General features: G+C 35.9%; 1 protein-coding gene across 2 annotated transcripts; it reads right to left on the reverse strand.

Annotated features, from left to right (window-relative positions):
* Positions 1-33349: 33349 nt before the first annotated feature.
* On the reverse strand, positions 33350-467330 carry THSD7A (thrombospondin type 1 domain containing 7A). Of its 2 annotated transcripts, XM_042918979.1 has the most exons (29): positions 467138-467330; positions 293452-294283; positions 247029-247277; positions 245415-245596; positions 241228-241296; positions 203143-203298; positions 201673-201885; positions 136651-136845; positions 128193-128427; positions 123402-123517; positions 114529-114661; positions 112874-112977; positions 98363-98557; positions 96649-96912; positions 75719-75897; positions 73319-73324; positions 71505-71638; positions 66428-66581; positions 64650-64794; positions 63223-63338; positions 59059-59176; positions 58679-58824; positions 57684-57858; positions 53089-53262; positions 42868-42963; positions 39564-39646; positions 39009-39219; positions 36459-36546; positions 33350-35781 (listed from the first exon to the last, which is right to left on the reverse strand). In XM_042918979.1, exons 1-29 carry the CDS (start codon positions 467313-467315, stop codon positions 35697-35699), a joined length of 5031 nt encoding a protein of 1676 aa, XP_042774913.1. In that variant the 5' UTR covers positions 467316-467330; the 3' UTR covers positions 33350-35696. The 2 variants fall into 2 exon arrangements, with proteins under 2 accessions (XP_042774913.1, XP_042774908.1); XM_042918974.1 differs by lacking the exon at positions 241228-241296 and having other exon boundaries at positions 467138-467315.
* Between the last annotated feature and the right edge of the window lie 109386 nt (positions 467331-576716).

The raw sequence follows: 576716 nt of genomic DNA on the forward strand, positions 1-576716 counted from the left end.
CCCTAAGTTAGGAATGGCCCTTCCAGCTCTTAGAAGCAACCCTCTGGAGACACTTCCAGCTTCTACCTTCTACCTGGTCGCAAAGCCAATGTCACATGTCTTAGATTTTTGTCACTTCTAGGGAACGAATACTGTTGTGTTACTGGTTTCTGAGTAACAAATGATATACAGCTTATTGGCTTAAAAAACCAATAATTCATTTGACTCACAAATCTCTGATGTGGGCATAGTTTGGTAGGACTAGCTGACCTGTGCTGTAAGTGGTAAGTGGTATAGGTGAGGTATCTCAATTTTTAAGATAACTTACTCATCTCATCTGCCAAATTGGTGCTGGCTAATGACTGGCAGCCCAGCCAATGATGGTGGCTGAGGGTGATTCCTTTCTAGAATGGCTTTTCCCTGTAGCTACTTGAGGTCTTGCACAGTGTGGTAGCAGTATTCCAAGAACAAGTGCTCTAAGAGAGAAGAGGAAGCTATCAATCTCTTAAACACAGCATTACTTCTACTGTATTCTATTGATCAAGCAGTTACGGTTTGTCCAATTCAAAAGGGCCAGATGCAACAGAAGCAACAAAGAACTCACAACCATTATTATCAAGGAGTGGGTATTAGTTTTATCTAGATTTTAAAAACAAGAAAATAGGAACACATGAAAGTCAATTTCTTTAAATTCAAATGGCTTGTAAGTGGTGTATCTAAGATTTTAATGTAGGCAGTATGGTTACACAGTACTAGCTCTCTACAAGTATACGTTTATGAGAAAATTTGACAAAGGAAAGCCTTTTACAACTGACCACTATGACTAAGTTGACCAATCAAGGGCTGAAGGGAACCAAGTCTCAGTGTACAAATATAGGAAAGCACTCCAATTAATCAGTAAAGACTTCCAGTGTGGTGTTATAACAGATTTTAACAATTTAAATTTTCATAATTATTAAACAAATTTTGCTTTAATAAATTTAAAATTTAACAAATTTTAACAAACTTTAAATTCCCATTATTTTTATTTTGCTTGAACCTGGTAAGAGAGAAAAAGTTAACTTTTCAGTCAACATAATTTCTGACAGGCTATTCTGCTGGGTTAGCCAAAGTACTGAAGCCAATTTACCATGGACATTTTCTTTTTTTTTTTTTAATTTTTTTTTCAACGTTTTTTATTTATTTTTGGGACAGAGAGAGACAGAGCATGAACGGGGGAGGGGCAGAGAGAGAGGGAGACACAGAATCGGAAACAGGCTCCAGGCTCCGAGCCATCAGCCCAGAGCCTGACGCGGGGCTCGAACTCACAGACCGCGAGATCGTGACCTGGCTGAAGTCGGACGCTTAACCGACTGCGCCACCCAGGCGCCCCACCATGGACATTTTCTAATTTAGCAAAATTAATTTCTAAACCAAATGAATAGTTTAAACTACCAAATACTTTTTTTGGCTTAAATACTTTTTTTTCAATTGAAAAATCAAAGAGGAAATCTATTTGCATGAATGAGACAAATAAAAGGCAAAGCATCTGATATAAATAAAAGAGGAAAATGGTAAGAATTTCTAACCAGTTGAATGGAACAGGATGCTGTTTGGAGGTAGTGTGGTGAGCTTGAGAAGGATAAAGGAGAAAGGGAAGATTTGAGATGATTTCCAGAGAAAAATAGAAAAGGGAAGTTATATAGCAGTTCTAGTTTAGAAGGTCCTACCCATCCTTATTTTTAACATGAAGTCTTCTAGAAAGTGTACATATGTATGCGTGCAAATGTATATATACATGCATTTATTATGTTATGATATATTCAAAATGATAAATAATTTTGTGTTCACTGTGGTAAATATTAAAAGATGAAGGTCCACTTTTATTTTCTTCTAGATATATATCCAGTTGTATCAGTATGATTTATTAAACAATTCATCATTTTCTCATTTAATTGAAATATCATATGGACCATCTGCTACTTCTCATGTAAAAACAAAAACCCTGCAGGACAAATGCACCCCACATGCAGGCCTGACTCTCCCTTTGTGCCTGGAGTCTGCAATCTCTGGTGTACACCTTGGACATTTGCCTACTAAATGCTCATGCTTTCAGCTAGTTGAGCATGGGCTCAGGCTCCATGCTGAGTGCAAAGTCCACTTTGCACTTTCGTCTGGATGCCATAAGCCTTTTAGGGATTGTGCCACAGCTACAGAGAGCCTAGCAGAAGCTCTGAAGTACCCCATTAATCCAGGAAATGACCTACTGTTTAAAATGGAGGGTTCTTGTTTGTAGACTCTTGGTTAGGTGTTTAGGATGAGGTAAGAGTTTGAAGGTGTATTTCGTTATTCCCCTTGCTCTTGAATGGGCAGGTTTGGGTATGTGGGCATCCTTTGGAGTAGTCCTGACTAATGGATAGGAGTGGTTGGAGTCCATAGGAAATGATTAAAGGAAAAGAGCTGCCTTTATTTTCTGAGGTCACGATAACAGAGAGCATGACTGGTACATGGAGGAAGTCTTTGTATTTCCGTTATCTTGGGAAAATATCAATTTTAATTGACCTGACTTAAGAGAATTATGCTTTTTGTTGCTGCTGTTATTTATTACTTTTTCTACTAATTGCTGAAAGTGGAAAAAATTGCAAATTTTGAACCCTTTTGGTATTACCAATTTATAAGAAATGAGAATTCCATCAATTTCCTTTATTTTTGACGTCAAATAACATTTTGGCAGAGATGCATTTTTTACTTTGTCTAGAGTAATCTGTTTCTTAAGAAGTTTATCAGTGAATCTTGGGCCCAATTGGGAAGGATTTACTACTATTTCTTACTGGAATTTGACAGTTGAAAAGTGTTAGTTATTTTAAAGGACACTATGAACCAAGAAATGTAAGTATAATCTTAGTATGCTCTTATTGTTGCTTGGTGTCAGAACAAGGATGGTTTGACATCATTTTGCATGTTGTTTTCAGTTGTAGGCATTTTATCTGAAGAAGAATGACGGAGAATGTTGGAGTAAAATGACTGGTATGATAGAAAGTTTGTAAACTTCAAATCTTTTTGTACAAAAGATTTGTAAGCCTAAAGAGAAGTGAATTTTATTTGAAGAACAATGATAGAATTGGGTGTGTTTTCCTTGAAAAAGAGTTGTGGAATAATGTGAGGGCTTTCTTTAAACATTTAAAAATAAACAATATAGAAAAAGAATAATGCTTATTCTCCATATTTCCAGAAGAGAGTCTCACACTTAAACATTTTTAGGCTGCATATTTCAACTCAATAAACATACATGAGGCATAGTCCAGTGGCTAGGAAGATGGACTCTGGAGGCTGACTGTTGGGGTTTACATGCCTGCTTTGTCACCTGAGTCCCAATTATTATGACTTTTAAAGTGGCATGATGTTACTTACCTCATTAAACCTTTATTCAAATAAAATAGTTATGCATGCTAAACTCTTAGTACAGTTCATACAGTAAATTCAAAATAGATATTATCTTTAATAATAACTGCCTTTTTTTTTACTTTTTGTGTCACCCAATTTGTATTGGTCTATCATGTATTTCATTTATTTAGAGAAATTTCCTCTGTGTCCTATTTGCCAAAAACCTCAACAGAACAATCCATAAAATGTCTCCATGTCCTGACCTCCAATTTTTCCTTCCACCAACTGCTGTTCCCACTACTCCACTGACCCTGCTCTGACCAATGTCAAACTACCAAAACTCCAGTTTTCAATATTACAATATTTTGTATTACAAAATATAAATTATTGCCTTTTTACACTACTTTGACAAGTTCTTTTCTTCTTCTTGACTATATCTCTCTCTCCTTGTTCTCTCATTTCTATATAAACAGTATCCTTTGTAGACTCATCTTCATCTTTCTACTCATTAAATATTGGTGTTTCTTAGTGTTGGCCCTTCGCATCTTATCCAGGTGAGAGCTGATGACTTACAAATTTGAATCCACAGTTTAAAAGTAGATACATCTTCTTCCTGAGTATCTCTACTTGGATGTCTTAGAGTCGTCTGAAACTCAACAACTGACCCCAAATCTCAACTTTATTCTGCATTACCACTTTTAGTAAATGGCAATTAAGCTAGCTCCTGGGAATTATTTTCCATTTATTTCTTCATCCAATGGTTACCAAAGTAGTATCAATTCAATTTCATTAATGTGAAGAGAAATCTTCATACATCTTGGAGAAATCTTCTCACATCTACTACTCCTTCCTTCATTCAGCTTTCATTTTGTTTTTTTTTCTGGACCAATGCAGTAGTCTTTGACCTGGTCTTCAATCCACTGCTTGCATGGCTGCCAGAGTGACCAGTTGCCTGTCCATACAGTCAGGTAGAAAGACAATGGAACCTGGCCTCTAAAAGGGATGACCATAGGGGACATGGTGCTAAGGAAATCACGATGGGAATTTGAGGGTGCATTAAGTAGGACATGTCAAACCCATCAAAAGAATTCCTTTGCAGGTTTTGAAAGTGATAAATTGGCAAGAAGATATCCCCATGTGCTCCACTAAAATGGCCACCTGGGTCCATAAAATGAGTAGACCTGGGGGCAATGCAGCAATGCAGAGATGGGATAAGTCTAGACATGTTAAACATGTATCCTCTGAGGCACACAATGCCATTAAGAGCTATTCCATCTGCCAGCAAAAGAGACAGAAACTGCAGATGGCTATGTGGCAGATTCCCTGGTGGGAAACCCCTAAACGGAGCTGGCAAGTGAGACTTATGCTGGTATCCCTGGGGGTCTACAAATGGGTCCTGAAAGGGATAGACACTGACTCTAGACTAGGTTTTACTACCTGGTGGGTAGATGCACGTGCTTAGAGTACTTTTAAAAAACCAGAACAGAAGATACTCCACCAATTTGGATGGTTGACTATCATTTCTTCAGAAAGAATTCATTTTATAGCCAATAACATCCAATAATGGAGAGACCGATATCCTCCTCACCCTACTAGATTGATAGAGATTTAGAATAGTGATTAAAAAATTGGTTGTGTAAAGCAGGGGTGATGATAAAAGCATGAAAACCTGGCTTACACGGCTTCACAAGTGTGTGCTCACATGCAGCATGAACATGAATGGGGCTAAAGGAGTGTCCCCATGAGATAGAGTTCTTGCTTTTTCTGGTGGATCTGGGGAAGAGGGAGTGAGAAAGGTGCTGGTATTCTTTTTTTGTCTATGTTGTCTCATGTTTTTTTTTCTTTCTTGGTGCAGTGGTCAAGATTAGGTTTGTAAGTGCAAGGACTGGAGTCGGGGATGATTCCCAAACGAGAAACTCTATGTTTTTGACCTTTATGTATGACAGAATTCCTAAGGGGCTGATGGACAAGGTCTCCAACTGAAGCAAGGTGGAGGGTGAGCACAAAGATGGCATCTAGCAGTTTCCATGCCCAGATAGCACCATAGCACCCCTTAGTATGTGTCAAATCAGATGCTTATCCCTAGAGCCAAGGCTCCAAGACAAGTAAATGGGCCTCTCCCAAGTCTGGCACCCTTGGATCATCTGCTTATGCTCTGGGACCTGCAAAAGGTGAGTCTGAGGGTACAAGCCATTTAAGAGTTATTTTTCAGGTCTCTGTAGTCTTGTGGATCTCGTGGCCAGGAACCCCATTGTTTTTCAAAGCTGAATGTTTTGGGGGGCTTATTTCTCAGGTTCATTTCTAAAGGGGGGGGGGATGCCTGATGAGGGGTTTGAACCCTTCAGTTTCCAGGGAGAAGTTCTGGGTTTTGAGTTCTGTCTCTGTCACTGGGCCAGGGGTCGGGTTTTTGGTGAGACTGATTGTGCACCAGCTTGTCCTACTGACTTCAGTATGGACCTTCATTTGGCCTCAGTACACTAAAGTCATTTAGCCTCTTTTTAATATTTTTTTCAGAGGGAATTGTTTTGTGTGTAGCCCTACACTTCGTGTGTTCCTGGGAAGTGAGTTCACTTTTTATGTCACCATCTTGAACAGGAACCTAACCATAGTTTTGTGGCTGTGTGTGTGATTAGAACCAGTGTGTTTTAGAAATTCTTACTGTGTTAAGCTGTTAAGACCTAGTGATATTTATTCCTTTATTACAAATGTTTATCAACTATCTACTGTAGGCTAGGGAGTTGTCTAGCTGCTGTAGGGACAGGGTACAATGTCCATTAACCAATGGAATTTACATTCTAAAGGGGAAAGAGTCAATAAACATATTTTCAAGTAATGGCAGGTACATTTTCCAAGAGACATAAGGCAAGGCAATAGAAAAGAGAGTGATAGGGTGTTGTTTTCCATTGGGAGACCAGGGCATTCTTTGAGGAAGTGGCATGTGAAAAGAAACTTGAACAAAGGAGAAGGAAACTGAGGGAGAAAAACCAAAGAGGAGGTAGTTGCCATGGCCCTGGTAGAAAAACCAAGGACACTGCTGCTGTGTTGGCAGATGCATTGTTGTGAGGACAGAGAGGACTTCAAGACAGGTTTACAGCGAGGCAAAAAAAAGTACTTATAAGTGTCATTCTACTGGTAGCATTTACCTCAATTTTCTCATTTCATGCCAACTGCAAAATTCACAAGGGGCAGAGATGGGAAGAATTTTACAAGCAAATCACAGAATTTAAAATGAAAAACACAGCTTCAACATAGTAGGAAAAACCAAATCCCTAGGGCTCTAAGGACTGCTGAAAAAGAAACTGTCAAATTTCCAGACATCCCCAACAAATGGAGGCAGTCTGTCACGTCATCATCAAAACACTTAATGAGGAAGAACTGTATAAAAGATGGAGACGCTTCCAGCCATGTAAACTGCCTCTGCTAATGGTTACATTAATTATTTAGTAGAAGAATATAGCTTGCAGTTACCTTACAATTTGTGATATGAACTATGTAAAAAAAAAAAAAAGAAAGATAGGGTAATAGACTTTATGGTGCTAACCACAGCAAATGATAGCAGAGTTCTCAAAATTTTTTTGCAATAATTACACATTTTACTCAGAGTATTGCTTTATATATATCAGGCTTGCATATAAATTCCTGTGATGTTAAAATCCTGTGTGTCCAAAAGGACCCCATACCATTTCCTTTACCCCCTGCTTAATGTAATGAATAACTGAGAGCCTATACATGCTCGCACATAAACAGCTTAGACATTTTTAAGGAATGGTGAAACGTAATGAAAATGTTTAGTGAACTTAGTTCATTACCTACCAGGATAGAAGGACACATGAAACTCAATCGGTGCCCAAATAGTAATCAGGGTTTTGCTGTGGTTTTTTTTTGTTTGTTTGTTTGTTTAATTCTCCAATTCTAGACTATATATATAAATGTGAGATACAAAAGAGGTCGCTAGCAACAGGACAAATCTTTGAAAAGCCATAAAGCAAATACTTCAAAGAAAATATGTTTTCCCTGCAACACTGCACAGAGCTTAGCTGGCATGTTGTCAGCAAACAAAAAGAAATTCAGTGTTATCATTTATGACAGAGCACACCACATAATAAAGAGGATTTGGTCTGAATAAAGAGATGGTCCTAAAATGCTTAAGACCATTTGCAGCAGCACTCGAGGTCCTGAGCTGCCTTGTGGGCGGTTCTTCTCCAGCAACTATCTGTTGCCAGCCCCTGAGATAAGAGACAAGGCCTACTGGTGTTATTAAAAGCTGAACGAATGAAGGAAAAATAGGAAATCTCATTAAATGCTGCCAGCGGCTTCAACTCATTCTGAACATCCCTATATAACAGCCAATAATCCAATAATGGTACTGTTTCCAATAATAAACTTAAATATATCTCACGACAAATAATTGTGTCCTGACACTCCATAAATGTGTTGCATGGTGAAATCTTTTTTAGTTCAAACATCTTCATTTTAATGATATTTCATAAAACTTGACTATTAGGTAAAATAAACCAGTACTGTAAGCAACTGTGCATAACCACACAAAACACCTGCAATGGTCATTTTTCTTTTTTAAAATCTATCGACTGTCCTCTTATAGCCACTGTCACTGTTGGTAAACTAAGCTTTACTTAGTTGTCCTGACTCACCTGGGTCTACCTTGTCCCTCACAAAATTTTCTTTGAGATTTGCTTTCTTGGCGCCTTTCTTCTAAATACCCCAATACTTACATGTCAGTTTTTGAATTTGGTGTTTTGCTGGTTAGAACTATCATATCAAATAAGCTTAGACTCTTTGGTCCCATTTATTTATTATATTATTTTTAAAAAGTTATTTATTTTTAAAATTGATTTATTTATTTTGAGGGAGAGAGAGAAAGCTCTATCAGATGAGAGGCAGAGGGAGAGTGAGAGAGTGAATCCCAAACAGTCTCTACACTGACAGTGAGCCTGATGTGGGGTTTGAACCCCCAAACCACAAGATCATGACCTGAGCTGAAGTCAGATGCTTAACTGAGTGAGACACCCAGGTACCTCTTTATTTTTTTTATTTTAGAAAGAGAGAGACCTCAAGTAGGGAAGAGGAATGGGGTGGGGTAGGGTGGAGGAAAGAGAGAGAGAGAGAGAGAGAGAGAAAGAGAAAGAGAGAGAGAGAGAGAGAATCCCAAGCAGGTTCTAGGCTCAGTGCAGAGCCTAATGTGGTCCTCAATCCCACAACCCTGGGATCATGACCTGAGTGAAAATCAAGGGTTGGATGCTCAACTGACTGAGCCATCCAAGTGTTCCTCTTCGACCCCTGTAATGCTCTCCCAACACCCACTGTCTGAAATATGTTTCCACTTTTTTCTTCTTAATTTCTCAGAGAGACATCTTGCAAGAAAATGTTAACACAGTGAAAAATGTAAATGATGTCAACTGTCAACAATAGTAACCAGCAATCCATGTAATGGGCTCTCAGTATTTGAATTGAGCTTGTAATGGCAAGCCCAATGTTGGGTTATACCAATCAGGGGAGAAGTATATGAAAAATCCAGATGTTATCCCTGCATATAAAGAGATAAAAATTTTGATCATGTAACACATGATGAGGAAAGGATAGGCAGTTCTATTGGTAGGAAAACTTACCATCTTATAATAAGGGAGAAATTTAGGGTGAACAGTATGTTGTGAGAGATTCTGCTCTACCGTGAAGCAGAATGATTACATCTAGACAAAAGTGATTCACAAAGCAAGAAATGTCTTTGTCCACAGGGGACCTGTAATTAAGGCATAGTTTCTGATGAGAACAATGACTGAGATCATATGGGAAGGAAAAGGTTATGTATATCAAAAGGAAATCTTTGAACCCATGAGCTCAAGGGCAACTGCCAGGTCCTGCCTGTCAACTCTCCCACAAACCTGACCTACCAAAGCTAAGGTAAATCAAGTTTGTGTACCTCCATGATGCTTCCCAGACCGCTCTTCTGCCATCAATACACAAAGAAACCCTATAGGAACAAGTGCCAGAGCATCTACGTGTGATCATATTTTGCTCTTTTATAAGTAGATTGACCATGTTATTTATTACTCACAAGAGGACATTTTTAAGAGTGAGAGGGGGAACTATAAATTAGGATGATAGCAGGCCATAAATTGTACAAACCAGAACATTTGGTAACCTGATATTTGAGACCCTAGAATTTCTGGTTTCTAATATCCCATTTTTTCTAGGTCCTTATACATGTTATCCATAAAAAAAAATTACCAACAATATGATGGTACAAGTTTAGACATATTTTCAAAGTCATAAAATTGTGTACCTTAGTTGCATGCATTAATTATGTACAGTGTTTTGCCAATCATAAGTTTTACCCATGGCTTCTGGGGGCTCCATGCTAGTGTGGGTTGCTAAGGAGAAGCTAGGCATCCTACCTTTCACAGGAGGGTTAAAATGGGCAAGGAGTGCTACAGGTTGGTAGCTATCAACCATGACTGCCCCAATTACCCAGGGAACTTTTGAAAACTCTCCAGCCCAACAAAATCAGAATGTCTGTGGTTGAGGTGCCAGCCTAACCACCCCACGTGATTGGGAAGCACATATTGAGGGTTGAGAAGCAATTGATTGACCTTGCTATTAAGGTGTGGTCCATAGACCAGAAGCATCAACATCACCTAGGAGCTGACGGAAATGTAGAATCTCATTGTCTTGGACCTACTGAATGTGATTTTGCATTTTAACAAGATTCCCAGGAGATTACTATGTACTGTAAAGTTTGAGGAGCTCTGAACTAAAAAACAATTTAATTGGTAAGCCTTAATAAGATGTTTTGATTTTATCCTGATGGCAATAGGGAGAAAACAAAACAAAACAAAAAACAAAATTAAGCCAGTATATGCCAAACAAATATAGGGTAAATCTATGTTGATCCTCAAATCTTTAATTATAGCCTATAGCCAGTGTTACTGAAAGTGTGGTCCCTGTTGAAAGACAAACTGTTATAGGTTCATGACAACATAAGTAAAGAAACTGAGAGTAAGGAGTTAGAAATTTTCTAACTTCTAATTGACAGTCATTTTATTTTTATTTGGGTTTGTATTTTGTATGCTTTTTTTAACTTTTCCTACTTACTCATTTTTTCATGTTTCCTAGTTATTTATTTTTTTTGTTCATGATGGAATGGAAATTTTAAAAACTTTGTCACAAACAGTCTAAGAAGCACTGAGCCAAGAGCTGTTCTTCCTATAGTTTCAAGGAATCTTCAAATTGGACATCAACGGAGTATTACTCAGCCATAAAAAGAATGAAATCTTGCCATTTGCGACTACATGGATGAAGCTAGAGAGTATGATGCTAAGCAAAATAAGTCAGAGAAAGACACATATTATATGATTTCATTCATATGTGGAATTTAAGAATAAAATAAATGAGTAAAAGGCAGAAGAGAGAGAGGGGCAAACCAAGAAACAGACTCTTAACTATAGAAAATAAACTGATGGTTACCAGGTGAGTGGGGGGATGGGTGAAATTGGTGATGGGAATTAAGGGATGCACTTGTGATGAGCACCAGGTGATGTATGGAAGCGTTGTATCACTATATTGTATACTAAAACTAATATTACACTATATGTTAACTAACTGCAATTTAAATAAAAACTTAAAACAAAACAACAAATTGGACATCAAAATGGAACTTGTTATGTACAGACCTGAATGGGTCCATCCTCTTGAGTTATTGCCCAGTTTAGAGTACCTGCCAACCACACAATCTCCTAAACGAAAAACCCAGATGCCCAGAGTGATTCCTCCCCTCCTCTATCTTCTCCCTCATACTCAATCTACCTAAAAAATTCTCCATTCTCCCCACCTTTCCTTGCATGGTCTCACTTCATGCCCTCACATTCTCCCTCCTGAATCATTGCTATGGACTGCTTGTTGGATACCTGCCTCTAGCTCTTACTCCATCCCCCCAAATCCATTTCTCAAAGTTCAGCAGGTCAAGTGTGTGATCCCAGAATTGGCTGTGTCATTGCACTTTTTATTTTTATTTTTTTTTTAGTTTAAATTCAGGTTAGTTAGCATATAGTGTAGCAGAACTAGAATTTAGTGATTATCACTTACATATAACACCCAGTACTCAACACAAGTGCCCTTCTTAATGCCCTTCACCCATTTAGCCCATCCCTCCACCCACCTCCCCACCAGCAACCCTGTTCTCTGCTTTAAGAGTCCCTCATAGGGCGCCTGGGTGGCTCAGTCGGTTAAGTGTCTGACTTTGGCTCAGGTCATAAACTCGCTGTTTGTGAATTTGAGCCCCGCATCAGGCTCTGTGCTGACAGCTTGGAGCCTGCTTCAGATTCTGTGTCTCCCTCTCTCTCTGCCCCTCCCCTGCTCATGCTCTCTCTCTGTCTCTCAAAAATAAATAAATGTTAAAAAAACTAAAAAAAAAAAAAAAAGAGCTTCTCATGGTTTGCCTCCCTCTCTGTTTTTATCTTATTTTTTCTTCCTTTTCCATATGTTCATCTATTTTGTTTCTTATAGTCCGTATAAGTGAAATCATTTGATATTTGTTTTCCACTGACTGTTTATTTCACTTAGCCTAATATACTCTAGTATCATCCACGTTGTTGCAAATGACAAGATTTCATTCTTTTTGATCACTGAATAATATACCAAATCTTCTTTATCCATTCATCAGTTATGGATATTTGGCATCTTTCCATAATTTGGGTATTATAGATAGAGCTTCTGTAAACATTGGGGTGCATGTGCCCCTCAGAATCAGCATTGTTTCCTTTAGATAAACACCTAGTAGTGCAATTGCATGTTGTAGGGTAGTTCTATTTTTAACTTTTTGGGGAAACTCAACACTGTTTTCCAGAGTGGCTATAGCAGTTTGCACTCCCACCAGCAGTGCAAAAGTGTTCTCCTTTCTCCACATCCTTGCCAACATCTCTTGTTTCCTAGGTTGTTAATTTTAGCCAATCTGATAGATATGAGGTGGTGTCTCATTGTGGTTTTTATTTGCATTTCCCTGATGATGAGTGATATTGAGCATCATTTTATGTGTCTCTTAGCCACATGACTTCTTTGGAAAAGCATCTATTCATGTTCATGTCTTTTGCCCATTTCTTCACTGGGTTATATTTTGGGGTGGGGGTTGAGTTTGGTAAGTTCCATATAGATTTTAGATACTAACCTTTTATCCACTATGTCATTTGCAAATGTCTTCTCCCATTCTGCCTTTTAGATTTGTTGATTGTTTCCTTCACTGTGCAGAAGACTTTTGTCTTGATGAAATCCCAATAATTCATTTTTGTTTTTGTTTCCCTTGCCTCCAGAGACATGTCTAGTAAGAAGTTGCTGCAGCCAAAGTCAAAGAGGTTGCTTCCTGTTTTCTCCTCTACGATTTTGGTGGTTTCCTGTCTTATATTTAGGTCATTCATCTATTTTTAATTTTGTATATGGTGTAAGAAAGTGGTTCATTCTTCTGCATGTCATTGTCCAGTTTTCCCAGCACCATTTGTTGAAGAGACTGCCTTTTTTCCATTGGATATTCTTACCTGCTTTGTCAAAGATTAGTTGGCCAAACATTTTTGGGTCCATTTCTGGGTTCTCTATTCTGTTCCATTGATCTATGTGTCTGTATTTGTGCCCTTACAATCACTGTCTTGATCATTATAGCTTTGTAATACAGTTTGAAGTCCAGAATTGTGATGCCTCCAGCTTTTGTTTTCTTCTTCAATATTACTTGGGCTATTGGGGGGGTCTTTCTGGTTCCATATAAATTTTACAATTGTTTGTTCTAGCTCTGTGAAAAATACTGATATTATTTTGAGGGCAATTGCATTGAATGTTTAGATTCCTTTGGGTAGTATTGACATTTTAACAATATTTGTTCTTCCAATCCATGAGCATCGAATGTTTTCCATTTCTCTGTCTCTTCTTCAGGTTCTTTCATAAGCGTTCTATAATTTTCATTGCACAGATCTTTTACCTCTTTGATTAGGTTTATTCCTACGTATTTTATAGTTTTTGGCACAAATGTAAATGGGATAAATTTCTTGATTTCTCTTTCTACTGCTTCATCATTGGTGTGTAGAAACGCAACTGATTTCTGTGCATTGATTTTATATTCTGCGACTTTACTGAGTTAATGTATCAGTTCTGGGAATTTTTTGGTGGAGTCTTTTGGGTTGTCCACATAGAGTATCATGTTGTCTGCAAAGAGTGGAAGTTTGACTTTTTCCTTGCCAATTTGAATGCCTTTTATTTCTTTCTCTCTCTCTTTCTTTCTTTCTTTCTTTTTTTTTTTTTGTCTGATTGCTGAAGCTAGCAGTTCCAGTATAATGTTAAATAATAATGGTGAAAGTGGACATCCCTGTTGTCTTTCTGACATTAGAGGGAAAGCTTTCAGTTTTTCCCTATATTAACTATGGGGCTTGCATGTATGGCCCTTATAATGTTGAGATATGTTCCTTCTATCCCTACTTTCTTAAGGGTCTTTATCAAGAAAGGATGCTGTATTTTGTCAAATGCTTTTTCTTCATTTATTGAGAGGATCATGTGGTTCTTAGGCTTTCTTTTATTAGTGTGGTGTATCATGTTGATTGATTTGCAGGTATTGAACCACCCTGCATCCCACGAATAAGTTCCACTTGAGCACAGTGAATAATGCTTTTAATGTATTGTTGATTCGATTTGCTAGTATCTACTTGAGAATTTTCACATCCAATTTCATTAGGGGAATTGGTCTATAATTGTCCTTTTGGGGGTCTTTGACTGGTTTTGGAATCAAGGTAATGCTAGCCTCATAGAATGAGTTTGGAAGTTTGACTTCCCCTTCTAAAATCCACAATTCAGAGATCCCCAAGGCTCAGACCCATGCTGATCCTCTGGGAGGAGGGTCTCAACAAGCAATGGCCAAGTGCCAATTTTCCCCAAAAAACACTTGTGTGACCACACAGAGACAGAGACTCAGAGTTTATGGTAAATCACAGCACACAGCAGGCGCCAGGGTTTGCTTGCCCTCAGTCGATATCTTTGTTCCTATACCAGTAAACTTGGCAGCTCTCTGTGGCCCACTGGGGCTTTTGCCTTGGGAGAGGTCGTATTGTCTCTATCAAATACACTCCAAGCAGGAATACCTCTTCTCCCCTTGCCACAAAGGGGCCCCTCAGACAGCTCTGCTGCCCACTCCCGGGGACTGGGGATTCGTCCTTCTTCCTTACTGGAGCACTGCCAGGCACTGAGCTCTGAAACTCAGACTCTGCCTTCTGCTGTTTATTATAAAAAACTGGCGGAGGGGCGCCTGGGTGGCTCAGTCGGTTGAGCGTCTGACTTCAGCTCAGGTCATGATCTCACAGTCTGTGAGTTCGAGCCCCGCGGTCGGGCTCTGTGCTGGCAGCTCAGAGCCCGGGGCCTGTTTCAGATTCTGTGTCTCCCTCTCTCTCTGACCCTCCCCCGTTCATGCTCTGTCTCTCTCTGTCTCAAAAATAAATAAATGTTAAAAAAATTTTTTAAAAAACTGGTGGTATTGAAACCCTCTCCTTTTCCCCCCTCTATGGTTTTGGGGAACAGATTTCTCGTCTAGTCACCTGTGAGTGTTTTCACTCCTTCTCTCTTTCTTTCGCTCCAGCTACTTTCAGGGGGAGTATTTTCTTGCATGATCCCAACACTCTGCACTCTCTCCCCCTTTCTCTTTCTCTCTCCATCCTCTCTCCACGGAAACAACTCCCTACCTTCCCTGGCACCGTGGCTTTTCTCTCCCCCAATTCACCTCTCTGCACTGTATACCTGCCAAGATATCTCAGTCAAATTGTGCATATTGTTGTGTTAATCCTCACATCAATTTCCAAGGTGTTCAAAAGGGTTTGAATTTGATCTAGCTGTGTTTTGGGGATGAGATAAGCTCAAAGTCCCCATATACTCCACCATCTTAACTCCTTCATGTACTCTTGAAATGGCTTTGGTGAACACCCAGCCTTATGTTACAGAAGCCAAGTTCCATAATGTGATACAGAAGCCCCTGTACACACATCAATGCTTTAGCCTCTGCTTACTTCATTCTTTGCTTAACAAGTGGACAGTATCAAACTGCAGACACTCTTGTGCGTGAGACTTTTACTTTTCCTGGGCCTCTGGCTGACCTCATCTCATCTCTTCATATCTTAAGATGCACCTCTAAACATGGGAGTGCTATTATGTGTTTGAGATCCTGGTTTCAATTCTTTTGGATAAATGCACAGAAGTGGGATTGAAGGATCATAGGTAGTTCTATTTTTTAACTTTTTGTGGAACTTCCGTGTTGTTTTCCTTAGTAGTTGCCCCATTTTACAACCCTACAGGCAGTGTGCAAATGTTTCAGTTTATCCACATTCTCACCAACACCTGCTGCCTCCCTTTTCTATATTAATTATCCTGACAGATATGAGGTGATATCTCCTTATAGTTTTGATTTGAATTTCCCTAATGATTAGTGACAATGAGCATTTTTTCCCCACATACTTGTTTGCCATTTGTAGTATCATTCACAACAGCCACGTGTGGAAACAAATAATGTCCATAGATAGATAAATGGATAAAGAAAAGGTGATTCATACATACCATGGAATTCAGCCTTTTAATAAAAGGAAATTTTTGCAATATGTGACAACATTAGTGAACCTTGAAGACATGCCAAGTGAAATGAGCCAGTCATAGAAAGACAAATACTGCATGATTCCACTTATATGAGCTATGTATTCCTTTTCTTCACTCTGGAAAGGTGGGTGGTGATTTTTCTTTAAATGCCCCCCCCCAAATATAATGATTGTTTATATGTATGTATATATATATATACACACACACACACATCTATGCATTTTTTAAAGCATGTGTAAAGGCTGAGCCATTTTATGGCTTCCTATGTGTTAGGGTAGAATATATGTGTTTCTATTTATCTATTTTATATTTCTAAGAAAGAAACTGAATGTCTCTTCCTTGTTTTGTTTAGAAAGGCACAAAAAGTCAGGGTGGGGTACAAGGTTCAGTGAGAAGGAAATCTCCACGAAGTTTCCACACAAGACAGGGAATTTTGTCAGATAAGGTCTAAACTAGAAGTTCTTCTTTCTGTCAATTGTATTGTCAAAATTCACAGATAAAGCGAGAGTCACTAAATCTGAGATTCAAGGCACAAAGCATGAGCAGAAGCTACTTGGCTGCATCCACCTCCTAACTGAAGGGCATGATATTAATAGAAGATTGACTACTAGATTTGACACCTGAAAGTTAATAGGATAGAGAAAGGGAAGTGTTACTTGTGATGAAAGGGTGCAGCACAAGATGTCCATGAGTTCTTGGGCCATCATTCAAGACGTGAGCTTCCTCACTTAGGAAGAGTATGCTTTCCTGCTCTCCTCTCCTTTCTTATTTATAAAAGGATAACTGCTGTTTACTGACTATGTCAATAGAAGGAAAGTGAAATGAACTAGGGATTCAACAAGTAAACTTAACTATCATCAAGGAGTCTGCAGGGAGATGGGAAACCACAGGAATACTTGCGAATTAGAGGCGCAGGGTTAGGAGAGGCAGAAAAAATGCAGATTAAAAGAGTCAAATCAGGTATTTCATCCCATGTAATCTTTCTAAAGATCAATTCTTTGTTTGAAAATGTAGCTTTCAATTCAATAAGTATATTTTTAGTGCCAAAGCCTGCTAGATCTATGTGTAATACTGAAGAAATGAAGCACCGTATAACTGCAATCAAAGGAGCTTACAGCAACATTTCTCTTGTATGTGATCAGTGCTGTTCAAAAGTTATACAATAAATATTTCCCATGTATGGTGGAGAGGGCAAAGAAGCCACTATTGTTAAGAGCTTTAGTTGTGAAAATATTTCTGGAGAGTGATTGGCAAAATAAATCAAAAGCTTTAAAAATTTGTATATTAGATGTTTAACATCACTAATCATCATGGAAATGCAAATGCACAGATATTCTATTAATATATTCCCAAAATATAAAGTTATTTTTATTTAAGAAAATTATTACAATTGAAATTGTATTATAGAAGGAAAAGAGAATCTTTAATGCTTGAAAGGTAATCTGAAATAAAGAGGCTAAAGGAATCTACTGGTTATTTTCCAGTAACCTCTTAGGTTGGTACCAAAACCCAGAGGCTATGAATTTTGACTCAATTCCTACCACTGAGTTTTCTACACATATATGTTTCCTGCATCTTTTTATGCAGGAGGTATTCTTCAGAAAATCTTACCCTTAATGCTGAGAAAATGATTACTCTTGTGCCTGCTGTTAGATAAATGGCACAATCCTGACCCTGCAGGAAACTGGCATTCTGTGGGCTTTCCCCAGCTCCTTGAAAATCTGGCATGCTGTAGAACAGCTCTTTTTGCGTCCAAGTAGTGCTGGAACAGATTGTCTCCTCCCTCGTAAAGCCAGCTGACATGTGATTCCCTGCTGGCAGCCACCCAGTCCTACCTGCCAGCAGGTGGCACTGAATGGAGGACTTCTGAAGGCCTCTTAGTCCCCAGGGCCGAAAGATTAACCTAAAAGCAGAGTGGGAGCCAGCTTTCAAAGGACAGTGTGGTGGGAGGAGTGAGGGATTGCTTGGAATGGTGTCTCCAGGATCCTGTCCGCAGCTCCACCCCAAGATCTAAGTCAGTGTTCTGCCTCTGGCTGCCTTGTTCCTGGCTGTGTGTCCCACTGGCCTGGTTCTCTGGCCTTCCAGAGGTTCTGTGAGCTACCTAAGAGCCTATAACATGTCCCTTTCTGCTTGAACTTGAGGGAGACAATTCTGTGATCTGCCACTAAGAATCCTGACTGAATCAATGTTCTTTGCTCATCTTTGAATAATTCACTGGGTGTGAAATTCTGGGTTCGAGTATATTTTCCCTCAGACTTTTTTTTTTTTTTATTATTCCATTTTCTTCTTGCAACTTCTGTCTCTGCTTCTCATTCCCTGGTAAATCTGTTTCTTCTCTCTGGAAGTTTTGTGAGTTTTTTCCTTATCCTAAGTGTTCTGAAGTGTGTCTTTCATTTATAGGTATGAATTGATGTTGTTTTTCCCTGCGTCCTATTGAGTACTCATACTGAGCCCACTTAGTGTGATATTTACTGCAGAGAAATTCTTCTCTGCTGTCCTTTGTACGTTGCCTTCCATCCATTTCCTCTGGTGTCTTCTCGATCTCCTATGTGACTGATACCATAACTTCTTGACCTATCCCACATATTTTAAGAAGTTCTTTCATTCTCTTTATGACTTTAGTAACCGCATATGAAGCCCTGTCTCTGTGCCTCTCAAACTTCCATGTGCATAGACGTCACCTGGGGCTCTTAGTGTAAATGAAGATTCTGGTTCATATTGTGCAGTGGTGCCTGGGCATCTGTATTGCTAACGGGTTCCTGGAGGTGCTGGTGCAGCTGGTCTGCAGCCTGTACCTCGTAGAGCAACATCTGCGGCCACATGCCAGGCATTGCAGGTACAGAAATGTGTACTGAGCATAGGGACTGGACAGTCAGCCGGTGTGGGGAGCTTCCCCCTTCACTCACTAGCCATATGACCTTGGGAAAACTCAGCTAATCTCTTTGAGAATGGTTTTCCCTCTACAAAATAAAGATCTTTGTCCCCATGTGTCAGATTTCCTGCAGTTATTAAGTGTGATAGTTAGCCTGCACACACCACAGGGGGCATGAGGTGGAAAAAGGACACCCGTGGGCTTCTGCTGTCAGGGGTGGGCTTTAATGATGCCAGACAGAAAGTGTCATGGTAGCTAGGTCTTTGCCCAGTGGGGAGGGATCTATTCTCAGCTTGACCTCAGCCATGAAGTTGGTTCTTTGAGTTGAAGGGATTAGAACAAAACACCCACACCTGTTTCATCCCCACACAGATCCAATCCCCACCCATTGGATAGAAACAAGCACCCTCAATTTCAATAAAGACAACCTTCTGGGTCAGCCACACAGATACAGCAAATCATTCTGTGATTTATGGAGTATATTGAAAGAACAGATTTCTGTTAAAAACATAAAGACAATATTTCAAGTGGAAATTGTGAAAAGTCATGAGCAGAGAGTGAGGCTAAGACCCTGGTATAGGGAACAAATCTTGCCCTAAAACCATTGACAGGTATGGTAGCTCTGAGCAGAGGGAATGAAAAAGGAAGAAAGGAAATCAACCTTGACTGAATAGCTGTTTTATGCCAGGAATTCTGCAAATATTATCCTGGGGTCCACTGTGATAATACGGGGTCCACCATGGCTGGATATGAAAAGAACAGAGTAAACCACACAGAGGATAAATAGCCACAAGGCATCAAAATGTGAGGATAAATTGGCCCACAGAAATGTTAAAAATTTTCCCCGATATTGGAAATACGGATTTGTGTTTGGTTATAATCTTGCTGTTTATACAAACAACATTTAGTTACAATTTTGGTGTTAAGACACCAATTTAATTATCAGGCTAAAGACATAGTAATGACATTTTTAGAAACAGTTTGAATAAACTTTGTTAAACCAAATACAAAAGGAAAAGAAATGCCAAAAATCACTAGAATCTTGAAAGTAGAAAAGTGAACTCCACTCGATTGTGCATAATTTTCTATAAAACAAAAGAACTTTCCCCCCAAGAATTGCTATGTCATTTCTCCTGGTGGGTAGGCTACAAGAAAGAGACCCCTTTCTATTTCTTTCAAGGCTCAACTTTTCTAAGTAGATTGTGATATTGTGATTTATAATAAGAAATATTTATTTGGTCTTAGTCCAAGTTTCCTGGCTCACAGCTCCTAAAAGCCTTGGAATTTCCTGGGATGGAGAGCAACACAGGTGTCTTTCATTATGTTAATGAGGTGAGTTTTGGACCCCACCTAAGGGTAGGTGTTGTTTGCTAGGAGAACCAACCATGTGATTGGTCCCACCCTTGATTCTGGGGGCAGGGGGAGGGGCTGGAGACGGAGTTCAGTCCTCAATGGTCAAAGGTTTAATCAATCACGCGTGTGTAACAAAACCTCCTTAAAAACGGAAAACGAGGGTTTTAGGAAAGCTTTGGTGATCTCGCGCGTGTGCTGGAGCATGATGTCCTGGAGATGGCATGGAAATTCCGTGCCCTTTTCTCATGCCTTGCCCCATGCAAATCAGCGGTTTCTGAGTTTTATCCTTTTATAATACATCCGTAATTGAGTAAGTAAAATGTTTTTCTGAGTTCTCTGAGCTGCTCTAGCAAATTAATTGAAATCAAGGAGTGGGTTGTGAGCTCTTTGATTTATAGCCGGTCTGGTCAGAAGTAAAGATCAGGGCCTGGATTTGGGACTTGCATCTGAAGTCCAAGAAATGACATTTGGGAACCTCCAATTTGTAGCAAGTTGGTCAGAAGCTCGGGTAACAACACGGGTTGTGACTAGTGTCTGAAGTGGGGGATGGGTATTATTGCAGGACTGAATCCTTAAGCTGTGGAACCTGACGTTACCTCTGGGTAGAGAGTGTCAGAATTGAGTTGAATTGTAGGACACCCAGCTGGTGTCCAGAACATTGCTTGTTGACATGGTGAATCTTTCCCAGATCCACCCCTGGGATTGGGTCCAGGAATCCAAAGTAATATTCTTACCATATGGGCCTCTCCTTTGATGCTCTGGCATTCCCTGTCACCCGTATTCTACTTTATTTTCTCCATGGCAATTTTTGCCAAGCATTGTATTATATTTCCTTATTTTTGTTTTTATTGTCTCTTTCCCCTTATTTGGATGTATGATCAGTGAGGGCAAGTTTTGTCTTTTTTTTTTTTTTTTTTTTTTTTGCCACTTCCTACCATTCAGAGCCTAGAATGGTGCTCAGTACACAGTGTTTCCCATAATTATCACTGAATTGGTAGAGAAATACTTATCACTGCCTGTGTTTGGGGAATACTTTTATCACCTCTCCTTCTGTTTGAGAGGTTTTGGATTGCTCACTAACCAAGTGCCCTTCTTAGGCTATCAGCGTTGTCTGTAATTTCCTCTCGATGTAGTATATAAATATAGTTTGCCAGCAGTTATATTAGCTAAGCAATTGGGGGATGCTAGGACTAAGTCTTCCCATTTGGCAAAATAATACTCTCATTACACCTGCCTTTGGATTGACCACTGACGTTTTGTTCCAGTGTTTTCAAATTTTTCTAACAAGCTTAGGGTGGAAGATAAAAGCTTCTCATGTGTTTTTTGTTTTTGTTCTTCACAGCCTTCTAATACAGTGTTTCAGAAGATGTATAGTGATAATCCAATTAGATAAACATTTGTTCCAATATTTTTACCCAGAGGCCTCTGAAACACATTTTCCCCCCTCACTATCTACTTTATTAGCTTCAACAATTGAGGCTGAATATCTAATCAGAAAGACAACGATCAGTTCTCTGTGCTTCCTAGTTGGTGTTTGATGTTTTCCGAAGGCCAGATGAGCCGCACACATTTTGCTCATTATCTGGTAAGCACCGACCACTACAGACAGAAACGGGGCTGCTTTTTCCAGCTGCAGAAACCTTTCTTTTCAGTCCATTAAACTTAACTTGTTTAGCAATAGCTAAAACAAGATAATTCTTATTTGTTATTTCTTTGGCATTTCCAAAGTTCAGTCTTACATTAGCAACAATGAGCCAAAAGTTTTCAAAGTTTTTTGTCTTTAATTTTCTAATTTTTTTTTTTTAATTTTGGAGGATAGGGAGTTTTAGGCAGGAAAAAAGATTGATTCCGAATGACCAGTATTCAGGATTATTTTTTCTTTTATTTATACTGAAGGGCTCTTGTTCATAATTGCTTTTTAAAATACTTATTATTCGTTTAAAAAGTTCAGTATACTTACCATATGTTATATTAGTTTCTAGTGTACAATACAGTGGGTCAACAATTCTTCACATTACTCAGTGCTCATGACAAATGTACTCTTTGTCCCATTCGCCTATTTCACCCATCACCTCCACTCTCCTTCCCTCCCCTCTGGTAACCATCTGTTTGTTCTCTTTAGTGAAGAGTCTGTTTTTTGGTTGGTCTGTAACTGATTTTTAAGTTGGCTTTACAAATGCATGATTAAGAGGAAATGAAGTTCATACTGTACTCAAAAATGTTGACTCTCAATTTTCAATCATTTGTAACATTTAAAATAAATGGCTTGGTCAAAACCACACTGATACATCACCTCACGCCAGTTAGAGTGGCTAAAATGAACAAATCAGAATACTATAGATGCTGGAGAGGATGTGGAGAAATGGGAACCCTCTTGTACTGTTGGTGGGAATGCAAAGTGGTGCAGCCACTCTGGAAAACAGTGTGGAGGTTCCTCAAAAAATTAAAAATAGATTTACCCTAGGGCCCAGCAATAGCACTGCTAGGAATTTACCCAAGGGATATAGGAGTGCTGATGCATAGGGGCACTTGTACCCCAATGTTTATAGCAGCACTCTCAATAATAGCCAAATTATGGAAAGAGCCTAAATGTCCATCAACTGATGAATGGATAAAGAAATTGTGGTTTATATACACAATGGAATACTATTTGGCAATGAGAAAGAATGAAATATGGCCCTTTGTAGCAACGTGGATGGAACTGGAGAGTGTTAAGCTAAGTGAAATAAGTCATACAGAGAAAGACAGATACCATATTACCATATGTTTTCACTCTTATGTGGATCCTGAGAAACTTAACAGAAGACCATGGGGGAGGGGAAGGGGGAAAAAAAAAAAGCTAGAGAGGGAGGGAGCCAAACCAGAAGAGACTCTTAAAAACAGAATAAACTGAGGGTTGATGGGGGGTGGGAGGGAGGGGAGAGTGGGTGATGGGCATTGAGGAGGGCACCTGTTGGGATGAGCACTGGGTGTTGTATGGAAACCAATTTGACAAGAAATTTCATATTAAAAAAAATAAAGTAAATATCAAAAAAATTAAATGGCTTGAAGACCATTTTTAAACCATAATTAAGAAATATTTTGTGAATATGTGTGTGTACTGTGATTTCTCACTAATTTTTGCCATTACTGAGTTGTGAAAAATTAAAGACAGCAATGAGAAGATCGTACAAGGGTGCCTGGGTGGCTCAGTTGGTTAAGTGTCCAACCCTTGATTTCGGCTTAGGTCATGATGTCACAGGTCATGATTTCAAGCCCTGCATATTGCTCTGAGCTGACAGTGTGGATCCTGCTTGGGATTCTCTTTCTCCTTCTGTCTGTCTGCCTCTCCCTTGCTCATGCCCTTTCTCTTTCTTTCTCTCAAAATTAAATGAACAAACATTTAAAAAAAATCATAAAGACACAATCTTGCATAGTGTCTTGTGTTACATATGCACCATAACTTAAACTTTCATTATTTATATTCTTTGTTGTTGCTTCCATGTTTTTAACTACAAATGGGCTAAATATCCTTATATCCTTGCACACATGCTTTATCTTTTTGCACATGCACCATACATTTTCTGTCTCCCTCTATCCTCTCTCTCTGTAGACTTGACGATTATTTCTCAGAAGTTGAGATACTAGGTCAAAGGATATGTTTATTTTTAATTAAAAAGATAGTGTCCCCATTGCCCTTCAGTGACTAGAATCAATTAATATTTTCCTAAGATTAAAAAAAAATCTTTTTTTTTTTTGCCTCATATTTAATAAGATTATGTATTGCCAAACTTTATTTTCTCCATCTTTGGGTCATTGTTTTAAGTGGCATATCTTTGACTATGAATGTTGATGGGAATCTTTTTGCTAAGTTCAAAAGTCATTTATTTTCCTTCTCTGTTCCAGCCTTGCTCATTTGTCCTACCAGAAAGTAAAATGGAACCTTTAACTAAGGCTTTTGATCCTTCCTTAGTAAAACAGATCCTGTAGTAAAACAGATCCTATGAAATATGCAGGAACTGATTATTATCAGTGGTAGGAACTATTCTTAATACTTACATGCTCAAAGGACTGTGTTGATGCATGGCATTGTAGTCTAAAGTGAGATAATGTACCAATTTATTGCCACATCTGCTTTGATTATGGATCCATAATTACATTTAAATGTTTCTGGCCAGCAATTGCTGATTTTTGAAAGCCACTATGGTGCTAATTATGAAGGGAATTGTGTCAAATAACTGTTTATTTATTCTTAAATTTTAGAGAGAGAGAGAGAGAGAGAGAGAGAGAGAGAGAGAGAGAGAGAGAATCCTAAGCAAGCTTCACACTCAGCTGGAGCCAGACAAGGGGCTTGATCCCAGGATTCCATGACCTGAGCCAAAGTCAAGAGTCAGATGCTCAACTGCCTGAGCTACCCAGGTGCCCCTCAAAGTCCTCTCTAGTTTTTTTTTTTTTTAATCACTGGTCAAACATTGCCATAATCCTTAATGCATAATACAAAGTGTGTTATATCATGATTACTACCAGACATGGCCTCGCTTTATCATTTTTTTTTTTTTACTTCATTATAGGACACCTTTTTATTTGATTTTCCTGTAGATTGTTACATATAGATATTAGAATAGGCATGCACACAAAAATTAACTCTTGTGGGGTGCCTGGGTGACTCAGTTAATCCTCTGACTTTGGCTCAGTCATAATCTCATGGTTGCTGGGTTTGAGCCCCATGCTAACAGCTTGAAGCCTGGAGCCTGCTTTGGATTCTGTGTCTCCCTCTCTCACTCACTATCTCTCTCTCTCTCTCTCTCTCTCTCTCAAAAAAATAAACATTAAAAAAATTAAAAATCTTTTAAGTGTCTTTTATACAATTCCAGATCAAAATTCTGTACTCAATGATTCCTTCTATGTCCAGGATACTTTTTCTTGATTTTTTTTTTTTTTTATAAATAACTTTTCCCATAGGTGGTAAAGTAGTGCCATGAGAAGAAAAGGCTAGTAGCCCTTTGGAAAATATAATAAGAAGTGATAAACATAAAAAAAAAATCCCCCAGCAGACAAATATGAGTGAACCTTTTATGAAGATAAATTTTGGAAGGATGTGGTTATATATCATGTGTCAGACTAGCAGCTGGAGGGTCCCTGGGGACATGGTTTGACAGAGTCTTCACTCCGATCACTGTTTATGAAAGACTGGGCTATGAGCCTATGCCTTTCCATAAGCTGTTCACTTTCTCCTCCATGTTACTTTCTAGACTTACTGGCTGACTCCAATTTTGAAATTCATGTTCCTTTTCCAGGAAATCAAAACATTATTTTCTATAGGGAATGAATTTTAAATGATTTATTAATGTATTTGCTTGGTTGTTGACAGTCCCCCTCTATTGTTCCAAAGTGAGTTATGGGAATTTAGGAGGCACTCTGAATTGTAACTTTATACTGTTCTATTTCTGCTTTAAAGCAAATAGCATTTCACTTGGTTGTTATTGATACCATAAAATAATATAGTTATAGTCAGGTTCCTTTTCTATCCTGGAACAAGGGCTTCTAGAAATTTGCAATTGTTCTGTTCTTAGCTTCCCTACCTCATTTGCCATTTTCTCAGCTCCCTCTTATAACTGGCATATTCTCAGTGGTCACTCCCCTGTGATGTTAGGCTTTGTCACTACTGTTTTTATTTCTTCCACTTCTTTGAGGGTTCTGTCTATGTCAACAGTGTGCCTTCTGAAGAGTGTAGGTTAACATACTTCTGGAAAGTTAAAATGAAATGTATTCATGATGGAATGCTAACAACTTTCACCTTTAGATGAATTGTTTCTTAACTCTGCTGGCCTCCTTGTACTTGATTTGCTATGTGATCTTAACCACTCTTTGCCCATAAACCTTGCAGTTCACTAATTACTTTGTTAATTTATTCATCCAACAAGAATTCATTATTCTTACTATGTGCTGGGCTTCATTCCAGGCAAGGAGAAAAACCAATGATGACCTGGCCTCTCCTGTGTGTGAGAAAGTGTAAAAAAAACTACACACACACACCTAAAAAGATATGTAGTATCAAGTGCCATAAAATTAAAAAAAAAAGTAAAAAAGGGCAGGAGGATAAAAATGACAAGGATAGTCAAGGAAGGTGGCATTTGAGCACACACCTGTGTAAAGTGAGAGAGTGGCCAGGCCTACATGGAAGTAAAGAATGTCCCCGGTGGAAGTAAGAGAAATGGCACAGCTTTGAGAAAAGGGTGGTTTTAACAGAACATTGGGACCCAGCTTCAGCACTCCCATGTGACACTGTCCTCGATAGCATGAGATGGGGGTGAGCATGCCCAGGAGAGAGCAAAGAGTGAGGTGGCAGAGGCCATTGTAAAAGCATCTCTGTCTGAGATTCAAAAATAATAGTAATATATTTTGGAGGAATAAAATCCAGAAAGCTCTCTTTACTGAAAGGTTAAAACTATTGAAGGCATTAAATTAATAACCACATGGCATCAACAGAATTGTCATTTAAAAATCATATGTACTAGATAATTGAATCCAATATTAAAAGATGAAAGGATGCTCAAATTTGCTAGTTGTCAAGGAAATGGAAATGAGAGAGATTGATGTTTTATTACAGCTTGATGGGGACTTTTTTTTTTTTTAATGACGTATAGTTGACACACAAGTTTACATTAGTTTCAGGTGTACAACATAGTGATTTGACAGGTCTATACATGTTCACCACAAGTGTAGATACCATCTCTCCCCATAGAACACTGTTACAATGTCATTGACTAGATTTACTATGCTGTACCTTTTATCCTGCTGACTTATTCAGACTTATTCATTCCATAACTGGAAGCATATACCTCCCACTTCCCTTCACCCATTTTGCCCATCCTCCTTCTCTCTCCTATCTCTGGCAACCATCAGTTGGTTCTTTGTATTTATTGGTTGGTCTGTTACTAATCTTTTTTTTTTTTTTTTTTTTAGACTTCACATATAAATGAAATCATACTATATTTGTCTTATTTCACTTAGCTTTATACTCTCTAGGTCCATCCCTATTGTTGTAAATGGCAAGATCTCCTTTTCTATGACTGAGTACTATTCCGTGTGTGTGTGTGTATGTGTGTGTGTGTGTAACGTATATAAATGTGTATGTATATATATATTTAATGTATATAAATGTGTGTGTGTGTATATATGTATATAATGTATATAAATGTGTGTGTGTGTATATATACATATATACACACACACCATATTTTCTTTATCCATTCATCTATAGATGGACAGGGGTTGCTTCCATATCTTGGCTACTGTAAATAATGCTACAATAAAATAGAGTGCATATATCCTGAATTAGTACTTTTTCTCTGGGTAAATATCTAGTAGTAGAATTACCAGGTTGTATGGTATTTCTGTTTTTAAAAAATGTTTATTCGTTTTGAGAGAGAGAGAGTGAGAGAATGTATGTGTGTGACAGTGGGGGAGGGGCAGAGAGAGAGGGAGAGAATCCAAAGCAGGCTCTGGGCTGTCAGTGCAGACCCTGATGTAGGGCTCGATCTCAAAAACTGTGACATCATGACCTCAGCCGAAATCAAGAGTCAACAGTTGGGCACTTAACCAACTGAGCCACCAGGCACTCGTCATATTTCTATTTTTAATTTTTGAGGACTCTTTAGTGTTTATCATCCTGACTGCACCAATTTATATTCCCACCAACAGTGCATGAAGGTTCCTTTTTCTCCCCTCCTCACCAACACTTGTTTTTTTTTGAGTCTAGCCATTTTGACCAGTGTTAAGGTGATAATCTCATTGTGGTTTCAATTTGCATTTTCCTGATGATTAGGTGTATTGAGCATCTTTTCATGTGTCTGTTACCCATCTGGATGTCTTCTTTGGAAAAGTGTCTTTTCATGTCTTTTGTGCATTTTAATCACACTATTATTATTTGGTGTTGAGTTGTATAAGTTATTTATATATTTTCAACATTAACCCCTTATTGAATATAACATTTGCAAATATCTTCACCCATTCAATAGGCTGTCTTGTTTTCTTGAGAATTTCCTTCTCTGCGCCAAAGCTTTTTATTTTGGTATAGTCTCAAAAGTTCATTTTTGCTTTTGTTTACCTTGCCTCAGGAGACCTATCTAGAAAAATATTATTAAGGTCAATGTCAAGGAAATTACTACCTATGTTTTAGGAGTCTCATGATTACAGGTCTCACATTTAGGTCTTTAATCCATTTTGAGTTTATTTTTGTGGATGATGTAAGGAAGTGGTCCAGTTTCATTCTTTTGCATGTAGCTTTCCAGTTTCCTTAATACCATGTACTGAAGAGACTGTCTTTCCCCCATTGCATCTTCTTGCCTCCTTTGTCCTAGATCAATTGATCCTATAAGTGTGGGGTCTTTTTCTGGGGGGGGGGAGCCCTCTGTTTCATTGACTTATGGGTGTGTTTTTGTGCCAGTACCATGTTATTTTGATTACCACAACTTTATAGTGTATCTTGAAATCTGGGATTGTGACCCCCTCTAACTTTGTTCTTTCTCAAGATTTCTTGGGCTATTTGAAGTCTTTTATGTTTCCATATAAATTATTCTGTGAAAAATGCTGTTGCTATTTTCATAGAGATTGTATTCAATATGTAGATTTCTTTGGGTAGTATGGACATTTTATCTATATTCGTTCTTCCAGGCCATGAGCATTGAATACCTTCCTATTTGTGTCAACTTCAGTGAATGTTTTTTTGGTTTTCAGAATGTAGGTTTTTTTGCTTCCTTGGTTTATTTTTAGGTATTTTATTTTTGGTGGTGAAATTGTAAATGGAATTGTTTTCTTTCTCTCTGCTATTTTGTATATAGACACAACTGATTTTTGTGTATTATATTGCAACTTTACTGACTTCATTTATTATTTCTAATAATTTTTTTGTGGAGTCTTTAGTATTTTCTATGGGTTTGGGTCTTGTCATAACTCAAATTGTGACCAAAAAATGGTGAGATTTGCCTTAGGTGTTGATGAAATTTGGGAGGGGGCAAAGGCCATTTTACTTGTTTGAAAACAGTAATACATAAAAAAAGGAAACCGTTTTCTATTGTATCTACTAAATTCAGCCCATTTTTCTCTTTCTCTCTTCCTTCCCCTGTTCACATCATACTTAGAAGATTATATGATCAAGAAGAAAAACATGGCAGGACCCACATCAGATTGTTAAATCAGGCTGCCTTAGCAGGGAGATGCTATGGAGTAAGGTGGAAAGGGGAAGGGAAGGTCATCTGGAAAAAAAAAAAAACAAACCTGCAATAATAGAAAGCATGACTGCATTTAAACATTTTGTATGTACTTAGTATCTTTGGAGAGTAATGGACACTGATGTGAACTGTACTTTGAAGTGTGTGTTGGCTTTTCTTTGGAGTATGTTGGGAGTTTAATGACAGAAATCACTAGGTACTTAGAAGAAGCAAATATAGACCAGTCATGTTCATGTTTGTGTTTGCAGGACATAAACTGGAGTTGCAACATAAAAACTGAAGTTAGTAATTTGACACTGCATATCTAGATACATAAAAAAGAATTATCTGGGTGATTGAAACATGTTTTCATCTAGATTCAATTGTCATGAACGTTATGGAATATAAGGAGACTGAAAATGATTTTTCCATCAAGTACTTGAGGCTAGCTGCATATTTTGAGGAGTATCATATATGAAGTTTAAGGGCTCCCTTCTTAATTATATTGCAGCAAACAGCTATTTCAGAAAATGTTTTAACTCCTAGCTGCACTGGCAGTAATTTACACATCCCTTTCTGATTTTGTGAATGTGCGTATCTTAATTTGGAAACTGGGGGAATCATAATTTGTTACTGTGTGACCTCCTACCTTGTTTGGTCTTTTATTAGTAGACATAAGGAGAAAGGCACAGGGAGGGATTTGCCTTCCAACTGAGGGGGCAGTTAGTGTTGCACTCTGTTCGAGGGTGTCTTATTATCCTCTGCTGGTGCTCTTTTAATTGACTGGACACCAACAGGTCATTTGTCCACAATGATGAATGTGGTGGCCTCAGCAGACTTTTAAAGTTAAGGTTTGCGTCTCTTGAACTTTCCCCACTAGAGTTATTAAAAAAAAAAAAAAAATTCAGGAACAGGCAATAGAGCAGTAAAAGTGTTTGGATATTCACTGAAATATATATATTTTTAACCCACCTATGAGCAGCAAATGATGCAAATTAAAAAGTACACTTGAGTAGAATGAAAATGATTTCCATGTTTATGTTTGTCGGCAACATATTTACAAATAACCCATATGAAAATGTAAAAAAGCATATTACATCTTCACATGCCATCTGTATTAACTGAATAAAGCTAGTGACATTATTTTCAAATCTGTAGTTAATTGTACATAGACATCTTGTGCATTAAAAAAGAAATGTACATAATTTAAAATAAATTACATTACACAATTTACAAAGTAATATTAACAAAAACTTCTTAGACAGCTGCCTCCTTATTTAAACAAAATAAATATTCAGGTAATTAAATTAACAAAAAACATTTAGGGGATTATAATTTATATAAAGACATTGCAAATTTAATAAAGTTATATTTTACAATGACAGATACTGATCTCTTCAAATCTCTGTGCTACAAATAGGCAGGAAAAAGTACCAGAGAGGGGATCTTAATGTTTACTTTTTAAAAACAAACACACATAGATTGCTGAAAAATAGTTGTGAAAATTTCATTGAAGTTTCAAAGTAGATGCTCTAGAAACCATTGCTTTTAAGAAAAAAAAAGTCTACGAAACACAAGACTGACAGTTTTACATTCTAAACAGACTAGAGATTTTGATTGCTGAAAACATGACTTCCACAAACTAAAAGTTTTTGTATACTGCTCGTTTTCAGATCTGGCTGGGTAGAAGCATGAAAACATAAAACTACAACGTTAACTCTATCCACTTAGCATGTTTTACTCAATAAAGTAGACATAACCATTTTCGGTGTCCCTGCTAGACAGAGAATTACCATATTCACACTGCAAAACATCCTTTTTATGAAGAGTCATGCTTGCTAGGCCCACAGTCCAGTTTAAGATGCCAAAATCCTCTTCTGTAGTCACGGCTACCTGAAGATGGGACCAGGTGGGACAGGCAGATGTTTTACTCTCACATGTAAACTAGACCTAAGAAAGCTCACTTGCTGGCAAGATTCTTCACAAATTCTTTTCTGTATGGCTCTCCCTTTCAACACCTTCGGACTTGGTGGGAAATGGAACAAGAAACACGTTTGAATTTGGCAATACTTTTACACATACATCTCAGATGATTTTGGAAGCATGATTCTTACAAATCTATTCAAACTCCCACTAACCCCAAGAATGGGTTCTCCTTTCTGTAAGGTACAGGCCTGCCTTCCTCTCTTAACAGGGTGGGACATGAGCACAGAGGTGAGGAGGAGGAAGAGATAACTGGGTCATACTTAATAGAGGATAGAAATTGACATTTTTACAGAAAGTCTTTTTTTTTGGGGGGGTATGTCTTCTATATCTTACATTTTGTTTAAATCAAGATGTTCACACTCTTAAGTGACACTTGGACTGTAATAGGTAAGAAATAGCTTCACCTTTCCCCCCCTTACTTAACACTTTGAGCATGTATTGGTAGATGGCGGTTCTGAGAAAAGTAGACAACATTGTTGTTAAGAGAGCAGAGAGACACCAGAGAAAATGATCATAAAGGAGCAATGGGTACAGAGATTTAGAGGAGGTTACTGAGAGATGTTACTTCCTGTAAGAAGTTCTGCATATGTGGCTTTATCTTGGAATGTCCAGGAACTTAACAGTGTTCTGATTAAGCCACAATGAGCATTGCCACCTACCTGAGGGCAAAGGAGGGTTACAGCAAAAGCCTAACAGCATGGCCTGAGACATGGACATTACACAAGGTAAAAATCTCGCACTAGAAACAAATCGAGTAAAGGGTGATTTAAGTAACTTCTTCACTCATTAAACATAATTCCTTTTTTTGAATGTCTTCGATACAAAAGTCATGACTAATTGTTTTACAGTGTCTAGCAGAGTATCTTACATGTGATAATTCAAGAAGTATTTGTTTTGTCATAAGTAATTTGTGCTTTGTTATAATTAAGAACATGCTTTTATGCACTCCTTTCTAAATTAGCTTGAAGCTACACTATAGTGTCTTCAAAAAGGCTTTCAAATAAGAATTCTGGTCCATATCCTAGATTAGATAGTGATAAAGAAGCAAATCACCCTCTAAAGAGAGATCAGTTGTGCCAATTTTGTGTGGTTTCTATTGAAACAATCCAACAAAATAGTACAATACTGTGTCATTCTTTTTTTCTTTTTTTTTTAAACCAAACAGACCTTCATGTTTATAGAGCAGTAGTTCTAAATCTTTTGTGGGCTCACAGGTCATTTTGGTAAGGCAAAAGTGTCAACGGACCAGTTACTAGTATATCCCCCTCCTGAACTGCTAGAATTGAACAGGAGGAATAAAATATTTATGACATTCCAGTAACATACTTCACTCATTATTGCCTCATGCCAGGAACAAAACTAAGGCTATTTTCATGTTGTAAACATGAATCTAGTAACCTTCATTTGTCCAAAATAGCCAGCTGGCTACATGTCCTGCCTTCCATCTTTGTAACAAGAGGCCACCCAGTATTTATCCTAATAGTGAACTTCCAATACGTTCCCTAGTGTTAGGTCACATTGAACCCAGTCTCCTTCATATATATAGTGTTGTAAAATGTAACTAATTTATGAATAAAATAATGTATTTTCATAAAATTGATTAATTTTGATCAGTTCATTAATTCTTAATATATGGGTTACACGATACTGATCTGCCTTCTGAATTAGTCACCTTTTACAGTATCAGAAGTATAGCTTTTGTGCAATGCTATTTTATTCTATTCAGTAACTTCAAAGTTAGTAGGTGCTGCACGCGTTTTATAAGGCTGTTAGCTAAATTCTTCAAGTAACTGCAGATTATTTCTCAACCATTTTGTACAAATGGAGCTCATTTTATTCAAAGAGATCAACTTGAGGATTATCTGGAAGACCCCTGAGTGCATACACTGACGATCACAGTTTTAGAACAATCATAGGATTTTTATTCCTTCTCTTCAATAAGACAGATGCAATGGAATTTGTTTTTATGAGGTTTTTTTTTTGTTTAAATCTTTGATTTAAAGTAAAATTCTCATCTTTGTGACCACCTATTTGCTTTTAAATGATTTGCTTTGCCTAATACAGTGAATGTTTAATAAGGAATTAGTGCTTTCTACATTTAATTCTTAGTGAAGTAGGTAGAAATTTGTTAATTTTTGAGGCAACATCTGATAATCTGATGTTTTTTGTAATCTTTGCAAATAATCCAATGAACAGCAGGGGGAGCTCAAACTCTACTATGAATGTAAAACACCTAGTCTAAACCACTTTTATAGCAACACAGCTATGTTTAAGATAAAATAGCTTATTATACTATTTTTAAAAGACCTGAAAACCTAATGTCCTCCCCTCTACCAAATGTTGTTGCAGTAAATGTTGCCTGAAAAATGGAATTGCTTTTTAATGGCACCTTTTGAATTTTCTTTTCACACACAAGAAGTCTACCAAATCAGATAGATAGTACTTCACTGTGCCTTTCCCAGGGCTACATCTGTGAAAAATACAACTACTTCCAAAACAGTGAAAAAGTTGAATGACTCCTTTTCACTTTTCAAATTAAACAGTTCTCATATTCTAAGGTGAATGAATGAAAACAAAAGATGACACAATTAAGAGGTAAGCACTGAAAAAACTTCTAGACCAGTGGTCAGCAAACCACAACCTGCAAATGAATGTGACCTGATGACTGTCTTTATAATGGGAGGTTTACTGGGAAACTGCCGTGTTCATTCTTCTATGTACTGTGTATTGTCTACACCTGCATTCTTCTGATGACAGAATTGAGAAGTTGTGACAAAGACCTGGCTGAAAATTTCTACTATCTGGGCCTTGACAGAAAAAGTTTGTGACCCTTGGTCTAGATATTTAACAAAGTCCTGGGCAAAACACTTATTCTCTCTTGAAAATTTTAGCTTTTGAAATCATACAAAGACTCCTTCAAATTTTAGTAGTAAGAAAGACACAACCATGGATACATTAGACATGAAACGAAGAATGTGAATCAGGAAAAAGAAGAGTCAACACACAATTTTGATTCCTTTTAGTTACAAAAATTATCAAGACCTTATTTTCTCCATCTGCTCAAAATTAAAAAGACAACCCGCTCCTTTTTTTCTTTTATTTTCTTTTTTTAACAAAGATAACAAATATAAAAATCTAGTCATAAACAGCCTTCAAAGTACAATTAAAAACCAACTAGAGAGATCCATCTTTTGAAAGGTTAATGAGTTTGGGATTTGAACATTTAAATCCCTGCCATGTGGTTGATTTCGCAATGGCTGCAGCAATGAGGAAGAGTGTATATAGCAGATGTAATAGCGAATTCCATCCTGTTGCCATCCAAACTGAACTTTGTACTCTTTAGAATACAAGAACTTGCAAATGTCTCCATGACACTCTGAGCACATATGTCTTCATCCCATATGAAAAGAGGCAGTTTCTATGGCAATACTGGTTAAATGCCTATCATGCTGCACTAATATAGTGCAAAAATGTGCCTTCCATATAGCAAAAGAGATGCAGGCAACCAGTTTGAAAATTAGGGAAAGTAGAAATATATTAACACAAGCAAATAAGTTTTCCAGACAATAACCACTATAAAATACTGAACTTGAGGACTTTTTTTTTTTTTTCTCTAAGATCCTAGTACATGTCCAGCATTCGTATTTTGGAGAAAGACACGAACTAATTCTTAGAAGAAAGTCTTTGCCTCTGAAATGCAGGTTAATGAAAGCTATCATCAAACGACCAAGATGCTGAATTTACTCAATGGGTTTTCTGCTCCGCTTAGAGCTTATCTTTTATTCGCTTATCTTTTATTCACCATTAAAATTGCTTATTAACAAGTACATAGTCTGACGTAGTAATGTGTATCATTCAATTGCGTATACATGTTGTTATGCTTCACTATAGTATTGTAGAGATCTTGGTATAAACTCTTCATGCTAAAATGTTGTTACGGGTTAACACTGCCGACAGAGGCTTGGATCAGGCATCCTAACTGAACAATTCCACAACCATATTTTAGAGATGAATGTGAATTGTCAGTTGGTAGATATCAGAAAAGATCACAGAAAACTTAGAATGCAGCATGTATTCAACTAAAACTCCTAGAATTCTCAGGGCTGTTTTGTTTTTTTTTTTGTTTTTTGTTTTTTTGTTTTTTTGTTTTTTTGTAAGTGGTACTGTCTTAATATCTCCAATGGCACTGTGATTTTCACTCCTTTCTTTGATGCTCTTTTAAAAAGTTACATTGCATTTTAATTCACACAGTATGAAGAGCTTTGTGGCTTCTGGATGTCTACTGCAAAGTCAGAAATCTGAAACTGGTTGTTGCCAGGGTAAGTTATATTTTACATGTCTGCGTCTCCATCATAGGCTAAGGTTAAAGGTTTCAGTCGGTTGTTTTGCCTTCTTTGGGGTTTCTTTGGCTTTTTGCTGTAAACAACACAACAACAATAGGAGAAAGAATCATTTGTAAATTCTGTTTTAAATGACAAACTTTGAAATGTATTGATAAAGTTGCTAATTGCCTGTATGACCTAAATTCAATCTTAGAATTGGATACTCTGGTATCTTTGAATTTCTTAGGTATGGTCTGAATAAAATTTAAAAAGAACTCCTCCCATATTTTATTATCTTATAAAAGTGAATTATCAAATGGAATTCCTCTGGTACTAACAATGGAAATACTATAGTATAGTCATTTATATTTGAGCAGAAATCTTTGTAAATAATACATAATTCATAATACATGTTTAAAAAGATAGTTGAATCGGATTAGGTATGACCATAATCTCTTCCCCCAGTAGTAACTGAGGATCAGTCTGGAGTTCACCGTAAGCATATGAAGCAGTATTCTCTTGCAGAACCAAGGAGAACACACTTAAGATGACCTGGCGCAGCTCTGGCTCATTTTCAGATTTCAAACAGCTCAGATTTGGTAGGTTTTAGACCAACTATGACAGAAGCCATTTTTATTTAGAATGGCAGACGAACACTCAATGTGGAATACTTATTTGATTTAGTTTGCTGTTCCTGTGTTATGGTCAACCGACAGTATTTTTGCTGAAATAGATTGTTGTGCCCCCTTAGATTGTGAAATAGTTACTCACCAAGCTAGATAAATCATGGAGACCATAAAGATGAGTAACACAAATGCCCCAGCTGCTACACCGTAAACCCAGGTCTTTAGTCTCCCATCTAAGAAGAATGGATATTAGTCATTAATTTACATTAGTTTGGTGTGTGATTATATATATATATATATATATATATATATATATATATATATATATATATATATGAGACAGTCTTTAACTATGACCAATGACCAGCCACATATGACCACATTGTTTCAAAACAAAATGAATTACTGCCTAGGCACAGTTAATGATGAATGCAACGCTGCTATTATGAGTTAGATGCTGCTTCATTAAAGGTAAATTACCAATGAGACTTGAAAGGCAAAGAAATAATGTTTTCAATTAAATTTGTGTTCCGATTTCAAGTTTATATGCCTAAATTTTTGCTGCTGCTTAACTAAATTTTAGTTCAAATCAAATATATGTGTAATGCTAAATAAACATTTTGTTCTGATTTTCACTCTAAGAATGGCAATTACAAGAAGAAAAATAATGCAATTTCAAGAAAGTCCAATAGCTTAGGGTTGATGCAGACAGGTATTTGAACATAAATTTTGTCACTTTAGCCTTTTTTTTTCCTAGATGAATTGAAAGTGAATCTGTTCAACATTTTTTTAGAATTAATCTTTTATCTAATTTACACTTACACTGTATTTTAAGGTTCATTTGACAACATCATTTGCGAAAATAGCCAAGTTTGATTATAACATATAATTTTTTAACTCTGAATAATTTTTTTCTACCTTTTCTATTATATGGAATTAGGCAAGACAGGAACTTCCCTAATTTGGTTTTCTGGTCTTACTTTCTTTGAACTTCTTAGTTTTGTGTTGAGAATAAACTTCAACTAGAAGATAGTATTAATAACCTTACCTAACTTAATCTGAAATTCACATCAACACATATTTTCTGTTGCATACGTAAAATTAAAGGTGACATTGGTGCAAAAATTATGGATTGGGCAAATGGACTTCACAGACACTCTCGTTTATTTAATGTTTGGAAGGCATCAAAAACAAATGTTTTTTCTGCCTGAAGCTGGATCAACCCAGGGGTCCATTAGTTGGAAACAATCTGTTAATATTCTAAATAGCCTTCTTTTCAATTCTCAAGACTTAAAAAATTAGACACTGGTTTAAAATCTGCCCTGAGAGTTCTTCAACAAATAATCTTTGAGTTCCTCAAAAACCAAGAACAATGCCTAAATGTACTTTTTTAAGAACATAAATCTTTTTAATATACTAAAATACTCACTGTAGGGAAGCTATATATTAAACTTAAAACACTCTTTTTAAAAACCAGTTTTGATTTGAGGAGATCTGCATGGATTCTTATTCAAGGTCACAATTGCTAACAGCCATGTGCTGGTCCATGATCTTGAATACTGAGAGAAGAGTTTCCCGTGTTTGCAAAGACAAGTCAGCTTTGCAAAATAAATTGTATTTCAGCTAAGAACCTTACCAAGGCAGGGATAATGTGGTTAAATCACAGTATTTGAGCTACCTCACTCCAAAACTGAAAATACTTAAAATCCTAATAGTGATTCTCCAGTAAGGGAAAGTGTTTTGACTTAATACATTCCAAAGAGAGAGGTGCTAGCTATGAGGATTCTTTCTTTTCTCATGTTTGTAACAAGTATAAGGTAGACTGCACCTGGCTTTGCCTGGCGATTTCCTTTGGTCACTAACTAGCAATTCCTCTTGGTGTAAGAAACACCATCATGATCTTACCTACCATATAGCCTTCATAGCACAATTTTAAGCACCAGCGTTAGTTCCAGGAATAAGCATATAGTTGATTTCAACTGGGGAGAGAAAGTATGCAGAGTAGGGATAGCATTTTACTAGACCTTCAAGCTTTTGCCTGTATTGGCTTCAAGCCCATTACTAGACACATGAAGAATGTCTGTTTAATATGACAGGGGTCTGGTCAGTCTTCAAATTTAGATCATCCCATCTAGACAGGAAGGCTCCATCCCTGCCCTTCTGTATCTGATGCTAGTACGGGTTCTGATTACTTCAGTTTATCAAACGGAAGAGCTGATAGAAATTGGGCTGGCCACCAAGTGCCCCTTGGCACAGCACTGCATTACTGATGTTCCTATTTTAGGTTCAAATTATTACCCGTCTGTGGTCAAATGAAAAATTCTTGAATGTCTTTACAGTTTTATTTGTTCCAGTTCTGAATGACAATACACTTTTTTCCTCATTAATATTTTCACTGTTAGATTTCTTTATTCAATATGATCATAATTATACTTGTAAATGTAGGTCTGAGATCAAAATAACTAATATCCTAAATTTTTTTTCCATAGAAGAAAGTCATTTCTCTGAACTTTGAGCATGAGTGCTTTTTTTTTTTATAATAGTAAAAACATAATATATGGCAGTATCAGAATAAATGAGTACAGATGAAATAATTAATAGCTCATATGAAAATGCTTGCTCATTCTTTTAATCCTTTGACATGGTTAAATGTATAAGTAAGAGATTCTACATCAACACTGTCTAGTCACTTCACCTGGCCCAAATGGCTGTAGAAACCAGGTCCTTCCCCGTCCTGTTGGGTTATTGGAGGATGGGGTTGGATGTACTGCGCGACTCGTTTTCACATCTCCTCTTTTGTCCTCCACAGTGGGTATCACCACCACGGGGATAAGTGTGCATTGCTCAAGTGTACCATTAGAAGACATGACTTCAGTGTATCCTTCTTCACAACTGCATGTCCTCATCTGCAGGAGAACAAGAGGATTTCTACACATATAAGGTGATCTTTGAAAGCATGACAGATAGGACTTGAAGAGAAGGCTTTCAAGAAGTGTTGTTTTGGAAGTTTACCACATGTAGTTTCTGTCTTAACTACATAAAAAAGGACATACATTTTTTATTGTACACAAATTATTCTAACAGAAACAAGTACATTTAGAATTATTTACATTGATAAACGGAGAGGTCCAGAAATTAAGTTGCAGGCCTCAAGACATGCGTTTTGGGGTAGGGGGAATGGACTGTACAAGAGTCAGTGGGGTGAGAAATAATGAAGCTAGTTTATTTATCCTATTGAATTCACACATACCTCACTACAGTAAGAGTGGGGTTGACTACACGGTGGGTTACAAGACCTGTCAGCATCAGGCTGGCGCACCACCAAGCAGCCCCCTGCAGAACAGAAAATCATACATTGACAAGCAGCATCTCTTGCAATGATAGAAATACACTGTTGTATAGACGTGTCTTTGAATCCTGAACCACTTTGGGAATCCATGGATTTTTCTGAGAGCAACTGATTGTGAGATAGTTGGTTAACCTTGACCACTTTATACAGGAACTTGAGGCTCTTCTTTTTTATTTTTCTTAACATTTACTTATTTTTTGAGAGAGACAGAGCGTGAGCAGGGGAAGCACAAAGAGAGAGGGAGTTACAGATTCTGAAGCAGGTTCCAGGCTCTGAGCTGTCAGCACAGAGCCCAACGTGGGGCTCAAATTCAAGAACTGTGAGATCATGACTTGAGCTGAAGTTGGATGCTTAACTGACTGAGCCACCCAGGCGCCCCAGAGACTCTTGTTCTTCTTCAGAGCAGATGGCACAGAGCCTGGAACTCAGCAGGTGCTCAGTAAGCGCTTGTTTTTGTAGTTGCTACTTTGAAAACACTAATTGCACAAGGGCTATTTCTATCCTAGTCCCCCCTGTTGGCCCAGTTCAACATTGCAAAACAGATTTAATTTTCCTTCAGAGTTAACTTTTTTCTTGGCTATTCAAAGAAATAGTTGTCACATTCTTTGAGATGTCTCTTTAATTTACGTGACTACCACATACATGTTCTTCTCTAATAATGTATATTTCTTTGAGAAAATTTCCAATTCCTGCTAATTCAGGAGTTTTGGGGGTAGAGGAAAGAAAACACTTGCAGCTACTAGGAGGTATATTTATGTTATTGTTTAAACTTGACATTGCAGCTCTGTTTTTTCTTCCTTCTCTTTCTTCTTTTCAAGTAGAGTGTGCCTGCGTAAGTTGTTAAAAGTGAGGTTTTAAGATAGGAACAGATGTCCTAGAGAAACCATATTGCTGATATGGAAGGAACTTAGAGTTTCAAACCATACTTGCTCACTTGAACAGAATTTTAGGAAAGCAAAGTTTTTTCCTTTATTTATGGAACTGATCATCCCCTGGGATTTAATCAAAGATAACTATTGTTAATTCTTTGCCTTATCTCTCAATAATATAAATACACTATTCATCAAAAAAAATTGTGATGGGAAAGCACATTGCAGTTAAATGTCCATGTTGAAGTTATTATCATTAAACACATGAAGAAAAAGGAAAATAACATCTTGATTTCTAATAAGGACAACATCATAAAACAGAAGCAGGCGGTCAAGGTAGGTAATATACTTCACATGCTTGTCTATATCTCATAAAGAATCTTACCACTCCTAAAAGATGGAAGAAGAATGCATATAGAGTTTATCACAAATCATTTACATGTTGGCTTTTTGGTATCAAAGAGTATTAGAAAGAAATACATGGGATGCTTTAATGAATTAAAAAGAAGGTGAACATATGATTTCTACAGCAAGTCTTTTAAAATTTGACTTACCTTGGCATTGGGGACTATCCCCAATTTTAGTGAGAAAAGAGCTTTTAATATGTAGAAGAAAAGGCAAACAAATATTATTTGCATCCATATTTGGAAAAAAGCCCTGGAAGTAATAGGACCCTCTGGGGAAGCTGCAACATCCCCTCTGAATAGTTTAAAGAATGCAGACCTTCATTTTCAACACTTGAGTCGAATGTACCACCTCTATAAATGCCTTCAAATTTAGAAAATCTATGCTTCCCTTCCCAGGACTCTTTCTCCCCATATGCCTCTTAACAGTGGTGTGGTTGGAACATTTTCTGCCTAATACTGAGAGAGAGCAAAGAGTTTCCTGGCAGGGGTCTCTTCTTTGTTATATATGTGTCCACTGGGAGTTGCTATTATCAATGGTTTCTTGATACAGATTTGTCATGTATAAAATCTTACCTTCACAAAAACATAATTTGATATCCTGTTCCAGCTTTCATAGGGAGGAAATAAGTAATTACGTTTAAATAAATGCAGGTAATTTAAAATTTAATATAAAAATTGATGCTTTCCAAAAAGCATATTGATTCCTGTTCCTGTTATCTTGATGTATATATTACAGCTAAATTTATAAATGGACATTACTCACAGACACCCAAATGCACATTACTTTCTCTCCCTGCCAGAGGGTCAAAACGATGGCAGTAAGTCAGCAGGTTCCCCTAAGCAGTTAACTGTCAAAACTCATGCTACTGCTGCACTATGAAGATTTCTACAGATTAGACTTACACAAATAAATTGTTGAAGGAGAGATCTTAGATCTTTGGGTCATATGTTTAGGGTTGAGGTTCTGGCTCCAACCTTGTTTTTTTTTTCCTAGGAAATTTGCAAGGTGGTTCAGTACATACCTGGAGCCAAGTTTCTTGCCATTTCATAGGGACATTAAGATCCCTTGCATTTACTGAGTTTAGATAAAGAGACTTGAAGTAATTGCAGATTAGAGAAGCTCTTTGGGGGTGTATTTGGGTCAAGGGACATTTCAGAAAGATTTTTCATTTGGATTTCTTCTTTGAGTATATAATTTTTGAGTGGAGACAGAGTGGGTTAGCTGCCCAGATAGTCTGGGCTTGAGATTTGCCAACAGATTTTACCTATTAATGAATAGAAAACTAAAACATAGATTTCTGAATTATCTAAGTATCAAGATACTTAGATTTGTAAAATCATACTCCCTTTGTAATACTTTTGGTCTGCATGTATATGGTCTCTAAGATCCAGAAACAAAATATATATCTATATATTTAGCATGTGGTAAGTTATTCACATATAAAAATTGTTAGGAAAGATAATCTGAGAATTATGATAATTTATTGGAATTAGACTATTTTTAAAAAAAAAATTTTTAACGTTTTATTTATGCATGAACGGGGGAGGGGCAGAGAGAGAGGGAGACACAGAATCGGAAGAAGGCTCCAGGCTCTGAGCCATCAGCCCAGAGCCCGACGCGGGGCTCGAACTCACGGACCTCGAGATCGTGACCTGAGCTGAAGTCGGACGCTTAACCGACTGAGCCACCCAGGCACCCCGGAATTAGACTATTTTAACCAAACTCGTGCAGCAATGTCTAAAATGGCTAGATGAGGGAGAATTTAATTGAAACATTAAAAGTCATTGGTCGCCAGTTATATATAGCCTAGGTACTGAATTTGCAACATGTTTTGGATACCTTGAGTATCTTTGTTTCCTTAATTGTTTAACCAACTGCATGTGCGTTACAGGAAGACTTTCAAAAACCAAAGAAATTTGGAGGTTTACCTGTTACGTTTATACCATCTGACCTTTGACACCAGACTGTTCGGGAAGAACCTTTCCAAGCACTGGCCATCCATTTGTATTCATAACACTGTCCATCTGCAGGGACACAATAAACATGAACAGAAGCATTCTGCTGTCTAGAAGGACAATCATGGGGAAAGTATATTAGGAAAATATTTATAAACAACTGAAAAGTGGTGAATCCATCTCAAAAATGATTCGAATGTTACTGTCCTAAAATTACCATGGAAATGTTATAAAATTCCCGATACATTCCTAAATCCCAACTAATGTTTTATGTCCACTGTCCTATCTGATGTGAACTTGGATTTTTAATATAATTTAACGTTCAAAGTATTATAAAATATCAAATTTACATACGGGGCAAATAATAACAAAAAATGTTCAATTACTTATGCAGTTTTAACAAATACTACCATTTAGACATGTTTGCTTTAGTTTTCTTTTGTCTGTTGGGGAGTGAAAAATAAGATGAACGTGATATCCTATTATTAGGTCCTCTTCCTGATGTGATGTTCCTCCATATCTATCCAGCAAAAGCCACGATTTTAAAGTAGATACATGCATTCCTTTGCCATGGTTTTTATTCTTTTAATATAATACATTATATGAGGTATGTATATATCCATAAAATACAGCACATCTGGTCCTCAAACAACATGGAGGTTAGGGGCATGTACCCCTATGCAGTCTAAAGTCTGTGTAAAACTTTGACTCCCCCAAAATTTAACTATAAACAGCCTACTGCTGACCGGAAGCCTTACTGATAGACAGTCAGTTAACACATACTTTGTATTATATGTGTTATGTACTATGTGCTTAAAATAAAGAAAACCATAAGGAAGAGAAAGTATAGTTACTGTGTTTATATTTAAAAAAATCTACATGTAAGTAGACCTGCAGTATTCAAACCATGTTGTTCAAAGGTCAACTGGATTAAGAATTCTAAAAGTATACTGTATGTATCAATCTGAAACATTCAGTATTGTAGAAGAAATATTTCTATGTGACTTTTTTTATAATGCAGCTCTGGTCTTATTTAACTGCTATATAAAATTCCACTGTACTAAATGCCACAGTTTTTTGTTTGTTTGTTTTTAGCTATTTCTTCTCTGGTGGCCTTTTAGGTTGTTTTCAATTTTTGCTATTAGTACAATGCCTCAGTGGTCCACCTTCTGCAAGTCTCCTTGTGCTTCTTTAAAGTAAATATCAAGAGGAGAAACTGCTGTGTATCACCATAGGGATGGCTGCAACCTTCCTAAATATAACTTTTTTTCCCTCCCCAAAACAACAATCCACACACCCACCAGCAGTGAATAAGGGTTATCATTGCTTAAGCCTTTAATAACATTGATAATTGCCAGATTTAAAACTTCTGGTTTGTCTGGTGGGTGTGGAAGCTGCATTGTCATTCACAAATTTTTAATGTTTACTTACTTTTGTGTGTGTGTGAAAGACAGAGTGTGAGCAGGGGAGGGCAGAGAGAGAGGAAGACACAGAATCTGAAGCAGGGTCCAGGCTATGAGCTGTCAACACAGAGCCAGACAGGAGGCTCAAACTAGTGAACTGCGAGATCATCACCTGAGCTAAAGTCAGATGCTCAACTGACTGAGCCAGCCAGGTGCCCCTATATTGTCATTTTAAATTGTAGTTCTGTAATTACTAAAGCTATTAAAGAGTAACAAATGTTTTGGGGGCATTTAGACTTCCTTTTATGAGAATTGCTTCTTTATATCTTGTGGCCATTTTTTTTTATCCTACTGAAATCTGTGCCTTTTCTTATTGAATTGTGGAAATATTTATTCTAGGATAGCAGTTCTCAAAGTATCCTGTAGAGAACCTGGGAGACTTTGACATTCTCCCAGGTGCGTGTGTGTGTGTGTGTGTGTGTGTACTTTTTCAAGTACACATTCATGTGAGTAGAGCTGGGTTTTCTTCATATACATAAACCAAAATAAGACTGCAACAGATTGAATGCAGAAGTAAAGAATCCACCTGTCTTCCTTTAAGCCAGATATTAGAGATTTGCAAAAATGTAAAACAAGACCATACTTGTCAAAGTTACTGTTTTTGGTTTGCAAAATAATTATTTTTCAGCAAGTATGTTATTTACGGTTACACAAAATTGGTTTATGATTATTGTAAATCTTTTCATTTTTAATACAAACTTTTATGTATCTAAAATTCACAAAAGAAAATTTGGATCAGTCGTTGTAGATACTAATCCTTGGAAATTAATTGCCCTCACAAATATATTTTCTAAGTCTGTAGTTTCTTTCTTAGCCTTGTTTATGATCATTTATTATGTAGAAGATTGAAATTTTAATTTAAAATAATTTTTCTTCCTTCCCATTTTTGTGCTTTTTGCATCCTATGTAGGAAATTATTCCCTACCTTGAGTTTATAATGATATTCTCCTATATTTTCTTTTAAATGTTGTATAGTTCTATTTCACTTTCAGGTCTATAATTTATCTAAAACACAATTTTATGTATGGTGTGAGCTAAAGATAATTTTAAAAACATTACATGGGTAACAAGTTATTGCAACATTATTTACCCACCTACTACCCTACTGACTTTCATTTCTGTCATGTATCCATATATGACAATTTGTTCCTGAGATTCTTTCATTAGTTTAATTGCTTTATTGTTGACTTGTCACTCTTTTTAAATTACTAATGCTGTAGAATAAATTTTGAAAAAAGCCATGTAAGTCCCCTAATCTCTCCCACTTTTTCCTTCTTGAAATTCTGGGATCTTATTGGTCTTCGACCTCTTTGTATTAATTTTTGGGTCAATATCTCATAACACATTAAAAACCTGTTCAAATTGCCAGGGTGCTTGGGTGGCTCAGTCAGTTAAGCCTCCCCACTTTGGTTCAAAAATGATACCATCGTTCATGAATTCAAGCCCTGGGTGGGGCTGTGCTGACAGCTCAGAGCCTGGAGCCTGCTCTGGATTCTTTGTTTCCCCTCCCTCTCTCTTTGCCCTTTCCTCACTGTGCCTTGTCACTCAAAAATAAATAAATACTAAAAACAAAAATCTGTTCACGTTAGGAAATGCTCAGCACGGTGAGTGTAGTTATCATCTGTCACAATACAAAGTTATTAAAATCTTACTATATTCCCTCTGATGTACTTTTTATCCCTCTGACTTATTTACGTTGTAACTGGAAATTTGTACCTCTTAATCTCCTTCACCTATCACTTACTCTGGCAACCACTAGTTTGCTCCCTGTATTTATGAATCTGTATCTGTTTTCTTGTTTTGTTCATTCGTTTTGTTTTCATATGTTCCACATATGAGAGTAATCATATGGTATTTATCTTTGTCTGACTTTAATTATACCCTCTAGGTTCACCCACATTGTCTCAAAAGGCAAGATCACATTCTTTTGTATGGCTGAGTAATGGAATATTGCACACACACACACGTGTGTGTGTGTGTATTATACCATATATTTATCCATTCATTTATTGATGGACATTTAGCTTGTTTTGCTCTTGTAAATAATGCTGCAATAAACATGGGGTGCATAGGTCTTTTTGAGTTAGTATTTTTATTTGGGTAAATACCCAGAAGTGGAATTACTGGGTTATGGTAATTTTAATTTTTTGAGTAACCAACATACTGTTGACCACACTAACTGTACCAATTTACATTCCCATCAAGGATGCATGAGAGTTCCTATTCTCCACATCTTTGCCAACATTTATCTCTTAGCCATTCTGACTGGTGTGAGGAGATACCTCATTGTGGTTTTGGCTTACATTTCCCTGATGATTAGTTGAGTATCTTTTCATGTTGGCTATCTATCTGTGTCTCTTCCTTGGGGGGAAAAATGTCTATTCAGGTCCTTGCACGTTTTTTAGATTTTTTTTGGTGTTTTGTATAACTTCTTTATATATTCTGGATATTAACCCCTTTTTGGATTTATGATTTGCAAATATCTTCTCCCATTCAATAGGTTGCTTTGTTGTTTTGTTGACAGCTTCTTTCTTTGTGCAAAAGCTTTTCATTTTAGTGTAGTCCCAATAGTTTATTTTTGCTTTTGTTTCTCTTTCTGGACAACTATCTAGAAAAATGTTGCTAAGGCCAATGTCAAATTACTGCCTAGTTTTCTTCTAGGCGTTTTATGGTTTTATGTATTCTATTTATGTCTTTAACCCCTTTGAGTTTATTTTTGTATGTGGTATAAGAAAGTGGTCCAGTTTTATTCTTTTGTATGTAGCTGTGCAGTTTTACCAGTACCATTTATTGAAGAAACTGTCTTTTCTCTATTGTATCTTCTTGCCTCTTGTGTACCAGATTAATGGATCATGTAAGTATGGGCTCTCTATTCAGTTCCATTGATATAGGTGTCTATTTTTGTGCCAGTTCCACATGTTTTTGATTACTATAGCTTTGTAGTATAGTTTGAAATCTGAGATTGTGCTGCTTCCAGCTTTGTTGCTCTTTCTCAGGATTGCTTTGGCTATTCAGGGTCTTTGTGATTCCATATAAATCTTAGGAGTATTTGTTTTAGTTCAGTGTAAAATACCATCGGTACTTTGATAGGGATTATATTTTACTCAGTAGATTGCTTTGGGTAGTATGAATATTTTAACAATATTTTCCTAATCCATGAGCATGATAGATCTTTTTATTTATTTGTGTAGTCTTCAATGTCTCATCAATGCCTTATTGTTTTTAGTGTACAGGTTTTCACTTCCTTGGTTAAGTTTATTCCTAGGTATTTTGTTCTTTTTGGTGCAATTATAAGTGGAGTTTTTTTTTTCCTTTCTGCTACTTTGTAATTAGTGTATAGAAATGCAACAGGTGTCTACATATCGATTTTGTATCCTGCAACTTAACTGAATTCATTTATTGTAATAGTTTTTTGGGGGAGGGTTTTCTATGTATAATACCACATCATCTGCAAGCAGTGACAATTTTATTTCTTCCTTACCAACTTGCATGCTTTTCTTTTTATTGTATGATTGCAACATCTAGGATTTTGAGTACTACATTGACTAAAAGTGGTAAGAATGGATAACATCCTTGTTGTCCTTCTGTTCTTGATGGTGAACAACTAAGAGCTTGTCTGAGTATGATGTTAGCTGTGGGTTTGTCATCAATGGCCTTTGTTGAGACTCACTTTGTTGAATTTTCATCATGAATGGGTGTTGTATTTTGTCAAATTCCTTTTCTGTATCTATTGAGATGATCATGGATTTTTTTCTATTTTGGTTGTTAAAATTTTTAATGTGAAAATCATAGTAATATGCACGATTATTTCTTTGCTTTCAACTATTAAGCTTCGGATTACACTTGGGCTGGAACCTTCTTTACCAGGTTGGCAATAGTGAGCATCCTTGCTTTGTTAGCAATTGCAAGGGAATGTCTCTAATGTTTTCCCTGATATTATCATGTATGCTGTTAGTTTTTGTAGATATCATTTATTAGGTGATTTCCTTCTAGTTCAAGTTAAATTGGAAGTTTCATTGTGAATTAAGGTTGCATTCTACAAACATTGTTTCAACACATTTAAAAATCCTATGACTTTTTTTTTCTGTTGGTGTGATGACTTACATCATGATTAATTATGGTATTAAGGATTTGGTTAGATAGTAATCTTTTATGATTTTGACATCTATTTTCATTGGTGACATTATTGACTAATTTTACTGCTACACTCTCACGGAGCAGGGAGGATTTTCCTTATCTTTTTTTCCCACACAATTTTTTTTAAGATTTCACATAAAATGGAGTTGTTTATTCATTTAAATTTTGGTAAAACTCCATATAAAATGCCAAAACTGAAACAGGAATAAATAGACAATTTGAACAGAGCCATACCCAGTAAAGAAATCAAATTAGTAATCAAAAATCACCCAAATAACAAGAGTCCAGGGCCAGATGGCTTTCCAGGGGAATTCTACCAAACATTTAAGGAAGAGTTAATACCTATTCTCTTGAAGCTGTTCCAAAAAAATAGAAATGGAAGGAAAACTTCCAAACTCTTTCTATGAGGCCAGCATTACCTTGATTCCAAAACCAGACAGAGACCCCACTAAAAAGGAGAACTATAGACCAATTTCCCTGATGAACATGGATGCAAAAATCCCCAATAAGATATTAGCCAACCGGATCCAACAATACATTAGAACAATTATTCACCATGACCAAGCGGGATTTACCTGGGATGCAGGACTGGTTCAGCATCTGCAAAACAATCAGTGTGATTCTTCACATCAATAAAAGAAAGGACAAGAACACATGATCCTCTCAATAGATGCAGAGAAAGCATTTGACAAAATACAGCATCCTTTCTTGATAAAAACCCTCAAGAAAGTAGGGATAGAAGGATCATACCTCAAGATAATAAAAGCCATACATGAAAGACCCAATGCTAATATCATCCTCAATGGGGAAAAACTGAGAGCTTTTACCCTAAGGTCAGGAACAAGACAGATATGTCCCCTCTCACCACTGTTATTCAACATAGTATTGGAAGGCTTAGCCTCAGCAATCAGACAACACAAACCAAAGGCATCTAAATTGGCCAGGTCAAACTTTAACTCTTCGCAGATGACCTGATACTCTATATGGAAAACCCAAAAGATTCCAGCAAAAAACTGTTGGAACTGATCCATGAGTTCAGCAAAGTTGCAGGGTATAAAATCAATGCACAGAAATTGGTTGCATTCCTATACACTGATAATGAAGCAACAGAGGAGAAATCAAGGATCAATCCCATTTATAATTGTACCAAAACCCATAAAATACCTAGGAATAAATCTAACCAAACAGGTGAAAAATCCATACACTGAAAATTACAGAAAGCTTATGAAAGAAATTGAAGAAGACACATAAAAAAATGGAAAAAGATTCCATGATCCTGGATAGGAAGAACAAATATTGTTAAAATGTTGAGACTACCCAAAGCAATCTACATATTCAATGCAATCCCTATCACAATAAGATCAGCATTCTTCACAGAGCTATAACAAACAATCCTAAAATGTGTATGGAACCAGAAATGACCCCGAGTAGCCAAAGCAATCTTGAAAAAGAAAACCAAAGCAGGAGGCATCACAATCCCACATGTCAAGCTGTATTACAAAGCTGTAATCATCAAGACAGTATGGTACTGGCACAAGAGCAGACACTCAGATCAATGGAACAGGATAGAAAACCCAGAAATGGACACACAGTGTATGGCCAACTAATCTTTGACAAAGCAGGAAAGAATATCCAATGGAATAAAGACAGTCTCTTCAGCAAGTGGTGCTGAGAAAACTGAACAGCGACATGCAGAAGAATAAACCTGGACCACTTTGTTACACCATACACAAAAATAAACTCAAAATGGGTGAAAGACCTAAATGTAAGACAGGAAGCCATCAGAATCCTCATCAAGAAAGCAGCCAAAAACCTCTTTGACTTTGGCCTCAGCAACTTCTTACTCAACACATCTCCAGAGGCAAGAGAAACAAAAGCAAAAATCAACTATTGGGACCTCATCAAAATTAAAAGCTTCTGCACAGCAAAGGAAACAATCAGCAAAACTAAAACGCAACTGACAGAATAGGAGAAGATATTTGCAAACAACATATCAGATAAAGGGTTGGTATCCAAAATCTATAAAGAACTTCTCAAACTCCACACCCAAAAAAACAATAATCCAGTGAAGAAATGGGCAAAAGACATGAATAGACATTTCTCCAAAGAGGACATCCAGATGGCCAACCGACACATGAAAAAATGTTCAACATCACTCATCATCAGGGAGATACAAATTAAAACCACAAAGAGATACCACCTCAGGCTAGTCAGAATAGCTATAATGGCTAAAATAAACAACTCAGGCAACAAGAGATGTCGACAAGGATGCGGAGAAAAGGGATCTCTTTTGCACTGCTGGTGGGAATGCACTCTGGAAAGCAGTATGGAGATTCCTCAAAAAATTAAAATGGAACTATCCTATGAACCAGCAATTGCCCTACTAGGTATTTATCCGAAGGATACAGGTATGCTGTTTCAAAGAGGCACATGCACCCCAATGTTTATAGCATCACTATCAACAATAGCCAAAGTATGGAAAGAGCCCAAATGTCCATTGATGGATGAATGGATAAAGAAGATGTGTTACACACACACACACACTGGAGTATTACTCAGCAATCAAAAAGAATGAAATCTTGCCATTTGCAACTACGTGGATGGAACTAGAGGGTACTATGCGAAGTGAAATTAGAGAAAGACAAATATCATATGACTTCACTCATGAGGACTGCAAGATACAAAACAGATGAACATAAGGGAAGGGAAGCAACAATAATATAAAAACAGGGTGGGGGACAAAACATAAGAGACTCTTAAATATGGAGAACAAACAGGGCTACTGGAGGGGTTGTGGGAGGGGGAATTGGCTAAAAGGGTAAGGGGCATTAAGAATCTACTCCTGAAATCATTGTTGCATGATATGCTAACTTGGATGTAAATTTTAAAAATTTAATTAAATAAAAATACAAAAAAAAAGTTTGGTAAAACTCAAAGCCATTTATGTTTTAGTTTGTTTCATGTATAAGTAAATATTTGATACACTTGAGTTTTTAATAGTTACATAATCCATAGTTTAGATTCTGTATCATTCTTGATAAATTATAAAATTTAGATTATCTTGAAGTTTCTATATTTATTAGGAAAATTTATTGATAATTTTTATTTTTTTTAAGTTTATCCATTTTGGGGGGGGGGGCAGAGAGAAGGAGAGACAGAATCCCAAGTAGGCTCTACACCATCAGTGCACAGCCCTACATAGGGCTTGAATTCACGAGCCCCTGAGATCATGACCTGAGCCAAGATCAAGAGTCAGACGCTTAACTGACTGAGCCAGCGAGGCACCTCTAGTCATAATTTTTAAAACTCTACTCTATATGTTGTAGTAGTTATTTTGCTCTTTTTTCCTGATTTTTTCCATAAGGTGGTCTATTTAGTTAGTTTGGTCAACTATTGGTTGTTGATTATTTTGTTTGTTTTCTATCTCACTGAATTTATATTTATCTGTATTAGTTACATTCTACTTGAGTTTAATGCTTAGCTCATTTTAATCTTTTCTACTCCCCTATTTAGGCATTTCAGGCTTTAAGTTTTCTTGTAAGTACTTTTGTGCTAAATCCCACATACCATTTGAAGTGTAACGCTCTAGAAGTGTCGTTTCCAGTTTTTACTGCTGTGTGCATGGTGACATTTCTTTCACAATTGCTGTGTTACTGATTTCTAATTTTATTTCGTTATCATTTGGGGGTGAACAAATTTTTCCTTGGGTCTGTTTCATTTATTGTAACCTCTGACTTTTCTCTACTTCATTACCTACACCCAGGACGTAGGGAATGGTTCATCTGTTTGGTAAATTAGGGAAGATTCAACTGACAAGGTGCATAATTATACCTAATTCTTGGGTTAAGTCATCTAGCCCATTTGGCTTTTATTCTAAGCCTTCTTCACTAACATTCCAAGCTTTTGTCTCCAACTTTTCAGTAAAAAAAGTAGTATTTTGGCTCCTATTTGCTATTAATTGTCATACTCTTTAATTGTTTCCAAAGACAAGCAGGAAGGAGAGGACCTATGTTCTACACTAGATATAAAGTCTTTTGTTTTCATTTAGACTGCCTCTGTGTTCCCAAAGTATGACATTTTAATGCTCTGTTGTTTTTGAAAATGTCATATACTGTTTATATTGGGTGCATGGCTCTATATGTGTGTATACATTCACACATAGACACAGAAACATGTACGTTCATGTGTTATGTCATATTAGTTCTTACCAATACTTTGATTTATCAATTTATAAGAATATAATAAAAATCTCTCATTTTGATGTGGATTTGTAGTTTTTCTTTGTTTCCTTTAACTTAAATAAAGGATATCCTGATACATGATCAGGATTGTCCTGAGTGTCCAAATAATGTGCTCTTAATTATCTGGGCCTTCTGTAGCTAATAAAACTGTGAACCATTTTTTACATTTCTTATCTAATTTTTGAAGGGTGAGAGATTTTTCTTCCTGTAAATTTTTAGAATTCAGAATCCTACTCTTAATTCTCAGTCTTAAGAGATCTTAGCAAATTTACTTATTGAGCAGAAAATTCTATATCTTATGCTTTTGTCTCTTAAAACTAAATTGAAAAGATTTCATGAATTGCAGCACTCACCATCACATGATTTTGTTTCTAACATTTGTTCTGGGCATAGATGTTGATTTTCCAGTTCTTGTATGATCACCGCTCTGGAACGGACCTGTATTCCACCAAAGCCTAGGTCCTCACCATTCACGCAGGTTATCTGACACAGGCTCCACGAAGACCAGTCCTTCAGATAACAGTCACCTGCAAAACACCAGTTGGTAGTTCATACACATACCCATAAACAGCAGCCGTCCAGCTAGTAATTATGTTTCTTCACCTCACCGGGAAATGTTTCTTGGTATGCTAGTCATACATGATATTTATAGGATTTAGATAAGTATTTAATTTTGGCAAGTTTATATGTGGTTTACAAGTGTATATTAATGTTAGTTTTGGAGTGGATGTTGCTGAATAGAAACTACAGCTTCCAGGACCTTGTGCCTTATGATTCACCTCCTCTTAAGAGACAACAAACAGTTGATTAAAACCTACCACCACTCCGGGGACGCCTGTGTGGCTCAGTCGGTTAAGGATCTGACTCTAGATTTTGGTTCAGGTCATGATCTCAGGGTGGTTGGTGAGTTTGAGTCCTGCGTCAAGCCCTGCACTGTTAGTGAGAAGCCTGCTTGGGATTCTCCCTCTCTCTCTCTGCCCTTCTCCCCCTTTCTCTTTCGTGCATGTGCTCTCCCTCTCAAAATAAACTTTATATATTAAAAAACAAAACAAAACAAAAAAAACCTACCACCATTCTTGACATTATGGTGAAGAGGTTTATTAAGCACTTGGTAGTACCAATGAAAATCTAAATATACATGAAATTTGTCTTGTAGATATGCATAATTTCAAAAACACTTGAACTCCAAGGCTGAGAAAACTGGCATTTATACTTTAGTTTTTCCAATTTCTTGCCAGAGGTGTGAGGGTGAGACAGTCAACTGAGCAGCAACTGCAGTAGTAATAATCCTTGTGACTTTATCTGACCTACATCTTCAATCGAATTCTTTTTTTCAATTATTTATTGAAGAAGAATATGCATGAAAAATGATCACATATTATAAATGTTCAAATTTTCACAGTCTGATTTTATAACTTTGCGGCCAATGCCCAAATCAAGCAAGAGGACATTCTCAGAATTTCAGAAACCTTTCTTGTGTGACATTGGAATCGTACCATCTGTATCTGTAAAAAATACTTCACTCATTTATGTTTGCAGGATCCACATGTATTTATGTAGTTCCACTGTGATCATTAGTGCTGTATTTTACTCCATTATATGACTGTGTCATAATTTAGATACCATTCTTTTGATGGGCAGGTGGAGAGTTATACATTATTTCTATAATGAATACTGCTATTGTGAACATCTTAGTGTGAGTTTTTGAACTTATATGTGCATTTCTACCGGGTGTATACTTAGGAGTGGAATTGCTGGGCCCTGGTGTATCCTGCGTTCAACATCTTCAACCATTTGGAGAACAAGGAGGATTTGATGAAATATACCTTTCCTGTATACCCATCCATTCTTCAGGACTGACTGGTGATACTGTACACAGGATATAGTAAATTATGATAGACACGAATCCACAGGGATTCTTATCATTTTAATTATTCCAGCCATACCATATGCATAATTCATATTGCCTTATATTATGCTGAAGATGCCTAATATTAGCACAAATCTGCCTGGAGATCTGATTAATGAAAACATGTCTTGTGTTATAATTAAGAAATCTTGGCCAGACGTGAATAACTGGCTAATAGGTATATGTATAACAGTAAAGTGGACTGATTTTTGTAGACCTTTATTATAGTATGTCATTAATAGTCAATGTCATCCTGAAGTGCAGAAAATTCTACTAAATTTTAGAAGCGTTAAGGAAAAAGAAACTACGAAGCATGTTTAAATACTTTGGGGTTACTCAGTTTTTAATTACATAGGAAAAACTATTAAAATTTTAAATAGTCCTCTCAAGATAAAGGTAATGTAACTACACCCCAGTGATTGCAAACTATGTGGAAATAAAACATATCTTTTTTTTTTTTTTTTTTTACTGGTAAGCTTTATTTCTGTGATTATATCACTTGACATAGTGTATTTTACAACAAAACTCAATAAATCTTTTAATACTTGTCTGTGAATTATATAATCGTCACCCCAAAAGAATCCATGTCAGGCTTTAAAGGCTGAATAACAGCAAATGACAGTGAGACATTGGGCTTGTACTAAACATACTTTTATGTTTTGACCATATAAACCATTATAATAATAAACCACACTATGCCTGCAAAAGATAGGACAAGTATATAAAATGCACTTCCTCCTTCAGTATTTTACTTACTTTAAAGCTTATTAGCTCATATGTTGCTAGCTTTCAAAACCCATTATTGGAGAAAACTAGCAACTGGGATGAAGAGATGGTAACTTAGAAGAGCAGCCTCCTTCTGGGTTTGTAATTAATTTAATTAGAACAGTGTGTTTGTTCTGTTTTATGTTATTGTGGGATCTTGTTTTCCTTTGGGTAACTTAGGACAAATTTCAATCTTGTGTTTATTTATGTTACTATTAGATTAGCACCAGTCTCTTCCATTAGAAGGTAAACTCAATGAGGACAGGGTATATATGTCTCTCAATGTATTGAGCCCTGGGGCTAGCCCCCAGTAACACCTGATAATAATAATAAAATGAGTGGGTGATTGTGCTGTAGGAAGTATAAGAAAACAAGTGGACAAACTCCACAGGAAAGCAGACACGAATTCCTGGCAAGGCTGCTAGTGCTGCTCCGTGTTGTGGTTATCACGATAATCCTATTCATGGCGCTGGAGATTTGGCTCTGGAATAGACAGGCCTTCCAACTTTTAGCTTTGGTGCCTTTTGACTATGTGGCCATTCGGCACATGAAAGCCCAAAGGTTCAGTCCTTGGCTCTGCCCAGAGCCCTTACCTGCTGCAACAGCCTCAACCTTGTTCAGCTGTGAAGCAAAATGATTTTATTGAATTGTATGTGAGAATGTGGACTGCAATCAGGCCAGTTTTTTTTGGGGGGGGGGAGGGCAGGAAATGGAGTAGGGGAATTGCTGGATCAGGAATAGGTTATTATTATCAGGTGCAGGAATGTCTAAGAAGCAACACTTAATCGAGGTCTAGAAAGTAAGATTTTTAAAAAGATCTTTCTTCATTTGAAGTAGATGAAACTATAAGTATGTACAAAGGCTGTTGTTATGGTTGTGAGGAATGCCCTCAAAATCTAGCATACAGTTCAAAATATCAGGGATTATTTTACTTTACTGCTCTGTTTTAATTTTATTCAGTTCATCTTAATAAACTATAGAAACTGCCAATATTATCATATCAAATAATTTACTTAAGAATGAATAAACTGATGAGAGAATGAGCAACCCATATAGTAAGCTATTTACAGCATTTAGAGACTTCAATCCATTACAATAAACTTTTGAAAATATGTCCTCCATCTTTAAAATTTCCTTAAACCATAACTTTTTTATTTAGGTAGTCTATTTTTGTCTCCAGTCAAAATTTGTTTGCCAAATCCTTATTTTTATTTTTTTGGGGATCTTATTTGAAATAACACATTCCTTAAAGAGATCAGTTTTTTTCTTCTCATAATTATAAGCAAAGTGGAGAATAAAAACTTTCCACTGAGGGTGAAACACAGGCCATTTACTTCCAGTCTTATTTCTCTCTTGTCTACTAATAAATTGTTGCCCCCATCTTTCTCAAAGCCTTAGGCTCATGCTTGATGTTGAGCTTATTTTGATCTTCTGTTTACCCTACAGTTCTCTGCACCAAGCCCAACTTCCTAAATATTAGCTTATCACTGTCTTCCAGTTATTTCTAAGCTATTTGATATACGATATTTGCTTTCCACATTTTACTGCATGAACCCATGTGTCCAACTCTGAATTGTGGTAATTTCTTTCAATATTTTCTTCCATAATATTTTTTTCTCACTCTCGAATGATTTTGCTGGGGAAAGGATTTTAGGCTCATGACTATTTTCCATCACACTGTGCATACATTCCATTGTCTTCGGACTTTCATTGTAACTAAGAAGAATTTTTTATGATTCTAATTGATTGTCTTCCAGTTGTAAGTACTTTTTTTTTTCTTTCTGCATGCTTTACTAGTTCTCTAGTTTTCTACATTCTGTGTTTTAACTACAGTGTACCTAGGTGTGATTTTGTTTTCGATTCTTTTCAGGACCCAAAGTAAGTTTTCATTAATTATAGGACTTAAATCTTTTGCTAGCCATTTGTGTTAAAACCCTGCTTTTCTCTCTCCTGGAAATCCTAAATAGATACAAATCCCCTTTCATACGTTCCCTGTCAAGCAGGAGCCTAAGGCCTTAACTGCCCTCCTCTGCGGGTGTTAGAACTCCAGGGTGGCAGCAGAGGCCACACGGGAGACCTGGACTTCACCCTGAGTTGGCAGTAACAAGGCAGTAACCCCTGCATCCACGCTATGTATCCAGTTGTTGACACAGATACTACTGAATGAGAAGACTTGCTGACATGCCTTAACTTAGACTAGCAGGTGCAACCTCTTCTCTATCCTAGGTCTAGTAAGAAATGACCAAACTATGAATAACATTTTGTTACTGTTACCTGGGCAAGGCTGGGTGCAGGTCTCCTCGAGAACCATTTTTTTATTACCATCTATAATGGGTTCAATGTCAGTACAGAATTCTTCATCCACCACTTTGCCGAAATCATCACCTGACCCATCACTCACTACACAAGAAATGTTCCTCGTTCTGGTCCCTTCACCACACTGGGCATCCTAGAACGCAGGAAGAAATAACTAATTAGGAAAAGAAAAATAATTCATTAGCAAGCTCATCACCTACAGTCATCTTCTGCACCATTGATCTTGATTTATGAGCAGTTAAAGAAGCATTTGAAACCCTAGAGAAGAAGTCCTGTAGGACACTAGCCATAAAGTATACAATGAACAATTTATTTTTTTTGTAGCCGAAGACAGGCAAATAAATTTTCATTAAAATGAATCTGTCTCCAAATGATTTTAAACACACAGGACAGGGACTGCTGGTTATCAAAACTAATTAAACAGTTATGAAATAGCAAGGCACCTAAAATCTTTAAGAGGAAACATGTCATCTGTAAGTTCTGAAAAATATTTCTGAAACTAAATCTCTGCAAATAAAGAACACTTTCTCTCTCTCTCTCTCTCTCTCTCTCTCTCTCTCTCTCTCTCTATATATATATATATATATATATATATATATATATATATATAATTTTTTTTTTAAAGAGAGAGTGAATGTGAATAGGGGCAAAGAGAGAGAGAGAATCCTAAGCAGATTCTGCACTCAGAAGGAAGTCAGATACAGGGCTCTTTTGTATGACCCTGGGATCATGACCTGAGCTGAAATCAAGAGTCAGATGCTCAAATGACTGAGCCACTGAGGTGCCCCCCGCCCTGAGCTTGTTTTAAAGTAGGCTCCATGCTCCATGGAGCCCAATGAGGGGCTTGAACTCATGACCCTGAGATCAAGACCTGATCTGAGATCAAGAGACAGATGCTTAATTGCCTGAACCATCCAGGTGACCCTCTATACAACTTCTTGAGATTTGATTACCTGTACTTGGCATAGAGACCACTGGCCATATTGCCATTGATAACAGGGCTTCACTGGGCAAGGCTTAGACTGTTCCATCAGGGCAGGGCATGGTCGTCCATCACCCTGAAAGGGCTGAGTCACTGTTCGTCTTCGGATCATTTTTCCTTTAAGAGATACAAAGTGATGCAAAGTGATATATTTGTGTAAGCATCTATCTTGAAAGACGGCATCACAGACATTTCTCCTGAGGAGATCCAAGGGACAAGTAAGTCTCAGATATTTTGAAAGGAAAGACCCTGATTCAACCTTTATGAAAATTATCTGGTAAGCATTAAAGCAAGAGTGATATTTCATATTCCTTGACTATTAATCTAATGCTAATGAAGGTACAAACAAACCTGTGAGGCCACATGTTTGAGAGCATTCTGACCAAGGAGACCAGTCAGAAAGCTGACAGTTTATAGGACATTCCACCATGCAGGATGTGTTCATCTGCCAGTTCTTCTCCAGGCCAAGCTGAAAGGAAAGAGGCAGATCTGTTTTACTGACCTGGAAGGATGCCATGATGTGTCTTATTATTAGAGGGAGGATGGGAGGAAGAAAAAAAAAATAGTAGTGGGGAGGAGAGGAGAGGAAGAATAAGCAAGATGCATAATAAAATAAAATGGTATCTGGAGGACAAACACCCAAACTTAAAACTATAAAGTTGTTCAACCCACGAGAGTGGGAACAAAGGGCACAGGATGAACGGAGGAGTCCATTTACTCCATATACATTGTTGAACTTTTCAAATTAAAAAAAAAAAGTTTTTATATTTTAGCTAATGCTATCATCATTTTTTTAAGTTAGTTATTTTTTTATTTTTTTAAATGTTTATATTTTGAGAGAGAGAGAGAGAGAGAGAGAGAGAGAGAGAGGGCAAGAGGGGGAGTGGCAGAGAGAGAGGGAGACACAGAGTCCAAAGCAGACTCCAGGCTCTGAGCTGTCAGCACAGAGCCTGATGTGGGGCTAGACCTCATAGATCATGAGATCATAACCTGAGCCGAAGTCAGAGGCTTAACTGACTGAGCCACCCAGGCACCCCTTAAGTTTACTTATTTTGAGAGAGAGAGAGCATATATGATTGGGGGAGAGGCAGAGAGAGAGAGAGAGAGAGAGAGAGAGAGAGAGAGAGAGAGAGAATCCCAAGCAGGCTCCATGCTGTCAGTGTGGAGCCCTCTGTGGGGCTCGAGCTCACAGACCGTGAGATCATAACCTGAGTTGAAACCAAGTCAGACTGTTAACTGACTGAGCTACGCTTGACCTCCTAAATTTAAAAAATAATTTTTTTTTTTTGAGACAGGCAGCTAGTTGAGGCGGGGCTGAGGTAGAAGGAGAGAGAGAATCTTAAGCAGCCACCATGCCCAGCACAAAGCCCAGTGCAGGGCTTGATCTTGAGCCACTCAGGCATTCCCGTTGTTGAACTTTTTAAATAAGGAATGAAAAAAAAGTAGATTTAGTCTCTAAATTGGTTTACTTTCCCTAAAGGAGTAACGAGATAGGTGTAAGCATGATTACTTCCCATTAGTTAAAAACCAAGAATATCACCAATATATAGATTTATAATTGTATCTTTGGGATATTATTTCTTTTTATGTATCATGTTAAAACTGAAAAACAAAAGGTTTAAAAGACAAATTATCACTCAAAAACTAATAATATAACATTGAAATAATATTCGATAATAGTTAAGTATGTTATCTCTCTCAAAAGGAAATACGGGTTGCCAGAATTTTTTGATTACGAATATTTTATACACATTTATTTTTTACAAAGATTTTCTTTTCTAAAACTGATCTCAGCAGCTAACTGAGGTATAATTCACTTATTTTGGTTAGCCTCTCATTAGATTCTGACACTGTGACATTTTATTAGCATTGAGTTCCTTCCTTGTTTAAGCATTCTACTTTTAAAATATGAGATTTCCAACTCATCTACTTTTATATGCAAACAGTTAAAAAGTCCAAGGTACAAAGTAGCACGAAAATAGAAGTGCTTAAGAGCTTGTGAGGAGACTACAGGTTTTGTTTTGTTTTTAATCCTTGGGATTTTTAAAATGGGTTTTAAAATTTTTGCATGAAAGAAAATTTTATAGTGTCTATGGCATATAGTAAAAGATGGCCAAAGAAATGTTATATTGTGGTTCAAGTATAGCTCTCAGCTCTAAGTTGTCCACTGAAAGAGGATCAGATCAGTGACTGTATGCTACACATCTCTCCAGGCATTCCTATTATATTCTTCACCAGTAATACTTGACAAAGCTGAGGATTTGGTATGAACATTTTTACCATATCACTTAATTCAGGTCTCAAAAAGTCACTTAAATCATGGGAGGTTGGAGAAAGGAGACTTAAGGCAATTATATGCTAATAAGGATGTGTAACATTTAAGGCAGATAATAGTTTCATGGAGAGAGGGTTTGAATCACAGAATTCAGCTACTATGACTTATTTCGCTGCAGAGTTGAAAAGGATGTCTGTTTATAGACCTTTGTGGTATCCAGTGGTAAGACATTTTAACAGTCTACTATGGTTTTTTCTTACATTTATTGTTCCTCTTTTTTTCTTCTTCTCTTACTGTCTCATCTATCTAAACATGTGTCTAACTAAATGAAAAGAAACCTGTTCAGGGATCAAAGAAGAGGAAAGGAGAAACCAATTACTAGGATTGGATGAATAAATGTCTGAAAAACATCAAAGAAAAAAATGCTATATAAATCCTAGATAGGTTTAACCCTAATTGTCCCCTTTGCTGTGTAGGAATGGCATTATTTCTTTCTGGTTCTTAGGGAAACAGCAAGAGTTAGCGACTGCTGTTGTTCTGAATGCAGGGTTTGCACATGTATTAGTAGGTAGGCAATCAATCCATTATTTAAAAAGATAGCCAGCTTTTCTCAGGGATATTAGTTAATACTACTGCATCCATGGGGATGCATAAACAGGATAGGAGTTGTTTATTCCAATTCCTGTAGAGAGTAGCACTGTACTTCCTAAAGACAGTGATTACTACAATGTTATGATTTGAATCCCTAATTGTTACCACAGTATTCAAACAATGTAACATTAATGCATAAAAGTAAATTTATCTAGGCTCCTGGATAATTAAAATAACAGTTATTTCTCAAGGTTTTACTCACATTTCATTTAAGAAATAAAGGACTCTATACCTCTGTCCTGTAGTCACTTATTTTTTAATTGGTTTTGTATGATTTGGGGTTAGCTTTCACAAAGCTCTCAGCTATTTAATGTATATTTCATTCTGATCCAGGAGGACATTTACATGCACGTTTGCAAAAAAGGAGATATTAATCAACTGGAAGTAGATCAAAGCTCTCCAGCCAGCATATGACTATAGTAATGTTCATTAATACTAATGTTATTTTTTAACATTACTTTGATGTTACTAGTTTCAAAACCAAATTAATTCAGGTATAAAATTTATAACTAAAGTATGAATACACTAAATTATGTAATAAGATGGTAGTGGGAGGAATTTACTAACTAAACAACTTGTTTTCAGAACACTCAGCAGCTCCATTCCCATGGACAGATATAAGGAAGTTGTTAGGTCTACATGATAAAGATATCAAATGGATTGATATCATCTCCATCTGGAGTTTTCTCTTAGTAGCTGGAATAATTTACCATGGGATTATACAGCCCCCAAGATGTGTAGGTAGAAGTCATGGTCACCATGTCTGCTGAACCCTAATGAGGTCATAAGCTCCTCTCTATGTGTTCAAGATCTATTGAGGCTCCTGTTTATCTTGGTTCATGTTTAACCCAGTGGGGTTTAGATGCAGGAGGAGTTAAAACCTGTCAGGAATGTGGGGACCCTTTTGGTATGGAAGTCGGACAAAATAATTACAACATGAAGTGTAGCTTCAGGAAGAGAAAGGCCAACAACTATGTTTCCTCACATTTCATAAGGTCATACCTAGAAATGATGACATTACTTTTATAAATTGGAAAATTAACAGTTACAAGTCTCTGCACCTCAAAGATATAATGGCAGACTTCATTCCTTTGTTTGAATTTCAAGCTCTCTCTTACCCAGACCTGAGTACTTAGACTCTCACAGCTGGATATTAGATCCTAATATCAAAATCTGCTACCAAACCACATGCGATCAATGTTTAGCAACAGAGAGAATAAATGATGGCTCTTGGCAGGTGTCCCAGGCAACACAAAATTCACATGAAATTACAAAAGATGATGAGTAGTCTGATTAAGATTTATTGCCTTTATTCACCTTGATTACTTATTGTTCCCCAAGCATTTCTTTCCAAATAGGCTAATTAGCATACCTTTGGGCTCCAAGCAGAACAAAATACAGGAAATTATGTGTAGAAATCAGTAGTTGGACAGTGTTTCTTTTCAAGAGGGTGCTTAACAGCCTCTGAGTAGTATAGAAAACCATCTGCTGGCAATGAGCTGCAGTGAGCACAGGTCACTTGGCTCAGCATGAATTGAAATTATTAGGGAAGAATTTACTCACAAAGATATAACACAGTATCCCCTCACCTCTTCACAATATTTCAGGTCAACCGACTTGCCATCACTTCGAACACAATCCAACATCCTTGTTTTAATGCCATTTCCACAAACTGCCTTCTCACTGAGCTGACACGTGCTCCAGTCTGAAAGGAAGGGAGCCCATCAGAACAGAAGGCTATGTATGAAACAGATTTCAAATGAAACTCTGATGACCTGAATCCCATATTTAATTCACAACTGCTTCCTAAGCCCCACAATCAATCATCCCACATGCAGAGCATATGGGTCCCGGCTTTGAACATATCAAGAGTCAAATGGAATTGCTGGGGTTGCACATAGCTATGGGGATTATTCTTGAAGGCAGATGTCTACCTGACAATCTTGACAGCTAGCCTTTTGGTGACAGTGTGAAACCGGCTTTGGCCTGCAGATCGAATGTCACTTAAAAACGTTTTTTTCCTAATAAAAGTAGAAATTTAAATTTTAACATTATTTCAAACAAAACACTATTTCACTTACTGTCCATACTTAGAATGTTTAAAAATATACACTTATTTATTTCAAAATCACTTCGGCCATATCTATTTAATTCTTTTATTTCATGTCTTTTGCAAAGTAATTCTTTCAATCTTTCTTTCCAGGGTAGCATAGCATGGCCCAGAGAACTGTGACTTCTTTGTATCGTCAAAGGAAATGGAAGAGAAAAACCTAAGGAGACAAAAAGCCAATCTGACTGCTGTGTGTTAGTGCACAATGTTTAGAGTTTGTTTCAGCGGGAAAATTACTTGGGAAAAATTCCAAAATAAGCTTCAGTGTTGCCTTACATCATATAAACCAACGCATTCTCTTCTTTCTTAGAATTTGCGCTGATATGGTATGAGATGAGGGTTATGGGAAAAAATGAAGTCATAATAAGTCTTTTCTTCTGAAAAAAACATTCATCCTTTTTCATCTGTACCTTTGATAATGCTGAAATGTTTGTATCTTCTTCATACGGTTTTTTGGTAGCTTAAGATTGCTGACATTTTTACCTCAGACTAATCATGCTTATAAACTTCCCCCACACCAAGAACTTTGTCCTAGTATGTTATAGGTATTAAACATCTTCTGAAGAAGAAAGACATCTTTCAATAAACCTGATACTTATGGGAAAGATATGTATCTTTTATTTGCACCTTCCCAAAGTGGGAGGATGTCTTCAATAGGATCATTTAGGCTATTCACAATCTACCTTAAGGGCTCAATGTCCGTGTGATATTTTCATTCTCTATCCTGATGTTTACTGAGAAATAGATAAATATTTCTGTCATTAAATAAAGAATTATCTCTGGGAAGGTAAGAAGCATGTCCAAAAGGGACCCAGATGGAGGGGAACAATACTTACGGGAATACTGCTGAGCTGAAAGGCACAGGATTTGGCCTTTAACTCTGTGATGAGATGACTATGCACATACCTGTTACATTATAATCATAGTGGAAGCAGTTTTTGTTTAGGTTACAAGGTTCCTTCTCAACAGCATTAGGGCAGGCTCTTCCTTCATCAGCAGGTTGTCTGATGGGATCAGCTGACCTTTGCCGGAAACTGCTTTGATTGCAAGGCTGACAAAGAATAATACAACTCCTCAGAATGGTGAATCCCCAGGCACACAAGAGCTAATATATGAGGGAGAGCACTGGAGCAGGAGTTAGAATTTTTGGGCAGAACACCTCAGTGTCGCCATCTATAAAATCAAGTGTCAGATGAGTTTCCGATGTCCCATCTAGCTATAAGATGCTTAAGAGTCTGTGTGTCAAATACCAATGAATACATCCCATCACACATATGTAAACACACACATGTGATCATATTAATTATTGTAGATCACTAATACAGAATTTGTAAACAATCTATCTATCTAATATAGTTTCTTGGACCTGAAAAACCATTTTAAGGGTGATTTTAACATATTAGTTATTATAGATCATGAATACAGAAATCTATCTGTCATCTATCTATCTATCTATCTATCTATCCATCCATCCATCCATCCATCCAAGTTTCTTAGACCTGAAAGACCATTTTAAGGGTGGCTTTAAATAACTAGTTTTAGTGACCTTTCTTTTCCTAATGGGCACATATACATGCCCACAAACACAATTCAGCAGTTAAAAAAGACTAGCTTGCCATTCTGTTACTGGCACAGTCTTGTTCTGAAAACATCTGGTTTCTAAGAACAGGAACTTCAGATATGATGCTATGGAATTAGAACAGAAAATCATTTGCATACCCTTATTAAAGAGCTGATTCTTTGTCGTTATTTAACCTGTATCCAAGTCCACCGGCAGCCCTGTTTTGCCCCTGCTCTATCAGTTGGCTGTTAATCAGCACCTTTAATAATGTTAACCCTGAGATAGAAAATTAATCTCACTTTGAAAACACGCATCATAAATTCTTTGAAACTGTCTTATATTGTATTTCAGCAAATTAATTCCACATTAGATGTATTCTTCCTGTGTTTTTGATGCCATTTTGAAATGTACAGCTTTGCAGAGGTGCCTGCGCTAAGCCACATTTCCTCCTACATGCTCAGCCAGTTCTGTTTCAAATGACTCTGCCCAGGGTCCTGTGGAAGAGCCCCTACGGGCTGTTGAAATCTAGAAGCTTTGTGTGATTTGAAAGTCTCAGCTGGCTTTCCAGGCCCACAGAGACACGGAGTCAGTGTGTGGAAAGAGATTCACTGACACACAGCTTCCTTCTTTCGATTCCCTTTCTTGCCAGGATCTTCTGCGTTTCAGTGTCAATACCCCTGCTGCAGTATCCCCACTGTGTGAAAGATTATTCCAACAATTTAAATAAAATGGATTGGGCAAAAAGCAAGGGATGACAATAACCTGACACCATTAAAGTACCTTTACTAGAGCTTCATTCTTTTTCCCTTTACCTGGAAGGAATCATTATCACCATGGCAGTTTTTAACATGCTGTGTAGTTATAAACTAATCTGAAGGTATTTTGTGTGGGTCTAGGAGGATGGCAGAAGGCATAAAGGTTGCAAGAAATTGAGCTGTTCTAGTGTGAGACAAAACACTGCTGACTTTAAATGGCATAATCATAGAATGAAGTAGCCAAGAAAACACCCTTGCTTTCATAAGCAATTTGGTTTAGTAATTATTATTTTCTTAGTAATAGCTCTGAAGCTTTCATGGTAAAAAACTGGGTAAACTCTATATTGATAAATGGTTCATCATCTTACCAAAGTGCATCGGGTCCAAGGACCCCATTCAGATATCACACAATCCTCAGGACACGGTAATTTGCACTCTCTGGAGCCCAGGGGCATCTCTTCTGGATCACAGAGGTAATCTTCTACATGGTCAGAAGGGCCATCTGCTGTGTTCTGCATGCATCTACAAGAAAACATATACCTATTCAGTGAAAGAACCAAGACAATTAGAACAATGTCCAACCCATAGGATGGATGGTTCTTCCTAAGACATCATTTAGGTGTTGGAAGGTGGGAAAGTTTGCATTTTATAAATTGAATTCTCCAAACATGAAGACATGAAAGGATCTCTGCCTCCCATAAATATTTGCAGAGCTTCAGTATGATATAAAATCCACACTTGATTGTGTCATCATAATCTTTTATAATTATAGCCACTGTGTGTATTATAAACTCGGTATACAGTCTTCCTCTGAGAGGAGAGGGCCTTTTACACTCATATATGATGTAGCACCTAATGGGGAATGGTCCACAGAGATTCATAGAGGGGTTGTAATTTTGGAATATAATGCACTTTTTTCTTCAGAAGAAAATGGTATAGTCCATAGAGAAGGTAGACTTTTATATGATGAAAGATGAGGCATCCTGAACTTTCCTAGTGAGAGGTTTCATTAGGTATTTTCAAAAATAACTGATGGCACTTATCAGGTTGTTTTGTAATTTTAGCCTCCTATATGCTGATAACTTTAAAAGAAAGCCAGAAGTGAAAACAATTACAGTAGTAATAATAATAGCACACATTCTCTAAATGTGGTTGTTTCAATCATCCTGTATCTTCACCTTTTTTAGTGTTATTTTTCTTTTTAACAGAACCAATTCAAACATTTTATTATGTTTCACCGTTTTGCAAGCAGTCATGGTAGTCTTGTTTACTCATCTCTTGAGGAGCTAATTAACGTGGCTAGTATCAGACTTGACTTTTACAGACGTTAATAATCTCCCCAAGCACTGTTCTAGTAGACGAGAAAAACTTTATCCCTCATCTATGACTCAGAGAGGGTCAGTCAGCTTAATGGGTTGGGGAAGAGAATGCATTGCTGGAACTAAAAAGGCAGGGTTGAGTTCTTAAGCCTCTCAAACCCATTGCAGTGTTTTACACTGTTGGTGAAATTACATTATCAATTATACCTGGAATTTCACCTTTCCCAGGGATTTACAATCAGTGGGGACATTGCATTTTCACAAACCTACTCTGCAGAAACGCGTTTCTATCCAGTACTGCCCAGTTTAAGAGAAACGTCGTTTTCCTGTGGGATGCATTTAATGGCTGGAAAACTGCTATTCGTCATGTCTTAGTTGGATTTTTAGTCTGAAAATATACCCATACAATACCACCTACGCATCTTTTTTTTTGGTATATTGGATAAAAATAAAAACCACCACAAAAACATGCAAAGGTAGATATTTGATTTCATCACTGAAGAAAAAATTATACATTTCTTTGGGAGAATTTTAGTTTCCGAGGAAAAAGTTCTATCTTCAATGGCACTGAAAAATGTTCTGTTGACAGGAGCTTTGAGAGGACATGAAGCAGAGTTTAATGCTCAAAAGTTGGATTTGCTGCTAAGAAAAGATTGAATTCATGGTAGGCACTGACACAGCGAACAAGGATTAACTCTCAAAATTACCTATTGATCCAGAGTTAAGGACAGATGTTCAATACTCGATTAAGTACTTATATACATAAAACTACATTTTCACAGGCTTTTCTTCTTTAATTTTTTATTATATAGGTAATTTATTCAGTTTAGGAAAGTCAGAAGAAAAAAAAATCACATGATTCTATCACTCAGAGAAAAGCATTCTTAACAGACTCACAAAATAGGAACAAACTTTACTATTTTGTGCCTTTTAAGAAAAAAATTAAAAATACATTATGGATGTAACTTTTAGTGACTATATTCAAATAGCCTCATTTCAAGGTGCCACAATTGCTAAAAAGACCCTTATTGTTGACCTTCAGATTCTTTATGTTTTATTTACTTCATTTGGTATTAACCAGCTTTTAAAATCACTCTAGAGTACAGACTAAATATTTGGATCAAGTTTTAAGCACAAAGGAAGGCACTTTGAGTGCATTTGCTTTCTTCACATTCTTGGCCTTTCTCCTTTCCACAGGAGACGGAATTATGATGTGAGAAAACTGAACTGTATTAGAAATAACGTCATGCAGAACCAAGCTGAAGGCAAAGGGTGGAGCCAGAGGCCCACCACGGCTGTGACAATAAGGGGCTACACTGCAGAGAATTCAAAAGCAACCATGAAAGTAACCAAATCTGTTGCTTTTTATTATTAATTTTAATTGTCACCATGTGCTGGCAATTCTAAAAATAATGTCCGTGAGCAAATATCCCTTCTGACCATGGAAAATCACTTCGGCCACTTAGTGTATACTATGCCATACCATCCTAAACGATAAAGAATGGGATTGGATAAATTGGAATATGCTGTCTCGCAGACTCATCTATCCTGAAATGTTGCCCAATGCTTGCACATAAGCAGTACATTTTGGCCTTAATTATTAGCAGAGGATAAGGTTAGAGAGGTTTACTACTCAGTAACAAAAAGGAACATTATTATGTGATCAGAGATCATAATCAATACTGACCTTGTGTTTTCTCTATTTACATTAAAGATGTTTACTAAAAACATAAATTGATCTCAAAAGTTACTTTGATTAAGAGGTATTTGGAAATGGTGAGAATATCTATTAACCAAGAAAAAGCAACATGTACACAGATAGTTGAAGGGAAAGCTGAAAGAATAGTTTCTTTTTTTTAATTAAAAACATTTGTTTTTAGAGAGAGAGAAAGAGAGCATAAGTTAGGAGAGGGGCAGAGGGAGAGGGAGAATCTTAAGCAGGCTCCATGCTCAGTGTGGAGTCCAACACAGGGCTCCATCCCATGACCCTGGGATCACGACCTGAGCTGAAAGCAAGAGTCGGAGGCTCAACCGACTGACTCACTCAGGTGTGCCACTTGTTCTTTATTACGCTTTTTCTTACTAACTAAAAGCCCAACTTGATCAAAAAATGTTTTATAAGGAAAGTATTTTTAAACTTGAAGGAGAAATTTTAAATTTGGAAGGGAATGGTGGAAAATGGAATCTCTGTCTTTTCCTTACATTTCCCTATCATATTACCTCACAGGCCCTCTTCCACCTTTATTAAGTTTCTCAGAAAAATACCTTGAGAGTTCAGAGGGCTTGGGAAAAAACAGATAGGAAATTATTATTCCTGGAAGCAAAGTTACACATAGTGTGCCAAAGTTTTATGATATGAATGCTAATTTGCTCTACTTTTCTGTTGAGAAATATAAATCTTATTCCTGAAAAGTTAGATCATGGGTGACAGTGGGCTTCCTCATAACATAAGTAGTCAAGTTCTGGATGTTTTTACATTTGTCTTTACTGTGTGTCACTCAAAAGGGTTGGAAGAAACTGGTATAAAAAGTGATAAAACAGGGCATCTAGGTGGCTCAGTTGGTTGAGCGTCCAACTTCAACTCGGGTCATCATCTCACAGTTCGTGGGTTTGAGGCCCACATCGGGATCTGTGCTGACAGCTCAGAACCTGGAGCTTACTTCAGATTCCCTGTCTCCCTCTCTCTCTGCCCTTCCCCCACTCACTCACTCTCTCTCTCTCTCAAAAATGAACATTAAAAAAATTCAGTATAGAAAAAAAGAGTGACAAGAGACTGTGGATTGAATGCCAATTCTGTCACTTTTCTAGATGTGTGTTTTTGGTAAATTACTTAGTAATTCTGAGTCTACTCTACAAAGTGGAGATAATAAAACCAAATACACTTGTTTGGTAGGGTTCTAGAACCCCTAAGAGGCATATGCAGATACTGTAGGGGCAACTTAATGAGTATAAAACTTGTATTAAGCATTAGGGAATTTGTATGAATATGACAGGATCTCAGTTTGGAGAAAATGATAGAGTTTAATAAAAATGACACATCAGTAAATGGATCCTTTCAAAACAAAGAGGGGTATATGGGATACTATAGGGCAACACTGCTCAATAGAACTTTCTGTGATGATGGAAATACTCTATATCTCTGCAGTCTGACAGAACAGCTGTTAGCCACCTCTGGCTATTGAGCACTTGAAATGTGTCTAGTGTGGCTGAGCAAATGCATTCTTAATTTAATTGTAACTAGTTTAAATGTATTTTTTAAAGTTTATTTATTTATTTTGAGAGATAGAGAGGGAGAGAGGGAACGGGAAGGATAGAGAGAGAGAGGAATCCCAAGCAGGCTCTGTACTGTCAGTGCAGAGCTCAACGTGGGGCTCAAACTCACAAACTGTGAGATCATGACCTGAGGTGAAACCAAGAGTCTGTCGCTTAATCGACTGATCCACCCAGGTGCCCCTTAATCAGTTTAAATTTAAAGTGAAATAGGGGTACCTGGGTGGTTCAGTCAGTTGAGCATCTGACTTCAGCCCAGGTCATGATCTCAAGCTCTGTGTGGGGCTCTGTGCTGATGGCTCAAAGCCTGGAACCTGCTTCAGATTCTGTGTCTCCCTCTCTCTCTGTCCCTCCCCTACTCTGTCTCCCAAAAATAAATAAACATTAAAAAAATTTAAAGTTAAATAGCCACATATGGCTAGTGGCTACCCTATTGGGCAGTGCGGTCAGAGAAGGCTTCCTGGAGGAGAAGAGAATATTCAAAACTTAGCCAGTTTGATGTAAAGGAGCAAGGATTTATAATAGATTATCATTAAAAAGCAGTAAGAAATATTTTTGGCCTTCAAGAAAAAAGGTATTGGGGTTGAGAAAATCTGCATGAGTTCAGCTTGTATTCAATATGTGAATCTTTCTTTTCACAGGAGCACCTTGAAGTGAGGCTCCTGATGTCAGAAGACCCAGTGTGACAAACTGTTGCTTGAAGCAGATCCCCTTAGAGTTTTCCATGCACTCAGACTCCCTAGAAATAAAACTAAAGACAGTTTTATTCAGGAGACTGGGGAGGAGTGAGAGTGGCACACGTGAAATCAGGAGGAGATTGCGCGTTCCTTGTCCACGTAACCAGGCTTGGCCTTACCTCACTTTTCGGGTTTGCACACCCTCTCCACAGTTATCTCGCATGTTGACAAAGGTCACTTTGCAGATGCTCCATGGCTCTGTGACCCATACGTACTGGTTGCACTGACTGTGGCAAGGAACGACCTCATACACCTGAAACACACACAATGAATTCTCAGGGATTTCTCCTCAGGGAACCTGATGAGGATATGTGGGGACACTTCACATCACAACAATCATTACATTCTTTTCACTCCTCTCCTTTCTTGTTCATTATTCTAAACTAGGAATAGAGGAAATCTGAGAGTTAGAGTAGTGATGGGCAGGGCTAGCGGTGCTGTGTTCTCTTGATCCTGTTTGACATCACAGGTGCAGATCTGATCAGGTGGAGCACATGAGACCCATTACACACTGTCCCATACTGACCCACACCACACAGCACTGTGATTTCATGGGCCATCTGTCTTGTTCACAGGCCTGTGTGTCTCCAATGCTTAGGCCAGAGTGCTCAGATGTTAGGCATTCCACAGAGGTTTGTTGAATAGATGAATGAATGAATAGATGAATTAATAAAGTAAATAAGCAGATAAAACTAGTTGTTTTTTTAAAAAAATATGACTTGGCCTGTTTTTCAAATAAATGTATGTAATAATAAGAATTTATACTCTTTTTTTTTGCATTCCATATGTGAAACTGAGTCAAATGGTAAAAAATAAGGGAATAAGCCTCTTTAAAACTAACCCTCAATCATTCAGGGCTTGGAAGCAAGGTCTGAAATTGGTCTCGTATTATACAGCTACAGCCCAAAGCAGGGAGAGCCACATAACACAAAGCAAACTTGTCTGTCCTCCGGTGTCCATGAAGGCTGAAAGCCCCACATTTAGGGTGGGGTGTTGGTCTCAGGATTTTAGAACAATGAACCAATTTTGCTCTTTTCTCAAGGAGAACAATGACTAAATCAAGGAAATAAATAAACCATAATCTACTGCAACACAGCTGACTCAACCGTTAAAGAAAAATGTCTTTTAAAATGATTTCAAAATCTATGGTCATTCAACTCTATTTCCTATTTCACAACACACACACACACACACACACACACACACAAGTATATGTTTGTTTTTTGTAACTACTTAATTCCAGAAAAATCCAGAAAATATAGATATAAATAGCCCCTTGGAGCTATTCTTTTGTGCAAATTTCAGTGAGTAAAGGAGACCCATTCCAAGTGAAAATAAATCATATGCGCTGTTGGCATAAGAATCCACAATTACTCTTATAAATGATCACCTTCACATTGGGTACTGTATTTAAATGGGACTAAATACTACCAGGTAAAACATTACCCTACAACTTGTGGGGAAGGAAAACATTGAAAGAGAAATGCCATTTTTCCTAATGTTTCAATGGTTTTCATTTTAATCTCCTACACTGGACTGAATACAAATCAGTTCAGAGCAACTTCCTGTCACCCATCCTCAGCCTACCTGCACCTTTACCCCTCCCTCCAAGAAGCATGACATAGTTAACAAGAGGTGTCGTTGCCTTTTCAAGGCTGGTGAAGTGAAACTTGTTCCCCCCACTCCTGTATGTCAGGCCCTGATATTAAAATGAGAAAACACAGGTAGCAAGCTAGAAGGACAGAGGGAGAGAGAGAGAGAGAGAGAGAGAGAGAAACAGATGCAAAACAAAAATTGTATGGAAAATGTGCTATTTTCTCCCTGTAAAAGATAAAAGACAACAGCAGAAAAAGAAATCCATTCTCTGAAGTCGGGAGTGAAAAAGAAAACAAGCAGCACTCTACCACGAATCAGGAGGTTTAAAAATTCTTACCTGTGCCTGGAGTAGTGTTCAACAGGAATGAGGAAAAGAAAAAAAATAAGGAAAAAATGTCAGTATATTGAACAAAAAAATTCATGTTCTAAGTTTTAAATATTATGTTATCCACACATAAAAGTCTACTTTTCTTTTTTGGTAAATGATTAGAATATTTTTATTAAGCCCTAAAAGAGAAAAAGCAACTCCTAATTATTGTTGAAAGTGAAGATACACAAATGAGTATTGCAAACAGCACAGTCAAGGTAAAGATTAGATGAACAGAATGAAGAAATCTTAAGAAACTGACTAGACCTAAAAATACATATCATGTGGGATTGATAAATGACTGCAAATATTTTGTAATCCAAATTAGGAATGAAATCTATCCATAGATTGATTAATCTATTGATTTTAATCAATCCATCTACATTTAATCTACATTTAATTTCCATCCACATTTAAGGAAATGAGAATTTGCTTCCTTAATTAGAAAGTGGAAAGTCAAAGACCATTTTCAAGTCAATGGACCACTGATTATTTTATTGAGGAATGTAGAATTATAGCAAAAAAATCCATGTGACTTATAATTTTCAAAATTAACACAAACCTTGGCATATTCTTTACTAACATGTTACTGATAAATCCTAGAAAATTCTATTTTTTTAAATGTAGGACATTTATACTCAAATGGTCAGCAATTTAGTATTTCTCGTTTTAGCTGGAATTTTTCAGTTGTTAATGTTGTAATTTACACCACTAAGCTGATTAACAAGTACGCAAATGTCACCATCAAAATTAAATTTTATCAGAGTTGGAGAGTGACAGAGAAATGATTTAGGTAAAAGAACTTTCATAGCAAAGACAACTTGGCAGAAGGTCTTGAACCTTTAAAAATTTACTAGTAAAAAAATACTGAGGCAAGCATGGTTTATTTAATTGAAGGGCTGACTGGCTGTACACACACACACACACTCTGAACCTATGTGCATATGTCAAATTTCTCTTTATTAGAATCATGGATCAAAAGTTATTACAATTTAAATTTACCATTGAAAATTTAAGATTTAAAAACTTGTAAAAAATATTCTTTTGCATTATGAACCTTACATTTCAGTTATTCTGTTTCATTAGGGTCAGGTAACTGAATTTTCTTTGCAAATATTCACTCTGGCAGGGAAACTCAATTACCAGTAGATGGCAGCAGTGCAGTGTATTATTTGCCTTTGGTTGCCTTTAAGGGAACATGCAGCAAATTCACTCAAGGGAAAAACCAAGATTTTTTTCAGAGTAGTACTTCCTGTAGCATGTAATTCTCCATTTTGTTCATCTTTAATTTCTTTATTCAAAATTTATTTTCTCTAGGGTGTACATTTATTTTTACATCATCATTATTATTTTTGAAGATCTAATTGGCTTTATTATCTGATTCATGAATTGGGCGACATTCCATTTAGCAAGTTGAAGGGAGCACCCTATAGTATACCTTTATTATCATTAATAATTTAAGTTAATTTAGGAAGTAAAGTACGTGTACTGGAAAGCAGTGTGTTTGGAGATTAAAATTAGATGGTCTGTGTATGCGTGAAACCTATCTACATATTTAACGTTGGTTCATATATATGACTTGGTTCATTTGACTCTGACAATATAAATTCATACCTTAATATCTACATATACTATATTAAATTTATTCTTTTTTAACTCACATGTAGGTCAAACAAGATAATAACTGCCTACATCTTATATTACATTTGAATTTGTCACCATTCCCTCTATTAGCCTTTTTACTTCATATCTCCAGTAGAACACAAGTAACAACTATGAACAGCAGATAATGAAGTGAGCATACGAAATCAAATAAAGTTCCAGATAAAATTGAACAGGTCAATGACTAAATTGGTAGATAACATAGTAACACTGACTTTGAGGTCATCTTTATATTTCTTTTTTTCTTAACATACTTTATATCAAAAAAATTTAAATGAACGTCCAAAACCTATTTCCTAGTTTTAGACCCAACCCATATACTTGCTTTCATTTTAAGTAGTTGGTAAATGAGATATCTTTTCTGACATTCTAGGGAAGTATAATAATGAGACAATCTTGCTCTCAGCACACAGCTAGATACAATTTTATGGTATTATCTTAAAGGTAGGTGTCGTTTTAATTTCCATTTAATTATATTCATATGCATATACATGCTGGGTACTAAATGTGATGCAAGGATGATATATCTGATTTGGTATTTTAATAGCATACGTACATTAACTCAGGCATTCTAAAGGTAAAATGGGTCAAATTTCTTACTTGAAAGGGGCTATTATTTACTCTTCTCCATTTGAAGAAAAAAATAGATCATAGTGACTGTAAACAATATGCAGTATTCTCAATATAAGAATCAATGGGAGAAAATACCTGGTTGACATGGTCCAATTTAGGGCAAGGCCTCCCTCCATTATATGGTTTTTCACGCAACCATTTAGACCGAACCTTCACACCGCTCCCACAGGACTTGCTGCACCGTGACCAGTTGGACCACTCACTAAGCTTGCAGTCAGAGGGACAAGGGATGATGCAAGCCTCTTCGATGTAACCTAAATGGAAGAAAATGAGATGAGTGCCATCTCCTCCACATGTCACTTGCACACTACCACCCACCATGCTAGCTCACTTAGAAGGTCCAAGTTCGACTTGACAGCAACATGCAAATGCAAAGATGTCTCCGTCGTTAGGGACTCAAATTAAATTCTGCAGGAAAATGACACACACGTACAGAGACTCTGTTAAAATAACAGCTGAGCAGCTGCCATATGATCTGCTTAGGATTCATGCTCACCATACCTCAACATTTCTGACTTTCTGACAGCTCGTGTTTAATTGACAATAACCTGTCTGCTGCTATATCATTCTCATGCTGTCAGAATGATACATTAAAAAAATTATAACAGTTTTCTATAAAATGCTCTCTGTTAATGTCATGCAAGTTCAAGTTTTTGAGTCCATGCGATGTTCTTCCTCAAGAATAAAGCCAGAGCCTCTCAATCAATATCTGAAAGGGAGTGTTTAACTTAGCACCTTATGCTTTCCCTTCTTTGAAAATCAAATCCGGAGAAGGAGAGTGAAGAATGTTAAATAAATAATGTCTCATATTTTTATAGTGCTGTCAATTTCAAAACAACTTTACATCTTGTTTTCATTTGATTGTCTCAAAAATCTTATAAATGTATCGGGCAGGTAGGTATTGGTTTTCTACTGGATAGATATTCTAACAAATGCAGAAAGGTAATTGACAAGTGTGGGGGCCCACAGTAAGAGATGGGGTCTAGTCCATTACTCGCTCCATCAAATCACACAGCCAATTAACTTAATCATCTACAGATGTGATTTGAGAAATGGGTGCATTTTCCTGGAACAGTCCCTTATTACCAACTTGGCATTTCACAGTATCAATTTATCACTAGTATTCTCCAGGCCAAAATGTGGAAAAAGCAAAATTTCCCTTGGTCGAGAGTCAAATGCATGGCTGTTCTGTGTAATACTCTGATGTGCAGAGGGATTGTTCTTGTAACATTTTACATCAACTTCAAGGATTTGATTTTGAAAATGATAATACTATAAACAACTTGTACAAGGGAACTCTAGGTAGGTTTATAAATTTTTTATGGAGAAAATTCACATACCATAAAAGTCAGCTCACATTTTGGATTTTAATATATTCAGTGGGTCATACAACTGTCACGATTATCTAATTTTAGAACATTTTCATCACCACGAAGAGAAACCCTATACCCGTTAGCAGCCATCTCCTATTTTCCTTTCCCTCGACACCCCGGCTACCACTCATCTATTTTCTATCCCTAAGAATGCACCAATTCTGAACATCTCATAAAATGAAATCAAACATTATGTGGTCTTTCTGATTGGCTTATTTCACTTAGTATAGTGTTTTCAGGGTTCCTCTAGGTTATAGCATATGTTAGTACGTCATTCCTTTTTGTGACTGAATAATGATCCACTGTATAGATATATTTTGCTTATCCATTCATCAGTTAATTGATATTTTAGTTATTTTCCTATTTTGTATATTATGGATAATGCTATGAATATTTGTGTATAAATTTCTGTTTGAACATGTTTTTAATTCTCATGGGTGTATATCTACAAGTGGAATGCTGGCTCATATGGTAACTCTATATTTAACTTTTTGAGGCAATTGTCAAACTGTTTTCCAAAAGTGTACCATTTTATAATGTCAAAACTTGTCTTTTTAATTTTAGGGTCCTTTGAAGAATGAAATTTTAAATGTCAATGAGTCTAATTTACCTATTTTTTTCTTTGGTTGTTGGGGTCTGAGGTCACATCTAGAAAACTATTACCTAATCTGAGGTAATAAAGATTTACACAGGTTTTCTTCTAAGAGTTTTATAGTTTTAGCTCTCATATTTAGGAATATGGTTCACTTAATTTTTGTATATGTTATGAAAAGCTGTGTGTGGGGGGGTCCAACTTCATTCTTTTATATGTGGTTATCATGTTATTCCAGGCCCATTTGTTGAAAAGGCTATTTTTCTACATTGAATTATTTTGGTACCCTTGTTGAAAATCAATTGACCATCAATATAAGGGTTTATATCTCAATTCTAAATGCCATTCTATTGATCTCTATGCCAATACCACACTGTCTTGATTACTGTAACTTTGTTTTGAAGTTTTGAAGTCAGAATGCGTGAGTCCTCCTACTTTGCTCTTATTTTTTAAGATAGTTTCAGCTTTTGGGTGCTTTGTATTTCCATATGCATCTTAGAATCAGCTTGTCAAGTCTTACCCAAAATGGCAGCTAAGTTTTTGATGGGAATTATGCTGAATAGCTTGATCAATTTGGGAGTATTGCCATCTTAATAATCCAGATACATGGAATTTCTTTCCATTTATTTAGGTCTTTCATTTCTTTCACTGATGTTTTCTAATTTTTAGTGTACACATCTTAACACTTCATTTGTTAAATTTATTCCTAAGTATTTCATTCTTTTTATTGTAGGTAGATTTAAAAGAGAACCTTTCATTATAGCGAAACAAGACCACCTAAAAACCAGTATGATAAATTTCATCTAGAAGCTTGTAACCAAAGTGTCCCGGATTGAGACAGTGTTAAAAAGCTAGCCAGTTACTACACAGTATTTCCTAGCTTTATCACAAATTATGTGGAACACATGCTAAAATTGCAGGTTTCCAGGAATCCCCAACATTATGATGCAGTTCAGTTGGGATAGGGTCTCACTTTTAGAAATTTAATGTATTTTCTTGCGTTTACTCACCATTCTTTTTTTATTGAAATCCTTTTATCAAGGTAATTGTGGATTCACATACAATTGCAAGAAATATGAGAAATAATATCAAGAGGTCCCTTCTCTACCTTTCCTAGTTACTTACAACAGTACCTATAGTATAATTTCAACCAAGATACTGAGATTGATACAATCCATTAAGCTTATCTAAGTTTCACTAGTCATCCTTGTACTCATTTATAAATGTGTGAGTGTGTGGGACTGAAATTAGGGAATGCTGTTGTAAGACAAGTCAGAACCAGTTGAATCTGGAGGACAGGCAGATTTGTACATATCTTTCTACATACAGTCCCTGTATTTTTGCCAAAGTTACACATTAGCTGTTTTAAACTTAGTCTCCATACACAAATGTGCATCTTTGTACACTTTCATAAGTACGAAGTTCATTGAACACACACATGAATCCAGAAACCTCTTTGGTGCTCCCTTCCAATCACTATCCCTTCTCACATGGCAGCTACCGTAATTTCTCACAATGCAGAATTGTACTTTTAAAAAATGTTACGTAAATGGAGTCATACAGTGAATAACCATTTGTGCAAGCTTTCTTTCATTCTATAATGTGGCATGAGATTCATCCATATTTTTGCATGTTGTTGAAGGCTATTTATTTATTTTTTAATGTTTATTTATTTTTTTTTTCAACGTTTTTTGTTTTTTGTTTTTTTTATTTTTTACTTTTTTGGGACAGAGAGAGACAGAGCATGAACGGGGGAGGGGCAGAGAGAGAGGGAGACACAGAATCGGAAACAGGCTCCAGGCTCCGAGCCATCAGCCCAGAGCCTGACGCGGGGCTCGAACTCACGGACCGCGAGATCGTGACCTGGCTGAAGTCGGACTCTTAACCGACTGCGCCACCCAGGCGCCCCAATGTTTATTTATTTTTGAGACAGATAGAGACAGAGCATGAATGGGGGAGGGGCAGAGAGAGAGGGAGACACAGAATCTGAAGCAGTCTCCAGGCTCTGAGCTGTCAGCACAGAGCCTGATGCAGGGCTTGAACTCACAGACTGAGATCATGACCTGAGCCAAAGTCGGAAGCTCAACCGACTGAGCCATCCAGGCGCCCCATAAGGCTATTCATTTTAATTGATATATAATATTCTATTGTGTTTATAATATTATGGCTTATTTGTACATTCTAATGATGGTGAGTGGATATTTTTTTAAAATATAATTTATTATCAAATTGGTTTCCATACAACACCCAGTGCTCATCCCAACAAGTGCCCTCCTCCATGCCCATCACCCACTTTCCCTTCTTCCCCACCCCCAACAACCCTCAATTTGTTCTCAGTCCTTAAGAGTCTCTTATGGTTTGCCTCTCTCCTTCTAACTTTTTCCCCCCCTTCCCCTCCCCCATGGTCTTCTGTTAAGTTTCTCAAGATCCACATATGAATGAAAACATATGGTATCTTTCTCTACCTGACTTATTTCACTTAGCATAATACCCTCCAGTTCCATCCACATTGCTGCAAATGGCCAGATTTCACTCTTTCTCATTGCCAAGTAGTATTCCATTGTATATATAAACTACATCTTATTTATCTATTCGTCAGTTGATGGACATTTAGGCTCTTTCCATAATTTGGCTACTGTTGAAAGTGCTGCTATAAACATTGGCATATATGTGCCCCTGTGCATCAGCACTCCTGTATCCCTTGGGTAAATTCCTAGCAGGGCTATTGCTGGGTCATAGGGTAGTTGTATCTTTAATTTTTTGAGGCAGAAGACATGAATGGATATTTTTCAATGTGAAGCTATTGTTAACAATATTGCTATGAGCCTTCTAGAATATGTCTTTTGGTGAACATATGTATTTTTGGGGGGACTATTCCTAGGAGAGAATTTGATGCATCAGAAGGTACCACCTAATTGTAAGTAAAGTATAAAAAAAATCTTTTTAAAGATAGGATCACAAATTTGGCATGAAGAGCAGGGTGCAATGAAAGAATTTTCAAAAGTGTAGGAATTAGTCTCAGCTAGCCTTCAAGAGGGCAGATGAGGCAGCTAGGGCTTTGTCAGCTGTGAAACACTAAAGACAGAAAAAAGACACCAATGCTAAGTTTTGAATGTACTTCTGATACTGAAAAAGGCATCTGGACTATTGATAATGATATAGAGGAAAGTTTAATAAAAAATGAAAGTACCTTATGACAGTGTTTACCAAAATTTTGAAAAGTGTAACTATTCTTCAAATAGATTGCAGTGTCTACTTAAATCTTTGACTTTGATTATGGTTTGAGGTAGGGAAACAAGCCCATCTCACTATTTTGAACTGAAACAAATTTTAAATCTCATTCTGCCTTTCATATAGCATAGCTTAGAAATTAAATTTATCTAAACCAGTAGGAGATGCTTAAAAATGGAACTCTCAAAAGGGCCAGTAATAATTCATTTTATATTTCAAAGTAATAGTTTATGAAATAAAATCAAACTGTAGAAATGCCTAAAGTCATTTCCAAATCAATGGTATTCTGTGACCAAATTGTTTAATACTTGTAAAAGCACAATTTTTTAAAATACCAAATATTTCCAAATGTTATCAATAGCTTTGGCAAAGCATGCTAGTATTTCAAAGGTAATAAATTATTTTATACTTTTTAAAGTTTTTATTTAAGTTTCAGTTAATTAACATACAATCTAATATTGATTCAGGTATAAAATACAGTGATTCAACACTTCCATACAATACCCAGTGCTCAACACAACAAGTGCCCTCCTTAATCCCCACCAGCAATTTAACCTATCTCCCTACTGGTAACCATCATTTTGTTCTCTATAGGTAAGGGTCTGCTTCTTGGTTTGCCTCTCTTTTTTCCCCCTATACTCATTCATAATTTGGCTATTGTAAATAATGTTGCTATAAACATTGGGGTGCATGTATCCCTGTGAATTTGTATTTTTGTATTCCTTGTGTAAACACATAGTAATGCAACTGCTGGGTTTTACAGTTCTATTTTTCACTTTTTTGAGGAACCTCCATACTGTTTTCCAGAGTGGCTGCACCAGTTTGCATTCCCACCAACAAGGCGGGAGGATTCCTTTTTTTCTCCATATCCTCACCAATACTTGTTGGTTTGTTGTGTTGTTGATTTTAGCCATTCTGACAGGTGTGAGGTAATATCTTATTATTGTTTTGATCTGTATTTCCCTGATGATCAGTGATGTTGAGCATCTTCTCATGTGTCTGTTGGTCATCTGTATGTCTTCTTTGGAAAAATGTCTATTCACATCTCCTGTCCATTTTTAACTGGATTATTCATTTTTTAGGTGTTGAGTTTGATAAGTTTTTATAGATTTTGGATACTAACCCTTTATCAGATATGCTATTTGCAAATATCTTCTCTCATTCCACAGGTTGCCTTTTAGAATTGTTGATTGTCTCCTTCACTGTACAGAAGCTTTTTATTTTGGTGTAGTTCCAATAGTTTATTTTTGCTTTTGTTTCCCTTGTCTCAGGAGACATATCCATAAAGTTGCTATGGCTGATATCAAAGAAATAGCTGTCTATGTTTTCCTTGAAGATTTTTATGGTTGTATGTCTCACATTTATGTTTTTAATCCACTTTGAATTTATTTTTGTGTATGGTATAAGAAAATGGTCCAGTTTTCCCAATGCCATTTGTTGAAAAGACTGTCTTGGGGCACCTGGGTGGCTCAGTCAGTTAAGCGTCCGACTTTGGCTCAGGTCATGATCTCACGGTCCCTGAGTTCGAGCCCCGCATCGGGCTCTGTGCTGACAGCTCAGAGCTTGGAGCCCGTTTCAGATTCTGTGTCTCCCTCTCTCTCTGCCCCTCCCCTGTTCATGCTCTGTCTCTGTCTCAAAAATAAACATTAAAAAAAATAAAAAAAATAAAAAAGAAAAGACTTTTTCCCATTGGATATTCTTTCCTGCTTTGTTGAAGATTAATTGACCATATAGTTGTAGGTTCATTTCTGGGTTTTCTTTTCTGTTCCATTGATTTATGTGTCTGTTTTTGTACCAGTACCATACTGCTTTGATCATTAAAGCTGTGTAATATAACTTGAAATCTGGTTTTGTGATGCCTCCAGATTTGATTTTCAAGATTGCTTTGGCTATTCAGGGTCTATTGTGGTTCCATACAAGTTTTAGGATTGTTTGTTCTAGCTCTGTGAAAAATGTTGATGCTATTTTGATAGGGATTTCATTGAATGAGTAGATTGCTTTGGGTAGTATAGACATTTTAATAATATTTGTTCCTCCAATCCATAAGCATGGACTGTTTTTTCACTGCTTTGTGTCCTCATGAATTCCTTTCATTGGTGTTTTATATTTTTCAGAGTATAGGTCTTTAACTCCTTTGGTTAGGTTTATTCCTAGGTATCATGTTGTTTTTGGTGCACTTGTAAATGGGAATGATTCCTTAATTTTTCTCTCTTCTGCTTCATTATTGGTGTATAGAAATGCAGCAGATTTCTGTACATTAATTTTGTATCCTGCGACTTTACTGAATTCTTGTATCAGTTCTAGCAATTTTTGGTGGAGTCTTTCTGGTTTTCTATGTAGAGTACCATGTCATCTGCAAATAGTGTAAGTTTTACGTCTTCCTTACTGATTTGGATGCTTTTTATTTATTTTTGTTGTCTGATTGCTATCGTTACGATTTCCAGTAGTATGTTAAGTAACAGTGATGAGAGTGGACATCCCCAGTGTTTCTGACTGTAGAGAAAAAGCTCTCAGTTTTTCCCCATTTAGGATGATATTACCTGTGGGTTTTTCATAGATGGCCTTTATTATGTTATGTTCCCTGTATCCCAACTTTGTTGAGAGTTTTTATCATGAATGGATGTTGTTCTTTGTCAAATGCTTTTTCTGCATCTATCGAGAGAATCATATGGCTTTTATCCTTTCTTTTATTAATGTAGTATATAATGCTGAGTGTTGAATTTGGCTTACTGGTCTGGTATTGAGAATTTCTGCATCCCTGTTTATCAGGGATATTGGCTTACTGTTCTCTTTTTTAGTGGAGTCTTTATCTGGTTTTGGTATCAGGGTAATGTTGACCTCAAAGAAGGAGTCTGGAAGTTTTCCTTCCTTTTCTGTTTTTGGGAATAGTTTGAAAAGAATAGGTATCAACTCTTCTTTAAATGTCTGGAAGAATTTGCCTGTGAGTCCATGCTCCTGGACTTTGTTTATTGGGAGTTTTTTGGTTACTGATTCAATTATTTGGCTGGTTATTGGTATGTTCAAGTTTTCTATTTCTTCCTGTTTTCGTTTTGGTTGTTCATATATTTCTAGGAATTTATCCATTTATTCAAGGTTGTCCAATCCGTTGGCATATAATTTTTCATAGTATTTTGTATAATTATTTGTATTTCTGTGGCATTGTTAGTTATCTTCTCTCATTTGTGATTTTATTGACTTGGGTACTTTCTCTTTTTGGTAAGTCTTTCCTTTTTGATACAGGTGTATCAATTTTAGTAAGTTTTTTTCAAAGAACCACTCCTAGTTTCATTAATCTGTTCTATTGTTTTGTTGTTATTGTTGTTATTTTTATCATTTATTTCTACTCTAATATTTATTATTTCCTTCCTTCTGCTTGGTTTAGGCTTTGTGTTTGTTCTTTTTCTAACCCTTTTAAGTATAAGGTTAGGTTGTTAATTTGAGATTTTTCTTGCTTCTTAAGGTAGGTCTGTACTGCTATATACTTCCCTGTTAGGACCACTTTTGCTGCATCCCAAAGGCTTTGGACCATTGTGTTTTCATTTTCATTTGTTTACATGTATTTTTTAAAATTTCTTCTTTGATTTCCTGGTTGACCCATTCATTGTTTAGTAGAACATTGTTTAACCTCCATATATTTGTGGCATTTCAGATTTTTTTTTATTGGGTGGACTTCTACCCACTCACGGTAGGTAGAAGGTGCTGTGGTCAGAAAACGGTGCTGTGGTCAGAAAACGTGCATGGTATGACATCAATCTTTTTGCATTTGTTAAGGCTTGCTTTGTAAACTAATCAGATATTAGTATATCTGTATATTAGTATATACAGATATCTGATCTGTTCTAGAGAATTACCTATGTGAACTTGAAAAGAATGTGTATTCTGCTGTTTTAGATGGAATTTTCTGAATACACCTGTTAAGTTCACACTGTGGTCCAGTGTGTCATTCGAAGCCATTGTCTTCCTGTTTATGTTTAGATGATATGTCCATTGATGTAATGGGATGGTAAAGTGTGCTACTATCAGTGTATTATTATCAATGAGTTACTTTATGTTTGTAGTTGTTTTATATATTTGGGTGCTATCATGTCAGGGGCATAAATATTTATGATTGTTAGATATGATTCTCAGACTGTCCCCTTTATTATGATATAGTACCCTTCTTTATCTCTTGTTATAAAGGTAATAAATTATTGAAATATTTCGAGAAGACTTGCACTTCCCCACCTTCAAAATGACTACAAAAGTAAACTTTTAACCTTTTGTTATTTAGTACTCAGAGTTGAAAAGAGAATCACATGATTGTTCATGTCACTACTTCACAAAGTAACAGATAAATGGAAATTCTTTCTTTCCATTTTATCTGTTGAAGTATTATGGCATTAGTGATACTTAACATGTATGACTTCTGACTGATTCACATTGTATTATGAAGTAAGCAGATATAAAACTTTTATGTCTGATCTTCCAATAGCATATTCTAGAAAACATCTCTCAAATAAAATTCAACCTATTAAATTGTTAACAGATATAAATTAGGCATTGACATAAAGAGAAAACTGCAAAAGACTATAATGCCTAGCATTCCATTTTTATTTTCTAGTATGAAACAACACTCAATAATTGCCTGTCATGTTTATCTAGCACAATTAAAATCCTTAATGCTACTAGTAAATTGCTAGATAAGCATTCCCTTGTCTTCTCTGCTAAGATCATTTTTGAGGGCAATTAACACCAAACAATCATAGGGGATGGAAAGACAGAAACATTTGATGCATTTTAAGACTAAATAAACTGATAGCATCTTGTAGCAATTTATGCCTTCTGAGGAATGCTAGAATAAAATAAATGACTTCACAATTATGGTATTAAAACTTTCAGCAATTCAACACTGCATTTAACACATGGAAAATCAAACTCCTGACTTTTGATCATATTTTTTGTATCCTATATCTGTTCTGATTGCTCTTTCAGACTGAAATAAATACAAAACACCAGCAGACTTAAAGTGGCAGCCGTAGGACATATTGCCTTTGAGATATATCCCATCACCTCTTTCATTTGAATTATGAATGAGCAGATAAAATAGCTTTCAACAACCTTCACAATTACTATATTGTGTTGCTGAAAGGTGTACTGCTGATAAAGAATTCCCTTTAAAAGCACATGGAAGATATTGGTTGGTTTTGATTTACAGTTGTGTGAATGAGCAACTCTGGCACTCTAACTAAAACTTCTGAATCAATCTCAAAAGCAACCTCAAAAATCTCTGCTACTTTAATGTATATTATGTGTACATGATTGCAGTTAGGAATGAGAAAAAATTAGCTAGAATTTTATTATCCTCGTGGGTTTAAAAATATTGAAAAAATCATTGAAAAGTTCTCAAATAACATTCTTTTGCAATTATAGATTGAGGACTGATAACTCAGTAACATGGAAAAACCAAATTATTATCTATAGCCAAACTCCCCTAATCAAATGTTCCATTCAAGCTCATACATCCAGTAGATGTAAAGTTATAAATCTACATTGGGTAATTAAAATTTTCATGATGAAGTGTTCAGGAAAATTTATATAACTACAGTGAAATGCTCCTTTAATTTTATTTGTATTTACTTATATACATATGAAGGCCTATGTCTTCATATCTGCTAGGTGCTTATAGATTTTCTCAGGAAGTTTCAACATCAGTGTTAATAGTTGTGGGGTTCTGTTGCTGTTTTTATTCTGATACTGGGAGTTACCCAATGACTAGGCACATTCAGATTCATTTAGGTACAGCTACACACAAGTTTTTTTATCAAGACCATTTCTTATTGCCAACTCTAAAGACTTCTGCTGTATAATAAGGGATGTGGCTGTTCTTTGTCTTTGATTCCTGGGAGGTAGCCTTCAAGTCCTGACGTTTTCTGAATCTTTCTTATTCATGGTGGCTTCTTGGACTATAGGTGAGTTTATGTTAAAGAGATGACTCAGGACGTGGTGCTGGTTACACCACAAAGACAAAACCAATTTAGAGAGTCAGGGTTTTAAGCCACATGATATCCACCCAATCTCTTGGTGGGTAGATTGAGCTTAACCATGTGCCAAAGAATTGATTAATCATGCCTACATTATAAAGCCCCAATAAAAACTCTGGGTACAAAGCTCACATGAGCTTTCTGGCAGATAAGTACACACTGATGTGTAGACAGGGTGATGCCTCCTGGCTTCTTGGGGAGAGAACATGGAAGCCTTATGACTGGGACCCTCCCAGAGCTTGCCTATGTGTCTCTTATTTTGGCTACTTCTGATTTATATCATTTTTCTATAATAAAACTCTATCTTGTAAGTCCAGTTGACCCTGAACAGCATGGGAGGTAGGGATGGTGACTCCCAGTGCAGTTGAAAATACTTGCATAATGTTGACTCCCCCAAAACTTAACTACTAATAGCCTACTGTTGACTAGAAGTCTTACAGATAACATAAAGAGTTGATTAACACACATTTTGTACCCTGTGTATATTATATTGTATATTCTTACAATAAAGTAAGCTAAACAAAGGAAAATTCTAAGAAAATCATAAGGAAGAAAAATATGCTTACAGTACTATACTATATTTATTGAAACAAATCTGTGTATAAGTGGACCCACACAGTTAAACTCATGTTGTTCAAAGGTCAACTATATAGTGCTTTCCCTAAGTTCTCTGAGCTGTTCCAGTGGAACCTGGGGGGTTGTAGGAACCTCCAAAATTGTAGCCAGCTTATCAGTAGTAACTGGGGACCCCTGAACTTGCAGCTGATGTCTGAAATGAGAGCAGTCTTGTGAAGGACTAAGCCTTTAACTGGAGGAGTTGGGCCTAACTCCAAGTAGTTGGTGGCAGAATTTCATTGTATTTTCAGACATACATTCTATTTAAAAAGTAAATAAACTTATTTATATAAGAACCTGTACCTGTAGTTTACTTATTCAACCAAAATAAAAGCCTTGGGAATAATTATATGCATTAAAGCATTTATGGACCTTCTCCACAGATTTAACATTTATAATTTTAACTAATACTGTATTAAAAGTGAGAGATAAGTATTAAAAAGCTCACTTTTGGAGTAAGGCTTTGTCAGCGACATAAACATATTTGATGAAGTGTTGAGATCATGAAGTAATGAGAAATAAATTAACTCTGAAACTTATTAGATGATTTATTTTTAATGTGATTCAATGCGGGGCATTTTTCTTTCAACAAATGAAAACTATATACTGCCAGAGAAGTAGTTCCAAAGGATGATCTTTTAAACATTAGTTTGTTGGATTCTAATAAGTGTTAAGCAGAATTTTAACAAAAAAACATTTCAGTGGTCAAGTTGGAAAACTGCTGCATTTAAATTAAACAGTTCTCTTTACCCTGGGTTTTCCTTTTTTGCTGATATGAACTGTGAATCTCTAGGAGAAAGCCACAGATACTGCATTTCTATACTGACTTTCTTCTATAGCATCTCACTGAACCAGTAAGAGATAGATAATTCAGATAGGTTATAATTGTAATGCATTAAACTTGGATTCATGTTTTGAGCTGTACCGAGTTTTCATATGTAAAAAGTAGGACATTCCAGGTCCATTTCCAGATACAGAAAAAAAAAGCAAAAGTGAATAAACAAAAAAAAAAAAAATCAAATCTCCTGAACTTAAAAAAATTGTTTTTTCTTAACTTATATTTACTTTAAAGTTTTAAAGCTTAAAAGGTCAAGCTTATGGCAAAGGGAGGAGAAACTGTTATGTGAATAAATATTTTAAGGGCTTTTTTATGGCACTTTAAAAAGACCATAAGAAGAATCAACTTTGTTTTTATCCAAATTAACTAAAATTTCTTGTAAGAACTAAATTGGATTTCAGGGCAACTATGAAGATATGCGATAAATAGGGAGAGTAACTGCAAGGAAAGATTTTTCTTCAAAATTTAAATTTAAAATGCCCATAAATGTTTTCATGTGTTTTCAGGTAGTTTTCTGAGCCCACAGACAGGGCTTATGTGTGTGTGTGTGTGTGTGTGTGTGTGTGTGTGTGTGTGTGTGTATGTGTGTGTGTGTGTGTGTGTGTGTATATATATATGTATATATATACAATATCTTATGAACTTATGAAAAATTCCTTGTGCATAAACCTTGTTCACTATATGACTATTTTTATGATGCTTTCAAGTCGTAAAAGACCCACATCGTAGGAATGAGACTAAACTCAATTAATGGGATACGGAACTTTAAAACTATTTTGGATTTGTAGGGATTTTGGATTACTAAAACAACAAGAATCTTTATGTGGATTCACACAGGTCATTCAGTATCTTTATGAATTATGAAATCTTATAACATAAGGAATGAACAGCTCTACAGTTAAATCAATAAAACTGCCACAGATATCGGCAAGATTACCACTTTAATCATTTGTTGAAGACTAATGTTATGACTTCTCTAATGCATTAGGAGAACAAGGGGTCAGAGGCCTAGGGAAAGGGTGTGGAGTAAAATACAATGGCAGAAGTTGTTGATTAAGGCAAAGATCAAAATTCCTTTTTTAAAAGTATTGCAAATAATGAACTATTTTTGGCAGTTAAATTTATTTTAAGCAGAGCATTTTCTTTCCAAAACGCTGAAAAGAAAGCCCAGTAAGTGTATGGAATTTATTGGAGGCGATGTTTGACAGCATGGCCTGAGGGACTCCATGGAGCCCAGTTTGAAAACCATGTTATGAGGTAATAGATGAGTTGAGGTCTCTGGGACATGGAGCCCAGAGAACTAAATAACACCAGATGTTTTTCTGTCACACATGACATGAATGGTAGCTGCAGGAAATTTTCCAATGAAAGTCTCTCCTTCAACACTTCCACAGTCCTCCTTCAGGGAGCCTGGTGGAGAAGGACGATGGTATCCACACCTTATTTAAATTTGACCCTAGGCAATCACTTTATTTTTGTACTCAGTATCCACAGTAGCCCTTTCCTTCTTCCCCTGGCTCTTTCAAACTTGCAACTATTACCTCAGGAAAAGTCTGTCCCTCAAACCCTGCCTCTCTTTTACATTTAAAACGAAAAAGATCTCCATTGAGAATGATAACTGTGAACGTAATACTAGCAGTACCTGTACGGTCAAATGAAAGAATTCTGATATGAATTAGACACTAAATAAATATGACCAACGAGAAAAGCTTTTCAGAGAACTTAGCACTCCATTTCAGCTTGTTTAAAGGACCCTATTTATTGCCTTTTATGCCTGGTTTAATTAAACATGCTCTTCCTCAAATCATCCACCATGATAAGAAAAAAATTCTCATTAAATTTTGTTTCTTTAAAATTAACCTCTAATTTTGAACTTACATAACGTTCTAATAGAATTCCATTGCAAAAGTAATCCATTCTAGTTATATTATGGTTGACTGCTTATGTAGGTTATCCTCAGAATCTACTTTCCCCATATTCATTATCATTTTTTATCAGATATACCCTGAGTTCCACACAATGTCTTAGAAGTACATGCTCTTAAACTAAAATTTATTTGTACATTGAGTACTGGCAATGATCAAATTGCCAATATGTGTTCCACAGAGGGTCCTATAGACTCATTTGGTTTTCAAAATCATACCTAAGTAGACATTCACTTTATGAAGACCCATCCTTATAAATTGACAGATAGATAGATAGATAGATAGATAAATCTCCTAATGTTCTCTTCCCCACAACTGGTAATCAAGTGAACTATCACATGGGAGGTGTGGGTTGTTTTGCTCAATGCAAACAATCTTACAAAGATTTAGGCTCACATTGCTACCAAACCCTGGAAGGGTCTGCATGATCCAGTAAAGTAATCCTTGAACCTGAAACGTGTAAGGCACCTGGCTAGCTCAGTTGGTAGAGCATGATACTCTTGATGCTGGGGTTGTGAATTTATGTCCTAAGATGGGTGTAGAGCTTACTTTTTTAAAAAATAAAAAAGTAAAATAAAAGATGGTAAATTAAAAAAAAAATGTGTAGTAGAGCTCCCTGGGATCCTGTCAAAATGCAGATTCTGACTCAGTAGGTCTGTAATGTGGGTTGAATTTCTGCATTTCCAATGGTTTCCCTGTGAGGTCTACGCTGCTGGTCTATAGACCACATTTTGAGCAGCAAAGGATTAGATGCCAGTTGGCAAATGACAGCCCAGGCTGACAGCCTGTTTTTGAATTTAATTTTTTTTAACGTTTATTTATTTTTGAGACAGAAAGAGACAGAGCATGAACAGGGGAGGGGCAGAGAGAGAGGGAGACATAGAATCTGAAACAGGCTCCAGGCTCTGAGCTCTCAGCACAGAGCCCGACGGGGGGCTCGAACTCACGGACCGTGAGATCATGACCTGAGCCGAAGTCGGACGCTTAACCGACCAAGCCACCCAGGTGCCCCTGACAGCCTGTTTTTGTACATAAAGTTTTACTGGAACAGAGTGATGCCATGCACTCATGGCACTCACTCACATACTGTCTATGGCTGCTTTCATGCTGTAACTGCAGAGTTGGATACTTGTGTCAGAGACATTTTGGTCCACAAAGCCTAAAACAGTTGCTATCTGGAGCTTTAGGAAAACATTTGGTGATAAGGTAATTTAACCTAACAGCTTATTGTTAAGTTTCTTCATAGTTTCTACATGTTATCAAGTATTTGATAGGTATTTATAGCAATATATTACTCTTACGCAATAGGAGAGCAACATATATTAAATGTCCTGGGCTGAGAAAGAACAATCAGATCAGATGTGCCTTTCTGTTAACTTGATATTAAGAGATGATAAAACATCACAAATGTAATTGAGTTTTAGAATATGTGTTGGTAGTACACTATGGCTTAAACTGCCTATGAGATATAGCAAAGATAAACTTTCTGAAGGTAAAGACTGAAGCGAAGTGTCTGGAAGGAATTATGTAGCTCTTAGAGCTCAAGATTTGAACACCTGGCATTTTAATACTTTATCCAATTCACCTTCAAAGTATCCCTTCCACATAACTCAAATAGAAATGCTGTTTCTACTTTTCAAGGAAAAATATGAGTTTTAGAAACAAAGAGAGGTCAATAAACATCCCACACTACCAATTAAAGTTGTAAACAAGGGTTGGGTAAGTTGCTACAATTACTAATATAAACCAGGAGGTGAAGGTGTTGTCCAAATCTAGTGTTGTACAAATCAGGCAACTCTTGATAAGCTTCGAATGGAAATAAAGAGATTTTAATATTGATATCACAGGGCTAATTCAGTAGAATAGGTATGTGATTATTATTTCTTCTCTTATTTAGTAGGTAGATAGAAGCACAAATATTTGATGAATACCACATAGAAAGCTTGTGGCATGTATCACTCTTATTCTAAAGATCTTAGCTATTCTCAAAAATCTGTTTGATTATTTCCCAGAAATGTGACACAGAGGGAAGAATACTGTCCGGAAAAAAGAAACAACTGAAGCCTGACTGTGGATCAGCTACAACTGCAAAAATTCTCTCTAGTTCACTCATTCATCCACTCTACAAATATTGAGCCCTTACTGTTCCAGGGGGTTGGGACACATCAGTGAATAAAACAGTCTATGATATCCTCATCAATCTCCATTCTTGTTCAGGAGATACAACATAAATAAACACAACAAGTAAATTATATGATATGGTTATACAATGATACACACTTTAGAAATACAAAATGTAGAACAGGATAAGGGGGTTGGGGAAAGAGGAGTATGGTTGAGGGGCCCATGATAAAACTCTATCATTTAAATATAAATGGAAGTCATATATACATGCATTTTACATAAGTTAGTTTATCTTTAAGGTTCTTTAAAATATTAAGACTAAGTAATATAATGATGTTTAAAAGTTCCAGAAATTCTAACTCTTGTTCTGTGAAACTTTAAGTGATTAACTTGAGAAGTGCCTGGTACTATGTAGTCACTCAAATTTCTAATGAACCAATCAGTTAAGATATTTTTTAAAATTTTTATTGATTTATTTTTGAGAGAGAGAGAGGCAGAGAGGGAGAGAGAGGAAGAGAGGGAGAGAGAGGAAGAGAGGAAGAGAGGAAGTAGAGAGAGAGGGAGCGGGAGAGCGGCAGAGAGAGAGGGGTACAGAGGATCCCAAGCAGGATCCCTGTGGACAACAGAGAGAACCTGATACAGGGCTTCAATCCACAAACCGCGAAATCATGACCTGAGCTGAAGGCAGATGCTTAACCAAGACTGAGCCACCCGGGCACCGCCCCCCGCCCCTGATCAATTAAAATTATCAAGAGTGTTCTGGCAGTGAATAGAAAATGTATGATTTGGTTTTTGAATGATTTAAAATCTCAGGGCGCCTGGATGCTCAGTCGATTAAGTGCCTGACTCTTGATTTCAGCTCAGGTCATGATCTCATGGTTTGTGAGTTTGAGCCCCACATTTGGCTCTGCGCTGACAATGCTGAGCTTATTTGGGATTCTCTCTCCCTTTCTCTCTTCCCCTCCCACGTGCATGTGTGCTCTCTGCTCTTTCCCTTTCTCTATTAAAATAAATAAGTTTAAAAAAATCTGTTGCTACATTGACACCATCTAAGATTTCACACAAAAAATAAATATACATATTTCATATCATGCTCTTAGGACAAATGCCCTCAAACATATTGATATATCACTAGGAATTATATCTCATAGCATGTATCAGATGGGTTAACATTTTTGTGACTCCCAAGGTATACACTAAGATCTGATTTTTGAATATGGTTATGAGACAGTCAGGGACCTTGGGAACAAGCCCATATGCACCTGGGACACTCCCTGCGGCATGTGACAATTTTCCCTGCAGAGCAAGCAGGGACCAAGGAGAAAGCCCAGATTGGTTTAAACTCACCTGAGATGGAATAGCCCCCAAATTCTACCTTCTTTAAGCTTTTCCACTCTTCTTAATGTGAAAAAACTTGCCCAGAGGTGGAGACTTAACTTGCAAATGAAACACACAATGTACAAAGAAGCAAGTTTTGTCAACTGCACGTGGGTGTCTGCTTTCCTAGGATTTGTGGCCCCTACATGGTTAAGCATATTACTGCTTTCCCACCTCAACTCCTTTAAAACTTTCCCTGGCTGTTGTTCTGAGACCTTTGCATGCCTGACACCTGCAGAGATTGTGTCTCCCCTTTGGCTGCAGCTGCTGCCCCAATAAATCCATGCCTGTGCCTTTAAATTTTGGGTGCAGCCTTGTTTCTACCGTCGCTGGGTCCAATAACCCAAGCCTGGTATAACAGGTCTATCATTTTTCAGTACAAAGTTTGCTACTGCAAAGACTTCCAGACATAAAAGAACTGTGCCTTAAGGTTATTAAGACATTAAAAAATGGTGACCACATGGGAAATGGCCTACAATAATATAATTAAACTGGGGAAGTCAAACTGTTTTATCAGTATAACTGATAACGTGCTCCACAGATGGACAGCACAGATAAAACAGAAATGCCCCCAGGCCACTATTGAACAGGAGATTAGTGTCTTTGCACTGCATACATGTGGGGGTCAATTCTATGTTTAAACTGAAGGCAGAAAGAGACTTTTTCTTGAAAGCCATTTTTCTACCATCCATCTAGAAAGCCAGTTTAGCTGAGAGAAGGCAGTGGTCATAGAGACTAATTTAGAGTGTGCCTCAAAAAGAACACCAAAGTTAGAGTATTCCACCAACACCATCAGAACTGATAGAACATACAGAAGCAAAGTAGTAATTTGCAAAGAAATCAGGCGACAGAGATTCAATTTCCCTGGACTTCACTTTGAGTAAATATATTGGTAAATACTAAAGTATCCCACCGGACATCTATCACAGATCAGGTTTAATGAGAAAGACATGATGTTGGACGGACACAAGGAGCTAAACTGGAGCCTTTTACTTAGTTAAGGGTCTTAGATTCTCCCACAATCCCCATGAAGTTCAGTGTTGTCTGGAATCTTTTTCCTATATGTGCTTTCCTTCTAGAATACAGTACTACATTCTTCATGCTTTGAATTGACAACGATGCTAAGGTAGGAAGTCTATTGCCTTTGGACAATTTCTATTATTTTTGTACTTTTACTTTTTTAAGTGATCATTTCTGTGAGATTCATAAGATATGAATTCATAAGGTTTTTTTTCTAAAAATTAGGTCAACTGTTAACTGGCTTACTGACATTCTCCTGCATCTAATTAACAGATCTGGATAAAAGTGAGAATATACAAAAGTCATTCTGAAAACTCAAAGGTTATGTTAAAAACAAATGATTATCTTGGTGATTCACTAGGCATGATAATTTAAAGTGTGAGCAAACACTTATAAGCTACATTCCAGGAGAAATGTATTTTTAAAAGTTGTCTTCAATTTTACATTTTAATGACTAATTATGATCTTTTACATTATCATATCATCTCAGAATGGCCAGTGCATTTACATTTTTCCTGGTATCTAATTTACAGTACCTATGTTACTGATACAGAGAATAAAATATTCAGTCACTCTTACACATGTATCTCAAAGTGTACCTATTATAAATAATAAATTCTTTTTTCTTTTGCAGTTGTTTTTCTAAATACATTGAATATATTAAGGTTAGGGATGCATTAACCTGAGTACATTAACCTAAAAAATACTTATGCCTAGGGCTTCAGTGTTATGGAGTCTTTGGACCAATTATCACTAGACTTTGGTCAATGAAGGAGGAATTATCAGACCAGATGGAAAATAAAAGGAAACAATTTTTGGAAACTTCTCTGTGGGGAGAAGTTTAAGAGATTCCAATAAATGTGTCACCAATGATACTTTGATGGAATGGAGATGGTCCTATTAGATCATGTTGTTTCCTAAACCATATAATAAAACTGGAAGAGTGCTGCTCTAATAGAAGCTATTTCAGCAGGGTTGGAAGGTAACTGCCTTGTCCCTATCTCCTAGCAACTCCTCTTTCTCAGGTCACCTCCATGAAGAAGGTGGGAGGATCATTGTCCAGTGTTTGCAAATATATGGCATCTGTGATTCAGGCTGATCCACTGTAAACTAGTCTCAGTCCAATATAAAAAGACAGATGTATTAAAATAAAGGAATAATGGAGAAATATTGCTCAAGGACTACCATATTAAGACTTAGAACCAAAGAATTTACTACATACTCTGGTCAAAGATGGCCACTCTTCACAACCTTTGGCAACTCAAGTATTATCACTGTGTTTGATTTAGAAAACTAAAGTGGGCACAATTAAGAGTAGGTGCATTTTTCTTTTCTTCTTTTTCTTTTCTGTACCCCCCCTCCCAACCCCCCACTTTTTGGCTAATTTCAACACAATGAGGAATAAACAACAGCAATTTGAGTTTTCACTAATTATGGCTTTCAGTCTTTCTTTTCTGCCACTTAATGACATTTCAGGCATATTGTAAATTTCTCCAGTTTGGTTATTAGAAGCCTGTCTAGTTTATAACTTTGTCAGAATAAATTCAAATCTCCTCTCTTCCTCCCTCTTTTTCCACACACAGACTTGTGGTGGGTCATTGGGCCTATTCAAGGACTTGTGATCAGTACCAAGAGAGGTTTTTGGCACTGTAAGGTTTCCTTGACACCAACTTTGGGGATTTAGTTGCCAACTTCTGGACAACAAGACAAATGCCTTTGAATGTCCTGTTACACGTAAATAATATACATACAGCATGGTGCCCCCCAAATGTTCCATTTACAGCACACTTCTGTAAACCTTTATGTCCCTCCATTCTGATCCATGTTCATTTTACCTCCACCCCCCAAGACAGACAGCAAACACGTAACACCAAAGAAAAATTGGATTACCATGACTGTTACATCTGGACGTTTCCACGAGCCTGCCATTTTGGTCGTAGCATGCCATTGCTTGGTAACGATACCCTTGACCACATTCCTTGATATCTCCTTGTGCTTTCATTCCCAGCAACACTTCCACTTTCCCCTCTGGTAAAATGCAGTCTGACCAGTTCCCCACAGGCTGTGCATTATACTTGTCACAAGGACAATACTGAGTCTCAATCAGGGGGTACAAATGAGAATTTTTACATTTTTCCTTCTTTTTACTTTTTCCTGTGAAAAAATTTAAGTTGGAAAATATCATTAATTTCAAGCATCCCTAATTTTCCTCCTTCCCTAAAGTTCCTTTCTCCATTTTTAACCATATTCAACAGTAGCCTATTAATGAAAGCTATTTTCTCACTCCACAGTGCTTGCTCTGTAGCCTGTTATTAGTCCTGAGTGCTTTGCATAGTAAATTTTTTCTTATTTTCTCATTTCAAAATAGCCATTTCACAAAAAGCATTAACTGTTGTGCTGAATTTTATACTCTTTGATTAAAATCCTTTCAAATGCTCATGTGCTTTCAGTGAAGGTAATTGTATAAATCACTCCTTTACGTTAGGTGCCAAAATATGAAACGGAGAGAGAGTCACTGCACTGGACTGCACAGCTTTTTTGTTAATTCCAAATAGATACTATGGTTATGTAGGATTACAATTCAGAAAATGAGATTTTGATATTTACTTTTCTAGTCATTACCTTGCATCTTTCATTGTTACTGAAGAGTAATCATTTTTGCATACTTGGTGATTACTGTAGTAAATAATATTCAATAATATTCACAGTGAAGATATTTAGTGTCAGAATAAAAATACTAGAAATGGTTTGCATGTAAATCTAAATAAATTCCCTTTTAAAATAAAAAAAAATATGAGCTTGGGAAATGGCATATTATTTTAACATAATCACATTTCTATTAAATATTTATTACATTATGTCATATATAATATGACATATCACATCATATATCATAATACTATTTAATTATATCACACATAATTGCCTATGTCATACATACATTTATCTCTAACTTTCGTAAGGAATCTTACGTAGTTTTCAACAGTCTTCGTTAGGACAGGTGGTTCACTTTATAACTTTTAAATTCTGAACAGTTTACTGGCACCAATATTTTCAGGTTTCTTTTTGCCACTGACAGTATTTTGGAATGCACCAGGTTTAGCTCAGTATGATAGCTCCTGTTCTTCCTCATTATATTACTGCTTTTTGTCATTGTGACTGCCTTTTAAGATGCAGTTTTCAGATACAGAATTAATGTCATATTCCTCTTCTAGGATAAGAAAGATAATCAGGCTCTGACAGTGAGAATGGGTAAAGAAAACGAAGTGGCAACCTTTCCTTTTGTTCTCCAAGCACTTCACAATCTGTAGGCAATCCACCAAAAGTACCGTTTAAACCAAAAAAATAATCTCCCTATTGTATAGGAAGACAGTTCAATTTTCAAGGTTACCTTTTCTTTCCACTAAAAGTACACAGCATGTCTGTAACTGCCAACTTACATTAAAATACACACACGAATCCACTGGCATATTAAGTATCAGTATTCCAGCAGTAAGGCACAGCCACGCATTTTCCAAATACATTGTCAGAACTCTCTTGGTCTAACTTTAAATGTATTTTCTAACTTAACACGTGTTGGCTTTTGCATCCCAATTATTCTTACCAACAATAGCACGCTTTCTGGTCCTAACTGCACCGCAGTCTCCATTGCATGAGGAAAACTTGGACCAGCTGGTAAACTGACAGTCATCTTGGCAGGGGATCTGGCAGGCTTGGGTGAGAGCTGGCACGGGTCCTGCATACCAGAGGCATTCATGGATGCCAGCCTGTCCTCCATCTTGCTTTCGACAAGTAATAGCTAAAGGAAAAGCATAAAGCTGTTTAAAATAAGTCTGAATATGTTTAATTATCCTACAATTTAAGAGTTAACCTGACATTTCCTCATGCAGTCAGAGGAATCCTCTTTTAATTCTGGTAGTGGTGTTTCTAATAATCACAGTAGTCATTAAATTGATCCTTTAGGTTTTTTGTTGTTATTGTTGCTGTTGTTGTTTAAATAACAGTCCTCAGTGGTTTCTGTGACACAAAAAAGCATGTGTGTGTGTGTGCACGCACACACACACACACACACACACACAGACATTTAGCAGTCTTTATTAGATGCTATTAAGGATTTCGAGTCCTTATATTTAGAACTTAATTATTTAAGAGACAAATGGGTTCTGATAATAGTTTATGTTACACACAGGCTATTCACAGAGGTACAGGGAGACACCATGTAACTCCAATAATTGTTTTTATATCATTGGTTTCTCTAGGATTTCTATACAGAAGGGTCTTAGTGGCAGCAAATTGGAAGGTTTAGGTGAGGAGTGGATGCTTATGGAACTCATCCTGTAGCTGCATTTGCATGGAAATCATGTACTTTTACGACACTGGAAGTTTGCTGGGATGGCTCTGGAGTGGTTAATAGGGAGAGGGGGCAGTGTCCCAGTCCCTCATCTCCTCAGTCTACAAGTTTTTCACATGCATGAGTATCAACCACGGATTCAAAAATAAAACAAAAACTTTTGGCAATCTTAATCTCTCAAGTCATAACTGACATTTCTACAATTACATATATGCCCTAAAAATGGTCAAATAATTTTAATTCATATGTATTATTTCCTCCAAGTTACTGTCCTACTGGATTTTTAAAATCACATCATATTTTATTGTTTATTGAACATAGCTGTAAAATAGCTTTAAGGTATCAAGTTCTTAAGGAAAAAGAGCAAGTGATGTTTTAAAGCCCCCTTTCTCTGTCATTTTCTCCCATTGGTTTTAAAAATATTTTATTCATTTATTGAGGAAGTAGACAAAACATTTAGATGGTCCTACAGGTGACCTCCTTGAACTAGCTTACATGGCCCCAGTCAAACTGATTTGGTGGCCCTTTTGGGTTTATGGATTAGGCTGGAACTTGATCTCTGCCCTGTTCAGGACTCTATTCATCATGAAACTAAGGTAAATAAGCCTGACATTTTGATCCTAAATTATAGTTAGGGCACAGAGCGTCCCAGGTTCGACAACACTCTCCAAATCTGTATTGTGAAACTTAACACCTAGTAGTGTGATGGTGTGTCTACAAGGATAGAATGGTTAGCAAGGGAAGACTTTCTCTGCGTAGGTGAATACAAGTTGTCACAACTGGTGCAGGAAAATGTACATAATTGTTCAAAAGTAGGTGAGCACTCATCTATTTCTTAGCATAGATACCTCTTCATGTAATGTGCACAACACTGAAAGGGCCAATTTGTATGAAGAGGACAGGGGTCCCTGAACTTTAAATACATGAAAACTTGGTAAACAGTAGTGGCAGTTATGAAAGTTATGTGACAGGAGAAGGCAACAAGTGCCCCTAAGAGACTCTCACCAATGAGGCGAGGAGTTGTCTGGTGCTCTGTGTTTATCCTACTGGCCTCAGCAGTTCTCAAGTCAGGCTGAAGATTATAATCACCTGGATAGCTTCTGAGAAACGTCCATGCCCTTCCCAAACTCAAACATTCTGATTAATTGGTTGAGGACAGGGTCCTGGGCATGAGCATCTTTTTATCTTTTTTAAAAAAAGTTAATGTTTATTTCTTTTTGAAGGGCAGGGGAGGAGCAGAGAGAGAGGGAGACACAGAATCTGAAGCAGGCTCTAGTTTCTGAACTGTCAGCACAGAGCTCGATGTGGGGCTTGGACTTACGAGCTGTGAGATCATGACCTGAGCCAAAGTTACATGCTTAACCAATTGAGCCGCCCAGGTGCCCCATGAGCATCTTTTTAAAAGCTCCTTGATTCAAATATGCAGTGGATCAAGACTGCCATTCTAGCAGGTGATGTATTTCCATGTGCATCAGAAACACCCGGAATACTATAAAAGTTGAAGATTCTCAGATTCATCCCAGAGGTCCTGAATGAAATTTCTTTGTATGCGGTCAAGGAACATGTTTTTTTTTTTTTTTCTCCAGGTCGCTTAGATGTTTCTTATGCATATTTAAATTTAAGACCCACTAGCTTGAGTAGTAAAGGCACAAGGAAAGGGTCTGGCTGAGATTTGGGGCTAAGACTGAAAGTGCTTTGGTACTCAATCACCCTGGTACTGTGCCAAGGTTGGGAAACAATGGCCTAGCATGAGCAAAAGACTAAGGGAGTGGAGTTCAAGGAGACTTGCACAAGGAGTGAACCAAAACAGCATCTACATAGTTTGGAAGAATGTTATCTGTGGATTTGCACTGGAGGAGTCCCCATGAAGTGGTATATTAATGATGTGACTTTGTAGTTTGCTGCCACGTGGATGCAGAGTTGATTCCTTAAATGCTGTAAGCTTAGTAATCTCTGACAGTTTGTTCCAACGATGCTTAAGAGGAAGGACTGACAAAAAGGACGATAGTAGACATTTTACTTATCAGGATATGCAGGAATCTCAAGAATGATTAATTTGGAACATAAGAGATTTGACCATATCAGAACTCTAAGCTGGAAAGACGTTCACACTGTTTATGATAAAAGAAAATTACAAAACTAAATTTGGATTCTTTGAAATAACACGACTTTTATCTTCTTACCCAATTTGACCCTCTGAAACAAAGACTTGAATAAAAATCTTTTGAGAAACTAAATTCCCTTAGGTTCTCCATTAAGCATCTCCTTCTAAGGTTCTCCCAGAAATTTTATTTCAGAATTGCTCTATTATCACCAAAAAAGTACCCCTCAAATAAAACCATTACCAACACAACTCCAGAAACAAACTAGTTTTTGTGCAGATCTACACTATTTGGATAAATCTGAAGTCCTTTTCCCCATATACCTTAAGTATTTCAATCAGTTGAAAAGAAAAAAAAAATGTAAAATTTCCATATCTGTTCTCAGAAACCCATTCAGCATTCTGCTTCCCTTATCTGAGATTTTAGACAGTGTAATTTGAATGAATTACTCATGTAATGTTATCTAAACAAGTAGCAACAGCAATATTTGTACAATATATTGAAAATTTATCATACATCTCAACTTGCTTCTATTCTAACTTAGAGGAAACACAACAATTCAAGCACAGAAATGCAATCTGAAATGAACTTCCTGCTATTAGGGTGAGGAAAATACAAGTGTTTGGAAAGGAAACCATCTGGTCTCTCAGTTTTATAAACCTTAAAACTCATTTCTAAGATACTGAAACCAGGGTGGTTTTAACTGTAGAAAAGGATGTATCACATTAAACATGGTTTCCTAGCATACCAGGAAGCTACATACACCCAGACAGTTGTATCTGAATTTACAGGTGTGGGGTGTGTATCTTGTGTATAATGATTATGCAAGTTCTCCTTTGGGCTGAGGTCTTGTTAGCAAAAATGGGCCAAAGTCCATGCTAATTCACCATGAAAGCTTCTCAGTGAGTTCAGTAAATATAAAAATGACTATTTTAAGGTAAAATTCTATATTTAACTCTATGTTGATTATACCCATTCATTTTATTTATAATTTTATTTTCTTTATATGAAGCACAGCAATTTTTACTTAAGTGTCATGGACAGGCTGCTTCCAGCAGGCTGAAAGCCTGAGAGACATCTGCGTGCCTGCCTTAGGCCAGGCAAGCTCAGCCCATCAATACTGAGGGAGTGATGGAAAGGTAAGTAAGAGTTTCTTCAACAAATAAATGCTCTGGAAAAAGGAGCTAGAACTGTTAGATTAAAAGCGATTCAACAACCAAATGCAAGGTGGAGACCTTTATGAACCCTGGTTTGAACAAACTGAACATTTTTGAGACAATGGGGGAAAAATAAGACATGGCCTTAATATAGATGATATTAAAAAACTATTGTTAACTTTGTTTAGTGTTACAATAATACTATTGTTATGTTAAAAATGATTTATGGATTATCTATATCTTATCTGGGAATTGCTATAAAATATTCCAGCAAAATCTTTGTAAGTGCGTGAGAAATGGCAGATGACCAAGAATGGCAACATGTTAGAAACTACTGAAGTGGAGTGAGTGAAGACTACACTAGCAGTGCTCATTATATTTAGTCTTACTATTTTTGTGTCTCTTTGAAACTTCTCATAAATTTAAATAAAAAAATTAATCAGTTGAATAAGTAAAGTCAATTTTAGAATGTTTTCATGTAGGTTGAATTTTGAGCCATGCTTTAAAGAGGAGAATAATCAAGGTTCCTGGAATGAAAGGGAATACATAACATTGGTTTGAGCTAAAAGGACACAGATATCTGTGTTATGCATATATGACTATGTAAATGGGATGTTACCGATGCAGCTGTGAATAAATCTAATAGAATTCTGAATGTAGTTGCTCATCTTCATTTCATTGAAGAGGAATGAAACTCCCTTATTATTCAGGATGCACAAAATAAAAAGGAGTTCTCTTGGTCTGTGGATTACCCTTCAGCAGGCAAGACCATGTCATTTCATTTGAATCATCAGAGTGAAATAAATTACTAGATCTAAAATGTGCACATAGAAGTTCATTACAGGAAACAGAAGAAGATCAATGCCCTGGTGCAGTGAAAGCTGCTGGATTATATGTAAACAAAGAGTTCAAGGAGCTATGAGATGTTATTTGGTAAATTGAGTAATATTAACATGGTTTACCTCACAACAGCGGCGTCTGGGCAGCATTAGAGACAGAACGTGTTCAGCTGATTGAATGATTAGAAGAGTGATTTTTTTTTTCCTATAGTGTTAATGAAAAAAAAATGGCCAAAGTGAGAATGAATCATGTAGAAATGAAAAAGAAAAAGCTTAATGTGAGTGAAAGCTGGTTACCGAGATACCTAATTGTGCTTAGAAATAAGACCAAACCCATAAATAATGCAAGAGGGCTCCAGTTGTTTACTAGGTGGCTGTAATGATCCTGGGCTTTCTCTGTGTAGAAGAGATTTTCACTGACAAGTCTGCCAAAATATTTTCTCATTACAACTCGTGAATAGAACTCCAGCAGAATGGAAAGAAATGTACTTTTTTTGGTATTGATCCCAAATAGTTACCAATGATTCCTCTGTCTCATTGAGGCTAATAATACATGGGAATGTATGTGAAAGTCCTTGAATGAGGACTTACTCGAAGTAATAATCAGCTCCCAATGGAGTAGGTCAGGAGAGGGACCTGAGAGGGGCTAACTGCATCACAACAAATGCAGCACTGAGCAACCATTGTAGACACATCACAGTATCAAGCTTATTTTATGAGCTATTTAAAAAAAATACACATGCTAATAATAATTTTATGATGGGGCTCTTGCAGAGATATAAAACAAAACCCAAATCCCCAAATCAACTAGGATGCTAATATTCATAAGAAATTAAACCAAAGCATTTAAATATAGAAATAATTCTAGAATTAAAAAAATAGTTTTGTAAATAAAAAGCACTCTAAGTGTATAAAAATATTGGGTGGTAAGTAATATGTATATCAACCAGAAATAGATTTTTTAAATCATATCTCCGCAAAATTTCTTTTAAAAAAAAGTTTATTTATTCATTTTGAGAGAGAGTATGCGTGTAGGAGGGGCACAGAGAGGGAGACAGCAGGAATCACAAGCAGGCTCTGCAGTGTCAGCTTGGGGAGCCCAATGCGGGTCTTGAATTCATGAACCTGTGACATCATGACCTGAGACAAAATTAAGAGTTGGACATTTAACTGACTGAGATGCCCAGGCACCCCATCTGCAAAATATCTTTAAAGCAAGTTCCTTTGTTCTTTAAGTTAGGTTGAGCTTTCCTTTTTCCTACCTAGTTCTTTTTCCACTTTCATTCTGTTTCTTCTCATTGCATAACAATCTCTGAAAATCAAGACATTAATGTGTAATGTAATCTGAGATAAATTAACCCAGATATTCTGGGCCTAACCTTGATAATGCCTCTAATATGTAATCTTTTAAAAAGAATAAAGTGGGCCAGAGTTGAAGTAAAGGGGTAATGCCCAGGGCATCAATATAGCTTAAGCCACTTGATTTAAGCACAATATTTAGCATATTTGTTCATAAAAAATAACTTCATTAGACTTTAGTTAAATACTTACATTTCACATTCTGCAAAATCATTTAGATTTAATTCTGGTAGAGGGAGAATTAGAACTTCCTCCCCCACACCCACCCCGATTTTCCCTTTATAAACTTTTTAAGGACCAGGAAGGTCTCTGCCATATAAGGCATATTACTAAAGAGGTTTTTTTTTGTGATCCATTTGAGAATACATCTGGAATCCTACTGGCTTCCACATAAAGGGAGTGACATCAGATCTTAGTGACAGGTCAACATTATAATGAACATTCCTTGGCAGGCAAGGATGCAGAGGGGGTGGGGGATTAGGATAGGCAGGCTCAACCCTGGGAATTATTAACCATATTTCCATCTAACCATTGTTCCATAGGAAGTACACTTGGTAGGAGACAGCATGAAGACCAACAAGGAGTTTGAACAAGAGCAAATCTGAGGTTATTTTTATGAAATCTCAGCATCTAACCTATGATACATTTGCATCATACTCTTGGTATAAATGTGTCATAAGATAATAAACACTGGAATAATACATATGCATTTTAAATAGTACTAATTAACACATCTCCTTAGGGCAGTTTAGAGAAAAAAATAAATTGTCCAAAATTGTCATTATTATGAGCCATGTATTTAATTTTGAATGCAAGTCTAATAGTAACTCTAGCTACAGCTATTATGGCTACGTTTCAATGATATAGTCACTGACCAACTGGTAAAAGTTAGCCTTCTAAAGGTCATCCAAATGGCCGACATACGAGTAGAGAGAAGAGAGTAAAAGTTTACTGTTCTACTAAATGTTTATACACAAGTGACTCAAATAGTATAAAGCAAGGATAAGCTGTCTATTCACTTAAAGATTAGAATGTGAACATAATTTCATGTTACTTCTATTTTCTATATTGACAATATTATAGGAAAGATGCCCATTTCAAAGGCCCTCTAATTTCCCTATAACATTTAAGAATGATTTAATTTTTAAGGTAGACAAATATGGTCTATTCCTTCTTCAAAATATCTCTTTCTCCTCTATTTCTCATACCATTAGATAAAATTTCTTGGATTTCATCATTCCCAATATTTAAAGCTTTGCTAAAATTCATCACTACGTCTAATTTCCTATTGCAAAAATATTCCTTCTTCCTCTCCTCAGCCCTCTCCTGACACTCAAATCCTCCTGAGTGTGGCCCTTGGCCTCTAACTCATTCATAGGAACAATAGATAAACTGCTCAATGCACTATTCCCCACAAATACAGATTTTATTTCGTGCCTTTTTTTTTTGCTTATGTCATCCTAGATTCAAATGTCATTTCCTCTGTCACTATACCCTATCAGTGTTTACCTCTTTTTATGTTTTCTTACTTCTTTAGTGGTTATTGTGCATACACATTATTAATGTATTACTAATATGCTTAGAACCAAAATCACATATACCCTTAGTATATTTCCCATCATTAAGAAATAAACACAAAATATTTATCATATACTTTTATTCTCTTGACAGCCTGGGCCCACTACCACATAGGCAACAAGCAACACGTAGCTGGTACTCAACAAATACTAGTTTTATGAAAGAATAAATTGCACCGAACGATATTCAGGAAGTTTGAACTGGCTTTTAGGGACTAGTGTTAACCTGTTTTCACAGCTTTGTGAGACAGCTATATCAACAAACTGACACTTGTGTACAGTGGGATAGACATTTTATTTAAAGACAATGCCCTTCATTATTGCTGTGGACTTAACAGTGTCCTCCAGAAATTCATATGTTGAGGCCCCACTCCCCAATGTGATAGCACCTGGAGACATAGCTTTGGGGAAATAATTAGGCATAAATGAGGTCTGGGTCCATATGATGAGATTAGCGCCATTGTAAGGAAAGACCAGAGAGCTTGCTCTCTCCCTCTGTCACGTGAGGACATAGCAAGAAAATGATCGTCTCCAAGTTAGAAAGAGAGACCTCACCAGGAGCTGAAATGGCTAGCAACTTGATTTTGTACTTTCCAGCCTGCAGACTGTGAGATATAAATTTTTATGTTTAAGCCACCCAGTCTATGGTGTTTTGTTACAGCAGCCTAAGAAGACTGAAACACAAAGTTTTAAGCATTTATTTTATAGGGGATTTCTAATGTTTTTATAGATACACTTGATAAACAAAGGCAAATATTCTGTTTGTAACAGAGTAGCAAATTCAATTTAGAGAAGACTGGGTGAAAATTATGTGATTGTGGGAATGCTTGATACAAAATTTTCCTTCACCATTATTTCACTTTTCCTTTCAAATGTAATGGGATTGGGTCATAAATAGGCACATAAATTCCAATGTACTTTTCAAATTTTCAGAGCATATCAATTTTCTTTCAAAGCACTTTATGTTCTGATGTAATGGTTCTGAAATATATAGAATGTAGCCTTTGTCAAGACTACATTTATGTGGTTGGAATAGAATTCTCCTATACTCTTCCATCTGTGTCATGCTAAGTCATTTCTGACTAAGGCTGATTTTGACTAATTTGCTTTACAGTGAGTGTTGAAGCTGGGATGGTAAGCAGTTATAGTTAGTTACTTGTTCAAGAGACTCTGGGAACATAACTGCTGCCCAAATCTTTTGCAATGCATCAACACAGATAATTCCTACAATGAGAACAACTGTGCTATTAATAGCAAAAATGAAACTCTGTCCATAATGGCCGCTTTATTCTTAACAGTTGGCTAAAAGATAGGAGTAGGTGACTGGAACAGAGGAAACCTTGGACGGTTGGCTTGTAAGCTGGAAAAATAGAATTTAGAGTTTTATTTTTCTACTACTGTGCAAGGTTCAAATCATTTGAGAAAATCTGAATCATAATAGGTGATTTTGTAAGTGTTCTGCTGAGTGGTACATACGAGACACACATTCTTTCCTTTCTATGTATACTTAGTAAATTAACTTTTTTAAAAATTTTTTAATGTTTATTTATTTTTGACAGAGAGACAGAGTATGAGCAGGGGAGGGGCAGAGAGAGAGAGAAAGAGACAGAGAGAGAGACAGAGGAAAACACAGAATCTGAAGCAGACTCCAGGCTCCGAGCTGTCAGCACAGAGCCCGACATGGGGCTGGAACTCATAAACTGCAAGATCATGACCTGAGCCAAAGCTGGACATTCAACTGACTGAGCCACCCAGGTGCGCCCAGTAAATTAACTATTAATGTCCAGTTCTTGGATATGACTGACCATCTAGACAGGGAATTATGAGGGATTTCTCATTTGTCTTCCATATCTCATGTATAATCTGGTTTTAACTCTTTTTTTAAAAAAAGTTTTTACTAATAAAGTTTTAGAGCCAAGTTTTTATTCCTACCCCCCTACAAAGAATGCTATAATTTCATTCTAAAGGTATTTTACCACTGCGATAGTGTTTAAAGTCTATGACTCTCGTATCTAAAATAGTTACTTTATTGTTGAATTGAATGAAAAAACTTCTTCCCAAGTGACCAGAAAAACTTCAGGGATTTTCTGATCTTGAGTAATGACTGTACTATTAGAAGTTGTGACTATATTACTGATTACATGGCTTCAGAGTTTAGGTCAGCAAACTTTTTCTGTAAAGGGCTTGCTAGTAAATATTTTTGGCTTTGTGGACCATATGGTTCATGTCACAACTGCTCAACTTTGTCTCATTTCCATGGTAGCAGCCTAGACCATAGATAAAGAAATAGGTGCAGCTGTGTTCCAATAAACCCTTAAATGCCAAAACAAAACAAAACAGCAACAACAAAAACTAGGCCGTGGGGAAGATTAGATGCACAGACTATTGATTGCTGACAACTGGTCTAGACCAATAGTTTGATAAAAGCCATGAGACAAAAATTTCTATCTTTAGAATCATAGAGTGGTAAAGTTAGCAATCTCATATTTTACTTCATATGTTGTCATTTCTAAGCCAAGCAAGGGAACAGTAAGTTGAAGCTAATATCATTAAAGTTCTTTAGGTAAGAAGAAATGCTTAATGAGTATACAAATGCAAACAGATTAGAGAAATGGAAAATACAATAACCCTTTTTCCTTCTGTATATAAAATATTGTAGAAATCTTAGCTTCTCCTTGGGCTTCATCAAATTCTTTTATGGAAATGTCACTCAAATTTCTACTGGCTGTCCTAAGCAATCTCTATAGAGACTTTTGAACATTTTAATACATACTCTGATATTTCCAGTTGGTTTCCCTGCCATCATCTCTAATGCACAATATAAAATATCCATATGATCATATATTTTTTAAGTCTATTCATTTATTTTAAGAGAAAGAGAGAGCAAGCTTGGGGAGGGGAGAGAGAGAGGGAGAGAGAGAATCCTAAGCAGGCTCCATGCTGTCAGTGCAGAGCCTTACCCAGGGCTCAATCTCACGAACCATGAGATCATTACCTGAGCCGAAATCAAGAGTTGGATGCTTAACTGACCGAGCCACCCCAGTGCCCCTCCACATGATCATCTTTGACTCATTTATTTCTATCTCAGCTTCTACAGTCTGCCACTAAGTGCTAAAGTTATTTTCCTCTACTGTGTGTTGAAATCTACTTACTTTTGTCCATTCCCACTACTGATTCCAGTCTAAGCCCCTATTACTTCAGCCTCACATTATACGACAGTGTCCAGCTTGCATCCAGACCCACATGTCTTATCTTTCTAGCTTAGTCTGTACATGCTGACAGATTAAACGGTGCTTTCATCAGGTCCTTGCGTCTACCACTTATTGAACAAGGTCTAAAATACTAAACAAGATCTTGATATTTACAGCCTCCTACAAAATGACCCCAGGTTGTAGCTCACATCTCCGGAGCTTCCACCTACCTACTTTTTCTGTGAACACATTTAATGTTTTTGCTTTTTCTTTCCCCAAATGCTTAGCTTGTATAATTGATCTTATCTCCTCTCCTTTCTATTTATTCTAATGCTATGGTACAAGACAAGTCTCAGCCTTCTTTAGGTCTTTCTTAAGCCCTTTAGTTTCAAATGGCTGCTTTTGCAATGGGTTAGTTTCAGTCTTTCACCAGTGATACCATTTCCCTAACCAAATGGAAGCTCCCTGGCTTAAACATATGCATTCCTTCCTGACACATGTGGCTCTTTCTATACAGTCTTCTGAATTCAATCATGGTTGAATGAATGACCAACTAGAAAGTCTGCTGTACAGGACAGGACGGGGTAGCTTCTCTATAGTCCTTGCTGATTGATGCTAATCCTGACCATACAATTATTTGAATCATCAAAAGACAGCACCAGTTGGCATTTAGGTCTCTGATCAGATAAGAACAAAAAGGAAAATAGCAAGAAATTGATAGGTTGATCATGCAGAGTTCTGAAAACAGCCTTGACCATCAAAGGAGGAAAATTCTGCCTTTTTGCCACTAGCAAAAGATATTTCTCTACTCCTAATTCTCCTCATTTCAAGTTTCTGTAGGAATATAGACTCTAACAATCTTTAATCTACCAAGGCAACAAAGAAAAAGGCTATCTTCACATGGAAGTTAAAGGGTTTCTTCTGAATATATTGATGCAGAAATGATTTGTTACAATGCAACTTTCTCTTCCCAGATATCCTGGAAATAGAAAAGATTGTCAAGGTAGAGTAAGAGGTCTGACGAGTATACCGAGATTAGAAAACATTATATAAGTATAGGCAGACGAAGAGGCACCAGTAACGGGAAAGCAAGAATGGAACGACCAGAAAGGCAGGAGACATTAGCACTGAGGAAGCTGAAGGCCCCATTACCCAGGAGGAAGAATGAACAGAGGTTTTCAGATATGGATATGAGATGATTGCCAGTAATCACAGAAAGAACAGTCTTTATGCAGATTGTGTGTCAAAAACCAAAAGGCCCATGTTAAAATGGTTGCATTTATGCCAACAATGACCTCTGTGCACATTCCCTGGGGCCATGACCTAGCAGGAAGGGTGAAGAGTTAACACTGAAGGAAGACTTACTATGTACAAAGTGCTGTGGGGATTGTTATGCTCTCAGCCTCTGGGGGAGGAAATGAATGAACCACAGTTGTGTAGTGGTTAAGGAAGAGTTTGGAACTGGAGCTGTTTTCACACTTGTGCTGCTTTTACCCTATCTCAGATTTCCTCCAGTGGTGTTCTATAGAAATTCATCTGTTTTGCCTAACGTAATTTCACACTTCGATCCTTGTGAATTACGTGTGCATAGATTGTAGAATATCAAAAGTGGAAAAACCCTGAAAGATCATTTGGTCCAACCCTCTTTTCTTTTTCTTTTCCTCATTTAAATTAACTGAGACCCAGGAAGGTGAAGGGATGAGCAAGCCTTATCCTGTGTTCGTGAAAGAATGAGACTAAAACTCGTGTTTCCTGATTTCCCTACTCAAGTCTGTTATATTATAAACTCTATGTGGGGCCTGAGTTGCATGCAGTTGTTTGCTTGACTCAGAACTAATGAGCAAGGTAGAACAAGAAGGCCTTGTATCACTCAATTTCTCGATGAATGGTTTGAAATGGGGAAAATGACTTTCAATTCTAAATACCTAAGGCTCTATAACTGTAACAGAGACAGTTATGCTTGAGCCACTGCTGATGGTAGAGGATAAATAAGGAAAATTAAGCATATGAAATAAAGTTCTAAAAATCACTAGGTAGTTAGTATTATTTATAAGCTAAATTTTATGTTTCAAATAAAGATTTCTAAAAGGATGATGATAAAAGTAGAAGATTTTATCAAAAAGGAGCTTTATATCTCAAATTTAAAAAGCAATCCAGGGTGCCTGGGTGGCTCAATCAGCCAAGCACCTGACTCTTGATTTCAGCTCAGCTCATGATCTCAAGGTTCATGAGTTTAAGCCCTGTGTCTGGCTCTGCAGTAACAGTGTGGAGTCTTCTTGGGATTCTCTCTCTGTCCCTTTTTCTCTGCCCTTCCTTCTAAGTAAAAAAAAACAAAAACAAAAACAAAAAAAAAACTTAAAAAGAAGCAGTCCTTTCACTGTAAAGGATCACTATCAACAAAAACTGGAATTCTGTGTGCCCAGACTTTTGGATCACTATCACATACGTAACTACAAATGAGGGGCAAAACATATTTGTATGAATTAAAAAAAAAGGTGGCTGGGTATTCAATTATGTATTCAGCTACATTTTAAATATGTATCAGGAACTACACGCTATAAGTCAATATGAGTAAAAACAATCATAATATCTAAAGACTGAACTTGCTACAAGTATAAACAACATGTTCCAGAGCTTGAAATGTATTACCCACAGTATCTAGTAAATAATCATACTATCCAGTAAATGTTGGAAATGATTCCATCTCTCATTTCTGCAAGATTCGGTATTATCTAGTAGTGCAGACAGATTGCAGTCCACATATGGCAGATTTTGAGTAAATAAATCTGCCATTTAAAAATCAGTACTGGATATGAATAGAATTGGGCATAGCCATGACAACATTAGGGATGTCATTGCTGAAAATTTCTGGTAAGTTAACCAATTATATTACATGCACGCACCCATATAGTACATAAAGGCAAGGATATAAGGATCATATTGACTCTTTTTTTTAATGTTTTTTATTTATTTTTGAGAGAGAGACACACACACAGAATGTGAGCAGGGGAGGGGCAGAGAGAATGGGAGACACAGAATCCAAAGCAGACTCCAGGTAGCGAGCTGTCAGTATAAGCCCGGCGCGGGCCTTGAACTCACAAACTGTGAGATCATGACCTGAGCTGAAGGTGGACACTTAACCGACTGAGCCACCCAGGCACTCCAAGGATCGTATTGACGCTTAAGGTGACAAACAAACTGTTATGGAACACCAAGATCCAAAAACTAACCAAAAAACCCCAAACAAGGTGCAGGGTACAATAGTCATGAGCTTCTCAAGAGCTCGTTTTATCTTAAATAGGAATGAAAGAAAACTTCAACCAGAGGAGTTATAGTCTAATGTCAAACAACAAGGGACACAATTTAAAACGATGATTTTCCATGTTCCTGTGTTAGGTAGAATGGGTGGTAAGAGACTGACATCTGCTCTGTTTGCTAAGCATAGCATCAAAGTGGCAAACTCATTAAGCTAGTGGTTAAGTTAGCGACGTTGAAGAACTGAAAAGCAAATCGATCGGCTGTGGGATGGGGCCTCTCACCTCTTGCCTGTCGTCCGGGCCCACAGCCCTCCTGGGCTCCAGGGCTGTCCTGTTGCACACTCCAAGGGACTAACTGGCACCTGCGCCATTTGTGAGTCTTCCACCTACAAGAGGAGAACAGAAGCCTCACACAGAGGAAGCAAACACACAAGGCGAACCAGAGACCTATGGTGGCACGGAAACATGACTCCGAGCGCCGCAAAGGGGAATTTATTTGAAAATGTTCAGTCCTATCTAAGTGTAGTTTAGATCTCTATCAAGACACAGAAAAAAGGAGCATTAACTATAAAAGTACTTTCTATGGCAGTTGAGACAAGAGTCCGTCATGGTCGCTTTCTACAGAAATGAACTCTATCCATGCACTTAGCCTTGTGTTAAAAAAGCGAAGTACAGTTAATACTTCTCACATTAGTTTCAAGTACAACCGCATTTAGCCTTTTTATTGATTAGGACTGGCATCAGTGTAAGCTATAGTACTAGAAGTGATGCATCCCATTTAAATAAGTTATGTTTATTTTATATTCAAGTTATGAAACTGTATTCAGGTCAGGAGCCTTTTATCATTTGGTTAACAATGTAGGTGTAAATCAGAAACTGCGATTACAATACATTTTACAAAAACAAATCCCCCAAAGAAATAAGTTTGGGCTGAGAGTTGTCAGGCAGTGCTCATAGTAAACATGTGATTAAACCGTCTTTCGTATCAGCATTAAATACAGGTAAATCAAGACGGCAGACTTGCCATCAGATACACCTTAAGTTATTTTTGATCACACCTTCTATCAATTAATGTCCTAATGCTTCATTTGTCATCAGATTGCAACGATATACCGCTTAAAGTTTCAGTTAGGTGCCTTCTTTTCATAGTTATGGGGAAAATTTTCCCTAATAATTATCCACATGATGATAAACTGCTTGAATCACCTTAGTTTCCCTTGAGGTGGCCACAAATGAACAGAACAGACATCTTGTTAGCATCACTGAAATAAAGATGTCATTTTGTGAGCCAGAATGCCAGCATATATGAGGAACAGGTGCTCTTTTGAGCCAGGGGAAGCATGCTTAGACTATTCCTCTATCTGGAATGGAACTGCTTTTGTGTTTCATAATTATTAACCATTTTCTGAATTTCTTTTTTTTTTAATTTTTAAAAATGTTTATTATTTATATGTGAGAGAGGGAGAGAGAGACAGAGCACAAGTAGGGGAAGGGCAGAGAGAAAGGGAGACACAGAATCTGAAGCAGGCTCCCGGCTCTGAGCTGTCAGCACAGAGCCCCACGCGGGGCTTGAACTCACATGCTATGAGATCATGAGCTGAGCCAAAGTCGGACGCTCAACAGACTGAGCCACCCAGGTGCCCCCACTTTTCTGAATTTCTTATAGTTTCTATCAACATAAGGAACTTCCCCAATTCCCCAGACCTAGTGATACAGTTTGGAAACGTACACAAGTGTTTGTCTCCCTGGAGATAATTCCAGTGGTGGAGCAGCAACTTTAAAGAGGCAAGAGATAACACGCACAGCCATACATCCTACAGACTCCACTGAGCCTGGGGGACAGCGCTGGCTTCCTTCTCTCATCGTCGAACAGAAAACGGTCTTGTAGTGTGTGCTCAGTGCACAGCTTATAACGGTTTTGTTTAGAACTCTATTACCTGTAGCTCTGGCACACTTGAGGGGCCTCACAGGCTCTCTCTTCGTAGAGCGGGTCCGTGCAGTCCCTGCCTCCATTGGCTGGCAGCTGAATGATGACCCGGTGCCTAGCCTGCTTCTTGACTCCGGAGTCCCCTGGAAGGAAGCAGCTTTTTAACTGCTGTACTCTGCACTGACAAACAATATCCAAATAGCAGCCTGTGTGAAGACATTACATGGATTCCAGCTATATATGCTTTGACATCTGTGAATGAGCGGCCTCATCCGGTCTAATTATTTCCTAACTTCTCCAGACTCTTATGCTGAACACCTGATCAATTTATATCCCCAAAATGTGAAGAAGAGAGAAAACAGTTGCATAGTCAACTAGCCTTCCTAATGTGCAGACACAAAGTAAATGCTCTTTTATATATTTCCTTCCCCTTGAGAAATATGACAGATCTAATTAATTTATTTTCCTCTACCTTAAGTTTATTTTTATGCCATTTCACATAGTCCTGATTACCACATGGGACTCATACAGTCCTGATGAATCTTTCTTAGGAGACTATATTCAATGTTTTAATGTGAAATTTTATTTCTTTGTTATTCACTTAATTTGAAATGCATCCCTCATAAATTATTCTAGTCATTTATTATTCATGTTAAACAGTCTAAGATCTTCAATTCAGGTCACATTCTAAACATCAGGACTGTAAGTAGTGAAATGAAAGTGGTTTCTTAGAAGCAGAATTTTTACAGAAGCATTCAAAATAGTAATTACTGTAAGTAAATAAATCCAAATTACATTTTAAAAAACCAATGGAAATAATTAAGATTTACCTTCAATGAAGATACCAGCTTGACAGTATTACTGATATAAAGATGTCCAAATATTTTTGTAGTTGAAACAGATAAGGTATAAGACTTGTCAACTTTAATAAAAGATATTCCAATTTACAATATATACCCTTTAAGGATGGATGGCCACATGGCACAATTTTACTTAGAATTGTAAATTCTTAAGTAAAGTGTAAATTGTAAATTACTTAAAAGAATTCCCTAAAGAATTATGTTAATAGAGTTCCCCTGATGCATTTACATTTTTTGCAAGATCATTAAATATTTCATATGCAGTTATAGGAACAGAAAAATTTAGAAAGTTTAGCAGTCCCTAACAAAGGATGGTTAGTAAAAAAATTAAATGAGGGGCACCTGGGTGGCTCAGTTGGTTAAGTGTCAGACTCTTGATTTTGGCTGAGGTCATGATCTCATGTTTCATGAGACTGAACCCCATGATGGGCTGACAGTATGGAGCCTGCTTGGGATTCTCTCTCTCCTCTCACTGCCCCTACCTGGCTCTCTCAGTCTCTCTCTCTCTTTCTCTCTCTCTCTCAAAGACAAACTTTAAAAAATCTTTCAAGACGTTAAATGAAACATTCTTAAAGTAACTGAGTCAGTAGAAAAATATGATGTGACAATCGGAAGTTTCCTATAAGGGACATCTTTTCTCATGAAGCTGGGGTATCCCTGAACATGGGGCTCTCAGCAGTGTGGACTGAAAATTTCCATATTAGATGGGAGAATGAATCAGATTAATGATTCCTAAATGTCTATGTAGAATAGTTTCTTTCAAAACATTAAAAAGGAAAACCAAAACAGATTTCTCAGCCAAAACCCAGAACTACTAAACCAGAATCTTTGTGAGCTGGGTTTGGGGATCTGATTTTTACAAAGCTTTCCAGGGAATTATGATGAAGAGCCAGGTTTGAGATCTACTAGAATAGATGACCCTGTATGTCACATACCAATTTAAGATTCTAGGGTTCACATGTGCCTTTTTAGGATTATTCCCATTGTGGGGGGAAACCTGTACTATGAATAATCAGAATACTACAGGTAATAAAGCAGGGAATTAGGGGCTGGAGGTAGTGGGTAGTAGAGAACTGAAGTATTTGAAAAAATTGTCATAGACTTTTTAACATAATAATAGCAGTTTGAGTGTCAGTTGCAACTTTTACATATTAAATATAATTTATCTAGGAAAGATCTAAGAAATGCCAATGGGACGGAGTTTTAATAAAATTGCTAATGCTGCCTCCATCCATTATGTTGTCCAGTGGTCCCTATTTTAAGGTCCAGGTGATAAATTCTTCTAATAATACAGAGCTAGGAAAAATTTTGTTTCCTTTGACAATCTATTAAGACTCTTACATGCTTCAACTTTTTGCTTTGTTCACCAGAATCTCAGGGCTACTTTTCTTCTCAATTGCAGGAGTTCACCTTAACTTTGACTTTATAGTACAATTTTTCTCTTCCTCTCCCCTCTCTCCAACTCCATTTACTACCTTCTTTTACACTTTCTATTATTTTTCTTTTTTTTAGTGTTATGATCTGTCTTATATAAACTAAATAACCATTCTTATCATTTGCTTAGCATTGGGGGAAGAAGGGAGGTGTTTGTTGAACAAGGAAAAAAGGGAGAGAACACAGAGGAGCAGGTCTTCGTTTCCCAGGTGGTCAGGATTCTTAGAGTCAATAACTCACCAGCCCTTCCCTGCCTGCAGGTAGACAACAGACATGGAATTGAGACCCAGGGATCTGGAGCCTGGAGGAGATGACGAGTTCAGCATCACTGGCACTTTATACAGTAAAGCTCCTGGTCACTATCTGTCTAGATATCACAGGGGACATAGGCAGGGCTGTTCAGATTTGAGAAGCAGCAGTTACTGTTTCAATCCTACTTCATTTTTTGACTTGAAAGGAAATTTTTCACTCCAGGTACAACTCTGAAACATTCTACTGCCTTTTCATCACAACATCCACGGGCTTGTATTTGATATATAAGATCACGGTAACTCTTTCCACTTCCACAATTGATTCCACAATGGCAATCCGTTTATTCTTTAAAGTTCAAGTACCTTAACCCTGTGCAACCCACAGAACAGAGACTGTGAGCTGATGAAAGCAGAACATTCCAAAGCTGTAACACCTGCGGAGGAAGTTTAATGGGTTTACACAGGAAGTGTCATGACATCCATGTTTCTATCCACTGGGAGGTTCACTTCTTCTTAGATGTCAGTTAGGAAATTACTTGTATACTCAAAGAAACAGCACTGTGGAACTCAGCCAGGTTACAGAGTCCTCAGATCAGAATGCAGACAAAAGAAGAGCTACAGCACACGTTTAAAAGAAAAGTGGAAGGTTTCTCACTGATAACTTGAACCGACAAACTCGGAATTTTACAACCTTCATAGTTCCCTGCACATCTTTACACCCAATTTATTATATGTGGTTGACAGACATGTATTGTTTCCATTTATATTTTAATAAATATTTGCTGAATGAGCAAACACATTTATTTCACTTCTCGACTGGAGTATAAGTTAGCGTCGTCTATTTCTTTTCACCCACTTCCTCATAGTAGGACGCACATGGGTATGAAGTCTGTGCATTGAGGATTAATAAAATATAAGGGATCGTTTTGTTTACTGGAAATGATAAACATGGGGAAAACAAAGAAATATTCCTGTAGTGTTTATGCTTGAAAATATATATCTAGGATAGGAATAGGAAAAAAAGATTATACCTTCAGAAAACAATTATGTGATAATGATGGTAATGAGGGACATAGACTCAAAGGGCATGCAATCTCTCATGTAGTTACGTCATTTTACAGGTTTTAAGACAGTCAAGATACATTTCACCAGAGAAATTACTTGATGGGAGGACTAAAAGGGCAGGTAAAACTAAGATTTAAACTGGAAGTGAGATGGATGGCAGGCTGAGCAGCACAGTGCTAGGAAATTGAAAGGGAAAGGTTTCATGCAAGAAGCAAAATATAACAGTAGTTTTCACATCTTTGGGGTAATTCTAGTGCTGTACTGCTTAAGGGCATCAAGATGGGATAGATACTTCTGCAATATCCCTTCTCGCTCTCAAGTCAATAAATGCAGTTAGAAACCAAGGATTTGAACAGTGAAATGTATTATTTCATCAAAAGTAATGATACTTTTAAGATTATAGTTGTCAACAATTTATATGCATAAATGTTTCCTATTTTTTTAGGAAAGTCCTTTGTAAAAATTTGTAAAAATCTGGGACAAGTTAACAAGGGCATGGATTTGAAGATTAAAATTACTCTCTACTCAATACTGATCTTTATCAGCATTGATTTTTCAACACATATCTTGAGAGAGGGCTGAATAACATTTGAAATAATTCTTGTTGTTCTTCCTGTAATACTAGGCTTTTCTATTCTGTCTTTTGCAAGATATAGTGTAATTTTACCTCTTTACAGTGATTTTTTAAAGGAGGAGCTCTCCATTTTCATAAGTTCAAAACTCTAATAAGATTTAGACTTTACCTGAAGAATTAAATTTAAAAGAACCACTCTATCTTGAATTAGTTTTCTATTGCTATGATGTATCCTTGGACACTGAACTTTGTTTACCATTATTTATTTATTAAAAAAAAATAATGTTTATTCATTTTGGGGGAGAGGGAGGGGTGGAGAGAGAGGGAAGGAGACACAGAATCCAAACAAAGCAGGATCCAGGCTCTGAGCTGTCACGGCTGGGCTTGAACTCACCAGCCGCGAGATCAGGACCTGAGCTGAAATCAGACACTTAACCAACTGAGCCACCCAGGCACCCCAACTCTGTTTACCAGTTTTAATTGTGTGCAGAAGTCAGTGTTATTTCAATGAAGCTGAGATTGTTCCCATTTCATACCAAATAATGAAAAAATAAACTAACCACATGTCATTGCTTTTTTTTATTGTCCTTAGAACAAAAGGCTACTTTTCTATAACACCATTGTATCATTATTATCAGTTGTTACAGCAGTCCACAGGCAAAAAAAAAAAAAAAAAAAAAAAAAAAAAAAAAAAAGAAAAGAAAAGAAAAGGCTTCTCCAGGAGCACAAAGCATCTTGGCAGTGTTGTCCAACAGCAACCCCCTCTCCCACACCCTAGCCTTTATTTCCTCATTACACAATTAGAGCTATTCTTTTTAAGTCTGAGTGCCTAAGTTCAGGGTTTCTGAAAGTCTTTTGTTAGAGGAGATTCAATACAGAGCTTCCAAAGAGAACAAACAAGGCTGATCTCCTGCTCCTGCTGAGATGACCTATGCTCAACCAAACACAGCCCTGCCTCTCAGAGAGCCTCTTGCTCCTCACAGGACAGTAGATTTCTGAGCTGGCATTCGTGTACTCCTTGGCAATCACTACCCAGGAGCTCCAGGGGAGAAGAGCATCCCAGTGGCACCGTGCATTTTATTTACAGCAGCTACTAAACCCTTCAAGAGACCAGCCCAACTAAACTCATTATATGTCACCTGTCACTCACCACAGAAACTAGCATCCCTGCCAGCACCTGCTCCTGCCACCCCTGCATGCCTTCCATCATCAGCTGAACCCACAGCACTCCCTATAACCCGATTTTCAGTTTCTCATTTTGTTCCATCCTCTCTCTAATCCTTCCACCTTGACACCCATAGAATACACGGTCTTTCATCTTCTATCTCTCGGAAATTTTCCTTCATATTTTTTGCCACTGGAAGCTGATTCTAGTCATTTCCATCTTTCCTTCTCCGTTGATCTTTAAAAATCTCCAACTCTTCTGTCATCAACCTGACCATCAGCTATCCACCTGGTAGCAGCCAGCTACCAACATCTCACTAGTTAACAACTTTAGAATGTCCCTCCTTGTAATATTTTCTCTTCCTACTCCTGGCACCACTTGGGTGGCTTTGGTATTCACATGGTTACTCCATGCAAGGCACTGCGCTCTGAATCACTGTACCTCCTCACCTGCAGTGGCCTTTTCCTCCATTTCAAATCAAACACTAGCTCTTTCTGTTCATCCCTTGATGCTATTATTAGTACTTACGGACTCTCATCATTAAACGTCTTACTTTCTGGACACTCCTAATCTTCCAGTTAAATGGCTTTAGGTCTCATCTTACTCAAATTCCTCAAACACAATTGAGACTGCCAGTCCACTTTCCTTCTCACTCTTTCATTATCTACCATTCCCTTCATGACCTCACTTCCATCCCAAACCAACTTAGATTCTATACTCCACTATTACAAGAAATCCTCCCTTGAAAACATCCTTGACTCCCTGTTTCTCTCTTTTTTTCTTGTTCTCTCCTGGGAAAGTCCCAACTCTAATCAAAAGCAAATATTTTGTCACACTTTTTCTGCACTAACATGGCTGGAGAAACAATGCCAACTGTGTTGAGCAATCCCCTTTTAAAGACATAACTAAATGGGTGTTACATGTTGCCTAGAATCAATTTAATGGAATATTTCATTTTTTTCAACTTTATTTTCTTGAAATACTTTAGAGGATTTCAACTTTTTTTTTTAAAGTACTTAATATAAGGAAATATTTCATATATGCAAAAGGCAAAGGTTTTTCCATCTTCAGATATTTCACTTAAAAATGTGAGATTTGTGTTAGGTTATTAATTATATGATTATAAATGTAAACAAAAATATTGTGGGATTATTATTAAATGGCTTTATTTCATACTAACATGAACTTTAAGTATAACAACATTAAGCAAAGAATTTGAAAGTACATGAATTTCATGTAATAAATAACCTTTTTTATTGTAGGGATGAATAGCAAGTAATAAATTATTTAATGGTAAACAAATAATTACCAAAGAAATACTGACTGATAAGAAAGCACAATTCTGTTGCTGCTTATGACCAAACCAAATGATTTCATCTTATTTAGAGTTTAAGAAAATAAGAAGAAAATCTGGAAAAACTGTCAGTGACACTGGTTTATTACTAAGTTGAATACCATTAACATTATTTTAAAAACATTAATGCTTGAGGGTGCCTAGGTGGCTCAGTCAGTTAAGCGTCTGACTTCAGCTCAGGTCATGATCTCAGTTTTGTGAGTTCGAACCCCATGTCGGGTCCCCCATCAGGCTCTGTGGTGACAACTCAGAGCCTGGAGCCCGCTTCACATTCTGTGTCTCACTTTCTCTGCCCCTCCACCGCTCACACTCTGTCTCTCAAAAATAAACAAACATTAAACATTTTTTTAAAAACATTAATGCTTATAACTTTTTGCATCAAAAACTGTGTAGATGTCTTAAAAGACTTAAAATAAAAATTTTGTTTTCTTTCTTACTTTATGGTTTAATTTTATTTGATATTTTCAAGGGTACCAAAAATTTTTTTAAAAGCATAAAATGGAACTTATGTTTTAACTGTATAAAATGACAATCACACTGTAAAAATAATCCATTATTAAATTTATAATCTCATATAATTTCTTACAATTTAAATAATTTTCAACAATTTACAGTAGTTGTTAATCTAGAAGTTGACTCAATCTCTTTAGTAAGAGTCAAGAAGCATAAATAAATAAAAGCATGAAAGAAACTTAAGAAAATCTATCTATTTGTTGGGAGAGTAAAATAAAACAATAGGAGACCGTTTCAGTGCCTGGGTGGCTCAGATGGTTGAGCATCTGACTTCAACTGAAGTCATGATCTCATATGAGTTTGAGCCCTGTGTCGGGTTCTATGCTGACAGCTCAGAGCCTGGAGACTGCTCCGAATTCAGTGCCTTTCTCTCTCTCTCTCTCTTTGCCCCTTCCCTGCTCATGTTCTGTCTCTCCCTCTCTCAAAAATAAACATTTGAAAAAAAGTTTTTTTTAAATAGGAGACAGTGTCACTTGTGACACTGAGAGAAAATTTGCTCAAGTATTGCATAATTCAACTGGAGGATAATGAAATCTTTCTCAGCAGCAACAAGAAAGGACACCATCCTGGAGAGTAAAGAATGATCAAAGTGTCTGCCATGATACTGAAAGAGTCTCTGTAAGTAATAAAAGCAAAACCAAACTGAACTGGGAACAAATCCTCATCTTGTAAAAATGCCTCGTAGTATGGTAAGTATTGGAAGAGGTACAATCTGGCCCTTTTTCTCTTTCCTTTATTCCCATCCTGGAAGGGGGGGAGGGTGTCACATTATTGAATCTGTATCAGTACTGATAAGATTTCCAACCCTCTTACTGACAAGAAATAGGTAGCCAGGGGCCCAGACCCACGATACAAAACAGATGAACATAGGGGAAGGGAAGCAGAAATAATATAAAAATAAGGGAGAGGGACAAAAAATAAGAGACTCTTAAACACAGAGAACAAACTAAAGGTTGCTGGAGAGTTTTGGGTGGGGATGGATGGCCAAATGGGCAAGGGACATTGAGGAAGACATTGATTGGGAGGAGCAGTGGGTGTGATACATAGGAGATGAATCACCGGATTCTAGTCCTGAAATCATTATTGCACTATATGCTAAGTAACTTGGATGTTAAAAGAAAGAAAGAAAGAAAGAAAGAAAGAAAGAAAGAAAGAAAGAAAGAAAGAAAGAAAGAAAGAAATATGGAGGGACACTACACATTCTTTTGGAATTAATGTTAAAGGAAATCTTATTAATATGATAAAGCCTATAATTCTTTCATTTTGATGCAGATCATAGATGTGCAGTTTTGTTCTCTAAGACTTCTGATCGATTTCTTGGGCGTTCAGAAAAATTTGATATTTATCTAGCTGTGCTTGAGGGAGGAATCAAGGTTAGGGTCTCCCTACTCCGCTGCCATCTTAACCCTCCTCTCAAAAGCATCTCTTATTGTGACTTACATCGAAGAGTCTTAAATCGGTTTTTGTTATAAAATTCATTTGTTTGATTCTTTAAAGTTGTATTATCTTCTAGAAGGAAACTAGAATTTTACGACATTCATGACAAACCAGGATTACACGGCCTCATATAAGAATTATAAATATTGCTCATCTAGAAGAACTTGGAGGTCCTGCCTAGTGAGTGGGTTTTCTAGGTAGGTAGACTTCACAACTCTAGCTCATCATACCTTCTTTACATGAGGAGGGGCACGATGTCCAGTCACTATATGGTGTCACAATACAGTCCTTCCTACAAGGAAGCAGACAGGGTCTCACCGTTTCAGGTCGAAGGCTTTCAGGACACCTAGAAAATGCAGAGGGAAATTACTAGGCCTCTTTAGTAACCCAGAAAACTACGTAATTTGATGTCTTTAAGTCTTTCATTGCTAAAATTGCTAAAGAGTCACTAATCTATATTATTTAAATTCCAGGAGCCTGTCTGCTTTTGATAAGAACTATATAACTAGATTATTTCTTCCAAATTAGACCTCAAAAAGTTCTCAAGGCAGGATATATAAATTTAATAATAGTAATCGTGCTATTAGAACAAAATATAATTTACCTTATCCCCTTATAATAATCTTTCTATTAAAAAATATTTTCTAACGTGCTCTATAAGAAATTTATGGGAATTCAAATTACCAATTTAAGAACTAATTCTACATCCTCGTATAGGTAAATAAGCTTATTGCTGATTATGTTTCCAGGTTATTCTATGCTTTATTTTCACAAAATATGTGTAGCATAAATTTATAATGGAGTATATTCAATACATAGTGCATGCTCAAAAATGATACTATATTTACAGCTATATATTTCATAATAATAACAAAATAATAAAAGTGTACAGATCATTAGGATAGGCAGTTTTTTCCTTTAGTCCTGGTTTCATTTAGTATCTCTATTCTAAAGAATTATGGAATTTTAAATATTTTTATAAGTTACAATATGTTTTGGACCAAAAGAGTAAATATAAATAAATCAAAGATAGCCGATCAATTTAAAGAAAAATAAAACACCATTCTTGACAAATTATAGTAAAATTAATCATATTAAAAAATACAGTAAAAACATTTATTAGGGACATGAGAAAGATGATGATCCAATATACTAAAATGTCTTTTTTTTTTGAAATGTCTTACTTTATATAAGCTTTTGCACTTTCTATAAGATAACTTTAGGAAGGTGATGTAAGAGTTTTAAGTATACTTTTATATATTTAAATGATTTTTCAATTTCCCAATTCTTCTCTGTATCTTCAAGATCTGATTCTACTATTGGCGGTCAAATGTTGATCACTAGCATTAACACTAGAAGAAGAGGTATATTAAGGACAACACAACATAATAGCATAAATCATATGACTAAAAGTAACTTCCTATTCTGATTCCTAAGAAGTTATCTTTTGATGTCATATAAATCTTTGACAAAGAAGCTAAGAGGCAGAGAAGAAATAAACTGAACAACTAGTATTACTGTTGCTGGAATAACTTGGCAAATTAGTGAAAAATGGGATTCAAAAATACTCCCTATGGGAGAAGCCAAATTTTCTGTAGGTCAGGATAAATTATCTTTTAACAAGTAAGTTAATCAGGATTTCAGAACTGAAGTATGAGTGAAAAAATATCAACATCATTAATCTCCTTCCCATAATTTCTTTATTGCACTTTGCTGACAGTTCACTTTTTATATCACTGTATTATAATAATTTATCTACATATCCCATCTCATACATAAATATTATGTTCTATTCAATTATACAGATATATGCTTTCCCCTTTCACTCTGTAACACTAGGGTTTATTTGGAAGTGGATTTAAAAATTATATATGACTCAACATTTCAAAAAAAATAATCTCCTTGTTGAGGATAACCTTGAATTTTCATTTAAAAAAAATGTCTATTTATTTATTTATTTTTGAGACAGAGAGACAGAGAGAACATAAGCAAGGAGATGCAGAGAGAGAGGGAGACAGAGAATCCAGTACAGAGCCTGATGTGGGACTTGAACTTGTGAGTCACGAGATCATGACCTGAGCAAAACCAAGAGTTAGATGCTTAACTGACTGAGCCACCCAGAAGCCCCAACCTTGGATTTTCCTAATTGCTATGACTACTCAAAGTCATGGACAACAAAGAAGTTTAGATGGGAGTCATAGAAGTTAATGAATTGTTACAATTGAGATTATAAATCACTAGACTTTTAATTTAACCTGCATTCTTAGGAAACAGTATATGGCAAAACCCCACCTATGATACTGTTAATTCTTGTGAAATTATGCAATTATTGATTAGTATTATTGGGAGCACTCCTTTGCAATGAAGCAATTTTACAATTCTAATAATAAGAGAACAGGGGCGTCTGGATGGCTCAGTCAGTTAAGCTTCTGACTCTTGATTTCACCTCAGGTCATGATCTTGTGGTGTGGTTTGTGAGTTCTAGCCCCTCTTGGATCCTCTCTCTCCCTCTCTCTGCCCCTCCCCCACTTGCATGCATGCTGTCTCTCTCCCTCTCCCTCTCTCTCCTCAAAAATAAACATTAAAAAAAATAATGGGAGAGCATTACTCAGTTGTGAGCTCTTCAAATTTTAGCCCTTTTACAAATCAATGGAATTTACAGTGTTATCGTTGACAACCTCCAAAATTCTGTTTTAGTTTAGAAATATCCACAGCAAGATACTTGGCTAACTGTGGAGAACAAAATTACTAACAACAAAGCCGTTAAATGAACACACAAAGATAAATTATACAGCCTAGATTACATCCAATAAAATGAATTCAGACTTCCTTTGGTGAAGCAATTGGTTCAGTCAACATGCTTCTTTTCTCCTTTGTACTGTTTGTATTTAGTGTTTGTGGTTTAAATCAAGGAATTGATTTCCCCCCAAATCTTATTCAAGGTCAAATTAAACAGATGTGATAGGAGTTGAAGTTTGTTACTCTGAGGATAGATAAGATCAATAACATTGATTTTACCATTGCAGAGTAATCTGTTTTATTAAGAGGAGTTTAAAACAATGTTTTTATTTGCATTTTTGTTTCAAATGCCTTGCACTGAAAAGCATTCATTGAATTTAATCTAGCTTTTAGGGATAAAGGCAGTAACATTTTCTTTCGAATTCACAGCATTTGCTTAATTTTTCAGAACTTTAATGGCAAAGTAAGTGCATTTAATTTAACAAATCTATACATGTATCCAGGTCATTGAATAAAGGCTGCAAGGGCAAAGCAAATTTTTAATGGATTATTGTGGTGGTTTGACATGGGGCTACAGGATACCCTTCCTATTGAATGATTTAATGACATTAATCCATCAGGCTCTTTCACACATAAGTTTATATGCATGTATATTAGTGCTTGGCAAAAACAGTTTGGAACTTGTATAAGCGAGGAAAATATCAACAGCAATGTTTGCAAAGTGATTAACAGTAGAACAGGAACAGAGTGAGCTTACTCATAGCAGATTGGCATGATAGCCCTCAATCCTGTGCCCGGTTGCTCAGGTTATAACCCTGGGCAGGGAATATTTCTACCTCCATACTTGTCCCAGCAAGACCCAGAATCCTCAGGATTTGGCACTTCTGCCCCTACTGTTACTGCCAGATAATTTTAACATGCTGCACGTTAACTTCCTGGGTTAGATTCATCACAACTTTAGCGTCATTTCTATTAAAATATTGGTTTGGGGCTACCAATTAAGGATGCGGAACAGTTTCTCAATTTATTCAAGTCTTCCTGGCATATCTTTTCTAATATTTCAGAATACCAAATTACATAGTCAAATAAAGTATGGGGCAAAAATATCCTTAATGTCTGGAATCCTGGCCAGGTAAAAACAACTCCTAATAGGAATATTATTTATGCCCTGAAGTTTTTCATACATCAGGTACATTATTATCACTTCCTTAAAAAACACTAGGAAGGATCTCAAATTTTTAAGAGAAAATAATACTTTCTAAGATTTATTGAGTGCTCACATGACTATTTTTTGCATTAAATCCTTTCAATAAACATTGAAAACTAAGGCCAGAATCAGTTAAGTAGCATGCTGAAGGTGACACATCACAGTTATGCACCTGGACAAGTATTTGGAAATTATGGACATTTTAATGCCAATGCAAAATTGACTGGTTTTACTCTGCGTGTTTCATATGGCTAAGAAGATATGAATTCTAAAAGATTTATGCTAAGTCTCAACAGATAAAAGTGTTTCTTTCCCCTTAAAGGGATACGTTTTTAGAACTGACTTATTAATTTTCCCAAATTGATTAGCTCAGTTATGCCATGACACGTTTCTTCATTTTATATTTTGCACAAGGTAGGTATACTATGTCAACTCTCTAGTTCTTTGCCCTCTCTCTCTAGCAAATTGCTTGCCTGGTTATTATACTACTTGTAACCACAGTGAGAAACGGATGGTTTTTCTACTTATAACACTCATCCTATCCCACGGCTCTCTCTTAGAAGTAAATGGCTTATTCATTTAACCATTAAAAGATGTAATAAGTTTGGCCTCAGTATTTTTGATATAGTATTTTCCAGGGGAAATGAAAGGCAGATCATAGAATGCTACAGCCCAATTAAACTAGACTGGCAGACTCCACAGCCTACGGGTACATGGGAGGTCATGGACCATCTGCACTGTTAGGACTTCATATACGGTCATTATCGATCAGCCAGGCCCACAGCAAGCACTTCCCTCACTGCCTCACTAGCTTCATAAAAGGAGAAAGCGCTACTAGAAAAATGAAAGTAGATAGCACAGAGAAATACTTCTACAGCATTCATAGATCCCAGGCACAAGATTCCAGAGCCGTTAGAACTTTGTTAGTGGCTGACGTTCAAAACAAACAAATCTTACTCTTGAGGACAGGTGTGACAAGCATCAAAATGCTCCATTTCATGAAGCAAGTGAAGCCTGAGCCAATCCCCTGCATGGTTGACCACAGTATTTACTGCTGTCATTCTGAAGCCCTTACTTTTTTGGTCCCACTTGGCCCACATTGACCCGCACACAGATGACTTTTCTTGTCTGCATGCCCACGGAGCAAGAGGCCTCCCCATTCCAAGTTGTAGTTGTGTTGAAGGACGATACGGAAGTGTCCTCGATGCACTGGCCCCAGGGGCCAGTCTGCCAGTGGTACACAGTACAGGGATGCTCATTACAGCTGCGTACCTCTTGCAGAGCACTGCTATTTGGACAGTGAACTCCACCTATAAAAATGAACAAAGAGGATTAGATATGGTGCTAACAGGAAACTTACTGTTCTCTCTCTTTTGGAATTAACGATAACAATGATACCCGCCGTTTATTAGCACATAGCATGTGACCAGCATGCTGCTAGGAAGGCAAATTACATATTAATCTTACGTCATTTGGCATCCTCCAGGTTAAAATTTAAGCTATACAGTATACATGGTATTTGCCTGCGGTGGGGGGGGAACTATGGAGCACCTTAAAGAGAGAGGCCATTGTTCTCCAGAGAAGCTGAAAATGAGGTACAAATGGACCCTATGGATTGCTGGCCCAGGGAAATGTGGGCACTGAGACTCTGTGCATGGTGAAAACCCAATGTGTTCTCAAATGTTATCTTCCAAATTGAAAATCAAATACGTGTTTTGAAGTATTGCTTCTTTTAATACATTAGGCATTTGGGCAATTAGAAACAGGTTTTTTTTGCTTTTTTTTTGTTTCTTTTTTTTTTTTTTTTTTTTATCAGTTGATGCTGTCTGATCTTCTACAGCATTACTGGGAAAGCCACGTAGTAATGATAGTACCATATTTATTCAAATCTAAGATGTCACTGGCTGAGAGATATACCATCATTTTATTCCTCAAAGAAAGAGCAATGGCTACAAGTTAAACTATGATACATTGCTTTCTTTTCAATCCTATTTTTTACTGATGCTTATTGAAATCCATTTGTATGATTTATTTACATTTAAAAAAAATATATCACTTGATTGCATACATTAAAAGGGAAGACATTCCTCACTCTCATTTTCAGAGTCCAAATCTCTTGAGTCACTTTTTAACTCACACGAATCCAAGTTTGTTCTCCTATACAGAACCATCATCCTGTTTCAAAAGTGTTGATGATGTAGGATTTCTTTAAAAAGAGTACTCCCTGTTCTTTCCAGGTCTTTCTTCCCATCTCTAAGTTTTGATGCTGTTGCATTCTTAACTGCACCAGAAGTTGTCAACAAAAGATTTAAGCAAGCAACGAAGAATGGTTCTTTGCTGTTTTTATTTTTAGCAGATATATCATGGAATTGCTATTGTCACCAGGAATAACAACACAATTCACATGTACTAGCAATGACAACTATGTTATAACTTCTGTCTGGCTATAGTGGTTTTAAAACGCATCCATTGTAAGATGTAATAATTACAGAGATAATAAAAGGTAAAAGGGATACATCTTTTAATCAACAGAATATGGTGTGAAGTTATCATTTTGGAACCATTTTTTATGTGCTAGCCTTGTTATAAGTACTCTGTATGTGGGACATTATTTTATACCCCAAACTGCCTTACAAGTTAAAAATTATAAGGTGAATGAACTAAGGCAACTTAAATGACGTAACAGTAACAGTTAAGAATTTATGGAGCTCAGTGTCTTACCACTATGCTATTTATAATGCCAATTATAAAAATAAAAAGCTTTGTATCATTAAAAGCAGAGTTGGGGAGCAATTTATTGCTTACTTTATTGACAATTTAATCAATTTGAACTTATGTAGCCTCTGAATTTTATTTTAGGGGCAGAAAATACCTGGTTGTTAAATAAGAAAAGGTGATTCAATAGCTAGTGATCCTAACAGGGAAGACAACTCCAAAATTTGAGATGTGGGTAAAAGTCATAAACAAAACCACACTCCGAGATGATCTTCAGTTATCACTTCACTTATAACTAAGGGCATCCCTCTAATTCAGGAAATAAATCGGTAGGCAGTTTATATGAGAATTTAACTGCAATTCAGAATCATTTATACAGTGGTGAACATGGGATCAACATCAGAATGAAGTAGTATTTCGTTAATGTCCCTGCTTCATGATGGTGAAAACATCTGTCACAGATCATAGCCTATCCTCCATCACACAGCTCAGTGACCCTGGCAGCCTCTGAAAAGAAGTTTAGGATTTGAATAGGAATGGATTCTAAAACATACTAATTGGATCGGGGAGAAGTAAATGAGCACTCTTATTACCCGTTCCCTGAGGCTCTAGATTTATCCAATCTTCTCTCTCAGACAAACACATGCTAATTATAAACATTCATATTCACATTTTAGGCAACCATTTTAACCATACCTTAAATTTAACAGTGAAATTATTGATCTACAAAAAAAGTGTTTCTTTATTTACCTCATTTTTACTGTGAGTGTATGTATGTTGTTTAAACTGTGATTCTAAAACTCCTCAGTTGTTTTTGACATTGGAATTGACTGGTTGGCTTCGGAACAAATGATAAGAAAAAAACTTCTACAACATCAGTGTAACGTGTTGAGGAACTGCAAGATGGTTGTTAAGTTTACAGACATAAAGGCTATTTATTTTCTTGCCCCAATCCACATTAAAGCCACATCAGCAGCTTTGGACTGGTGTCAGGATACTCGCACAGATAAGCCCCAATGTGTTCTTAATTAGAATGACGATATGGGAATTTTGAAAGCATGGCTTGGGGTAATCAGTCATTGCGGCATCCGTTCTGTTGTTTTGGGAATAATTTTACGGTAGAAAAATTGATAGATATAATATTGAATTTATTTATTATTTATGGGAAGATCTAATTCCAGACATGTGGGAATATTTCCATAGTACTGGGGAAATTATAAAATGTCACCCATGACAAAATTAGTGATAAATGGTATTCTTAAAAAAATCCTCTTATACATAAAAATATATGCTTCATACTAATGTGACTATTTAGGCTTTTTATCATTTTGGCAAGTGGACAGACTTTATATTACTCTGATGAAATTCTACTATATAAAGAAATGTCCATGCTCATATAAAAACACCAACTACTATATGCGAAACGTCTCTAACAGAAATGAAAAAGTAACTTTTCCTCCCCACATCAAGTCCCTAAAAGCTGTGTTAACATACATTTGAACAGAGCTATGGTGTTCCTGGGTTTCTGGCTCTGACATTGAAGTTCTTACAATTTAAATGGCTAAAAAGACTGAAAAGATAAAGGAACCTTGTTCAAAACATTAATACAAGTGTATTGAGTGTTATAGTAGGCAATGTTTATATCCAATGCTTCAAGAGATACCTAGCGGGGTTATAAATAGTTTTTGCTGCTCTCAAGGATCTTATAATGCAGTGGGGGGAAAGTAGTAGGCATAGGCAAACATACAAATGGGTATAATTTTAGTCAGAATATAGTAATAATGTTAAAAGAGGTAGTATAATTGGGATTCAAAAGTACAGATTCCATTAGTTTTGGGGTGACTAAAAAATGCCTCGGGTAGAAGGCAATGAGATGAGTTTTGAAGGAGTGGGATTTTGACAAGCAGAGTTCTGGGAAGGGAGAGAAAAAAGGGAAAATTTTATTGAAGCAGAAGAAAAAATAAAAGGAATACAGACACATATGATTTTGGGAATTTGCAATATTGATACCGTCCATTAGGGTGCAAAGTTCACACAGAGAAGGAACTGGCAGTCAGGATAAGGAAGTGGACCGGGTTCCTGCTAAGTGACTATTAGTGTACTATGAATTATAGCTTTAAAGTGCTCGTAGTTTTTACTGCTTATTGCATCCCAAAACCCTTTGACAGCAGACCACCTCTAAGTGAAAAGCACATTGGCAGTGGCATGATTTCGGGGAACTGAAATGGAAGAATGTTAGCCAGAAAGAACCTCAGAAGATTCTGCTGTAGCACACCATCTCTACTCCTTTTCCCCTTTGTTTTTCCTTGCAGAAAGAGATAGAAGACTTCCCACCATGGAGTCTGCATAAATCTTGTTTGGTGGTTATGGAGGGACATACCGACAGAGCACTCCTGTTTCAAAGTCTAGAATGGGAGGGTGAGGAAGCGACAGCACTTTTACTTAGAAGGCAGAATTATGTGTGGATATACCTAGATAATGGATCCTGAGTTCTTCAGATTTGTCCAGGAATAAAAACGCTCCCTGGCCCTTAGGATTAAAATCTTTTAACTGTGAAAACCCCAAGTAAAAATATAAATATTCCTCTACCCAATGTTTTGTACTTTAAAATACAATTTTTGAAGACTGCTAATTATTTGTGAAAAAAATTGGCACAACTCTATTTTAATTTGCATCTATTCTCCGTATGTTTAAAGCAGGTGTAAACACACACTAAAATTTGGCTGATGAAATTATCATATCAGGTCATTTTGAACTTTGCAAAAAAAAAAAAAAAGCTCATTTCTTGCTGTGTAAGGATAATTAACTATATAATGAGACTTAAGTTGTTATTATACTCAGTGGAAAACATTTTGAAAATCATGTTTTCTTTTTAAGCTAAGTTTATTAAGAGATCTGCAACATGGGTTCAAAAAATTCGGAAGGCTACAAATCTAACATCAATTTTTAATTTTTTATTCCAATTCAACATACTATTAGTTATATTAAAAATATGCCAGGATGAAGTGTTAAAACATTGCTTCCTTTTAGATCTTTCCACATCATTTTTTTTTCAGGGCTAAGAGCATCAGCACTTTTATCCCCACACTGGGTGGCTAGGCCTGAGACACCAACGAATCACTCTATAAAACTCAGAGGAAACCAGGAGCTAGTGCAAGTCCAGGGAAAAGGGTCAAGGTCACATCAAATGGTCACTGCTATCAAAACAACCCTGGTTGTACACTTTGGCTACCACCTTGTGGCCAGCAAACCAGCGCATATTGAGGGCCTGGATGGCCTTGTGAGCCAAAGAGGCAATGGAAAACTCCAGAAAAATCTTGGCATGATCTCTGCATCCTTTTCCTTGCATAATTTTAAAGAAGCTTTGGGACCCACCCAAATATACAGTTTATCCAATATAAGGAAGATTTTTACCTCAAGGTATCATACAAATCTAAAAAGACAAATTCCAATTTTATTTAACCAGAAGTCAAGGCTTAGGAAGCTACACACACACACACACACACACACACACACACACACACTTATTTTTTTAAGTTGAAAAAAATATTTTTATTTTCTTCAGTATATTAACTACCTATCTCTAGTTGCTACCATTTGTATTTGCTTTCCAAATGACATCTGGATAAGAATCATTTTATGACAATTTTTGTGTATTGCCGATAATAGGTTACAAAGTGTTCCTCAAGACATGCACACACCATAAGAAGACGAAGTAAATCAAGGGTAAGACCAGGAGCTAGCACTCCTTTTTCTAGCACACAGGATTATATTCCCGGCCCACCCTGCCATGATTGAAATGAGGTTCAACTTCAAGCTGTGATTATATGATTTGCTTTGCCAATCAAATGGCAGTAGAAATGATATGTCACTTCTGGATGGAAGAATTTAATGCTGATGTTCTGAAAGCAGCAGAGAGACTCTTCAACTCTTCTTCCACTGGCATGGGGATGAAGACATAGGTCTTCATATGGAGGTTCAACACTCCAATGCAGACTGTCTTAGTAACTTACCCAGCACCACAGCCAAATTCCCATAAGGAAGAAATAATTTCTCTTTGAAGGTTTTGAGCTTCTCAGCTGTTTGTTACTGCAACACAACTTGGGCTGCTCTAATTAATACAAGAGGTTGTGTAGTCTTCAGCATATAATGTTTAACAGTGAAGTTATGACGGAGGTAAATAAAAATGTATCTTTTATTTTGTGAAGCAGCATTTATTTTGTAAATCCAGATAAATACTTTGCACACAGATTTGTGTGTAAATCTGGATAAATACTTTGCACATGGATTTGCATAGAAGTTATTTCACTAGAAAACTATATGTCTAAGCATACAATATATAATTCTAATAATGTGACATATATTACTATATGTCTAAGCATGCAATATATAATTCTAATAATGTGACTTTTCCCTTATTGTTATCATAGTAATTTTCTGATTTAGAAAATGAAGAAAATTCATGACACATACAAAACATTAATTCTTGGGGAATAACAGAAAGACCTACTTTTGTGTAAAATTATAAAGGGTTTCCTACTTAGCAGGGTAACACATTTTAAAACTTCATACAAACAAACTTCTTAAATAATTTCAAAAATAGCTCAAAATTATGAGACTTTTTGTGAAAGAGAAAATATGTTTCAGTATCCAGCAAATAATCGGTACTAAATAGTTTTTAAAGGACAGATTCTTCATTAAATATCTCATATAATTATACAAGTTTCTGTAGCTGTTATTAAGAGACAAACATCAGCAGATTCCCTACTGAAAGTTTCCTCTATGGTTTCCACATAAAATTATGTTTTGAATTCATGCCTTTATGATTTACTCTATAAACATCTATAATTTTCCAGCACAGCTTGCTTATGACACAGCTACTAGACTTAATTAAAAATTATCGAAGTCTCACCCTTTCAAACTAAGAAGATGATACATACCAAAGAGCAATCATAAATTTCTGCCTTTAAAGCATTTCATGACCTTTCAGTGTGAAGCATCATGTCTATAGAAATAATGATCTGGTGAGTTCTGCAAGCATGGCAAAATCTCTGCCATGTGACTCACGGGGCAAAAAGTCACTCATTACTAGTCACACAGCAAGTGTCTGCAGAGTATAATAGATTTATAGGAAGCACAGTGACCACAGATCTAATTCTAATGAAGTCCAAGACATAATCTGAGCTGATAGAGTTTGAAGTCCGAATATAATCTATACAAGGTTAGAGTTATTGTTTGACAAGACAAGGAATATGACTTTCTAAAAGGTTCTATCTTCTTGTTTGGTTCCATGATACACTATTTTAGGGGGTTGCAAACAGTTAAATTTATATTAAGGTGACTGGAAAAGGTTTTTGGACACTTTAAAGACAATTATAAATTTTCCTACGGGTTGACTGTGTCAAACATGCTAAATTTTTCTCTCATGTCTTAAGACCAAGGTAGTTATATTTTTGCATAGCTATTATATTCACAGACAGCAAGTTTCGCCAAAGGAAAACACCGTCAGGTTTCCATCACGAAAATGTTTCACAAATACAAAAATAAAACTGGCAACATAAAAATTCCTCCCCAATCTATTATTTGGGGATATACACACAGAGAAACACATGCATGCTACAAATAGAAATCATTATTTACATGTGCTAAATGGGAACGAGGAGAAGACTCATTCAGCTTGATAATGTTTCAATAATATGTGCCTATATTCTTGAGACAGAACATGCCTTAATGTGATAGAACTTGATGACTTCTATGTTTTCCTTACTCCTATGATATTCTCAAGAATGGCAACATTAAGTATAACATATCACCCAGTCACACAGAGGCCGAATTAGCATTTGGATGTAAGCCTGAGAGACAATTACCAAGAGCCTTGTATTTCTCTACAATAAAGCTTATACAAGTCACGTATGAATTTATAACACAGCATGTTTTATTTCCCCAGTAGGATGAGGTGATTAAGGAGCAGCCTATTTTAAAAATGAACACAATCAGGGGGACCTGGGTTGTTCAGTCAGTTAAGCGTCTGACTTTGCCTCAGGTCATGATCTCACAGTTTGTGAGTTCAAGTCCCGTGTCAGTCTCTGTGTTGACAGTTCAGAGCCTGGAGCCTGCCTGCTTCCATCCGGTCTCCCTCTCTCTCTCTGCCCCTCACCCACTTGTGCTTTCTCTCTTTCTCTCTAAAAAATAAACATTAAAAAATTGTTTTTTAAATGAACGCAGTCTACATATATGAGACTTCTGGATCTTAGAACCTATGTTCAGTAACCTGAATGGCAGACAATACATGTAATTTTTAGTCAACCAATAGCTGTGCTAGTGTTTCTCTAAAAACAAACAAACATAAAAACCAAATAATAAAAATCCCACCTTTACTATTGAACATATATGCCTATTTATGAGAAGGTAGAATGAGATTTCAAAAGCAAAAACTGACTACTGAAATAGAGAAAAATAATCAAACCTGACATCTGGAATTTGGGGAGCCTCTTTCAGACTTCTTCCCAGGTTTACCATTTAAACTGGAAAGCAATTATTAGGAGGGTGGAAAGGCAATGTGAGTTTACTTTTAAGAGTCTTTCTTCTTTTATTAAGGCTCTATTTTCAAGATTAACTTTGGGGAATGGGAGTAAGTTGCTAAATATGTTAACAGATATTAAATTTCCTTGATTTCTGGGATTCTGGAAGTAGATCTCCGGAAGATTTTTGTAGAGCATCACCTCAACCAGGGAAGACAAAAAAAAAAGGGTTGGGGGGGGGCACGCCAACTTTTGGAAGGAATCCAAATCCCTCGTGAAGCTGGTGGCCAACCTTACCTTCATCACCGGCATAGGCCAGAATAGATCGTGCTCGTATCTGTTTCCCTTCTGTGGTTTTCCCCGAGCAGGTGTGTGAGCAGGAGGACCACGCAGACCACATGCTGAGCACACAGTCCTTTGGGCATGGGGCATAACAGGCCACAGGGATGGGGAAGATGGCATCTCTACACAGCTGTCTGTCAACTTCTTCTCCTGGGGAAGACATCACCACGAACAATCTATCATTTTTTAAATAAATGTAAAATGAGCAATTGCAACCAGATGGGCACCAAGATAAATGAGGTTATTTTGTTCTTAGTTAAAAATAAAGCTAAAACAAAGCGTACTACAGCCAGATGTTAAAAGAACACGAGGAGTAAATATATATCCTTCAGCGGAGCTTCTTTTATTATCAGAAGCTTAGGTGTGTCAATCAAGCACAGCGCTGAAAGTGTTTTTATACTACAGATACCAACCTGGTAAGTGATTTTTATATTTATAATATTAACCTTGCAATAAGGAGCATCAATGAATTATGTTCCCCTCTTTATGGCATTGCTGGAAATGAGTCATCATTTACAGATAACAACTCTATCCATAACATGTACCATATGTTCTCATGAACCAACTCAGGTATCTCTATTTGCAAACTCTCTGTTTCACAGGGAGTTTATTTTTGCATGATTGGCAACCTTTTTCTTTCATAAAAAAATATTTTGTTAGTTCGAAATAGCCCAGGAAATGTGAATAATAGGATAACACTATAAGCCCACTACTTAAGGTGGGCCTGATGGGAAAGGGGGAGAAACACGACAGAGTAAGCAAATGGCAGAAGATGATATCACTCCTGTGCTGAAAACTCTTCAGAAGTTTCTTGTTGCTCTTAAGATAGAGATGAGCAATTTAATACTTTATAAGACCTCAAATGACCTGGCTGTGGTTTCTCTTCCCAGCTTTTTCTCACTCCACTCCCTCCCTTACCCTGGGAGCTCTACAGATTGGCACTCATTTAGTATTTGTTGAATGAATACAATGAGATATACAAAAGGCCAATGAGAAAAAAAAAATGTTGTTGAGGTTAATAAATGCCGAAGATAACCAAAAGAATTACAAAAAATGACCAAAACAGAAGATGAAATGAACTCTATGGCTTAGTTGGTTAATGTCAGGTGCTAATGACGTCAGTGGAACAGAGTGAAACGAAACACAAACAACCAAAATTTCATCTACTATTTTGCCACAAAATATGACCATAATTCTAGATGACTCTCTCAGAACGTGTGCCTTGGGCCATTATGCTTTCAGGGGAGAAAGAGTGACTGATTGTGCTATTCTTCTTTGCTGTTAGAAAAACAACTCAGAGCTGTTTGTCACTAATGGAAGGTCCGGAGCATCGTGTTAATGTACAGCCTTTTATTCATATATTTGAAAAACAAGACAAAAAATCAAACATCGATTGGAAATGCCCTAACATGTTAATAGCTACTAGTTTGCAGGGCTTTAAATCATTAGACACAATCAGAAGTCAAGTGGAATGTTAACAGCCATTACTTTGCAAGGTTTTAAGTTATTAGATTTGCTCACTAGTAAGACTCACTGAAACGACAATTGGACTCATCATTATGTCGTTCATTTTTCTTTAGTTACTATGATCTGTGTGATCTCTTTTAATTCTGCTTTTATTGGCTTTAGGGTTTGGCCTATCTCCCAGTAAAACACTATGAAGACAGACTGTAGATTTATAGGTACTGAAGGTTCAGTACAAAAATCATTATAGTACAAGCCATTTAATATTCTTCAATTTACATAATAATGATGACTCTTTTTCCTAGTAGACTTTTTTTCTGAGTGCAAGAGGGGACTTGCATGTCTTATTTTCTTCACTGCCACTTTTAATGTTCCATCTACTCTCTTTTACTTTCATTTCTAGTATCCTGTGAAAAGTCAGGCAAGTTTGGGGCTACAGCCTACAGTCAGCCAGGAATTACAGTTTTATTTCTTCTCTAATAGTTACTTAATGATTTCTACTCAGAAAAATTTAACTCATTCTGCAACAATTGAACTGTGCTACATGTGTGTTATAAGATTAATTTGCATTAGCATAAATGATATATTTCTCTTTCTCATAGCATAAACTTAAGGGATGCACAATTTGAATGCTTCTTACTTTACAAGTTATTCTTTTTTTTTCTTTTCTTTTCTTTTTTTTTTTTTTTTACAACCTCTGTCCGATACCTTATGTTAGCTCATTTTCATTCACCTTGTTCTGCTTAGCCAGGTGTATTTCTGGCCAGGCACAATCCTTCTAGAGTATGTCTCTTTTTGTTTGTTTGTTTGTTTGTTTTTGAGAGTGAGAGAGGAGAGTGGTTGAGAGTGCACATGCTGGCATAGGAGAGGGGAGGGGCAGAGAGAGAAGGGGACAGAGGATCTGAGAGCCCGATGCGGGACTCCAACTCACAAACCCTGAGACCATCACCTAAGCCAAAGTTGGATGCTCAAGTGACTGAGCCACCTAGACAACCCCCCTTTTAGAGTACATTTTAATCCTCTGCAAAGCTATTAAGACTCACCTTGGATCCAACCTCCAAGATTTCCTTAGATTTCAGCCCTTACTTCACTCTCCCCAGCTTTGCCAGGTAAGCCCCTGACCCTGATTGCTCCCAATCGCTTATCATTGTCTTGCATCCAAATAATTACATTATGTTCTAGCCATTATGGCTTTTTCCTCTCATCTCCTACAGATCAATCTCATCACTGCCTCAGGGCCTTGGCATTGTCTCTTCATTTTGTATGAAAATTTCAGACTTCCTCAGAGATTACTTCTCAACATTCGGGTTTTAGTTCAATTGTCTCCTTCCTGGAGGAGACTTAATTGATCATACACAAACTCACAGTGACTTCATTTTACTTTTGTTACATCTTTAATCACCATGGGAAACTTTTAATTAATTTTTTACAAGTTTATTTTCTGACCCTACCACTAGATTAAAAGCCCAATGAGGACAGGATCTTTCTCTCTCTTGTTATTTTATACTCAGAAACTAAAACAGTGCCTAGTACAAAACAGGCACAAAATAATCTTCCCTTAAATGAACAAATGAATTAATTTTAACCTGTTGTTATCAGGAAACAGAATGCTGGACTAGAATAACATGGATTTAAGTAAAGTATTTCTTAACTTGCCAAACATTCAAGTGCTCTAGGACTTGGTTAAAGTGTATTCAGTGGGTAGGCAGCATATGCACCAGCTGCCGTTTGCTAGAGATGCAGTCTCTCAGACCCCATCCACTGAATCATTATTTGCATTTTCTAAAGATCCCCAGGTGATGTGCATGTACATAAAATCTGAGAAGCACTATTCTAGGATTTTTCTGCCTTACTCCTCTTGTGTTTTGAATAGCACCATACTGCCTCTTGAAAGGGGCAGCTACAAATTCATCTGGATTACATACCTAACATCAATTGTTTCTCTGTGGAACTTCCTTTTATACTTCTCTTCATATAAGGTGTACTTAGAGGAAAACATTCATTCCGTGAATACTTACTGACTGCCCATCTTTTGTCAAGCACTGTACTATGAATATTATATACATCATCTCAGCTAATTGTCACAATGAGCTTTTTTTGAGGTATAATTGACATATAATATTGTATTAGTTTCAGGAGCACAACATAATGCTTCAATATTTGTATATATTGTGAAATAATCACCACAATAAGTCTAATTAACATCTGTTTCCACATACAGTTACAATTTTCTCAAGAGATAAAGACTTTTAAAATCTACTTTCTTAGCAACTTTCAAATATGCATTACTGAATTATCAACTATAGTCACCATGTTGTACATTACATCCCCATGATTCATTTATTATGTAACTGGATTTGGACCATTCACAACAACCTTCTTTTTTTTATGCTTATTTTATTTTACTGAGAGAGAGAGAGAGGCAGAGAGAGAGGGAGACAGAATCCCACGCTGTCAGCTGAGAGCCCAACCCCACAAACTGTGAGATCATGACCTGAGCTGAAACTAAGAGTCAGATGCCTAACAGACTGAGCTGCCCAGTCATCCCTACAATGACCTTCTGATACCGATATTAACATCTAATTTTTACTTTAAAGGGAAAAAAATGAAGATCAGAAAGTTTAAGCTTACTGTTTCAAAGAGCAGAAGTTTAACTAAAGAAGCAGAGATCTTAAATGTTTTCTAGTCAACTTCTAATCTACAGTTTTTTTAGAGAGAGTGCATGTGTGCATGTGAGCTGCAGGGGGGTGGGGGTGTGGAAGTGGGGGAGATAGAGAGGGAGAGGCAGAGGGAGAGGGAGAGGGAGAGGGGGAGGGGGAGAGAGAGAGAGAGAGAGAGAGAGAGAGAGAGAGAGAGAGAAGAGAGGGGGGTGGAGAGAGAATCCTAAGCAGTTTCCATGCACAGTGAAAAGTCCAACATGGGGCTTGATCCCACGACCCTAGGATCATGACCTGAACCTAAAACAAGAGCTCAGCGGACTAAGACACCCAGACACTGTGCCAATCAACTTTTTTTTTTTAAAGTTTATTTTTATTTTTGAGACAGAGAGAGACAGAGCATGAACGGGGGAGGGTCAGAGAGAGAGAGAGACACAGAATCGAAAGCAGGCTCCAGGCTCTGAGCCATTAGCCCAGAGCCTGACGCGGGGCTCGAACTCACGGACCGCGAGATCGTGACCTGAGCCCAAGTCGGCCGCCCAACCGACTGAACCACCCAGGCGCCCCCCAATCAACTTTTTTAAGTGGCATGGTAGTATGGAGAACTTGGGATGCCAAGAGAGTTACTAATGGATGAGTCTTTATCTACAAAGATGTCAAGAAACTGGCACTCTAAATTGTTTCTCAGGGCAAAGTGAAGCATAGGTGTGGCAGTATACTGTGTCAAATATAAAGAGTATGCATGTTGACATGTCCAAGGTTACCTATTTTGGTTTATAGCCATTGAAAAAATTACAATGGATCTGTGAAAATATGAAATTATTTAGATCCTTGACTTTGGTTTTGACAGGTGCTTTAATCAACTCAATTAACTGACCACTAACTGGAACCCTTAGGAAGTGTGCTCTCTCTCTCTGTCTCTTTTAATGTTTATTTAATTTTGAGAGAGAGAGAAAGTCAGAGTACAAGCAGGAGAGGCAGAGAGAGAGGGAGACACAGAATGTGAAGCAGGCTCCAGGCTCTGAGCTGTCAGCGCAGAGCCCGATGTGGGACTCGAACCCACAAACCACGAGATCGTGACCTGAGCCAAAGTTGGATGCTTAAACTACTGAGCCACCCAGGCACCCCTGAAGTGTGCTCTTTTAAGCTCAATCTCCAGGAGCACTCCAGGCACAAGTCATCAGGGAAACATTACGGAGGAAAGAAAAGTTGGGTTTATGGCTGTCACAGGTAATTCCATAATTTGTCTTTCCAGTCACTTTCTATGAGTGTAACTTCTATCTTATTGTTCATATGAAAAGCGACCCAGAAAATAAAGTCACTATTTATTAGTGCTGCAGAAAATAACTTCATCCCTCCTCTTCACATTAAAACTTGTTTTTGATTGATCAACACTATTTTAATTAGATAAGAACTGTTTTGCATGATATTATTTCAGAGAATCTATGTACATATCCAAATATCAGGTTCATGTAAATTCTTTCCATATAGAAGAATGAAAATTTTACTGCCGAGCATTTGGGAAATTCTCTTTTTCCGTATCTACTACCCTACTCTTATCACATTTTCAACTACCATGTGTCCCCATTAGAGAACCTTTCGAGATTTTGATTATCTGAGTGTGCATCCAAATAAATCTGGGCAGACAGATCTAATGATCATAATAGTGAATGATGTGGTTCTACATTTCATGTAGGTGAAGACCAGTTCAACCTGGTTTGCTTTTTGTAGTCTTTCTGGGGATGATTTCTTAGCTAGGTACTAAACATGAAGTCATAAACTTTTAGAATCCTCACACTTGCCTTTGTATATTAAATATACTATATATTGTTTTTGGCATGCATTTACCAACATAAAAGTTTTAAAGGATTGGTTTATATTTATGAGAATTGTATTTTCCACCTATGAAGCTCTATATACCTTAACTAAACCTACAAAAATGTATATTTCATATGAATTATATAACACAGAAAGAAGTGAATGAACCATTGTCTACATTTAAAACTTCTGCTTTATTTTGAAGCCTTAACTAAGCTTAACTAAAGCATATCTGGCTTAAACTTATATAAACTTATATAAAACGTTGAGAAATAAAATGAATACACTTGGGTTTAGCTATTTTTATGAACTCAAAACAAGACTTCAATGTTTAAGTGGGTGCCTTCCTATCTCTTCACAAATACAGTTTTAAGAATATTTTTTAAAATAATTCATCATTTAATCAATTTAAACATTTATTTTGACATCTTTAAAGTAACCTCCAAATTTTCCCCTTGTTTGGTCTATTTCATGAAATTCACCAAACTCTTTCATGAACTCTTCTGAAATATCTCCTTTCATTCTACTGTGTTCCTATTATCAGGATAAGAGAATTGAACATCTGTTTGAAGTAATTACACTAAAAATTCATGACAATTTCCATAGAAATAAAACAAAATGAGAATGATCAGACGATACACTTCTTTTTCTTAGTAAAAGTATATACTGAAAGTTTATTACATTCATTGTACTGGAGCTTAAATGGTATATAAAAGATAAATCTTGGTTTATGAAGGTTTTTATAGTTTCAAGGTTTTTATAGCTTAGGAGATGAGCAAAGAACACAACATTAATACAGTAAAAATATAATTAATTATATTTTAATGTAAGGCATATACATGTTCAGCACTATTCCTTAATGTTCCTTGCATTATTCTCATTTCGTTTTAATCATAGAAATGTTCAGATTGTGATAGTTGACTTTCAACAGTCATGGTAGTACTATGTGCAATGTACCTCCAGAAGGCATTGACGAATTGAAACTTACCAATGTAATGGACCTGAGAGGGGCATAAACAGAAAGGAGACATTAAAGCAGAGAGAAACCAGACACAGAGCCAAGGTTTTTAAAAAGCACACTATTTAGAAAGCCTCTAGTACCATATTTTTGGGATAGATTTTCCTTGGCAGACTTACACAAACTCTATAGCAATTCTGAGAATTATTATTGAGTTGTTGATGTCTTTTGTATTCTTCAGAAATTATCTTAAAAATTCATATTGACTTCTGATAGTGGCATTCATTATTTGTATATTTACTTATTTGTTGATAGCCAGTATAAATTCACAAAAGAAATGAGATGGGAAAAGAATGAAGTCTTGTATTTGCTTGGATCTTTTCAAAGAGCATTTTCATATAACCATCTTATCTGAACTTTATAACAACTGTAGGATATATAAGTCTGGAATCACTCTCAGCTTACTCAAGTAAAAGACCAGTGAATGGAGTCTTATAACTCTTTGTTCCTCTTGTTGAAAAGAAGCTTCCTATCTCTTCATCTTTCATGGGAAGTTTCCAAATAATTTTTAAACCCTGCTTTCCCTCACCTGTCTCATCCAGGTAGTGAATCTGATTTATTCAATATACTAAGCATCACCTGACCCCATGTTTTCTTCTAGGCAATTATGTACTTTCCTCCAACCTCCTGCTGTCTCCCATTTCCCCTGCAGCCCATCACCCATTCTGACCCCCAAAATATGTTTCTAAAATGCAAACATAAGCCAACCTATTAGCTGAGGGTCAAATTCCTTAGTGGGATATAGGAAATCCTCATCTTCTGTCACTGCCTCACGTTCTCCCTACATCCTATCCAGAGAAAGCCATTTGATTCTCTAGGAACTGAAATGCTGCTCTCTCATTCCTCTGCTATTTGGTGTACAGTGTTCTCCATGTCTGCTTGCCCCACCCTCTTGCTAAGTCACTTTTTAGGACTGTAAACCTTCTCAAATTCCCCAGAGGGAGTTGTGCTCTACACTCTCTGTTCTCACAACACTGTAGACATATCATTTTAAAGATGTTTGATAATTGTTTACCTCCTCACCTTTACCTCCAATTAGCCTATGAGAACCTTCTGGTCAGGGATTTTGTCTTATTCAATATATTTATATCTGAAGTCTTTGGTTCAGTTACTATCAAAACTAAAGAGGTTTGCAGCAAATGTTTGCTGGGTGAGGGGGGAAAATGGATTAGAAATCCCAGGACATGCTTTTCTCTTCTGAAAAGGCCACTTGTGTTTATAGATTTTCAACTTTTAGTCTATTAGACCCTGATCAAGATGGCCTTAATACCCTACCCTTAGCTTGTCTGAACCTGACAGGTTCATTCCTGTCTCTAGGTCCCTGACCTTCCCTTTCTTAAGACATTTATTAAACAAAAAACAAAAGAAAAAAAAACCTTGCAATTTTAAATTCTTTTTCTGCCCCTTTGAAATTTATGTAAATTTATTCTAATCTCTTCTTAGTCTTACAGCCCAGGAAATATCTTTCTCTAGGATTTGGGAACCATCTCTTAGACATGGAAACATCAAAGGAGATAATGCCCTGTTACCTCAGTCTTTGTAGGATAGTAGGTCTCAGACTTCTTCAATGGGTGGCAGTTAGCAAACAGACTTGGCCTACTCACTGAGAATAGTATTTGCAAACTCAGGAGTAACTGAATGTACTCAACAAACACATCCCATTCATCAGTTTCTTCCCTGTGGTCCTCAACTGCTTTCTCACTAATTCACCCAATACTTAAAAACATTCCTGCCTTTTGTTTCTTTGCAGTTGATTTCAGTTCTATTGTAATAGTTTAGAATAAAGTCTTCCAGTGCAACTCTGTTTGGTGCAGTTTTTGAAACTAATTCACATCAAATTTATTACCATAAGCTTAATCTTCTCTTTTTGTCTTAAAAAAATTCTATGTATTCACCTACTAACTTTTAAATACCTTTAAGCAATCTAGAATCTTTATACTATAATTATTTTTAGGATTTTCCTGCTCTTTCATCATCTTCTTCAAAACCTTTCCATTTCCAATAAGTGTATCTTTTATATTCTCATTATGTTTTCTTCCCTTTCATCTTTGTTGTGTTACTTGAAGTCTCTGTCTGTTTTCATTCCTTCATGGTACTGCAAAATGAATCAGGTGACCCTGAGGTAAAAAAAAAAAAAGCTGCCTTCCTTTCCCCAGCAGCATCCACTTTCCAAATCTATGTCCTGGTATGGTCATTAACACAACCTTTAACTTCATTTTTGAGATGAAGCCCATTCTAACGAAGTATAGTAACTAACATTTGTTAGAAATAAATGATGAAAATTTTGTGCTAAATCCAATCACAACTCTGCAATTTTATGCTTCATTGAATTTTAGGTACTCCTAGTTTAAACCGTACGTGTAGGCAAACAGCTATCACTACATCCATGATTTACTTTCCTAATAATTCAGGTTGAGGACTTCACTTGGGATTGGGCTGAAAAAAAGGAAAAAGGGCGTGTTTATATTTTGCAAAATCTGACATCAGGCACATGGCTTAGTATCAACTATCGTGACACATTTTTTATGCATGCTCTCTATGTGTGTAATATATTAAGCATATAACTGAAAGCACATGTGTTTTGAAATAAAAATGTGATACGTGTTTAATTTCATTTAACTGAAACTAATACTTCATTTTTATGACTTTCCTGTTATCTATTTGTGTGTCTGCCTGAAAGTCCCAGACTACCCAGCCTTGTTTATTTTCAGTGACTAAAAAGTAAACTGAGACTCATGTTTTTAAAAGCACTATGGAAACTCCAGAAAATTCAAATAATAACTTTATCTCTGGCATGATTTTAAATTAAACAGTTTTATTTGTTCTTATTTCTCCCAGATTTGTTCATTGCATATTGTTATTCTAGAGATTCTAGACTAGTTCTTTCTTGCGGCTTCATTATTCTTAATTATTTTTGAGTTTGAAATTATCTACAATGTTAATTTCACCTTGTCAAAATTTACCCTTTTAGTAATGAGAAGTCAAACTTCCTTGGTTCAAATTCTAGCTTTATCACCTATTAACTATGTACCTTGGAGCAAATGATTTAATTTTTTCTAAGATTCAGTTTCATAATCTACAGATGGAGGCTAATAATAGTACTTATTTTATGGTACAGATGAGGGACCATAAGGAAAGCTGAAGGCCAAGCACAAGCTAGCACCCCCACTTCCCATCAGGGGGGATATGGTGTGATATTCCTCAAGCACTCATGACTGCCCAAGAACAAAGGAAAGGAAAGAAAACAAATGATTAACTGATAGATCACAGTCATACAGGCCATGGGTCTCCACTGGTTTACAAATGTCTTAGTAAATTATAAGAAAATGGCAATCTTATCAATAGCCTAATCTCCAGAAACCTACAGACTCAGTTTCCTAGAGTCCCTAGTATCACCCTCTCCTCCATAGTGATGTGGGGAACAAAGGTAAGAAGGAAATGGCAGATATAATTAAGTTTCCTTATAATCTGCAGTTCAATGACAAATAGTTGAGGCAGACAGAAAAGGAACTCCCTACTGTCTTAATGTTAATACTTTGCTAGAAGGAAAAAACCACCTTAGCTTGACAATAGCTAGGTCTCCAGAATCCTGTGAGTCTTCTTTAGCATATGAAAATCCCTTTGGAAACTTTTCCTAGACTTTACCTTCTCCAACTCCATAGTATATAACCAGTCTCTCCTCAGGGTCCTGGGGCAGCTCTTTCTGCCCATGGGTTCTTCCCCGTGCTTTAATAAAATCACCTTTTTGTACCAAAGATGTTTTCAAGAATTCTTTCTTGATCATTGGCTCTGAATCCTACCACCACTCCCAAACCTCATCAGTATTATTACGCATATTAAATGAGTTTTTAAAAAATTAAGTTCCTAGCTCAGTGTCTGGTACATAGTTGAAAAATGTTCTCTATTTTAACAATACCATGCCCACTTTCCTCACCTCCTTTCAGTGGAGTAGCTGACCATTCCTTCCACACCGTGATAAGAACGGAGGTGCACCACTGTGTTTCAGTCAACTTGAATTAATGTGCTTTATTATTTTCCCCTAATTCTGCTTATAAGTGGACTTGCTTACCATACCTTATAAGGTATAAGTAAGAACAATTTTACCGATCTGACTTAACAATTTGTTAAAGTGCTAAGACTGTGAGGAAATAAAGAAAACTCAGGAAAAGCCAATGTGTAATTATGAGTATTAAATGTTATAGTTCATATTTTGAAAATTATTTATAGCTGAGTTAGAGATACTTTTGGCCCTCAATAATTTTTAATTTAATTTTTTATTTAAAAAAATTTTTTTTAACATTTATTTATTTTTGAGACAGAGAGAGACAGAGCATGAATGGGGGAGGGTCAGAGAGAGGGAGACAGAATCTGAAACAGGCTCCAGGCTCTGAGCTGTCAGCACAGAGCCTGATGCGGGCTCAAATTCACAGACCGCGAGATCACGACCTGAGCTGAAGTCGGACGCTTAACCAACTGAGCCACCCAGGCGCCCCTTATTTTTTAAATTTACATCCAAATTAGTTAGCATATAGTGAAACAATGATTTCAGGAGTACATTCCTTAGTGCCCCTTACCCATTTAGCCCATCCCCCCTCCCACAACCCCTCCAGCAACCCTCAGTTTGTTCTCCATATTTATGAGTCTCTTCTGTTTTTCCCCCTGCCCTGTTTTTATATTATTTTTGTTTCCCTTCCCTTATGTTCATCTGTTTTGTCTCTTAAAGTCCTCATATGAGTGAAGTCATATGATTTTTGTCTTTCTCTGAGTAATTTCACTTAGCATAATACCCTCCAGTACCATCCAAGTAGTTGCAATGGCAAGATTTCATTCTTTTTGATTGCCGAGTAACACTCCATTGTATATGTATACCACATCTTCTTTATCCATTTATCCACAGATGGACATTTGGGCTCCTTCCATACTTTGGCTATTGTTGATAGTGCTGCTATAAACATGGGGGTGCATGTGTCCCTTCAAAACAGCATACCTGTATCCCGTGGATAAATGCCTAGTAGTGCAATTGCTGGGTCGTAGGGTAGTTCTATTGTTAGTTTTTTGAGGAACCTCTATACTGTTTTCCAGAGTGACTGCACCAGCTTGCATTCCCAGGCCCTCAATAAAATTTTTAATTAAAAGTTAAACTACAGAATATTGAGCTCACAGCGATAAGAAGAAGTACCAAGACATGTGGCATCTTATAATGTTCTTTTAGTGCACTTTCTCTTGATGGATTAAATCATTTACATTGACTTTTCTTTTTAAATTTTGTTTTTTACTTGTTTTGAAAGAGAGAGCCTGAACAGAGGAGGGACAGAAAGAGAGAGAGAGAGAGAGAGAGAGAGAGCGAGAGAGAGAGAGAGAGCGAGAGAGAGAGAGAGAGAGAGAGGGAGAGAGAATCCCAAGCAGGGTCCACACTGTCAGTGCAAAGGCTGATGCGGGGCTCGATCTCAGGAACCATGAGATCATGACCTGAGCTGAAGTCAGACACTTAGCTGACTGAGTCACCCAGGGGCCCATACAGTGACTTAAACAGTATAAGCTAAATAGCTGCACACAATTACTTTCAGTCTTCAAGGCTTCAGCATCTTCTAGACAAGAAAAAAAAAGCTACTTTCAGAAGTGTTATGTAGTACAATGAACTACATTACAGTACTAAACGAGTTATGTAGCAGGCTTATTTTGAAGAGTTATCAATACAATCAACAAAATAACCACATTTATTATAATCTATTGGTTTAATTAACTTTAAAAGCTTATGTAAAAAGAGAGTTCCACATCAAGTATTGCAACAGAATTCCATTTACTCTATGATGAAGTACAACTCCTGTTTTGATCTCTCCAGCCTCATCCTCCCTCACACCAATGCATCTTGTGGGTTCTATCCCAGTCAGTTCCTCACGGAAGCTTGCAGGGCTCTCTTTGGATGAGCGCCCTTGGAATGGCTTTCCCTTTGTTTTGTTCTCTTTTTTTTTATTCCCCAGGTCTTGGTTTCAGGTCTGTCTCTGAGGGAGTCTCATATTTACAATCTGTCCTGCAAATTATCAACCAAAGAGTCTGCCAGCCACACTGCTGTGATTACATTACACCCTCAAATGACTACCTGTAGTTCTCCAAATCAAGCATGCATTTGTGTCTGTTGTGTTTTAAGACATTCCACCAACTGCCCTCACTTGACATATCTTATCTAACAAGTCCATTTCTGGGGAAAGTTGCAACCAGACGAGGCCCAGGAAACCTTACTGCCTAGAAAAGGATGATTCTCTACATATATCAACTTTTACCACCTCTCTGTCTGCACTCCTACATTTTGGGATCTCTTACATACTCACATAAATAAAAAGAAAGCATAGTTATTCTATAAATTGTTATTCAAAGATCATGGTATGCAAGCAAGTCTACAGAGTAATGGCAAAAGTATGAAGAAAAAAAGGTAAACAGACATATATTTGGCCTTTGTAATCTTGCAAGGATTAAGAAGACCAAATGACTTAGACATATTATATTTATCCCATAAAAATATGCACCAATAATCATAGCATAAAATTTTGGTTACCAATAGAGACTGGATTGATGAGATGATTAGACATGGCACACTTTATATAAGGACACATTTTGAACACTGGAATTTGAACAGTTTTGAGGAAATGAAAGCTGAATTGGAAATGAAGAAAAGAGGCAGTAAAAAAGGTAAGAGTTTGGAGTATGTGGGAAGACTCTGAAGCAGAAACGAATTCAAAGAATTAATTGTCACCATTAGACTTTTCTAAGATCTTCCCCTCTGTTCTCTGATGAATCCATATAGAAACACTGTAACTTTGGACCATAAACAAACACTAGGTTGAGAGCTATAGGATATTAAGTGATAATTTCCCTTTTTTTCTTCATAGTTACAGTGGAATATCTGCTACCAAATCACAAGAAAATAATCTCAAGGAAAATGAAGTTTCAATGATGGAGAAAGTGTTTTGCTATTAATTGGTCTGAAAGCTATTTGCTTTTGTGCTGAAAACCACAAACATGTTAGGACCCCCTAGCTTATTTCATCAACAGTTAATATTTATAAAAAGCTGTTCAGGGCCATCCTGGAGTTAACAGCAATTTTAAGAGTTTGTGGTAAAAGTATATGCACCTGATACAGAAAGAGCATCATCAGTTCAGTACCTGAGATAGAAAGTCCCTGTTAAAGTAATAAAAAAAAAAAAAAAGCAAACCATGACTAATGAATATCTGCCAAAAGAAAATCTGAGAGTTCCATTAAAGGATTCATATTGTAATGATAAAGAAGGAGATGATTAGTCTGAGATGGGTCAAAATGGAACTCAGGAAGCAGTCAACATATGTCAAAATTAAAGGACAGTGAGAACAGGGACTGGTAAGAGATAGAGAAATTACTCTAGTTCCACATCTGGTAGAGGATTTTCTGAATAAACCTGTCTTTAGGTCCTGTTAGAGAACTACTCAGCTGGATCTACCAAGCGAGGTCTTAGAAATTTTCATTTACAAAAGATCCTTAAGGTAGGTGTGGGGCAGTGCAAGATGCAATATTAAGAGGATCCTGAACTGACTTCCTTCCACAGATATGCCGTATCTACAGCTACATGTAGAAAAACTCTGAAAATGACTTGAAAACTAATTGAAGACATGCTTCGTATCAAGCAAGAAAAGGGCCACATCAAAGCAGGCAGGAGAGGTAGAGTCTCATCAAACATTCTGCCTCTGACACAGCAACACACAATCAGGAGGGATTTCACAAATCTGAAACTTCTCCCTGAGGAGCAGAGTTTGTATTCCATATCAGAAACCCCAACCCTTAAGTCCTACACCTTTATATCAGATACCCCAATCCTTAAGACAGCCCCAAAACATCTGGCTTTGAAAACCAATAGGGTTTGTGTCCATGACACTTGGGTAAAGTTGCTGTGAACAGCAAGACTGCTCTTGAAGGGCTTTCATGCAGTCTCACTCGCCCCAGGACCCAGGGCAGAATCAGCAGTTTGTAAAGCTCTCAGCCTATATGTGAAGGAGATTCACTTACTAATCTTAAAGCATCTACTGGAGGAATAGGGGCCTGGTGGATTCTCTCCAGAGATGGAGGTTTTGCCAACACCATTTTTGTACCCTCCCTGTGCCTCACTAAAGCTGGCAGGAGATGTCTTGTACTCTTCTCCTGCCTTGCTAAAGCTGGCCAGCTATATGCTGTCTACAGGAGACCCAATCAGATGTAAGGACGCATACAGACTAAAAGCGAAGGATGGAAAAAGATGTTCCATACAAATAGAAGCCAAAGGAAAGCTGGGGTAGCTATACTTGTAACAGACAAAATAGACTTTAAAACAAAGACTGTACAAAAAGCAAAGAAAAGCATTACATAATGATAAAGTTGTCAATCCAAGAAGATATAAAATTTATAAATACTTATGCAATGCACATAGGAGCACCTGATATATAAAATAAATATTCACAGACCTAAAGGAAGAGATAGACAGCAATACAGTAATAGTAAGGGACCTTAATACCCCACTTACATCAATGGATAAATCATCCACACAAAAAATAAATAAGGAAATACTGGCCTTAAATGACACATTAGACTACATGGACTTAATATATACAGAACATTCCATCCCAAACCAGCAGAATATACATTCTTGTCATGTGCACATAGAACATTCTCAAGGACAGATGACCTGTTAGGCCAAAGAAAAGTTCTTAATATTTTTTTTAAAGGAGACAGAAGTTTATTGAATACATTCCAAGGGAGCAGCAAACAGGACAGTAAAGAAGAGACTGTCTGCCATGAGGTGGTGGTGAGGGGCCATAGTTGCAGGGTGAAGTGAGTAGGTATAAGAACATATGGAATTTTCCTTGAGGCTCAATAAATTTAAGAAGATTTCCTGACTACAATGGTATGAAATTAGAGAAGAACTACAAGAAGAAACCTGGAAGAATTACAAATAGGTGGAGATTAAACAACATGCTGCGGAACAGCCAATAGGTCAATGAAGAAATCAAATGAGAAATCGAAAAATATCAGGAGACAATGAAAGTGAAAAACAATATATCAAAACGTATGGCTTGCAGCAAAAGCAATTCTAATAGGGACCTTCACAGAAATAAAGTCTATACCCAAGAAAGAAGAAAAATCTCTAACAGTCTAACTATATACCTCAAGCAACTATAATGAAGCACAAAGTAAGTAGAAGGAAGGAAATGACAAAGATCAGAGAGGAAATAAATGAAAAAGAGACTAAAAAGGAAATAGAAAAAAATTAATGAAACTAAGTGCTGGTTGTTTGAAAATAACAAAGCTCACATGCCAACAACATGGATAAGTTCGTAGACACACACAACCTTCTAAGACTGACCATGAAGAAACAGAAAATATGAATAGACCAATTACTAGTAAGGAGACTGAATGAGTAATCAAAAACCACCCTATAAGCAAAAGTCCAGGACCAGATGATTCACAGGTGAGTTCTACCAAACATTTAAAAAATTAATACTAATTTTTGTCAAAGTCTTCTAAAAATTGCAGAGATGGAAATGCCTTCAAACTCATTTTATGAGGCCAGCATTACTGATATCAAAACCAGAAAGGCTACCACACACAAAAAAGAAAATTACAGGCCAGTATCCCTGATGAGCATAGATGCAAAAATCCCCAACAAACCAAATTCAATGATACATTAAAAAGATCATACACCATGATCAAGTGGAATTTATTCCGGAGATGAAAAGATGGTTCAACATCTGTAAATCAATCAACATGATATACCATATTAACAAAATAAAGGGGGGAAAAACACATGATCATCTCAACAGATGCAGGAAAAGCATTTGACAAAATTCAAAATTCATGTATGATAAAAACTCTCAACAAAGTGTGTATAAAGAAAACAAACATCAGCATAATAAAGGCCATATATGATAAGCCACAGCTAACATCATACTCAATAGTGAAAAGCTAAAAGCGTTTCCTCTAAGATCAGGAACTAGACAAGTGCCACTCTTGCCACTTTTATTCAACACAGTACTGGAAGCCCTAGCCAGACCAATAAGGTAATAAAAATAAAGAAAAACCATCAAAATTGGAAAGGAATAAGTAAAACTGTCAGTATTCATGGATTACATGATTTTATATATGGAAAACCCTAAAAAGTCCACCAAAAAATTGTTAGAGCTACTAAATAAGTTCAGTAAAGTTGCAAGATACAAGATCAATATACAAAAATCTATTGCATTTCTACACAATAGCATAAAACTGTCAGAAAGAGAAATTAAGAAAGCAATCCCATTTATAATTACATCAAAAAGAATATACTATCTAGGAATACAGTTAATCAAGGACATGAAAAACCTGTACTGTGAAAACTATAATAGACTGTGATGGAAGAAACTGAAGGAGACACATATAAATGAAAGATGTTCCATGCTAAAGGATTGGAAGAATCAATATTGTTAAAATGTGCATATAGGCCAAAGAAATCTACAGATTTAATGCAATCCCTATGAAAATTCCAATGACATTTCTCACAGAAACAGAACTAACAATCCTAAAATTTGTATGTAAACACAAAAGACGCTGAATCGCCAAAGCAATCTTGAGAAAGAACAAAGTTGGAGGTCTGATATTCCCTGATTGCAAACTGTGTTCAAAGCTATAGTAACCAAAATAGTAGGTATTGGCATGAAAACAGACATATAGATGAATGTAACAGAATAGAGACCCTAGAAATAAACTCACACATATATGGTCGATTAATTTACAACAAAATGGGGAAGGATAGTTTTTTCAATAAATCTTGTTGGGAAAACTGGACAGCCACATACAAAGAATGAAACTATTGTCTTATATCCTATACAAATCTTAACTCAAAATGGATTGAAGACTACAGTGTAAGAACTAAAACCATAAAACTCCCAGAAGAAAACATAAGTGGTAAGCTTTTTGATATTTTACTGACAGTGATATTTTTAGATCAGACTTCATTTTCCAAAGAAGACATACACATGGCCAATAGACACATGAAAAGATACTCAACATCACTCATCAAGGAAATGCAAATCAAAACCACAATGAGATTATCACCTTGCACCAGTCAGAATGGCTAGAATCTAAAAGACAAGAAATAATGTGTTGACAAGGATGTGGAGAAAAAGGAACCTTCTTGCCCTGTTGAGGTGAATGTAAATTGGTTTAGCCATTGTGAAAAGCAGTGTGGAGATTCCTCAAAAAATTAAAAATAGAGCCACTATATGATGAAGCAATTCCACTACTGGTATACATGCTCCCCCCCCACCCCCAAATTAAAATACTAATTCAAAAAGACATATGCATTTTCATGTTCACTGCAGCATTATACACAATAACCAAGATATGGAAACAACCTAACTGCCCATTGATGGACAAATGCATAAAGAAGATATATATATATAACAACACAATATTATTCAACCACAACATAGAGTGGGACCTTGTCATATGCAGCAACATAAGTGGAACTTGAAGACATTATATTAAGTGAAATAAGCCAGAGAAAAACAAATACCATATGATTTCACTTACATATGGAATGTAAAAACAAAACAAATAAATCAAAATGAAACAAAACCAAACTCAACAATACAGAGAAACAATACTTGTGGTTGTCAAAGGGGAAGGCGTTGTGAGGTGGGCGAAATGGTTGAAGGAGGTTAAAAGGTATAAATTCAGTTATGAAATAAATAAGTCATGGGAATGTAATTAGAGCATGTGATGAACAAATTGTCTATCTGTATACAATAGTACTATATTGTATACACTATTTTGTATATTGTATATTGTATATAATATTGTATATACTATATTGTATGTTGTATACAATATTGTATATACTATATTGTATATTGTACTATATTGTATATATTATATTGTATATTGTATATTTGAACATTGCTAAAAGAATAAATCTTAAAATTTCTCTTCACAAGAAAAAGAAATTTTATAACTATGTATGTGATGGATGGGATCTAGACTTGTTGTGGTGATTGTTTCACAGTGTATATAAATATTATATCATTATGTTGTATAACTGAAACTAATATAATGTTATATGTCAATTCTCCCCTCAGTTACAAAAAAAAAAAATTCTAAACACCTCCATTACATATCTTAACACCTCTATCCCATCACATAATACCATCTCTCTCTCTCTCTCTCTCTCTCTCTCTCTCTCTCTCTCTCTGGTGAAAACATTTAAGATTTACTCTATTAACAATTTTCACATATATAGCACAGTAATGTTTATAGTCACAATGCTGTGCATTAGGTCCCCAGAACATATTCACCTTCTAACTGGAAGTTTGTATTTTTTGTCCAATATCTTCCCATTTCCTCCACCCCCAGTTTTTGGGAAACACCATTGTATTTCTGTTTCTTCAAGTTCAGCTTCTTTAGATTTCACATGTAAGTGAGATCATACAGCATTTGTCTTTCTAATTTCACTTAACATAATGCTAACACCATGGTGACTCATATTGCAATATGAAAGTGCATCAAATAAATATCTTGTACATCTTAAAGTTACAAAATGTTATGTGTCAATTATATATCAACATAGTTGGAGGTAAAAAAAAAAACAACAAAACAAATCCCTGAATGATTCTGATACATCAGTGTGTAGAAGGTATTTGATCTACTTATTCCTGATTAAATTCCAATATGTTGGAAGAAAGGGTTAATGGAACCAAATTCTCAAAATCTTATTTGTGACTAGAATTTATATAAACATATTTAATTAAAAATAAAAAGTGTTGGCCCATTGTACCATCTTAACTTATCTCAAATAACTCTTTTTGTTGTTTATCTCAAGCAATGATTGAAGCAATGATTTACGTATTTTAAGGAGACATAAATAAATCAGAGTGGGATCATTTTTACTTCATAGTCTTCTATGAACCAAGCAATGAAGTTTTATAGTAGAGGTTTCCTAACAGAGACATTTGGGGGTAATACCTTCTAGTTTATGTTAGGGGGATTATTTAATCATGAATCAATAAAATACAATTGCTGCTCTGAAGAATACATACACACACACACACACCCTTAAATCAATACACACATAATATAATTTGATCCAAAATCTAAAAGCAATAATACATCGTGGAATGTACATTTGTGGGAATTTTGCTCTTACAGGAGTAAATATATTCTAAAATTGAAAAGTAACTAGATTAGGCTAAAGATACTGTACAATTTTCTCATGTAACTATGGTGGTGCTGTTCCTTTGGCAGGGATGCTGATTTTTAAAAAGAAACCAATTGCATCTGTGCAGATGGGTGGGTCAGTGTGAGTGCCTTGTGTTTGTGAACATTTTGTTAAATACTATGAATAAAATCCCTGGGTGCAATCAACAACTGACTTCCAAGTCCTGTCCTCTTAATTTTCAGTGTTCTCATCATAATTCAAAAGTAGATAAAGTAAAACAAACAAACAAAAAACCCAATGCAATTGAGTCTTAAACTTCTTCCCAATACGGATCTACTTACACATGTAATTCAAGGTAAGATGACCTAACATATTTCTTCAATGTTTCTTTTCTCTCTCTCTCTCTCTTTTTAACTTTATTTATTTATTTTTGAGAGAAGGCAGGGAGAGGTAGAGAGACAGGGAGACAGGGAGACAGGGAGACAGGGAGACAGGGAGAGGGAGAGGGAGAGGGAGAGGGAGAGGGAGAGGGAGAGGGAGAGGGAGAGGGAGAGGGAGAGGGAGAGGGAGAGGGAGAGGGAGAGGGAGAGGGACAGAGAGAGAATTCCAAGCGGGCTCTCAGCTGGACCTCACACTGTAAGATCATGACCTAAGCCGAAATCAGGAGTTGGAGGCTTAACTGACTGAGCTACCCAGATGTCCCTTTGATGTTCCTTTTCTGTTTAAAAATCTATGATAGTTTTACGCTATTACATAAAAAGAAAGGAAATACTTTTAAATACCAACTACGTGCCAAGCAAATGATCATCATAGCAAGTCAAGAGGTGAATATTTTTTTAAATCACATCTTGCACATTTGAAATAGAGAATCAAATAGCTTTCCACCCGTTGCCCCAAGTCATCTGCTACTTAATGGTAGATGCAGGATTTCAAGCCCATATTCCTAGCTTCCTAAGCTCATATTCTCTCCATCATAACATGATACATTTCAGGCACAAGCATCTGGCAGGTACTTGATTAAAACCTGGCAAAATAAGTGGGTGTATATTTTACCTTCATCTATGTACTACAACACCTTCCAAAACACACTTTGTTCTTTCCTTTTGGAACCTAACCTACCCCTAAAATGTACCAAATGTATGTAGGATATTATATTCTGGAAATCATAAATAGTATAAATTTGAGAAATTTACACAGTACAGGTAAAACTTTTTCATAACTGGATATTTAATTTCTTTGGGGGATTACTCTTCTATGCAGTATAATTGTTTCTGGCATTTCAGCAATGCATTTATGAACAACTTGACCTTTGATACATTTTTCTTTTCAAACTTATAGCTTGATAAATTTCCAGAAACATTACATTCAGGAGAGTTGAAAAAAGCAAAACAAAACAACGAAAATAACTCTGGGTTACAAAACAATGCTTTTTCAGATGAAATTATATTTGATTTTTTTACTTTGATTTTATTTTGATTTATTTTTAACACCCTCCATATATATGCTGTTTTACATTGTACCTTCATAATCTGTGGTTCAGATTATATGCAATACTTAGGTAAGCAAGCTTCTGGGAGGCATTGGCCCTGTATGCTCATGAGGATATATGTTAAAAAAAGCAAATAAATAAAGAAGAGGAAAAGATGGCACCTACACATGTGAACTCATTTGCTAAAAATCAGCTTGAATACTAGGGAAATCATGCTCACATTCACTTACAAACTGGCAGCTCTCTTACTCCCCAATTCTATAGTAGCCGCTAAACTGTATTATTGAAGACAACATAAAATCAATTTGAATACTATCTATTGTCAAACCATATCTTCAAGCATTGTATGCCAAGATAATGTTCTCTAGAAGCCGTTAAAAAAAATCAAAACCATTACTGAATTAGAGAAATCTTAAAAAGTGCTTGGCTTAGGTGTACATTCGAAAGATGGAACGGAGGCTGCCTATTTGATCAAACAAGGAGAGAAGATGCAGGCAGAATGAATTCCATAGCTAATGTGCTGAGACTTTTGAAGTCTTTACCCTGAGGGCAGGAATAATAAGCTACTCTGCTTGGGTTTGGATGGACTTACAAAGCCAGAGGGAAAATGGATGAGATGGAATAGACAGAATCGAAATAATAGGGGATTTGGGGAGTTAAGATTTTTAGACAAGTTAAGTTAGTAGAAAATCAGTGCAAAGAATAACAATAGAGACCCAAAGAGGAGAATTGTGTCAGCTTTTCTTGAAGATCATAAATTTTTTAAGTGATAAAATTCCAGTGAGTCAGAAGGATGAAGAAATGGCTACATTCTTATGTGAATATCACGCTTCTGCTTTCCAGTCTACAAAACATAAACATAAAAATCACAGTCTGGAACTGATAATTGCTGCCATTTAGGAGCATTGCTATGTGTTAGGTACTGCTTTACAGGTTTTAACTGATGTAATTCTCCAACAATCCTATGAGATGGACACAATTATTATACCCACATTCCAGAGAAGGAAACTAAGGCAAGGAAGCTGAGTAATGCGGCTAAGGTTACACTAGGCTGTGTTTCTTACTAGCGTGAGTGACCTGACTGATTTAACTACCCTATTGTGTGATTCTCTGACAGAACACTCTTCTGCGCCTATCATCAGAGAGATGTGGAAAGTACAGATGTGTGGAGATCTAGTGTAAAGATTAGGAAACGAAGCCCGCAGAAAAGACAAGACTTGCTCAAGGTCACACTGTAAATTAACAACAGAGTTGGGTTTCCAAGACTAATCCAGGGACCAAATGGACTTGCAGTTTAGGGATGGAACATTTGTTATTTTCTCATGTATAAGGCCATCACAGAGACTACCTCACAGCATCGTGCTCAATTATCTGATGTACCAAGAAAACACAAATAAATTACCCTTCTCTCAAGGGCCCAGATACTTATGCTATGTAAACTGCTTACAGTCATCTTGAGAAGCACTGAAAATTGTCTCGTTTTTACAAGGAAACTGTACAGATCAAATATAAAAGCAGGAAATCTCACTCAAACATGCACAATGTTAAAAACATACAATGGGATTTTTCTTGAAAGCGAAACCAAACAAACCAAGACATTTGGCCAGCCCAGAGCAAAGCTGAAGTCAACAGCTCGGGGGCGGAAAAGATAATAATGCTATAGGCCTTATAATAACAATCACTGAATCTATGTAAATAAAGGTACCTAAGCTAAACAGTAGTGAGACTTCAAGACAGAAGACAACAGAGGTGCCATGAGCCCAGAAATTAAATATCCAAAATAAATTAAGAAGGTAATTTTAATGGATATAGATCTGCTGACATAGGCAAGATGTTCTAAGTACATCTCCCAAGGTTTAAAAATAAATGGTATTGATAATAAATCACCAATTCCACTTCACTAGGAGACATTAGAAATAAGGTACTTCCTAAGAAAGCAGTTCAAACAAAGTCAGTTTTCCTAATCCACAACTGTTTCAAAATTAGCATGGACAACACTGATCATCCTTTTGGTAAACACATCTTTTGTAGTACCAGGCGATGTCAAAATCTTCAATACTTATGAGCACCTTCTGTTCAGAAAATGTTTATCTTTGTTTTATGTAGGAGGGACCTAGTCAGACTGCTACTGATGCAGGCATGTTTCAGAGCCCCTGACTGTCAACTCAACTATGGGCATCACATGCCCATTTGGCTCAATGGGCAGTTAAGTGGGTTTGATAGGGATATCATTGCCTAGGAAAAGTCTTGAATTTATGAAACTTTAGTGGATAACAAAATTCAATTACACTTTGAAAGAAAGTAGAACTGAGTATCCTCAATACCAGAGGATTAAAATACATTGATAAAAGGAAATAATTAAAATTCTGAGGCTCATTTCATCAGCTATCCTAATTCTTCTGCTTAAATTGTCTTTCAAATAAATGGTCACTAATTCCAAACATCCATTTCTAATATTTGATATGAGAGTCTAATTTCCTTTTTCCTTTTCAATTTAAAGTAGTAATAATTTAGGTATTCAAAAGAATTCAGCTAAAACTTACATTTTTTGAAAACTAACATTACATTTTAAAGGAACTTTTTTTTTTTTTCAATTCAAAGATTTGAGTAGGATACTTCAAGGATAGAAGGCAAAGTAGTTCGGGGCACCTGGGTGGCTCAGTCGGTTAAGTGTCCAACTTCAGCTCAGGTCATGATCTCACAGTTCGTGGGTTTGAGCCCCATGTGGGCCTCTGTGGTGACAGCTCAGAGCCTGGAGCCTGTTTCGGATTCTGTCTGTCTCTCTCTCTGTCCCTCCTCCACTCTCACTGTGTCTCTCTCTCTCAAAAATAAATAAATATTAAGTTTTTTTTAATTTAAAAAAAGGCAGCAAAGTAGTTCTTGCACTTGAATTGGGGAGAAAAGCTTGGCCATGGATCGAAGCACCAAAATTAAAAGTGGGCATTTCGAACATACATTTGAGGCAAAAAAATCAAATGCACTAGACCATTTATAAAATAAAAAGCCTTACAATTGAGGGAGAATCATCTTTTCCCATCAGAGTAAAAAAACCCAGGAATTTATATAACACTGGCATGTTCAGTGAATAGGGTTACGGGAAATTTTACATGGTTAAAAGTGAGCTAAGGATTCAGGGGCATCTAGGTGGCTCAGTTGGTTAAGCATCTCTTGATTTCAGCTTAGGTCATGATCTCATGGTTCGTGGGTTTGAGCCCCACATCGGTCTCTGTGCTGACAGCTCAGAGCCTGGAGCCTGCTTCAGAGTCTGTGTCTCCTCCTCTCTCTGCCCCTCCCCTGCTCATGCTCTGTCTCTCTCAAAAATAAATAAACATTAAAAAAAGTTAAAAAAAAAAAAAAAAGAAGGTCCTCGAGCACAGGCACAGGTCCGGAAGCAGGATCAAAGCAGAGATATCAGCGCATACAGATAATTTAAGTTTCTGAAGAGGCACTATGAAGTACAAGTGTTTCGACGTTTTGATTTTTTTAAGTTTTTCTGTTAAGTAGATATTTTCTTAGCAGAGAGAAAGCATTTTACTACTAATTATAAGGACTCTCCTGGATTCATATGGCTATTAATTACATTTGTTTCACCTATAACCTGATTATTTCATTACTGATTTGGCTCCGTTCTAGGTGCCAGCTTCTACTCTTGTTCTTTTCCACTCAGCAGCTGGAACAATCCTCTTAAAACAGAATTCAGGTTCCATCATTCATTTGCCGAAATTTCCCACTGGCTTCCGATTAACACGGGATTCTTTCCCAACTCCCAAAAGGCCTCTACAATCTGGTTCTTGGCTGCCTCGACCCTTTTTCTGTTGCCTCACTCTGTTTCAGCCACACTGGCCTTTGTGATCCATGCTCCTGGACAGCTTCTCCTGACCGGGCTCTTCTTCTGGATGTGTTACTTTTCTCTCTGGTATGTGCTTTGCTTGGTCCCTCGTGACAAGTCTCTGATCTTTCCCTGAGACAGGCCTTGCCTGACCATTCTCACTAAAATACTTTTCTCCCCACTCATAGCCTCCATCACTACACCTTCTTTGTTTTCACTTCAAGGTACCTGTTACAATTTTTTCCGTTGATGCATTGTATCTTTTTGTGTGTTTCTGTTCTGTCTCTTTCCTTTAGAATGCATGGACTACCAAATCAGGGATATTACCTGTTCACCTCTCACTGCAATACCTCTAAGGATCAAAAAAGGATTGGGCAGAAGGTACAAGCTTATTGAACATATGCTGAGTAAATAAATGAATATACCTGACAAGGCACTTATAGTAAGGAACAAGAAAAAGACAGCCTAATTAAAAAATGGTCAAAGGACTGTAGAGGCATTTCTCCAAAAAAATATACAAATTTCCAACAAGCACATGAAAAAGATGCTTAATTTAACAGCATTGGCATAGGGGAATGCAAATAAGCCCACGATGAGATACCACTTCACACTCCCAACGATAGTCATGATACAAAAGGGGACAAGAACAGGTGTCTTGGAGGAGGTAGATGCACAGAAACCCTCACACATTGCAGGTAGGCACGTAAAACTGTGCAGCCTGTGGAAACTCCATAAAACTGAGCAAAACAGTTTAGCTATCCCTCAAAAGGTTAAAATAGAACTACCATATGGCCCTGAAATTCTACTCCTTGGTATATATGCTCAAGAGAATTGAGAGCATATATGTACATAAAAACTTGCATATAGCAAGTTCACAGCAGCACTGTTCACAGTAGTCAGGTGGAAACATCTAAATGTCCATGAAGAAATGAGTGGGGGGATATGGAATATTACTCACACATTAAAAAGGGATGAAGTACTAATACATGCTGTAATGTAGATGAATTCCGAAAACATCATGCTAAGTCAAAGAATCATACGATCCTATCGTGTGATTCCATTTTTGGAAATATTCAGAATAGGTAAATCGATAGAGACAGAAGGCAGATCGGTGGTCATCATGGTCTGGGGGCGATAAGGACACAGGGAGTGACTGCTTAATGGCTATAGAGTATTTTTTGGGGGTGATGAAATGTTTTAGAAATAGAAATGGTGGTTGTACAACATTGTGAATGTACTAAATGCCACTAATTTGTACATTTTGAAATGATTACTCTCATGTTATGTGCATTTACATCAATTTTAAAAAATGCTATGGTTTTTAACAGTCTACAAGGCCCTTAGGATCTGGTCCTTACTATGTTTCTATTACTCACCCCCCTGCCTCAATTTACCTCCCCTATATGTACACACACACAACCACACACACACACACACACACACACACACACACACACACACACACAGTTTCTCTCACAAACTCTCTTTCCCTTTCTCCCTTTCTCTCTCTCTCTCTCTCTCTCTCTCTCTCTCTCTCTCACACACACACACCCCCTCTCTCTCTCTCTCACACTCACACACACACCCTCAGGTCCAGACACTGTGCCCCTGCTATTCCTCACACCTGCTAAGTATGTTCCATGTTGGGAGTAGGTTCACACTTACTCTCCCCTCACTTGACAATTCCCACAGCAGCTGCCAAGGCTTATTTCTGACTTTCTTTCTGGCTCTGCTTAAATGTTTCACCTTGAGGAGAGCCTGGGTGGCTCAGTTAAGCATATGACTCTTGATTTTGGCACAGGTCATAATCTCATGGTTTGTGCAGTCAACCCCATGTCGGGCTCTGCACTGACAGCATGGAGCCTGCTCGGAATTCTCTCTCTCTTAAAATAAATAAATAAACATAAATGTTCCACCTTGAATGTGACCACTCAAAATAAAATAATAATACATTCTCCCATCCCTCTCATCCTGTGTTCTTTTTCCCCACAGAAATGATTATATCTGACTCATCATATTTTACTTATTTACTCATCTGTTATCTGTCCCCATCTCCCTAAAATGAAGTCAGGGACATTATCTTAATCCTGTTATGATCCTTTATATCTAAAACAGTGCCTAACACAGAGTAGGCCATCAGTTAATGTTTGATGAAAATAATATCATTTATATAAAGTTCCAGAATAAGTGAACATAAAATGCCCAAGGACACATTCACCTGCAGTAAAACCATATGATAAGGCAAAACCATATGATAAACAAAAAATTTATTTAGAAATTCACTCAGGGGAGGGGTTGAGTAGAAGCCAGGGGGATGAGGTCATGAGGGGTCCAGGGAACTTTAATTTTATTAGTAATGTTCTATTTATTTAATTGGATAATGTTTTAATGAGGTGTCTATGATTCATGACATATAACACTGCTTGTGATCTTTTATATACATTCAAATACTTTAGAAAACTTTTAAACAGGTTAGTAGTATAATTATTTGGTAACATCTAAAAAATACGAAGTGTACTTAAAACAAAGAAGTTACTTGCTTTCTCCTTTCAAGAATATTATCTTACCCTTTAGAAGAATATAGAGACAGTTTGGCTAGGACCGCATGGAGGATCCAAAACTAATAATCGCTAACATTTGTGGGAGAAACTAAACCTTTAGTATTGTCAGTACATCCTAACTGACCAGGAAGGAGGTTTTCATCCAGTCCTGAACACCTTACCAGCTGCTTCATATTTATATTCATTTAAAATTGTTTTCTTCTATACCACCTTATACCTGTCAGAATGGCTAACATGAACAACTCAGGCGACAACAGATGTTGGCGAGGATACAGAGAAAAGAGGATCTCTTTTGCATTGTTTGTGGGAATGCAAGCTGGTGCAGCCACTTTGAAAAGCAGTATGGATTCCTCAAAAAACTAAAAATAGAACTACCCTACGACCCAGCAATTGCACTACTAAGCATTTATCCAAGGGATACAGGTGTGCTGTTTCGAAGGGACACATGCACCCCCATGTTTATAGCAGCACTATCAACAATAGCCAAAGTATGGAAAGAGCCCAAATGTCCATCGATGGATGAATGGATAAAGAAGACGTGGCATATATACACAATGGGGTATTACTCGGCAATCAAAAAGAATGAAATCTTGCCATTTGCAACTACGTGGATGGAACTGGAGGGTATTATGCTAAGTGAAATTAGAGAAAGACAAATATCACGGCCTCACTCATATGAGGACTTTAAGAGACAAAACAGATGAACATAAGGGAAGGGAAATAAAAATAATATAAAAACAGGGAGGGGGACAAAACAGAAGAGACTCATAAATATGGAGAACAAACTGAGAGTTACAGGACGGGCTGTGGGAGGGGGGATGGGCTAAATGGGTAAGGGGCACTAAGGAATGTACTCCTGAAATCATTGTTTCACTATATGCTAACTAATTTGGATGTGAATTTAAAAAATAAATAAATAAAATTAAAATTGTTTTCTTCTGCTTTGAATGGCAAAAAAAAAAAGTGATAAATGAATTTGTAGAAACACCAGCTAGAGAAAAACATTTACATACAATCAGGAATCACATCAGAAAGCCCATCAGAAAACATTAAAACTTTTAATACTAAAAATTATTTTTAGATAAATAAAAATAAAAGTATTTTAATATTAAAATTACTTTAATATTACAAATATTAAAATATTTTCAATTGAAAATGGAAAAATACTGCCATAATTTTAGTCCCTGTTCTAACAATGGAATTTACTTGCTGGAATTTACTCTGGATCAGACCCAGCTGGCCTTAGAACATTACGGTTAGTTGCTGGGCATGCACTGTTTTAACTTAATATTCATAATTCCACCATGATTGGCAGTGAATAATCACAGGAAATGATGACGGCAAGTTGATCTTATTTTACTACCTGTTATTTATGATGTATCTCTGGTTGACCTCTGACAATTTCTATTTGACTTTACACACTGTGCATTTCTATCTTTTAGCTGAAAGAAGACAATTCCTCTCTGATCTTGTAAATGTTCAAGGCAGACAGTTTAAGTCATAAATTAGCATAAATATCATCAAATATGATGTACCTTCTTAATAAAATTTCACCCATTATCTACTGATCATGAAAGCAACAAAATGCCATTGCATTTAGCTGGATTCATTACCACGTACTGAGTTACTGTTACAGACCATTAGGGATCTTATCCATCTATATATATATATATATATATATATATATATATATATATATATATATATATATATATATATATATATATATAGGTTTTAGAGATTAATAAACTGAATTTGGGATGAGAGAAAAGATTTGTCCAGTGTTTTACAGTAAGTACCAGAGTAAGGACTAGAATCCAGGTCTCTTTATTTACATTTCAGTAGTCTTTCCAGTACACCTCTGGCAATGATTTGTATGCATAGCACCCTGGATCTAAGGAGAGACTTTCACAAGTTGCTGGGAAGAAAGAAGGAATATTGCTTTGGCTGAGCCGGATCTTGAGAACTGTGACTGACCAAATGTCATTAAAAGCCTATCAAAATACTTCAAGTAGCAGAATCAGTCATGATTTAGAATATACTGTTAGTGAGTAAGTAATGGATGGAAACTGCTTAAACTATATAAATAAGAGAAATTTTGGTTGTGGTCATTTTTTAAAAAAGTTATTTGTCAATTCTCCTTCCTAAATTAAAGATTTCTAAGAGCTACTATATCTTTGCATTTTTATTTTAAGCTGTAATCTAGCTACAGTAAAGTCTAATATCTAATTAGTTATTTAGTAAACTTACTGAAAATAAATTCAAACCCAAAAGTTATGGTAATTTCACTCCTAAAATACATACATACATAAAATATACTCATAAAATAAGAAATTTTAAACTAATGCATAGACTCATTTCTTGAAATTGAAAGGTAGAATCAAGATAAGTAGAGTAGTTGATTAAGCCTCAATATTGTTCCTGTACCCTAGAAATGACTCTGTGAGAATTGATTCATGACTCCAGATGACCTATTGGGGATTTGTTAGCTCTGCCAGAAGAAAAATTACTAAATTGTACTTTGCTGATGTAATATAGCTGCCCATCCCCACCTTTCTGTAAAAAGAAGCTTCCACAAGCCAGGTGACCTTGCTGGTGTGCAGAAATGACTTTGTCTAGGTGTTAAGGCCAATGTCTGGCTTCAGGGTAAAAATGCTAAAAATAATATTTTGGTTTTAAATTCTTAATTATCTGCAAAACTTTTTTTTCTCTTTTTCTCAAGAAAAAGGATATTTACTGACAATATAAATCTCTACATAATAACCACTCTTTACAGGAGAGATAAGCAAGCAGAATTTAAGTAGCATATTTTGAAAGATTACACATGAATTTTTAGTTGAAAATCAGGATACATTTAAGTAATTCATTAGGAGACACCATGTATGTTTATAATGAAATTGAATTTTTGGATATGGTACCAAATGCTCTGTAATCTCAGCACTCTGGTAAGAGGAGGGCATAAGTATCTTTATTTATATTACTGTTATCTATCAGAATTATAGTCATGGTCGCATGAAGACTTTACGTGATGCCAAGGGATAAAAGAGAGAAAGCAATATTATTTTTTCCCCATCCGAATGATTATTTTTAAATGTAAAATGTAACATCATCTGTCACATTCATAGAGTCAATAGTTTGAGCAGGACAAGGTAGACATATTTCCATATAATTAAAATAAGCAGAAAACCACATAACATCTACTTATACTGAGATAGTAAAAAGAATGTTTTCCTTCCTGAAACAGCTATGTCATTAAAAATAGATGCATGGAATATAACAAGTACAGGCTATAAAGTAAAAAAAAAAAAAAAAAAAAAAAAAGCACAGGGAATCAGATAAGAGAAAAAGAAGAAAGTCTCAACATATTAAAATATTTTGGAGTGAGCTTTTGATTACCATTTTATCTCAAGTCCATTTTAAGGGAATTCTGTTGATCTGAGCTGTCAACAACGACACTATTTGAAACACAACTTCATAAATGCTTTCTATAAAGCACATTTTAAAGATGCATAGAATGAAACACATAGAAGAAAATCTTGTAGTTGGTTTATTTTTCTGATGGTTTATGAAAACTGACAGATATATTATTTCTATATGCTAATCTGCATACTTCCCACCCAGATGGATAGGACAGAGTGCTCTGGAGGCAGCACGGAGAAGTGAAAAGAGAAATGACTTCAGAACACAAGGACCTGTGTATAAATAAAAGCCTGATTGCTAGATGTGTCACCTTGACCACAACATCTAACTTCTCGGAGCCAAAGTGTCACTCTGCTCAGAATCTAGAACACGGCTATTTAAAAATGCTAGGTCCTGTTTACCTTTTGTTTTTAATCTACCTTCTTACAGTTTAAGCCGGAGAGGCAGACAAATACCCACCTAAGTGTCATGCAAGTCACGATAGAGGTACAAAGAAATCACTACTGGAAGACAGGGGGAAAGCATTTGGCTCTGACTGGGAAAAGTAAAGGAAACTGGAGATTGTCTTGGCTTGTGAGAAGGAGTAGAAATCCAAAGGAAAGAGATTGCTAACAGGGTGTATTCTAAGTTGATGGAGAAGCACAGCAGTGTATTTATGACTAAACGATTTGGTTGGGACCAAGCCGCACTCCTGAGCGTGCTGGCACCACTCTAGGTACAATGGTCACATTAGTGAAGAGGATAAGATAAATATTCTTTCCCTGACAAAGTGAAATCAGTTAATTATCCTTGTAGAAGCAAGGAAGAGAAAGTAGAAAACAACCACACAAGCATGTATCAGATATTTTTTTCCAAAATTGTATTACACAAGAAATACTTGCCATATCTGGGCTATGCACTGAGAACTACATGGTGGAAAATTAGAAGCCAAATACAGGGGCACCAGGGTGGCCCAGTCGGTTGAGCATCCGACTCATGATTTTTGTTCAGGTCATGACCCCAGGGTCATTGGATTGAGCCCCACAAGCCCCTCATCAAGCCGTAAGTGCTCAGGTTCTGGGCTGAGCGTGGACACTGCTTAGGATTCACTCTCCGTCCGCTCCTCCCGGCTCACACACACTTCACGTGCTCTCTCAAAAAAAAGCCAAGTGTATATGACTTGTGGTTACTAGAAATATAGTCTAGTCCACGGAATAAAGTGAACTCATTTGCAATCATAAGCAACTTTGTAGCACTATAAATGAAATCAGAGTTAAGAATAGGAGAGGACGGAGGAAAATGTTTCAGTCACAGTATTTTATGATGTTTCCATTTTCACTGCTCATTAAAATAGGCTTCCTGACAACTCTGTATACCAAATCTGAATATGTACCAGGGTTAATACTTTTATCTGTTCTCCTGAATGAGGATAAATCATTCAAAGGCTTTGAAGTTAGGTAGACCCGAATTTGAATCTTTTACTTTCATTTTCCAGCCAGAATATGTTTTTGTTTTTCATATTATGGTTTTACTTATATTTCTATTGAAACATACACATCACATTCTCAAAAATGTATGGCTCAATAGTTATCACAAAGCAAACACCTGGATAGTCATCCCTCAGATCACAAAATAGAACTTTGCCAGCAGCCCTGAAGAACCCGTACCATGTCATGACCTTTCCAACTATTTCCCCTCCCTTCCTCCTTAAAAGTACCCACTAGTGTTATTTTTAACTCAGTCTTTTAGTTTTGCCTGGTTTTGAAAGTCATACGTTTTTAACATTCTTTACATATTATTGTGAATTTATGCATACATTTCTTTTTGGTATATACTTAGCTGTGGGTTTCCTAAGTCACCAGTGAGGAATGTATGCTTTTTGCCTAGATAATGGGAAAACTGTCACTTTTCTCCAATGTATTTCAGAACTCTTTTGCTCTGTATCTTCACTAACTCTTGGTATTGTCTAACTTTTAAAAAAATATTTATTTATTTTGAGAGAGAGCATGAGTGGGGGAGGGAAGAGAGAGAATCCTAACCAGGCTCCACAATCAGCATGGGGCCCAAATTGGGGCTCTATGACACTACCATGAGATCACGACCTAAGCCAATATCAAGAGTTGGATGCTTAAGTGACTGAGCCACCCAGGTGCCCTGGTATTGTCTAACTTTAATTTTAGCTCTTCTGGTGACTGTTTGGTAGTATAGGATGTTAGTTTTAACTGGCATTTCCCAGTTACTAATAAGAGTAAGTTTCAATATATTTATTGGCTTAGGGTGTCTCTTTTAAAAGAGACTCTTAAGGCTTGAGAACAAGGCTTGAGGGTTGATGGGAGGTGGAGGAGAGGGGAAAGTGGGAGATGGGCATTGAGGCAGGCACCTGTTGGGATGAGCACTGTGTGTTGTATGGAAACCAATTTGACAATAAATTATATTTTAAAAAAATCTGTTCAAGTCTCCTGACTTCTTTTTTCTACTGGCATGATTCTGTTTTTCTTACTGAATTGTAGCAGTTCTTTATATATTCTGAATACAAAAGCTTTGTCAGCAAATATGTTCTTTCATTCTTTTCCTTGTGTTTCTATGATCATGTTTTGATTAATAGCATCTATTGGCACTAGCTTATGAACCTTTATATGCTGTTAAGGACAAGTTTCTCTACATCAGTTTATAAAGATAATTTCCTACATTATCTTCCAGATTAGAAACTTTATTGTTTTATGTTTTATATTTTGATTTGGAATTGATTTACGTCTATTGCATGTGAGAAGGATCAAGTTTCTTTTTTTTTTTCTTACTGTTATCCCTTTGACCTGTTATCATTTATTGAAAAAATTGGGGGGACACCTGGGTGGCTCAGTCAGGTAAGCGTGTGACTCTTAATTTCGGCTCAGGTCATGATCTCACAGTTCATGGGTTCCAGCACTGCATCAGGCTCTTTGCTGATGGTGCACAGCTTGCTTGGGATTCTCTCTCTCACCCTCTCTCTCTGCCCTTCCCCCACTTGCACTGTCTCTCTTTCTCAAATAAACATTAAAAAAAAGTATATATAAAACTGAATAGATAGGCTTTAAAAAATGTTTTTCCCTATGTTTTGCTAACTTTATCATACATTGTGCCCATAAATACGTTTTTCTCTTTCTGGACTGTGTATTCTGTTCAAGTGGCCTAATCGCATATGTTGTCCCAAGACAACTATGTCTTGCTCTCTGATATAGCATGTTTTTCCATCTTTGTTTCCAGAGTGCATTGCTTATTCCTGGCCTTTGAATGTCCATATGAATTTTAGACAAGCTCTAGATTTCCTACTGAAGAGTGACTAAATACATTATAATTTTTATTACAATCTTATAGTTGCTAGATATGTTAAATGTGCAAATCAATTTAAGTTGATAATGGGAATGGTGATAATGTACATCCTTCTCCGTTGTTTATATGAGGGAAAGCTTTAATATTTCACCATTATATATGATGTATGTTTTGTATTTTTATCATATACTTATGAAGCTAAAGATGTTTCCTTTCATGACTAGATTGTTACAGGGTTTTATTAAAACATGAATGAAAGTTAAATTTGATCAAATAAATATCTTTCCTGAGTCTATTGAGACAATTTTTTTTTCTTCTGCTGTGTTAATTAGTTGAATCAACTGCTTAATTTTTGAATGATAAATGGATTCCACAATCCTGGAAAAGACATAGTTACTATGTATTATCCTTTTTATGTGTAATTGGATATTATTTGCTAATCTTATTTAGGGGTTTTGTGTATAATTTTGGAATCTATTTTTGGCTTTAACTTTGGTATTAATACTATGTTTGGTACCATTAAATAAGTTTGGAAATGTTCATCATTCTCTCAAAAATTTTTATAAGATTAGCAATGTTTTTTCCTTAATATCTTGGCAGTATTTACCAGTAAAGCCATCTGGGTATTTTGGATAGAGTTTGAGTGAATTATATTTTTTGGGGAATCTGTTCATCTAAATTTTAAAATCTATCAGCATGAAATTGTTTATCATATCCTTTTTTACTATTGTGTGATGCCTAGGATCTGTAATGATGCCCCCTCTTTCATTCTGAAAGTAGTATTATGTGCTATCATTTCTTTTTCTTCATTTGTCTCTGCATAGATTTAGAAAAACAAAGTTTTGTTCATTTATCCTATCCAGTTTATTCTTTTCTTCATGAAAATTTTTGCTCTTTAAAATTTTTTCCTTCCTATTATTTTGAGTTTATATTTCTATTTTATTTAAGTGCATGGGAAGGATACTTAACTCACTGATTTTTTTCAGTATTATTTTTACTTTTAACATATATGCCTTTATGACTATAAAGTTCTCTCTACACATGGCTTTAGCTGCATCTCATAAAGTTTGACAGATAGCGTTTACACTATAAACCTATTCAAAATATGTTCTACTTTTCATTTTGACTTTTTCTGTGTGTTTCTTGGAAAATGATTTCTTAGTTTCCGCACACATGAAGAATTAATCTTTTTTATACTCATCTCTAGCTTCATATACTATGATTAGAAAACATAATCCAGAAGATGTGAAATCTTTTAAATATACTGAAACTTGTTTTATGTCTCCTAATACTTAAAGATATCACATCTATTGAGAAGAGTACTCTGTAATTGTTGGATGTAGTATGCTTTTAGTTCAAATTTGTTAATCGTGTTTTTCAAATTTGTGTTCTCTTTACTGATTTTTGAGTGATTGTTCTATCGGTTGTTGACAATGGTCTATTAAAATCTTATATAATATTTATGTACTTACATCTTGCAGTCCTGGACAACTTAATCCAATTTTCATAACTGAAGTGGCCTTCAGACTCTTTGTGTATTGGTCTATTTTTTAATTCATTCTTTTTATTTATCATAGGGTAGAGCTATGATAAATGGCGTGGTGAGGGTCCCAACCAAAGACAGATGAATTTACTAAGACCCTCCTTGTTTAGTGGCCCTGAATTCTAATTTTTGTCTCCACAGCATGAGTAAACTATTAAAAGTTCTGCAAATCTTCTCAGCCACTGCCTTCTGGAGGTGCAGATACCCACACAGCTAAAACTATCCAACTGTCAAACTTCTATTTTGGCCATTCTTCTCTCAGATCTTTGACTGCAATTCTTTAATGCCTTGTTGGCTCCCCCAGTGCTTTCATATATTCTATAAACATACTTTTCCTGCCTAATTGTTTTTTTAAAAATATCACTAGTCCTAATTATTACTCTTCCATCACCAGTAGTAGAAGTGCTGGTAAGGATGACTTTAGTAAGATGCTTAACCTAAGTCTCAGTTCACTTTTCTATAAAACGGAAATATATTACTACCTTTAAAATTTTCTAGGGTACACTGGCATATAATAGTAACTCAGACTAGAATTATATTTGGCTTTATCCATACTTTATTTATTGGGAGATCTGATCTAGTCTGGTGGCTTTATATATCTACATACATTTGACAAGCCATATTTTGTTGTTTCCTGACATCTCTTTTGATATTCTATCCTGTATTCATCATTTGCTGGTTGTTTTCAACTTGTTTGTACTGCCAATATCTCATACATAAAACAAATTCATCTAAATCAGCCTTTTTCTCAGTCATTTGCTCCCATAAATTTAGATAAATCTCTTCATGGTAACATAGTTTTTCGAGTTACTCAGGCCTCAAACCTTGAAGACAATATTTGCATCAACTTCATTGAATTATTCAGTCTCAAAAACCTGATCAGTTCTTAAAAATGTCTCTCACCATACTCTTAGTTCCAATGCATGAATGTTGTGAAACTTAGACCCATATCTCTGGACTAGTTTAAATATTTCCTAATTCTTCCCTTTACTTCCAGATGCTCATGCATTGCTTCTATCCTGTAGTCTGGTCAGTTAATACAGAGGTCTCTTTTAATTTTTAATTTTTTTTTTTTTTTTATTTTATTTTAGAGAGAGAGTGCAAGTCAGGGAGAGGGGCAGAGGGAGAGAGAGAGAATCTTAAGCAGGCTCTATGCTCAGCACAGAGCCCGACAAAGGACTCAACCCCACAACCCTGGGATCATGACCTGAGCTGAAATCAAGTTGCTCAACCGAGTGAGCCACCCAGGTGCCCCAATATAGTAGTCTTAATATACCATTTGGTAGTATTATACTTTTCCCCAAAAGCCTTCCAGGAAGTCTGGTACACTCAAGAATAAATTCTAAGCCATCAGGTGGCATACAAGCCCTTCTACGATCTTATGTTAATTGACTCTCCCTTCAAATGTATTTCCAAACTACTTTCAGATGAAGTTTTCGCTTGGTACCTATCAATATATTCAATTCTTCAGGATGCAGGAGCTCCTCCTCTTTTTGCCTGTAATCACCAACTTAAAACCCTTTCTTCCTTCTCTCAACTGTTTTGAATGCTTCATACCACAAAATGCTAAATCACTTTGTACCATCTCTGTCAAATCTTCATGACTGTAGGCAATCGCTAACTTCCTCGGAAAATCTGTAACATCTATGGGAATGCAATGTGGTGCTTTGAGAGAGTGCACACATTAGAGTCAAATGAAGCTGAATTTTAAACTCTTTTCCAACTGCACAATCTTAACTTATGACTTGTCTGCAAAATGGAGTTAATACTAACTCTTTTGGAGAGCTTTTATAAAAATTACATAGGAATGTTATAAGCTGAACACAGTGTAAAGAATCTGGTAAGTAACAGTTGTTAACATAAGTGGTAGATGTTACTTCCATCATTATTGATAGTATGACAGAAAATTAATTATGTCCTTTTTATTGTCAATTACCTTTTAAGTAGATATTCCATATATGCCACTGGTATGTAAAGTTCTTTGGAGTAAGAACCACATATATGCCTTTGCATATCTGGCATATAAGAAGTACTTGAAAATGTTTGTTGACTGATATGCTTACATATGAGTTACATAATGTTTTTAGGAATAGACTTGATGAATATTATTTTGGTTGATAAAACATGTTACAGTTGTAAAAGATCTTCAGGGTCTGGTATAGTCTGACTAGAACCTGAACCAGTCCGGGTTTCATTTCTGAAGGTAGTCCCTGAAAAGTCTATAATTTCAGTGAACATATTGATTTTGCTCAACATATTGATTTTCCTCAACAACGTAAGGTGTCTTCTGTTGAATAATCCAATCAAATGTGATTTGGCACAAGAAAAAAAGCAAGTGTGATGACAGGCAAAGATCTCAAATGGGGAGGGGAAAATCAATTTTAGTCCTGGATGGAGGGGAATCAATATGTAGACCACCAGTCTTCAAATACACTTAAGTTTTTAAAGGAAATTGTAGTGATGACGACTACTATTTTTTTCTAAAAAGCCCGCAAGTACTGCTCTCTAATATGTAACCATTTAGAATTTCTGTACTTTTATTAGGGAATTTTCAGAACATCACCAATCATGATTGGTGATCACTTAAGGAACACACACTACACACTCAACCATTTCATAAATCGTAACACACGCCTACACACATATACACAAAGACAAATAAAGAAAAAGTACCCAACCTGAGCTGTGCCATTATAATACTTTCCAATCACAAAATGCCATCTAGGTCACCTTTTATTCTCTTTGACATTTAAGGAGTTAAACATGCCAACTACATATGCATAGCCTCATATTTTCATAAAACTGTGTAGATGTATTCACTACTCTAAAAATTCATTTGCTAACTAACTGGCAACTGTGATTTCTGAGATAGAACTCTCTAGAGACACTGAAGTTATAAGCTCAGGACAGTGAGATAGAGCCACATTCTTAAAAGTTTGCATAGCTCAATACTTTTATTGTATGACTTTGCTTTCAGATGACTGGGATGTGGGAAGAAAAGAGGATTGCCACATAGTAGGTATAGGCAGTCACTACCCTCTGAGTGGTTTAAGAATTTTAAGGCAGATGTCTAGAAATGGGAATTCAATACATTATTTTTGTGTTCTTGTCCTCCCCCAAGTTTTAATGTGTTTTACATCGCCTAAGAGTTAGCTAATGGTAATTTTTTAAAAAATGGGAAATTTATTTAGAAAGTAGAGAGAGACACACTAGAGAAATGAGGTTAATAGAAATGTTTGTGTATATGAAACCCCATACATTGGTTATAGGTTCTTCATAATCTTTTTTAGCAGTCCACACAAAGGGGGATTAATTACAGAATTCATCCAGAGTTTTCAGGAGATGTAAAATTGTCCTTGATTTTAAAACAAGTAAATTTCTTCCTACAATTTTTTATAAAGGAGATATTACCTAATTTAATGCATATTACAATAACTTGAACACGGGTTTTGTGATAGTGCCTTCAATATACACAGTGATATGTAAAAGAAAAAAAATAATGAAAGGCAACTGTATAGAGAAGTTACAATATATATTCCAGGGAAAAAACTTTACATCTAATCATTATTTTCCAAAAGAATTCTATAAATCCTTTCTGATGTAGGATTGTGTTAGATTTCTGAGGTTAGTCCTGAAACTTTAGAATTTCTAAGCTCTTTAGCTCCTGAATCCAGGTAAGGTGTGACTGAAATTAGGGAAACAAGAATTAGGACTTCATAAAGATTTTGATAATAGAGTCTTCCATGATATTGCCAGGGAAAAATTCAGTTGAAAGAGAATGGTAAGGAAATGGCACTATTTGCCAGAGTGAGGACATTCAAAATCCCCTGTTATTCCTAGGACAATATTGTTATGATTTAGAAGCTCAAGACTCAAAACCTGCTTTCCCATTTCCTTTCAAAAGTGCATGTTTCCCCACAGGCCACTAGGCAAATGCCCAGTTGAAGTAGGTCACTTTCCCTAAATAGGAACTAGTAGAAATCAATACTTTTTCTTTCTTAAATGTTCAGAGTATAGTAAAAATAATACACTTCATTTCATCACATTGATTTACCCCAGTTTTCTTTCACATACTCTCACATTTATAGATAACACTTATATACTGTTTTCTAGTATTTTTCTCATTTATCTATGGGCTTTTTCTTCTTTTTTCTTGGATTGTTTCTTTAATTTTTGGTTACTACCATATCAGACAATCTGAGATAAAACTTCTTGTTGACAGTTAAAGAATAATTTTATTCCTATTATGGCATCTTGCATCATTATAAATTATTATAAAGATAATTAAAATAGTGATCAGTTCAATGCTACAATACTGATATAAGAACCACATCAAGGCTGTGAAAACAATAAGATAAGCGTTCTTTAAAATTTCATCAGCCTATTGCTTTCACTTTTCTTATGGGAAGATACTTATTGTGATAATGTTTGTTTGGTTTTCACCATAAAATGTAAGTACTTGGAAAACAAAAATAACAATGTATAGCACACATCTAGTCAAAACTATCAAGATGTACACACAATACTGCTGAGCCTTGAACAACACAGGCTTTAGGGGTACTGACCTCCTGCAAAGTTGAAAATCTACACATAACTTTTGACTCCCCCAAAACTTAACCACTAATATCCTACTGTTGACCAGAAAGGAGCCTTACCAATAAAAAACATTGTTCAACACATATTTTGTATATGTATTACACACTGTATTCTTACAAAATACCTAACTTTTGTTTACCATTTTTGGTACTTCTAGGCTATGAAATTTATCTGCAAATCTCTAACAAATTTTCCAGTATATTTATTGAAAAATCCTCATATATGAACCTCCTCAGTTCAAACCCATGTTGTTCAAGGGTCAACTGTGTTATTCAAGGGTCAAAAGTGTCATTCAAGGGTTAACTGTGTTTTTCTTTTGTTAAACATTCACTGTCTCTTTTAGGATAATCTGCACTAGGTCTATTAAGACACTTTATATATTTCTGTAGAATGTGAAAGCCAAGGAAATAAAAGGTTTATTATGGTGGACAAACCCAGATCACAAAGAAAATTACAAAGAAATTGCCCAAATTACAAAGAAAAGTTACAGAAAAATGGCACTCTTATAGTAATGCAAATTTTAATATAAAGATACTTTCTCAAGATTTGAAAATACGTAACACATCATTTTTAGCTGTGTGTTGATTTTGCACTTTGGTGATTGGAAAGTTCCCAAAGATCCTTGGTCTCTAAAAAATATGGCTTAAGTCTTTACTATATTGACTTTTGCTTTTAGAAAGTGAGAGACATAGGCAGTATGAAATGAAAGTAAAAGCAATAATCATACAACTCCATTCCTTCCTTTGAGAGTATTTTTGTTCTATGTAACAAAACTCAAATCTCTACCAGGAAAAATAAAGAAAAACTTGAAAACTAATGGAGGAATACATCAAGTTTCTGGATGGAGTGGAAACACATGATAAAGAAATCAGTTTTTCCTAAATTCATTCAAGATTTCCAGAATCCCAGTCAAAATATTATAAAAAAGATGAATTTCCATTTTGGAAAATGACTAATCAGTGAATTTTTAAAACTTTAGGAAAGGGAAGGAAGAATGGCTTTCCTGAATGTTTAAATGATCAAACTATAGGAAAAAAAAAACTAGTCTAGTCCTGGTAAAAGAATGGAATAGATAAAAATAATACACAGGAAGATCAACAGACCAGAACATACTGCACAGTCCTACTACATAGGGATTAGTAAAACTAATACATTTTATTTACACAAAGAGATCTGTATCATTCTCTACTCTTTCTTGCAGTCCTTTTAGGTGTTCTTGATTGCTTACTTCTTTAGTAAATGTTGTAGACAATTTTTCTTTAAGAATCCACACTGTGGGTATCAGTCCTTAGAACAGATTACTAGAAGTGACATAGACAAACCTATTTGAGGTTTATGGGATGCACTGTTAAACAACATTCCAAATATCATAATAGTTCTGCGTATGAGTTTTTATTTCATGGGACTGGGTGCTGTTTTACTGACTTGACACATAGGGGAAGATAGATATTGTCTCACCCATTTGCATCTTTTCATTGCGGTGTTTACATAGATTGGTTCCTGGTTTTGTGGTGGTGATTATAACCTACCCCTAATGAAGCTGAAAGCCTGTGTGGTGGAGGACTCCAGAGAGGCATCTTGCAACTTATATTGTAGATAAACGACAGTCTGGCTCCACAAGTTCCCAGAAGGAGATGGGGCTCCTACTCTTGTGCCATGTTGTCCATTCCTAGTACAAGAGGGCTTCTGGTCTTGACTGCTCAGCTGCAGCAGATACGACATGTACTGTTTTACAAAAGGCAGGAACCCCACTCATTTAGAATAACCCTTTTGAGTGTTTCATTGAAACTTAAGCTGAACCTAATTCAGTTAAGATGAATACTCTTTGACCGGATGTAGGAACTTTACAAGATAAATGCATATTTAAGGTAAGTAGAAAGGTGATTTGTTTTGAAAGCATTTTAAATCTTAATGTTACACGCACCTACCCAGCCAGAAACACAGTTCCATACAGTCTGAGCTCTCTAGGGTTCTCTGAATGGCCCCAGAACTCTATTTTCCTCCTTTTATATATCGTAATAACAGGAACCACACTACGTCAAAACAATTACTGCCATTCTCTTCTATGAGGAAGGGTGAATGTGTAAAGAAATCAAAATATATTTGATTCGGAATGTATGGTTAATGCATACTCTAAATCCACATGAAATAATTTTGTAGAAGAAGACTTCAAAAAAAGAAATGTTCTTTTTCCTGAATTTAACTAAAAGACTATGGAATTATTTTTATAAAACAGTAGGGAACCAGTCTTGCCTTTCTTAATTTTAGTGGGAGATATACACTTCCATTTTCTGGGGATACAAGACGCGTTCCTCAGACACATTATTGTGTTTTTCACATTTAGTCTTTCTATTGACAAAAGCTACACTTTAAACCATCAGTAAACCCATTTTAAAATGCTTTTACCAAATTAGAACAAGAGGATATTACTCTGTGAACAATGGTAAAGGATTCTTTTATGACTCACATGCAACTTTATTTTTTATTTTCCCTTAACTGCAGTCAGTAGATCATCCCAGAATACAGCCATCTAAATAGCCATGTAAACAGAATACATGCCATGTAAACAACAGTAAAGTTACTTATTTAAATCGACCTAAGAAATGACATTGTGTGCATGTCAAATGAAAATATACAAAAATAACTTTTTAAATAAAAAAGATAAGAACTATCAAATTTTAACCATTTTTAATAATGTCATAGATCAATTTTAGCAATAGGAAGCTTAAAAAACTTACTATGTGTAAGTAACAGAATTAATATAATTACACTATTATTGTTTCAAGTATTCCTGACACATAAAATATAAAATTACAGCTTTCACCGATATTATTATATCAATCTTTCATACTCTTATGTAGATGTCAGAAAAGTGTATGTATAAAGCTCAAATAGGGATTTCCCCAATAATTATTAAAGATATTCTTATAGGTACATTATCAGGGGTCTTTAAAATAAAAATAAAGTATTCAATATAACTTCTTTATTCATTTACTTGCTAGATTATACTCATTTGGAACATTCCTTCTTTCATTAGCATTATGACAGCCCGTAAAAAGTCCTTCACATAAAACATAAATTCTACAACATATGGATATATTTCCCCACTTTCTAAATTTAATGTGTGACAGGGGAACAAAAGAACATCAACATCACTGATTAAAAACAAATTTCATGGCAGTAAAATTTGCAGGGTTATGCTTAGATCAAATTTTATTTTATAGACAAACAAAATTTTGGATTAGTTTAAAAAAGAACAAGAGTGTCTCACCCTTCCTTCCTCCCTTCTGTAGTTAGAGTTCTATTTCTAAATGATCTGATTATACCACTTCCCTAGCAGAACACTTTTAATTCCAATGGATGAAACAGAGTCTCTTTAACTAAGCTTCTTTCATGTTTTGTACCATCCACAGAGACTCATCTCCTCCAACTTTCCAAATACAAATTCTGCAGTGAAAAGTACAAATGTTTACAGCTCCCAGATATCTTAAGTTTCTTCACACTTCTCTATGCCTGTAAGGCTGCTCTGAACTGAAAATATACTGACCTTCTTCAGAATCTTTATTTATCCTTTAAGTTAACACATAAGTCATCTTTTTTCTAAAGCCTTCAGTTACCCTCCAAGGTAGAAAGTAAACTCTACCTGCTCTGCCCCTTAGCACCCTCAATATATTTCAATTGTAGCATATGTGCTGCCGAAGTGAGCACCTGAATGTATTTCTAGTTTAAAAATTACTGCATTGTTTAAACAATTTGATTACACATTTTCCCATCTCCAGCTAGCTGCCATTATTAATACGACTATCACCAGCATATACTACAATGCCTGAAAGGGAGCAGATACAGTAAATGTTGTGAAAGGAATGAATGGATCGATCCAGGTGGCAGACATGAAAATCTATGTTCAAACCAAGTCAAACTGTTGTTTATGAGATCAGAACTTCTCTAGAGGGTTCCAGCTCTCTCATCAATACAGCCATCTCCTCGGTTATAGCTCCTAGAAAAGCCCAGACTAAATATTCATAAGGCATAAATTTCTCACTTAAAAATCCTGATGTAGCTCTGAATCAAAGTTGGCACTTTGTAATCTTAAGTTAAAAAATCAAGAAGACATTTTGTGACATCATGTCATTTCTATCACGATCTCAGCAACAATTTACTGCAATGTCAAAAGTTAGATGAGAAAATAATCCCATTTATAAATGCAACAAAAAGAGTAAAATACTAAGGAATAAACTTAACCATGGAGATGAACACCTGTACTCTGCAAACTAAAAAACACTGATAAAAGAAACTGAAGATGACACAAACAACTGGAAAGATATATCATACTCAAGGATTCAAAAAATTAATACTATTTAAATGTCCATATTGTCCAAAGCAATCTACAGATTCAATGCAATCCTTACCAAAACCAATGTCAATAGCATTTTTCACAGAACTAGAAAGTAATCCTAAAATTTGTATGGTGCCACAAAAGACCCTATAGCCAAAACCATCTTGAAAAAGAAGAACAAAACTGAAGTATCACAATCCCAAATTTCAAGATATATTACAAAGCTACAGCAGTCAAAACAATATGGTACTAGAACAAAAACAGACATATAAATCAGTGGAGAACACAAAGTCCGGAAACAGACCCATGATTATATGCCCAAATAATCTTCAACAAAGAAGTCAAAAATATACACTGGGAAAAAGTCCCTTCAACAAATGGTGTTGGGAAAACTGGACAGCGACATGCAAAAGAATGAAACTGGGCCACTTTATTACACCATACACAAAATAAACTAAAAATGGATTAAACACTTAAATGTGAGACTTAAAGCCATAAAACTCCTTAAAGAAAACATAGGCAGTAATCTCTTAGATGTTGACCTTAGCAGTATTTTTCTAGATAGTCTCCTCAGGCAAGAGAAATGAAAGCAAAAATAAACTACTGGGATGACACAAAAATAAAAAGCTTTCACACAGTGAAGGAAACCATCAACAAACTAACAAGGCAACCTACTGAATAGGAAGAGATATTTGCAAATAATACAACTGATTAGGGGTTAATATCCAAAATATATAAAGGACTTATGAAACTTAACATCCCCAATACAAAGATTCCAATTAAAAGTGGACAGAAGACCTAAAAATACATGTTTCTAAAGAAGACATATAGATGACCAAGAGATACCTGAAAAAATGCTCATCACTAATTATCAGAGAAATTCTAAATCAAAACCACAATGATCTATCACCTTACACTTGTTAGCATGGCTAGTATCAAAAAGACGAGAAATAACATGTGTTGCTTAGGATGTGGAGAAAAGGCAAACTTTGTGCACTGTTGGTGGAAACGCAAATTGGTGCTGTCACTGTGGAAAACAGAAAGAAGAATTCTCAAAAACTTTAAAACAGGACTACCATATGATGCAGTAATTCCACTACTGGGTATTTACCACCCCCCCGCCCAAAACTGAAAACACTAATTTCAAAATACATATGTACCCATATACATATTGCAGTATTATTCACAATAGCCAAGATATGGAAGCACTAAAGTATCCATCAATAGATGAAGGGATCAAGAAGGTATTATTGACACACACACACACACACACACACACACACACACACACACACACACACAGGAATATTACTCAGCTATTAAAAAGAATGAAATCTTGCCATTTGCAATAACATGGATGGACTGAGAGGGTATTAAGCTAAGTGATATGAGCCAAAGAAAGAAAAATAAATATGACTTCATGGATATAAAGAATCTAAAAAAAAAAAACCCCAAAAGAAAACAAACAAGCAAGCAAACACACAAACAGAAATGTATCCATAAATAGAACAAACTGATGGTTGCCAGAGGGAAGCATAGTGGGGGATGGATAAGATAGGTGAAGGGGAGTAGGAGATACAGGACTCTAGTTATGGAAGGAATTAAGTTATGGGGATAAATGGTGCAGCATGAGAAATACAGCGAATGGTATTGTTAACAGTGTTGTTTGTTGACAGATGGTGGTAATGAGTACAGAAGCACATACAGAGTTACAGAAGGGCTATGTTGTATACCTGAAACTAACGTAACATTGTATCAGCTGTAAGTCAATTAAAAATGTTTTACTATCAACTAAAGAAAAAAAAGGTAGAAGAGAATAGGAATGAAAAAAAGATTTTGTAACAATAGTGTCCAAACAAAGAAACAAACAAAGGGTGGTAGAGGCACTTTAGACACTCCAACATTCCTGTTGGCCTACTTGTGCTTTGTTAAGGACAAATGTTTTCTTAATCTAACATCAAGTGCTCTGCAGAGACAAAACAATTTTCTCTTCTTCCACCCAGAATGTCACCCTGCATTCTTTTAACTGAGAAGCCCGTATAAATCAATTCATGTGGAAAAGCTTCATTACACCCTTTTTAAATATAATCTAGGGATTTTGCAAATATTTTCATAGACATGTTCATAAGGAAAATGGAGAGTGAAAACTTGTTTAGTGGTGAATTCTGGATGCATCTGGGAGTACAACCCAGGGAGCCACTCAGCCAAAGCAGGGACTTCCTAGTCTCCTTCTGTATCAGTTAGATCTCTTTGGGGATAAAAATAACAAAGAGACTTTACTGCCTTAAAAAAATGTCGGGGCGCCTGGGTGGCTCAGTCGGTTAAGTGTCCAACTTTGGCTCAGGTCATGATCTTGCATCCCGTGAGTTCGAGCCCCGCATCGGGCTCTGTGCTGACAGCTCAGAGCCTGGAGCCTGTTTCAGATTCTGTGTCTCCCTCTCTCTCTGACCCTCCCCCGTTCATGCTCTGTCTCTCTCTGTCTCAAAAATAAATAAACGTAAAAAAAATAAAAAATAAAAAAAATAAATTATAAAAAAATGTCTTTGGTAAATATTAAAAATGGCTCAGGTGAAGATAGATTCAAAAGCTCAAAAGACACCAATAAACACCTCCATCTCTGCTTTCTTCTACCTTTTATGTGATCAACGTCAGGTAGTGATGCTGGACTGCTCCAGTGTTTCTTTTAGTTATTTCTGCACAAGTTCTTGGGTGTTTTCTTTCTTGCTAGCCCGGATTGGGTCATACGTTCATCCTTAAAACTATCATTACAGCCGGGTAGATGGGATACAGCTTTGGGAGATGGGAATAATCCTAGCAAGCCTTATGAATAGGTTTAGGGGATGGATGAATTCCTCAAAGAAAAATCAGAGGCACAGCTGATGATCGAAGAGAATGAATGAATGTTGAGGAGGCAAGTAACACGTGATTAATATGTTTTAAGATTTTATACCAATTTAGCAATTTCTTTCAATCAAAGTTGTAAAATTTTAAGATATAAGATCAAAGATTTAAATATGTTACTGACTTGCTTAAAACTTCTTTATCCCCTCCAGCCTACTGGCGAAATTGAAAGTTATGAAAAAGCACTGTATGTTATGGCTTTTCATAGCTCATTCTCTGTTTCAACAACAGGTACCCCTGAAATAATAAATATCAGATTGAGGATCACAGCTAAGCGGCATCTCCTCTTTTACTTCCTAGTGTGGCGTTTTGGCGATTTGGGGGTGGGGGGAAGATATATTTTCTCCAGCTCCCATGTAATGCAGTGATAAGTATCAGTGGTTTTGAAGTTCAAAGATGACTACAAATTTTTCTCATTATATTTAATTGCCATTCCATGAAAATATTGTCCGATTTTATGTAAGTCCAATTTCTGACTATAGTCAGTAACTTGTTATCTTGCTAAGGAAAGAAAGACTATAATTTTCTTTGCATGACATATTTAGTGCAATTCTTACACCATACTAATAAAAATGCACACTTATAATCTACTTTAAAATTAATAGTAAATTGTCACAAGAATGAATTTTCAAACTTTCATCAAACTGGAATAATCTTAGCTCTCGTCACAAGACATTACTAGCTCAATACAAGTTTGAATCAATAGTATGTGTCAAGTGGAAAAAAGAAACATCAATTCAGAGATATATTTCCTTGATCTAAGAAACAGGTAAAAGATTTTCAATTATGGAATTTAACAAGTGAAACCAGTGATATGTTTTTCTATTATGGAATTTACTATTATATACTTATTATTTTCTGATATCTAGAAGAATAAATAGGCACATATTCCTTTAAGGCAGTATAGATACATACAAACATATGCTGTGAAAATAAGTATACTTATTTAGTGAGGATATTATGAAAATAGACTGTAAATCATTTAATCGGTATAGGTAAGTAATAAAATTCCTATCCTTAGCCAAACAAAGAAAAAAGAACAATCTTTGTGCTTAGTTAACTTTTTCACTATTGAAGTCATCTGAGATGAATGATCATAACAGCAAATACTTAAAACAGTTTTTATCATGTGTCAGGCACAGTTCTTACTGCTTAACATCTATTAACTCATGTTTACTCTTACTGCTTAACATCTATTAACTCATGTTTACTCAACAATATTATGAGTAGGTAATTGTACTATTTGTATTTCACAGATGAGGAAACTTAGTCACAGGGGATTTAAGTAACTTGCCAAAAAGAATGGCAAAGTTAGCATCTGAACCTATACTCACTGTTTCAATGACTGGGCTCCAGAAAATTGAATCTCAACAAATAACAGTCTAATGATAAAATACTGTGAGAAGAATCCTCCAGATTATAGGATTTTATGAACATTCTATTTATTTTTTTCTTTTTATGCAAATGCAGTAGCTGTTTTGCTCTGGTGTTCTGGGACTTCAGCGTAATAAAATTTGAAGCCATATTGAGATGGTAACAGAGTGTGCAATTTGGTGTCATACTTTGTCTGACATCTGGTAGGCAAAGTTTGAATTTGCAGTGAGAGAAATAACAAAAATTTACTTAAGGAGAAACTGAGAGTCATTTTCTGAAAAGATGTGACATTTAGGGATAAAAGAAAGCAAGAAATCTGCCATGAATCAGAGACTTACTGACAATCTGTTATGTGAAACACAGCACTAAGAAATAGGTATACAAAGCGAAATTAGGCATGATCCTTGCCCCATAGTAAAGTATACAGAGGATAGTAGGCAACAGTAAAGTGTAAATAACCAAATTCTGCAAAAATATATAATGGTATAATAAACAGAAGGAAAGAAAAGGCAATTGCTAAAAGGGCTGGATGAAATTGGGGAGACATTCCGTGACTCCCAAAATGACTTTGAACTTTATGTAGAAAAGCAACAAACAGAAAGTCAACAAAAGATTTTAAGCAGCCAAATGACAAAATAAAGACAGGATTTATGGTGGTAGACCTACAATTCCAGAATAAGGAAAATCTTATGCAAAACAACATGAGTTATCTCTTTAAAAACAAGTAACTTATGGTCACTTGTCAGCTCAAACCCTTCAATGGATTCTCATCTTAGAGTAAAAGACAAAGACCCTAGATGGCCTCACTTCTTCATAAACTCTCTGACCTCATCCAGATTATTCTTCCCGTGATTCACTCTTCTCCAACCACACTGGCTGCCCTGTTGTTCCCCAGATTCAAAGGCAGTTCCTACCTCAGGATCTTGCATTTGGTGTTCCTTCTGGAAAGAATATTATATTCCCAGATTCTCAAAGGACTTACTTTTCCACTTCTTTTATGTCTCTTCACAAATGTCACTCTAACAGGACTGAACAAACTGTGGGGCTATGAATGAGGTGAGAAACACTGGAAACACTAACTTTGGAGGAAAGATGATGAGTCTGGCTTTGTTACATGGTGATTTTGAAATGTCAGCAGGATGCAGTTGAGGTTTCCAGGTGTAGTTCTATAGCAGAAGGTTGAAAGGGAATGTTAACACTTAAGAAGCAAAGAAAAAAATCTATATAGCATATAGGAAACAGAACAAGTAGCCTGTGTAGATTAAATACATCTACAAATTCTGATGAGTACCTCCCATCAAAAGGTATAACCGATTCTACTATCCCTTGAATCTGGCTGGCCTTGCAACTTGCTGTGACCTAAGAATGTGGTCTAAGTGACCTTTTGATTGTTCCAGAACCCAGACATGAAGAGATCATTCATCTGTTTTGCCTTTTTGGAACAATGTCCTAAAATGACCTTGAAAATAAGCCAGTGTAGTCTACTGGACTATGAACGGATACATGGAGGAAAAACATGGTAACTTCATTGAAATTAATGAGGCCAACATGGACATCCCAGTCACGCCTGCTCTCTGGCTGAATGAAGCTGCATCAGTGATCTCAAAACTGCCCAACCAACCAACAGAATTGAGAAAAAAAAAAACTTTTAATCATTAAGTTTAGAGTGGTTTGTTACGCAGCATACATATCTGGCACAGAACTTAGTACCTAGAAATGGGGTGTCACTTGAACAAAAACCTAAAACATGGAGGGATGACTGTGAGACTTGTGGTGGGTAAAAGATGAAAGGAGGTGAGATGACATTTAATGGAGGCTGGAGAAAGAATCTCATATTACATATTGATGGAAAAGTTGGGAAAACAGTTACTTATGAAAACTTACAAAATAGAAAATGTATCTAAAGAACCTGTGGATACAGATAAGGATATTTTCAGGAAAAATGTTAAAAATGTCAATTCAATTTTTCCTCTTGAGGATGAGATGCTATAGGGACAGAAATAAACGAAAGAGGGAGTAAGAGTGTGCAAGTAGAATTTAGATAATGCCTTGATGTGTTGAAATGGAAAATAGAATGGTTTCTCACCCTTCGTTCTCTGGCAGAAGATTTTCAGAGTAATAAATGGCCTAAAGTAAAAATCAATTTAAGGATGTAGCTAAAAATTCTTTGATAATACCTCAGAAATAGTTAAGTGATTCCTAGAAGATTCTCTCAGTTAGATAAAAGGGCTTCTAATAATCTTAAAGGCATTTTCCAAAGCAGCCTCATACATGGTCCAAAGTAAAGACAGGCTTTTCTCAAAAACAAATTATATAAATTATGGATATTGCTTTTGGGGTACAGAGTGATCTCTAATGAGATCCATAAGAAACGCAAACATTACGTGTTGTATTGCTAAAAAACACTGCCAACTTGGTCTTAGAGAAACTGAAACAGTTCAAAATGAAAGAAAGGCCCCTGGGCTTTGTGATGTATATGGGCAGGAGGCAGATTTTAAAACTACAATTTTTTTAGTTTTAAAAAAAACATGTATACTTTTGGTGAAGGGAAAAAGGGCCCTATTTTTTGAAAATAAATTACCCGAATGATTCAAATTTGCATTGTGCCCAGAAATTAAAATATCTTTCAACATGAAGGTCCTATTTTCTATGTTTTGACACCTTAAAACATTCTGCAGACGTTCAGCTAAACTGAAAGATTCTGTAGGATAATATTATTTTCAAAAAAAAAAAAAGAAAGAAAAAGAAATGAAAGAAACAAGGGGCGCCTCGGTGGCTCAGTTGGTTGGGTGACCGACTTCAGCTCAGGTCATGAGCTGTCATGAGTTTGTGAGTTCAAGCCCTGCGTCGGGCTCTGTGGTGACAGCTGAGAGCTTGGAGCCTATTTCAGATTCTGTGTCTCCCCCTCTCTCTGTGTCTACCCCTCCCCCGCTCACTCTTTGTGTCTCTCTGTCTCTCAATAATAAATAAACATTTAAAAAATTAAATAAAAAAAAAAGAAATGAAAAACAAACAAACAAAAACCCCACAATAATCAAAAGAAGTTTGTAAACTCAAAGGCAAGGTTCCTGGATACAGGATTTAACTAGTCAGAAGAAAACTTAAGCATCACAATAAAATACTTTTTTAGAAAACAGAAAGGATTGGAAATACACAAGTTAGGGACAAAAGCACTTAAACCTTTACCAAAAACATTTTAAAAATACTCTAATACTATTATCCAAAATAATAATGTATTTTAGTGTATGTGTAGTATGGTACTATGTGGAAAATACAAACTACAATTCTGTTTAAGATGGCAAGTTCTAGAATTCTGAGTTCATCAAACAATACTATACATGACTTATATATATAAGACTGTTATATATACATACATTACATTGTATAATTTATTTTCTTTTTTCCTTCTTAAAAAATCTATGATTAAAGGGCAATAATGAATTATTTTGAGGTGCACAGAAGAGAATTTACGACAAGTTTCCGGTGAGAGAGAAAAACCCCAGCTCCTCTGAAAATAAAAGCTCAAAGTAAGTATATACAATCAATCAATCAATCAATCAATCAATCAAAATAAAGAATAGCCACACCCAACTGCTGTATCTGACAAAACTCATCTATTTGTGAGTCAGACGCAGATCATGAGAGAGTGAATAAATAACTGCAGGAAAATTTTGGTATTCCTGGGTTAGGAGGGGGTATACTTTGCACGTGGAGGGATTGAAAACAATTGTGACCCACAGGGTAGACTACTGTAAATTAATATTTTGGCCATAATTCTGTGTAATGTCTCTTACTGGGAGAAGAGTCTATTTCCCTACCCATTAAATCTGAGTTGTCATTGCAACTAGCTTTGACCAAGAGAATGTGGCAGAAGTGACAATGTGCAGTTCAAGAGGCCTGCCAGCTTGTTTTTGTCTTCTCAGAGCAGTGCCATAAAACCACCACGTAAGAAAGCTGGTCTAGCTTATTGGAGGATGAGAGCCCATGTGGAGAAGCACGAGTGTACCTTAGTACACAGCACCAACTGTAAAATATGTGAGGGAGGCCATCTTGGACCTTCCAGTCATAGCTACACCTCCATAAATGAGCCCAGGTGAAACCTGAACTGGAACTTCCCAGAATCACGAGAAATCCTAATTGGTTTTATTTTCAGCCAGTAAGTTTTGAGGTGATTGTTAGCCAGTAATAGTTAAATGATCCACAGCCTGAGAAGTAGGAAGGGAACCAGAGGAAAGTGAAATCAATGAAGTCACATGACAATAAAGTCTGACAGAGGAGATAAAAGCAGAGTTGAAGAAGCAAACAAGGGATAATGGAAGGGAAGAGAGGTATCTGTTGGGTTTAATAATTCAACTCCTGTCTAATTTGACTGAAAGATGTCCTTTCCATCCATAGTGGCTTTTATTGACCCACCTTTGAATAAGGTGACTGCCGTGAGGTTTTTAAGGCACCTGGCTACCTATGATAAAGTGAAAGGGCTGTTGTCTTTTCTTTTTTTCTTATATTTGCCATTAGAGGTAATAGCTAACACTCAGTGGGACATTTATATCACATCTCATGAAGTGGTAAGTAAACTAGGCTTATTTAAATTTCATCAGAGTCTTGTGCTAATTCTCCCTTTGAAAAAGAAAATTCTTTATAAAACCCTACTCTTCGCCAAGAAATTTCTATGCAAAAGAACACTGGCTCAATCCAGATGGTTTCCTTACAAACAAAAAATAATTTTTACTAACAATATATCAAAATACACACACACACACACACACACACACACACACACACACACACACAAAACACCACAGATCAGGTTATCTTATGCTAGATTTTTTAAGGCCAAAATAAAATTGTGATTACTACAAACCAACAGTAAAGAATAGTCTCTTGCCTTAAATTTTCTAAAAAGCTATAGCAACTTTCTCCTTTACAACAAATTAGAGAATCTCAATGCAATTATAGGAAAAAACTCCTATCAACAGTATTAGATGATCCTAATTGTAAAGTGACAGACCTTAGATTTAAGCATAACATCCAACCTAATTATATTTCAAAAACATTAAATGGCATAGCATTCTCCAGGAAAGCAACTTCTTAGTTGACTTATTGCTTAAATTATAGAAAAACAATTCAGTTATAGGACATATTTTTGCATTTAAAAGATCAGCTTTTCCATGTAATGGCTGTATAATTTGTGTTAAAAAGTAGATGCCAGTTCTACAGAGTGATCATGCTTTTGCAACTGTGTTCTTATCTAGCACTACAGACGTTTGAAGTGACCTGAACTCAGAGTTTTGGCCAAAATTTTAGAAGTCAATCTTATTTAGGTTAGCTTCCATTCTAAATTTATACAAATTTTAACTTAAGTTTTCATAACTCCTCCCATTTGTTTATTATGATGTTCTTGTCCATCATTGATAAATAATTATGACAAAATATATCACAAAAGTTATCCTCCTGGTAGAAAGAACCAAAAATATGTCTGAACACCCTCTTCAAGTTCTTAAAAAGGTATTGTAACATTTTCAAATATGAAACAATCTCAATGTCTGCTGCTTGATTGTTTTCAGATTTTTCAGCCTTCTGAAGTTTCATTAAAACTCAAGTAGAATTACTTGAATTTCACTGGGAAATTCAACAACCTCTTAAGAGACTGTGAATCCTCCCTCTCATTATTTTTCTGTTAGAATTTTCACGGGGCTAATACTTCTCTTAAAACTTTTGCTTCCAAATTATGCCTCCTCTGTCTCAAAATTTATCAGTCATCCCTAGGGTGATCATACCACTTGCTCTACAAAGCAAGACACTTATTAGAACAAAGGGGGTGGCATTAATAATGACCTCAAGAGCGGCGCCTGGGTGGCTCAGTCGGTTAAGAATCCTACTCTTGATTTCAGCTCACATCATGATCTCACGGTTCCTGGGATTGAGCCCTGTGTCAGAGTCTGCGCTGACAGCGTGGGGCCTGCTTGGGATTCTTTCTCTCTTTCTCTCTCTCTCTCTCTCTCTCTCTGCCCCTTCCCGGTTGTTATCACTCATGTGTGTGCTCTCTCTCTCTCAAAATAAACCTAAAAAAATTAATGACCTTAAGAAAATGGTACTGTCCTGAACAAACCAATAAAATGGAATTACCTATTTCATACCAAAGGGTATTTCTAGTTAGCTGTGGCCATCCTCAAGCTTTTTCTTCCTTGAGATCCTTACTCTCATTTCTTCCAGACCCTTCTCACATCCTTTTTTTTATAACCCCCAAACTCTGTGCCTCTCTTTCCATTCTGCCACAGGTAGCTTAAAAATTCTATTTTATTTTGCAGAACTCAACTCTTATCATTAAGGCAATGTAAGGAGTACTGCCCATTTGTCAATCAAAAAGGTCCCATCAAATCATTTCCCTAAACTGGAAAACCTGTATCCTTTTGGGCCTTCCTTCTCTAGTGTAAAAGACACAATTACCAGGTGTTAGGTTTTAGTACATACAACATGTACAACCCTTCCCACTTTAATTCAATCTCTTCCTCGAAAATATTGTTGCACAGCTTGGAACTCCAGCGATCCCTTTTACTGGACCTTTGCTCCCATCTCTCACAATTCTGCTGCTAATATCTCATTGCTGACTTTCAGTTGAATGATCTTGGGCACTAGAGCTGTCTGGCTCATACAGAGAGCTAGAAGGTTCTGGGACCCACCTTCCTCCGTCCTCTAGCAGTTGTGAGACAACAGTTGACTGGTGTGAGTATTAAAAGCCCCACTTTTGGGGCGCCTGGGTAGCTTGGTCGGTTAAGCGTCCGACTTCAGCTCAGGTCATGATCTCATGGTCCGTGGGTTCAAGCCCCGCGTCGGGCTCTGTGCTGACAGCTCAGAGCCTGGAGCCTGTTTCAGATTCTAGTCTCCCTCTCTCTCTCTGCCCCTCCCCTGTTCATGCTCTGTCTCTCTCTGTCTCAAAAGTAAATAAACGTTAAAAAAATTTTTTAAAAGCCCCACTTTTTCCCCCTAAAGCCACAACCTTTGGGGTTTAAACTCCAGAGTATCTCCCCTAATCAAACTGAGTCTCTAGCTTTGCTGTTTTCCTGTGCAGAAGAGTTAACATAGCAGGCCCAACAGTGTTATCCTAAGATGGCCTTATTCACTAGGTTGACCCAGAACTTCAATTTCTGGAGGTCTCCATTATTTTCTAAATGAGAAGTGTTGATCCCTGTACTTAAAGTATTTGCACAATGTGGCTTAGGTTGAACATGTGCTTTCCTTTTGGAGTATGGATGACTCCAGAGGATGACTATATGGCTGACTCCTGACGTAAACTCTGAATACCTACATAGGCTCAGAAGAGGTTACCTGAACACAGTGCTTCACAAGTGTTGACACAACTCACTGGTGAAAAAATTACGCACATCCTGTTTGTCTCCATGGGGAGAGGAATCTTGGAAGCCTATGCCTGGTTTCTTCCAGACTTTTGCCCCATATGCCTATTCTCTTCACAGTTTTCGCTTTGTATTCTGTCACTGTAATAGATCAAAGCTGTGGGTATGTCTCTGTGTTGAGTTCTGTGAGTCCCTTTAGTGGGAGCAGTCTTGGGAACCCAAGACACATTACCTCTTCTCTATTTTGCTTCTTTATTCCCTCTCCTCTCACTGGTTTCTCCTGGGAGCACATCCTTAATAAACTGTGTGCATCAAATCCCTTGACCTGGCTTATGCTCCGAGGAGGATTTATGAATACTTTTAATTAGGCAAAATATTAGTCTCAACTATAAGCTTTATAACTTTTCTCTCTATTCTTGGATTGCTCTGCTCCCCATCCTTTAACTCCTCATCCTACATACCTCTGTCGCTCTTCAGATTGTTATTCTTTAAAAAAAAAAAGTTTATTCATTTTGAGAAAGAGACAGTGTGTGCACATGCGCATGTGACAGTGTGCGAGCAGGGGAGGGGCAGAGAGAGAGTCCCAGATAGGCTCAATGCTGTCAGCACAAAGCCCGATGGGGGCTCAATCCCACAAACTGTAAGATCATCACCTGAACTGAAATCAAGAGTTGGACACCTAACCAAATGAGCCCACCCAGGTGCCCCCCTTTTCTTACTTTAGAGAGAGAATGCATGTGCAAGTAGGGAAAAGGGACAGAGGGAGACAGAGAGAATCTTAAGCAGACTCCACACTCAACATGGAGTATGGAGCCCGATGTGGGGATGGATCCCATGTCTCTAGGATCATGACCTGAGCCAAAATCCGGAGTCAGCACTCAACCGACTGAGCCACCCAGGTGTCCCCAGACTTTTATTCATAATAAACATATATTTGGACAAATTAATTCAATGTTTATACAATTTATAAACTGGACACAGATTGTACTTCACGGTTTAAAATAAAATAGAGCAGTACCTCACACCATCTCTCCCAACACCGAGTCTTGCCTTCCAGAGGTCAGAATTTTCAATATTTTCTGGATATTTATTCCTGCATTTACCTCAAGATACTGAAATGATAACCCTTACATTAGTCTTACTACTGAATACATTGGAAAAAAGAAGTATGACATAAAGTACTCGGGAAATAAATAGTATGCAAGTATCCCTTTCCTCTACTCATATTTGGATGCATATTTCATTCCAGAAGAAAGAAAAATTTCGGAAAGAGTAAGCAGTCACATGACAAGCCAGCCCTCTGGACATTAATATCATCGTTTCCCATCTTTTACAGTAGGTTCCTTTGGCATTTCTGATGATATGCAAAAGTGTTCCAAAAGATGTAGAGAAACTTACTATAAAGGCTTTCTTTGAAACTAATCTCAACATATTCTTGATCACAGGTCTTTTTTTAGCATTATCCAAATCCATTCAGTTTGCTTTGGTGCTGTGCTGGTGTAACAGATTTGGGTGTTAGGCTCCACCAAAACAATCCCTTTCTCATTTTACTACATTGGTTCATAAACTTCATTGCACATCAGAATGATCTAGGGAGCTTCATAAAAAAAGCAGCTTTCTTTCTAAAAATAAGGGGCAGGGACGCACCTAGGTGGCTCAGTCACTTGAGCATCTGATTCTTGATTTTGGCTCAGGTTATGATCCCAGGGTCATGAGATGAAGCCCCATTTCAGGCTCATTGAGCGTGGAGCTTTCTTAAAATTCTTTCTCTTTCTCTCCCTTTCTGTCTCTCCCTCTCCCCCAACCCCCCCTCCCCCTGCCTTGACCTCACCTCTCTACCCAATTTGTGTGGTCTCTCTCTATAAAATAAAAAAAGTGCAGCTTTCTGGCATTTGCCTCCACAGACTGAAATTAATTGGAGTCTGAATGAATCAGACTTCTCTACGATTGGAGTCGTAGAGAAGACGACTTAGGAATCTGATTTTATAGTATACTTAAGGGGATTCTGGTACTGGGGGATCTAGAACACTGAAAAAATCGATCTGGAATTTCAAAGAGTAAACTAAAAAAAATATTTGAATAAAATGAATACATACATATGTCCATATATCTTATATCCACTTATAAAGACTGGTAAATATCTAATATAATTGATGTAGTACTACCATTTGTATATGAGGCATTTGTTGGCAGATGTTCTTAATAACCCAATAGGTTTTAACCATAATGGCATGATACAATGGTGTGTTCTAGTCAAGTTTTGGATGTATGGAAAACATTTGTTGTTAATGACATTTAAACTCAGTTGGTTTTAATAAATAAAGTAGAGTGATTAAAGGTTATTTATATAATAATTACATTTTCATTTATTTACGTTTTGACAGGCTTTACCCAATGGAAGAGGAAGAAGTTGAGCCAGAGGCATACTGCTTCAAGAATAGCATAATATACTGTTAGGGCCTTGGCTGGTCACTGCTTTTTCTACTGTACCCTTAGGAGCTATGTAATGATGAATTCTATTGATTTACTTCCACAAAAATATTGGTTTTTGGTTTCATGAAAATCTGAGTCAAGTATAAATGTGAGTCATAAATGTCAATGTCACTAGTTATATATTAACTGTTAATGATGTGGAGAAGAATAAGAAATGTAGCATAGGAGTTGTAGGCATTTTGAAACTGTTGAGATTCACTGCTTTAAAGAGCAATACTAATAACAAAATACAAACTGTGGCTTTGAAATTCTGATATCTGAAATAGAGCACATAGTAAAGAAATATGGATGGCACTACTTTTTTTTTTTCGATAGAGGGGAGGGATATGTGGAAACAATATTGGCTTTACACTCTCCTTAAGTAATTAATACGACAATGGATCTTCTTATACAAAAATAATGGAAAAATATTCCATGCTCATGGGTTGGAAGAACAAAATTGTTAAAATGTCTGTATTACCCAAACCAATCTACACAGTCACTGCAATCTGTATCAAAATAACACCAGCATTCTTCACAGAACTAGAGCAAACAATCCTAAAATTTGTATGGCACCACAAAAGACCCCAAATAGCCAAAGTAATCCTGAAAAAGAAGACCAAGGCTGGAGGAATCACAGTTCCAGACTTCAGGCTGTATTACAGGCTGTAATCATCAAGACGGTATGGTACTGGCACAAGAACAGACACAATGGATCAATGGAACAGAACAGAGAAACCAGACATGGACCCAAAAATGTATGGGCAACTAATCTTTGACAAAGCAGGAAAGAATATCCAATGGAAAAAAGTCTCTTTGGCAAATGGTGTTGGGAAAACTGGACAGAGACATGCAGAAGAATGAACCTGGACCACTTTCTTACACCTTATACAAAAATAAACTCAAAATGAATGAAAGACCTAAACATAACACAGAAGTCATCAAAATCCTAGAGAGGAAAAGAGACAACAACCTCTTTGACCTTGGCCAGAGCATCTTCCTACTTGACAAGTTTCTGGAGGCAAGGGAAATAAAAGCAAAAATGAACTAGTGGGAGCTCACCAAGATAAAAAACTTCTGTATGGCAAAGGAAACAATCACCAAAACTAAAAGGCAACCAACAGAATGGGAGGAGATATTTGTAAATGACATAGCAGATAAAGGGTTAGTATCCAACATCTATACAGAAATTATTGAACTCAACACCCAAAAACAAATAATCCAGTGAAGAAATGGGCAAAAGACATGAATAGCCAATTTTCTGAAGAAGACATCCAGATGGCTAACAGACACATTAAAAAATTGCTCATCACTCATCATCAGGGAAATAGAAAACAAAACCACAATGAAATACTACCTCATGCCTGTGAGAATGGCTAAAATTAACTCAGGGAATGACAGATGTTGGTGAGGATGTGGGGAAAGAGGCAAACTTTTGTACTGGTGGCGGGAATGTGAACTCGTGCAGCCACTCTGGAAAACGGTATGGAGATTCCTCAAAAAATTAAAAATAGAACTACCCTAAGACTCAGCAATTGCACTACTAAGTGTCTATCCTAAGAATATGAGAGTGCTGTTTCATAGGCACACTTGTACCCCAATGTTTATAGCAGTGCTATTGATAATAGCCAAAGTATGGAAAGAGCCCAAGTGTCCATCAATGGATGAATGGATAAAGAAGATGTGGTATACATAATGGAGTATTACTCAGTGATCCAAAGAATGAACTCCTGCTGTTTGCAACAATGTGGATGGAACTACAGTGTATTTAGGCTAAGCAAAATAAATTGGTCAGACAAAGACAAATATCATATGACTTCACTCATATGTGGAATTTAAGAAACAACAGATGAACATAAGGGAAGGGAAGTAAAAATAATATGAAAACAGGGAGAGAGACAAAACATAAGAGACTCTTACATACAGAAAACAAAGTGAGGGTTGCTGGAAGGGTTTTGGGTGGGGGGATGGGCTAAGTGGGCAAGGGGCATTAAGGAGGATGCTTGTTGGGATGAGCACTGGGTGTTATACGTAAGTGACGAACCACTAAATTCTATTCCTGAAATCATTATTACACTATATGTTAACTTGGAGGTAAATTTAAAAAAAAATTTAAAAAAGTGAAGACAAAAAAAAAAAAAAAGACAACGGATCTTCTTCTTTTCCCCTTTCAGCCTAACAGTCTTGTTCTTTTCTAGCTCTAACCAACCAATCTGTTGTTGTACCAACCAAGACTACCAAAAGTACTCTTGCCACACCAAATTTATACCTTTAAATAAAACATGCAAATTTCACAAAACCTTAAATAGGGCAGATTTTGCTTTTTCTTAAAGGCCCAACAAACTCTAGGATTTCTCTCCCTTCCCCCCAAATCTCACCATCAGACCTTTTGAATAGTTCCTGTATTTGTGCTGAGAGATTGGAAATTGCTTTTCTGATGATCTTTAAATTATGAGTGGTAATTTTTTTCTATTACACATCAAGTGTTTATCTTTTTCTGTAAAATCTGTCTTCTGAGTTCCCTTTCATCTCCCATTTCTGCTTACGCCCTCTGTCTGTTAGAGAATCTATGTAATATTCCTCCTGTGTGCTCTGAAAAACCCTCCCCAATTCTGCTCCTTGGAGGACAACTGGAAAGATGAACAATAATCAGCAGCAAACCCTAATGACTTTTGGGAGCCTGGACAAAGAATATTCCAGGGCAAAAAAATGGAGCCTTTCAATGCTTTGAGGTCATTAACAAAGTTGTGAAATTTGTGAGGAACGTGGGAGAAAAAAGGTCTTTTTATTATTTGCTAACATTCACAGGCTCTAATTCTTCATTTCCCTAGTTGAGCTTTAACTTAATTATAAAACAAAATCTATAGCTGCAGCCAGGCCTAGAGGTAGAGTCTGTACAACTAATCAACTTTAATTCCCTGGGTTCGATTTAATTACAAAACAACATTTGGTGCAGCTGCTAAACACTTACCAGGTGACCACATGATAATAGTGGAGGAGTATTTACAAGTCTCCAGCTTTTGCTCTATTCTATCAGCACAATTAGGTTTCAGCAATATATAAATTTGAGCAGCCTGTAGGGCTTATAATAATAAAGAATTTTCTTGTACTAGTTGAGCCAGTTAAAATACTGAGTTGCACCATGACCAATTCATGTCAGCAAGTAAACTTGAATGATGAAACAGATGTCCTGATAAAGGACAGTAATAACACATTGAATGTCAATAGTATGTTTCTTTTTCTTAATTGATTTTTTTTGGGGGGAGACAGGAAAAGTGAAGTCAGCATATGTATACTGTGAGCTACCAATGTGCTTTTTGGGCTATAATGTACACTACTTTTATTCAATATAACTAGACATACATAACTCATTCTTCTGCTTGTTTTTTAGTGTTCCATAAGACAATTTAGGGGGTTATTACTTGTGCTACAAAATATTTTTTACCTGACAAAATTAAAATTAATCACTGATATGTTTAAAATAGCCAGTTCTTCTAGTATATTTAAAATATACTGAATTCATACAAACATCCAGGAAGATCAAGGCATTAAGTGAGATCTGATTTTTCATTTGATAATATTTAGACAGAAGTGCCATGCACAATTAACTTTTTATTTTAATGTTTTTGTCATCTTTGTTCACTCAAATACACCTTTTACAATGTGTGGGATCACAGTTCCTCCCAAGGTGTATAGGAGGATAAGAAAAATTATTTGAATTTAGGCAAAAAAATAAGCAGTTACCAGTGATACTGAAATAAATATGACCTGTACTGTTTTTACAGCAACTCAGAAAGAAGATAATACAGATTGCCATCTAATCCAAATAAACATCTGAAGTTGTGGTTAAGTGTAACAGAACGCATTTCTTTTGCTTCTTCTCCCCATTAGATGTCAATCTCCTTTTCTTTGCCTTTAGAGTGGAACTGGGTAAAAGCTAAAGAGAGGATGTATCATAGGTAATTATATCTATGAAAGGCAGAAAATCTAGAAAAAAGCAGAATGCATAAGATGCATCATAAAATTTCTGCAGCAATAATCCCCTTCCTCTGCCTTCGACCTCAAGTGCTGGTTTGAATTTTACCTAAGGCTGTCCCACATGAAAATGCTGGACCCTGGACAAAGACAACACTATGCGTTTCAAAGTCGAAAGGCTAATTTCTCAGTACTAGCAGTGTCTGTCAGTGTCTTACCCCAGAGAGTATCTTTCTCTACTGAACAGTGACTGAGTCACAGGAGGAAACAATTCTGCTTGCTGGAAGAAAATAGGATGGAAGGAATTATGATGCTTACCAGATGTTCCACTGCCCCTGAGGGGGTACCAGAATGTTTCCGCATGTGCTGTAAACAGCATAAACTGTCAGATCATGGGGCCCTGGGGCTTGGTGCTCATGCTGCTCTGATGTGCAGAGTCACAGCACTCAAGAGTTGGAGGGACCCTTACAGACGATTTTAGTCAAAGGTTTTAAACTATGGCGCAAGGAGTTCTAGGTTTCCTCAGTGTGACTCAGAGATTACTGAAGATTAAGGGGGTCTCCCCAGAACAGTAGCAGTGTTCATGGAGAGAATCTAAAAATCTTGTATTAGGATAACAACAAAACAGGATATTTTATCAAACAAAAAATCAGGTATGAATGTCTACAGTAATTCCTGTACTTTGAGAAAGGAAACTTGTGGAAAATCACCATCCCAGTCGCTCTATGACATTCCTAGAGGTGAGGTCCCCAGAAACCAGGGGTTGATTCTGGAAATCTAGGTTGTAAAAGGCCATGTGGTTCGGGAGTCTGGAAATTAAATTATTCCCCTAAGATTCAACATCAAGGCAGGAAATAAAAGCTTCTCGATTCAAGTCAACCAATTCTTATAATCCTTTATGCACATATCTATGGCGAATAAAAAAATACCACTTAGAAAAGTTACCTTTCCATGCTTTAAAAATTTTTTTTTAATGTTTATTTATTTTTGAGAGAGAGAGAGAGAGAGAGAGAGAGAGCATGAGCGAGCAAGCAGGAGCACACAAGCAAGCGAGCACGAGCAGGGGAGGGATAGAAAGGAAGAGGGAGCCACAGATCCTAAGCAGGCTCCAGGCTCTGAGCTATCAGCACACAGCCTGGCCTGGGCTGGAATTCACAAACCCTGAGATCATGACCTGAGCCAAAGTCAGACGCTTAACCAACAGAGCCACCCAGGTGCTCCTGTTTTTAAATGGCAATTTAATACTTTATTGCCTTGATGATGATATAATTCTTATTCTGTTACTGGCTTCCAAATTTAAAAAATACCGTGATTGTTCAAAGAACCTCCTCATTGCCACCATTAGAGAGACAGAGAGAGAGAGGGAGAGACAGACAGAGAGGGAGGGAGGGAGAGAGAGAGAGAGATTAAGTGAGAGACTGAGAAAAAGGGGAGAAAGAAAGGACAAGGAAAGGAAAGGAAAGGAAAAGAAGGAAGGAAGTAAGGAAGAAGGTTGGAAGGAAACAAAGAGGAGAAGGGAGAGAGAGAAGGGAAGATGGGAGGGAGGGGAAGAAACGAGGAAGAAACAGCTATTTCTGTGTTTGTAAATAGAGCCCATTATAATAAAGGGGTGTGAGATTTTAACATAAAGTAAGGCATAATCTCCAGGGTTAAAGAGACATTTGTAAAAGCAGGGTAGATACACCTGCCTGACTCACCGTCACTGTTGATGCACACAACCTCCTGAACCTGAGTGCCTGGGCCACATTCCTTTCCATTGTCTGGTTCACAGTCTCCGAGCCTCACTGCTTTCCATTCATAGCAGGATGGCTCTTCACAGGGAATGGCTTCCAGTAAGTGAGGGCAGTTCCCAGTGCCCCCAGAGCCTCCAGTGGGCTCATTGGTAATCCGCCGCTTCCTCAGTTTGAAACCTGAATTGTTGGGGAAGGAAAATATTTATTGTTTCTGTCATGGTTGAATATTTCAGAAGGCTGAACGAAAACTTGAGTGAAAGCTGGATGAGGGTAGAAGGTAGAAGTCAGATCTGCTTTAATCACTAGTGCATCCTCAAACTCTAGCTTAATGTGAGCTCTTTAATCATTTATTAAATGAATAAATAAATTAACAGAAGGGCCAAAGAGGGAAAGCAAGTAAAGCCATATAACTGTCATCTCCTTCATAGGACGGGAGAGAGGTAGAGAGGCAGAAGCAGAGAGAGACAGACAGACACACAGATAGAGAAAACACACATACACATACACAGAATGAATTTGGTTTTTTTGGAAAGTCTATAGTTATAAAATATTCAAAGAAACAATGAAATCTCAAGCTATTTGGAAGTATTCATGACTAACGTGCTATTCCTTTGAGTTCTTCAACACTATTGTGTAATTAAATCTAAAAAGATACCTCTGAGAAGTTGGATGGTTCCAGATAAATTGTCTCTTTGAGCCTTAGTTGATTTTAGATGCTCTGGAAATATGAACTAGTGATATAAAGCAACTGGGCTCTAAGGAGAAGTCTTCAGAGTTGTGCCCTGTGCTTTAACAGTACCTAACTGTAGTCCTTCTGGACAGTGCATAACAAAATTAATGTCTGTTTATTGCCATGTAAACATATTAAAATCACTAGCAAAATTAATAAGTCTGTTTATTACTATGTGAACATATTAGAATCACTGGAAGACTGTCTTTGAAAGGAAATAAGAAAATGTTTTCCATTACTAGATCATGTGAAAATTACCCCATCGTGTCCACCATATAAGAAACCACTGCATTTATTCTAATCCTCATAAATACGTGATTTGCCTCATAAAAGCAATAGAGTTTTTTTTCTTTACCTTCAAAGTAATAAGGAGTTATGTCTATTGAGAACTAGCTATGGATCAGGCATTGAAGTAAGTGCTTTATGTTTATTATCCCATCGATTCTTTAAAGAAAACATGGGTAGCAGATACTACATCCCTTTTACAGATAAGTGGACAAAGATTTAGATAATTAACTTCAGTTTTAATGTTCTGGTACCAACATCAGAGTAGGTTTATTCATCTTTTGCAATCAATACTCTTTAGCCATTCTGGAAAATATCACAAATGAATAATCACAAGTAACACAGAGGAGCATTTTAAAATAATTCACACTTGACTCAACTGATAGGAGTTTTAAGCATGTCATGTTAATAGGACATACCTTTTTTGCCTTGCTGGTCATTACAGTTTTCGTAAGTACAAGGTCCCCAAGCTGACCAAGGTGACACCTCACATTCAATAGGACAGGGAATGTGACACAGCTGTGTAGTATTAGGAACAGGGCCAGTGCATGATTTCAAGTCCACTGGTTTTGCGGCTGTTTGGAGAAAAATACAGAGATCACTTAAGAATTAAACAAATTATTATGGTCAACAAAATGATTTTTCTATGTGTGTGTATGGAGAAGGACAAGTGACACCAAGACATTATTCCACTGCTTCTTAGCTACATCCTAGAAAAAAAGGAGAAGGAATGGGGGGAAAAAGCAGTATAGTGTGATCCACGGAAACTGGACTAGACGCCTTGGAGACTGGTTGATCTCCAGCTTTACCACTTATTAGCCATGTGATTAATAATGTCAAGACTAACTTCCCTCATCAGTAAAATAATCCTTAAGGTTAACTGTATCTCTTAAATTGTATATTTAGATTCTAATTAAGTGGCATCTGGTTTAGAGGACTCAGGAAAGCGGGAGAGGGCCAATGACAATAATATATATATGGAAAAAGTCTCCGCCGCATGGCTTCTGCTGGATGAGTCTCCTTTCCATTTTGGTCCACAGAGAGCTAACCGGTAGATATAATAAAGAGCTCACGAAACCAATGTGGTGTCTCCCTCCCCCTCCAGCTAGAGGACTCACCAGATACTTCTCAGAACTTTTACAGTATATATTATCTACCTATGTGATCCAAAACACAGAACTCTTAAGACAACTAATTTATAATTGACCATGTCTGTTCATAAGTTGACCAATGAACCCTATATATTTTTTGCTTACCCTTGCTTCTCTTCTGTTTTGATGCCTGGAGTTTGGCTATTTTGTATAGGACACATTTGACAATTAATGTCAAGATGTGTCCATACTTCTGGTTAAAAATGACTAAGAAAGAAACATATTTGAAGCTATATGGACAACAGAAGAAAATCAAGTTTAGCAGTATATAACATATAGCTGTAGTTGCTTTTGTGTTATAAATTTTAAGAAGTAAATGTCTTAGACATTCCCTTTAATAAAAGCTAGTTGCTGCTTATGTCTGATAATTTGGAATGCCAACCCTTTCATAAAGGACTGAAATAAGGGAGGTCTTAGACAATTCTTATTCTCTTTATGTGAAGAACTATCAAATTCCAATCACATGGGTTACATTTAGAAGCTCATAGAGAAATTAAGATATTGTAAGCTATATTATCCTAACTTTTAAATAAACGTAAATATATCTGCTTGGAGTTTAAACTCTAAGGCTAACTGTAGGCATTGTACATTCCTCAACTTTCTGCAAGCACAAACACACATGATCATAAATGCTACCTGAAGGCCATTATAGTAACTCTTCTTTCTAAAATAGTTTTTCAGTTCTGAAAATTACTCATAGATTTTAATTTTTCTTTTTCCTCCTAAGAGTGCTCACCTCTCTCTCCTCCCCCCTCTCACTCCTCCCGGACGCCACCCACTTCAGTGAAAATAAATGATTGGGGTACTCCTAATTTGCTTAGTATGGAGCACAATGAACATTCTCACTGAAGTTTATCAGAACCATTGCTACTATGTATCGTAACATCAGCCAAAGCCAAAAATGATTACTTTTATTGCTTTCCAACAGTGAAAGTACCAGGCATGTTAATGACAGAAAATACAGAAATAAATGCTTCACTTCTTTGAACATAAAAAAAAAACCCAAAAACTTGACATCAATGATACATATTTCACATAAAATGAAAAAAAAAATTTAATATCCTCATAGGCATAAGACTTAATTTTATGTGTCAACTTGTCTGGAGAAAGGGATGCTCACAGAGCTGAAAAAACATTGTTTCTAGGTGTATCTGTGAGGATGTTTGTGGAAGAGATTAGCATTTGAATCAGTAGACCCAGTGAAGAAGACAGCCCTAACTGATGTGGGTGGAGCATTATTCAAACCATTGAAAGCCCAATAGAACAAAAAGGTGGACAACGGTGAAATCACTTTCTTTCTCAGCTGTGGAATGCATCTTCCCCTGCTCTTGGACATCAGAGTTACTGGTTCTGGGAAATGAGGAATTATACCAGTGACCTCATTCCCATAATTGTGGGAGCCATTTCCTATAATAAATCTCCTCATATATCTATACATATATCTTATTGGTCTGTTTCTCTAGAGAACCTTGACTAATACAAGGCTACAGTATGTACAAAAATTCCTGTAACTGCAAATTAACATAAGCAATTTCTTCAGGTGTGGAATCTTTCAGACTATCATTTAAATTAGCAATTGTGTATATAATTAACTGAAAAGACTCCATTTTTTTCTTTCAATTGACTAAAAGTAACTTTAGAATTTAGTGTTAAGATATTGTTTTGAAAATTATGGTTACTACTATGGAAACCAATTTGACAATAAACTTCATATATTAAAAAAAAGAAAATTATGGTTATTACAAAGGGAAGTCTACTTTTTTTGCAAAGTCTTCCTTAACTATGCAATTATAAGCACTAGTAGGGCCTGAAGAAGTATATTTTATATATAAGGTTGAACACTTTAGAAGGGAAACAGGTTTTATCAAGAAAACAGTATGAAACATTGTGTTTCTAATACCTGTTTGTTTGTTTGTTTGTTTTTTATTTTAGCTTTTGATGTATTTTGAATGAATCAAACAGAATAATCAGGAATAATAATGTTCTTGGGCTGTTAAAAGAGAAATGTGATGAATACAGGCTTGAGAAAGTATTGCTTAAAGCAACATGGTCTTCAGATTTATTAAGCTAACCAAATCTATACTGAGATAGAGTTATTGAAAAATAACCTCAATTTTATAGATGCCTTTGTGAATATAAATATTTATACATATATCACATGGTTCACATATAGACGCTCACAGAGAAATTAAGATATTTTAAGCCTATATATATTTGTTGTGTATATGATTCTATTCCTTTGGTGATTTTCATCACAGGTTTTGTTTTTTTTTTTTTGTGGTAAGTAGAGTATATATTAATGTTAATCAGAGATAAGAGCTAAGCTCCCAAAACTGTTAAGTCAATTCTATTTTTGCCCATGAATTATTTGGAATTAATGTGATTCAACAAATGAAGTAAAGGACAGACAGACCCAGGAGAATGTACTGAATTCTAGTTTAATCTGTGAGATATAATTCATATAGCTCTGTATTACATTAATTCAGTGTTTACTGCTCATCCCATATTCTCAAATATTGAAATTTAAATTTCTTAGAATGGTTCAGTCATTACTCTTATATAATTTTATCACTTAAAATATTGTTCATGCAGTGTAAGTTTCAAAGAACCTTTATTAATTTTTTTAAAAAAAAGTCTTATTGCTGAGGCACCTGGGTGGCTCAGTCGGTTAAGTATCCGACTTCAGCTCAGGTCATGACCTCGCACAGTTTGTGAGTTTAAATCCTGCGTCGGGCTCTGTGGTGACAGCTAAGAGCCTGGAGCTTGCTTTGGATTCTGTGTCTCCCTCTCTTTCTGCCCCTCCCCTGCTCACACTCTGTCTGTCTGTCTCTCTCTCAAAAATAAACAAACATTAAAAACAATTCTTTTTTAAGTCTTATTGTTGATTTCTTGAAAATAAAGGAGACACTTCATTGTTTTCATATGATTTAAAGGCTATTCAATTATATGTACCTTGCATTCTTCAAGAGGTCATAAAAGAATGTCCAAACTTTTCTGGACTTAATAAAACAAAACAAAAAAAAAAATGAGACCAGTACATTTTTATAGGTCTGAAACATTTTTGTATTTTTATGTTTAGAGCATTACAATGAAAAAAATATTATAGGAAGTCAATTTAAGATATTTGTTTTCAGCAATGGGCCCCATGAAGCATTCTGAAGATACATCCACTGTATAACCATTAAGAATAGCAAATATGACTTAAAATTTTTTTAAGTTTTATTTATTTATTTTGAGACAGAGAGCATGAGCAGGAGAGGGGCAGAGAGAAGGAGAGAGAGAATCCCAAGCAGGCTCCAGGCTAAGAGTGCGGAGCCAGACATGGGGCTTGAGCTCACAAACCATGAAATCATGACTTGAGCCAAAATCAAGAGTCAGATGCTTACCCTACTGAGCTACCGGGTATTTGCCTCAGCAAATATGATTTTTAAAACTAAATATTTCAGGGGCACCTGAGTGGCCCATTCGGTTGTGTCCAACTTTGGCTCAGGTCATGATTTCACAGTTTGTGGTTTCGAGCCCTGCATTGGGCTCTGTGCTGAATGCTTGCTCAGAGCCTGGAGCCTGCTTCAGATTCTGTGTCTCCTCTCTCCGCCCTTCCTCCACTCATGCTCTGTCTCTCAAAAATTATAAATGTAAAAAAAACTTTTTTTCAGCTAAATATTTCATTCTGAGATAATTACAGATTCACATGACATTGTAACATCACAGAAATCCTATGTATCCTTTGCTAGTTACCACAATCGTCAGATATTACAAACCTACAGTATAATATCACAACCAGGATATTGACATCGATACAACCAGGAAAACCATGGAGAGATTCCAGTAACGCAGGTATAAGCAAGCCAAGGACTGCCTACAGTCCCTTTGTTTCTACTCTTAGGGAAAAAATATATTCAGTCTTTCACAACTAAGTACAATGTTGTCTATATGTTTTCTTTAAAACAATTTTTTAATGTAGATTTATTTTTGAAAGAGAGAAAGAGAGATAGAGTATGAGCAGGGGAGGAGCAGAGAGAGGGAGACAGAGAATCCGAAGCAGGCTCCAGGCTCTGAACGGTCAGCACAGAGCCCTAAGCGAAGGTTGAACTCATGAGCTGCGAGATCATGACCTGAAGTCAGATACTTAAATGACTGAGCCAACCAGGAACTCCTTGGTTACAGGTTTTGTTGGGTTTTTAAAATTTTTTTTTACATTTATTTATTTTTGATAGAGACAGAGCACAAGTGGGGTAGGGGCAGAGAGAGGAGACAGAATCTGAAGCAGGCTCCAGGCTCTGAGCTGCCAGCACAGAGCCCGACGTGGGGCTCGAACTCACAAACCACAAGATTATGCCCTGAGCCGAAGTTGGACGCTCAACTGACTGAGCCACCCAAGAGCGCCCTTACATGTTTATATAGATCCTTTTTATCAAAATGCAGGTGTTCCATTCTATTTGTACTTTCCTGAGGGTTTTTATTAACAATGTCTTCTAAATTTTGTCAAATGTTTTTTCTCCACTGAGTAATATTTGTGAGTGATTTTTTTTAGCCTGTTAATATGATGAATTACACCAATTCAGTTTTCAATAGTGAACCCGCCTTACCTCTCTGAATAAACTGCACTTGGTTCTAGTCTTTATTTCTTATAATTTATCACTGGATTCTGTCTGCTAATAGTTTGTTAAGGATTTTTCTATCTATATTCATCAGGGATTTTGATCTGTAGTTATCTTCTTATTGTACTTTGACCCCTCTTTTTCTATTTTCTAGATAAATATAGTCCATTTTATAATGAGCAAATTATGGTAGGTTGTGTTTTTCTCATTTGGATTTTTGATCCCTTCCATTTAGTCTACATTGTCAAATTTATGTGTATAAAGTTGTGGTGTTTCCCTTGTTATTCTTTTGCTGGCTGTAAGGTCTATGGTGATATCCCCTGTTAAATTCCTAATGTTGATGATTTTTGTGTTTTCTTTTTATGTTATCAACCTTGCTGGAAGCTTCCATTTTAATGGTCTGTTCAAAGAATCAGCTATTTGTTTCATTGATTTTTCTTTATTACTTTTGTTTGCAATTTCATTGATCTCTGTTCTTATTTTTATTCTTTCTTTCCTTCTGCTGGCTTTCAACTTTTTTTTTTTCTTTTTCCTTGGTTTTTGAAGTGGGAGCTCAGATAATATTGATTTCTGTCTTATCCTCTTTTCTAATGTAAGCATTTACTGTTATGAATTACTAGCTCAGCACTGCTTTAGCTGTATCACACAGATTTTGATATACTTTCATTTTCATTCAGTTCAAAGTATTTTGATTTTTCCTGAGAATTCCTTTTCCACATATGGGTTAAGCGGGTCATTTATTTTCCAACTGTTTGAAGATTTTACTATTATCTTCCTGTGACAGAATTCTAATTTGATTCTAGTTGTGCTCAGAAAATACATTCTTGTATGATTTAAATGCTTTTAAATTTGTTGAGGTTTTATGACTCAGAATATGGTCTATCTTGGTATGTATTCTGCAGACACCTGAAGATGTATTCTGTTCCTATAGGATGGAGTGTTCTATAGATGTCCATTGATTCTGTTGGAAGATGGTGTTATTCAGTTCTCCTAAATGCTTAACGATTTTCTGCCCAGTTTTCTATTAACTATTGGGATTAGGATACTGTCATCCCTGATTTTAATTTTGAATTTGTGTATGTTTTATAGTTCTATCAGTTTTTTGTCACATATTTTATAGTATATTGTTTAGTGAATACACATTTAGTGTTTGTCTTCTTGGTGGATTGACCTTTTTATCATTATATAATGTCCTTCTCTATTATTTTTCTTTTTATGCCTAATTTATCTAATACTAATATAGCACTCCTGCTTTTCTTTGGATAATATTTTCATGATATATTAATTTCTATCTTTTAATTTTTTTCAGTATTTATTTTTCAATATATGAAAATTATTGTCAAATTGGTTTCCATACAACACCCAGTGCTCATCCCAAAAGGTGCCCTCCTCTGTACCCATCACCCACCCTCCCCTCCCTCCCACCCCCCATCAACCCTCAGTTTGTTCTCAGTTTTTAAGAGTCTCTTATGCTTTGGCTCTCTCCTACTCTAACCTCTTTTTTTTTTCTTCCCCTCCCCCATGGGTTTCTGTTAAGTTTCTCAGGATCCACATAAGAGTGAAACTATATGGTATCTATGTTTCTCTATATGGCTTATTTCACTTAGCATCACACTCTCCAGTTCTATCCGTGTTGCTACAAAGGGCCATATTTCATTCTTTCTCATTGCCACGTAGTACTCCATTGTGTATATAAACCACAATTTCTTTATCCATTCATCAGTTGATGGACATTTAGGCTCTTTCCATAATTTGGCTATTGTTGAGAGTGCTGCTATAAACATTGGGGTACAAGTGCCCCTATGCATCAGTACTCCTGTATCCCTTGGGTAAATTCCTAGCAGTGCTATTGCTGGGTCATAGGGTAGGTCTATTTTAAAATTTTTGAGGAACCTCCACACTGTTTTCCAGAGTGGCTGCACCACTTTGCATTCCCACCAACAGTGCAAGAGGGTTCCCGTTTCTCCACATCCTCTCCAGCATCTATAGTCTCCTGATAGTTCATTTTGGCCACTCTGACTGGTGTGAGGTGATATCTGAGTGTGGTTTTGATTTGTATTTCCCTGATGAGGAGCGACGTTGAGCATCTTTTCATGTGCCTGGTGGCCATCCAGATATCTTCTTTAGAGAAGTGTCTAATCATGTTTTCTGCCCATTTCTTCACTGGGTTATTTGTTTTTCGGGTGTGGAGTTTGGTGAGCTCTTTATAGATTTTGGATACTAGCCCTTTGTCCGATATGTCATTTGCAAATATCTGTTCCCATTCCGCTGGTTGCCTTTTAGTTTTGTTGGTTGTTTCCTTTGCTGTGCAGAAGCTTTTTATCTTCATAAAGTCCCAGCAGTTAATTTTTGCTTTTAATTCCCTTGCCTTTGGGGATGTGTCAAGTAAGAAATTGCTACGGCTGAGATCAGAGAGGTCTTTTCCTGCTTTCTCCTCTAGGGTTTTGATGGTTTCCTGTGTCACATTCAGGTCCTTTATCCATTTTGAGTTTATTTTTGTGAATGGTGTGAGAAAGTGGTCTAGTTTCAATCTTTGGCATGTTGCTGTCCAGTTCTCCCAGCACCATTTGTTAAAGAGACTGTCTTTTTTCCATTGGATGTTTTCTGCTTTGTCAAAGATTAGTTGGCCATACGTTTGTGGGTCTAGTTCTGGGGTTTCTATTCTATTCCATTGGTCTATGTGTCTGTTTTTGTGCCAATACCATGCTGTCTTGAGGATTACAGCTTTGTAGTAGAGGCTAAAGTCTGGGATTGTGATGCCTCCTGCTTTGGTCTTCTTCTTCAAAATTACTTTGGCTATTTGGGGCCTTTTGTGGTTCCATATGAATTTTAGGATTGCTTGTTCTACCTTCGAGAAGAATGCTGGTGCAATTTTGATGGGATTGCACTGAATGTGTAGATAGCTTTGGGTAGTATTGACATTTTGACAATAATTATTCTTCCAATCCATGAGCACGTAATGTTTTTCCATTTCTTTATATCTTCTTCAATTACCTCCATAAGCTTTCTATAGTTTTCAGCATACAGATCTTTTACATCTTTGGTTAGATTTATTCCTAGGTATTTTATGCTTCTTGGTGCAATTGTGAATGGGATCAGTTTCTTTATTTGTCTTTCTCTTGCTTCATTATTAGTGTATAAGAATGCAACTGATTTCTGTACATTGATTTTGTATCCTGCAACTTTGCTAAATTCATGTATCAGTTCTAGCACACTTTAGGTGGAGTCTATCGGATTTTCCACGTATAATATCATGTCATCTGCAAAAAGTGAAAGCTTAACTTCATCTTTGCCAATTTTGATGCCTTTGATTTCCTTTTGTTGTCTGATTGCTGACGCTAGAACTTCCAACACTATGTTAAACAACAGCGGTGAGAATGGACATCCCTGTCGTGTTCCTGATCTCAGGGAAAAAGCTCTCAGTTTTTCCCCATTGTGAGCTGTGGGCTTTTCATAAATGGCTTTTATGATCTTTAAGTATGTTCCTTCTATCCTGAATTTCTGAAGGGTTTTATTTAGAAAGGGTGCTGGATTTTGTCAAAGGCCTTTTCTGCATCGATTGACAGGATCATATGGTTCTTTTCTTTTATTAATGTGATGTATCACGTTGATTGAATTGTGAATTCCTGCATCCCAGGAATGAATCCCACTTGATCATGGTGAATAATTCTTTTATATGCTGTTGAATTCGATTTGCTAGTATCTTAGTGAGAATTTTTGCATCCATATTCATCAGGGATATTGGCCTGTAGTTCTCTTTTTTTACTGGGTCTCTGTCTGGTTTGGGAATCAAAGTAATACTGGCTTCATAGAATGAGTCTGGAAGTTTTCCTTCCCTTTCTATTTCTTGGAATAGCTTGAAAAGAGTAGGCATTATCTCTGCTTTAAACGTGTGGTAGAACTCCCCTGGGAAGCCATCTGGTCCTGGACTCTTATTTGTTGGGAGATTTTTGATGACTGATTCAATTTCTTCACTGGTTATGGGTCTGTTCAAGCTTTCTATTTCCTCCTGATTGAGTTTTGGAAGAGTGTGGGTATTTAGGAATTTGTCCATTTCTTCCAGGATGTCCAGTTTGTTGGCATATAATTTTTCATAGTATTCCCTGATAATTGCTTGTATCTCTGAGGAATTGGTTGTAATCATTCCATTTTCATTCATGATTTTATCTATTTGGGTTATCTCCCTTTTCTTGTTGAGAAGCCTGGCTAGAGGTTTATCAATTTTGTTTATTTTTTCAAAAAAAACAACTCTTGGTTTCGTTGATCTGCTCTACATTTTTTTTTTTAGATTCTATATTGTTTATTTCTGCTCTGATCTTTATAATTTCTCTTTTTCTGCTGGGTTTAGGCTGTCTTTGCTGTTCTGCTTCTATTTCCTTTAGGTGTGCTGTTAGATTTTGTATTTGGGATTTTTCTTGTTTCTTTAGATAGGCCTGGATTGCAATGTATTTTCCTCTCAGGACTGCCTTCGCTGCGTCCCAAAGCATTTGGATTGTGTATTTTCATTTTTGTTTGTTTCCATATATTTTTTAATTTCTTCTCTAATTGCCTGGTTGACCCACTCATTCGTTAGTAGGGTGTTCTTTAACCTCCATGCTTTTGGAGGTTTTCCAGACTTTTTCCTGTGGTTGATTTCAAGCTTCATAGCATTGTGGTCTGAAAGTATGCATGGTATGATTTCAATTCTTGTATACTTATGAAGGGCTGTTTTGTGACCCAGTAAGTGATCTATCTTGGAGAATGTTCCATGTGTACTCGAGAAGAAAGTATATTCTGTTGCTTTGGGATGCAGAGTTCTAAATAGATCTGTCAAGTCCATCTGATCCAATGTATCATTCAGGGCCCTTGTTTCTTTATTGACTGTGTGTCTAGATGATCCATCCATTTCTGTAAGTGGAGTGTTAAAGTCCCCTGCAATGACCACATTCTTATCAATAAGGTTGCTTATGTTTGTAATTGTTTTATATATTTGGGGGCTCCCGTATTCGGTGCATAGGCATTTATAATTGTTAGCTCTTCCTGATGGATAGACCCTGTGATTATTATATAATGCCCTTCTTCATCTCTTGTTACAGCCTTTAATTTAAAGTCTAGTTTGTCTGATATAAGTATGGCTACTCCAGCTTTTTGATTTCTAGTGGCATGATAAATAGTTCTCCATCCCCTCACTCTCAATCTGAAGGTGTCCTTAGGTCTCAAATGAGTCTCTTATAGACCGCAAATAGATGGGTCTTGTTTTTTTATCCATTCTGATACCCTATGTCTTTTGGTTGGCGCATTTAGTCCATTTACATTCAGTGTTATTATAGAAAGATATGGGTTTAGAGTCATTGTGATGTCTGTAGGTTTCATGCTTGTAGCGATGTCTCTGGTACTTTGTCTCACAGGATCCCCCTTAGGATCTCTTGTAGGGCTGGTTTAGTGGTGATGAATTCTTTCAGTTTTTGTTTGTTTGGGAAGACCTTTATCTCTCCTTCTTTTCTAAATGACAGACTTGCTGGATAAAGGATTCTCGGCTGCATATTTTTTTCTGTTCATCACATTGAAAATCTCCTGCCATTCCTTTCTGGCCTGCCAAGTTTCAGTAGAGAGACTGGTCACGACTCTTATAGGTCTCCCTTTATATGTTAGAGCACGTTTATCTCTAGCTGCTTTCAGAATTTTCTCTTTGTCCTTGTATTTTGCCAGTTTCACTATGATATGTATTCAAGTGACGTCTGAAGGGAGTTCTCTGTGCCTCTTGGATTTCAATGCCCTTTTCCTTCTCCAGATCAGGGAAGTTCTCAGCTATGATTTCATCAAGTACACTTTCAGCACCTTTCCCTCTCTCTTCCTCCTCTGGAATACCAATTATGCGTAGATTATTTCTCTTTAGTGCATCACTTACTTCTCTAATTTTCCCCTCATACTCCTGGAGTTTTTTTATCTCTTTTTCTCAACTTCTTCTTTTTCCATAATTTTATCTTCTAGTTCACCTATTCTCTTCTCTGCCTCTTCAATCTGAGCCGTGGTTGTCTCCATTTTATTTTGCAGCTCATTGATAGTGTTTAGCTCCTCCCGGCTGTTCCTGAGTCCCTTGATCTCTGTAGCAAGAGATTCTCTGCTGTCTTTTATACTGTTTTCAAGCCCAGCAATTAATTTTATGACCTATTATTCTAAATTCACTTTCTGTTATATTGTTTAAATCGTTTTTGATCAGTTCATTAGCTGTCGTTATTTCCTGGACGTTTTTTGAGGGAATTCTTCCGTTTCGTCATTTTGGATAGTCTCTGGAGTGGTGCAGAACTGCGGGGCACTTCCCCTGTGCTGTCTTGAATAACTTGCGTTGGTGGGCGGGGTGCAGTCAGACCTGATATCTGCCCCCAGCCCACCACTGGGGCCACAGTCAGACTGGTGTGTGCCTTCTATTCCCTTCTCCCAGGGGCCGGATTCACTGTGGGGTGGCATGGCCCGTCTGGGCTACTTCCACACTGCCAGGCTTGTGGGGCTGGGGATCTGGCTTATTAGCTGGGGTGGATGGGCAAGGTGCACAGGGTTGGGAGGGGCAGGCTCAGCTCGCTTTTCCTTCGGAGATACGCTTCGGGAGGGGCCCTGCAGCACCAGGAGGGAGTCAGACCCACGGGAGCGATGGATCAGCAGAAGCACAGCGTTGGGTGTTTGCCCGGTACAAGCAAGTTCCCTGGCAGGAACTGGTTCCCTTTGGGATTTTGGCTGGGGGATGGGCGAGGGAGATGGTGCTGGTGAGCGCCTTTGTTCCCCGCCAAGCTGAGCTCTGTCGTCAGGGGCTCAACAGCTCTCCCTCCCGTTGTCTTCCAGCCCTCCTGTTCTCCGAGCAGAGCTGTTAGCTTATAACCTTCCAGATGTTAAGTCCCGCTTGCTGTCAGAACACACTCCGTCCGGCCCCTCTGCTTTTGCAAGCCAGACTCGGGGGCTCTGTTTGGCCGGCGGGCTGCCCCTCTGCCCCACCTCCCTCCCGCCAGTCCGTGTAGTGTATCTTTTTTCCCATTACACATTATTTTTTTTTCTAGACACAGAAAAATTTCAACCTTTATATTGCATTAGAAGCAATTTATAATATAGCAAATTGTAACAATTATATTGCATTAGAGCAGGGATTTGTTAAAGAATTTTATAAATTCGTACCCACTGGTATTTCTAGATTGCTGGCTTCCTTCACTCCAAGTCTGAGATATGAGAGGCAGAAAGTATCACCTTGCTGCTTCTTGGGTCTTAAGATTTCTAGCTTGTCTGCCCTTTCCCCTCCAACTTTCAGAGTTGTCTTATGGTTTGTTTACTATGTATTAGGAAAAAAATGACATTTCCTCTACTTTCCCAGAAGCAGAAGCCTATATGTTATTTAAAAATAAAACCTTTCAATTTTACAACTGGGTTCACAAGAAAGGAAAATTCTCAAAAGATTCTCCAAATCCATAGCATGAACTCAATATGGTACTAGAGTCCTAAAGCTGGGGTCTCCTGTGGGGCATTATTGATCCCAGGTCACATAACTTTTGTTTTAATGGCCTTGTAGGAGGCCTAGAATTGCATACCTAGAGTTCTTTAATTATCAGGACAAAAGGAGACATTTTCATACAGAAATGAAAATTTAACTATTATAGACCATCATTAAAGAAATTTCCAAAGGACTTATTTCTCATAAAAAGGAACATGAATACAGAAATAGGGTCTAAGATGCCAGATGGAATGGCAATCAAAGAAAATATTACATGTGAGTAAAAGTAAATGTTGAATGTAAAAACATAATTATAATGATTAAATAGGGGAATGTAGTAGAATAATGGTCCCCCAAAGATTCAATGCCTTAGTCTTTGGAATTCGTGAATATAATTATCCTGATGGAAAAAAAGGACTTCATAGATATGATTGAGGTTTCAAACCTTGGGATGAGGAAATCATTCTGGATTATCCAGGCAGGCCCAATCTAGCCACAGGAGTCCTTAAAAGCAGAGACCCTTTCCCAAATGGGTCAGAAAGATGAGATCGAAGAAAGAGAAAAAATTCAAACGAAGGGAGGTACCTGAGTTGCCACTGATGACTCTGAAGGGAGTGGGGAAGAGCCAAGGGATATGAGTGGCCTCTAGAAGAACAGTTCCCAGATGGACAACCAGCAAGGAAATGGAGAATTTGGTATTCCAACGGCATGGAACTAAATTCTGCCAGCAACACAAGATGAAGAAGGAAAAAGATCCTCCCCTAGAGCACCTAGAAAGAAATGTATCTCCCGTAAGCCCTTGAACTTTGGCTTGGAGAGACCCATGCAAGACTTGCGATCTACAGAACCTTAAGATAAGGTGTTAAGTTTGTGGTAATCTCTTATGGTAGCAATACAAAACTAATAAAGAGAGTTATAAGGCACAAGACAGAACTAAAATACAAGGCTACATAACATGTAGGTTGGTGTAGCCTTTAGAAAGGTAAATACATTATATAGACTGTATTCATTTGAGTCTGTACCTTGATATTTTAAAGTAATCTCTATATATAAATAGGATAAGGATGTATAACTTCCAAACCTAGGGAAACAATGTAATAACAAGAAAAGTATTGCAATAAATTCAAAAGAAGCCAAGAAAGGAAAAACAAAACCAGTCACAGAAAAAGTGGAACAGAGTAAGATGGAGGAAATGAATGCAAAAGACTAAAATTTTAACCAGTAAAAGCCAAAGACTATCAGACTGAACAGAAAAGTTAAATCTGAAATGACATTTATATCCACTAGTTTGTCAAAAATTTCAAAGTCTGACAATATCAAGTGCTGGAGGAGATGAAAGCAGCCAGAATAGTTAAACACTGCTGGAAGAAATCTAAGTTATTTAACCATTTTAAAAAATAACTTGGCAATTTTAACTATGGCTGAAGATGAGCATACTACTAGTTATATACCCTGGAAAATATCATGCATTTATCTGAATAAATATTGATAAGAATTATCACTGAAACACTTTATAATTGCAAATATTTATTATTGCAGAAATAACTCAGGTGTCCACCAAGGGAATGAAAAGTAAATTAGGCTTGCCCACACTACATAACACTATACAGAAGTGGAAACAAATGAACTAGAACACAATCATCAATATGATTTAACAAATATATCAAAAAAGTGAAGAAAGAAAGTTCAAGAATATATACTAAATGATACCATCCGTATAAAATTAAAAAAAAAAAACACAATATCATCATGTGTTGAGATAAATACATAAGTCTGGGAAATAGGAGAAAAACCACTATGGTCCATCTGGTACTTTCAGGTGGGTCTTTATTTTTTTTTAGGAGCTAGCCTGGCACTCAGAGCTATGCCATGGTGTTCTCTTGGACATAAAGTATTTCACACAGCATCAACTTATGTGGTCATTCCAGGCTATGATGGAGTAAGACAAAAAATAAGACTACTTAATTTGTCTAAGTAAAAACAAGGTCACTATGATAACCATAAAAAATATCAAACATTCCCTTCTCTGAGCTAGTATGAGTGACTTCTGCCTTTTTTTTTAAAGTCAGTTATAGCTTTAGCCTCCCTCCCGATTTTCCTGTTTCCAAATAACATTTATCAAGATAACCTGTCACAGAATTATCCTTGCTTCCTTATAGCATTTAATCCAGAGCAAAGTTCGCTTATTTAATTCTCTTAAAAATCACTTAACTATGGAGAACAAACAGAGGGTTAGTTACTTTAAGGGTTGTGGGAGGGGGGATGGGCTAAATGGGTAAGGGGCATTAAGGAATCTACCCTGAAATCATTGTTGTACTATATGCTAACTAATTTGGATGTAAATTTAAAAAAAGAAAAAAGAAAAAGAAAAAAAAAATCACTTAAGTGACCTAAATCCTATAATAACTGCTTTCTGACACTCTTACTGAGATGCCCATGGTATGGGTTCTTTACCGCTCAGGGAGTAATAAATCCAACTTGTTCAAATACAGGTGTGTCCCTGGTAGTCTATGGCTAAAGAGTGTAGACAAGGCAATACATACAGAAAAACAAATAATATTAAACATAAAATTAGAATAGGAGTTCTAGTTGTGGATATAATGGGATGTATTTATTTAATAACAAATGCTTACTGGTTTTTACATGTGCTAAGCCATGAACTTAAAAAGTCTTAAAAAGTACTTAACAAAGACTAACTTCTTTAATTCTTACAAAACTCTATGGGAGTATTTCAATTATCCCCATGGGGGGAAGGAATAATTATCCCCTAAATGGGGAAACTAAGTATGGAGAGGAGAGGTTAAGGAACTTTCCCCAAAGTCACTAAGTTAGGAAATTGTAGATTTTGTATTTATATCCAGGAAGTTGGGCCCCTTCGGTGTGTATGTCAAACTACTACTCCCTGTCATCTTGGAAGGATACAGGAGGGAGTTTCGATTATATATATCTATGTAAATACAGACACACACGTGCTAATATATTTGAAACAGACTGGAATGAATTAGAAATATAGTTAATGGAGATTATGAAATAGTGTGTGTCATTTTAACATAATAATATAATAAAGCCACCAAAGTAATACAGCATCAACTCTGGTAGCCTAGCAGTGAAAATTATTCTGACTTTTGTGTGTCAGTTGGGAATAAAAACTAAATTTCTATCAAGAACATGCTGTCCAATTAAATTACTATTAAAATGAAATGTTCTGCATTTATACTGATAACAAGAACATATACTTCTAATGAATGTACCAAATTAATTTTTTAATCCTCACAGCAATATCATGACATAGGTACAACTGTAATCTCAAAATTCTAAGATGAGGAAACTGAGGACCAGATTAAGTACTTTGCCTAAGATCACACAGCTAGTTCATGGCATTTGACATTTGATTTCAGAGGCTGTGCTCTTATCCTCTCTGCTGTACTATGACATGAAAATTACTAGAAGCCATGTTCTTCCCCCATTTCTTACCTCAACTTCCAGAAGTCTAATATGAAGGGTGCCTTGACTAGAAAATGCAGTGAGTTCTTAAACAGCCTATTTTGTTATTGTTGTGAGGGGTAACTGAAGGAATTGGGAATATTGGTAATACTCATCTGGAAAATGAATCCTCAGTATTTTAATAAGAAACAGTTTAGATTGTCATCCATTTTTAACAGTGAATTTTTTTAAACTAAATAATTTTTGTTCTAATGCCAAAATATATGCCACATGTGTGTTTTTAACTGTTTTTCACCATGGAAATACATAATTGGATTCTCAAAATATTTTAAATCAGAGATCTCATACTCAGTCTACTTAAGACCTATTTGTAAAATAATATGCCTTTTATGTAGTCATTCAAAAGATATATTAGAGTTCAAAGGTTGAAAAAAACACGCAATAGTTTAATAATTCATTCATTCATGTAGGAAAACAGCGGAGCATTTTAGGCATTCAAAATCTCCTGATGTTGCATTTATTGCCCATTGTCTTCCCTGAAAACGCACCTTTTTCTTGAAATAGCATTGCTTCTTTGAACAACCTTATTTGAGTGCTAGTTCACAATTACAAAGAAATTCTCTTGGATTTAAGTCTTAATTTCTGTATAGGAACTGACAAGAGATTCCCAAGACTTAAAAGTAAAATCAGTTACAAGAAGCTTTCCTTTTCTTTGTTATTCTGTTGTTCAGTAAGTTAAAATAAGTATTAAATGCCTTCTCTGTGTATCGCCCTACCACTGTGTTAGGAACCGCATACCAAAGGGTGCTGTAGGGCCAACAACAGTGTCAACAGTGATTTTTTAAATTTTTGTTAAGTATTATAAATGTGTTGTAGTAATTTAAGGTATATTTAACCAAAGCAGTTTTAGTTCCAAGAAGGTTGATTGAACCCACCTCCCTGTCACCTCCAAGCACTATACTCTCAAGAACTGATGTCAAACAAATAAAGAAAGCTTCTATTTTGAAAATTAATCGAGTTCTACAGTTAACAGTGATTATGCTTAAAGTTTTTTGAAGATATTCTTGTATATTATTCACAGACATTTCTTTTATCTTTTTCAGACTGATATATTTATGGGGACATAAAATCCATCAATTTCTTTTTAATAATATAGGGCACTGTTTTTAAGATAATACACTTATTCTTTGATCAATTTTGAAACTATATTTAAAACAATGGTTGACAATTATCTCTCAGCACTTAATGTGCTTCAAAGCTCACTGCCAGTCCTTTCTGGCTATGGTTAACTCAGATTGAGCTATTGTTTTTGATAAATCTTTTCTTATCTTAAACCAAGACATTACACAGATCTTCCTTGATGTACCCTGTTATGTTCTCAATAAATCCAACCTAAGTTGAAAATACCAATAAGCCAAGAAGGCATTTAACACATCTAACCTATCAAACATTATAGCTTACTCAGCCTAGCCTACCTGAAACATGCTTAGAACATTTACATTAGCCTACAGTTTATTTTATAATAAAGCGTTGAATATCTCATTCATTTTACTGAATACTAAAAGTGAAACACAGAATGGTTGTAGGTGTATTGGCCATTGACCTTCATGATCATGTGGCTGACTGGGAGCTGTAGCTTGCTGCTACTGCCTAGCATCATGAGAGAATATCATAGCACATACTGCTATCCGTGAAAAAAAATAAAAATTCTAAATTCCAAGTCCATCTTCTACTGAGTATATATCACTTCGCAGCACCATAGAGCTGAAAAATCCTAGGTTGAACCATACTGAGTCAAGGACCATCTGTACAGTTTTATAAAGCTAACATGATAGTTCTTGAGATCATTTTCTGCATCATAATTAATTCTACAGTAACCAACAGACTCATCACCTCTCCTGTGCAATTCATAAATGGATAGCTTGCTTCTTCTTTGTGCTTGTGTCTGCTGCTTGGATAATCTCTTGAATTATGTTTAGATCACAAATCACAATATTTGACTGAGGTCATAAGGCATTAAAATTTTTTTCTTACATTAGACTATTTCAGAGGTCCCTGTATTTGGAATTGTAGTACTTTTACAGAGGCCTCTTGACTTTTTCTGTTTGGTTATTACTGGGGAGGTAAAGAAGGTCTAGGCTTGCTCCCTTTTGGTTTCTAGTCAAGTGGAAGTTACAGGGGGTTCATTTCATAAATTTAGATGAGGTTCTTCCAAAATATTCCAATGAAAGGTATTTAGGTCCTGATTAAAAATAAGAGGAGAGTATCTCTCTTTCTTGTTTCTCAGTTGAATATTCTGATTTTATCTTGTCAATTATGGGAGTTGAGGAGACTGATGGTGGGGAAGGAGCTAGCACATGAACACTAGCTGTGCTGTAAAAGGTATGGACAGACTTCTCAGAAACCACTTTCTCTGTAAAGAGCTCAACACACACTGCAGCTGGTTTGCTCTCCAATGCCACCTGTTAGCAGAGTCAGGAGGGCACTGAGTGATGGACCTATTACTGCTCTTGTCTCCAGCCTTTGCTCTGCTGGGTTGGGGTCAGCGTCTCCGCCTACCTTTTTCAGAGACTCCACTCTGACATAGGGGTTGTTCCTTTGCCTTGAGGCCCCTGTTCCTCCAATCTTCTATTGATATCATCTTAGCAAATACAAACTCCTTTAAGGATTTAGCTTCTAGATGGGCTCTCTCCTTGTTTCCAGAGCTGATGCCATTTTTCTCTATTTGTATGTTCCATTGGTCATTTTAGGGACTTAGAAAAAGAGGTCCACATGCCTATGCTCACAATGCCATATTTCCTGGAAAAAAACTACTGTCATGTTTTGACTCCAATAAAACAGAACAGTGCTATCTTTTTAAGTATTTATAGGAACAAACATATGTCACCTAATTTCTCTGAGTGACCCTGATTCATATAAGATAAGAATATTTAAAAATACATGAGATTGTTCAAAATATGCATCTTCATAGCAGTGCCAATCATGTTAAGATTTAAATTTCAGAAACTGTATCAACAGCTTGACAAAGACCTCACTCTCCTACTACAAAGATGTACCATCTGCTCCAACATTGCAAATATGCAGTCAGGTTCCCCTCCCCTTTTTAAAACAGGACACGTTGTAGCACTGTCTATATAAAACTCACCCTGAAATCTCCCAACAACACGTTATTGTTGACTTAAATCCCCACTTACAACGTCCTTAACTTGGAAAGTAACATTACTGGATAGTATAAATTAAAAGAAGCAGTTTGGTACTTGTATGTTATCAAAATACAATGACAGAGAATCTTAGCAGTTAGAATTTCAAAGAATTGCAACATTTGTTTCAAAGCGAGTAATGAAAAAGAATTGAAATATCCAATCAAATAAGGTCTGTAACCAGCTCCACATATTTGCTATAAGCATTATTCTGATGACCAAATGTATTAGTCAGCTAGGGAGGCCGTAACAAAATACCACAGCCTAAGTGGCTTAAGTAGCAGAAGTTTATATTCTGACAATTCTAGAGGCTTGAAGTCTAAGATCAAGGTAGTGCAGAGTAGAGGTGTGGCAAGAATTGCAAACAACTGCCTTCTTGTTGTGTCCTCACCTGGCCCTTTCTCTGTGTGCACACATCCCTGGTGTGTCTTCCTCTTCTTGCAAGGACACCACTCCCATTGGATTCAGGTTCCACTCATTTGACTTCATTTAACCTTAATTACCTCTTTACAGGTCCTGTCTCCAAAAAATGTCACAACGGGGGTTAGGACCTCAGCATGTGATTTTTTTTTTTTTGGGGGGGGAGCACAGTTCAGTCCATAACATCAAGCTTGATGGAATATTAAAGAGAGAAATAATTTGCAAACAAGGACTTAAATGAAGTCCAGTGTGCGACCATATTCACTGCCATATCTTATCCACTCTTCCCTGTTCTTCTGGGGGGAAAAATCTACACTGAACTTGCACTCATTCAAGTTTTTCCACAGCAGATTGCTGCTGCTATTACTATCTGACCACACCTTACTTAGAAGAAGACCAAGGTAAATATCTCCAGTCTGAGACTTTCTGTTTTTCCTGGAAATTTCCATTATATTCTCAAAATCTCCATGTATAGAATCCGATTTCCCAATCATTGTGTAGACAGATGAACTTTCCAAAACTTTTTAGAGAAGTTTTAAGACTTCTCCTTCTAATGTCTTGGAGTTAAAAAATAAAATACAACCTGGAACAAGCAGGTAATGACTAAAAGCATGATTTGTGGGGAGCCCTGAGCTGTAACATCAACACTGCTTACTCCAACAAATGAACCATTGTTGTAATGAGCTACTTGGTTCCAGGCCCAACCAGGTTTTCTGGTCCATCTAGTTATTTTTTACCTATGTCAGTTCTGATTCCAAATCTAGTTAATGTTCTCTATTTAATCCTTTGTAATTATTCTTCAATTTCTTCTTATACTTTGTCAGGATCTGGTCTGTCTCATGAATATTTACTTAATTAACTCACCAACAAATGTTTACTAAGCATCTACTATGCACAAGGAGCATACTGTACACATGGGGTGCTTAGGAGTTAGTAGACAACAAAACAGAGAAAAGTGCCCGCTGTCTTGTAGCTGGCATTCTCATAAAGGGAGTGGGGAAAGAGTAGATGAACCAGAAGCTTTATAACTAACAACTGACATAGAATGGTATAAGACAAAAAGTCTTATGAAAAAAGAAAAAAACAGAGCAGAAGAAGGGGGTGTGGGAGTATGTGTGTGGGAGGTCGGATACAATTTTAAACGGGAGGGTCACATCTAGTCTCTTTGAGAGAGAAATATTTGAGACCAGGCTGGAAGGAGAGGACAGAGTTAGCCAAGCAAATGTCTGTGGAAAAAGCATTCCGGGACAGCAAAGGAAGCTGGTGTGACTGCAGTGGAAGGAGCAAGAGGCAGAGGAGTCGGAGATGGGAGAGAGGACAGGGAGACTGACTTTTACCAGGAGTGAAGCCCAGCACTGATGCAGGGCTTGCAGAAGAATGACACAGCCTGCCTTCAGATGTAAAAGACTGCTCTGCTGCCATATGCAGAATCAAGTGTGGGGGTGACATGGGACACAAGAATACCTATTAGGAAGCTATTGCGATAAATAAATCAGGCAAGAGATGACGGTCCAGGCCAGGGGGTGGAAGTGGAGATGAAGCTGTCAGATAAATATTGAAGGATGAACATGAAAAGATGCTCAAGATCCTCAGGGAAATACAAATCAAAACCACACCTGCCAGAATGGCAAAATGAACAACTCAGGAAACAAAAGATGGTGGACAGGATGTGGACAAAGAGGAACAGTTTTGCACTGCTGGCAGGAATGCAAACTGGTGCAGTCATTCTGGAAAACAGTATGGAGGTTCCTCAAAAAATAAAAAATAGAACTACCCTGAGACCCAGCAATTACACTATTAGGTATTTATCCAAAAGATATAAAAATTCTGATTCAAAGGGGCACATGTACCCCAATGTTTATAGCAGCACTATCAACAACAGCCAAAGTATGGGGAGAGCCTAAATGTCCATTGACTGATGTGTATACACACACACACACACACACACACACACACACACACAGAATGGAGTATTATTTGGCAATCAAAAAGAATGAAATCTTGCCATTTGCAACTACATGGATGGAACTAAAGTGCATTATGCTAATGAAGTGAAATAAGTCAGTCAGAGAAAGATAAGTATCATATGACTTCACTCATTTGTGGAATTTAAGGAATAAAACAGATGAGCATAAGGAAAGGGAAAAAAGTAAGGCAAAAAGAGACAGGGAGGGAAACCATAAGAGACTCGTAAACATAGAGAGCAAACTGGGGGTGGCTGGGGGGGGTGTTGTGTAGGGGGGATGGGCTAAATGGGTGATGGTCATTAAGGAGGTCACTTCTTAGGATGAGCACTGGGTGTTATACGCAAGTGATGAATCACTAAATTCTACTCCTGAAATCATTATTGCACTACATGTTAACTTGGATCTAAATAAAATTTAAAAATTAAAAAAAAGAGGTAATCAAGTTAAAAAAATGTTGAAGGGACAGCCAGAAGAACGTCCTGAGGAATCAGTTGTGGGAGTCAAAGAGAGAAGAACCAAAAATGACCCCAAAGATTTTGGTCAAAGCAACCAATGTCTAGCCCTTTGCTATCACTGTGTTGTTTCTCCTTGTCCTTGAGCACTTAGACTGTGATCACTCTATTCTCTCATAAGGCTCACTCAGAAGATCAGGGTCCTGTGCTCTATACATTTCAATTGCCAGAAATTCTCTCCATTCCTTTTCCCTGCACCTCCATTGTTGCCCTGCACTGCTCCACGTCCAATTAATCTACCCATTCCTGAAGCTGCCAGCTGAATCAGCAGATGTGGACTAAATGTCTGCATTTAACATTCAAACAATAGAGTTTGTGATGCTTCTAGGGTCTGCTATAGCATGAGGGCCGTTAACACTGACCTACTTTACTCATGGTAAGATGTGTGAAAGTGATGGTAAGATTCTTTGAAAAAGAATTCTTAAAAAAATAGCAGTAACATTTCTGAGATTGAATTCTAGCATGTATTTCTTTTTTTTTAATTTTTAAAAATGTTTATTTATTTTTGACAGAGAGAGATAGAGCATGAGAGGGGCAGAGAGAGAAGGCGACACAGAATCCAAAGCAGGCTCCAGGCTCTAAGCTGTCAGCACAGAGCCCGACGCAGGGCTCAAACTCACAGACCACAAGATCATGACCTGAGCCAAAGTCAGACGCTCAACCGACTGAGCCACCCAGGTGCGCCATAGCATGTATTTCTTAAAAACAAACATAAAAGGTCGAATGTGAATGAGTCACAACATTACCTGTTGGAGACCATCATCAATGTAGCCTTAGAACTTTCTGGAATGTAACAAATTTACTTGTTTCTGAGTCAGCAGAGCAGAAATCATGATTTTCGTGATCCATGCTTAACCTTGCAACAGTGACTTTCTGATTTTCAGGGCATGTAACAATTACTGGTGGTGATGGGGGATGAGGACAAGGGTTGTTTTAAGGAAGTGGACTCCTGGGTACCACCCTTGTAAATTCCAATTCACCATACTTGGATTGAAACCTAGGAATAACCTAGGAATATACATTTTCCATAAACACGTGAGCTGATTCTGATGAAAGTAATGCTCAAACCATCCTTCAAGAGACACAGCTAAGCAGGATTGGAGCCAAAGTCAATCACAAAATGCCACAGCACTGTGGCACTAAATGCTTACCTTTTAGAAAATGTTATGCACGTATCAGAACAGAGCTGCACACACTTTGGTAAAGAATTGCTTGCTATTGCTTTTGGGCCATAAGAATATTAAGAATTATTTCTCTAGTGGTATTTTATTTTTCCTATTGATGACATATTTCTTCTTGAACATTTTTCTAAGCCTAAATCCACATTTTTATTTATGGCAGCCTATAAACTGAGTTTGGATACTTTCCCCAAGCATACATTATATTCTTTTAAAATAAAACTGCTTAGAACAAAGATACTGGAGATTCAAAAACACCTGCCGTTGCAGATCTCAAACCCCACTAGGAAATCCATCTGGAGGTTTGATATTGGTGATCTTCCTGTCTCACTTTTGTGGTCTGATAAAACTGCATCTTTGGGAGAAGGATTAAACTGTAGGAAAAAGAAAGGGGATTGACTGAGAAAGATCCTTAAAACAGGTTAATTGTATATTTTACGTATTAACCCCTTATCAAGTATGTGGTTTGCAAAGACTTTCTCCCGTTCAGTAGATTGCCTTTTCATATTGCTGATGATTTATTTTGCTGTGCAGATATTTTTTAGTTTGATGTAGTTCCCCCTGCTTTTAGTGTCAAATCCAAAAAATCATCACCAAAACTAATATCAAGGAGTTTATCCTGTTTTGTTGTAAGAGTTTTATGGTTTCAGGTCTTATCATTAAAGTCTTTAATTCATTTTGAGCTGAATTTTTATTAGTTATTAATGAACCCTTCTTACATTTTATCTTATGGGTTTTAACTTTTTAATCTCAGCTTTATGTCTTGTACATTTACGTTTTTTCCAATTTCTAGCCTACTACAGTCACCCCAAATCTTACTCATTTTACTTTTTCATTTTCATTTTTTATCTTAATGGAATTTTAAGTATCGTATTTATTACCTCATTACTTTTTCTCTAAATCTTTTTTTGCAATTTAAAAACTCTAATCTCTCCTACTATTATTTTTAAGTTCCTTGTTCTCATATATTTCAGATTTTCCCCCTCTGGAGAGCAAAAATGAGAGAACCTAGAGCTATTTATGTGGGATAAGGTCTTCATCTTTTACTTTGCTGACTTTCTGTTTATTCCCAAAGCATCTCTGTTTTCAAAAAATGGAATGGACTTGGTTTTTCATATTACATGTCATACAAAGTTTACATGAAGAGCTATATGTTTTAAAATCCATTGAGTCTGACAGAGAGAATCACTGAATATGGAGGAAAAACCATATCAGCATTACAACCCACGCAAGGAGGGACTGTAGGCAAAGGGATGGGGGAGGGCTTTAAGCTTCTGGCTTCACCTTCATGCGAGGCAGGTGACATACAATCTCAAAAGAACTTTGGAGAGGATATTTGGGACCAAATCCAAAACTAGGTATCTGGTCTCACATGTATTTAGCTTGGTCCTTGTGTTCTCATGTCAAGATAATTTCTGTCTCTGTTCTTGATGGATTCATCAAAGGACCCTCTTGGCTGCAGCTTTTCTCAGCTCCAGTCTCTGGTCAGAGAAGAATTTTCTTATGGGCTCAGCTGCATTCCAGTTAGGAGGCCACATTAATTTGTGAGGACTGGTATGAGATCAGCTGGTACATAATACATCTGAAAAGTCACAAATATAAGAAAGGAAGAAGCTGGTCTTTCCTCAAGGCTATGGGTTTGGTTCTAGTGGCTAAAGCTCTTTGGAATTGAGGAAATGGTGGAGGCTCCACAGATCCTTAATTTATCACCCAAATGGAAACGGGGATGTTATTATGAAGGATGTTACTCTGGAGCATTCTTAAAATCAAAAGGCTTGATAAGGACATAAACTTGAATAAAATATTATACCACTTCAAACAGAGACATGAATTGGCACTTAACTAGGTGCAGGGCAAAGAAAAAGTTTAGGCACAGATAAAGGAAAATCAAAAGTCATAAATCTATTCCCTAATTTGTAAGCCATAGCAAAAATCTGAAACACATGCAAGAGAGATCTACTTTCAACTGAAGGCACTTACTAGTTCTCAACGTCTAAACTATAATTGTGGCAATGTTTTTCCCCTCCAGAACTATTGTTTAATTACACAGTTCTTGTTGAAGGAAAATTTATTCTAAATGATAGGCCTTATTTTATAGTTTAGATCATATTCGTTGAGACCTTAGTATATGCCTGGCACAATTCTAAGTGCAGTACATGGATTTTTTTCATTTAAAATTTTGACAAATCTTATTATAACCAGTTTATAGAGAAGGAAACAGGTTCACAGAGAGGTGAGATAACCTGTTCAATATCACATGGCTCAGGCATTCTATCTTCACAATCTATACTCTAAAATGCTGGGTAATAAATTCCTTCAGCTTTTATTTTTCTGAAGATTTCAGTTTTTCACGCCTAGTGTTGAAGAATATTTTCACCAGCTATACAAAACTGACAATTGTTTTCCAGTGAAGACACTCTTTTATTGTTTTAGGGTCTAATCATTATCTCCAATAAGATTGCAACCCTCGTTTGTTATCTTTATTCCCATGTACATATCATGTGTTTTTTCCTTTTGCTGCCTTAAAAATACTCTATCTTTAGTTGATAACAATTTTAGCATAATGTATTTTTCTTGTTGTTGTCTTTGTATTTATCCTTCTTGGGGTGTGCTGAGCTTCTTAAATCTGTAACTTTTACATCTTCATTTACAAATTTTGTTCTTTCAAACAGTTAAATTGCTAGAAAATCCTCTTGATCCTCTCAAGTTTGGCTTCATTTGGATTAAAGCTTGTTTGGTTCAGATTTGAACTTGGCTGTAACAGCATGATTCTTACTCCTAAGCCATGGTCTTTCAGGGCCTGAGGTACTTAGGTATATTCTTCATCCTCATGGAGCTGGAACTCTGATACCTCCCAGCACAGCACTACCTATGTCATCACCTTTCAGCCCCCAGCCTTGAAGCACACGTCCTCAGCCAGACTTCACAGAGTCCAATCTGGCACATGAGCAGCCCAGCCCTGGACCAAGGACCTATCATTCCCCACACAGACTCCCAGACTCCACCCTCCAGCACAGAACACTCTTCTATCTACCTTACCCTGAAATTTCCAGTCACTGGACTCTGGTTCAGCAAGACTTGACACCATGCTTGCTTTCACTTTTCCTGCTCTGTGTCAGGAAAGACACTCCAGTAGAAGACAGAGATGACTGATGACCTCACAACTGTGACCACAGTCTACTGCTGCTTGCTGGTTCATGTCTAAAAACAGTCGCTTTGTATATTTTGCCCAATTTGGCAGTTATTCTTATTGAGAGAGTTTCAGTTACTTGACTACAGCTGCAAGCAGAGGCCTAACACTTTTCTTTTGCTTTTCTGAAGATTTAAAGTATTTACTTACTGGCAGATGTAATATATTTCTAAATACACGTGTCTTAGAAATTTCATCTCTCCGACTATTAGAAGAAGAAGTTTTGCTAGAGTAACACTAGTTGGTAATCATATGTATCAACTCTTCAGGGTCATTACTAAGTCTATTGATTCATTTATTCAGTGAACACTTGTTGTATGTTGTCCATTCTGTGAGTGATATTTTTCCCGGAAGTAGTTTTAAGGGATTTATATTAACACATGTATTCAACAGATCATGCAGCTTGAACTATTCAGACATATGCACTTTGACATTGTTTTGAAACTTTTATTTATTTTGCCATTTCCAAGAGTGTGTGCAGGGGAGACAAGCATGCCTGACTGTTATGATTCAAGATGTCAAATAGAAAGATCAATATATGAGTTTATTCCTCAGAGGAGAATTTGGGGCTAGATATATAAATTTGGGAAGGTAAATAATACCTTGGTGATCTAAATATCACTCCTCAGTCATTGTTTCTCACACCATCCTATTTTAATACTCTGAACAGCACTTGTTGCTACCTGATAATTTCTTATTTATTTCTTGCTTATAGTCTCTTTCCAGAAAATGTGACCTCTGCGACAGAAAGAATCTTCTTTGTGCAATTCATTTCTCTATTTTTAGCATTTAAACAGTGTCTACATACAGAAGACTCTCAGTAAATACTGGTTTAATAAATGAATGATTTCCTGCCATACAAAATAGAAACATGTGCATTTTCATACATGTATAGCTTTATTATCATTAAATAGGAATAACCTTAATAGATCACTGGCTCTGAGACCTAACTGGTATTTAAAAGAAGGCATACATTCTAAAACCAGTATCGTTTAGAGAGGAGGTAACTTTGTGCCCAACATTAAACTAGCTTATAATTAACAAACCTAACTTAATGGCACAGTGGTTAAGGTCACAAGTTCAGAAGCCAGGCATTTTGATTCACAATCATGGTTATCATATTTACCAGCCAAAAGCCTTGGTAAAATCATTTAACTTCTCTGTTCCTCAACATTATATAAATATAGTACTTGCAGTGAGGGTCTAATAAGAAATAAGTGTAAAACAGAACAATGTCTCATATAAATTCTCATATGACATTATTATTACTTCAGGTTAACTCATCTAATTCATTTAATTTTATTTTTGGGAGTCATTTTACCTTGAAGAAGATACTGGAAAGGTAAATAGTGTCTGCCAAGAGATGGCATTACTGTTGAAGGTCGACAACCTGGCATGTGTTTCAGATTTTTGCTATGGCTTACAAACGAGGGAAAAGATTTATGACCTTTGATTTTCCTTTATCTGTGCCTAAAGTTTTTCTTTGCCCTGCATCTAGTTAAGCGTTGACTAATCTCTCTGTTCGAAGTGGTATAATATTTTATTCAAGTTTATGCCCTTGTCAAGCCTTTCAATTTTCTTTTAAGGATGCTAATCCTATCCTTACCTAGATGATGGCTGGAAAATGTGTCCTTGCATTTAACTGCACCTAAATAGAAACTAGAATATCAGAACTCCAGATCCTTGCGTCAGGGGATGTAAGGGAACTCTGCCTCTCAATATCTATCACAGCTCTGAAGATGGTTGCCTGAGGAAAAAGCTGTATATCCATTCATTTAGATATTCTCAACTCTATCCCTGGGTTATCTCACTTATATATAGCAGAGACCTATAAATCTGTACTATAGCACATCAACCCCCACTGATTTGCCTTTCCCGAGTTACACTCTCATACTTAAGTTAATGGCCTACGTTGAGGAAAACTGCTTTAAGAAAAAGCTTCCGTATAAAATTCATTGTGGTATTTATTATAAAAATGTTAATGAGGGTATAATTTAATACAGTTACAATGCCCTCTTTATGAAGGTCTACTGGTGAATTTTCTTTCTGACTCTAAAACCAGAAATTGTTGAGTTTTTCCTTTACAAATGCTTTCTATTGTCTAATGGACACTGAGAAGCTCAGAATTAATGTAGCATTCCTCTTTGCATGGACTCTTATGAGCTTAGAGCCAAAACGTGTGGTTCTACATTAAGAGAATCACTGCATCTTATGGCATGTATTTTGTACATTATCTTTATTATATTCATGATTGGCTTGATATTCTCTTTCTACTAGCATTATTCTTTTGCCCCACATTACTTGTCCATTTATCCCCTAAAGTCACTTTATCTCCTTTTATTGTACGTACTTAGATAAAACAATGTGGGGCATAGGTAAGTATTAAAAACCACATATTGAATGCAGGAGATTTCTTTTCTAAATGTGCACAAAATAAAAGCTACTTGATGAATTCAAGTCACTCCCAAGCCATCAATATGAGTTATTTTCCCATAAAGAATATCTACTATGGGGAAATCTACATATTTTTATAGAAGACAATCATTACCTCTCTAAAGCATACCACACACAGCACAAATGCATATTGCTCATGTGAAAATATTGACTATAATTCATAGCCAGGAGCTGCAGGCTTGCTTCTGACAGTGGAGAAAGTCTGGGATGAAGAATAGATCATACCAGGTGACTGGACACAAAACAGTAAAGGTACCTATTCTGTTGGACCATATGAAATTGTCACTAGTCTACGGATCTTGACCTACAAAGACAGCAATTTCGTATGATTCAATATAATACTGGTTCAAATAACCATTGACAAGAATCCCACTGACCTTACAGAACAATTTCAGGAATAAACTTCTTGAGTTGAATCCTAAAAAGGGCTTAAACTATGCTTAGTTTTCCTTCAGTTTTCTGTTATTAGAGGCGGATGTCTATGGCATTTTTATTTATTTTATTTTTATGAAGGAGAAATCATCGGATAATACAATGCACTTACTTCTGTGATTTTGGTAAAGTTGTAGACAGTGACTATACCCAGTCATTTACTCTGAAGCAAATTCACAGGGCAGGGGAGTATTACTAGATAGAGTTTAGACTCTGGAGTAAAAACAAAACAAAACAAAACATTGGCTTTGAGTTCATCCTCTGTCACTTACTATCTTAGTATGCCTAGAAAATTAATCTCCAATTATCCAATTAGTCATATATTAATGGGAAGACATTATCTATCACAACATGTTAGTTTCTTTTCTTACTCCTGTGCTATGGATATTTGGAAGACAGAAATGGATCAAGAGCTTTCTTAGAGAAAAACATGATTTTATTTTCAAAGTACTTTTAGAAATTCCTCATGAAGAAAGAACTTAATTGATCCAAGCCTTTTTAACCAGACCTACCTGAGAACATGTGAAACTACGGCTTTTCTAAAAAAATTCTTTTTTTCTCCATCTCATCATTAATATTATTTGGAAGGGAAGAGTTAAGTTCTCCAGGGCATCTCTGCCTAATCAAATGTGGTTTTAGATGCCTTGGAATCCTGGGTAACATTTGGGGCCATTGGACCAGTGTGGCATACTCGGGGTGAGCACTGGTGAAAGTGTTCTTTTTAGAGCAACCAAAAAATTCCTGGGTTCTTGTAAGCATTTCCTCCAGAATCCTGGAGCAGTAGAGTGCTGTTTAAATTTCTCCAGGATTCAGTGTCACAAATCAAAAGCAGCTGTAATTATTCTGACTCTCATAACTCCAGAAATAAAATTTGCTATATTTCTTTTTAGTTTGGATTAGTGCAAATAAAGCCCTCTCTTTCCAAGAAAGGAGCAATTTCATCTATAATGTAAGTACCACAGGATCTTGGGATGTATTATAAAGAGAATCCACGAATTACACATCCTGTGCTACATTTCTCAACTAGCAAGGCAAGTATCCAATTGGGCTTTTACTACATGTAAAAGGTTCAGAGTAAAACTATTTTAAAAATTCCTCCCTTTTCCTCAATTGAACCAGAAAAGTAAACACATAAACAAAAGCAATTAATATTCATTTTGGCAAAGTCTCATGCTAGGATGTGTTTTACATATACTCTCCTTAGGCCTTTGCAGAGGAAAGGAAAACAAAGGAGGAACAGAATGAAGTTGGTGAGACATAGAGATGAATCGGAAATGAAACTCTATGAATTAGATGTCCAGGAAGTAAACATCCTCTGAGGGTTTTCCCCTTCTTAAAAATATTTCTAAATGACACAATCAGCCAATGTACCCAGACCTCTGGTAGAATTATTTATTTAATACTAAATTTAGGAGGGGAAAAACACTACACCCTCCTCAGAAGCTTAAAATCTCGGGAAGTTGGCATATTCATGAAGTGATTGTAAAATAATAGAATTATATGTAATCAAGTGGTAAATTATAAATACAGAACAAGAAGGCTATAGGCTTTGGGTGAAGAAAAATCACTGAGGTCTTACAGTGTGAAAAAGATGATCTGAAATAGGAGGAGATATTTGGAGAGTTTGAGGACAATGGCTGAAGGGATTTTAATGGAGAAAATAGAGGAGCACCAAGAAACAAGGAGCAACAATGCCAACTGGTCTCTGCTGCAACAGACAGGAAAACCCTAGCCTTGAGAAAGTCCTTGTGTATAAGCAGATACAGCACAGACTGACACTTAGAACATGTAGCTTTGTTTGATCAATAGCAAAAATGTGAAACTGTAAAGTAAATCAAATGCATGTAAGAATATGGATGGTTACTTTGAGTTCTTGAATTGTGCTCAATATACAATTTTTTTCACAGATTTCTGGACCCAATAAGAGGCCTTTTTAGTGGATTCCAGGTTAATAATATAACAATATGGATCCTGTATTTCGAGTGGATTTTTGTGTGCAATAAACGGTGAAACCTTTCCAAGATGAATCTGTTGTCATGGCTTCCTTTTCCCACTGCTATTCTCCCTGGTTTATTTCCCTTTTTATTGCCCATTGCTTTTAGAAGGAATAAATATTAATGAGTTCCACAATGTAGTTTGTACTCCTCTGTTAACATTGGTGAGAGTAGCTACTCCCTACTGAGCAATCATCAGCAAGGCAGGCAATAGCCAGCCACAAACCATTTCTTTTACATTCTTAGAGAGCAGGAGTGTGCCTTGGAAAACATGCTATTCATTCACCAGTGCGCATCCCTGAGTGCTTGTTTCAAAATTCCTTCTGGTGCTATCATTCATCTACAACAGACTCTCAGGGAAGTAAGTGCTTAAGGGTTACAAAAAGCACATGTACTACAGTCACTTGACACTATCAGGTTATGTGACATTTTATCCACCATCTTTCTTTCATTAACGGAAGGACCTTTACTAATAGCTATGGTTTCATTCCATCTGGGGGTTATAGGGATGAAGATAAAACAGTATCTTAGATGCTCTTCCTCTCCAATTTCCTAGCTTAACTGCTGGCAAGGTATAGTGGTTTTCTAAAGATCTGTAGCTTGGGAACCCCAAGCTAGGGCTTGATGAGTGAAAATAAGACCACTATTAGAACTAAAAGTTCTACTTCACTTCTGAGGGCACAGTGACTTTTCCCACTCTTTCCTTGCCAGTCTAACCTCAGAAATGTGGAAAACCCGTTTTCTACACATATATGCTTTTGTTTCTGTGTCTCATCTTAAAGTACTGATTCTCTTTGGCTCCACTAGAGGTCAAAAACTTATGCTAGAATTTGGGACAGATTTACTGAGAAGTCTTAAAGCTTCAGGTTCAGGTCCTTCTCATGCACAGTCCCTTTCTGGGGCCTTGGCAGAGATCTTAGTGATTTTGTATTTAGAATTTTACATTTTTTTAAAAAAATAATAAGCGACCCTTAAATTATATAAACTTTGGGGCTTAGAAAACCAGGAGCTTTCCTGACCCTATCCTAGCCTCTTATATAGCTTTAGAAAGCCTTTTAAAAGGGTTCTCATCGGCTTTATAGTAAAATAAACTCCTGATTATAATCATAATGGTGCTTATAAAATAGAGGGAGATTTCTAAACTCATTCCAGACTTATAGAATCACTATCTCAGGGGATAATATCCAGGTGATAATATGCGTTTTCTTAAAACATCCAGGTGATACTTAAACTGTATTCTGAGGATATATATGTCTTGGAAAAATAATTCACCCAAGGAATAAGGGTAAAGTTTCTTTATTAAGGATGGACCATGGTTGTAATGTACTTTCAGAGCTTAATTGAAGTCTCAAACTGGTATATTTGTAGAAGTTTCTCCATGTTAGCCTTACGAAGCATCAGTTCTGAAAATCCAGTAAACAAAACTATAGTGACAAGGCTACTTACTATCAAGCTATAAGCTCCCTGAGGACAGGCATCAAGTCCACTTTTGTTTTAAAACATTCTATCTTCAACGTCTATCCTCAGTGATGCAATTTAATAATTGTTCAATAAGTATTTATGGAGTGAATGAAGGAATATCAAATAAGATATCCAAATTTGTAGCACTTCATCAATCAGACTGTGATTGATGTTCAGAAGAGTAACATTTGGGAGAACAGACACAGGATGAGTTTGACATTAAGTCACTGATTCCAACTGTTTGTTCCCCACACTAAGCACTTAATCATTGCAGGAACCACATAATTAACAGTGTCTTAATAAATTCAATCAATATTGTCACTGTCATCATATCATCATTATGACTACTGTTTTCTTTTAGACTGAGCATTTGGGACTTAAGTTTTGGTATGTGTAAGTATTCCATTAGACTTCACACTCTTGTAGAAATCCCAGTGTTTCTAGTCTATTAACATCTTTTTGTGTCAAAATTTATTTTCCAATGTTTTATCCTTGTTAGCTTAATATTACTCACATATTTTATCACCATACCATCTATGACTCTGTTCAAGACACCAAGATAGGTAATAATACATTTTATCTTCTCTAGGTAATAATTCCTTTGTCATTATTACCTTTGCCTAGGGAAGATGTCATTCATCTTTCCCATTACAAACTGGGAGAAACGAATGACAAAAAGGGAGATAGGTTTGACATATAGGTGCTCATGAATTTTCAATGTTTCCTTCAATTTTAAAAGTTTGCAATCACATTCATACTTCATTGAACAATACCACTTTAGCAATGTAATTTTTACGGAGTTTTATGTTCCTGGAGATTATTCTTCACTCTAAAAATACTAGAGAAAATTCTGGACATTTTTTAATTATCCAAGAAAATTTCCCATCAAATGCCATTTAATGGATTAAACCAATCTTCTGAATAGTTTTGACACTGCAAACATATATAATTTAAGTAAATCTCATGTTATTGCCTTGATAAAATAAAAATTTCAGCTGCACTTTATAGATACAGAAGGCATTACCGCCTGAGAAATACATCATGTGTCATTTGTGTGTTTACATATTTGCCAGCAATGGTGAATGTGTGGACTGATTAATCTATATTCTTAGTTTGAGAACTATAAACACTCATAATACTGATCAATGCTCTCAAAAAAACAGTAATAATTAAAACAAAATAATTTCCTGTAAAAGCTTTTGACTCTGACATATAGAAGTTATATTGTAGATTTTTAGTCTTCTTTATCTGGTATTAATTAGATCTCTAGGAAGCAAATGAGTTTTATCTTATTTAGCAGTTGTGTTGAATTGATTTTTATTTAGTACCTTTTATTTCCTGTTGGATTGGAAAAAAATACATCTTATAATATATTATTATATATTATAATATATATAACAAATATAATATTAATAATTATAGTTTATTTTGATAATTATTCTTACATTTTTAACATGCATAATGACTTAATATATAAGGGTGATCAAATCTGTCCCCTTTCCCAAACAATATACTCCTTATCATTTCCTCCTGTCATATATAACTGTTGCTCATTAAGAATATAGTGTTTTAATCATGTATAATATTGCTTCATCATATCTATACTTAAGTTACTCAGATGTTTATCAAATTCTTTGCACATCTTGACTTCTTCTCTTCCTGATTTCAATTTCCTTCATTTTAAACATTATCACTTAGGAACTTTTTCAGTGATGGTTTCATAGAGGTCAACTTTTTCACTTCTGTTTTAATTTTGCCCATAGTTTTTGATGGTAGGTAGTTTTTAATGGTAGGATAAATAATTCTAAATTGACATTTATTTCCCTCTCAGTACTTTTAAAATATCATTTTTGTTATTTTGCCTTTTTTTCAGCTGTTGAGAATTTCACTGTTGATATATTAATTCCTTTTTAGTGAATTTTTGTCCTTTTCTTTATTCCTTTTACTTTGTCCTTACAGAACTACCTTATAGTTGATGAACTGAAATCTCACTACTCTATATTTAAGTGTATCACTATCTTGTTTGAAAACTGTCTCTATTCATTCTGTACATTTTGTCTTTCAACAAATCCAGAAAATTCTCTCATGTCTTCTATTAATTTTTTCATTCTGAACCTTCTTGTTTAATTCTGCATGACTTAGCTCACTTTTATTCTTAATTTCTATTTTCAGTGTTCCTTTTGATTAACTTCCTTACATTTGTCTTGAGTTTATTAATAACTGTTTAGCTCAATCTGTCTAATCTACCTATTTATTTCCAGTAAAAGCACTTTTAAATTCTAGAATTTCTTTTTTGTTCTTTTAAAAAAACATCTGGTCTTTTTTTGTGTGTGATTCATTATATTTAATGTTTTAATTTTCCCTTTACATCTTTAGTAAGTTCTAGCATATATCTTTTATGGTGTCTATCTGCTATCTCCATTATTTCCAACGTTGTGAGTCTAATCTTAATGTTTGTTAGGTATTTTAAATCCTGTTTAAAATGGATTATTTTTTCCTTGTGTAGTTTGCAGCTTTGAATGGCACATTTTATCTGGGGAAACTCTGTGGCTTAGGTTAAGGTATTCATTCCTTCAAAGATTTTGCTTTTGCTTATGTTAGGCAACTCAGTAGTACCATTTGTCATGCTATTTCTTTCTTTCTTTTTTTAGTGTATATTTATTTTTGAGAGACAGAGAGAGAGACAGAGTATGAGTGGGGGGAGGGGCAGAGAGAGAGGGAGACACAGAATCTGAAGAAGGCTCCAGGCTCCAAGCTATAAGCCCAGAGCCCGACGCGGGGCTTAGACCCATGATCAGTGAGATCATGACCTGAGCCGAAGTCGGACTCTTGACCAATGAGCTACCCAGGCACCCTGCCTGATGCTATTTCTTACATTAGTTTCTCAGTTTGGTGGTCTTTGGATTCATGGAAGTTCCATAAATTTGAAACTTAATTAATTAATATGAGTACAGACCCTTATGTGGAGTTCATAGGAAAGGTTTGTTCTTGCCCTGACTTCAAACTAAGGCTGAGGCTGACCTGCTTCCTTGTCCTCTCCCTCTCTAGGTAAGTTGAGTTCACTCATTCGTTGCTGCTATCACTCTTTGAGGTTGAAAAAGTAAAGCAGTATTTCCATTTTCACTCTCTTTCTCTGGCTAAAAGTTTTATGTCATACCCATTATAGACTTCACTCCTTCTCGATTCCCACAGTGTGTAACCCTCCTCCTGCAGGTACAATTACCACCCAGGGCAACACGGAGAGCATCAGTTCAGTCTTCCTGGTTCGTTTTGAAAAATCATTTAGTTAATCAAGACCTCAGTTCTGCTCTTAAAAGCATTTAAAGCTTTTAAGATATCGTACCCTGCCTGTCTAGGTGTTTTGTAAGGGATGATTTTCAGCTTTTCTAATCTTCTATAATAGGTATTTTTAGGCAAATAAAATTAAATAATATACATAAGGGTATAAGGCCAAGCAGAAAAGAAATGAGGCTTCCTGATTATTTGCATAGGGTTCTTTTGAAAGTTGCCTTAAGATGAAATTAAGAGTTTGTAAAGCTTTGTATGTAACTAGAAAAGAGAATAAGACATATAAAACATGTGCTCTTGAATGAGTGCCCACACAGAAGCACAGTGCAAGAATTTTGACTCTTTTCATTTGATCTAACAACTAGATCATGTTTCCTCTATTCAAAGTCAGAGGCATGAATAATTATTTATTCAGGGATGAAGGGTGTATGTGAATAGAGCCCCTTGCTAAAATCAAGAGTTTTTAAAAGTATTTTTGAAATGTTCAAGAAATAATTTTCTGACAAATTGTAAGAGCCATTCACAAAGGGGAGAGTAAACATATCAAACAACAAATGTTTATCAAATAGCAACTAAGTTAAAGGCATTATAAGCCCTGTTTTCATGTTTACATGGCTTACAATCTTTTACATATATGTGTATATATATATGTATATGTGTGTGTGTGTGTACAAACAAATATATATGTATGTATATACATATATATATATATATATATATATATATATATATATATATATATATATATATATATATATGTTTTTGGTTGGATACTTCCTGCTATCTCATTAGTAAGCTCTTCCTCTACTAAAAACTCTAAATTATCTTGGGGGTAGACCATTGACTAACTTAATCTAGCTCCCAGCATGTAAGTTTTTATTAGCTTCTATTCCAGTGGCTGACATCTCTTGGCATCTCACTTCTATTTTGTAATCTACTCATCACAAATTTCATAGGTTTAACAGCCCTTCTCTCCCACAAAACATCCTAGAAGTAATTTCCAAGAAATATCTGACTTTTTTCAAGGATTTCCTATGTTTTAATTAGTCTATAATTATACCACAGTGCTTTTTACATCCCCCTGCAACTGTGAAGGCTGTCTTCAAAAGGGAGTCATGGTGTTATTTTGTTCCTGTTTCATTTACCTTATTGAGATTAGGAGAGGAGCACCTGGGTGGCTCAGTCAGTTAAACGTTGGACTTCAGCTCAGGTCATCACCTCACGGTTTGTGGGTTTGACCCCTGCATCAGGCTTTATGTTGTCAGCACAGAGCCAGCTTTGTAACCACTGCCCCTGCCTCCCTCTGCCCCTACCCACCTCTCTTTCTCTCTCAAAAATAAATAAACATTAAAAATTTTTTTAAAAGATTAGTAGAGCTCAAAGTGGTGTGCTTAGAAATAGGATAAATTTTGAAAAGTGCTCATACTGTCAATTTATCTCAACAGAAGCATTCATAACCAAATTTTATATATCTGTGTATATAATTATGGTATCCTAGTGACAATTTAAAGTTGGTAAGTTTTAACATCTTTTTATGTTCTTCTATAATTTTAACATCTACACAAAGATGTTATAGAAAGTCAAGAAACATGAAAGCACTTCTATCTGAGGGGTCCGCATGGACACATTTCTAGATATAGAGAAAGCAAAAGTAAACCACTGTGTTTCCTAGATCATTTAAGGATTATATAAGGAAATGTACAGAGAACGTCTGATACATATTTCTGATCGAAATGGCATGTAAAATGTTCTCACCTACCTGTTATTTCAAAAGTGATGGATAGGAAAGGTGCAGCACTAGACTTCGACGTACTCTGATATTTACTTTCTGAAATAACAGGGAAAAAGCACCATAAGCATTGTATTTCTCTTTTTTTCAAATCAGCTTTGACCAAAGTGGGCTACTTTGTGGAAACTGTGGATAAACAACTACAATTATAAATAGTGTGCATTCCATTTAGAGATGGTGACTTATTCTCCTTATTTCTTTGCAGAACATGGGAAATTATGAACTCCTTCATCTTTCTGTCTACCCATTCACAGTTCAACCACCTTCCTGCCATCCATCTTTCCATCGATCGCCCAAACTTTCTGCTGGTTTATCTTATTATATGTCATCATACAGGCTCATTATCCAGGCTGTTTTTCTTAATAGCCTCCAAGCCCACACACCTTATCCAGAGTTCATTGTGGACTTTTTAATCTATTTTCTACAAAATAATGTTCTAACGTTTCCTATAATATATATCATGAAAGCTTCATGGTGCTTTAGAACCAATACTCTTGGTTTCCTTCATTTAAAAACATGTTCAATATGTATTAAAAGAATGTCTTGAATTATAGAGTTAAAATCTACTTTCATTTCACTTTGAGCTCTTTAAAAAATCAATTCATGTTTATGTATCCAATGATAAGCAACATTTTCATCAGTTTTCTAGCTACTGCTAACCTCCCCATGGGCAAAGCCTCTTCCTGTCATATTCTCATAAGGGTCAATTTCATGCCAGCATAAGCTGAACACTGTTCACAGCCTGCTGGAATTCCGATCAGCCAGCCGAACAGAACCTGCCCAGGGTTTTACTACTAACTCTTCTCAGTAGAAAACTTGTCAAACCTTTCTTCTAAAGAAGTGGAAATTTTGCTCACCTGAAATACTGTAGGACAAATGTTGTCAAGATTGGGAGGGTTACCTATGGCCTGCGGCAATACATGAATAAGATATGGACGGTCTCCAATATCAAGAAGATATATTTTCCCAATTATCTATAGGTACTATCACCAACTTCATAAATATTCCGATGGTATAATTCAATGGGCACAAATAAGGTGTGAAGTTGCAAATATAATACATTATACTTTGTGCATACTTTAATAAGATACATTTTTATTTTCTGGAAATTAAATATATTAGCTGAAGGGAGGAGAATTTTTTATAGCCTGGTGTGTGTGAGTCTATTAATAGTAGTGAATACACCAATGAATAAAGTTATTTAATGTGGCCCTGTCCTTGTGGTAAGGTGGATATTACCATTCCTCTGTGTAATGTGATGTGCCAAGATAATAAAGGAATTTTATGTGAACTTAATATCACTTGTTTTCAGTATTTTTATATCAGGAAATTTCATTTTGAGTTAAAGTATTTTACTTTAGGTTAAGGTATCTTTTAATAACTTGGTTACATGTGGAAAGAAGACATTTGTTCAGAGAACACATGGTGCAAATCTGCAAACAGTGTAGACTGTGTTCTTCATATTAAGCGTAATACAAATTGCTCTTGGGGCAGGTTGTTCATGGTTATACAATCAGGATTACTTGAGATCAGTACTTTCTTTTTAGGACTCATTGAAGGAGTTATTTGGAGGACTTTCCCTCTCTTTTACAAAGTAAGCTTTCATTCTTTGGTATCTATTGAAAGAAAACAGAATGTGAACATTCCTCACAGCCCACAGCCTAACTATTCTCCATTCACACACATGTACAGTCTTTACACATCACCCTTGGGATGCTGGCATATTGAATACGTTTCCCATTGGGAAATGGTTAAGTGCTTCTGGGGAGAAATTGATATAGTCTAAGTTCTGAGAAAAAAAAAAAAGCTGCAACTTTTAGGGAGGATTAACTGTCTTTAAAAGACTATATAAGGTTTATTAGTATTCTTGGTATTTGAAATGAAATGACACAAATTACCAAATATTCATGTTACATACATATATGATTAATATTAATTTTATGCAAATTGATTATTTCCATATCCATGGATCATTGCTTTGGCATTTGCTTTACTCCAACACATACATCTTAACGACAATGTTCTTTTTGTTTCCCTTTTTCTCTGTGACTTTTTGGTGCTCTGCCATGCTTTTGGCAGTGATAGGGAGACTCCATGGCAAAATGGTTAAAAAAAAAACCCCACCCAGTTGCAATTCAGAATTCTGAAGGATCTTTTGAAAGTAATAACCCACAGGACATAATTGACATTCAGAAACTAAAATCTGATCTACCTCTAGCAATGAAATTATACTACTCTGAAAGGACTGCTATAATAAATCCACCTAACAGTGTTAAAAATGTAGCCATTAAAATGGCCAAGAAAATATTAATGTACTAACATTACATGTTTTATGCTACTTTCTTACAACCTCAAGAAACATTAGTAGTAAAATGTATCCCTAGGCTAGATTCCTAAATGAGTTGGGTGACATACTATGTAAAGTTAGTGGATACAAAACAATTAAATTGTGCAAGTTGCAAATGCACAACTTCAGTGCTTATTTTCCATGAATTGCTGGTCATTGGTGCCACTAATTTTGGGGGGAGGCAGAGGAGTCCTGTCTTCTGTTTTTTTTTTAACACTCATTTCTCTTGGTTTTTTCCCTTCTCTTCTGGGCATCCTTCACCAGATTTCTTCTCTGAAAATTCTCCTATTTTGGGTCTTTATCCTTATTCTTTTCCCTTTCCAACCAACCTATTTGCTGGGGAATACTACCCTATCCTATTTACAACTTGCCAAATACAACATACTCATCTTTTTTGGCAAGATTTCTCATTGGCTTTTGCTTGTCTTCACCCGTAGGTTTCAATACATGCTGTCCTCTCTGCCTGGAATAAACTTCTTGCATTCCTGATCCACTTCCTGTATGGGAGGTGTGTGTCATCACTCAGCTGTAGTGCCACTTCCACTATGTTTCTGTTTCTGTTCCACCGCCCTCCCCCCAGATATTCTAAACTCAAGTTGTAATGCATTTCATACTGTATTATACCTATTGGTTTGTGTGCCCTCATGATAACCATGAGCACTTTCCTGACACAAATTTTGTATTGATATTTCCATCCATATCACCTCATACAATTTTTGAAACTCTGTTGGCAACTAATAGATATTTATTTAATGGACTAATGATAGAAATCCTGCTCTTCTCAGGTAGAGGGAAGGTAAGAAGGTCTGCCTATAACATTGCTCAAAAACATTCATTATTTGTAGAGAGTTAAGAGCAATTAATTGAATACACACTTAATCTAATAATTATTAGAAATGTAGAGTAATATTAATATATAATAATATATACTTTTAGCCTTGACCATCTTGAACTCACTTACCCTTTCGCACACTTAGCACATCTCGTCCCCAAATTGAGATTTAAACAACAAAAAAGGTTCTAAGACAGGTTTTCCAAATCAAAGGGTTTAATCAAGATTTTTTTTTAAAAAGTCATGTCATTACTATTTTTTAATATTTATTTATTGAGAAAGAGAGAAGGAGAGAGAGAGATGTGAGGGGGGAGGGGCAGAGAGAGACAGAGAGAGTGAGAATCCCAATCAGGCTCCATGCTGTCAGTGCACAGCCAGACAGGGGGCTCGAACTCATGAACCCTGAGATCATGACCTGAGTCAAAATGAAGAGTTGGATGCTTAATTGACTGAGCTACCTATTATTTTTTTTTTACTGTAGTCGTACTTTGTACTTATTCTGTATTTATTTCATTTAAATTCAAACTGAAAATTTCACTCAATATCATAATTAACCTACTATTTTTCAACCATATTACAAACAGCAAAAGGGGTTGCCATTTTACAAGCAGATTTTACATCTTATATAAGGGAACTCTAGCCTTTAAAATAAATGACCATTCTACATGTATACTTACAAGATGTTTTCTTCTGTATTTATAATTAGTTACACCTGCTAAATTTTGACTCAGAGTCTGCAGTCAGAATATTTAAAAGACTTGTCAGCAAATCAGAACTGACCAGGGACAGAATTGGATTATTACTATTTTTTTTTACAACCAAAATTTAAATTACTGTTCATCAAAGTGGATATCAGCCATGATGTGAACAGAGTTATGACTGTTCATGTTCCGGATATCTATATGTATATCTGTCTCCCTGCAGGGTGACTCCAGGCTCAGTCTGCATGTGTAAGTTGAAAAGAAGAAGATAGTTTACCTTCTCTGTCCTTGTGGGTGTTTAAGTGCGAGAGGAGGTTTTCATTGGTCTGCACGCAGTATACCTCTCGCATCTGCACCCCTCCTCCACAGAGGGCAGTCTGGTTGCCCCGCCTCTTGTCCTGCTGACTGAGCAAAGGGTCCACCCGGCACTCAGTCCACTCTGTAGTCCTCCAGCCATACCTAAAGAAAGAAAATGCTGGCCGTGGCAACCATGTTTATTCAATAAAACTTTGCTCTGTTCTTCTTACATATTTTTTTCTTAAAAAAATTAGTCTAAAAAACACTTTCCTCTTGAATCAACCATAGACTACTACATCTGTGGTACAGATTCAGGTTCAATTTCTTCTCCTCTATCCTCAGCAGTGCTCCATTTAAAGAGGGGTTAAATTTAGGATGATCCTGTTTTATTTGCAATTACTGGAAGTTGCTTATAAATATTTTATGAAAAGAGAGCATAATGCTGAAAACATAAAATTTTATGTTCAATTAAGCTGAACTCAGGCTGGCCCTTTCTTGATGCTTATAAACAAAGGAGGATTGAATCTGAGAATGGAAAACATTCTAAATGATGATCAACCCAAACATTTGTTTTGCCTTTAATAAAATGCATGAAAATTGCTACTTCATACTGGATCAAAATTATAAGTGTGTGTGAGGATTAAAAAATATATAACAGTTCAGAGTTTTCTCTTTATTGTGAAGAATGAGTGTTTTTCTGTAGCACTGAGAATCCCTGATGAGTGCCTGATGAATGTTGAAAAGAGCTGACGTTTCTAATCAGTGGAACACAGGAAAGATGATCTGTGGTTCTAAATTAAAGCTCCAATCAACGTTAGGATGTGAAAGAAATGTTGGGGGCTTGTCAGCCCAATATGTGCTTTAAGGCAATAGCCAGGAACCATTTCCCGATGCCACTACAGATAGAAGTGATGGCATTTCCCCACCTCAAGGAAAATAGATATTCTGAAAGCACAAAGAAAATGGCTCATGTAGCACTTCATGTCACTTTAACCAAGATGCTTCTTCGGTAATCAGATTAACAGCCAACATGGGTACAAATGGATGTACTAATGTTCATCGCAAATGGACAAAAAAAGTTAAATGGGCCTTCTGATGTCTGATCAAGCTGCTTCGCTTTGTCAATAGTAAAGTTTCATGACAGCAAACTAGACCTTCACATTCATTTTTCATTTTTAAAAGGGGGTGAACACAGCTGCAGGACTGGGGCATCACAGAACAATGCTCCTGACGTATATATTTATAAAGGAAGAATGGCATTCAGATAAATTAAAAAAAAGAAAGAAAGAAAGAAAACACGTATAAATGATGCCTTGAGTCAGAGGGTCGGGAGGGGGATGTCAAGGAAAGTGAAACCAAACAAATCATTCTTTAGGGGAGTTAAAATGAAAATTTCACTTTTTATAGAATAAAGTCCAAAAGTCGGAACATTTTTGTAGGACAGTGTTTGCAAAATGGTATTTTATTTTTTCCCACTTAGAATTTGTAAAAATCACTATTTCTCAATTCACTAATCATTTAAAATCAAATGGGTATGTGAACACGCAAGGTAGGGAGACATCACAACATAAGCTGCCATCCTTTATTTACTCACGTGGCACAGGGGACAACTGTGTCTCCTTGAGATGCACAGGGTTCTCTTTCTTCAAGTTCTGGACACTCCTTCTCACTGCCAATAGGAAACTGCCTAATGATCCGTGTCCTGACACGAGTGCCTTTTGGGGATGCCACATCACGGCACGTGTTTGAGCAGGGACTCCATTCTGACCACTCTGACACCTGGCACTCTTTGGTGATCACACAGGACTGGAAGGTCATTGGCAGCTTCTCTTGTCGGCAGAAGCTGCAAAAGAACATTAGGATTCTCATCACAGACTAATGAGCAGTTACAAACTTTGTCTTCTACACTCCAGAGTAAAATAAGCTCGGACATTTTTATTTCTACTTGGAGGTACAAGGCCAATTTCATTGAAAATATATCAACATTTATGATGTGTAAAAGCAGTCAGACTCAAAGCTAACATTTGCATTTCCTATTTTGTAAGAGTTGTTAAGCTGTTCAGAGGAAATAGAAAATAAAGGGACTAAACAAAATTAGCTGAAACTAAGCTTACCATATTGTTCATTTCACTCATTCCAGATTTGTTTTAATTCAGAAAATGAGGAACCAAGAACAGTTAACATATAATTTTCATTGTTTAGTGATTTAAATAAACATGCCTGGCTAACTTAATACAATATTGTTTTAACAAAAAAACCCTTAAATGTAAGTTTAATATTATTAAAAAAGTTTTTTTAAAAACATTTATTTATTTTTGAAGGACAGCACAGAGCCTGATGTGGGGCTCGAACCCACGAATCGTGAGATCATGACCTGAGCTGAAATTGGGTGCTCAACTGACTCAGCCACCCAGGCACCCCATAAGCTTAACACTATTTTTAATATCATTTGAAACTTTAGCTGTCACAATTTTATGATTATTCAAGTACATCAACTCTTGTAGTTCACACTTTGATATACAATATACATATGGGTATCTTAATTAGATACATCATAAGCATTAGAAATATAAATCTATTTATATATTATAGAATACACTCTAAGTAGATGTCTCATATTTACTTGTCAGTAAAGTATTTGTATTCAAACTGTTATCTCTCTACTCCTACTTGAATTAGAGGGATGCTGGGTTCTAAATTGTAATGTATACATATGAAGATGATGTTATGAATGCCAATGACTACAGGCATATGCACTTTAAATGATTTTCCTGGAAGTGGGTGGCCTTGTGTTGATTCTTAGTTGAACTCTTGCCCATTCTCAATAACCAATAATGCATGTTTACAAGACATGGGCAGCCTGTCGCCATGATACAGCCATCTGTTCCACTGGGAGAATGCACTGATAATTCTGTCTTGTCATTCAGGTGCTATATTTAACTATGGTAATTAACCATACCAAGAGGCAGGTCCATTTTAATGTAACAACTCACATTCAATCTTCTTAATTCTACTGGCATGTGCATGAAAATTGCATTCCTAGGAGACAATTAGAGCTCAAAGCATCAAAGTCAATTTGTCTGAGCTGAGAGGTCTGGGAAGAAGAATCATCCGAGAATAGTGGTAAAAGAGCCCTGTGAGTCAGCTCTGTTTTTCTTCTAACAACACAGAAGACCAAAACCCAATTTTTACTCAAATGGCAGGTATTGGGCATTTATGATACATTAGGTAAGGTACAACCCTAACAACAGAGCAAAACTTCCTCTGTAATGAGTAAGTTTTCATTCTTGCATTTATGAGTTCATTCACAAAAGTCAGGCAAACTAATGACCAAATCATGACTTCTAATGCCTCTCTTTACAAACTTCTCTTTAATTTACTCTTAGATACAATTCTTATCTTTCTTGAGATTGTTTTCATATTAACATGTATATGTTATCCTCTATGTAATACTGAGTTCATGTTTCATGTACAGGCAGAGGGATTAAAAATTCCTTTTAACCTTTTGTAGAGAATTTGACCATCAGTTAACGGCCTTTTTCAGTTGTCCTGGTAATCTGAATAAAGCTGGCAAGTCAGCTATGTTACTAGATTGTATTATTTATGATAAAATAACCCCTTTGGATAAATCCCATCTGCACTGGAGAAACTACAAATACCTGATAGACAGCCACCATTTTGAGCTTCCCTGAATGTGGCAACTCTAGGGAGAGGGCTTGTGTTTTTATAGCGACCTTGCGGCTGTGACAATGGGGTTGCTTCATGAGATCTCAGCTTCTGCGGGTCATGAGACTTTTAAGCCAGAACAGCTGCTGGGCTTGTCTGATGTAGAACTTTTCCTCCATGTGAGCTGTACTTTACAGATTTCTAGGAAAATTTCCTCATTTGGAATGTCTGATCTACAATCATGTCAAGTTCCTATTCTATATCCTTCACAAAAACAGACCTGATGCCAAATGTGGCCTATGGTATAGTCTTGTGAGTCTTACATACGCACAGCCTAAGTTTAACACTTCATTTGATACTCCCAACAATCCTTTTATGTGGGTACCGTTCTTATTTTCATTTTAGAAGGAAAAAGTCTCCAAAAGGTTATGAAACACGTTCAAGATCATATATCTAGCAATTAGGAGATTAAATTTTGAGCTTGGATTTTTAAAAATCAGAGCCCATTTTATTAACCATTTTTTCCTACTTCTCACATTTTAAACTGTAAATCTCAGTTTGTTAGGACAAATTCTTTAGCTGGGGCCAATGCCAAAGTTACTGGCTAACTGTGAATCAACTAGTATCACTGTTTCACTGCCCCAAGATTTGTACCATTCGTTCACTTTGTAAATGTGCTACTTGTCCTAAGGAGGAATTAGTGATTATGAAAAAGCCACAACAAATACATTTCCCTGATAAGTGTTAATTTTCAGAACAGGTCCAACATGTAAGAAATTAGTAGCATAAACAAAAAAAACCAGTTTTAAGTTCTTTTATGTTAATATGTAACAATATATTACCTATTATCAATCTATTATCTTTCCTGTAATTTTCCAATACCCCAAACAATTATTTCAACAAACATGTATTCAGTAACTCTACTTAATACTGGGCTTTGGATATACAATCTCAAGATTAGAATAATTAAGTTGCAAGCATATAATTCTGCTTGGAGAGGCACAGAAGGCTATCTGAAGTAGCAGGTTACTATGGTGAATTTTAAACAATGTATTAGAATTTGTCAGAATGAAATAAAGACAATTTATGGAGATGTGAAATAAAAGAGCCATTTGTTGGTTGGTTGGTGGGGAAAATACAGATTTTTTTCCTTGGCCTCAATGTAAGGAGTTTGTGTTACACAGAGGTTATAAGAGTGGAATGGAAGCCTAGACCAGATCAAGGGCAGTTATGTAGACCAGAAAAGTAATTATGTGGGCGAGAGCATCACTGAAAGATTTGCAGGAAAAAGGACATGGTATTTGCATTTTATATAAATTTCGATGGTGATGTGGAGGGTGAAATATTAGGACACAAGATAAGAGGCAGGAAGACCATGATAATGATGATGATGTCATTGATATAATATAATGCATATATATCAATAAATAGAAACATATATTGAGTGCTTACTACGTGCCAGACATTGCTCAGTCTAATAGGTGTGATCATGAACATGAGATTAATCTTCACTGAATGTCTACTATGAGCTATGTCTTGTGTTTAACTTTGCCTAAAATATCTAATGTAATCCTCAAAACCACTCTATAAGGTAAAGCATTTTTTGTTTATTTGTTTAAGATAAGGAAATGAAACCTAAATGTCTCCTCTAGGTCTAGAAAATAACCGAGTTGGGATTCCATGTAAATCTTTCTGCTAATGAGGTTTAGGAAGGGCACAATAAAGATAATGGCAAAAGAAATTGAAAGGAGCTACCAAGTGTAAGAAAAGAGGAGTTAGAAATCATGCAACCTGATGTATAATTGAAAGGGTTAAAAGAGAAGGAGTCATTAAATAACTTGGAAGTTTCTAACTTTGATGATCTGGTGAGCAGCATTGTGTTTCTTTGAAATGGAGAACATGGAATGAGAAGTAAGTTTCTGGCAGTTTATAAATGAGTTTAACATTAATGTCTTGATTTGATCTGGAGATTTCCAGGACATATCCAAGAGGCAGAAATATTCAGTAGGCAGATTCAGAATTAAAGTTCAGGGTTTGGTTGAAAGTTCTGGATGGTCTGTATACTTTTAATAATCATGAGGGTATAAGAGATGAAAGCCAAGGCAATAGGAGTATATGAGGGGGTCTCACATGGGGGCTCATTTTAGACCTTTGTAAGCACATTTTGTGATTGTTAGTGAGACCAAATAGGGTAGGTAACAAATGATCCATGGTTACGAATCATGCAGCTATTATCTTGTACCATTCTCTCCTTTATTCTGGCCATCTAAGTACTCAGGAGAACTATACACCTTGGTTCATTATAGTTTTCATGAGAACATGGTCCTCTGGGAAAGTCAAAGGCATGGGCTATGCTTCTGCAAGGATGACCCGGTAAAGTAATGATGGTCACTGTGACAGTTTCCTTTTCATTTACATTCAGGATAGCCCAGATGGCCAGGACTTAATGGAACAAAAGCTTGGCTTTGAGATAGAAGCAGATGTTATTTAGTATACCCTGTACCAGATAGAAAGTAATCAGATAAATATTGAAAAAAATGAAAAAGTGGAGAGAATTCAATACTTGTCTTTAAAGAGACTTCATTAAGAGGACAGAGCACAGATATTTCTGATAGTTACTTCAAACTCCGATTGTCCACATCTTTAACATCTTTAATTTCATGTCAAGGTTAAAACTGATAAGTTATAAATTTCTTTTTAATTTTATAAAGATAGTGCATGAGCAAGGGAGGAAAAGAGAGGGAGAGAGAGAGTCTTAAGCAGACTTCATGCTTAGCATGGAGCCTGACGCGGGGCTTGACCCCATGACCTTGGAATCATGACCTGAGCCAAAACCAAGAGTCAAAATTCTCAACGAATGAGCCACCCAGGCACCACTATAAATTTCATTTTTGATAATTCAAGCTATTCAAGTTACACAAAAATAGAATTCAAAAGAATTTCAAATCTTTTTTTTTCCTAAAATTATTTCTGAAGGCTATTTAATAACCATAACATCTGTGAAAATATACCTTCTTTCTGAAGTTAGCCTCATTCACCTCCTAAAATACCACTATCATTTTTGAGCTTTGTTTAGAAACTTCCCAAGACCCTCATTTTCTCAGAATCAAATCCCAACCTTCCTCTCTGGTAACCAAAGCTCTCCATAATCTGTCACCACTTCCACTGCCCTCCCGTGGGTTGTCAGTTAGCCAGAGTGAACTTTTGGTCCTGCTCCCTGATAGCCTACAGCTCTGTCCACTGTCCTCAATGAGTCCAGACAGAAGTAGCCCAGTTCTTCTGCTACTTTCATCTACACTATTTGCCATTCAGAATCCCATCTCCTGTCTTCTTTGCTTCTCTGATGTAAACTCACTCAAAATCTAGACAGTCTTCAAATGCGGCTTGAAGCACCTCTGCCCCAAACAGTGCCTTGTGAAAATTGTTCCTTCTCCTGGGAAGCAGATGAAATTATAGACTGAAAATATGACACAAACTATGAGCAAGAGATATATTTCCTTTAAAAATAGGTAGGCTGAATATCTACATTGAGGTGGCAAAAAAGCAGCATCTTGTAAAACCCATTTGTAGCCTCTTTGCTTAAATTCCTCTTTTAATCCCTTTCTCTCTCGATAGATAGATAAAAACGAACAAAGAAACAACCTTTTTCCCTTTTCATCCCTACTAGGGCCAAAAAGAAAATTTAAAAACCAGAAAAAAAAAAAAAAAAGAAAAACAAAGTTATGGTTGGGTATTACTGTGGCTCATTGTTTCCAATCCAGGGAAAGTAATAAAGTGATCAGAATAGCTTTTCATCATCTTGTGGCAGCCTAACATCTGTAGTCTGGAGCCCTGGAGATGGAAACTGTTCCCGAAAGCTTGGCATACTCTAGTGTATTGCTACTCAAAGTTAGGTCTGTGGACAAACCACTGTAATTAACTGGAAGCTCGTTAGACATGCAGAATCTCAGATCTCCACGCTGCTCTACAGAAGCAGAACCAGTATATTAACGACATTCCCAGCTGATCTATAACTACACTAAAGTTTGAGAACACTGGTCTTGAGCTTACTCTCCCAGCTACTCCAAAAATTTAAATCATTTCATATTTATAGTTGACAAGTAAATCTTTATCAGTATAGCCTTACTTCTTACATAACAGAAACTGAATAGATCACACAATGAGATGCATTACCAGATATTAGATGGTTTATAAAAATAATTGGATAGGCTGGAGGAGAAGGCATCTAAGCCAACTTCCCAGTACACCTTCCAGCCCTCAGAATCACACTGCCATTTCTCTAATTCATAAAGCTGCTTTTGTGGCTATGCGAAGCCACTTTTCTGGCAAAAAATTCCCTGTGAAATGAGTACTTCTGTCTCTTCCCAAGGATCTCAGTTCAGATTCCAAGCCCAGCTCTAGCACATTATTAGAGTCTAAATCACATCCAGGCTGCAAGCAACTTTGAAAAATATGATTTAGTTTTCTGCCTTTGTAGGACAGAAAAGTCCTACAAGAACAGTGCTATTCAAAACAAGGTCCACAGATGAGGGTGAGCGTTTGTTAAGGGTATGCAATAATCTAAGCACAAGAGATAAAAAGCAAGCACCCAGGCAATTCTGCAGCAATTTGAAATTTGCAACACCCAAGCACATGATCTGTGGATGTAATTTGATGAAAAGGGTATAGGCCAGTTTTGTTAATGTAGAATTCTGTGGTGAGCTATATGCTAAACATGTACAAGAGAACTGTGTTATTTGATCAGTAGGAAAATCAAACACAAACAAAAATGAAAACCAGAAGCCAACATCTGATCCTTTTCTGTAGACAGCTTGAGGAGCACCACATTGGAGGAGCGGGATGATTGATGAGCCAGCCCAAACAGCTCATCTGATTGATGAGTTTAGCTCATCCTGAACTCAGTTCAATTCCTACTCCCTCACCAGGCCTATAGAATGTGATGAACTCATAGGACTTTTTAGAAACATAAATCATTTTGGCACTTAAGAACATATTATTTGTAAATAAGATTCATAGCAATATACCTTTTCTAGTTTTAGAATTAGTCTATAAGCAATTATAATATTCTCCTTGAATTAACACATTTTCTTCCTGTAAAGATACAAACACATTAAATAGCAACTATTCGTGTCATAGGAGAATTTTCTATATAAAGGATATTACCCTAAATCTTCTTGTAATATTAACAAGCATCCCCAAATTTGGTAATATGAACAAATTACAATTTGGTGTTCAGAGTAGTTTAAGGTATCACTTTATTTGTATAAAGGAAAATATATGTGTAAGCTTTATACTCTGTTCTAACAGCATAGGCATGAATTTAATTTGATTAGGTATTTTTTTTTTCCAAGAATGAAAGTGGTTGTCCCAATGCTGACCAGCAAAATGTGAGGGTAATGGGACTTAAACCACATATAAAATATTATTGTAACTCTACTGACTATTTGAGAAAAAGAAAAAAGGACATGTTTTTCGAAGTTGATATGTTTCTCACATATACTAAGATAGCCATCAGCCCATTGACTGCCATGCCTTTAGTCCCATCTCTTATGCTTACATACAAACAGATGTAATTTTAAAATTATATTCAAATATTAGTATAAGAACATAATTCTCAGATATATATTTTTCCTATTAATTTACTGTTTGCTTTTTCAGTGATAAAAATGAACAGACCAAGAGATTGCCCAGTTTTTCTGCCCAGTTTGCAGCAAGAGGGAAAATAATGTGGTCCTCATTATCAAGAGACCCAAGACTTCCTAAACTGCTACTTTCGGGTGACATGACCCATCAGGTAGAGATTACTCTGCTTCACAACTTCCCACGTAGTGAAATTACATTTTCCTAAAATACCTCTCAGGTCTCTTTCTTCAATAAAATTGAAGACTCAAGTTTTCATAGCCAAACCAATCTAAATTTATATTGGTTCGTGTTTTCAGAATGAACCTTTAAAAAAGAGACTTCTCCTATCTTTAACTAAATTCAAGCTGCATTCTTTTTTTTTAACACAAAATTAAATTTCCTTTAATTTACCACTTATTTATCAAGCTGAATGAACAGTTTACAAATTTTCCGAGCTAATTTCATTCTCTAAGTGTGCCCTTTCCTTTACAAAATTCAGCAAGTTAGAGGCAATAATTCTTATGGAAACAAAATGCATGCACAGTCAAACCACTTTCCTTATAAAGGCCGAGGTCTTTCCCCTTGCTTTGATGTTTGAAAATCTTTTGTTGAGCTGCTGGGGAATGTTGCCAAATGGTGTCACCTGCCAGCTGGAGTGATCATATGCTCCCTATTAAAGCTGAGGGCAACGCTGCTGGTCAGCAGCTGAATGTGAGGATATCAGCACAGCACGTATTTAGTAATGGGATAAACTGCTACAGCAATGAGGCCTCCCTGGAAGGGCCAGTACATACATTTTCTATCCTCTCACACAGCAAATGCTTTCATGCAGCTGCTTCCTTATCACCCATGCTGTTCCAGGTGGCAAACCACAGTGAAGCTTTGTGGCACAGTCCCAAAACCACCCCAAGTGAAAACTCTATATAGCTTTCTGAGCCAGGGTAAAAACCATCTACCAGACTTCTAAAATGGCATTACGTGGCACGATTAATTTTGGCAATTCTTCTCATCAAAGTCATTCTTTAACATTAAGGAATTTTTGCCTCTGTTTTTTAAAACTCAAACTAAACAAAAAGAGAAGGAAAACATAAACACAAGACTATTTTAGGTATTATTTTGGGTTCTGCACCCAATTTTGATGTGTGGAGTCAAGGGTTTCCCAGCACCAGTGAGCAATTCTTGGACACTAGCAGGGGTTTTAGAATTCAACTCACTGTGGACATTAACCACCTGGAGATAGCGTCAGATTCCAAAGGTTAAGGATTCAATCCTGCTTGATTGCCCCCTGTCCCCTGCAGATGGCAGTTCCAAGTTCAGGTTATCACCTGTGCCTCTAACCAACCAGCTATAGACAAGAGGTTCCTAAGATTCCCTTCTTGGGTTTGACAGACCGTAGGGAAACATTTGATTTCCTAGATTACCAGTTTATTATAAAAGGATACAACTCAGGAATAGATGGAAGAGTTGCAGAGGACAAGGCATGGAACAAAAGTGCAGAACTTCCATGCCCTCTCCAGGCCCAACATTCTTGTTCCACCCAGCACATCCAGAAGCTTTCCAAACAGCATTCTTTTCGGTTTTTATGGATGTCTCATTACATAGGCACTCCTGATTAAATCACTGGCCATTGGTGACTGATTTAATGCCAAGTCCCTCTTCCCTCCTAGGAGGGTTGGGGTGGGACTGAAATTTCCAACCCTCTAATCACTGGGTTGCCTTCAATAAAGACTAGCCTGCATCTTTAGGTGATTTCCAAAACTCACCTCATTAACATAATAAAGGCATCTTTCTCACTGTCAACATTGATGAAATTCCAAGTGTTTTGGGATCTGTAGGCCAATAACTGTTGATGAAGACTATATATTTTTCCTATATAAGAATTACCAAGTATCAACTCAAACATTGATTAACTGTTATAAGTTTTATGACAAATGGAAGAGAGAGAGAAATCAAGTCAAATATATCCAAGTTAAGGGACAGAAGTTAAAGGCAAGAAAGCTTTGGAGGCAGTGATTAATGACTGGAAAATTTTTCTATGTTGACTAAAACAGTGAATTCCATTAAGTTTCACCTAACCTGGCCAACTTTCCACTGCTTAATCTGGTGGTCCCAGTGATTACTGAAACTAGGATAGCACCTAATCATAAAATGTAATGAATAATTCATAAAAATGTAAGAAAATCAATGCAATTATTCTAAAACAATGCCAACTTTTCCTGCTTTTGATCACTGAGTCTAGAATATTCCCCTGCTCTTTTCCTCTTCTCTCTGAACTTTTACCCTCTGAGATGAAAACCCATAACCTTAACTTCAAATAAAATAACTGTGGACAAGTTTCTACTTACTTCAAATACAAAAGCTCCCAAACTGAATTCAACATTTCCCCCTCAAACTGGCCTGCTGCATCTCTCTCCCATTCCCCCCAAGTCTTCATTGTCAACTCCACCCATGCCAATTTAGCGACAAGTTATCAAAGATCCTTACAAAGAGCATCCTTCCCAATCATCTCTGGTCTCCATTTCCACTTCCATAGTCTTGAGCCATGTATTCTTTGTCTTGTGACAGAAGTAGGAGGAGCTGTCTGTGTAAACACTATCTTGCATTACCCTGTCAAAATGACCTTCCTGACAAATTTTTATTTATCCAATTTGTCACCTGCTCAAGAACTCACAATGGCTGGCTTAGAGTTCATTTCATTCCGTTGGAACCCTTCCTTCTGACTTTCAAGGTCCTTCACACCATCCCTAACATCCTCTTGTTGATAGGGAAATGTGCCAAGCCAATTACATCTGTCCATTTCTTTATAGCTCCTGGTTCTCTCTCATTTCTTTTGGCTATCTTGACCTTTCAAAGACGTAAACAAGCCCAGGATATTTTTAGTGAATACTGAATTTAACAGGGGTGAATTTAAAATATTGAATTTATATTAGCAAATGAGAGGTCCAGAAGTGAGGAGACTTATGTTAATAATAATCTGTTTGATAAAGAGACAGAGCTAGTTTCCAAGAAGAGTGGACCATCACGATTGAGAAAGAGGGTCAAGTGGTTCAGATCAAGTAACATTTAAATAAGGGCAGGAATTCTGCTTCACATAGAGAAGGGTTCTAAAATAGTATTGTTGTCCAACATGTAAAGAACTGCCTAAAAAGAGATGAGGTCTGGAAGAATGAAAGCGGGGTCTAGGCAAACATCCATTAGGATAGAGCAGTGTGGCCTTAGGGAGGGAGGCTTAAGGGACGTTAGTGAGAGGTACTACTGAACCTCGCCCCCGGTTCATCCAGATATGCCTATTTAGTCTATATTTTTTAATATTAGGGCCAATGTTAAGTTTTGCCTAATTAAATGTTCTAGTGCCATTTTTAGGGGGGAGGGGTGCCATTTTTTTTCTCCTTTTATCTAGTGGCAGAAAAAAAGAGAACTGGTGTAGACAGAGTGGAAAGACCTGCCTACTTGTCCTTCTTTGTAACAAGATCTTGAACAAATGAGTGATTCTCTCCAAATCTCCAAATTAGAGTCAACAGCATCTGGCTTTTCTATTTTACAGGATAGCTCTAAGAATCATGTAAGTAACTGACATGAAAACTACTTGAAAATGGTTAATTCCTACAACTGTTAGGTATGAAGATGATGGCAAAGATTAGACAAGTAAACTTAAATATGTGAATCTAACTTCCATATTAACTTTCTTCTTTGGAAGCTCCCTCAAGTCTCAACCTGAAACAGTTACTCCTGCTGACACACAAGGAGACATTTGATTATTTACTGTATCTTGTTCATCTCTAACTTCCGCATGTATGATACTATTTTCTCCTTTACTGAACCTTAGTCTTCCTCAAATATTGCAGCTTATTTATTCATTTTTTTTTTAATTTTGGGAAGAAACAGCGACATACACTCATTGATAAACTACATGATGTAGGTAACCAAACAGGAAGAAATCATTGTCAATGCAGTAGGCGAAGTGATGAGTATTTTAAATGTAATAAATCTAGAGAAAATGCTTTAAATTGGAATATATAAAGAGTTCTTAAGAAACAGTACTTTAAAATATCCAATCCACTGCTCAAAAACTCTTTAATACTTCCTTAAAAATACAAAGTCTGTGGGATGAAGAACACAGTTTTCTTAGTTCTTTCTACACTGAGAGAAATGGAAACACTAAATCATTTAAAAGAAGATAATTCTATTTGCCATTCCATAATGCATTCTCAAAGGCTTCAAAAGGCTCAGGGAAAAAAACCAAGACATTCAGAAATAGGATTTAAAAATCAACATCTTTGGATAAATTGCAATAAACAGGAAAAATGAAAAGTCACTACAAGTATATGGGAATTTCTGCTACAGTATTTGTTCAAATTAATGGAAAAGTACCTATTCTTGGCTTCATTTTTACCTCATTTTTTTTCACTATCTCAAAGTTATTTCTCTTTAATGGTAGAAATCTCTTTTGTTGAATTAAAGTTCAAGGAAGAGGATGCTTATGAGAGAGAAGTTAAAAGGAAAAGGCAGATTCCTGGTTTAAATACCTATCTGACATGTTGTAAGACACAGAAGGGTTCAAGTTATAAATTAAAGTCTGATCTGGCTTCTAATAACCACAGTGAAAGAATCTCATGTTTCAACCTCAGTTGTATATATTTGTCATAACTATGAGAATTTGGAAAGATATTTTTCAGTTAAAATGCACGGGTTTTTTATTGCAAGTCTATTTTAAGTATTAGGGAAGATCTAACTAAACCAACATTTAATGTGTAATAAAAGAAATGAATCCAATTTTTATTTTAGAGGAGGAAGGCAATGCATTAACTATATGCAGATGGCACTTTTAAATATATAGATTTTCATTTTGGAAGGGAGGATTGACTACAATGTTATTTTATTTTGCTACGTATTCTATGATAACTGATTAATAAGGCTATTCTTCAGAGTATATTAATTCTAATATTAATAGATAACTGTGTACTCAGGCAGACCTATTATATTACTTACAAAAATAATTGCTTTACATTAAATGTTTACAAGGTGGTAAATATTCATGATCAATTTCATTAATATTAATAACCATCATCATTGATTTAATGGTTTGCTAGGCATTATATCTCATTATTTGTTCAGAAAAGTTACTATGCATACTATATTCGTAATCAAATACAATAAATTTATAGATTTAATAATATTATAATTTACTGGGCTTTAAACTTCCTGAATCAAAGCAATATGTAAAAACACAGGAGGGTGTTGAAGGTGGCAGGTTAATCCAGGATGTACTGCTGTGACTGGTGACAAGTTTCATAAAAGTATCATAAAGCATATATATGTGTGTTTGTGTGTATTTATATATATATTTATATATATATATAAATATAAATATATATATATTTCCAACTGATAATATTGGATATTATTTCCAACTGATAATATTTCCAAGATATTGGAAGATAATATTTCCAACTGATCGTTCAGTATTTACAGATAAGTTAACTGTGACCCCAAAATGGTAAGCCATTTGCTGAATTTATAGAATTGCTGTCACTGACCACTCTAGTTTCATACGTGCTGTCCTCTTAGAGCCTGCTGAGAAACTTTGAGTCCTTCAGAACAGCACCCCAGCCCCAAGCTATCATATCCTCAACTGCCTAAGGGAAATATACCAGATTCTTGTTGCTAGGGTTCCATGCCCCCCCAGGTGGCTTTACTAAACAACATCCAAGAGGATCTCATGTTGTTCTCCCTCGCCTTAGCATGGTCTTCATGGAGTCTGCAGGAAGCTGTCTTGGCCATAATTATCTCTGCGAGTTTAGGACCTGTCCCATAGGCAGCCGAGGGCACTGCAAGCAGTATTCTGTTGGCATTACCACTCCGTAGCAGTCAATCAGCCCAATCTAACTAGATTCCCAGACTCCAGGAAACGCAGAGGTCTCTAGGAAAAGCCTCACATTAGGTATAAGGTAAAAAGAATAGCTGCTGGGCGCCTTGGGTGGTTCAGTCTGTTGACCATCTGACTTTGGCTCAGGTCATGATTTCACAGTTTGTAGGTTCCAGTCCTATGTCAGGCTCTCTGCTGACAGCTCACAGCCTGGAGCCTGCTTTGGATTCTGTGTGTCCCTCTCTCTCTTCCCCTTCCCCACTCACTGTAGGTCTCTGTCTCTCAAAAATGAATAAATGTTAATTTTTTTTAAAAAGGAGTAGCTGCTCTTTTCAAATAAGTAACTTTACAAATAAATCATTCTTTGTCAGCATTTTAATTCTTTTTTTATATTCTTGAAGTGAGGATCAAAATCTTTGCACTTCTCTGAATGAGAACAAACAACTTTGTACAAACCAACTGGCTTATTGTATTTCTTCTTTGCTTTCACATGGTAAGGAGAACAGGAAAGTTTCACTGTCTTACCTTAGGGCTGCCACAGATTTTTATGCAGGGATTTTGCTCATATAATCGTGCCATAACATCTAGATGGATGACAACATGCCCATGAATGCTTACAATCAGAGAGTATCAAGTACTGTAGAGTCACTAGTAAAACATGTGTTAGAAGTGGGAAACAGAAGGCAGATAAATTCAGAAGAATGCACCCCACTGAGTTTTCAGAGTGTACAAAATCCTGGGCAGATGACAACCAGAGGCAAAGGTAAATTGCTGTACCTTGCTTCTCCTTACACTAAGGAAAAGGCACACATCTGGTGGAACTTGCTGGATTATAGAGGAAACATATACAACAGTTAGCTCTTTTGATGTGATGCATTTACTAGGAAAACTAAGTAACTTAGCAGTCTTAAGAGAGGCCCAAAGCAAAACAAAAACAAAAACAAAAACAATAACAAAACCAAAAAAACAAAAATAAACAAGAAAAAAGCACTTCCAGCTTATTCAGGCTTTAGCACCAGTAGCTCTGAACTTGGCTGTTTTGGCTCAATGGAACCAACAATCATGGAATAATCGCAAAAGAAGTTCTCAGGTTTTGTGTAGTCACGTTTTTGCTTTATATCTGAACACTGCCCTGATAAATGTCATTTTCTTTGTCCAGTAACCTCAGCACTTGTTCACGGAAAAGGTAGACAGACTGGCAAGTATGAGGGTTTTGCATGAGCTCAAAACATGCACTTCCCTTCACCAAAGTTGAATGGACTCTACCGTCCTAAGTCCAGCCAGCAGCAGTGAACAACCCTGAGCTCTGGTCTAGCACCACACCAGGATAATCTGTGATTGGTTGTAGATTAAGCCTTTAATCCTGGAAGGGGGGGACGTTTGATCTCACTGGTACAGACAATTCTTTGGCTGTGGGTGTGTCTATGCTTGTTCACTATGCTTCTGCCAGCACCACCTTTGAGACATTTACTCAATGCCTTATCCTGAGTCCCGGCATCCTGCTACTTCTGAACAGAGAACGTGTTTTACAGTAAATGAATGAAGGAAATGGAATGACCGTAATGAAGTCTACTAGTCTTAACATGTACCTCACCATCCAGAAGTAATTGGTCCTATGAAAGATAGAACAGTCCAAAGAAGTTTCGGATGAGGTACCATCTGGGAAATAATAGTTGGTGAAGTTGGGATGTTATACCTGAACCAGCAGCAAATATATTGGGCTTTCCCCAGAATATATTCCCCAAATATATTTGGGCTTTTCCCAGAGTCCAAATATGTATTTCTGGGAGCCAAAAGGTAGGTTAGGGAGTGACATCTAATGCCCACTTGAAAAACTCTGGTTTGCACCACTTTGGACATCCTGCGTTAGAGGTTTTAGTCCTTAAATGATGAATGCTCCCACGAGGAGACACTATTTCTAGTGACTCAGAAGCTGATACAACCACAAGCTGTGTTTGGTTCCACATGCCACTAAATCAACTAACAACAACAAAAATGGGCCGGCATTACTTAGATGGTTGTGGGGATTGGTTCTCATCATCTCGGGCAAACGGAGCCGCTGTTAGAGTGGGGGTGCATCCTGGTACCGCCATCTTTAGTGTTATGAAGGCATATTCACCAAACTTAAGTGAACAGGGCATTAGAGTTCTGGAGCGAACTTTATCACTCTGCTAGATAAAGGTTTCTGAATAGGTGCAATTCTAGCTGAAAATGAAAGGACAAGTGAATTTGCACTGAAAGAATTATGGCCTTGTATGTAATTACAGGAACCAAGGCTGCGCTCACTTTTTTTTTTGTTCTACTAAAACAAAATTCATTTATACTAATAATATTAATGGATATTAATGGATATTAGTGGATATCATAATATAAATTTATATAGATGTTGGATTGTAGCTGAAATATCACCAAAGTGTAGAATTTAGTGACTCATAAAACTATGAGAAGGTTACCATATTTTCCTTTGTAAAAGGATAGTGCAATTTCAATGACATGTTGTTACTATGATATTTGAAATATTAGGACGGAAGCAACATATTATAAACGCTGACTATCCAAAGTAGAGGAGTGACCACGGCCAATATCACAGACTGTTTTATTCCACTCTACTGCAATCTCCCTGGAACATGTCTTCCTGCACATCAGAGGCCTGAGAGAGGAAGATCACCTATCTCTTCCTCTCTTGAAGGTTGGGTTGCCATTGTGGACTCGATTTTATAGAGACAAATGCACTATATGCAATTTGGAAGGGATATGACACAACAGCAGGTGATTTAAGGGATGTGATCACCCTGAAACAGAGACAAACAGTCACAAGGGTGTTTGGTTATTCTTCACCAGCTAGAATGTAGCTTCTGGCTTCAGAGATGCTGAGCAGTGAGCAGTGAGCAGAGGCAGGGGACCACGGCTGGAGCTGTCCCCTGGTGGGACCGTATAATCCTCCCAGCTGTACTTCTTCCAGCTATGTGGCACCCAACTTGTTTCCCTGGCTCTCCCAGGAATTATGCACTCTGCGCGTTGCCAATAATAAACTCCTTTCTGCTTTTAAACTCCTTTCTACTTTCTGTTTGGACTCTGTTATTTGCAGATAAGAAAACTGACCAGTATACTTGTTTCCTAATCAATTCACTCAAGTCTGCAATTAGCTACTTTAAGCCAAATACCACACTATGTATTTTCATATATAGTGTACTCATTTTGTGTTATTTATAAATAGCTCTCGATTCTTTAGTTTTATCTCCTCTTTAGTCCAAAATTACATATTTTTCTTTTGGCTATCTTTTAGTTGCCAGTTCTAATTGTAATGTGCAATTATAGTAAATGTAGTCTGTCTGAAATAAATGGAAGAACATTGATTTAATCCAGATTTGTCCAGTCTCAAACAGTGTATTTTATCTACCACATTATATAATTGTGAAGTCTGTGATTCCCCCCATTATTTTAATTACTTTAATGGAGGAAATCATCTACAAATTAGATAATGTTTATGTTCCCTCTATTTTCTTCTATTATTTAACATTAAAAAATAATCTCACTAGTATTTATTTTTTTGTACTGGGTACAGTAGGGCTCTAAATTTATTTTTAAAAGCAATTTTGCCACTAAATGCTTACATATTACTTATGCCCAACTTTACTTGAATAAAGTTTCCTTTATCCACTGATTGGTGATACCTCCTTTGTAATACACTAAAATTTTAAAAAAGAAAAAAAATTAATCCCTTAATTCTTATGTTTCTCTGCATCAGTATAGGCACACTGCCAGTCTCAGTAACTTTTCGCACATTTGCTATACTCTCCTTCATGAAGTTGTCACAGTTCTCAATTTCTCAGCTTTCAAGAGGAAAATGCAACATCACAAGACGCACCTAGAATTCCATTCAGGCTGGTGTTCTGATTTCATCTCTCTCTTCCCACTAAGTTAGACATATAAGAAAGTCAACTCATGAGGACACATGTGGGAACAGAAGTAACGCACATGTTCTATAATAACAATATGGTCTGACTGCTGTGATCCAAGGCTATCTAGAAAGGCAGAAGTAAACTTTGGAGAGCGTTGCTTTATCTCATCCAAGAATGTGGTGATATTTAACAAGCATCGCCAAAATTGAAATTTCAGTTTTTTCTCACTTTTTCTCACACATTAAAGGGAGTCTAGAAAATGTGGTTCCTATCAGTGCTGATGAAGTTGCTCTTTCTCTTATTCACTTAAAGCCCAAGAAGGGGCTCGCTCTTAATTTTTTTAACTTTTCCCTCTTGGTTCCTCATGCATTCTTATTCTTGCTTTGGCCAGCCCCTTGTACCTCTCCCCAATGTTTTGTTTCACCACAATCCACAGACCCCACAATGGCCTGGTTCTTTTGTTCCACTAACTTGCTTTTCTTGAGACAATACACCCCTGGAGCTTTTTTTCCTTAATTTCCCTTTCCCTCAGAGAAAATAAAGACAAAGGGGAAAATGTTAAATAGTAAAAAAGAACAGAAGGCAGCTGTGAATCCTTACAAATCATTGATTTTTGTTCTCTAATTCAACCATCAATTTTTTTAAAAAGCAATTATCATTATTCATCAAGAAGACTCAGGGAAAAGTTGCTGAATAAATAACATAAGCAATATATTCAGAATCTCATAGTGATGGTATATTACTGCTTTGCAAAATAACTGTAAGAGGTTTGTGCAGCTATCTGTAAGCAAGACATTCTATAAGCCCAAGATTTCCTCTAGCCAAAACAAATTTTCTATCTGGTCCATAGTATTTTGATGGCTCTTAAACTGCTTTCTAGAACTATTGTATAGACTTGTGCTCTCAACATTTATGAGCAACTGACAGAAGAAACCAGTGTATGCACAACACACACACACACACACACACACACACGCACGCACATGTGCACACAGACACATTTTAAGATACAAATCATGTTTCGTTTTTTTTTATCAGCTGCTCAGGTATCTCAATCTAACTTTTGTTTTCAATCACCATCACCAACTTCCAAATGTGACTTTAAAACTTCATCTAACATCTTCCTTCCCATCTTTCAATAACTGCATTTATATGTATATATATATATACAGATCATTCATCTACTCATTTGTTCATTCATTTAGCTTTTTTATCGTAAGTCACCCCCAAATACTTTTTGGAAGGAGACAGATTATAATTACGATATATGAAAGCTAACAGAGACCTGAAATAGATAAATTTCTAGCATTTTTATCGTTGGCAAATGACACCAATACTTCCCACTATTTGGCATTCTATTTATTACAGATTATCAACAATCACCAATTTCTTTGTTGTTACATTAAATACCTTTTGTTAGATGTTAATGTCTGCTCTAATTAGGAAGTGAACTAGGATAAAAGAAAATTAACCACTGTGTTCTGTTTCAATGCTTAAATGACTCTACTTTAAGTAATAGGCTATTTAAGAGATCTAGAGTTAATTGAAAATTGCCATTATCAAGAGTCTCTCTTCAATTAGCAATCAGAGAAAAAGAACACATATTACTGAATTTGAAGACTATAGGTCTTATTGCCAGCTCTGAGGCTCAGTGGGATTTAACACATACAAACTCTTAACTACTAACACTTTGTACTTCCTTAAGCAGGATTCAATTTGCGTAGATTCCGTAACACTCAATGTTCTAAAGTCTCTCATCTTTAATTATTTTTACAATAGATCAATCTCAGTCTAAAGCATAGAATAAACTTGTTTTCTAACTGTTCACAGAACTTCTACAGATAAAAGAGAACTCAAATACTATATTACTGTTAAATGACTTGATTTTGATTATATATTTTCTCCTTGTGTACTAATAATTAAGGATAATTATCTCAGGGGGGCCCTGGGTGACTCAGTCAGTTAAGCATCTGACTCTTGGTTTTGGCTCAGTCCGTGATCTTGTGGTTCATTAACTTGAGCCCCACAGTGGGCTCTGCACTCATGGCCCTAAGCCTACTTGAGATTCTCTTTCTTTTCTCTCTGCCCTTCCCCTGGTTGTGCTCTCTCTCTCAAAACAAAGAAATAAACTTAAAAATAATTATTTCAGTGAAATTAAATACATGCCCCAGGAACAAAATTTGTTAGGAACAAAATTGTATTGATTACTGTCATATTTGCAACTGCTTAGTACATCCAAGTAAAAATATAATGCAAGTGAAAAATTGGCATGAACATCGGAAAAGATGAGAGTGAAATTTCTCTTGTTAATGCTATCGTTATATGTTCTGAAAACTCAAGAGATTCTAATAAATCAATTTTGGAATTAGAAAGAGATATTGGTTGGGGCACTTGGGTGGCTCAGTGGGTGAAGTGTCCGACTTTGGCTCAGGTCATGATCTTGCCACTCTCAGGTTCGAGCAACATGTCAGTCTCTGTGCTGACAGCTCAAAGTCTGGAGCCTGCTTCAGATTCTGTGTCTCCCTCTCTCACTCTCTCTCTGCCCCTCCTCCACTCACGCTAGTTCTCTCACTCAAAAATAAATAAAACATTAAAAAAAGAGAGAAATTGGCAATGTGGATGAATATAAATACATAAAAATCAACAGTTTTGCCCTTATAAATGCACCTAGACACAGAAATGTTAAAAAAAAAAATTCGATTTTAGCAAGAAAAAAATGACCTGTAAAACATTTAGAGATAAATACAATGAGAAATATCCAAAAATCTCTATAAAAACTGTAATATATTATTTAACACCATGGCACACTATACAAGAGCAGAAGAAACAGTAAACTGTAAGTTTTGATAGTAATTCATAGTTATGTTCACATATAAATTATTCCAGTTAAAATCACGTTTCATCTTAGAATTAGATATCAGAGCTCAGTGTTAGAATAGCTAAAAAACCATGAAAAAGAAGAGCAGAAATGGGAGTACTTGCTATTTCAAATATAGAAAAATATATTAAACATTCACTGTAGAAAAGTCCATATGGTATCCTACAGAAGGACATAAATAAATCAGTCATACAGTATAGAGAATTCAGAATCAGACTCTAAACCAAAGTGAGATATTGATAGTTCAATATATGAGGAAGATATGACCTATTTAAAACTACCGGATATCCAAAGTAAATTTAAAAACAAACAAAACTGAATCTCCTACACACACACAAACTAAAGCCCAGAGAGAAAATATGTATATTTATGTTAAAACAAGACAATGTAAATATTTCAAAAATATCCAGGAGACCAAATTTGCAATCTACAACTAGGAAGGCCACCTTGAACCCAAGGGAAAATGCAGACATTGTAATGGAAGAAAAGATATGTTTGAGGTTTTAAAAATTCAAAATTTGTGCTAGTCACTACCTTTATAAATGTGTAAAATCTAAAATGAATATTACAAAGACTGAGTTACTAAAAAATACACTTGCTATTATAAATTGATATGCAAAACACAAACAGAAGAAAAAAATCTTACTCTGTTCATTATACACATAGATGCATGGCAGCAGACACTCAAAAATCCATACACAAATAATGAAATGCTCAGGTTTGCTATCAGGGGAAAAGAAAAATCAAGTAACAGTGTCATATCACTTCAGCTTGAATAAGACTAGTAACAATTAAGAGGTTTTGTTGATTGGAACAGGAGAAAAAGGGTACTCTTAAACACTGGTAATGGTAATGTTAGGTGTTAGCACCTTTTTGGAAAGCATCTAGAAAAATCTGTTAAAATTAAATTTGATCCAGCGATCCGATACCTGGGAATATGTGCTATAAAATTAACAATGCCGATTCACATGATATATATGAGGATATTTATATTGTTCCTCATATATGGCTGTTTCCTGGTAGTCATAAGCCAGAAATAAGGTTAATTTCCATCAGTGGGGAGTTTAAGAAATTAAGAAGAATGGATTAGAGTTATTCCTTATAAACTGGAAGAGTTTCCACAGGGTTTTATTTAGCTAAATGAAATGTGTTCAGTATGATCCATTAAAAAAATGAGCAAAATAAGTTAATTGCATGCCTGCATATATATGTACAATCAATATGTCATAGGCTTATATGAATATAGCTTGTTAATATAACATACCCCTTGGGGAAATGGAGATGTGTTTGATGTGTTAATATGATATAAAAGAGAGGGTAGCAAATTTAGTTACGCATGATACAACTTATGTAAAATTATATGATACACTACAGAAACATAACATGATGCACAGCCATCAAAATATTAATAGAGGTTATTTCTGGGTGGTTGGATTCTAGGTGGATTTTCCTTTTGCTTTATGATGTAACACAGTGCTTTCAGTTTAAAGATATTATTTATATAAACAGTAAAATAAGTCTATTCCCACTGTGCATGAAGAGTAATATTTTTAAATAATTATATGATGTAATATTTACATGTAAACTTGACACAAGACACAGAAATATGAGCAGAAATTAAAAAAAAATACACTGGTTTCATTTTTTTTTCCTGAAATACACTGGATTTTCAAAGCTTTCAGATCTCAATCGCAGTATAATTTTATAATATTGATGACAACAAAATTTGTAAGTGATTCAACTGTGATCTTTGCTGCCATATCTAGTCACAAATGATAATTTCAGAGATAAATTTTGATATGATTTATGAGTTTTAGCTAAACTTTGAATTTTTTTTTAAATTTTTTTTTAACGTTTATTTATTTTTGAGACAGAGAGAGACAAAGCATGAACGGCGGAGGGTCAGAGAGAGAGAGAGAGAGAGAGACACAGAATCTGAAACAGGCTCCAGGCTCTGAGCTGTCAGCACAGGGCCTGAAGCGGGGCTCGAACCCACAGACCGTGAGATCATGACCTGGGCTGAAGTCGGCCGCTTAACCGACTGAGCCACCCAGGCGCCCCTAAACTTTGAATTTAAAACAGGCAGCTAAATAACCATTTCTTTCATTTTTGTACTTTTTAAGAAGATAGGCAATATGGAGAAAGACACAGAGAAATACAAGTATCACGTGATCCTAATATGTGAGTCAGTTTACATATTCATGATTTTCTGATTGTATAGCTGATATTTAACTCTGTTATCTTCCTAGAATAATGTGCCTATTTTATAATCATTCTATTTGTGCCTATCTTATGTAATTTCCACCTGTGTGTATGTGGATCATATTGAAAGAACTTGTCCCTATCAAGTGTTGCTCATCTCTGACCTAGAAAAGGCTCTAGTCTGGAGCAACCCTTCCTGACCATCCATTATACTCCTGTCTCAGTTCCGGAAAGTAAGTTGGTAATGGCAAACCAAAAGGCTGACAAACACCTGATCACTCTTGTGATAGTTTTACTCAATAAAAACTAGTCATCTAAGTAATTGACAATTCTTACTTTATACCTTTTTTTCTCCCTAAAGTGCTCTTAAATTGTAATTCCAGTGAATGTTCAACAAATCATTTTCTTTTGTTGAAGTATAGTGCATTATTAGTTTTTTGTTTTGTTTTAGCTTTTTTTTTAAGAACTCTAAAATATTTTCATCCATCTTGCCATTTAAAAAATTTCTGGTCGGGGTGCCTGGATGGCTTGGTCGGTTAAGCGTCCGACTTCGGCTCAGGACATGATCTCACGGTCCATGAGTTCGAGCCCCGCATCGGGCTCTGTGCTGACTGCTCAGAGCCTGGAGCCTGTTTCAGATTCTGTGCCTCCCTCTCTCTCTGCCCCTCCCCTGTTCATGCTCTGTCTCTCTGTGTCTCAAAAATAAATAAACGTTAAAAAAAATAAAATAGAATAGAATAAAATAATTAAAAAATAAAAAAATTTCTGGTCAAAATACACCGGAACCTTTTTTTTTTTTTAAATCAATGGTAGACCTATGGCATTGACATTACTGTCGCAGATTAATTTACTTAATATACATATACAAGTACTATCCCATATTTGCATATTAATGAAATAATAAATACAATATTTGTAAAGAGATTATCCATGTAGACACAACTGAAATTGTAACTTTAAAAACTGACATTGTCAATGCGGTCATTTCTAATAGAGGCGATCAGTGCAGAACAATGGATGCAGTTTCAGGGGCCATATTTACTATGTGTTAATGACAAAACCACCTCATCCTTTGGCAGCCGTCAAGTGCTGAGCAACTCCTCAAAGTCCTCTCACAGTAGAGGGGCAGGGGAGTATCAGAGATATTCCCAAGTAGTTCATAGTCCAGTTGACAAAATACTGCACATGAATGAGAAAACCTGTGCTTATTATCAGAGGCAAATAAATCTAGCAAAACTAAAGCACTTCATTTAGGCGCAGGAAGGTAGAACTAGACCTTTGCCATCATTACTGTTTGTTCAACCTACACTTTTCCATCAGCAGTTGTCAGAAAATGTCCCTGGCAGGCAATAAATGCTCACCACAGACTGTTCGGTGACATGGTTGGCAACCAAACAGGACAACCACCCCAGTTCCTATACATTCTCAACTTCACTTCATCCTCTGACTCCCCTGGGCTCCAGTCAGCTTCATAATGAAAATAGGTGGTAAAATGAAACTACGCAAAGTTATGTCACTTGTGCACTCTTACCAAGGAACTCCACAAATCACATTAGGGAATGTTTTCTTTTCAAATTGATTTATTTCACAACACCCTGCTGTTTGGTTGTTCGAAGGCAAACAGCCTCAGAAATCAAATTTGCAAGTCTAAAATTAAGAGTATATGCATCATTCATGATTATTTCATAGTGTTCCCTAGCCTGATTTACAGTTGTCAAAATTAACATTACATGACACGATCCATTATGTGTTTTGCTCAATACTGTATTATCCCAATCATGACAAATTCAATTAAAACTAATATCAGTTATCAGTTCATTTCAACTCTTCCATTTTTTAAGCTCTTTCCTACTCTTTCCTTTCTTTCTGCCAAAATATCTTATAAACTGTATGTTAATCTATATATGACATCCCTTTAACAATAATTTCTTCATAATTTCCAACATAATCCTCATTTTCATATTTTTGTTATTGAATTGCAGATTTGGTTTATCTTACTTTCCTTTCTTTGGTTTATCTTCTTTATTACAGAGAAAACCCCATAGGATTCTGTCAGGGATGGGTGGTTGTAGACATAAGCCTCTGATAATTAGAGATACAAAAATATTAACAAATTCTCTCTACATCCACCTTTATTTCAAATACAGTATCTTACAAGGATGAAATGATTGAGGAATGCTGGTAATAAATAATTTTGCAGTAAAAATCTATGATGCACCAATTATTCAGGGAATCTCTATGATGTATTTGAAGATCAAAATATTCAATGACATTGTCACATATTTGTTGGCTTTATGGAATATCATAAATTATGCAAAAATTGTTTTTAAATATCTTTATAATAGTAAACTTTTACACAAAGAGAATTTTATTTTGTGCTTACTAGGAAGTATCTAAAAACAATATCCTATTCATGATATTTTGGATTGTTCTAGATTTTAAAATACTTTTCCTGGCTAGTGTGAGTAGAACCCAACGAACTCAGTAGAAAGACATATTCACAGTGAAATGTATATACTTACAAAGTAAACACTTATCTTCTTAACACTGGTGTCATCCCAGTATACTAAAGGTACATAGATATAACAAAGGTGCATATTTTCATTTATAAAATCAAATATACATTGATTTCTTCCCACCTATGGAATATAACTGCCCTTTTGAAAGAGATTTAAAGAACCTTAAAAGGTTCTTTAATATAGAATTGTATAGAATTCTATAATAATGTATAGAATTATTGAACTGCTATATTGTATACCTCAAACTTACATAACATTCTATATTAACTATACTGGAATTAAAATTAAAAACAAAAAATTTAAAAAACACTAAAAATATTTCACATTTTGTTCTGTCATTCTTAATTTACACTGCAATTTTACATCCCAGAGAGCTGCATTTTTAATAAAGAATGTTTTAAAACCTGTATGATATCCAAAACATATCAGTATACCGCATCTGGTATGACTTTTAAAAGTATTCAAATTTTGGGGCGCCTGGGTGGCTCAGTCGGTTAAGCGGCCGACTTCAGCTCAGGTCATGATCTCGCGGTCCGTGAGTTCGAGCCCCGCGTCAGGCTCCGTGCTGACAGCTCAGAGCCTGGAGCCTGTTTCAGATTCTGTGTCTCCCTCTCTCTGACCCTCCCCCATTCATGCTCTGTCTCTCTCTGTCTCAAAAATAAATAAACGTTTAAAAAAATTTTTTAAAGTATTCAAATTTCATACTGAAAATAATTTCTGAGAAATTCATAGTTATTATTCTTGAGTTAAGATCTCTTTTACTATCTCTATTTTTATCCACCCATCAATAGGAGCTCATGTGTATTCATATATATGGCGGTTAGTGGTCTGGTTTATGTCCATGAGTAGCATTTTGAAAACTTTCTTTTTACTTAATCCAAAGAAGAAAAGTAATGTAAACTCAACTATCAGTGGTCATAACTGATTTTTCTTCTGCAAAATTCTGCTTTGTCTGTTCCAGCACTTTATACTGTACGTGACTGTACCAACATTCCAAGATCTTTTCAGTACAATGGTTTCTTGTATTAAGCACAGCACAGTTATTTTTCTCATTCACAATTCAATTGCTGTCCTTGTAAATACTATTAAACAAAATTTTCCTGGTCACAACCTTTAAAATCTTGTATCACTGACCACATATTCATACTAAATAGAGAAGAAAATAACTGTCAAATAAACTTTTGGGAAAAAATTAATCGCTCTATAGTAAGACGACTCAAGATCAGAAAAATAAAGAACAGAGCAAGGCCAAAGTGCAAGTAGAGGCTTAAAATTATGCTTAATATAGAAGGAAGAATTTTAAGAAGGTAATGAAACTCACAAAATAACTAATACAATGTATTAGTCAACTCTAAAAGAGTGAGCATATTCTTAATTAGGTTATACAAATAGTACATTAATAATTTAGTAAATTCCTTCTGCTATGTGAACTTCTTTTTCCCCTTTTGAAAGCATTTCCTCCTATTTAAATCCCTTCTTGTTATATTCCAGTTAGAGGGAGACTCAGTACAACCCACATAAAAGTAGTAGAATTCCAGCAAATAGATGAAAACAATGGGTGAGGTCACAGTTGTTCAGGAGATGCAAGGTCATTGCCCCAAACTGCAGCCAGGCTGCTCAAGATAGTGCCAGCTCAAGGAAATTTGTTCTCACACAAGCTCAAGGAAGAAAGTTAAACTTAGAATAGTCAAATGGAAGATGTTATTAAGGACGGCTCCAAGGAAAAGTGAGGAAACTGGAATGGACTTTACTAAAAGTTTATGTGAAGGACGATTAAACAGTGACATCTATAATTCAGTTTATGGTTAGTCCCTGGTCCCAAATACTTTAACTTAAATAGTTTTAAATGCTACTCATGAGCTTCCTTTTATTCAACTGTTCCATAATAGGCCATCATTTAAACCAAAAATGCTCCTGTGAGATGACAGAGGGAGGTACAGGAAAGGTGAACCTATCTTGGGCATGGTGAAACCATCACTTGTGAGGCTGTGGGAAGTGACTCTGGTAGTCACACTGGTATGATATTCAAAAGAACTTGCTAGTTTATAAGTGAATGTTGACAATACTAGCCTTTAGTTTGCCGTTATCAGTGCTAACTACTTGATAGTTGTGACCGAATAGTTGAGTGGCTTCAAGGAATACAAACAGGAGTAAACAGACAACATAAGTGAGGATGTTTATAAATGTACCAAAGGTTAAACTAAATAGACTAATGCTCAGAAACTATTGGAGTAACTTTACAAGATTTAAGGAAGAGATATGTCCCCTAAAACAAACGGTATCAAGGAGCCTATTCCAAACAAGGATACACTTCAAGCCTTGAAATATGTTCTCATCTGTTGACACTGAGACCAAGCTTCCTCCTAGAAATGCTTTCAAGTGAGCGGTGCCTGGGGGGCTCAGTCATTTAAGCAACTGACTGTTGATTTCACCTCACATCATGATCTCACAGTTGTGAGATTTTGCCCAGCACGGGGCTCTACAGTGACAGTGCAGAGCCTGCTTGAGATCTCTCCCTCTCTCTCTGCCCCTCCCTCTCTCGTTCGTGTGCGCACATGCTCTCTCTTTCTCTCAAAAAATAAAGAAACATTAAAAAAAAAAAGAAATGCTTTCACGTGAAGCACCTTTCACCTGGATACCCAGGGTAGCACTCAGACCTTGCACTCAGACCTTGGCCCTGCTCAAGGCTTTTTTGCTGCCCCTCTGCTTTTGTGCTCTTTTGGGTGACCTAGGCAAGTTACTTAAAACTTCTCGTACTCAACTTTTGCTATCTATAATGTAGGAATAGTAATACCTGCTTTAATTTATACACAGTGATCTTCTAAAAACATTTAAATACAAAAAATCATGCTTTACATAATTGCAAAATTAATTCTGTACCTGGTCAATGCTGGACACAGAGTACTTGCTTAATTAATAATTGTTTATTAGGTTAGTTATAATATCCATATAACTTGGTAATCATATTCATGAATTTCCACTGTCAAATTTAAAAAGTTTTTATTTATATATATAAAACTAAATATGTGTATATATTGAAATATTTTTAATTTATGTATTATATAGATTTATAAAATACATACTTATAAAAAATTTACGTTAGACTAAAAATCTCTACCACTAATAATAAACCTCTTTGTGGTTTGCCTTAAGATTTTAGGTAAAGATAACATAGGGGCACCTGGGTGGCTTAGTGGATTAAGCATCAGACTCTTGATTTCCGCTCAGGTCATGACCTCACAGTAGTGAGATTGGGATCTGTTTGGAGCTCTGCTCTAGGCATGGAGCCTGCTTAGGATTCTAGGATTCTAGGATTCTAGGATTCTCTCTCTCTCTCTCTCTCTCTCTCCCTCTCCCTCTCTCTCTCTCCTTCTGCCCCTCCCCCACTCGCATGCATGCGTGTGTGTGTGTGTGTGTGTGTGTGTGTGTGCTCTCTCTCTCTCTCTCAAAAAAAAGACAATGATTAGCAAAACATGAGTACTGTTTTCTTATTTCTTTTAGTTTTAATTCTTAGGATTTTTAGTAGTGTATGTATTTTTTAATAGTGCATGGATTTAATTTATAAATAAATACTACCTATATTGGAGTGTGCTCAAAACACTGTTTCTAATAAATGTGGAAATGACTGACACACAGGACAGAAAATCTAAACATTTAAGCTTGACCTCCAAGATTTGCCTGACTTTTCCTATAGTCTAGATTCTCATTCCTTTATAAGGAAATCTATACATGTGTGATTGATCTGTGTACATCATATCCTCACTCAATGAATCATTACTGATGCAAATCTCAGGGCCTTTGCTCTTACTGTTCCCATATTTTTTTTTTCATCATCCTCCCCTACTTTAGGCATATCTACTAATCCTTAGCCTTAGTAACATTTCCTCTACGAAGCTATTTCTGATCCTGTCAACCTCCCACCAGGAAGAACTTGCTGTCTCGGTTGTCACTTGGATATACTCCCTCTAGTTAGACATAAGATAGCACTGGTACTATCTTAGTATCTTAAAGTACTATGATACTGGTAGTATCTTAAAGTACTAAGATAGTGGTAGTATCTTAAAGTACTAATACTTTATTGCCTTTTTGTGTCAGTCTTTCCATAGCAAAGAATAGGTCCTTGAGATTAGGGTCTTTGTTTTTTTTTGTTTGTTTGTTTTTTTATATATTTCAGCACCCAGAATGTTGATGCCTTATGCTCTGATGAAGATAATGAAACAAATGCATAGTTAATTAATTAATACATAAACTAACAGCAATATAGAAGTAGCTTTCTGATTCTTAACATTGTACTCTAGCTGCTATATCCATCAGGGTCAGCAGAAAACAGATAGCAAAGTCACATGGGTTAATGACAAGAGTTTAATAAAAGGATTATTAACCTAAGTGTGGGTAGTGTTCAGAGAAATAACCAAAAGATGGTGAAGCACCCTGAGACTGATAAGTATGGAAAGATTGTCATGCCAAGGTGATAAAGGGACCAAGGGAAAAAAAATTACCAAAACCTGAAATGGACCTAGAGCTGTAGGGCAAAGCTGTTGGCAAGGGGCTATAGCTTTTTTTTAGAACTCAGCCACTGTTGGCCCAAAAAGACAAGAATATATACTCAATTCCTCTCTTACCACCTTCTTATATACTGCTGCTGTCTCCTATGGATAGGATCTGACCAGAAAGAAGAGAACTAGGAAGCCTTATTAAGATACTGCTCGGGGGTGCCTCGGTGGCTCAGTCGGTTAACCGTCTGACTTTGGCTCAGGTCATGATCTCATGGTTCGTGGGTTCAAGCCCCGCATCAGGCTCTGTGCTGACAGCTCAGAGCCTGGAGCCTGTTTCAGATTCTGTGTCTCCCTCTCTCTCTGCCCCTCCCCCACTCACACGCTGTCTCCCTCTGTCTCAAAAATAAATAAACATTGAAAAAAAAATTTAAAAAAAAGATACTGCTCGGAGATCAGCTTCCAGCTATTTAAGCAGCATCCAGAAGGGTGGATAGTAAATACATATTGCCCAGTCAGCACTACATTTTGAGACAAGTAAGCCATGTACTTCTGTTATCTATATACCATCCACAAGAGAATGTGGGCATATTGACTCTATTTCTTCAGCCAGCTGTGGGCAGCAGGCAGCTGAGGCAAGCTCTTGGAAAATAATGGTGAGCATATGGCAGGCAAATCAATACATGGAATGTTACAGAAAGTTTTTAAATCTGAAAGCCTGCTATTTATGCATGAGAAGTAGTAATTTTATAAATGGATTCTGAATAACCTAAAAGTAGTCAGTATTACTTTAAACAGTGGGCAATTTTACTCCCTTCTTTTTGGAAAGGTTAGAATTAGATTTTCAAGTTCACTGATTCACAAAGTCATCCTGCAGGAATGGGCCCTCAGGAACTCAGCAGCACATCCGCTAAGTAAAAACCGTGCAGTTACTTTCAAGATTGAGCGTTGTCTTGGTCCACACACACTATGTATAAATTCATTCTGATGTTTCACTACGAATTGATTTCTACAACATGTCAAAATTAATTAGCTTTCTGCCAAGGAAGATACATGGGATTTTAGATCTCTAATTTCAGGTACAGTTTTTGTTCAGAGTTCACAGGAATCACAAGACTTGGGGGGCTTTCAGATTTTTTTTCAGCTCTCTCCCATCCACCCTCTTTGTTGACTCCTTTCACACATATTTATACATGAAAAAGCTGAATCCCAGAGAGTTTAAATTATTCGCTCAACATTGTGTGGCCATGGATATACAGGTTTCTCTATTTTTATTATTTCTCCCTACCTATTACTTAAAATTCTCTTATCGATTCAACCAGTTGTTTTGTTTTGTTGGTATTGCGAAGCCAGTAACTTCATATTCAATTTTTCCGTCACTATTTTCAACAGCAATCCTTAAAGAGAAGGATGGAGTAGTTAACAACTAGTATTGGAAGGTAAAACTGGAGTTAGGCACAAAATGACTGTGTTGCGAAGAAATACAGTTTTATCTTAACAAATATAATTTTGAAGATGAAAGGGTATGTCAGAAAAGTATGAGTTTAGAACAAAATTTCACAAAGCCACATATTATTCATTGCTGTCTGAAATACTAAGACTGACTTCATCTAAAGACTAAAAGGAAAAATATAATTGATAACAAAATGATAGAAAAATACTCTAATGTGTCAATTTTTCCATGGATACTAGATTATTCTTGTCAGCTTTAGTCAGTTTTTTAGACTTTATTTTTTTTGAGTGTTAGATTTACAACAAAATTAAGAAAAAGGCATAGAGATTTCCTGTATTCTATCTCCACACATGCACAGCTTCCCTCATTTCACAACACTCATGAAAATGGTGTATTTTTTACAAAGGATGAAGCTACACTGACATACCATAATCATTCAAAATCCATGCTTTACATCATAGTTAACTCTTGTGTTGTACATTCCACTGGTTTGCCCAAATATACAATGGCATATACCTGTCATTATAACGTCATAGAGACTATTTTTATTTCCCTAAAAGTTATGTACTTCCCCTATTCATTTCTCTTTCCTACCTAATACCTGGCAACACTATGTAGATATTGTATGGATGTAAGTTTTCAGTTCCTTTGGGTAAATTTCAAGGAGTGTGATTGCTAGATCATATGGAAGGGTGTTTCGTTGTGTAAAAAACCTCCAAACCGTCTTCCACAGTGGATGTACCATGTTGCATTCCCACCAGCAGCGACTGGAATTGTTGTTGCTTTATAGATCCTCACCAGCATTTGGTATTTCCAGTGTTCTGGATTTTGGCTATTCTAACAGGTGTGTTGCAGTATCTCATTGCTTTAATTTGCATTTCTCTGATGACCTATACTGTAGAGCATCATTTCATACACTCATTTGCCAAGTGAATTTCTTTTTCGGTGACGTTATGGTCTTTGGTCCATTTTTTAATCAGGATGTTTTCTTATTCCGTTTTAAGAGTTCTTTGTATATTTCGGATAAATCCTTTTATCAGATGAGTCATTTGCAAATATTTTCTCTTTGTGTCTTGTCCTTCTCGACAATGACTTTTGCAGAGCAGAAGCATTTAATTTTAATGAAGGTCTATTTACCAATTATTTCTTTCACAGATCATCTCTCGTGTTATATCTAAAAAAGTATCACCGCGCCCAAGGTCATCTAGGTTTTTTCTTATGTTACCTTCTAGACGTTTTATAATAATTTTGCCTTTTGCACTTAGATCTATGATCCATTTTGAATTATTTTTTTTGTGGAGGGTATAGGGGCTGTGTCTAGGGTTTTTTTTTTTTTTTTTTTGCATATATTCATATGTTCCAGCACCATATGATGAAGAGACTGACCTTGCTCCAGTGTACTGCCTCTAATCTTTGTCAAAGGAGCAGAGGCATATATTTATATGCCTTATAAATATGACTATATTTATAAGACCTAGTTATTTTTTGCCCTTATGTATTTGTACCTAAAATAAATGTCTGCTTTACTGGGTTATCTAGAAACTGCATAGATCTCATTTTGTTTTTTGTTTTTTTTGGGTTCTTTTGCTTTTTGTTTTTGTTTTTTTGGCTTAGCCATGAGAAATCTGTTTTAGATCCCAAATCTGTCTTATTCCCTCAGGAATTTACCAAACGGAATTTCCCATACTTCCTGGCAACACTTCCAGTGGATTTATAATTATAATTAACTGCCTTTGCCAGACAATACAACAAAATAAGGCATGTTCAAAGATATTTGCTACTTCCACTAGATGTTTCTCATATTACTTAGAGCAGATTTTATACTCCTTCCTGAAACATGTTATATCTTTGATATACAGATTCAGGTCTTTATTTCAGGAAGAGGCTATCTGCGCCAGCTAAACTCTCCAAAGGTGAGGGTGGCTCATAGCAAAGCCTAAATCTCAGGGTATGCTTGCTATAATCTGGAGATGTGCGCCTTCACTACTCACTTTCTCCACTTCACCATTGACAGCTTCTCTTAGCCGGGAGACCGGGCAAGTAACATTCAGGCTGAAATGTTCCTCCAGCTACATGTCTGTGTTTCTGTGGTAAAGAATCAGCTCTTAAGGGAACCTCCTTCATATTCTCAGTTGCCTGTCTGTGCTGTCCTCCCACCCATCCCCAACTGAGAGAATCAATGAAAGGATTCTTAAATGAGCCTTTTGGGATTGTATCCTAATCGCTTTACAGGAATCTCTTTCAGGCCTCAGGTCTTAAATTCCTTTCCATTTTCTTTCTTTTTTCCTTTCTTTCCTTCCTTCCTCTCCCTCCCCCTCTTTCTTTTCCTCCCTCCCTCCCTTTCTCCTTTCCTCTCTCCCTCTCTCCCCTCTCTTCCTTCTTTTCTTTCTTTCTTTCCTTCCTTTCTCTTTTTCTTTTCTTTCTTTCTTTCTTTCTTTCTTTCTTTCTTTCTTTCTTTCTTTCTTTCTTTCTTTCTTTCTCTTTCTTTCTCGTATATATAGAAGTGCTTATTTCTTTTAATGGTGTTTCTGGTTGATTTAAAGGCAGGGGAGTGGAATAAAACTGCCTTTACTCCCTCATTTTTATTTACAAATCAATTACTGCAATGGACTGAATGTGTGTGTCCACCAAAATTCATATTTTAAAATCTTAACCCCTAATGTGATAGTATTAGGAGCTAATCAGGTCACAAGGTGGAGACCTCATGAATGACATTAGTACTCTTAAAAAGGGACCCCAGAGTGCTCTCTCCTTTTCTGTGCCCATGTGAGGATGCAATGAAAAAGCCAGAGATCTACAACCTGGAATAGAGCTTTTACTAGATAGTGAATCTATCTGTTGGTGCCTTGATCTTGGATTTCTTAGCCTTCAGGACAATGAAAAATAAATTTCTGTTCTTTATAAGTCACCTAGCCAATGCTACTTTGTTATAACAACCGTGACTGAGATAATCTACTTCACTTAGTAGTAACTACATATTCCATACATGGAAGCACCTTGATTTAACTAGTCCTTTTCCTGGTGGAATTTAGATTGTTTTGCTATGACAAATCATGCTACAGTGAGAGTTGTACATCTATTTAGAAGAATATCATACAGAATCACTGACAAAGGTAGTGTCCTTTTTAAATTTTGATACATACTGCAAAAGTATTTTTCAAAAAGGTTGCACCAATTTTTGTCCCCACCAAGAATATGTCTAATTTCCCCAATTCCTTAATGTTAAATATGATTATTAATAAAATATCAAGTCTCAGACTTCTATCCTTAAAAAGACTTGCTAGCAGGGTTGGCCCTTGGTAGGTATATGGAAACTTAACTGGTAAACAGTTCTTTACACTGCTAAAAAATTTTTTCTGTAAATGAGAAAATTGTGATAAATGACAAAGTTGTTCACTATGCTTACTTTGTTCATATAAACAATGTGCTTTATGGAGAACATTTGGCTTTCCTATATGCTAGGCAGAGGGTGCCTACATGATCCAATAAAAATTTGGGACACTGAGTCTCTAATAAACTTCCCTAGCAGATAATGCCTTACACAATTTTGCTGCAACTCTTTGCTGGAGGAATTAGTGTAGGCTGTTAATTTCCATAGGGAGAAGACTCTGGAAGCTCAACATTTCCAATAGAACTTTATAGAGTATTTCCTCCAGACTTCTCCCCATGCCCGTTTTTCCTTATGATTTGTTTATATCCTTTCACTGTGATGAATCTCAGACATAAATTTAACTATATGCTGAATCCTGTGAGTCCTTCTAGTGAATTACCAAAACAAGAGGCTGTCTTAGTGATCCCTGACATACTATGGAACATTTTATTTACTAATCTGAGAGGTGAAAATGGGATTTAATTTTTTTAATTTCTTAATGATGACTGAGGATTAGCATATTTTCTGTGCCCTGATCCTGTCCTTTGCTGATTTTAATTTTTAGAACAGTTACAGGTTCACAGCAAAATTGAGTGCAAAGTACTCTTAAGTACTCTTAAGTGCAAAGTAAGAATAAACCCCCTGCCCTCATACATGGATAGCCTCCCCCATTATCAACGTCACTCACTAGAATGGAGCTTACATTAATACATCATAATCACTCAAAGTCCATAGTTTACACTGCAGTTAACCTTTGGTGTTCTACATTTTATGGGTTTGGGCAAAAGTATAATGGCATATATCTATCATACAGAATAGTTTCATTGCCCTAAAAATCCTTTGTGCTCCCTCTGTTCATCTCTCCCTCTCACCTAACCCTGAAAACACGGCTGCTCTTTTCATGGTCTCCACAGTTTTGCCTTTTCCATAATGTCACATAGTTGGATTCACACGGAATATAGCCTTTTCTTTCATTTGGTAATTATGCATTTAGTTTCTTCCATGTCTCTTCATGGATGCATAGTTCCTTTCTTTTTAACACTGAATAATATTCCATTGTCTGAATGTGTTACAGCTTTTTTATCCATTCATCTACTCAAGGACATCTTGGTTGCCTTCATGTTTTGGCAACTGTGAATAAAGTTGTTAAACATCTCTCTGTAGATTTCTGTGTGGATATAAGTTTTCCGTTCCTTTGGGTAAATACCAATGAGCACAATTGCTAGATCATATGGTAAAGAGTATGTTTAGTGTTATAAGAAACTGGCAGGCTGTCTTGCAAAATGACTGTAACCATTTTGCATTCCTACCAGCAATGGTCACATTTTCACCAGCACCTGGTGTTGCCAGTGTTCTGGATTTTGGGCATTTTAATAAGTGTGAAGTAGTATTTCTGTGTTGTTTTAATGTGTATTTCCTTGATCTACTATGATATATCTTTTCATATGCTTCTTTTCCATTTGTGTATCTTCTTTGGTGAGGTGGGAAGGTCTATGGCCTATTTTTGAATCAGGTTATTTGTTTTCTTATTGTTGAGTTTTAAGAGTTCTTTGTATGTTCTTGATAACAGTCCTTTATCAGCAAAGCCTTCCAAAAATATTTTCTACCAGTCTGTAACTTGTCTTTTCAGTCTCTTAATTTTCAGCTCATTTTCAATTAGGTTTTGACCCTTTTCTTAATGAGTTCTTTAAGTATTAAGAAAATTAGTTCTTTGCCAAGTAAATGTTCAAATATATTTTCTCAGTTTGCTACCTGGGTTTTAACTTCATTAATATTTCCTTGAGCAAAATTTTTTCTTTTTTAAAAATCTAATTGAATATTTCCTTGCATGATCTCTGCATTCTGTGACCTAAAATAACCTCCTTTTACTTTAAAATTTTTACCCTTTCTCTAGCATTATAAAGAAAAAATTTTAAGTACTGAAAATACCTGGGCTTTGTTTTGGTATAATAAGTATCAAAGGCATATAATTATTCTTCTTTTTCTTTTTAATTCTTCTTATTCATTTACATGGTTAAGCACCTGCCCCCCAAACAAAACAAACTAATTAATTTCCCACCAAAGGCAATGTTTTATAGGGTTTTGGAGATCTTCTTTCTAGACCCTTTTCTGTTTGATCTGACTATTCATGCACTTACATAAATTTGTTGTTATTATTTTCATAGAATAAAATACATGTAACTATTTGGGGACATTAGTTTTTTCTCTCTACTTTTATTTTTTAAAAATTTTCTTGGCCTGTCTTGTAATCCTTATTTTTCCCTTATAAGTTTTAAAGTAAAAATGTGGAGACCATTGGTATATTTAGTAAGTGTTCTGGATAGGCACACATCTTTTTTATGTTTCCAAGTCTGGTGTTCTGTGTTGAACTTTTACAGTTAGGTTTAGCCACAGATTTATTTTTGTCTTTTTAATTATTGTAAGTGGAATATTTTAATCTTTTGTTTCCATCATCATGTTTAATAGTTATGTGTATTTAGGAAATATATTGATTGTTTTTATATTATTTTTGTGTCAATCAACCCCCCCCCCAAAAAAAAGTTACTTTATTTTTATATTTTCAATGGATTCTCTTGAGTTTTTCGGGGCACATTCATAATCTCTGGAGGGAAAAAATCTTAATTTTTCCATCTGCTTTCCAATTTTTACTTCTTTCTCTTTTCAACTACATTAACTAGTACTTACAGATCAACGTTAACTAAGACTGGAGTTAATGTGCTATCCTTTCTTGTTTTTTACTACAACAGAAATACTTCTAGTGTTTCAGAATTTGAGTATTATGCTGGCTGAGAGTCTGATATCTCTTTTTCTTTATTCTATACCAGTTCTTCCATGAGGATGTTATTTCAACCTCTTCTAGAAGAATTATTACCCATGTGCAATTTCGATCTATGGATTAAATTCAGGAATGTCTTCTATGATATCGTTGTGTTTTTTTTCCTGTTATATTTGGTGTTTGGTTTTTGTTGTTTACTATTCTAATTCTTCTCGTGGTCCTACCTTCAGGAACACCAGAGTTTCATATAGGGATCTCCCTTGCTGTTTCCATAACCATCATTTTTTAAAATTACAGTTCAGTTATATGGTCTTAAACTGCTCTATCACTGCCTCTTCTTCACAAGATATTTTTCCATTTTTAGTTCTAATGTTAATTCTACTTCTTCTTGTTTTCCAATTCCCCTCCATTTGAGTTCTGCCAAATCATTCATTCAATTTATGAGTTAAGCTTATTCAATATTCTTAACTCTTCTTTCTGTTTTTGGTTTGGAAAAATCATATTTCCTTTACTATTTTTAGTTTCTTGGAGAAAAGTTTGCCCTTACTTTCGTATCAACTCTAGGCTTGGGGCAGTACTATACTTAAGCTTGGCTGAAACTCACTAACTAGTTCATAGGGAAGCTCCTTGTGTCCTGGTATGTGTATAGTGATTTATTTATTTTTTTCAATATATGAAGTTTATTGTCAAATTGGTTTCCATACAACACCCAGTGCTCATCCCAAAAGGTGCCCTCCTCAATACCCATCACCCACCCTACCCTCCCTCCCACCCCCCATCAACCCTCAGTTTGTTCTCAGTTTTTAACAGTCTCTCATGCTTTGGCTCTCTCCCACTCTAACCTCTTTTTTTTTTTCCTTCCCCTTCCCCATGGGTTTCTGTTAAGTTTCTCAGGATCCACATAAGAGTGAAACCATATGGTACCTGTCTTTCTCTGTATGCCTTATTTCACTTAGCATCACACTCTCCAGTTCCATCCACGTTGCTACAAAAGGCCATATTTCATTCTTTCTCATTGCCACGTAGTATTCCATTGTGTATATAAACCACAATTTCTTTATCCATTCATCAGTTGATGGACATTTAGGCTCTTTCCATAATTTGGCTATTGTTGAGAGTGCTGCTATAAACATTGGGGTACAAGTGCCCCTATGCATCAGTACTCCTGTATCCCTTGAGTAAATTCCTAGCAGTGCTATTGCTGGGTCATAGGGTAGGTCTATTTTTAATTTTCTGAGGAACCTCCACACTGCTTTCCAGAGCGGCTGCACCACTTTGCATTCCCACCAACAGTGCAAGAGGGTTCCTGTTTCTCCACATCCTCTCCAGCATCTATAGTCTCCTGATTTGTTCATTTTGGCCACTCTGACTGGCGTGAGGTGATATCTGAGTGTGGTTTTGATTTGTATTTCCCTGATGAGGAGCGACGCTGAGCATCTTTTCATGTGCCTGTTGGCCATCCGGATGTCTTCTTTAGAGAAGTGTCTATTCATGTTTTCTGCCCATTTCTTCACTGGGTTATTTGTTTTTCGGGTGTGGAGTTTGGTGAGCTCTTTATAGATTTTGGATACTAGCCCTTTGTCCGATATGTCATTTGCAAATATCTTTTCCCATTCCGTTGATTGCCTTTTAGTTTTGTTGGTTGTTTCCTTTGCTGTACAGAAGCTTTTTATCTTCATAAGGTCCCAGTAGTTCATTTTTGCTTTTAATTCCCTTGCCTTTGGGGATGTGTCAAGTAAGAAACTGCTACGGCTGAGGTCAGAGAGGTCTTTTCCTGCTTTCTCCTCTAGGGTTTTGATGGTTTCCTGTCTCACATTCAGGTCCTTTATCCATTTTGAATTTATTTTTGTGAATGGTGTGAGAAAGTGGTCTAGTTTCAACCTTCTGCATGTTGCTGTCCAGTTCTCCCAGCACCGTTTGTTAAAGACACTCTTTTTTCCATTGGATGTTCTTTCCTGCTTTGTCAAAGATGAGTTGGCCATACGTTTGTGGGTCTAGTTCTGGGGTTTCTATTCTATTCCATTGGTCTATGTGTCTGTTTTTGTGCCAATACCATGCTGTCTTGATGACGACAGCTTTGTAGTAGAGGCTAAAGTCTGGGATTGTGATGCCTCCTGCTTTGGTCTTCTTCTTCAAAATTACTTTGGCTGTTCGGGGCCTTTTGTGGTTCCATATGAATTTTAGGATTGCTTGTTCTAGTTTCGAGAAGAATGCTGGTGCAATTTTGATTGGGATTGCATTGAATGTGTAGATAGCTTTGGGTAGTATTGACATTTTGACAATATTTATTCTTCCAATCCATGAGCAGGGAATGTCTTTCCATTTCTTTATATCTTCTTCAATTACCTGCATAAGCTTTCTATAGTTTTCAGCATACAGATCTTTTACATCTTTGGTTAGAATTATTCCTAGGTATTTTATGCTTCTTGGTGTAATTGTGAATGGGATCAGTTTCTTTATTTGTCTTTCTGTTGCTTCATTGCTAGTGTATAAGAATGCAACTGATTTCTGCACATTGATTTTGTATCCTGCAACTTTGCAGAATTCATGTATCAGTTCTAGCAGACTTTTGGTGGAGTCTATCGGATTTTCCATGTATAATATCATGTCATCTGCAAAAAGCGAAAGCTTGACTTCATCTTTGCCAATTTTGATGCCTTTGATTTCCTTTTGTTGTCTGATTGCTGATGCCAAAACTTCCAACACTATGTTAAACAACAGCAGTAAGAGTGGGCATCCCTGTCGTGTTCCTAATCTCAGGGAAAAAGCTCTCAGTTTTTCCCCATTGAGGATGATGTGAGCTGTGGGCTTTTCATAAATGGCTTTTATGATCTTTAAGTATGTTCCTTCTATCCCGACTTTCTCAAGGGTTTTTACTAAGAAAGGGTGCTGAATTTTGTCAAAGGCCTTTTCTGCATCGATTGACAGGATCATACGGTTCTTATCTTTTCTTTTATTAATGTGATGTGTCATGTTGATTGATTTGCGAATGTTGAACCAGCCCTGCATCCCAGGAATGAATTCCACTTGATCATGGTGAATAATTCTTTTTATATGCTGTTGAATTCGATTTGCTAGTATCTTAGTGAGAATTTTTGCATCCATATTCATCAGGGATATTGGCCTGTAGTTCCCTTTTTTTACTGGGTCTCTGTCTGGTTTAGGAATCAAAGTAATACTGGCTTCATAGAAAGAGTCTGGAAGTTTTCCTTCCCTTTTTATTTCTTGGAATAGCTTGAGAAGGATAGGTGTTATCTCTGCTTTAAACGTCTGGTAGAACTCCCCTGGGAAGCCATCTGGTCCTGGACTCTTATTTGTTGGGAGATTTTTGATAACCGATTCAATGTCTTCGCTGGTTATGGGTCTGTTCAAGCTTTCTATTTCCTCCTGATTGAGCTTTGGAAGCATGTGGGTGTTTAGGAATTTGTCCATTTCTTCCAGGTTGCCCAATTTGTTGGCATATAATTTTTCATAGTATTCCCTGATAATTGCTTGTATCTCTGAGGGATTGGTTGTAATAATTCCATTTTCATTCATGATTTTATCTATTTGGGTCATCTCCCTTTTCTTTTTGAGAAGCCTGGCTAGAGGTTTGTCAATTTTGTTTATTTTTTCAAAAAACCAACTCTTGGTTTCGTTGATCTGCTCTACAGTTTTTTTAGATTCTATATTGTTTATTTCTGCTCTGATCTTTATTATTTCTCTTCTTCTGCTGGGTTTAGGCTGCCTTTGCTGTTCTGCTTCTATTTCCTTTAGGTGTGCTGTTAGATTTTGTATTTGGGATTTTTCTTGTTTCTTGAGATAGGCCTGGATTGCAATGTATTTTCCTCTCAGGACTGCCTTCGCTGCGTCCCAAAGCGTTTGGATTATTGTACTTTCATTTTCGTTTGTTTCCATATATTTTTTAATTTCTTCTCTAATTGCCTGGTTGACCCACTCATTCATTAATAGGGTGTTCTTTAACCTCCATGCTTTTGGAGGTTTTCCAGACTTTTTCCTGTGGTCGATTTCAAGCTTCATAGCATTGTGGTCTGAAAGTATGCATGGTATAATTTCAATTCTTATATACTTATGAAGGGCTGTTTTGTGACCCAGTATGTGATCTATCTTGGAGAATGTTCCATGTGCACTCGAGAAGAAAGTATATTCTGTTGCTTTGGGATGCAGAGTTCTAAATATATCTGTCAAGTCCATCTGATCCAATGTATCATTCAGGGCCCTTGTTTCTTTATTGACTGTGTGTCTAGATGATCTATCCATTTCTGTAAGTGGAGTGTTAAAGTCCCCTGCAATTACCACATTCTTATCAATAAGGTTGCTTATGTTTGTGAGTAATTGTTTTATATATTTGAGGGCTCCGGTATTCGGCGCATAGACATTTATAATTGTTAGCTCTTCCTGATGGATAGACCCTGTAAATATTATATAATGCCCTTCTTCATCTCTTGTTACAGCCTTTAATTTAAAGTCTAGTTTGTCTGATATAAGTATGGCTACTCCAGCTTTTTTTTGGCTTCCAGTAGCATGATAAATAGTTCTCCATCCCCTCACTCTCAATCTGAAGGTGTCCTCCGATCTAAAATGAGTCTCTTGTAGACAGCAAATAGATGGGTCTTGTTTTTTGATCCATTCTGATACCCTATGTCTTTTGGTTGGCGCATTTAATCCATTTACATTCAGTGTTATTATAGAAAGATACGGGTTTAGAGTCATTGTGATGTCTGTATGTTTTATGCTTGTAGTGATGTCTCTGGTACTCTGTCTCACAGGATCCCCCTTAGGATCTCTTGTAGGGCTGGTTTAGTGGTGACAAATTCCTTCAGTTTTTGTTTGTTTGGGAAGACCTTTATCTCTCCTTCTATTCTAAATGACAGACTTGCTGGATAAAGGATTCTCGGCTGCATATTTTTTCTGTTTAGCACACTGAAGATCTCGTGCCAATCCTTTCTGGCCTGCCAAGTTTCAAAAGAGAGATTGGTCACGAGTCTTATAGGTCTCCCTTTATATGTGAGGGCACGTTTATCCCTTGCTGCTTTCAGAATGTTCTCTTTATCCTTGTATTTTGCCAGTTTCACTATGATATGTCGTGCAGAAGATCGATTCAAGTTATGTCTGAAGGGAGTTCTCTGTGCCTCTTGGATTTCAATGCCTTTTTCCTTCCCCGGTTCAGGGAAGTTCTCAACTATTATTTCTTCAAGTATCCCTTCAGCACCTTTCCCTCTCTCTTCCTCCTCTGGGATACCAATTATGCGTATGTTATTTCTTTTTAGTGTATCACTTAGTTCTCTAATTTTCCCCTCATACTCCTGGATTTTTTTATCTCTCTTTCTCTCAGCTTCCTCTTTTTCCATAACTTTATCTTCTAGTTCACCTATTCTCTCCTCTGCCTCTTCAATCCGAGCTGTCGTCGTTTCCATTTTGTTTTGCATTTCGTTTAAAGCGTTTTTCAGCTCCTCATGACTGTTCCTGAGTCCCTTGATCTCTGTAGTGAGAGATTCTCTGTTGTCCTCTATACTGTTTTCAAGCCCAGCGATTAATTTTATGACTATTATTCTAAATTCACTTTCTGTTATATTATTTAAATCCTTTTTGATCAGTTCATTAGCTGTTGTTATTTCCTGGAGATTCTTCTGAGGGGAATTCTTCCGTTTGGTCATTTTGGATAGTCCCTGGAGTGGTGGGGACCTGCAGGGCACTTCCCCTGTGCTGTGGTGTATAACTGGAGTTGGTGGGCCAGGCTGCAGTCAGACCTGATGTCTGCCCCCAGCCCATCGCTGGGGCCACAGTCAGACTGGTGTGTGCCTTCTCTTCCCCTCTCCTAGGGGCGGGATTCCCTGTGGGGTGGCGTGGCCCATCTGGGCTACTTGCACACTGCCAGGCTTGTGGTGCTGGGGATCTGGCTATTAGCTGGGGTGGGTAGGCAAGGTGCACGGGGGCAGGAGGGGCAGGCTTAGCTCGCTTCTCCTTAGGTGATCCACTTCAGGAGGGGCCCTGTGGCAGTGGGAGGGAGTCAGATCAGCTGCGGGAGGTTTGGCTCCGCAGAAGCACAGAGTTGGGTGTTTGCGCAGAGGAGCGAGCAAGTTCCCTGGCAGGAACTGGTTCCCTTTAGGATTTTGGCTGGGGGATGGGCAGGGGAGATGGCGCTGGCGAGCGCCTTTGTTCCCCGCCAAGCTGAGCTCTGCCGTCCGGGGGCTCAGCAGCTCTCCCTCCCTTTGTCCTCCAGCCTTCCTGCTTTCTGAGCAGAGCTGTTAACTTATGACCTCCCAGACGCTAAGTCGCGCTTGCTGTCAGAACACACTCCGTCTGGCCCCTCGGCTTTTGCCAGCCAGTCTCGGGGGCTCTGCTTGGCCGGCAGGCCGCCCCTCCGCCCCGGCTCCCTCCCGCCAGTCCGTGGAGCGCACACCGCCTCGCTGCCCTTCCTACCCTCTTCCGTGGGCCTCTCGTCTGCGCTTGGCTCCGGAGTCTCCGTTCTGCTAATCCTCTGGCAGTTTTCTGGGTTATTTAGGCAGGTGTAGGTGGAATCTAAGTGATCAGCAGGACGTGCGGTGAGCCCAGCGTCCTCCTATGCCGCCATCTTCCAAACTCCGACTCTGTGTGTAGTGATTTAGAATTCTTGTCCACTGGCCACCAACCTTTAGTCCATCAGTCCATCAAACTGGTAGTCCTTTCTTGGCAGTAATGGCATAGTGAGCTTCTTATTCAGTCTTGCCTATTATGCCATTCTGTTTTCAAACAAACTCAAAGATGTTCCAGCAGCCCTTTCTCTTAACTCAGACCATGCCCTACTGATGAGGTGTCATTAGCTTAACCCTCACAAAGTTCAGGCTACTCAGAAATTTTGAGTGTTCACAGAAGGTGCAAAGATAGAATACCCTTCTAAGTGTCTTCCTTCAGTTAGTTAATTTTATCACATTCTCTAAATCTCTAAATCATTTGTGACTTGAGACTGTGACTGTTTCCTATTGTCACAAAAGAATAGACTTTCATTTGTATTTTTCATTCTTATTGATATCAGTCTGTTTGAAAGCAAAAAGTAGGGCAGATCTATCATCTTCAACTTGCAAGTTCTAGCAGTAATTCTAATACAATTAAGCAGAATTGTTGGCATTGACCATTTACTCTTTATTTCATTAGCTTCACTGATGTGGTGGAAAGTTTGAGCAAAACATAGGTCAAAATACCTGATTTTTGTCCCTTCTTCCCTGAGACTTTAACTTTCTTAATCATATATATTTATTCATATATATTCTTATATATAATTCTTAAATGCAAGAGACATTAATAACCAGTTTAATGTAAAGCTTAATCTATGGCCTAATAAGTTATAACATATAGGTAATTGCCATTTTGTTGTTAGATAGGCTATTTCTAATAGAATCTAAGCATCTGACAAATGATCTACAGATTTTTAAATGTGTTTGCTTATTTCAAACAACTAAATGGGAATATTAGGCTCTATGCAATGGTAGGTACTTTCCTAATTATAGTTTTAATTGACTGGTCAACATTAAATTAAATGTCTATAGCACGTTAACTCAATGACGGCAGGAGACACCTCAAGTTGCCTTGGAGGCTCATTTAATTACTTAGTGGGGGCCAAGTAACTAACGTAACTATAATACTTCAGGAAAAGAGATCAGGAAATCACTAGGATAAGAATAGTCAGAAAAGAATAAAACAGGGATTGAACTGAAACCATGATATAGAATCAGAAGTGAACACATATACAGACACATACGTGTAAGGAGTTGTAGGAACCTGGAGGATCAAGGCAAGATATCAAGCAACCATTAACGAGACCAAGACAGACCAAGACAGGACCAATACCACGAGATGAAGAAAAGAAAGATTACTGGTGTGGCTGAGAAAAAATACAACTGTCTAAGTACAAACAGGGGAAGGACTGGACATATCCTAAAAATGGTGACCAAAGGAACGCTATAGACAAACTACTGTCTAGATAAGTCAAGTGTTCATTTGTTTACTCATTTATTTAAACTATATCCTGCACTAAAAAGGCTTTAAAACCAGCTTTCAAAATCCACAGATAGCAAAATCACTAGGTAGCAATGAAGGAAGGAAAATAATGGGGGTGAGAAAAAGACGAAGCCAGCGGGTTACGGTAGTAAGCAACGTGCCTGCCGCACAGTCCTATTCATGTTCCCAGGAGCCAAAGCAAACAGGCACATGTGATCTGGTATAAGATTTCCAGGGCGACGAGGAAAGCCATTGAGCTGCTCGCCAGCAGCACATGGGTTGAGACTTCTGTGAAATTTATCTTATGTGTTTTTAATCAAGAGAACAGACTGTGTGATGGAGAAGATGACACTTTCAATGTCATTTCTACAATAAATATGATATAAAATTCTGAGTGATGCTACCATAATTTCACTCCGTTTAGTCCAAGTCATAACTGCATAAATAGTTCAGAAAAAGCAATTATGCAAATGATCCAGATAAGACACTCCCAGATGGTCTGGCTTATCCAAGAGCAAAATTTAGAATATCCAGAGAACATCATATCCTTTAGATAATCCTCAATGAATAATCCTCAATGAATATTTTCACAACAAGTAAATCACACATGAGAAAGTCCTTCATAATACAGTCATTATTTACCCAGAGATAATTTGACAAATAATTTCTGTCTAGAACATGCAGCCAATTAATTACATGTTTTCTAAACTACTCATGATTAAATACCATCTACTTAATTTTTTCTGGGCCTTCCTTTTTTTTTCCCCTCTGGGGAGATTTATTCCATTTTATAAAATGTGAAAGAAAATTATTCTTAGGTATAGCTCCCTGGGTTGCTATTTAGATTTTGTTTATAGGGTAATTCTAAAAAAGCTATGAACTTGGAGAGATTACAAGTATGCTTTTCTCTCACTAAAGTAAGTATCTGAATTCAAAATCCCAAAACTCCAGCTACTGGGTAAGTTTCTTGTTCCCCCATTGGAGGTGGAAACAGTTCTACTGACTTAGAGAAGAAGTGTCATCTCACGGAGACTAACTGATGCTATGGCTTTTGGACAGCAAAGTTTCAATTCACTCTAGCAGTACAGGGCCTAAACATGACTAAAACAGAAATAATGTCAGGAAACCCACAAAAGCTCAAATGCCTTAAGTAGAAAATCTTATGCTTGAGCGTAGCTCATTCTAGGTTGTATACATATGAATCTCAGGACTTAGTACAGCAGAGTCTTAAGTACTTTCTAGCCCATGGCTTGGACAGTGAGACACACACAGTTAACGGTTATAAAATGTTACCTCAAATCGGCAGCCTTCCCCGTCTTGTTAGTACACGTAACCTCTCTGGTCTGATATCCAATCTGGATGTCCCAATATTTGTTCTCTTGTCGGTTCTGTCTGTTTCTGTTTCTTTTCTTCTTAATAAGTTCACGGGCTTCTGGATCCTTCACTCCTTTTCCTCGGTCCTTTTCCCGTTCTTTATTCTTCCCGCGTCTCCTTGCCTGTCTTACTTGTCTGGAGTGAGGCATTGAGCACGAGCTCCAGGGCCCCACGTGCAAGCTGTACATGGTCTCTTCATCCTCACACGGGCTGGACTGGCACACCTGAAACTCTGTCAAGTTCGGGCAGCCGGAGCCTCCAAACTGGGGTGGCGCTACCACATGCCGTGTCCGGTGCTGGAGCCCACTGCCACACGTCTTGGAGCATTCTGACCAGGCAGAAAACTCAGACACAATGCAATCTTGCTGGCAGGGGATGAGACAGGCCTGTTCCAGGAGAGGTTTGGGCTCAAAGTACTCGCAAATGATATCCTCTGCCGGAATGTCTTTCTCTTTCTGGATGCATGTTATCTCTCTCACCTGAATGCCTTCCTCCCCTTTAACGCACTCAAGGGGTTTCTCCAGGCTTTTGGAAATCACAGGCTGACAGTGATTCCAGGGTCCCAGCCTCCAGTCATACAACTCCTTGTGCCAGTCACACACTTTGAAACAGTTTTGCTGATTACTGGGTCTCTCGGCCTGTTTACAGTTTGTGTGTAACGTTGTCCAGCCTTCCACATGAGCACACCACACAGCCCGGGTTTGAATGCCTCCTGGGCCACATTCATCTCCCATGCATCGGCCCCACGGACCTGAAAATGACACAAGAGTTAACAGTGCCACTGGAAGAAAACTATAAATTATTTCACTTTCCGGAAAGACGTGTCAAGATCTAGTACGTTAAGTCTCCCTGAAGTGTTATAAAGTAGGTCTCTGCACATGACTGCTGGAAAGTAATGATCTGCACTCAGTAGTGTTGCAAAGGGAGAAGTATGTCACAGAGTCTATATACGGTAACTTCTGGGACACGTTCATTTCGGGGCCTTTCGGGATTATTAGGATTGCTTTTCTTCATTTCCTTAATTTTAGGTGGAGGACCCTTGCTCGTAAAGGACATCAGGAATTAGTCACAGTGCAAACATTACTCCTCGCCTTGTAACTATCAAATCCACATCAGTAACAGGCAAGGAAGGTGGCCCCTTGTGAACAACTTCAGCTCCTACAGGCTTCTCTTTTCCAGAGCAGTTAAGGATTTTGTAGAACGTGTTCTCCTCTTTCTCATTTTCTAATTCTGCGCATACTGTGACTATAAGAGTCTAGTGGGTATATATGTGTGTACTGGCAGAAGTGTTAACTTTCTGGTAACCAAAGCTGGGAAGTGACAAATTTTCATTTAAGCACATACTGCCTTTAAATTTACTCCCCTCCAAATTAATTTTTTCTCATCTCCCCAGTGAAGGATAAAGACGGGCAAGAGAATTAAAATTTAACTAAAGAACTCTTATGACTTTCTGTATGTTAAAGGGTTTTTGGGAGTTTTAATCAATTCATTTGTTTCCTAAATAGAAACTATTGGGGATTATATAGCTGTTTTATGGAACACTTAAGTCAGTGGCTTTAGAATGAAGTATGAGCTTTTTAGCTTAGAATCCTTCTTAGCATAAACCGAAACCTTCTTATTTGCACATTTTTTTTAATTACAAAAGGAATTCCAGTGTTTTGAGAGATGTCTCAATTTGTGAAATTGAGAATTATTTTGGAATTTTAAACAAAATGATCATATATAATTTCATGATTTTCAAAATATGGTCCATGGAATCTGAGGGACTATTTGGCATAGCCTAGAGTCATCTTCAACAGGTGGTATCAGAAGGTGAGGACCAGCATAAAGGATTGGGCTCTAGAGTCCCCAGCCAAATTCCACTGCCCTTCTGATCACTGTTGTTATAAGAAAAGCTCCGTTATTATTATTTATTTGTACATATGCTGATATTATGCATAAGATTTTGTCAGATATGAGACTTCTGCTGGAAAGTGAAAACCATGAAACGAAGCCAACAGATTCACTCCAATGATGAGAAAAACAGGTGACAAGAAGGGGAAGTGATTTTCCAAGTTCACATCTTGAATGAATAAAAAAAAAATTATGCTGGATTTCAGATTCTTGTCCTGACTTATAGTCTAGCCTAGATCTGATTTATGATCAGATTTATGATTTAGCCTAGATCTCAGAGCTTGAGACTTAGATATTCCTATGCAAAATGATTAATCTAGAAAGAATGCAATAAGAAGAATGTGTTCATTATGTGTAAACATTTAATTTTGTTTAACTAGGAACATGTTTACAATTTGATGATGCCAACTTCATTACAAACGGAATAACGGAGTTGTAAACAGGACAGTATTTTCAGTCAATATCCTTTCTAATCATTATTGCATGAAACTATGAATTGGATATTTGGCATACCCATTTCACTACTTTATGAAGTTCACATGTAGAGTTATAAGGGACTTAAAATACATTTAGGGAAATAGTCTTAGCAGAGTGATGTCAAAACTTTATGAGCTAAGAAAGTCAGTGAGTTTGCTACAACTGTCATCATGCAATATCTGATGATATCTTAATTTTATTTTTAATTTGTCAAAGGGAACTATACGTTCATGTGTCTTGATGCTCTGAGAAATTTTCTAAATATACTGTTTGGGAATCTAAACCTAGATGCTTTTCAAAGGAACACAGGGATATGTATAAAATTTTAGATTTAATCCCATACATCTTTGGTATTTTTTCCTCTTTCCTACTGTGCTTAAACAAAACAATAATCTCTATTTCCCACTCTAAACAAAGAATATAAAGGTATATTTATGCTGGACCATCAAGTTAGGAGCAAACCATATATACACATATCAGTTTCAAAGTGTAAGTGTCTTGAAATAACCCAGAGTCTAAACCCCAGAGGCAATTAAGCAAAATTCCTTGATATTTTATTGTTTTCCAACCTTTGATGTTCATTATGAGATTGGACTAATGAATCAGATTAGGACTATTAAGAAGCTAGTCTCTCTTTAAAGTTTAAATTTATATTCCACTTAGGTATACAGTGTAATATTAGTTTCAGGTATGCAATTTAGTGATTCAATACTTACAACACTCAACCATCATCACAAGTGGCACTCCTTAATCCTAATCACCTATGTAATCCATCACCACACCCTCCCCCCAACATTCCTTCTGGTAACTATTAGTTTGTTCTCTATAGTTAAGAGTGTGTTTCTTGGTTTGCCTTTATCTCTCTTTTCCCTGTGCTTGTTTGTTTCTTAAATTTCACATATGAATTAAATCACATAGTATTTCTCTTTTTCCTACTGAGTTGCTTCACTTAGTATAATACTCTTTAGCTCCATCCACATCATTGCAAATGGCAAGATTTTATTCTTTTATATGGCTAATATTCTATTACGTGTGTGTGTGTCACATCTTCCTTATTCACTCATCTTCCTCATTCATCCATTCATTCATCATTCATTCATTCATTCATTCATGAGACATTTGGGCTCTTTCCATAATTTGACTATTATAGATAATGCTGCTATAAACATAGGGAAGTATGTATCCCTCTGAATTAGTATTTTTGGATTCTTTGGGTAAATACTTAGTAGTACAACTGCTGGATCATAGAGTAGTTCTATTTTTAACTTCCTGAGAAACTTTCATACTCTTTTCCAAAGTAGTTGCACAGTTTGCATTCCCAACAGCAGTGTAAGAGGTTTCTCCCTTTCCCCACATCCTTGAAGTATGGTTAGAGAGAACATACCTCAACATAATAAAGACCATATATTAAATACCCAGAGTTAATGTCATCCTCAATGTGGAAAAACTGAGAGGTATTGCTCTATGGTCAGGAAAAAGACAGTGATGCCCAATCTTACCACTGTTATTTAACATAGTACTAGAAGTCTTAACCACAGCAATCAGACATCAAAAAGAAGCAAAAGGGGAGCACCTGGGTGGCTCAGTTGGTTAAGCGCCTGACTTTGGCTCAGGTCATGATCTCACAGCTTGTGAGTTCGAGCCCCGTGTCGGACTCTGTGCTGACAGCTCAGAGCCTGGAGTCTGCTTCAGATTCTATGTCTCCCTCTTCCCTGTGCCCCTCCCCTGCTTGCACTCTGTCTCTCTCTCTCTCTCTCACTCAAAAATAAATAAACTTAAAAAAATTTTTTTAATTAAAAAAAATAAAAGGCATCCAAATCAGCAAGGACAAAGTGAAATTTTCCCTATTTGCAAATGACATGATACTCTATATAAAAAATGCAAAAGACTCCACCAAAAAACTGCTAGAAGTGATACACAAATTCAACAGTTGTAGGATACAAAATCAACATACAAAAATCTATTGCATTTCTATATACCAATAATGAAGCAGCAGAAAGAGAAATTAAGGAATCAATCCCGTTTACAATTGCACCAAAAACAGTAAGATACCCAGGAATCAACCTAACCCAAGAGGTGAAAGACCTGTGCTCTGAAAAATATAAAACATTGATGAAAGAAACTGAAGATGACACAAATAATGGAAAGACATTTGATGCTCATGGATTGGGAGAACAAACTGTTAAAATGTCTCTACTACCCAAAGGAATCTACACATTTAATGCAAGCCCTGTCAAAATACCACCAGCATTTTTCACACAGCTAGAACCATCCTCAAGTTTATATGCAATTACAAAAGGATACCAAATAGCCAGAGCAATCTAGAAAAAGCAAAGCAAAGCTAGAGGTGTCAAAATTCCAGGCTTCAAGCTGTATTACAAAGCTGTAGCAATCAAAACAGTATGGTACCAGCACACACACACACACACACACACACACACACACACACACAAACATAGATCAATGAAACAAAAAAAGAAAATACAGTTATGAAACCCCATCTATATGGTCAGTTGATCTTAAACAAAGCAGGAAAGAATATCCAATGGGAAAAAGACTATCTTCAACAAACAGCATCAGGAAAACTGGACAGCAACATCGAAAGAATGAAACTGGACCACATTCTTATACCATACACAAAAATAAATTCAAAATGGATGAAAGACCTGAATGTGAGACCTGAAACCATACAAATACTAGAGGAGAACACAGGCAGTTACTTCTTTGTCATTGGCCATAGCAACTTCTTTCTAGATGTGCCTTCTGAGGCAAAGGAAACAAAAGCAAAAATAAACTATTGGGTCTACATCAAGACAAAAAGCTTATGCAGAGTGAAGGAAACAATCAACAAAACTAACATACAACCTATGGAATGGGAGAAGATATTTGCAAATGGCATATCTAATAAACAGTATCCAAAATCTATAAAAAACTTATCAAACTCAACACCCCCAAAAATAATCCAACGAAAAACTGGCAGAAGACATGAATGGACATTTTCCCAAAGAAGACATCCAGATGGCCAATAGACATGAGAAGATGCTCAACATCACTGATCATCAGGGAAATACAAATCACAACTACAGTGCAGTATCACCTCATATTTGTCAGAATAGCTAAAGTCAACAATACAAGAAGTGAGGCCTTTATCCTCAAAGTACAAACAACAACAAAAAATTCATAACAAAGTTATAAATTTGGAACTTATTTGGACTTTTAATATAGGTTTAGGTACCATTAATGGGTGCATTTTAATTGATAAAAACTAATATTTTATTACAGAAATCTTAGTATACAAAGTGTGAAATTATTTCAAGTCTGCTAGTTATTGCTGAGTAAGGAAATACACCTACCAAAACCAAAACCTCCAAAATTATGAAGCAGAACTATGTAACAGTAGATAATTATTAAGTTTTAAAAATACCCTAGAAAAGAAATGACAAAGATATTAAACTTACAAGCCAAGTTATAGCTACAACTCCAGGCTTACATCTAAATTTATTAAAAATAAAAGTGTATGATGGTTATTTTGAAAATGACTCATGGTTTATTAATACTGTATTAGATAGAGTTCCCTTTAGACATATTCTCAGAATATGTGTTTCTCACATTATGTTTAACACAATTTCAATCAATTGATTGAATAACTGTTTGCCTATTGCATTAGACTGACTCTATGATCCCTACAGTAGAGAATTTGCTGGTCTTCTGCAACATTTGGTTTGATTATGTTTTAATTTTCAGGTCTGGCTTTTGTATGAATTTCAACTGTTTTGCTCAGAAAAAAGAGAATTAAGTTTTCAGACCATAATATTCAAAGCATTTACATGACTGATGTCAATGCCAGGAGAAGGAAAGAAATCGAGTTCAAGAAAATTTCTATACTATTTCATATACAGTAAAAATGAGCAAGCAATTCTAAAGTTTAGATAACTACTAAAGGCATACATTCTAAATACAATACAACTGAATTTCTTTCCAAAATCTATTACCATAGATTCTATTAACCAGCTATTCACAGACAACACTCTTGGGTGTATTTTATTCCGAGTATATTTACATTGAGAACCAGGAGATAGGGTATCCCCAGAAAATTCCATGGAGATCTACAAAAATACTCACTAGGTAAGGTAAAATAAAATGCATGAAGGCACCAGTGAAAGTAGAGGTGGCAATTTTACCACAGTTGAACCTGAAAAAGCTCATTTGCTTTGCAGACTTTGATTGCTGTCTTATCTTTTCACTGCACCTTGGGTATTGCATGTGTGTCCAATTAATAGACCTCTTCAAAAAAAAAAACAAACCACATCTTTACCATTGTACACCCAACTAAGGACTGTCTACTTCTGTCCTCCAGTCTTAAAATAATCACACACTGAACAGAAAGGAGACCACATCTAAAACTGTTCTTGACAGCTAAGAATTGTGAACCCAATTAGCTACCATGTTGCAAGAAAAACAAACGTTTGAAAGTGCAATTGGGAAGCACAATATGCAAACTCTATCAAGCAAAATATGAAGTCCTCTCCCAAGTACAATATGAGAATGTGATATTTACCTCCTATGTGTCTGCATAAATGTTAAACTGGACCCTTATAGCTCATATTACCAGGAATGGGAAGTAGCAGTGTTGGAAAGGTGGTGTGTGTGTGTGTGTGTGTGTGTGTGTGTGTGTGTGTGTGTATAGGGATGTTCACTTTTTAACAAGAACAGAAATACTTCCTTATTTCATTTATTGTTCTTGTTCATGATTACATAGGGGGAACTTGGAATCTAACGGAAAAAAAAAAACAAAGGATAACCAGCTTTCTGCTTAAGGTCTTGGATAATATCTCTTTATGAATGGAAATGTATTCCTACATACAGATTTGTAGGATTGTGCTCGTTCAGTATCATGCAATACTTTTCTAGGATTTAGGTCAATGAATATACATAGAATACTTAGCTTGACAGATTTTATGTAAATTGAGAAATGTCACTAAAAAGAAGTTAAAGCAACTATTTACACACCCCAAATATTTATGTAATGGACAGACTCACGATACAAATATATTTACTTGTAACTGTTGCAGAATTACATTTCGCAAAAACAAATTTCAAGGAGTGCTACTTGGCTTAGTTTTCCATACAGTAGTACTTCAAATATAATTGTTAATTCACTTCCCAAAATTGTTCATAAAATAATGAATTTATTTTTATTCCTGCTAAACAGGATTTTATAACATGTTTATTCTCTTTGTGTCATTCAAAAGTCTCTATTTTAGTCCACAAAAGGTGGCCTTCTAAATTTAAAATTAGTATTTGGCCCACCATATTCAATATTGACTACTTCCAAGACTACTTATTGTATGTCAAGGGCATGAGAACAATAAAAGTTTGAGTCTATAAAAGGATACATTATTGACAGGTGGCCAGCAACTGTTCCAAAGAGCCTTATAAAAGATAAACACTATAAAAGAAGCATGAGAAAATTATGCAAACTACTTTCTGCCCTTGTTTGCCATAAAACTCTCAACTGAGCTAGTTTCTTGTTTGACTAAATGTGTTTGCATCCTTCAAATGAGAGAGTGCATTTTCCCTCCTGGATTTGGTTACGGAACAGCATGTCCTAGTTTGCCAAGATCAAGAAGTGTACAAGCAGCTTAGTAACATACTGAATTCTATGTCATAAATGCTGTGCAATATCCTATTTTCAAATCCACAATTCACAGAATTTTTAAAAATTCTATTTGTTTTTACTCAAGCAAATCAGCATATGAAAAGTAAGATATCAAGGCTAGCAGGAAGAAAAATTCCTCACAAATCCCACGAACTAAAGGCAACTAGTCATATATTTGCTGCCATCCTATTAGGCAATTAAAATATATTTAAATAAATTTGGGATCTTGCTATAAGTTGTTTTATATTCTGCATTTTTATTTAACAGTATGTTATAAAAAGAATTCCATTTTAATAGATGTGAGGGAGGCCTCAGATACACACACACACACACACACACACACACACACACACACACACACAGACTGGACCCACTGGAGAGTTAATCCTGTTTGCTCTTCATAGTTGTACAATTAGATCTATACATGGTTGCATACTATGTTGTATCAATTTGCCATGATTTATCTAACATAGTCTATTTGTAGATATTTAGATCTTTTCCCCAAGTGTTTCAAACATTATAGAGAATGCTACAATGAACATCTATTGTACACAGGTCAGGAAATTCAGTCAAAGTTTTGCAAATTTTCAAGCCTTTGGTACATCTAGTATGGCAGAAGAGCTCACCAAAATGTCCCAGGTTTCCCTTCCACCAGCAATTACCGAGTATATTTTCTCCCTGATATCTACAGACTGTGATTTCTCCAGATTTGGACTTCCATTGGGGAAATCTTACGTACCCCTTTCTTTGCAGGTTCCATCCTTTGACTCTTTTAACTATAAAGACAGTGTTTATTCCTTTAAATCCAATCCTTTGAGTCCTGTGGCCTCCAGAAAGCCTTCAAGCTTTTGGAGAATTGATGTTATCCTTTCCCTTTCTCAGCACTGAAACATAATTTTGCTTATTTTGAACTCATTTGATCATTTCAAAGGATTTCGCTGTGGGTAGAAGCAAACACCTTGACTTAAATGGTCTTGAAATTGTTTCACAGATTGGTAATCCAAATGCCCGGCATACTGTGCCATTGGTTATCATACCACTTGATTTAATTATGAACATGTTGTCTGTCTAGGAGACCCCTCCGTACATATTTATGAGCACAAAACAGATAAAATTTTGATTAACTTACTGACCTAAAGTCGATGAAAATTCTTTAAAAAGTAAAACAAAAGGAGAGCTCATAGCTTCTTTGACTTGAGTTTTAATTTCATTTTAATTTAAAATATAACTCTCAAATGACAAATCAGTTTGGTGAATGAGGAGAGATCACTGTAAGTCAAGATGAGCTTTCATCTTCAATAAGTAATTAAAATTTAATAAAAAATATATAAGAATATAAAATTAAATGTACAAAATTAGAACAAGCTCTTTAAATATGATGAGACAATGAATGAAGAATCAGTGATAGGAGAGATGATTCTATAGTTGTCAAATATATTATGTCCCTATCATGTTTTTTGTCTCATAAGAAAGTTACTTAGCCTCTCTGGATCTTGGTTTCCCCCATTTGTAAAATACAGTATAAACCGTATCATTAACTTCCATCGTCTTGTAATGCTATGAGAAACAAAGACTGAGTTATCAACATTATGAGAAATGTTGGAGCACCTGGCTTAGTGGGTTAAGCATCCAACTTGGGCTCAGATCATAATCTTACAGTTGTTGAGTTCAAGCCCTGCATCAGGTGTGCGCTCACAGTGTGAAGCCTGGAGCCTGCTTCAGATTCTCTCTCTCTCTCTCTCTCTCTCTCTCTCTCTCTCTCGGCCCCTTCCCCATTCACACTCTGTCTCTCTCTCTCTCTCAAAAATGAATATGTTAAAATTAAAAAAAAATTATTATGAGAAATATTTATAATAAAGTTGTTTTTTTTCCTCATGCAAAAAAGACTTTCATTTTTACGTGACTTAGTATTTTAAAGTCTGTATGCATCAGTGATGATTTCTTTAGGCTAGATTCCAATGAGGTGAATAACTGGGTGAAAGGGTATTGAGAATTTTAAAGTTTTTAAATACACATTGCTTAACTGAGTTTTCTGAGAAACTTGTGGAAATATAATCATGACACCCTAATCGGCATTGTTACTATAAATATTTTTGTTACTTTAATAAATACAAATCCATTAAAAAAATTTTTTTAATGTTTATTTTTGAGAGAGAGGGAGAGAGACAGAACTCAAGGAGGGGAGAGACAGAGAGAGACAGAAACACAGTCTGAAGGAGGCTCCAGGGTCTGAGCTGTCAGCACAGAACCGATACAGGGCTCGAACCCACAAACCGTGAGATCATGACCTGAGCTGAAGACGGAAGCTTAACTGACTGAACCACCTAGATGCCCCCCGGTTCACTATTGTTTTAATTGAATTCTTATTAGATATGACCTTGAACATAATTATTTCCTCTTCTGTGATTTGTTCAATTAGTTTATTTTCCAGTGATATCATGGCTCTTTATCTTAATACAGTTTGTTGGTGCTATTAACATTCTCTATGCCCTTTAAAAATGTAGTATGTTCTCTTTCCTACTTTTTTGGCTACGATGATTTTTATGTTTTCAATATGCAAGCTTCTCACTAACACAATCTTATGCTTCTTCCATTGCTTTTAGGCTGAAAAATATCTTCAAGTACAAAGATATAAATAGACATTACTCGTTAAATTATACAAAACTTCCATTCTCTTTATAGATTCATTTAAAACATCTATATTAAACCCATCAGGATTTTATTTTGGGTATGTTTAAAGGCAAACTTTGAACATTTTATTTTCTCCATAGTTAGGTAATTTTACCAAGAATACACAAAACTATTATTTTAAGGTACTCACTAGCATCAAAACATGGAAATGAGAACGGCTTAAATACTTCATCCCTAGATTTTATTTCTGTATTTCATTTTATTGCCATACTTTGTTATTACTATATTTTATTTATTTGTACAGTATACAGTATACTTCCACATCTATAATCTCATTTGATTTTTATATCATGTTAGACATGAATAGATTATTATATTACAGAGTAGGTTTAATCTTTTAAGACTAGAGAAAAATATAAAGCCATAAATGGCCCAAATATTTCTATTGTTTCATAGGATGCAGTTAAACATCCAAAAAAAGAAAAGTTATATTAGCTATATGTGATGAATCCAGATGGAGAATTCATGTTGCCATAATGAAGAGTCCTTAACTTTTGAATAATGTCCCATTCAAGTACTGGGATGCCCAAACTAATTTCTTAAGGAAAAGTATTCTTCAAGATAATAAACTACAAAGTCAGGGTTTCCCTTCCAAGCTTATAAAATTTGTTAGAACTTCAACTACAACACAACAAAATGGCGCACTAACAGCATTAATGTATATCAACATTAAAAACACCTACTTGAGCAGTTGCACTGCCATTCTACAAAACAATATTTAACTCCACTCCCCTATTTCCCCAAAATAACAAAAAAAAAACCCTGATGTTTGTATGAGATTCCATTACACATGTAATTGGCAACAAAATATATATAAAATACAAATAGAAATTGTTGATCATAAAAATATGTAAACTCCATAGACTTGAAGATATGCCAATTCATTAATTTAATCTTTCCTACCTTGCTCTAGAGAATGGCTTTAAGGTAGCAACATCAAATTTACTCTGAGTATATGCTGTCATTGGTTCTGTCTTATCATTGACACTAAAGCATGGCAATGAGCGTTATAGAATGATTCCTTCAAAAATGTGAAACACGTAAAAATTTCTAAGCATACCTTAGATCTTTGGTTACAATGGTCTCAAAGTCAGATACCTTTGAAGAATGTACATATTCAACAGTCTGAGCTCAATGGCTCTAAAGGAACTAAGTCAATAGGGTTTTTGGAGATATGGGATCCTATCATTTATAATTCTTACTTCATCCCAGAGAACTTTGAAATAAATAGTAAGTGAGGTCTTCATATGGCCAATCAAATTAAAAGCTTGCTGTCTTGTCTTGGATTATCCCAAAAGTAGAACTTGAGAGCAAAGCTTGTATGAAAGTAGTTTATTTCAGAATTGATTCCACAGAGATCCCCATATAAAAGAGTTAGATGCAAAGGAAGCCTAGGCAAAGTGTTTACATAATTTATTTGATATTATGGACCCATATGGGCCTGATCCTTATCTCCCAAATATTCCATTTCTTTTTTTTAATTTTTTTTTTCAACGTTTTTTTTTTTTTTTTTTTTTTTGAATTTATTTTTGGGACAGAGAGAGACAGAGCATGAACGGGGGAGGGGCAGAGAGAGAGGGAGACACAGAATCGGAAACAGGCTCCAGGCTCCGAGCCATCAGCCCAGAGCCTGACGCGGGGCTTGAACTCACGGACCGCGAGATCGTGACCTGGCTGAAGTCGGACGCTTAACCGACTGCGCCACCCAGGCGCCCCTACAAATATTCCATTTCCATTGCACACTGGATTTTTATTATGTGTAGTCAACCATTTTATTTGATGAGTTTCATAACAGCCAGCTCAGGATATAAAACTTCAGTCAGGGTCAGCTGGTGTCCAATGTGCAATATCTATTAGGACACAACAGCAAGCCAGGATCTGGATGTGGGTGTTATATACTATTTTTTTTCTCCTAAAGGTAAATCTCTGTAGAAAGCATGGTTTTGCTCCCAAAACATAGTTGTTCATGCTGCAATTCTCCAATTAAAGGTAGCCGGAGATTCCAATTGGAGAATTGCAGCATAAACAACTATGTTTTGGGAGCAAAACCATGCTCTCTCAGAAATCTGTCTAATAACATCAGATCTTCTGGGCCATTATGACCTGGCTAGCTTAGCAGCTTGCACCATAGCCTGGATCTGTTATCCAGAGGTCTCTACTGCAGGATCCATTCAAATCTGGCAGTCTTCCTACCAATAAATAGACAGTGGTAATATCCCCAAGTATGATACATGCTCCTTTCAGAATACAAAAAGGCTGTGGTGTAGCCAGCCTCCAAAATAGCCCCCAATGATCCCTACTTTTGGTATTCATGCCTTTCTATATAGTTCGCTCAAAACCTGAATAGAATTGACTTGTGGAACCACTAAGATGTAACAGGAACACTGGTATGTGGTATAAAAGTCTAGGTCAAAAAAGCTACTAGGGCTCCTGACTTGCCTTCTTTTGGTTAATTCTGGGAGAGGCAGCTATAATAGCTTGAGGATACTTGAAGAGCCTTTCATAAAAGAAAGTGAGATCTCCTGCCAACACCCATGGGCCTGACCCATGAACTCTCTGGAAGCAGATCCATCAGCACCAGGAAAGCCCTCAGATGACTGCAGGCCTGGCCAATGTCTCGACCACAGCCTCCTAAGATACCTTGAGAAAGACCTACCCAGCTAAGCCACTTCCAAATTTCTAACACACAACAAATGTGAGATAATAAATATTGATTGGTTATAATCTGAATTTTCAGGCAATGTGCTATGTACAGTGGTTACCTAACTCAGACTATGGAACCTGGAATAGGTATACTGCCACACCAAAAATCTAAAATATGGGAGTGGCATGCTGGAACTGTGCAGGGCAGAAGCTGGAAGGACGAGGAGGAAAGTGTTAGTAAAAGCCAAAGGTACATTGAAAAGGCTGTAAGAAGGCAGCTTATGGTGAATGCCAGCAAGGACTTCAAAAGAAGTGAGGAGAGTATTACTGGAAACTTATCATGGCAGAAAGACCAGCAAAATTGTCACCTACAGTAATGTATAAAGCAGCAAGTATTTCTAATGGACTGGGTGATCTAAGATTTCCAGTCAGTGTATTGAGGGTACCATCTGTTTTTTCTGATTAGGGAAGCTCTAATACTTGGGGCATGTCATGAATGCAGTGGACCAGTGTGCTATTCTGAGGAATGTCAAGACATTCATGGTCCCTGCCAAGTATATTTTGACAAAAGGCAGAAGTGTTAATTTGGCTCAGGAGTGAGGGAGTGAATGCATCTGCTGTACATTCTCAAGTAAAAACAAACAGCTTTTAGTTCTTTTCACTAATGGAATTTGAGAAAAAAAAAAAAAACGCCCTTGCTAGATCAGTATCTCCACATGAAATGCCAAAAACTGTGTTGATTTGTTCTAGTTTAGATACCACATCCCTCATAGCAGCTGCAATCGGGCCTAACACTTGGCTAAGCGTACAGGAGCTTGCTTTCATCTTTCATGATTTATCCAGTTTACTTTTACTTTTTTTCATGGGCCATACAGGTCACTTGGACAGGTATATAATGTGAAACCACCTCTCCCACATCTTTAAAATTTTTTTTTTAATGTTTTATTTATTTTTGAGAGAGAGACAGAGTATGAGCAAGGGAGGGGCTGAAAGAGAGAGGTGGAGGCACAGAATCAGAAGCAGGCTCCAGGCTCTGAGCTGTCAGCACAGAGCCCGACGCAGGGCTTGAACTCGTGAACTGTGAGATCATGACCTGAACCGAAGTCAGACACTTAACCGACGGAACCACCCAGGCACCCCTATCCTGCATCTTTTAAATGTTGGACGTGGCACTAATTTCTGGAATTCCTCCCAGGACATTATGTGAGAGCTTAATAGAAAAAGCTTCAGTAGCTATCTACATTTCACCTCACGCCATCAAAAAGAGTCTTAGCAGTCAGTAGTAAGCTACTCCATGCCAACCTAGCAGATGAGAAGGCAAAAGATTTATCCACTTGTCCCTATTCCCCATCAGGCATGAATGCCCCCAGGATCATTAACATTAACTTCCTCACAACTTCAAGGTGTGCACGAATGAAAGCTGGGTGGGTTTCTACAGGCATCTTGCACTACAATGTCAGAGAGGCTCTGGGAAAGTAGGCTGCTCAGCCAGTAGTAAGTTTGCACCTGTGTCAATCTGGTTAAACCTGTGTAAAACTGGAAGTCACAAAAGTGACTTGGAGATGGAGCCCAGAGGATTTGAAATGGCACACAATGGCATCCGATGCATAGCAAATGGTGAAGGGTTTCCTTTTGTTTTCCTTCTAAAAAGGCCAGACCAAAGGCATCTATTTTTCTATGAACAATATGCCTTCAGGACAAAATTGCTAAAGGCTGACAATGTCTGAATTTTTATCATATTTATTCATTCAACAGGTAGCTAGTACGGGTGTACAATGGGATATATGATGAGGGAGGCAAGCGAGATAGGTATGTATTACAATAAGAAAGCACTACAAAAGGTGGAAACAACTCAAATATCCATCAATGAATAGATGAGTAAACAAAATGCTGTAAATTCATATTATGACTCAGCCTTAAAAGGAAATGAAATTCTGACACACAGTGCAACATGGATGAGCTCTGAAAACTTATGCTAAGTAAAATATGCCAGACACAAAAGGACAAATACCATATGATCCACTATATGAGGTACCTAGAACGGCCAGTTTAACAGAAACAAAAGGTAGAATGTTACTAGGGGCTGAGGGGGGTTGGGAAAGAGGAATTACTGTTTAAAGGTAGAAACTTTCAGTTTGGGATGACAAAAAAGTTCTGGAGATGCATAATGGAATGGTTGTGCAATAATGTAAATGTACTTCATGCCACAGAATTGTTCATCTGAAAGTGGTAACATGACAAATTTTATGTGATGTGTATTTCACAATAAAAAAGACATATGGGACATCTGGGTGGCTCAGTCAGTTAAGTGTCCCACTTTGGCTCAGGTCATGATTTCACAGTCCGTGAGTTCGAGCCCCACGTTGGGCTCCATGCTGACAGCTCAGAGCCTGGAGCCTTTTTCGGATTCTGTGTCTCCCACTCTCTTTCTGCCCCTCCTCATTCATTCATTCATTCATTCTCATTCTCATTCTCTCTCTCTCTCTTTCTCTCTCTCTCAGAAATAAAATAAAACATCTAAAAAAAAAGACACATAACATGCCAACAAATTCTAGCCAACATTTTTTTATATTCCCATCTACAACCCTCTGAAACAGAAAATCTTTCTGGATAGAACAACATGGTGCTAAGGTTCTAAGAAGTTACTGCCAAGTTCAAAGCCTTGGGGAATTCTTAAGTTCCTTAGACGTAGAAGCAATCTGAGATCTTCAGGCAAAAATGGAAGGGTCAATTATAGATGTGATAGACTTTTCCTTGTTTTATTAACAATTTTATTAAACACTGAAAAAAGAAAGAGTGGCTCAGAGATGCCTATCACTATCATCTTCGGTCTAGTATCTCCCATATTAAATAGGTAGTTATCATTAGAAATAACATATTCTAGGGGCGCCTGGGTGGCTCAGTCGGTTGAGCATCCGACTTCAGCTCAGGTCACGATCTCGCGGTCTGTGAGTTCGAGCCCCGCGTCGGGCTCTGGGCTAATGGCTCAGAGCCTGGAGCCTGCCTCCGATTCTGTGTCTCCCTCTCTCTCTGCCCCTGCCCCGTTCATGCTCTCTCTCTCAAAAATAAATAAAACGTTAAAAAAAACAAATTAAAAAAAAAAAAGAAATAACATATTCTAAGTTTTTTCTTCTGATGATGTTATATTGTTAACTGCATATCTCAACTGGAATATAGTTTTAGCCAATAATGTGAAATTGTGGATATAGTCTACCAAAAATGGAAAATAAAAATGAAATGGAAGTAATAAACTTTTGGTGTCTGTGTGGTTTTCTTTACATGTCTAGAGACATTTTATTCTTTGATTCTTTAGGACGTTTTTAGCCATATTCTAGTTAACAAATTATATCTACTTATATATATAGATCTATATATATGTATATATGGTAACAAATATATATGTGCCTGTCACTTTTTATTTTTATAAAGCTTGTTTTACATGTTATTTATTACATTTTAGTATCTCCTTGCATATAGCAAGCCATTCTTGATACTGGAGTGGAGTGGTTTCATTACAATTTTTAAGGACAACAAATTCCTTTTATCTTTATACTGTTTTTTAATCTTCAGACTTAAAAAGACTACTGTTACAGACTTAGGAAACTGAGAAGTAGGACTTCTTTATAAGACACTGTAAGCCTTCCTTCATGGTTACCTTAAATCAATAGCCATATGCATTGCTGTGTATTTTTACAGTCTCCATATAACTTCTATCCCACTAAATGATGTAATTACAAAGAGTCAGAAAATTAAGCTATTCAAATACTTCAAATGTTAAATTTCCAACACACTAATTGGTATGCATATGAATGTAAATGTGAAGTATATATAAATATTCTTTTTAAATACAAATGGTTTTTGCTACCAAATTACTTCATCTGAAAATGAACACTTCATCTGAATCCAAGTTAATCTTTCCAAAAAAGTGTGTCCAAGGATCTTGCGTGTATGGCTTAGGGTAGTCATTAGCAATATTAGTGAATTAGAAATGTGTATTAAACCTTAGATTGTTATTTCCATAAGGGGTAAACATTAGCTGAATTTTGTAAAGTTAAACATAAACTCAAAATTATAAGATGCTAGGAAAAATAATCAGTAGGTAATCAATCAGTTGAAAATACAAATGTAAACTGCTTCAATTTCCCAAAAGGTGAATTGAGGAATATAATTTTTCACTAGGATCTTCCTAATATTGATAATAAAACATAATCCATAAACATGCCTAACTTTCCTAAGACACAGATTATTTGATCAGCATTTTTCACATAGTAATTTATTGTGGGAAATACGGCATATGTAAGAAAGCCTTAAGTTGTTATAAAATGCAAAGCCCTGAGTGTATTTGGTCAATGTGGAGCATTTCTAACTGCTGAAAAGAAGTGTCCTCTAGTGATAAAATCAGGTCATCAGTTTTATCTTCAAAGAAATGTCACCAATACAGCAGTGTTGAAGACGCATATGATTTTGTTAAATGTTTTTTAATAACTGTGGATACTACATCTTAGGAAAAGTTTCGAGTTTGAAACACTAAGGTCTTATTCAAAATTAGAGAGTCAGAAATGAACATCTATTTTCCGATTTGTGTGCCTTTGCACATTTGTTCTGTGTTTGGGTATAAATTTCTCCTTGGATACTAATTTACCCTGGCTGACAAATTTCACAAGTATTAAATAGCCATAATTTAAAAATCATATTATATTAATACCAGTTTATGAGGCCAATCCATACTACAAGACACATCATTAGTCTTTTTGAAGACACATGTTAATGTAATATTTCTTTTGCCTGATTAAAAATCACAGTGAGGATGCATTTTAAAAACATAATATACATCAGTTGAAATTAACTCAGGGCATTAATGCACATGGCCTCACTGAGTAACTGGTTCCAAGAGTATGAAAGAGAATCAACTAAGGCAGATGGTTAGATGAGGAATAGGGAGGCTGATAATTGCATATTCATGGAAACTGTAAAATTTAAAACCAAAGGACAACCCTAGCGATAAAGAGTGTAACATTTTATAGCCAAGATCCTAAGTCCATTAAAAGTTAAACGCAAGCTATACAGTGATTAACCAAGCCAGCATTAGGAACCCAGGTGTCCTAACTTGCAGCTCAGTCCTCTGACATTCTACCTCAGGACACTGATTCACATGAACAGCTCATAGGGTGGAACTGTGTATTTCAAACTCTAGTTATAAGTTATCAAAGCGATCTTAGGCTTTGTAAGTAATTATGAAATCATAAGCAAAAATTGTTATTATCTTGCCATCTGTGATGTGTAAGGATCCACAGAGATTGTGTAATGCAGTCTTTCTTCACCTTATGCTCTTTCAGCCTCAGTGGAAACACTTCTAGTCAGAAGAGCTCACCGTTTAGCAAAGTTGCCCATTCTGGTGATGGACAGCGTTAGTTGAATTTTCTTCCCTCTATTCCTAGAAAATTTTCCTCCTTAAGAATTCTAGTCTAACTTCTTCCTGACAGCTTTTCAAATGTTTTAAAATTCCATACTAAGTAATAACATTTTTTCTTTCGTATTCCTAGTAAGACTTCTGTCTGATCACTACACTTGTTGCTTCTCTGTGCTACTTGTCAGATGATACAATATCATAGAACAATCTGGGAACTCATAAAGAAAACAAAAGAGCAGACAAATAATAAATGAAATACCTGACCACATATCTGTTATTCTTACTGAGATTTAAAACAAGAGCAAATAACCTCATATCCATTTCAACATGATGAGTCTCGCACTAAGGCTTTTTAAATACTGTCAACTCCTCTCACACACATTCTGTCAAGGTTCAGACTTTCCTGATTTACACTGTGCTGCGAAGTACATTTACTCACTAGGGCCACTCTTTTGGTAATGGCTTGACCAACTCAGTCCCATACGGACAAGGGCACAGACTGAAAATCCCACGCCAGAATACCTATTTCTTCAATGAATCCTATCCAGAGGCAGACTGGAGGAACTAGATGTAACTCTCACCTCTGAGCTCTTCCAGATTCCTTACTCAGGAACCTTCACTGACTCAGGTTTTTGAGGGGCCATGCATTCAGACATCACGCCCAAACCTTTTTCTCTCAGAAGGCTGTAGTTCCACTGCATGGTCCAGAATTGATAGTTTTTAGTTTACATTTGAAGATAAATGTTCTTAGTACATATTTGTATGCTTTGACATAATGTGTATACAATGCTATGAAGGGATAACAGTGAATGCACAGCAAACACTTTTTACATCTATATGCATCAATTTAGTATTCTTTTGGTAGACAGAAATGAGAATTATTTAAATCAAAATTACTCTCATAAATTTTGAAGCAATTCCAGTGCTAAAAATGTTCTGAGCATTTTATACTGAATGCTCATTATGTGCCAGAGTACAAAGGTCATAGGGGCTCACAGTTCACAGATGGTCTCCATGCTAAATAGGACATACCAGAGGGACAGAGAAAACTTGCATTTGGATTACCTAGACTGTGTTCCCTACTAGAATTTATTTTTTTATTTTTAAAATTGTGTTTTATTGTGGTAAAAAACACCAAAAGTGAGATAAATTTCTTAACAAATTTTAAGTGTATAATACATTATTTTTTTTACCATAGGTACAAAGTTGTACAATAATCTCTAGAACTTATTCATGTTGCTTAACTGAAACTTTATGCCCAGTGACTCATAGCTCCCTATTTTCCCCTTCCTCCAACCCCTGGCAACCACCATTCAACTCTCTGCCTCCATGACTGACTATTTTAGATATCTCCATTCTATACCACATTTTCTTTATCCATTCTTCTGTTGATGCACATTAGGTGTTTTCCACATCTTGGCTGTTGTGCTGCCACTTCTCCAAAGAAGACATACAGATGGCCAACAGGTATATGCAAAAATGTCCAATGTCACTATTCATCAGGCAAATGCAAATGAAAACCACAATGAGATATCACCTCACACTCGAGAGGAAGGCTAATGTCAAAAAAAAAAAAAAAAAAAAACAATACATGTGGTGAGGATGTGGAAAAAACAGAACCCATACACAATGTTGATGGGAATCCAAAATGTCAGGTACTATGGAAAACAGTAAAGAGGTTCCTCAAAAAACTTAAAAGAAAATTACCACATGATCCAGCACTCCCACTTCTGGGTATTTATTCAAAAAATGTGATATCAGAATCTCAAAGGCATATCAGCAGAGAACATTTTTAATGATAATATTTCTGATTTATTGACTTTGGCTCCAGGCATTAGTGTAGATCACCTGTTTTCTTAAAATGAGTGTGTCAATCTGTGTAATTATCTAATACCGATGACCCCATTCATATCAGTATCTGGTTAATTAAAGAATTCCATTAAAATTATTTTAATAAATATTATGAGTGCCTACAATTTTAAGTACATAGAGGTTTGTGACAACCTAGAGAATCAGTTAGGATTATATCTCTCTTCATTCACCCATGAACTTCTCAAGTTGAAAAATACCTGAAATTAGAGGTAAGTAGAATTTTCCTCTGTATTATTGAAAAACTGTAATTGCAACATCCAAGAAGTTTTTAATGTAGACAAAGGATGAGCACTATTATCTTCATTTTAAAATGACAGAAAAAATATAATTAACTACCGATCATTCACAATAAATTCTGAGGTAAATTCTGTGTAACCCAATTGTGGAAACTGCCATGTGGTAAATTTCATACAGCATTCTGTCAGCATGATTTCGAAGAGTAGGGATGAGAAGACTTACACTTGAGCAATGCAGCCTTAATAATATGCTTTAAATCACAGCTCCTTGCCATATATCACAAGCTGACATGTAATAATTACAAGCAGCAGAGTTAGCCTTGTGAATTCCAGTCAGAGGAGGAACAATAGGTGCAATGAGAGCCCAGAGAAGGAAGACATTACAGTCTTAGTGGGGGACTCACAGCTTGATGGAAACAATGGAATTTGAGTTGGATGGCTACAAATGGAAATGCAAAGAGATTTATGGTTGGACAAATACAAGTGTGGGTGTAGAGAATCTGAGGAACAGGGAACAGCATGAACAAAAACAGGAAATGCAGAATGAATGTATGAATAGGCACAAGGAGCATATATATGAAAAAGAAAAAGGGCTTGGAGATAGGTTAGGAAAGGCCATGGAAACTGTAGGGGAATCCTAGCTTACTATATGTTATAATACCTTACTATACACAAAGCCTTTCAATAACGGGCTTTAATCGTGCTCAGTAATTTTCTTCTCATGTTATGCAGGTTTAAGAGGATATCTTGCATCTATCCTGCATATTTTGACATACTGTTAACCTGCATTCTACACTGTTCACCAAATATTTTGTGTATGCAAACCTATTTCTTGAATAAGATTTTCAACCATTCAGAGACAGGAATTTTGTCATGTTTCTTTTGTAGTTCTCACTGCAGAGCCAGACTGCCAATAAAAGTAATTCGGAAAGTCCTTTCCAGAGTACATTTGAGATATAATTGGTGTTGCTCCTTAATAAATACTTGGTGAGCTGCAAGAGATAGCAAAAGATGGCTGTTTCCAGAAACCTTCAAAGGAAAAGGTTGTGAATTTAAAATAAAATAGTTCGACATACTGCATGAATTATCAAGAGACTAGAAAATAGAGTACCTAGCAATGGAGGTCAAGGTTATATTATACTCAAAAAAGTGACAGTAATGAAAGTCAAGCACTAGATATCATGGCCACCCTGTCAGTATCAACATGGGACCCTCAGTCAGGGAGTCCAACATCAAAAATGCATCAATTGCAGGGCTAATTGGTGAGAAAAACGAGCTTGTAGTTTACAGAAATTTGTAAATAAAAACTACTCCAAGATTCAACCAGCTGCTAAAGGACATTAGACATTAAAGTGTAAAGTGACTCTTTCTTTATAAGATCAAACTACTTATGATTATTAGAGATAAGATTTAACTCCACAAACTGTAGTATTATAATCCTTCTGATTTACCTTCTTTTTTCCTGAGGTTGTCACTGGAAGGAAGCACGTTTATCACATATATTTTATTTTAGACCTTTTTTTTGTCACTTGCTAATATGTTTAAGATGACTGCAAGAAGTGATGGAATTCAAATTAGTTTCTCCACACAGGCCTCCTTTCACTCTGATGGTGCTAATGGTTGACTCATTATTTCAGTGGCATTTTCTTCCATGTCACCATGTCTCTCTGAGGGTGTGTTTCATTTTTATAATTGCTATCATCCTGAAGCATCCTGGATTCTCCAGTGACAAGCACTGCCCCTAAGATTTGAGATTCACAGCTCTCCCAGGAAACCTCAATCTCTTAGAGGGTTATTTTTTTTAATCCATTTTGCCAAAGGCTGAATTTTTATCTGTAGATAAGCAGTTTTCAGAATTTTGTGCCACAAAAAAATTCTTCTGATAAGTTCTTTGATATCTTACAGTTTTCCTGACATAGGGAATTACAAAGCAGTGCCTACTGGTGGTGGAATTCCTTTATCTCTGAATTTTCTGTAGCTCCTAGAAAACATGAAGCTGCTCTTAAAAAGAAAATAAGCACACATAAGATGAACCACAAGGTATTTTAAGATCCTTAGCACAATTCGGAGTGCTTGGCTGGCTTTGTCAGTTAAGCATCAGATTTCACCTGAAGTCATAATCTCAAGGTTTGTGAATTCAAGCCCCATGTCGGGCTCTGTGCAGACAGTTCACATTCTGGAGCCTGCTTCGGCTTCTGTGTATCCCTCTTTCTGCCCCTCCCCGGCTCACATTCTATCTCTCTCTCAAAAATAAATAAACATTAAAAAAAAAAAAGGTTCTTAGCACAACTGGATAGAATGCTGTATGCCTAAAATGATGAGTGAAAAAAAAAGGAAAGTTATCAAGTATGAATATATTTCTTAGCACTTACACTGCACATTTTGGAGGTATTTCCAAAATTATATATATATATATATACACACACCCCACACACACACACAAAAACACACACACACACATATGTGTGTATGTGTGTGTGTGTGTGTGTGTGTCATAATTTAGGTTTTGAACTCATTCAAATTAAAAAAAAAAACTTGTCTTTTATTAATCTCCAGCTCTTCTAGTTACTACCCACTTCTCACTGAGTTCCTAATTATGCAAATGCTTAATCATGACTATTGTGGGTTCCGTGTGACTATGGTAGGTATTTGTTTGATTACAATAGGTTACTAATGTACTAAAAGGCACTACAGCAATCGATATTCACACCTAGAATTCTAAAACTGCAGGCCATTCATCCATTTTTGCCCACCTCAAATCTGTTCCTTTCACTGAGCAGCCAGAAGGGGCTTTTCAACCAACAAATCTGTTCATGTCGCCATCTTGCTTAGAACTATTTGATAATTTCCTACGTTCTTAGGCTAAAGCAAAACTTCTTAGCATGATCTATAAATTCCACTAGGATTTGACCTGTACCTCCCTCTCCAAGACTGTCTTGTATCTTGCTTCCTCTAATACCGTGCTCTTCTAGCCACAAATTTACGTCCACTCCATTTTCCCTCAAGTAGACCCCTACTACAGCACTTAGTGGGTTGTAATTATCTTTCTTTCTTACAGACTATTACTACCTTGTAGGCAGATACTACCTTGTTATTTTTCTATCCCCGATGATTAGGATAATGTGTATCACATATTAATTGCTACTACACAATACTTATTTAATGAATACATTTAAATGAGTAAAAATACCAGCTACCTAATTAGAAAAACTTATCAATGCTAATATGTTAGTGATGAGAAGCACAATACCTTAATTAAGTGAAAACATAAATTTTCACAGAAGTCCTATGTCAGGATATATACCCCTTCTATCCAGAGTGCTACACAGGAACAGCAACATTAACAATGCTTGGGAGCATATTAGAGATGGAGAATCTCAGGCCTGATCCCAAAACTAATGATTCAGAATCTACCTTTTTATAAAACTCTTATAGACTATTTGTGTATTAAAATCTGAGAAGCATAGAGAATAAAATTACACTAATTTAAAATACAGCTATATATCAGAGTAGATTACAGAGGCCTATGCTAATACATGTAAGGAATTAATATGGAGAAAAAGCCAATTTCTCCTAGAATAATTTATAAATTAACTTAAGCTTTCAACAAATAGATAATGCATAGCAACTGTCTGCCAAGGACTGTGTGAGGCATTGGACAGACCATGATATTTAAAAATAATGCAGTGGTTGCACTCATGCAAAGTTCTACCTGTTCAGAAGATTAACATTAAAAAAGCAAATAAAAACTATTATATTCATAATCAAAGCAAATTCTAACAGAAAATACAGGTTAATATAAATAAAATCAAAATTCAAATAAAATAATTTGAGAAAAGAAATGATTCTAAATTTCATCTGTTAAAATCAACTATATTTATAATAAACATTATGAATAAAAACAGTGATATTGGGCCTTGTTCTACCTTTATTTAAGCCATATTTTGATATGATAAGAAATAAAAATATCATGGCCAAAGAATAGAATACTTCAAAAGAACATAGTAACATATTTGAAAACATATATGTAAGTAAAATATGATAAAAATAGCATTTTACATTAATAATAAAATGAATCCAAATTTAAAGTAAATAGTAAATAGCACTGAATTATTAACTGTTTGACAAAAGAAGTTAAATCCCTACCTGGTAAGATACCCCAAAATATATAACATGTGTATCAAAGAGGTAGATATAAAAAAACAAAACTGTTATAACCAAATTAAGAAAAAATGTGTTATTTTCGAAACAAAGAAAGAAGTCTTCTCTCTGACCTTGACAGAATAGCTTGCATCAGACCAATTCTTTCAATGAGAACAAGTTGAAAAGCTGGCTAAACTTTTAAAGAATCTGTCTGGAGACATCAAAGACATTAACACACACTAAGAACTTGAAGAACCAAGATCTGAGACAACAATGAAGGGTGGCTTAAGTAGTTTGATATTTGTCTGAGCTTCTACCCTAGGCTATCTTCCATTTCTTAAACTATGGCCAAGAGATGAAGAAGATGAGCAGAACTTTATGCAGTTTTATGGATCTAGGAAGAAAAGAAGATGTCCAGGGTTGACCAAAAAGATAACAACCATGAGTTAGTTATGATTTCAAAAAGGGTCTACCTATGGATAAAGGAAAAAGTAATATATATATATATATATATATATATATATATATGCATGCATTGGAGCCTTCTTAAAAAATTATATATATATAATATTTTATAAAATTTTATATATATATAAAATATATTTATATATTATAAAATATATTTATAAAATATATTTATATTATATTATAAAATATTATATAATATAATATATTTATATTTATAAAATATTTTTATAAAATATATTTATATATAAAACAAAATATATTTATAAAATTATATATATATAACAATTTATAAAATTTTATATATATAAAAATTATATATATATAATTTTTTAAGAAGGCTCCAATGCAGCTTCTAACCAGCTAAATTCCAGATTAGGTGAAGGTGATCTTTTTGTAGCCTAACTAAGCACAGTTACATACACAAGAATCCTATCTGAAAGAATATGTCAATTACATAGAGCACCCCGCCCCCTTCCTCAAATCACAATGGCTGGTATTCACCCCAAAATTGTTTAGAATACCAAAATACAGGAGATCCAAGTATCAGAGTCACTAGATCTGCACATTAAAGTAACTGTGATCACTATTTTTTGGAAAATGAAAAACGACAGAGAATTTCAGCAGAGATCAGAAATCTATTTTTAAATAGTCAAAGGTAAAATTTAGAACTGAAAAATACAGCAACTGAATTAAGAACTTAATAAATAAATTTAGCAGCAAGAGGAGTAGTGAGTAGAAGAGAACTCAATTAACAATACATAGAATGATGCAAAGATTGAAAAAAGAAGATACAGAACATGAAAGGAATCTTTAAAATTTATTTAATAGGAGTTAATAGGAGAACAGAGAAAAAAATCCAAAAAGAAAACATTCGGAAATTGAAAAAGACTGAAAATGTAAATCCAGGTGAATACTGAATGTATAAAGCAATAAGTGTGAACCACTAAGAGATCAGCCAAAGAATGTATAATTAATAAGCTAGCAGGGAAACAAGAATGATAATAGAAATACCTAATAAAAGAAAGGAAAGTATATATCAAAACACAGGAAAATAGAAAATAGCAAGATTATATAAAATTATATAAAGTAAATTTATTCAAAATGCATAAATTTCAATTAAATATAAATTAACAAACTATAGAAATGATTTCGAAAAGTACAGTGTTCATCCAATGTAAATTCAATAAATAACTCAGGTAGAAGACAAAAGTGGTCATATGGGATAAAAACCAAAATCCAACTCTTGCTGTTTACAAGAGTAACACTGTAGATAAAAGGAAATTGAGTTATATCCAAAAGAAGAACGCACAATTATATGGTCAATTAATCTTTGATAGAGGAGGCAAGAATATGCAATGAGAAAAGTCTCTTCAACAAATGGTGTGGAAACCCAGATAACTACAAGCAAAAGAATGAACTGGACTACTTTCTTACAGCACACTCAAAAACAGACTCAAAATGGATTAGGAACCTATATGTGAGACCTGAAACCATACAAATCCCAGAAGACAGCACACGCTGTCATTTCTCTGACACCAGCCAGAGCAGCCTTTTTCTAGGTATGTCTCCTGAGGCAAGAGAAACAAAAGCAAAAATAAACTATTGGGACTGTATCAAAATAAAAAGCTCTGCACAGCAAAAGAAACAACCAACAAAGCTAAAAGACAACCTATTGAATGGTAGAGAATACTGGCAAATCACATCTCTGATAAAGGGTTAGTATCCAAAATATATCAAGAACATGTATACAGCTACACACCAAAAAACCCTAAATAATCCAATGGAAAAATGAGAAGACATGAACAGACATTTCTCCAAAGAAGACATCCATATGGCCAACAGACACATAAAAAGATGTTCAACATCACACATCATCAGGGACATGCAAATCAAACTACAGTGAGACATCACTTAAACCTGTGAGAGGGGCTAAAAATCAAAAACACAAGAAACAACAAAGGAAATAGAGAAAAAAGAACCCTTATACACTGTTGGTGGGAATGCATACTGGTGCAGCTACTATGGTAAAGAATTTGGAGGTTCCTCAAAAAATTAAAAATAGAATTACCATATGATCCAGTTATTCTACTATTGGGTATTTGTCTGAAGAAATGAAAGCACAATTTGGAAAATATATATGTACTTCTATGTTTATTGCAGTATTCTTTACAATAACCAAATTATGGAAGCAACCCATGTCCATCAATAAACGAATAAAGAAGATGAAAGCACACACACGTGTATGCACATGCACACGGGTGCACGCGCGCACATACACACACACACACACACACACACACACACACACACACACACACACAGTGGAAAATTACTCAGCCATAAAAGAGAACGAAATCTTGCCCTTTGCAACAACACGAATGACGGATCTAGAGTATATAATGCTAAGTAAAATAAGGCAGTCAGAGAAAGACAAATACAATATGATTGCACTCATCTGTGGAATTTAATAAACAAAACAAAGAAAAAAGAGACAAAAAAACAGACTGAACTACCACTTATTGTAATGAGCACTGAGTAATGTATAGAATTGCTGAATATCTGTATTGTATGTCTGAAACTAATATAATAGCATATGTTAGCTATATTGGAATTAAAAAATATTTTTAAAGATGAAGTTATGGCAAGCAAACATTAATCAAAAGAATGCTGGTACAGGTATATTAACATCAGACACAGTGTATTTGGAGGAAAGAAGCATTAAAGACACTTAATAATAATAAAAATATGAATCTACCAAAATGATAAAACATTTTAAAATTTGTATGTACATAATAACATCTGGTCTCAAAATGTATAAAGTGAAAATGTATGAAACCAGGAGAAATCCACAAATATAATCATAATAAAAGACTTTAAGACACATCCCTTAATAAGTGATAGAAGAATTAAACTAACTATTGGTAGCATTTCAGAAGATTTAAATATGATTAACAAAATCAACATAACTGGCATCACATACCATTACACCCAGAGCTGCACAATAAATACTTTCTTATGAATGCATGTAAAATTCAGACCAAGACTGATCCTCTGCTCATTTTAAAGCAAGTCTCAACAAATCTCAAAGAAATGAGTTCAGAGACAATATATTCTCTGACCATAATGGAATTAAGCTACAAATCAGTTAAAACAAAGACAAACAGATATCCCTGGAATACTTGAGAATTAATGATACACACTAAATAACATGAGTGAATGAAGGAATCACAATGGATATTTTAAAAAGTATTTTGTGGAAAATGGAAACAAAAATGCTACATATCAAAATTTGTGAGATAAAACTAAAATAATTCTTAGAGAAAAAAATTACACCTTTAAGTGCTTAGGTTATAAGTATTTAAGGAGAAAACGTTTTAAAAACTAAAATTTAAGTATGCATTTGAAGAAGTTAGAAAAAAGCAATAAAATAAACTCAAAGACAGTGGAAAGAAGGAGATAATAAGGATAAGGGCAGACATTAATGAAATGTAAATCAAATGTCCCACAGAGAAAAGCCATTTTTTTTAAAAAAGGCTGATCATATTGATAAATCTCAACCAAGACATATGTATTCAAAGAGGGCATTTACAAAAGACTATTAGAAATAAAAAACGATATGAGGTGCCTGGGTGGCTCTGTCAGTTAAACATTCAGCTCTTGGTTTCCGCTCAGATCATAATCTCATGGGTCGGGGGTTCAAGCCCCACATCGAGCTCTGCTCTGACAGCACAAAGTCTACTTGGGATTCTCTCTTCCTTTCTGTCTACCCCTTTCCCCATGCTTTTTGTCTGTCTGTCAAAATAAATAAAAGCTTTTTAAAAAAGAAATAAAAAAGAAGATATCCTTAGAAATTCTTCAGACATTAAAAAGAAATAGAATACTATGAATATTAAATGAAATAAATTCCTAGACAAACACAAAACTTATCAAAAATTGACATTAAAAGATACAGGTAAATACTGTATTCAATCCACAGTGGAAAAGTTTCCACAAAAAAAATTTGTGGCCCTAATGGCTTCACTGTTGAACTCATCTGAACATCCAAGAAAAAAACCAAAACAAACAAAAAAACATTGTCATAATTTGACTCCTAAAATATTCCAGAATATAGAGAAAAGGGGAATCATTATCGGCTCATTTTGTAGAATTGGAATAACCTTGATCCTAACACCTGATAAGGACATTAGAGGAAAGAAAAATTACAGGCCAGTATCTCTGGTGAACATACATATAAAAATATAAAAAAAAAAATTCACAAAGGCATTTCAATAATATATCAAAAGGATAATATATCATTACCAACTGGAGATGTTTCCAAAAATACAGATTATTTTTAATGTTTGTAAATTAATGAGTGTAATGAAATGGGAATTTCTCATATATTATTAGGGGAAAGTACAGGATGTTTACTAAATATATAAGAACATCAATTTTGTTAAACAAAAGCATTCACTGGAATGACATTTGCAAAACGCTAATGGTGAATTTTTTTTGCCTTATAAGATACTAGATTTCAATTTTATTTTCCATTTTGATATTTTTGCTTGATTTTAAACAATTTTGATAAATTTCCTTTAAGAATAAATATAACCTGTTACAGTAAAGACAGAAGTCATCCTACTTTCTGCACTCATATTTCTAGATGTCATTAGGACTAAAAACTGCCTTTTTATCCATACCTTTTATTATATTGGTGCTCTCTGCCTTCATCTCTAGTGTAAAATCTCATTATTCATCTTTTATTGCTTTCGATCTCCAACATTCACAGTCTTTTATGAGAGATTCAATAAAAGTTTGTAACATTAGTTATTTCAAGAAGGTCAAGAAGTTAGATGTCAGAGCAATACAGAGGAGTTTTGAAGTACCTCAAAGCATATGTATTTTGTACTTATTCTAACAAAACACAATCTATGGGAGCTCAAAGAACAGCACTCTCAGAGTGTACTTGGTATCATATGAAGTTGAGTTTGCGGTGATGCTGGTATTTTATTTATCATATACTTCTTTGGATCATTTAACATTTGTAAACATTTTTACATCTACTTCCTCATTTTTATAGAGGATAATAACAGAACACCTCTTACAGGCATGTTGTGAGTATTACGTAGATCACATACTTAGTAATACTATTATTGAAAGTGAAATACCTTGAGCTCAGAAGTCACATTTGCCTAAGGTTCAGGAATGTATTCTGACATTTTAGTTACTCAGTTATGAGTGGCAAATAGCCACTGAAGCTGATACAAGGCAGTATACGGCTATCAGTTCGAACACTGTCAACTGCTGTGCACCGAGAAACATAAAAGATAAGAGACACATGCTTTACAAAACACTTAAATTACTACCAAGGACAGAGTTGCAGAACAGATTTTGAAGCACATGATGCTAACCTTAAAGTGTTTTGTCTAACCTCTGAATGCTGTCCCCTTAATAGCATTTATTGAGACTCCAGTTTTCCTTGGAAACAATCTTTCTCTTTAGACTCTATCCATGGATCACCTTGAGAGCCTCTTATCTCTGTCACATTTTCGTTTTCCTTATCTTCTCTTTCAAGCACTGAATGGAATCAATAAGGGAGTGTCACTTTCAAATAAGATGGATGCAAATCAAAGAAAAGGGGAAGGGTGACTTAAGTGTTAAATTGACTGGTCTGTTAACTTGTAGCAGAATTTCACAACTCAGGAGCCATCAATACCAAATACCAATTCACAGGTAAAGCAGCATCTAAGGCTTTGTCTGGGATGTCAAGCAGAGTTTACATGGCTGCTTCTTAATGGCTTAAGTATGTTCAGAACGCAAATAAAAGAAGGAAAACTCCCCAGCTCTCTCTGCATTTATAAGGTTCTGCGGCAAAGCTTATTTCTTAGGAAGAAACGTGAGTGTTTGAAGAGCCAACCCTCTGAACTAGTTATTATGCCATGACACCAAAGGTTTTTCTAATTTCCAATGAAACTGCCTCTGCCCATTAATGTTAATTACCAATAATTTTAGGGGCGCCTGGGTGGCTTGGTCGGTTAAGCGTCCGACTTCGGCTCAGGTCATGATCTCAAGGTCCGTGAGTTCGAGCCCCGCGTCGGGCTCTGTGCTGACAGCTCAGAGCCTGGAGCCTGTTTCAGATTCTGTGTCTCCCTCTCTCTCTGCCCCTCCCCTGTTCATGCTGTGTCTCTCTCTCTCTGTCTCAAAAATAAATAAACGTTAAAAAAAATTTAAAAAAAATTACCAATAATTTTCAAACTCTGCCAGCTACAACAGTTTTGCAGGCATATAGATTCAGTAAATATGGTATGAGTAGAACTAGTAAGTGGTTAAGGTGGAGACCTAAAGCCAGAGAGATAAATAAAACAAATGTGAAATGGGTTTGTGTTGTATCCTTAATTGAACCTTTTTTGATCTGTTGGCCACATACATCCCACATTCAAAAGCTGTTCTTAGCCATTCTCAAGAAAGTTCTCTCTACTGTGACAATAACAAACCTTTCACAATATTGGGATATAAAGGATGTGGATAACTCACCTCCTTTTGTAATCTCTAGGTGTTCACACATAACATTCTCTTTACTAGAGTAAAAGCTCTCTAACATTGTGAGGCACAGTGAAAAAAAGCAGTCTTGAGAGTCTTAAAGGATGGAACCACCCAGGTCAGACACTGTTTAGTTTCAGGGCAGATTCAAGTTTTGTGGGATCAGAAGCCTGCACAATTTTTGGGCCCTCTCTAAGGAAAAAGAATACAAAGTTACAGACTAAAAATTAGGTCTAAGACTGAATCTTTAAATAGAATGATAAAAATAAATAATCACAAACTGCAAATTTTTAAAAACCAACAAATATAAAAATATGTGACCGTATGAAAATATCACCAGAGTCTATTCCTGCCTTGGGACTTTAGAAGGTATCTGTGCAAATGAGGGGCTTTATTCCCTTCAAGAGAAACTCTCCTCTAGTTAGATAAAGATGACCAGGGGGGCGCCTGGGTGGCGCAGTCGGTTAAGCGTCCGACTTCAGCTCAGGTCACGATCTCGCGGTCCGCGAGTTCAAGCCCCGCGTCGGGCTCTGGGCTGACGGCTCAGAGCCTGGAGCCTGCTTCCGATTCTGTGTCTCCCTCTCTCTCTGCCCCTCCCCCGTTCATGCTCTGTCTCTCTCTGTCTCAAAAATAAATAAACGTTTAAAAAAAAAAAATTAAAAAAAAAAAAAAAATAAAAAAATAAAGATGACCAGGATATTTACTTAATTACTTCTCAATTATTTAGACTCAAAAGGTTTTAAGAAAACATTCTTTAAAAACACATTTATAAATTCTCTGGGGCAGTTCCTGTAGGTGTTTAATAAATGGCAAATAGTAAATTAGAATTTACATTCTATTACATATTGCCTACTACAGCGACTGATATATTATTGGAGACTACCCAACACCTTACATAATTTTCTTCTATAACTTTATTATAAAGGTCCACAGAGTATATCTGACTGTCCAGTGGTGATGAAATAGTTTTTTTTTTTGTATTCCTTTAAAATGTTATGCTAATCTACAGTGCAACAATTTATTAGAAAATATGGATATGATTTCTAAAACATACCATAGTTAATATAAAATATTTATTTTTATAAACATGAAGGCTGACATTCCATTTTATTATTATTATTTTTTAAATATGAAATTTATTATCAAATTGGTTTCCATACAACACTCAGGGCTCATCCCAACAGGTACCCTCCTCAATGCCTATCACCCACTTTTCCCTCCTTCCCACCCCCCCATCAACCCTCAGTTTATTAGCAGCAATCAGCTAACAATTTAGGAGAAGCAGGGATTAAAACATGTGCAAGTTCACTCCTGATCACTGCGTTAATTTTTTTCTAATTTAATGCAAATATATTAAAACAAGTCAGAAAAACTAAAATGTCTACTCACGTCCTGTAAAAGCTAGATAGTACCATCATGTGTTTTTTTTTTTTAAAACAGGTTTTATACTGTTAACTGTATGACAGGGTTTAGGTCTAGTCAGGGAACATTACTAGGAAGGATTCTTAGTGTTTTCAACAATTCTTTTTCAATACTACTTCAACCTACATCACAAGCATTTGTATTCTGTATTCTTTCTCATCCTCCCAATTTCTTCTAAATAGTCATTATTAACTATGTAGTTTTACCTATCAAAAGCTTAGCCTCCAAACAGAAACAATTATAGTAAATATTAAATTCATACTAAAAAGTAAATATTTTTGCTCTGCAGAACAACTGCAGGGGTTGTACATGATAGACAGCCGCATTGCAACGAACATACTCCTGAAAAAAAGATGCTCCTTTAGGGCCGATAGTTTATTTTTTTTTAAGTTTTTTATTTTGAGAGAGAGAAAGAGAGAGAGAGAGAGAGAGAAACAGAGCAAGCGAGGGAAGGGCAGAGAGAATCCCAAGCAATCTTCACACTATCAGCACAGAGCCTGATGCAGGGCTCAAACTCAGGAACTGAGAGATCACGATCTGAGCCAAAATCAAGAGTCAGACGTTTAACCAACTGAGCCACCCAGATGCCCACTGGGCCCAGTTTTAATGCCAGGAAGTGTTAATGGCTAAAGTATATTTTGCTATACTCTATATAGGTATATAGATATGTCATGTTACCATCTATATATCAATTTATGAAATGCAGAGAAATCTATAATTGCAATTTTGATAATTCTCTGTGACTTAATAACATTAACAGCGGTAAGACCTCTTCAGAGCATGTGCTCTTGATATGAAGGGTGGTAAACTACATTGCCATGCATAGTCTTCCTCCTGGTAACACATGAGCCCAGGCTAATCACAAGAGAAACATCAGGTAAAACACAGAGAAGATTCTACAAAATGCCTGACAAGTACTCTCGAAAAACGTCAAGGCCATCAACAAGCAATGTTTCAGAAACTGTAACAACTAAGAGCATCCTACGAAGATATGATTGCTAAATGTAATTAGGTATTCTGAATAGGATCTTATAGCAGAAGACAATGTGGAAAAAAAATGGGCTGTAATTAATAACAATGGAACATTGGTGAATCATTAAATGTAATAATGTACTATAATGATACGAGATCATGAGATAAGAACCAGATCTGATCCATTTGTGAAGTCCACTATCTTTGCAAATTTTCCACAAAAGTGACAGTATTTTTAAGTAAAAATTACTGAACAATAGTGACAAAAATTTGTATAAAGCAACTTTGAAAAAATCTGTAAAGAACTGCTTATCTGTTTTATTCAAAGCACGTAGAAAAAGTTCCCAAGCCATACATTGAAAGTATGAGTTAGCAAAAAACAACATGCACAATTTCAATAATAATTAAAGCAAAGCATACTCCTTCAGAGTTAGAAGAGAATTCAGAAACCACTGAGCTCAAATGGTTCATTCTGTGTATGTTGAAATCAGAATGTTGAAGCGCTATTTCCAAGGTCAAGCTGGGAGCCATGATAACAAACTGGGCCAAGATATATAGGTCTCGGAAGCTGGTGTAGTGTTCTAACTTTCCTCATAAGAAATGGAAGTATTATAATTTTCAACTTCACAATACATCAGCATAATTAAACGATAATAAATAAATCAAACAAATAGCCAATGCTTGTAAGTCACAACTAGGGTTCAAAGTGCCTGCCCTAGAAAGACTCAGAATTTTAAGAGGCAGTAAATTGAAGTCCTAAAATAGAGGTAAGGCTGGAGGAAAGTGGGAATGTAGAGCAGGACGTATGTAATCTAGCCTTCTACCTTGAAAGGTCTGAAATTATTTCATCAAGGTAAGTTAATTTGAGGTCAAATAATGAGTCTGGGCATTGCTGATTATTACATACATAGTGTAAGTATGTAGATTTTCCCCAATGTACTGAATTCTCTACCTAATCAAACTCAAGTTCCAAAAAAGAGGCTAGGATAGTATTTTTACATGAGCGGCTGATAGCCATGTCAAAGGCATAGCTCTCAGAATTTTGCCTAGCATCAGAGTTTGACATTTCCCCCAGGTCAAGTCATTTAGCACTTAATATTTCTATTTTCCTAACCCACATACCATTATGTATATAAACAATGTCTGCTATAGTAATGTATCACACAGAATGTAAAAGGACAGAATAAAATATGAATTCATTTGTAACTTAATTAATTATGCAGTTAACATGCACAGAAAACCTCCTTTACCAAAGGAGAGAAGAAAATCCACTGGTCACCTCCAAATGGGAAATATTAACTATAATAGAAACATTACACTTAAAAAGACAGTTTTCAAAAATCAATATTTTAAGTCATTAATGTAAGGTTTTTTTCTTTCAGTTACTATACCACGCGCACAGATACAAAGAGTAAGATACTTGGCCTGCACTTAAGTAACTCAGCAAGCCAGTGTGGAGCTCTTTGAAACCCTCAGCAAACTGAAGAAATGCCTAATTTAAGAACTGCACAAAATGTCAAGTGACCCCAAATAAGTAAATGACCAACAGCGTTCAGAAAATTAGAGAAAGATCAGGAACCACCTGCTTTTATGGTTGTAGTTTGCCTAATTATAGGTACATTTTTGGTTCTTAAAAAAGTAAAACTTAAGATTTTAAAAAGTCTTATACCTAGAGATTTTATGAATATAGATTAATATTCATTAATTATTAACAGGTTAATTAATAATTAATATAAATAGCTGGGTCATAACCAGAATCTAATGATCAGGCTTCCAAGAGACAATATCTTTAAATTTATTTATTCTCATTACAGCACCACAGAAATTAGAAAATACACATGGTCTCACGCCATGAATATAACCTTCCGTCTACTGGTCTATTGCCCCTAAAGACTCCTTAGACTTTCAAACCTTTGTTACCTTATTGGAAACATATGAGCCATTTTCATTCCTAGCAACAACACCTCCAAACTTTTTATGTCTAGGTACTGGTGTGTGTGTATTACAAATATCAACAACATGAACTGCAATGTGGGACAGTCAATGAGCATGACAAAAAAAGGGGAGGGGGAGGAGGAAGTGAAGAAAGTGCCCTAAGCAGAACAAACAGACTAATAAAGAGCCAAACAGCAGAAAATCTTTGGCTTAACATGTTGCTGAAGAGTCCAGTTTAGCTACTATGTAGGATGTAGGGAGTGAGCCAGAGATTGGAAACCTAGTTTTCATCAGATCCAAAGAGCCTTGAAGGCTGCAGTAAGGAAATTATACTTGAATCTTTACACTCCGTGAGACAGACAACAGAGAGAGCCCTTGCTACACAGAAATCTCCAATGAGTAGATAGAGGCCAAAAGCTTAAGGCTTTGTGGTTACAGAACTGGAAGAAAACAGATGATCTAGGCATTCAGCAAGGCCCAATATCGGTTCTAAATTCTTAATTTTCATATATCTAAAGATGGCAAATATTTGTATTCAAGAGTTTTCCTTAGGGTCCCGCCAGGCAGCTAAATACACTGATCAACAAATGCAACCCAGTGTCACTAAGTGATAATAAGTTGATCTTTTACTCTGATGCTGTATTAACATGTATCTGGAAACAAATGGACTTTTACCAAACAGATGATGGCTAAAATACACATTTCCAGAATTCTGAGAGTTTAATAAAGTGATCCTAGGGTGGAGGAGCCTCATATTGAAGTGCCGGAGGCAGTTTTACCTTATTCGGCAAAAAAATGTAGACTTTATATATTTCAAAGTCCTTGGTATGAATCAGTTACTCACAGTGATTTGATCCCATCATTTGAAGATGCTTTCAGAGCATCCTAAGGTAACTGGGTCCTGATATTCAAACTACCCCTAAATATTTCCACGTCTCTAGTGCTATGATGGTTAACAAAGAGCTTTTGCTGAATGCTCACATTTTCTTAATAGACTGGAAGCCAGCACAGCATCTGGTTTTAGATGGTGAGACTCCCTGACTTCTGTAAAAATAATGCTATTCTCTGTAAGATTTAACAGGATTGCTGATGTTTCAAGTGTGATGAGAAGTTTTCGTGTGTGCCTTCCTAGAGACTAATAAGAGATAATGCAGAGCCCTCCTGTCATGTCTGTGGACTATGTGAAGGCGACAAAGGAACATTAACAGACCTTCGATGGTGAATAGTGGGCATGGAAAGTAGCAAATGCTTTTAGATGCTATTCTGATGCTCCTAGCATTAGTGAAATCAATCTTCAAAACGAGAGGGAAACTTAATGGCCGGCCCCTCTGATAGCCTCTCGTTGTGCCCCTGGCTCCACGTGGTTTTATTTATAAGACATTACAAAAAATCCTAGAATAAAACAATTTACTTTTGAGTTCCAACCATGATTCAGAGCAATAAACTGTTTACTAGTAATAATCAAAAACCTCATTATTTAAATTGTAGGAACAACAGTAAAATGATTTTATAGGCTTGAAGCTTATAAGACATTCCTGTTAGTGAGAAACATCCTATGGAACTGGCTTTGTGTTCATTTATTATTCATTATAATTTGCAGTTTGCTGAATTGCTGTGAAGGCCATTTACAGTTTTACACACCCTTTTAAAAGATGGTCACATAAAATCCTTGTTGTTGTTTTTATTTCCTCAATTGTGACGCTTAGCTTTATTTGTAGGTAGATGACTAAAAAGATACAATGGACATAACGTATTGCGTGAAGCACATCTACAGAAGGTTCAATTAAGAACACACATTGGGTTATCATGAAATCTCACTAGGGCAATGAGACAGCCTGCACATTTCATCTGTAATACATTTAGTCCAAAGAAGGATGATTAAAATTTTTCACAGTAACTTCAATTTTCTGATTCTGTGGCTGTCTACTGAATAGATTCCTAAAGGAGGAAGAGAGTTGATAATCAGTAGTAGACTGAGAGTCTGAGGATTTTAAGAAAACAGTATTTACTGTTCTTTCTCTTTGCTCCCTTAGCTTCTTTATTTTTTTGCCGCTCACTTTTTAAAATAAAATAATTATCATTATGAAGAATGGAATTCAGTACAATTTGAGACATTTTAATTCCTAACTTTTACCAACTTACTGTTAGTGTTTATAAAATGTTCCAGAACTTCTGGCATACTTGATATAACCACTGTGAAGTTTTGCTCATTTCCTGGCTGTATTTCTAATTAGGGAATCATTAGACTTCCTCCTTCCCCTTCCCCCCGCAACCCCCCAGATATTCCCAGGGGGGAAACATTAAAATCCTTAAAAGGATTTTTTTTTTTGCAAACTCAGGATGTAATTTCTGATTTTTCTTTTTGCTTAAAATATTACTTTTGTTCTTACTGTTTGTCATCAGAGGATAGCTAGTACAACTGCTTCCTTTTGAAAGTCTACTGCATTAAAAATTTTTTTGGTCAATCTGCTATCTAGCCATTAAATTCACTTTTCACTTTATTATTAAGTTCTCTCATTGGATTATGTTCTATCTTAGATTAATACTAAGGTTTTAATCTTAAAGTTATGGATCATTCTATTATTCTTCCATCTGAACACATTTTGCATATTTACATTTGTACTATTTGACATGTCCAAACACAAATGTTAAATATTATCAATATACAACAACCATCTCTGTCTCGATTTTACCTTTGTGAACAGTTTTAATTTGATATAATAGTGCCACACATTAACTTCTGGGCGCAACAGGTTGGGGGTTAGGCCTGAGGCATAAGAAAATACACAAACTGGCTTTAATGGAAGCAAGCTCATCATTTTTCTCAAAATCTACTTTGCTTATCACATTTTGAATTGAGAAAACTGCCATATTCGACAATGTTTCTTGACCAAGAGACCATCTAAAATAATTTTAATTAGCTTCATCAGATTAAAAATATAATTGGGGCATGTCAGTAGCTCAGTCAGTTGTGTCTGACTTTGGCTCAGGTCATCATCTCGCGGTTCGTGGGTTCAAGCCCCACATCAGGCTCTGTGCTGACAGTTCAGAGCCTGAAGCCTGCTGCAGATTCCAAGTCTACCTCTCTTTCTACTCCTCCCCTGCATCTCCCTCTCTCTCTCTGTCCCTCCCCTGCTGTGTGTGTGTCTCTCTCTCGAAAATAAACATCAAAACAAAAATTTTTAAATATATAATTGTTTTGTGCCAAATATTTAGCATAAAATATCACTTAAACATTCTCAATTATAATATTCCGAAAATAATTACCCATTAAAAATACACAAAAACCTGTATCTAGGGCTGTACATTTTTCTTCTTGCCTCAGGTTGTGATACGGTTCAGCATGGCAGTGTTCTTTATTTACAAATTTTGATATTTTGTTCATTATTAACCTTTTGCATTAATTTTGATTACTTAAAATGTTATTATTTTGATTACTGAGGTTTTCTGGCACCCTTACTTCAATTCTCCACGGAGACAAATGCCTTGTTTGCCTCAACCTAGCTCCAGCCTCATATATAATAAAATCACCAGGTGTGAAAAAGTGTGCACTGAAATACAGATAAAATATTTAAAAATGTATTTTGCTAATAAGCAGAGAAGAAGGATTTTGTATATTTAATTTCAAAATTATTTTGGTTGCCATAAGTATAAATGACTGTCCTATGGTGGGAATACTGGTTTAGGGCTTCAGTGATCTGTGGATATATTCTCTTGGTGAAAAATACGAAATATACAAAAACACAGCTTATAATCACAAATTTGTGGCAGATATTCTTAAAACATTCTTGCCAAGAAAAAAAATAAAACAACGAAGGAGCATATCTTCTTTTCATTCACTGAAAGAGGAAAACAGAATTGTTTTTATTTTGAAATTCCAAAAGAGTTACTTACATTTGCAAGTATCTTTTCATTTTAACTTTTAGATTATTGATGCTTGAGAATACTTACATCATCTCCAAGGAGTATTTTGGCAAACAAAGAAAACAGTGAATGCCAGTGATAAGCCAGACAGTAATTCAAACACTCATATCCCATAAGTGGTTATAATGGGTGTCAATCCTGCCAAGCCCTGTTCTAGTGGCCAATGAAGCCCCCCAGTGACTTTCTGTGGCTCAAAGCAGACCTTCCCAACTCCGCTGCGAGTTGGAATCCCCTGGGGAACTTGTACACGGTACTGCTATCTGGGCCTTACTCAAAGACATTAACTAGAAATCTCTTGGAGCCCAAGCATCAGTATTGTGTACAAGCTCCCCAGGTATTTTAAAGCCTAGCCTGGACTGAAACTCACTGACTTGCAGTCCAACGGAGAGAAGACCAGCAATGCATACAATTGTTCACTCCTTTCTTCAAAGCAATGTGATGCCACGAGAGAACAGAAGGACACTGTTTTAGAAAAGAAGAGAAACTGCTTATACAGGATGTACAGACAGACCTTTCTGGAGGTGAAAATTAAATGGAGACTGAAATTATGAGGCAGCAACCACAGAAGGGACAAGAGTAGGACATTTCAGGCAGAGAAGAAAAACATGAACAAATGTTTGAATAGGAAAGAAGGAGGTGAGTCTGCAGTATTGCAGAGCAACAATGGGGTGAGCAGAGGAGGAAACCGATCAGGAAATAACAGTCCGGGGTACCTGCCCTTCATCAAGCCCACTACTCTGCACTTGCTTTGCATTATCCCAGTTAATTCACATAGCAACCCATTGAGGCTTGTAAAAAGGGAAATAAAATGTAACAGTTCAAACCATAATAAAGATAATAAAGACAGACCTCACTGAAATTCATACAGACAGAATACAAAGGTAATTTTTATTTAAGTAAGTTCCCTTCCCTTTCTCCTCCATTTGTTTTCTCAAGTGAGAGTAAACTTCTGTAGGGTTTCCTTCTTTCTTTTTAGGGTTAAAATGTACATCAGAATTATTGAACTTTATACAACATAGAGAAAACACTTAAGATATGACAGTATAAAGCTGGGGCCATGATAGGACTATGTCAGAGAAGATTAAGCTACAGAGTCTGAGCTAAGGAATTCTTTATTTGACAAACTATCTGCCCAGCAATTATGATCAAATTGGTTAAAGCTGCTAAAATGATAACTATTACATAAGGTCAAAGCACTTGCTGGTTCAATGAGTGCCTTGATATCGTAGTGAGCAATAAAATGCTTTTCTTATAACTGTCATTTCCCCTAATTTGATTGAAATAAAGAAGTAAGTTTTATTGGAACAGGGTTCTGACTGAACAATTGACAGTGCGGAGAGCAGACATGACTTCTGTGACCTTGGCCTCGTCATACTCTACTGAGAAAGGGTTTTGAAAAGTTTTTTGAAAGAGTCTGTACTCCATTTTGGCCAACTGAAAATAAAATCATTTTGCTTTTGTTGTTGTTGTTGTTTTTTCTTTTATCAAACCAAGTAAATGAGGTGATCCTCTTAAGAGCCATAGGTTAATGTCATAGGCCATTTTTAGTCCTGCTTCTATGGTCACATTACTTTAGAAAATGGAAATGTCATTCCCAGGTGCCATTCTCCTTCAGGCAAAAAGGTTAACCCACAATTTTGAAAAATGTAAGCGGTCAAACCTTTAGAAATCAATAGTAAATGGAGTGAAGATAGCTTTTTATATATGGAACCTACTCCAATTAAGAGAGCTCTCACCCATTTGTAACAAATATAGGAAACAAAAACAAGGTTAGCTTTGGACAAAGACCACCAAGCTTCCCGCCACGCTAGGCTCCAGAGATTTGTATCAGCCTGCATTAAATGCAAAGCTTTGGCTATTACTAAGATCCTGCCAAATTATAAATTTCATTTTATTTCAAGGAGAATATTATGAGGCTGTTTAGCTTATATGAAATAAAGAACTTACATTAAATATCAAATATGAACCTAAATAGTCAGCATTACTATATATCCTTCTTAGAATGGGGAAAACAAACAACACTCCACATTCCTGTGAAATTCTTAGAGACCTAAGTATTTCCTGAGCTGTTGTTTCAAAGGATGAATTGCTTTTCTGTTATAACTGACTACTATACATTTTCTACCTGACTTTTCAGGGTCCAAAAAGTAACCAAACTGGGTGAACATACAAGAAGCAGCACATGTATTCGCTTCCGTTCAGAGTGTCGGAAGTGGCTATATATTTTGAAAGTGTTTGCCTTTTCGCAAAATAAAATTTATATGACAGATACTATATACAAAGTAAAAATATACTGCAATGAAGGCATGAGGTAAGTCCTCAATATGACAAAGACAGCTCAGTTATCTCTCTTTTCTCTCAAACTCTATTTCCTGAAACTTAGGTCTGACTGGTGGCCACAATTTATTACCCTGGCTCTCTGTTATTTTATTTCCTATCATGAAATCTGTACTAAGCCCGGTGTTTGGGCCTTCTCTTCAGCTCTATTATTTAAGCAAGTTGCCCCAGCATTTCAGAAGGTGGAAATTTTTAAGTCAAATTTGTTCCCATGAGGACTCTTGCTTCATGGTAGGTATGTCGACCCACACTAAGAGTCCTTTTGGAGATTAGTACCCTGAAGGCTGATTTATGCTGCTTGCAAAATAATTTATGCTTTTTCAAATCTTCTCCTTGGGGAAAACAAGTCAACAATTTCCTTACAAGAACCTTTTTTAAAAAAAATACCTATGAACTAAAACTAAAAGCAGTTTTGTGTGGATACTATTAAACTCCCTACATTGGGGAAATACACCCTTTAAAAATATTAGCTGAATTATGTATGATGTGTTCATATACTGGGATACGTAAATGATGCCTTTTTTTTTTTTTAACCAATCTTTTGTTTTCTTTGAAATTCTTAGTGGTATTTTCTAAATAACAAAGTGTTACCTAAGTAAACAGGCATCAGTGATACATTTAAGTGGAATATTGAAGTCATAAAGTCATAAACTTTTCACACAATTTGTCATTTAAAAAAATAGTAACAATTTCATCAAATTTTTGGAAGAACTACAGGAAGAGATATGATTTACATATGAATAAAAATGTCCATAATGTGTTAGGTTTTCATATCCTTTAAATTGTTTTTAATGTTTATTTATTTTTGAGAGAGAGAAAAAGCGCACGCACTCGTGCAAGTGGGGGAAATGCAGAGAGAGGGAGACAGAGGATCCAAAGCGGGCTTCATGCTGACAGCAGCGAACCCAATGCAGGTCTCAAACTTACAGAACCGTGAGATGACCTGAGCTGAATTGGGACACCCAACCAACTGAGCCACCCAGGCGCCCAAAGGTTTTCATATCCTTTAAGGTTTAGGGCAAATGTTAACTCCAAACAAAGGAAGCAATTCACATGCATGCATTTATTTCAACTTACTTAACACTATTTCTTGAACCTGGTAGGTTCAGCACTAAGGCAGGAACTGAGGATACAATGATCAAAAAAACAATGATTGTTTTGGCCCTCAAGGAACTCACAAAGAGGGAGAGAGACATTAATCAAATGTTCCTAGTAAAATGTATGGAAAATTGCAATTGCAACAAACACTATCAAAGAGAGGTACATGGTACTATAGAAGAGTGCAACAGAGGTGTTTCACCCGGTCCAGGGGCGGGTGGGGGGGTGGTCAGTGGAAGGTTCCTCATGGAAAGATAACCTGAGTTTCTATAAAGGCTAAAGGAAGACAAACTTGGCAAAAACCTTCCCATCAATTACAGGTGCCTTTGAAACCCTTCTAAAGTTGCTTTTCTACAAAGCCTTTTGCAAGAGTGATTTACAAATGTTTTAATACCCTACGTATAACATTACACATGAAAACCAGCAATAGCAAAATATTTGGATAAGCAAATATGTTTAATTTCTCATATTATTTACACTGAATGATTTAGATAATTTTGGTGCCTTTTAAATTCTGGATATGAGTAAAGATTTTGGCATAAAAATTATATTAAGAGAGAAAACATAAACGTTTCTAATTTTAGCAGCATACTATACAACAGGAAATACTACCCTCATGAAATGATATATATCATTCAGATATGAAATAATTCAAAAATAAATAACTGCACATTTGAAAATCACACATGGCTACAGTAATATTCTATCAATAAGCAGGCATAAAAATTCAAAATTTTCTGTTAACAAAACCCAATCACAAAAAAGCCTCGGGAATGATTAAGTCACAAGTGTCAGGCAGAGAAACATGTGAGGCTATGAGAGGCTGATTGGGTAGGGCAAAATGAATCCAAAGGTTCTAGCTCAATAGACTGGGATGGGATCAAGAACGACAACTAAAATCTGTGGGAGCAGGAAGGTGGCAGTGGAAATGATGGTTACAAAATCTGAAATCTGAAAGCAATGGAATGCTTGGATTGGGCATAATTATAGACCTAGCATAATGGCTTCATACCTTTCTAACTGAAGCATGTGCTTACAGTGGTTTTGACAATACCTACATAAGAAGCTAATCATTTATGTAAAAGGAATGGATAAGGTGATGAGTCTCCATGGTTAAATGAAGACTGTACTATTTCAAAAGCAAGTCTGTGTTATCTCCCAGGGAAAAACAGGATAACTTTATTCTAAGCCATTGGTTTTAAAACTCTGCTATTTGGTTTTAGCAGCTGAATAGTTCTTTTAAAGGCTAAAATATTAAGCGGGTGGTCAATGCACATAACAAACCAAAAATAAAGCAGGACTGGTTTCAAGAGGATTAGGGTATGGACATCAGCTAGCCGCATCCACTCATCCCCGTCCATCCTCCCTGCACCCAAGTACCTCAAGTATTCTTACAAAAACAGTTTGAAAGTTACTGCTTTAAGGGGTGCCTGGGTGGTTCAGTCGGTTAAGCATCTGACTTCAGCTCAGGTCATGATCTCACAGCTCATGAGTTCGAGCCCTGCGTCAGGGTCTGTCCTACAGCATGAATTCTGGAGCCTGCTTTGGATTCTGTGTCTCCCTCCCTCTCTGTCCCTCCCCTGCTAATGTGCTAGCGCTCTCTCTCTCTCTCTCTCTCTCTCTCTCTCTCAAAACTAAATAAATATTTAATTTTTTTTTTAAATCACTGCTTTAAATCAAATTAAGGGCAACAACTTTCCTTAAAATAACAAGAGTATTTTAGGAAATGTTTTTGATGCGAACATTTAAACTTATGAAATGTGAAATCTGGAATTATTTTTTCAGTATGAATTCCCAGACATAAATACTGAACTCTGAAAAGAAGGATCCTATGAGAGGTCTATCACCTTACTCAAGATAGATTATGGTTTCAACAATAATATAAGCCCAATTATTGAAATCCTTCAGGAGAAGATTCTATGATCAAATGTATGGCCTCCCAGATAGCCCTTACACCTCTGTTTTTGTCACTTCCTCAGATATTAACTTGTATCTTGCAGGTGTAAGAAATATTAAACTATTACAATTTTTCTAAGAGAATATGCTATTGAAATATTAAATATATTCGTCATAATTCTTGGCCTCTGTGCTTAAGCCTAAACCAGGGAATTTTCAAGACTGTAAAATTGTCAAAATCTATAGGAAACATTTTAAAGAGAATTTAAAGGAGGGAAAATAGAATTGTACTTTATGTAGATATACATTTAAAGTTTCCATGTAGGAAATATTTCTAGGGGCGCCTGGGTGGCTCAGTAGGCTGGGTGTCTGACTTTAGCTCAGGCCATGATCTCACGGTTTCTGAGTTCGAGCCCCACATTGCGCTCTGGGTGGATGGCTCAGAGCCTGGAGCCTGATTCGGATTCTTTGTCTCCCCCTCTCTCTGTTCCTCCCCTGATCGCACTCTGTCTCTCTCTCTCCCAAAAATAAATAAATGTTAAAAAATTTAAAAAAAAAGAAATATTTCTAACAAAGGACATAAACAGTCCTGTAAAATGCTGTTATCTTTAAGATATGTGACTATCAAAATTTAGTAAATTTATTAATCTACAGTGCTATCAAAAACAAGCATATCATTTGATGGTTTATAGGATATATTTACATACTAACTGGATGGATCACCATAATTCAGTAAAGCGAGTAATAACATATATTCTTCACATATTATGATTTTAAAATAAACCCCTAAAGTTTAAAGTGACATGCTCAGAGTTAGCTAAAAATTGTCAAGGTGAGACTAACATTTAGTCATGAGGTCAAAATTAGTGCTGTTGAATTACCCAGCCAAATACTAAAATTAAGGCTAACAGTAATTAGATGCCATCTTGTTTCCATAATAAAAGAGTAGTAGCTTTGCTACTGACTACCTTTATTCATCTTGGGTTTCTATTCATCTTGAAAACAGGAAAGAATCACTTAACAGGGTGATTGTTGGAGAAAATTACAAAATACATATGCACAGATACTGGCATGTGTCAGGTTCATGTACTGTGATATACAGTAGTTGTATGGTTTAAATTAGTGTTGTTAATGCATTTTTTAAAAAATCTGCAATACACAAGACTTGTAAGTAATTAAGACATCTCTATTGTACTTCTCATGAAAGTTTAATAAAATTTTCTGGAGTAAACTCAGGTAATACTTTCACTTCTTATTTTTTCCAACATCTAAGTAATTCAGGTTATAAGGGTACTCAAGTTTTTCATTTGAAATTTTAAAATATTCAGGCATATAAAATTATAAATGAATATACCCAGGGAGTTTTACCACTCTTAACTACTTGCTTCATCATTTACTCTTGCCATGGTCTCATTTCACTGCATCTCTTGACTATCTTTCTAAGCCTAACTCCAGTTGATAAGTGACTTCATTTTGGACTTTTACAGTGTCACTCTTGGTACGTCATTTCCAGCCACATATTTCAAGCAAGGGCAGCTAGCAGACCAGCTGTATCCTCTTCCCAGGTGATGAAACACCACAGCCAGACCAATAACCAATGGAGAACAACAGTTTTCAAAACAGTAATCTGTATTTTTATGCCTATTCCCTGACACCCACTAAAATTCAAGCTCTATTTTTATTTTTCCATTGTTATTTTTCTCCATTGTTATTTTTCCAGTTAAACTGAGTATTTAGACATAGGGTAAAATACCAATGAAAGAACTTAAATGATAGATATTGCCTTGCAGAGAGAGTAGCTGACGTGATCACACCAATTGAAAAGGAGCTAGTGAAGCTTTCATAATTTTGAGGGACTGTTCATCACATTGCTCTTGAAGTTTGTTAAGTAGAGTTCATAGCAATAAAAAAGAGACAAACGGCTTCCTACTTGAGAAATGTTTCTCTGAACATAGACAAAATAATTGTGTTGAAATATATAATTCCCATTTCAATTTTTTCACCTAAATGTATTAACTTGTTATACTCAATTTATTTTATTTTTTTAAGTTTATTTCATTTATTTTGAGAGAGAGAGCGTGCGCGCATGAGAGGGGCAGAGGGAGAGAGAGAGAGAATCCCAAGCAGGCTCTGCAATGTAAGGATGGAGCCTGACATGGGGGTTGAACCCACAAACAGTAAGATCATGACCTGAGTCTAAATCAAGAGTCAGATACTTAACCTACTGAGCCACCCAGGTGTCCCTATACTCAATTTCTCAGAAATAAAATTGATTTACATATCTATCAAAAGAGTGGGAATTCAGTCTAATTCTGGAGGACTATTCAAAAAAATTAGCATAACATTTACATATTGCAATAATGTGATGAGTTCTAAAATATAAACCTAATGTAATGTAGGTAATGTAATGTAACTTGCTACATGCCAGAATCCTTACCTAGACTGTATCATTTAGTTGTAGTAATAACCCTATGGTCAGATATTATAATTCATATTTTATGTGATGAGGAAACCAAGACTCAGTGAGGTGAATAAATTTTCATGATCACATAGGTAGCATCTGGATGAAACTAGGTATTCAACTGGGTACATGTGACTTTAAAGTTCCCACATCTTTCATCACAGAATTATGTCTTCCTGTTCATTTCTCACTGATCATAATATACCTCAATTAAAGCAAAGTATTGGCAAAAGAAAGAATATACCAAGAATAGTAAAGATAATGAAGAGTCTTAGCATGAAATCTTAGGATATTTAACCTAGAATTAATAACTTAGTTATTAATTCACTTATGCAATTAACACTTAACGAGTGCCAAATGTGAGTCAGTCTCTGCACAATTTGCCAGGGGTCCAGAAAACTATTAACATATAATCTGTATCTTTAATTGCCTACTTAGTATTAAAGGGAGAGAAAGAGGAGAGGTCACAACCAACACCACAGAAATACAAACAATTATCAGAGAATACTATGAAAACTTACATGTGAACAAACTTGGCAATCTGGAAGAAATGGAAAAATTCCTAGATACCAACACACTACCAAAACTCAAACAAGAAGAAATAGAAAATTTGAACACACCTATAACCAGCAAAGAAATTGAATCAGTTATCAAAAATCCTGGGCCAGGATTTTCCAAAAAAATAGAAATGGAAGGAAAGCTTCCAGACTCATTCTATGAAGACAGCATTACCTTGATTCCCAAACCAGACAGAGACACCAGTAAAAAAGGAAAATTATAGGCCAATATCACTGATGAACATGGATGCAAAAATTCTCAACAAGATACTAGCAAATCGAATTCAACAGCATATAAAAAGAATTATTCACCATGATCAAGTGGGATTCATTCCTGGACTGCAGAGCTGGTTCAATACTCACAAATCAATCACTGTGATACATCAAATTAATAGAAGAAAGGGTAAGAACCATATGATCCTGTCAATAGACGCAGAAAAAGCATTTGATAAAATACAGCATCCTTTCTTAATAAAAACCCTCAAGAAAGTTGTGATAGAAGGAACACACGTTAACATCATGTTAACATCACAGTATGTTTAGGATATAGTAGTAAATGATACTGGAAAGTACATGGAAACAGATTCTGAAAACTAACTAAATAGTTTGGGCTTCATCTTGAATATGGTGGTAAATCAACAGCATTTTAAAAATTAGGGGAGTACCCAGAAAAATCCACATATTAGAGAAACCTTATGGTAGTTGTGTGACAAACAGATTGAAGGTGAGCATGACTTAGGACAAGGGAATTAGGGGGCTATGGCAGCGGTCCACAGTAAATGATAATGGAAAATGAATAAACAATTACTGCAGTTATGGTACTTGTTCAACAGATAAAGGGTATGAAGTAATGCAAGGAGTTTAGGAAGACTTCTTTTCAAGACTGAGTCATTTGATGAATATTTAGACCAGTTACTAACGTCGGGAATGTACAAGTAGAACCTGGTTTGGTGGGGAAGATGATGAGCTCAGCCTCAATTACACATGTTATGTTTTAATTTCTATATAAGACTAAGATCCAGGTGGACATGTTTAGTAGGCAGTTTGAAACAACGAGTTGGTAACAGAATGGTAATTAAATCCATAAATAAGGGTAGAATTGTCAAGAAATAATATTTTAATTTTACCAAAGGCAAAAAGATTAGGCTTCTTATGTTACTCCTTTAAGCATATTTAAGACAAATCATTGGGATATTTTAAAAAAGTAATTTTTTAAACTATTTTTAAAACATTTTTTTTATTTTTATTTTGCATGAGAAGGAAAGCATGAGCAGGGGAGAGAAAGAATCCCAAGCAAGCTCCACACTAAGTATGGAGCCGGATGGGGCTTGATCTCATGACTGTGAGATCATGACGGGAGCCGAAATCAAGAGTCGGGCACTTAGCTGGCTGAGCAACCCAGGTGCCCCAAGAAAGTAAATTTTAATTCATTACAAGGAAGAACTTCGAAAACACGTTCTGAAACATGAAAAAAACTATCACAGAAAGGAAAATCGGAGTAGTGTTCAAAGAGAGGGAAGAAACAACTATTAAGAATGTCAAACAGGGAGTTCTTGGATCTTGCAGAGAAGGGTGTGCAAACTCATATACCTACAGGCACCAGGCAAGTGGCACAAACAACTCAAGACTGTCAACAGAAGTATAATATGGAGAGCATGTGTCCCATATATAGTGGAACATGAATTCTGTTCTGATTATAGCCACAAGAGAAAATGGACTCACCACTACAGTTTGGATCAGAAGTTCAAGAAAACTAGAAATGAGATTTTTGTGTGAAATATCAAACTTTGAAATACTGGTAATGAATTTAATACCTAATGTGGTGAGGCCAAACTGTCTTCTCTGTGAAAAAAAAAAAGATTCTGGAAGACATTTCCTGCTGTGAAACGTAGAGTTCTTTCAGTACTTTCCAGTGTTTTAATATATTATAGTTTAATGTTTTCCTATATTTTTTATATAATTGTATTATTTGCCATTGACTGACCTAACTTTTGTATTGAATCTTCCAAAACCTTAGTGCACTACATTCCCTATCCCCGGAACAACCTCTCCACTCTGCCTGGACTGCTGGCTGTCCATTAACTCTTTGAGGCCCACTCATGCCCCAAAATTTTCACAAACTAAGAACAGAATTTTCATCTTCCTTAAGTCAAAGAACAGAATTTTCATTTTCCTTAAGTCACTGACAATTTTTTTCATGCTTACTAATGCAGCCATATTTTTGTTGGACTACAAACTCCTTGAGGATACTGATGACATACGTAACTTTATAACTTATATATATCTTCTGCATAAATTCAATGGGTAGTATATTTATTTCATGAACATCAAGGCAAATCTTGAGAGATTATTTAACAAGATAAACACTTTATGTCAGGGGCCAACCAAGGAGCATGTACAATTCCCATTCTTCAGTTGTTTAATGAACGCCCAAAGATAACAGTAATCATTGTTATTGATCCTTTATGGTTTATAAATTTCTTTCAAATGTCTTTCAATGTCTTCTCATTAACCTTCACAAGAACTCTTCAAGATGAAAGCAGAAGCTATTGTGATTAACCTCCCACCTAGTTAAAGATCTCTGTATAGGGGGAAAAAAAAAAAAAAGAAAGAAGATCTCTGTATAGAAAATACAGACACCTGTACAGTAAGACCAAATTGAAGGTTACCTAGTTTCTATACTTAGGTGCCTTCCTAGGCACCTAGGCACCACTTAAAATAACACCAATTAAATGTATAAAGGCACTGCACACTGACAGCTTTTAGTAAACTACTGAGTCTGCGATCCTTGGTATTTCATCCACACATTAATTGTAGAACTGCCCCCAGTTGATCTACAAGCTGTTGACTGTTTTTACTGCATAATCATAATCATTAGCCTTTGAGGAACTGTGACGCTTAATATTTAGGTACACTGGCGTGTCTGGCATGTCCACCTTTTTTTCAAAAATGAAAACTTGTTAAACATATGTATCTAAATATGATATATTGATTACTTCTCAGTGAAACATTTTCATAAACACTTATAAATCAGAAAAAACAATTGGCATAGATAACACTGGTCTCATTCTTGGATCAGAAAATATCATGATAGATAGGAGCCTCTGGCTGTCAAGAATTTAAACAGCAAATCTAAGAAGTGATTTTTTTTTCATTCTTTCAAATTGCATGAGTTGGCAAATCAACAATACTAGATTTCATTTCAGTTTTCACATAATTTATTCACTTCTGCAAGGAGACGACCCTCTAGGGAATGTCCCAAATCTATGTCATGTTACCTCTTACTGTATTTTCCATTTAGCTACAGCTGACAGATGTGACAAAATTACAAGGAGCTGGGCAACGTCCCTAACCGGGCCCACAGAAGCAATTCCCACAGCTGCACAGAAGAAAAAATGCAAATTATTCCACACTCAGGTTAAATTCTTTCAAGTTAATTTGCACTTGAAATTCTCTCTCCAAAGACACCTTTATTTCTCAATGTATCACAGAGTTGTTCTGAGCTGATTCTATTTACGGTCAAAACAACACTTCACACTGGAAATCATCCAACGTTGAAAGGAAGTACAAAGATTAAGGAATTTGCTGATTTCAGAAATGGTAATGTGAAAAGAGAGCAATGTTAATTATAGAAACTAACAGTTCTAATCATTTGAAATAGGCACGTAAAATTGGAGAATCAGATAAGGTTTGGAGTTAGCTAAACCCCCCCAAGTTTATTTTTTATTTTATATTAAAAAAAGTGACTTTAAAAAGCATTATCAGTATGTAGGTCCTTGAAATGTTCTGATCGTTTTGCTTTTGCATTTACAATGCCAAGATACCTTAACATTGCTAAGAGGCAGATAGCTAATTAAGAGCCAGAAAAGCCCAATACAGCAAATTTGCAGCAAGAAAATAAATGAACCTCTGTCATACTAATAAGATAGCATGACTTCTGCATTCAGGTTAGTTAGATGCTGACCTTGAGGCATGGAATCCCAACTTCTAAGTACTATTACAGCCTCACTCTTGAAAAGGCATTAGCTTTTTTTTTAATCATTTCCCATAGCCACAAAGAAAATGAAGTACATGAATATAAACTACAATTAAACCCATATTGTGATAATATTGCTCTATTTATATAATAGCTTTTATTGTTTCCTGAGAAAAACCAGGAGAAAACCCACTAGAAAAAAATCCAGTAAAAGTACTAATTGAAGCTTTGTATGTTTCAGAATGTCCAGGTGTTAGTACTGATTAATTTTATCAGTTTGTTTTCAAAAGTTTTCTGACTGGATGACTATAAATCCTTAGTTTGATACACTTAAAGTAAATGTAAAATATAAAGTAAAAGTGAATCTTACAGACAGAAAGCATTCTTTAAAATTGAGCACAAGTTAATTATGTTGATAAAAGTGTCCTAAACAAGTAAATGTTGCATGTAGCATATTTTTAAATTCCCATTCAAATTCACACGTAACTGTAGAGTACACTAGTTTTGCTTTTTGCTTTTTATCCCCTGGATAAAAGCTTCAGCTTTCCACCTATGTGACTAAGGTGTGACAATCATCACGTAACTGACTTCTTGGATCTCATATAAATAGAATGTGTTATAAAGTGATTATAATTTGTACCAATGAGAATGTCAGGAAAGGCACTGAAGTGTACATATAGATGGTTATTTTGTACCAAATACATCTTGTATTTCCCTGGACAAAATCTACAACAAATTCTTACTTAGAAGCAGAGCCAGAACACTGAAGAGGAAGAATATTCTTAACATTATATGGAGATAGTATATATTAGTTGAAAATCTTACAAAAAGTTCTATTTATTTTAATTATTTGTAATTATCAAAGATTTACTCTTTATAATTACTTTCTGAAAATCACAGGGTATACAATATACTAAAAATAGGGACTCTATCTTACAGGAGGTCTTTTGGTTGGAGATCAGTTTAAATAGATACCATTTGTTAGATCAATTTCTGGCAGGATTCCAATTCATGGGATAACAGAAGGGAAACTGATAAAATAATGTACTCTCTTTTTCTATAATAATAGTAACAAGAACATAGTTAAGAGCATGCATTTCAAACACAAACCCACCATATGATACTGGAAATGTCACAGCTGTTGGGAAGTAGTTGAGTTTTGTGTAATTCTATTTTTTCTCTATTAAAAATCCACTTAAACGGGCACCTGGGTGGCTCAGTAGGGTAAGCATCCAGTAAGTAAGGTAAGCATCCAGCTTCGGCTGAGGTCATGATCTGACAGCTCGTGAGTTCAAGCTCCACGTAGGGCTCTGTGCTGACAGCTCGGAGCCTGGAACCTGCTTCTCTCTCTGTGTGTGTCTCCCTCTCTCTCTGCCCCCCCCCCGCTCACGCTCCACACACTCTCTCTCTCTCAAAAATAAACACTAAAAAAAATTTAAAAGTCCACTTAAAGATATTCAAGTCGAACACAAAGATTATTATTTCAAATCAGCAAATAATACATATATTGGCTTCCGTGGAAAAAATTAAGAGCTCAATTTATAACCTAAATGGCAGGAACTTCACATGTCAAGTCCCTAAAAATTTTCTTACAGCTAAAACTGTAGTTGGAGTGTTTTCATGTTGTTCCTGTTTACACAGCCTTCCTGAAAGCAGATGAAAGACTAAGTTCTCTCTCACAACCATTTCTGAAAACTAATAATTTATTTTGATCTTAATGGCAATCTCATGTTGAGATTGTTGTGGCCTGGATTTCACGGCTGTTTGCTTTCGCTGCCTTATCTATCTAATAAAGTATTACCGTATTCATGATTGCTTCACAGCCCAGGGAAAAATAACAAACTTCATCTACAAGTAATTCTAGCTTCTCATTGGAAAAAATTGGCAATTTTAACGAACTGCTTGTATTTAAATTTATATGCCTAGGTTGTTGCATTGTCCTCTTTAAAATGGAATCTTTAATTTTGTCATCAATATTATTTTACAAGAACATGAAAAATATCCTCCCTTTGCATATGCTGATTTAAAAAATTGTTTTCATACTTATTACTGTTGAAAATGGGTACATGTAATTTAAAATAGTGATGTTCGCTTTAAAATTTGAACACATACTAAAATTTCTCAGGATTCCAGCTCCATGTGTCAAGATGTGTCCACCACGTGAATTGTAAAAACAAAACAAAACAAAACAACAACAAAAGACATGTGTTAAAGGTAGGATGCTTCATATCCAGGTAAGTCAGACCATGCATGCAGCATATCGTAAGTATATTAGCGGGGCTTTTATATACAATCCATACAGATTTTCAATATGCATCTCTTTCTTTAAAGACATGTACAAATCATTGAAGATTCATGGACAGGAATTATTTATTTACCCTTTTAGTTCTGTAATCCATTTGCTTCCATTCTCTGAATTTTCTGAACAGTTTTTCTAAGTCATATACATCACTACAATTTACTAAAAGGATATTAAAAATAGAAAATAAAGGAAAATAATTCAAATTCCATTAAGATCTTTTTCTTCGCTACACTCTACTTGGAAACTGACAAAACTGTTATACAGAAACTGCTGGGAATTTCTGTTGGTTGCTTGGTTAGTTGTTGGTTGTTTTCCAGTGTAGTGCTTTAAGACTTTACTGTGCAAATAAATCATCTGGGATCTTGTCAAAATGTGGATTGTGACCTACTAGGGCTAGGGCTAAAACAGACTTTTAGCATTTCCGATAAACTCTCTGATGCTATAGGTGCTGTTGGCTCTCAAGTCACACTTTGAATTGCAAGGCTCCAGGTGACATGCACATGCTCTTTCTGCCTATTTCCCAAACACCTACAAACCAGAAGAGCTGTCTCAGACTGCATTTCCTAAAGTTGACTCATGTGATAAGTGAGCTACAGAGGAATCCAATCTCCGAACCAATCTCTCCCTCTCCCTATCTCTCTCTCTCTCTCTCTCCCTCTCCATCTCTCCCCTCCCCTCTCAGGACATGGCACACCTGAGATCACTTTCCCCCCAGAGGATGACTTCTCATGCCACGCTCTTGGTTATCCCCTGTCACCTCCAGGACTTAATTCTGTCTGCAGAGTAGACATATTTCCCACATCTGAGCTCTGTTTCATGCCTCTATCTTCTAGCTCTACAGAGCTTAGCAGTTAAGATCACTGTAGCCAGTAAATATATGACTATATAAGGCTTCCACTACTGCATAACAAATCACCACAAACACAGCACCTTCAAATAACACCCATGTATCTGTTCACACTTCTTCAAGTATGGTATCTTCAAGAATGGTATGGCTGGGTTCTCTGCTCAAGATCTCCTGAGATTGAAATCAAGGGTCTGGGGAAATCCATTACTAGGTTCTTTCCAGTTATTGGAGAATCAAGGTCCTTGCTGCCGCATGACTGTGGTTCTTCTCTTCTTGCTGGCTCTCAGTAGGGGGTTACTCTCAGGTCTTTTCCAGTCTTTTTATCATCAAGACAGTAATGGCACCTTAAACCTTTCTGGTGGTTTCAATTTCTGACTTCTGCCACCAGCCTGAGAAAACTCTCTGCCTTTAAAAGTCTCATGTGATTTGTCAGGCAGGCCCATCTAGATAATCTCCTTATTTCAAAGTCAGTTGAATTTGAATTATATCTGTAAAATCTCTTCAAAGCAATACCTGTTTGATTGAATAACTCAGAACGGGGATTCTGGGGGAGCTCTCTTAAAATTCTGCCTGAGCAAATAATTTTTTGTCTTTCAGTTCCTTGTTCTGCAAATGAGGATAATATGAATACCTGTCTTACAAGATCTTTGTGACAATTAAATATTAGAACATTAGTTGGCTCATGCTAGGTACTCAATATCTATTAGCTGCAATTATTACTATCAATATTATGGTCATTGACATCTTTTGCCTTTCCAAACTTACCCCTATCTCCAGTATTAGCCTAGGTCGTTGTAATTTTTCTTAGCTTTTTTAGATGGAAACTTACTATTGTGTCTGCTCAGCCCTCTGGAAACTCTGAAGAAGAAACAGTCTGAATGGCCCAGTTATCAGTTTCACCCAAGTGAGCAAGCATGGATGTTGCTGCACACAAGCATTCACACTTTCAGGCATTGTTCAAACTCTGGCACTCAAGAGGCTAGCCCCTTTCCCAAATTGTCTTAAAATGCCTAATGACAGACACAGGAGCACATCTGCAAACTATGAGAAATGGCTTCAAGTGAACACACACACACACACACACACATACACCCCTGTGATTATTATTATTCCTGCTTTGCAGTTTAGAAATCCTAGGATCAAAGAGATTTATTTCCGAATGCAATTAATTTTACTAAATGAAGTTTACTTCACTACACACAGTAAGTGGCAGCACCAGGATTAAAACCCGGTCAATGTAGACCCAACATCCACAGGTTTTCCAGTCATGTCACTGCCTCTCTCATTAATCACAACTGAGCACTGTTCTTCTTCTGGAATTAATATTTGCCATTATCTGAAGAAATACAGGTTTCTTAAAATATCACAAAATGTATTACTATGTACTAGGATAGCGTGTGGCCCAATGTCTTATATACAGTTGGCATTTAATCAATTTTTGTTCAGAGAATATTAAAATTCAATATACATCGCAGTGTCTGTACTTTGACCTTCTCTTTCCCTTTGGTTTCACATATACCTATTACATTTTCCTAATGCTCTGATCAAATAGACTCTGATGGACAATAAGCCCTATTGAAATGCAATGGACAAATTAACATGCTTCACATAAGCATATCATTTTTGAAAGAAGAGCAAAGCTGTCAGATCGGAGAAGCTTCAGTTAAAGACATCCACTCTACTTAGTTCAGTGAAGGAAGAATTTCTCACACTGAAACTGGAATTAATTGGAGTATAATTGGCAACAGATACTGACTTGAGCTGAAAACAAAACAGGTTTCAGAATACATTAGATTATCACTTAATTAGTGGTATCTTTGAACTCTAAACCAATCTTTACACTAATTCTATACACAGAACAAAAATTCATTTGAGAAGAACAAAGCAATGGAAACCCTCATGAGGGTCCCGAATGCAAGTGGCAAAAAGATAGTTTCTACCTACACTAAGTTGTGAACTTTTTTAATCAAACTTTAAAGCACAACTGTAAGCAACGAATCATCGTACGCCATTACCCTTCATAACACAAGCCTTCCCGAAATCCAAAATCCTCAGCATTTTCAAGTTAAACATGGCGATGAAGACATAACAACGTTTTTGAGACATAGGAAGTAATTTTAGCTAACAGCAGAACTTAATAATACCTAAGTAGAGCTTACTGTTAATGGAATTACAATGTTCTCTTCCCAAATAATGCCCAAGATGTCATTTAAAGTGACTTAACCTTGAAAGGAACAGGGATATAGGTGGAGTATCCGTTTTAGAGCAGAATGCCTACCATCTGCTCTAAATACGATCTTTGCAGAATGCCTTCGATACACGAGGAGAAGAGGACAGGAGACAGAGATCTTTAGGCATCTCGGTGGTATCTAAATCCTCATGTCACTACAAGGTTGGTTCTACCTCTAACTTTCTTTACTTTTCTCATCCTCCACCACCTTGCCAATTTTGCTTGGATGACTTGACTTGTATGTACTTCCATCACTTGCACCTGAAAGAATTCCACTTCTATCATCCAACCACCCCAAAGTCACATTCTGGAGTAAAAACCCATTTTCACACAATATCACCAGTTCTAGGATTCTGCTTTCTGAATATGATTTCTTTATCCTCCGGGTGGATTGTTCAAATTTTCTTACTACAAAGTTTGTTTCAACTTCATGACAATACTGAGTATTACTTCTTTGGTTTTCTCACATTTTCCCACATCTATCTTTGACAAAGTGCCCTAAAATTTCATTAGTGGTCCTGCTAATAATTAGTGGTCCCTAATATCTTTTTGTTGTATGCTTTCTCCATACCTACACTGGAGCTTCCCCAAAACTGTCGGGGCAAAATAAATCTACTCACCAGCCAGATTGCCATTATAAATTCATAACCATCATCCTCATAGAAATTGTGCAAATAAGATTTTCTCCAGTCAACTACGTGACAAATACTTCAACAAAAGATGGAAAGCATTTTAAATATTCTCCAAACTCTCAACAAACTTACCCTTTAGTTCCAGGATATAAACTTGCCTCTTACTTCACAGCAGAATAGACCACCAATGCATGAATTCCACTTTTCTGCTACCAACCTACAAAACTGCTATTGTTTCAACTTTTGCATAGGGATTAAGAACCTGGGATTTGAAGCTGGGCTTTTCCACTTATTAATGGGTACATTAGGCCTGTTATTTTCTCTAAGACTCCCTTCCTTATTCTGCAAAATTAGAATTTAATGGTTTCAATTTTCCTGAATTGTTGCAAGGATTGCATTAATCATGTAAAGTACTTAATGTGTGGCCTGGCACATGATAATCTTCAATAAATAATTGTTGTATTATTATTATGTTGTAGCGAAGCTATTCTCTTTCCCTTACCTTCTGTTTCAGTAGACAGAGTTTCTTACTCACCAAAATTTCCACACACATATTTTGACTCTTTACCCACTTCTATCCCTTGTGTGAATAGTGTTAAATTTTATTTTAATGTTTTGTTTATTTTTGAGAGAGAGAGAGAGAGAGAGAGAGAGAGCGAGCGCGCGCATGAGTGGGGGAGGGGCAGAGAGGGAGAAATAGAATCTGAAGGGGGTTCTGGGCTCCGAGCTGTCAGCCCAGAGCCTGACGCGGGGCTCGAACTCACAAACCATGAGATCATGGCCTGAGCCAAAATGGGACGCGTAACCCACTGAGCCACCCAGGTGCCCCGAGTAGTGTTCAGTGTTAAGGAATCACTGTGGAAGGTCTTCTTAAAGGACCTTTCCTATCACCCGTTGGAAACATTTTGGCCAATCCTACTCCCTAGAGTGGGATTGTCACCTGAAGCTAATCTGGGTCCATGAATTATATGTGAAAGGATGGATGTGCTGTTTCTCCTTCCACTCTCTTCCTAGGGAAAAGGTTGATAGCTTACAGTCTATTCATGGCTCAGAACCAAGAACAAGGTAAGAAACTATTGCTTTATAGCTTCTGAGACCTGTGGAGGCATAATCTGCCAAGATTTGTGGTGGTTTGGCAATGATATTATGTGACACCATAAAGAAAGTCAAATAATTTAACATGCTTCATTTAAAATAGCTCTCCACAGAAAAAACACACTGTCAGTGGGTACTTTACCTAAGCTAAGTTTAATGGCTGCACCATATTTTAAATGCTAATCATTAATTGACACTTCAGAATGAAGTGACTTTAGAAAAATATACTCAAGTACTATGATTTAAGGAAGTGATTAATTCCCCATGCAGGGAGTGGAAGAATAAAGGCACTGTTGAGTTACTGCACATAAGTATTTGTCATTGTCACGCTGACAGTTTGAGATATCATTAAATATTAGGAAATTAACTGCTTAAATCTACAGATATAGTGCAGTAAGTAAAATAAAAAGCCTCATCATGATTATGTTGGCTTAATAAGAGTCACCGGAAGAGTTAACCTAAAAGCATGTTTAAGCTACCGAGGTGAGTAAATATCATATACAAAGCTCAAAAAGTAACTATTACAAATTTCAAAAATCTAATGTAAAAGTGCTTCCAAATTTAAATAAACCAGGCCTAGGTACATCTTCTATTTCTAAAAGGCAAGCCAGTGACAGCCACTTTAATTAGGCGTTATGGTGACTCCAACAATCCTATTTCCTTTTCAGAGGCACATGAGACTTTGATTTCCTCTTCACTTCCCTTTTAATCAGCCTGGGCTTACTGTGCCCCCACTTTCATATATCCTTTCCGCATTAAAAAGAAATAAGAGCAGTTATGCCCTCAAGTTGGGAACTGAGAGATGTAGGAGGATTTTTACCTTTTACATTTTCATTTATTAGGTTTTATAATAAAATTTGTACTGCATCGGACTACATGTCATCTCACCTGGTTTAGTGGGTAAATAATTCCTTTTTCCTATGGGGAAAGTATTTTTGGAATACAACCACCCATGACAAATTAATTCCTGTGTTAGTATATGAGTGCAGTGAGATTTACCAAAATATCCAATTATCTTTCATGGTTCAAAAACCTCATCTTCTCTATTCCAGTATTAGTGTTATGTAGTGTTTCAAAAACCTATCACATAGTAAGGCTTCAAGCTGGCCCTTATTCTAGACTGCTTGAATAAAAGGAGGGAGCACATCATATGGTACAACATATACATGCATAGAGTTATCAGGAATAGCATTTCTATTATTACGGTCTCCATACTAAACAAACAATTCAGGTTATACTTTTTAGTAACATACTCTGAAACCACACTGATCTAGTGCTTACAAAATATTCCAGATTTTGCACTTGAAAACTGATCTAAGAAGTTTTGTTATTCCATGTAGATAATATCTAGAGGGAGTATTGTCAAACATCACATTTACATTAAAATATGCTATGAAAAAGGCACCATTTTGCAATTTATACACATATTTCTTTTTATTATTGCCAGAGTCAGTATGTATTGTCCCAGTGTCAACCCAAATGCCATGGCCTTGAATATGAATGCAAACTAAATGCTTATAAAATTAAATGCTACTTCCAATGGAGTGCAAATGACCGTTTAAAAGCAGGGACTGCACAACGAACTTGCAAGTGGGAAAGCACACAATGAGATTTTAGAGGCTACAGTTCCTCAGAAAGTAAAACAAAACAAAACAAAATGGCCTTAGTCTGCAAAAATATTTATATTCTGGCAGCCACACAATCTACTGTTATTTACAAAGCTGGTCTACTAAGACAGAACATGAGTATTTTGTGTTCAGTAGTATGTTAACATCTTCACTTAAAGCCTCTTGAGGTTACTCTTTATAAAAATTTCTATCACTTGGGTTTTGACAATAGCCTTAACATATTAAAGGACGCAATTTAAAAACAAAAAATATTAAGCAGTTAGCAGGAACATATTTGCTTCTTAAAACAAGGCTCATCAAAAACCAGGCGAAACAAGACAAAACAGAAGAAATGTATTCTAATCACTCTCAAAGATTAAACCCAAGCTTAACAGAAAATCATTAAAATACATTTATCAGAGCCTAAAGAACCAATGACTTATTGGTAAATGAGTGATCAGTCATCTTCTTGTCACTATCTGCACACAGCAGATACCAAGCCATCCACTCAGCTCTGATCAGGGCTTTTCAGCTTGCTCTTTGTGTGCAAGAAGACTGTCTCATGGGTGTAATTTCCTTTTATTTTTAAAAACATGAACCAAAGAGGGAGACTGAAGTGCAGTCTAGAGAAAACGTAGTCCACAAAACATGTACCTGATTCAAATATAAAATGGAATGAGTTTCCAAATTAATTTAACCATTGAACTAAGGGGGTCACACTGAGTTTAGAAATGAGGTCATTCCTTCCCGTCCCTGAAAGAGAGCAACCACTTTGAAAGAGACCTCTGAAGTCTCGTCTTTAGCCATGACATTATTAATATTTCTGATTCCTTCCACTGCTTGTCTTTGAATTGATGCCCAAGAAGATGTAAGTCACTGTGGAGCCACAGTTGGAAGGTAATAACAGTGTTTGTCTTTACAATAGTTTTTTGTGCTCCTGGTTTGAATGTTGCCTCTCAGTTATGGAGCTATTAATTTTTTACAGACCTTCTGTTTACCACCACACCCTGCCTCACATGCCAAGTGTGTTGGTTGCTTGCTGAACCAGGACACCTAAGTCTGTTGGGCTTGGGATTCACGGAGAATCTTGGGCATTTATTTAAGGGGAGCCCCAAATGATTTTTGTTTTGCCATTTGTTAGCTAAAATCAATACATTCTATCATTATAATCTCTGCAAAACCTCAGACTGTGTGTGCCTGGCAGGCAAACCCATCAGAGACACTAAGATCTTCCCCAGCAGTACAGATATCTTATTTTTATTTTTAATTAATATAAAATGCACATTGAAACCAGAAGCTTCGAGACCCAAAGGAATCTGTTCTAAAGCCTTCAGCAGTGTCTGGTGCGCTCTCGTTTCTATGTCTGCATTCTTCAATGCTTATTTGACTTTTCTTTGAAATTCATTTGGCTTGGGCCAAAATAATTCTTGAAAGTTAAAGAAGCTGATACAAATAAAATAGTTTACTCGAGGAACTCTTTATGTTTTCTACTTATTTTTTCTCATAACAGACTGGCAAAAGTTTGAATATGCATATTTTATTTATTCCCCTCACCCATGATTTCTTATACCTAAAAAAAAGTGCCAATAAACTGCTTATGAAAACAGCATGTAGCTGAATCAAGTTGAAGAATGCCAAGGGGTCACTGAAATATTCCTTGCAATTTTCCCCATTTTATATTCTTTTTCACCCCATTTCTGTAACCTGGAAGAGAAGAATTTCAACTTCTTTCCTAATTACAATTTATTCATCTTCAAAATGCCTGGCTTTAGGAGTGCCTGCGTGGCTCAATCGACTGAGCATCTGACTCAATTTCGGCTCAGGTCATGATCTCACAGTTCATGGGATTGAGCCCCGCATTGGGCTCTGTGGTGACAGTGTGGAGCCTGCTTGGGATTCTCTGTCTCCCCCTCTCTCTCTACTATTCCCATGCTGGTGCACTATCTATCGAAATAAATAAAACATTAAAAAAAAAAGCCCACTTTCAAAAAAAAAAAAAAAAAAAAGCCTGGCTTTAAAGCCTGGAATTAACCTAGCAAAACAAGATATTTGATATATTACAGAAATAATGTAGGGACAGCACTATAATTTAGTATTCAGAAGTAATCATGTATAATCATTTCTTTAACTCATGTAGAAATATTTGCTATAGATCAGTGATACTTTAAAATCATCGGTACCATTAAATCATACTTACTTTTTTATTAAAAAAAAATTTTTTTAGTGTTTATTTTTGAGACAGACAGAGACAGAGCATGAACGGGGGGAGAGTCAGAGAGAAAGGGAGACACAGAATCTGAAGCAAGCTCCAGGCTCCGAGATGTCAGCACAGAGCCGGACGGGGGGCTCAAACTCACGGACCATGAGATCATGACCTGAGCCGAAGTCTGACAGTCAACCAACTGAGCCATCCAGGCACCCCTGCATACTTACTTTAAATAAATAAATAAATAAATAAATAAATAAATAAATAAATAAATAAATGATTTTGCTCATGTTTTCCACAGATTTGAGAATGTTTTCACAGGTTTGAAAAAACAAAATAACCACCAACAGCCAGAAACTATAAATATGTACTGTTTGCTTTCCTATATACTAAACTCTGTATTAAGTCTTGTAAAATAAAACTGAATAAAATATGACCCCTGCCCTAATGGAAATCACCAGTGTAACCTTAGCTCGTGTATGACAAAGAAAAGGCTGTACAGTCTTTGAACCATTTTTTCAAAATATTAAAAAAAAATTTTTTTTAATGTTTGTTTATTTTTGTGAGAGAGAGAGGCAAAGCAAGAGCTGGGGAGGGCCAGAGAGGGAGACACAAAACCCAAAACAGACTCCAGGCTCTAAGCTGTCAGAACAGAGACTGACATGGGGCTTGAACTCACAAGTTGTGAGATCATGACATGAACCTAAGTCGGACGCCCAACTGACTGAGCGCCCCCGTTCCAAAATTTTTTTTTTAGGTTCATTTATTTATTTTGAGAGAGAACACAAACAGGAAAGGGTCAGAGAGAGAGGGAGAAAGAGAATTTCAAGCATGCTACACACTGTCAATGCAGAACCCGACATGGGGCTCAAACACATGAACTATGAGATCATAACCAGAGCCAAAACCAAGAGTTAGACACTTAACTGACTGAGCCACCCAGGCGCCCCTTAATCAGAATATTTAAGTTCCTCCTTTGTGGTAGGCTCTCTGTTTAAGCTGCATAGGTTCAGTGTGAAATGTATCTTTATATTTCCCATAGTGTCTTGAACACAGTAGGCACTCAATGGATAAATGACTGATTCTCTTAACCACATGAATTTATACCCTAAAATGTCCCACTAAAGTCAGGTGAGCCACAGATAATAAAAATCTGCTGGCATGACTTACATACCAACATGAGTGTCAGGGCTGGTGTGCTTTCTGACTTATTAATCTCATGGTTTGGCCTGGTAAGTGAGTTATGGTGAGTTGAATCACTTATGATTCATGTTTAATTTTATGGCTATAACTCATAGGTAGGATGGAAGGAACAAGAAGAACTCTCTTCTCTACCCATCTTCAACTGCTGTCTCTTTGGTCTATAATTCACTCTGAACTGACGTATTATACATAAAAAAAAAAAAAAAAAAAAAAAAAAAAAAAACCCATAACAAGACCGTCACACATATGAAGTAATTCAACTTTACTTTGATGATGGTATATTAAATACCTGGAAGGAACCAGTACTTGGAGATTGCAGAAAATGGTCCTTCCTTATCAACAGGGAAATAAACACTTAGAATGAGAAGGTAACCATGACTGGAAAGCCAGAGACAGGACAGCAAGTGCTTTTGTCAAGAAACGTACTATTTTCTGCTAATTATCCTAATTATATCCAAAATCTGCATACTACCTTTTCATGTGAGATAAAAGCTGAAAGTATTCTGGCTTCTCAACAGGATCAAAGCAAATGTGGTTTCTTATTTGGATGAAACTTTATACACCCAGGCTTGCTGGCCACTAATTATTAAAATGGCAAATAAAATATAAGTGCAATCTATAAACTTATTTAATATTACTGTACCTAAGAGTCATGACTTTTCACTACAAGTTTGGTTTTATAATCTGACTACCACAAACACACAAAAATGTGTAAGCACAATTTAGAAAATTGAAGGGTCTGTTGTATACATTAGAGCAGTGGTTTAAAAAGTTTAACAAGTATCAGAATCCAATAGAAACTTGTTAAAATATTTATTGGTTGGCTCCACCCCAAGATATTTTGATTCAATAGGTCTGGGATGAGGCCTGAGAATTTGTATTTCTAATACATTCCCAGGTGATGCTGATGCTGGTAGGTCATAGAACACAACTTGAGGACCAGTGCATCAGGGATAACCTAAATACATTTTACAAGAAAAAAGAAAGAAAATTTTGATGGAGCTATTGCTCAATGGCTTTTTAATTTCAAATACATGTACTTCCCGCAACTCCTCTTTCTCTCAGACTATTAGGGGAACATGAATCAGACTCCCAAGTAATTCTGATTTTGTTCCATCCAGTCATCAAGGCTGTCTCACAGATGAAATTCAGCAATGGGTAGTGTAAGTCTTCATCTACAAAAACATGCAGCAAAAATTTTAACCTGCAAGTCCCGAGGGGGTGGAGGCCAGAATTATTCGAGGGTAACCATAAAATCCAGGATAGATATCCCCTGCTGAATTCCTGCGTGCAGAATTAAAAGCACTTCTTCAGTTCTACTGCAGACAAAATCTGCATGCTGACCTACTTCTCAAGAAAGCATGATTGATCAGCTTCACAAAATGCTCTAAGGAGGATAAGTGCTTTATTATTTCACCCAGGAAGCCAAAAATATATATTTGCATTATTAAATTTCTATTTGTTACATGCCCCTATTTGCAGACTATCATCTACTTTAGATCATCAGGGTATTATGCAGGTTATGTAAAAAATGGGAAGAGAGGACAATACATAGCTGAACACAAGTTTCAGGATCTAATTGCCTCAAATTGGCTATTTAAATGTTAATTGTGCTTGTTACTTAAATTGATAAAATAAAGTATTTATTAAATGGTCGTAAATATATTTATTAATATATGTTATATATATTAATACATTAATACATACAAACAACATGCATGTATTAAATGGTCTTAAATATATTTGTTAAACAATATGTGTGTTAAATAGTTTTAATTTGACAAAGTATCTTCAGTTTAACTTCCTGTGTAGAAAAGTTTTAGGGATATTCTCAATAATGTCTTCTTTTATTCTCCAAAGACTGCTGAAGAGTCTTGGAAAGATGAAGGAATATAAATCCATCAGATAAGCACATGGGCTCTAAGTAATTAGCTAAACACATAGGCAAAGAACTTTTGGTGATTTTATGTTTCAGTCATTTCAAACCATGAGTTTGTTTTCTACTCCATGTGCTGTAAATGAGCATAAAGTGTCTACACTTGAATCACACACCCCAGAGTTCAAATGAATGCTACTGATTAGTTGTTGTGTCAATGCCACAGGTGAACATGACATTTAGGTGACACAAGTGAAGGTTTTGAAATGCTGCATTAATGTTGTATCTGACATTTACTTGCTTATTAAATTCTATTTTTAGGTTTATTTATTTTTGAGAGAGAGAGAGAGAAAGAGAAAGAGAGGCAGACAGAAAGGGAGAGAGAGAATCCCAAGCAGGCTCTACACCGTCATTGTGGAGCCAAACCTGAGGCTCAAACTCATGCACCCTCAGATCACCACCTGAGCCAAAATCAAGAGGTGTACTATTAACAGACTGAGCCCCCCAGGTGCCCCTTTATAAAGTTCCATTAATCTCTCTATTCTTCTATTTCTTTTCGTTTGCATTAAATTCACACTTATACTTCCATGTTTCGACACTCTCAATTTCCTCATCAGTAAAGTGGCACTCTGATTAGCTACCAGGTAAGACTGTTATTAGGATTATGTGAAATAATGAATGTGAAGCTATAGCATGCAGCACAGTGTAGGTACTGAGCATGGTAATTTTTGTTAAGGAAAAAAAAATACTAGCTGGTTCTATCATAGTAAAAATGTGCAGAAGCCTGTGACCCCAATGACAAAAGACAACTCTGCTGTGCTCCAAGTTCATCCTAAGGGTAACAACTGCAAACAAGAGAAATATGGTCAAAGGCCAATTAATATGTGAATACCCTAGTTGAGATAAGAATTAGTTACCTGCCACGTTTGTATTCATACCAGTAAAAGCCTTAAGATTATCTTTGAGGTGCTCAAAGAAATTTGGATTTCTTTTTTGTCACTAGAAACTGCCTATTTTTAAGTCCTCCACCTACCAAAGAACAAAAAGAAATAAAAATGCTCACCTGGAACCTTCTTTTCAGCTAAGGAGTCAACATATGAAGAGAAATGTTCAAAAGAAAACCTTACGCAGGAAACCATGTAACTATGGATGGGAAAAACTACAAAACTTGTGTCTGTGGTGTATGTTTCCACATTACCTTGCAGCTGATTACTGGGACTATTATAAATGGTACATTTAACCAAAGAGAATGATGACAGCTTCATACAAAATGACAGGTCCATTTACGTCCCTGGGTGATGGGCTGATCTTATGTATTAAACACTAATATTACAGTCCACAGTCTACCACTGTACCTAGAGATCATACATTATTGGTTTGTGCTTGGGCTTGTAAGCCATAAATATGTAATCATGAACAAAGGAAAGGATGAGGATTTTTTCCTCTCATCACATAAAATGCCATTTGCTTTATAGTTTATAGATTACAAAGAAGTCCTAACATTTACTGAAATCATTTACTTCTTGAAAACGTCAATATTTTGATATGGCACAAACACGATCATTAATCTAGATACTTTAGGTATGTCCCATGCTCCGAAATATCAGTAGTTATTTTCATTTCCAATAAGCAGAGCTATTTGGCCAGATCTTAGGTATCCATGGCTAGGTGAACTTGATGCCTCAATGGCCCAAGCTGAGGGTCAGATCTATTCCATGAGCTTTATTTAGACTCTACATTCACTATTTACAAGTGTCTTCTATTTAATCCTAACATCAAATCTCCTGCCCAAGAGGTAATAAGTGATATGTGTATGATTAATAAGTTATTATAAAAATAAAACTTTTTTTTTGTTTCCCATGTAAAAATCATCAAATTCCTAACAAGGTCTCTTAAAGGAGAAGTCAAAGCAAAGGGCATGATTCATACACAAAGCAGACAGTAATCCTAAAACCTATATGAATTTAAGTCCCTTTCAAACTTGAATATCCTAAGCCCAGGAATAAGTTTCAAATTTCTCCTTTCTTTAAACTTCCACAACATTACATCTTTACTTGCCTCTGACCAATCATTCATCTTTGTGTGCCCATACATATGGAGAGTGACTGAGTGGAGAGATAATCTTCATATCTCTTCCCAACACAGAATGCCTTCATCTTTAAGTCCAAAGCTACGGCTCATCTTAATACAGTGTACATAGCACATTGCTCCTGAACCAGTTAGCCGCCAGGTAAAGTCATGCAAAACTCAATTTCTGAAACTGTGGCATTTTGTGTTCCGCCCCCCCCCCCATTCCTTCAAGAGTGGGGGGAAGGAAGGGAGAAAAAAACAACTTATCTCACTTTTCAGGACTCAAGTTTATGCTTACATTCCTTTCCTCTCTAAATGACTCTTTCAGCTTGGCTACGAGATGCCATATTACAGTGCTAACTACCAGGTTTTTTTCAAATTAAATAATTTGATTACTAATCTCTTTGTCATAAGTAAGACTCCCTTCACCCAAGTTCTGAGAATGAGGTCTGAATTTACTGTCATTCTGCTTCTTCAGTACATTACTCATGAGGGCCTAAATAGGTATGTGCAGAATATAGGGAAACTTCCTGGACAAAGTAATTGACAAAATCTTATTACAAGTATCAGGAAGCAATTTTAAATACATCTTAGGCATGGGAAATTCTAACTTTCTCCTTAAGGATTAAGAAAAAAATTGGACCTCAACATGTATTACAGAGGTCACATGATCATATTTCCCAGTCTAGTTGGCAAACTTCTGAAAATTCAACTGAAGCCAGATATTCCCTTGTCACTTAAATACTGTAATTCTTGTCAGTGGGTCCTGAACTCTTAACATGGCTCACATTATATTAAATGGAAAGCTGGTAATAAAGTCTTTTCAACTGGTGACAACCACTAGCTGGATCAAGGTCAGTCCTCCACACCGCTCCCCCCCCAAAAAAAAATGAATAGAACAGAAAAATAAAGGGAAAAATGGACTTCTAGGGAAGATGGCAGAGTAGGAGTATACTAAGCTTACATCGTCCCACAAATACAACTGGATAACACCTATATCAATGTAAATAACCCAGAAAACAACTCAGAGACTGGCAGACCAGACTCTCCACAACTAAAACTATGTGTATCTGTAAAAAGTCAAAGGATTCACAAAATGAAAGGTTGTAAAGTATGACACTATATAGCAAAAATGTGGGAGAAGAAATAAAGAATGGGTTTAAACTTAAGCAACCATCAATTAATAAAGACTGCTCTATGCATAAGATGTTTTACACAAACCTAATAGTAACTATAAATCAAAGCCCAGTAATATATATGCAAAAAATAAGGAGAAAGGAATCCAAGTATATCACTAAAAAAAAGGAAGCAAATCATGTGAGGAGAGAGAAGAAAACATGAGAGAAGAACTACAAAACCAAACATAAAACAAATAACAAAATGGAAATAACTACATACCTATCAGTAATTACTTTGATATAAATGGCCTAAACTCTCCAAAGACATAAGGTGACAGAATAGATAAAAAATCAAGACCCATCTGTATGCTGCCTACAAGAGACTCGTTTCAGACCTAAAGACACATGTTGATTCAAAGAGAAGGGATAGAAAAGCATTTATCGGCAAACAGAAGTAAAAAGAAAGCCAAGTTAGCAATACTTATATCAAACAAAATAGACTTTTTAAAAAAAGACTCTAAAAAGAGACAAAGAAGAACACTGTATAATCATAAAGGGGACAAGTCAACAAGAAGACGTGACAATTATAATTACATATGCATTCAATATGGGAGCATTCAAATACTTAAAGAAGCTAAAGCAAACATAACAGAAGTAAATGATAATAATACAGTAACAGTAGGGGATGTTAACCCCCCACTTAAATGAATGGATAAATCATCCAAACAGAAAATCAAGGGCACCTGGTGCCTCAGTTGGTTAAGCATGTGACTCTTGATTTGAGTCAGGTTATCATCTTATGGTTTGTGGGTTCGACCCCACTAACAACACAGAGCCTGCTTAGGATCCTCTCTTTCCCCCTCCCCTCTCTCTCTCTCTCTCTCTCTCTCTCTCTGCCCCTCCCCTCCTTGTACTCTCTGTCAAAATAAACACACTCTAAAAAAAAAAAAAGGAAAATCAACATGAAAACAGTGGCTTTGAATGACACATCGGACAGATGGATTGAATAGATAAATTCAGAACACTCCATGCTAAAAGAGCAGAAAACACATTTTTTATTTTTTTTTATTAAAAAAAATTTTTTTTACCGTTTATTTATTTTTGAGACAGAGAGAGACAGAGCATGAACAGGGGAGGGTCAGAAAGAGGGAGACACAGAATCTGAAACAGGCTCCAGGCTCTGAGCTGTCAGCACAGAGCCCGACGCGGGGCTCAAACTCATGGACCGCGAGATCATGACCTGAGCCGAAGTCGGCCGCTTAACCGACTGAGCCACCCAGGCGCCCCGAAAACACATTTTTTCAAGCGCACATGGAACATTCTCCAGAATACATGACATATTAGGCCACAAAACAAGTCTCAGAAAATTCAAAAAGACTGAAACCATACCATGTATCTTCTCTGATCATAACACTATGAAACTAAAAATCAATCACAAAAAAAAAATCAATCACAAAAAATATGGAAAAAACATAAATACACAGAGGTTCAATAACATGCCACTAAACAATGAATGGGTCAACCAAAAAATTAAAGAGGAAATAAAAAAATACATGCAGACAAATGAAAACAAAACGATCCAAACTCTTTGGGATGCCACAAAAGCAGTTCTAAGAGGAAAATTAATAGCAATATGGACCTACCTCAAGAAGGAAGAATAATCTCAAATAAACAATCTAACCTTACACCCAAAGGAGCTACAAAAAGACAAAACCCAAAACCAGAAGAAGGAAAGAAATAATAAAGATTAGAGCAGAAATAAAATAAAAAGTAAAAAACAAACAACAATACAAGAGGATCAATGAAACTAGAACCTGATTCTTTAAAAACATCAAAATGGGATACCTGAGTGCTCAGATGGTTAAGTGTCTGACTTTGGCTCAGGTCATGATCTCGTGGTTCGTCCATTGGAGCCCCGAGTAGGGCTCTGTGCTGACAGCTTGGAGCCTGCTTTGGGTTCTGTGTCTCCCTCTCTTCCCCTCCCACACTCACATGCTCGCTCACTCTCAAAAATTAAAAAAACATAAAAACAATATAAAAAGATCAAAAAATTGATAAACCTTTAGCTAGACTCATCAGAGAGAGAGAGAGAAGACTCAAAGAAAATCAGACCTGAAAGAGGAGAAATAACTGATGCCACAGAAATACAAAGGATTATAAGAGATTATCATAAAAAGCTATATGCCAACAAATTTAACAACCTTGATAAAATGGATACATTCCTAGAAATATATAACCTCCAAAACCTGGAAGAAATAGAAAAGTTGAACAGACCAATTACAACGAAGACACTGAATCAGTCATCAAAAAATTTCCAATAAACAAGTGTCCAGGACCAGATGGCTTCACAGGTATTTCTAACAAAGATTTAAAGAAAAGTAAATACCTGTTCTTCTCAAACTATTGCAAACTATTCCAAAAAAGAGAAGAAGGAAAGCTTTCAAATTCATTCTGTGAGACCAGCATTAACCTGATACCAAAACCAGATAAAGACCCCAGAAAAAAAGGCCAAAATCTCTGAACACCAATGCAAAAATCCTCACTGAAATGTTAGCAAACCAAATCTAATAATACATTAAAAAAAATCATTCGCCACACTCAAATGGGATTTATTCCTGGGATGTAAGGGTGGTTCAATATTTGCAAATCCATCAACGTGCTACATCAAACCAACAAGAAAAAGGATGAGGACTATATGATCATTTCAACAGATACAGAAAAAGCATTTAACAAACTACCACATCCATTCATGATAAAAACTCTCAACAAAGTAGGTTTAGAGAGAACATACCTCAACATAATAAAGGCCATATATGAAAAATCCACAGCTAATGTCATACTCAATGGAAAAAAAAACCAAAAACAAAACTGAGAGCTTTTCCCCTACAATAAGGAATAAAACAAGGATGTCCCTCTGGCCACTTTTATTCAATATAGTACTGGAACTCCCAGCTGCAGCAACCAGACAAGAAAAAAAGAAATAAAAGGCATCCAAACTGGTAAAAGAGAAGTAAAGCTTTCACTATTTGAAGATGACATGATACTATATATAAAAAACCCTAAAGACTCCACCAAAAAAAACTACTAGAGCTGATAAATGACTTCAGTAAGGTCTCAGGATACAAAATCAATTTACAGAAATCTAATGCAATTCTATACACTAAAATGAAGGACCAAGAAAAAGAATCCCATGTTAAGAAAACAATCCCATGTATAATTGCACCAAAAATAATAAAATACCTGGGATAAATTTAACCAAGGAGATGAAAGACCTATACTCTAAAGACTATAACACATTTTTGAAAGAAATTGAGGATGACAAAAAGTAATGGAATGATATGCCATGCTCATGGATTGGGAGAACATATACTGTTAAAATGTCCATACTATCCAAAGCAATCTATAGATTTAATGTGATCCCTATAAAAACACTAACATCATTTTTCACATAACTAGAACAAACAATCCTAAAATTTGTATGGAACCATAAGAGATCCTGAATAGCCAAAGTACTCTTGAAAAACAACAAAAAAAACTGGAGGTGTCATAATCCCAGACTTCAAGATATACTATGAAGCTACAGTAATGAAAACAGTATGGTACCGGCCCAAAAACAGATACACAGGTCAAAAGAACAGAATACAGAGCCCAGAAATAAACCCACTGTTATATGGTCAATTAATCTTTGAAAAAGGAGGCAAGAATATGCAATGGGAAAAAGATAGTCTCTTCAACAAACGGTGCTGGGAAAACTGGACAACTACAAGTAATAGAAAAACACTAGGCCACTTTCTTACACCATCACAAAAATAAACTCAAAATGGATTAAAGATCTAAACATGAAACCTGAAACCATAAAAATCCCAGAAGGAGCACATGCAGCCATTTATCTCACATCAGTTGTAGAAACACTTTTCTAAATACGTTTCCCGAGGCAAGAGAAACAAAAACAAAAAGAAACTATCAAAAAAAAAATCTTCTGCATAGCAGGAGAAACAACCAATGAAACTAAAAGACAACCTACTAAATGGAAGAAAATATTTGAAAAGGACCCTGATTAAGGGGTAGTATCCAACATATATAAAGAACTTATAAAAGTCAACACCAACAAAACAATCCAATTAAAATGGGCAGAAGACATGAATAGACATTTCTCTAAAGACACATAGATGGCCAGCAGACAAAATGAAATGATGTACAATATCACTCATCACCAAGGAAACATAACACAAAACCATAATGAGATAACACCTCACACCTGTCAGAATGGCTAAAATAAAAATGTAAGAAATAACAAGTGTTTGTGATGATGAGGAACAAAAAGAACCCTCTTGCACTGTTGGTGGGAATGCAAATTGGCACAGTCTCTATAAAAAAACAGTATGGAGATTCCTCAAAAAATTAAAGATATAACTACCATATGATCCAGGAATTCTACTACTGGGTATTTATCCAAAGAATATGAAAACAGTAGTTGAAAAAGATATATGCACACCTATGTTTATTGGAGCATTTGAAGTAGCCAAATTATGAAAGCAGCCCAAGTGTCCACTGACAGATAAATAGACAATCTCTCTCTCTCTCTCTCTCTCTCTCTCTCTCTCTCTCTCACACACACACACACACACACACACACACACACACACACACACAGGAATATTACTCAGCCTTAAAAAGGAATGATATATTGCCATTTGCAACAACATGGATGGAGCTAAAAAGTACAATGCTAAGTGAAATAAGTCAGAGAAAGACAAATACTGTATAATTTCACACATATGGAGAATTTAAGAAACAAATGAACAAAGAAAAAAGAGACAAACCAAAAAGGTGACTCTTAACTAGAAAGGACAAACTGATGGTTACCAGAGGGGAGGTGGGTGGAGGAACAGGTGAAATAGGAGAAGGGGATTAAGAGTATACTTACTGGGGTGCCTGGGTGGCTCAGCTGGCTGAGTGTCTGACTCTTGATTTCAGCTCAGCTCATGATCCTAGGGTCGTGCGATCAAGCCCTGCAGCAGGCTCTGCACTGAGGGTGGAGCCTGCTTAAGATTTTCTCTCTCTTTCCCTTTGCCCCTTCCCCCCACTCATGTGTTCTCTCTCTAAAATAAATAAATAGATAAATACACTTACTATGATGAACACTAATTGGTGAATCACTATGTTGTACACCTGAAGCTAATATAACACTGTATGCTAACCATACTGGAGTTAAAATTTTTAAAAAAGGAAGAAAATAAAAATGAATCGTATAAAATGAACATTTTATTTCTTGAAACTTTGCTTAAGTTATACATATGTGTGTATATTGAGTAAATTTTTTTAATTAAAAAAGTATCTTTTAATGAGAGTCACAACCAAAAAAGTTTGCAAAGTACCGAAGTAATAAGTTATGCAGTATTATAATCTCCAAATGTGTTAACAATAGCATAATATTTTAAAGTGTGTTCTGTGCCAGGCAACATTTATAGCAATTTACATGTAGAGTTGACCCTTGAATAACACATCTGAACTATGTGTGTCCACATATACACAGATTTTTTTGATAAATACAGTACAGTACTATAAATGTATTTTCTCTTATGATTTTAACATTTACTCTAGCTTACTTTAAAAGTACAGCATATATACACACAACATACAAAATGTGTGTGAACTAATTGTTATTGGTAATATTTCCAATCAAGATCAGGCTATTAGTTTTTGGGGAGTCAAATGTTATACACGGATATTTGATGGTGCAGGGGGTCAGTGTCCTAACCTTTGCATTGTTCAAGGGTCAACAATATTTTCTCAGTTAATCTTTACACTAACCCTGTGAGGTGAGCATTTTTATATTTGACTTTGTATAGTTTGAGTTACTGAGACATCAGAGACTCTTGTAATAACATTTGATTGCATTAATTTCAAATATATGCATGTTTTTATAAGTGAATAATAGATTCTGACTCTTCCTCTAATAGAGAATACTGATGGTAGAATTAAAGATATCTCTCCCCATCCTTTTTTAAGCAAATACATGAAAGGATTTTCTTAATTTTAAAATGCATGGGTGGTGCATGGATGGTTCAGTGGGTTAAGCATCCAACTCTCGATTTTGGCTCAGGTTTCATGGTTTGAAATTGAGCCCTGTGTCGGGCTGGGCACTGACAGCGTGGAGCCTGCTTGGGATTTTCTCTCCCACTCTCTGTATCCCTCCCCCATTTGTGGGCATGCTCCCTTTCTGTCTCTCAAAATAAATAAATAAACTTTAAAAATAAAATAAAATAGGGCACCTGGGTGTCTCAATCGTTTAAGCCTCTGACTGGCTCAGGTCACGATCTCATGGTTTGTGGGTTCCAGCCCCGCATGGGGTTCTGTACTGACAGCTCAGAGCCTGAATCCTGCTTCAGATTCTGTGTCTCCTTCCCACTCTGCCCCTCCCTTGCTCAGGCTCTCTCTCTCAAAAAATAAATAAACATTAAAAATGTTTAAGGAACACCTGGGTGGCTTAGTCGATTAAGTGTCCAACTTCGACTCAGGTGATGAATTTACACTTGGGGAGTTTGGGTCCCGTATCCGCTCTGCACTGATAGCTCAGAGCCTGGAGCCTGCTTTGAATTCTGTGTCTCCCTCTCTCTCTGACTCTCCCCTGCTCGTACTCTCTATCGCTCAAAAGTAAATAACATTAAAAAAATGTTAATAAAAATAAAAATTAAAAAAAAAGTCACAGGAAAAAAAGCTTGTCCAGAATTACAGTCTAACTATGGGAATATCTGGAGCTAACAAAAACCATTTGGCACTTGCCAGAAAATGGTGTACATAGAGTACTCTGTATCATTACTCTGTTTAATGCCCCTGTTCCTACTGGATCTTCTCAAATTGAAGAATTCCAAACTTGCAACCCACAAAAGATTGTTTAGCAAGTTCACTGGGAGAGGCACATCCAGCTTAGCTGAGAGAATCCAGGAATTATCACATGTAGACTGGGGCCAAGCAAGCACACTATTCTCTTTCTTCATATTAGGGTATACAAGTCTGGCCAAGTGCTTCTAACACTCTCTCATTCTTTATAGCAAAGGAGGATTCGGTGGAATAATTTGGCTCTACCCAATCAATAAAAATTGGGTCAGAAATTGGATATATTCATTATTCAAAAAAAGCTGTGTATAAAAGTATATAACTACACTGAAGTTATGCAAATTAAATTATGTGTGGAAAATCAGATTATTTTCTTTTGAAAGCAAAGAAACCCCTTGTTACACTGCAGTGAAGTTTCATTTTTGAAGAAGTAGAGACTTCGGGTTTATACGACAAAGGTTAATTCTAGAAGGACACACCAAAGCAAAACATCATCAGTTTAGGATTTGCTGATTTAGTATAATACCAATTCTAGGAGGAAGAGAAAAGAAAAAAAACTAGTTAGAAATACATGTGTATAAAGCATAACTCATGTGCACACAACCTGCTGTTCAGATTTCTCTCTTCCCCTCTCAAAGCAATAACATTTTAATATGAGAATCATTATGTTATATTATAGTCTCTTGCTTAAAACACAGAGTCCAATTAAAAATAAAAAGTCTTACTTTGTTTCTAAACCAAGCTGTGGTGTTACATGAATGCAGGATGTTTGGATTTAAATTTCTGCCAAAGTCTAGAACACCCATCCTTATTTCACTGGCTGTAAAATAGCACAAGGTGCTCTACAGGATCTAATTTACCTCCTGTTTCCTCATCCTTGAAATCTCCAGACAGATGAAAGATAGTAACTGATGGACATTTTATAACATGGAAGCCACACTGTAAATATTTATATGTAAATCAAATTTGTTTGTTTTGCAACCATATGAAAATAACATTTTCATTAAAGTAGGAAATATATGGAGAAATCCATGCACCCCAGAATGGCTGAAGTGGAGTTACTAAGAATCTAGAAAGAGAAGAACCCATCAGGATGTGGTAACAATACCAGTGAGGCACATCTGTCTGCCTATTGCCCTCAAGCAGCATGCCCAGCTTACACTGATTTTACCTTACCTTCCTTTCTAGCTATACCTGCTACCTTTCTAATTTCTTCCCTAAAATCCTTGCCATCCTACAACATACCATGCCCTTCCACATGCAGGGATTTACACGTGTAGTTCATGCTTCCTATAATACACTTCCCTCAACTCTCTCTTCTCAAATACTCGGTGACTCTTCCAGTCCTGAAGGGCCATATCAAATTCATCTCCCCAGTCAGCTCATAGAAGATGATAATAATGAAGTAGGGATTAAGAAGTAAATAAAAAATTATAGTATTGGGTTTCAAGGAAGGTGATGTGGGTATGCAGAATGCTATGGGGGAAAAAAACAGAGGCAGCTAGCTGCTGTGAGACCTCTACATTCATGCTCTCCTAAGCCACTGATTCAGGCTTTCCTGACTTCCTCCCCCTGTATCTGGTTTCTGGGCTTTCAGATCTTGGAACTCAACTATGGCTCTGTAAAACTTCAATCTCTAAGTTCTTCAACAAAATAATCATAGAATCCAACAGACTATTTAGTAGGTGTCCTCTAACTCATTATATGCTTCAGGTTATTCTTCTTGTACTTATTGCTCATAATCATATTAAAGCTTACACTGTTGCTTGCCTGCAACATTCTTCAAACTGTTTTTTCTATCTCTGATGGTTAATTTTATGTGTTAACTTGATTGGGCCGCAGGCGGGGTGGGGGGGTTGCCATGCGAAACAGTATTTCTAGGTGTGTCTGTACTTTGGATAAGATTAGCATTTGAACTGTGGACTTAGTAAAACAGAGTGCTCCCCCCAGTGAGGGTGGGCATCATTCAATCTGTTGAGGAATACAACAAAGAGCAGAGGAAAGGAGACTTGTTGCCTTCTTGCCTGCAGGCTTGAGATGGAACATCAGTCTTCCCTGGTCCTCAGACTGGAGTTTACATCATCTGTAACCCTGGCTCTCAAGCTTCCAGACTTGACTAGAATTTATACTACCAGATTTCCTGGATCTCTAGCCTGCAGATGGTAAATCATGGGACTTCTCAGCCTCCATAATCGCATGATCACATGAGCCAATTCTTCATTTTTATATACATGTCTACATTTTTTCTCTCAATCCAATCTATTCTATGTACATTCTTTCTGAAAAAAAGAAAAAACCTCATATATCATTCCTATAATAGTAATGACAACAAAAATAAAAATTATAATACAAACCAAAACACATAAACAAAGAACTCAAAAAGCAAAAGACAGAAAAAAAAACCTTAGTAACAATGAAGATCATTCATGAAATGGAAACACTTTTCTTATTTTATATTCTACTACTCTTATCAAGAACTCTTCAATTCTCTTCCTTGCAGAAACAGTGTACTTTCCATGGCCGCCATTTGCTCATAGTTTTTCTTCAAAGTGAAAAAGACAGGGTAGAATCTAACAGGTATTTTTAAATTTTTTTTAATATTTATTTTTGAGAGAGAGAGAGAGAGAGAGAGAGAGCGCACATTAGTGGGGGAGGGGCAGAAAGAGAGGAAGACACAGAATCTGAAGCAGGCTCCAGGCTCTGAGCTCTCAGCACAGAACCTGACACAGGGTTCGACCCCATGAACCATGAGATCATGACCTGAGCTGAAGTTTGGACGTTTAACCTACTGAGCCACCCAGGCGCCCTTAGAATCTAATACTTATTAAACACTGATCTCTTGCTAGTGTTAACTGTCCTAACCCGAGACACAAACTTGACTTGAATCAAAAGGTCTGATTGTAGGAACAGTATGAAAGCACTAAAGGTGATACCTTTCAGGCAGAGGTAAAGAAGTTAAAGATGGCTTCCTAGCAGAGGCGATATTCTAGACTGTCCTTTCAATATCCACATTCACCTGATTCTCTTAAGCCATCCTTGTTTCTCCTCTTCTTAAGGAACCTCCTCTACTTTTATCACAGCAAGTCTTTATTTCCTATTCTGCTTCCATGTGGAAAAACTTCTGTAATGACATTCCTGCCTCTCCCCACCACTCCTACCAGTACCTCGTCACCCCTCATTTCGTCTTCTCCATGGAGGGAAGAGCAAATTTAAGGATTTGCACAATACCAGCACAGACCCTTTCAATTATACTTTCTTGGAACCAGCCTTTCAGTAGGATAGCAAATTCTGATTTGCTCTCTGACATTCGGTCTGCCTCTATGGAGAAATCTATTCACTGTCCAGCTGTGAGTGTTAACTAGGAGGATATGTTAGTTTAATTCCACAGCAAAGTATCAGGGAGCCTACTGTGGCCATATTTCCCTTGATCTACAGAGCTGTAATTTCTATCTCCATCTGTCCGACTCTTGTCCCTTATTTGGTTCCAATCTAAGAAGTGAATATGAATTGTATGTTTTGGTCTCCTAGCTGTCCCAAACTTCCATGTCTTTAACTAGCACTTATGTGCCTATGACCCTCAATACATATATTCATACGGTTATTTATTTTGTGATTGTAATGCAGTCAGTACCTTCTGGATAATCTCTTCTAGGATCTTTGCCCACTGTGCACCTTCCAAAATCCACAGTTTCTCTCTATGAAATTCATAACAACTATCTTTCTCATGATTTTAGTCTCTATATATTGTCAAAGATTATCAACAATATATCTGTGATCATTATGGAAGTAATTTACATGGAGGAAATTTAATTGTTTTGGATCAGAGCCTAAGCGCAAGTTTGCAAACAGCACTCTGAATCCTCACTTGAGAGTACTTTAATTTTCTTTGATATACAGCTTAGCTAATACAAAATTATGCGCAGATTAGCAAACACATGTTTGTGCAACACAATCTGTACGCCTCTTTGTATGAGAGCTTTTTTGATTATAGGGATGCTTTAAACAACTTTATGTATTTAAACTTTGTTCTCTCCAACAAAACTAACTTACCATACGTATATTACTATGTATATATTATAAAATATATAAAACTATATATTACATATACAATTTAAACCATAGTTGTTTCGCTATATCTACTCTGATAAAATACTCAAAACATTCTCGTATTTTACATGAACCTATTAAAATATTTGCAGTTTGAATACTGATACGTTCTACAGTTTTAATGAAAAATTTAAGATTGTGTTGCATGGAACTAGCTAGCATTCCAGCCAGGATCTACAAGTAAACAACGTGCATAATTGTGACAATTATCCACATTCTTTCCTTTTAAATGAGTCATCAATTTGTGCCTGAATTGTTTTAATCAATAGCTCCCGATACAGTATTAGTCTATTGAGCGCATTTGTTGAGGATAGAAATTGATTAAAGAATTAGCTGATAAGAAATCTTCTCACAATCCACAGTCCTTTTAAAGAGTAATTTATATAGCTCTAATGCAAATTCAAACAAAACAAACATATCCTGAAGGCGTATTTTCATCCTCATTTTGTTCAGATAATTTAAGATGAAGTTTGTGCATGTACAACTTTGAATTTCATTGCAAATTTCCTTTTCTGTCTGAACAGGTTCTAAACATAGGGACTGATACTGAAATAGGGGAATTATGAAAAGCAAAAAGAGTGTCAGAGTAGCATCATATTACCACCTCATACTCATTAAGGAATTTTGTAGCTGTCACTGAAAAAAAAAAAGTTGGATTTTATCTTTCTTGTACAAACATATTATCTTTGTGTTTGTGTATGTCTGTTCTTCCTAATGTCACATAGGGAAAAACATCACATCTTTCATCCTCCAGGAAAAGTAAGCCTCTTGGTCACCTATATAAAACCTGGATTAGCAAACTTCCTTACTCCTTCAACCTCTTTTCTAGATTCCTTCCATCCTCCTGCCATAGTTTAAACCAGGTTTGTCATTGTCAATCTCATTTTCTGCAATATGCTTTCTATATAAGAATAATTTGTCTTATTTTCTGGATTCCATCACTGTTGTTTTTTTTTTTTTTTTTTTGAAGATTTAGTTCTAGTGATGATCACCATTCCACTATTCTAATTTCATTGCCTTTAAATATACTCAAGATTCTCTCATTTTAAGGAGGCTAAACTAAAGAAAAACAGTAAAACTCTCTTAATCCCATGTTGCATTTCAGTATCTGCCCTTTGCCTAACATACTTCTTGCAGCTTAACTCGCCCCAAATTGCTATTTATTCATTTCCTCACTCCTCTATCTACAAGTGACCTGCTGCCAACCATTTCCCATGTCCCGGAAACTGCTTGTAGCATCATGGTCATGGTCATCTTGGACATCTACCTTGAAAAATCCAATGCATACTTCTCAGTCCTGATTTGTTGGATGCTCAGCAGCATTTGTTTGACATTCTTAACAACTTTCTCTTCTGTAAACAATATTTTCTTATGTATTTCAGATTCTTTCACTAAGAATTGCTGGTAAGATTGCTGTTTTACCAATCTGCTCCTTCCTCCTCCCCTTTGCTAGCTCCTTCTACTACATCCGTCTCCTAACTGATGGCATTATTTAGGGCGCTCCTCCATTCCTGTTCTGTACACTCTCCCTTTGAGTGATTACATCTAATTTCACACCTTCAATTATCATGCATATGGTTGTGAACTGCGAGTATTTTTCTTAAGACATTTATCTTAAGCTTCTGACAAATATATGAAACTGTTAGAAAACCCCACTTTCAACTTACAATCAACATACACAAAACAAACTCATCTTATCCCAAGAATCTGATTCCTTGAATGGTCCTAAAGAATCCTGAATTAGGCCAGATGTCTCCATTCCCACTACCCTACCCTAAAGCAGCTACAGGTATCTCACCTGTATTACTATCCCTCCTCTTTAATTTATTCTCCAAGTTGCAGCCCTACTAATCTTTCTACACTGGAAAACTGACTTTTTCATTTTTATATGAAAGCCTTCAATGACTCCCCAATGATCTTAGGTAAAAATGTAAAATCCACAAGCTATTCCAGGCCTTCTGATATCTTGCTCTGCTACAGCTCTTCAACTTTATTTGGAGTCTCGCTTTTGCTCTCTATGCTCCAGACATACTAAATTCCTACTATCTTTGGCTGCTAGGATCCTTTAACATGCTCTCTCCTCTGCTTCAAAACTTTCTCATCCTCTTTGCCTGCTCTTCTAATGGCTTAAATTCATTTTGTTCCAGAAGAACTTACGTGACCCTCGCAATCCACTTAGGTCTTCCCACAAAGAGAGCCACGGCACTGTATACTCTCATCATACCATTAACAGGTTTATTTACGTACTTTTCTTTTTCATACTAATTTGTCTTCTGAGTCAAACTGCAAACTCACCAAAGACAGAAAACCTTTTTTCTTCACAGATTTTCTTTGTAACTGTCATTTCACACACAACAGAAATTCAATAAATACATTTTTTGATAAAATAGTATGTGAATTGTTATTACCTTCTGTGTGTATGTAAAATCTTAAACAAGAACAAGTTTACACTCTGTATACATTAATGAAAGATCTTTGAGCTATAATGGTTTAAGAAGAAATTGATTTCAACAATCCCAGTTTGAAAGTATGTAAGATTTGAACCAGAAAAGGTCAATAATTTGCCCACGGTCATACAATTAATTTATTTGTTTTCTTGCTAATTTACATTTCCAAGTAGGATATCTTTGTCTCTTTGCTTCCTTTATTTCTTATGTCATCCATTTAGATGTGTTTTTTCCATAAAACTTTGAAGACCTGAAGCTGCTATTCATCTGGTATTTAGATACACAAATAATGTGAATTTAAAACACTGGCCCCCAAAACCCAAATATATACCTTTAAAATGTTTTCCATATGCCAAATCTCCCTTCATTATAATTTCCATACAATTATTATTTTTATCACCTTTCTGAAACATCTTAGTAACATTTCTGATTATGTACAAAACAAATGCAGCAATGAAACCTGTATACTTTCATCCCTGTGAACTATGTTCTAGAAATAACTTAATGCACTCCTTCAACAAACACTGATTGCCTACTAGATTTTATGTGCTATTCAAAATACTTGGCATATGACAATGAAGAAAAGTCCATGCCCTTACAGAGCTTGCACTCTAGTTAAGATTAACAAAACAAAACAAAAAGTAAGTAAATTAGAGGGCATGTTAAACAGTAATAAGTACTAAGAAGATAAACAAAGCAGATAAGGCAAACGGGAAATGTTGCACTTTTATCTGTTGGCTGACTGATTGGCTTTGCAGAGTTTTATTTCAAGCTATGAGCAAAGGCTTTTCATTCCACTGAAGATGAAGGCAGTGAGAGAGCTGGCCATGTATCTATAGGAGAGAAGAGTATTTCCCGTAGAGGGAATAGCAACTTCAAAGGGTCTGAGACATAATCATGACTACTAGTATATTTCAATCCTAACAAGGAGGTTGGTAGGTCTGGAGCAGAATGAGCAAGCTAAGTAGAAAATAAGGTCAGATAGTAGATAACTAGGCCAAACCATATAAGACATTAAAAGACATGCCAACTTTGGATTTTACTCCGAGTGAAGTTCCTGGAGAGGTGTGGGAAGTGGGAAGTTCCTGGAGAGGTGTGTGCAACTCTAACTGTTCAATTGAGAATAGATCCAAAAGCAGCAAGGGTAGAATCAAGGAGATCAGTTAAGGAAGCTACTGCAATATCTAGATAAAAGATGACAGTGGTTTGAATTGAAATAATAGAGGGGAACATGGTATAAATTTTGGCACTGGGATATACTCTGATAATTGAATCCCTACGTCTTGCTAATGGATCAAATGTGGGTATCGGAGTAAGAGAGGGGTCATTAATGACACCAGGGTGTTTTGCCTAAGTACATAGAATGAAGTGTCCATTTAATAAGATGTGATATTATTCAGAATATTAAACACTGTTCTGGAGCTAAACTAGAATACTTCCTAGCATAGAATTCAATATAATGCAAAGCCTTCCTGTAGTCGAGTCAGGATAGCTTGGGTATGGGCAGCAGAAGCAGCTCTTTATTAAACCCTTTCAAGTGACTCTCCTCTGATCCTACTCTGAGATATTGAGAGCAGCACTCTACACTGATTTTATTGCTTACAACTGGTCCTATGGAATATTACTGTGGATCAAAACCTGGGCAAACATTTAATAAAGAAAAAGTAAAATTGCTGTGTGTGTGTGTGTATCTGTGTGTATTTATATATATTTTTCCTCCATAACAATATATTACTTAAGACTAAACAGTAATACTTTGATACCTGGTAGATTAAAAACTGGTTTCAACTTATTTCCAAATTATTAGGGATATTTAAGAAAGACAAGGTTTTAAATGGGAAAGTAATTCTTTTTAGGCTAAAGAAAAACAATTCTTTTATTTAAGACCTTCGTCACATATGTATCTGAATACCCAAATCAGTGCACGAACACAAAAAGAAAGACACTGAAGTACACGTAACACGTGAAAAACACTGATCAAGCCTCCTGTGTAAGCTACGAGTGTAGTCATCAAAAAGCAAATGCTGAGATGTTTTCCCCAGATGAAACCAAGGAAACACTTCTTTTTAATCCCTAAAGACAACTTTTTAGTGCAAAGCCTATTACAAGAATGATGCATCAATGAAAGAAATACTTCAAAATAAAACAGCAGAAAACCTCTATAAAATTTAAAATCCTATTCCAATAAGATTTATGGAAAAATATTTTAAAGTTAGAGTCTTAACATCATCCCTTTGGTCTTTCAAAACAAACTGCTGAAGTTTTAATATACAAAAGCATTAATTAAAAAGAAATCCTACTTTCTACTTCCCAGGGATGCCTCATACCAATTGCTAACTTGATTACACATGTAATGAAATAGAACTAAAAGGCTTGAGTTTATATTCTTGAACCTGGTATGTTCTCATCAGAAACTGTAGGCAGGAACTGAGCTTACACTGAACACAGTTTCTATGATAAAGTCTTGTACCAAGCAGTATTAGATATATTGTTTTCTAGAATGTTTTGTTGTTAAAGTTCTGAGAGGCAACCTTAGCTTGCTTGGGTTTGAATGGCAGTGGATTTATTAAAATTTACTACTTTCTCATTCTGTAAAGTAATTTTATATTAGTTTAGAATCCAGGTTGGAAAATAAAATGTCAATAGGGCCATATAAAACTGGAAAAGGATTTGTAATTTTTATGATTGAATTTTATGTGGTTAGTTTTTAAAATAAGCTACATCATATATTTGAAACAGACTTGTGTATGTTGAGAAGTTTATGGTATTTTTCCATGTTTATATATATGCATGAAATAGATATGCATATACACATTATATTTATGTAAATATCTAAAAGTATTTGCATTACTTTTGGCCCAAATTTCTTCTTTTCTCTGACCCCACAGCTTTTAGATTTACATTGTTTCAAGTTGCAGGGTCAGTACTTATTTGCTACAAGTACTTAAGTGAGTTACTTATCCTCTGTGAGTCTGTCTTTTCATCTACAGAAGATAATAATGATTTAATAGTGTTACAACATTTAATTTTACAATACATATATAAATACATTGAAAGTGACTTAGAAAAATCTGAATATTTCATAGAAACAAGACTCACTAATTTAAATTGTTCTCTCAAAGGTTATCCCACTTTGGTTTGATCACACTTTAACCTCATTTAGAAAAAAAAATTACTTGTGCTTTATGGAGAAATGAGATGATGTAAGGCAGTTTTCATGAGAACTTAAGTAAAATAGGATTTATTATATGTACTGCCAAATGCCCTATATCTCTTGGCAAAGTTGTGCAGTCTTGAATGATATAGTCCATTTTGGCAGCTGGAACCGGAGCTCAAAAAGGAGGTATGGATAAAATATATTTTATATTTCTAATATAAAATGAACCTTCCTATTAATAATTTGACAATGACAATCCATCACGCCTCATCTCATCTAAAGCTTCTGCCACACATCATAGTTTTAGGTCTCAGAAATAATGATTAGGTGCAGCTGTAAAACACACTGATTCAAAATGAAAGGTTCATTAGTCACATAATAGGAGCAGCACCAAAGAATTGCACAATGAAATCTGGGATTTCCCTTTTGTCTACTTTTTGGTACTCAATCTGTTTTGGCCTGAGGTCTGCATGCAGACAGATGCCCAGAATTGATTTTTCTGCACCCTAATGATTCCCTTTCCCCTCTTTGCATTAAATTGATTGAGGTGGACAATGACTGTTCTGATATTCTAAATGGATTGTGACTCCCTCATGGCATACCTGAATCAAAGAGAAATGCAATTTGGACCATTATTTTTTTCCACATTGGCTCTTTTGTCTGTGAGTGCCATATGAATCCTGACCACTATATGAGTAGTGCTGAAATTAACTTATTTTTCCCTCATATCCTCTACCATAGTCTGAAGAAAATAGCACTGACTTGGGAATCATAAAACAAAATACCCCATGCCTAGTGAGTCTCATGTTTTCTAGATTACCTTTTCAGTCATCTAAGAATAATTCCTCACGTCCATCTCAGTCTTCCTCTCTTGTAATAAACACCAGAGGTTTGGAACAAAGCTCTTGACAAGGCTGCTGGAGCTGTGACCACAGCTACAGGATACACCAACCACTGGCTGGATGACGAGGGCTCAGAGGCTTACTTCAGAGGCATCGGCATCATTTTTGGATTGAATCTTGAGACCCCAGCACTATTAACACATCAAATTATAGGCATTGTCTAATAAAAATGCAGGTGACAACTGACCAGAGGAGGACTGTACCTTGTCATTATGCTAGGTATGCGGCAGACAATGGACCCGTATTAGTGAAGTTGAGTCATTGAGATTACTATCAACATCACTTGATATTTTCAATTCTCTCAAACCCTCATTCATTCCTTTCCCAAAATTTCCTTGCCTTTCCTCCTCTTTGACCTTCTTTTCTACACCATCATATTGTCACTCTAACGGCAACTACCCCTCTCCTGCTCTCTTTAACCGTGAGAGAACATAACATTTCAAAATGATAACATCCATAATATGAGAAAGGAGCAATTCACAACAATGATCCAATGGTAGAAATGCGTATTAAAATGCCTATTAGAAGGGTATCTTCATTTACTATGCTTCTTCTGAACTCGTTTGGAGAACAAAATGTTAAAATAATTGATATGTTAATTTTGGAAGGCTGCTCATAGTGGGATATAAATATGAAAGTTTCTATCCTGTGTTAGCTTGTGAAAAGCATAGTGTGAGATAGTTAATAAATAGGTGTATAAAGGAAGTTATGCTCTGAATGGTACGTGACATTTAATAAAAGTGGTGCTTTGTGGTGAAGGACTACTATTTGTAAATGGGACTAGTGATGAAATATATTGCAGAATAAGGTTATCAAGAGATAATACTGCACTAAATTTCTTTTACTATATCCTTCTTGGACAATGTTATGGAAGAGAAAAATTGAAGCACCAAAGGCCCAAAGTGCCACAGGATGTTTCAGAAGCAAGCAAACAGCAAGACCTATAGCAAATCCTTAATAATACTCTGTAACGATGCATGGACAGTGACAATGAATGTCATTCACGCTATAAAATGCCTGTTTTCTCATGTAAAATAATTAAAACAATCAGATTCAAATGTACCCTGAACAGTCTTATCTTGTAAAAGAAAGAAATCTAAATTTACTGCCTTCCAGGGGTGCCTGGCTGGCTGAGTGGGTAAAGTATGCAACTCTTGGTCTCAGGGTGATGAGTTCAAGCCCCACATTAGGTGAGAAGCCTACATACTCACTTACATACATATATAAATAAGAGCTTTCCAAAAGAATGTTACCTAGTAGATGGGTTGTAAAATTTATAAACATTTTTAACGTCTTTCTAATATTTTAAACAAATTAAATTCCAAAGGACACTATGCAAAATTCTATTTGAAAAAAAAAATTACTCACTTGTTTAAAAATGTTTGAAATAAAGAGTTCTAGTAGGTTTTAGCCTTATTTTCTGAAAGTACAAAAAAAGTCTTTTGAAAAAAAATTACTCACTTGTTTAAAAATGTTTGAAATAAAGAATTCTAGTAGGTTTTAGCCTTATTTTCTGAAAGTACAAAAAAAAGTCTTCCAGTTTGCCACACAACTAATTGACATTAGTGAAGACAGAGATACAATCAGCTAATGAATTTTGAAATTTTCAACATCAACATCAGCATACTTTCTATAATTGCTGAGTAAATTTGAAATGACCATCATTATTAGTAAGAGCAAACAATGATACACTCTTTTCCTTTGAGATTCACCTGTTTTGTTGCAGAATCATTTCACAAGGACAAATTGCACTTATTAAATATTAATTTAACTGAACTCAGAACCAGCACTTTGAAACTTTATATTACCAAATGTTTAACTGGAATTAAAATAAGTAATGAAGGTTTTTTTTTTAATTAAAGAAAAATATTGAAATTAGGGACTAAATTGAGTAATATCCTTTTAATTCCTATTTTTTTGTTTATCATATATAAACAAAATACAAATTAAGGGAACTTCTGGAAAACATGAGATGTACTCTAAATTCCTTAATCTCATTGTTTTCTTTTTAACTTACATTTTTATATTATAAAGGTTAATGTTTTTTATTTCGTATAATACATTGCAATATATTTTATTGTCATACAAATACTCTACAGTTACTGATTGACTATTATATTTTTATTTTCCCATTTCTTCACCTTTGGTTCAAAATATGAACAAAGTACAGGATGTTTCTGCCCTCAACTTATCCTCCTCACCCAAACATTTTAGCTAAGTAAATGTTTAACCTGTACACTGGTTGGTAGTTGTAACTCATATTCAGTTACTTTATCTTTGGATCCAGGCTCATTTCCCACAGCCTGTTGGCCACCCATTTTTGAGCCGTATCTTTCGTTATCTCTTTTATATTTTCTCTTCTGTCGCCTGAGATTGTCTCAATCCAGTGATAGCTCCTCAGCCATTTATACTTTTATACTATACATTTATAGTTCACCTAGTTGCACCCCCACCAAGGCAATCTCAACTGAGTTGTTCACTCATCTTTCCTTCTCCTACGAACTCGCTAGTCCAAACAGTCTTTCCACCTACCCTAAGATATACTGTACATAGATCGTCTCATTTTGCAAATTGCTTTGACCATTACATATCCTTAAAAGTGCTTTCTTTGGCCTCTGGGCATATCCAATACATTTCCTTCAAGACAGTCATATTTAGCTTTGTCCTTTTCCACTCTGCTGAACTTACTTATTCTCCTGAAATCCTACTATATTCATTCCCTATGCGGATAATTTGACATTATACTTATTACCTTATGCTGAGTACATTGCCATATTGTATTGTGGCTCCATAATACACAATAATGCATTTTACTATTAAATTATTTTGTTGTCTTTTATAAAAATAAGCATTTATGAGGTTTGAACTTCCTTCAGGAGCGATAACTCCTGAGAGTACTTACCATGGTGATGACAGAGCACACGCTTCTTAACAAGAACTTATTAACTTGGGAAAGATTCATCAAGTATGTAGAGTGCGTATGTTTTGTATAACTCATCAAATTAAGAGTTCTAACTAACTTCCATACTGCCTCAGAGTTATTAATAGAAACAACTTGTTCGTGGTGAATTTTTAAAGTCAAATGCTTGAGTTCAGAAATTGGTCTTATTTCCAATACCCCAAGATCATTTTTTTCTATTACTATTTCATCTAGTTGTCTACTTTATTTCATTAGTGGAGTGAGAGTAAGTTCAATTGCCTGATCTAAACAAATAACAGAAGCAATGAGCCAGACAACAATCAAAGCACCTATAAAACAGAAAAGTAGTGTGGTTGAAATGACAGAAGAAATCAAGCTGTAAACTAAATCTCAGACAGCCTTTGCAAGGGAATCGAATTTATGTTCATGGAAACAGAGAAATCTTGTTGATAAAAGAATTATGACACATGGCATCCATCCTTTGTCAAAACTGCTATTAAAAAGTATATATTTGATCACCCTAATTACTATTACAAGTAATAGCACCCTTGGTCCAGCTTATTTTAGCGTTAGAATCCACAATACGCTAATGTTTTATATGTTAAGACGAATTCCAAGAACTTTTGTAGAATTAATAAATGTGTCTTCACACAATTAGGCATATATTAAGAACAATGGCACTATTACTTAAGGATTTCAAAAAGTGTTCCTCTAGGAAAAAAATCCTCACTGCAAAATCCTCATATATTAAGAACAATGGCACTATTACTTAAGGATTTCAAAAAGTGTTCCTCTAGGAAAAAAATCCTCACTGCAGAGATATAAATTTAGCCACAAAAAAAGGGATAGTGTTGTTTATTGAGCAACACATTGGCACTATTTTTTAAAAATATAAACACATAAAGGGGCTCCTGGGTGGCTCAGTGAGTTAGGCAGCCTGCTGACAGCTCAGAGCCTGGAGCCTGCTTCAGATTCTGTGTCTCCCTCTCTCTCTTTGTCCCTTGCCCTCCCTGTCTGTCTGTCTGTCTGTCTCTCTCTCTCAAAAATAAATAAACATTAAAAAAATTTTTAAATACAAACACGTATTTTCATTTTAATAGAAGATCCACACATTTTTTGACAATCTCTTTAAAATGAGACTGTGAAAAATTTATCATGCATCACTTCAACTATAATAATGTGCAATCTTAAAATGTAAGTAGATGAACAACAATCCAGAAATATAAAGTCGAAAACCAAGTGCAGTGAGCCATGTGGCATACTACAGGACACACAATGCAAAGTGAGTGAAACCATTTTAAAAACGAAATTAATTCTTATTCATGAGTTTAACCCTAAAGGGATTACTCCTCCAAGCTTGTGTATCAGTATTCTTTCTTCTATCACAATATTTCCAGCACATCTTAAAGTCAAAGATATTTTACACTATGCCTATATTATACAGTTCATGTGTAAAACACAAAACACACACATAATGAAGACCTTTCAGTTACTACAAAGCAGCAGCAACAACAACAGTAGTAAATGTAGTTTCGACTTCTTCTGCAGAACACTGCCCAGGCTTAGATCCAGAGTTAATTATCTTCATGGCTTTGAAAGTACATGTAAGAGGCCTATGGCAGTGACCATATTGTAAGATTATCAAATGGAGGTGAGGGCATATGAACCACAGCTGAAACCCTATTTCTTTAGATGAAACATTTTCAAAGTTTGTAACCTCTACTCCTCACACAGAGTTTTAAAAAATGCCTTCAAAGAATGTAATTTCAAAGACATGTGTACACTGGGATGACCCTGCACGTATTTAACAACATCAAACTATCCAATATAGCTATATTTTTTTAGTAAACACTGCCCCTCAAACATAAATATCCAAATAGTATTAGCTAATGTTACCCAGAACTGTAATTAAACTTGTATGAGGATATATTGACAATTCCTGACATTTCTATGGTCATCAACAAACAAACCAATGCCATCTCATGTTCTCAACAAAGCATTTCTTTCCTTTGGTGGGCCTTGTCCTCTAATTAAAATAACCCTCAGGGAATTGGTGTTTCCTAGGGGACTGATGCCTATAGGAGCAAATTAAAAACAGGACTGACATATCCATGTACTCTAGGGGTGAATTACTCCCCTTCATGTTCTGTCAATAGCAGCCCTGTTTTTATCCCCAGTGTTGAATTTCCACTTGATGGCTCTAAAAGTCATAAACGACACCTTAACCCGTACGATTACCTTATTTTTACCAAAGGCCAAATTTATTGGACCTTCCCACCTTTATGGGTAACAACACTTTGCTGTAAGAATCCCTCTGTTTCTTTAAATAGGTCTTCTTATATGTTCAGATTCTCCATCTTGTATGCCTTCCATTCTTCAGTTGATCAGGTCATGTGTATTTTCAGCTCAAATTCTTAGTACCCCATTGGAGTGTCCCTAAATCATTTTGGACAGTTTTTTTGTCTCTTTTATAGTCAAGGTAATTTACTACTTATATCACATTTAAGAGTATATTAGTTGGTGAGAGGTTTTGAGGTGTCTATAATGTTATAGTAACAGAGCAGTGTCTCTCTATTAAAGAGGGGAGGGAACAATGTATTATAATTAATTGACTCTCAAGCACAAGTTTTATGGATTAGCCTCAAAATTACTTTTTTGTTTCACCTGAATAGGTAAGAAGTAAACACTGAAGCACTGTAATACAATGTTAAAATTGTTACAATTCATTTTTGGATGGAGTCAATGACACTTTTGACTCATGAGTAGGCAGGAAGAGCCAAGTACCTTATTTATACTATAAATAACTTGTTTTGACAGGCTTAGCCATAGGTGGAAAATGCATATATACATAAAAATACTCTGTATTAAAATAGAAAATATATGACCAGAAAAACAGAATCCACACCACCTGGTTTGTCATACTAAAGTGGCCGTGTATTTATTACATCAAGCGTGATACTGAGCATATTTAAATATACTAAGTTTCAAACACATGATAAATGCATAGCTCTTGTTTGATGATACATTTTTTATTATTCCTAATTTACAACTAAATTTTTATATTAAAATCAAGGGAAAGAAGTGCCAAATACAGTGTTCACAGACACTGAGAAAATTCTTTTCTAATGATAAACAGTTGGAGAAAATAAGTAAAGTAAAACTATCATTTAGCTAAAATCATAGATGCATCTACAATTTTTTTAAAAATAATCATAAACTAGGTCCATATGATAGGAGTCAGAGCAAAGTTCTTCATCTTTCATAATATTTAATACACATAATAATAAGCATGTAATAAGCACATAATAAGCACGTAATTCAATTAGGCTTTCATTTCTAAGGTTGTTCAAAGCTATGGTAGGACTGGAATAAAACAGCTCTAAATGCTGTTTTTATTCTTGTAGTACCAAAATCATGAAGTACAGTCACTATTTTTCTTGATATGCAAAAGAAAAGGGCTAACTATACTTACAATGCGATAAGCAGAAAACAAAGGAACACTAAATGGTGAAGTAAAAAGGCATTCTTGGCCCTCAAGGAAGGTTAAAAAAACAAAACAAAACAAAACTTTTGAAGATATTTTGGTGTTTGTTTCATTTGGCTGACATAGTGAGGAGAACATGTTTGAAGAATCTGAGAACACTGGGAAAGTAATATCAGATGGAGAGCAGCGGCTGCTTCTGACTGCAACTGTTTTACAGGTAGTGGCATTAGGAGATAGAACTGGTTATACTTCTTTGGGGCTCTGCATAAGTGGGGATGAGTAACTCACACCTATAGCACAACTGGGATATGTCATTCCTGTTTTTCAGTGGTTATTAAAGGCATCAGTCTTACAGGAGACATCCATTACCTGAGCAGTTTTTGTTGTTGTTGTTGTTACAGGACAAGACCCAGAAGAGGAAGGAAAGTGCTTTGCTAGAGACATAATCGGGGATTTGGCCAGATGGTGGCATGTGGAAGGTCCCCAAGCATGAGGGGTAGAGTAAGGGATAATGCTGTGGTCCGTGCAAGGTGAGTATGAGTGCTGGCCTGTGATCTTTCCCAAGATTTCACAAAGCTAAATTTACCACACTCACTCAGTACTTGCCATCAAAAGATACTTACCAGAAAATCTGTGAAAAGATACCATTTTATGCATAGGTAAGCCCAGAGCAGAAGGAAATGTGAGGCAGGAGTCACAAACTCACAGATCCAGGACAGGGCTTCCAAACTTTCACAGGCCCTGAAATGAGAGCTTTGGGCCAAATGTACCATATTTTCCAAGGAACAAGGTTCTGCAGGAGTATTTGCACTGGGTAAGTATAATAATTTCTTCATTTTCTATGTATAAATTAAAATCTAGGTTTAAAAATAAGATATTTCAAAAGGTCTCCACAGATGAAAGCACAGAAGTTATTTCAAACATTTCAAATCCTATAAAATAGGAAATAATCATGACTTTCAATGATATAGTACCAATCAAGGCAGCCAGTATGATCACAGAGCGTGACTCTGTATTTAGCAGTAGACAGACAACTGAAAAAAATACAAGCCATGACTCAACAAGACCATAGCAATGGAGCTGAAGAAATGGACTAAACTGCATGACTACCTCATTTTTCTCAGTTCCTATAGCACTTTAAATGTGTCTCACTTATTGTGTTTATACACATGTATACGACAAATGGTATAGTTTGATGTCTTATCTCCTCCATTAGATTTCCAGTTTTGTGCATGCTGGATCTGTGTTCATTTAACACAATATCCATAAGAACACTCATATTTTTACACATATATGTGTGTGTGTATCTATATATGTGTATATATATGTGTATATATATCATATCTATATCTATATCTATATATATATAACAAAATAGTATCTCAACAAACACTTGTTAATACAATATAATCAAAAGGATATAAACATCAGCAATGCCTTTTTCTTCTTTAAAGATGGCAGTATGACTTAATCATTAAGCATCTAGGTTTTGGAACTGATGGTCTTCGCCACTTACTAGCTTTGCAATCGTTGCCCAATTGCTTCACTTCTCTGTGCCTCATCCTCACTCTAAAATGTCGATGATATTCCTGGTAGGCAGAATTATTCCTCCCCTCCCCAAGACATCCCAATTCCCGGAACCTGTGACTATCTGATGTTACAGAGCAAGGGGGAATTAAGGTCCCCAGTAGGGAGATTATCTTGGAATATTCAGAAGGACCTGATGTAATGATAAGGATCTTTAAAGCAGAAGAGGGAAACAGAAATAGAGGTAAGTCAGAGAGATCTGAAGACGCTAGACAGCTGCCTTTGAAAAGGAAAAGAGGTGTCATGAGCTAAGAAATGTGAGTGGTCTCTAGAAGCTGGAAAAGGCAAAAAAATGTACTATTTGCCAGAGCCTCAACAGTGAGCAAAGTCCTGCACTCACCTTGATTATAGCGTTGTGAGACCTTTTTTAGACTTGTGATCTCCAAAATTTTAAGATCATAAATTTGTGTTAAATGATTTTCTGATAATTTATTACTGTAGCAATAGGAAAATGATGCAGTAGTAATTGGGTTCATCATTAGGATTCTGAGAGAAACAATAGATGCAAAGCATATATAACAGGGCTGGACCCATTGTTATTATTGAACGGCCCAAGTTAAAAATAGTTAATGTTTCATGAAGAAAGTGAACCTTGATAGATGGACATAATTTGGCAGTAGATAATGTAACAATATAAGAAAAATCCTAGGACTAAAAACATACTTTGAACAGAAAGGAGATTATAGTGTTTCAAGAGATATGACATAAATTTGGACCACTTTAATGGGGCCAATAAATGGAGGGCCTTGAAATACAAAAGAACTGAAACTTAACATGGTGATAAAATGAAAGATAAAAGCTCTTGAGCACTGGAATGACATATTGAAAAAATGAAAAACTCGGTAGAGGAAGGGAAAGAGAGGAAAATAATGAAAATCATTTTGGAGAGCATTTCAGTCTTTCAGACAAGAAAAAAATCAAGAAGATAGTACGGTGATGAAGAAAGAATGAAGATATTTTAATTAAATCACATTCTTGATTACAAAATACCATTATCAGTCACTACATTCCAAGCCGCCATTATCTCTTACATGGACTACTTTAATACCTCCCTAACAGGTCTTTTAACCTCTCCTCTTCTTCCTATCTTAGCCTTGTTTTCCCCAAAAGTAGAGGCAGAACAAAAGTTTCCGTGTTTCTCTTGTATTATGAAGTCCCAAGGAAGGGGAAATGAAGGAAGAGGCAGGTGAGGCAGAGAAGGACAGAGAGCCAACAGCAGGGTGCATTACAAATGCTGGCCATGGACTGGCATCAACCACAATGGATTACTATTCTTTCAAGAAAACCATTTAAAAGACCCCATGAGCAACTCTGTCTCAAGACAATCTATCCTGAGGAAGGGAGGGAGAAAAAAAACGTCCACATGCTCTCTTCTCCTAATGTAACCCCACTACAACCCCAGATCATGCTTCCAGTAGTAAGATCTTACACCTCAATAGCTTCCCTGAAGCCCTAGAAAGGAAGGTGAGAGGCACAAAGCATTGGGAGAGGCAATGTCACATCATTCCTACATTAATGTGGAAGCCACGGTGACAAAGTGAAACTCATGGTCAACGGCCTCTGAGATAGATGCAGAGGAGAGTACCTGATGAGGCACATCAGAGGACTGTGATACGCTTCTCTGCTGTGTTCACACAGCACGTGGATCGCTTCAGAAGCTAAATTAAGACTGTGTCCATCTCCAATAGTTCCCCATCGCATTTATAAGACAATTCAAACTCTACCATGACACCCAGTATCTCTCTAACCTCATCCCTTCTTTACCCACTTTGCTCCAGCTGTGCTGGTCTTCTTGCTGTTAATCAAACAAGCCCTTTCTTTTCCTTTTCAGCAGTTGGACACTTAGGAAGGGTGCTTCCTTTCCCAGAAATATCCTTCTCTAAGGACTTGAATGGTACTCCCGCTCAGCTCATTTGGTGTTTTCCCAAATGTTACCTAAGAGACGCCTTCCCTATTTCAAGTACCACCTCTTTCCACATTTTATTTTCAATTACCTATCTTTAGCTTATGTTATAGTACTCTTCAATACCTGAAAGTGTAGAATGCATTCGATTATTTACTACTCTAGACTCTGCTTTTCGCCACTCAAATGCAAAGTCCATCAAGTCAGAATTTGTCTTGTTTCCTACAATTTTACCATCATCCGGAACACAGTAAGCACTCACCAAATACTTGCTGAATGAATACTGTTTTTATAAAAATAAAATAAAATAAAATAAAATAAAATAAAATAAAATAAAATAAAAAACAGTAGAAGAAAAGGAATTGCCATTTATTAAATGGTCACTATATAAATTATCATTCAAACCAGGACACTGACGAGAACGTTAACAATTCTTAAATACCTATTATATAATTAATCATATAATTCATTGTCCAAATTGGAAGAGTGTAAGAAGGTACTATCAATAATTACACTAGAATAGCAGTCATATCGTTGTCCTTGTGTCCTGAGTACTCTGCCAGGTGTTAAATACAGCTTTGCTCCTGATGTATAAGATATTTGTTTTTTTTCTCTTACAATTACCTTGCCTGTGGTCTTGACTAAGGAAAGATCATTTTCATTCATCTTTGGCAGGAATTAAAGTTAATCCCTGCTTAAGATATCTAAAAGGAAAACAGATTCCTCTTCACCTAAAAACATTCATGCCATGCCAAGTTCAGAGTGTATCTTTACTCATTACCTTGCGCCCCACCTCTCCCCTACCGGTAAAATATTTAAACACACTTTACGACTAATTTTATAGGGGTATATATGCTATATACGACCTGAAAAAATAAATATTGGCAATAAGCTCATGCGTTATTTTTCAGTCACGTTCTCTAATGTTATATTATCTTTATAATAAAATATTGGATAGGTAGAAATCCAATATTGATTTCATTTAATTTTTAAGCTGTAAGTATTCATTAACTGTAGTAAATCTGAAAGAATAATGATTTTTAATGACTTTTTAAAGTTTATTTATCTATATTCAGAGAGACAGAGATAGCGCGAATAGAGGAGGGGCAGAGAGAGACAGGGAAAGAGAAAGAATCCCAGGCAGGCTCTGCACTGCCAGGGCAGAGTCTGACACCCAGTGCAAGGGCTAGAACCCACGAAGCTGTGAAATCATGACCAGAACTAAAACCAAGAGTTGGGCACTTAACTGACTGAGACAACCAAGGACACCAATAATTATTTGTTTAATTAAAAGGCTAAGACCTCTGGGATGGGAAAAGGAAGGTAAAATGTAAAGTAATATATATAGCACCTCTATAAATCAGTTTTTGGAAAACTATGTTGATGACAAAAACAAAAGTTCTCATATTATTTCCAAACTATTTGTGCTTCAAATAATTTTAATTTTCTTTGGCAATAATATTTATAAAATTACCTTAAATTTAGACATATTTACGGCATTCATAGCTCCACGTGAATACATTATTTTGTATGATTCTGATACACAGAAATATGTTACATAATGCTGGTGTAGTTATTTTTATTTTACAGATTTAGGTACTAATTCTCAGTGACTTGCCCAAGGTCAAAAAGGCTTAAAGTAGGCTTCCTAAATTCATATTCCTTCTATTTCTTCAAAGCAAACCTTAGCTCTTAACCTTAGGAGTACCAAAAGCTGTAAAATAAAAAATTGAATCTCACTGCTTCTGTTTGTGATTTCAGAGGAAGCTGTGAAATTCAGAAGCAGTATAAGAACAAGTGACATAAAGGTAGCTAAAAATATATATAATTAAAAAGAAATATGATCATATTCAACAGTCTTTGATTGTAACAGTAGGATGGGGAGAGATAAATAAATTCCTTTGTTATTTATTTAAAAATTTGACTCCTCTTCCAAGTCATTAGTAAAAGTCAGATTCTTTGCCTATTGCCTCAATACTATTTCCATTAAAGAAAAGTAAATTAAATAGTGTTTTTTTCAAGAAATATACATACCTATCATGATAACATAACAATTTCAATACGAATTGTTTATAATAGCTTGATGTGTTGACAGCATATGTTCTAAGAACTCCTACACTGTCCAATAGATAAAAGTCTCAGATGCATGACCTGGAAATTCTATATTCATTTAACTTATTTTTTTTTTTACAGTTTTACTGAGAAACAATTGATATACCTCACAGTATCAGTTAAGATGTACAGCATGATGGCTTGATTTACATATACTGAAAAATTATTACCACAATATGCTCAGTTAACATCCATCTTCTCATATAGATACAATAAAAAGAAGAAAGGAAAAACATTTTTCTCCATGTGATGAGAACTCTGATTTACTCCCTTAACATCTTTCCTATGTATTACACAGCAGTGTTAGCTACAGTCATCATGTCATACATTACATTACATCTCTAGCCTTTGTTTATCTTATAACTGTAAGTTTGCATCTTCTGGCCACCTTGCTCCCATTCCCCTCCCACCCCTGTCCTTTTTTTTTCCCCTGAATTGTTTATTCTTTTTTTTTTAATTCCACTTATCAGTGAGATCATATAGTATTTGTCTTTCTTTTTTCACTTAGCAAAATGACTTCAAGTTCTATACATACTTTTGGAAATGTTAGGACTTTTTTTTTATGACTGAATAATACTCCACCGTGTGTGTGCTTTATCCCTTCAATCTGCTGGAGGACACTTAGGTTGTTTTCCATGTCTTGGTGACTGTAAATGCTGCTGCTATGAACATTTGGACGTGCAGGTATCTTTCCAAGTTAGTTTTATTTTTGTTACCTTTGGGTATATACTGAGAGGTGGAATTGCTGGATGAAATAGTAGTTCTATTTTTAACTTTTTGAGGATCCTTCATACTCTTTTCCATCATGGCTCCACCCATTTACTCTCTCCCCAACAGTATAGAAGTGTTCCCTTTTCTCCACATCCGTGCCAGCATTTGTTACCTCTGGTGTCTTTTTCTTCTCATAGAAAATTCACATTTCCTTTCAGCTGAAAAGGAAGACCTTTGTGCATGTCACTTGTATTGCAATGATTGCCAGAAGACTTGGAGGCTGCTATTAGTAAGGATCCCTGCTGTCACTGCACTTCATGATTTATCACCTTCACATCTAAGTGGGAGGAGGTCAGATCAGACAGAGGAAACCATTCATTCAAAGGTGGCATTTCTCCTTCCACAGCCAGGGCTTTAAAACAGTAATTCATACTTAATTAATGGCTGTCTTTTGTGCCATGATTTTGTTCATTTAGGTTTTCAATACAAACTGCTAGTTCCTAATATATTTCTTGAATAATATTACCATTAAGGCTAGGAGTGTACTTCTGCCAGTAGAAATCCTAATTCCTCTCTCCGATGGAAGAAATCGGCTACTATGTCAAGGTTCGTTCAAAGGATGAAGGTCAAGAAATGTTATGATTTAAAACACTGTGGTGCCACATATTATTTCCTTTCCAAATTATAATTTATAGTCGGTGACATTTGTTTACCTATTCTCTTTCATTAACATTTATGAAAGCATACAAATATTTTATAGCCCTAATAGATGAGATACTTAGCAATGCTTTATTGACTTTCATTATCTTTACAAGGCAGCTCAATAATAAATAGTTGAGGTGTTCAGAATATAACCCCAGACCTACTTTTACTGGTACTGTGTTTCTCTATCTCTTAAACCTGAAATTTATAGCAAGTGGAAATAAATTTATCATCCACTGGGAATATTCATCTAGGTCTGAGAGATCAAATTTATCTTCAGCATGTTCTCTAAGTATCTCATCAATTTGGGGATGGGTTCAAAGGAGAGCAATGCTTCTCTGAGACTACCAATAATTAAAAATAAACATGGTCCTCCCTTTTGTAATCTTGTATTACCGTGGTTTCAGATTTTATTTTCAGTTACTGAATTTTAATATATTCCTCTTAGTATACAATGTGGCTTTTTTAAAAAAATATATAGTTTTTCCTGGAAATTGTTATTTCACTCAAGACAAACTACAACAAGATCACAAGAAGACTAAATACAAAATGATATGAAAACTCATTTATCTCCTGTAAAACACTCAGTTTTATTAATAGATCTGTCTCTGCCCAATTCTATACTATGTTCACCAACACTGTATGTCAACTAACTGGAATTGAAATAAAAACTTAGAAAAAAGTTAAGTTTTAGATAAAAGTAACGAATGATAGGCTATTTCTTAAGTAAATAAACTTTGACTATATTGCTAACTTTTGATGGCACCTACCACATTCATCCCCATGGAATCACTTAAAATGTAAGCCAACTGTCAGATATTTAATATAGATGAGATAAATATGGCTTGATGCTAATATAGCACTTTGGAGGTTCTTAGCCTATTTCATTTGAGAGATGCCTTGATTTTTAAGGAACTCAAAAGTAATTCACACAGCTTTCCCAGAAATTTAACATCTCCTAAGTTTTCACATTCTATGTTGGGAGCTGCAGATTCATGTTTTTAATATAATAAATGTCCTGTTAATAATAGTCTAGAAGGGGAGTTCTTTTTTACCCTTAATATAACTTACCTGTTGCATTAAAATTAAGCCCTACATTCATATTGACTCATGTACTAAAACATGTGGCAACAAACTTATAAACTCTTTTCCTAACATCGTGATTGTCTCATGGATGGTTATGTATTTGTTTTCATTTAAAATAAGTAGCTGATATGTGTTTGTATCAAGTTTTATGATACCGTATTGACTTTTTTTTTACTTGACCTTTTAATTAACTGAAAAACGTATTCATTTGGTATATTCAATTGTTGCTTTTGTCCTTTATTTTGAATATCAATATATATTTTGGATTAATTACAGAATTATAGAAAAGCTGCAAAGATTACATTGAGAGTTCTCATATAAGCTTTACACAAATTTCCTTGATGTTAACATCTTATAATGTCACATATATTACAACTAAGAAACGAACATTAGTATATTCTTATGAACTGAATTGCAGATTCCACTTGGATTTCACCAGTTTTTCCACTAATATCCTTTTACTGTTTCAAGATCCAATCGAGGGTTTCCTCACTGCATTTAGTTGTCACATCTCCTTAGGATACTCCAGACTGTGACAATTCCTTGGGATGGAATGTCTTCTCATCCCAGTATGTAAGGATTAGATTATTTCAATATGACATCACTAAGGATGTTAAACTTGATCATTTGGTTAGGGTGATGTTCATTTGCCAGGATTCTCCACTGTAAAGGGATGATTTTTCCTTATCCTCACCCCATTATTTGGAAATGAGTCATTAAAAACACCCCATAGTCTCAAGGTTAGCAAAACTCTACATTCTGGAAGTGGGGAGTGGTAATCTAACAAGTCACAAAGAAGATTTGTCCTTTCTCCCCTGCCCTTTTATTTAAAATAGGATAATATTATCACCACTGCCTCATGTCAATGGTGTCTGCTTTCCAGAGATGAGTATCATTCACTAATATATAAGTGTATGTAATTAGACATTAATTTGGAGAGGAAGTTTTTTTTAATGGTCTCACCAATTATTGGTCTCTTTAGCTTTCCATAGGAGAGAGGAAATACATTTTCCCCTTTTGAAATGCCTAGTTTTCATATTTTAATGAAAAGAGATTGCACCCAAAAGGGAGAATCTAAAATACTTTTAGCAGACTTGATTACTTGCAATGTGAAAATCATATTATACTAGCAAACATTTTACAGTGTTTTGTAACTTTAGCAATTCTTACAATCATTTTCATTAACTGTTCTTTCTAAAGATATCCTATGAGGTAGGCCTAGTGTGCACTTGGTCAACTCTCTAACTGTAGGTAAGTTTACTTATGATTCCAAACCTCTCCCTCTCCCTCAAGCAGGATTAAATTAAACATAAACAGAATTTAGGAATACTGAAATACAGAAAAATTTATTCAAATTCTTAAAGGGCATAAGTATACTTATTATTAGAAACCAAATTATATGGAAAATACATAGAAAAGACAATCTCTACCTGTAAGAAAGTGATTACCTAGTATACGTAGATAGATGCAGTAAACAAACAATAATCTTACAGTGAATACAAGCTGCTGTAAAAACAGAAAAGGGGAGTTTGTGTGGCACCAAAGCAGGAGAGTTTAATTCATCTTTCAGGCCAATGAATACATCTTAGAGAAAATGAGATATACTCTGAGCCTTGAGGGGCGCATTAACCAGCAGAACAATGGGCAAGTAGAGATTCTTGGCAGAGAAAAGTATAGAAAAGTACACATGAAGGCAAATGATATATGCAGAACAGGCCACTTTGAGGGAAATACAAATAGTTTTCATATGACAGAATGCGAGGGGTGATTGCAGATAAGAGGGCTGAGGAAATGACCAGGGGCCAAATCATGAATGAACTCATGTTACGTGAAGGAATTTATACTTTAACCTAAAGGCTAAGAAAATCTAACTGGGTGGTTTTATATAATTTTTATTTTTATTTTTTGAGAGAGAGTGCGCATGCGCAAATGGGGTAGGGGCAGAGGGAGAGGAAGAGAAAGAGAATTTTAAGCAGGCTCCATGCCCAATGCAGAATCCAATGCAGGGTTCTCATGACCATGAGATCATGACCTGAACCAAAATCAGGAGTTACCCAGTTGCCCTATAATTTGTATTTTTAAGAACAGTTTGTCATAGTGTCAAGACAGAGAGGCCACATACAATGTAACTGCAGTAAAGAAAGTAGAAGGGCTTGACTGTAGCAGTGAGAATGGAGGAAGATGAGTTATTTGCCAAGATGTTTAAAAGACAAAATTGATAGGACTTGGTGAATTGATTAAATTTCCACTGTGAAGATCAAGTTTCCATCAGGTAAAGCTTGGGTAGGAGGAAAATAAGATGAAGGTTGTTTCAGATAATGAAGGTGATCAAACACAAGAAAAAATATGGAAACATCACGAATGAAGGTTAAACAACATTATACTAAACAATGAATGGGTCAACCAGGAAACCAAAGAATAAATGAAAAAAAAAATACATGGAATACATGTTTTCATTTCATTGAATGAAATGAATGAAAATGAAAACACACCTGTCCAAAACTTTTGCGATGTAGCAAAAGTGGTCCTAATAGGGCAGTAGATAGCAATACAGGCCTACACTAAGAAGCAAGAAAAATCTCAAAGAAACAATCCAACGTTATACTTAAAGGAGCTAAAAGAGAACAACACACAAAATCTAAAGCCAGCAGAGGGAAGGAAATATGAAACATTAGAGCAGAAATGAATGATATAGAAACTAAAAAACCAACAGAACAGAACAATGAAATCAGGAGCTGGTTCTTTGAAAAAATTACTAAAATTGATACACCAGTGGCCAGACTTATCAAAAATAAAGGATAAAGTACCCAAATAAATAAAATTCCAAATGAGAGAGGAGAACAAACACCACCACAGAAATACAAACAGTCATAAGAGAATATTATGAAAAACTATATGCCAACAAGATTAGACAACTTGGAAGAAATAGATAAATTCCTAGAAACATATACAGTACCAAAACTGAAACAGGAATAAATAGAAAACTTGAACAGACCAATACCAACAACAACAAAAATTAATCAGCATTCAAAAAACTCCCAATAAACAGAAATCTAGGAACAAATGGATTCACAGGCAAATACTACCAAACATTTAAAGATTTAATACTGATTCTTCTCAAACTATTCCAAAAATAGAAAATGAGAACTTCTAAACACCTTCTATGAGGCCAGCATTACCCTAATACCAAAACCAGATAGACTCCGCTTAAAAAAAAAAAAAAAAAAAAAAGAATTATAGGCCAGTATCCCTGATGATTAAGTATGCAAAAACTCTCAATAAAATACTAGCAACCTGAATCCAACATGCCATTAAAAAATCATTCACCATGATCAAGTGGGGTTTATTCCTGGGATGCAAGTATAGTTCAATATTTGCCAATCAACATGATACACTACATTAATAAAAGAAAGGATGAGAGCCCTATGATCCTCTCGGTAGATGCAGATAAAGCATTTGACAAAGTACAACAACCATTCATGATAAGAGCCCTCAACGAAGTAGGAACAGATGGAACATACCTCAACATAACAAAGGCCATATATGAAAAACACACAGCTAATATCATCCTCAATGGGGAAAAAAAAAAACAAAAACGAGAGCTTTTCCTCTACAGTCAGGAACAAGACAGAGATGTCCACTCTCACCCTGTTATTTAACATGGTACTACAAGTCTTAGCTACCACAATCAGACAACAAAAAGCATTAAAAGGCATCCAAAGTGGCAAAAAAGATGTCAAACTTTCACTATTTGCAGATGACATGATACTCTATAGACAAAACCCCAAAGACTCCACCCAAAACCTACTAGAATGGATACACCAATTCAGTAAAGTCACAGGATACAAAATCAATGTACAGACATCTGCTGCATTTCTATACACCAATAAAGAAGCAACAAAAGAGAAATTAAGGAATCAGCACATTTACAACTGCACCAAAAGCAATAAGATAGCTAGGAATCAACCTAACCCAACAGGTAAAAGACCTGTACTCTGAAAACTGTAAAACACTGATGAAAGAAACTGAAGAGGACACAAAGGAATAGAAAAGCATTCCATGCTCATGGATTAGAAAGACAAATATTGTTAAAATGTCTATACTACTCAAAGCAATGTACACATTTAAAACAATCCCTATCAAAATACCACCAATATTTTTCACAGAGCTAAAACAAACGATCTTAAAATTTATGTGGAATCACAAAAGACCCCAAATAGCTAAAGCAACCTTGAAAAAGAAAGGCAAAGCTGGAGGCATCACAATTCTGGAATTCAAGCTATATTGCAAAGCTGTCCTGGCACAACAAATAGATACATAAATCAATATAACGTAATCGAAAACCCAGAAATGAACCCACAAGTATATGGTCAATTAATCTTCAACACAGCAGGCAAGAATTTCCAATGGTGAAAGGATAGTCTCTTCAACAAATGGTGTTGGAAAACTGGACAGTGACATGCAAAAGAATGAAACTGGACTACTTTTTGATGCTATACACAAAAATATACCAAAATGCATTTAAGATCTAAATGTGATACTTGAAACCATAAAATTCCTAGAACAAGATATACAGGAAGTAACTTCTTTGACATCAGCCATAGCAACTTCTTTCTAGATAGGTGTCTTGGGGCAAGGGAAACAAAAGCAAAAATAAACTATTGGAACTACACAGAAATAAAAAGCTGCACAGTGAAAGAAATAACCAAAACATCTAAGAGGAAATTTGCAAAAGACATATCTCATCAAGGGTTAGTATCCAAAATATATAAAAAACAACCTCTAAAACTCAACACCCCAAAGAATCCAATTAAAAAATGGGCAGAAGACATGAAAAGATATTTCTCCAAAGAAGACATACAGATGGCCAACAGACACATGAAAAGATGCTCAATATCACTCATCATCAGGGAAATACACAACAAATCTACAATATGAAATCACCTCACACCTGTCAGAATGGCTAAAATCAACAACACAAGAAATAACAGGCATTAATGAGGATGTGGAAAAAAAGCGAACACTCTTATACTGTTGCTATGAATGCAAACTGGTGCAGCCACTCTGGAAAACAGTAGGAAGGTTCCTCAAAAAGTTAAAAAGAACTGCTGTGTGATTCAGCAGTTGAACTACTAGGTATTTACCCAAAGAATACAAAATCCTAATTCAAGGGGAAACATGTACCCTGATGTTTATAGCAGCATTATCTACAACAGCAGAACTAGGGAAACAGCCCAAGTAGCCATCAACTGATGAATGGATAAAGAAGATGTGGTACACACACACACACACACACACACACACACACACACACACACACACACAAAATAAGGAACATTCCTCAATCATAAAAAAGAATGAAATATTGCTATTTGCAACAATATGGATGGAAATAGAGTGTTAAGCTAAATGAAATGTCAGAGAAAGACAAATACCATACGATTTCACTCATATGTGGATTTTAAGAAACAAAACAAATGAGCAAAGGGGAAAAAAAAGAGAAAAAGGCAAACCAAGAAATAGACCCTTAATTACAGAGAACAAACTGATGGTTACAAGAGGGAAGGTGGGTGGAGGGATGGGTTAAATAGGTGATGGGGATTAAGGATCACACTTGTGGTTATGAGCCCCAGATGATGTATGGAAGTGTTGAATCACTATATTGTACACCTGAAACTAATATTACACTGATTGTTAACTAACTGAACTTTAAATAAAAACTTTAAAAACAAAAAGCATATGGGAACAAAGATACTGTGGTTTCTTATTTCTTTCCAGAAGATGGAATATTGTTCAACACTAAAAAAAGATGAGCCATCAAGCCATGAAAAGACATGGAAGAAGCTACTTGCATATCAGTAAGCAAAAGAAGCCAATACAAAAGAGTTACATAGTGTGTGATTTCAACTATATGACATTCTGTAAAAGGCAAAAACATGGAGACAGTGCCAGAGGTTGAGTTGGGGGAAGGATAAACAGGTAGAGCACAGATCATTTTTAGGGCAGTGAAAACACTCTGTAACAAAATTATAGTGATAGATACATATCATTCTATTTCTGTCCAAACCCACGGTGTGTACATTAAGAGTGAACCCTAAAGTTAACTATGGACTTTGGAGGATTATGATGTGTAAATACGTTCATCCTTGGTAACAAATGTACCATTGTACCATTGTGGTGAGTAATGTTGATAATGGGAAAGGCTATGTCTGTGTGGGGGCATGGATATATGGGAAATCTAAATCTTCATCTCAGTGAAGGTTCAGGTTCATGCGACAAACCTGAAACTGCTCTGAAAAATAGTCTTTTTTTTTTTTAAAGTGATGTTAAAAGTATTACAATAGAAACCTTTTCCCTCTAAAAACATTTTATTACTTGTAAAATACAACTAGGGCAATCATGACACTTGAATTACTCATAAGTTAAAAAAAATGATGTCACAATTTTATATAATATTTTATTAATGTGATATTTTTATTGATCATGACATTTTTTGGCTCATATTTCTGCAAATTCATTTATTAGATCATCACAATTTGTACTTTTATACTTTGTTATTCATTAAGAAAGCTGATAACAATGTCAGTCCCTCTTGGACAATATAAAATTACAAGTAAGTTTTGATAATTTTTAATTCTGAGAAAGATCTTCCTTCTGATGCAACTATTACTGGAGTTAAGAGTATTTTATAAGATGCAATATTAGGATAAATTCTGATTTATTGTTTTGAAATATAAATTTTAGAACATCTAGAGTTGGTGATTTAACATGTAAAAGAATTCTAAAAAGATTTAACTCCATAGAAATCAGTGTAGTGTAAGTTTTAATTTCAGGGTAAATTTATACAATAGTATTTGATTGTTTCCTCTGAAACTTATAACTTGTGGAGTCTGTGCAAGAAACTAGGTGTGGGTTTATAATTTGTACATAACTCAAAGTGCCTATTTATATAATCTTTCACTGTATCTTCAATTATGAGAAAAAATATTTTAAAAGCTGTCTTTTCTTTAACTGGTTCATCCGAAGCCCATATGAAAACGGTGTTCTTTTCCACTAAATGTGATGGTCTTTAAGTTTAATTTATGTTTCTAAACCTGTGTATACTAGTTTTGCAATGATATGGTGTTATCAAAATTAGAGATTCTAAACTTTTGAACAATCCCGTTAACTCCTTGATATACTTTATTGCAATGTCCACTTACATACTATTATTTTTTATTAACTTATTGACAAAGTTTACTGCTGAACCACCTATTCCAGCCCTCAAGACACAGAGTTAATATTTACAGATGCTGTAGGTATGAAATTGAATCACGGACAGACAAGCCAGCCTCCCACTGCAAGTCTCAGCACCACCAGCATACGGAGTCCTTGCTCTGTTAAGGCTTCAGCCAGAGCTGCCATCACTGTTTAGGCTGTAGCTGCCCCTGTCACCACTGTTAATCTGGGTCTGGTTTCCAGATTAAAGAGGGGCTCATCTTGGAGCTCTGTTGCATTCCAGACTGCTCTGAGGCATGAGACTACAAAGGAAATTGCTCTTTGAAACGATTAATATGATTATAAACTCCTAGTAAGAGTGACAAGACAGACAGAATGCAAATTACCAATATCAAGAATAAAGAAGGGACATCATTACAGATTTTAAAAGAATCAGATCCAGAATTAGTTCATGAAGGTCACTAAACAAACATACAACAACAGGAATAACAGCAACAATAGCAACAAGCAGCAACTCTATGGAGAGGAAAGAATACACTTTCCAGAGTTGTCACATTAAATTTCCAGTTTTGAACAAAAATAATTAGAAGTCATACAAAGAAACTGGAAAGTGTGGCCCATACACAGAAAAGAGAAATCAGTAGAAAGTATCATCAAAGATGCCCTGATGTTGAACTTACTAGACAAAGACTTTAAATCAACTATTATAAATATGTTTAAAGAAAAAAAGGAAACCAGGTCTAAAGGATTACAGGAATTTATCAGAATACTGTCTCACAAAATAGTTTCAGTAAGGAGAATGGATTTACAAAATGTAGGAAGTAACTGGGAGTAGAAAGTCTAGGTAAGGGAATGTTATGGTGGTATAAAGATTATGGATTTAGTAGCCTGTACCACAAGGGAGAAAACAAACACTTAAGTGATATGATGGGATCACATAGAGGGTTCAGTTAGCAACTGACACAATAAATGGAATGAAGTAGAACAAATACACAACTTTAAGATCCAGAGAATATTACTATTGGAGAAGATACATATTTGCTACTGTATCTCTACCAGTGTGGATTTTTCTTCTGATTTGGTCCAGATGGTCTTCTTAGAAAGGGCTTTTTCAAATGTATTTTTATTTCTGCTTCTATATTTTATGTCATGCAATTAATCTTGCTCGAAAAGTTGGTAAATTCTGGTAATTTTTCAAAATTGTCTAAATGGCATCTCCTAAAACCTTCCTTGCTATTTCAGCCGTAATAATCATTGCTTCTCAAAATTTCCTAGGATGTGACTGATTCTACCAGATATTGTATTTCTACAATTTGGACTGATTTTGCCTATAAAAGGCCATTTGGCAATACGTGGAGACATCTGACAATGTCTGCCAACTGAAGAACTCTGCTTCTGGCATGAATGAGGAGAGGGACCAGAGATGCTGCTGAACTTCATATAGTGCAAAAGACAGCCTGCCCAAACAAAGAATTATCCAGCCAAAAATATTGTCAGTGCCAACATCGAGAAACCCTGGTTTAGGCACATAATATATGATAGGTAGACAGTTCAAACAAATCCATAATAAAATATTTCTGAAAAGAGCAAGCATCCACAGTGAATTATTATAGTTCCAACTAAAAGCATAAACATCAAATCTAGGACAGGCAAAAATCCTAAAGTCAAGAACTCCATAGTATGGGCATGTCAAATTGGGTCCTCCATAAGGCAGATACCAACACAGAATCAACATGCATGCTATTTATGGAGAAAAATGCTTACTAATGCTAACAGGGAAAGAGCAAAAGTCACAGAGAGACTTTCAGACCCTGATGGAATTCTCCCACCTAAGACAGAGATAGGGAAGAAAGTTAGCCAGAAAAAGCCTTAGACCCCCACACAATTCTGAGGGGGTCTCAGTTAAGCCAATGGGAAGTGCTTGGACCAAAAATACCAATTAGAAGAATGTCACATGGAGCATTCTTGGCTCTAACATTACACTGTGCACAGACAGTGGCTGGGAACAGCCCAAGAGAAGTATGGTCTTGGCATTGACCCCACAGTTGATGCAAAAGTAAGGCTGACAGTGAAGCATGCTTCCTACGGCAAGTTCTCTCAGAGAGAGATCTGAGCAATATACCTTTACAGTCACCAAGATAGTTATTTGAAAATCATTCAAGAGAAAATCTTTTTGCTTGTCTAGAAGCTTCAATAACACAGTTGAAAGAATATTATCTAATAGAAAAATAAAAAGAGAATATCCTATTTAGAAAACTGGCTGTGTTATTTACTTTGAGGTTGGATCAGTAAATTTAGTATTTCTGAGTTAACAAGTGCATGCATGAAAGGCATCTGAGTTGTGTAGCACACTTGTAATAACAAGGTAGACAAACGTTTTAATCTAAGTTTCAAAGAAATACTCCTTGGAAACATACGCAGGAATTTTTACTTAAATAACTTGAAATAAAAAAGGAAAAGGTCACTATGCAATTATGTATTTATAACAACTTTTACAGAACTAAAAAAAATGCCACATATGTTTTTGAAAGCAGTCTTGGAAAGATGCCACATTCAAAATAAAATTTTAAACATACGTATATATTTTCACATTTCAGCTAAAAATGTACTTACTTATGATTAAAAGATACTTTACTCAACCTACTCAAAGCAATTTTATCATTCCTTACACCATATGCTAGTTTCTTTATTTACATAGTCAGTATACCAGGTTACTCATTTAGGCTTTGATTCCCTCCCTTCTCTCCCCTCTATATCTAGTATGCTACTAAAACTAAACACTCCCACATCCTTAATTGTTCACAAAGTCATTTCTGCCTTTCTTTTCCGCTTGTCCCTATTCTTGTTCAGGATCGCTTTACATTTTACATTTGTTTTGCATAAAATATTAATTTCTGTTTCAAGTAGTTTGTTCTACATTTCTCTTACATTCTTTGCACGAATGCCAAAATGATCATCTGAAAGCACATTTTATGCCTTACAAGTGCCCTTCAGAGAATCCCTTACTGTATGGCACAGCCATTAGCCAGCTATACCTGGATGTCTTCCAAATTGATATCTCCATCCCCAATATTTTTCCTTAATTCCTGAATCATGTATCTACCCGGCAACTCCACTTTGATCTCTCATACACAACCCTAATTTAACATGACCCCTTACCCACAAATCTGTTCCTCTCCCGGCCTACATTCTCTCATAAATAAAAACTCCATCCTTTCATTCACTGACTTCTATTCTTCTCACTTTACCACAACCTAACCACACACACATGCTGTCAGATTAACCTTCAAAATATATCAATTTATACTTTTGAGATAAGTATCCAGCTCCTGCTATGTAGTAGGTAATGTTTTAAGTATATGGGATAGAGAGTCAAAAATTCCCATGTTCCTGGAGCATATATTAGACTCTGAGTAAAAGTCTGTAGAAAAGGCAGTGTAAGCACAACTTTTTATGTACCTACCCCTCAAACTAATGGCACAGGTTCTTTAGTTTATTATGTGTCAACCCCATTCCTGTCTTGGGCACCCAGCCCTCAGATTCTATCACTTTGATATGACAACCTAGAGACTAGTGATTGCCACTTCTGAAGTTGAGATTTCATATACTTTGGATATCTGGATCATGCTCATGAGTCCAGGAAAGAAAAACATGATGGAGGGTAGTAGGGAGGGCGGTACTAGGCTAAGCCATTGGGAGGGAGTCAATGGTGAGATTTAATATCAGGTTTGTGGAACAAAAACACAGGTGAAACCATGTAACTACTAACACATTGAAAGGTTAGGAAAGGCTTTAAACATAAAGACAACACAGAATCGGGATGAAAGTGTGGTGCAAGAGACAGGGAAAATTCTTGTGTTTTTGTGTGTGTTAGTACAGATTTGAGTTAATCCTTTATTCAAACAATATTAATTGGACCCCTTTTATATGCCAAAAACTTGCCCAGGTACTTGGTCTCTTATAATGAATAAGAAAAATGTCACAATGACATTTTGTCAAATAAGATAACAAAAACAAGAAAACAAGAGCGGCAAATATTTTTTTAAGTTTACTTATTTCTGAGAGCAACACAGTGTGAGTGGGGGGAGAGGGTAGAGAGGAGAAAGAATCCTAAGCAGGCTCCCGGCTCTGAGCTATTAGCAGACAGCCCAATGTGAGACTTGAACTCATGAAACTAAGATCATGACCTGAGTGGAAGTCGGATGCTTAAATGACTTAGCCACTGAGGCGCCCCCCCCCACCTTTTTTTGTTTTTGAAGATAGCTTTCTGTCACATCATTGTCTCTGTTTGGAAAGAAATAAGGAAAACAGTATCCTATGAGAAGTTACAACCACAAATATTCCATTAAAAGGTTGGACTGGAATTCCTATACCTGTATGTTCTAAAACAACAGTTGGCAAAGTTGTTCTGTAAAAAGCTAGAAAGTAAGTATTTTAGACTTTTAGACCATATGATCTCGGTTGGAGTCACTCAATTTTGCCATTGTAGTAGGAAAATCAGTCAAGGACAAAAAGTAACTATAGCTATGTTCTAATAAAACTTTATTCATAAAAGCAGGCAGCAGGCCTAATTTATTCTGCAAGCTATAATTTACTGACCCCTAACCAAAAGGACACCTTAAGTGAAAAATTAGCTTTAAGTGATTCCATGCTGGTAACAATCCAGAGACCTGGCAGAAGAAAACACAAATTGCTTCTGGAGAAAATGCTTCAAACCCAGGCTTCAAAGAATTCCCATAAATAATGCTCCAAGGAACATGAGTTCAAAAGGAAAGGAATAACTACAAGTAAAATGTCAATAAAACTAGCACATTACAGTTAAGCTGTGCAAAGATACAGATAGTGAAAGGACAATGTAAGAATGTTTATTTAACAGTAACAGCGTGTAGTAAAAGTATGCTGAAAGAAAAAGAGGTTATAAAAGTGACCGCATAGAATGAAAAGAAACCAATAAAATAATCACAATAAAAGATATGCTTAAAATGGGAAATTCAGTGAGAATGTTAAACAGATGATTAGATATAGCAGAAGAGAGGATTAATGAACTGAGATACTGATCTTTGGAAAACATTCACATTCATATTGTGACAGGAAACATGGAACACATGACAAGGAGAGAATAAGTTCTAACATATCTAATCAGGGGTCTGAGAATGAGGGAAGGCAGTATCAGAAGAAATAACGACAAAGAATTTTTCAGGTTTCATAAAAGATGCCAGTTCTTAGGTTGAGGAAATCTAGCAAATCCTTAAAAATACAATTAAAAACAATCACATTGAGAAGCACACCACCAAAAACAGAGGAATCTACTGGGGCACCTGGGTGGCTCAGTCGGTTAAGCATCCGACTTCAGCTCAGGTCATGATCTCACGGTTTTTGAGTTTGAGCCCTGCATCAGGGTCTGTGCCGACAGCTTGGAGCCTGGAGCCTCCTTCGGATTCTGTGTCTCCTGCTCTCTCTGCTCCCTCCCCACTCACTCACTCTCTCTCTCTCTCTCTCTCTCTCAAAAATAAACAAACATTAAAAAAAAAAAGAAACTCTTTAACAACAAACGAACCTATTAAATTTTCTCAAAGTTCTAAGATAAAATATTTGTCAACCTATAATTGTATACTATGAAAAGCATTATTTCATGATGATGGCGAACCAAACAAATTTTCAGGTACCCAGAAATTGAAACAATTCATCAACTACATATTCTCACTAATAGAACTTATAAAGAATGCTCCTTACCAAGAAGTTATTGAATCCAAACATCTGAGAAACAGTACACATATATTGGTGGGCTTAAGCCACTATTGACTAAAGAATTACTAAAAACATCTAATATATAGAAAATAAAAAATGCAAAGACTAAATGTGATAGATAGCATCATAAAAATTAGGAAGGACTGATTAGATTTAAAACATTCTAAGGTATTTGTACTTTGGAGAAGGAAGAAAAGGATAATTATTAATTTTACAATTTGTTAACTTAGTATTTCTGATAAAGTATTATAACCACTAAATAGTTGTAAAGTATAAAACTTTCACATTAGAAGGTCCAAAGTATGAGGCTGGGGAAATTAGAGGATTATAGGCAAAGGTAAGTACATGTGAACAGAGGCAGGGATAAAAATAAGGTTTGGAAAATAAAAACATTCAGTGATGTTTACTGAATGATCATTTAAAAAATATTAACATAGCTGAATATGAAGTGCAAAGAAAGAAAAGAGATGATAAACTCTGCATTTCATATCCAAAGAACAGTGAGACAAACTTGAATTGCTATTCATCATTCTGTGGATCGCTAACTCAAAGTATCAGTCAACTAAATGTAAACGTTGTGAAATACAATCTTCTTGTTCACTGAGCTTCCAGGAACAATTGCAGAACACCAGCCTCACAGGAGGCCAATTACAACAATGTAGCCTCTAGGCTCACATAATCACGACATCTGTAAAAGTCCCCTTCATGGCTGGTTTACAGTAGATTTTATTACAGCCTTCATGTTGTACCAGAGGCTTTAGCACATACTGTGCTAATAATAACAGCAAACAACCAATTAAAAACCAGATGATAAAAAATTATTACTTTTAACTGGTAATAATTTATGAGGTTTAAATTTGTTCTAACAATACTAATCATTTTTTAGATGTACTTAAAAGCTAATTATCTACTAACTTTACATATTTTGGAACACAAAAAGTACACTAGTGTTCTCGTTTATGTTTCTAATACGAACTTGTCATACTCGTAAGATGATCGTAAGCTATCAACATGTCTAACACAAACTTATAAATATGTCAAATGAAAATTCTTTGGGCAGAACCAGAAGGCTTAATTGCTGTTCCTAAATTCTGAGGAAAATTTAATCGTATCACACAGGGTTTAAAACCTTTATATTCAATTCTTAAAAAAGTAAACACATTTCTAAATACAAAAGTTGCCCTGAGTTTTCATTAATGAAGCATATTTCATTAGTGGTTAAACAATATATAAAAATCAATACTTTTTCATGGGTACGAAAAATGTAAAATCTGTGCGTTTAAAGTTGAATAAGATAAAACGCATTTGAGCATTACAATTCTGGTCAATACATAATATCTTTGCAGATCTTTGAATCACTTCTATAGAAACACATTTTCTTAGAACTTACTTCACAAAGATGTTTATAGCATGGATTTTTTTTATAAGGGTCATTTATTTTAAGGATTTTTATACCATATTTAAAAAACACAAAATAAAAAAAAAGGATTAATCTCCTTACATATACAAAGCACGTTTTTGAAAAGCCTGTATTCACATGTTATGGGAAGTAACACCTTGCGAAAGAGTCTCAAACTGACAACTTCTCAGAGCTTATCTTGCCACAAACACCCTTCAAACCACTCTCCATATCAATATCACAATCGTCTAAGTAATATCATCCCCTCGCTCTTTATTGTGTCCTATTACCCACCAAAAAACAACAGCAACAACAAAACCCAGTGAATAAAAAAAATCACTATAGACATATAAGACCATTCTGTATTATTTTAATATCTTCGTTTTAACTGTGACCTCAAAAGTAACTACAGTTGACCCTTGAATGACAAAGGTTTGAACTGCACATGTCCACTTACATGCAGATTGCTTTCAGTTATACCAGTATTATTCTGTAAATGCATTTTCTCTTCCTTATGATTTTCTTAATAACATTTTCTTTTCTCTCACTTATTTTTTTAAAGTTTACTTATGTACTTAGAGAAAGAGAGAAAGAGAGAGGGAGGGAGGGGGAGGGAGGGAGAGACAGGGAGAGAGAGGGAGAGAGAGGGAGAGAGAGGGAGAGAGAGGGAGAGAGAGGGAGAGAGAGGGAGAGAGGGAGAGAGGGAGAGAGGGAGAGAGAGAGGGAGAGGGAGAGGGAGAGGGAGAGGGAGAGGGAGAGGGAGAGGGAGAGGGAGAGGGAGAGAGAGAGAATCCCAAGAACGGTCCACACTATCAGTGTAGATCCTGATGCAGGGCCCCATCTCATGAACCATGAGATAATGACTTAAGCCAAAGTCAACATTTGGACCCTTAACCAATTGAGCTACCCAGGCATCCCTCTTGCTTATTTTATATATAGTACATATTATATACTACAGTATATAGTATATAATATGAAGTATATATATACACTACATAATACGTGTAACACTAAAATCTGTGCTCATTGACTACATTATCACTAAGGTTTCTGGTCAACAGTAAGTTAAATACTGGGAGAGTCAAAGGTTATATGCTGATTTTTTGATGGGGGTGGTCAACATCCTTAACCCTGATGTTGTTCAAAGGTCGACTGTATATTCCTACCCTGCTGACAACCAAGTCATTCCACAGCCAGATAAATGCACATGCTGCTCTCTCTACCTCAGATGCTTTTTCCTACCTCCATCCTTTTCTATTTGACCAACTATATTCAACTTTCAGGTCTCAGCTAAAATGTCACTCCTTGGGGTAATTAGTGGATGCCCTTATGTACAACTATACACTGAGCAAGATGCTTCCTCCTTGTGCTCATAGAAAATAAAAATATTTTACAATGCATCGTTATTTGTGTATGTGTACATATGTATATACATATACATACAGATACATATGTATTTTTACATATAGATACACATATGTACATGACTATCTAATACAAATAAAACGTAACATATAACATAGTGGGCGAAAACAGTCTACTCAAAAAATTAAGTAGATGCATAAATAAGTCTTGTTAGCTCTTCTAATTTAGCTTAACAATAAAAATCAGTTTTTATCACCTTGACTCATCCTTAGAACATAATTTATTTTAATGATTATGGCAATATTTATTTATGGCTGGTCGTTAAAAATTATTCCTGTCTTTCCAGGAAAAAGATATTTCAATAATTGCTTTAGCTTCTATCAAAGCTTATTTCTCAAAGCTACTGCTTATTTTAGCAGGATTTAAGGATAATATATTTAAAAAACATGAGTTGAGGTATAACATAAAATTTACTTTGTGGAATTTTTACAATAAGACTAAAATTAGGATGAAGTAGGGATAAATAAGATTTTACAAAACTCTTAAAACAACTTAATTGTATGATCAGTTATTCATTACATTAAGTTTTTCCTCCAATCTCTCTTTTTTCTTTCTTCCTTGCAACTGAAAATCAGAAAACTGCAGATCTTTGTGTCAAACACATAATTACTAATTTATTGTTATAAGAGATTTAATTTAGTACAATATGATTTTTCAATCCTACCTTAAATAACAGAAATTGAATGATTTACACTAAGCAAAAAAGTTATGGACTGACAGGGTCAATATTTGACACCATGGTTATTTTGTTATTAAGTATCATTTGAAGTTAAATGATATTTACAAATAATTCATGCTCAAAAATGGATAAACAAGAAAATAAGGGAAAATGAATGAAATTATAATGATCTTTAGTTTCTCATGAAAACACCAAAGAGAATCACATCAATATCTTGAAATAGTATTAAAATCTAAATCTTGATTTCATCATAATGTTGAACAATTATGGGTGAACCAATAGAGTAAACTAACAGATCATAGTACTTAGAGGAGAATTCAAGAACTCAATTTATTCAACTCGAGCCATCTGGCAAATACATTAAAAATCTTAGGTGATTCAGAAGCAGCTAAATTTCAGAAAAATTGCTTTTCTTGTTACATAATTCACAAAATAAAAAGTTAAAAATATGTAAAGTGGAAAAAGGATTTCAAGAGGCTAGGATGTCACACTCTAATGTAGGAAGAAATGGCTTGAATGTATTTAGCTGTATAGATACTCTTAAGGTTAACAGTGAGAGATGGTAGACAATGTATAAACACACTGTACAGAAATATGTGGGATAATATGGCATTTAACATATATATGTTAATATATATATATTAATATATATGTGGCATTTAATCCAAAGCAGATAAATGTGGCATTTAATCCAAAGCAGATAATGGGAAAAATCCACCAAAAACAAAAACTCAGTTTTGTGAGAAACATGTTTGAAAATGGGTAAATAAGGCGTAGAAGAAAATAGATCCATTAACAGAAAATAGTTCACGGACTTAATCCCTGGAAGTTCAATATAAAGGACAAAGATAAACCTTATTTCATCATTTCGTAGCCCACAGAGACAGGAACTTTTGATGTCCATATCTAAATCTGGTTTCTTACCTTAGGATACTTCGTTTTTGAATTATGAATGTCCTTTAAAAGTATAAAGACCGAGAAAAAACTTGCCCAGCTTTGGCATGTGTCAGTGAGACAAACCAGTCAATAGCAGTAAGAACAGAACTTCTTGTGAGTCCTAGAAGTCATCATCTGCCTATTAAGAATGGTAAATCATGCAAAGGCTAATGATAGTTAAAATACACATGGACTGCATCATCATTTCGAGTGAAAGAATTTCAGCTATGGCCACCCTAAATTTTGCTTTTGAACTACATCTTCTTCATTTATTTTAGTCATACGTTTTGTCACTAAGTGAGGATACTACACGTTTCATTTACTTTGACTCTCCTAAAGAAAGATGGGTACCCTTGAGCATATTCACACAAGGATATAGCAACAGTTTACCATCTTGTCTCCAAACTATATGACTATATGGTGCTGTTGCTTCTGGTCTGCATGTATACTGAACATGTGTGGCACTATAAGGAAATAAATCCAATTTTGCTTAGAAAAAGGCCAGAACCTGAGCGACTTAAGTGAAAAATAATTATCATCTGAGCCTGAGTTCCCATCACAAAGAATAAACAAAGGCTATTTTTATCCCAGATGGAAACTGAAACAGTTTGGCTTTGTAATAGCCGAGCAAAACATACTCTAACCACTGGGTGTGCACAGTGTCTATGCAGTGATACTGCACTCTGAGTTAAAAGTGAAAAAATGCAACTACTTATGTGTGGAAGGACAATGAATTTTAAAACAAGGTTTATGAAGCCCCATGCCCCTTGACCTTCTCTTATTACTACTGCCCGGTGAACCTTTTCAAGATGAATGGTGTATATCTTTATCTATGACACTCCATTTAGCAATCACAATATTTTCTATAAGTTAGATAAATTGTCCAGTCACTGAACAGGAAGAAAGGTCAACATCAATTGCAGCAAAGGTCACTCAATCCAGTTGTGTTCTATATTAAATTGTCATCAGATCTGAACAGTGATTTCATCAATAACACATCTAACTAGAATGTTCCAAAATTTAGAAATCAACTAACTGCCTGCCCTGTGGGAAAAAAATGAAGTAGGTAAATAAGACACAACTTTCCAAAGGAAACTCACAGGGTATTGAACTCAGGAATATAGTCTCCCCAGAGTCCCATTTATCATTTAAACCAAATATGAATTTTAGAAATAATACTGTTGGTTCAACATCTGTCCTTATAGAGATTAAACAAATGAATGTCATGTGCACTTTGAAATGTAAGGTCAACTTTCTCCGCCAAACTATCCAAGCAATGAATCTAGGAAAGAAGCAAGGTATATTATGATATTATGCCCTGAATCTAATAATGAGGAGCCTATCACACAGATCCAGAATGAGAGGAGATCTACAGGACAACTGACCTGAATTCTTGCAGAGATTAAAAGCCATGAAGAATAGAGAAAGGTAGAAGAACTCAATGGAGGGAAAATAAAAAGACAGCTCAGCCTATGCAGCGCCTGGCCCTTGGTTTATTCAGGAGGAATGAACAACAACATAGCTAAAAGAACATTTTAAGGAAAATTGGGGAAATGTGAAAATGTGAGAAATTTGAAACTGTTATTTATTGTTTTAGATGTGGTAATGGTGATGTGGCTTTGTAGGAAGAGGTCTTTGTTTCTGGGAAGTGGAAACTAAAATATTTAGGGGGAAGTATCATGATGTCTGTAGACAACTTGTGAGAATTTGACCAAGTGGAACTGTGCATGCATGTGTGCGTGTATGTGCAGACCAAGCAACTGTGGGAAGAAATAGAGTTCATGAGTGAGGGGAAAGGTATACATATTATTTCAACTTCTCTGGGTGGGGCCAGGGGTTACATGATTTAATTTTAAAAAATCAAAAGCATTCCCATGATCAAAAATGTATAATGGTACACCATTTTATTTGGAACTAGGCCATTCTTTACAGTGGGCTGCAAGACCCAAAATGATGTGGTCCCTTATTTCTCTGATCATTTTACCCACAACTGCCCCCGCTTCGTTAATTCACTCCAGCATTTCTATTGTCTCTCAAACATAGCAGGCATGCCTTTGCACAGCCAGTAACCTCAGCCTGTCCTAATTCCTTAAAGACACCTCAATGGAACATAATCTACCTACCTTATTTAAAATTGTAACTCAGATGCACACACAGTAACCTCTTTTTTTATATATAGTACATTTTTTATATCATTTCTCAAATTTTTATAAATTTGATTACACAATATTTTCACTTTTATTATATGTATTACCCCAAAGTAAACTCCAAAAGGGATGGTTCTTTGGGATTTTTATTCACTGAAAAACCTCAAAGAGTCCGTAGCACATAATAGATTCTTAAATAATTCTTGTTGAAAGCTTAATGAATGAAGAATGACTTTTGATGGTTTTCCTTGAAGTCAGAAAATGAAAGATCTGAGCGCAATTATGTGGTGGAACTCAATGAGTTGGGGAAGATAAAAGCCCAAAGAAAAAACTGCTCAGCATAGGGAGAATCTGGGAAGAGATCCAAGTAATAAGGAGTTGGAATGAGAGATGACCTCAAGATATCCTAGGTATCTGGTCACTTTTACAATAGGAATGAGGAGTTATAAAGGGAGTGAAGTAAATATATTAAATATCCTCTAAATATTCTGTAATGTGAGAAAGCTCATTTATAATCAGAAAGTTTAGCATAACCATAAGCCAGTGAGATGAACATGAAATAGTTCATATGTAATGAGCAAGAGATATTCAATCAGAATTTAAATAAAAAGACTACTCTTGTCTAACTAGTTAGCATCCTAATCCAATGATAACACTTATGTTAATGTCAATATTATGTGTCACCTGTCTTCAAAGCTTATCTGCAAAACAGCCTGGGCCCCTATCAGTGTTATGTGTCCTACAATATATCTAGGGATTTGGCAAATGAAACCATATTCTGGCCATGAGGCAAAGCTGCCTAATAAGTTCTCTATACTATTAAAAAGTGCTAGCATCACCTGTGCAAATACAAGCCACCTTGACACAACGGGAAATATAAAATGAATGACATGCAATGTACATTGTTGGCAATGTGAAATCACTCAAACTGAGATGGGAGAGAGATGGTTAGGAATCTTGAGGTTGAAGGCATGACACTCAAAGCCTCTTTTCAGAATATGCATTACACTATCACTTTTCTCTTCCTAGGTCCTAGTGGTACTTACCTAGAAGATTAGTGATGGTTATGACCAAAAGTGATTTACTATATATATATATATATATATATATATATATATATATATATATATATATATGTCTTATACATCTTTAAAATTAAGGTTATGACCAAAAGTGATTTTATATATATATATATATATATATATATATATATATATATATATATATGACTTATACATCTTTAAAATTAAGGACAACTTATTGTGCATTATTAATTCATAATATAGAAAACTTTGCTTTTGAAGCTTTATCTAAGAACATAATATTTAAATGAAAATATATATTTCCAATTATGATCACTTGGCTTACAAATTTTCTAGAACACAATCATTTATGTTTTCAAACACATGGCCTATCATAATACATTTAAGTGGTTTTAAAATAATCACTTATACAGCAGCCTATTCTGGAGAACTCATTTCAAATATATTTGTAACCAAACAATAGTTAATTATTAAATAATCAATTATGGTGGTCCCTTGGTTGGAACTTAAGAAAGCAAGTCCATAAGGTTATCACTGGGCTGCCATTTAACATTAGCTTGTGATAATAAATGAGTGTAACTAGACATTTATCTTTTTTGTTCAGGATCCTATCTCCTAAGAAATGGTCCTTAGGGAAACTCACTTGTCCAAGCAAAATCCTATTGAATATAATTAGCCAGAAACCCTTCTGGTATTTACATCTAGGCATTTACTACTCCTATGTCATCTTATCTCAACGGATTTCTCAATTTTGGGAAATAGACCTTGAGTCCCTACTATTTACAAAGTACTACCTGCAGCTTTCCTATTTATATCAAATATTTCTATTTAACTATTTATTTATACCCAATAATTATTTGCACATTTAGTTTTACTTGTTAGCAGCTTCATTCTAAATGAGAAATTTCAGTGATTCTTCATCTTAACTTTAAATCTATCTTCATGACTACTTACAATATATGGCAATTATTAATGTTAAACATCTTAAAAATAATGTAAATAAGCAACCTTTTAAAAACTGAATATCTCATCTGTATTATTCTAATCTTAAATTGTACTTTCTTGCCACTATTGCACTTCATGCTAATATGAAATATTACACAAGATGTCAAAAGATCTGTTGGAAGTTGACTAAATAGTGGTGAGCTAAACATTCATACCACTAATCCACATGTACTCTTTCTTTTACATTCTGAATTAACAATTCCGTGCTATTTGTGTGTATTTTAAAAATTAAGAATTTAAAAATACTTGAAGAAAAGAATAGCATCAAATTGTTATCATAAATATTTTTATAAAATTATTTTATTTTCAATCACTTATTTGAATCCTACTTTATCATGCTCAAAGATTTATTTAATCAATAAAAGGATCAAGGTTAGATCAAAGTTAATTTTAAGTAATTAGTGTTTAAAAAAATTAATGTTGTACTCAGAAGCAGAACTAAATGTTTGTTTTGCTAGTGGAAATAGTAACATTCCAAGAACTATATTTTAACTGCAAATGCAATAATCTAGTTTAATCTTAGGTTTGCTTAATATCTGATCTTAATGAAATCATTCTATACATAAAATTATGGAATACATATTCTGCTTTTCTAAAGTCAAGAGTGTGTTTTAAAGAGACAGGTTAATCTTGATGCTTAGCCACATCTTACCACTGTTCTCCAGGAAAGGGACTAATATTATCAGTTAGAAATTGACAAATGATAGTTTCAATCTGACATTTGAACTTCATCATTACTCTGATCTTTCTTCTATATTCTACGCTGAGAGCTACACACAACATTAAAAATGAATTTTAGGGCTGCCTGGGTGGCTCAGTCAGTTAAGCGTCTGACTTCGGCTCAGGTCACCTTCTCACGGTTCATGAGTTCGAGCCCCACGTCGGACTCTGTGCTGACAGTTCAGAGCCTGGAGCCTGCTTCAGATTCTGTGTCTCGCTCTCTCTCTGCCCCTCTCCCACTCACACTCTGTCTCTCTCTGTCACAAATAAACGTTAATTTAAAAAAATGAATTTTAAATAGTATTATCACAGATAATTCTAGATTGTTTGATTTAAATGATGTGTTTCAAGAAGCTTCTGATATTTTGAGAAAAATATGCATGACAGCACTTCCTTTTTAAAAAATAGTGAATATGTACACTTGGCAAAAAAATAACGCTAGAGCAAGGTCAATATTTATAGGTTAATACTCTTTATCACCAAATCTAGTGAATATAATGAAATATGTCAAGAGCTCTTGGCTAGATAAAATTATTTATGGTATAGTAAAAGATGTCAACTTTGTAGTATTTTTTTTAATCAATGAAAATAATTATATGTGGAAGGAAGAAATCCATTTATATCTATAAGTATGCCTAATAAGTATAGGACCATTTAAAATGTTTGTATTTTTCTTTTTGGGATATAAAAGCTAAAAAAGAGGAAACAATTTCTTCAAATACATATTCCATAATACCTTTCAAATTTTTCTCCTATAGGTTAATTTGTCAAGCCTGGGAAAAATACCTATATTAACACTGACCATTAAAAGATGATTCATCACAGTTAATACTATGAAACATCTTTATGATTTATTAAAATCTCATAAATATATTTATAATTATTTCTCTTTAATCATAAAAATCAACAGTGGCATTTTTAACTTGGTAAAACTTGGATATTAATTGCATTCTAGGCATTTCTAATAATAAAGATGAATAACAATCAAAGAACTTTAACTTAAAGCTCTTTAGAAAAAAATATTTAAAAAGACAGAATATGAAACCATTGAAGATGTTATAACACAGAAAAATCTGATGTGAAAAAATTAGTGCACGCATATAATCCAATACATAAATAGAATAAAATAAAACCAATGCAAAATAGTTTATTTAAGACATTGATAAATGATGTGGTAGTCATAAAATTTCAATTTATATTGAATTGGTACTATAAAGACAGCAGCTATTCTCAGATCATTCTATGCAATCCAATCAAAATTCCAGGGATATTTTTTCCTGAAGCTTGAAAGAAACCAAAGTTCACCTTGAACAATAAAAGTCCGACAACACCCAAGACAATTTGGAAGAAGTATAGCAACGAGGCTACATCCTTTTCAAGTAATACATTTTTTTAAATTTAAATTCAAGTTAGTTAACATACAGTGTAGTCTTGGTTTCAGAAGTAGAACCCAGTGATTCATTTCTTCCACATGACACCCAGTGCTCATCCCAAGAAGTGCCCTCCATAACGCCCATCACCTATTTAATCCATCTGCCAACCTACCTCCCCTCCAGCAACCCGGAGTTTGCTCTCTGTATGTAAGAGTCGCTTATGGTCTGCCTCCCTCTGTGTTTTTATCTTATTTTTCCTTTCCTCCTCCTGTGTTCATCTGTTACATTTCTTAAATTCGAAATATGAGTGAAATCATAGGATATTTGTCTTTCTCTGATCAACTTATTTCACTTGGCATAATACACTCTAGTTCCATCCATGTTGTTTTTAAAAAAAATTTTTTTAACGTTTTTTTTTATTTCTTTTTGAGACAGGGAGAGACAGAGCATGAACAGGGGAGGGTCAGAGAAAGAGGGAGACACGGAATCTGAAACAGGCTCCAGGCTCTGAGCTGTCAGCACAGAGCCCGACGCGGGGCTCGAACTCACGGACCATGAGATAGTGACCTGAGCCAGAGTCGGCCGCTTAACTGACTGAGCCACCCAGGCGCCCCATCCATGTTGTTTTTAAATCACAATTAATACTGATACTCATGGAGAAATCAACAATATTAGCAAAATAAATAAAGCATCTAAAAGAATGAAAGGATAAATATTTTTGAGATATCAAAAGACATTCCCGTAGAGTCCATGTTAACACAAAATAAATTTCACATAAATTTAACAGTTAAATGTAAATCAATATTAAACAATAAAAGCATTAGGAGAAATATTTAACAACCATTACAGACAGTGGGAAATGTCCTTCTAACCATAAAAACAATGAATCACTACACAAGGAGGAAAAGTCAAACATAGCTGAATGCAGAAGACTGAATTTCTACATGATAAAATTATTGAAAAAATGAAAATATACTTTAAGAAGAAAAACTGTATATAAGATGACTCTCAAAAAGCCTATTATTAACAGAAAAAAAAATAAACAACACAGAAAAATGAACAAACGGCATGAAGAGACCATTCATAAGACAGAAGGAAATTGCCAGAAATTATAAATAATCCATTTTTACCTAATAATAATCTGAAAATTAAAAGAATACAGTTTCAACAATTAAATTTCCCAGACGTAAGTAATCATCATCATCATCATCAGTATTGGCAACTGTTTGGTGAAAAAGGCACTTACATAGTGTCAGCGAGAGTATATACTAGAATATAATTAGTACAACTATTTGCTAAGAATCACACAATTAGCCTTGTTTTTATGCCAGCAAATATCTATCTAGAAATGCAACCTGAGAAAAAATAAGTAAAAGATTGTTTACTGCACTATTACTTGTAATAAAAAATGAAATCAACACATCTATTAGGATAGGTATTTAAAAAAAAAAACAGAAAATAACAAGTGTTGGCAAGGATGTGGAAAAACTGGAACCCTTGGGTACTGCTAAGAAAGTCAAATGATAGGGAAAAAAAGAAAGTAAAATGATACAGTCATTGTGGAAAACAGTATAGTCTGTCCTCAAAAAAATTAAAAACAGAATTACCAGATGACCAGCAATTTCACCTCTGCATATATACTCTAAAGAATTGAAAGCAGAGTCTTGAGGGGATACCTACAGGCTCATATTCATGGAACCATTATTCACAGTAGCCAAGAGGTGGAAGCAACCTAAGGGTCTGTTAATAGATGAGCAGATAAATAAAATGTGGTATATACACAAAATGGAATGTTTTTTAACCTTCAAGAAAAGGCAATTTTGACACATGCTACAACATGGATGATTCTTGAAGACATTATACTAAGTAGGAAAACGCAGCCATGAAAGGACAATTACTGTATGATTCCACTTCTAGTAGGTATCCAAAGTAGTCAAAAGGAGAAAGTAGAATGATGGCTGTCAGGGCCTGGGGAGAGGAGGGTTCCTATTAAATGGGGAAAGAGTTTCATTTATGCACAATGAAGAAAGTTCTGGAGATGGAGGATGGTGTGTGCTGCACAAACATGTGAACATACTGCCCCAGAAATGTCCACTTAGAAATAGTGAAAATGGTAAATTTTACATTACGTATTTTACCATAGTTTGAAAAAACAAGAATCAAACTCAATGTCCCACAGATTAAAAATACCTGTGAACATTCAGATAGTTAACATATTTTCTAAATTTTCCCCCAGAATGCCCTCATTAGTGTGATTATAAAGGTACATCTGGTAATAAAATAAATGATATCAGATCACTTTTAAGCGGTACGGTGTTCATGGAAGAGGCTTCCTGGGTAGACCTCTCCTGAAAGTGAAGCAGATGTTTCCTAAGACATGGCTGGCCCAGGGGGGTTGTCACTTCAATGAAGTAAACTGAAAATAAATCTCTAGATAGCTTCTACTGGGGGGAAAAATGCCTCTTTCCAGACCACTAAAGATCTGAAACATGAAAGTTAGGGCATATGTTTCATTTTCTCCTCCAGGGCAGCTAACAAATTTGTAGAAGAAACTGCTGTAACCTCACATATGAAATTTTGCCCCAGAGACTGAATCTGCATATGAAAAAATCAGTCTCAATAATGGAACACATGCTGTAATACAATGCCTGGGAGGAAAATGTTGAAGGCTTTATAATTTTTTGGATTCCCTAGAGACAAAAAGAAAATTAAGAAAAACCCTTTCTTTATTATCTGGTCACTATTCACAACCTCATTTGGTAATAGAGAGGGTGGGTCCAGTATAATCAGATCTCGTTGTCTGTTTTATGACTTTATATAGAAAATACTTTAAATTTATATTATGGTGGATGAAGCACTGTATCATGTTTGTCTCTTTTGGATTCTTCTGCATTAGTATTTGCTATGGGATTTTATCAATCCATTCTTCATACCGCATTTATAATTTCTTTTTAATCATCAGCTCCTGAAAATGTAGACGTTGTATTTGCTGGATAAACTGCAGAAACATTATAGAAGTGTTCTAAAAGAGCCAGACACAACTGAAAATTAATAAAATGTTTTCATGTAGAAGTCCTCATATCGAACAGTATTCCACAGCTACTTAAAATTGCGAAGTGCCAATCATCACTGGCTCTCTCTCATCAGGCCCAGTTTAAATTTAAGGTATTGTAGCCATCATGGCAACCACTATTAGCTTTTGAAACATTGCTATAGATTTTTCAGTAGATTTAACATCAAAAGCTTTAACCATTGTACATTTGTTCATTTAAGCATTCATTCTGTGTATATTCTCGGCAGTTACAAGAGCATTAAAATTTTTTATCATTTTCGAGAAAAGAATGGAAAGTGATGCTTATTTTGAATGACAGCAAATCACCAGAGCTAATAATGTACAAAGGAGAAATGTAAAAAGTAATATAAATTATGCAGCTCAATTTTTGAAAAGCCCATTTCCTTTATAAGATGCAACTTTACAGTTGTCTCTACCAAGAGAAGGGGACATTCAGTGCCATTTAATGACATTTTCAAGAGGTTCACTGCACTCTTTTTCACAAGAAGACCAAAATTTAATAAAGATAATGCTCACATGTCCAACAACACAGAAATGATTTAGAGCCAAAAGACCTAACAAACAGACAGGAAAGACCACCACCATTCTGCCATAATGCTGTAAGAAAAGCTATGTTTCAAATATAAATTCTCTTTCTCTTCCTCTCTCTGTTCTCTCTCTCTCTCCCTCTTTCAACACACACACACACACACACACACACACACACTTTAACTTGTAGTTTGAGCCAACTGTGACCAGCACGTATGGAATATTTTATTATGATTTCAAGTCTACCCATTTTTGGCAAAACATCCCCCATCATAATGGCTCAAAGGAGGTAAAAGAGAAGATGTTTCCTCCATTTTACCTATTTGTGTGTCTTCTACATTTCCAATGTTCATCTATGGTAAGCAGTCGAATTATAGAATTCCCTACCACTTAAATCCCATGGAAGTAAGGAACGCATTGGTGAAGTCAATGCGTTGAAGTCAAACACGTTTTAACAACTGACGCAAACATAAAGCCACTCCTCACTCCTCACCAGATGATGCTCTAGTTTTGACTAACCGAGATGCAACACTTATTTAATGGGTAACTATGGCTTCACATCTATTTTGAACGAATCAGACTTGGCTGAATAGTATCAACAAAAATAAAGCTCAACATACTGGATGTCTACTTTCTGAGGGGATGAAACCAAATGGAAACTGAGAAAGTCAGATGGAAAAGCAGTGAAGGAAGTTTCCTAGAAGATTCGCCGGCTTGGAATACAGTTATCTTTAAAAACTAATACAATACTTCTCAAATTATGAAGAATGACATTTATATCCAGAGATCACAATCCTATACCTTGCATATATGTTTTTAGAAACTATTTTCAACCGAATAGAAATTTTCACATTGAAATCATAGGCTCCCTGAGAAATATGCCAATGATTCTATAAACTATATAGACAAAATATATGATATTCTTATTAATTTTTAAACATCATGCAGACTCTGCATTAATAATTTATAATACATTTTCACAAACTTTATCTCCTTTTGTTCTTACACCAATCCTATGAGCAGAATATTAATATTCACATATAACAAATATAAACCTAATTGGTATAATTAACTTTTTGACCTTGATGTACTGTAGAGATTTTCCAGGTTAAGTGTCTAATGGGTGTTAAAAGTAAGGATAAGTGAAGTTAAATGATTTGCCAAAGATCAATATGCTATTTAGTACCAGAGACAGTTTGACACCTGATGTGATGTCTTTTCACTATACCACGTTACAATTGCAAAAGAGCATTCACACACCCAGTTCTATAATGTATTACCAACAAATAGTGCATCCATCTTTCAGAAATGTCCTTGTCTGCTCAGTGTTAATATCCAACACCTCAACTTCATCCACCTTAACAATTCCTATTAGCGCTTAATTCCCAAATGAGATCTCTAATTAGGTACCTTCTCCCATACAACAAATTCAAGTTTCCAGCTCCTTTATGGATATCTTTATCTAAAGCTCTTTCTCTGACATATGAAAATCATGAGGATCAAAACTAGATTCATTATCTAAAAGTAGTCTTTACCTGTGTGTTTTGATATCTTACTTAAGGTCATGTTTTTTTTTTTCTACAAACAGAGGCAAAAATTCTCAGAATCACCTGCTACTGATACCTCTAATTTACATCCAAAGTTTATTTATTCAACCTCACATCTCCTCAATATTTTCCCACCACTCAATGTTTATTTCTGATTCCATAGGCCTGGTCCTCACCTTCCTCTGAATGAATCATTTTATTAACTTGCTTATTGATTCCCCTACTCCTAGTCTCTTTCAAGTCATCAATCAATGGGTTGCGGAATAAATATGAAACACAAGTAAATAATTTATGAACACACTCTATAACATACAGAAGGAAATAAAAACTTTGGCTAATTAATAAAATATTCTGTTGAATATATAAGAAGTATGGGCACTAGGATCACAGATGCCACAATCGTCGACAACCCCAGATTGCCGTGTCTTGCATAGTTACTCCCCACACTGAATAAGGATGACCTATGGAACCAATCAAGTATTGTGTACGTGATAGAGTATGACTTTTGTGGCTAGGTCTTAAAAAACATTCTGGTTTCTGCGCCTTGCTCTCTTTTGTATCACTAGTACAGCTAAAAGCCAGCTGCCATGTTTTGATGATACTGAAGCATCCCTATGCAGAAACCCATGTGGTGAGACACTGAGGTCTCTAGCCAACAGCCAGCTCTAATATGCTGGCTATATGAGTGAACCACTTGGGAAGTAGATTCTCTCCCCAGTCATGCCTTCAGATGCCTATATTTTTACCAAAATCTTGATTTCAGCATCATGAGATCGTGTGCCAAAATCATCCAGTTAAGTTACTCCTGGAACTCCTGACCCCACAGAAACTGGGTGAAATAATAAATGTTTATTGCTTTAATCCACTAAATTTTAGACAATTTTTTAATACAGCAATGTATATTTAATATAATGAGAGCTTTAATTTTAAGTGAAGCGTTATTTAACAATAAAAAAATTTTGGACAGAGAATCAAAATACATATATAATGTATGAGATAGGAAAAGCATATGTTGTATAAAACCCCCTACAAGGTCAGGGGATAAAGAAAAGGAAGGTAATTCTGCAACCTGTACTCCCATATTAAAATTCATTTTAACAACCTTTCCCGAGAGTCCTTTTTATTCCATACGTGGTTCATGTGTTTGCTACAAATTTCATTTGTACCAAGACCTAGGATGGTCCTAAATTAGAAATATATGCCATGTCACAAGTTTCTCTTGCTTGTATATTTATTCAATATCTGTTTCCATACCAACAAATAAACAACAAAAGGCGAGGTAGGATTTGCTTTTACAGGGATAACAGAATTTGTCTTTTCTAGTTTGAAATCTAGTTGTTGAAGGTGTCTATCTCCAAAAATGTAATGCAAAAATTGTATCTGAGTACTTTAAGTAGCTGTAAATTAAAACTAAGTGTGCAAGTTCTTTTAACACTGACAGAATTTGCCAAACTCTGCCCTACACATTTGTTGCATAAGGTTTTTCTTTGTACTGTAGTACGCTTAGCAGCATCCCTGGCTCCAACTCACCAGATGCCAATAGCACCATTTTTCCCCCTGCTCCAAGTCATGGTGATAAAAAGTGTTTGCAGACAGAAACATATGTTCCCTGGAGAGGGAGCCAAATCAGCCTTGGCTAAGGACTGCTATTTCAGACACATGGATGTAATGTAATTTATAAGTATTTACTGGAAAATATATTTGTCAACAGCAGCCATGTTCTTCCCTGTTCTGTAGTACTTAATATCGAAGGATGACCTCTTTCATAATTTCCAACTCTTTTTTACTACATTAAATTTAATTTCTTCATTTTCTTCCAGTCAGCTCCAGTTTCTCTACTCCTGCGTATCTCATCTGCTGTTAATATATCCACTGAACTCTTAATTTCAATTATTACTATTTTTTGTATCTAGGTTTCTTTTCAAATATGTTTGTTCTTCTTGCATAGTATCTTTTTTTATTCTCGAAGTTTTCATTCCATATTTAATTTTTCAGTCATTCCTAACATATTTTACAGACTGGGGTCAATAACTTCATACACTGAAATTCTTGGAGTTCTAGTAACACTGTCTGCAGATTCACATGTTAGTCATAGGGAGTTTTTGTTTGTGTGCACTACAGTTTAAGGTTGTGAGCAAATATTCATAGTGTAGCAATAGTGTCAATTCTGGGTTTGTGGTCATACCTCTCTTTCTGCAAGGCTACAGCTCTTTGCATGTCTCGGCTTCATGCGGAAGGTCTCAATTCCAACTGCTTCTTCCTCTCACCTTCCACAGGTTTTTCTCCCGTCCTTAGTGTCTTACAAAAATTCAAATCCCTGGATTACTACTATTTTTTTAATCACTTCAGATCATCCTGACTTCAACTGCAGAGCAACAACTCTGAATTTCAGTGTCATTTTTTACCCTTCAAACTTCCTTTTCATTCTTTTGAGCTGACCCCTACTTTTAAAGTTAGACTACATTTTATTCAGCGTTTACATTTTGTCAAGAGAAGCTTCTCACAGCACAGTGTTTCACAATGTGTGAAATACTCTCCTATTTCATCTGGTCATTCCTTTTTTTTTTTTTTTTTTTTTAATGTTTGTGTTATTTTTGAGAGGTGGGGAGAGAGGGGCAGAGAGAGAGGGACACAGAGGACCTGAAGTGGGCTTCGTGCAGACAAACTCACGAACTGTGAGATCATGACCGGAGTGGAAGTCAGACGCTTAACAGACTGAGCCAGCCAGGTGCCCCTGGTCATTCCCATTTTTACCTATTCTTCTTAATCTCCACTGTTAATCTTGTTCCTCAAATAGCTCCGATCCCTTCACACGTTACATGTCCAATTGTGCCTTTGTTTCTTCCATATCATGGAATCCATGATTTATTATGAAAATCATCTTCTAATAAGCACCTTGAATAATTACTCACATATTTTATGCCATATGTTTTTTCAATCACAAACACTGAAGATATCCTACCCTCAAATGAACTTCACATGCAGTTGCTACCGGTTTGCCAAGCCTTAATGAAGAAAGTTATTTTGTACTACAAAATAACTCTCTCAAAATTTAAATGGGCTCTTAGGGCTAATTTGTAATCTCTAATTTATCTTTCACTAAATCACCGAAACATTTCTCTGCTTTCCCTCAACCTCATTTCCCATTCCAATCTGAAGTGATTTCCTTTAAACTGGTTTATCCATTATGGAGTATCTCTGCATATTAATTAATTTCCTTCTCCTTTCTCTTCTCAAAGAATATTTTGCTTTACTTTTTATTTCATTTTCTTCCAAATCTTTAAGTGGTCCTTCTCCAATAGATCTTTCATTCTGTTCTAGACCATTTTAATTTTTACACTCATTCATTCATCTCCTATGATAGACACTGGACCAACTATACAGAAGCCATAATTAACCCTATTCTCTCTTACATTCCTCTACAACAGAGACAAGCAAACCAAATGACTCAACTGTGCATGTTCCCATGCCATCACAGACAGCCATGCTGTATCGGTCTGGACAAATAAATGTAGCTAGGAAACTGTGACAAAGAGATTCCCCTATTCAAAAGAAAGGCAAAGACTCGCCAGGAGAAATAAACTTGTTCTCTGTGCCTCCCCTATTCTTTCTGCCTAGAATGTAGTAGTTGAAGTCTATAAGAGCAGCAGGAGCTGGCTTATAACCCCCTAAGCCAGGACCTTACAAAAAAGCTAAGAAAGGTGACACAGAAAAGCAGAAAGCACCTGTGACCTTGATATATTTTTCAGGTACAGAATTCTCCAGAGTTCGTGCTAATGAAATAGTAAGCTGTCATTTAAATACAAAAAAATAAATAAATAAAAACTACGGCAGTTTGACTTTTGTTACTTGCAAGCCAATAGGATATTAATGTATATCTTTCTTTGCTGTCTCCCTTCTCCAAACCAAGTGACAAAAACTAAACCCTTAAAGAAACTATAGGTGCTTGCTATCCCTATTGTGTCACCGAATCACTCATGCAAAGCAGTGGTCACAAACTGGTTGCCCTCAGTGAATATCAGCACTATCAAATAGTCCACTGAGCTCTAAAGAGATTATATAATAAATTTCAAGTTAATTACCAATACTAAAACATTGGAAATGTAACTTGTTTGGATTTCTAGGTTCATCGTAACATAAAAACATTTTAGTTCTGAGGAATTCAATATTTCCTGTGCACACCTCCCCCCACTCCTTCATTTTCTTTCCTGAGAGCAGCTTGGCATTATCCACCAATGGGGAAATGTTTTCCCTTCAGCATCTACACAAGCTGCGTATGCTCACGAATACTATTCAGGGCCTAGAAAGCTTAAAATTTTTAATTATTTAAGTGCAGGCAATGAGGCATGTTTTTTCCCAGACATTGGCAGAGAGGGCATGCAGTGTAGAGAATTCCTGGACGGTAACATGGAGCTGTGGATCAATGCACAGGCTGCGGAGTCAACTTGCCTTTATTCCAGTCACAACTCGATCACTTTGGTGAGTCTCTAAATCTTTCTGCGACTTGATTTAATTATCTGTAAAATGGGGATACTAATATAACCAACTGCTAGTGTAGTTCTGAAAACTAAAGGTGTGAATACTAAGCACTGAATAAGGACAAACTGAGTACCAGAAAATAATAAGTTGTCAATGAATGTCAGCTGTTATTACTATAGCCTGACGAGGAAAACCAGACAAGCCCCAAGAAGTTACATAAACAAAATGATTTTCATATAGCAAGAGTGCTATGAGGCATATTAAACTGAGCTGTGTAACAGACAGTAATTCGGGGCGAGGAGACACATCGGAAGTCAGGAAAACCTCTCGGAACAGGTGACATTTGAACACTGACAGGAATTACCAAACGTTGCCAGTTCCCCACAGATCCAAAGGCACATTTTTCTAAGCAGAGGGAATAACAAAGTGCAAAGGCCCAGAGTGATGTGTTTGAACATAAAGGCCAGTGTGCCTGGAACTTTGGTGAGCAAAGGAGAATGAGACAAGACATCAGATCAGAAAGATGAATGATTAACCAATTATGTAAGCCACTGCAGGCCACTGTAAGGGCTTCTGCTTTTATTGTAAGGGGAAAAGGACGCCTTTACAGGATTTCAAGCAAGGGCATGTATGATTACTCTGCTATATGGAGGGCAGAAATGGAAGAGGACAGGCCAGTTAGGAGGCCACTGCAGTCCAGCAGGAAAGACAATATACCCCCTTGTCTCCTTTTCCAAATAAATAAATCTTTATCTTTTAAGAACCATCTCAAAAAATGCCTTTGTTTTAGAGACTCTCCGAATCCTCCTTTAAACAGCCATTTATCTGTACTTCTCTCATGGCACGCGGTGTATAATTATTCATTTGTGTGCACTTCTTCCTAAGTATTCTCCAAGCTCTTTACAGGCAGGATTTATGTGATATGGACTTCTGGGTGATCAATTTTGCATCAAAAATATTTGCTGGCCAAAGTAATTTTGTATATCTAATTTTGCGTATCTAGAATCAAATACTAAAATGTTTTAAAATATGAATAAAATCTTTGGACTGCATTGATATTTTTCCTTCAATATTTATTTGAAAATTAAGTCTTATTGAGACACAATGAGAGGAGGCAAGGAGACACAAATTGTGAACTGAGAAATTATAAGCAAAGGTAGTTTCTGAAGTCTAAAAGGGGCAAATTAAATATTCATTGACTTCTCGGAGTCAAAACGATTGAGTTAAAACTGCTGAGTGGTTTATAATACGAGCTACCAAATTGGGGTTGAAAATCAAATTGAGCAGCTCAAATACTGTTATACTGTACAGAAAATAAAAACAAAACAGAAAAGGATGGGACTGTCTTATATGGTAACCAATATTGTTGAGAAAATAAAGTAACATATAATAAAATATATACACATATATAACATATAATAATAACATATAATAAAATAATAACATGTTCTATTTAAGGGAACTGAGTTGTAACTGATACCCTCTGACTGGCAACATTTACAAAGAAGGAAGTAAAGGCAGTTGGTTTGGAGAAGGAAGTAAAGGCAATTGTACAGATTTGGGAGAGTTTCAAAAAAGAACTACTAATTCCTTCCTTTGCTTCATACTCAAGCCCTTCAAATTCTTATATGTTGGTTCATTAACTGCTTTAGCACAGCAAGTAGTATTAAAATTTATAAAATAAGATCTCCCTAATCAGAGAACAAAGGAACATTGCTGTATGAGAAAATTTAAAATTAAATTTAAAAACATGGGATTTTTTTCTCCTTAAATTTTTCCTAAAACTTTAAAACTTTTTGCTGAAGAATATTAGGCTGACAAATACTGATAAAAATAGGACATATTTAATAGTCTAGAAAAAGCTTTTACCAAAAGACCTTTATTTTAAAATTTTAAGATTCAATTGTACATACATATGACTCAAACATATATTATAAACTTATGAAAAATAGAATACATATGCTAAGTGGTAGACAATGGTCACTGACACATCAGTGAAACAACAGTTGATTTGTTAATTTCGGCAATTTTTATAGAAAAAAACATTTAAATGAACTTTTTTTTCACTTGGTTGACTACTCACAAACCTCTTCCCACTTTAAGGTTTTGTTATTTTATTTTATTTTATTTTATTTTATTTTATTTTATTTTATTTTATTTTATTTTATTTTATTTTTATTTTTATTTTAAGAGAAAGAGAGAGAAAGTGGGGGAAGAGCAGAGAGACAGGGACAGAGAGAATTCCAAGCAGGCTCCACACTGCAGGGTGCAGTACAGAGCCCCATACAGGGTGTGAATTCACTAACTGTGAGATCACGACCTAGGCCGAAATCAAGAGTTGGACGCTTAACCAACTGAGCCACTCAGGCGCCCCCTGCTTTGACTGTTTTTAAAGAATACAACCTAGGGGTGCCTGGGTAGCTCATTGGTTAAACCTCAGGCCTTGATCTCAAGTTGGTGAGATCACCCCATGTCGGGCTCTGTGCTAACAGCATGGGGCTTGCTTGAGATTCTCTCTCCCTCTCTCTCTGCCCCTCCCCTGCTCGCTCATTCTCTCAAAACAAATGAAAAAACTTGAAAAAGAATTTATAATGAATATAACCTATTATATTCCAACTCAATATTCCACTGTATTCTGAAGTAATACTCATTACAAAGAATGAAACATACACTGAAACATACACTGAAAACAACTCAAGACTTGCATAATTTTCTTACTACTATAAATGTATAAGCTCAAAATAAAATAAAACTACATTTGAACCTTTTACTTCTTGGGACTTTAAGAATATGTACTTAATTAACCTGATGGGGCACAGATCAGTCAATACATAAATATAGTTTTAGATTGCAACCTAAATGTTGAGGTTTGACTGTCTCAGCAGCTTATTCTGATTATCAATGACAGCACTCCATCCAATTTACTTGGAAACCGGTATTTGTTATCTCTTATTATAGACAACTATGGAAATTGTTTGACTGCTTCTCTCTTATACCAATAAACACGTTATCCACCCCATCCCACCCCCATATACACTACATCATTGCCTGTTCCTAGAAAATTCTGGAGTATAAGCAAGAAGATCAGATATGTTTATTCTCTGTTAAGAACTGAGGAAACATACTACCCAAAGATGAGTTGATTGTGACACTTGTAATGTACTTCACAGAAAACCTTCAAGGTGAGGCTTTTATCTGCTAACAGGGGCAGAAGTTTCACAGAGAAAAATCCTTAGTAAATTTAGCAGCCTAGGTATTTCCTGTTGTTTTTAAGAATATATTTAGAAAAAAGAGGGCATAACCTATTTGGTCTAGTACTTTAGATCTCAAATGTTGGTATTAATAGTTATTTTGTTCTTTCATATAATCAAATGAAAAATTGTTTCTACACTCTAACCTTCCAGAAGGAGACCACATGAAATGAATGGAGTTTATAAAGTAACAAGGCATTGCACCCTTTCTTTTCTCTGGGTGTCTCATCATCTTCCTGTTTGCTGCCTTCCCTTTTTTGCCTAATCCTTGCTTTGGGTGCCTAATCCTTGCTTTGGGTGGGAGGGCATTTCCCCACAGGCTTTTTCTTAATTTTACTGCTTATTGGTGGTCTATCCATCTTATAACCTCATCTAAGTGTCTCAGACCGTTCAGCTCCGTATATCTAACCATTGACGTGAACCATTAACTCCTGGTCACAAAGGCACTCTTCTCTGTGCATTTCCCATTGTAAACACAGTCGCCCAGACTAGAACCCTTTCAACTGTCTTTCCCCCTCCCTTCATCTCACCCTTTCCATTTATCTGTCATTGCTTTTACTCTCTCAACATCACGCTGCTATCGCTCCATCATCATTTCACTTGACTGAAGTTTCTTATCCTTGCTGGTTTGGATTATTCTGAGTCATGGCTGATCATTCTGTTGTTAATGGAAGAGTTTTTCAACTTTACAGCAAAGCTCTTCCACGGTCAGCAAAGTAATCTGCCTGCCCTAAACCATAAGTCTGGGTGTCATTTTCCAGCTGAAAAGTCTTTGATGGCTGCCCATTGCAAACTACTCTTCATGGTATATGAGTCTTCAATAATCTGACTCCTAACTCCAAGCTCTATCTCCCTGTGTTTATGACCACTTCTGCTCTCCCTTAATGTATCTGTAGCAAGCCTTATGGTGGAGACAATCTAACCAGAGCCTCACCACAAAATGCAACTTATTCAAATACAAATTCCAAGAATGGTACATCTGAATGAACTAGCCAAGGTTATTTGCTCAGTGTGGAGTACTTGCTTTATCTCCCAACTGTATCTAATGAGGAAGCTATAATTCCCGTAAAAAAAATACTGAAAGTTCTTAGGGAGGGGAAATGGGTAGACAGTCAAAAGCAAACATAACAAAATTTTTCAAAAATTTTCACTATACCATAGGTGAGTGAACATTTACTGTAAAGGACCAAATAGTAAACAGTTTATGGTTCTTAGCTTATACAATCTTTGTTATAAGTATTCACCTCTCCATTACAGTGCAGAGGCAGCCACAGACAATAAGAAATGGACATGGCTGAGTGCCAGTAAAATTTTATTTACAAAAGCAGATTGTGGGCAAGGTCTGGCCTGTGGGCTATAGTTTTTGAATCTCCGCAATTTATCAGAGCATCCTGACTCCAAAGTAAGACAGCTATGGGTCAATTAAAATTTTGTTGTGTTTAAGAAATTATCACTGGAAAACAGAAAAATGCGACATAAAACTGGTGTCTCTGAATGAACAAAAGAATTACAGTCTTTATGCAATAGAAAAGGACCACCATGGGAGAAATGAAGCTAAATGGACAAGATGGAAAGACAACAAGAAGAAAAAAGAAGAAACTGAAGAGGAATAAGTATTTCGGGTCATCCAAATTAATGGCAAAGTATGTACTCCTTAAGCAAAACAAACACTAAAGCAGAATGATTAATGATCCTGAAACCATCAGCCATGAGAAAAACTGCAAAGAATCCTTCTAGTATGTAATGTAAAAACATAAGGCAGTGACAAAGAGACCTATAACACACAAAATGAAAAGTGAACTTAAAAAAAAATGGTCTTTGAGGAATCAATCAGAAAAAGTTTCAGAGAAATGAAATTTAGATTTAAAAAAATAAGTAAAAACTGAAGAATATGGAAATCATGATAACACAAGGTACTCCATTTTTTTTCTTTCTAAAAATTTAAACTAATGAAATAGTCTAAAACCAAAGATACAATGTTTCAAGATCAAAAATAAAAATAATTGTCAAAAATTACAACAATAATCAAAAGGGAATATTATGTACCCATTAAATAATATGAGGCTATTTATTTATTTATTTATTTATTTATTTTGAGAGAGACAGAGAACAGCACGAGGTATGGAGGGTCAGAGAGAGGAGACAGAGAATCCCAAGCAGCCTTCTTGCTGCCAACCGAGGGCCCGATGCGGCTCAAACCCCAGGAACCAGGAGATCATGACCTGAGCAGAAACCAACAGTCAGCCACTTAACTGGCTGAGCCACCCAGGAACCCCTGAGGCTTTTTAAAAGTCATGTGGAAAAGCTAGACTTCATGTTTCAAGTACAAAAACTCAGACATAAAAATTTATAAACAGCAGGGATGCCTGGGTGGCTCAGTTAAGTGTCCAGCCTCAGCTGAGGTCATGATATCGTGGTTCATGAGTTCCAGCCAAGTTGAGTTTTGTGCTGACCGCTCAGACCATAGAGCCTGCTTCAGATTCGGTGTCTTCCTCTCTCCCTGCTCCTTCCCCATTCATGCTCTGTCTCTCTCTCTCTTCAAAAATAAACATTAAAAAAATTCATCAAAAGCAAATTCCCCCTACTTTTATTTATTTATTCATTCTAAGTGAAACAGAATGAAAAGACTCACACTTAATGTTCATTAACCACCTTGCCTTGGATATCTAATACAGATTTGTTGTTATTTCCTTATGTATACCTTTCTTTTTCAAAAATTTTAAAGGACAAGAACAGAAATAAATGAAAGCTAATTAAATGTGCAGATAAGTTTTCAATCCAGTAATGATATTATCCAATGCACAATGATTTCAATTTTTGGAAAGTTCAGGAAGAAAAACACAATGAATTTTAGATTCCATTTTCAAAAACTGATTTAAGTATGTGGAAAAAGAAGAAGGGAATTGGAAGAAGCAGGAATTTTCTTTTTTCTTTTTTAATTTTTAAATTATTTTTTAATATAATTTATTGTCAAGTTGAATAACAGAGTGTGTAAAGCATGCTCTTGGTTTTTTGGGTAGATTCCCATGGTTCATAGCTTACACATAACACTCAGTGCTCATCCCAACAGGTGCCCTCCTCCAGGCCCATCACCCATTTTCCCATTCCCCCACCCCACCATCAGTTCCCCCCCCCACCCTGTTGTTCTCTGTATTTAAGAGTCTTTTATGGTTTGCCTCCCTCCCTCTCTGTTTGTAACTATTTTTTTCCCCTTCTCTTCCCCCCCCGTTTTCTGTTAAGTTCCTCAAGTTCCACATATGAGAGAAACAGGAATTTTCAAGTGCATGAAGATCTAAGTTAGGTTTTCATTTATTTAATTATATTTTAACATATTTGACTTCCATAAAAATCAGTAAAGCACAAAGGGTAAGAGATAAAGAAATTTGTGAGACCAAGATACATGGGTGTAACTCCTGTCATTTTCTTATTTAATATAAAAGTAAAGACGATACATACAGACGAATTTTATTCAAAACCTAAAAAGTTATAGTCATTAATTCAGAGCTTATCTAACCACTTGTCATTATTGCCCTGCCTAATTCACTTGAGAATTTCTTATGAAGTCAAACTGAATAGCGTCCTCTTGGCTTAGAATCATATCCACATCAAGCTTTTGCTCAGGAATTAATGATCATTAGTGACGCCTTTCAGACCAGATATAAAGGAAAGTGAAAATCTCTTCTCTTGTAAATATCCACTTCCTTCTCTCCTGACTGCTTCTTTGTATCAGGCAATACTATTTAAGGATTTAATTCAGGTCAATCTCTTAACTAATCCTCAGCGTGAATAGAAAAGCAGTATTGCTGAGGGGTCTGTACCAGTATTTAAGCTCGCTTAATTTTCCAGTAAGCTTTAATATCACTGCCTAAGACCTAAGAATCAATAATGAGGGGCTCATCTTCGTAAAATCACTTGAAACATAAGTCTCTGCTAGTGAGACATTTTTAACATCCATCCCACCCACTCTACCTACTATCATATAAAAGCACACAGGCCATCTTTGGCTTCTTCAAAATAGAAGCAAATTCTTTATGTCAGAGCATCCTGCACTAGAAGTTTACTTTAAAAAAAAATGATATATTAAGGGGCAATAAGCCACAAATGGAATAGAAACAGGATTTATTTTTCTAAATGTCAGGAACAATGAAATAAATTATACACTTCATAAATACTATCATTGTCTTTGGCGTTTTTTGTCCTCTAGAACAGTTTCAAATATGTATAACATAAATTAAACATTTTTATATCTAGAAGTTAGAGGATTTAGCAGTGTGCTGTTTTTTAAAAAGATTAAACTTCAAAAAAAATGTCGCAAGGGTTTTTTGCTCTTGTTTGTTTTATGGCTGCAATGCCCAACCTTGGGTTTTGCAAAACATTAAAAACATACTTATTTTAAGGAATTAAAATATTTTCAAGAAAATTACACTTTAAATTTTAGAAATATATTTGAATGTATACATATACACACATGCATACCCACAAACAAAAGCATACATACACACAACTCTTGCCTCTAGGAGGGCAAGAAAAATATTAAATGTTCAAGAGTCACAGTAATATTCTAAAAATCCTAAACCCAATCCCCAATACCATTAACAAGTCATTTGCAACTTGTAAGAAAATGAGGCTACCCTATATAGAAGAAATCACAATTAAATTCATGCTTTACAAATCACAGATGGCCTTCATTACTCTTCTGGGAATGTCTTGATAAAAAATAAATAAATGTAACACAATTTGTAGGCCTTGGGCGGTACATTTTATTAGTCTGTAAGTTTATATTTTTGAAGCTTTCATTGAAAATGTGGTTGTATTTATCACTCAAATATATAACAGAAGAACTGTTATATAATTTACAAATAAATACGCATTTGATGGAGTGTTCTCTACTCCCCTTCCTGATTTTTCCTGACCTGGATGGAAAGAAAAAATTTTAGAAACAATGGACTAGAGTATGCACTGAACTGATGGAATAAGAAGCTCTAAGAAATATGAGAGTCATTTGAGAAAAAAAGAGCAGCAAAAAATATGAGCTCAAGGAAGCCTCAGAGGAAGAACCAGCAAATAGCTAAGCAAAACTTCATCAACTGCAAAATTTTATATAAGGTCAACCCATCAGTTATTTTCAAATAAAATTTATATCATCGTAATTGTAATACTCCCAATTATGTTTCAACTGCTTTCCAAGAACTGTGCTAAAACATGTATTTTTCGTGCTTCTTTGAAATTAAGTAAAATTTTTTAAAACAGTTATAATACTTGAAAAGGTGTAATGATGCAAACACTTAGCAAGCACTGACCAGCCCTTATGATCATCTTCAAAGTAATTCTGTACAGGTGTCTATAAAAATCTATTGGTATTGTCATTACAAATATATCACTACTTGTCTATTAATTTGGAAATTACTTTCATTTTTGTTATTAAGTTTTCCATCCAAAATATGGCATATTTTCCTACTTATTCAAGTCATGTTTTATGGCTTCTGATGGAATGCAATCACACAATCCTATTTTTTCATAAGGTCTTGCTTCCTCCTTGTTAAATTTACCCCAATATATTTGATGTGTTTGCTATTGTGATTTTCATAGATAATGAGAAAGGCACTTTTTCCCCTTTTCTAGGTTTGCCTTGTCACTTTAAAAATAACTATTAATTTGTGTATGTTTATCTTGCATCTAGCCACTTAGTAAACTTCCCCATTAATGTTAATATTCTGCTACACTATGTTAGGTTATGTAGGTATATAGTCACAGCATTTGTAATATGGTTTAAAATGCATACTAAAACAACACTGTTGAGTTTCCACACAAGATGTTATTTCAATGTAAATAAGCTGAATGAGTGGCAGAGAATTTTCTTTTAACTTCAAAGTCTGAAACATTCTCTCTCAAAGGAACCAACTAATAGGTAACATTATTTGATGCCAACTTTAAACTTCAAAGACAATCTGGAAACCTCAGTTAGAAACTTTGTGCCAATCACAACTCTTTGACTAGTTAAATATTTACCTCATGTATGTTTTTATTTTTATTTTCTTACTTTTTTTTTTCTCCAGGAGAACCACAAAATTTTGCTCTGAAATTTAAGTGGTTCATATTTCACAATGCATACTGATACTATTTATGCAAACAGATGTTAAATCACATGTTATATGTGTCAACCTAATTTCCACATCATTGTGTTTTATCAACTTTATTAATAGCAGATACTTGTGGAATTTTACTTTAATTAAAATATTAAATTACAAATAGAAATAGTACATCATCTCAACAGATAATCAAGCATGTATCATTCTTCTGAATGACCCTGAGAAATAACTGTTAACAGGATTTAAATTTTAACTCAATTAATATATCATCCACTCGTATTTAATTTATAATGTTGCTTAAAAGACTAATATTTTTAAAACTTATCAGAAAATTTACTTCAGCCATCCTGAAATACAGTGTCAGCAACGTGCAGGCAGAAGGGGGCCGAGGCAATAACAGAAGCATTTATCAGAACTAATGCACAGTTATGATTAAAAGTTTGTACAATATTGGGGCACCTGGGTGGCTCAGTCAGTTAAGCATCCAACTTCAGCTCTGTCATGATCTCACAGCTGTGGGTTCAAGCCCCGCCTCAGGCTCTGAGCTATCAGCCTGCTTCGGATTCTGGGTCTCCCTCTCTGCCCCTCACCCCACTCGCACCTTGTCTATCTCTCAAAAATAAATAAACTTTAAAACAAAGTTTGTACAATATTAATAATATTAATATAACCATTTTTGTCCTATTAAGATAAACGGAAAAAGACATAAGTGTTAGCACTATCTTCTTACTACTAAAATAGAAATACCTATTATTTTTACTTACTTTTTGTAGAAATAAAGCACATACAAAAATATATACAAACCATGTGTTCTTGAATATTCACTGAGCACACCTGTGTCACCATTATTTAGGTGATTTGAGTAATATTTTCATGTTTTTTAAAAGTACACAAGGATAGAATTGACAAATATGAACATATATTTATGTTATCGATATGTGAAGTCAGTATAAAAAGTGACAAATCAGATGGTCCTCTTTAAATCATTCATTTTAGCAAATCAAGAGTAACACCATGCACACATATTAACAATGACATTCATAATTTTGGGAAAATAGTGCTATAGGAAAGGAATAATGTTAAACATACCAGCAAATGATGTAAAAAACACCCTCTCTGTTTCTCCATTTAACATACATCTATATTCTGGTTTAAATTTGAAAGCCTAATTGAACAACTTTTATAAACATAGTTAAAAAAGAAGCACTTTTTTTTAGCAGTAACAATGGTCAGAATAGGCATATGTGTATGATCAGGTAAGTTCTCTAGTTTTCCTTGGAGAAAATTCTACAATACAGATGCTCTTTTCATTTGTAATGACTTAGTATGATACATGACTAAGTTGTTTTTATTTACGTTGGTTTTAGACTACATCATGCTCTAAATTTTATTACTCCATAGTGCATTAGGAAAATATTAGTGCTCAGTCAACAAAGTTGTTCCATTTGCATAACAAGAAAAACTAATAATGTATTTAATTACAAAAATAAAGATTTTTTTTTAATTCTAATAGGCTTCACCAATCTTCTTAAATAAGTATGCTTACAGTATAAATGCACTCGTACATTAGATCATATTCCTAATTGTCATTCTAAAACATTCAACTGTATTGTTTATTGGTTGTAGAAGAAACAAGGCTACTTATGTGTTTTATCTCTCCTAAGTTCCTATGCATATTTAAAACATACTTTTCATTTACTAATTATTTATCATATACAAAATGAGATCTAAATCGGTACAATATAGGAAGAGTGTTTGTTACTTGAGGAAACATTGCAGAATTAGAGATTTTAATTTTTTTAACGTTCATTTATGATTAAGAGACAGAGAGAGATAGAGCATGAGCATGGGAAAGACAGAAAGAGGGGGAGACACAGAATCTGCAGCAGGTTCCAGGCTCTGAGCTACCAGCACAGAGCCCGACGTGTGGCTTAAACTCACACAACCCGTGAGATCATGACCTGAGTCGAAGTTGGACACTTAACTGACTAAACCACCCAGGCACCCCCAGAATTAGAGATTTTAAAAGCTGGGTATGAGTGTAGAGAAAAATTTGATTCACTTGTTACAACTGTTTGCAGCTGAAGATTATACAGTTCATTGGAATTAGCAGAATTAAAGATTTTGATACTACACTACACATATATAAAAATAACATTGATGAAGCTGTCATGTGTTTATTTTGAAATACGAAAACCTTTTGAAGAGGGCTAATTATCCATAAGAGTCTAAGACAACTGGTTCCACTAAGTGATTATATCACACATAGGATATCTGGGAACCCCAAGCACGAAGAGTGATGAGTGCATATGCTGGCATGTAAGTAAAGACTACAGAAGTCTCAAGAGGAGCCCAATGTCCCACAGAAGTTCAAAAAATTATGCTGCTGAAAGTGATAGTAAGTGAATATAGTGAGACACCATGTTACCCTACTCCTTTCCTTTTTACAGAGATCTATTCTTTTTAAGGACCATCATAAGCTTTTCACATACATATTTTACCTAATGCTGACAGGAAATCCGTGATATACAGATGAGCGAATTGAGGCATACTGAGGTTGAGAAAATTGTCCAAGGTAGCAACAGTAGAAAGTGCCAGAAACAGGATTTTAAACCAGATGCATTTCATTTCAGAATTTTCATCACCCCTCACATTATCACAGATTCCAAATTAATTCAGTCTACATTACTGAACGAATTATAATTTTAAATAGTCATGTCTATTCATACGAAATTAACCCGCATAATTTCAAATTTTCCTAAAAAATGGGGAGGGGGGGAGTGTAAATTCTGTTAAGATTTGGACAAGAGTAGCTCTAAGGTTTTCCTTTTGTACCAGACCAAAAAAAAAATCAAATGACAACAAAAGCGTGACAAAAATCACAAAAATCTATAAGTTATAATCACGCTTTTCTAAGTGGTTCAAGAGCAAGCACTTCAAAAGTCTGTGATATTATGCACATAGTATATTATTTTAATTAGGCAAAACTTACAAAATTATAATGACATATTTAAGAATATACATGCATATTTTCATACTGCATAGTTAATAGGAATACATTTAAGACAGTTCACATAAATGATTCCAGCGTTATTTTTGCAAAATGAAGATTTCTTATTTCACAGACAGTATTTCAGTATGATTTTTAAAGTCATTTAAATATTGCCTTTGCTGTCTCCTGTGTATGATGTCGTTCTAACCACAGAGACATATTTATGCTCTTTACAAAACTTTTTAGTCTCCAACATGACAATTCATTTTCCCAAGGCTGAAATGTCTTATTTTTAGAGTACAGGAATCTTCTCAATTGTACCACTTCCTTGCTCTATCCCTAAGAAGCACCCCCCCCCCAAGCCTGTTTCCTTCCCCAAATTGGAGTTTATTGTGTTTAAGCTCCTCCAACATTGATATAAACATGTCACCTGCAGTATCATCACTCAGGGATTTCAAATACATGTACATACTGTGACTTCACCACGGTATTATTGAACTAAAATCTTGGAGTAGGAAAAAGGGATATGCATTTTCAACATTTTCTCATGCTCTCCTGATATAAACAGAAGTTTAAGAAACACCATCAGCATGTTGGAGGTCTCGACACTAGTGAATCTGCTATCTGGAATATGTGATCACTATACTGCAGGAGAGGCTAAGTAGGGATGCAGTAAAAAGGTTCTGTGTACCCTGTGCATGTGCTAACACTGGGACAGCTTATTTGGATTGAGGACTGAGAATTTAAAATATAAGGATAGAGGGAAACAGGCTGAGTTAAGAGTAGAGTGGGAGACACCTTATTTTTGTAGTTCTGCGCTTTCCAATCAAACTAACCTTAGGTAAGTTAGTCAACCTTTCTATGATTATGTTTACTAAATATTTCCAGTGGTAGGTATTCACTCATTCATTCATTCATTCATTCATTCCTCCAAATATTCAACTAGTATCTGCCTCTTAAAAATGTGCCACCTTCTGTGCTATGCCATCAAAAAGTAATGAGACAATCTAGACATGGCATCTCTCTCCTTTTAGAAACTTCAGAGTATTGTGAAAAGCACATATCTTAATGAAATAAGTGCTCAGATATTAAGTAACTATTATAATTCCAGAAAGGGAGAATTAGATGAAGCTAAAAGAATATATAATAATCTACAGAGAGAGTAAATGTTTTCCTCAAAATCTGAGCTATAGGCAGGCACAGGTGGTACATTGTAGGAGTCAAGTGGACCTTGGGACTACTATAAATGTATATTTGTTTTGGTGAAACTGTTGGCTAGAGACTGTGTCTTAACTCATTACACTTCTTCACATTTTTTTTAGTTGCAAAAAAGTGAAGCTTAGAAAGATTAATTACTTAACCGAAGTCACATGAAATGTAGCAACAGACCTAAAAGTGGAAATTCTAATCAGTTTGGTTTCAAAGTCTATGATTTCTTTCTCCATTTTGGCTTAAATGTATTTCAAAGCATAAATGATGCTAAAAGGCCTCTCCAGAATTAATGGAAGGGAAATTAGACACCAGGAAGGAACTAATTCCGTATCACTGGGGGTGGGGAGACAAGGAGAAAGGAATGAAGTAGATATGGCCTCTTAAATATCAATAATGGCAAGATGACAAGTTCAGTTAGAGACATTGTATGTAGAGTAATTGGGGGATAATTATCTAGTCCAGAGGCAATTAAAGATACTGAATGTTATTAAAATTATTTTGGTTTACATTTTCTATTTCAAAAATATAAATGAATATTTAATGATGTTTTACAACATATCTCTTTGCCACTAAAGACTGTTTGTTCTATTATTAAATACAATTATTTGAAATTCATTACCATTCGGGGTGCCTGGGTGGCTCAGTCGGTTAAGCGTCCAACTTCGGCTCAGGTTCACGATCTCACTGTCCGTGAGTTCGGGCCCCGCGTCGGGGTGTGTGCTGACTGCTCAGAGCCTGGAGCCTGTTTCAGATTCTGTGTCTCCCTCTCTCTCTGACCCTCCCCCGTTCATGCTCTGTCTCTCTCTGTCTCAAAATAAAATAAACGTTAAAAAAAAATTTAAAAAAAAGTTTGAAATTCACTACCACTCATTTTTAGTTTAAATTAGTAAAATTAAGTTTTAAAAATATATGTTTAGGTATTCTTTCCTTTTAAGCAAGATCTTTAGGCACCATATTATATGGTTCTTGGGTTTAAATACTAAGTATTAAGAAAAAGGTTTCTTCCAATTTGACAGTAAATTTCATATATTAAAAAATAAAAAAATAAAAAAATAAAAAAAATTAAAAATAAATAAATAAATACATTCTATATACTAGACAATAAAAAAAAAAAAGAAAAAGGTTTCTTTCCCCTTTTTCAGAAAACATATTCACTAGATTTACATTATTTGAAAATTAGTAGTTTTCTGTAAAGAACCACATGAAGAACAAACTTGCTCACATTCATGGATGCTCATGCAAACAAACAAACCCAGACCTAAGTATAAACTACAAAACCCAACCCAACTGAAATATACGTAACTTAAAATGCTTCTGGAGACTTGCTAAATGTGCTACACAAAATGCTATATATTGTGTTTCAATAACCATGGATTAAATTGACCAAAAGAATGCTTATAAGCTGATAAGTTATGCTTCTATGATACCATGTGACTTCCAATTCCTAGTCAATGATTAAGGCTATTATCTCTCATTCTCATAGGAAATAGAAACAAGGATTATACCATCTTTAATGCTTGAAATATTCTGGCTGAATTTGAAAGACTTCCACTGTTTGGTTAATGAACTGATAGGTACTGGTTAGTCCCTACACTAGGGCCTCTCAGTCCCATCTGCAGGCTGAGCCCACCCTAGTTCTAGAACTATTTGCCTTGGATGGTGGAAAAGTAAATCAGAGAATCTACACACATTTGGTGACTCCATAAAGAGTCAGCATTAATTCTGGTAATGGCATTTGTCACTGTTCACTATCTCCAAACCTTTATCCATCCCTCAGTTCTGGGAATTGGGTAAAGAGTTTAAACCCTATAGCCCTGTGAAGGGCTGTGACTGCCAGGGCCTATCTCTTGGTCATTACATCATGTGCACTTTCACTCATATCCTCAAGTCTCCTAAACTTTGGTCCATACACCCTCTCATTTACCACTGAAACTTTCTCCATTCATGTTCCTAACTCAACAGTATGTTTATATTTCTTCTCATTGCTAAAGGAATTTGAAGGAAATGGAGATGATCTTTTTTCTGTATCCCTTTAAGTGAACTCACAGTCATCAAAATATTAATTGAAACATTATGCTGTATTTATCATTTCTAGAACCAACAGAAACACCATAACGTGATGATATAATATCACCTTCATTTACTCAATTCTTGGTCATTGCTACAATTCTCTTATTAATGCAATGTTTTCTGACAAAAATATTTATAAAACAAATATCTCCATAGACTTTTAAAGGTCTCTATATGGTGACTAATAGAGAAATCTTTGAACACCTCTCTAATACTTCTTTAGAAAACATAATTTCCTTGTATCATGTACAGAGTAAATGATTTGTTGTTAATGTTTAGGATTCACATCTGATTATGTGGTTTGAAAAAGTCAACTAGTAACTTATAATGCAAAAGAAATCATAGTAATTCAGCTTTAAGACACATTTAATTTTAAGCGATTTAAAATACCAAAAGCCACAACAATTTTATTCAGAAATAGTTATAATCTGCTTACATTTAACATCATCTATGTATTACTATTTCAAAAATGTGATATAGTTATAACATATGTAAGTCTTAAAATTTCACTTGTTTTGACTATAGCTAATAGACCATTTATTCTGCGAAAGGATAATAGGAATTTTATTTGCCTCACAGGAGATTTCAGATGGTTGCAAGGGCAAAATGGACAACTATTCAGTCATTATTTTTACCTTGACCTTCACTCAAAAATCAAAAGCAGTTCTAACCGTCACACTTTTCTGATCCACAACACTGATCATTTCAGGATTTCTTTGTGATAGTTTGAGTATACGTAATTTTTTTAAAGCAAAACAGAATCTAATGATGCTCTATGATCACCTGAATATTCACATATGTCTTCCTTAGAGTGCTACCGAGCTATTGCAGGTCATGAGCTGGAGCAGTACTGTGCATTTTTAAAATGTTTATTTTTAATTATGTTCAAACTTCAATTTATACACTAAATTCCACAAACACATTTTGTTTTAATTTCACGAAAAGTATTTTAAAGTATCTAAATAGAAATAAAGCCCTACATTAATTTCAAAGACCTCTGACATAATTCTTCGCCAGCACTGAATCAACAAGGCAGGGTTATTTTTAGAGACTGAAATCAATTAGTCTCCCTCCCTCCCTTGTTCCCTCTTCCCCCCCCCCCCACTTCCTCTTCTTCCTCTCAACCTCTCTCTCTTGCTCTCATTCACACTTTCTCAGGTGTAAGCTCATGCTTGTTCTCTCTCCTTCTCACTTACACTCTCTCTCATTCTAGCACACACAAAAACACATCTTTTTTTAGAGCTTCTAATTTATTTTCCTCAAGATTTTATGCTAACATGATATAAACCCAAGTGACCACTACTAAATGACTTTTTACTCTGAAATGTTTTAATACAAGCAATGTTTCCTAGGTGTATCTTTCACATTTTTTCTAAGTTGAATGTGTGGGAGTCTGTCTGCTACACCTTCAGACCTTCTAAATTGCACATGGTAGTTGGCTGTGGCCAGGTAGGTAGATGCCACAAGGATCACATGACATAAGCTTGGTCTAAGTCCTGTGAGGGAGTGAGCTGAGGAAATATCAAAGCAGGGATTTACCTGCATAAGTATTTCACCTTAGCAGTCAGCTTCTGGTCAAGAAAAGAGCCTCAAGGAAGTGTTTGAGAGATACTCCCACATAAGACTTATTCTGGGTATCAAGAGGGCCATAACTATTTGCTATATTTTTTATCAAGTAAAACTAGCTTTGTTAATATATATATGATATGGAAAGAAATAATAAAAGAAGGTAAAAGTATAAAGCAAGTTATTGATTTTTATCGTCTTTAACATTTGAAGATTTATAATACCATAAACCAAATTAGAGTAACATTAAATATGCAATTTTTAGCCGCATCCAAACCCAAATTTATTTTTGAATAACCATTTTAAATGTGACTTGAATCATTCCCAGCATTGATTTATAACAGGAATTAATACAGTTTGCTTTATATTTTTCAAGAAAAGATGTCTAACACCTACGGGTTGGTCCTGGCAGTTCACTCTCCATCAAAGTTCACCTGCCATGAGTTTTAAATCAAAGAGTATATTGCTACAACTACAATATAGAAGAATTAATATTTTCTTTTTGCTGAAAAAAAATGAGTCTCCTGTAGAATTAACTTTTGAAGCCTGTTTTCCCAGTACTCAACTAGGATCAGTAACTTTAAAGTAATACCAAAATAAATGATAATCAACAAAGAAAACACCGTCAGAACCTTACTGATGATACCCACACCCATAACTGTCTTCCAGATGTCCCCCGTCCTCCTGTGCCAGGTGCCACAGATGACTTCTCACTACCTCCCACCTGTCTACCCATCTATCCCTACACAGCTCCCCAGAAGCCTCTTTCTTTTTCCTGAACTGTTCTGATCATGCCAGGCTGGAGTACCTCATGTCTTGCTTCCATTCTCTTCATGGTGGTTTAGAGTGAGAGAAAAAAGAAACCATGAAAAGCACACAGAACCCAGAAACAACAATAAAGACAAAAAACAAAAAATAAAATATTTACCAAAGTAGAAAAATATATATTTAATCATCTTTACAAATTTTTATAGCTTTAAAAAATTAATAATATTGAAATAAATATCTTGAGATTTGCCATATGGGCACAAGTTTTTAAATCTTTACGCCCAGTTTTGGTCACCTCAAATATGCAACCCCAATTGCCTACTAGATGTAGGTGTAATAATTTGAAAATCTTCATCAAAAATCTTAAAACTGTTCATCCCTTTAACAGAAAAATGGCCCTTCTAGAAAAGCAAAATAAAAACAAAATATATCCAGAGAAATACATGACACACCTACAAGAGTAAAATGCACACATTTTCCATGATAAAAAAGGAAACTACCTAAACAGCCAGCATTATCTACTGGGAAATACTCTCCATTAAAATATTTCCTAAAAATATTTAAACAAAAAAATCCTGATCCCAAGTGATACAGAATGATGTAATCTAAAATAAGTTTCGGTAATTTATTTACTAATCAACCATGTATTGACACCTAGTATATTACAGATGCTGAGGAACAAAACTAAGACAGCCCTTGCCTAAATGAGTGCGCATTTTTCAGAGAAACAAAGGATGTAAACAATAAAGTACAAAAAAAGTCCCAGGTACTTCGGCGGAGGCACATATTACGTACACAGAGACATAAGCAAAGGAAATCCGGTAGCATTGTTAAAGTGCTACCACAAATCAGAGACGAAGATTACAAAAGCTTCATAGAGGAAGTGGTATTTGGGCTAAGTCTTGACAAAGGCCATTTCTGAATTCCCTAAGTCCACTCTTAGAGTCATGGCTATCTACTGCTTATATACCAGGAATTTCAAAGAAAATAATGTATGTTACTATGCACAACTATTCTTCCCTTTCTGTGCCATTGCCTATGAGTGTACCAAAATTGCAGTCCATCTGAAGGAACGTTTTCACAATCATGATCATAGCCTTATGGAAATGTATCAAATTGTATCTCATGTGAAGAGGAGCAAAAGGAATTCACAGTATTATATTAAGCACTATTATATCACTAAGACAGAACTAAGGCATTGTTCAAACGCTAATGAACTATTTGAAGTAAATTTGGAACTTGCTTAATTTCTGGGGCTAATGGAGACACTAACAACATATTACTCAGATGTAAATTTTAGCTGGTTTTCTGACTGAAGTCCAAAAATGGGTCTCATATGTAACAAAAGCATAAATGGTGTAAAATACGATTTAAGGTAAGTGGAGCGGAAAGTGGTATCTAACATCCAATGTCGGTTACTTCATATTTTGGGGTTCATGTTGAAGTTGGGGATTCCAGGATAGAGTGCTTGACAAAGAAGTCAAAATGAACTGACCATGTAGTTAAACAGCATGAAACTGAGGAACACAGGAAGGTAACGGGGCAGGAATAAAGTCAGAATTTGGAATTCAAGAGGACAATGCCATGGAAACATTAAAAGAGAATGAAAAAGGCAGGAGAAACAAGGGAGAAACTGTAGTTGTTGCACAAAGCTAGCAGGTTTAGGACAGCAGACAGGAGGTAAAACTGAGAGTAATCATTGATATGGGGGAGAATATCAGTAGGAAAGTTGTAGCATTTATAGGTAGGGAGAGAGCTCGTCAGAATATAAAAGCCATTCAGATTGTTAATTCACACCTCTGTGCTTTAACCATGTGTACCCCATCATCTCTCATCTCTTAGGTTTTGACTCACCCTTTCACACTTACCTCAACTGCCCATACTCCGGCAAGCCTTTCCTGGTCCTTGCCCTTCCCTAGCCCAGAAGAACTGATCCCTCCACCATCAGTGCCCTTAGAGCACTTCAAACATGCCCTGCTCAGTAGCCCCAATCACGTTGATTTAGTTATGTGTGCATTTCTTTCAAAGATACAACCTTGTCAGTGACTGAGGGACTCAGTTATATGTGTCTGTGTTTCCTCAAAGCTAGCAGAGGATCTAGGGCTGAGATCAGTAGAGTACTTGTGCAGTATAAAAAGAGGCTCAGAGGCCATGACACCTTATGCAGATGTCACTAATTCATCTTTTCAAGTGGGAAAGGGGGGCGGAGAATAGTTTTGCTCAAAAAATAAGATCATACTTTGTCTCGACCTCGAATTTATCTTTCCATTCTAGACCCACTAATATGACATAAAAATAAGATGGGGTGCCTAGGTGGCTCAGTCAGTTAAACGTCTGACTTCAGCTCAGGTCATGATCTCGCCATCCGTGAGTTCAAGCCCCAGGTCAGGCTCTGTGCTGACAGCTCAGAGCCTGGAGCCTGCTTCCGACCCTGTGTCTCCCTCTCTCTCTGCCCATCCCCCGCTCACTCTCTGTCTCTCAAAAAAGAATGTTAAAAAAAATTTTAAAGATAAAACCAAATACATGTACATGCAAGCAAAATTCTGAAGATATTAACACAGCCCTAGAATGGTTTAATTTCAACTCTCAAAAGTGTGGATGTAAGTAGGATATATGGGTCTCTAAATTTTTGAATGTAGAAAATCACTCAGAAAATACTAACACTTTTAAATATGCCTTAAAAGTAATTCAAAATTAAACAAAAAAGACTCAAAGACTCCTCAAATGTGGTTTCATTCAGCATGCTACCAAATAAAAATTTCTTTCAGAACTTCCTCATACTTCTATTACAGCAATAAATTGTTGTCCCTAATCAAGACTCTGGTGCATTTCAACCTTCTGAAGACGTTTATGTATCATGACAAACTACAGATTAAATTATCTGCAACGTGCTAGGATTAAGTACATTTTATTCGTTTATAATATTTTAAAACTTTGTACTTAATGTCTCTTCTGTCCATTAAGCAGACTTTGATTAAGATGCCAAATTTCCTGTGCACATTAATCAAGAGAAACATTAAGTGTGTGCATCTGAGCGCGTGCGCACACACACACACGCACACACAGGGTAACTTAAAATAAGGGCATGTATTGTACAAAAGTTATAGAAAAATCTCCAAAATGGAAAAAATACTCCAAGTTTTCCTCAGGGGTAAAACTGCTTTCTGATAATATACTTTATACTTAAGGCACAAGATGCTTCTACAATGTGTTCATGATGCATCTAGGAGTAAGTCATCATCCCTTCTGTCAAGAGGGACTTTTTTTATTGGTCCAATATTTAGGAAGAAATGAACATAGATTAGAGCTCAAATTAAAAATGTTACCACATTGGTGGTAGGAGAAACCTATCCACATAAATCTCTAAATACTGACAGTCTTAATGTTCCTTTCTTTTATCACATGCCCTTACATTGTATCTTCAGAAAAGTCATTTTTAAAGAACAAGAGACAGAATGAAAATGTTTCCAAAGCCTATTTCCTTTAATGTTTGCAAAGAATCTCATTAGAATAAATTCACACTAGTTCTTTTCCTTTCAATAATAAATTTTAGCTCATTTCACAGCTGTATCCCATAGAGCAGTCCACACTGAATATATCACAGTTTAGCTGCCTGTAGACAAATATAATGATGCCAGCAGGTTTTTACTTGGTCTCTTTCGGGAAAGAAAACTACAGCTGGAATGCAAGTCTCCCTGTACGGGACATTGCAAAAGTCAGCACTTCTATTGTTGATAACACTCCTATTCAAGAAATGTTGTCAGTTTATACACTTGGAAAATGATTCCCTGAAATAAAGGTAAACTGCAGTACTGTACCAAAACACAGCACAGATGGTCAGACATGGAAGGTGGAAGAGAAGGGAAAGAAAGGGCTTAGTAAAGAGAACTTTGGGAGTGAAAAAAATTAAGATAACGTAGGAGAGAGAAATGAGATTGTGTCTAAGGGCACGTTCGTGCGTGTATGACCGAGAGATAGGAGGAGACTGTATGAGCAGGAGAAAAGAGAAAGAAGCTCTGTGGGATATTTCGGGAAAAGTAAAGAAGGGTTTAGTGTGTTTGTTATATCAGATGTTTGTTATATGGTGTTCAGTATAAACTCCTGTATTATACTGTCAAGAAAATCCACAGTTTAAGTCTATAGATCACTTTCTTTTTTATTTTTTTAAAAGTTTTTTTTAACATTTATTTATTTTTGAGACAGAGAGAGAGCATGAACAGGGGAGGGTCAGAGAAAGAGGGAGACACAGAATCTGAAACAGGCTCCAGGCTCTGAGCTGTCAGCACAGAGCCCGACGCGGGGCTTGAACCCACGGACTGCGAGATCATGACCTGAGCCGAAGTCAGATGCTTAACCAACTGAGCCACCCAGGTGCCCCTCACTTTCTTTTTTAAAGGGATACAACAGGAGAACATCAATACACTGAAACTAAATACTGAGTGATCACTTGAAGCAGCTCTTTTAATTTTTCAGTGGTAAGATTGATTGCAACATAGAATATGAACAAATATTTATATTTGATTATAGGGCAATTGTTTAGATAAAATATATATTATTCTATGTCAAAAAACTGAAAAAAGGTATGAAAATCAACATTAAAATTTCAAAAGCACTGTCAAATGCTCAGTTGGGACACAAAATAGTCAAAATATTTACAAATATTACAAACCTGTAATTATTTCTTTACCTATGCTTGTCTGAAAGTATTAAGATAAATTTTATGTTATTGCCTATTAATTATACTATAATGCTAATTTAAATATTTGACTCTTACTCTACACAACTGAAGATTTTCCCTAAAGTGTCCCTATTTTTCATCTTCAGTTAAAATACTAGTGTATGTAGGCCACCCAGATGCTTGTCTTGGCTGCTCATCTTATAATAAGAGGGTGGTTTGGGTCAAATCCCTTAGTTTTAGGTACCTGAGTTTACTCTTTCATTAAAGAATAAGGGTGTTACTGCCTACCCTATAATAATGAAGAAATTGTGAGAAATTAGTAAAAGAACATGTGATATAAATGCTTGGAGAACTGTAAAACACCAGGAGAGCACAAGCAGGTTGTGTTATTACATCCACTAAGCTGTAAAAACCAAATGGGCAACTTCTAAAATGCATTAACACCTGAATTTTTCATTAGTATCACTTAGACTTATCTGTGCATTTTAAATACCTGTGACTAAGTCAGCCTGAGTCATCACAGTTCCTTTATCCGCACTTTTTTTCCCTTTACTGAAGGCTTCAATGTATGATCATATCAAAAACCCCAAAGGAGCTCTTTGCAGGCATCCTATCAAATGTGCTCATGACTACTTCAGCATATTTTCCTCCTAAATGGGCTTCTGTCCTTATAAACTGGGTCCCCTAAATCAAGTGGAACTTCAAAGTGTGCGTTTGAATGACAACTATATCATAATTGAAGTTACTGGAAAACATATTGTATAGAGTGTTGTGGTGAATTAAAAAAAAAAAGTCCAGTCTAGCAGTTCCTCAAATCATAAAATATAAAGTTACCATAAGACCCAGCAATCCCACTGCTAAGTATATATTCAGGAGAAATGAAAATATATGTCCACACAAAAACTTGTACATGACTGTTCACAGCAGCGTTCTACATTACAGCCCCAAAGTAGAAACAGCCCAAATATCTGTCAACCGATGAACGAATAAAACGTGGCGTATCCACACAATGGAATATTATTTAGCAATAAAAGGAAATAAAATACTGACACACAATACCACACAGATGAACTCTGAAAACATGCTAAGTAAAATGAACCAGTAACAAAAAACCAAACAAGGTTTAATTCCATTTGTAAGACATGTTCGGAACAGGCAAATCTATAGACACAGTAAGTAGATTAGTACCTGCCTAGGATTGGGCCTGATAGGACAGAATGGAGAATTTAAGGGTTCACACTTTTTGGGGGGCAATGAAAATATTCTAAAATTGACTGTGATGACGGATTCACAACTCTTATATCTGATAAAGTTGTTTAAAAACCAGCTTTATGATAGCAATTCCAATATTCAGCATATTGCCAACAAAGAAGATTCATCTTACATATAATAATATAGTACAAGAAATCACTCCTTTAATTTCCACATATTTTATTACATCAAATTAATTTAGCTTCTGGATCATACTATCAAGATAGAAAATTACTCAGAGAAGAATGTTCTTGAAAGCTCAGAAAACCTTCATCATCATTTGAGACCTCATGATGTCCATGGTGCTGTAGTGCTTGATCAACCAAGTCTGAAAGAACACCTTGACCGCTAATATTTATTCTCTTCTTGTGGAATATTCACAGCCGAAGCAGTTCAAAGCCAGTTCTCTTATAAAACAAGCCAAGGGAACTGAAGAAATTACATTAAATCTTACAGTGAGAGACACAGAGAGAAATGTATCTTAGCAGCAAAGCTTTCCCTATGAATTATTTGATTCCATAAATCCAAATCCATTTTGATGACTCTCCCGTTAGAGATGTGTAGTCACCACCGCAAACTGTCAGAAGAAGCTGTTTTATAGAGCTACTGAACCTATGATCTTTGTCGCATTTCTGTGATTACATGCACCAGCCCGGGACAGCAGAGGCCTTCTTCCTGTTAGCTTCTCTCCTTCCACAGGGCTCGCTAACTAATGAAAACTAACGAAGCAGAGCGTGTAGGGAGCCGGAGGGAAATCGTGATGTTGGCCGGAAACAGGACTCCAGACACTTCAATTACATTTTGGCATTCTGTATATTCTCACATGGTCATTCTCTGTAACTCGAAAAAGTCCCTTTTTAATATCTTTTCCACCCCTGCATTGAAACTTCAGACTTTTGAAGACCGCATACGATTGCCAGAGGCAAAAGGTGTAAACTAGGGTCCCGTAATCCAACTGTGACTTATTAGGTATTGTGTGTGGTCAACAGAGTTATCCCTTATGGTATTTTTTAAACAAATGAACCCCATCTCTAAATGATGGTAAATGGTAGACCCATCATAGGGTAAGGGGGTGGTGCTGCTTGTTCTGTTAGCCAAGTCCACACAGAGAAGGGTGAGCACACCCACCTCCTCACCATGCCTGGCCCAGTTCACTCATTTATGTTCTCGGTCACTGACCCGGCCAGAGAAATAATACATAGATTTAAGGTTTATTTTCACATTGGTCTAATCAAAACCACACAGGAAACTAAAATACCCAATCACCCTTACGCATAAACCGGAAAAGATATTCTACCTTTGAAATGACTATGTTTAATTATCTTTATCTAAAGACAGTTTCTCACAGAAAGTTTGCAAGAATTATAGTAGTTCATTTACACAATTAACAATCTTCTAGAATTTATAAATTCACATATCACTTAACATTTGCAAATACACTATTTCATTCTTGGCAATGTTTTATCAAACTAAAGAGATTTGGGGTCCTAGATTCTGTAAGTCAAACAAAAGCCTGGCTCCTTACTGTGTTCCACTCAGCATGGTCCTACCAGGTCTCCACACACATACTCACCCTTCTTCCTTTCCCAACTCATTCCCGATTTTTTATGTCTCAGAGCCTCTTACTGTCCCTGAACACACATTCCATTTAATTTCTTCACAAGAGCTCCACTCTACCTAGCCATTTGTCCTTCTGGCAAGCTGTGTATTTTTCAAACTTGTGTTTTATGACATCTTCCCTTCCCTGTCTCCTTCAAGATAATATTCCCTTTCTCTATTCCACATGTATTTATGTTTCCATTTTTGTTGTAAATTTCCTAGACAAGAATCACTTATTTACATGTGACAGGAAGCTTCGGGAGTGGCGGTTCCATGTGTCATTCACATTTGCTCTCCAGCACCAAGTTCGGTGTAAAAAAAAAAAAAAAAAAAAAAAGTCACTGTGTGCTTGCTAGTTTTACTTAAACGAACTGACTGACACAAACATGAAGAAAAAGGTCACCTAATTCTGTGACTGGAGTCCCTGAAGTTGTGTAACGTAGCGGCTCTGAATGAATTATATTTCCCACAGGAAAAAAATATACGTTATACATGAAACGCATAGTTTATATAAGTGTGCATAAAGTACACACAAACACATATATACAGATCTTCCTATATTTATGATGGGATTATGGCCCAAAAAACCCATCTTACACATCTTAAGTTGAAAATATCACAATTTGAAATCACATTTAATTACACAGAACCCACATATATAAAAAAATAAATAAAAAGTTAATATATAATATTCTACCTGGGTCTGTTATTAGTACTGACTTAATGATACCATAATCAATGTAAACAACTTACAACTAATATTTTATATAAATGATGTTCATGGACAAGGTGACAGGCAGCTGCTATTAGAAGAAACGTACTTCTGGGGTGCATGGGTGGCTCAAACGTCCGACTTCGGCTTAGGTCATGATCTCAGGGTTCGTGGGTTCGAGCCCCACATCAGGCTCTGTGCACAGCTCAGAGCCTGGAGTCTCCTTCGGATTGTTTCCCTCTCTCTCTTCCCCTCCCCCACTTGCGCTCTATCTCTCAAACATTTAAAAAAAAAAAAAAAAAGAAAAGAAAGGAAAAGTACTTCTTAGAAATCTGTGCAGGCACTGCAGATTGAAGACCTTTTTTAAGCACCAAAGTGGCAAACACAGGAAGATGGTGAGACATAAAAGGATCTTAAGATAAAAGCTTTAAATGAGTGGAAGGTATATTAAGATTTTTTATTAGAGCAAGCTCTTAATGAGCATAAAGTTTGAAATAAAATTTTTTAAAATAAAATGTTAATATAACGTTTTGAATAATTAATATTTTAGTGAAAATATTCATAATTGTGCACAATTTCAAACGTCAGTGCTTTAAAATCACTATAACATTCGAGGTGGTATAATAACGTCCATAAAGGCAAATAAATCATGAAGTCCTGTGTAGTAAAAGCCATAAATGACTGTACTATTTGCACTTGCATGTATTTATGCATCTAGGTATGTGTGCATATATTTGCATGAGTATGCCTATAATGACGTATTCGTTTAGTATTGTAATTCTATCAAAAGCCCACAAATTACACATTAACTTTAGAGAATGTACAGATAAAACAGGTTGTAATGGGCATGTAACAGGTCAACACCTGATAGAAACAGTTTCTATCAGAGGACTCTGAAATCTTGAGGTAAATAAGTAGGATATCGATATATATGACATGCATATACATATACAGAGCCTACACATGACATGCGTACATTCATACATAGATACGGGGGTATGTACTTTAGGAGAGAAAAGAGGACTTAGAGTATACATCAGCATTCACTGTACATTTCCTACACCCTTTCACTCACAGCATCACAGAGCAGAAAGGTCTTGCCAGAAATAATCTTTCACACAAAGGAATTCTGGAATGCACAGTCCCGCCGAAAGAGTCCCACCTCCAGCATTTCCTCCATGGCAAAAATGTGCACAATCGCAGGGAAAAGTAATAGACTGAGGCGTAATGTCTCTGTGTTCTAAAGCCATACTTTGAACAGCTCTGCTACTAGCAAAGCTGAGGGCTTTGCAACTATCGTGGCCCTGACAGCAGGTAAAAGCAAAATAATGCCAGGTGGAGGGAAACTTGAAAGGCACATGCAGATCGAAGGAGGATCAAAATGAAGAATAAAAGAGACTCAGATCCAGAAACAAACTCTAGCTCTGTGAGAAGGCATTTCAGTTCACGCCAGAATCACAACAAGTGAAGGATTTACTGAGTACAGACATGAGCCAGGCACCATCTAAGTGCTCTACGGTTTTGTCTCAAGATATCCCTACAACAATCTGTAGAGGGAGATACTAGTATCATACCTAGGGCGTGGCTAAGGAATGAGACACAGAGATTAAGTTCATATTCTTAATAAAGTACAAAATCAAGCCAAGGTTCCTATGTCTCAAAAGCTGATTCTTGAACATTTCGTTTATTACACACAAAAACGCACATAAATATGTATTTTACTACTCAGCAATCAGTACTTCTTTCATTTCAAGCTATGGCTTCAATTCTTTGCAACTAACCTCTTTCACTGTCAAGGGGAAGTAACTGAATACAGGGGATAGACTCCCCTGACACTTACAGTTAGGCTCATTTTGAGAGAGAAAACAAAAATAATCTTTTAATAGTGCAACCCAAATAGGCAATATTTGTGTTCTGATGCCATCTACAATACTCAGTATGTGCTGTATTGCTACTGCTATTACAATCCAAGGGAAAACTTTTTTTCCACTCAGCATGGCACAATTTGTTAAGTCCTGCCTTCGCCATATAGCATGAGTTTAATTATTCCTACTGCCTAATCAATACCTATGCATGATACGTTTGGGAAAATTAACTGTCCAGCAAGCTCTCTATATAGTTCTAAGTTAACTACCTGTGTAGTGTACTGTATTTGGGCACACATGATCACTTCTGAGCCTCATTCTGGAGATGCTCCCCATTCTGTGTCTGTGGAAAGGTTTGTGGGAGCAAGCTAAGCAGCTGGCTGCCTTGACATCTCAACTTACCAGGGGTTCAGAACAAGGGATTTCACGGTTTCCCAGAAGCTCAGGGGGATACTGCACATCAACTTTTTGCCAGCCTCCATCCAGAACAAGGAAAAATAGATAGGCAACTATGTAATTAACCAGAACAGAGTCAGCTAGAGACCCAGCATGTGCATAGTGCACTTGAAAATCTCACAAGCTTGGGGTGCCTGGATGGTTCAGTGGGTTAAGTGTCTGACTCTGGATTTCGGCTCAGGTCATGATCTCACAGTTCATGGGATTGAGCCTCGCGTCGGGCTCTGCGCTGACAGCTCAGAAACAGTGTGGGATTCTCTCTCTTTCCCTCTCTGCTCCTCTCCTGCTCTTTCTCTCACGCACTCTCTCTCTCTCCCAAAATAAGTAAATAAACATTAAAAAAAAAACAGTGAAAAACCCATTTTAAAAAAAAGTAAATCTCACAAGCTTACAGGTTCCATTTAACCTTTCATATATCACACCCTTTTCTTCCGCTTCAAGATACTGTTTATCACTTCCAAATTCTCTCCCAAGGTGTTCCCCTCAAGGTGGAACAAAAGACAAAGTGTAGGCCCATCTCCATTTGGTGTTTATTTAGTTAACTTCCATGTTTATTTTCTCTTTATAAAATACTTGTTAGTATGAGTCATCAGAGCAACCAGAAAGGAAGCATGCGCAGCTCAGGCTAGGCGAAGACTTTGAACTCAGTCACCTGAGGGTTCCACCTGTTCCTGCTACTCTTCATATGCTGGAAAGACTGCAGATCCCTCATCAGAGAAGCCATACAGATGACAAACAGATGAAAAGAGTACGCTCAACATTATGTAACATTAAAGAATAGAAAATTAAAACAACGACATACAACTACCCACATTAAAACAGCTAAATTCAAAATACTGACAACACTGGCCAGGACGTGGAACACCAGGAGCCCTCATTCACTGCTGATGGGATGCAAATGGTACAGCCACTTTGAAAGACAGCTGCTTACAAAATTAAAGGTGCTCTTCACCATATGACCCACCAATTGTGCTCCCTCGTCTCCACATAACAGAGATAAATACATATCCACACAAAAACCTACACACAGATGTTTACAGCAGACTCATAATGCCAAAACTTGGAAGTGACCAAGAGGTCCTTCAATATGTAAATAGATAAACAAACTGTGCTATGTCCATAGAGCAGAATATTACTCAGTGATGAAAAGAAATGAGATATCAAGCCATGAAAAGACATAGAAGAAACTTAATGCATTATTGCAAAGTGAAAGAAAAGGTCACATACTTTATGGTTCCAACTATAAGATATTCCAAGAAAAGCACATGTATGGAGACATAAGAAGATCAAAGGATGAGTGGTTACCAGAGATTTGGAAAGATAGAGGGATGGATTGAGACATGAGTAGGTGAAGCACAGAGGAGTTTTATGGCAACGAAACTACTCTGTATAATGCTCTAACAGTGGATACATGTATTACTAGATACATGGCATTATCTATTTGTCTAAAGGCACAGAATGTATCCGAGTGACTGACCCCACTATAAACTATGGATTTTAAGTAATAACCTAACAATACTGGTTCATCAATGGTACACATGTACCACACTGATGCAAGATGTCAATAATAGGGAGAAATAGGAGAAGAATGAGGGGGTATGTGAGAACTCTGTACTTTCTGATTAGTTTTTTTGTAAACCTACAACTGCTCAGAGAATAAAGCCTACTAAAAATAGTTTGTAAAAGAAGGCAGAAGATTTGCCTGTTTCCACCTTTCTCTCCTTGATGTGTTGCTCTCTTGTAATGTCTCATTTTCTCCCCAAGTCTTTAGAGCCATGCAAAGCTTCTCCCAGATTTGTGGAGACAGCTCACTAAATTCTATGTGGATGATCTCTGATGGCTCCTCAGACGTAGAGTCCCCCGTTCAACATTATCCAAATACATGGTCCTGAAGCACATTTGTGCCTTTTCCCTACATCTCCTTATTTATTTTCTCATGGCATAACTCTGAAAGTAATACCCTAGAGATTACAACTTCACATGGTAAACTATGCAAAATATCAATTAGCTCAACAGTACTTCTGGAAGATGAAAGGACATCCTTTTGGTTAGGCCAGGTTATCCGAAGCAGTAGATGGATTACTTGTTAGTAACCCTGTTTTCAGCACTACCTTGTTTTCCTCCACTCTTTCCTAAACATGTGTTTAATTGTTATATCACTTCCTCTAAACACTGTTTTTCTTATTGCTCAGATACCTGAGAATTCAATGCAAATTCCTTTATTTTTCATCATTTTAATGCACTCTAAAGTGTCAAGTATGAAGTGTGGATGACAAAGAAATAGAAAAAAAATCTCTACCTTATGACTCATCGGCACCTCTAACTCACACTCTGTGATGTTCCTGTGATAGAAAAAATAGATTTTCCTGATGCCACTTCCCTAAGGTTTCTTTCATTAAGGACCACTTAATTCCGAGACAGCCTATTCTATATATTCACCAGACAGAGGCTTTCACTCTCCCCTTGAATGTCAGCATCTCATCCCACCACCATCAGACCAGTTTTTCTAGGTTGCAATAACAGGCAGGAAAGAATGTGGGTTTGTGTTGCTCTACAGCACTCAACCTCAGTCCTGATCGGGGCTTCTATTATTTTGCAAACCAGGTAGCCATCTATAATTTGCATAATGAGGGACCTGAGTTACCGCAGTCCATTAAGATATTAAAGTTTCACAAAACCACCTGAGCATTTCACTTTTTGATGCAATCAATAAGCTCTTAATGAATTTTGAACAGGGTTACATACGCTAAGAAAGAAGGGTAGGGAAACAAGATAGAAACTTTCGTTTTTAAAAATGTAGTTAGGGGCACCTTGCTGTCGTGGTGGGTTAAACGTCTCTTAATCTCCGCTCAGGCCATGATCTTACACTTCTTGAGTTCAAGCCCCAGATCGGTCTGCACTGATGGTGTGGAGGCTGACCTGGATTCTGTCTCTCCTTCTCTCTGCCCGTCCCCTGCTGTGTTCACTTCCTTTCTCTCACAAAAGAAAGAAACTTAATTTTTAAAAAGAATTTAAATGATCATCTAGTAAGCATAATTAATGAATACATAAAAACAATTCTGTGAAAACAATTAAGTTGGAAAGCAGTGGTCACAAGACCACTTTCAAGAATCTAACATTTCAGATTCTTGAGAAAGCCCTTGAAACACAGCACAAAATGAGGTATAAAAATTTCTATTTATATAATTCACCCTGAATTTGCTGTTCAAAATATTTTTATGGTCTGTGCTCCACACTGTCTACATCAAAGTGTCTAAGCAATAAAAAAAGATGAGCCTATAATAAAACCACCTCTCTTCCTTGATTTGTTTGGTTTTTCACGGTGCCACTTGTCTGGAGAAGACTGATGAATGTGTTAAATCTGTAAAATTCCTCCTTGTGATGTCATTTTGGGGGGAACAAAAATCAAGAATGGAAGAAACCATTTTTTGAACATCTATCACATTTAGGGCACTGTGCTAGGCACTTTCCATTTACTACCAGTCAAAACTTTGCAAATGGCCTCTCACTTCAGAATTTCTGTCACTATGCTAAGGTGAGAAAACAAAATCAGAGAGTTTAACTAACTTGACCAGTAAGGTAGAGGCAGATTTAAATAGTGGTTTGTCTGATCCCAAAGCCCGTGTTCTTTCCATCCCCACAATGCTGCCTTTCTTATAATCTGATGGAGTATCTCGCACTGTATCAATTTGTAACTTCTAGTGCATTTACCAAACAAGTGATTTCAAGAAAGCTAATGCACATTACTGGACTTGTTCCAGGTCATAAAATTAAGTAGCCACTGTATTATATATTAGAATAATAAAAATAATAAAAGACGCCATTCACTGATCAGAGTTCTAACATATATCAAACACTCCACTAATATATTACATATGCTACCATATTTAATTAAAATTCAGAAAACCTCTACGTAATACATATTTAGCCATATTGAAGATGACATAATTTAATAACATAGATAAAATATAGCATTGTGATCCATGTTACTCTGTATTGACTTTTACGCCCACATTGTCCACTCTATCTCCTATCTCCATATCTATTTAATGAGCAAACTATGCCACGTTCCAAATTAAGCACAGCTGAAGTGCAAAACACTTTTATTAGGATAATGCCACTTTCATGTTACTACTACCTGGAATGACGTCCCTCCCTCCTTTGTTATTTAATGAATGGTAGAATTAGGATTAATATTTTTCCATATGCACTACAGAATAGTTTATATTAGGACAAGTACATGAAAGAAAAGAATAATCCTTATTTTTATTTTATAGTGAAAAAGTAGGGAATTATTTTACACACAACTAACAGTGTAAAGGACACAGTGATTGTTGTTAACAGTATTGCCTTGCACTGGATCAACTTAGTTCAAAAGTGTTTAACGTGAGAAGTGATTTCCTTGAGAGAAAACTCACACTGATAAATATCTTAATCCCCTGAGTTCTAAACAATGGTTAGTGTGTACCTTTTTCTTGGATTTCAGTGTAATTTCATTAGTATAAAAATTAACTCAATTTGGGACTATATCAAAATTAAAATCTTTTGCAGAGTGAAGGAAATCATCGATAAAATGAAAAGCCAACTTACTGAATGGGAAAAGATATCTGCAAATGATAGATCTGATAAGAAGTTAATATCCAAAATATATAACGAACTCACATAACTCAACACCAGAAAAAAAATATTGATTAAAACGGGCAGAGCACCTGAATAAATATTTTTCCAAAGAAGACATGCCAAGATGGTAAACAGACACAAGATGCTCAAAATTACTAATCATCAAGGAAATGTAAGCAAAACTACAATAAGATATGATTTTATACCTGTCAGAATAGTTAAAATCAAAAAGGCAAGAAATAATTAATGCGCATTGGTGATAATGTGGGGGAAAAAAGGAGCCCTCACGCACTGTTGGTGGAAATGTAAATTGGTATAGCCACTGTGGAAAACAGTATGAAGATTCTTCAAAAAATTAAAAATAGAACTCCCATATGATCCAGCAATTCCACTACTGGGTAAATGCCCAGAAGAAAGGAAATGAAAACATCAATTCAAAAGATATATGGACCCTATATTAATGCAGCATTATCTACAATACCCCAAGTATGGAAGCCACCAAGTGTCTATGAATAAAGAAGGCATACACACACACACACACACACACACACACACACAGCACAGCACACACAATAGACTATTACTCAGTCACAAAAAAGGATGAGATCCTGCCATTTGTCAAAACACAGATGGACCTAGACAGTAACATACTAAGTAAAATAAGTCAGACAGAAAATGACAGACACCATATGATTTTACTTCTATTCGAAATCTAAATAACAAAAACAAATAAATAGACAAAACTTAGAAAGCAGAAACAGATCCATAAGTACAGAGAACAAACCAAAGGTTGCCAGAGGACAGGGGGCTGAGTGAAAGGATAAAATGGGGGAAGGAGAGTGGGAGATACAGGCTTCCACTTGTGGAATGAATAAATCACAGGAATACAAGGTACAGCATAGGAAATACAGTCGGTGGTATCTTAATGGGGTTGTATGGTACAGATGGGTGCTACACTTACGGTGTGCGTAGCCTAATGTACAAACCTGTTCCAATCACTATACTGTGCACCTGAAACCAATGTAACATGGTATATCAGCTATACATCAGTTAAAAGCAAGAAATACAGTTACTTCATTAAGACCTTTCTGAAAATATATCTGTGACAGAAGTTGATAAAAGTTGCAGGTGTTCACTGTTTTCTGTCCTATTCATGTTAAGTCGATGATATCTTACGCAACGTATTCACGTTCTTAATTTAGAAATGCCAGGTAAATATTATTGGTCATAATTACTACTGAAAAATTCCATATTCTAGAATATTGAAGAGTGAAAAACTAATATCAGTAATTATTTATCTTCCAATAATAAAGTGCTTTATCTGTGTTTATGAAATATGTTTTAATTATTCACACAAATACGTTACCTCTTAAATAAATCTGTCACAAAACTGTTAGATATTTAATTTTGTATTTTAATAAACATTTTTAGTATCATATTCTGAGGTTTTCACTATTAAAAAACAAGTGTAGTGATGTCAACACCCCTTGGTTATTTGACTTCATCAATATCATACCTTTTTCATTATCTTGTTTATTATTCAAATAAGTTTCTAACTCTACTACTCCAGTTAAAACATCCGTTCCCAAAACACTGAGAATTATCTTACAAATTCCCCATTTTATTCAATCATTTCTGAAATATTTCATAATTCTTTTCCAGTCTTCCAGAAATGTCTTATACTTTTTGCCATCATCCCCTTCATAAAACATCTTCTTCCATTTAGCACCTATTGCCATTTTCCTTGGACCTCTTGTGACCACACTGTCTTTCACCCTTCCACACGTCTCTCCTCAACAATGGCCCTTTCAATATCAATATTCCCTGTAAAGTGCCCTGGCCCCTCTTTTAAGTATTTCTTTTCTTTTAATCATCCCTCCAACTACCATGCTTTGAAATATTATACATTTATTGAGTTCCAAGTCTATGCTCTCAGCCTTTCTCCTAAACTGCCCATCCAGTCACTAGTTTTCCCATCAGATACATTCATTTGAATGGATTACTCCTCATGTTTGCTATATTGAAAGTAAACTGATATTCTTCTTCTCTAACCCCAGGAAATTGGCTCTTTCTTCTTTCATATCCTCTACCTCAAGGAACTAGGTGCAGATATGATGGCAATCTTGATGGAATGAATTCCTCCTCTCCTTGGCACAGCATTCCCTACAATCTAAAGCTGAGGTAACACTTCTGCAATGTGATCTCTAGCCCTCCTCTCCTCTCAGGCCTCTCAGGCCCTCTCCTTATTGACCTCCCAGCCTCTTCACTTATCTCTCTCCATTCTGGGAAAAGAATATGTCAGTCCTCTGCATAAAGCTGCCAATAGCTTCTACTTGCTTTTAGATTAAAACTCCAACATCTTTTACCAAAGTTTGAAGGTTTTCTTACAACCTGCCCGAATTCATCAAATTGGCATTCCTCCATTCATTCCCACCAAACATCCTACACTTGAGTTGCAGTGCAGTGCTTTCAAGACCTAAGAATGCTGGCATGCTTCTACTTTTATTTTCTTTCTTTGCTCTGCTTGAAATAGACTTCCACTCCTCCCAGAGTAAACAATCCAGTTCTCATCTTCCAAAACCCCCATCAATATTAACTCCTCCTTAAAACTTTCTACAGCCCCCTTTATCAGCTACACAACTTCCCTGTTTTCACAGTTTTGTTCATGACTATGGTACGCCATGTGCTGTTGTGTATTTACAGTATTGTTCAATTATGAATTTCTTGAGGGAAGGGATGTCAATATTCTAGTCAGCCTCTACCTCAGTGACTTCACATAACTGAGTCCTCGATAACTCTTTGTTGTGAGTTGACTTAATAAAACTTTCATATAATATATACCTTAGACTTTCCTATATTATACATTATATACCATACATCATGTATTATAAACCTATTTATTATGTATATGTATTATATATATACACACCTTAATAAACTATGGGTATATGTACATAGATGCGTTTATGGTATATGTATGTGCATATACATACATACATATGAAGCATGTTAAGGCACAAGAAGGCCCTTACATATCATTTTTTCTGATCAATGAATATTACAAACTCAGAAACCAAGAACCAAAGTCATTAAATGACTGTGCCAATGCTCTACAGCTTGTTAGTGATAAACACAGTGTTAAGAGTTCCTGTCCCAGCTGCTCAACCAGTGTACCTTTTACTACATCCCTGTAATTCAGGGATGTGACCAATAATTTAACTCCCTATTAGTAGCTGTACCAAGACCAAGAAACTCGAACAGACATCCTGCACAGTCTCACCTCACCTCATTTTCTCTCCCAATTCTCTTCCTATTTTCATCGACAAACACAATTCTTTCATCTCTACATTTTCATTTACAGTGTATCCCACTCCTTTAAATATTTCCTAATTCATCTGATAACAACTCTCAATTTCTTTAGAGATAATAGCAAAGCCTCCTTTCCCTCTTGAAAAAAAATAGAGGGAAAATTTTCCTCTCCAGTTTACTTCACTTTTTTTCCCCACCAAACCAAGGACCACCATAAAAGAGATGACATTATCACCCTCGTCGTACTAGCTTATATTTTCACATGCATATCATGCTGAAATTTATAGATTACTTTCTCATAACTCACTCATTTGCTCTTCGTAACACTATGAATAGTCAGAAGAAGGTATCACTGCATTTATATGCAGCTGAGAAAACGAGGGGTCAAAAGTTAAATGAACCTGCCAACATTCTTCTAACTAGCAAGAGCTGGCACTGGCAGTGGAACCAAGGTCTCCATATCCTTGCTCCTGAGAGGTTTCCACTATTTTAAATGGTTTATTGGTTTGTGTTCCCACCATGACATTTATGTTGACATATATTGGCACCTCAGATGCTGCACAGTGAATGTTGCCTAGATTCTAATTCTATCTGAATTACTGCTTGGGTTTTCTTACTTTAACAGCACAAATTTCAAGCAGGCAAGTACTATTTTGTCTAGTACTTACCTACTGGAGAAGTTCTTCCCAAACCTCCAAATAATACCATTTAATGGTAAATTATAGTTTGATTATTGGTTTTTGTTATGACCAAGCTTCAGAAAAGTAAAACCATGGCTTTAGCTAAATTAGAGAAGATCTTCAACTCTTTGCTTGAATGTGAAATAAATAAATATGATCTCATCTGCATCCACTAGTCAACAACTAATATTTAAACTCCAAATGGCAACAAGAGTGGCTAACACTGACATCCAAATGACTTTCCTAAAAGTGTGTGCTATTTCTTGCAACATTCTGAAGCAAATTAGGTACTTTGGCTTGAAATAAATTTCTGTTCAATCTTCTCCCCAAGTTGCCGGAGAGATGCAACTTCTTTAAAATTTCAGAATATTGGTGTAATTGTAGAGTAGACTAGCCTCTCTTTGCAGCTGGGGGCTACAGATAGTTGCCGCCAGGAAAGAGACCCAGTCTGTGTAACTTGTTTGCAATCCCATGACAAATACATCTTTTCCCTCCCTTCTACTGCATGCTTCTCTTAACGTTTAGGCATTGACAAGAAACTCTTAATTCACCCCTACCTCTAAGCAACAGGAATAATGTTTCCTACTTCATTTCTATACACATGCCAAGTTTCAGGTCTGCTAAAGAATTCTCAGCGTCCTTTAGAGGAGAAAAAAAGACACTGGAGAAAGGGGAGTTAATTCCTCACTTGGTATTGTTTTCCTGCTTGTCACTGTCCCACCAGGACCTCGAGTCAGCAGTTTGCCTGGAGCTTCTGAGGCACAGTTAGTTGCTGCTTTTGTTAGTTGGTTGAAAACAAAACAGAAGAATTCTCAAGGCAGGAAAAGTTTAAACCTAAACATCCTTACGACTGCACACTTGAAAAATCACGGCATTCACTCATTAAGAATTGATCTTTGCACCCTCTCCGTGAGCTCACTGGAGCCCCATCTGCCTTTGGCTGTTATAACTGCCCTCATCTGGCTTGTTTCCACGTGTCCCACATTTCACAAAGCTATACTTAACAAATTCAACTATACCCACACGTTTCATGGCACTGAGCAAATGCCTGAAGACAGAATGAAGACCGGGTGTGAGCTGCTTGCCTCTTCTTTGCCAGAAATATAGTTGAGGAACTCTCGGTAGAATGAAAGCCCAGAGGTTAAGAACGCACTTCATTATGAAAGCACCGTGTTGGGTGTCCTCATTAACTACAGAGCTGCGAGAGAAACACGATTCCCGTGGCTCTCTCATGCCTCTTAGTTGCTAGGTTGTTCTTCCCTAATAGCATCGGGCATGACCCAATTTGCTTCCTAGTACTCGTACTTTTCACCTTAGGATCCCGCTACACCGGGGCTCTCAAGATGCACCGGGGTCCCTCCTGAAGCCACAGCAGCTTTGTAATACGGACCCAGAGGTGGAGAGGAGAAGAAGGGAGAACTCTGTGCCACTTACCAGTCTTCCACAGATACGGAGTGGACGCCTCAGCCTGGCCGGGAGCCGCAGCCCCGCAGGCGCCCGGGCACAGCAGTAGCAGCAGCAGCAGTGGCGGCGGCAGCAGCGGCAGGACACCAGGGCGCGGGCCCGCGGCGCCTGGGCTCCGGGACGCGGAGCGCCTCGCTTGCAGCCCCATGCCGCCCGCAGCCGCTCCAGGGTCCGGATCCGGAACGCGGTCGGCAGGGAATTTTTCTGCGCCCTCACTCTGTCTTCCCAAGGACTACAGAAAGCAAAGCTCTTCCCTGCTATTGTTCGTTTCAGATGAAAAGGAGCGAAAGCGCGTTTAACACCGGGGAACAATAGCGTCCGCGGTGGCCGTGACTGCAGCCTCCGCTGCCGCTGGCGGGGATGCTGCTGCGGCTGCCATTCCGCGCAGAGTGGCAGGTCCTAGCGGCGAGGGAGGCAGCCGGCCGCAGGGGGCCCCAGCTGACTGAGCAGGTCCTGGAGGTCTGGGAGGCAGCGCAACCCCCTCTGCCAGCTGGAGAGAGGGGAGGGGGGCGTGAGCCGAAAAGGAGCGAGGGGGGGTGGGGGCTGGAGGCAGGAGGCGGCGAGAGCGCCAGGGCGAGAAAGGAAGGAGCGAAGGGGAGAGGGGGCACCCAGATCGAACACGCCCGCCCAGAGAACTCCTGTGCACATGGTGCGATGAAATATGTTTGGAAGGATACACCAATGAAAAGAATCATCACCCGACAGGCTTCAGCATGACAAATAACAGGCATTGAAATTCATCGGCATCCAAGGAGTCAAATGCTACATCTCGTGGCATGCTATTCTTAGTGTGTATTTACACAAAGCATCAGTGTGTATAATTTATTTTTAAGCGGTGGCTTCTGAATTACTTTATGTCGGAAGCCGTATTTATGATCAGATGTAAAAAACACAAACAGCAGAGTTGTTTACTTGCCATTGAAAAGCATTTGAACACTCTCTTAAATGTGTTTCGTTTTAACTTAATCTGTTCTCAACAGAAATACCAACAATACTGACCTGTGACAGACCAAAGTACATTGTGTTTTCAGTCTTTAAAACTGAATTAGTACTTAATAAGCATTCACAATGCTATCTAGTTACATTGATAAGGTTTTACAAACACCCATCTTAAAACCGTATTTCAAACACGCAGTGAATAAAAGTGCTATCCCCTTTATCTACTTCTGTCAAAAGTATGCCCCCTTTAAGTATCCACACAGCTCTAAGTAAAATGAAAGGGAAAACTGGGTTTCCACTATTTGGGTATCTCCAAATTAGGACATTCTTTACTTAAAAATCCCAGGCATTAATTTCTCTGAATCTTATTGTAGAAAAATGCTTCATAGTCTAAATAACCTAATGCTTTGGGGTCTTTTGTTCTGTGTTTATTTTCTTAAACCATACACAATGAAACAAAGTATATGAAGTCAGATAATGCTTTGCTCTTTCTTTCTTTCTTTCTTTCTTTCTTTCTTTCTTTCTTTCTTCCTTTCCCTCAATAATACCCTTTTATTAATTCATTTTCTAGTAAAGCTAAAATAATAAGGCATGTAGCCAATTAAAAAGTCAGCAAACAGAAAGCCAAAGAAAACTATCCACATCCGGTCAGCAATACTTGGCCAAATAAAATTTAAAAGGCAGGAAAACTACTCTTTATGACTTTACTCCAAAAACACTGCCAACTCCAGAGTTTAAAATGAGGAAACTACGGTTTCTGACAGAGGAAACCTTCCATAAAGCTCTCTTGGGACGCCTGCCGTTTTGCAGATCATTCCAGACACGGCCCTTGTGCATGCATTAGATTAAAAGCAGGTTTGATCAAATAATTCCCAGGTCCTGCCTGTTTAAGTATTCTGACATCAGAGGAAATTAGCAATGTTTAAGGTTGCAAATTTGCTCTTTGTTTACTTTCCACTCTGTTAGGCCTCTAAGAGGGAATTAAAAGCTCAGAGCAACCTAGCTCTGTGAGTCTGTGATTAGGAGAGATAAACTAGTGTGGATTACTATTCCTTCACTGGTTAAAAATAAATAAATAAACACACACACACACACACACACACACACACAGGCAACAATCAAAAGATTATAGGCTGATAAGGCATACAAAGGAAGCCTGATCCTAACAAATGTATGGTTCCCTAAAAGACCCTTGTTTCAACAGTTATACCAAAGAAGAAGATAGCTCCTGCTAATGCTTCCTTCATTCTGTCTTCTGAGAGCAAACTCTACAAAGTACCTCTCTACAATGGCACTGCTTTCCTATCCTGGCTGTGTTTATTTCTCAGCTACTGTTAGCACCTTGCAGGTTTATCCTGAATTCCTCCAACTCTGGCACAGGGAAGATGTTGAACTGGAAGTACTGTTTTAATAACGGTCCATTCTAAGCATTCTTAGGGAGTCCCAAACCAATTCACCAAGTAGAAACTCATTATACAACAGAAGACAGAGACTCTAAACAGTCAAGTTAGTACAATTTAATGTACAGGGTAATTAGTCCTACAAGAAGCCATTGGATGCTATACATAATAGCTTATGGTCAAAAGAAAAGTTAAGAATCTGATGTTTATATTTATCCATAATTATGTAATAATTACTCAACTGGTTAAGAGTTTAAACATTATAGCTACAACTTCAAACATTATACATATCACAGGAGTCAGGAACCACTTCTAAGTCAAAAATTTGCTGCCATTTAAAATACACAACTAGGATGAATATTCTGCAGAGTGTTTGAAAAGAGTTAAAAATTGTGTTTCCTCCTTTAATTTCAATTTATACAAGTCATACGGGTCACATCCAAACACACATACATGCCCAAACAGCAGCAAAAACATCTCTGGACAAGTTTAAAGAAACTGAGTCATGTAAGCATTTGTCTCACCACTAACATGTCTGTTCAATAACAATGCCATTATTGCACTTGAGGACAAAAATATATGGGTCTCTGAGGAGACAGATGTGATATATATATTCAGATACATGTTCCTTTGTGAAAGCTATCGTGTCCAGGAGGATAAATCCTATCAATAAAACTGATGGACGGCAAGACATAGCAATCTTTGTTTTCTAGAATATGATATAAATAATACACAAATGTTTAATGACATGATGTCAAAATTTAGTCGTGAGAAGTCTCAAGGATGCAGATTAAATTGACCATCTGTACAGCCTGCCACAAAGTAAATCGTTCATCATTTTTCATAAAGAACTGTTCGAGTATTAATGAGCCAAGGCTACCAAAATTCTCCAAACCAACGGATGAAAATGCAAAGCATATTTTTTTTCATATTTAGAAATGAGACAATTCTGAACCTATCACCCCTCAAGTGGTGTCCTTTCATCCGTCTTTATTATTTTTGTTGTCATTTCCAAACTCTTGATAGTGAGGACGTATACATATCTACACAGATAAGTGAAGGAATATACACAGTTATTCACTGATAGAGTGTTACAGGGAAGTACTGAAGAATGTCCATTTTGAAATAAAAACTTTAAATATTTTTTCCTACATAAAATGTTTCCGGACAGATTAAAAAAAAAAAAAAAATCACCCAAAGGAATTCTGTTTGTGTGGCCTCTAGGTGTCACACTTGACCAAGATTTGGGGTGGATAACATTTATTTTGGGCTTCTTTCAATTCCCTTCTTGCCACACCCACCAAAGCGATAGAAGATAAAACATTTCTAAAAACATTCTCTTTTTTACCTTTGTAATAAGAGATCACAGATTTTGCTTTCTTTCCCAATTCTGACTGTAACAATGATCTTCTATTTTCTTTCCAATTCCTTTTCTTTATAACATCTTTTGTCTTGTTTGGTGGTTGGTTGGTGATTACTTTGTTGGTGTTTAAGTGTGTGTGGTTGGGGGGGGGGGCTAATTCTAAATTCCAAATAGTTTTACAGAAAGCAAATGCCATCATTTCTCCATTTTACTCAAAACTCAACCTGTTTGGAAGCAATATGGATCTGCTGCAAATAATGAGACCCCGTGTTTTGAGTATCAGGTGCAAATGTACAATATTTTGGTTCACATCCTTCTAGTGATCCCATCCTAGGCCATGTATGAGCAATAGTCCTGGACACAAGGTAGTACCCAAATTGTTAACAACTTTCACCAGTGACTTAGGAGGATGTTTCTGGAGAGAACACCCTGGCCAATACAGTGATCCAGGCATTTGAAAATTAATTATCACCAGTTGTGTCAGTGTCCTACAGATGGATACTCAAAATGTATGAGCCTTTAACAAACAATTGAAAACTAAATATGAAGGTCAATAATCTTTAAAGAGAGACCATTGTCTCTTGTGGTAGAGGTAGAAAAAAGCCAAAGATCAAAGTGAACACAGTTAAGAGTGGACAACTGCAAAGATGGAATGATAAACGCAGGCAAGCTTATTACGTTAAGATCAGGGTTCTGTTTGGGAAAATCTGTAACTGGATATGTGGGACAAATCCATCTGGGTGGGTATCTTCAAGTTTTTGTCTCCAGAACCCCCTAAATTCCCAAAGCCTTCAGAGACAGCTGACCCCTCCCTATTAAGAGCTGGCACACCCTTCTCCCAGCAAGACTTTGTGTTCCTTGCTCCATAGGCTGATAACTAACTAGGGTTAAGCTGCTGCATTAAGTTAGCATAGGATATGCTGCTGGGCTTGTTAAGATTGTAAAAGGGCTACACGCAAAGGAACTGCAAGAATTAACTAGAATGTAATGGTAGGAGCCAGAAGAATATTCACAGAGCTAGATTTGGAGAGTGTTTGATTAGAGGCCAGAACGTGAGACAAGATAAGAGAGAGTTTATTAAACTTCCAGAAAACTCCACAGAGATGGAATTCAGAGATGGAATACTCTGCCAGGAAGTGCAAAGTGGTAGTTCCTACAAGCCTGAAAGAGCAGTGATGGAAATTGAAATACCTCAATTACCAAGGCAGACAGGGAAGAAAGGGACATTCTGGAACAAAGACACTTGGCAAAAAAAAATGAGGACCCAAGAATGGATTCTTCTTCTCCAAGGGGACATGCAGAGGGCACACAATCACCAAAAACATCAAGAATGTGTTGGTGAAAGAGACAACAGTATCTTAAAGTTCCATGGTGGCTCTTCTCATGCCACCAGGCAGAGAGGTAGCCACAAAAGTTTAAGTCCCTGATTCGCTGGAGTTAATTTTGCACGTGGTTATGAAGTAAGGTTTCAAATGAAATATTTTGCACAATGAGGGGCGCCTGGGTGGCTGTCAGTTAAGCATTGGACTACAGCTCAGGTCATGATCTCCTAGTTTGTGAGTTCAAGCCCTGCATCAGGCTCTGTGCTGACAGCTTTGTGTCCTTGCCCTACTCACCTTCTCTCTCAAAAATAAACGTTTAAAAAAATATTTTGCACACTGATAACCAATTGTCCCAGAATCACTTAAAGGATTGTTTTTCTTATTGAACTATGTCAACGCTTTTTACCAAAAATCATTTCACCATAAATGAAAAGGTTTTTTTCTATTCCACTGATAGATGTGCCTATCTTTATGCTCATATGATATTATCCTGATTACTGTAGCTTATACTAAGTTTTGAAATTTAATAATGTTAAGACCTTCAACTTTTTTCTTTCTCAAAAATGTTTTCTGTGTCTCTAGTCCTTTGCATATCCATCTTTTTTTCAGCATCAGCCTCTCAGTTTCTACAAATCGCATATTGAGATTTAGATGACATTGCAGTGAATCTATAGACCAATTTGAGATGAACTGTCCTATTAATTCATGAACATGGACTACTTAGATCTTCAGAAATTATTTTCTTGAGTATTTTATACTTTTCAGTGTACAGATGATACTTATTCTGTTAAACCTAGGTTTTATAGTTTTGATCTACTTGTGAACAGAATTGTTTTCTGAACTTCATTTCAGATTGTTCACAGCCAAGATTTAGAAATCAAGTTGATTTTTACACGCTGATTTTATACCCTACAATCTTAATTCATCTTCCAATATTTTCTAAATTTCAAAGTTTTCAATATATAAAACTATCATCTACAGATATTTTTATTCCTTCCTCTTTGTTCTGAAAACCTTAATTATATTAAAATGTTATTATAATTATTATTTTGTCTATTACCCAGGCTAAGACTTCCATCACAATGTTAAATACAAGTAAAGAGAGCTGGTACCCTGGCTTTATGACTGATCTTAGAAAGAAAATATGCACTCTTTCACTATGAACTATGATGGGAGCTGCAGATTTTTCATAGATGCCATTTCCAAACCTAGACTGGGAAATGTCCATTAATTCTTATATTGTTGAAAGTGTTTATCACAAATGGGTTTTGGATTTCCCAAATGATTTTTCAGCATGCTTTAGCTGTTTTATATCCTTTAATCGATCAATATAGTGTATTAATTGATTTCTCCAATGTTAAGCCAACCTTGCATTCTTGGAATAAATCACACCTGGTCATGGTGTAAATCCTTTATGTATGTTACTGAAAGTAATATTCACCTTAAGTTGAGGTTTTTCCAGCTACTAATTAGGAACACTGGTTTTGAGTTTATTTTTTGTTGCTGTTGTGATGCTAGCTGGCTTTCATCATCAGGGTAATACAGACGTCACAGATGAGTTGGGATGGGTTTCCCCCTCTTATTTTCAAAGTTTGTGAAGGACTGTGTGGCTTCTCTTTGAAATACTTAGTATTCATTATTGACACCAGCTGGGCCTGGACATTTCCTCTATGGAAAAATATTTCATTACTGTTTCAATTTCTTTACTTATTATACATCTCTCCAGGTTTTCAATTTCTTCCCTAAGTTTTGGTAATTGGTTGTAGGAATCTATATCAACTAAATTATTAAAATCGTTGGTGAAAATTCGTTCATAATATTCAATTAAAATCCTTTAAATAGGATTCCATAGTGATTTAAATAGTGATTTCTCTTCTTTTGTCCCTGACTTTGGGAATTGATATCTGTTTTCTTTTTTCTTGGTCTAGCTAAGCATTTAAAAAAAAGTTCTTTTTTTAACTTTTCACAGAACTTTTTTAAAAAAATTTCTGTATTCATTTTGTTTAAATTCATTGATTTACACTCTAATTTTATAATTTCCTTTCTTCTGCCTGCTTTAGTTTTAGTTGCTCTTTTTTTCTAATTTTGTAAGTACTTAGGTTACTGAGGCCTTAGGATACTTAGGGACTGACAGAGGATATTTCCTTAAGCTACTGAGGCCTTTCATATTTTTTGATAGAAGACTTAAAAGCCCAAAATTTCCTAAGTATTGTTCATGTACATTACATACATTTTGATATGTTGTGTTTTATTTGCATTCAGTTCAAAATGTATTTTTACTTTTCCTGATGATTTACTCCTTGATCAAAGAGTTATTTTCAAACACACCATGTAATAATTTCAAAATATTTGGAGGTTTTCCAGATCTCTGGTGTGTAAGTCTAATTTATTTGTAGTAAGGGGATCTACTATGCACGATTTCTAGTTTTTGTTTTTACCTTTGTTCAGCTTCGTCTTATGATCCAGCATATGGTCTATATTGAAAAATGTTTCACAGGCACTTAAGAAGAAAATGTATCCTTCACATAGTAGAGTTTTCCATAAAGTTCAAGTTGACTTGATAGCATTGTTCAAATTTATCTGTTTTGACTGCTTTTGTGTATGGTTGCTTTGTCAATTATTGAGAGTGGATTAATTGTTATTTCCAGGTGCTATTGTTGAATTGTCTGTTTTTCCTTTTGGTTTGGTCAGATTTTACGTCATATATTTGGGAGCTCTGTTGTTAGGAGTACACACATACACTGAGTGTTATATTTTCCTCATTAATCGATCCGTCTTTCATTAGAACACATACTTTATTGTTTTCACGAATTTTTTATCATGAAGCTTATTTTTTTGACAAAATAGCTACTTTTGCTCCCTTACTGTTACTGTTTACAGAATATCTATTTTTCTGTTCTTTAACTTTTAATCAATTTTTGATTAAATTGACAGAGTATCCCTAATAGATAGCACATAAATTGACTTTGTTTTTTTTTAATCTAATCCAATTTGCCTTTCAATTGAGGTTCTTGGCTTATTCACATTTAATGTAATTATTCAAAGAGTTTTATTTACACTGTCATTTGCTATTCTCTGTTGTATCTTTTTTAATGTATCAGCTTTGAGATATAATCTACATACCATAAAATGCACCCATTTAAAGTACACAATGCACAGTTATATTCACAATTATACAGCTACCACCGCCAGGATATTTTCATTAAGCCAACAAGAAATTCCAAGCCTACTGTCAGTTACTCCCATCCTATCCTTTCCCTAGACTCTGGCAACCACTAACTTAATCTATGGATTGATCTCTTGTGGACATTTTATATAAATAGAATCATAAAATATACGGTCTTTTGTGAATGGCTTCTTCACTGAGCACAAGTTTTCAAGGTTTTTTCATGGTACTCATAAATCAGCATTTCACTGTTTTTCATGATTGAATAATATTTTGTGTGGCTATACTGTATTTTATCTTTTAATCAGTCAATGGATATTTGTTTCCACCTTTTGCCTATCATAAACAGTGCTGCTACAGACATTTACATACATCTCTTTCTTTTCCTCTGTTCCTCCTTTACACCTTGTGTCTTTTTAGAACACTATTTTGGGGCACCTGGGTGGCTGAGTTGGTTGAGCATCTGACTTCGGCTCAGGTCATAATCTTGAGGTTCATGGGTTCGAGCCTCACATCAGGCTCTGTGCTGACAGCTCAGAGCCTAGAGCCTGCTTCGGATTCTGCATCTCCCTCACTCTGTCTCTCTCACTCTCTCTCTCAAAAATAAATAAACATTTCAAAAATTAAAAAAGAAAAGAATATTATTTTAATCCTTCTGGAATTTTAAAAGCAATTTTTTGAGTTAATTTTTTAATGGTTACTCTAAGACTATAATATGTCAGATTTTTACCTGAATATTATTCCCATAAAACACAGAAATTTTTTTCCCAATGTATCTTTTCTCCCCCTTCTATGTGATCTATATATGTTATAAACCCAACAGAACAGTGTTATAAATCCTGCTGTATAAAACTTTATATATTTTAGAAGTCAGAAGAAAATATGAATAAATATATTTATAGACTCATATTTAATCATATGCTTACCATTTCTGACACTTCATTTCTTTATGTGGTTAGAGTTATTGGTTCATTTCATTTTCTTTCAGACTGATGAACTTCCATTAGCGTTTCCTATAAAACATGTCTGTTCAGCAATCCTCTCAGACTTTCTTCGTTAACATCTTTATTTCATCTTCATTTTTGAAGGATGGTTTTGTTAGATAAAGACTTCTTGGTTTACACTTTGGTTTTCTTTCAACTCTTGGAAGATTGGAATTCCAATATCTTCTGGAAGCCATTGTTCCTGATGACAAGTTAGCTAATGACTTTGTGGCTTCCTTGTATTTGCGGAATCTCTTTTCTCTGATGTTTTATAATATTTTATTATATTTGATATGGATCTTCTACTCAGGGTTTGTTGAATTTCTTAAGTGTTTAATATTTCTCATCAAATTCAGGAAGTTTCTGAGCACTATTTCTTCAATGTTTCTCTGCTGCCTTCTCTTTTTCCTTCTGGAACTTCCATGACCTATTTGTTGGTATGCTTGATACAGTTCACAGGTCTTTGAGACTTTGCTCATTTTATTTTTTTTTTCCTCTCTATTCATCAGATTAGATAATTTCTACTAACCTATGTTCAAGTTTAGTGATTCAAGAATTCTATTTTCCTGGGTCTTAGGCTACTTCCATCTTTTGACTGTCTCAACATGTGACCTACATGACTGCCTATGAAGGGGAAGGCAAGAGTTCTAAGGTACTAGGAGATGTTTACATAATTGCTTTCTATATACCGTTAGGCAATATTATACCATACAGACACAATCTAATTGCAAGGGAATCTGGAAAATACCAAAATGAAGAAAATACAATGGATTTAATAAGTACATAACAATCGATCTGCCATATTCCTACCTTCAGGCAATTGCGCCACCCAAAAAGTCTGTGATTTTTTGTTATCTGTTCACCTTGATATCCTAACCATCTACTTATTTTCAGGTCAAATAGTTGGGCAGACAGGTGGGCAATGGAGGATCAATAATCACTGAAAGGTAAAACTTGGAGTCTATTCTCTAGAAATCTGGTAGTGATTAAGTTGGCAGTGCAGACCTCTCTCTAGGTTCAACTCTGATCAAATAAGAAAAGCAAAAATTCACACCGGAGGCAGATTGGTAGTGGTTACTTCATAATGGGTTGAATGCAAGAGCTCTCTCTGCTTCATTTCCAAACCCTACAAAAACATTAATAGCAGAATTTCACATGTATAAGTGTATAAGATCAAATAGGAGAGAAAAAAAACCTTTTGTCTTTGATAAAAGAGGTGAATAGATAGCAGCTTCTTATGTCGCATTGCCCCTTTAGCTCTGTATTTGCAAAGATTTTTATAGCAGGTTGTCAAACTTAATCTTCTCTAAGATAGGATTCACATAAACTCCAATGTGAATGGCTTTCTCTAGTCTTCATAACATGACAACCTTTATCTCACCTTCCAAGTATGAGATACTTCTGAGTTCTGACCCTTCCTGATAAACATTTTTTGCTTTATTCTTGGATACATATAAGGTATAGCTTCCTCCATTTAGCAGAGTTATTTTAAAAGTTTTCATCTGACTGAATTTTTATTATATATTTTTTTTAATTTTAAAGTAATCTCTACACTCAAGATCAAGAGTCGCATACCCTATGGACTGAGCCAGCCAGGCACACCTCTCAATTTTTTTAACATCACTCGTTTTGTACTATCCCCTCTCCTATTCAATTTGGCCCTAGTTAATATGTTTCAAGTTCTGCTATTGATGTTTTAGTAGAGTTTGAGGATGAAGCAAACTCTTAAATTTAATCCCCATTTTTTAATCCCCATTTTTAAATGGGAGTCAATATTTTTATTTTTCTCTTTTATATTTCCTAGTCAATTATTAAAGAAAAACCTTAATATTTAATTGACCGACATTCATTACCTTTATAAGTTAAAGGTCAGTTGAAATTTTCACGTCAGTTTAAAGAGACAGTGAAGATACTATCAAGTGGTGAAAGAAAAAACACACAGAGGTTTAACAACTCTCCCATGTACTTAATGCTAACAGTGAAAACAGTAGGATTCCATGATTTCCCTATACACTGCGTGGTTGAAATTAGAGACAGCTTTCTAAAAATCAGTGATTTGGTAAAGAATATCTGTACTGAAAAATGTAACAATCACTAAAATCTGTCTAATTTGAATTTATTTAGAGTGGTATTAGGTTCATAATAGCTGCACAATAAGTATTTGTGATAAGAGGGAAACAATTTAAATAATCATTCACATGTCTAAAATTTAAAAAGAACTGTTTTGTTTGTCTTGTTTTAGCAGTCTGGAAGGAAGAGTAACAACTGTGCCTAAGTGTTTCAGGACTGGAAATGCAGAATGAATTCAAGAACAATACTTTTGCTAAGAATGAATGAATCGTGGCATACCTGAGCACCATTAACAAACTAAAAAAAAAAAAATGAAGATGGTTTTTGAGATAAAAATTAATTTACTATGCAACAGTTATGTTTCTTTTAGAAAACCTGACATTTTTTTTGGTTTTGACATTGGTATTTTAAGTGATACATCCTCCCTTACTAAGAAAGTGGCCTTTCTTTATACTTCTGCTGAGTAGGTGGTGAAAAGAGACCAGCTGTTCAACATGCTTGGCATTCATAAGTATAGATGCATTCATTTCTACAGACGAAGATATGCTTACATCTTACACCATGCACCGTAATACAATTAAAAAATCTATATTTATGCTGAATTCATTTGGCAATGAAATCAAGCTTATTGTAAGATGAAGATATGACACTTTGAGGGAAAAAAAGCCAATGTCATTAAATTAACTCCATCCATTGTACTACCCTGTGGTGACAGCAGACGTCACTACCAATTTACTCAAGCTGCCGGTACATGTCTGTAACTGAAAACAGTATAAAAAGCTTTCTAATTAATTGCTACTGGCAGATCTGCTACTTCCAAAAGTTTTTCCCTGGAGATACAGATGCTAACCTGTCTCAGCATATGACGTCCTTTTATAATTTACAAGGAAAATATTTTTATTTGCTAATCAATGGCACACAGAACGTTGCAATAGGTCCAGGATATTGTATAATATATGCATATATATATTAGTTTTATAATATATATAGTAATATATAATATACTAAATATATAATATATAAAGATTATAATCTATATAATCTAGATTATATATTATATATAAGATATATAAGATATATATCAGATTTATTAGGATATTATATATATATAATATTAGTTTTTTTCTTTTCTAACTTGAACAATGGGGTTGAGAGCAGCCAAGTTTAGGCTGAACAACAGCTCAGTATCCAATTTTACTCTACTCAACTAAAAAGAGATAAACGTAAGCAGCTAAGCTGGGCTCTGAGTAAAGCAGTTCTTCAAAACTCTATCAGCTAGCAAGACTTTAATCCACAACATATTTCATTTACCAAATTGCTGTGAGCACTCAACATAAGAGTTGGGATTATGGCAAAATGCCTTTCTAAACACACGTGTACCTAAATGAAAAGTGATACCACATTATGCAGCTTTTTGAATGTACTGCAAGTTTTACATTTTGAGTCCAAATTCAAAATAGGGCTATACTACTGACTTAAGAGCATACCATCAAAATCATGCAAAGCCCAGTATCTAGATCTAGGCTCCTCCCAGCACCTGTTGAGTCATTACCCAGATGTGGTGGTAGAAGTCTAGAGTACCTGTTTCATTTATTACAATTCTTCTGTGATTTCCACTGTGTTCCCCAAATCAAATTAAGGAAAATTCACCTATTCATTCAACCAAAAAATGGGACAAAACTTGCTGACTGCCTACCATGTGGCAAGCACTGTGGCAAGCTCTGGAAATACAGGGTCTTATATACCATGCATAACTCACTGAGCCTTCATGTATGCTTGACGCTGAACTTGGAAATGCCCATGCTGGCCTAAGTGCACGCTGCTTGATTCTAGGGTAACATAATATATATGACTGGCATTATGTAAAGAAAATGAAATGTAATATGGAGAAAAAACACAAAAGGGAGAAAAACCCCATAATATATATATAAATACCCAGGGTACTAGGTTGGCATGTAATTAACTAACAGTGGGCATTATCCTCAATCGATACTTTGCAGACTAAACTGCCCCAGACAAGCAGCCCCCGCAGTGTGTAATGAGCGAAACTTCATGCTCTCTCTGTTGCCAGTGCTGATGTTTGAGTCCTGCTGTTCTCACATTCTGGGCTGCTGAGATGACTGCGATTTCTTGGCAGCTGAAAGGAAAGCTTGCTCTGGTTTCTCCCATAACAAGCAAGGGACAAAACCCATAATGCATCTTAATTTCACCCCATATGGAGTGAAAGGTAGTGTTGGTGGGGGCAGGAGACATCATGGACAATGGCTAGTGTGAAAGAAAACATACACCAAAAAAAATTTAAAAATTTTAAAAAATTTAAAAAATATTAACTCAATAGGTTTAAACCACAAGAGATTTCTCTGTAGTGAAATGGAACACAGACTCAAACTCAATCATATTTAACTAGCTCATTATATACTTATAGGGGCTTCTAATGGCTTATGTGTTCTCTGAAAAAAATAGGTTTCACAGATAAAGAAGATAAATACAGAATAAGTAGAGATTTTTAAATGGGTAATGGTTGCTGATATAAACACAAATGGGTTTTTTTTAAATAAATAGCACTAATCTATTTCAGGATTTCAAATCATCTAAGTACAGAGGAGCACCAGTGCTAGTCTGTTTTTAATAAATATTTTCTTAATATAATCTTGAAGAATTCCAACAAGTATATGTCTAGCTCTGACATAATATGGATTACTTCCTTTGTTTTCCATGAAATTAAAAAAGCGCCTGCATCATGTTGCTTTGTATTGGACCGTTAGCCACCATATTCTTCAGTCATTAAAAAGAAAAGTCTGAGTCACACGATAAATAAACCTAATGCTTACCTCTAAGCGGTAAGTAATTAAAATTAATAGTAAACATTTGCTTTACAGCATGTTTTTCCACTCTAAATTATGATTTTTTGCAACATTTCTTTAAATGGCTTTCACTTTTATTGCATTACAAAAGTGGAATCATATTCTTTGTATGCACTTCATTATCTCATTTGATTGGGTTTTAATTCCTGCAACATACAGCAAAGGCTGATGTGCCTTTTGCAATTTGAAACAGTGGTTGCATGCTGAGAATAATTAGCTTCACTAAGGCAGAACAAATGATTTCTTTGCAAAACACCAAGTCTGTGTTTCAACAAAGATAATTGCAGAATACCCAAGTTATCTGGGGTCTTCCAGTATAGTGGTTACTTTGAGTTTAATTAACATTTTTGTAATCTTAATTCCCTAATAACTATAGTGACCTGGAAATTATCATAAGGAATATGGCTTTTGAAATCTGTAGGTGGACAAACTTTTTTGAATTGGTTCATTTGATTTGTTTCCATTAAAATACTTATTGTATGTAGATTTTTTAAATCAAGTATTAGTTGTTCCTAATAATAATTTAAGAAAAATAATTTTCTTGTTGACCATCGCTACAAGAATAGCAGTGGGCTATCCTTTCTGCCCAGTTTCACTTTGAGATTTTGAAGATATTTTCTTAATCTGATACAGGAAAATTGAAGGAAGCCAGATTAAGTTTTCCCACATTTATTTTATTGAGATATTATGAATATAGTTATTAAATTCCACCAATCAATATATACTAAAGTCACTTACTGATAGCAACAGAAAGATGATTTTCATTTTTTTATAATTAAGGAGCTAATCTTTAAACCAGTAAAATCTGTACTAAAATGTTCATTCAATGTTTATATTTTAGTTAAAATTCTTGTTGAGGTAATGATTATTACAGCACCTTGAGTGGAAGCATTAATCAGAGTTTATTATCAGGAAAAAAGTCATGAGTGCATACTGCTCTGAAATTAAACCGTCCTTTCATATCCTTACTGGCTATAGGAAACTTAGCTTGTTGCTGCCTTACAGAGAACTGTCCAGCATCTTATAGTTCCGGGTACCAATGGTTTGACAAGTCTAATTTAAGCAAGAATCCTTCAACTGCTCTGACTGTACTACAAATTAGTCTTCTGAAACATCTCTAGAATAATCAAGTAAAGACTATCATACAAGTTTTAAACTTTATAATGTATATTTATATCTAGTGCATCATTTACAGAAAGACAATAAAACTGTTATCAAATCAAGTTTCATTCTATACCTATAATTTCAATCCTGAATGTTAACAAGTTTGCCATTTGTGAGACTGAGGTAGGAGGAGTATGTTTAAAATATAAGACATATTCTTTCTTCACTCTGATACTACTGAATCACCAAAAAGTTTGGTACTTTTTGGAAAATCGGTTTTGTCTTCAGAATTGTTACTCTAAGCATAATTTCTGAAGTGCTAACTGACCCTGCTGGATAGACACTCTTCATGTATCCATACACTGTTAAATTATATGTATCAGCCCAGTTAGCAAATGCAATAAAAGTAATGAAAATTACTTGCAAACTATTGAAACCCCAGTAAAAAAAAAAAAAAAATTTACATAAACAAACCTGAACTCAAATCGTAAGAAATTCAAATAGTATTAGTTTGCCAAAGAATATGGCTTTATTCTTATTCAACTTTTTAGAGATTTGAACCCCCAAGCATCTATAAAGGCTTCCAAATTATTTTTCTCAGTAAATGACTTGGATTAGGGTCAATGTATTATATCTTGGGATATTTTAAATACTCATATTCTATTTAGATATGGAGAGAAAGTTCTGTAAACTCACGTTCTTCTACTAACAACTATCAAGCAAAGTCCCTTTTGTCTGGTAAGCATGTAACTTTAACATTTTTCCCTACTTTTACTAAATTCTATCTCTGCCTTGTATTGGTTAGATCACGTTCAAAGGTACATTTACATCATTTAATAAAGCTGAATCCAAAACAAGTTTAAAAGACAGGATGTATTTACTGAAATGCTGTCCCATTACAATAAGAGTAAATTTTTGTTGCAAATTAAGTTTATTTGCTTTACCAATCCTTTTATTTCAAAAGGTAAAAGACAAATGAAGTTTATTAACAGAATATAATTGGTTAAGGGCTTTTTAATTACTGATTCAATTTTATTACTAGTAATCGGTCTGTTCAGATTTTTTATTTCTTCCTGATTTAGTCTTGGAAGACTGTATGTTTCTAGTAATTTATCTGTTCCTTCTAGATTATCTAATTTGTTGGCGTAATTGTTCATTGTAGTCCCTTCAAAGCTGTTTTATTTCAGAGGTTCTGATTTTATTTGAGTCCTCTTTTTTTCTTGATGAGTCTGGTTAAGATTTATCAATTTTGTTTATCTTTACAAAGTACCATTAGTTCCAAACAACTCTTAGTTCCATTAATATTTTCTGTTGTTTAAATAAATAAAACAAAAATATACCCTGTTATGGATTGGAAGAATTGATGTTGTTAAAATGTCCATGCTGCCCAAAGCAACATGCCAGTACCAATAACATTTTTCACAGAACTAAAATGATTCTAAAATTTTTATGGGACTAAAAAGGACCCCAAATAGCCAAAGCAATCTTAAAAAAGAAGAACAAAGCTGGAGGTATTATGATCACAGATTTCAAACTATACTACAAAGCTACAGTGGTCCAAAGAGTATCGTACGAGCACAAAAAGAGACACAAAGATGAACAGTACAGGATATGGCCCAGAAATAAACCCACACATATACGGTCAATTAATCCAAAACAAAGGAGGCAAGAATACACAATGGAGAAAAGATAGTTTCTTCAATAAATGGTGTTGGGAAAAGCAGAGAGCTACATGGAAAACAATGAAATTGGACCACTTTCTTACTCCATACACAAAAACAAACTCAAAATAAGTTAAAGACCAAAATCTAAAACCTAAAACCATAAAACTCAGCAAACCAACCAACATAGGTAGTAATCTCTTGGACATCGGTCTTAGCAGTATTTTTTTTGGATCTGCCTTCTCAGGCAAAGGCAGCAAAAGCAAAAATAAACATCTGGCACTATACCAAAGCAAAAAGCTTTATGCAGTATGGGTAACAATGAGCAAAATGAAAAAATCTACTGAACAGGGTATTTGCAAATGATGTATCTGATCAGGGGTTAATAACCAAAATAAATAAAGATATAAATATATAAATATAAATATAAATATAAATATAAATATAAAATATAAATATAAATATAAATATAAATATATATATATATATATATATATATATATATATATATATATATATATATAAAACCTCACGTAACTCCACCAAAAAAAAATCTAATGGGCAGTAAACCTTAATAGACATTTTTTTGAAGAGAACATAAAGTAGCCAACAGACATATGAAAAGATGTTCAGCATCACTAATTAGCAGGGAAATGTAAATCCAAACCACAGTTAGCTGTCATCTAGGATCAGTTAGAATGGCTAATATCAAAGAGACAATGAAATAACAAGTGTTGGCAAAGATGTGAAGACGGAACCCTTACTCACTGTTGGCAAGAATGTAAATTGTTGCAACCACTATGGAAAACAGTATGGAGGTTCCTCAAAAACGTAAGATGAGAAATACCACACAATCCAGCAATTTCACTTCCAGGTACATACCCAGAAAAAAACAAATACACTAATTCAAGAAGATATATGCACCCTTATTGTTCATTGCAGCATATTTCCTTTATCCAAGATATGGAAGCAACTTAACTATCTATCGGTAGAGAAATAAAGAAGATATGGTGTGTATATACAATGAAATAGTATTCAGCTATAAAAAGAATAGCATCTTGCTACTTGCAACAACATGGATGGAGCTGGAGGGGATTCTGCTAAATGAATTAAGAAATAGACAAATGCCATATAATTTCACTTACATGTGGAATCTAAAAAAACAAACAATTGAACAAATAAAACTGAAACGCTCATAAACACAGAGAACCACCTGATGGTTGTCAGAGGTGATGAAAGTGGAGAGATGGGTAAAAATAGGTGAAGAGGACTGAGAGGTACTAATTTTTAGTTATAAAATAGTCATGAGGATATAAAGTACAGTACTGGGAACAAAGTCAACAATAATGACCCTATATGATGATGAATAGTAAGTAGACTTATCATGGTGATTATATTTTAATGTATATGAATGTGAAATCACTATGTTGTACACCTAAGACTAATATCGTATGCCAATTTAAACAAGTAAGCAACAAAAAAGAGAATATAATTGAAAAACCTTGAAAATTTACTATCATGATGCTGTAACAGCTTAATCACTAGGTTAGAATCAGTGATACCAGTGACAAATTAGCAAGTTTACTACAAAAGGTTGATGACTACTCTCTGGAAGTAGTGAAGTGACAGTAAGAGGACTGTGCTTTTCCATATGTGGTAAAAGAAGGTAGATCTGATTGTGCACCAGTGAAAAGTATCAAGTACATGAGTTTGAACTGTGCAAGTCTAATACACAGACTTTTTCGATAATTACACGACAGTGCAGTAAATGTATTTTCTCTTCCTTATGATTTTATTCACATTTTCTGTTTAGTTTACTTCATTGTAAGAGTACAGTATGTAACACAGAAAACACACCAAATATGTATCAACTATTCATATTATTGGTAAGGCATCCAGCCAACAGTAGGCTATTAGGAATTATGTTCTGGAAGAGTCAAAAATTACTCAGGATTTTAAAGCTATGTGGGGCATTGATATACTTAACCCCTGTGTTGTTCAAGGTTCAGCTGTATTCTAAGAATTATTATTTTATCCTCTGTAAAGTAATAAATATCATCAAGCTCATTTACTTTTTATGTACTAGTTAAGGTATTCTTTCTAGCATTTGGAATTAGATAAACCAATATACAAGTATATGAATCACACTTTTCCTACCCCTTTCATTTGACTCATAGAAATAAATTTTGTTCTATATAAAATACAACAAAGTCATACTAATCGAGAAAAACAGCCTGATACAAGGCTGCACAGAAGAAAGGGATTGGATAGCAAAGAGCTATCTATCTATGCCTTCAGACAATGCACATTCACTTGCCATCTTTCCTAAATTTATTTAAAATTTAATATAATTAACATATAGGTATTATGTTATATATTATATTTGTTTATTAATATAGTTATATTAATATTTTAATACATTCATATAGTTGTATTCTTTTTGTTTCATTGAACCTGCCATAATACAAAAAGATAATAATAATTAAGATACATCTAACAAAAACTGAAGGGTAATGTCACTAAGAAATATCAATGCAAACTTTTACATTAAAAATTGGCAAATTGAGTTTCCTGGTACAGGAACACAACACCATAATATTATTTACAGTCATGCCTGGAATGCAAGAATGCTGAAGATTAGGATCTATACTCTATAATACCAGATATTCACAGGGAGAAAGAGACCTATTTTGTTACCATCATAATATACTGACAAGAAATCTGATAACATTTCTCGTGAAAAGAAAGTTAGGATGGATCAATATTTTCATGATAAAATATGCATGCCTCTTTCTACAAAGCAATTATATTCATCATAAAATGTTTAATATATTCTCACTAAATGAGTGAACAAAATACAGATGCCATTATTATCAGTAAAGTTTTATATTAATCAAATAGTACAAGAAAATATAATTAGACAAAAGAAAAAAAGTAGACAACTATTAGAAAAAGTGAAAATTGTTAGTAACTAAAAGTTACAATATCATATATCTGAGAAACCCAACGATATCAAGTGAAAAATTATTAAAAATAAGAGAAATCAAAAAATTAAATGTTTAATTTATTAAATCATCATTAACTTTCTGAAAATCAAGAATGTTTAATTAGAAAATCCAGGGGCACCTGGGTGGCTCAGTCAGTTGAGCGTCCAACTTCAGCTCAGGTCATGATCTCACACTCCGTGAGTTCAAGTCCTGCATTGGGCTCTGTGCTGACAGCTCAGAGCCTGGAGCCTGCTTCGGATTCTGTGTCTCCCCTTCTCTCTGTCCCTCCCCTGCTCATGCTCTGTCTCTGTCTCAAAAATAAATAAAAACATTAAAAAAAAAAAGAAAATCCAATTAAAAGGGTTCTCATTTATAAATGATAAAATGAGATAAGTCAAAAGAGTTAAGAAATTAATAAGAGATGTACAAGATCATATATAAAAAGAAAATGTGAATTTTCTTAAGGGAGTTTCCTAAAAAAAAAGACAAAAAGGAAAAAAAAAGCACTTACCTACTTAAATGCAAACAGGTAAACTTCCTTAAATTTTATATGTTCATTAATCCATTTTATACACATATCATTTTCTTTACTTTAATACACAGAATTATGTGATAGTCAAATATGCAGTAGGACAAATTCTAGCATTTATATGGAAATATACAGCCATGAAATAGTCATTGTATTAAAAAAAAAAAAAAAGAATCTCGTTCTACCAGATACATGTACCATTTTAAAAACAACAGGATAGTGGCAAAATTGGAGATGTGCAAAACTATAGGCCTGAAGACAGATCCCTTGATAGAAGTTTGGAAACAGAAGTTTATGTGATAGTTTAAAATATAACAAAAGGGGCATTTCAAGTTAAAGAAGAAAAAGTAAAGAAAGCAGGAAATGTTGCTTGGACAAACTGCTAGCCATTTGGAAGTCAGGAATCATGAATTTCTCTTCACACTTTAAAGTAAATTACAGATGAATCAAAGACATAATTGTGAATGATAAAATTGTATACATATGAAAATAAAATGTGGGAGCATATTTGTACACATTTGGGTTGGAGAGGTTTTTCTTAAAAAGTCAAAAACTCAGAAACTATAAATAAGTCATATGGCTTCATCCTAATTAATTGTCCCATATGGCAAATGAAATAAAAACCCACCAAAAATAAGATCACATGACAAAGAAAAACTGGAAAGAGTTTTTCCAGGACTGGTTTTTTCATTTCTAACATGTAAGATCTCTAACTAAGAGAAAATACTTAATAATACTGTAAGGATGTAGATAAAATATCAATAGGTGGTTTATTGAAAGTGATACATGGTTGGCTAAGAGTCATAATCCAAGTTCAACCTTATGATGAAAAGAAATAAAATTTAAAAGAGCAAGGAAAAGTCATTTTTTTTACTTATCATATTCACCCAAATTAAAGTATTTAATAATTTTTAATAGAGTACCTACATTCTGTCACTCTGACAATCCTTCAGTGAAAAAGCAGCATTCTCCCAGCCTGTAGTAATAACCTTGCCTGCTCCATACTTTCCATGAGATAGTTAACTGTTCCAAGAGTAGCTAAATGCTACTGTATGTGATACTGTGGACAAGACTACCCTCTCACACTCTGTATGTAAGATCCTGGTTAGGTACAACGTCTTCACATTTGGTAATATTTATCACAATTAAAAGGATGATATGTCCTTCAATCTATTACACTTTTCAGAGATGCATCCAAATGTGTCAAACACTTAAGATGTAAGATAAAGAAAAAACTTCCTTTTTATTGTTTGTCCTCTAGTGATATCTGAATTGTGTATCAAAGTAAGTAATATTTGTCTGATGAAAAGTGCTATTAAAGAGAAAAACGTGTAAGATTAAATCACCAATGGAATGAAAAATTCATATTGGAGCAACAGGCGGCACTTAAAAATGCAAACATAAAATTATGGTCAAGATACAAATGAAACAAACATACAGATAACACCCCAAGAAAGTCCCTGAGATACAATGACCAAAATGGTAAGTATCATAGCTCTACAAAGCCAGTATAAGCTTTGAGAGAACATATAATTGGAACAACAAGCAACATTTTTTTTTAAAAAGAAAATTTCCCATAATTGAAAAAAGGAATCTTCATTTTAAAAGTCTTATTAAAATTTCTCTATGATTGCTGAAATGAGGTCCACCTGGAAATTATAAACACACTTTAAGAATAAGAAGAAAAAAAAAACCCTCTTAGCCTTTTACCACTGAAATGAAGGAAAAAGTACAACACATATATGAATATCAAGTATAGATTCATGAACCATGTAGTAAACTTTCTACTTTATATATGAAAAATGTCTTTTCAGAAATATATTCTAAGTTTTGATACCCAGAACCATATTCCTCTTATTATTCTCCCCTTCTCCAGGAAATGAGAAGTTACTCTCCGGAGAAGTTACTGAGAGAGACGTGGATGCCAGACAAAGGGGAGTGTGGAGGTGACGTAATCTACTGAAATGAGGCTAAACAGACAGATGTGCACTGAACTGGTGAACATTCAACTCCACCCTTTTTGAGCAGTTCTCAGAATGCTACGAAAAGGACTCATACTCACTCATGAAGGAGACCTGGGAATACCATCTTTGTGAGGAATCCTGTCAGTTCCAAAGAAAAGATCAAGAGATTTTAATGAATACCACCTATAGAGTTCCTAGAGTATCCAGTTTGACTTTCAGTACCTCATTCTTTTTTTTTTTTAATTTTTTTTAACGTTTATTTATTTTTGAGATAGAGAGAGACAGAGCATGAACGGGGGAGGGTCAGAGAGAGGGAGACACAGAATCCGGAACAGGCTCCAGGCTCCGAGCTGTCAGCACAGAGCCTGACGCGGAGCTCGAACTCACCGACCGTGATCATTCTTAATTGTCAACAGGTTCATGAGAAAGCCTCTTCAATGAAATATATATACACACAATACAAAAGGGGAGACAGATAAAATGAAGGAAGCAAAAAATAAAATCAATAATGGAGAAGAAAATAAAATCAGGGAAGAGAAGATGCTATAAAACAGCAAGAATCAACGCACAAGAAATAAAACTTCAAACTTGACAATATAGTAGTAAAAATTTTTTTAAAAAGTAAAAGTTTTACTAGGTAAGACTATGGAATCTCCCAAAAAGTAGAAGCGAAATGAAGATAAAAAAATTTTAGTTTGTATATTCTGTAAATTTGTAAATTTTAGTTTGTAAATTCTGTAAATTTGTAAATTCTACTTTACTAAGTAGAATAGGCCTTAAAGCCTAAGAAATTGTGAATAGTTTTACCAAGTGCAAAAGCCCTCAACAACTCTCACAATGAGGAATGAAAAACAATTTGTGAATGTTTATATTAATCATTTTTCCCAGTCTCATTGAGATATAATTGACATGTGACATTATACAAGTTTTAGATATACAACATGATTGGTATACGCATATAGAAAACAATTTCTGAAAAGAAAACGTACAAAAATTATGCAGAAATGCACAGGCATCAAATTTTTATTTCTCCTACAGAGAAATACTAAGTGTTGTGAAATTGAACTCCATTTTTGGATGGAAAATTTTACCAAGAGATCATAAAATTTCTCCTCAAACTTTTAAAGAAAATTTAGCTTTCATGTAACAAGATTGTGGGACTCCTTGTCTAGGTCTTTTATAGCAGCCAACATCATGTTCTCTAAACTTTTTTCTTCAAGGCATTATAAGCTTCAAAACTCTGCACAAGATCAACTCCACAGTTTGTAACAGGTACTGCCATTTACAATTCATGTAAATACATACAAAGTATGTAGCCCAAGCTTCTATTTTTTAGACATGTTCTATTCATATCTTCTATTCTAATGGTTTGGCAGCTTTAAATCATGTGCTACAAGCTTACCAAAAAGTGGGAGAAATTAAGCACTATCATTTGACAAACACAAATCATCCTCTCTGATCATGGTTTCCCTATCAAAAGACTATGAGGTAAAGTTCTGACTGATGGAGCAGTTTGTCTCAGAATTCCTCACAGTCACTAACTATGAAGAAGTCTCAAAATATGCAGTTGATAAGGGTTTACACTGAAACGTCATCTTTCAGAATCAAAATATGAACATACTGGCATCACATACCACCTAAGGCAAAGTGAATCCATAGTAAGTCTGAGGGTAGTATTCGGTCATTTACTTTTGCAGACTATCTTGGTGTCTATGACCAATGAGTAAACTTCTAGACTTGCAAACAGCAATGAATGCTACATGCCGTGTAGACTGTGAGATTTTATCTTGCCATACTTTGTTTTTAGAGAGTAGCTTCAAATGCACTAGGTCTTTACAACTCTTTAAAAAAATACTCCTAATATTGGGGTGCCTGAATGTCTCAGTCAGTTAAATGTCTGACTCTTGGTTTCAGCTCAGGTCGGGATCTTATAGTGAGTTTGAGCACAGAGTCTGCTTCGGATTCTCTCTCTCCCCCTCTTTCTGCCCCTCCAGCACTAACTCCCTCTCTCTCCCTCGCTCAAAATAAACTTTAAAATATACTCTGTTACTAAGATCACAGAAGGATTTTCTTTCTAAAAGAAGAAAAGCTTCATTTTCCCACATAATTACATGAGAAAAGACAGGGATTTTTTTTTCAATCATTACTTCTTTATTTCAGTTCAAACAATATTTTCTGTGAAGTCACAACATGATGTTAAGCACTTCTGTCCTTTACCTTTTAGTTTTGGTTTTATCAGCTCCTATTCCCTTGAAAAGTACAAATAAAACATGCATTTTAGTATTTGCCAAATACTGTTAGAGACTTTGGTAAACAAGAGAACAGCTAGTCAGAAAGCTGGAAAAATTCAATTCATGCTGGTTAGACAACATAAGATGAACTGTTTCATCCAAAGTAGGTTTTGCCTTAGGGCAGTTTTAAAGACGTTTCATGGACTGTTGGAATATTTCCTGGTTGTATTTTGGAACGGGGTTGGCCCACAGTTCACTCATCTACCAGCATGCTTCCTAATGTTGTGAGAGAAAGTTTGGCAGCGATATTACCTTTTTAAGAGTAGCAATGAAGGAGGAGGCGACATATATTTTTCTTTGGCAATTTTCTACAATGACTGAGATTATAGGTCTTCACAACTGGATTTAAGACGATTCTCTCCAAGGAATTAAAATATGGAAAATTCCTCTTCCCAGACTTAAGTCTCATCTATGTGGAGCTCTATCAGAATTCTCAAGTAATTGGCTAGGTTTTCTGAAATCTTGTAATTATCCAGAACCGTACCTTTTTAGATGCCATTATTTCTATGCTAAGAGGGGACGATGTTACATTTCTCACCCAGTCAATGCCAAAATACATCAGAAAAATTAGAGACAATTACAGTGATGGTGGCTAAAGCAAAAAAAAGGCTGACTCACAGCTGGCCTAAAAAGCCTATAGAGACATGGCTTTGTCAACTAGAATCATCATTAATGAATTCTGTCATTTATTTTATAAACTTCATCCATGATTCTGTGTAAGCTCCTGGTAAACAAAATGGTATGATACCAGATCTCAAGGAGTTCATAATTCATATCTGTACTCTCAGCCTTTCAGTGTGTCTGGAATAATAAAAGACTAGATGCCTTTTTCATTCTACTGTATTTTGAGATATATATTTTTTCAATTTACGAAAACTTTAAAAAATGCCATTACAAACAGCTGTGCACACATACCAAAATGAGAATTATTAAAATGTTGTCATATTTACATCAAATATTTTTATTAAGTAAAGACAAAAAGAAAACTGTATAAATGAAATTTGTTTTTTGCGGACCCAATCCTATTCCTTTTACACCAACTGACCCGCCACCAGCAAGCACTGTCATCACCTTAACGAGGACCAGGTTCTCACCTTATCCCCCATATGCTCATCATGGCCCAGAATGAGAACTGCCAGCACCTGCACCTCTTTGCCCACGGCTATCTTCGACCACTAGAGTCTACCCATCCTTGTGCAGTAGGCCACAAGTCTCAAAAAATACAGCACTCCCTCTCTCCCTTAACAAGTGATGGACGGAAGGTGATATCTCTGGTCCTTCAAGTGAGATATCAAAAACTGCCTGTCCCACATGGTCGTCCAGAGTTCTCTAGTGGGACTCTACTTAGCTTAGTTACTCATGGTTGTAATTCACTTGCTAACACATGCTTTCTTGTTTCATTTCTCCACTCCCTCTTGGTATTCTTTGGGATCACCTCCCAAATAAACTACCTGCACTGAAAGCTTTGTCTCAGGGTATGCTTTTGTGAAACGCCAACTACTATACCTTCCGATGTGTGTCAGCAGAGATGAAAAATAAACATGTACTGATTTAAAAATCTATTGACTAAATGTACACTTATTTATACATTTTCCTTTTGATGGCCATTCAGACTGAGTCAACAATTTGGCTATTAGAAACAAGGCTGCCTTGAACAACTGTATGCCTCTCCCTGTGCACACAGGCAAGTTTCTTTCCATTGAACACTCCTATTTGGTATTATTGCTTAGTCACAAGCATGCACTACTTCATTTTATCAGATACCCCCAAATTATGCTCCAAAATATTTAACAAAATTTTACGTCACCAACAGTGGATTTTGTAAGATTTTAAAATGTTGTCAATTGCATTTTGTTTGATCTTATTTCTTCAAGTAATGAGCAAATGATATTGACCATTGGCTCAGAACTCAGAACTGAGTTGGACCAAGTGGAGAAAATGGAGAGCTCTATGTGCCCAAAATACTACAACTCAATTAAAAGTAGTTAGAAACCAGTCAATAGGTAAAAGCATAGAAATGTAGGTGAAAACTATAAGTACATATGTGAGTGTATATATATGGTTATAAACACATATACTTACATATAATTAAGCAGTGTATGTTCTTTAACTAAATATACATGTATGAATACATGTGTATGTAACTGTCAACAGTCAATGTACCTGTAAAAATGACACACCTTTGTCATGATTGGTATATATCAAATATGTCCCATAGTTGGAATTAAAGTACATAATATGATTTAAAATTTCCATTTTCCTAAAATATTACCCTTTTAAAGGCCTAAATATCTTTACATAGTGACTTATTTTGTTATATAAAGACTCCCATTAAGTCCTCTCAATACCTGGAAAAGAAATATAAAAAGGACTAAAACTGAGGGACTTGAGGGTAGATAGGTAGCAGTAACAGGCACTATAAAACCATTAATTATAAAAGATAGGGTACAAAAACACTGGTGAATATGCTCAAAAAATAACATATGCAGCTTTGTTCAGGGTCAACTCCATCTTCAGTAACTGTGTCGATAGGACTGGTGGTATAAGCCTGCGTTTCCTGCTTTTATTTCCTGGAGAACTTCTTCAAATTATGAAATTCTTGCTTTCCAAAACACTTGTTTAGGGAATATGTTGTATCAACTTCTTTTTCACATCAATACACAACTACTTAAAATAAAACAGACACTCCATCCATTCTTAACCTTCAGATATTTCAGTGATAAGCCAAATAAAAGTAAATTTGCCAAAGAACAAACTGGAATGAAATTTGGAAAACTCAGGGTATGGAATGTCTACAAACTGGATGTTTTATCCATAAATAATCAAGAATAGACATGATAAGAATACTTGTAGGACATTTGTAAAACATACAATTTCCATACACAACTATATGTGCACCTTACATACTACAATAATAGTTGAAACATATCCACTTTTTTAGAAACACTAAATGGGCAAAAGACTACCATTTGTTTATGAAGACTGGGTTCATTTTAACCCTCAAAAATATAGAGCCGATTTTTATCAATACCTGGAGTCAAGAGGTTTGATTTGAAATGTTTGCTCAAGTCCTAACAATGAGCTGATGGTCCAATACAACTAAAATATTCTATATTATATTCATTTTATCCAATAATTTTAATTCCATTCAAAAAATTGAAATAAGACAAATAAATCTGTAAATCTAAAATTTAAGCATATTCTATTAAGTCAACTTTGTATCTGTTGAAGGGGATATTTTACCCAATTTAGTTGCATTCATATACTTACAAATAAAGGAACCAAAAAATGAATAATTTGAATAAGAATTTCAACTTAAAAATATTATGTAGATACTTTTGGATAAGAAATGGCACAGTAAAATACAGTCCATCCTTCTTAGATATTTCAGGTATTTCCTTAAAGTTGAATGAAGAGAGAGCACAGACTCTTAGTGTATAAATACTTAAAGTTTCAAATATTTACTGCATCTTGAAGTCAGCCAACAGAGAAATACTTATCAAAGAATTACAATGTAAACATGTAGAAAGAAGATTTCGATAAATAGCCAAAAAATGAAATACAGAAGGAAATAATTATCAAAAGGAGGTTGAAGAATTTTGTCAGCTACCAAGAAATTAAAGTGAAAATAGCTTATATTTAGACATATACTTAGATACATACATGTATATATGCACAGATATACATATACATACATGAAGACTCTTGACTTTAACTCACTATTGGGATCACCTGCAGGCTTTTTCAGGCTTACTGCTGCTCAAGGGAGAGAGACTAGGGAAACCTATTCGGCCTGATCCAATTTAGATATGCAAATTTTAGCTTGCGTGCTTGAAAAGGGACATTATGGCACAGGATAATTTGCATTTTCAGTTATAAGATATAATATTTCTAATCTAATAAAAACACTCATCCATTGTCCAGTTTAACACTCACCACATTTTATGCTATTGTTTCCTTTCACTTTTAAACTGTACTTTTGTATCTTAAAATATCAAATTGCTTTATTAGGAAAAGACAGATATATTATGAAAGACACTCTCCCCCCAAAAGGGGAAAATCTTAAGCGGTAATTAACTGGTTAATGTATGACATATTTTGTAGGAAACAGACAAAAAAGGTCATTGGGAGAAAAGAACTGCATTATTCTAGTAAAATGTGTATTTATTGATGAGTCTGATGAAAAGTTATACTTTGGAATGAGAACTAGATTTTTCAATTAACAAGATACCTACACAAAAGATATTGCATTCAACTCAGGTTTCATCAATTTAGCTAATGAGCTTTGAAAAATCATTTTTAAAAAGAGGCTATTGGGTTAAATCTATCTGTAAATCATAGTTTTAGAGAAACCTTTTTTCCTCACTATTAAGACAAGTGCATGTCTACATTAATGATTATTTGAAGTATTCACTGATGCCAACCTTTACGTATGAGAAATAAACTGTATATCTGCCCTCATATTGTTTTCCATTTCTACTAAAATTTCTCTCAATACAATTTCCACATAATTTAAATAAGACCCAGTCTCAGTTAGTAGACAAGATACTATGAAATTTCCACCGTACAAGTGGTGGTATTACTTTGCTTGTTGACTCTCAATCACCCTCCTTTCCCTCTATGTTAATCCAAGACAGAGAATGTAGGAGGAAACAGTCTGGAAAGAATGGGTGGGGATGAGGGGGGTGCATTCTGGCCACGTAGAAACGTAGAAATGTGGGAGAAAGACATTAAATGGGCAACTGGATAGATAGGTCTCTAATTCTAAATACACATGAAAACTAAAGACGTGAAATCATAAAAAAGTTGTATTTTCAAGTTCATGCTCATTTCCCCCCCTATGCAGTATAAACTTCAATTAGGAAAGGAGCTGCCAATTTTAGATTTCTTAATTTGCCCTCCCTTCTCCAAGAGAATTTTCTTTAACCTAGCTTTGGACCTCTGAACACCTCTCTGCAATATACTGTCAATGCTTCTTTCGAAACCATGGAGGGGCACGTGGGTGGCTCAGTCAGTTAAGCATCTGACTCTTGATTTCAGCCCAGGTCATGATCTGACAATCTTGAGATTGAGGCCCGATTCAGGCTCTGCAGTGAGCTTGGAGGTTGCTTGGGATTCTCTCTCTCCCACTCCCTCTGACCAACCCTCAGCTCATACACACTCACGCTCTCTCTCAAAATAAATAAACACTCTTTGAAAACCCATGCATTTGAAACTAATACAATACTGTGTGTTAATTATACTTAAATACAAAAATAGTCATAAAAAAGCATTTTTAACACAAAAATCTGATCTCCACCCCCCCCAACTAAAACACCTCACAGTTTCTTTTTGTCTTCCGGGAAGTATCTTAACATTTTAGTATGTTTATCATGTTATTCTCATCCACTTACAGAGAACTATTTCCCTCATGTCCCCTGCAATACTTAATGACTCTGCACTCCAGACACTGTGGTCCCTCAACCTCAGTATTCAAAGTGAGACCTTTATCTTTGCCCCAGGTACCTCTGCTTCTGAAAACAACCTTACCACCTTCCTTGTCTGGCTTACCTCTACTTATATTGAAAACTTCTATCAACTTTTTCTCCTCAGGAGGTCCTTTCCTAATTTTTTTTTTTTTTTTTTAACGTTTATTTATTTTTGAGACAGAGAGAGACAGAGCATGAATGGGGGAGGGTCAGAGAGAGGGAGACACAGAATTGAAAGAGGCTCCGGGCTCTGAGCTGTCAGCACAGGGGCCCGATGCGGGGCTCAAACTCACGGACCGCGAGATGGTGACCTGAGCCGAAGTCGGCGCTCAACCGACTGAGACACCCAGGCGCCCCGTCCTTTCCTAATCTTTAGACTGAGTTACATGACCCATAGTAAGTGGGTCCTACATACAACTCCTGTAAGTGACATGCTCTGTCCAGGTTTGAACTCTAGATTTTTGGTGTCTATCATTAGGTGTGAACTCTGGGAGCTGTTACTGTTTTTCACTTTCCTATTCACATCTCCCAGGAGAGTCTACACCTAATTAGCATTTGGGGGTATTTGTTGAACTGAGGTGAATTTGGAGTTTTACTTCCAATGTTTAGCTGATAAATCAATGGTCAGGAAATAAACCTTTTGGATATGGAAAAGAATCTGATTTGTTACTGCACTTATAACTTATTTTTAATCACATTCTAACTTTGTTCTACTCATACAATTGTTGTATCTCTCAATTCTCTCTTTTTCACTCCTCTGAAACCCATAAAATAGCAACACTCATTACTGTAATATCCCCAAACCTTACTTAACTAAACCATCAGGAGGGCATTGGAACGACTCATTTAAGAGTTTGTCATCTTGTGTCACTGCATGGTTCACACCTCAGCTGCAGCACTCACTAGCTAGAATATTAGCCAATTACTTAAATAGTTTATGCCTCAGTTTTATCTCTAGCATCTACGAAGTACTACATTAGAAAACAACAGAATTTAATATAATTTTTCAGATTAAATGAGGTCATTTAATATGACCTCATGAACTGAATGCTTCAATTAATTTGAGTTATATTAACAATCATGAATAAATCTCAAATACACCATGGGTGAGGTCACAAAAGGATATTAACAGGAGTACTAACTTTATATAAATTAAAACAATTTTTTTTCATGTTTGTTTATTTTTGAGAGAGACAGAGACAGAATGCAAGTGGGGCAGAGAGAGGGAGACACAGCATCTGAAGCAGACTCCAGGCTCTGAGCTATCAGCACAGAGCCCGACACAGGGCTCGAACTCACAGACTGTGAGATCATGACCTGAGCCAAAGTTGGACACTCAACCGACTGAGCCACCCAAGAACCCCAACTTTATGTAAATTTTAAAAACATACAAAAATATATACTGTATTAAAAGTATGCATAAAGTAAAATGTAATTACTTCAAACAATATAACCTGAAATATAAATCATGACAAAACACAAATAAAATGCATATTCATTTTTTTTAATTTTGCAAATACTGAAGTCTTTTACATTCTATCCAGCCATCCACATCAAATAAATAATATTAATGCCAACAGCACAAAAAATTGATGTTTCAGGACGAGCTTTATGCAACAGTGTGAAGCAGAAGAAAACATACTGTTATCACTTCTCAAGCTATCATTTTAAAAATGATGTCTTTTATGAGATTGGGATTCATACTGCACAAGTTTAGGTAATCTATTTTCTCAATTACAGTAGCCCATGGACTTCTATTTTAATGCTCTCCTATGACATACTTTTTGATGGCTACACAGCATAAATGTGTTGTAATTTATTAAACTATGTTTATTATTTTTTTTCCTAATACTTCACTTTTTAAAAAAACCTTTTTTAAAATATGTATTTTTGAGAGAGAGAGACAGAGCATGAGTGGGAGAGGGGCTGATAGAGAGACAGAGACACAGAATCTGAAGCAGGCTCCAGGCTCTGAGATGTCCACACAGAGCCTGATGCAGGGCTCAAATTCAAGAACTCGTGAGATCATGACCTGAGCAGAAGTCAGTTGCTTAACTGAATGAGCCACTCAGACGCCCCAATTAAAAACATTTCTATATACATTTATGTAATTTTCAGGTAAATTCATACAAACGAATTGCTTATTTAAAATTGCTGATTTTTAATAAGACTATTCTTTATAAGTTTTTATTTTTTTTAATGTTTATTTGAGAGAGTGTGTGCACATGCAACCAAGTGGGGCAGGGGCACAGAAAGGGAGAGAGAGAGAGAATCCCAAGCAGGCTCTGCACTGTCAGCACAGAGTCCTATGCAGGGCTCTATCTCATGATCTCAGAGATCATGACCTGAGCGAAATCAAGACTCAGACACTCAACCCAGACACCAGGCACCCCTATAAGTTGTTAGATTTGCAGAAAAAATTGAGCAGATAGTAGAGAGCATTCTCCTATTTCCTACATCCAGTTTCCCCCATTAACATTTTATATTAGTATTATGTTATAATTAGTGAACCAATATTAATAAACTATTAAATAAAGTCCATAACTTCATCAAATTTCCTTAGTTTTTCCCTACTGATCTTTTCATGTTCTAATGAAGTTTTTCTGTATCCATCACATACTTTGTCGGCTGTGTGCCACTACCAGAATTTGATGTTTTTCTCATGGTAACAGTGGGTTCTGAATTACCGGAATGAAGATCACAGAGGAAAAGCACCATTTTTATTACATCATACCAAGGGTATCTATCATCCATGTGATTTATGAATGCTGATGTTGACCATGACCACCTGGTTGAGCTAGTGTTCTCAGGTTCTAGTACAGTTTTTATTTCCCTCCCTTTGCATACTATACTTTTTGTAAGAACATCACTCTGTGCAGCCCCTTCCTAAAGAGTGGGGAGTTCTGCCTCATCTCTTTGAGCGTGGAATATCTATACAAATTATCCGGCAGTCTTCAGGAAGGGGCATTTGTCTCTTTTCCCCTTTTTATTAACTTCTCCAAACATTTATTTGTGTTAATATGGATGCAAATTAAGACATTTTATACTTTGGATTATACTACTTCTATTTTCAGATTTTTCTAGCATTGGCCTTTACAATCTTTCACTTGGCTCCTATGCTTCTTTATAAAGTCTATAAAGTTTATTTAGTATGTTGTTATAATAACTTTAATGTATATCCTAAACATTCTATCATTATAATATATATATTTACACATATTTTTTCTTGTTGAACTACTGTATGGTAGCTTGTAGGCACTTCACCCTAAATAGTAAGCATTCAAATCCTAAAAATAAGAAAGACATTCTCCTACGTAACTGCACAAGATATCACATTTTTAAAAATTATTAATTCCCTGATATCATCTAATTACCAACTCATACTCAGATAGATCAAATGTACAACAACAAAAAAGACATTTCATCGTTTTGATTTTTAACATGGACCCAAGGAAGGCTCATGCCTCTTTAGCTGCTACAACAACCTACCACCCTTCACCCCCTTAGGGTGGTCTCCTTCAGATCTGACACATCTTTTTATTGGTCAGGTTTTTGGTTTTTTTCTGTTTCTCCTATTAATTCACTAAGAAAGAATCCTAGCTGCCAACTGTCACAGTCCTGGAAGAAAGCCAACTGTCTTTTACTGTCTCCTATTTGATGTTTGTTTTCAAATGCCTCATCAGTGTGACTTCCTCTTAATCCTCAGAAAAGCTCGCAGGAACTGCAAGTCAATGATAGCCTCATCTGCATTCTACCTAAACAAGACTCCTTATGATTTCTGAGAGCTGGACGATAACCTTTGTATTATCCAATGTTCCTTAAAATGTCCTCCCCCCCAGCCCCCCCAAGAATACAGATGCACTATAGTTGTAAATCTGTGCTTGAGCTCCTGACTTTATTTTGCCAAGATTATTTCGGTTCCATCCTTAAGTTTCCACAGCATTATAAGCAAGGTTAAAACTAAGAAAGGATTTAATTCAAGGACAATCAATAGACTTTATGAAAAATAGAAATTTCTCGTGAGCTTAAATAGTGGAATAAGAGTTAATGTGATCCTTAATCCTTTTAGTGTTACAATGTAGTCTGCTGCACTCTGCCATCAGAAAGAGCTATTTCACAACATGTTGGCAGAAGCACTGCCACGTGCAGATTAACCACAATGTTAAAAAAGTGTCATGCCATCGTTCCAAATACTCCCATCTTAAATACTCTTTAATCTACTTAAATGCGCAAGAGTAAGTTAGATCGGCATTAATAGCTTAGAACGAAAGCAATGCGAAGGATCGTAAAAACAAAAATTAAGTCACCTTACCACTACCTAGAATAATATATATTCCCAGCCAAATAACTGGACCCACGAATTAACAGCTGTAATGAAAACACACACAAATGCAATGGAATATGTGGAATAAATGCAATGGAACATTATAATATGTTATAATAAAGACTGCTTCTCAAAATCTCAAAGACAATCCAAATACTGTATCAGTCGCATGATATGACATTTAACAATAATCCACTTTTCTCTAGGTTTTTGTTTTCGTTTCAAAGCTCTCATTTTTTTACAGGCCCATCTTTAAAGTAAATTGGTTTTAAACACCCTCTGGTTTTTCTTTTCCAAATCCATGCCTTTTTAAGCAGGAGTGTGTGTATCTACCAAAGGTAGATTTAAATTTCCAGGTGATAAAATAAAGCTGGGCTTATAAAAATGTGCCGGAATATTAGACAAGCATCCACCAGTCCCCATACAGTTTCCTATCCCTCCCCAAAATATCTGGGGCGGGGGGGGGGGGGTTCATTTTATACTCATCACCAGTAATCTCAGGGGTTTACTACACCACATGCTGGTTCCTTTGGAAATGGCATAAAAGCCTCCCTGCTCCTATGATTATCTCATCCCTCAAGGCCCTGACAGAGTGTTCCTGGACCTTAATTACACAGTCTCTTTTTTCTTTCCATGTGAAGAACCTTTGTAAAATAGCTATTATACCTCTATTCTCTTGAATAGAGGTATATAAATGGCTGGAGTGTAAGAACAGAGTATGAGCTCAAATTAACCTGACTTTTTCTTATTGATTTAGTACATTTATTGCTGTATATGCCACAAAGTTGTATAATTGGTCCTTACATGGACCTTCAACTTCGCATTTAGATCCTACTAGAGATACATAAACAGGATCATTAAATATTTAAGCCATGTCTCACAAATTTGCTATAATAGTTTCTATGCTTTTACATTTTTTTTCCCTTATACTCACACTATTTTAGTCCCCAAACATTGTAGTTTTCATCATAAAAGTTACAGGACTTTTAAATGATTTGGAGTACAAAGTTTCTTTCCCTCTGTGAGGATTTTAGAGTTTATTTTAACAACTGTTTGCTAACACTGATTTTATCTTAATGAGGTTTTAGGAAAATAAGCCTCTCCTTACAAACTTCATTTTAATCATCATCACTGATAAATGTTTTTACATGTGACTTATTGTTACAGCCTTTTGCTTCCTCATATGGATTCTCCTAACAGATTTACTTACACAGCCGCTTTGGGTTTGAGGCTGTGCATTTTCAAAACAGAGACTGACTGAAGAAGAAAGCAAATTCAATAAAATGACAAATCAGGACATTATCAGCTGCTTAAATATTCCCCTCAAAAGATTCTTACCAGGTAATTTAAAAATATTAAATAAAGCAAAGTACACTGTTATTCTGCAAGATAGGTTTTTGTTAACTAGATATAATATATGGTATGTGCATTCGAAATGAATATTCTGTTCATCAGCCAAGTAAAACATTATCAATGAAACTGTGACATTCCTTTCCCTAAGATTTGCATTCATTTTATTCTGTTTTTCTGCCCTTTGAACGGAGTTGTCAACTTCCTGCTTTCCCATGGGAAAAATTTCAATGACCTTTTTTGTAGACACACATTAAAAAATAAAGCATGCAAGTGTATGCGGTTAATGGATAATATTAAATCTGTTTTTACATATTATGTCATCAATCAAAACCTTTTTATTTCAATGGCCAATAATCAAAAACACTGTAACATGCAATACTTTTCCAGGTATTTTCTTTTTTCTCACTTAAATTCAGAATTACAGAATTCTTTGGGAGAAATTGCCTTGCAAACCTTGATTAAACTATCTAGCTGCAGCTGTATACAGAAGTGCAAATCTAGTAAATATTTGCAATCCATTATATTCTCTGCTTTGGTGATTAACAGTCCATAAAGAGATTTCAAGCAAAGCTACGGGTTTAATCTATGCAGGCTTTACATCTATGACACACTAAACCAGGCTGTTATAGTAGGAAGTCAATGGTGCAGCCACAATTTCTAAACTATGACAGTGAATTTTTTAAAACCCTAAGGAATTGCAGGCCCATTTACTCCATCTGTGGTACAAGATGGGATAAACAGGAGCAAGGGTGTATGAGACTTCAGTTACTGAATATAATGATTCTTCTGGGCACAGGGAGAGAACAAAACACACACGTTAGCATGCGCTGTGGGGTTTAGCCTCTTCCACAAAGTGAAGGACATGAGCTTTTTATCACCAAACCCAAACTGCCTAGAGAACCGATCTATTCTATTTCCAAATCACCCCATAAATATCTTTTAAAGAGTTTTTATAATTCAAATAAACTAATATCTTAGAATCCTGATCAATTTATTTTTTAACTATGAGTCTCAGTTCCATAATTTTCAAATACGCCTTTCAAAAATGAATACGTATGTCAGAGTGGGATCTATCAGGCTTTGTCTTTGTAACAAACAATTACACTAGGAAACAACAAAAAAGAGCAAAGGAAACAGTTTAAACAAATAGTGTTATTATTCCAGGTTAGTCAAAGAACCCTTTTTAGATGCTGATTTGTTCAAACAGAGGGGTAATTACGTAGCAGTCATTTGACTGAGGATCCCTTGCAGGATCGAAATTGTATCCAAACTTAACTACTAAGCCGGTCCATCCTGAGCAGGGCATTTGAAATGTCAACAAACAAATCAAGACCTATCATCATCAAAGGAGAAATAGAAAAGTGTTAAAATATTTTCAGATTTCAGGCATACTGGGGATCCTATTTTCTATTAATTCTATTCATCCATCTCACTGAGAGTGGCTTGCCTATAAAAAGAAAAAGAACAAGAGAATGAATGGATAAATCAACCCAAGTTCACCGTTCTTGGAAACTCTGTTACCAAATACTTTCTTTGTCCTTTCTCATTTTATTGCTCTTTTCTAAGCTATGGTCATGGGTGTACTTGTCGCTATCTTTACTTGGCTTTTACGGTTTATGTGGAATCTTAGTAAATGGTCTTAGAACCTAACACAATTAATTCACTCATATTATCTATGTACGTACCTGCCTAGTCATTTCCTTCACATTCCATGAATAATTTGAGATACACTGAAGTTGTATACATAGTATGGATAACAGGATTTTTTGAAAAGGATTATTGAAGAAATGGAGTCAAAATGAAAAGGACAGTAAGATACATGAACTAAGGCATCACTTCATGAACAAAGTTTATGGTATAGAGATATGGGCTGTTTACAGGTGTTCTCAGCATCCTAACTGCTCAAAGTATACAAAGAAATAAACTATGTTAGCTAACTTAACACTGTATTAAAAAAATAAAAATAGGATATGAAGAAAAAAAGAAACAAAAATAGATGACCAGGAATAAGATTCTGTAGTCTCTATATACTGGTAGGATATGGATCTATTTCTACAATAGTGAATATGTGCTGAAAATACGAAAACAGGATTTCAGCTTTAGTATCCCTAAATCAGACTTTCAAGGAATATCTGAAGCAGTTAAGGCTGAATTTACATTTTATGGATAATTTGTGTCCCTATTTTTTTTCATTTGCAATTTAATATAAACAAATGTATGGATTTTCATAAAGGGAGATAATTTGATTCTGAACACTCCAGAAGGGTGAACCTAATGTCAATTTTGGTCAAGAAGCTTTAATGAATTATTAAGAGCATGGATTGTGGGCACCTAAAGGAGGAAGAAATGATCACTAGAAATAGTATGAATTCATTAGGTATATACTAGACTACCCCCACTTCCTACAAATTAAGGAAAAGTGATACATGTATTAAGACCGGAGCAAAATAGTTATATTGTCCCTCTACTGCTCTTAAGAATGATATTGTAAACTGAGCAGAAAACAGAGACAATTAGGAAAATTCCTAACAGGAGAGCTGACAATCTCAGCAAGAACTCTAAAGGTAACCTGCATATCTATTCTTTTTAAAATATTTTTGTTACAAATGTAAATGAATACATTGGATAGATGCTTGTCACACTGACAGACAAAACTGAACTAGGAGGGATATCAAATACATTGTATTACAGGCAGAAATATTTCCAAAATATTTAACAACTTAAATAAGATGAAGGCAATAAGATATAATTAAAGGAGAAATAAATTTTTTGCAAGATTAAAAAAAGACCTGGTCCACTTCTGAGTGATAATTTCATCAATCAAACACACCCAACTCTCTCTTTTCATAAATTTCAACTCAATGTATGAATGAAATTATCAGTCAGGTAATACTTGTATGAGACCTGGTAACAAGAGAGGGATAATAGGAACCTACTTAAAACTTTGAAGAATTCCTTCTCCATATTTCAGGATGGAAAGTGAAGAAAGGGCTACCTGATGGATTCTTCAGGGATGGAAGTAACTACTGAGGAAAGTAGTTTCATGTTAAAGCCCACTGGCAAGGTTCCTGGAGGAGCACACCTATATCTCATCAAAGCCTCTGCACAGATGAATTTTCAGACATAATCCTGAATGGAAGGAATACTGAAGTATACTTATTACCTTCCACTCACGTTCTATAGAGTGCACAGAACAGAGACTCTGCTCTGATAGCCACTGAGACAACAGGGGAGAAATGGTGCTGTTTCCTGTCACAATTGTTTAAATGATCTGTCCCAATGACCAGGCAGCTGGATCAGACAAAATAAAGCTACCATAGAAAAAGCTTACCCATGTTCTGTCATTTAAGTCTGAACTTTCAACAGGAATGCAAATAAGGTTTTAAAAGGACTCATGTCAGTTATCAGTATGATTAAGGCTTTACCCACAAGTATCAACAAACTGAGAAAAATTAACAGGTGAAAACATACTAAAATTCTTAAAGAAAGAGGGGATATGCTAGAGTTTATGTTTTCTAACATATTCCTAATTCTAAGGAAACAGAATTACCTGCCCCCTACAAAAAAATAAATGATTCTTAAAAACATACTTGATTTATGATCTTAGATTCAAGAAGACATTGCCTCTTTAAAAACAGAGTGAACATTCACAGAAAAGAATAAACCTGGGATTAAGAAATGGAGACTTAGCACTTGTTCGGTAAGGTTTGGCATTGGGAAATGTCTGCTTTAGAGTCCACAGTTGGGTCCATGGACATGGGACCTATTACTAGGTACACAGATGATTGTGTCTACCACCATAGCCCTACAAGAGCTCCTTCTGGATCGTTTGGTGAGTTGTTGGACAATCAGAATTGGTCCCTAACTATGGCTGAGGTTGGAACCAAGTTCTATTGCTGTTTGGGGGTCCACAGCCAGGACTTGAAGTCTTTAGATCTATTTCCTTAGGCATATACAGGTGTGACCCCTCCTGGGTCACTTGGCATGTGATTTGTTGGTGGCAGGACCAAGACCGAACAAAGCTATAGCGCAGGAGTACTGATTGTTTCTGGGTTTATAGCCATGACCGCAAGTCCATATCAGCCACTTGGACATGGGCCTGTCTTCTCAAAGCAGCCATACTCAGTCTTGGACTCCACTGAGGAGTCCACTGTTACAGTTTCCTACCTGGATCCCGAAGCTCCCACAGAACACTTTTCCATGGGTGGCTGCCCAGGTGTTGTTGAGGGGAGATACACATGGGGATCTTCTATTATGCCATCTTGCTGACCACTTTTTGCTTTTAAGTCTTGATCTCTAGTGTTTTGTGAACTTTGCAAAAAAAAAAAGGGGGGGGGTTCTGTTTGTGTGTTTTGCTGCATTTTTCCCCTTTTCTCTTCCCCCTAGAATTTCAGTTGTAGATAGAAGGAATTTCTTAGAAAAAATTGATCTATTATGGTTTTATGTCTTCATTAGTTTCCTTCTGAAACTAGACAGAATTTCTTGAACAAAGGTTTGAGGGTAAGAGAAATAAAAATGTATAATTTTTTGATACAATTAAAGGTAAATTGTCATAAGCTTAAAAGAGACCTGAAGTATAGTTCATATAAACCTCAGAATAACCATAAAGAAAAATGTTTAACAGATACACAGAATATAAAGGAAGAAAATCATACAACAACAAAACATAAATCACAAAGGAAGGCAGCAAGAAGGGAAGAAAGGAACTACAAAATAGAAAATAATTAAAATGGCAACAGTAGCCTTTACATATCAATAATGGCTTTAAATGTAAATGAATTAAATACTCTAATCAAGAGACACAGAATGGCTGAGGGGATAGAAAAACAAGACCCAAAAGTATGCTGCCTACACAGGACTCACGTTAGCTTTAAGGACATGCACAGGCTGAAAGCAAAAGAATAGAAAAATATATTCCATACAAATGGAAACCAAAAGAGAGGAGTGAATATACTTACACCAGATAAAATAGATGTTCCACCAAAATATATTTATACATCAATAAAGCTGCAGAAAAAATAACATAAAACCAAAGAGTCCTTATATCAATACCAGAAAATGGAAATAGCAAGGAAGCAAAGAACAGAGACAGAAATCCAATGTAAAGTGAGTTATATCATTATGACCAAAAAACAAGGAGTAGGACCCAGCCCTAAGCTGATTAAAAATGTCAAAAAAGAGGCGTTTTCTTTTCAATGGCAATTGCTCATTATAAAGATAAGTTTGGAGCTGACCAGTAACTACTTAAAAAGATAACCAAACCCAAAAAGAAGTGCCTGCATGACTCAGTTGATTGAGGATCTGACTCTTGATTTAGGCTCAGGACATAATCTCATGGGTTTGAGCCTGACATCAAGCTCTATGCTGACAGCGTGGAGCCTGCTTGGGATTCTCTGTCTCCGTTTCTCTCTGCTGCTTTCCCTGTCAGGCTCTCTTTTTATAAAAAAATAAATGAATGAATGAATGAATGAATGAATAAATAAATAAATGTATTTTTTAAAAAGATAACCCAAAAGAACCAGTGAGTTAAGTGATGTATATAAAGACAACATTTCTTCAGAACCTATTATCGACAAATGCTGGAAATCTGTGCCAAGTCTGTATGAGAAAGAACTAAATTTCTCCCTTTATGTACATAAGCTACAGTATTTGGGGTGTCTTTGATAGTGCTCATTTATTCAAGGCTTAAATATCATTCACTTAAGCATTAATCATATTTCTTTATACAACTTCACGTGAGTTTCATTTTGAGACTAAAATTCAATTTCAGTAGGTCAAAAGATTTGCTATTGGTTACATTCACATATATAAACAAACACTTCATTATTATAAGTTTGAGAATGATAAACATGTAAGAAGTGTTGAGAACAGTTAGAGAAGAAAATTTTAAACAGAATGTTTTATAAATATATAAGTTTGTCAAGAGTATTCTTTAGTCATACACTTTCATCTACTTTCAAGAACAATTTAAAGGACGTTAAAGTTCAACAGCAAAACTAAAAACACAAAACACGTTGATGTATGGATGAATCAGATCACAAGACCATTTAAGTGAGTAAAAGGGCAAGAAATACAAGAACAAGTTAAAACTAGGTTCTGTATTTGCCTCCAAATTTTCTTGTAGATTTTCGTGAATTTTCAAGGGAATATTTAAAATAACAGATTCTCTCATCAATGAAATAAGAAGTTCCAAGGCATTCTCCTAAAAATATGGAATTGAATCAGTTAAAGAGAAAACTTAAAGACTTACTATTGTATAACCACTTACATATGGATGTATATGTATAACCACTTACATACGCATGGTTTAGAGATTATAAATAAAAAAAATAAAATAACTAGTTTTGTCCTAAAGTTACCAATGATTTATGAGCCGTCTGTTAAAATGTTAGGAGTGCTCATATTCCTTTTTCTAAAAATTTATTTATTTAAATTCAAGTTAATTAAGATACAGTGTAGTACTGGTTTCAGGAATAGAGCGAAGTGATTCATCACTGACACCCATCACTCATCCCAACAAGTGCCCTCCTTAATGCCCTTCACGCATTTAGCCCATCACCCCACCCACCTCCCCTCTAGCAACCCTCAGTTTATTCTCTGTATTTAAGAGTCTCTCATGATTTGCATCCTCTCTGTTTTTATCTTATTTTTCCTTCCCTTCCCCTATCTTCATCTGTTGCATTTCTTAAATTCCACATGAGTGAAATTGTAGGATATTTGTCTGTTTCTGACTGACTTATTTACCTTAGCATAAGACACTCTAGTTCCATCCACGCTTTTGCAAATGGCAAGATTTCATTATTCCATTATATATATGCCATATCTTCTATATATACTATTCCATTATATATATGCCATACCTTCTTTATCCATTCATCAGTTAACGGACATTTGGACATTTGAGCTCTTTGCATACTTTGGTTATTGTTGATAGCACTGCTATAGACATTGGGACACATGTGCCCCTTCAAATGACCACTTTTGTATACTCTGGACAAATACCTAGTAGTGCAATTGCTGAGTTTTCAAGTAATTCTATTTTCAATTTTTTAAGAAACCTCCATCCATTTTCCAGAGTACTCACATTTCTACAATATTGGCATCAATGAATATTATTGCTCTATCATCATAACACTGATTCTTCAATCATGTTAGGATAGTTTGAAATCATCAAAATTAAACTAGTCTTCATCAAGTCAAATGTACATGCCTTAGGTGAATGGAGTCAAAACTGATATTATCTCCTCATTTATTAGAAAGAAAAATGACTGCCCAAGAAGCAGAAGAGTTCTTGGTCCAGAACACAGTTCTTGTTTCTAGGATTCTGATAGGATGACGTGCCCTGATTTCATACTCTCCGTGAAGTGAGTCATGGAGACTAACAGATAAAAGTTCTTAGTATTATTTAATTTTCCTTTTATGTTAGGAACCCTAATTTCAACAGAGCATTTCGCTTTTCCTTCTAAGGCATTCAGTGGTAGTCTGTTTGCTTGTCTGTTTGTTTTCATCCAGTACCAAGAAGGTTTGGGCTTAACATCAAAACTGCATGCTAAAAAATGCCTGAAGAATCAGAATAAACGAGCTCTGATAATGAGATGAGCCAGCTTTACCCGGACAACACTAGATTTTAAAAATGTCATGTAGGGGCGCCTGGGTGGCTCAGTCGGTTAGGCGTCCGACTTCAGCTCAGGTCACGATCTCGCGGTCCGTGAGTTCGAGCCCTGCGTCGGGCTCTGTGCTGATGGCTCAGAGCCTGGAGCCTGCTTCTGATTCTGTGTCTCCCTCTCTCTCTGCCCCTCCCCTGTTCATGCTCTGTCTCTCTCTGTCCCAAAAATAAATAAACGTTAAAAAAATAAAAATTAAAAAAAAATAAAAATGTCATGTAAAGTACCCAAACAAAAGCATGCTTTCAGTTTTAGAAGAAATCAAGTTACACTGGTGACTATTCCAGCCCATTTCCAAAATTGAAAATGTTTTCCAAGATTTTTTTCAATTAATTACATATTGTTAGAATGGCTGGGTGACTCTGAAAAGTATCTGGCAATTTTGCTTAGATGCTTGGGCGTGTGAGATACAATAGCTCCTGACTCAACACTCTAAAATATATCCTCTGCAAGTGCAGGGATAACGGAGTAGTTACTATTTTAGCCTTTCACAATGTTTTATTATACTATAGGAAGTTATAAAACACTGAGACTATTTGACTTACCAAATTTTATTTCTCCCTTTTCTCCAATTTCAGGGCATCTCTTTAATGGAAAGACTAAAATAATTGTAAGGATCCAAAGAGCATTCTGAATGAACAAAAGATTGGCATACAAGTAATAGTAATATATTAAAAGTGGTACACTTTACTGTGTAAAGACAGACAAATTTTAACCATTTTTCATACAAATACTTGGGTAGTTCCCACAGAAAAGTTCTTTTGCCTATTCTAAGCAAACCTATATGTGAACATTAACAACCAAGTATTACAGGAAATTATGCTAACCAACACTAAAAATTTTAAAGATGTGATATTGTAAACAAAATGAAAAATCTGGTTAAAAATTAAAATTATGCTAGGTGGTAAGCTAAATGATATACATATTCATTTACTTATGACTAAAATTTTAGTGAAAAACTCATCATCTGAATATGACTCTAACACCACATCTTTTAATAATGAAGAAACTTTCAACATGATAATTAGAAGAATTAGAAAGACTTGTTGCATGAAACTTAGACATAACCTCAAACAATTTTAAAGTAACATCCACAGACAAATGTTAGTTTTTTATTTTTGCAAATGGATCCAATTTGACACTAAGGGCCTTTCATTAATGATGATAAATAAAAAATAAATTCAGTGGACTGACTTCTCCTTATGTCACCCAGAATATAGCAATCGTTTTTTTTATTTTAAACAAAAGTGAAATTTCAAAGGAGTGTATGCAAGTCTATAGGTTTGAATGAATACCTTTTTAGAATGCTACAATATAAGTGTTTATGTGTTCTGGGAAATAATAATGGTGGTTATCACCTACCATATGCTAGGCTCTGATCTTGAATACTTTACAGAGATAACTCACTTTGTCCTCTTGACAGCTTTAAGGGACAAGTATTTATTACTCTAATTTTATAGATGAGCAAACAGAGGCAGGGACAAGTTGTGTAAATTTTGAAAAATTCAAAAAGTAATAGAGCTGGGATTCACATCTGGGCAACAAGATTCTGGAATCCATATGCCCAACTCACTATATAAACTCTTTCCCAACTAGGATAATTTGAAAGCAATTCAACTTGGACCATCATCAGAGGAACTTCCCTCTACATAATTAAAGAACTTCCTATGTGAAAATGGTGGTACAATATTGGCATCACCTTTTATCTTTCTAAAACTCCCCTCATAGACCATGAAAAAAATAATACACAAAAATGTAACTACTAGCTTTGATAACTGTAAAGCACAGAATAGGTAAAAAGACACAAATCAAAACATGGTGCAAATCCCTAAGTTTGCACTGGCACTAACAGGATTCATAGGCTGAGAATGGAAATACATATGTAAATCATATCTGAAAGCATTACTGTTGCCCCAAGGCATCAGGAAAGAAGGCAATCTTTCACTGGAGGCAAGACAACAGTTGCACAATTTCAATGGCTTAAAGTACAGATAAACATATAAATATAACCGTAGGTGATTAGCACAACTTTGGCTTGAAAATTCCCCTGATCTTCCATAATTTACAAAAAGACAAACAGAAAAGCTGCTTCTTTAAAGGACAGAACCAGTACAGAGCCTATATAGCAAGTATACAAAGATACTGCAAGGAGAAAAAGAAAACAGCACCAGATGAAGAAAACTCACTACAAAAAAGTCACCAAACACATTAGCTTCCAGTCATTTTTCTGTCTAATAAATGAAGAGATAATATCAGTTTTGACTCCATTCACCTAAGGCATGTACATCTGACTTGATGAAGACTAGTTTAATTTTGATGATTTCAAACTATCCTGACATGATTGAAGAATCAGTGTTATGATGATAGAGCAAACACAATAGATTCCAAGCCAGAAAGTGCTTGGCTTAACAGAACGTAAATTTATTCTCTCACAGATTCGGAGTCTAGAAGTCCAAAATCAAGTCGTCAGCAGTGCCACGCTCTCTCGGAAGGTTTAGAAAAGAATCCTTCCTTGCTTCTAACTTCCAGGGGTTTCCAGTATAGGTGAGCATAATGTGCCACTCCAAAATGTATTTCTTTGCCATGTGGATTATATTAGGTTTAATATTTTTAAGAAACAGAAGCCTCAGGAAGAACCTTTCTCCTCCCCACAATTGCCTAAAAGGATTGAGATAGAGGACCTGCTCCAGGAAAGAGCTATGACCATAGAGAGCTTAGTATGAACTAGGTATAATAGGGAGAAATCTAGCAAAATCTCTGTTAAAATGTCTATGTCTCACTGTTTCTGTATGGCCCAACAAACATTTGTTTACCATTTACTTTTTCATCCTCCTATAAATTGTTTTCATTCTCTTTCAAGCCCCAGACTCCTAACCCCTTCTCTTTAGTCCAGAAGAACATCAGATGTACCTTATTTTGCCGACTGAGTTTGGAATCTCTCACATTTATTTGAATTCACAATTATTTGGCTAATACATATGTATTAAATTTTATTTTTCTTCTGTTAATCTTTATCACATCAACTTAATGCTTAGACTGGTCAAAATCATCTTGAAGGGCAGAGGGAAAATTTTCCTCCCAATGGTAACAATCTTTTACATTCCTTGGCTTATAGCTTCATCACCCCGACTTCCTCCACTGTCACATGCATTTTCCCAGTGTGTCTGTGTCTTTAAATGGCCTTCCTGTAAGGACATCAGTCATTGGATTTCAATGGACATCATCATTAGATTTAGGGCCCACCCTAATTCCAATTATTATTTCATCCTAACTAATTACATATGCAAAGCCCCAATTTCCAAAAATAAAAATAAAAATAAACAAAACAAAAAAAACCTCACATGTGGAATACAAAGAATACGTGGAAATTTTGTCCAGAAACTTCCCTATGAATTTACAAAATTGAATAAAGATAGTATTTTCATGAATCAAAAATACTGAGCAAAAGTACAGGAAGAGATGGTGAGAAGACAGACAAAATGTAAAGTGAGGGAAGATGTGACGTTGAAATTAACACATCATAGAAATTAAGGCAAAATTATAATAAGCCTGGCAGACAAAAATTAAAAGAACATGCAAACAAGAAATTCCTAAATGAGAAAATAAGTAATAGAACATAATTAATGTTTACAATTCTACAAGTAAATAAAGTCTTACAACACAAGTATATTTAAATATAAACTTTGGTAGAAAAATTTAACGCTGGGGAACAAGTGGCCAAAATGGGCAACATGAAACTATATCCTAAGATTATCAGTAATTAAAATTAAAACACACACACACACACACACACACACACACCTACATAAAAGATCAAACAACAAATAAGGGAAAATTTTTGAAAACAATCTCAGACATGTTCGTATCAAATGTCAACATCTAAAAACAGTAGAACAATTTCCACACAAGTATGACCTAATAATTTGCACCCACGCAACATGCAAAAGTTTTAAATATGTAAAAGCTTTAGGAATAATATTCCTATAAACTTTCCCCAAACAATTTGAGGCAACTAAAAGATGACCGGGAAAACGAAAACAATAGGACTACTGGTAAATATCAAATATATTTAACAGTATTATATTCCCATAATACAACCGAAATAAATGTGTATTATGATGACAAGAAATGTCATAGAACTTCTGAAATTAGAACAAGTTAAAAAGGTGTAAAGGATGAAGATAATGTAAGTGTATTCGTTGTGTCTCTTATACTTAATCAAAAGATATCAAAAGATACATATTTTAAAGGCTACAAATCAAAATCTGTAACATACAGTATACGAAAGGGTATACAGGTAAATTCTAAGAAACAATACAATTGACTAAATGTGGATGTATACAAAAGGAGGTGGGTGTGGAAGAAGAGTTATTTTATCATTAGTCTTAGTAGAGCATGAGAATATATGATAAATAACAGAGTATCAATTTATTGTTTTGGTTTTCTGTAGACTAATATGGCAACATTTACAAAGCAAAAACATAAACACAAGATAAAATATATTAAAACAAATCAGTAATATAACACGGATTCATACTTTTCATTTATTTTTAGATTTATTGAAAAAAATAACTGAATATAAAGGCCTAAAAATCACTTAATAAAGGAAAAAGAACACATCTTTGATAGTGTGAAAACAGTAGCCACAAAAATAATTAGTATGATTCTACAAAGAATGACTATATGTTGCATAAGAATGCAGCATCTTTTCAAAAGTAAGCATTTTAAAACAAAGACATCACATTATAAATACCTTATAATTTAAATATTAGTGATTACCAATATTATTTTTTTGTCTGAGTCTCATGTGGTATTATCTATTATGTTGCATTTCTAAAACAGTTACTTTTAATATGTTGGTTATAGGACAATAATATTAAAAAATATGGAAGACACAGCATTCCAATTTGACCTTCAAATAATAATTAGGAGTCTGCTCATATTTATTTGTTTTCCAATCATTTTCCAAGGCATTTTTACTTATGAAAAATACTGACAGCATATTAGCAATGACTAACAATCTACCTATCCCCCAGAGACAATGAGTGGATATGGAACTACATATATATTGAAATCTTTCCATTTATTACTTGATTTGCCTAGGAAATAAAGGATTTTGTCCATTTTGTCCATTTTGAAAACAACTGTAATTTAACATATGTCTATAATAATTATTTGTTCGTATCCCTAGATTTCCTACGTTATTAGAGTCTTCTGAGAGCAGGGATCATATTAGTTATTTCCCATTCCCTTGCACAGCACATTATACATAATAGATCTTTATCATTATTTCTTGAGTTGAATTATCTTTACCAATAGGCAAAGATGTTTGCTTGAAGAAGGAACATTGGATGTTTCACTCAAAACAGAGACTAAAAATGATTTGACATAAGGAAAATAAAATAGCAGAAGTACTTAATTTTTGCTTAGGCTAAGTGCCCAATTCTAATTAGGCCATGGGCACATGGGCTTCCACTTATTTTCATGCCTCCTTTAAAGCCCTGGAGATAACTGAACAGTGATCATGGCAGCCAAGCAAACCATATGGGAACCAACAGACCACAACTTAATTAGCACTGAAAATTTACACCAGTCGTGTCAGATTCTATTTTTATAATATTCCATCTTCAGAACCTCAAAGTTTTAATAAAATTTACCATTTTGTCTTTGCATTTATGGTTCCTTAAAATATAAATGATACATAAAATCACAATTATATTTATCAAAGAAAATTACTTAAAAGCTCACTACAATAGATGAGAAATAAAAAAATTTAAATCCTGCCTTATAAAAGAAACTTGATTATTCAAAGTAAATTTTATATTTAAAGAAACCATACTGGTTTTATTTAAACAAGGCATCTCTACCATACTTTAATGATAAATATTTAAAACTAAGATATTAAATAAATCCTTGACTTTCTAATCTTTGCATCACAGTATATCTTTACAAAATTTTAGGGAGATTCAGTATCTCTCTGCGTAATAATTTGAAACATACTTGATAAAGGAGTGATTAATTCAGCAGCTAAGTTGGGAGCAAAACTGTGGTGATCTGATTCTTCAGTACTCTTTTTCTAGACTCGAAATCAAGTGGTCTAAAAAATCTAGATTCAATTCACTTAGCTATCATTTATATTTAAATTTCATTAATTTAAAAACACCATGTAAAGTATTAAGATGAAACTCCTCAAACTCATTTAAACATTATCATCTTATTTTGTATGCTATAAAGAACAACTGAAAAAGAACATTATCACAAATACTTTAATTTTTCTTACATATCCTAACCTAACCACCCTATTGAGATTAAAAAAGAAAATGGCAATCTGTGGAGACCAGGTGAATTTAAACAGGATTTAATAGTTGGGAATTTGTATTCTTCCAATGAAATTAACAAATAAGAATAAAGCAAAAAGCTTGTGCCTGCTTCTGTGGTTATATTTTCCCCTGCTAAAATTCTTTGCTGTGCCTTCTGGCCTAGAAAGCTTACAAACATTGCTGTATGGACAGAGATATGACCAAGTACCCAGAGACGAAATCCTAAAACATTAACAGTCTTCAATAATTCAGGGCCCAAACCACCAGTGTGCCCCTGTTGTACCTTTTACTTTTAATGCATCAACTATTATATTAGTTATGTTGACTGTTTTAAACCTAGCTTAAGTATTTCACCTAACTTTTATCTAAGTGTGATGTTTAAAAAGGCATGATAAAGTCAAAAGAAAAAAAATACCACAAAACTAGCCTGAAACAGTAAAAAGAAAGTGGATATTGGCAGCTGAACTAATATTTTCAGATTTATGTACTAAATTTTATTACCAAATTGCTTTAAACAAATTGATAAAGCTTGGGTTAATTATTTTCCTCTGTCCCTAAGTTTCTTTAAAAATTATAGTAATGGTTGCAAATATCTAATGAGTGAACAATTAGCTGTATTACAAAGGAGTATTATAATGGAATTTATTAACTCTGGTGCTTTGAAATGGAATAGTAAGTGTAATATAACTGGAAATAATAGTCACAGAAAAAAATTGATTTTAAATTTAGGATTTCTGGAACTAATTTTGGACTTCTCCATCTTGAATAAAAGAAAAGAAAAAAAATACCTAAAAGCATGCTGTGATTTTTATTGATCTGTTACTACTGCAGTTCACCACACTTTATCCTGTCACTTCACTTCACTTCTGACATGGGTCTGCCGAGGCACAAATCCCTGGGGTGAATAACACCTTCAATGGCTTCCTTGCTCAAGGAAGAAATCTTTGGGAATGACCCCCAATGGCAATTTGGACAGCTGCTTCCATTCTATAGTATTTTCTCACGGAAAATGAAAAAAGTTAAAGGAAGCCAGAGAGACAAATACAGTTCCCAACAGATCCCTAAGTACTTAAACAGAAGTTTTAATGACCAAATAGCAAACATAAAGCACACAATTGCTTCTACAAGCAGGCCCTAGTGGGTAATGTACCTTTAGATGTAAAGTGATAGTACGATGTAAGAATGAGGCTTTGAATTATATTTTCCACTTTTCTCTCATTTCTTTGACTTAACTGTTTTGGCATCACTGGCTTTTTGATTATATAGAGCCCATCATGGGAGGAAGGTTTAATAGAAGTTAGTTGGAATGATGAAATTAATAGATTTCCCCCACAAGTAATGAAAGAGGTACCACCAATATAGCAAGTTTATTATGGTTTCTCAAGTTTACAATAAGCTATTTGAAATCTGGAAAATAAGAAAACAGCACTCATATTCAGTCAAGCACTATGAAAGTTCAAAAGAATAGATGTGCTCCTCAGCAGGGAATTACTCTGAAAATTAAAAACTTACCGTTAGGAAATGTACGTATTTTTTGGCCTCTTGACATCAGATAAAATTGGGGTGGGCTGTTCAACACAAATTATAAGTTGAATTAGCAAACTGGCTTTGATGGATATTCTGAAAAAAGACTGTTTAGATTTCCCTTACTCTCAATCTAGATAATACTTTTGTGACTCAGGAAGCATCACTCTTTGGGAGAGAGACCATCTCAGTCTTTTTCTATTTCATTTTTTTTCTGTGGAAAATGTGCTCCTCAAGTTTTCTTTTACCACTTGTATGCTGCTAACACTCAGCTCCGAATCTCCCCCAGGCCTGTCTCCTGAGAGCTCATCCCAAGGGTAGTATTGTAAATAAAACTAATATTGTTTTAATTGAATTTTTCAATAAATATAATAAAACAATAAATTATATGTATATGAATAGAATAGAAGCAGAATAGGATAGTGAATAAAATTAATAATTGATAGTATTAGTGAATAAAATTAGTAATTGTTTTTAATTGAATACTTCAATAAATATAATAAAAATAATAAATGGGACCAAACTTTCTCATTACAACTATGACCTAAACACCTAAAAATTAACCCAAAAAAAAGGCCAAAATATTTGCAATGTGGATGACAATATCTTTCTCTTCAGAGGACTTTTCATTTCTTCTAGGGGACCAGAAATTAAGGAAACTAGGTAAGCTTTACTTTTAGTGCCAATCGATTTCTTGCTCATTTTTATTCCTCATGAGTTATTCTTTGGATTCCTGGCTCAAAGCTCAACTTTACCAAGGCTCCTCTTTTCTGGAAGAATATCTGCATTCATTATTTGTTTTCATTCATTATATCAATTCTCCCTTTTATCCATATAGTATCTTTCTTTTCTTTGTCTCCCATACCAATCGTTTCTCCTGTCCTGTGTTACTCCTTTCAAGTTTGGGTTAGCTTCTTTTGCTTGTTGTTTTGTTTTTTATTCCTTCTACAGATTGAGTTCTGTCACATTCAATTCTACTTTAACTCGTTCCGGTGTGTATTTTACTTCTCACATTGGATTTTTGTTTCTTTTCTCTTGACTCTGTCCTTTTCTTATTGTCATTTTTTGTCATTCTATATACACACTTTATGAATTATTATCTTTACTTAAGAGGGCAAGTTTTATTGTACTCTATTGAGGGTATCAAATCACTCTTTTTTTTTCTTATTTAGACATTTATGATAAAAGTATATACTTCTTTTGAGTTTTTCAGACATCAATCTCCCTTTTTTTCTGTTTCAACACAAATTTGCTAAGCACGCTGTATTATTCTCTCTCCTTATGCAAATCCCAGAAATAATGTTGGCCCACTCTTGTTATGTGTTAATAGTAGAGTGAGTGGTTTGTCCTTGATCTATTTCTATCGTTGTGTTGTGATGCCTGTCAAAACCTATGGCTCAAAATTTCCATAATGTTATTTCTACTAGAAATCCCCAAGGTAATTCCTTGATTCTGAGGCATACACTTTCCTCTTACCTAAGATCTAATAACCTTATCCCTCCTTGATAACACATATTGGAAAAGATCTATACCATTGGTGGGCCTGGCACCTTCTCTAGCTTTAGCTTAAAAAAAAAAAAGCCTTTTATTTCTTTTTAAGTTGTTCCCTGAGTGTGGTAGTCTCTGCTCAGATACAGAAAGATGATAACTGAAGAAACGAGAAGAAAAACTTCAAGAATTCTATTTGCGTCACAAAGTAGTCCAATAAATACAGAGGGGTAAGTGACAAGTTCTTGGTTTTATTTGCTGCTCTGCATCTGTGAAATGAGGTACAAATTTTTGGAGGAAAGATTGTCCTTTGTTTTCTTCAGGTATTTTGTTTCAGACTCACATTCTGAGTCCAAGGAGATTTTACTTCATTACTTCCATTTATTCATAATAATAATCAACTTTTACCAGAATTTGACATTAAGTTTTCTGCTTAATTTTTGCTATCAAAGTTATTAGTTCTTTTGCTTTGTATCTTCAAAAGTAATTCAGTGAGTAGTTAAGCAAAACTGCATTGATTCTGCTGGTTAGATTCTGCTCCCATTTGGGTAATTCAGGCAACATTATTTTTCATTAGTTTTTACTGTAAGTTTCCAGCAAATTCTACAAAGTTAAGAGCAAGTTAATGTTTATCACTTGAGTTGTGATAAATTCCTATCACAAGCTCTTAATAATTACACAAATACACACACACACACACACACACACACAACTAAGTCATTTGTACTAAAATACAAGTATTGAAGTACAGTGTCATTTTCCCATCAGTGATCTACTTCATTACTTTTGAGGTTAACAGAAAAGGAAATAGGGGAGAAAGAAGGATCAAAGGCATTGGGGCAGCTGGAAATGCAAACAAAACTCACTCATGACATATTTCAGTACTTTTTTTAGAAGAAGGTACAAATGCCAAAGTACCTCTCTAAGTCCTCCATCATTGTTCTACATATTGGAAATAGACCTTAAACAAAGGAGCCAGATGCGGTAGATATTGTGGTGTATTGTCCCTAACTCCCTCTTGGATTGACGAACTCATACCTCCACCTGCTGGTCTGTTGATGGTTCAGAACTCAGGGTCTCCCCAGAAGGAGGTTTCTGTTGAAGGGAGGTGCCTCACAAAAGGTTAGGTCTCCTTCCTAAGAACAGCACATATCCTGTGACCCCTGTCACCTCAATCTACTGTACTTCTGAGCCACCGTCCAAGATCCAGGGTCATCCTAAAATCAACTACAAATGCACTGCAGTCCAACTTCTCTGCCCAGTCTCTCTTTCCTCAGTTCCTAATAGATGTTGTTACTGTGAACACTCCTTACAAATACCCTGCATGGAGATATTGTCTCAGTGTCTGTTTCTGCTAGAAATATGACTGAGGAAAATAGAATTCCCATACTAAGTGGTTTAGACTGTGAAAATGTTTCCTATGTTACCATACAGCATGAGGAGAAAATAGACACTTTTTCATAGAAGGCAAAGTTTTTCTGTAATGTAAGCAAAACTAGGGACTCTTTTAAGTTTGTCTCTTTTTCTTCTTTAATATTATACCTTCATTTCACAGCTGAAAGTTAATCAAATACCATGACCAAATATGGGCATGCCATAATCATCTAAAGAGCAAACAAAATAAAAATCATTCTTTCTGCCAATATTTCTCAAACAACATTAACCATCATTGGTGCTTGGAAGGTAGACCCCCAAATAAACCAGCTGTGGTCCTCCTCCTGCCTCAATACTTGTCCTGCACTTGGGAGTCCACTGCCAAGTACCTGTTTCGCATCTAGAATACAGGTATATATAATGAGAGGACAAAGACACTAACATGTACATCTTAAATCCTCAATGTACAAAAGAAGTGAATGGGATACAAAGATAAGCAATAAAAGGTTTTTTCTGAATACATGAATTTTTTTAAAAAATCAGAAAAATACATTTGGGAATACATCATCATAAAGTTCTAAGAATAGCGTAGAATTGATGTTCAATTCTAGAAAAAATTGTAGCACAGAACTTTAAACTTCAAAATGTAGAGTCAATCCTGAAAGGTTCAAAGAATTAAAAGCATTCATGGAATTTCAAGTATTAATATGAAAGGTACTGAATTGTAAAAGTAGACTAATATATTAATAATTAAGGAACAAATGGAATCCATGTTAGCTGAAAATTCAATCAAAGTAGGATAAGAGAAGATCTAAAGAAAAAAAAAATTGATAAATATGTCTTAGTTCAGTGAACTAAATGAGAAAATGTGGCTAAAATTAGAATTTACTCAAGAGAAAAAGAAATCATACTAGCATAAACTGAATCACACTAAATAAAATTTTAAAAAGGAGTAAGAACATGCAGACCAACTTGCCCCACTTTCTTCCTGCTGAGATGTGAATCAAAATTTTTGACAGAATTTTTTCCCCTATTTTAGTGAGAAACCTAGAAAATTGAAACTTTAATGACACTATCACCTAAAACCACTTCATTATTTAAAGTACATTGCTCCTAATAAAATTGGTTCATAAATAAAGGGTAGTTTCCATATAGTAGTTTGCTAAATTTTATATGGAGTGACAGTAAGAAAGGCCCTATGCAGTATACCCTTTGTCCCTACTTATTTGAATAGCAAACGATACCAACGTTCAACTCAGAGTGAAAAACTCATCAAATGTTTAATCCCATGCTATCATGCATAGTGATTAAGTGAATAATGCAATTCCTCAGTGGTATTTAAATATATTTATTTTTTATGTTATTAACAACATAGAGATAATGTATAAGGTATGAAACTAGTAATCACTAATTATCAGATAGGCCAAAGCATTTGAAAGTTGTTCATAAACTTCTTTATCACATAATTCACTTGTCAGAAAAATTACTGAGAGATAACATGTTTTTTTAACTAGGCAAATATGAACTATAAACTAAACTGTGGCCATTAAAGAGCTCTATCGCAGTTTTGTTTTTAATTTTTAAATAATGTAATAATGACTTTAAACCTAGAATCCAGCAATCCCTTAAAAACTTGTGTGTGACCATTAATGCTAAAAGCCTTTGCTTTAGGACTGTTTTCTTTGAACAATGCATTTAAAATCTATAGTCAAGATTTAAACTAATTGAGGCATCCATGCATCAAACAGCAAAGCAAATCCAAAGTAGTCATTAGACTTGAAACAATGTGGGTATCAATAGGGTAAGGGGAAAAGCAAGTCCCTAACAATGATTTCCATGTAACATCAAAAATTTAACACAAAATAATTGGAGATAACTAAGGATCATGTTTCAAGGATTTCATATTCAAATTATAGCCCTTTTCCAAATGTGGGATGTCATTTAAGTTAATCAAAGCTCTTTGGCCCAGGGCTTTACAAACCATCTGTGATGAAAGACTGATCTTTTTATTTTCCTATCTATTATAGACTGTGTTTGTGTGTGTGTGTGTGTGTGTGTGTGTGGGTGTAAAATCAGTTTGGTTTTAAAAGGAAATGTTATGATTAAAACATGTTCACATGAAATCAAAATCAATGACTACAACACTGTTATATATTCTAAGAATATTATTCATGTTAAACCTAGAAAGGCACAATAATATTACAACTGCTTTTTGAACAATGTTTATAATGAGAAGCCACAAGCAAAGGAATAGGCCATTTGGGGCAAGTAATATAAGGCAGGTTTGACACATTAACAACTCCCAGCCAAGCCCCTGATAGATATCCCTACCAGATTATGCCACTTTTTAAGCAGAAAGTAGAGAAGTAGCTTCTCAGCACCACAAACAGCCACTTCTAAGTGACCAGTGTTGACATAACACAGGTCTATCACAGGGAGAAATGGAAAACTATGACAATAATACAAAGACCTATCTGACTCTTGTTTCCGTCATTACAATTAAATATATCTATGTGACAACATACAACAAACTTATGTGAAAAGATAAAATGGAATAACCAAATTAATATGAATGAGCACATATCTCCAAGCCATATAAATCATATTCCCTAAAATGTGGTAATGCAGATTGTGATTATGGAAATATAAAGATCAGCTTTACCCTGGAGCAGCTGAAGGTAAAACACAGTATGGATCTGGAAGCTCTATTTAAATAGATTGAAAAGGGCTAGATATTTCACATATGTCACAAAGCAACAAAAAAATGTGGAAAGAGACAAATAAAAATCCTTCGGGAAGATTTTGAGTAAATCAGTATGTGACAAAAGAAAAAGGGATGTCTTTGGGATGAAAAGCCAAAATGTAGTTTAGGGATAGGTTCTAAACATTCCTGCCTTCCTTGTTCCCTAGTTCTTTTCAAGCCTAACCTCCATTAATAAACCAAATTTACCCAATTATTTATTCTTTTTTTGAATAGATTTTTCACTGGCATAATAAATCTTAAAAGCAACATTTAAAAAATTATGCAATGCCAAAGACATGAGGACGAAGCTTGACAATTTGCCTTATATTGAGTTTCTACTCACTTTACTCAACTGTTTCCTCAAACACATGTTTTAAGAACTTAAGTTCTAAATAAAGGTCATATAAACAGTATGCTGTCATACACATACTATACTAATTACATTACTTGCTTGAAAAAATTACTCTAAGTCTATACTGTCTAGGATTTGCTAAAAGCTAGACAAAGGGTTAAGTGCTCTCAAATAACAGAGCCCAGAAATGAACTCACATATGCATGTCTATCTGATTTTCAGATGAATTAAGAGCCATTCAGTGATAGAAATGATGGCTTTTTCAACAAAGATGCTGTAACAACTGGTTTTCCAGCAAGAGAAAACAATTGAACCTTAAATTCGACCACATATGAAAATTAACTCAAAGTGACTTATGCAGCTAAATGCAAAAGCTAAAATTACACAAATTACAAATTCCCAGGGAAAACTAGTATCTTCACCACCCTGTTGTGGGCAAAGATTTCTAAGATAGGTGATAAAAAGTACAAACTACAAACACAAAGGCGGTAAGTTGGATATCAAAATTTAAAACTTCGCTCTCTGAGAGACACTACTGAGGAAAAAAAAATAAGAAAATTCACACATAACAGAAAATATTCATAATAATCTTCTGAGAAAGAACATATAGCAAAAACAATGAACTCTTGGACCTCTACAAGAAAATAAAAAATAAACTCATTAAAAACAGGCCAACTATTGGTTAAGAACTTTCACAAATGATGAGACACAAATGACAAGCACATGAAATTTTGCTCAACATCACTGGTCATCAGAGAAATGCAAATTAAACCCCAAATGACATTCCACTACATACTCATTAGAACGGCTAAAATTAGACTCCCAATGCCATAAATTTTTACCTCAGCTGGGCAGCAACATAATAAAACAAACTCCCTAGCTAACTCAATATACTCAAAATCCAATAGAGGTTTTTGTGACTTACAATAATTGCACCGCTTTTTTTCCACTAGCAGGTGGAGTTTTCCACTGGAACGTGACAAAAATGCAAAATGACAGACAAAACGCCGAGGAAAAAGAGAGTAAATCAACAAATATGTGTAAGCTCTAAAAAGGAAGGTTTCTCCTCAACTTTCCTATTGCTCCTTCATTTTACTTAGCTCCTTGAACATGACTCACTTTACTCCTTTATTATTACTTAGAGGCCAGAAGATTCTTTTCCCAACAAACAGGCAGCACCTCCTCCATCTCTTCACACCATTTTAATAATTGTCATTTTTTAAATTCCTTTTTATTTGGGTAAATGATAGCAGTCTTGGTACTCTATTTCTAGATTTCAGAAATTTCCCATGTTTTCACACTTTGAAGCTACTCAGAGAGGAGCTACGAAAACTAAGTGAGACGCATATGAAAATATCAGGGGCACCAGTAACTGTCACTGCAATGTTATGACTTACGATTACCATTGGTTGCACCAACTACATCTTCAGGCTGAGCGGTAGCTGAGTTGGCCAGAGGAGTTCTGACCGTTTCCAAGCCTGCTTAAAATAAAAAAAATCAATCTCTCAGATGTTACAATCACAACTTTTTATACCACACAGAAAATGGTAACTTATTTTTTACGTTAATGTAACAGATACCAGCCCTTAATGCTTGTTGAGTATTTCTCGGAAATGTCCATCGAACGTTCCTTCACTTAAAGGAATCAGCCCCCAAAAAGGTGTTAATATTTCTTAGAAGTAAAAAAAAGAAAAAAAAAATTAATGCTCAAGATACCATCTCTGAAGCAGGTACGGTTTTGTATCTTTATCATTTTCCAGGAAACTCAATGCTTCTGAGTAGCATTAAAATTACATAGCATACTTTTCGTACTGATTGAATGCTTTTCAAAAACTAGATGGCCTTTGGGAATAATGTTAATCAAATGCTTCTCTGCAAACTTCAGGGGTCTAGTGTACATTTAAAATAGTTTAACAGTGTGACGCAAAGCTATTTCTAGGAAATATCAAATAAACAGACTAGGAAAACACAGTTGGAAAAAAAGGACCATACAGTGAAATGGTCATGAGTAAAGAAAAAATTTGGGGCATCTGGGTGACCCAGCGTTAAGCATCGGACTTTTTGATTTTGCTTCAGGTCGTAATCTCACAATCATAGGATCTAGCCCACATCAGGCCTCCACATGGGGGCATGGAATTGGCTTGGGATTCTCTCTCTTTCTTTCTCTCTGCCCCTCCCCCCACTCTCTCTCACTCATGTGTGCTCTCTCTCAAAATAAACATTTTTAAAAAATGAAAACAATTTATTGATTGTTATCAATATATCCTGCTTTACCAGCTTTAGGCATACATGTCTAGGTTTAACTTTTAATTTTGTAATAATTTTAGGGTCATATCAGAGTTTCAAAAATACTACAGATTATAAACCAACAAAATCTATCACTCAGCTTCTTCTTATGTTAACTTGTTACTTAACCACAGAATATTTATGAAAACTAAGAAATTAACTTCAATAGGATACTTTTAACTAATACATCAACTTTTTCAAATTTTGTAATTTTTCCTCTACTGTTTCTTTTATGTTCCATGATACAGTTCAAGATCCCACATGGCATTTAGTTCTCAGGTTTCTTTCATCTCCTATCTGTGATTTCCTCAGTCTTCCCTGTCTTCCATGACACTTTTGAAGAGTACTATTATTTTTTACAATAGCCTTCAGTTTAGAATATCTGATGTTTACTTTTGATTTGGCTTAGATTTTGTATTACTGGAAAGAATCATACAGTTCTTCTCAGCAAATGTATCATATTGGAAAGTACGTGAAGCCAATAAGTATTATTGGCGTGGGAATGTTGATAGCTCAGTTAAAGTGGTATTTGCCGGGACTCCGCATTCCACAGTGACTATTTTCCCTTTTTAATTACTCAATACATCTTTAGGGGGTTAACGCTTGGAGACTCCATAAATAATCTACCTACCAACTTAGATAAGCTTTATTTTAACCCCATCACTTATTAATCTGGAAAATTTAATGAAATTCTGGAATAGAAGGGATGCTAACATTTATTCAACATCTTCCCGGGGCTGCATATATTAAATTTATTATTCAATCTTGTTATCATAATAATTTTATAAAAAATAGGACTGCCTGAGTGGGTGGCTCAGTCGGTTAGCATCCAACTTCAGCTTGGGTCATGATCTCAAGGTTCCCGAGTTCAATCCCTGTGTCCGGGTCTGTGCTGACAGCTCGGACCCTGGAGCCTGCTTTGGATTCTGGGTCTCCCTCTCTCTCTGCTCCTCCCCCACTTGTGGTCTCGTTCTCTCTCTCTCTCTCTCTCTCTCTTTCTCTCAAAAATAAATGCATTAAAAAATTTAAAAAAATAGAAAAGGTAGTATTATTCTCGTTTTTATAAGGTAGAACAAGACTTTAAGTATGGAATAATATCACAGACAAAGGAATGGTGCTCAGTTTAAAACCCAGATATGTCCTTTTCCCACACTTCTCAACTGCACATGTCTTCTGAACAAGAAGAAATCTAAACATGAACAAAAATAGTAAAAAAAAAAAAAAAAAAGGCAACAAATATAAACTGGATAAAATGCAACCCCACAGGAGAACAAAATCTGTCGGGATGCAGTGCATACCTGCAAGTACACTGTGCTCTATAAATAAAAGTGTGAAAATAAATCATGCTTATTTGAGGCACCATAACAATAGACACTAAATGAATGAAAAATAGAATACAAAGCACAAAAACACACTCCGGTTCATGAATTCATCATCTTCAAGATAAGAGGTCTCCCAAATGCCAGCTATTCTCAGTGTGTAAATGCAACATTTATGCCAAAACAGCAGGAGTCCATCATCCCAAAACAGTAGCAGCAGGGGCATCAGCAGCAACTGTATCCTTCCAGGATGCGAATGGAACTGAGCTTCCAGGAAAGGCAACGTGCTTCAGTGATTGTAAGGAAGCTGGCCTAAGAACAGAAACCGAGAAACAAACTACCAAAGGAGTAAGAATCCTGTATGATCTGGACCAGCAGGAACTGGCACCTTTTATACAAACGGCCCAGGATGGGCGATAAATCATTCACATGAACTTATAAGAAGAGAGATGAGGAATTATGAGAAAATTATATATTGGTATTTCTTTTTCAAATGAGAATTTAAAAGCCAGTAGGGAGTTTTAATACACCAAACAGATGGTACAAAATCAGGTACAAAATCACAAGTACACAGGGATATGCTAATTGAAATGACATTAATTTCATGTTTTTGTTGTTTAATAGCCCATTTAAACATTTAGGTTGTTTGTACACGTCACATAAAAAAGTGCTTTCCATTTTACTTGAGTAATGCAAACCTTAATACAAATTGAGCCTAAGAAACAAAAAATACAGCTGCTATTAAAACTGATGCTATTCTATGCATTAGTAAATCATATACAATGTGTTGGTATTTTAGCTTTTCTTTATGTGATTTCAACCCCATCAATAGCTGAATAATTAAATACGTGTTATCTTTTACAGTTGCTTTATTTTAATGCCTTTCAATTATTCTCTACATGTTACTGACTTAAGGATTAAAGACAAGAGCTCTAAAAGAGATATTCTGAAATGTGGTAACCTACTGTAGCCTTTCTAGGAAAATCTTAGTCCGGAACAATGAAGGATGACATTCTCAGAACCATCTAAATTACATGAAGCAAAAGGCTTTGGGGAGGCAGTGAAAGGGAGATAGGAAATCCGTACTTTCTGTTCCTAATACCCATCCCTTTTAAATTCTTATTTTTACATCAATGCTCAATAACAAATTATTTCATTCAATTAGCAAATATATATTGGAGTGCCAACAAAAGAGAAAATGTGGAAGACAGCTAATGGATATTTAAGAGTGGTTCAACTTAGTTTCTTAGCCCCACCTTTTAAGTCCAACTGTCCTTGAGATAAGACCTTATCAATTTGTATTTAAAATTTATCAGTAATAAGGGAAGTTGGAATGGATAGTTAGGGAATTCCCAGAAATCATGTAAGAATGAGTATCTGCCAGTCTTTTCAAGCTTTTCTGCCAAATAAGGGATTTTTCTACAAAATACACTTACTAAGACTTTATGAAGCTTGAAGTATAATATAATTTCTACTCCTTACTTTGGAAAAGATTACAGGATAAAATGTTTTATAAAATGGTATTCACACTAAGTAACTTTTACAAAACCAGTTAATACCGTGACCAGAGTATTTAGTGTTAAAGCACATTATATTTAATTCCAAAATGTTTCTAATTTTTCTTAACAAATATCATGCTTAGGAGGAAATAAAATTTACAAAAGGGTAGATGTTCAAATATCCTTGATATTCACTACAATTTAAAATATATGACAGAAGCCTATGCTTCATAACTAGAATGGTCTGAAATTACGATACAAATGCAAATATCAATTAAATCGGAATAAATCATGTTTGGAATGAGTAGTAAACACCAAATACTAAAACCCAATGTCTAAAACTGAGACTTTTATTCCCTTACTAAATTTCATCAAAACATTTTTGTGATATATACCATTTCCTTGTTTTAAAATTTTTTTTTAATGTTTATTTATTTTTGAGAGAGACAGAGACAGAATGCGAGTGGGTTAGGGGCAAGAGAGAGAGGGAGACACAGAATCCGAAGCAGGCTCCAGGCTCGGAGGTTCCAGCACAGAGCCCGATGCGGGGCTTGAACTCACAAGCTATGAGATCATGACCTGAGCCGAAGTCAGATGCTCAACCGACTGAGCCACCCAGGCGCCCCACCATTTCCTTGTTTTAAAATGAAGCATCTTGGGGCACCTGGGTGGCTCAGTCGGTTAAGCATCTGACTTCAGCTCAGGTCATGATCACAGGGTTCATGAGTTCGAGCCCCGTGTTGGGCTCTGTACTGACAGCTCAGACTACTTCAGCCTGCTTCAGATTCTGTGTCGCCCTCTCTCTCTGCCCCTCCCCACTCATGCTCTGTCTCTGTCAAAAATAAACATTAAAAATTTTTTTTCAAATGATGCATCTATGAAATTTTTCAGGATATTATTTTCAAAGATTATTAAATTTCAAAAGGCTAAGAAAAGTCAGGAAGCCTCATTCCCAACCCCATCAATACTGAAGCTATGATTCACACCCAGAAATTCCCAATATCCATTTCTACTTTATTCTGAACAATTGATTTTCTCTTAAATTGTGTTCATTATAAAACTTTAGCCTACAGCTAACAGACCTTTCATTATTAAATGTACAAAATAAAACATTATCCTTGTTAAAATCTTCTTTCTACCTTTAAATGAAAAAAAAAAAACTGTATTAGTTGGTAGAATTCCTCCATTTTCCAGGAATAAAGGACACAAAAAACTTCCATTGTTCAAGCTGACCAGCCTGCCAGATAGAAGCCTCATCAGTCACTGAATTGCCCTTGAGCAGCACAGTTTTATGATATTTCTAAAGAGTCTGTTTGTACCTGAAAATGTTCTTCCATTTAAGAAATGCACTCTGGAAGTAGACAGATTTTCTATTCTATTCTCAGGCAAAAAAAAAAAAAAAAAAAAAAGGTATTTTTCTTTACTGCCTTTGTTTTCCACACACACATTCAATAAGCTGTTCTGTCAAGAGAAAGAGCAAAGGGCTCAATTCAGTAAAAAATTGCAGTGATTATGCTATGCGATTTTGCTCCTGCTACTTTATCACAATTTGCCATTCAAGTGGACACTGCTGTGTTCCTGGCTTTACAAGAGGGAAAAAGTCTATCAACTGTGCTGCAAGGTCATTCACACCAGAAAGACACAGGCCCAATTTCAGAGTGTGTCTATGTCAGATTGTCAGCATTCCTGGTATCACAAACCAAAGCCATGACTTCATGCAGCACAATACAACCAACACAGATCATTATCAAATAACGCTTGTTTATCTAGATCATCTTGGACCTCAGTTCATTCCTGACTGTCATGTAAAGAGCTGCATGGCTTTTTCAGGACTCAAAAACATGATTTAACTAGTTACTGATCTTAAATACAGCTTCACCTCAAGGCCACCCTAAAGGGTATGAAAAACTAGGGAGGATGCCGAGCTTAGAAGAACACTTCAGTTCGCTTGTTGTGCACATAACACTGGAAGGAAAAACAGTAAAAAAGAGTCTCTAACTTCCAGGACGATCTCGGTATCCTCTTAAAGACGCTATTTTGCTAGAAACTATGTGACTTTACAATTGATTCAATATTAAGAAAGTCAAGATTTCTACAAACCTTTTTGTGAATGTGCTATAAGCTTCAGCATACGTGAGGCTGTTATGGGTCACTATAAAAGGTTATTAGGAATTTACATTATTTTTTTCCATACTAACTCATCAAAATCTGGTGTGCATTTTACACTTACAGCACATCTCAAATCAGACCTCAAATCAGGTCACATTTCAAGCGCTCAAAAGCCAAATGAGGCAAACTGGTACCATATGGGGCAGCAGCACTCTCAAATCTTACAGGTTAAGCTCAATATATAAAAAACAAGAGCTCTAAAATGTTCTTGGAATTCAAAAAAAGGAGAAAGCAATCCACCTGGAGGATCACAAATAGTTCATAACTACATTTGCTGGGCTATGATTAGTATCTACCCGACCATGTTTTTAAAAGCAAAGAATGTAAGAAATTGGATTTACTAGGACTAAAATACATAAATAAAAATTTGAGGTGGAAAAGTGCACAGGAGAAACAGAATGTATTTTGGTATGCCTGGAGGTGACTTTAAGGTGACAGGCATATGGAAGCTAACTTAAAGGCTTTTTATTCCTTAACAGGTTAAACATAATGATGAACTGAACAGCAGTGATGGTGTCTAGAAAGAAAAGTGAGGGCAGGAAACAAACAAAAAAAGACACTGAACACAGAGAACGAGGAGGTCTGTGGAATCCAAACAAAAGTTTACTACCAAAGTGATTCTGGTATTTTGACCCTATGAATGCAGAAGAGCAGGAAAACCACCAAATTGGAAATGGCAAGAAGGAAAGACAATGAAACAGGCCAAAACAATAAGAAAATTAGAATTTGAATACATTAAAGTTGAGAGACCATTAAATAAAAAAGTGGATGTATTCTGGCCAGAATACATATCATGGCCAGATGGCAAAATCTGGAGTTTTTCAGGAAGAGATAGATACTGGAATTTAAAACATTACTGTAATGTGTAAGTGGGAGATGTTAATAATTAGTAACAGAACAACGAAGAATGCCATATCCAAAAGTCTGCAATATTAGAAGACAGGAAGACAAAACAGAAAGATAAAAACCAAAATGCCATTTATTTCAGCGGCTCCACTAGTATGTTCCAGAGTTTACCCACAGAATTTTAGTTTGAAAACTTCCAAATAACATCGTATACCACTGCCCCCTGTATTGCTACATACCACCACCACATCATGCAAATATTCAATGAAAAATAAAAAGAATAATGGGAAATTATACAAAAGTCTTTCATACAGTTGCATTCTGAATCAGGTTTTAGGATTTGGAAAAAGCAAACACCGAAAAATGCCATTTATTGCCTGAAATAACTTGAGCCATATACATTAAAAACGCCGTTAGAATTAAACTCTAGAAACTCATTTTGCATGTAATCCTTTGTAACTTAGAAAAAAATGATTAAAGCTGGGGAAGGGAAAAAAAAGATGTGATTTCAATTAAAAAAGTATAGACCAAAAAAATCTTAAAGCCAGAATGTGACTGAGAGCTGTGTAAATTAAGCTTATTCCCTCTGGATAGCCGGAAAGATACGACCTTGACAAAAGTAGGCTGAAATCAGGGGACAGTGACAATTAATTAACCATACTTTCTGAGAAACACTGGGTCTACAGTGCTTCTCACCTCAAAGATGATAAAACCACTGAAAAAAATGTATGCAAAAGGAAATCCTGCAATACTTGCAGAATATAGGCATCAGCAGTAGTACTTCAAAAGATACAGAATACACATGTATTTGAAATGGAAATGTCAAGAATGAATAAAAGAAATGAGGAAAAGATGCAAGAAAAATGTTGTTAAAAAACGGTAAATATATATGCAAACCTAAATCAATTTTTGCCATATAGAACAGTGATAATAAACTACGTGAGAAAAACATTTGTGTCAGGAGAGCGGCAATCAGTGTTACTGCATTGTATAATACCTGCATTCTTCAGGAAACCAATAAAGTTGTTAATTGAATAAAGACCCGGGTTAGTAATACATGTTTTGATAGCAAACATTAAAGGAACAAAAAGTATGCAACATCAAAGTTAGTTGAGGAAAAAAAGATGGAAGAAATGGGAAAGAATATTCAATTAATAAAAAACATAGACTAGATTAAAAAAAAAAACTCAAGGTATCAGCCAGCTTGGGACCAAAAATACCATCTTACGCATCTGGTAGGACCATTACTTGCTTACAACTTTCTTGTTTATATACTCAATTAGTGAGATTGAGAGAGTTTTGAATTTTATATTATGTTTATGTGATTTCTACCCTTGAGATACCTTAAAATTTTTATACTGTTGACATATACATGTATTTGCTTACTTTAGGAATTACAAAAGTATATAATAATTTGCAGCTATCATTAAGGGCAAAAATACGCACACAATTTCCGGTGAGCACATCAACATTAAGTATCAATAGTGCTTAAGATGGATGTTCCTTTTGTCCTTTACACCAATGTGTAAGGATTTTATCATGGAATTATTTTTTTTTTCAATATATGAAGTTTATTGTCAAATTGGTTTCCATACAACACCCAGTGCTCATGCCAAAAGGTGCCCTCCTCAATACCCATCACCCACCCTCCCCTCCCTCCCACCCCCCATCAACCCTCAGTTTATTCTCAGTTTTTAACAGTCTCTTATGCTTTGGCTCTCTATCATGGAATTATTTTTAAAAACGTTTCTACTAACGAGGCATCTGGGTGGCTCAGTCGGTTGAGCATCGACTTTGTCTCAGGGTCATGATCTCGTGGTCTGTGAGTTTGAGCCCCATGTGGGGCTCTGTGCTGACAGCTCAGAGCCTGGAACCTGCTTCAGATTCTGTCTCCCTCTCTCTCTGCCCCTCCCCCACTCGCACTCTGTCTCTCTCCCTCTCTTAAAAAACATTAAAAAAAATTTTTTGGATGTTTCTACTGACTTATTTATAATAGCATATGTCTATAAAAAACTTAAATGTTCAAATATATGGATCTGGCTAAGTAAAAATTAAGAATAATATATTGTATAAAGCTATCAGTGGTATGGGAAAGTTTTTAATATATGTCAATGAAAGTTTTCTTAAGACCATACACTGCATGATGCTTTATTAAAGATACATACATCGCAAGACAAAAAGTGACTGTGTTTTAAGAATTCTCTATTTTCCAAATCTATAATAATATGTTGCTCCTGTAATGAGATAATTAGAAAATACAGTAGTTCATAATTTGACTACACATTATATGCCACTGAACAAACAGCATCAATGTTAATAAATGTTTTTCATTTTTTGCATGTAATCAGACATCCATGGTTTAAAAAAACTTTAAAACTCACATAATAGGATACTTATTCCAATAAAATAACCCATAACGTGAGTGTGTAATCCATACACATCAACCATCAAAGCCACTGTTTCAGGATCTAAGTTTCAGCTAATTAACAATATAAACTTATGTGTCACCAAATTAAGTAAATGTTTATATCAATACACTGTAGTGAAAGGCTTCACTAGAGCTTTCTGTGTGGTTTTAATCACGTGTGTGTAAATTTCAGAGGAAATTCTTAGAAGGACTTTCTCATCCTGTTTCTTGGAGAATATCTTGAGAAATTATTCAAGATAAATATGTACCCAATTCCCTTTAAGAGCATTTTGTTTTTAACATTATCCTTACCTAGTAACAAAGGGGAAAAAATGACCATTTCAGAAGGAAAAAACATTCAGTTTCAAAAATATTGTTGGCTCTAATCTTACTTCTTATAATTTTAGGATTTAAAATATGTAAGATTTAAAGATAATTCACTTTTTTGGTAAAATGTGTAGGAATCAATTAAAATATAATAAATTTTTAAAGCTTACCTATTAAAATTTTGGTTGCTACATGGCTGTGCATATTTTTAATCTATCAGTTTCAGTACTTGTGTAAATAAAAATATTCTGAGGGTTTCTTATCTTCAAATTGGATATTTTAGGAAGTGCCTTCCAGAACATAAACCAATGCCTGCCTTTCCTCTATCCAATATATGTTTAGTGTGTGTATCACTGTTTCTCGCATTTTTTACTGTTATTGTTTTAATCAACCAGGTCTTCTTCATTTTAACTTGTATACATAGGAAACCAATTATAAAAAAAAGGGGAAATACAAAACAAAAAAATTCATACAGTTATGCCTTTAGAGGGAGAATTTTTAAACAGTTACAAATCAACCAGCTGTTCAAATAAATAATGTATGTTGCAGCTGGCTCCTGCATGGGTTGGAATGTCCAACAGTAGCAGATGTCCCAGTTTTATAAATATACTAGAGGAAGGTCCTAAATTGAGATTGAAACAAATTATGATGCGAGGCTACAAGTGAACATTAGATTATAGAAATAATGGGTTGAATATATTTTTTCTAAAAATTTCCGTAGACATCAAAGTAAAATGATGATAAAACATAGGAAAATATCCTATAGCCTACAAGGGAGTGAAGTGATCCTTACATTGAATTTTTTTTTTTTTTGGTTAAAAGATATAAAAATATCCTACAGTCTCCCAAAGACTGAACCGATCTCTACGCTGATTTTGTGTTTGTTTTATACAAGCTCTTTTCAACTCTATAACTTCAGGAGAATGTGTTTTGTTGTTGTTGTTGTTGTTTTTTTCCAATTTAGAAATGTGTTTAAAATCTAGAGTAAAAACAATTCTGACAATTAACAATGATCTGTCTACAGTAACACTTGTTACATGATTTAAATGAGGACCTTCTTGAGCCTGGAACTGCTAGCACAAGCCAAGATAAAAAATCTCAAAGCAAGTAATTAATGAAAACTTTAAAATCTGATACAAGCCCCCGTCCTCGAGAATGTCCACCTAATAAGGAAAGAAAAATTGACCAAACAACAATATTTTAACCCCTTCAAGGGTTAAAGGGAAGGGTACCCAAGAAAGCATAGATGAGTAATACGGTACTGAGCGAGAAAAAAGGTCAGAGAAATTCTCCATAAGGAAGATGATGATCAAACTGTTCTCAAGTCTCAATAGATACTCACTGAGTAAGCAACATAGGGGTAAGGGTAAGTGTTCTAGACAGAAGGACTAATTTGTGCAAGGTCATATATATTTGAAGTAGCATAATAAATAGATTTGCAATGAGTGAAATACAAGGTTGAAAGTGGAAGCAACAGATTGTGGGGAAAGACAAGTGTGTCACAGATACCATTCACTATGCTGTGGAGTTTGTATTATATCCTGTAGGCAATGGATATCCACTTCAATTTTCTGGAGGAACACGCATTGAATTTTTTTTACACTAGGAACGTAAAATTCCTTCATTTCACTGTACTGAGAATGAAATAGAGGGTGAATATGCTGGAAGTATGCATGTTAAGACACTGACGTCATCCACATGAGAGAAGATGAATATTTGAGCTAATGCAATGAGGATGCAGACCATATCCGTACTAAGCCAGTCTATGCCTCTTCAATGACTCTAAATGAAAGCCAAACTCTTAGTCTGAGCATGAAGTTTTTCATGTATTTCAACCTATCTTCTTCCTTTTTAACTTATCGATTTCCACCTATGCTCCCATACCAACTCCATTTCAGTACACTGGACTAGATCAATGTTCCAAAATAAGATCTGATCATCCCCCTACCTGTGTTATTCCCTAAACTTTTCAGTCACTCATCTCTATCTAGCAAAATTAATTGTAGCTCTTCTTTAATATCTTTCAGAACGCTTATGCTTTATCCCCTTTAATTCCTAGAACAATATCTTCCAAATATTTATCTTCAATAAATGTTTGGTAAATTTCATCAACACTCTTGCTTTAGTATGTGAGGAAACTCAAATTCAGAACAGTTGTCTTGTTTATGCAGGATAAAAGAGCTAGCTCATGGCAAAGTCAGAATTCAATCCAAGACTTTAAAATCCCAGGCTACCTCCTTCTCAACCATACTATGAGACTCTTAACTTTAATAGTCAAAGTGCCTCCACCTCGAAGTTCCTCTGGCATTATCAACTCCATAGAGTCAGTTCCAAGTTAATGTACTTCTCAACTATTTCCCACTCACATGCTCTTGCCAGTATCTGTTCATTAAGTTGCCAATGACAGTCATCTAGATTTAAAGCCTCAGAATCAGGTAGAATTTATCTGCCCCCACCCATTTCCATCTAGGACTTCACAATTACTCCCCCCGTTTTATCAATTTCATCTCTGTGGTGCCTCTTTGTTTCATTTTACTTTATGACAGACTTTTGAAGTAAGATCCTGTTGTCCCTACTGCCATTAAATTCACTCTTTATACGATTTATTCTATGTATGTCAAGACAAACTAATCTCATGAAATACTGTTAGCCAGGCCAATGCAATGGTAAAATAAAGTTTCAAGGCCAATGAACACTATTTTGAAGCGTTGAGCTAATGCAATTAGTCAAGAAAATTAAATATTTCAAAGTTTACCTTGATAAAGATACAATATATTTTCTTTGGGCATATTTTTGAAACAAAATTACCCCATTCTCAATAGTGTAATTATCAAATCTATTCAATACCTGAAAATTACACATACAATTATACTGAAAATAAACTTAAAATCAACTACATGCAATTACATAATATAGGAAAATCATAGTCCGTAGAATAAAAAGCTCTAAGTGGAGACAAATTCCATTTTCTTGAGATATTGTAATAATGGCATATAATTGAAAATTAATATATAATGAAATTTTAATGCTCACCGTTTTTTATTGCTTTTGCTCAGGAAATGAGAAAATTTTAAAGTGAATACAGAGGAATATATGTCCCAAAAGCTGAAGAATGTTTGGAAAACACAAAAAATCAGTAGTGTCCTACCAGTGAAGTAGTGTACCACTGCTGTGTTATAAATTACCGCAAAATTAGGTGCTTAAAACAATGCTCATTTATTACCTCACAGGTAGTAAGGTAATAACTTCAGGTTAGAAGTTCAGCACAGCTTATCACAGCACAGGCGGGTTCTCTGCTCAGAGTATCACAAGACTAAAATCAAAGAGTCAGCTGGCTGGATTCTATTTGTAGATTGGGGCTTTCTAAGCTCATTCCTGTTAACTGGCAGAAACCAGTTCTTTGTAGTTAGATATAGAACTGAAGTTCCCCTTTGCTGACTGTCACCCAGGGAACACTCTCAGTTCCTACAGACCACTCTTGGGTTCTCAGCTCATATGAATAATGGAGTTCAAACATTTTCATGACTCTGTGTGTGTGTGTCATGACTGTGTGTGTGTGTGTGTATGTGTGTGTGTGTGTGTTTTGCTAGCAGTCAGAGAAAACTGCTTTTAACAGGCACATATGACAAGGTTATGTCCATCTGAATAAGGTCCCTTTCTGAAAGTCAGCTGTGCCACATAAGGTTACAAAATTATGGGTAGTATGATAGCATATTCACAGATTTCATCCATACTCAATGGGAGGGCAAGAGTCACCAGAGAACCACCTTAGCATGTTGATATCACAACCAGAAACTGTACTGCGAAAACAAAATAGAATGATACAGCCAAAGGGGGGGGGGAGATCTAAATATCTCAAGTAAATTAATGTACAAAAATGGTACACTTCCACTGAGTGGGAAAAGAGTGGCTTATTTAATAAATGTGGGTGGGATGACCAGCAATGTAATGGGGAAAATATAGGCTAATCAAGAATATGGGCTTCTTAGACATTCAAGTGGACATATCAAGTGGTCAATTGAATATAAGAATTCAGGGGAGAGATTTAGAGTAGAAATAAAAATTTGAGAGCAGTATGAGCTTAGATAATATTTAAAAGCACCGAATTGAAGGATAACGTATAGAAAAGATCATGGCTAGAGAAGTAAAACCTCCCTGGTATTTGAAAGAAGGTTGAATTAAAAAGTGCTTGTGAAAAGACATTATTCAGTATTCTTTTAAAAATCAAGAAATTCTGGGTGGCTCAGTCCGTTAAAGCGTCCAACTTTGGCTCAGGTCATGATCTCATGGTCCGTGGGTTCGAACCCTGCCTCGGGCTCTGTGCTGACAGCTCAGAGCTTGAGTCTGCTTGGGATTCTGTGTCTCCCTCTTTTGCTGTCCCTCCCCGGCTTACACATTGTTTCTGTTTCTCAAAAATAAACATTTAACGTTTATTTATTTTTGAGACAGAGCATGAACAGGGGAGGGTCAGAGAGAGGGAGATACAGAATCTCAAACAGGCTCCAGGCTCTGAGCTGTCAGCATAGAGCCCAACGCGGGGCTCGAACTCACGGACCGCGAAATCATGACTTGAGCTGAAGTCGGCCGCTCAACCGACTGAGCCACCAGGCGCCCCAAAAATAAACATTTAAAAAAATAATAAAATCAAGAAATTCTATTAAGCATTAATCATCATATTCATATTAGAAAATGGTGGATTTATTAAAGTAATGTGGCTTTATCAGAGTGCATGATATTTGAGATTAATCAACATTAATTTCCTTTCAAAGAATAAAATCAAACTACAATGTTTTCAATAAATTCACACTGTCTAAAGAAAAAAAGTGCCAGAAACTTAACATGGCATTAAACAGTTCTAATATCTGATCCTTCTCATCTTGTTGGTCAACATCCACTGTAAAGCTTCTGTAACAATCATTAGTTTATAATTTTCTTGTGAGTATAATGTGATATAATAGCCAGAGATGAGCTTGACACATTTCATTGCACATAACAAATACCCACTAACCATTAGATATTATCTATTACTTATTACATGTATAGTCCTGGTCAACCTGCCAGAACTCCAGCCAAATTATTTTATTGTCTGATCATGCCTTGTTATTTTAATTCTAGACTACTATCAATGTGCTTCACTCCATCAGGAAGATGCTCCTTACATTTTGTGACATCTCTATATGTACTATCCATCCGTCACAGTCCTGTTGAAAGAGTTACATTTCCTTTTAATCATGTGTAAGATTTCAGTAAAAACCCTTGGTTTATAATAATACTTTGGCCCCAAAGCAATTAGGGTATTGCCTTCGGTTTTTAAGTATACTTTCTCCATAGAAGGAGAGGTAGGCAACATGTCTTTTATACTTTTGTACTTCTGTTATGTTTGGGGAGTGGCTGATTACATTTTTACTTTGGACTTTACTATGATTACTTACGACTTTTCTTATAGCCCTATTTTGAGCTAAAAAAGCTTTGAAAATAAGAATTTTAGCCTTGGGTCCAATGTAAAATTTGATAAACTAGCATTTGATAAATGCTCGCTAAATTAAAGCTGAAACACAGTGACAACTTCTGTGCCTGAAATTTAGAACTAGTATTTTACAACTTATATAAGACATGCAAAGAGAAAAAGATTACTGCTTCCTCTGTCTGGTCAACTGCGATCCAGAGTTGGTTTTCCAAAAGTGCGTAACTAAAATCCTTACACTGAAAACTAATGACAATATACCCACAGAAAGAAAGACAAGTTTGTCTTCATAAAAATTTCTACAAAATGATGAGACATGGAAAGATTGTTAAAAGTGTGGCAGTTATTCAGTATCTTTCTTTTGCCTCCTTTATCATTTGCTCAAAAAACCTACGAATCTACTCCTATTGGTCCTCAAACCATAAGATTCCTTTTCTTCGTTTGTTTGTCAAGAAAACCAATACTCTTGCCCAAGATGCACAGTCACTGTGTATACTCCAGTTAGGAAAACATTAGTGCCAGGCCAACAACCTGGATCTGATCACCAAGTTTGCACTGATGGGTGATGGTGCAGGAAATTAGAATTGTATGTTACTTCTCACCAACACACACGTTACCCTCTTTTACCAAGGTGAGATATGTGAATGTATAGCGCAGGCAGAGGTAAAATGTAGCATGAGGAAAGTATATGTGGTGCCAGGGTCAAAGCCAGTGAGTGATGGAAAATCAAGTACGTAAGAAGTAGCCATATCATCTCTTTCTATGCATGTTTCACATCCTTGCTTTAACTCTTAAAATACATATATACTTTTTTTTAGCTTATTTATTTTTGAGAGAGAGACAGAGAGTGGGAAGGGAGGGACAGAGAGAGAGGGAGAGACAGAATGTCAAGCAGGCTCCAGACTGTCAGCACAGAGCCCGATGTAGGGCTCTAACTCAAACCATGAAATCATGACCTGAGCCAAAACCAAGAGTTGGATGCTCAACCTGTTGAACCACCCAGATGCTCCCAAATTTGTTTACCTTTAATAATCTTTAGGTCACCTTTTTTAGTTTGAAAATAGTACAACATCTCCCCTTTGGGACTATTCATAGAAAAGGAGACTGCCATGTCTGCAGTCCCACCAATTACGACAGTAGTACTGGGTTTAGGATCCATTATTCTAAACACATAATTTTCGTCATTACACTGTTATCTTTATTCATGTAGTCCAAGGCCTTTTCTGAAACAGGTGCTATTTGTTGAACCCTATTTGAGGTAGTACTTACATTTGCCTCTAAAAGAGGAACGTAATAGGCATTTTATTTCAAATGTATTTTAAAATAAATAGCTTGGGATTACACAGTAGTAACGACGTACTGTGAGATGGGGTGCTGGTAGATGGCCACATTTTGTAAAGCAACTCTCATACCTTGGTTTTAAATTGGAAGAGCAACTACTATTTTTAAGACCTAAGGAAAACTTACAAAGGCTGTTAATATAGGGATGGGTTATTGTTACAGCTACCTATCTAAAAGACAAATAATTGATTGACAAGTTAACACCTGTAAATAATGCCTTGAGAAAATTCTGTTCATTAAGGAATCGCTAGCTGATGTTATTGCTACTCACATTCAACCAGCGATAGGTACTATCATCCCCAAATAGACAAATCATCTTAGGATCAACAAGAGTATATGGGGATTCCTTTGCAAATCAGATTCTACTTAAAAAGAATTTACCCAACCCACGAACACATTTATGCTTCAGGGTGTTTCCATCTAATCCTTTCCTTCTAATCCATGTCCGTGGAATTAAAATGAGAAGCTTTTGCACTTTAATGAATGCACAAATATAATATCAATATTTACTCAACAATATTGTTTAATCTTCCCAGTGCAAAAAGAAAATGGCCAAACTCATTTCCATTGATAATTACTCAGCATGTCCTCAATTAGCTCCCACCTGTGTTTTTACACCTTTGATAAATATAATCGGTTGGATAATTAAGCGTAACTGCATATATACATATTATGTCCTAATGCTCTGACAAGAAGTCATGTATTAAATTTGCTATTTGAAAAAAAAATCAGCTGGCCTGAAACCAGAAAATTCATAATATGTTAACAACAAAAAATTTAACAGAAATGGTCTTGTGATAGGTCGAACAGAATAGTTTCCTGAATGTCACAGGTAAGAAGAAACTATGGTCGCTTAACATGATAGTTAGATGAGTTATGCATACATTTTTTGTGACTGAACTTAATAGAATTTTATTTAACATAAGATTAATAGAATTTATTTAGCATAGCTAGAAAAGGTACAAAATTTAGGCTTTTGTTTTCATGTATTTTTGTTTACTTTCTTGCCTGAAAAAACACCTAAGCCTTTCTCTTCTGTTTTTCAGAATATTATGCTACTTCTATAAAGAAAATTAATTCTTCCAGGCTATCCATGGGGATCATAGCCCTAACCCCTTGCAACTTAAAAAAAAAAAAATGATATAGGGTGCCTCGGTGGCTCCGTTGGTTAAGTGACTTTTGATTTTGACTCAGGCCATGATCTCACAATCGTGAGACTGCGCCTCGTGTTGGGCTCGGCAATGAGCATGGCGTCTGCTCAGGATTCTCTCCCTGCTCCTCCCCTTCTTCTGCTCTCTCTCTCAAAGTAAACAATTTTTAAAATTAGATATAAAATTTTACAGTTTTTAAAAAACGCTTAACACTGAAGAAGAGTTACTTATAACAGGCAAATCCTGTGTTTGGTTCTCTCATCCCTAAATAGCCAAATCATCTTAGGAGCAACAAGAGTATATGGGGATAAACACCTGTTATCCTAAGTTAAGGAGGCTTTCCTGTAATAAAAAGAGAACTGTATCTCAAGCCAAACCTCAACAATGTACAGAATCTAACATTTGTTTGATTTAATATTCTGTGTCTTAATAGACATCTATGGATTTAAGAGAAAAATGTTGTACTTTATAATCAATAAAGTTTGAGTAAAAGCAGACATTTATAAACTAAATTGGCATTTTGGGGTTGGGAGATAACCAGTGTTATTTTAGGTAAGTCCACTTCTCCTTATTCTTTAATCAAAGAATGAGGAAATCATTCCCCTTGAACTGTTCCAACATAAATATTAAATAAACTTATAATAAGCTACTGCCCACAAGCATTTAATAAATATCTACTAAGTTAATGGTTAGAAGAATAAATTAATCATTGAATGATTTGATTAGATCATGTATTACTGCTTCTAGCATTTTCCACAGTTTTCCCCCTCAGTATCATTTTAATCAGAATGACTCTGAGAAAAGAGATGTTACTGGTCAGCTTCTTGGGTTTACTTCAGCTAGATTCATTAAAGCAGAGTATCTACAGATGGTGGTTCCCAAGCTGTCTTTTTAAAAGGTTCTGAGATGGGGTGCCTGGGTGGCTCAGTCGGTTAAGCGTCTGACTTCAGCTCAGGTCACGATCTCACTGTCCGTGAGTTTGAGCCCCGCGTTGGGCTCTGGGCTGACGCTCGGCTCGGAGCCTGGAGGCTGCTTCCGATTCTGTGTCTCCCTCTCTCTCTGCCCCTCCCCCATTCATGCTTTGTCTCTCTCTCTGTCTCAAAAATAAATAAATGTTAAAAAATATATATATTTAAAAAAAAATAAAAGGTTCTGAGGAAACTCTTATGTAGAACTCTTGTGTAAAAATTGAGAGGTTTTTTTTTTCCTTTAAGGTATAAATCCCAGAAAACAACCTTTCACTCCATCTTCCACTGTCTGAATCAGAGAAGCCAAATGTTTCATAAATAAAACTTTGACAGTCCAAAAAAAATGCACAGTAACAAATTACTTTTCCTGGAGTTTTATGTGATTTTTTTATTAAATGTTTCTCTGTGTATGTGAAAGCAAAGTCAGTAAAGTTGACATCACCTTTTCAGTAAATAACACACTTTAAAGAAATTAAATATGTCTACTAATATTAATATAAAATAGTTCACAGTATCAATACCTATTGTAAGTTGCAATGAATCTCACCCATCACTTATCTGTTCATCTGGCAAAATGTTAAGTAGTTTATGTTATATTTGGAAAAATGAATTCCCTATGGGTAGAGCTCAATAATCTTTGTTGTAAGGGCTGATTAGCGCTATCATCACTCAGGATGCGACTGAGCTTTCACCTGCCATACTGTGAGAATGTCTTTGATTTCCTATATTCCAGTTGTTAAGGCTACATTGTAAATGGAAGGAAGCAATTAATAAAACAAAATTCATAGTCATCTTCAACTATTTTATCACTTGAAGACAAATAGTACCACGTCAATGGGCATCAAAGTAGCCCATAAACATTGGACAAAACACCTTAATATGTCATCCACAAGTTTACAACATATATTCAGAAGTCATCTGTTGTATTCTCTAACTATGACTTCCCTTCCTATAATGGAGTGACTGCATTTAATGCCAATCATGGCTCTTTGGTTAATAGATCTGTAAAGTTTAAATTGTGTTTTATATTAAAAAGACAGCTGCTGCACATATATTAATCACAATTGAGTTGCACAAGTCAAAAATAAATCATGCTGTCTCAACCCTGTTCCTTCTCCTTGCTCTGATATATGTTCATCTTATAAATTTAATGGCAAATACACAGGTTAGAAGTTGAAGTTATATATTATTTAAAGTCCAGAGCAGGTGGCAATGGGAGATAAACCATGAGTCTGTCACCAGGGGTTACACCCAGTCAAGCACAAACTCTCCATGGGATGCCATGAATGTGGCAGCCATTTGCCGAAACTCTCTAGAAAATTTGAGGGGCATCCTTTTTCAAAAGTCAGAGTTTTTCCAGGCTAGATAATTGCAGAATGTTTATGTTTGTATCCCCAGAGTCATATTTTTTTCAGTTTCCTGAGCTACATTTTCAATACAGATTAAATTCTGTATTACTCCTTCGTATACTCATAGGACTTTCTAATGCCTAACCCATGAGTTGTTTATGTGTATTTCAGGATTTCTCTTTCTTATTAACAGACAAAAAAAAGAAAAGTTAGAAGATTTGGTTTTACAAGTGACATGTTGTTGCCCTGTCACCAGGGTCTTCTGAGGTACATACTGAAGTCTCCCAACATTTTTTTCTATAAAAAAATTCCTCAAGAAAGGGCATTAAAATAGAAGGAAAAACAGGCTGTAACTTCTTTGAATGTATGCCTTAGATTATCAGCAAAAAGGCCATAAAAAGGAAAGAAAAAACTATGCCAAAGAACAGTGGTATTCATATTAATATTGTTCTCTTATTTTGATAGCATTCTTTTTTTTCCTATCAAATAAAACATTTTATACAACTGGGGGAAGGAAACTGTACCCCTTTCCACTTTTCTTTCTTTTTTAGAATGAACCTTATAATTCACATAATTTATCTTTCTGGTTTCACAGATTAGGAAAATGATGCGAAGTAATCTTTTATCTAATTAATTTACTCACTTCTCTACAACATAATTCTTGTAATAAGAAATATCCTTCACATATGAAATACACCCATTCTTAATTTCCTAACTTTTGTTATTGTAGCATATAGTGATTTAAGAGTTGGTTTAGTCTAAGACAGCAAGAAAAAACAGCTTTTTAATCAAGAGGTTCATTTGTGAATATGAAATATTTAAAACTGCTAGCAGCATGGATCAGTTGGTTTCAATTTGCATTTAAGTAGTAGAAACAACAAGCCTGTGTCATTAAATGATTTGGAATTCAAATCAAAATCAAATACACAGAGTGCTATTATGTTTAAGAGAGGTCATATTTTTGAAGCATTCTGTTCTGTATCTACAACTCTCCTGATTACTTACTATTCTAGATTTGGATCAATTTTTAATGAATATAGCTGTCTTAAGACTTGAACAATCAAAGATTTTTGAGTTTCACTTATCTCTCTTCAAGAACTCAATGAGTGAAGATTATACATTTATGGACAAGCCTTATTTGGGCCCAATCTTATTTTTATTTTTCACTTATTTGAAGTATGAAAGCCTGATAATCCACTACATCAATAACCACTGGTAAGTTAATTACAAACAGTGATTGGTCATGACCTGCCCCCATCACTCTAAAGGCTGGACTAGATATTGGCAATAGATGCTTGAGATGATGTAATTTTTTTTTATCTTATATGTTTTTTAAAAGAGGAGGATTCCATTTTACTAAAAACATTTGATCCAGTATGATGATTTTTTAACCCACCGAATGGATTTTCTTGGTTTGAGTTTGTGACATACACAAAGAATTAGCAACCATTACCAAGGTTTCTTGTCCAGCAATAGTGGTTCAAACAAACCTTTCAAAACATATACATATAGCCAAACATTCAATTATCACTTTACATACCTAGAACGGCAGGGCACTAGGCCCTTTGTTTTTAATGGTAAAATCATTTTAAAGAAACAGACTGTAATTCTTAAAAGAAAAAACGAAGGAGGTAAGTTTTGGTTTCAATTTTTTAAATTCAATAGATTGCCAATATTTCTAACTAGGAAGATTTTGTGTTAGCTTGATAGGACACTAGTCATGTTGGATCTCTGGCTTAATGCTTGTCATCTGTAAATTTATGAACAGCAACATTTACTTTAGGCCCTTCTGGTCTTTGAATGATATTATAACTTAATTTCCACTGGTATCAATTGTGCTGGATAGCAGCAGTTAAAACCAGTCTTTGCTGCATTCAGCAATCTTCCTTTCATGCGTGATTACTGGATCCACCATGGAATATGCCTCGACTGACCTACCAGGCAGCCAAAAGCCATTTTCTGTGGCTACTCAAAATAGTAAAATCGATCTAAAGAAACTGGTTGCATTCTTTCAATTATAAACCTAATTTCTCTGTTTCTTCCTTGGCAGAATGGCAGATGTGCAACAACACTGGTAAAAAACAAAACAAAACAAAACAAAAACATTTTAGGGGAAACCATGACTGTCTATCAAGCCCACAAATCAGACTTAATTTTTCCTTGATGGGGACAATATTCAAATCACAATGTATTTTGTTAAAGTATCGCCTATCCTCTTGTTCAAATGACAGGGTTGCAGATTGAAAGCTCTAAATGTGACTTTCTCTAAAAAGGAAAGCCAGTTTAATATCCATAGCTTGGAAGAGAGGAAATAGGTCGAACTCTCAAACCAGACCCCAATTCCTTAGCATCTGGAATGTATGTTTACCTTTTTGATTAAAGTTCCTTCAGAACTACTGCCAAGGTTAGCAAGTGAAAAACAAAACCAAAAACACCACGCGTACACATACATTAAGAAGCAAGCAAAATCTCTTTGGAATGGAAATCACAGCACTGATCACAGAATACAGTCAAATGACAGACTGCAAGAGCTACAGATTTACCCTCTATAAGGACAAACCAAGTTCCAACTACAGATTTACCCTCTACAAGGATAAACCAAGTTCCAGCTCTGCCTGACTCTAAAGACCTATTAAGTAAAAATGTTGGAAAATTAAGCATGACTTACAACTAAAAATAAAAACACAGGTGATTTACAAACAACTCTTCTGAATGGCATTCATACCAAAATTAAGGTGATCTTGTAATAAACCCAACAGTGGCCATGATTTCTACCATTAGCCAGATGAGTACTACCTTCTCTCTAAATGACAAGAGATAAATTCATTGCATTTCCATCTGATGATCAGCTGCTCACATGCCAGTGCAGTGAAAATGCAATTAAGTGATTTACTTAGTTTCTTACCAATTACATCTACCAAGAAACTACAACACTGAGAGAAATAAAAATTAAGGTACAGATACTCAAGGTACTAGTTCCAAATGAAAAATTCTGAACACAGCCAAAACAAACAAACTTGCGCATGCGCACACACACCATAAATGCAAGTTAATTGGCATAATTTGGAAATTCGTTTTTTAAAAGTTTTAGTCAGGCTCATGACACCATGAATTTGATTCTCTAGAATGTTCTAAGAGCATAGGTTTGCAAACTATGGCTTATAGGATAAATCTGGCTCCTACCTGTTTTTACGACTGGTGGGATTAAAATACTTTTTTACATTTTTATACGTAAATGACAATATAAGGACCAAAATAATATTCTCAGTTTTGCCTTTTGGTACATAGAGCCTAAAACATGTACTTTGTGACTCTTGACAGAATGTTTGTCCTAGGGGTGCCTGAGTGTCTCAGTTGGTTAAGCATCTGACTTCAGTTCAGGTCATGATCTCATGGTTTGTGGGGTTTTTCCCTACAAAACAGGCCTGTCATCAGTGAGAACGTGCTTTCTTACAGTTTCATACTGAAGAGATTCAAATTAAAATTTTGTTAATACCATTGTCTTGTTGACAAGTTACATTTCACTACCTTATTTTCAGACATTCAAGAAAAAGAGGCAGAACTGATGACCTCAGAAATCATATGAACTTTCTTATTGCCTAATAGTGACCCTGCTATTTTTGGAGGAATGACAAGCTATTAATAATCAATAGCTGTGGAGAGCAAAAGTGGGACTCTCAACTGAAGGTTAAATGCAATCTTCTTTCCAGTCTGCAAGAAAAATGATGTTATAATCTTGAGTTTTTATATGGATGACAGAATACTGGAAAGCTTCATGTGACAAAATGAAAATATACCTAAAAATAAATGGGATCTAGTAAATAAGTAAACCCCTAAATCATACACAAAATTCTCTAATACCATCTGGAATAGTGGTTTTTACATTTTGTGGAGTCATGATACTCTGAGAGGGTGATGAAATCTATGGACACATAAATTTTCTCTAGTATAGATGGACTTCATTGCCTTTGCTCTCTCAGTTGAAAATGTTATCCTGGGATAAAACAGATAAAATAGAAAGTACACATCCCAATATTTGAGAAAGAAGAGGAAAAATATTATAACAGCATATTCTCATAAATCAGAGAGTTTCAGGTAAAAAATATTACTTCTGTTATATTTCAATATTATATAATTATATGCATTATACTTTGGTAATATTTCTGCAGAAGAGAGAATACTACATTTAAGTTCTCAGATCTGAAGAAAACTTTTAAAATATCTTCATATGTAAATCAAATTGTTCTATGTTGACACAAAATGAACCCCAATGGAAAATATTTGGTACTTCAAATGTTTCTCCGTAAATTAAAAAGTTTACCAAAATATATATATATATAGCATTACTAGTGTTAGGAGACATAAATAAGAAACACTTTCCTGCAAAAATCACTAGAGAATCATGCACATTATAGCATTCAATCAAAGGAGACCCTTTAAGAAACAAGAAATTGATGCTTAAACTTTTGCATCTAATGTGAAAACTGAGATTGCAAAATTCCAAGTATTGCTTCGATCTTTAAATCAACATAATTAAGAAAACCTGCGTCATTTGACTTGCCCAAAGTGGTTTGACTCTAGATCTTACAGATAAGTGAGGAAGCAAAAAGTACATAAAATTTAGTAGTTTTAAAATAAAATAAAATGGAAACCAGGCTTGATAATCCTCCAAACACAAAGAACCATTTAAGCCATGTAAGCCAATTCTACCCAGCTTATTATAGGAACATAAGCAAACTCAGGGGTTTTCTTTTGTAAATTCCTCTGATAATCATAAAAGAAGCAAGTCATCTTCCCAAGATGGTCTCTTTTAATCAATTACCTGCTGTCTGAAAACCCCCATTTTAATAACAAATCATTGTAAAGGTTCAACAATTTCCTCATTTTCACTTTATAAGTCATGTAGTATTGTCCTGCCTCTAAGCTTCATACCAGTTTTGAGTTTGAAGTATCCTTGCTCTCAAATAGCTTCTCACTGAACCCAATCAAATATCCATATCAAGTAAAGCTTTCTGAATTTGCTTTTAACAGTAGCAAGCTAACAAAAATTCCAGACTGATTTCATTTGTTTTAAAGTTTTCAAGTTGATTAAATTTTTAAGTATGGTATTGGGAAGAGGTCGAGAAAATAAGATTTTCTTTTTTACTTTATTTAGTTATTTTGAGCAAGAGAGGGCACAAGTGGGGGAGTGAAAGAGAGAGAGAGAGAGAGAGAAAACCCCAAGGAGACTCAGCACTTCAGTGCATAGTCTGATGTGGGGCTCAAACACACCAACTGTGAGATCATCACCTGAGCCGAGACCAAGAACCAGAGGCTTGACTAACTCACCCCTAAGACATTCTCCCTTATTAAGTTTATTTATTTTGAGACAGAGGGAGAGTGCGCATGCACACACAAGCATGAGTCGGGGACGGGCAGAAAGAAAGGGAGGGAGAGAGAATCCCAAGCAGGTTCTATGTTGTCAGGACAGAGCCTGATGAGGGGCTCAGTGTCATGAACAATGGAATCATGACCTGAGCCAAAACCAATAGTTGGATGCTTAACCAACTGAGCCACCCAGGCACGCCAAGATTTTCTTTTTTTAATGAAATGATTCAAGGAATATTAAGTGGGGGTGGGTAGCACACAAATAAGATGACAGATTAACGCATGCCAAAGAAAAATGCTTAGAAGTGGTTCCTTTATGTAGGGATAACAAGATTTCAAATCTATCTAAAATTGAGACCAATGTTTATTACAAATTAGGAACTACGTTCATCTCCAAACCAGCTCTCAACCTCACCAACTGATGAAGTATAATTATTTAATACCTATTGCATTAGACCACAGTAGGTAAGTCTAGTGATTGATCCTCACAAATGAAATCTTTATTGCTAGAGAAAAACAAAACTATGGGAACACAGAATGGCCATAATTTCCACTGAGGTCTCCAGGCTAATTATTTCAAACCTGAATAGCAATGTTCATAATCTACCTATTAGTTGCCAACTTATTAATTCACTATGAAAATGTATTTGCAATGGAACATATCCAGAAAATTTAATAGAAATGGATCTCCATTAATGGTCTCACTAAGGTGTATATTACCATCAATATCACAATCAGCTTTTGTGGATAACTATGATAATGCTGCCTGCTAGTCCAACCAAAAGATAAGTAGACAAGCAGTGATGCCAACAATAATAATCACCCATTATTAATATACTGAAGGGGAAATGTCCTTCACAGTACAACTTTTTGTTGCACTGTTGACAAGTTTGTTCTTATTGACGTGCCATGAAAATATACAATAGCTGTACGCCCCACCAGCTTTAATATAGTGAAATAAAAGATAGAAATCACACATGAAGGCATGCATAACAGAAAAAGATTGTATCTATAAACCTATATTCATTAAGATATATGGATAAAGAAGTATATATAAGGCAATCTCAAAAGTCATAGTATATTTATAAGCTTTAGATGCTCTGTAAAGAAGATCTAAATACTGAAGCAATATTTTAGGCTCCTAGAAAACAACAGCAACTGATGACCAAGTTGTATAGCTGGAGTCTATCCATCCCTTTCTCCCCTCTTCCTTTTTTTCTTTTTTTCTTTATTGCTTTCTTTTAATACTTATGATGGACCTTCTTTATGCTATGCCTTGTTCAGGATGCTGGGATATATTTTTAAGAACCTAGAGGGTGGCTATTAAATTCTCAACCTTTTAATGACTCCCTTCCAATGAGGAAAGAGACCCGTAAAAAGTCGAAAACAAACAAAAACAATGCATTAAGTTTAGGAAAATATGTATGATGCCAGATAAAGTAAACACTATCAGTAAGACAAAGGAAAGTAAGAGAATAGAGTAAAATGTATGGGTTGTGAGAGGAAAATGTCAAAAGAACACTTTGCCAAAGAGGTGACATTTTAGTAGAGATGTAAATGAAGATCAAGTCATGTGATAACCTGGCAGCAAAGCATTTCAAGATCAAGAAATCCCAACTAAACCCCTTTCTGTAATGGGAATGATCTTGCTGTGAACAACTAGACAAAGGCCATGTGGCTTACCGGAAGTGAATGATAGCTGCAGGACAGATAGTGAACATGGACAGATGTGCACAGGGCTTTGTGCCATGATACGAACTTTTGATTTTATCCACTTACTATGGCTATTAGGCAGAGATCACATGATAGACAACTGTTTGCTGTTGTTTTTGTTTTTTCAATCAAACTACAAGTTCAGAGGCAAGATTCAAATGGACATAGGCTCATCATTTCATAAATCACATTTTGATAGAGACTATAAGAAGTATGGTATGCTTAAGTCCTTTGGGCTACATAGGAACACTATTACCTAACATATGCACAATGCCTTTCAGCCTATAAAATAGTTCTGGTGCATCATCCAATTTCACACTCACAGCATTTTAGAGTACACAGATATTTTAACCCTCATTTTACATAGGAAACAATGAAGGCTTGAATTTAAAACAAATTGACCACAGTCAAAATCCTAATATAAGCAGTCCTTTTTATTTTTTTAAAGTTATTTATTTTTGAGAGAGAGAGAGAGAGAGAGAGAGAGAGCATAAGCAGGGGAAGAGTAGAGAGAGAATCCCAAGTAGGCTCCACACCATCAGCTCAGATCTCAAAGTAGGGCTTGAACTCACGGACCGCGAGATCATGACCTGGGCTGAGGTCGGCCGCTTAACCGACTGAGCCACCCAGGTGCCCCAAAGCAGGCCTTTTTGATTTAAAAAAAAAAAAAATACAAGTATCTATAAATGAATCACTAGTAGGAAATTCCACCCAAATATGAATGGGGCATGGTAAATATAAAATGAGCAAAACAACTTTTAAGTTCATCTCTGTGAATACTCACCATGGTCTCTTCTGCTCTATTTACCGCAGGCAAAGCCTTTCTCAGGTAGACCTTTTATCTTTCACCTAAAATCCGGTTTCTTTGGATGGGGAATATACATCAAACTTCCTAGGAGTTTTCTTCACAGCTGTGTCTAATCCTCTTGGTTAGGTACTAATGTGAGGCATTACTGCACTCACTGCTATCTTTTAAAAGAAAACAACAATCCCAAGGACTAACTTAGACATAGGAGGATTGCCACACTTTGAAAGAACATGAAGATGTTTAATTCCTTCTTGCTCATTATTTTACTATGCCTGGGAGCCAGTGTAATGATCATTAATATTAGGAATATACGGTTTTGTGACAGTATTCTGCAAGCCATTTTTACCTCTATCCATTTCCACAATTACAGCTCACACAAAGGTTAAAAACATATCATAGACATGTTATGTTTATTAACTATGAAAGTGCAGACATTAAAGAGTATCTAGGCCTAGAAGTTAGAATGACCTTGAAGTATCATATGTGAGTACTACACAGATACTTCTGGAACATGTTCAATTCTTGATCTCATCAATAAGTACATTCTGGCTTATGGGATCAAGCAAGGTTGGTTTTAGTTTTTTTGTTTTGTTTTGGTTTGGTTTGGTTTTTTTTGGCTCAGTCTCTTACCTTCTATCTCCTTTTAGCATGAGGACACCAGAACTCTCCTTATAAGAGGTCTATTTCATTGAAAAAGTTATGATATCCTTTCTCTGAAACATTATGAGAATAGACTTTATCATAAACTGATAGGTGTACAAGTCTAAAGTACTTACAAAATTTTATGTTAATGTCTAAAAGATTTTTTTAAAGTTCAAACAAACATCCCATGTTCAACAACTCTAGCTACTTTAGATATTGTATCATTTTACTAGGTGTCTCCTTAAGTAAAAATGAGCTGTCAAAAAGGTTCTTTACTTTTAACTGTCTTTACAGGTTAGCCAAGAAAAAGCAAGCAAGGCATAAAAACTACACCACCATCTGCAAATCTCAAGACAAAATCCACTGATACTGTGTAGATATGTCATTGTTCCTGTGGATCACTTTTATCACATTCAAGAGAAAGCTGTGGTTCACTGCTTTTGATTTTATTCCTTTACAACTCTTAAATTATGTGCTGTGGGTTTTTTCTTCTGCCTTATTAGATATAATTGGCAAATAAAAATAAAACATGCTTCATATGTACAACATGATGATTTAATATTTGTATATATTTTCAATGATGACCACAATCAAGGTAATTAACACATCCCTCATCTCACAGAGTTATTGAATGTGTGCTAACAACAGTATTTATTTGCTTACCAAATTTCAATTATACAATGCAGTATTAATTATAGTCACCACGCTATACATGAGATACTCAAAACTAGCTCATTTCATAAATGCAAGTTTGTACACTTTGACCAGTAACTCCCCATTGAGCACCACCCCTGTCCGTGCCAATCACAACTCTACTTTGTTTTTGTGAGTTGAATTTTTTTTTTACATTCCACATGAGATCATAGAGTATTTATCTCTCTGTGTCGTGTTTACTTCACCTAGCACAATGCACTCCAGGTTCATTTCTGTTTCTGAAAATGTCATGATTTCCCTTTTTTAGGGAAAGGCTGAGTAATATTTACATATACATCACACACATTTGATCCATTCATCACTCAATAAACATTTACAGTGTTTTCATATCTTGGCTATTATGAATAATGCTGCAATGAACATCAGAGTGCAGATATATCTTCAGGATGATTTCATTTCTTTTGGTTATATATCCAAAAATGAGACCATTGAGTCATATGGTAAGTATGATTTATTTTTTTTAGGAACCTCCATTACTATTTTCCATAATGTATATGTCAAAAAATCAAGCAACCTAGAAGAAATGGAGCAGAAACATACCATCTTATAAGACTGAATCAGGAAGACACAAAAAATCTGAACAGACTGATTACGAGTAACAAAATTGAATAGCTCGTCAAAAAAACTCCCAAACTTAAGTCCAAGACCAGATGGCTTCCTAATTCCATTCAACATTTAAAGAAGAGTTAATACCTATTCTTCTCAAACAATTCCCAAAAAAGAGAAAAGGGAGTGATGCTACCAAATTCATTCCACAAGCCAGCATTACTCTGATACTGAAAGTAGACAAAGACACTATAGAAAGAAGGAAAAGAAAAGAGAAGAAATTTAGTTAGTTAGTTATAGGCCCATCATCCCTAATGAACATAGATACAAAAATCCTCAACAAAATATTAGCAAACTCAATTCAAGAATACATTAAAAGCACCATTCACCACAATCAAGTGGGATTTATTCCAGGGATGCAAAGATGGTTCAATACCCACAAATCAATCAATATGGTACAGCATCTTAATTGATGCAGAAAGAGCATTTGATAAAATTCGGTATCAATTCCTGATAAAAACCCTTGAGTGGTTAGAGCTTTCTTACATAGTACATATTTTATTAGTTTGTACTAACACATTCTCTTATTACAAAGACAATTTACTGGAAGGATCTTTTGATACTTAAATCATTTGAAATAACACAAACAGAACTACACATTTAAAAAAATCCTCATTTGTGTAACAAAAAAGACAAGTTAAACAACAAAAAACTTTCCTTTCTTACAGGTGGATACTGAAGCGGACCTAATTCGGTTTTCTTTTTAAAAGCCTCTGAAGACAAAAGCAGCTTAAAACCTAATTAAGATGTCATATATGACAAACCCACAGCTAACACCAAACTCAATGGTAACACAGTTGAAACCTTTTTCTCTAAGATCAGGAACAGAACAAAGATGTCTACTCTGAACACTTCTATTCAGTACAGCAGAAGTCCTATCCACAGCCATCATTCAAGAAATAAAAGACATTCAGATTGGTAAAAAAGAAGTAGAACTGTCACTATTTGTAGAGGGAATGCTATATACACAAAACTCTGTGGACTTTACTAAAAAAGGTATTAGAGGTAATAAATGAATTCAGTAAAGCTGCAGGGTACAAGATTAACATATAGATATCAGTTTTACTTTTTAAGTCTATTTATTTATTTTGAGAGAGAGACAGAGAGACAGAGAGAGAACAGGGGAGGAGAAGTGAGAAGGAGAGAATCCCAAGCAGGCTCCACACTGCCAGTGCACAGCCCAATGCAGGGCTCGAACTGACAAACTGTGAGGTCATGATGTGACCCGAAACCAAGAGTCAGACACTTAACCAACTTAGCCACACAGGTGCCCCTGAGTTGTACTTTTATACACTAACAGCAAAGTAGGAAAGAGAGAAATAAAGACAATAATTTAATCTGCAAGGACTTCAAAAAAAATAACCAGGAATAAAGTTAACCAAGAATATGAAGGATCTGGCTCTAAAAAATGTAAGACATTGATGAAAGAAACTGAAGATGACACAAATCAAGAGATATACCATGCTCACAGAGTACGAGAATTAATATTGTTATATTATCAATACCATTGAAAGTGATTTACAGATACAATGCAATCCCTATCAAAACACCAGAGACATTTTTATAGAAGTAAAACATTCCTAAAATTTGTTTGGAATCAACCATCCTGAATAGCCTAAACACTCTTGAAGGGGAAAAGCACAAAACTGGAGGTATTGCAATCCCAGATTTCAAACTACACTACAAAACTATAGCAATCAGAAGAGTATGACATTTGCACAAAAATAAACACACAGTTCAGTGGAAGAGAATAGAGAGCCCAGGAGTAAATCCATGCTCACATCATCAATTAATCTAAGACAAAGGAGGCAAGAATATGCAAGAGGGAGAAGACAGTCTCTTCAATAAATGGTGCTGGGAAAACTGGACAGGTACATACAAAAGAATGAAAGCTGACCACTTTCTTAAACCATACACAAAAATAAATGTTAGACCTGAAACCATAAAATTCCTGAAAGAAAACATCTGCAATAGTCTCTTGGACACTGCAATTAGCATTATTCTGGAACTGTCTCATCAGGCAAGAGAAACAAGAGCAAAGTAACTACTAAGACTCATCAAAATAAAAAGCTTTTCACAACAAAGGAAAAGATGCTCAATATCACTAATCATCAGGGAAATAGAGATTAAACCCACAATGAGGTATCACCTCATACCAGTCAGAATGACTAGTATCAAAAAGACAAGAAATAAGAAGTGTTGGCAATGATGTGGAGAGAAACCCTTGTCTATCATTGGTGGGAATGCAAGTGGTACAGTCACTATGGAAAACAATATGGAGGTTCTTCAAAAAATTAAAAATAGAAATACCACACAACCCAGTAATCCCACTTTGGTCATTTACCTGAAGAAAACAAAAACACTAATTTGAAAAGATACAGGCAGCCCTTTGTTTATTCCATCATTATAGAATAGCTAACAATATAGAAGTGACACAAGTGTCCACTGATAGATGAGCAGATAAAGATGGGGTGTATATACATTCGTGATGCAATATTATTCAGCCACGAAAAAGAATGAGATCTTGCCATTTATGACCACATGATGAGCCTAGAGTGTATTATGGAGAGTGAAATAAGTTAGACAAAAAAACCAATACTGTATGGTTTTACTTATATGTATTATTATTTTTTTAAAAAAAACACAGAAATAGACTCATACAAACAGAGAACTAGTGGGTATCAGAGGAGAGGGGTGTGGGAGATGGGTGAAACAGGTGAAGAGAAGAGGTACACATTTCCAATTATAAAATAAATAAAGCCTAGAGATCAAAAGTACAACATAAGAATACATCCATTAAATTTTGTAATTACTTAGCATGATGACTATGGTAACTGCATTTTATGCTGAGCATTTTGAAGTAAATACGATGGTTGGATCACTATGTTGCACACCTGAAACTAACAGGGTACTGTATGTCAATGATACTTCAAAACAGTGGAGGAAATAAAAATAAATACGTTTATCACACAGACAACACATTTTTCTAAGGACTGTAAGGGAAGAATCATTATGTTATATACTGTCATGGTCATACTTCACCGAAAACAGAACCTGTACAAAGTCTATACTGCACTATTTTGGTTAAAAAAATGTTCAGAAGGAGAGATGACTTCAGGCATAGCAGAGAAATGAGGTAGAAGGTATTATGAAAATTTCCTTTGGGAACTATTGGTCCCTTCATATTTTTCCCCGTTGACTCATATACAAAGATTTGAGCTAGCTATGGGGCTAAAGCAAAGATTAGTGTCAGATCATGGAAGGAGAAATGCACTCTGAATACACATGAAATCAGTGGGATGACCTGAAATAATCCTAGAAAAAAATTATGTGAACATATCAAAAGAGGAAAACGAAACAAAAGTTATGGAAGAATGAGCTCCAGAAGAATTTCCCGACTAGCTTTTGAGCTCCCTACATAAAGTCAGTTCTGTCCCCACACTTGTTTTAATTGGTCGATTTGTTCCAACACCATTCAAGTAACTATGGAAAAAATTTTAGCAGACCAATAATTTTGTGTTTGCTTAAATGTCATTTTGTCTGCAAGAAACCCTTGGCAACAGGAGCACCTAGCCAGGCAACTGCACCTAGCTTATAGAAGTGTGTAGGGATACAGGATACACATACAACACCACCATCTCAGTGTGTCTTATGAGCCATGCCCAATCACAGATGGTGTTACAGCTCTCTAGTTCACTTCATCCTCCTTCTACCATTGCAAAATAACTCATAGCTGACATGCTTCCAACTCCCACACCATACGCAAACTTCAGGTCTTTTTAAAAAAAAATGTCAAATGCTACATTTATTGTAGTATTTCTCTCCCTCTCCCTCTCTCTCTCTCTCTCTATATATATATATTTAAACATTTTTAACATGTGTAACAGTATGCAATTTTTATTAGGTTCCATTTTTGGTGTATATGCCACTGACCAAGTTTTTGAGGTTTGTGCTCATATCCCCAATTTCCCTATAATCCCTATAGGGTTTTATTATATCATTTTGCCTAGCAGGTAAACATATGACCAGAGCATATGGTCATGTTATATTAGAACTGGCTATACTGAAAATTGGCAATTCCAATGCTACATAAACTATTTAAGAAAAATTCCTTCACCCATACTTACGCAGCACTTACTATGAAAAAACACTAAGTTAAGCATTGTATCTAGCCAATATAATCAATATGAGTAACCAATGGGATGTTGATACAAAATTTATCTATGGGGAAGCTTTGGGTTTTTTATTATTTTTACCTATAGAGGTTTCTTTTTAGTAAGGACAAAAGTGATATTTTTAAACTCTGCTTTTTTCAATATACCTTTAAAACTTTTTAAATTGGGGCACTTGGACCAGTCGAGCGTCCAACACTTGATTTTGGCTTGGGTCATGATCCCAGGGCCCTGACATCGAGCCGCACAATAGTTTCTGTATTCAGCATGGAGCCTGCTTGACAGTCTCTCTCTCCCTCTGACCTTCTCCCCTTCTCCTGTGCACACACACTCCCTAAAAGAATCATAAGTAGTAAATAAATTGTTTTAAAATTGTTTTATATATTGTCAAGTTGAGATTAAGAACCTCATATTTAGGGGTGCCTGTGTGGCTAAGTTGGTTAAGTGTCTGACTCTTGGTTTCTGCTCGGGCCATGATCTCATGGTTTGGGAGACTGAGTCCCACATCAAGCTCTGTGCTGACAGCACAGAACCTCTTTGGGATTCTCCCTCTGCCCCACCCCTGCTCTCTCTCTCCCTCCTTTTTTTTTTTTTTTTTTTTAACTATGAAAAAGAACCTGATTTTTAACTTGCAATAAAAGTGTGTGACTTAATTTTTTTCAAAATGGTCAAACTGCAAGCATCTGCCAATAAATAAAACCTCACATCAAACCACTGACCTCTAAATCTGAACTTAATGCCAAAAATAAATACCAGCAAATAAGATTTAAATAGAAATATACTTTCTATTTCATTTAGTAGAATTTAAAAGTAACACAGCTATTCAATATAGTCATGTCAGATTATTCTAGCAATATACTAAAATTTTAGCATGAGATATCAGTATCATTGCCATAAGTACAATTATGTGAACCAGAAAATGAAAACCAAGACTTTTATTCAACTCAAATGTTTTTGATAAGTTCAATACCATTCCTCATTTAAAAAAAAAACTATTAAAGAGAATCACTGTTCAAATCACTCTTACACTTAGTTTAAAAACAATAGAAATTCCCTGCTAAAGGTGGAAATCTATTTCAGAATAATTCTTCCATTCTGCAAGTCCTAAAATACATAAGTGATGATGCAAACACAATAGCTATGATTAGAAATTAAGTACATTGCAAAAATGTTCACTTAAAAAGTAAAAGTAGAAGAGAACCAACAAAAAAAATATTGATATAATTTGCTAAAGTCCTGCCTGCTTTCAGGTACCAAAGAAATAGATAATTTAGTGGGTAAGAAAATTACTAACCATACTATTAATAATAATAATCAATGAAAAGCAAATCATAGCTAGCTTGGAATACACTTTTAAATAGACAAGCTATGGATCTTTATGGAAATGTAAGCAGAACACCTAATTACACAGAGATAAAAAAAATACCTTGTTATTTTATGGGAATAAATTATTTGTAAATGTATTTATTTTTTCCCAAAGTAACACTCCAGGAGGACTGGAGATTTAAAATAAATCCAGTAAAATTATAGAGCAGTTCCACCAGAAGAATTAACAAATATAAATAGCCAAGAATATTCTGTAACAATGACAAATAATTTGTATTACCTAATTTTAATGAAAAAATTCACGATTACAACAGTGCAGTAGAAAACAAGCATATCAATATAAATAGAAGGCATGATACAGCTTCAACAGGGAAGCTTTTAAAACTATAACATTTAGAGGCACCTGGGGGGTTCAGTCGTTAAGCACCCAACTCTCGGTTTCAGCTCAGGTCATGATTTTGTGTTTTTTGAGTTCAAGCCCCACATCAGACTCTGTGCTGAAAGTGTGGAGCCAGCTTGAGATTCTCTCTCTCCCTCTCTCTCCTTCTGCTCCTCCCTCCCTCCCTCTCTCTCTCTCAAAAATAAACAAATCATAAATAAATATATAACATTTAATATGTGATAAATAAACCACCAATTCAGTAAAAAATACATTGTTTAGTAAACACTAATAGGGAAATAAATACCGGTTAGGAAAAGAATCAGTATAGGTGTTCAACTCTCACAGTACCCTAGAATAAGGTCCAGATGGATTAAAGTACTGAACAATTTTTGTTGTTTTTTTTTTTAACTTTTTAATGTTTATTTATTTTTCAGAGAGAGAGAGAGAGAGAGAGAGAGCGAGCAGAGGAGGGGCAGAGAGAGAGGGAGACACAGAATCCTAAGCAGGCTCCAGGCTCTGAGCTGTCAGCACAGAGCCTGATGTGGGACTCGAACCCACAAACCGCAAGATCATGACCTGAGTCGAAGTTGGACGCATAACCTACTGAGCCACCCAGGTGCCCCGCAACAATTTTTGTAAATCAGCGATGTTACAACAATATACTGAAAGATAAAAAAACTAGAATGCAGTATTTGAGGAACAGTCATGTGTCTGTTCCCTATATAAAATGTATGTTTTTAAGCAATAAGAGTATATAAATCACAAAAATTTCCTAAATGTTTGAGATGAGCACTAGGTGTCATATGTAAGAGATGAATTTCTGGGTTCTACTCTTGAAGCCAATACTATACTGTATGTTAACTAACTTGAATTAAAAAAAATTTTTTTCATTTCCTATATTCAAAAACTTTGCAAAATAGATTACTGAGAAATCATTGAGTACCTAAAGATGAAAGGCCATTTAAACAGAGTCTTATAATCAAGATCACAAAAGAAACATGGGTAAAGCATTGACCAGTTTATAAAACATTAAAAATAATGGACAAACACAGACTATATAAAAGTTTACTGCTAATCAATGTAAACACAAAGCAAAACAATCAAAACGAGATTTTACTTAATAAATCAGCAAGTACTTGCAAATGTTTAATAATAAATACTGGTGACACTGCAGTAAGACACACGCCCTCTTGTATTCTCCTAGTGATGTGCTACATTACCTTACCATAGTGACCAAAACCAAGTACCACAGCCTAGGTGGCTTACACTCTAGAAATTTGTTTTCTCACAGTTCTAGAGAGTACAAGTAGTCTGAAATCACGATTTAGCAGGGCTGGTTTCTTCTAAAGCCTCTCTTTTAGGCTTATAATGACCTTTTGCCACATATTCACATGGTCTTCCCTGTGTGTGTGTGTGTGTGTGTGTGTGTGTGTCCCAATTTCTTCTTATGAAGACATCAAATTAGATTAGGACTTCATTTTACTTTACTTACCTCTTTAAAGACCCTGTCTCCAAATACAGTCACACCATGAAGTACTTGGGGTTAAGACTTCAACACATGATTTGGGGGGGGGTGGAGGCACAATTCAGCCAATAATGGGTATCGAGGTAAAAATTATGCTGACCAAGGAAGACTATTCAAAACTATCACAATAGGAGACAGACACCAGAGTTCAATGTGAACTCCACACTGACACCAAGGACTGAGTGGAGGAAGACTGAGATCTTAGGCTACCTGTGTTTGCTAACTGGTTTCACCAAAAAAAAAAAAAAAAAAAAAAAAAAAAAAAAAAAAAAAAAAAAAAAAAAAAAAAAATAGGTTTCTGTCCTTATCTTCAGGACAGGAGATAAAGGCCCCATTTTCCTTGATGATTACATTTAAAACGTACGGTTCTCAAGTTTTTGAAAAAACTATCTGCAGGTAGTAACGGCAGCAAGAGGACTTTTTATAAGGCTTATATTTCAAAAGGCACAGAAAGAATGTACAGTTACAAGCTTTCTAAAGTAAAAGCACTAAGAAAAGGGAATTTAAGGGCCTGGAGTTGTAAAGAAGGTTGTCTGAAGTTTAATCAACCTGAGGGAAACATTAGCCATCTTAGTAGGGGTGTGGGAAAGGGTCGCTTTTCTCTAACATTTCTTGTAAGCATTTTGAAGTATCTATCAAAGCTCTCATCAACTCTTATCTTTTGAACAATTCATTTTGTTTTGGGATGCTACTCCAAGAGGAATACTTTGTGTGTTTTCAAACCATTATTCGTAATAGTCAACTGTAAACTGCAATTTCCAAAATAGACAAATAAATGATTCTGATACATATTTATCAGAACATAGAATCTAACTATTACTAATAGAGTTTACTAGAATTTTATCATATATAAAAGGCACGACTTACTTTTAATTTTTTAAATGTTTATATTTTAGACAGAAAGAGAGAGACAGAGCATGAGAGGGGGAGGGACAGAGTGAGAGGGAGACAGTGAGCTGTCAGCATAGAGCCTGATATGGGGTTTGAACTCACCGACCATGAGATCATGACCTGAGCCAGATCACGATCTAAGTCAGATGCTCATCAACTGAGCCACCCAGGTGCCCCGCACAACTTATTTTTATTGTTTAAAAAAAAAAAACAATACAAAGTTGTATGGCATAATCCCATCTGCAAAATATTTTACATATATACATATGTGCACACAAACATGCAAGCGTGCGCCCGCATGCGCGCGCGCGCACACACACACACACACACACACACACACACACACAGAATCAGTGATCAGGGCACCTGAGTGGCTCAATTGGTTAAGCGTCCTACTTCGGCTCAGGTCATGATCTGCAGTCCCTGAGTTCAAGCCCCACATCGGGTTCTGTGCTGACAGCTCAGAGCCTAGAGCCTGCTTCATAGTCTGTGTCTCCCTCTCTCTCTTCTCTTCCCTCACTCACACTCTCTCAAAAATAAACATTAAAAAAAAAAAAAAAGATAATCAGTGATCAGACAGATCTGAAGAACATCTGAAAACATTTACACTAGGCATCTGTTATAGAAATATGACATTTTTACACTTATTTTTACACATTTCTATTTTTAAAATATAAGCAGGTTCAGAACAAGTAGAAATAACATGATAGAGATATATCAGCTTAAAATAAAGAGCTTGCAGAAGAGCAGAACACTGACATTAGTGAAAGGGACAATTTGTAACTACAAAAGAAGCCTCTTTGGCCTAAAGATTACTTTAGACTGATTTTTTTTTTTTTTTTTTTAATCTAAAGGAGGGGTGGGCACCTTTAGGAGGGGTGGGTGGGAACCACTGGGTGGTTCAGTCAGATAAGTGTCGAAATCTTGCTTTCAGCTCAGGTCATGATCTCAGGGTTCATGAGTTTGAATCCCTCATCAGAATCCATGCTGCCAGTATAGAGCTTGCTTGGGATTTTCTCTCTCTTCCTCTCTGCCCCTCCCCTGTTCATGCTGTCCCTTTCCCAAAAATAAATAAATAAAAATAAATTTTAATATAAATTAAAAAATTAAAAACCCCAGAGGAAAAGCACAGAAAACCCAGTAAAAGTTACCCTTTTAAAGAGAAATTTATAGTAAGAACCTCCATTTGTAAAGTTATGTCCCTTCTGTACCAGAAGAGAAAGATGACTTAATCTCTAGAATCTCAACAGTGGAGCAGGCACTTACTTACATCTCTAGGACAATACCTTTGTTTGCTGTGCTTTGCCTGCACTGGTCCCCAACCCCAACATTATCATCTGGCTTTAGCTTGAGATGGTATTTTGCATGGTGGTTTGAGCCATTTCAAGGGAGTTATTCTGTTTTCCAGGGTGTCTCTGATGTATACATGAGGTATGTATTTTATTAAATTGCTGTTTTTCTCCTGTTAATCCACCTTTTTATTACAAGAGGGTCTCTGGCTCTGCATATGTTCCAAGAACATACTAAAAGCCCCCATCCCACAACCCAAGCCAAGACTGTGTTCATTCAGTCCAACATGTGCTCCATGCACTGTACATAGATGTGCGGAATATTTTAAATGGGTGTTTAAAGTATTTAAGGGTTATTTATAGTCTCTAGGGAAAGAAAATGTAGTGGCTCATTACAAAGTGTAATTTTTATAACATTTATTCTTTACAGGTTGCGAACTTATGTGTCACTAGAAAAATGCCCAAAGAATCTCAGATAGTTAGTGGAGTTTAAACATAGTTCTTTGTTTTTATTGTAAATACTCTGCCAATTCAAATAAAAATTGCTTTATGTTTTGGTCAGAACACGGTGTTGCCATCTTACAGTAACCTTCTAACCATTTTCCTTTTTTATTCAAAGGAAATCTGGGCAAAGGATTGGTTTAGTGAAAATTTTACTAAGTTAGACCCAATATATATTATTGCTTAACTCTTTGATGACACGTCTGTATAAATAGGTATAAACATGTGGAGAGATACAGATTCACAATCCAAACTGATGACAACATAAAGCCAGTAAGAAAAAGAATTCAGAAAAAGATAAAGACTTGTGTCAATTTTTCTTTTTTAGATTGACCCAATCAATTCCCTTCACCACGTACCACTTCCCCCAAACCACAGTGTTCTGCCTAGCTTGACCAAGTGATGTCTTCTGTGGATTAAAAATGAAACTTGCGGCTGCATCTACGCCCTTCAGTCAAGGCTCATTTTTCTTGAGAATGACTAACATTTAGTTTTGCATAAATTTGCCTAGCAGGCAGTTCCATAATATAGTTTTTAATAGTGTTAATGTCTATCGCCAGACATCTGTTTTAAACCTATCTTCTTTATTGTACTTACTCCATCTAATTGCATTATTTTGGTAAACAGAAGAAAGTAATTTAAAATGACATCTATCTGAATCAGTCCCAAACTCATTAGCTTTTTCCCTCCCCAAAAGACGTAAAAACAGATGTTTTTGTTACCCTGCCCTGATACTGCATATCTTTTTATTGTGTAATCAATTTGCTTAATCTTTTCCATGGTCTGCTTTTAACTGATGTTACTACTTCCAATCTTAAATGATAGTTTTAAAACACTTACTCTTGAAATTTTTATGTTTTAACCACTATTAACTTTCAAATCTGACATCCTTTGACATGACAAGATGCAAAAATGCCTCCCAGTGAATACGCCCGGCATTTGGGTCAAAGGACTTCAAACAAGGCAGTGGAATCCATGAACAAATAACAACCTCTTACGAAATTAACGTGTGCCACCCAGTAACTACCCAAAATTCATTTTGCCTTTTATAAGATGAAGTCAGACTAGATGACATCTCAATTCAAGGAGAGCATCCTGGCTTTTACTGTGTGTGTGTGTTGGGTGGGAAGGAGAGTATTAAAAGAAAACAGTGGCAGCAAAAGAAAAAGAACAGTAAAAAAAAACAAAAAAAACAAAAAACCAAAAACTGACCAAAAGCTAAAATGGATTACTTTTCATAAAGCCAGAAAGAAATAAATGGGTAAAAGATGAAGGTGTCAATAGGGCAAAGAGGCAATAATAATAATTCTTCACACTTCTATAGTATTTGGTAGTTTCCAGTATTTTTCATACATTAAAACTTGATACCAATGACAATTCTGTGATGGAACCAGGATAGATATTACTCTTCCTTTTTTTAATAATTTAAAAAAAACAAGGTTAAATGATTAAGTCAGATAAACATGAATACAGGAAAATCTTTATCATCAAATATTACTGACCCTTTGACCTTCCTGGGCCTCAGGACACTCATCTGTAAAATACAGATCCTGAAAAAACTTATCGTCAAAACTGTGTTAAGGATTTAAATATATATATAGATATAGATATAGATATAGATATAGATATAGATATAGATATAGATATAGATATATGTGAAGTACTAAGACAATTGCTTGCCAGTCAATAAATATTAGCTGCTATTATTATAGTCCATGCTATGACCAACAAAAGGAAAATACAGCCATAGCATCACTAACTCAGTTTACCTTCTCTTTATGGACTCCTGGAAGAATTAAGGAGACAAAAGGAATGTGTCAAAGTGACTTTAATGAGTAGTGGCCAACCAGTCAATTAAGGAAGCAGGATGACAAGTTCGAAGACCCTACACCCTCCCACCAACGCTGAGAGTGGTTAACTCCAGACTGGGCAGTCTCTTCCAAGAAGCAGTAGATACCCAGGATTTTCCCATTTACAAGGAATTTACATCACACTAATATGGGCTTTTGTTTCAAGACAGTGTTATGGAAAGTCATAACATGTGAATTTAATTCCAGTCTAAGAAATTGTACAAGTGTAAGCATGTAAGTTAATTACTTTCAATGTTGAAGACAGAATTAACTCACGTAGTAACATCTGGTGGGCCTATTTGCTTTTTCAAATTAGAATAATTAGAACTGACAAACTACCTTCATTCCAATTTCTCTTTCTCATCATCCTTTAGATTATTTGCCAGTTGCTTTTTGTTGTCACGGGTTTTTTTTCTTTCATTTTACTCAGCATCACTCAATTTGTTTTACACGATGCTATAGCAACTGTAATCATTGCCATGCCACTGCCCATAACACAATTTTATATTATGTTGAAAGAGTCCTAATATGAAAGAAAGTACATAGAATTTAAATGGTCAGCATCATTATATAGTATTCATGAAAGACACAAGTTGCAAGACAAGTTTCTAAAAGACTTTGTAAAAGGTATTTATTCTAATCTTCCTAACTCTTAGAACGGGGCCTGGCATACAGTAGGCATTCAATAAATGCCTGTAGCATGAAGGACTCAATGAAGCGGTCAATTAACATGTGTTATTTTATGGAGCTACATATTGGTTAGAACACAATTATTTTCCCTTTATTTTACAAGTCTCTGTAACTGGTATTTTAATTTACAAAGTCTTTTTTACATGCATTCCAATGTACATTCATCTCCCGTAGATGGTGTCCCTTTCATCTTGTGCATCCTAAAAATTCTTTCATTGCTAGGAAAAATGCTTGCATATATATAACTCTATGACCTATTCTTTATTACAAGTACAAGGATTACTCATTCTTACAATTTTAAAATGATTTTCTGGCCATTCTTTATAACCAATGTAATAAAAAGGGCACTAGTATTCACAACAGTTGAGTATTCATTTCAACACTTTAAAAAAATCACTTAAGTTTTCTGTGCCTAATCTTATCTATACAGTGTCAATGATTATCAACTTGTTTTCTTTAGCTCAGATAATTGTTCTGAAGATTAAATGATTTGATAATAAAAAGCTAAATAAAATTATTAAATTAGAAAATATCTTTATGTGTTTCAGGATTTTATTCTATTTGTTTAGGGAAGAAAATATTTTAAATATATTGCTTTAAAAATATATATTAAGGCAATTTTTTCCTTCAAAGTATTGAAATTTTTATGTAGTAAAAATACAGTGCTATACTTGAGTAAAATAAAATTTAAAATGAAACCATCTACCTTAAAATACTGTTTTTACTTTAAGGTTATCTGAATTTATAAAATACAAACTCAGAAGGTCAGCAAGGCAATTAGCATTTTAATACACAGTCCAAATCAATCAATACAGGTAATATATATTCCCTAACATTTTTCATTTTTTCCATCTTTGTCCCAAAGTGAGGTTATATTTTCACTAGAATACTTGGGAATATGTCTGAAATCACTAAATAGAGATTTTAATGCTGTTAAATACAAATCTGAGCCCTGTGGCAAATATTAAAAAAGAGAACTTCAACAAGTAATATTATACCTAAAACATATTTATCAGATGATGGTAATAAAACTTCACAAGCTCACTATCACACTTTGTGGCACTAAATTTGAATACAAATACGAAGCTCTGTCTTACTAATTCCTCTTTAATATTTGTTCATTATATTTATACTTAGATAAGCTACTTTTGAAGATTTCCTAAGCATTTTTTAATCAGCAAAGCATATTGATTTCAAAAGGTTTAGCATCAAGTATAATATTTTTAAAAAATCATTAAAATGAATAGAACTAAAAAAGCTAAATTGAGACAATAGTTTCCATAATATCCTAAGAATGAATAAGTGTATCACAGTCTTGTTCAAACAGTACAGAATCTAGCAAGTTTAAATGCACAAAAAGGAACTATAAATGGTGGTATTTCAGTGATAATGTTATTGAGATTATTCAACGTTAGAATTTACTCAGCCTTAGGTGACCTAACAACTGGAGAGTATAACAAACATCCTCATTTCCAAGACATTAATGAAATGACTGGCAAAGAGATGAATGCAAATTGCAAGCAGTTGTGGAAAAATGTGAAATTAAAAGGAAGAAAATTAAAGCTAATGAATATATGACTGTTTTCCCTATTCAGTACCTTTGAGGATAACCTGGCTTGCCCATTAAAAATGAGTGTCTGTCAAAGCTGTTGCATATAAGCTGCTTTCCTGTTTTAAACAGGTGTACCAGATGGTAGAATTCACCATAGTCCTTTACCTCCAGAGTATAGTCAATTTTCATACAAAATCCTCCAGCATTTGCAAGCTATTTTTTTATTCTAGAACCTAAAGGGTGTTTCAGGAAAAAAAGAGACAGAGAGAGAGAGAAAGAGAGAGAGAGAAAGAGAGAGAGAGAGAGAAAGAGAGAGAGAAAGAGAGAGAGAGAGAGGAGAAGGGGATTTATTCCTCACGAGTGTCTTTCAGTCCCATGGAGTAAGGGAAGAGTCACATTAACTACATGAAAGATTAAAAAATAGAGAATACACTCAAAGACATTCTCAAATCACAAACAATTAGTGCGCTTGACTTCCCTTGGCACCTTACCTATCTTCAGAGAGAAGTTTTACAGAATTTTTTTGTTGTTGTAGTAAGACAGCAGGCCCTAAATGCAGTCAGTTGTGTTCAATCCCAAATTGATAAACCAAGACTTACTACCTAATCTAATTGCAGTCTCAGCCATGAATCGCTGAATAAAGCAAACTTGATCTGTCAATTTACTCAGTTGAATTTCTATCACTTAACAGTTGGGTTTATTCTCACTGGCCTGTAATGTTAGCTAAGAAAAAATTCCTTTCATTCTTCAATGAAATTAAGTCCTCCTGTACGAATGTATAATAATTTAAAGTAACTACACTAAACAAGCTGATTCTATTACAAAAATATACATAGTCTTTTTTAAGTGGCCAAAATAAAAATCAAGCAAATAAGCCGTTTAGAATCCTAGTTGTGCCAGGCGCTGTGCCACTTTGGGAAAGTCTCTTAACTTTTTGTGCTTAAATTTTCCTGCCTACCGAATGGAGCAGAGAACATGCCTTATATACTTGTGAGGTTTAAATTCATTAAAACAAAGAACTTAGAAAACGATCTCATTCCTATAAGCACTTCAAACATACTGGCTACGATTATCACAAGTAATCTAAAAATGTAGAAGGAAAAACAGCTCCTGTTCGTTGTCACAATGAAAACATTGCCTCTTTGAGGAAATCATTTCTCATGTACCATTCTACACCACTATTTATACTCATACAAATAAACATGTATCTAATTTTCCTTTATTACAATAAGGTGGTCATATTGGATACATCTGATATAATTTGTTTTTTCACTTACTAGCATCGCAGGTAATAAAGCAGGTAATTTTTTGGAAAAGTTAATGATCCTTATTAAATTTTTCTTAAACAGAGAAAACAAGGACAAAGGAGTGAAACATGCCCTTGGTTAGGTTAACAAAAACAGCAAGATCCTTAAAAACAAATTCCAAAGCACAGTGTGAGGTACACAGATGTAAATACAACATTTGATGAGAACATTGTATGGAATGACGGTCTCAGGATGTTGGAGGCAAACAGAATTATCCTTATACAATTTGTCTTAATTTTTAAGAAAAACAAACTGCTACATATGAGCCAGCAGATGTGACCTTAAATCCTTTAACAGGTTGAAGACGTTTAATTCAAACCTGTTATTCATCAAATAATAATAAAAAAGATCTGAGAAGGCGAACTTTCTAGCACACTATTCCCATTATTATGACTGAACTAAAAATTTTACAACACTACATTTCAATAAAAATTAACTTTTTGCAATAAATAAATAAATAAATAAATAAACAAACTTTTTGCTTCTGTATCGGGTAATGATAGACTAAGCAATTCAGACAATCTTTCTCTCCTGGACAATTAATAATCCGGGAAATACATAAAAATCATCTTCTCAAAGTCAGAGAGATAACAAAATAGTGAAAAATTATCAGGCGAGGATCTGGGTAAGAGGTGAACCCATTTTCTCTGTGGATTCAGATGGAGAAGCTGAGAGTCTAAAATGTGATTTTGATAGACCTGTTGAGCCTAGGAACAAAAATTGGGAGTCCTGTGCTCACCTAAAAGTTCCTGTTGAAACTCCTTGCTTTGACTGGAACAACAACAACAACAAACAGAATACGATCCACCTTTGAATCATTTAAATCACAGAAAGTGGAATAATTGATTTTGGGATTAAAAAATAGCACTTAGCAGAATGCAATATTACTCCTCTTTGAAGAAAGAGCATTTTATCGAGGGACTCAACACATTTGTACAAAAAAGTCTGCAAACACAACAATAGAAAACAAAAACAAAAAAAAATTCACATAAGGGAGATAACATAAACAAACTACACATACTCCAAATAATAACGTTATCAAATCTAAGCTTTAAAATAGCTGTACCTACCAATTCTATATAGTTAAAAAACAATGCTGGGAATTTAGGCAGAGGACTCTGCAAACAGTAACTTAAAATCTGAGTAAGAAAAAAGCACTTCTATAGCAGGATTCTCACACGGAGAGATGGGACACCAAGGCTTTTCTGTCCAGGAAGCAACTTTATTCGTCTGTAGGCACAGGCTCAGTATGTTCGTATGGAAAAACTAAGCCCCAAATGCAGCAGGGTGCAGCCTTTTATGCAATTTCTATTTCTTTGTCTCCCCACTATGGTGACATACAGTCTGACTGGATACAGTTCAAGTTGTAAAGTCATGTCAGAGCTATGCATATGTGTATAGGAGTTGATTGGGCCACGTTGCCTTTTGTTCTGAGGAGTCCTCCACCAAAGTACGTAGGAAGGGGCTCTGCCACACTTCTGAAATGGCACAGTGATCACGTCAAAAAAAAAAAAATCATTATCCAAAGGATCTGCAAGTACACTGAAAAAAGGTCAAATTTAAGTTTTTCTAAACTCTGGAAATTAACCAAAGTTTTGCAACAATCTGAAGAATGTATATTCAAGCAAAGTGGATGAATGTCATTAAAATTTTCAAGTCTTACAGTGCTTGAACTTGCCTATCTCTCTCTTCCTTGTTCTTTGGTAACTGAAAACCAACAGCCATGCACTCTAGTAGCTGTGAAAATAAGGAAACAAGCAACCACTGGAGGGGCAGAATAGCTCTAGAGCTTTGCAAATGCTCCATCTGCAAAGTAGCATTCTTTGACGTGCCTAATAGCTCCTGTTTTCAGAACTTGTCTTTATTTGACCTGATGTAGACTTCACTCAGTGTGAACAGTTTACTCCCTAACAAGATTTGTTGAAAAAAATGAGGGCAACTGTTTAACACTGCAGATGACTCACTTTGGGTGCTGGGGGTAGAGTATGATACCAACTGGGACTCAACAAGAATCTGATCAAAAAATTTTAAAGAAGAAACTGGGAAACACCTTGTTCATACATGTCTTTGAAAATCTCTGATATAGCCTTGGAAATCCCAAAGACCATGCACATATAGAATTCTGGGCATGTCCAGAACAGACATGAGAAGGCCCTGACCTTTTTCTCTGGACGACCTTCAGGGTCTATGCTAGCAAGAAGTGAATGCTATGACAGAATGTAAATTCTCTCATGAAAAGTTGAAGAAATGCTCCGATAAAAACAAAGAACCTCTTGGCATAGCCTAAAATACTTTGACTCACAGTATTTAAAAAATATATTTTGTTTGATCACTGGCTAACCATTAAGCTAATGTAGCAGACTCTTCAATAGCAGAGCATAATGAAGGATATAAACTTGTAGACTTAGTCCTGGAACATCAGTAAATAAACCAACAGCAACAGCAGCAACAGCAGCAGGAACAAAGACCAAAATCAAAAGACCCTGGGGAGGGAGACACGTGTAAAAAAAAACAAAACAAACAAAAAACACAAGAATGTGTGGCACATTCATAGGATAAAAAGAAAAAGAGGGAAACTGTTCCTGAGGAAGTCTTTGTGTTGGATTCAGTAGAAAGCTATTAAAAGCATGTAAAAGAACTAAAAGAAACCATGTCCAAAGAATTAAAGGAAATATGAGAATAATGTCTCACAAAATAGAGAATATTAATAATAGAAATTATTTAAAAGAGGCAAATACATGGGCACCTGGGTGGCTCATTTGGTTAAGCATCCGACTTCAGCCCAGGTCATGATCTCACAGCTTGTAGGTTCAAGCCCCTCATTGGGCTCTGTGTTGACAGCTCAGAGCCTGGAGCAGGCTTCAGATTCTGTGTCTCCCTTCTCTCTCTGCACCTCCCCTGCCCTCATCCTCATTCTCTCTCTCTCTCTCTCTCTCTCTCTCAAAAATAAGTAAACATTAAAAAAAAAAACAAAACAGTTTTTAGAGGCAAATACAACTTCAGAGTACATTACCTGAAATAAATCATTCCTTACAGGAGCTCAAAAGATTTGAACAGCAGAATCAACGAACCTGAAAATACATCAATTTGTATTATCCTGTCTGATAAACAGGGAGAAAGAAAGAAAGAAAGAAAGAAAGAAAGAAAGAAAGAAAGAAAGAAAAAAAGAAAGAAAGACCCACAGAGTCATAACAGGAATCTAAGAAATACAGAGTACATATACTTTTAAAAGTAAAAATCACCAAAATGTGATGAAAGCCAATGATCTACACATACAGGAAAGTCAGTAAATCAAGTAGGATAATCTCAAAGAAATCCATAACTTGAGATATCATAGTCAAATTGCTGAAAGACAAAGAATCCTGAATGTAGTGGGAAACAACTTATCACATACAAAGGATCCTCACTAAAATTAATAGCTGAGTTCTAAAGTAAAACAATGGAGTCTAGAAGGAACAGTGGTGACACACTCAAGATACAGAAAGAAAGACTGTCATCTAAGACTGCTATACCCTTCACAATTATCCTTTAAATGCAAAGAAGACATTAAGACATCTCTAGAGAAACAAAAAAATGAAAGAATTCACCATTAAGTGATTTGACCCATTAGAAATGCTAAATGGAATCATTCAAACTAAAATGAAAGGACACTAAGGAGTAACTCAGCATTAAACAGCATTATTAAGAATAACTACAAAGATAAACATAAAAAAATGTAAGTGTTGTTTTTAGAATTCTTTTATTCTAATTTAAAAAAACTGTATAAACTAATAGTTACAAAGCTCTTTATAGCCTATAATGAAAAAATAAATTTGATGGCAATACTAGCATAAAAGAGGAGGAAGAAATGAAGCTATACTGGAGAAGAGTGTTATGTATTTTAGAAATTATTTTTGCTGTTAATATGAACTATATTTTCTAAATTAAATTGTTAACTGTAGTTCCTGGGGCAGCTGTTAAGGAAGTAAGGAAAATAACAAGAAAGAAGAAATAAGAAAGGAGGTGGAGGAAGGGGAGGAGGAGGAGAGGGAGCACAAAGAGGGAGGAGAAAAAAGAAGAAGAAAGGAGAAAGAGGGAGGAGAAAGAAGAAGAAAGAAAGAAGAGGAAGAGGAGGAGGAGGAGAGGGAAGAGGAAAGGGAGGAGGAGGAGGAGAGGGAAGAGGAGAGGGAAGAGGAGAGGGAAGAGGAGAGGGAGGAGGAGGGGGGAGGAAGAGAAAGAGGGGGGAGGAAGAGAAAGAGGGGGGAGGAAGAGAAAGAGGGGGGAGGAAGAGAAAGGGGGGGAGGAAGAGAAAGGGGGGGAGGAAGAGAAAGGGGGGGAGGAAGAGAAAGGGGGGGAGGAAGAGAAAGGGGGGGAGGAAGAGAAAGGGGGGGAGGAAGAGAAAGGGGGGGAGGAAGAGAAAGGGGGGGAGGAAGAGAAAGAGGGGGGAGGAAGAGAAAGAGGGGGGAGGAAGAGAAAGAGGGGGGAGGAAGAGAAAGAGGGGGGAGGAGGAGAAAGAGGGGGGAGGAGGAGAAAGAGGGGGGAGGAGGAGAAAGAGGGGGGAGGAAGAGAAAGGGGGGGAGGAAGAGAAAGGGGGGGAGGAAGAGAAAGAGGGGGGAGGAAGAGAAAGAGGGGGGAGGAAGAGAAAGAGGGGGGAGGAAGAGAAAGAGGGGGGAGGAGGAGAAAGAGGGGGGAGGAGGAGAAAGAGGGGGGAGGAGGAGAAAGAGGGGGGAGGAGGAGAAAGAGGGGGGAGGAGGAGAAAGAGGGGGGAGGAGGAGAAAGAGGGGGGAGGAGGAGAAAGAGGGGGGAGGAGGAGAAAGAGGGGGGAGGAGGAGAAAGAGGGGGGAGGAGGAGAAAGAGGGAGGAGGAGGAGAAAGAGGGAGGAGGAGGAGAGGGAGGAGGAGGAGAAAGAGGGAGGAGGAGGAGAAAGAGGGAGGAGGAGGAGAAAGAGGGAGGAGGAGGAGAAAGAGGGAGGAGGAGGAGGAGGAGAGGAGGAGGAGGGAGAAAGAGGGAGGAGGAGGGGAGAAAGAGGGAGGAGGAGGGGAGAAAGAGGGAGGAGGAGGGAGGAGACAGAGAAGGAGGAGACAGAGAAGGAGGAGACAGAGAAGGAGGAGACAGAGGAGAAAGAGGAGTAGTAGGAGGAGGAGGAGACAGAGGAGTAGGAGGAGGAGGAAGAACAGACAACAACAACAAGAGAAATAAAATATAATGAAATACTAAACCAAAAAATGCAATAATGGAGCAATATAGGAATAAGAAAAACATGATACATATAGATAATTGTAAAATACCAGACATAAATCCTATTAATTATTTTAAATATGAATGAACTCAACACTCCAATCAAAATCAGAGATTAGCTGAATGGATAACAAAAGAATCCAACTATATGCTGTCTACAAGAGACTTTAGATTCAGAAACACAAATGGGTTGAACATAAAAGGAAACAACAAGATATATCCTGGAAATACTGAGCAGGAAGAGCTAGAATAGCTACAGCAATATCAGAAAAAAAAGATTTCAAGACAGAAACTGTTACTAGAAGCAAAGGAGGTCATTCTATAGTGATAAAAGAATCAATCTATCAGGAGACACAACAATTATAAACATACGTACTTAATGACAGTCTCAAAATACATGATACAAAAACTGATAGCATTCAAAAAGAAAATAAACAATTCAACAACAGTAGTTGGAAATTTCAGTATCCTGTTTTCAACACTGGATACAACTAGGCAGGAGATCAACAAGGAAATAGAACATTTAAACGACACTATAAAGCGAACAGTGCTAATAAACATCTATACAACACTCCATTTAAAGTTAACATAATGCTTATAGTCTATCTCACACCATTA

This window comes from Panthera leo, chromosome A2 (assembly GCF_018350215.1).
Source record: "Panthera leo isolate Ple1 chromosome A2, P.leo_Ple1_pat1.1, whole genome shotgun sequence".
Lineage (NCBI taxonomy): Eukaryota > Metazoa > Chordata > Mammalia > Carnivora > Felidae > Panthera > Panthera leo.

Coding starts and splice junctions, on each gene's coding strand:
- THSD7A (XM_042918979.1), bottom strand. CDS start 467,315: ATGGGGCTGCAAGCGAGGCGCTCCGCGTCCCGGAGCCCAGGCGCCGCG. Junction 136,846..201,672: donor TGTGTGCATCAACAGTGACG/GTGAGTCAGGCA, acceptor TGTCTTCCCCAG/GAGAAGAAGTTGACAGACAG. Junction 39,647..42,867: donor AGATGGTATAAACGTAACAG/GTAAACCTCCAA, acceptor TCTGTTCTGCAG/GGGGCTGCTTGGTGGTGCGC.